The following is a 576,716-nucleotide window of genomic DNA, read 5'->3' as shown; positions in this document are numbered from 1 at the left end:
TAGTCCATGAAGCAGGGTGTAACTCATGCTTCTATTTTCCTGTGCCATGCATTGCCAGAGACTTCTGGATTGGGGGAAGAACTCCAAGAGCATTTTAGTGACTCAAAGCAATGACTTCAAGGATGTGCCTGTCACCCAGGATATATTGTCCCCATTCATAGATCCCCAGGAGACAATATGGACCACAGAGAATGACTCGTTGATGACAACCAACATTTCTAGACTGGGTAAATCAATGAACTTGTATTGTGAAGGATGCTTGGGTCTGGCAATGCCCCTGGTTTTGGGTGGAGGAGGAAGCTGAGTACTTAAGCCTAATTGCTAAGAGGTATTAGCAAACGAGATAATAACTGTTTGTTCAGTGTATATTTTGAGTTGAGATGTTAAGTGTGGGCTCTAAGGCCAGACTGCAAAGTCTCAAAAAATCACACCATCCTTGGCAAGTTATTTGCTTGCTTCAGGCCCTTGTTATCACCAGTAAAATGAGGTTATAATAGTACCCACCTTGAAGAATTGGGAGTGGTAGGGAGTCAGCATGAGGTCAAGCATTTAGACTATTGGCAGTGTGTATTAAACCGAAGCTATTAATTAGCATTTCTGCTTCCCCTGGCCTCTGGTCCACACAGCCACCCAAGACAGGTACTTGGGTCCCATGTTACCAGAGTGGTTCAGCCACTAGTCCAAGGCCACATAGTGCAGATGGCAACGCATGACTCAAATCCCCAGGTTAGCATGAACTGGATGACTTTTCCTTTTCCACTTCCTCAGAAGGTCTAAGACAGAAGAGCATGGAAGACCGGGGCTTTTCGGTGGCCTAGCGGGCAGGGGAGCAGAGGGAGGGGAAAGTGCGTGATTCAGAAAGAGTGTAACATAAAGTGAGCCCTCCCACTCTGCCGCAGGATGGCTTTGAGAGGGCCAAGAGCATCCCACCTCCAGTGCCAGCAGGCAGCTGAGATCTGTGGGAGTCAGGAGATGAAAAGGAAGGCGTGGTGCAGGAGGCTAAGAGACTGGACCGTCCTCCAGAGCCAACCTTTCGCAGCTGGCACTCGGCAGCAGTATCTTGCAGGAAGGGCTGCCCTCTCTCCCAGCTCCTTCACAGGGCTGTTATATTTTAAGAATTAAAGCTGTGCTCGGTAAAAGCACCAACGACACGCATTAGCTGAAGAATGTGCCTTCGCTGGCCACGCTCCCCACCTGCCGCTCATGCTGGGTGTTCAAAGGCTTCCTGTCTCTCGGTGCCTACCCATTTTTCCTTGGACTTGTCTCCACCTTTAAGAGTCAGCTCAGTTTCAGAGGCTAGCTGAGGACAAAGGAGCCTCTGGCCTGTTTGTCCTGTCGAGTGTTTTCAAAAGAATGTTCTCAGAATAACCATTTCATTCTCCAGCGTGCTGGGCTGGAAGCTTTGCCCAAGCTGGTTCTTCATATCAATATGCTCGTCAGCGGGGTTGGAACCAGAACTGCTTCTTGCTAGAGAGCTCACCCAGCACAGCCCCTAATGTGATTCCCTTTGAAAGCACACTGGTCCAGAATAAGCCCAAGGGGACTTCACCCACAGTTCGTTGGTTCACTTTTTAACAGCAATGTGCTGGGTTTTCCTCCCACGGGCAATGCCCAGGAGACAGCTGCAGCCAGAGGCCGGCATCGTCTGGTGGGGGAGCCACAGGGCTCTTATATTACAGAGCTCAGCCTCTGCCTAGGAAGGAGGGAAAGGTGAGCCCTAAGACCAGTGACTTCTAGCACCTGCTCAGCCCCAACCCACCCCTACCCTCTCTAAAGCAAGGGGAAGAAATGAATAGAAGTCCTACACTCTGCCCCCACGTGACTTTGATAGTGCTTTAAACCTGATTCCACCTAAATGAATAGGTAGGTGAGAAGTGGAGGAGGGATCAGGGTAGGCAGAGTGGCCTCAGCACCCTCTGAGAAGTGGGGTGCAACATCGTAATTATTAGAACTTGGCTGTGCTTCAGAGAGAGCTGTGTTCAAATCCTACCTCCAGGTTTACTGTTTATCCAAATGTGGGTTGTTTACAAAGTGCAGGTAAAGACATCCACCTCCTAGGGCAGACATCGTGATGAACTTACATGAGGTCATACAGTGACCCTGGCCCACCCAAAAGGTACCCACTGGATGCTGCTTCCCTTCCTGCTATACCGCAGGCAGGTTGCCTCTGGGGCTTCTAGCTTATTGCGGTGGAGCTGACAGAGAAAGCTGTGTATCCAGCTCAAATGGGATCTCAGAGATAAGCAAATGAAATGGAATGAACGTGAATCCACAAAGCCAAGCGGCATTTTCTGATCTCTGCTCTCCCCTCCGAGGAGGAACCTTCTGAAATAAGGAAGAAAAGAAAAGTCATTTTTGCGACTTTGCATAATCTGATGGGGAGGGCATTCTTCTGGATTCTAAGCAGCCTTCGAGCAGATAAGCCTCCTCCAACCCCAGTCAAGCCCCGGAACATTCTGAGACTAACCCCCAACCTTTGCCTATGAAAATTCAAGATCATTCTTTTTGCCTAGGTGCCTGAGATGCTGCCCAGGCTCCCTCAAATCCCCTCAGCTAAAGCCTCCTCAAATCACTACAGCCATCTGCTTGAGCATAGAAATGATATGCCACAAAATGTTGCCACATAGAGGTCGTTCTTTTGAGAGGACAAAGAGGAATAGAGCCCTTAATAAAGGCCTTCTGATCCACCCTCCACAGTGGCTGCATCCCTGGTGGGAGGGGGCATCCCCTCCTCCAGCTGCAGAGGTAGCCTGCTCTGCCAGGCCAGCCACTTTGACATGCCTATTATGCAGTAGGAGCAGCCTAGAACTGTGTTCCTTTCCCTCCCCAGTAACTGCCTGGTGTGGCTGCCCAACCCTGGATCTGAGACAGAAAATTTCACTCACGGTGGCTTCACCTTCCCAGTTTGTGTAAAGGCAATCGTCAGGAAAGAGCCAATGAGGAAGGAGCCACTGGGAACTGAGGGGAAAACTGTTCCAGAAACGCCCTTTCGCTGATGGTCTCCTGCCTCGCCTTTTTGACCACACAGGGAAGCAATAAAATATGTAGTTAGTTGTACAATTTGTCTGGGGCAGTTCCCTGGAAGAAGTGTCATATCTCTTTGGAATAAGACTGGTCCAGAATCTTCTCCCAAGCAAGCAGTGGATGCATCCTTCTCTCGGGACTGGAATCAACCAAGGAGACACTGAAAACTCTAGGGTCCCCAGGCAACAAAACTCTGCCATTTAGAACTCGCCAATCTAGCTGCGCAGAAATTTCCAGATTTCAATTGTGTTCACCCAGGCATGATGAATGGCCTCAGACAGCCTTGAGTTTGCTCCAGCTTCTTTGCCGGCGGTCAAGTCCTTATCTGACTCCACGGTCTACACCCACATAAAGCTCAAGTCCAAGTGTGGATGCAGGTTGGGTGTCCCTCGACAGACAGGCTAACCATCAAACTCCCATCAGGGGCCTCCCAACATAACAAGAAATAACAACACAGCCAAGTAGTACTTGACAATGGCCATCAAGCTAGGAGATGACCCTCAAGAATTCTGGCCTTGAAGACCCAGGACCTGAGCAAGGCTCTGACCTTCTAGGCCTTATCTAGGGTGAGAGCTTAAGCAAGCTCCTCCATTTCTCTTTGTCTTAACTGTCCAGGTGTTCTAGGAGGTGTGTGTGTGTGTGGGGGGGGTGATAGTGAGAATTCACAGTGTCCTGTATGTTTCCATAGCATGTTCTAATCCCTGCCTCCAAGAAAGGTAGAAGTGGCATTTGCCACTCATCCCACAAATGACTGCCCAGTGCATGGGTGTCCAAGGCTGTAGTGAGATGTCCACCCCCCCCACACCTGTTGCACTGACCAGGCCCATTGGGGCGTGGGGACAGGTGTAGATGTGACCTGTGGGGTCTAGGTCTGGGGTCCCGGACCCCAGCTTGTTCTCTCACTTCCTGGTCAGATTGCAGAGAACATCTGGAACATCCTTGGAGTAGGAACCTGTAGCAGTCATCTGTTTCTAATGTAAGTGATTTCTCCCTGAATAAACATCAATCAGCCTATATCGTGTCCCGGAATCTTATTTCCCACACAATAAAGGCTATATATATTTCTGAGACCCTCAAATCAACTATGAAAGGCAGACTGGAAAAGCAGCTTTCTCCCGGGTGGGCGTGGCTTAACCAGATCAGTCTGCTCAGTACTCAAGATGGTACTGATCTGAGGCCCAGGTCCCTTCTCAAATCTCTTCCCCACTCCCCATGTTCCTCTGTGGGTGTAGTGCAAAAGATGGTCCCACTTGCATCCTGGGACCAAAGACTGTTGTCCCATCTCCTGTGGGACTTCAGGGTTGCTTGCCTGGAGGATGGGTCATCATCTCATAGCTACCTAAGAAGAGATATGGGAAAGTCTACTTCTCCCCACCTGACCCCACCAGCATCAATTAGGCCACTGCATTGGTTTCTTCCAAGGTTCCAGAGGAAGGCTCTGAGCAGAGCAGGCTACAGTATGCCTCCCGGTGTAACCCTGCAGCTAGCTAGCTCCTTGTCTCATGGAACTCTAGCAGGGCAGAGGTTCTCGGAGCTGCAGGGTATGGTGTGGAGGTATGGAGACACTCAGTACATCATCTGCTCAGAGAGCAGGTAGTTCTTTAGGTTTGCAAGGAGCAAAGAAGTCACAGGGCTCCCGCCACAGGTTCATTTGTGTTGGGCTTCTGTTGAGGATTTGCTCTGAAACAAAGATTTGCTTTCAAATAGGAGATTGAAAATCGCCTCTCTCAGAGCACAGAACCTCGAGTTCATCGTGGAGGCTACTGGAGACATCCTTGTTCTGAGCCAGGAGATGCTATCACGTACCTTCTGGTCCATTCAGCCATATATCAGGTACCTGCTGTGTATGGAATGCCAGACTAAGTGATGGTAAAATTTTTAAAGGGAAGAAAAAGCAGTGGCCCTTGTCCTTTGAAACTTTGGGAGGCAGAACAGACACTCTCAAGGGCAGAAAAAAGGGCCAGCAATGCTGATGAGGGTAGCCAGCCTGGTCCTCTCGCTTTCTTATTACATAATTTTTTCTTTTTCTTTTTTTTTTTTTTTTTATATTTGTATTCCCATCCCCCAGGAAAAGATGACTTTCCAGGGGAAAACATTTGCACATTGCTACTATTTACCATACATGTTAGACAAGCAGGGCCGCTCATACCAATTCCAGCCTGGGGTCATTAATATCCTCTGAGGAGTGCTGGGAAGATACCATGGGAAGTAAAATTGCAAGGGGTTTCAATTTCCAGGGGTTCAGGAGACCAGTCCACAGGATACCACCTCCCCAAGGATGCAACAGGGATATGGGTGTGAAGCAAGGAAACACCTGGCCTTCCAGGGTGGGTTTCAGGTCTCCTGTGGGGGAGAGGGAGGCTGGGTGTTGACAAGGAGCCTGGAGTGGCTCCTAGGAAAAAGGAGTGTGTTCAGCTTGTGACCCTTCCAGGACCGGGCCTGAGGCAGAGTCTGGCATTGTTAAGGGGAGCTGAGGAAATGCCCTTTAAGCTGAAGCAGAGCCAACCACAGAAAAAAGTAAAGGTTCGGAGAAGGAGCTAAGAGGAGAAAGAAACTGCTGGAGGCTGCAATATTAGGCTGCTCCACTCTGATACGGTTGCGGTGTCCCTGCCTCTACCAGCAATGGAAGGGTGACAGTGTGAGTCACGTCCTCAGTCCCCCTCGGAAGTCCAGAGTTTCCCAGCGCCCCTCTGAGCCCCTTGGCTGCCTGGGTTGGGGTGGTGGTGTTATGCGTCCGTCCGGCTTGGCCGGTAAAGAATGCCTCCGGTCTGTGACCCACATCTGGGGCTTTTAGAATCCTGGTGTCTCACTCTAAAGCCGTGCCTAGACCTTCACAGCCAGGACCAGGCACTTGGCTGTGGGGAAGGAGGAAAAGGAACACACTCCCCATTCCACAGATTGCAGAATCCCGGGGGTTGGGAAGAGGGGCAACTAGAGACGCGGCTTCCCCGGGGTCCTTCCAGGGAACCAACCTTTCCCTCGGCTTCCTTCGCTCTAATAATGTGAATGAAGCCTGGGAGAGAAAGAGAGCGCGCGTGAGCGCGGGGAGGGGAGTGGGGGGGAGGGGAAACCCCGGCCGGGGGAGTGCGAGCGCGGGGCCCGAGGCGGAGGGGCGGCGCCGAGAGAGCGCGGCGGGCGGGCGGTGGGTGGAGGCGCGGAGGGCGCGGGCCGAGCGCGGAGGGGAAGGCGGGCCGAGAGGGAGGAGCCCCCGGCCGCCGCCGCTGCCGCCGCCGCCGCCGCCAGCCCGCCCGGCGGCCCGCGTAGCCCGCGCAGCCCTCACTCGCTGCCGCGCCTCGGAGTTTGAGCCCGGCGCAGCCCGAGCGCAGGCACGCCCGGGGCGCGGGGTCGGAGCGCGCAGCGCGGCGCCGCCCCCCGGCCCTCGGCCCCCCAGCCCCTGGCGCCCCCGGAGCTGCGCGCCGAGGGAGGAGGGCGGGCGGGCGCGGCGGGCCGGGCCGGCGGGCGGCGGACTATGAGGCGCCCACCATGGTGCGATGCGACCGCGGGCTGCAGATGCTGCTGACCACGGCCGGAGCCTTCGCTGCCTTCTCGCTCATGGCCATCGCCATCGGCACCGACTACTGGCTGTACTCCAGCGCGCACATCTGCAACGGCACCAACCTGACCATGGACGACGGGCCCCCGCCCCGCCGCGCCCGCGGCGACCTCACCCACTCGGGACTGTGGAGGGTGTGTTGCATCGAAGGTATGACCCCCCTGCCCCCCAGCGCACGCACATACACGCACATATGCACACGCACACACTGCCCCGGGCAGCGGGCCGGGGGAGGGGTGGGCGCGGCGCTGGCTCCACGAGAGACACAAAGAACCTAAAGCCGGGAGGGTGGGTCCCCGAGTGGACATGGGTGCCAGAGCCTCCGGTCCCTCCAGGCTGGGGACCTCCCCAACACACTGATCCCACAAACTCTCGGGTCGCACGCGCACACCCCCTCGCGCACAGACACAATGAAACACACGGAAACTCACGCACACGCGCGCAGCCCGAGAGCGGAGCGATCCCCAGGGGCCTCGCCGGCGCCCCTGGGGGAGGTGGAGGCTGGCGTGGGGGCGGGAGGAGTCTAGGGTTGTGGGGGAGCGGACGCGGGAGGAGGGGGAGGGGTTGCTTGGCAACCGGTGTCTGTGCGATTGCTATGGGAACTGGCCATCCTGGGGCGGGGCCGGCCGGGGGCGGGGAGCCCCGTGGCATCTAGGTGCTCTCTCCAAGCCCCTTACTGAGGGAGTGAAGGCGGGGTACAGGTTGGGTCCCAAGTGGGTCCGGGGTACCTTATGCCGGACACCCTTCTCATATTCCACGAGGCCACAGACTCACACCTCCTTGCGCGATGTGGACCAGAAGGGAGCCACACCGCGACTCCCGTAACTGAAGCAGCGAGCCCGGGGTCACAGCCCCTCAGTACGAAGGCTGCAAGAGACCGCTACAGGAACCACACAGGGGAGGGGAGGGCTGTCCGCGGACCCATAGTGGGCTAGGAGGGGCGTGGTCGGCCTGTCAGGGCAGGGCGGGGCTCTGAGACCCCCTAGCGTAGGAGAGAACGAGGCTGGAGAGGTGTGCTGAGATGGAAATGAATCTAGAGGTCGCGATCCGGTTCCATGAACTGTGGGGACAGCTTCCAGGAGCGCACACCAGATGCCTCTGACGTCTGAAATGCTTTCGGCTTCTTAGCCCTCCCGGCGCCCTCATGCCCAACTGTGAAACTCGAACTAACAGGTGTCTACAGAGGGGCGGTCTGGTTCTGTCTGCCAGGTTGTTGTCTGATCCACTGCTTGGTCTTGGCTCCGAGATTAGGGACAGAACGGGAGTTGGCGATCATAGCTTTAATTTTCCAAAAATCCCTAGATAGTGTTTCCTCTTTCTTTCCCATCACCTTTTGTCTTGTGTTCACTCCGCCCCTGGGTGGTTGAGGAAATTCTTCTATCCTTTTACTGCAGCTACAACCCCTTCCGCTACAGCCCCTTCCGCTAAGTGTGGTAGCAAGTGACAGGAGGTTGGGGACCGGCTGTTAGAAAGAGGGCCCTTCCTGGCCACGTTTGGAGCCATCTGAAAGGAGGCTTTGTGAGGTTGTCTGCTCCGCGATGCTCCCCCCCCCCCCGCTGTCCCCGCTAGACCCCGGACTCCCATCCACCTTTGTCCCCAACACCGACTCCAAATCAGGGCTGCTTTTGCACTCTGGAGCTCCATGCCAGGGCTCTGAGCAGTCCGTGGATGACAGAAGTGTGAGATTAATAGTTAAGGGGGAAGCACGCCTCACAAAGGAGCCAGTGGGCCCGCGATGACACCCCCTCGTTTCTTCTGAAAAACATCATTTTGGGTATGCAGTTGCTCAGATCGTGAACACCTACTCCTCATCTGGAGAATGTACTCACGTCACTACCTGCCACAGCACCGGAGTTAGACAGACAGGGAACAAGGGCTGCGGGGCTATGTTCTACCTCACAGGCTCCACTGGATGCCATGTGTGGCATAGGGAATCATGCCACCATCACCCCCCCCACCCCCAAGAACCCCACGGAGCTGGGACCTTCCTGTTTCCCAGGGGAAACTTGAATGCCGCCGTCAAGCCTGGCCTGCATGGTGACTCCAATGCCTTCTGTATTAATTCCTCATCCTAATTAGGATTGATGCTGCACTTAGCATCTTGCCAGCTGCCTGGAGCCGTTTGAACTCACTGTTCATCAAGAGAGCCCGGAGCTGATCAGGGCAGCTGGCTTGCCTGGCAGAGAGAGCCATCTGGGGGACTTCATGGGAAGAACTGGGCTGCCTCTGTTATTCCCCAAAGCTCAGGGGGTGCTGAGGGACAGGGAGGGGCTGTATCTGCCTCCCACGGCCAGAACAGCCTCCTGAGACCAATCGCCTGAGAGTTAGTTCAGGATTCCAATGCTTAAATCCATAACTGGGCGGGAGCTGCCACTTATCTCATAAGAACACAGCATGGAAGCTGACAGCTCCCAGAGCCACGGATGCCTCCTGTGATGCCAGCCCGCATGTGGTGGCCAGGGGCCGAGACCAAGGCAGTGCAGTTAACCTCAGGCCACTCCCTAAGGATACCAAGAGGTGTTTCAGAGGTTGCTACTTCTGTGTTAGTTTTGGTGGGTAAAATGCACTATTTTTTCCTGTTTCTAGCAGCAGCCCCCCCTCCACACACACAGGCATGACATCTGCATCATACACCACACCCTCCACATGCACACAAGCTTGACATCTGCAACAGACACACACACACACACACACACACACACACAAGCAAGATATCTGCACCATACAGACACACACAGAGACACCTGACATTTATACCACACATACACACAAGAATGACTTCTGCACCACACACAAGCATGACATGTGCACCACACACACACACACACACACACACACACACACACACACACACGCCATGTGAATTATGAGGTGGAAGATATTAAAGAGTGAACCCTTTGGGCTAAAATGCACGACTTCACAGCCGACAGTGAATAAAGAGCTCGAGGACTCTGGTGGGTCTGCTGGCAACCAACAGCCCGCCCCACTCCTTGCATGTGTCCTGTGCACGTTAGACTCCATTTCCTGTGTGTGTCCTATGCATGTTAGACCTAGAAAGTTCAACCCTCTGTGCTGAGGTGTCCACAGAGACATCTGAGAGGGGCAACTGCTGTGTCCAGCTCCAGCAGGCCTGGCCTTGCCCCAGCCTCCCTCCACCCACCAAACAGCATCCCCTCCACCCACCCGACCGTCCACTGGACAAATGTCAGAAGACTCGGGTGCTCAGTGCTCCCCAGCAGGCCCCCGCAGCCTTGTGAGGCGCTGCCTTCACCCACATGTGCAGGCAAGAGAGAACAGTTCTGGAACTTGCCCAGGAGCACCCAGGCAGGAGGCAGCCAGGCTAGATTTGAGCCTCTATCTCTACAAAGCCCTTCCCGCCATGTTACCCTGCCCTTTCCCCAGCAGCTTCTGGGTTGCCCATTAAAAATAGAACCAAGTATTTGGCTACTCAGTGGAGCCCAGCACTAAGGCTGGGTGGCTGGCAGGAAGGCATTTGGAAGCGAGAATGTACAACCGATGCATAAATTGCGTAACACACTCTTGTCTCTCCCTCTCCCTCTCCCCTCCCTCCTTCCACGGACTAGCAGACACACTTCTGCCCTCCTCACCCCACTGTGCATCTCTTTGTCTATCTCTGGCTGAGGCCAGGGACAGAGGGAAGGGGAAACAATGTCATTTCTGTCCCAGGCATCATCAATGAATGGTTATTTAGTTCCTTGTCACGTTGGAATGTAGAAGGTGCAGATCACGTCCTGCTCAGAGACAGAAGCACTCTTTGGGTGCGGAGGGAGAAGATGGCTCTGGGTCCAGACGCGCCAGCGTAGAACCATGGGCCAAGGCTCCACACCCATAATGCACCCCAAAGCGCACACAGACCCCCGAGAGACTGGGCGTTAGCATCAGAGTGAAGTTGAGCCTGAACAGCACACTTTCCCTCCCCACGCTTCCCCCACAACATCACCCACAGATGAAGCTGCCTCCAATACACTCACGATTCTGTCAGAACCTTAACAAGACAGTCTTGACATCGGTGGTGGGGCTCTCGTGCCTGATCTGTGCAAGCTCAGTGCTGGGCACTGGGAGAAAAGGCGATCCTTTGCTTTTCATACTAGCGTCCCCAGCCTTCATCCCCACAGTGACACACAAGTGTGTGTGTGTGTGTGTGTGTGTGTGCACTGTACCCTGTGTGTGTGTGGGGGGGGAGGATAGCTAGGATGCCTGCTCCAGAAGCTCCAGCTATCCTAAGCCCTGCCCACCTGCCCACAGGTAGGAGGGGTGTATAATCTTCATATACCTCGAGTTCTTTCGCGGTAGGTGCGCTGGGAAGTGGGCCTTCACACCACACTCTGGGATGAACCAGACCACTCAGAGAGCCTGCATCCAAATGATTGCTTTGCCACAGCAGCTGCAAGGCCCTGCATAGAGCCGGGACAGTCGCCTTTGATGTTTGTTTTTCTTTAACTTGCACTAACCCATAGACAGCCCATCCAGTGTGGCTGAGGTGGGTGGTAGTGGCCACAGCAGGCTCTCCATAGCTACTGTTTTGAATTGCCACCTTCTGGTCCCCTGGGGCCGTTGGTGTTAATCACAGTCATCACTTACGGAAGACTCTCATAGGCGGGTGTAATTGCCAACAGCACTTTCGGGTAAATATTCATTCCCTGACTTTTAGGGGTGGAGAAGCTGAGGTTGAAGATGGATGGAGCCCCTGCATCAGGCTTGCCTTTCCCAGCCCACGTCAGCTTCAGTGTAGGTACTCCATCTTCCAGCCGCTTTATGTAAAACCACTCAGGCTTGGGAAAGGGCAGCTGACCTAAAAGAATGATTGAAAGTATGAGAGGCGGGGCCGTTTAAACCATAGGCATTTCCTTCCCATTGGTCCTGGGGGTCAGGAAGACCAACGGAGCGAGGCTGGCTCCTGGTTTGGGTGGGATGCTCTTCTGGGCCTGTTGATGGATGCTTGCCCTGGAGCATTCACATAATGGAAGGAGGAAGCTGTCTGTGCAATCCCTTCTAAGAGAACCCTCCCCTGTGGTCTCATCTAAATGTCCCATCTGCGTGTACCGCTGTTCACATCGAAGATTTGGGGACCACCTTATGAATTTGGGGGCACTCAGCAGCTAGGCCACAACAAGAGTGCTTGTCTTTCCTGTCCCCCCAAGCAGCTGGCATTCACTCCCCAGTCATTTGGAGGTTCCCTCTCTCATATCTACTTGCTGATAATGCCGGATGGGCTCAGTTTTTCTGTCACCTCTCTCTCTGTCTCACACCAGGGTATTATGTAGCTCAGGCTGGCCTTGAACTCAGCACACTGAGATGACTTTTAACTCCTTTGTCTTGCCTCTACTTCCTCAGTGCTGGGATTACAGACAAGTTTACATCACAGACGAGTTTATGCCGGTCGGTGCTGGGGATTGAACCCAGGACTTTGTGCATGCTGAACAAATACCCAACTGAGCTGGAGCCCAAGCTCCTTCTTTGACTCTTCTTGAGGGAAGCACCAGCTTCTTTTCATTAGTAAGGAAAAGCTGTTCATCTGGGTGCACCTGGCTATGGAGAAACGGTGTCACGGGCATTCACAGTGCAATCCGCAGACTACAATCCATCTCTTGTGTCAGTTTTCCCAGGTAGCTCAGTTTCTGAGGACTTCGGGAAGCAAGCGGTCACCGAAAGGCAGAGCGGGAACCAGGCCTCTGGTGCTAGGACCCAGGGTCTCAGAAATGTAGAAGGCAATGACCAACACAGCCAAGCTGGAGTCGCTCAGTGTGAGGAGGACAGACTGCATGGCCTCTGCTACTGATCTGACACATGGGATCCAGCTGATCTGGAACCTTCTAGAGCACCAGGCTTAGCTTGCAGGTTGGGTGAAGCTCTGAGCGCTTCTGTCAGAGACAGGAGCTTTAAACTCCTTCAGAATACCTCAGCTGTGCTGTACTAAGACACACCTGCCTATAGTGTAAGCTGCCCGCCTTTTGGCACACTTCATTCACTCACTCATTCATTCATCCTTTCCGTACAAGGTCACTAAACACCCAGTCTCCTCAGGCCTGGGAGACCCTGGGTCCTTGCTGCAAGCAGGGCACACATTCTAATGGAGTGGTTGACAGGTCTGTGTCATGTGCCCCCCCCCAAGCTGGAATCAGGGAATGGATGTCCTGGGAGAGACTGCAATCCAGTCACAGCTGAACCTAACCCGATGTGGATGAAGGCAGATCAGCAAGGTGGACGGAGGGTGGCCCAGGGAGGGTGGCCCAGGTAGGCTCAAGGTCAGGGTTAGGGGCCCCTCCTTCTTTTGCTGGGGTTGTTGCTATTAGTTGGGCTGGGTGAAGAGGTATCCAATGGCTTTTTTTAAAAAAGTGTTTTTCTTCCTGATTTTTCCTGAGACAAGGTCCAGGAACTCTATATGTAGTCAGGGTTGACCTTGAACCCTGAGCCTCAAGTGCTGGGATTACAGGTGTCCACCACCACAAACATACTTGGCTGTGACAATTTGGATCCTCTAGCTTTATGTGGAGGAGGGGGATCGCAGAAGGCTCAGAGGCCCATAGGAGACCCAGCTGGACCCTGGCTACACTAGGTGGCCACACTAGAGTCCTGGGGCCAGATGGCAGCTACAGAGATAGGAGGTATGGAGGACAGTAGAGAGAAGATGAAGAGTCAACGTTACTGCCCAGATCTGATGCTTCACAGCTGACTGGGTGATGATGGTACCACGTCCCACAGGGGAAGACTGAAGAAAGGAGAAATTATAGGAAATCAGATCCGGGGCTCGCTCAGGTTTTTGACATCAGGAACCTCCATGTTCACAATAAGCATTGCCGGAAGCTTTCCATGGAACCTCACAGGAGGGAGCCTATGATATCTAACCAGGCCCAAGGTCAATGCCACCAGTGGCTCACAGCTAAGCAGGGGTTTTAAACCTGGGCACCCTGTCACTGTTATGTGACTGTCCTGTGTTGTAGGATCTTTAACTGTGTCCCAGCCTTGAAACACTAGAAGCCAGTAGCATATCTCCTCCAGTTGTGACCATTCAAAGTGCCTTCAGATGTCACCATGTCCCACTGGTCCAGGGGAAGCGTTATTTAGTCTGATGGCCTTGGGGTGGAGGCAGGCGGGCCTGATCCCAGATAGAAGCCATGCCCCATTCTCTAACCTTCAGAGACACAGGGAACTCAAGCAAGGAGTCTACTAATGTGTGACCTGGCATCTGTTTAAGTGCCCAGCTCCTTCCTTTATTAATAGCAAGGCTCACCTGCCTATGCCACCCCAGCACGAGGCCTCAGGCGGCCTGGGAACTGCTGATGGAGCTCAGCCCTCAAACACCACCGGCAAAGGAAACCCAGGACCAGCAAAAGCAGAGTGACTTGCACAAGGTCACATGACAGTGATGAGGGGTTAACAGCAGAGTGTTGTCTTAGACCAGCTGTGCTGTGCTGGGGTCTGACCCCAGCACAGTTTCCCCCTGGGCAATAAGCAGCCACATGAGCATATTCATAAGGGTATAACCATAAAGGCAGAGCCACTGGGAAATTCACTGCTGTGAGGCCCCAGGCCTCAGTGCATCCCTTCTACTGTGGAACCCCCTGTTCTCCACCACACCTCATAAGGACCTTCTCCTGGTATGCATGCAGGAGTCACTCTTGGGACACCTCCAAAAAGGAACACATCCGCTCCATTCTCCCAGGAGGACACCTTCCCCCGCTCCACCCACAAGTCCCCATCCCTAATTGTGTGTGTGTGTGTGTGTGTGTGTGTGTGTGTGTGTGTGTGTGCTTGTTTTTTGTTTTTGTTTTATGTTTGTTTGTTTATGGTACCGGAGCCCCACACTTACTAGCAACTGCTTTACCAAATAGTTACATCCTTAGCCATGTGTTTATTTATTTATGTTTTGAAACCAGGTCTCACTGCAATAGGATAGTAGAGCAGTGAATGGGAGAGCAATCGGCAAACAGACAGAGTAGGGATTCCCGGTACATAGTTTGTAAGAGGCTGCTGTCTCAGGCCCCTGCAGGCAGCCCCAAGGAGTAAGCCCTGTGATTCTAACCAGGCAGGGCAGGGACTTAGGTGACAGCCTCCAACATACACAGCAGACCCTCCCAGTGTAGCTCAAGGGCCTGTGTAATTCACAGACAGTGCTGTCCCTCCCAGACCCCAGGGTCGGTCTCTCTCTCTCTCTCTCTCTCTCTCTCTCTCTCTCTCTCTCTCTCTCTCTCTCTCTCTCTCTCTCTCCTGGCTTCCAGGTAGCAGAGGGGAATCTCAGCCACGCCCAGTGTTACTTGGGTACCTGGAGCTTTTTTTTTTTTTTTTCTTTTGACAATACTGAGGTTTGAACTCAGGGTGGCGCACATGATAGGCAAACACCCTACCTCGGAGCTACAATCCCCAGCCTGTTTTGGTTCCTTAAGATGGTCTCACTGCACAGCCCAGGCACCCTTGCAGCCCTTCCTCCTCAGCCTCCCAGGTGCTGGAATTACAGATAAACACCACCACGCCTGCTGCAAATGATGTTCATCCTTGCTACCCTCTCCATTGCTGCCTCATCTCTGCAAAAAAAAAAAAAAAAAAAAAAAAAAAAAAGCCAAAGGGCCAGTAAGTTCCTTAACCCAGCAGAGTTCCACACAGAGCCTAGGAAAGAAGTAAAACTTGTCAGCCTGCCTGCCTCACCTGCCAGGAGCCTTTTCCTTCCTAGCTGTCAGGGACAGAGGCAAGATCCAAATGCTCATCACAGCTAGCCCTTTCTCCCCACATCAGTCCACACAGAAGTGGCGATAACACTGAAGTCACTGAGATCTGGCTTCAAGTCCAAACTCTCACTCGTCAGCTGTGTCTCCAAATGTGAGATCGGCTCCTGGGTTGTTTTAATATTAGTCTACAAAACATGCAAAAGGCCCTTCCTTGTGCCTGGCACCTTGTCGTCATTTGAAACATGTCCTTTTATTTTTTTGCCATTTCCATCATTCCAGAACTTTGGAAGTCTTCAGAGCACAAATAGATCTTCCAGATGTTGCAGCTAACCTGGGCAGATTACCTAGTCAGCTTCCAGGCTCCAGGGTGTGGGGATGGAGGAGGCTGAGCCTCCCCTAGTGGAGCTCATCCATGCTGGCTCGTTGCTCTGAGAGACTGGGAGACAGAGCTCCACAGGGCTACTGAGAGCCCCCAAATTGATGGCTGAGGAGGAAGCTGGGTGGCCATTGATATCCAGCTATAAAAAGACAACATCTGGGCTAAAGCTAAGGATGCTTTGGTGCATCCGTCCTCCTGCCTAGAGCCAAACTCAGCTGTGATTCCCAGTGTCAGGGATGGGGACAGATAAAGAATGGCTGGGTCCCAGGATGTGAGACCATTGCAGAGGGTCAGCGGAGTTGTGGACATCTGAACACTCTTCAGCTGATCCGCTAACCTCTTGAGCCTCTTTCTTTGAATTGCTCAGTCATCAGATTGGGGAATGATACTCACCCTCGCCTCCATGCTCCCTCCCTCCTCTGTCTCCCTCCCCCTGCAGCTTCCCTTCTTTCTAGCTTCCCTTCCTCTTCCTCTCTCTAACCTTGCCCCCTCCAGCAGCATGCAGACACGCAGTATGAAGAGACTTGGGAAGGCCTGTGATGGTGGCCATGCCCCCATAGAGGCAGGAAGCAAGACTTTAGAACCCTTTTCTTGGAAACACTCTGAGCTTGCCTCTCCCCATCTCCAACACACCTTGACAGGGAAAGGCTTGCACATGAGATCCTCACACATAAGGTGTGGGACAAGCTGTGTGCCAACTGGAGGAGTCTCCCTTCCCTCTCCCATGGGTTGTCATCAGCCTCCATCAAAAATTTCAGGGGCTCTGCCTTGTGCCAGCTTGGCATTAGCCACTGCAGAGACAGGGTAGAGCCTTTTTCCTGATATTTGCTAGTCGTCTGGGCTACCTCTAGAACACAGCTTCTACCTCCTTCCCCAGCCACTTCTCCTCTGTGTGGGGCTGCTCAGCCTGCCTGCATCTTCACCTAGATACCTGTATCAGCCCTATTTTTACTCTCTGCATGCAGCCACAAAGATCCTGCCTAGCTATCAGTCAGATCACATCACTCCCCAGCTCCCTCCAGTGAGAACACTCCCACTTGTGAAAAAGCCAGGCTCAGCCCTATGTTTCTATCTCTAACCCTGTCCAGCTCTGACATTTCCCAGAGTCCCAAGTGAACCAGCTGATGCTTAATTGGAGGAGAGGTTAGAGGCAGTCAGAGAGGCCTGTGTTGGAATCTTGCTCCAGTCTACTTGGACACATTCCTTTGTTTCTCTGAGTCTCTGTTTTCTCATCTGAGAAATGGGGGTATGAATGTTAAACAGTCCCCATGTCATAGACTAGCCACAAAGATCAAATGGGATTTTCCCTGGGGAGCCCTGCTCTGCCCACACTTGGTGCCCAGAAGGCTGGGAGAACCATAAGGTGATGTCTGGGAAAGGAGCTGGACCAGTTCATTAAGAGTCACTAAGCTATGGGCCAGTGAGATGACTCAGTGGGTAGAGGCACCTGTTGTCTACCTGAGTTTAATACCTGATTCACAGACGAATCAACTCCTTCTAGTTGTCTCCTGGACCTCCATGATTGTGCTATGGGATGCACAGCACCCCTAACCCCTACACACACCATACACACACACACACACACACACACACACACACACACACGCACGCACACGCACACACACGCACACACACACACACACACACACACACACACACACACACACACGGTGTTAGTCACTGCCAAGCTTGAGGCTTACATATAGTAGGCAACCATCAAGTGGGTTTTTTGGGTTCACTTCTCCTGTGGAGCAGAGATGGACTGAAGCTACGAGGCCACCAAGACTGTCCCTGAGTTGAAATGATGAGAACCGAAGCCAGGATGCTGGTCTGAGGGAGGCCAGTAGCTGTTGGATGTCCAAGAAGAGGAGTGTGTTCCAAAGACTGAAGAGACCCACCTGACCCACTGACCGTGATGGATGGCAGTTCGGGGACATGTGGTTCAGAAATAGAAGACCTGAGGAAGCTTGTAGTGGCTCAGCCCAGGAAATCCACAGAAGAGCTGTTCTCCAGGGCTGACTGGGGAGAAGAGAACTCAGCTTCACTATGTGCCTGGCTCAAGACCTCTCCTTTCCTTGGTTTGAGACAGCCATGGCCCAGGGCTATAGCTGTGGAAGTCCTGATGATCTCAGGGTGGCAGTCACACTTCAGAACTAAAAGTCTGGCTGAGATACCTGGCGGTAAACTTTCGCTGTAGATAGTAAACTACCATACAAAAAGTGCTGTTGGGATTCTTAAAGGTTGGCATTCCTGGTTTGGACAAAAAAGGGGGAGAGACATCTAGGAAATTTGGCATCAAAATGGGTAGAGAAAAACATATTTCGGGACCAAAGATATAGCTCATTTGGTAAAGTGCACAAAGCCCTAGGTTTCATTGTCAGCAGAGACCACAGACCAGATGTAGTGGTGCACATCTGTAATTCCAGTACTTGGGAGAGATGGAGTCAGGATCAGGACCAGTTCAAGGTCACCCTCAGCTGCTTAGAAAGTTCACGGACTGCCTGGACTACAACGACTCTTGTGCTGGGAAGAGGGGCGAGAAGAGAGAGAAACACCCATTTTCTCGTGGCGAGGGAGTGGGACTCCAGGCACACACTATGCGAAGGCCCTGAGTTTGCTATTGGGAATCATCCTCACCACTCCTCCACCTTTTTCACTGCGGCAGGCTCCCTCCATCAGACTCCGGGCCTGCTTACATGCTTAGTCTTATTAGCCAGATTGCCCTGAGGATCCTCGGCCCCTTCCTTTCTAGGCTGGGATTTCAGCCTTACCCAACCCACACTTAGGTGGGATCTGTGGATCCAAACTCAGTCCTTACACTTGTATGACAAGCTCTACTCAGCCAGCTCCCCAGCCTCCAACCACTTCCGGATGAGAAGACTGAGCAAATGCCAACAGTGAACCTGAGCAACCTGCTCTGCTTCAGGGAGACTCTGCGATACAGAAAAACTGGTGCTGGGGGAAGAGGGTCGTAGAGATGGCTGCTGCTTAGAGGCTGAGGTGGGAGTGAAAGCTAGAACTCACTTCTCTAGCATTTTTTCTAAGAGCTGCCACCAGGACGTTCCTCCCATCAGGATCAGGGCCTGCCTCGGAGGGAAACCACCACTAACAAGCACTTGCAGGGGCCCTGCTGAGTGCCTGACTTTAGGCTAGGCACTGTGATTCCAAAAAGCCTACAAACACATCCCATCTGATTCTGGAGTGCATGTCATACAATGAGCCTGGACTAAACAGTACTCTTGTAATTGGCTTCATAGAGAGCAGCAAGGCAGTGAGGCAAAGCCAGACCTGGTCTAAGTAAGGTTTTGAATCCAGACTGCCTCCTCCTGCCTAGGAAACCCTAAGCCAATCATTCCACCTTCTCTGAGACTCAGTTGCTTTCTCGGTAAAATGGGTTGGTAGCAATCCCTACCTTGCTCATTTTCTGGCAGGAGTGGACAGTCCAGGGCTTGGCGTGGAGCTGGAATTGTGGCCATGAAACATCTGCATCTCCTTTGCTATCATGAAGGATGCCCAGCACCTGGAGATTGTATGATAGCCAAGAGTAAGCATGGGTCTTAGAAACAGAATTCTTTAGTGTTTATACCCCAGGGCCTCTGCATGCCTTGCTTCTCATCTATACCATGGGCAAGGAAAAAAACTGAGACCACCCCCCTCAAGACACCCTCAGGACATCTCAGGACACCCAGGCTCCCATCCAGAGGCGGCACAGCCCAGCCAAGGCCATGCCACCAGCTCATCATTAAGATGCTGTGGGTGTGGGGTGAGGCTACCCTGTGCTGCTTCCGGCCTCGCTCTGAAAAGCCCCTATAACAAGTGCACATTGACAGCAAGGGTCCCCCAGGCGAGCACGATGTCCCGGGCTCGCATCTGAGCCCTTGCCCGAGACATTTTCTCGCTTCAGCAGTTTGGCTTGTCATACAAAAGGGGCTCTGATTCCTCCTGATGGCTGACTCCTCTTGCATGAAAAATGGCTTTTGTTGTCTTTGAATCCAAGGAGCCCCAGGATTCCTGAACATGAGTCCAGGCCAGATGCCCGGTGGCTGAGAGGTCCCGCTGGCCTAACGGTTTAGAGGGGCTCTCTTCTACCTTGATGATCACTTACAACCTGTAGTCTGAGGCAGGCCCTAAGGCTGTTGCCCTCTGGCCTCTGAGTTTGTCTCCTCTTCTCATACTAGTGAGCTCCTTTTTCCATGAGTGACAGCTTTGATGTGTCCCAAAGGTTCCTTTGTAGGGGGCCACTGTACCAACATAGCCATCATCCCCATCATTTACATACCTGACTGCCCCTGGTTCTCTGTTCTTTTTTGTGTGCAGCCCACCCCCGCCCATGTGTGTGCTCTTTCGTGCATGCATGAATTTGTGTGTGGAGACTATCACGCAATGTCAGGTGTCCACCTTGTTTTTCTGAGACAGAGTTTCTCATTGAACTTAGAGCTTCCAATTTAGCAAAACTAGCTGGCCAGAGAACCCAAGTATCTGCCTGTCTTTTCCTCCCCAGCACTGAGATGCCAGGCACCTGCCACCTCTCCAGGCTTTTGTGTGGGTGCTAGCGATCAAGCTTGGGTCTTGGGGTTTGCATGGCAAGTACTCTACCCACTGAGCCACCTTCCCAGGCTTGGTCCTCCTCCCATAAATATCAGGCTCTCCCCCTTTTTTCCTGTCTATCATCCCTCTTTGTTTTCCTTTTTATTTCTAATAATTTCTCCTCTTCCCTTTCTGGTCAGCCATATTTAAATCATGCAAGCTTCCTGTACGAGACACTCTTTTTAAAGTTCTTGTAGCATTTCCTAGATTTAAAAAAAGAAAAGAAAAGTATTATTTTAACTCTGCCTTGATTAGGAGGTTCTTAAACACAAAGAGAATGATATTAAATAGCAAGTTGAGTGTGTGAAACCTCACAGTTGTGGACCTTTAGAGCTCATCTGGTGCAGAGTAGATAGGATTGTGGCGATGGCTGTTTTATTATGCTGGGAAAAATATTGGAAGGAGGTTCACCAAAATGTTAATGCGGTAGTCACGGCAACCAGGAGTGATTTATCTTATCTCCTGTGGTTTCCAAATTTTCTGTTGTGTTGTGTGTCAGGGAGGTGGCATATACCGCAGGCATAAATGAAAGAAAACCATTGGGCCAGGTTCTAGACATATGAATGGGTACACAGGTCTCTTCCACACTGATGGTGTCTCATCTCTTTATTCTTAAATGCATCTGGCACCATGCCCATGGCTTCTCCAGGGTTTCTTGACTAGCCACCCCTGAATTATAACCAAATTGACTCCTGGGTCAAAGTTTCCAAGAGCCATCCACAGCCAAATCTTTTATTTCCTGGATGTTGCAGTTTATATACTGGGTTTGCATCCTAGAGACCCAGTTCTGTCAATCAAAGGTGCCCGAAGTAATTAAGGAGAAATTGAAATGCAGGTGTGGGCTCTCTGGGACGTATATCACCTATCGGAAGCCGAGTGCCTCATAGAGGGCCCCCCAAGACATCCTGAGGGGATGGCCAGACTGACCAAGTTCCTTAGGAACAGGGCTCTAGTGGCATTGTGAGAGAAGCAGCCTTAATCTGTTGCTTCACCCAGCCCCTGGAATTCTTCTCCTGTGACAATTTTAGGCAATGCTTCATTGCAGCAAAAACCCTCACAGTCTTTCAGTAAAGGACTCTCCAAAAGAAAAAAAAAAAAAAAAGGAAGGGAGGGAGGAGAGAGAGGAAGAAAGGAAAAAAGAGAGAGAGGAAGGGAGAGAAAGAAAGGAAGGAAGAGAAGAAAGAAAGAAAGAAAGAAAGAAAGAAAGAAAGAAAAAATTTCCATTGCCAATTCCATTTGTGTAAAGTTTGGACAAATCTGTGCATAGAGTGCACAGGAGGAAAAGCAGCTTCCACGGGCCTCCTTCATGCTGGTGACGTGACTTCCTTCTCTCCACATCACAGGCACTTGACCCTTTAAGCGCCACTTGATGCAGAAGGATCAGCTCCCTGTAGGTCCTCATGGCCAGGTCACAGGCTGCTCCCTGCTAGCAAGGGTCTCAGTTAGGACAAGGGTGTGAATGACCACACAGGGGATGCCAGCACAGGTTCTCAGCTCTCATTTCCAGTGCTTGAAAGGTTCTTCTTGGTTCGGATCAGAATTGGGATCAGCAGTGACGTCACACCTTTCTTCAGCCTTTCCGGGAACCTGAAAACGAAGCACTCCACTCTGGCCCTTCAAGGCCCTTCAGATTCTTGGAAATAGTTATTTCTCCTGAGACTGCCTTTCTCTGGGGGATAAGAAAGGAAATTTACCTTTCTATAATGGTGGTTACAGTATAGATTATATGCCTTTGTGATACAGATTATATATGGTTACAGTGCATATATTATATATACGGTTGCATTGTGGGTGTTTGTGCGTATGATTATTTGCCCATTTCTGGCTTAAAAATCAGCATTGTAAAATGTGGGCTAGTGCCAAACACTGACGAGATGCTGGGTGCAGACTCCTTCAGGAGACCCTCTCCCCTTTCAGAAGCGAGCCCAAGCAGGAAGAAGCTCAGGTTAGCCCATTCCAGTCCGGATGGTGTGTGCCTTCTGCTCCACTTTGGCGGCTTACCCACCCCACCCTCTGCTGATCACCTTTCTCTTTAGCATAATTACAAATCCTTTAACAACTATCAAGTGTTCTCTGTGGACGGAGCACACAATGCCTATTATCTCCCATTCCGTGCATTTCCCTTATGCCATTCCGTTTTCTCCTCCTAACAACTAGGATTTAACCGTGTTTAATTAATTATTGAATTAACTACCAAGTAATCAGGTAGCTTGTGGGCAGAAGGAGAGCTAGTGGTTGCAATGGTCCTTAGTGTATGCCAGCAGCTACCCTGAGTAGTTTACACCCATTCGTATACATTCACCTGGTTGATCCTCAGCTTCCCTCAGAGGCAGGGCACTGCCTGCTTCTTGGAGATGGGGAAACTGAGGAACAGAGAAGTTGAGTCATTTGCCTGAGGCCCCAGAGCCAACAGGTAGTGAACTCAGGGTTTGTGCCTCTAGCTTTCCTGTTGGCCTGAGCTGTACCACCTCCCATTCAATGACAGTGTTGTCGACGATCTACCGAAACCACGACACAGGCATTCCTCAGTAAGCCTCATCCTGCAAGGCAGCATGAATGCCATATCCCTGTGACTGCCAGGGACACAGCAGGTGTTAACACCCAGTCTCTGGCTCCACAGCCTGGTCTGAACTCTTTCTCTGCTAAAAAGCTGCCATATGACTGATGCACAATAAAGAAAAGGAGGGATTGTGTTGTTTCTGAAATGTCCCAAAGGACCTACAGTGACCCTAGGCGATTGGGGGGGTCCCAGCACAAGCAGTCAAGGGCTGAGAGGCTGAGTGTAATTAGAGAGTGGGACCCACCCAGCAGGGGCATCTCAGTGGTGGCTCTATGATGGCTGTGGAGCAGGCTGGCATGTCAGGTGTCACGGAGGAGGTAGGTAGAGCTCTGCGACCATACCTTTGTATGATGCTGCATCCATACCTGACTCACACAGCCCTGGCTCCATACACAGGATGGAGGCTGCTGTGAGACTGGGGGCGGCTCTGAGGATGGGGTGCTCTCAATGATACAGGGGAGCGCTCAGGTGAGACACTTCTTTGAGAAAACATTCACCGCATACATCAAACTCCCAGAAAAGGTTCCCCAGGGGCTGCCACCCGAAGTCACACTTCCACACCAACAATGCCATTCACCTACTGACTGGCACAAAACAGGTGGAAAGCAGGGTACCCATGCTGCAGGCTCCATTCAGATAAAATTCAAAGGCAGGCAAAGCTGTCGGATGTGAGGGTAGCAAAGTGGCTTCTCTGGGGGCCACTGGTGGGGAGAGGTAGGGGGAGCCTGCCAAGCTGTGAACGCGTTCTGTCTCCACCAGTGTGGGAGACACATGTCCATCTAACTCATCTCTTGGAATTGTGCTCTCTGTGTTAGCTCCGATACAAGTTACCTACAAAACAAAAATATAGTCTGGGACGACAAAGCCCCCCCAGGTGGCCTGCCCCAGGTCCAGATGCTTGTCCCCAATGGGTCCTAGTTTGGGGATTCTGGTTGTTGTTGCTTGAACCTGATAAACCCAGTGCATACCCATTGGAGATGTATGTAGCCTGCCTTGTGCTAAGTTCTAGGGATGTGAGAACTCATTTGTTCATTCATTCATTCATTCATTCATTCAGCTGCCTTGTGTGGGTACTGGAACCTGGGAGAAAAGGGTCTTTATCAGCACGTTCTGGGATGTAACACTCTTTAGAATGGCATGGCCACCCACCGGGTCATGCCTCAGGATCTGTAGCTTCCATGGAAGGTGGGGGTCTACCAGCTTCAGAAGGTAACAGGGCAGGAAGAGAATTGGGCTTGAACTCACCGGGTTCCAACAGGAACCTTCCAGACACTGTAGCATGCTTCACATGAGGTCTACCCTTGGGTGGTTCCTCCATGGGAGAGGAGAAATTCCTTACGACGTCTCAAGTCTAGAATGACTTGGCTTCTGTCCACCTGGGAGAAATCAGGAAAGGCTTCATGGAGGAGGCGGTAGGGCCTCTATGTCACCATACGTACCATGGGGGCACCGCTGTAGACTGTATGGTGCCCGTCCCAAAGACATATTAGAGTCCTAACTTCCGGTACCTGAGTGGGACTTTCGAATCGAATGGAATGAAGTAAAGTGGAGGTCATGCTCTGTTAAGGTGACCTAAATCAATAGCCCGGGCACTTCTGAGAGCACAGGAGGCATGGGAAGAGGACAGAAGAAAGAGCCAGTGAGCCTGGCCCTGTCCACTCCTCAAGCTTCCCACTCAGTGTGTGGTAGCCAGTGATAGCAACCCCGCGAAGTGAATCCATGGTAGATTCAGCCCCACATACGGCTGCCAAAATCAGTGGGCTCTGAAAATTTTTGTGCATCACACAGCAAGACTAAAATTCACGCAATTTTGCTGGCCGCTGTGTGTTGATAGCTCTCTGTGGAAGGGCTGGTGGGATAGTTCAGTCAGTGAAAGTACTTGCCTTGTATGCTCAAGGACCTGAGTTCAATACCCAGAACCCACCTTCAACAAGAGAAAAGGGGAAAGAACAACCAGGCTTAGTGACTCACGATCATAATCTCAGGAGTGGCAATGTGGAGGCAGGTGGGTCCCTGGGGCTCACGAGCTACTCCACTCGGGAAGTTGTAAGCCAGTAAGAGACCCTGTCTCACAATCAAAATAAGTGGGCAGGAACTGGACAACCACACCCAAGGTCGTTCTCTGACCTGTACATATGAGTATACCCGTATACACATGAGCATGGACACATGCATGCACACACACACACTTCACTGTGGAGTCTAAGGATGCACACACATGACCTATTCATTGCTTCCTCCGACCAACCTGGTGATATAAGTCTTGACTGTAGGCTCATTTCAGATGTAGAAACTTGAATCTTGGATGAGACAATTTCTCAAAGGTGATGTGAATTTCTTCCTGGGGCCACAACTCTTTTGAAGGCTGGATTGGGTTCCCAAAGGCAAAATGAAACTGTATGGAACACACATTCATTTAAAAGGAAGAGGAGGAGGAGGAAGAAGGGAAGAAGACTTCCTAACACATAACCGAAGAAGAATGACAACAAGAAGGAGGAGGAGGAGGGAAGGAAGGAAGAAAGGAAGGAAGGAAGGAGACTTCCTAACACATAACCGAAGAAGAATGACAAGAAGAAGGAGAAGGAGAAGGAGAAGGAAGGAAGGAAGGAAGGAAGGAAGGAAGGAAGGAAGGAAGGAAGGAGACTTCCTAACACATAACCGAAGAAGAAGAAGGGGAAGGAAGGAAGGAAGGAAGGAAGGAAGGAAGGAAGGAAGGAAGGAAGAAGACTTCCTAACACATAACCAAAATCTCGGTGGCTTCAAAGAGTGTAGATATTATCTCACAGTTTCCATGGCTTGGGAATGAGGACATGCCCATAAGCCCTCTGCCCAAGTGTCCCAAAGATACAGATGGGACACACTCCTTCCTGGAGTGTGGAGTCCTCTGCCTACAAGCTTGCTGGTTTCTGACAGAAAACAGTCAGTTGTGGTTGACCGTTGGAGGCCTGCTGACCTGTTAGCCATTAGCCAGGGGCCTTGAAGCCACCCATGGTGACATGTCCTGTGACCCCATTGGCAGTTCACAAGCAAGGCCCTTTGCTGGCTTCCTAGCTGGAACCCGAGGGGACACACCTCCTTCCTCTCCAGCCTGCACAGGAAATCTATATTATATAATCCCATTACCATATTCCTAGGTTCCACCCACCCTCCAGGAGATATCTTGGAGCCACCTTAGGATTTGCCTGCCACAGATGGAAGGGCTTCGTTACAAAGGGTGACTCCCAGGCAGGTGAACTTGACTATGAAGTCTGCCTTTGTTCCTGATTAGGAGCATGATCTCTGGGAATTTGCTTCTGCTCTCTTTAAATCTGGGTAGCCTTATTTATAAAAGGAAGATGATAATACCAGACTTAAAGGGCTGTTGCAAGGATTAGATCAGCTCAGCCACAAACCCAGGCAGTTGCTGGATGCTCAGCTCCCCCCTCCCCCCACTGTGCAAACATCTCACAAAACATTGGCTTGAAGGCCTGAATCCTGGAGCCTAGAAGGCTTGTGGGACTCCAGCCTGGTCTTGGGGTGGCATTCCCTTAAAAAAAAAAATCATGTAATTTTCAACACCCTTCTGTTCCTTCCAGTGGTGGGAACCACAGTGTCCCTGCTTGGAGAAAGCAGAAGAGTTGAACTCTTCAGTCTAGAAGTACTTGCCCTGCCATTCCCCTCCTCAGCATCCAGAGCCCAGAGGAGGTGACCCCTCTCTCCTGGTCACCTCCTGGGGATGAATCAAGAGGGCATGGGATGCCTGCTGATGACAGGCATTTTTGCTCCTCTGTGATCAGTGTGTTGGTTTATTGTATTGGTTCAGACCCTTAGAAGAAGCTTCTGTTAGTGTCCCCTGATCACATGGGTAAGGACACCAGCCCACGAGGGTACCCCATCCTGATGCAACTCATCCAGAAAGGAAATAATTTCCCCCACTCATCCCCCAAATATGAGCCTGGGGATACTACCTGATGACTGCCAGCTACACGCTTAGGAGGATCCGTGCTTGTAAATCAGAGTCGTCTCTAGTGGACGGTAGGAAACTACATCTCAGGGCAAGATGTCCACGTAGTGCACAGGACGCAGGAAGCAAAGGATCTAAACCCTGAGCGTGCTTTCCCATTTCAAAGTAGAATCCCGGTTTGAACTTCCTCTGTCTGCTCTGCTACTTCAGCCTCCCTATCTTGCCTGCTGGAGTGGACTCATTCACGGGAGCCACTGCCCACCCACTCCATCCAGCCACCAAGGCCTCAGCCTCCCTAGCTACAGTGACACTTCCTCACTGTGCTCTCAGAACTCCAAGTCTGGGCCTTGGGCACAGTGTATCTGCCATGGTCCTGGAGGATATCTGCGTAATGTTCCTGGAGGGCAGGGCCAGTGGCCTCATGATTTCAGGACATCCAAGTCAGTGGTCTAAGTGAATGCTTGCTGGGTGACTGAATGTACTGAATGGCTCTAGAAAGGAGGACCCAATTGTTCTCCATTGTTCAATAGACCCCTCTTATCCATAGAGCTGGTTCCAGACCCCTTCGGACTCTCGAGGATATTCAAACCCTTTGTATAAAATGGTGATATTTACATATAACCTTTGATTATCCTTCTGAGGACCTCAAATTGTCCTTAGATGGCTTATAGTACCCCAACAATATAAATAGCAATGTAAGTCACTGTCATGCTGTAATGTTTAGGGAGTAATAAGGAAACCATCTGTGTATATATACACACACACACACTACATATACATATATATTTTTTTCCCCAGTGGTTAATGCACAGAAGAATCTTCAGATAAAATGGGCCATCTGTACCTATCTCCTAGAACCCACATTGGGTCAGTTAAAGAGAATTTGAGACATAGACTCTATAGCTGACAAGCTCTCATCTACCATTCATACGTCTGTCACTTTTTCTGTCTGACCCTGGGTACTCCCAGGTACTCAGCGTGCAGCAATAAGAAACTTTTCCAGGATGCTGAAGAGGTGGCTCAGGGCTTCAGACCAATGAACCGCTCTTCCAGAGGTTCTGAGTTCAATACCCAGCACCCTTATTAGGTGGCTCATAACCACCTATAACTCCAGCTCCAGGGGAATATGATGCCTCAGACAGCAGAGGACATCACATTCACACACATACACACACAATTTAAGATTTAAAAATAAATCTTGAAAGAATATTTTCTCAATAGCATTAACTCACCACCCACCACGACTCCATTTCTTAGACAGAGAAAGTTATGTTGCTTGCAGCAGTCTTGTTTGGGTTGGATCCAGTGGTGAGAGAGACGGTCATAGTGTCAGGCAGGAACCTGCAAGTCCTAACGTTCAGAGCCCACCCACCTGGTGAGGAGCTTCCTGAGCCCTAGACAGAGGGCTGTGTTCACGGTGCTTCTGCATGCAGTATCAGTCTTGTGGCTGAGGCAGCCCCATTCCACCAAGGCCTAGTCCAGCCCAGCACTGCTTGGGTGTTCTTTCCTTTGCTTTGCTTTGTTTTGCTTTGCTTTGCTTTCCTTTCCTTTCCTTTCCTTTCCTTTTCTTTTCTCTTTTATAAGAGAACCTGCCCAGTTTACATCGGGGCCTGTAAAATCTAATCTGCCCTTGGCTAGACTGTAGATAAACAAGAAGGGCTTCCCATGAGAGGTTGCTCTGTGGGATCCTTTAGGAAAGGAGGTGTGGAGGTCCCCTGTGGACCTCTAGGTGTGGCTGCCTTCCCCCCTTTGAGTTTCCCTGTGAGGATGGAGACAGTAGGCATCTAGGACTTAAGCATAGTAGGTTGGTGACTCCTGGACGGACCTGACTTTAGTTCCAAACGCTAAAGCTGCTCCTCCAGTAAGGGACATTATGCATGTGTTTCCTCAGCCTTGTCTGGTCTCCCTCTCCCCAGACTATCAGAAAACATGTCCCTCCATCTGCCCTTTCCAATGCCAGCTGTCACAAGTCCTGCCAGCAAACAGAAATCTTCAAACCTTGCTGTTCCGAGGTCCTGGAGGGAAATCCTGAGAGTGTGCCTCATCCCTGTCCCCAACAGTCTAATGTCAGTAGGCAGCCCTGCTCACTTGCCCAGGGAGACACTGGCTGCAATGGCCCTCAGAGTTCACACTGGGTAGGGTACTCACCAACCCCACAGTGCCTGGGACTCAGGCTGCCTGGTTCTCAGGTCCCCAGCAGGGACCTTGGGGCCCCGATGCAGAGCTCGGCATTTGCTGAGAGCTTTTTCATCATTTATGAATGAGTGCTGGCAGCAGCCATGCGAATTAGGGCTCAGCTGGAGGCCTGGCCTCTGAGAGGCTGGGCGGGCAAGACCCAGCTTCCAGGTTCTTCCTCTTCAGCCATGCCAGCATCGTCCCTGCTGCTGCAGCTGCTACTGTGGGCCATACCTCCTAAGCACCATCCCTCCCAAGGCCAGCATCGCACATTTGTAGATAAAAGGATGTAGCCATTCATCTGCCTAAGCCCCGGTTGCTGTACCAGACAGAGCCCACTGGGCACGGACTCACCCTATGCATGAGAAGTCAGCCCACCCCCGCTCCTCAAGGATAATAGCGATGGAGTGATGGGGCTACAGGTGACCAAGTGTTTGCTCCTCGTTAGTCTGGGAACCTAGCAGACATACCAGGGCTGTGGTTCAGGGCCTCCCATGTTTTCCTTGACTCTCTAGCTTCAACCCTCAAGGAGATCCTGTTGTTATCCTGGCTGCTTGAAACAGGAAGGTGAAGCATGGGGTGGGACAGGAGGTTTTCTTGAAGAGCCTCAGGCAGACTGTGGATTGGTCTCCAGGTGGCCCTATTCTGAACACCAATGACCACAAGCCGGGTGACATGGGAAAAGCAGCATGAACTTGGAACCAAGTGTAAGCCACTTGAAAACCAGCTTCCCGTACCTGCTCATTCTGGAGCCTCAGTTACCTCCTCTATGAAATGGGACAGTAGTGCCCATCTCCTGAACTTCTGGGAGCTGTTGGTACAAAGTTGGGGGAGGGGCGCTTGGGGAGATGGCTCAGAGGCTGAAGTGTTTGCTGCTCAAGCAAATGCCAGGTGGGCATGGCAGCCCATCTCTAATTTCAGCATCTAACAGCTGAGACACAAGTCCCTGGAGCTAGTTAGCTCGTCTCATTGGTGAGCTCTGGGTTTGATTGAGAGACCCTGCCTCAGTGAGTAAGATGAAGGAACAGTTGAGAAAGAGTCTTGATATCAACCCCTGACCTCCACACGCATGTGCACACATGGACGACCTATACCCATTCGCGCATGCATGCGCACCACACACGAAGACGCATCAAAAGAAGGGGGCAGAGAGTTGCCAGTGTCTCCATGGAGACACTGTGGAGGCTGGTGGTGGGAAGAGAGAAGAGGGGAATGGGGGGAGAGAGGGACAGGATCTCCAGGGCAAGAGTAAGGTGGGGAAGGCAGGAGCTGGCACCTGGATCTTTCCAGAAGTCCACAGCCTTAGACTGTCAGCAGACAGAGCCATCCTGCAGAGGACATTAGGTGCCATCTAGCATCTTTATTTTTCTTTAACAAATGTCCTCCAGGGCCAGTTTCAAATCAAGTTTAATCTGGTGTCTGAAGCCTATAACCCGGAGTCACTAGGTGTAAAATATTCAGACCTCAGTGGACACAGTGCTGGCTCCCGGCCACAGCACTCAGGCCGCTGACCTGCTTTAAGCACCTTGGCAAACTGCATTTCTGCAGCTGCTGTCTGAATCACTGCCTTCTGTCTCTGACCTGGAGAGAGCTGCTACAGAACCGAAGATGCGTGGCCCATGTGGCTGGACCCAGATTTCAAGCCAGAGGAAAAATGACTTAATGAATAATGAAAGCCTTGAGGTCACAAGGTGGCTTTGCGCCATGCCTGAGGAGTCTGGCTTTTGAGCTCCAGCCAAGCAGAGGGAGGCCTGAAAAGGGCAGGGTAGAACCTGGCAGGGGTTGAGTCTTAGGATCTACCTGCAGCTTGCCACCATCTGGGGGTGACCTGCATTACCTCAGAAACAACCAGACCAGGCTTGAGAGCAAGATGTGTTGAGAACAGGATTCAGACAGATCTCTGGGTTTCCTGTGTTTTGTTCTTGGCGCTTCCCATCCGTCCTGCTTACTGGTGGTTAACTTCATTTTGACATTAAAATTGGTTAAAAATGAAGGCTGGTGGCACAGCTCAATCGACAGAGTACTCAGTGTACAAGAGTAAGGACCTGCGTTCAATGCCCAAAAGCACCTAAAAAGCCAGGCATGGTGGCCTGCACTTGTAATCCCAGAGCTGGGAGATAGAGGCAGGCATCTGTGTCTCCAGAGCCCAGTGGCCCATTAGCTTAGCCATATCAGTGAGCCCAAAGACCCAGTGAGAGTCACTGTCTCACAAAATCAAGGGGCACAGTTTTTAAGGAATGAAACCCGAGGTTGACCTGACCTCCACATGCATGTGAACGTACATCCATACACAAGTTAGTTAAAATTGTACTCATCTGACATTTGATCACTTTGAATCCTGTGCTGTGGTTCTTAGGGGTACAGCTCATACATTCATCTCCAGAGCATTTGTATTTATCATGTTCCATCAACCTGGGCTTTCCAGCACTGATGACTGGACTCGGGAAGACCAATGACAGGTGACTCAGTCCACTGCATCTTTTGGTCAGAGACACTGATACTCTATCTATGGCTCTCCCTGTCCAGGCTGGACATTCTAGGTCCTGGGGTATTTCGCTTACTGCCGGGAAAAAGTGAGAAGAGTGTGGAGTGAGCATTTCTTTCTGCCTTTTGCGCATGAGCACAGAACCAGTAGCTCAGAAAAGACATCCCTACATCCCCAGCCTCACGGGTCCTTTGTTTTTACCAACATGAATCAAGCAAATACTCAAAGACAAATTATGTCAGACCAAGGTCTCTGGCTTAGGCATTGAAACACAGTTTAAATGTAGGTAATGCAAGAGACTACAATGTGTGTAAAGGATGTGCACAGAGGATGGGTTCTCCCCCAACCCACCCCAACCATGGATAACTAAGTCCACTAGGCTCAAGTCCCTCCTGGCAAGTGGCTACATAATTGCATAGCGCTTGCACAAACTCTAGGTGCTGAGTCATCTCCAGCTTCCAAGTCCTAGTACAGTATACATACATTGTATTATTTAGGCAATGATGATGTATCAAATATATAATCTCGGTATGTTAATTTAGGGCGGGGCGGGACAAGACCTGTAGGGGCGAAAAACCCTACTCCTTACATGTATATGTTCGGTTCAGATGCCCTTTTCCCTATATTTTTGACCTACAGTTGATTGACTCTGTTGATGCAGAACTTGTAGGTACAGAGGGCTGGGTTATAGGGAAAACGGAGTAGAAGCCTGGTGGCTTCTTGGAAGGTGTGACACCTGCCCTGATGACCTTTGAAAATTTGCAAGGAGATGTAGTGGGGGGTGGAGACAACAAGAGCATGCTTGGGACAGTTTAGTGCGATAAGGGTTGCACCTGGTGCAGTGTGGTTGGGAGGGAAATGCCCACAACAGGGCTGGAGAACAGGGGAAGCCTAGCATGCCCAGATCTGCTGCTGCAGGAGGTGGGAAGTCAAGCGTAGCATTGAAGTCCTGTGTCATCAAATCACCCTGGCGGGTGATTTTGAATGAGGACACCAGTTAAAAGTCATGCAGATCCAAATGGGGCAGAGGAGAAAGGAGATAACATCGGGTTGTAAAGCAAAAGACTTTCTTCTGGTATATCGACAAGGCCTAGTGAAGAAGAGGGAAGTATGTGGAGTATGCAGTTAGGAGAGAGGTGTGCGTCCATCTTCCCAGCACTTGAGACGTGGAAACAGGATGAGCAGAGGCTCATGGGTGGTTTGATGATACAGCAACTCTGGGGCCAACTCAAGGCTGGTGAGGTGGCTAGGCAGGTTTACCTCTGATGACCTGAATCCCACCCGTGTCAAAGTAGGAGGGAGCCTGGGGCCGTGGTGCACACCTTCAGTAGGAGGCAGAGGCAGGCAGATCTCTGTGAGTTCGAGGCCAGCCTGGTCTACAAAGTGAGTTCCAGGACAGACAGGGCTGCACAAAGGAACCCTGTCACAAATAACCAAAAAAGGAGAAAAGAAAAAAAAAAGTAGGAGAGAGCTGACTCTACAGAGCTGTTTTCTTCCCTCCACGTGCATTTTAGAGTATATATACCCTTTCCGTGTCATTCACACACACGATGACGATGATGATGATATATATATATATATATATATATATATAATATATATATATATATATATATATATATTTTTTTTTTAATAGACACATTTCCAAAGAGACCCAGGGTTCCTCCTTGGCTCTTGGGCACCTTATGTAGTTGAGAATCTGGCAGAAGGGGAGATGTTGTGGAACATTCCATCTTCCTTGCTGGGCATTGTCAGCCCTCTAACGTGTGTGCATTTGGTCCCAGAGAGTGTAGGGCAGTGGGGTCTAGGCACAAGGGTCCCGAAGATGGCTGTTTGGGTACTAAACACAACTACAGTTACAGAATCTCTGGGGACCTCAGTTTCTCCTTTTGTGACATGAGAATCACATCAAGGGTCCCTGTGAGGTATCAGCTGCTGGTATTGTCATTACTAATGCCATCAGAGCAACACTTGATGCCCACATCACTGCAGGCGTTGGTTTCGTGCCTCTTTCTCAGCTCTGAAGGCTGTGAGGAAACGCTTGTGCTAGTGCAAACTGTTAGGACAGCCAAGGTGTCAAGCTCGCACTGCCCACCTCCATGGCTTCTTGAGACCCAGCAGCACTTTATCTAGGCGGGTTAGCTAAGAGCCCTCGCCTCCATCCCTGACTAGCTTCCATGGTCCCTAGTAAGAGATTAAGAAGCCACCCGAGAATTTAGATGAAATTGGCGATGTCCAAACCTCGACCACCTTCCTGCTCAGGTGATGGCCATGACCCCGCCCCTCCCCTCCAGCAAGCTGCCATTGCTGGGCTCTCTGCTGAGCAGGCTGCTGCTTCGAATCCACTTCTTGGTGTGGTTTATTTGCCGGCATTGCTCTTGCTTAATGGTGGGGCTGAAGTACAGCTCTCATTAACTTTTATCCTCCCCGTAAATGGCCTGCTTAACTCACAATGGCAATCGTTCCGCTCTGTTCCCAGGGGTTTCTCTGCAGCCTGGCTCGGGGCCAACCCATCTTCTCTGCCTCCGGCCCCACCAAACCCTGTAGCTCATAGGCCCGCTGTGCCTGTGTGGAGGGAAGAGATGTAGCTGGCTTTTACATTATCGCTACTTTTTTCACTCCCGGCAATCAAAATCTCCAAGCTTTAGCTCCAAACCTAGAAAAAGTGAAGCAGGGGAGCTGAGACCTGGGGGTGGGGGAGGGGCACTGGGTGGCTGGAGAATATGGAGAAAGGGCCACAGTGACAACTGATTTGGAACTGCCAACAGGGAACCTGAGCTGTTTTGGCCTTGCTAGCAAACTATGGACGGGCTGTTGGAGGTCTTGAGTGTGGGTGCGATCTGGAAGAAGTAGTCCAGGAAAGCTACTGTAGCCTTAAGCCAAGTGTGCTTGGCAGTGACAGACAGATCTGGGAAGACACATGGCTCTGAGGGAACCCTCTCTCTGCCCCAAATCAGCAGGTGAGCATCCTTGAGAAACTGTCCCAGAGTCTAGATTCTGATTGGCCCCTCTGCTTTTCTGTCCCTGTCCCTGGAGGCCGAGAAGCAAATCTCGTTTGCATTGCTAGTCTAATACCTTTCCAGGCTTCCAGATTCACGAAGTCCCCTAGGCCAGGCTGCGTTCTCTTCCCCGTACCTTTCTTTGTCCCCAGCTACCTCTCACCATCTCAGGCATCCCGGCCTCTGGCCCTGACTCTGCCATGCGCTCCCTGTGTCTGGAGCATCTACGTAGCCTTTGGCTTGCTGATTCTTCATGAGGCTCCAATCAGATGTCATTTATCAGATGTCATTTTCTCCCAGTGGCTCCCTGACCAAGTCACGGCTAAGCTAAAGGCAGGGATGGGACTGCTGTGGCACATGCACACACAGGGCCAGACACCTGGTACATGCCAGGCTGCAGGTAGGTGTTCACTTGAAGAGAAGGGGACATTTGTCTCTGCTGCCATAGAGAATGGACAGTGTAAGGGCCAGAAATAGTGACTCTCTTCCTGGAAAGCAGCCAATGGACTGACACAGGCAGGACTTCAGGTTCCCAGGAGGCTAGGACCGAGGACATGGGCATCAGGTGTGGCCGATGAGCCCAGAGCTCTGAGACCTCATCCAAGCCTGTGAGCTAGTGGCTCTTCACCGAAGGAAGTGTTAGCACGAAGTGTTAGCACCAGGGCTGCAGCTGGTGACTGTTTATTCGGCACTCTGTACCACAGGTGTGGGAGGAAGGGGGAGGGCATTGAGCATCTAAATTGGGTGGCTTGCTGGCTGGCATCGCTGCTCCAGCCCCAGGTGTATTCCGTGAGCAGCTCCCAGCTCTCACACCCCTGCCTGCCCAGCTCCCAGAAGGTGCCAGTAACTTAGCAGGTTTGTACCCTCCCAGACGCTGCCCGCCCTCCTTTCTCTCCTGGAGAATTCTGTGGCTCCTTGGGACTCTGCTAACAAATTGCTTGCCCTCTCTGAGCCTTGTTGTGTGTGACAGGTGTACTGGTGGGCCTGCTTTTTTTCTTTCTTTTTTTTTTTTCCTCATTAAGAATCGAACCCAGGGCTTTTTGAATGCCAGGCAAGCACTTTACTGCTAAGCTACATCCCCAGCTGTGGGAGCCCTTGCTTCTTAAGGCATTTTGAAGGCTTACGGGAGAAATTGGAAGGCGCTTAGCTAGGGGCTTTGCGGGGTTTAGTGCTCAACTGCAAGCTGCTCTCCTTAGTCCATTAACAGTGGGGCTGAAGGAAAAGCAGTCATTGTGCAGGCAAACTGCTCGTTTCCACAGTCACAGTGCCGTGGCCATACGAGAGCAGAGAGGGCTCCATGGCAGACCTGGGGAGGGGGCCCGCAAACTGGGCTCTGTCTGCTAAACTTCCTGTATGCCAGGCTCAGTGCCCTTTCCGAACCCTAATGGGTCACCTTCAGAAATCCCTGTGAGGTTACCCCTGTTTAGGAGCCCCCTTTCCACAGGTGGGGAAAATGAGGCACAGGGAGGTTGATTAGGACCCACACCACACAGCTGGTGGATGACAACAGCAACAACCACCCCCAGAGAGCGGTGTGAGAGCGGTGTCGCCACCACCTCTGTGTTCCGCCATCATAGAGCAGCTAACATCTCCATCAGTTGTCCCCGATGGACTCAGACTAAGCACTGCGATTGGTTAGCGATGTCTACCGTGGGGGTGGTCAAAGTCACTGCAGGCCACTGACTCATCGTCGCCAAAGACACTTTCCACGTTTAGGATTAAGTTGGAGGTTGTTGGACTGGGGAGGAAGTGTCTTAGAAAATGTCCATTGGTGTCACTGTCCTTGCCCACTAGATGCCAGGGACACCTGGGGAGGTGGGATCATGTGTCGAGAGCCCCGATACGGAGCAGGCAGCAGTGGATGAGCAAAAGGATGCTGAACTGGGGAGAACAGAGATTAGCTGTCTGGGCTTGGCTGTCCCACCAGCTAGCCTGCTGCCATGGAAATGGCCTTTCATCTCTCCAGGCCTCAGGTTCCTAATGTGTGAAGCGATGAAGATGAAGTAACCAGTCCCCAGGGTCCCTTTGAGAAGCTCCTGCCTCCATTATGATTCTCCCTCCCCCACACAGACCTCCCAATTAAAACTCTCAAGTTATTGGGGCATTAACTTCCCAGAGATCTGCAGAAGCGATGCTATGGAAAGGTCTGGAATCTGCAGAGCTGTTTTGCCCCCTTTGAACACCATATTTGTTCTTCATTAAAAAAGAAAAAAAAAGAAGGAGGCAAAGAGGAAAGGGGGAAAAAAAAGCCAAGCCCTCAATACCAAGGTAGCTTTTATCCAGGCAGTAGTTACGGAGCAGATACAAGTAGAGAAATCACAGAGAACACCATTCCCCGGTGCTAGGGGAGAAGACAGCTATTGGTTGGGGAATCACTCTGGCTCTGTGCAATTATGAATCTCGGCAGGAAGCCTGGAAAATCCCGGCAGTTCTGCACGGCATTGGAGGAGGTGAGCCTGGAGCTGTGCTGCCCTCCAAGGACTCTCAGGAACCCAGAAGGGATGGAGAAAGCCTACGGCCCAGGGTCATGAGATGGGCAGTGAGCTGCAGGCCAACTCCCCTCTGAGGCCCCTGTGATGGCTAGTTCTAATTGTCACCTTGGCACGATCTAGACTCAATGAGGACTTATCTAAGTTAGACTGGCCTGGGAAGGATGTCGTCATTAATCGGGTTAATTGAAGTGGGAAAACCCACCCTGAATGGGGGAGGCACCATTTTGTGGGCTGGACCCTGGACGGAATGAGAAGGAGAGCCAGCTGAACACTAGCCAGCAGGCATGTCTTCATTGTAGCCTGCTCCTGGCTGTGGGTGTCATGTGACCAGTTCTCCTAAGCTCCTGCTGCTGTGACTTCCTAGCGATGACTGGCTGTAACCAAAACTGTGAACTATACTTTCTCGGCTAAGTTGCTTTTGCCAGTCCCCATGCAGGTCTATGTTTCCTGAAAAGGCAGCCCAGAGGAAGGAGACTGCCGGGGTTTTCACTCTAGGTTGTGGGCAAGCAGAAAGGCTTTTCTTTTTAATCAATGATAGAAGAGAACCTGCCATTTGAGAACCTCTCTCTCTTGGTCTTATATCGTCTTATTTCTTCTATGGCAACTCCACTGGGTTCATGGCTAACCCTATTTCAGAGATGGTACCCCAGGTGCTTGTGGGAAGATGACTGCCTGGGCTGGTTAACTTCCAGGTGGCTGAGACCTGGAGAGACTGGGAGGCACATGTCACATGCTTCTCTGTGATGGCATGCAAAGTTGAGGTGTTCTGATGAAGCGTCCTTTCTGTCCCCCGAGGTCTGTGATCTCTTGGGAATCTGTGCCTATTTTCATATCTCAGAACAGTGTTCCTGAACTTCCCTATGGAGCAGAGCCCAGGCTTCCGAGCCAACCAGAACCAGATATCCTTCTCCCAAGCAAAGGTTTAGCTGTCTGGGAGCTGGCATCCTCTTGATTGCAAGCATAGATGATGCCTTTAGTGGAAGTGTCCTTAAGGCTGTGGGGAAGAGTTCAGCCAAGACCAAGGAAGAGAAAAGCCAGGGACTTCCGTCATGAACCACTCAAGTATACCCTGCTTATGAATACCCTGGCATCTCCTGAGTCTCCTGACTGAATTCAAATCTATATTCATGGTGGAGTATCTGATTGGTTAGTCAGGTGGTTCTATGTGAGGACATTATTCCCAGAGGAACAAGTCGCACCACAGAGGGACAGCGTGGCTTAGGCTTGCCTCCTACTTGACCTTGTGTCCAACTGTCCATAGCATAAGACCCTAAAGAGATGCCTCTGTTTGGAGGTTAAAAAAAAATGACTCAAAGAATCCCACTTCTAAAGGAAGGGGCTGATGAGTATCTACATTTGTGACTTTTCTTGTTACTGTGACAAAATGCCTGAAAAGCACAAGTTGGGGGGGGCTGAATGTTCAGTTTGGCTGAGACTTTGAGGGTATAGTCCATCACAACCAAGAGACAGCAGTAGGACCAGGAGGCAGTTGGTCATGTTGCATCAAGTCGTGATGGTGCTCATCTCTTTTTATTCAGTCCAGAACCCCAACCCACGGGCTGGTGCCATCCAAGCTCAAAATGGGTCTTCCCACCACCTCACTTAAAGCCTTTCTCATGACCTCACAAACATGGATGGAGGTTTATCTCAAGGTGACAATCAAGATCAACTGTTACACAGTCATCCCTTGCCAACCTGACACTGAAACACATCCTTTTATGTTCATCATATTCTATCCCTGGTTCCAATAGGTTTACGGTCATAATGCAGAATGCGTTCATTCCAACTTCAAAACACTCCATAACTGCAACAGTTTCAACACTGTTCAGAAATATGAAATCTCCTTTTGAAACTCAAAGCAATCCCTTTACTCCGAGTCCCTGAAAAATTAATAAACCAGTTACATTCTTTCAACATTTGATGACATGGAGTATTATTCCCATGTTAAAGGGAACGGATGTGGAGAATCGCAGGGAAAGATTGAGCAAAAGCAAGACGATACCCCACCCCACCCCAGGGAAAACAGGAAATACTGCAGCTCTATGTTCAACATCTGGAGCTTGTGGTGTCATCGTCTAGGTACAAAGGGCATTGAGTAGCCCCACCTCTCAGTTCTGTTTCGGACAGCACACAGCCTATCTCTCAGGCTGGCTCTGTCCCACACCTCCGTCTTTCCTCCACAGATATCCTTTGGTCCTGATATCTCCAACACTCTCTGCAACTGATGCTTCACGCACACTTCAGGAAGTCGCCCTTTGGGGGCTTCCTTGCAGGAAACTTGACCTCAGTAGCTTTCTGGAACATTGACGCAAGCCTCCGGGACATGCTAACTCTTGGCTTTTGTGTGTCTGCAAGACCAGCCCCATGTGGATGACACAACCAGGTTCTGGAGCCAGCTGAAGCTGTAGCATGGCCCGCCTCTAGCCCCCGAGCTGTAGTGATCTCTGTGTGCCTTGACTGATGAACATAAGAAACCACCTCTCCATGCTGTTTTGAGGTGGGGAACCTCTTTGGGCAGTCTCCATTCAGGGTCTCTTCTTTGGAATGAATTTATCCCCCCCCCCCAGTTTGCTGTGACCTTCCTTCCTCACTGTCCTGAGTGCTGAGATTATATGTGCATTCCACCATGCCTGGCTCACCCAGCACCTCTTAACATCACCATACACAAAGCTCCCAACACATGACCAAGGAAGCCAAACCCTAGAAGATGTCTTCTTCCCAGGCCCAGGTCTCTGGAGCCTCTCTTCTGTTGTGTTCGCAAACAATGTGGTTTGTGGTCCCATGTGTATTGGTCCATGTGTGTGGTCCAACACAACTCCTCTATAACCGACAGTCTGTGAGGAGAGAGCTGGGCTGATGCTGAAGCACCCATGCCTACCTATCCACGCGCCTCCCTATTCTCTCCCTGCCCCTCGATCTGACAGCAGCCAGCAAGAGGTTGACCAAGGGCCTCAGGCAGCTGCAGGAGGCTGCTGACTTAGAGCCAGGTTTAAATGTGTCCTTACAAGGAGTTCCAATGTGGAAAGACATGATGAAGAGAGAGCTTGTTAGGCCTAGACAAGCACAGCTTGCCATCCCAGGCAGCTGAGCTCCTCTGGGACTAGAGGCAGATACCCAAAAGCCCTAGAGTAGGGCAAACCTAATAGGCCAAATGATGCCCAGGCAGGCTGGGAATGGCATCAGAGACATCCAGCGCCTCCGGAGAGTAGCATTCCCCATGTGAGTCATGAGGGGTTTTTCTAGCTGCCAGTCACTCTCTGGTCTCACAATATGACCTCGCCCTCATGGTGGCACCTTGGAGCAAGTAGCATTAAATGCAGTCTTTACAGGGAACCCCAGGCTGCCTTTGTAATGGGATCTTGCCTACGTTTTTTAAGCCTCGGTCCCTCACCTTTTCTCTCCTGAGCCTCCTTTCTGGGTTGCCATTTGCCAAGCATAGGGGATCTGCCCCTGCAGCTCCACCGTATACGCCAGCAAGCAATGAACTTCTTTGAACCCTCATCTACCTGCTCCTCGCTCATCTCACTGTTTTGGGTAGGATGTCCGCGTACCTCCCCATCCGAGGTGTCTGTCCTCCCACACAGGTTCTGTGTCTTTTCACTCCCACGGGGCCTGGCATCAATACAGAAGTGCTGGATTAAAGGATCAAAGGGTGAACCACACTGTGGCAGTCTCAATGTAATTGGCCCCCATAAGCTCATAGGGAGTGATGCTATTTGGAGGTGTGGCTTTGTTGGAGGAAGTGCGTCACTATGGGGGTGGGCTTTGAGGTTTCCTATGCTCAAGATACCGCCCAGTGTCTGAGTCCACTTCCTGTTGCCTTCTGATCAAGATGTAGCCAGCACCATGTCCGCCTGCATGCTGCCATGCTCCCTGCCATGATGACAGTAGACTGAACCTCTCAACTGTAAGCTGCCACTTCAATGAAATGTTTTCCTTTATAAGAATTGCTGTGGTCATGGTGTGCCTTCGCGGCAATAGAAACCCTAAGACACACATCTAAAAGGAAATCCCTGAAGATCATAGAAGGACAAGGACCTTCCAGGTGCTAAATTAAAGCTATCAGAAGAAAGGGTAGTTTGTTTGGTAGATCGCTTGCCTAGCATGCACAAAGCCCTGCATAAACTGAGTGTGGTGGAACACACCTGTAATCTCAGCACTCAGAAGGTGGATATGGGAGAATCAGAAGCTCAAGGTCATCCTCAGATGACCTTGGGAGTTGGAGGCCAACCTGTGCTATGGAGAGCCTGCCTTAAATGTTTTCATTTAAAAATTAAACAATAGGGCTGGGCAGTGATGGCACACTCCTTAAATCTCACTCAGCACTAGGGAGGCAGAGGCAGGCAGATCTCTGAGTTCGAGGCCAGCCTGGTCTACAGAGCAAGTTCCAGGACAGGCTCCAAAGCCATACAGAGAAACCCTGTTTCAAAACAAAATTCAACAGTGGTAGGGAGAGCAGTGTGAGGCTTTCTGCGGGCATTAGTGTTAGCCTTGCTGTTTGGATGAAGAACTTTCCCTCTGAACCCAAATGGCTGTCCACGGAGAGGACATGAACAGCTCTTCACCAAACTCCAGTCAAAAAACAGCCCAGGCCAAAGGCAGCCCTGAGGTATCAGGAGTTGAAAATTGTCCTCCTGGGAACTCATGGCATTGGGGTAAACTGTTTCTCTGACTTCAGCGCCACAGCCTTGGCCAGGTTCCTTAGCCACTCACTCTCTAGGGCCCTGGGCTCCTGGAGAGTCCTCTCCTTCGTCACCATTGAGGAACTGTTGATAGAAAAAGTGCCAAAGGCAGAGGCCATGTGTGTCCCAATCCAGCAGAAATCCCTTGAGGTGTGGAGAGCAGCCAACACAATAGCTGGTCACCTGCTGGAGTCAACCATCTGAAGTGACTGGTCCTGTCAGAGGACAGCCACCCTCCACAGTGTGACTCTTGTCCCTCTCGTCACTCCTCCACTGTGTGGAGATGGAGGTGAATAGGCACACTCCCTGCTCCAGAACCTGCCTCAGGCATGACACAGTCCAAAGGACAAGACAGTCACCTACCCCTGTCCATATCCATGGAAAAAGTTGGAAACCCTTAGTAGCCCAGTGAAAGGGAGACAAATATAACGAGAAAAACATTCTGCTACATCTCCAAGACTCCATCATCTAGAAAATAGCAGGTGCTCAGGAAATATAGATTGCACGGAGAAAGTGAGATCTCTGATTATTTAACAGGGTCTTGAAGTGTTGCTGTAGGCCAAGGATCTAGCTCAGCCTTGGAGTGCAGCCCAGCCACCCCCACCGCCTGCTTCCCAGATCCTGGCATTGCTCTGTAGGAACCCGGGGAAAAGTTTCCCAGCAGCCTGCCTCACTGCCACTGGAAAGCAGCCAGCCTGCAGGAGACCAGAACATGCCAATTGAGAAATCATAGTCATTAGGAAGTCTCTTTGGAGATGGGTGTGGAAGAGGATTATGAACGGGACCTCTAAGTGGGGAGCAAGACAGGACAAAGAGCCTCAATAGAGATCAGTCCCTCCAGTTCGTTGGCCTGCCTGCCTGGCCAGTGCACCCGAGTTAAATGACTCCTCTACCCCCAAATCTCGCATTGACATCGTCATTCCGGCACCTTGGAATGTGACTTTGTTTAGAGATAGGGTCCTTAGAAAGGTCCCTCCGAGGTCTGAGGGGCTGGCGAGATGGCTCAGCAGGTAAAGGTGCTTGCTGCCAACCCTAATGACCTGATTCGATCCCCGTAATTAAAAAAAAAAAAACATGGTGGAAGAAAGACATGACTCCCAAAAGTTGTTCTTGGACCGCTACCGTTTATGTTGGAGCTTGTGCTCATGCATAAACAATTAATAGAGCTATAGTGCTGAGTATACACTGCCTCTGTAGAAGAGGTATCAAAGCCTGGTCTCAAGGGCCTAATGGTCTGGGATCAAATCCCAGGTAGGTCCTTAGCTGTAAAGGATGGTGGCCATCATGTCTACCCTCTGGGATTAGAATGAAGGCTGTGTTGATAAAGCTTGAGTGCTTCAAATAGTGCCTAGCATACAACAGACGCTAAGTAATACCACGGTTTCACGCCTGTGAAACCTTGCCACTACCTGCTGTCCCTCAGCTGTGCTGAACCCTCAGATCTCTACCTGGCCCATGAAGTCCCAGATTGTTCCTGGCCCAGGTGAGTTAAGGCATGGAAACATCTGCCCAGGGCTGCCACACTGTTTCTTCCCATCCCTCTGGGAATGGGATGGAAGCTAGCCCAAGGGTAAACAGTTCTGGGAAGCTGTGGCCATGGAGCTGCATGGGGGCAAGAGACCCAGAATGTTCCAGTCTGAGATAAAGACTTGGGCCAATTTGGGCCCTGTACCAGAGCTGTGAGCCACACATTGTCACCCAATCTCAGTGCTCTATCAGTGAACTCTCTCTAATTTGGACTAATCTGGAGGTTGCCTAAATAGGAAATGTTTGTAAAATTCATAAGACATAAAGTTAGCAGTTGATAAAATGACTCCGATGCAGGTGACAGGTGTGGTCTTTGCCCTTGCCTTGGCTGATCTGGGCATTCTCTGCCTGTATCCTTTCTTAGCACTGGGCCATGCGTAGGTCTTGTTTTCTTTGTTTCTTTTCTGATCTTCTCTCTCTCTCTCTCTCTCTCTCTCTCTCTCTCTCTCTCTCTCTCTCTCTGTGTGTGTGTGTGTGTGTGTGTGTGTACAACCTTGTGTCATTCATTAGGTGCCATCCATTTTCCCCCTCCCCATTTTTACACGTTTGTGTGGTATGGGGTGTGTTCACACGTGTATCAATGCATATGTATGCAGGTAAATATGTACATGTTGATGCCTAAGGCTGATGTTGGGACTCATCCTTGATCACTCTTCTAGCCTATTTGCTAAGGCAGGGGCTCTCAGTCAGACCCAGAGCTCGAAAATAGGGTTAGTCTCAATAGCCAGCTTACTCTGAGATCCTCTGCTTCTGCCTTACAGACCCACCAGCACCTGTGTGGGTTCTGAGATTCCAAAATCAGGTCCTCATGCTTACACGGAAAGTGCTTTAACGGCTGAGCCTCGCTCACCTACATCCACTTTTTAAAGACAGGATTCAGTGATTCAGGTAGACTGGCTACCCAGCAAGCTTCAGAGATCTGCCCTCTCTCCCTTTCCCTCCTCTCTCCTCTTTCTCTCTCCCTCTCCCCCCTCTCTCTCCCTCTCTCTCTCTCTGTCACTCTCTCTCCTCCCCCCCCACAACACACACATACACACACACACCAGTGCTGGGGTTACAAGCATTGCCACTGTGCCTGTCTTTTTATGTAGGCGCTGGGAACCAAACTCAGATCCTCTGGCTTGCAAAGCATTTCCCTCATAGCTGCTAGTTTTGAGATGGTGTCTCAGGCTGACCTTGAACTCGCAACTCTCATGTCCCGGGCTCTAGAATGCTGGGCTTACAGGCTATGTCAGTGCACCTGGCTAAATTGTCTCCTGTATGTAACGGTGCATCTGTACAGATCTATGGGGCACAGCGTGATGATCTGGTGCATACACACAATGATTGCATTTGCGTGGTCGCAATATCCATCACCTCACTTACCTGTCTTTGGGATGACATCTGGGGCTCTTTTCCTGCTTCCTGGGTTGACCCTGGAAGCTGAGGAACGTCTGTAGGAGTCTTTCCCTGCATTTGGCCTCTGTACCTTCACCACCCAGCCCTGAAGTCAACCTCAGTTTCTAGACAACGATGCACAGCTAAAATTTTCATCCCCTCCTTGTCTGCTGCTGCCTACCAATCTCCTTGTTCGTGTCCCATGGACAATGATACAGATAAGCGTTTACACTGTCTTCTTGGGTCTCCATTCACCCTCACAGTAGGAGTTCTGGGAGCACCTCCCCTCCAGCACCTAGAGTGCGCTTGGTGATCCTTACACACTCAGCCGAAATACAACAGAGGAGCCTGGGAATGTGGCTCAGTGGGTAGAACAATTGCCACACAAGCGCGAGGACTTGAGTTTGACACCAGAACCCTCCTAAAAATCCAGAGGCAGCCATACAAACATCTGTAACCCCAGGTATACTGGGGGACAGATACAGGAGGGTCCCGGGTGCTCGCCGCCTCTGGGCCTAGCGCCAGGTTAGTAAGAGACCCTGCTTCAAGGGGACAAGGCCAGGAGTGCTCCAGCAGGACACCAGTAGTCATCCTCTGGCCTGAGTGCGTGCATAAGGGTAGGCACACCCACACATAACCTTCAGACAAACCACATATATACAGCTGAGGAGTGAGTGAGTGGGTAAGGACCAAGCAATGAGAATACCAATGAGGAGTGAAGGCGTGCAGGCGTGAAGGCATGAACAAATGGTTTCTGAATGAACAGACACTTCCACGGAGTACCCACCTCTACTTGCCTCTTCTGCGTCTCCGCTGAGCCCTTTAAGTGTCCCTTGACCCTGTCCCACTCTCCCTCGCAGATGTGAAGCTGGCTGTCATCCCAAGGCTTAGACACCTCCATTCCCTCCAGCTTCACAGTCAGGAAACGTTTCTCCTAAGCCAGCTTTGTCCTCACGCTGCCTGCCCTCCCTGTAGATAGCGTCAACTGCAAGGTTAGGGAAGAACAGGGGTCCAGGAGCCAAGAGTCAGCCAAGAGATGCAGCCACTCTGCCAAGCACACAGCAGACCTGGCTTTCCTCTTCTTCTTTCCAGCACCAGGCAAATGCCCAGTGTTTCCACCCACGGGACCCTGTAGTGGGCTTGTACATGCAGGACTTTGGTCCTCTCCAAGATGCCTCCCTCTGTCTCCAAAGGAGACGTTATAGAGATGTAATGGGCTGATGTACAGGGCACATGCAGCATACCAGCTTTGACCTATGACTTGAGCACGAGTCCAAGGCTTTCTATAGGTAGTATTTGCCCTAAAAGTGGCCACCCTAGGGAACCAAACCTGGAGAGGAAGGAAGCAATGGCCCCAACTTCAAAGAAGTAATTCAGAATGGACCAAGGAAACCTGTGCCCAGGGGGACAGAGACTGGAAACGTTTCTCCACCTGCTTCCAGCCCAGGCTCCCCTGCACAGAGTCTACTGGGTGGGTAACCAGGGGATGGCTGCAAAGCTGTTCCCCCAGGCAACCTACCCATTGCCGTGAGCAAAAAACAAGAGGTAATTAGTGCAGCTGAATTGAGGAATGGACGGGTACAAGGCCGACGGCTGCAACAAACGGGAGGTGGGCAGTGGGTGTCCTATGCTTCTGGCAGGGGATCCTAGCTGCTGTTAGTGCTTTGTGGGGCTCGAGTGGTGTGCTACTCTGGGAAGACCATGTAGGAGATAGAGCATGCGAATGATCGCTTACGACATCAGCAACTGACATTCTTACCCCTAGGATTCCCTTATTAGAATGGGCTGCTAAGGTGCCTCTTACCAAGGTGTCAGATGCCAGCATCCTTGAAATGACTCAGACAGTGACTGGCTACCCCAGCTTTCATACCAAAAACCTTGTTTCCAGAATCCACTGGGTCCACAGGGTTGGTCGCCTAGGCTCTCTGGAGGCATAACCCTGAGGTGCAACCTTCAAAGAATCATGGAAGAGGAAACTACCCCATTATCACACACACACACACACACACACACACACACACACACACACACACACTCCTGCCACCACAGTCCCTACCTGGCTCACCAGCTTCCACACCTGAGGTGTCTGATATGGCTCCATCGCCATGTTTTCTCTGAAAGGATCTAGCCTCTTTCTTTTAATAAGGTTTAGTAGTTCATTTAAGACGTGGCAGAAAATTCAGAAAGCACAAGGGAATCTGCACACTTATTCAATATTCTACCACCCAGAAATGCAATAGCGGACATATCTTGGGAAATGTCTTCCCAGATGTGTCCTATGCCAGCCGATAGACTTTTGAGGAAAGCGGCCCTCGGTGGAAGGAGATGAGTGGATGTACTGGCTGACACACCTGCACATCTTTTCCACAGGAGGCCATAGAATCACAAACAGGCGCAGCCCCTCTGGCTTCTTCCTTCACCCATGAGAACAACTCTTGTGGGGCCATGGGACTAGCTTCCTGATATTCCTGAGGGCCACTGTGCCCCTGTGAACACAAGCCAGTGACCCTGCCCCTAGAACCCCCATATTCTTGTAGTGGGGTCAGTCCAGGGTCTCAAAATGGACCACCCTAAATATCACCTTGCAGAGAAAGAACTCACGCGAGTTGGAAATGGCTTCTTCCCCTCCTACTTCTCTCATCAGCCATTAATTTTCTCCCTGTTAAACGCCTCAAGCCAATGCTAACAAAATTAAACTTGACAGAGATGAATGTGAAGTCCTCAAGACTAAAACTGTTGCGCTCCACATAAACAGGTTGAGGGAGGTGAGGTAACTCTTGTGGGAAAACTCCCAGGAAACTGAGGCAACGGGAATGCTAGGTCCCATTAACAGATACAAGGGCTCCAGAGAAGGAGGAGGGTACAGCCTGAATGCTGGATTTGCTATTAGGCACTCTGCCTCAGGACACAGTTTCCCAGCTGCCCCTGAGGAGCAAATGGGGATAGAGAAGGCCCTGGGAGCCTCGGGGGGTGGGGGGGGGGGCACTAGAGATGTCTGACCAAGCAGGATGTTTAAGGGAAATAGCTCAAATTCTTAGCTTCAGGGACAAGTGGGTGACCATCTGCCCCATCGCCCGCCTCCTTTCACGGCACTTTAAACCCAGGCCACAGTCCAGGCCTACTGGCATTAATCTCAGCACTTGGGAGAGAGACAGACAGATCCATGCATTCAAGACCAGCCTGATCTACACAGCAAGTTCAGGCCAGCCAGGGCTACACAGTGAGACCCTGTGTCAAAACAAATAAACAAAAAAAGGCTATGAAAGCTAATAAATGGGCTGTACAATCTTGTTTACAGTTCTATAAAATAATAAGTAAGTAAAGAAAAAAACGAAGGGTCTGGGACACAGTTCAGTGGCTTAGCCACTTAGCCTTCTCAAAGCCCTAGGCTCAATCCCCAGTGCCACAAAAATCAACTCATTAATTCTCTCTGCTGCGGTTTTCTTTTAGGACCTTTCCTGTATCATTTGGGTTGATAACGACTTAACTATTTTTCTAATTAGAAAATAAAAAATTTCTCAAGACTGAAATTCTTAATTGGGGAGATGTTTGTGTCAGTGGCAAAGGCAGGCTGTAGATAATATACATGATATTCTATTACTACAGTCACACCAGAGCCCAGCTTGACAGTCTCTCTTAAAACTAAGCATGTTGCTGTCATATGACCCAAGAGCTGCACCCCTGAGCATATTTTCCCCCAAGACCTGAACATGAACACCCACAGCTAGAAGCAGCAGACATCCCTCAGTGGGCCATGATTCAGCAGAGGATGAGGTTTCCATGCTGTGGAACACTGCCCAGCCATGGGAGGCACAAGCCACCAACACACAAACTAGAGATAAATCTCAGGACTGTGCTGAGTGCAAAAGCCACTCCCCAAAGGTTACCGGGCCATGCCTTAGACTCTGCATGTAGAACAGTTTTCAGAGTGCCAAATGGCCACAATTGGGACCCCCGGGGAGGCTGCTGTGGGTTCCAGACAGACTGGGGTAGACAGGAAGGTATGTGCTAAAAAAGGGGGGTGGAGCCTGGAGGGATCCTTGTGATGGAAGGTTCTGTATCACAATGAGATCAGTGTCACCATCCTAGATGTGACATCATGCTAGTTCTGGCAGGAAATTGAGTAAAGGGCATTCCATGTCTTTTTATTTCTTTATGTGTGAGTGGGTGTGGCCATGTGTGGGTGTGGCCATGTGTGGGTGTGGTCACTGTGGATGTGGTTGTACATGTGTGTGCTCATCAGTATGTGTATGTATAGAGGCCAGAAGTTGACTTTGAGATGTCTCTCAACTGTTTTACCTGTGTGTGTGTGTGTGTGTGTGTGTGTGTGTGTGTGTGTGTGTCCGCGCGCACATGGATGTGTGTATATATGTAGGCCTGAGTTACTGTTGCGGCTCCCTTTATTGTCCTTCACCTTATGTTTTGAGGCAGTCTCTAGATGAAACCAGATCTTACCATTTGTGTTAGTCTGACCCAAACTCCTGATGTCTACCCACCACACACACACACACACACACACACACACACACACCTCCCAAGCACACCCCACCTGGGGTTATAGGCAGGCCTCCTTGCCTATCAAACTTTTCATCCTTTCTGGGGATTTGAACTCTAGTTCTCATGCTTGCATGCTGAGTCATCGCCCCAGACTTCTCCACCTTAGTTTTTGAGACAGGGCTTCTCATTGAACCTGGAGCGTGCTGGTTTGGGCTAGACTTTGCTGGTTGGCAGGTGTGCGCAGGATCCTCCTATCCCTGCCCACCCCCTGACCCCATACCTTGAGGAGGAGACAGGGCACCTCCACACCTGGCTTTTTACATGGGTCTGGGGACTCAGATTCAGGTCTTCCTGCTTGAGTGGCAAGCACTGATTCATCTCCCCAGCCCCTCTCCTTATTAAATTCAAAATAAGGTTGATTTTAAATAGAGACTGGAATCCAGGAGTGGGATATATGCTTTGTATGAGCAAGGACTTGGGGTCAACCCCGAGTCCCCTTAAAACTGGAGGAGAACCCTACGTGTATTCATGTATTCGTGTGTGGGGGAGGATGCGGGAAGACAGACCACAAACCTGAGAAGTCGGCCACAGGATTGTCGCTCTGAAGAGCTTATTTTCTTCTCTTCCAGCCTCTTATTATTTGACTTGTTCCAACAAGCAGGTGTGACTTGGTGACTTTTTAGACCCATGAAGTGGCAAAAGAAAAAAAAAGCAGAAGAGAAGTGTTGGGGGTGGGCATTGGAAGTGCTGCTCCCTCCGCTCATCTTTCTCAGAAAGGGTTGGTTCTGGATCTGTGGGAACGTTTTTTAAAATCTGGGGTAGCAGGTCCTAGGAATGAGGTGGAGGCTGTAGCTGGCCCACTCAAGCCTCTCTGCTAATCTACTGACCCCCAGACAATCTGGACCAACCCATTCTACTAGTCTATCCCTTCCCTCGCCAGCCCCAGAATTTGTTCACTGACTCAACCACCCAGGGACACATGAAGTAGAAGACTCCCTGAGTCATCGCCGTAGGCCCAGAACCACCACAGTACCTTGCCAGTATCATCTCCCATAGTTCTAAGGAAACTAGGAGGTAAGGGCTGAGGTTATTGCCATGGTACCGGTGGGGAAACTCGAGGTTAACTGTGTATCCACCGAAAGTACCCCCCACCTAAGACAGCACCTCCGAGATCCTCAGTCTGTCTCCTGTACCTCTGACCTGGGCCTGGGAAAGCATGGCTGCTACAGTGCATACAGGTCTTTGGAGCAGCTGGCTGAAGGGAGATAGGGGGAGAGCTTGGAGCTGGCCAGCTGGCCAGCAGCTTATTTGTAGCCAGGTAGGGAACCGGCCTGTTCCCGGCTCAGCAGGAAGCCCTTAGTTGGACACAGGGGAAGACAGATGTGCCTCTGGCATATACCCAGCCTCCATAACCTCTCCCACCCACTGTGAGGTCAAGCTGGGCAGCTAGAGGCCAGCAGGATGCTTGGCAGCAGCTGCAAAAAAAACACTGGCTACAGCTGGAAATAGACCAGTTTAGACCAGTTACGGGGCTGGGGGGTGGGAAGAGCTCAGCCAGAGTCAGGAAGCTGACTAGGCATGAGGAATTTTGGCAGACAGGGGCACAAAGTGACATGACTCCTTCCCTCCCCATGTGACTCCCTCTTTGCTGGTGTGTTTAGTAATGGGCATTCCCAGGCTACGGGCCAGTAGAGGATTAGGAGAAAATGGATGGAAGATTCTGGAAGGGAAAACTGTCCTGTCCTCCTGCAGTACTGGACAAACCAGGAATCCTGCTCTTCCAGCCTTTTGGAAGTTTCTTGGCTCTCTACCATCAATCAGATTGATGGGGGTAGAATCTTCTGTCGGTCCTACAATTGGTGTAAGGCTGTATTGTTTATATAAGTACCTCTCGACCTTTGCCTTTTATGAGTCTAGCTCTGCCTGGAAGGCCCTCTGCCCATTGTCCAGGAACAAATTCCTGGTCATTTTTTTAAGCTGCAACTCTAGAATCCCCTTGAGTCTGGGGATCTCACCTGCTACTTGAAGCTTTTTTGCCTGGACGGTGACTGATGTGTTGTTTAGTTCTTGAGGATGTCAAGACTTGCCCATAAGTGATACGGTTGTGATTAAGCTTTATCTCAGTGTGCAGCTATCTCTCTGTGTATATCTGTGTCCCTACAAGGTACTAAGCAGTGGGGACTTCAGATCTAGCCTCCCTCCCCTCTGTCCCTGTGACCTGCCCAAAGTTTCCACATCTGGAAAGAATAGTTGTGTGAACCCACAGGACACTCACAGCCTGTGTTTTCCCTTGTTTCTTCCAGGCATCTATAAAGGACACTGCTTCAGGATCAACCACTTCCCAGAGGACAATGATTATGACCATGACAGCTCAGAGTACCTCCTCCGTGAGTGACAAGTACCCCAGCTGCTTTGTATGAGGAGGGGAAAGGAAGGGAGGGGCTAGAGAGGTGAGCCCTGTGGGCTTGGACCCAGTTCTTTGTCCTGTGAGCGTGAGCGAGAGCGTTTTTCATTCAGAAGTCCTGTGCTCAGAGGGTGGGATTTAGCCCAGCAGTGAGTGCCCTGACATGTGGGTGACCTGAGTGTGGGTGGGTACAGTAGGTCAAGGCCCCAGACCCACAAACAGTGAAGCCCAAGGGACTGCTGGTGGGCAAGTGAAGGTAAAGGTAGGGACTCTGGCTGGGGGTAGAGTGCTTGCTTAGCTTGTACAAAGCTCTGGGTTCAATCCCCAGCACCGTTAGAACCCAGCTTGCTGGCCCACAATGTGATCTCAGTATTCAGGAGGTATGGAAGAGGACGAGGAATATGAGTTCATCCTCTGCTGAACAATAAATGTGAGGTCAGGCTAGTTTACATGAGCCCCAGTCTCCAGTTTAGAGGGGGGAGGGAGGGAGCTAGAGAGATGCTAAGAATGCTGGCTGCCCCTCCAGAAGAGGGGTTCAATTCCCAGCTTCCCAGCACACACAAGGCCACTCACTCACAACTGTCTGTAACTCTGGTTCCATAGGAATCTGACACCCTCACACATAAGATTAATTTTAAAAAAGAAAGATAGGAGCTCTCTGAGCCCAGTATGAGTGTTCACACCAACAATTCCAGCCCTCAAGAGGCAGAGGCAGGAGGATCAGGAGGCCAAGGTCCCCCTCTGCTGTGGGATGAATCTGAGGCCAACCTGAGCTCTATGGAGCCCAGTCTGGAAAAAGCTAAAAAGCTCTGCCCAGGCCTCACCGTCCTGAGGGATGGAGAGCCTGCTTCAGGAGCACATTATGTAGGGATTTAACTCACCAGCCCAGACAGCAGCTTCCTGGAGTGCTAGGAATCCCAGAGTTGGGGTTGGAGGTGGCAGAGTACCCCAGGTGGCCCTAAATCCCTTCAACCCTGACTAATGCAGCCTCAACTGTGCCTTTGGGCTACCCTTAGGCCCTGGCTCCCATCTAATCTTGTGACTAAGTGGTGCCTCCCAGTTGGTACCCACAGCATACACTGAACTGCAGTCTATCCAGAGTTCATCTGTGGGCCTCTGAGCGCATTTTCTCCAGAACGCAGGAAGATGCAGGCAGAGAGGGGCTAGAAATGGATGCTAGAATTTCTGTGTCACTCCTCCTTCCCCGGCAGCCAAAAGACACAAAGAGCTGCTTCTCTCGGTGCCCCTGGGGCTCCGGCCCAGCCTTGCACAGGGAGGATCGATACCAGTGTGTCCTTAGAGAGAGCACAATTCACTGTGCACCTGATTGCCCCCCGCCCCCCCCCCCGACAAGAAAGGCTTCAGATTATGAGTCATCTGATAAAATAGAACAGCGTGCAGTTCCCATGGAGCTGAGGCCATGTCAGGCTGCTCCAGCCAGGCCCAGAACCTGAAATAATGTGACCAGAGCCCTGCTTCCAATCCACCTACCTCCCTTATCTTCTCCTCTTTCATCCCTTATCTTCTCCTCTTTCACCCTCCAGTCCTCAGATTCTACATATCAGGGGCCCACACTCTACCAGGCAAATGAGATCCCCTTCGAGTGGCTGGAGATCACTGTGGGGGTCGCACAGTGTACAACTGGAGGATTGAGGCTTGCATAAATTATGGTGTGAACGGCATCCTTCTGGTTCTGCAAGGCAGAACACATGAGAGGGAGCTGGAGGGACAGGGCTGAGTGGCAAGAGCTGTGGCCCCTAGGAAAGACTGTGGCAGCTTCTTCATTTTGCAGCTTGACAGAGAGAAGCCTTGGGAATAACACCATCAGTGGCACTGTCCTCCAGAAGCCAGAGTTGGGAGCCCTGGTGGTTTGGTCCACACAGTCAGCCTCCTGGGGTCCAGAATGGGATGGAGAAGGGTCGAGTAAAGGTCCGGAGTCACGCGAAGCATGTGGCCAGAAGCTTCAGCCCTGATGCCACAGGTCTTCCTGCCAGCAGTGTCCCCAGGGGACTGGGGATGCCTCAGAGTGATAGTATCAGTGTGACAGTTGTCTCTCTCACAAAGGACATGTTCTCAAATGTACCAGATCCCCAGGGAGACCTGCTGGTACACAACAAGCCCAGAGGTACCCAGGCCGGCAGGCTCTGGCTAATGGTGACTTTGGAGGTAGGAGGCAGAGGTGACTTCCTAATAAGCTAGTGTGTGTCCATTCGGTGGCTTGGCCCTGAAAACTGATTCCAACATTCCCCCAGAACAGAAGGAGCCAGCTGCTTACACAACTCTGAGACCTGTGAAGGTCATAGTCCCTGGAGCCACAGGGCCTGTATCTGCCAGGCTGCCCTGACTCTCGGTATTCAGGGTCCTGGCGTCTGTTCAGACTCCAAATGGTGGAGAAGCCCAGGAGAGTGGTCTCTGGGGGCTTATATGATGATCTCATTTGTTTCTTCATTCATTTACCGGAAACCTGTGACTCTGTCATGTGCCTGCCACCATCCTGAGCAAGTGGGATACAGTAGCATGGAAAAAGCTCTGCCCTCCGGGTGCTGATCTGGTGGCAGAGTGCAGGAATTCGTAGAGCACAAAAGGTTCTGTGGCAAGGGAAGGCCCCCAGAGACAGCAACCCAGCAGGCCCGAGACTAAGAGACTCTCACCCTGCCTTAGAAAATTCAAGCAACAAGTCAACCATGACTCTCCAGCCCTAAGCCTCCCAGGGAAGCTGGGCTTGTATTTTCAGTTACATTATTGTCACTGGATTCCTGGGGACTCTAAGCATTGCACACCACAGCTTGGGATTGGAGGAAGTCACCACCTCACGCCCTTCAGGCTTGTCCTTGGGTGTGTCTTGTCCCTACAGGCCCTGCCTGTCTTGCCCCAGGCCCGGCACCTCCCTCCTAGGTTCAGAATTTCCAGTTAGATGAAGGGTGTCTGTGCCAAGCCACGACGCTGCCGTGAGTCCACGGTGAAGCCTAGAGTAAGTTATAAGATAGCACCCATCCTCCAGACAGACACATATCATTGTGGCTTGATGTGGTCACGTGGCTCGGCTGATTCTAGCCTCTCATCCCTCAGACACGTGTTCAGCAAGGCTCTTGAGCATCTGAGCCCAAGTGGCAAGGGACAGGTGCTTGTAGGACTCACCCAGATGGAGGGCTCTGAGCCACAGGCCTCCAGAGTCTTTGAAGGAACTGAAGCACCCTTCTGATGGGAGATGCCCTTCTGTATAAATGTTTCTCTTATTGGTTGATGAATAAAACACTGTTTGACCTATAGCCAGTAGAGGCAGGAAGATAGGCGGGGCTAGGTGATGAGGAGGATTCTGGGAAAGGTTTCCAGAGAGGTGCCAGAAGAGGGTTGCCAAGTGGAGACGGGGAGGATAGGATGCGCCAGGCGTTCTCTGGTAAGATGAGGCCATGTAGAAATGCATAGATTAGTAGTTATGGGTTAATAATTAAGACAGAGTAGCCAATAAGAAGCCCTATCCATCAGCAAAGTTTTATAATTAATATAGCAGAACATGGCAGAACAGAAAACTCCAGATACACGCTTCTCTCTGGGCCACCTGACTAGTCTTCAGAAGGCAGGGCAGGGCCTTGACCTGAGTCTGGCCATCTCAGCTCACAGGCCTGTTTCTGAAGCACACCGGAAGCTACAGAAAGCTAAGAGAGTAGGGGAGGGAGTGCTGGGGAGAGGAGTTTTCTTTAATGCCCCCACACAATCCCTTCTCTGTGGAGCAGGGGCTCACACTGGGTGTACAGAAAGGAGACAAACATCGCCTTCAGAGGCTGCAAGGCCCCAAGCCAGTCAGTCAGCTGGCTCAGGAGGGGCACCTACCCGCACTTCCTGACTCACAGTCCTCTAAGGCCCACGCAACTGGATTTCTCTCGAGCTGTGAGGACCCGGAGAAGGCCGAGCTGCGAGCATCTTCCGTGACCTCCTTGCCACCCACCCAGATGCCCAGGGTGGACACTGGAAGCCTGCCGTGTGCTCTGGGGGGGGGGGCGTTCACTTCCTAAGGGGCTGTAGCAAACCATCATGAACCACGAGACTGAAAGCAGCAGAAATTGACTCTACTGGGTGGCAGCTGGAAGTCAAAAGGGGACACATTGGCAGGACTCTGCCCTTTCCTGCTTGCAGTTTGGGAGCACCAGAATTTCTTGACTGTATCACTGCCTTCCATCTCCGTCCTCATGACCCTCCCCACTGTCGTGGAAAGATACTTATCCCTGGACTCAGGGACCACTTGATCCCTGATTCAGGATGGTCTCATCTTGAGGCCACTAAGGTCCCTAACGACATATGTAACACCTTTTCCCACCGGAGGCCACATCCGCAGAGAGAGGGCATAGTCAACCCTTCTAGCGTGGCATCATCACTGGGGCCATGTTATGGAAAGTGACCTCAGGTGGTCACTGAAGGTTCCTGGCCCTACCCCACCCTCACCCCTGCTGGTCAAGGATTGAGACGCAGTTCTGTTGGCCAGCGTGGCAGACAACGTCTCGCTATGCCCTGCTGCCTGCCTCATCCGTGACTCTTGATGCCGTGAGCTTGTACGTCACCATGGGTGTGCACAGTAGTGATTTACTGAACATCGCTGGTCACTTAGGAGTGCCCAATGCAGCTGACCTTGTGCTACAGCCCCCACGAATTCATGGCCTTAATTTGAGAGATTTTAGTCCTCATTCATGGTTTTACTTTGTGGGATTTTAGCCAACAGCAGTTCAAACTTATGATATGGAAAATGCCAAAAATAAAGAACCCACGGGTTTTTAAAGTAACTTTTATTACAGTTTAGAGTTACAGTGGTTCTATTTTATTATTAGCTGCTATCAGTCACTATCTATATTTGATTTGTCAAAAAAAATTCAATTTTATCATGGTGGAGTGGCAAGATGGCTCCAGGTGCTTGCTGTGGGGACCTGAGTTCAGTCATGGGACCTACATAAAGGCAGAAGGAGAGAACTAAGTACACAGAGATGTCCTCTGACCTCCACACATGGGCTGTGGCACATGCATGCACATGACGATAATAAATGAAAATTTTAAAATGTTAACTTTGTCACGGGTATGTATGCATAGGGAAACACAGGGTCCTTGTAGGAATTGGTATTTGGAATATAGCCCCTTACAGATGAGGAGACACTGAGTTATTAAACCATGTTTCTCAAGTGCGGAAAGTGAGTATTTTGGAGAGAGGAGCAATTTGCCTAAGAATACACAGCATGTCACAGAGCTGGACTGACACCCAGTCCCATTTAATGTGCTAAATCCTGTACCTCCAACCATCGATCCAAGCTGGCTCTTGGGTACACCACTTCCCAATCTTCTGATACACGTATGGGATCGTTCAGGGGAGAGTTTAGTGGGCTGTGAGCTGTTGCATGAATGTCATGCCATCCAGAACATTGGTGATTGTTACTATATCCTCCTCAGTGCCACTGAGGGACTCCAGTCCCTCCCATTCGAAAGAAATGTGGTCCACACCCAGGAGGAGGCCCAGTGACTTGCAGGCAGATGTGACTAGAGTCATTTGGCTTCTGGAAGAGTAAACAGCCACCTTAGAGCCATCATTTGCCTCTGTCCAGCAGCAGGACTCCTGGGAGATACACTCACGGCCATGGCAGGGAGGATGGCTGGACTCACTGCCCTCCCTCTCTGTTTTGTTCCTACCCTGGCCTAGGCATTGTGCGAGCCTCCAGTGTCTTTCCCATCCTCAGCACCATTCTGCTTCTGCTTGGAGGGCTCTGCATCGGCGCTGGGAGGATCTACAGCCGCAAGAACAATATTGTCCTCAGTGCAGGCATCCTCTTTGTGGCTGCAGGTAAGTGGGGCTATCCCTCTGGGGACAGGAGCTGAGGCCATGGTCGCATACCTGAGCACATGGCCTTCACTGTCAGGAGTGTGCATCCTGGTGGGAGGGCAGTCTGAAATTAGTACATGGTCAACTTTAAGAGGACGGATGCATGGGACTGAGGCCAGGGATGGGGAGTGTCTCCTTTTGAGGAGACGACCCTGTTACAAACAGGATTTGACACATTGTGAAGGGTTTGCACATCGTTAAGTGCACTAGATGCCACTGAATCCTCCAGGAGGGTTAATTTGATAGTGTGTGAGGCAAAAGAATCGGGAGCTCTTACTGGGAAAGATGGCTGCCATTCTCTATAGAGAGATACTTTGCTCAGTCTAGGTATGGGGGAGGTCCTGCCTCAAGGAGATATGAGACAGATATACTTGACTTCCTGAGGGAGGCCTTACCCTCTCTGAAGTGGGGTACGGGGGGGGGGCAGGAGAAGAGAAGGGAAGGGGAACTGGGATTGGAATGTAAGGAATTAAAAAGAACACTGGCTGCTCTTGCAGAGGGCTGGGGTTTGACTCCCAGCACACACACTATGACTCACAACCATCTGTAATTCTTCTGGAGGATCTGATGCCCTCTTCTGGCCTTTGCACGTGGTACATAGACATACGTGCATGCAAAACACCAATACACGGGTACACAAAACATTTTTTTAAAATGAAGATCAGGAATCCAAAGCCAGCCTCAGCTACCTAGGGAGGTCTGAGCCAGCCTGGGTTACATGAGATCCAATCAAAAGGAAAGAGGAAGTAAAAAAGGAAAGAGGGGTGAAAAGGGGTAGAAAGATGGAAAATTAATTACCAAACCAGCTGTGGTAGCACATGCCTGTAACCCCAGCACTTGGGAGGTGGAGAATTAATTGGAAGTTCAAGGTCATCCTCAGTCACTTAAATTCAGGACATGCCTGGGCTACGTTAGACTCTCAAAAAATAAAAATGAATTATCATAATAAATATATTTCTCGGGGAAGACTGGCCACCATCCCGCCTTCAGCGGCCTGTTCTCCGTCCTGACATTACTGTGAATGTGACCTCTGGTCTCCCCCTGTCCCACTTCCCTTTCAGGCCTCAGTAACGTCATTGGCATCATCGTCTACATTTCCAGCAACACAGGCGACCCCAGCGACAAGCGTGACGAAGACAAAAAGAACCATTACAACTACGGCTGGTCTTTTTACTTTGGAGCCCTGTCGTTTATTGTGGCGGAGACGGTGGGCGTCCTGGCTGTAAACATTTACATAGAGAAAAATAAAGAGTTGAGGTTTAAGACCAAGCGGGAATTCCTTAAGCCCTCTTCCTCCTCTCCTTACGCCAGGATGCCGAGCTACAGATACCGGCGACGGCGGTCCAGGTCCAGTTCCAGGTCCACTGAGGCCTCGCCCTCCAGGGATGCGTCCCCCGTGGGCCTGAAGATCACTGGGGCCATTCCCATGGGTGAGCTGTCCATGTACACACTGTCCAGGGAGCCCCTCAAAGTAACCACAGCTGCCAGCTACAGCCCGGACCAGGATGCTGGCTTCCTACAGATGCACGACTTCTTCCAACAGGATCTAAAGGAGGGTTTCCATGTCAGCATGCTGAACCGACGGACGACTCCTGTGTGACCTGCCCACCCACCTCTGCACCGGCCTCCCCAAGAGTGGCTGTTTGTGTGACACGAAACAGGGTGACCCTTAAGATTATAGACAGTGAACTGGAGCTAAGGGCAACCCTGCCTGGCATCCAGAAGATGCCATGGACTGGCTTAGATGGAAGGAAGCCTGGAGACCGGAAGCAGGGCTAGGGTAGAAACGGAAATCTAAACTTTCTCCCAAGACAGGGTGTATTGCTGCCCTCTGGGTCTCTGAAATTTCCCAGGAGGCCCAAGAATTTTCCAGAAGCTGCATCAGCCTGCCTCTTGGGAACCAGGAAACCAGTCACGCCTGAAGAAGATGTCAAACCCTTTCCCCTTACCTGGGCACTGGGCCACAAGAAGGCTTCTTCCAGAACTGGGACCTCTGGGCTCCCGTCAGCTGTTTCCTATCCAGAAGTTCCTGTGTCCTGGAGCCCTCCCTCCATTCCCTTCTGTGTGTCCCTCAGCCTCTGTCTGGCACCCTGGTGGAGCCTGTGGTTGTAAACAGCATCTGTCTTAAGAGAAAGTTCTATGGCTACCTGGTGCTTCGGCCTTCAGCTGTCCTGTGGCCAGTTTCTCTCCACCTCAGGAGACCAGGAATCCAGGGCAAAGGCCTGCTTCTGGGAGTTTCTACTGAGCTCAGAATGGGCAGGACACACTAACTAAACTTGGAGAGATCGGGAGGATTCCATGGGTCTGAGGCCAGGCAGGCACGCGGCCTCTTGCTGGGTCCCTCTCCACTTGCCTGAGGAACCATTCTGTCCCCTGAGCAACAGAGGACCCTGCTGGGGGGCGGAGCCATACTCCCACCTCCAAACTGGTGTTCCAACGCAGATGTGCGAACTTCAGTAGAAGAAAGAGCAGCCTGAGAGTAAGCAGAGACAAAAAAAGAAAGAGAAAGAAGAAGGAAGGAAGGAAGGAAGGAAGGAAGGAAGGAAGGAAGGAAGGAAGGAAGCACCAGTTTCCAAGTGGTTCTGAATCACAGAGGACTGAACGACAGCAGGACAAACTGCACTCAACTCTTCATCCTAAAAGGTAGCAATGACCTCTCCCCCAACTCCTGTCATCATAATTTATTCTGCTGACACCCGAAGGACTCCATGGACATATGACGTCAAGGGACCATCCTGGGCTTTCTAATGTTGCCTGACCTCCCCCTTCCCCTCTTGAGATGATCAAAAACCGTGAGAGTGTGCCCAGATTGGAAAGAACTCTCCAGAAAGTGGCACTCCCCCACCCTTTTCTATAACACGTGTGCTTTCTAAGGATCAATTGTTTCTTACTTTTTGAGACTTCTTAATCCAATCTTGAACAGTCATCTGTGACCCCGGTAACTGTCTCACTTGGAAGTGACAAGCCAACTCTTACCTCAGTCACCTGCTCATGGAGCCCCCTGGGCTGACTCAGAGTTCAGACCCAGCTCGTTTGCCTTTCCCTGCCTGCCCTCATTGGCCCCGCCACCCCAAAGGAAGACATCCCAAGTCATAGCTCCAGCCAACCGCCCATGAACTAGATGTGAGCTGAGATGCGAGCATGCTAGGGTTCCTTTGCACTTGCTCAAAGCCGTCCCCTCCTGGCCAGGTTGGCTCCTCGGCGTGTGTCAAAGCATCCACAGCAGCGAGCACCAGTGTGGTCTGTCCCCCCTCCCTGCCCACCTCCCCAGCCACCCCTACCTCTCCCACCAGCACTGTAGCAGTCTTCTGCGGCTGAAGGAAGCCTCCGCCCCCCAGGGAGACCCAAGACCCGGCTCATGTCTCTTCTGGAAATAAAACAGCCTATGGTAAACTTCCACACAAGCCACCTTCCCAGCTGTGGTCCCAGAACTTCCCATGATTCCACGTGAGAAAGCTGTGTTCCCATGAATCCTACCTCTTGTCCAGTCCCAGGCAGAGTACACAGGCCCAGTCCAAGGACCGAGAAAGAGCTAGAAGCAAAAGGAAGAAGAGACAGGGGTTGAACGTCAGCTGCTCCAGCCCTCACGGCCTTTCTCCCGCTGACTTTTGGCCTCACTCTGGGGACCCTCGTTGCCAGCTTGCCCTCCCCGTGGGACAAGGGGAATGGAGCTGGGCCCTACTGCTAACAGTCTCAGATCTGGCTCCCTCTCTGAAGGGACATGAGGCCTGAGCCCATCTTGCCACCCTCCTCTGTGCCACCCTCTCCCCTGTGTGTTTCACCAGTTAAGCCCCTGTGATCCTGTACCCACTAGTGGTTTGGGGTTGTTAGTTCTGTCTCTCTCTCTCTCTCTTTTTTTTTTTAATTAAATAAAAACATTTTTAAAATGTTCTATTTTTGATATAATGGGGGGGCTCCCCTGGGATCCTCATGGGTGTCTAGTACCCCAGGTGTCGGAATTGTGTGGAACATCCAAGAGAAGGAGGTTGGTAGGGTGAGGGCAGACACCACACGAACAAGACTGGCTTCTCTGGCTTGACTCTGAAGACCAGGTCAGGCTTGCGCTCTGGAGAAGGTACCACTAAGATGCTTTTCCATGGATACGCTGGGAGCAGCTGAGTGAGTCACCGGTGGGCCTGAACTCCCTGAGCCACGGGAACCAGTAGCTCAGCACACCCAGGGACACATTTTCCTAGGCCCCCTTCTAAGGCAGGAAGAAAGAAGGCTGAGTAACCAGGACAATGAGTTTAGACAAGCTGGGCCAGAGGGAACAACAGGCCTCAGCCTCCTAGCTTGGTGCCGTTCCCTGGGACCCCGGATGCAGGAGGACATCCCTTTCCCTGGGACCCCGGATGCAGGAGGACATCCCTTTCCCTGGGACCCCGGATGCAGGAGGTCATCCCTTTCCCTGGGACCCCGGATGCAGGAGGACATCCCTTTCCCTGGGACCCCGGATGCAGGAGGACATCCCTTTCCCTGGGACCCCGGATGCAGGAGGACATCCCTTTCCCTGGGACCCCGGATGCAGGAGGACATCCCTTTCCCTGGGACCCCGGATGCAGGAGGACATCCTTTTCCCTGGGACCCCGGATGCAGGAGGACATCCCTTTCCCTGGGACCCCGGATGCAGGAGGTCATCCCTTTCCCTGGGACCCCGGATGCAGGAGGACATCCCTTTCCCTGGGACCCCGGATGCAGGACATCTTGAAGGAGACAGTAGCTGAGACAAGAGGCCACTATGCTTCCCTGTGCTGTTTCAGGACTGGACCCCCGCCCCGGGCCCAGTCAGGGCTGCCAACTGCCACGGCCTCGGGTGCAGGGAAGGTAAGGAAAGGGAGAGAAAGGGCCAGAGCAGACTGCCCACCGAGCTCTGCTTGGCAGATGGCACAGGTCCCGAACAGCAGCTGCTGTTAGTCACTGTCCCCTCCTGTGTGACCCTTTGCTGGGTATCAGGTGTGAAGAAAGATCATCATTGACTTCCCCCATTCTACTCACTCTGGGATCTGGGACCTTCCCATCTCAACACACACACACACACACACACACACACACACACACACACACACACACACACACACACACCGTCTCATAGGACTGAGATCTGGGATTTTCTTCCTGACAGTGGTGGGCTTGCCTGGTCTCTCTGAAGCCAAACTCTTCGCCTCCTTAGAAGCTTTTTACATCCTAGTCCCAGGGAAGGCCATGAAACTGGGAGACTGAGATGTGTTGCCCCCATACTGCTACCCTCTCCCTCCCAGCCTGTCTGAACTCGGTGTCCTGGTTCCTTAGTCTTCTTTCAGAAACATGGCCCCAGGTATGCTGAGCCACCAGGACAGCCTGGGGACTTCAGGCTTTTGCCTGGTCCCATTAGTGACCATGCTGTACACCGACTGTGCTGTTAGCTTGGGACCAGTTCTGCCTGGAGTTAGCACCTTGTGCCAAAACGCCCATGTCTACTGTTTATTCTTAGCCTGGAGGAAACCCTGGCTCAGCAGAAGCTGCCCAGCCATCCTGGGCTGACTCTCGTGCCAGACTGCATTTAGGGACTTGCCACCAACTCCCACAGTCACATGGTCACGTGTTTAGTTCAGCTAAAACTGCTGCCTCCGTAACTTGCAGAGCTAGGTCTGTCAGAACCAACACAGAAATCAGTTCCTTAATGAAAATAAGCTCCAGGGCTGGAGATGGGGGATGGATGGCTCAGTCAGTGAAGCACTTGCTTTGCAAGCATGAAGGCTTGAGTTCAATCCCCAGAACCTACTTACAAACATCAAGCCTAAGGTGGTGGCCACTGGCAGCCCCAGTATTAGGAAGGCAGCTCTCTCTGCCAATCAAATGACCTCCAAGGTCAATGAGAGACCTAAAGGAGGAAGACAGGGTTCCTGTGAATGGTTTCTATACATATGTGCACCACCATACATATGAACCACACACACATACAATCATTTATAAAAGAAAAAAGAGTAAACACTCATAACCCAGCCATAGATGCTAGTCCTCACTGTGTTACTTAAGAATAGGCCAGCTACACACTCAACAGCCCAAGTGTAAATGCTGAAGATAAGAACTTAATTTCTTATATCAAGTGTGGAGCCAGGCCCATGGGGGAATTTCTGGCTTCATAAACTCACACAGAGGAATCAAAGAGCCCGGCAGTGCCAGAAGCTTGGCTATGCCAGTAGAGTACCTGTCCTGTGTCACTAAAGTGAAGCCACTAGAGGCTTCAAGGGAGGCAGGAGAGCCCAGCAGGAAAACCTTGACTTCAGGTCCCTGTTGTGGGTCCCAGATACAGCACCTGGCTGCTGTATCTGGGACCCAAGATGAGAGGTATGAGGGAAGTGGGCGGGGCTTAGAATGCAGTGAGGAGATGGAGTAGATACTCTCAGTAAAGATACTTTTAAACTTGTAGCTTTCAACAAAACTGCCAAAGCGACCTCAGAAGCAGAAGTCTACAGTCCAGGAGAGTTAACACCACATGCTTCTGCCTGCAGGGGAGGGGCTTGTCCTTCTCAGCCTTTGTCCCCTGATGAGAATTCTAGAGGACATACAAGCTCCTGCAGGATACCCAGAACCTACCAATAAAATTGCAATAGCCAAGTGCATCTAAAAAAAAAAACAATAAACTTCTGTTTTCAAAATTCTATGGTTAATACCTTTGCCTTTAAGAAATAAAGAATTATAAGGGATTGCCCAGTCAGCAGACATGAGTTTTTGGATCCCCAAAACCCAACTGAAAAGCACAGTCATGGCAGTGGATATCTGTAACCCCAGCGCTAAGATGGGCTGAGACAGGTGGGTCCTTGTGGCTTGACAGCCAGCCAGCAAGTCTGGCTAAATCAATGAGCTCCAAGTTCAGCAAGAGACCATGTCTCAAACAAAGATGAACAGCAATAAAGAAAGACATTCAGGACCGACCTCTGGTTTCTGTACACACACACACACACACACACATGCACACATAAATTACACTAGAGAGAGAGAGAGAGAGAGAGAGAGAGAGAGAGAGAGAGAATGTTAAAGAAGAAAAAGTATCAATCAAAAGTCTACCAGGGGCTGGAGAGATGGCTCAGTGGTTAAGGACACTGACTGCTCTTCCAGAGGACCTGGGTTCAATTCCCAGCACCCACATGGCAGCTCACAACTGTCTGTAACTCCAGTTCCAGGGGACCCGACATCCATGGCAACACACCAATGTACATAAAATAAAATAAAAATTAAAAAGTCTTCTACCCAAGAAAAGGGCAGTTAACTTCTCTGCGCCTATAGAAGGGCCTGGGGACCTGCAGCTTCTGGTGCTGCCTGTTTCTATTTGCTGGTTTTGATCATGACACTCTTCCCATAGCATTTTTTTATTTTAAAACAAGGTCTCATGTGTCCCTAGCAGGCCTGGAAATGTACAGTGTAGCTGTAGCTGAGGATAACTTCAAACTTCTGACTCTCCTGCCTCCACCTCTCAAGTGTGGGCTTTATAGGTATATACCACCACATCCAGTTTATATAATGCAGGGGAGATTGAATTCAAAGCTTCATGCATGCTATATAAGTACTCTGCTCAGAGCCGCATCCCCAGGCCCCTACCCACACCTTTAAAACTGTACTTTTGTTTTGCTTTGCTGGGAATAAAACCCAGAGCCTCGGGTGTGCTAAACACAAGCTTTGCCGCTGAGCTATGGGCTCTGCTCTAAACTAATATGCAGTGGCTACCAACAATACAGAGAGATAGTATGTAAGGAGTAGTTTTTCCGCCAGCCTGGTCCCACCACGGCACCAAGACTCTGTATCTGATATAATGCTATTGGCCAGTTACTTGTTTCTTATCGGCTAGCTCTGTCTTAAGTATTAATCCATTTCTGTTAATCTAAGTACTTCCACGTGGTCTTATCTTACCGGAGAGAGAGGCCGCCGGCATTCTGTTCTCTCCATCTTCCATCTTGACTCCTCTTCCCTACTTCCTCTCTCCTCCTTGTCTCCTAGTCCCTCCTATCTTGCTTTCCTATTGGCCAACAGTGCTTTATTCATTAACCAGTATGAGAAACATATTTACAGAATGACATCTCCCATCAATAGTATTTTAGTGGTGTCCCGTGGCTGAACATTGTTATTCGCTTGCCAGCAGATGACTCCTGAATGAAGCAAGAGAATCAGGACTCTCATAATTTATTTGGTGGAGGTCTGGCGAGCTCTCACTCAGGGCTTCGTCCCAGTTTTAACCTAGGGCCTGATGAAAACTGCACATAGATTAGTAGAAATGGGTTGATTTAAGTTATAAGAGCTAGCTAAAAAGGAGCCTAAGTGATCGGTCTAGCATTTATAATTAATATTGCCTCTGTGTGGTTATTTGGGAGTGACTTTTCACAGGAGACAGAAAAGTTCTGCCCACAGAAAATCTCAAGCTTCCGTGCCTAGTGTGTTAGTTACTTTTCCCCACTGTGTGACAAGACACTTGACAGAAGCAGGCTGAGGAAGAAAAGGGTTTGATGCTCATTGAGGATGCAGCCCATTTTAGCATGGTGGTGAGAGCTTGTGGCAACTGGTCACATGACATCCATAGTCAGGAAGAACAGAAATGAACGCTGGTGCTTGGCTCGCTTTCTCCTTTTTATTAAGTTCAGGATCCCAGCTCATTGGATAGTGCTGCCCACATTCAGGGTGGGTCTTCTCTTCCCAAATAAAATAACCTTTTTATTATTGTTATTTATGTGCATTGGTGTTTTGCCTGCAAATATGTCTGTGTGAGGTCATTGCATCCTCTGGTACTGGACTTACAGACAGTTGTGAGCTGCCTTGTGGGTGCTGGGAATTGAACCCAGGTCCTCTGGAAGAACAGCCAGTGCTCTTAACTGCTGAACCATCCCTGTAGCCCCAATTAAAATAATCTTGGATGATCCCTCACAAACATACTCGGAGGCCAACTAATCTAGATAATATCTCAGTATACACCCAGTATCTAATCTATTCTAGATGATCCTTCACAGACATGTCTAGAGGCTAACCTATTCTAGATGATCCTTCACAGACATGTCTAGAGGCTTGACTCCAAGGGAGTTCTAGATCCTAAGAAGCTTCTTTCCACCAGGCCACACTCTTGCCCATCCTCAGCTACACCAAAATGCATTTCCCTCCACTCCTATAGTCCATCGGCTAATAGAATTGTGAAGGAAATCACTCCAAACCTAGGAGCATTAAACAGTCATTAAATATGGACTGGAGGTCTGGCAAGATCACTCAGTGGGTAAAGGCATTTGCCACTAAGTGTGAGTGATAATCTGACTTCACTCCCTGGGACTTTGCATCAAGTAGGGAACCAACTCTTGACCTCCACACATAGCCCAGAGCCTCTACTGGAAGGCTCATGACTGATCGCTTGCTCAAAGATCTGATGGAGGAAACAGCACACTGAATGCCTGTCTGCAAGGCTAGAAAACCCCAAGAATAGCATCTGGACCCAAGGACAGATATCCTGAGGCAAGAAGGAAAAGTGGAAGTCTCAGAAGATGGGCACCCTTTTCTGGGTGAAAGGAAGAATATTCCTGCTGTGACTGGGGGCGGCAGTCCCAGAAGATGTGGTAGCAGAGATACTGCTGTGATTGCTTTGACAATCTGTCCTGTCTCCAGGCCCCTGCCCTAGCTCTAGCTACCCCCACCCATCCTCCATGCCCACTGTGCTCTCTCCAGAACTCTCTCCACCGAGTCTCTTTCCACCTGCCTGGAGGAATGATTCCATGCCCTCCTGTAAAGACCATGCTTTCCCCGCCCCGCCCCCCCCCCCAGGCCTCTCTGAAGAAAGCTACACACCCTAGAAAGGTCCCAGCCTGGTTTCCCAGTTGAACACGCTTGGCTGCCCAGCCCCAGGAGGTACGTGGCGAGGAAAAAGGGAGAACTGGGGATGTGTAAGTGTCGTGGAATATTACTTTAAGATGTGCTACTTTTGTTCAAGCTGTGGAACATTTGTTTAATGATGCACAGGTGTGTTGCATTCTTTTATGTTGCATTTGTTTAACTCTGTAAAGCTGTGTCATTTTGCCTGCCTAAAACGCCTGATAGGTCTAATAAAGAGCTGAAGAGTCAATAGCTAGGTGGGAGAGAGAAATAGGCAGGGCTGCCAGACAGAGAGAATAAATAGGAAATGTCTAGGCTCTGAAGAAGGGACAGAGAAGGAGAGAGGACACCAGGGGTCAGCCACCAGCCACCCAGCCAGGCAGCCACGGAGTAAGAAGGGAAGAAAAATACAGAGAATAAGGAAAGTAGGGGCTGGAGAGATGGCTCAGTGGTTAAGAGCACTGACTGCTCTTCCAGAGGACCTGACTTCAATTCCCAGCAACCACCTAGTGACTCACAACCATCTATAATTAGATCTGGTGCCCTCTTCTGGCCTGCAGGCATACAGGCAGACAGAACACTGTATACATACTAAGTAAAGGTAAAAAGCCCAGAGGCAAAATGTAGTTACAGAGAAACGGGATAATTTCAGTTAGAAAAGCTGGCTAGAAACAAGCCAAGCCAAGGTCATAAGTAAAAATAAGTCTCCATGTATTTACTTGGGAGCTGGGTGGTAGGACCCTAAAGAATAAAAACAAAACAAAACAAAACAAAACTACATGTAGGGTTCAAAAGATGTTGGGACAGATATGCCTGAGACATGGAGACATGCAGCTTCCAACAAAACTGCAAGGTGATCTTAGGAACACAGGCAATCATGAACTCTCGGACTCTGACAACCATGAATGAACTATATTGAATCATTTCCTGTCACTGTCCTCCTCTAACCACCTCATCACTATTCCTGCAGTATGCCAGAGATGCTGCCTCTGATAACAGGCTTCCTTTATGCCCCAAGCCCCACCCCCATCACATGAGAAAGGATCAGGGTCCATGAGGTAAGTCACTCTCACTGACTCCCTGGCCTCCCAGCTCTCTGGTCCTCTCATCTGTGTTGGTACATATATGTACATATAAATTAATAATCTAGCAAATAATTTTTCAAATGTGAAAGACTTTGAGACAAGGTTGTAGTGAGATGTCTACCCCACCCACACCTGTTGCACTGACCACGCCCACTAGGGCGTGGAGACAGGTGCAGGTGGTGGGGTGGATATCTCACTACACAGGGTGATTGCCCTGGATTACCCACGTGACCCCAGTGTTATCTCAGAGGCCGTTGTAGGGAGAGAAGCAGAAGGTCCAGGAATGTCCCGGAAGTGGAGGACAGACAGAGCCACAGGATTGCTGGCTTTGAAGATGGAAGGGACTGTGAGACAGAGAGTGAAGATGCATGGATTATTTGCTTTCTTCCCCCACCCCCAGAGCCTCAGGAGTTAACACAGCATGGTGGACATCTTCCTTTTAGCCCGGCAAAACAGCCTGAACTGTGAAATAATAGATGCAGAGTACTGAACCACTGAGTATGTAACATCTCGTTCCCAGAGCAATAGAAAATTAACATAGGCTCCTGGCCATGTCTCAGCACATTACTGCCTCCCAGCAATTGTTCCTGATTCCCCATCTAAGCTGTCACCCCCATCCTCACAACAGCTGTGCTGACTTTCCTAGTTCCTTGGACCCTTCCCCATACTCTTGACCTGATCTCTTGGGTCACCAAGGAAACAGGGTGCTTCAGAAGGTAACAGCTCCCATCTCTCTACCGCCTACACCCTGCTTGGTTCCATGGCCCTCCTCTTCCCTGCCTAGGCAGAGGAGGTAGCTAGCCTTCCTCCTCCCATCTGATGACAACCCTCAGATCTGACCCAACTATTCCTGCCCCCTCCTCTTGAATCTTTTTGTCTAGATTTCTTTTTTAAAAAACGTTTTATTAATCATTAGTATCACTATGCATACATACATACATACATACATACATACATACATACATACATACATACATTGGGCGTGTGAACCATGGCACTTCTGTGCAGGTCAGCGGGCAGCTTTGTGGGGTCAGTCCCTCATCATTATGTGGGTTCCATGGCTTGAACTTGGGTGGACAAGCTGTACAGTTAGGCTGCAAGCACTTTTTGCCCCTGCTGAGCCGTGTCGCTGGCCCTCCTCTCGAATCTTGCTCAAGTGTGTAAGCATTTATCTCTTAAAATAGCAAGCTGACGTTCATTTTCCTTTCTCCTCCTTCTGGCCTTTGCTCCTTTGCTTCCTTTGTATTTCTTTATTTATTCACTTGTGTGAGTAAGGGGCAAATGCCATGGCACATGTATGCAGTTCAGAGGACAACTTGTGGAAGTTGGTTTGCTCCACCATGTGGGTTCCTGGGATTGAACTCAGGTTGTCAGGCTTGGAGGCAAGTGCTTTTACCCACTCTGCCATCTCACCAACCCGTGACCTTCCTTTCTAAGCTAAGCATGTCATAGGAATGGTCTATGCTAGCTGTCTGTCCTTCCTTCCCTGGCATCCATTCCCCGGCTATAATCATAAATTATTGTTTGTGGCATTGCTTTCTTGCCTGCCAGTTGTTAAAAATACTTTTTACTTTTTGACCTGGGCCTTGGTGGCACCTCAACTTATTGGTTGATGTCTTCTAGCAACCCTAGGCTTCTACACCTTAAGCTCAAAACTGCCTACACTCAGGGAATTGTCATCTGCCTAGTCACGATTTCCTCCCAATGGAGGGACAGGCCAGACCGTCCATTGATGGCAATGAGTTTAAGTTCTTGTCAATTCAAGCCTTTTGCAGCTTGAGTCTTCCCTGCACATTTGGAACATGTGGTTTGAGTTTGCACTCTTTGCTCCTTTTTGGGCCTTCTATAGAACAGTGAGCCAGCTCTAGCCTCATAGGCGAGAGCAATAGGCATGGCAGAGGGCAAGAGGGGAGAGTCCTGGGCACATGGCTCCCTGGATGGAAATGGTTACCCTGTCAGCCAGGTTGCCTGGACTGTAACTGGAAAAGGGGATGTGCAACCATATGAAGCCAGTGCCTTTGAGGTTCTTGATTATAGCAACACAGATTAGATATAGACTCTGTACCTAAAACCAAGTTTCTCCCTAGGGATCATGTTCTAGCCAACAACAACACTGCCCACCAAGGCCTCCATGACCCCAATTCGCCCCTTTCCATAGTAAGTCTCTCACCAAATCCTTTTGTGTCTACACCTTCGGGTTTTCCAAACAGACCCTCTTCTTATTGGCCCGGGACCTTGGTGACTGCCACCCTCACATTTTCAGCCTCACTCTCTTCCATTATTTGGGGACTGACAGCCTTGGCAGATGTAAGTGTGGTGCTTGGAATGCATAAGTAGTTCATATGCTGGAATGCTTTGGTCCCCAGTTGGTGGAACAGTTTGGGAAGGATTAGGAGGTGTGGCCTTGTTGGAGGAAATGTGTCATTGGGAGTGAGCCTTGAGGTTTAAAAATCCTTATGCCATTATGAGTTAGCTTCTGTCTCTGTCTCTCTCTGTCTCTGTCTCTCTCTGTCTCTGTCTCTCTCTGCCTTGTGACCTGTCTGCCCCCATGCACCCTGCCATGATGGCCACGGATGGACTCTAACCCTCTGAAACTGTAAACCCCAATAAAATCTTCCCTTTATAAGTTGCCTTGGTCATGACATCTCTTCACAGCAATAGAGAAATAGCTAAGGCAGTATGATATATAGAAAGCTTGTGAGTCTTGTGCTTCAGGCTTGTGACTGCAGTGCCTCAGGAAGCTATGCCCGGAAGATTGTAGGTTCAAGCCCTGCCTGGTTTACAGAGTGAGTTCAGGGACCCTGAATGGAACCCTACCTTGAATTAAAAAGAGACGATCTGCAGAGATGGATCAGCAGGAAAAGGTGTTTCCCAAGAGAGCTTTGCCCCCCTGAGCTCCCCCAGAAGCCATGTAGAGGGGAGGAGAGAACAAACTCCACAAGGTTACCTTCTGACTTCTACTTGCATGCCATGGCATGAGATTTCCCTGCCCCCATCACACACACAGTACAGTCCAAAAATAAATAAATAAATAAATAAATAAATAAATAAATAAGTCAGGTGGTGGTGGCACATGCCTTTAATTCAAGACAGGGTTTCTCTATTTAGCCCTTGCTCTCCTGGCACTCGCTCAGTAGACCAGGCTAGCCTCAAACTCACAGAGATCCGCCTGCCTCTGCCTCCAGAGTGCTGGGATTAAAGGCATGCGCCACTATGCCCAGCTCAATTAAAATTTTTAATTAAAAAAATAAAGGATAAGAGGGGAAACACTTCAACAGGTCTCAGCATTCTCATGACGTATGACTCTGGCATATTCTATCTTTTTACATGATTTCTGGGGACCCTGCAAGATCGGACCCCTGATGACCTCTCTCCCTTCATTTTCCTTTTACAAACCATGTACAGTTTTTAAAGGCTCAGTCCTTTTCTTCCCAGTGGTTTCTGTATTTACTCCCTCTATCGGCCACATGCCCTCCGCCCTAATCTCCATCATCCCAAAAGGAGAAGTCAGCAAGAAGTTCCTAAGAGAAGTGGGGTATACAATGGTTCAATGCAGGTGAGGACTGTGGGTTGCAAGATGCATTATTAGAGGATGACTCTGTGCATAGCCCAAGGCAAGTAGCACCCCAAGTTGCAATACTATTCCCGTGCTTGCCTATCTCTGTTGTGTCCCCTCTACAACATCTCAGAAAGTAAAGGTAAATTATCTAAGTGATACAAGATCTACCCCTATTGCCCTTTCTTAGGTTCTTGTGACCTTAAACAATGGAAATTTCCTTTGGATCATCTAGTGGATTAGAGTATATGATCTACTGTCTCTTCCAGTCCATCCATCCATCCAACAGTCACTCAATAACTACTTATGAAGATTCTACCTTGGGCTCAGGTCTGGGCTGAGCCATTGCAGGGAATCTAGAATGAGTACCTGCCATTGCTTCAGTAGTTGTCTTTTGGAAGTTTCTCGCCCATCCAGGAAAAATAGATCTGTGGGTAGTCTACAAATAATACCACATGGAATCAACTGTTTGCTATATTAGTCTGCCCAGACTGCTATTAATATAGCAAAATGCCACAGGCTGGTTGTCTCAAACATATTCAAATATATTCCTTCACAATTCTGGTGCTAGCATGGCCAGATCTTTCAGACAGCTGCTTTTTTTTACTATGTACTCATATATGACCAACAGAGACTGAGGCAGCCCTGACCGAATTTTATAATCCCATCAGGAGGGCTCTACCCAATTCTCTCCTCAGACCGCCACCATCCAAATATCATCGCTGTCACGCTTAGGACTTCCAGATGTGAATTACAGCAGCCATAATTCAGCTCATAGCATCTGTCACCGGCTAAGCTGATAAAACCATCATCTTAATCCTTAGGTCAGCTCCCTCCAGGCCCATTGCCCTGTGCTCACAGAGGAGGAAAGGGCAGCTTAGAGAGGCTCAGGACCTGCTGGAAGCCACACAGCTGGAGACCGGCCCAGTGGGGTGTGATCTTGAGGCCACTGTGTCCCCAGTAAACTGCTGCCCACTCTACCTGCTGCCTGTGTGAAAAGCTCCCCTGCCTGCCGCTCCAGGAAGCATCCACAGTGGCCAGTGTAGGCGCCCTGCAACGTCCTGGCTTCTGAGCCCCTTTCTGGCTGGCAAGTCCCTACACGAGTTGACCAAGGAAGCCTGTGAATGGCCTTCAAGAAAAGGAAGGTGTATCTGCCGAGATTTAGCAGAGAGGAGAATCAACTCATCTGCAGTTGCTGAAGCTCTGCCAGCCAAGTTGTGTGCTACACGCTAAAATGGCTTCAAAACGAACAGGCCATCTTTAGTTGCAGTATTTATAAACAAAGCAATTCCCCCTTGTTTGTACAATATGACTGTATGAATCGTGTGCATTGCGATCATCAAAGGTGTTTTAATTAATCTACATGGTTTTCTAACCAATGAGATAATCCTAAAGAAGTTAAAAATTGGTGTACTCATTAGATTTTTTTTTCTTGCCAAGAAATAAGAATTTTTTAAAATAGTAAATAAAATAGTCTTGCTCTGAAAAGAGAGAGAGAGAGAGAGAGAGAGAGAGAGAGAGAGAGAGAAGGCCATCAGTGTTTAATGCTTCCACTAGCCAGGATAGAGGACTCAACACACGCCTGCCCCCCACCCCCACAACAGAGGAAAATGCAGAAAGAAGTTGCTAAGCAGCTGCTCTGGGCCCTCTTGGCTCTACAGTGGCACCCTGGCTGCTGCTGGATATACCCCTGGGCTATACTGCAGTCTAAGACATCCCCCCCCCAGGCAGTACTGGAGAGCAAAGGGTGCCCCCAGTGCTAGGAAATTAAAAATGTATTTATACATCTTCATACAAGCCCACGATTACTAAAGGTAAGTGGTTTTTGTTTGTTTTCTAGATCCTCTGTCTTCAAACACCAGACCTGTCCACCTCCAAGTGCTACTTTGCTGGGCATCTGGCTCTTGCTGGCTGTACCTGAGGCCACCAAGGGTCCCCTAAGCACCGGCCCCCTTAAGGGGCTCAAAGGCCATGCAAAGTCTTAGGTCTCCATGGGAAGTCCAGACTCCATAGAGACACTCTCTGAGCTGAGTGGGGACAACTGCAGGTGTCAGCAAAACATTCAGCCACGAGTCGTGGCCACTCGATCAGCTCCGTTGAGAATGCAGAGATGGGGACAGGGAGAAGAAACAGAGATAGTTTGTACAGGAGCTCCTATACCCTGGGGTGGAGGTGCTTTTGTAAAGTAACAGTTCAGATGGAATTACACTAACACAAGCCTCGGATGCAGGCAGCTGTGGCCTATTCATCAGATCATCCCAGCTCCGTGCACCGCTCTGGGCTGCAGATTCCTCCCAGCTCTGGCCACTGGCTGGGAGTTCAGGGTAAGAGTTTATGACAGCTGGCTTTCCATCTCCCTGCTGTGTGGACAAATGGCTCTGTGTCTGAGTCTGTAGGTCCCTATCTCTAAAGTCGGAGTGATGGTTTTACTCCCCCGGTGGAATAATGAGATTAACTTGACAGGCTGCTTTTGTTGTCTGTGATGGAATACCAGACCGGAGTGACGGAGTGACGACTGAAGGGTAGAAGGATTTCTTTGGCTCACAGTTGAAAGAGTACAGTTCAAGATGGTGAGGGCACCGGCTAGACAGCCAGGGCTCAGCACAGGCAATGAGAGCTTTTTAGCATGACTTGTTACATCTCAGAAAGAGGAGCGCCCACTGGAAGCAGAGCTGAGCTTTAACTCTCACCGTAGCTCTCAAGAGCCCTCCTCCAGTGACAAGCATCCATCAGCCACACCTCCCAAACTGGGATTCATACCGTGGCAACCTGAAGGCGGGTCTCCAGAAGAGGGCTGTGTACATAGTGAGCACTCCCTGAAGAGGAGCTCTGATCACTTTTATCAGCAGGGTCAGCCCTCTGTGGTTTCCACATCTGAATGTTTCTCCCCCCCTGGTGAGAGCCTTCCTAAAAGCATCATAAACTTGAGGCTGGGATTTTGAGGTGCAACACCCTGCCCAGCTCAGGGGTCCTAGTTCCAGTTATGTGTCAGCCTCTTGGATTCACCCACAAAGGGCCACCTGCTGAACTGGGACAGAGGGAGATGGTGGAAACTCAGGAGCTGGGCTAGGAAACACGTGACCCTCTGACAGGGGTCCCAAACTTTCCCAAATCCCCCCAACTCTATCTGCATCCTGTTTGTTTCCTGTCATTCACCTATGAATAAGTCTCCTTCTGTTTGTGTTTGAAAGTAACATGGCCTGGAGATATAGCCTAGGTGGTAGAGTGATTGCCCTTGCCCAGCACGCACAAGGCCCTGGCTTGAGCATCAAAACATAAACTGGGCATGGTGGCATGTGCCAGTGACCCCAGCACTTGGGAGGTAGAGGCAAGGAAGGTGGGGATTTTGAGGACTCGTTGGTTACATACCAAGTTTGAAGCCAGCTTGGGCTACACGCGACAGAGTCGAGAAAGAAAAGGGGCGAGAGAACAGCGTTGAAAAATCTTTTGTTCCCTGTCTCCGGCAAGAAACAAGGCTGAAAGCGGTGCAAAGAAATGGCTCCAGTCTAGTTCGTGGCCTCCTCACCCTGCAGGCTGCTCTGTGTGCTGCGGAGAACTGTACAAAAACAGCTAAAAAGCGCAAGGACTGTCAGCCCCATGCAGAGCTTCTCTTCCGCTCCCGGTTGCAGGGGCAGATAACAATAGAGAAAGAAGTAACTTCTCAAGCTGGGCTCAGGTCTGGGAACCAGTGGGAAGTGGCTCCTGCGGGAGGGGGGTGATGTAGGACTTGCCCACTAAAATGCTTGCTTGGGTGGTAGGCTCTGTGGGAGTTCCTTCTCGAGCCCTCCAGACAGCTCCCTGAGTGCCGCACAGCCACTGGTGTTGGTGGCTGCCTTGGCAGTGTGAGACAGGAAAGCTGACCCGTGGGGTCCCCTGTCCTTACCTGGTGACTCATAGGGCCCCCTGCCCTTACCTGGTAGCACACCCACACATCTAGTGAGCCTGTCACACACACACACACACACACACACACACACACACACACACACACCAAGTCTGCTCTGTAGACCTCTCAAGCCACGATCTGGAGCTTTTGTTCTCCCTCACCCTGGTGGGTATTTCTAGCCCCCAGATGGCCCAAATGGGAGAAAAGCCCTGAAATCTGAGCCGAAGGCATCCTCAGTGACACGCCTAAAGACAGGCATTAATAGAAGCCTCCCTCAGGGCGATGACACGTCTGGGCAGCTGCTCCTGCTGCCCAGTGTCTCTCAGTCCCAAGGCCAGCCCACCCTGGCTCAGCCAGGCACACTAAACTTAGCTTCCACTACCAAATCCATAGCCACTGCCACCATCTAGCCGGCTGTCGCCTCTCCCTGGGAGACACTGCTGCCCCTGCCCAGAGCACCCACACCTCAGTGGCCACCATGTCACAGACCAAAACACTGAAGGTTCGTGTGACCCTCTTCTTCATCCTGGTTGGGGCAGTGCTGGCCATGGTGGCTGTCGTGACTGACCACTGGGCCTTGCTGAGTCCACACCTGGAGAACCATAATGAAACGTGTGAGGCAGCCCACTTTGGCCTCTGGAGGATCTGCACCACGCGCATTGCTGTGCTTGACAAGGAAGACAAGAATTGTGAACACATCACACTGTCAGGGGGTAAGATCCCATTCTCTCTACCTCTTTCTATTTCTTGTCCTTCCAAGACTCCAAGATAAGTTGTAGGTGGGAACAGAGTTGTTTCCAGCCTTTCCTGCAAGGGAAGAAATGGGAACAGCTTGGGGTAGTGTTTACAGTCGGCGCCAAAGGTGGGAAATGAGGGCGTTTGTCCCCGGCTCCATCCAGTGCAGGTTGCTAGAGTTAAGAGATCCCCAAGACTACTGGTCTACCAGACTGGGGACTTCTGGCCCTAGCAGCAGATGCTCAAAGGTGGTACAAAGTGGCATCTCAGCTCCATCCTCTTCCTGCACAGACTAGCTGGTGACCCTGAGATCTCAAGCTAGAGGAACCTATGGGGCAGGCTGGCTCCTTCCTCAGCCTCTAGGCAAACGTATAGACAAGACTACCACCTAGTTTGTCAGGCCCTGCAAAAGAGAAACATTAGGTTCCTTGTTCTCAAGTACTAAGAACTTCAAGTTGGTAACGGCAGAGCATGAAATCAAGCATGGGAGACTTGGGGGGGGGGTCAGTGAGATGGGGGAGGCTGCCGAGTGCCTATGAAGCAGATGTGGTGTGGCTGCCTTGTTCTCCCTTAGTTCATGCCACTCAGATCCTCAGCGTTTCCCTCCATAGTGATTGAACGGTATTCTTCCATTCCCTCCTCACACCTTGCAAACAAGTTTCTTGCCTGGGAGCTCTGGCATTGGTGTGATGTGTCTCTACCCTACCAGTGTAGAGCCCCTGGGTCTCAGAGCAAGCAGAGGATGCATGGTGGGAAGGAACGTGCTGGGCAGAAGAGAGGCCCAGGCTAAAGCCACTATCACCCATTGCCCTCTTAAAGGAGTTTTTCTTGCTGAGACATCGTCTTGAGCTAGCTATCTAGTCAGTTGATACGATGCTGGGGATGGAACCCAGGGATTTGTGAATGCTAGGCAAGGCCTCTGCAATCTGAGCTATACACTTAGCCCCTTGAAGGGGTAGTCAGGCCCATCTCAGCTTCTGCTTCGCCTGTGCAAAACAATAGGGTCACGTCTAGAGCTCACAATGTCTCCAAGGCCTCTGTGGACCACAGCGTGTGTGACTTCCATCCTGATGTTCATAATAACTACTTCCATGTCCTGCCTGGCACTGGCCATTCCAGCGGTCAGTCCTGGGTCTCAAAGACCCAGCAGTCTGTGTGGAGCAAAGAGCCCTCCCTCTCATTTCTCCTCCCTCTTCTTCCTTAGCTCTTGCTTCAGGAAACCTGGGCGTCACTCATCACTGCTAGGGAACCAGAGATTTGCAACCACTCAGCTGTCTTGGAAACACAAGAGTCTCAGGGAAGAAGGCTTTGATGGGCATGAGCATATGCTCAAAGGCTATCGCATAGCCTGATGTCCACACCCTTGGCTGCTGTACACACTCGTAAACAGATGCATCATCCGGCCAACACCCTGGGCAGGGCAGGGCAAGGCAAGGCAGCTTCTCCAGGATCATGCGTGGGGAGAGACATTATGGTTCGGTACCCCTGTCCTTAGAGCCCATGCCTTTTAAAGTCAGAATAGATGTCTGCACAGAAAGGGACAGGCTGACGAGAACACCAGCCTCCAGGGACCGACAGGCAAGGCTTGGCCTGGGGCCTAAGCAGAGTCTGTTTGTCTGCCCTCATCAGCTGTAAATTATACTGCCCACACTTGTGACATGGAACCTAACCTCCCCCAGTTGACTTCCAAACCCTGTTCCTGCATCCAAATGGACATAGTTTTCCTTCCCTGTCTACCTTTTCTGTGCTCCCTAAAAGCTGTCTTTTCTGAAAGAGAGTTCACACAGAGCTCTCTCATTCATCAACAAGTATAATGGCACATCCATGTAGGGCTCTGTGCTATATTTTCGTATATTAACTTTGGGCTATACAGGAAAAAAATGACTGAGGAAGAAATAATCCCTCCCTCACTGACAGCAATGAGAATGCTGGGAAGTAGAGACAAGAGTCTTTATTGCTCAGCATTCTGGAAATTAACTTAAATCTTACAGCAGGCTGGCAAGCACTTATTATAACAAGCAAAGCAGGAGACTTTGGAGAAAGTGATTTGGTTGGTTGGTTGGTTGGTTGGTTGGTTGGTTAATTGGCTTTTTCAAGATAGGGTTTCTTCGTGTACCCTGGCTGTCCTGGAACTTTCTCTGTAGACCAGGCAACCTTGAACTCACAGAGATCCACCTACCTCTGCTTCCTGAGTGCTGGATTTAAGGCGTGCATCACCCCCACCCATCAAAACAGTGAGTTTTAGGATGCTTTAATTCTAATTTCCTCCTTTCTGTTGTGTGCATGAAAACTACTATCTCAGTAAAACAAAGCAAAACCAAGAACTGGCTGGCTGACACTAGAGGAGACAGAACAGGGTTGGGCCTCTTGCAGAGTCCCTGTCCTGTCCTGTCATTATCTGATTTTTTTTTTTTTTTTTTTTTTTTTGGTCATTTTGCAAAATTGCAAAGCTGTGACTGGGGAATGAACTGGTTCCATGCATGTTAGGACATCTCTGTTAAATGATGCTCAACAAACTAATAGAACAGAGGTTTCATGTTCTTATAGGTGTCACAATATTATCTCAAACACAGAACAAAAACAAGCCTCAAGGAGAACCAGGTTTCCCAAGTTGCCATGTGGTGTGTATGTTTAAAGCCATTAAGAAGGGCGTGTTGGCATGCACCTTTGATCCCACACTGGGGAGGTAGAGTCAGGTGGATGTCTGTGTCTTTGAGGCCAGCCTGATCTTCATAGGGAGTTTCAGACCAGTCAAGACGACATTAGGGAGACCCTGTCTCAAAGCAAACAAACAAAAACAAAACAGAAAACAAGCTATGTGGAGAACTAAGGTGACATGGGTGATATATGAAGAGGAAAGCCACAAACGAGAGTAGCTAGAACGAGCCTTTGGGATGTTTTGACGTGAACAAAGACTTCATCACGTTTATTTGTTTGTCTGTTTCTGGGGGCATGTCAGAGGATGACTCGAGGGAGTCGGTTCTCTGCTTCCACCATGTGGGATCTGGAGACCACACTCAGGTTGCTGGCCAGAACCTGCTAAGCTGCCTCACCAGCCCCAGCTAGACAAAGTCTTTAAATCAGCAGTTTCGAATGTATTCTGAGAACTGAAAGAAGTCTTATCTAAGAATGGAAGAGGAGGAGGAGCCTCCAGAAATAGATACCAATCAAGAGGCAGAAATTAGTTTTAAAACATCAAATAGAATTCCTTTTGAAAAGGGCAGTAATTAAAGTAGAAAGGCCAGTCTGATCAGGCAAGTGAAAAATCCTATGAACTTTTAAAAATGCTAATTGAGATTCTCCAAGCACTGTAACAAGCATGAGAAAAAAAGGCCAACGGTTCAGACACGTGTGGGACACCATCATATATATCATGGGCATGTCCAGAACAACAGAGAGAGAGAACGGAGGGAAAACTATTTGGGAAGGATAATGGCTAAAAGATGAAAAACATGAATCTACAAATCCATGAAGTCCAATGATTTCTAGGTAGTATAAACTTGAAGAAATCCATACCTACATACACCATATCCAAACTGGTGAAAGATACCAAGAATGCTAAAAACAGAAAGCAAGACACGATTATGATGGCTCATTTGTCAACTTGACACAATTTAGAATCACCTGAGAGAGAGTCTCAGTGAGGAATTATCTACACTGGTTTGGTGTGTGGCATGCCTATGAAAGATGCACTACTTTATTGCTCTCTGCTCTTGACGGTGGATGTGATGTGCTTTTCCAAATTCCTGCTTTTTCAACTTGCCTACTATGAACCTGGAACTGTGAGCCCACACAATTACCAAGGCACCAGAAAATGAAGCTGAGATTAGGAACTGCCTCGGGTTGCTTCTCTGCTACTACAAAAAACACTGACCAAAAACAACTCGGGGAAGAAAGGGTTTATTTCAGCTTCTGGTTATGGTGTCTCCTGCCAGGGCAGCAACACAGAAGCAGGAACTCAGGAACTGAACAGACGCCACGGGAAAGTAGAACGCTGTTTGCTGACTCGTTTTCCATGGCTTTCTCGGCTTGTCTTCCCATGCAGCCCAGGACCACGTGCCCAGGGTGGACTCCCCACAGTAGACTGTGCCACGCCACACCCAACATTAATCAAGAAAGTTCTCCTGGAGCCTTTGGTTAAGAGAACTTACTGCTCTTGCCGAAGACCCAACTTTGGTTGCCGACATTCACACGGCAGCTCACAACTGCCTTTAACTCCCGTTCCAGAGACTCTGTTGCTCTCTCCGGGCCTCTTCTGGCATTGTGTGGACATGGTGTGCACATATACACTCGTGCACACATTCATACACATGAAATAATTTTAAGGATGATGCCCCACACACATGTGCACATGCCACTCTGAAGGAGGCAGTTTCTCAGTCAAGATCCCCCTTCCTAGGTGACTCTAGCTTGTGTCAAGTTGAAAAAAGCTGACCAGCACAGCCATTTATCATACACATGATATTATTATGATTTTATGTGCATTGGTGTTTCATCTGCATGTGTGTCTTGTGAGGGTGTCAGATCTTGGGGTTAACATATGGGTTCTGGGAATTGAACCTGGGTTCTTTGGAAGAGCAGCAAGTGCTCTTAACCACAGAGCCATCTTTGCAACCCTTCGTGAAATTCTTAGTAAGATAAACAGGATATTTTTTTTCTCAGACACCATGGAAGCCTGGAGATAATGGGAGGCCACACATATGCAGCTGTTTAACACATATCAATATTTTGGCCAACGATGGACCATATGTAAAAGAATGTCTTCATGGAATTATATCACCTGGTGATATAGTTATCCTAGTTTGTGTATGTACACTCCATAATGTCTACACAATGACAAAGTTGCCCAATGATGCCTCGTTCAGAACTATCCACACTGCTAAGCAACACACAATTAGACCAATTCATCTAATGTCACAGAAACCTCCAGGAGACCCATCCATCCATCCATCATCATTCCGTGTCACAGATAAGGAAAATAAAGCTCAGAGGACAGGAATCATTTCGAGTGTGGCTATGTAATTAATGAGCAGATATTTGCCCCTAGACATTTGCCCCTTATGTCCACAGTCTCAGTTTCTGCGTCATCGAGGAGGCTTTTGTTCTATGGATAGTTTTCATTTGACAAGGAAGAACCCTGAAGGTGAGCATGGCCTTCTCCGGGCTAACTAACGAGGAGAGGCTCAACACCCAGGTCTTAAATCCCTAGCCCCCTTGCTCTCCAGAACCATCCCATAACTTCCAGGGTACATACTCAGCTCCTAAAACCATCTGTCTTAAGAGGCCACAAGGAGCCCCATATTTGTATGCCATGACATGATCACAGGCAGCCAGACTGAGAACTGATATGGGCGGCTCCACTAAAACCATTCTGCCATGGTGTGTTGGAGGATTCCTTGCAGGATAGACAGGACAGGGTGCTTCGTGTGAGTGCCCCACTGTCCACGAGGGGCCATAGGCATTCTGCTGTGTACAAGATCAACCCCTGAGCTTGGTGCCGATGCCTCCTGAGTGGGAGGAGGGGCTTCTCCTGCTTATAAGGGAGACCGTGTGTCATCCCAGAAGCCCAGAAGAACTGTCCTCGCCCTTGTTTCTTTCAGGTTCGGCCTCACTAGGGCAGCCCTGGCAGCCCATTTCTCTGCACACACGCACCTCTCCTCAGTGCACATGTTGTGGGCAAAAGAAGGGCATGATGTCACTGAGCTCAGGGATCTCCAGGGCTCCCTTCCCTACCCACATGAACTTGTATTGGGGTGGGGGGGGGCTGAAACTTTATCTAGACTCCCCCATGAAAGAACAGGACTCATCTCAGGGATTCCTCAGTGGTGATTAGAAGCACCAGTTTCTGGGGTTTTCCACACATCAAGTTATTTTTACTATATTAAATCTGCACTGCCAGGTGCTTGCTACCCCGGTGATAGTCTCAGTGACAACCCAGAGCTTGTCCCCTGTTAAAGGTCACCTTGCGGTTTCATGTGCCTGCTCCTCTGATTCTTTGAAATTGTCACCCTGGATTCTGCACAGCCGGTGACTGAACCGTACTATGGGTCAGCCAGCCACCCATGCCCCAGTTCCCAGGCAAGCCTGAGCTGGGCTCGCTGGTTTTTGTTTTGTTTTGGATTGGAAACGTGGTTTCACTATGTAGTAGCATTGTCACAATGTAGACAAGGCTGGTCAGGGACTCAGAGATCTGCCTGTCTCTGTGCCCCTCAAATGCCAAGTTTAAAGGCATGTGCCACCACACATGGCTGTGCATATTTTTAAGGAATAGCCCAGTTCACATTTTATAGCACTGCATTTTGTAGAAGAAATAATCTTAGATGGCAATAACCTCAGAGACCCTAATGATGGTTCTGGGTCCTCTCGGTACTGGGATCTCTGCTTACATTGTTCTAAATCACTGTCTGTGTCTCCGCAGTGAAGGGACGGAGGCCATCAAGGTAGAGTCTGAGCCCCCAAATCTATGCAATGGTGTCAGAGAGGCAGAATCAGGAAGGGTCAGACCACCCCATCCCTCACCTCTCCAACCTTACCTGTGACTAAGTGGTCACTTAGGGCTTGCTTCATATGGTGTGTGTATGTGTGTGCACATGCATGTATGTGTGTCTGCACAATACACACATGTATGTGCAAGCTCATATGAATGACAAAGGTCTACAGGAGGTGTCTCTGTTGTCCTCCACGTTATTGTTGAAGACAGGATCTCTCATTGAGCCTGGAGCTCACTGATTTAGCTGGGCTGGCTAGCTGACAGCCCCAGGGGTCCACTTAGCTCTGCCTTCCAGCTTGTCATCACAAGTGTAGGTCGCCATACGCACCACTACCCCAACCCCCGAAGGTCCTGAGGATCAAACTCAGGTCCTCACGCTTGCACAGCAAACGCTTACTAAGTCATCTGTTTTAGGCTTTGTTATTGCTCAGTTTCCCAAATACTACCATCCATCCGAGGGGCAAAGGTGGAGAAAACTAAGTCGCATGACGTGTGACCATCTGTAGGGCCCTGTGTTGTTCTCTAAAGCTGCTGGCTTGGTTGGTTCTGAGTGTCTGGTGTGGCTACTCCATCTTTGGAGCCATCAGGGACTGTAAAGGGGCTTGTGTTCTCCCTCAGGCAGCCCTCTGGGTCTAAAGCAGATATATTTCTCTCAGGTTGAAAGCCAAGGACAGGGGTCTTCTTCATACGCCAAGTTCAAGAGAGAATATGGGTCAACCTGTCTGTCCTCTTATCCAAAGTTGAGGATACTGGGGAGAAACTAAGGCTTCCAGTATTCCTAATGCCCCCTATCCCCATCACCTACTTTTGAGGATGTTTAATGAAGGAGAAGGAGACATTATATACACTACCCAAGGGAACAAGTTACCCCAGTGACACCTGCCTGGTGCCCACAGGTATGCAGCTTATCCCAGTGAGTGCAGCTGGGCTCAGCCTTCTCTGCCCTGATATCCAGCATGTCTGTCTACACACTGCTGTCCGCCCTGGCATTTATTTGGTAACAGCTGACTCCCCAGTATGCTATGCAAGAGTCACCTCTGCAACCCAGAAGGGCCAACCATTGGTAGTCACCAGACTCTCCAGGCTGCATGTACCTCACTCGGAGGGCTCTTAACTTACAAGCGGCGAGTAGCCTGGAAAGCAACTGACCATGAAATGCACTTGAATTCAGTCAATTCTTCTTGGAGGGTTTTCAATGGCAACTGAAATTGGCCCTTAAAGAACGAAACAGAAATGTTCCTTTGTCCTGAGGGAGACCCAGGGAGACATGTTACATAGCGTGAGCCGTTTTGAGGCAGTGATTCAAGAGAAATCTACAGCTACTGATCTCATAAATATAAGAGGGTTGCATTATGCTTTAAAATAGCCACAGACACTGTGAGAGAAAAGAGCTGTGTTGAGTCTGACATCACCACTGGTCTTCAGACACCCCAGGTAGCTTGGCTCAAAAGAAAAGCGATTTAAATATAGACGCTTGGGGAAAAGGCAGCTTGCTTGCAGGAACAGCACTGCTGCTAGGCCAGACCCCATCTCCAGGCATTCTGGTCCTCAGCCTCGGGAGAGGCATGGGGAAGGACAGAATTAAGTAGTGGTGAAATGATGTAGCCAGGTAGAAGGAAGCCTTCATCCTGTTCAAAGCCGTGACAGCGGCAGCCCCGGGGTACATATCTAAAAGAGCCTGGGTACCAGGCTTTGGGGAATGAGCATTCAACACAGCCTGGAAGTGAAGCTGTGAATTCACACTCAATGCCACGGAAACGTGAACGCAGAGATTTTTAGTTTTTACAATAAGGGAGACAGAAACACAAGAAAAAAGACACCAAGACAGGGCCTCGTGTAAATAAAGAAGCAACCTAACTTAATTTTCTCAAGGAATAGAAAATAGAGGGGCGGTATTGTGCACGCCTTTAATCCCAGCACTCAAGAGACAGAAGCAGGTGGATCCCTGTGAGTTCAAGGCCAGCCTGGTCTACAGAGCGAGTTCCAGGACAGCTAGAGATGCTACACAGAGAAACCCTGTCCCCCCCAAACAAACAAGCAAACAAACAAAACCAGAAAATAGGGAGGAGGGAGCAGAGCAGTAGGGAGAGCGGGCACAAAGCCCGGCTGCACACCCAGCACCACATAAACCGGAATGGCGGCAAGGACTTGTAGCCCCAGCACTGGGAAGGGACAGGTAGACAAATCAGCCCTTCGAGATATCGTTGGCTACATTTGGATATACGGTAAATGCAAGGCTAGCCTGGGCTGTGTGAGACCTCATCTCAAAAACAAACACAAAATAATATAAATAGTCCACTCTTATCCTTCCTAACTCAGTAAAGCATGGATAACAAATATTGACGTACTCAATAAGGACTGCAATTATACGTTGGCATTCTATCAAGCTGTGAAAGAGACAATGGAGAAAGCTAAAGGGGAAAGCTGGAAGAGCCCATGTTTACACTTCCTGCTGCCTATAACATCCAGGTCTCAAGTCTAAGTGTCCACATGGCTTCCATGACAATGCTAAGAAGCCTCTAAGAACATGCCAGGGGATGTTTTGTCTGCGGTCCACATGACTCAGGTCCTGAGGGTCTGGAGAAGTGACATTCAGGGGAGCCCTTTGCAGGGCAGAGCTGGGGTTTCCGACCTCGATGAGCATCAGGATCTTCCAGAAAGCCCCCCCTCCCTCTCTCTCCCTCCTTCCCCCACCTCTCTCTTCCTCCCTCTCTGCCTCCCCCCCCCACCCTGTATGTGTACATGTGTGAGGTTCACACACACCTGTATGTCTGTGCATGTGGAGGCCAGAAGTTGACATCTGGTATCTTCCTCAATTGCTCCCCGTCTTGCTTTTTGAGATGGGGAGCTCTCGGATTGGCTAGACTGTTTGTCAGTGAGTTACAGCAATCTCCCACCCCCTCCCCATCACTGGGACTGCAGATGCACAGCCCTGTACCCAGCTTTTTACCTGGTTGCTGGAAATCCTCATGCTTTGTGTGGCAAGCACCCTAACAGCACCCATCTCCGTAGCCCCTGGAAGTCTTTTGAAAAATGCTGCTCCCCAGGTCCCACTGTGAATGCAAGCTAGGGGTCTGCTTGTAGTTTAATCCAAGGTCCCTTAGCTATTAACTATTAACATTTCACCCTGGATAACCCCATGCTGTGGCAGGCTGCCTTGAGGGGTTTTAGTACAATCGCTGGCTCTAGGCATTGCCCAGGGCCCCCAGGTGAGGGATCCACATGCTAAGATCATCGATTGGTTATTTGCTAAGCATGTATGGCCCCTACTTCAGGAGCAATATAAGCCTGGGTCTCAGTTGCCCCAACTGCTTAATGGGCTCAGAGGTTGCATGCTGTCTGCCCCAAGAATCCATTCTTTACTCCCTGATGCCCTTTGCCATCCTTTGTCTGCTGAAATAGCATGCTAAAGGTCAAGGAAATGTTTGGGCCAGATTCAGAGTGTGGGGGAAGATAGGCAGCCATCGGGTCCTGCATGCTCAGTGGGGAGACACCTGTCCTTTCTTCCTGCTCACACACTATCTCCTCCTTTACAGAAAAGAACTGCTCATACTTCCGGCATTTCAACCCAGGAGAGAGCTCAGAGATCTTTGAATTCACCACTCAGAAAGGTGAGGCCCTGGAAGGCAGGGGTGGCGGTGGAAAGCGACGTCTGTCACCAGCTGCTGAGCTAGCAGCCACTCTGCAGAAACGTGCTGACTCCTGCCCAGGATGAAAAGCAGCTGTAGGCTGGTGCCCTGTCACATCCCTGCACATGCAAGCAGTTCTGGGGCCAGGTTCTCAGAGGACACTTGTCAGTGAACTCCATAGACTTGCTCGCAAGGCTGTAAGTTGCTGCAGGAACACATACTATCCAGCAGAGCCAGAGGGCTAAGAAAGTGGTACAGGTTCTCACAGTGCTGGAGCAGGGTTATCGGGTGGGTGGGTGGGTGGGAGGCTCTGTGTGTATGCTCTGTGGGGACAGTGGTAGTCCTGCCCTCACTAACAGCCCCCAGAGCTGAGGAAACGTAGTATTCCTGCCCTTCATCAACAGAACTCAGAGACCTCATCAGCAGGAAGAACCTGGGCCATGTGGGATGGGAGCAGGGGGTTAGAGAGTATACAAGAGCCAACAAAGACACACTCGTGCACACGCTAGAAGACCCTCCCATGTAATCGCATGCACACACCAACAGATTCTCAAGCACAAGGCATGCAAACACACTGAGAATCTTAATGCACGCACGCACACACACACACACACACACACACACACAGAAAAACCAAAACAAAAAACAAAAAAAAAACAGGGCCTCATGCATGGGGCATCATACACACTGAGACCCTTGGTGCAGGTAACAATCACACATGCATGAATATGCCAACAGATCCTCATGCATGAAGAATGCATACACACAAAGTCAAATGAAAGGAACATGCATACTTGTATGCACACACAGGCAGATCCTCGTGTGTGAGGTTTATGCAAATGCTGACAGCCTCATGAGCAAGGCATACACATGTGTATCCACATATGCTGATAGATACTCTTCTGTCTGTCTGTTTCTCTCTCACACAGACACACACACACACACACACACACTTCTCACATGCAGACCCGGGCACATACTCTGATGAATTCTTAGGCAACCCACACGTCCTCACACTCACATGCTAGGTAACACCCACACAGCTGTCAATCTCCCAGAGTCCCCTTGTCAATCTAAGACGACCACCTACAGCTCAGTGCCTCCTTCAGCCTGTCACTCAGGAAGGCTTTGGCTCTAGGAAAGACTCTAGCCACAGGGTGTCCTGCCTCCCTCTGAGGCCTTTGCCTCAGGGAACCTTGCAGTTTAGCGGCCTGGAAAGACACAGGTGAATCCATCCTATTAGCATCTGGCCTCACTCTTCCACAACAGCGCCCGACTTGGAAGGAGTTAGAAAGTGAGCGAGCCTTAGTCAGGTGTGAAATGGGAATCTAGGCTGTGGAAGCTCAGTAAGCAGCCTGATGGTGTGAAATGCCTGGAAGGCTCTGGTTCTGAGGCTGCCCCTGTTTTGCAGAGTACAGCATCTCAGCAGCGGCCATCGCCATCTTCAGCCTCGGCTTCATCATTGTGGGCTCCATCTGCTCATTTCTTTCCTTTGGGAATAAGCGTGATTATCTTCTGAGGCCAGCATCTATGTTCTATGCCTTTGCAGGTAGAGTGGGACCCTGCAGTGCCTGGGTGGGAGGGGGCTCCCTGGGGGCTGCCCAATCCCCACTCCCTAAGGCTCCCCACTCCACACAGGAACAAACTCAGAACCCTGGTGACCCCAGGAAGGCTATGAGAGAGACAGCTTGCTTTGTTCCCTCCCCGCCCCCACCACCATGTACCCTTAGGAGGAATGCTGAGGACCCTCCCCAGAGAGCAATTAACAAGAGAAAGAAGGAATGTAGCCAGTCTCTGGGTAACCTACTGCAGGATGTGGGTACTGCAGGGAGGGAAGTGGTAGGCAAGGATCATTTTTGCAGATTCCCAGTTAGAACCATCTAGAAGCATTTTTCTCCCAGGACCAGGTCAAAGGCAGGGAACAGAGGTTAGGGGAGGGTGGGGCGGCAGCAGGAGCACCATCTGTCGCTGAGACTCTTGGATTTGTCCCCAGGGCTCTGTCTTCTTGTCTCCGTGGAGGTCATGAGGCAATCGGTTAAGCGCATGATTGACAGCGAGGACACCGTCTGGATCGAGTACTACTATTCCTGGTCCTTTGCCTGTGCCTGTACCTCCTTCACCCTGCTCTTCCTCGGTGGGCTGTTCCTCCTGCTCTTCTCCCTGCCTCGGATGCCCCAGAACCCCTGGGAGTCCTGCATGGACGCTGAACAGGAACACTAACTTTGGGAAGATCGTGCCCAGACCAGAGTCTCTTGGAGGCTAGGAAGGGATTTTCACATCTACCCTGATTCCGTGTCTGCCATGCTCTGTGCCTCTCGCTCTGAGTTCCTTTTTGCAAACAGTTATGTGTGGACATGAACTCAAACCTGCCTAGGGTCACAGGAAGCAGGCGGGCAAGTGTCTGAAGGGTCCTTTCTTAGGCCTGCCCCAGCTCAGGCTCATGCACCATGCCCATTGTCTTTGAAGAACTGGTCTGGTCATCTTTAGAAAACTTCCAAAGGCAGCCTGTACCCATTGACCAGTTCTGAGCTTCGCCAGCATTCGGAGCCAGCCCCTCCCCCACTCTTCTCCCCACCTCAGTGTGAAACCCTTTTCTGTGATCTGAACATCCCTCCTTGGCTTCCAGGATCCCCAACAGACATTTTTAACTGCGTAGAATCAAACTGTGCTTTGAAATAAAAGATCCCCAAAACGCCTCTTTTCCCTTTGTGCCTTGCATAGCAATTGCTAAGCTTCCTGGCCATAGGCCTGGCACCCTAAATCCTGGAGATGAAAAGGAAGCAATGTCCCTCTGAGGTAGCGGTTCTCACCCTGTGTGGTCCCAACCCCTTTGGGGTTCACATAACAGATATCCTACATACCAGATATTTACACGATGATTCATAACAGTAGCACAATTACAGTTATGAAGTAGCAACAAAAAATAGTTTTACAGTTGGGGTCGCCACAACATGAGGGGCTGTATTAAAGGGTCACAGCCTTAGGAAACTGGAGGACACTGCCTGGGCCACTGAGGGCTTTCACAGGCGAGGGAGGGATAACTCGGAGGTTCTGAACTCCAACTGGATTATCTGAGCTCTGGAATTGTTTGGCATGAAACTAGAAACCTTGTGACTCGGGCAAGGGTGTTAAAAATAGGAGGGGTTATTTCTAGAATCATCCAGACCCTCTCAGAACTGAAGACCCACAGTCTCAGTCTAGCTTCTGAGGCCAGATCCTTGCTGGAAACAACAAACAAACAAACAAGCAAACAAACCCACCCCAAGAAGCAAGGCTTCACAGACACTTAGCATACATGCACACATAGCAGCATCATTTAAACCCTGCTGCCTCCTCAGACCCCTGCTGCACTGAACCTGCCTCCAGAAACAGAATCAAGCTTGATTGGCAGACAGGGAGGACTTTTTGCGGTCCTTGCAGTGAACACTGGAGTACCACACAGAGCTGGCGCAGTTGGCAAGGGAACACCTCCACCTGTGGGAAAGACCTGGCCTGCTGCTTCTTGTGGAGCCTGCAACATTGGGGTAGTTTTTACAGCTTGAAAGACACCACAATAACTTGTCATGAATATGAAGAATATCTCATGACATGAAAATGCTATGCAATTTAAATCTCAGTGTCTACGAATAAAGTTTTATTGGCACACAGCCACACCTGTTCCCATGGGTGCTCAGTATGGCTGCTTTTCTTACAACAGCATTGACTAGCCTCATGAGAAAGGTTTTGCCCCCATGGCATAAAGTAATATTTACTTTCATACTGGACACGGTGGCACTCGGGAGGCTGAGGCAGGAGGATCACTCTCCAAGTGATTATTCTCTTGACACAGGGTGTATTAGTTACTTTTTGCTGCTGTGACAAAACACCATGACCACCAGTGATTTATAGAAGAGTTTATTTTGGTTTGTGGTTCCAGAAAAAGAGTCTATAACGGCAGGGGAGGAATGGCCACAGTCAGACAAACATCATAGCCAGAGCAAGCTGATAATCACCTTTTCAACCACAAACACAAAGCAGAGACAGCAAAACAGAAGTGTTGTGGGATGATCTTTTTGTACCCTGTGAAGATATGTCTCTGATAAGGCACCTTCTCATTGGTTTAATAGATAGCTGAATGACCAATAGCTAGGCAGGAAAAGATAGGCGGGACTTCCAGAAAAAGAGAGGAACTAGGTGGAACAATCTGAGAAGAGGGGAATTCAGCAGCCAGACACAGAGGAAGCAGGGTGGCATAGTACTGAGCAGAGGTTATGTGGGAGAACACAGATTAATGTAAATGGGTTAATTTAAGATTTAAGAGCTAGTTGGGAACAAGCCTAAGCTGAGGGCAAGCTTTGATAAGTCACTGTGTCATTATTTGGGAGCTGGCAGTCCAAAGAAAGTCCAGCTACATGGAAGTAGGGCCAGGCTATAAACTCTCAAAGCCCATCCCCAGGGACAAACTTTCTCCAGAAAGTCAACAGCTCCCAAAGGTTCCACAACTTCTCCAAATAGTGCCATCAAATGGAGACCAAGTGTTCAAATACACGAACCCGTGAGAGACAGTTCTCATTCAAACCACTACACAGGGGCTTTTGAGCTAAGCTGATAGCCAGTAAGCCTCAGAGAGCCTCCTGTCTCCACACTCAACAGTTCTGGGCTATAGATGCATGTGGCCATGCCCTGCGGGACACAGATGCGAGGACCTGGACTAGGTCCTCACACTTGCTCGGCTAGTCCTCTTATTCACTGAGCCATCTCTCCAACCATTTGTTTGTCACTGTCTGGTCCTTCTTGGGAAACATTAGCTGAGCCCTACATTAGCTTTCTGTCACTGTGACAAAAATACCTGAGATAAACTAAAACGGGGAAGGGTTGGTTTTTTAGCTCAGTTTCAAAGGCCTCTGTCCACAGTCACTTGGCTTCATTGTTTCTTGGCTTGTGTAAAGATAGTTTACCCTGGCAGAGAACACACCTTGGGGCAAAGCTGTTCACCTCATCTCATAGCAGCCAGGAAACAGAGAGGAAGGGAGTAGGGACGAGATACATTCTTAGAGGATACTTCTCCCAGGTCCTGCTTCCTTTGACTGGGACCCAAGTGACTACCATTCCCAACAGCTCTGAATCCATAGATGGACTCATCCATTGAGAGGTCAGAGTTCTCATGACCCAGCCACCTCCCAAGCCTTGCTGCTGAACATTGTTATACTGTGGGCCAAGCTATAACCTTATGAGCTCTTGGAAACACATAACATCCTGGTCCCCAAAGACTCAGATCCTTATCACACAAGTACATTGGTGCATCTCTGGGGGTTTACTATTCCAGGGTGACTATCATTCCCGTCATGAACCCCTCACTCTTTCCATCCGTAAATGATACAGAAGTACTAAAGGATGTGTGTCTGTTCTTAAGACACAGATGATGGGAGAATATATGTTTCTCTTATTGGTTGATGAGTAAAGCTGTTTTGGACAATGGACAGGCAGGATGTAGCCAGGCAGGAAGTATAGGCAGGGCTACCAGACTAGGAGAACTTTGGGAAGAGGAACACAGGGAATGAGTTGCCAGCAAGACCCCATGTAGTTGCCAAGGAAGAAAGAGATCCAGGTATCATCGGTAAGCCAAGACCACGTGGATATACACAGATTAATAGAAATGGGTTAATAATTAAGAAAGCTAGCCAATAAGAAGCCTGCGCCATCAGCCAAATAATTTATAATTAATATAAGCCTCTGTGTGTTATTTGGGACTAACTAGCTGTGAGTCCAGGCAGGACAGAAACTTCCATCCCCACACAGACATACACCATAGGTTCCAGGTAGACACTTTGTCTACCACCATGATGGTCAATGTTGCATATGTTTTGGGTACCATGTGAGCCACCATGATGGTTGATGTTGCATGCTGTGTTGGGTACTGTGTGAGGGCACAGTGAAGGAAAGGTTATTTCCTTGTCTTTCAATGCTGAGTGGCTTTAAATAAGATCTATGTTTTCTGAGGTTTGAGAACATTCTGTGGACACTCAGAGTGTCATGAGGATGGCAGCCATGGAGCCTACAGAAGTCCTACTTACTCTGCAGGAGCTAGATCAGACTTCATGAGGTGACATATTCTCCAGTTCCTCAGGTGACATTCATGCCTCTCTCCTTATATTCCTCATATTTAACCCATCTTGGCACAGCTTAGCTTTCCTGATGGTATAGCTCATTGAAGGTAAGTCCCACATTTTCTTCAGAGTCATTGTAGTAGCTAGAACTGTCCTTACACTGATCATTTCCCCAAATCCTGCAGTGTCCAGTTTGCAAAGCCTCAGGACACGCTGTGAGTCCAGTGCATGAACTAGATAGAATACACTGTTCATAAGGGAGACTGGACCAGGCACAACTCATGCAATAATGCCAGGAGGGAGAGCAGCAGAGCACAGAAAGACCTCTGAAGCAAGAAAAGAGTGTGCAAGGGCTCCTGTAGAAGGAGAAACCACTGAACCAGTTTCTCTCCACCCAGTGGGTCTTTGCATTCACTTATGAAAATCCACTCTGAGGAGTAATATCTGTACAATCATTTGGCCAATAGCTTAGGCTTCTTAATGGCTAGCTCTCTCTTAATTATTAACCCATGTCTATTAATCTGAATATCACCACGTGGCTTTGGCTTACTGGTGATGCCCTTGTACCTTGACTCTCCAGCAGCTACATGGTGCCTCCTTGACCCTGCCTACTATCTCTCTCTATCCCTGTTCGGACTTCCCGCCTGGCTTTACTCTGATATGCCATTGGCCACAACAGCTTTATTCAACAACCAATAAGAAAAATACATAGTTACAGCATACAGAAGGACATCCCCTCCCCCAGGAGGCTCCATCCTGCTCCAGGTCTCCCCCCTCACCCCGCTGTTTCTTTCATCATAGTGGATTCTGCACACACACACGTGCACACACACACACACACACACACACACACACACACACACACACACGAGTCAGATTGGTAAGACCGCGCTGGCTGCACTCTTGACAGTGGAATTCAAGCTCAACAGATACAAGATGGAATTATTTTCCACGCGAGAGCATACCAGCTGAAGCCTTCAGTACAGACATATTTCCCAAGAGCTTTGACAAAGGTACAAAGCCACCTTTAGTTGTACTAGTTCACAATTCTCTTCTTTATTTTCCAAGCATTTGAGCCTCCACCCTGTTAGTGAGCCAGCCCAACAGGAATCGTTGTGGCACTAGATTGCATGTAGCATCACCTTGCATTGGTCAGCTTTCCATTACTGTAACAAGTATCTTGGACAAACCAACTTATAAAGAGGAAAGTATTTTGGCCCATATGTTTGGAAGCTTCACATGACTGATTATCCCCTTCACTTTAGACGTGTGGTGGAATAACACATGAGGTCAGATTCATTCACCTTCTTAGCATATCCATAAACCCCTTCTGTGCTGCGCTTCCAGAAATCTAAAGACCTCAAATTAGGTTCTGTCTCTTAAAGGGCCCACCACTTCCAATTGCACCACAGGCTTGGTTGGGGCAAGATAAGACCTGTGACTTCATTTCTCTTAGAGTTCCCCTGACTCCATGTATAGAAAACAAAACTTGCTGGGCATTGTGGCACATGCTTAAAATCCCAGCATCTGGGAGGCTGAGTCAGGAGGAGTACATGAGTTTGAGGGTTAGCCTGGGCTGCATAGCAAGACAATTGTTGAGAGAGAGACTTTCAGTGCAAATTGGAACATTCCTAGCATCTCCACTGCAAGGTCTATGGCCTGCGTACTTAGGCACCCACCCACATCAAGACAGCTTGACATTTGCACTTCTTTTTAATTAGGAAGCAAACACCACACACATTGTCTTCTCCTCTGGCTCACTGTGAGCACTCAGCCAGCCACATCCGCCCTCAGAGTCCATCACTAGCTCCTCCGGCTCAACTACCCACAGTTAGCCAGCGCTGCTTTGTACTGGGGGATTAGCAACAGTCTCCTGAAAATGTTTAAATCGATTGGCAGAGCATCAGGTTTAATGAGCCGAGGGTCAGCTGAGACCGTAGACTTTACAAGCTGCAGCTTCTGGCCAAGTTAATTACCTCCCTCTGCGGATGCCACATCAGCTAGCGCTTTAGACAAAAGGGGGGTTTCATCACATTTCTGTGATCGTGACGTTTGTAACATGTGCCCACAGACCAGACCAGACTATGTTAAAGGAGGGAGCACCTACCAAAATTGGCATAATCACGGTGAAACTGAAAGGAAATGTTTTGTGACACCCTGTATGACAGAAAATAACTTGGGGGAACTTCTCTGTCACCACTCAAAGCTGCATGGAGTAGGGACATCACAGCTTTCTATTCCTTCTTCAGCCCTGGCCATCCCTCTTACTAAGGGGCTGTCAACTGGTCACACTGTGGCGGGGGAAGTGTGTGTGTGTGTGTGTGTGTGTGTGTGTGTATGTGTGTGAATGTGTGTGTGTCTGTGTGTGAGTGTGTGTGTGTTTGTGTGTTGGGGGGAGGTGTCTTTAAATTATTCTTCCCACCAGACCTTGGCATCCCACTAAGCAAACAACTCCTGAAGGACAAGGTCATCCAGAACTCACATGCACTTAATTTTAATACAAAGACTAACAATGTTTCATTGAAAACACCGAGAAAGGGGCCTTGTTCAAGCTGGGGACCCTGGGAAGGGGGAATTTGTGCAGTCTTGGTCAGTAAGTAGAGCATCTTGGGGGCCAGGGTTACAAGGGCTGAAAGGGCATGGTCCAAGACCAAGTACAGAACTAAGCAAGTCAATAGTTTCCTGGGGTGTGAATGGTGAGTAAAAGGAAAAAACTCAGCTCAGGGCCCCAAGTTCTCAGCGCAAAGATGTATTTACCCCAGAGGGCCAGAAGCTAGGGATAAAGGATAAAGACAGAAGATTGAGGAAGAGGGAGAAGGGGAAGGGAGCCAGAAAAGGGGGACAGGTGCATTTGTCCCAGAAGGACAAAAGACTGGCTCTGGATAGAGAGGAGACAACCATACACATAGGAAAATGTCAGTTTATAAAGGTACAAGGGGAAACTCTGTGTTAGGATGAGGTGTTTGATTTTAATTGGACATGTTAATTAGGTGAGCCAAAGGGGGCTTCTGATTGCTGGATTTTAATATTTTGATAGCTCCTGGTCAGCCTCAGGAGGAAGTGGCCAAAAAAAGGGAATAGCTTTAGGAATGTAATCTAATGGTTCTTCAGCAAGGCAGAGGGAATTGGGGAAAAGGGCCAGGCCTGCCAGAGCCACAAGCTCCAGTGGGCTAATGTCCCTTCAGTGAGTGGTCGGTGTAGCCTGGGGGTGTGTACTTCAGACCAAGCTGGTCATGGGGAGTGAGCTGGTAGAGTGCACTCAAGGCATTCATAAGTCCCTGGGTGAGGCCCCTCCTACCAAAACAAAACAAAAACAAAACAAGAAAAAAAAAAAAAAAAAACAAAGCTCGAGTCTCGAGGTCTGGAGAAATAGATTGGTAACATACTTGTCATGAAGAGCAAGGACATGGGTTCAGAATGCAGAATCCATTTAAAGCTGGGTGCTGCAGCGTGCATCTGTAACCCCAGTGTTTCTCTAGTGGGCTGTGACAGACAGAAGGACCGCTGGAAGTTAGTATATGAAGTGTATGTTAGTATATGAAGACACCGACTCCAAGGAAGATGGTGAGGGGGACACCGAGATTGTCCTGATCTCCACACGTTCGAGGTGGCACCCACACGCCTGTACTCTCACACATACATGCTCTCTGCGTTTCATACATGGGAAGTGACTTAAAACAAGAGAATTTGGATTCTTCAAAAGCCAGTTTAAAAATGTAGGGCATGTGTGATGTCAGACGCAGGGGTGCACGCCTTTCATGCCAGCACTCAGGAGGCAGAGGAAGGCAGATCTCTAGGAGTTGGGAGTCAGCCTGGTCATTGCAGTGAGTTCCCAAGCCAGGCAGTACTACAAGTGAAAACTTGTCTCCACAACTGAAATTAAATTTAAATAATAAATAATGTTGTATTGGCTGGTCAGCGGTGTTACACGCCTTTAATCCCAGCATTCGGGAGGCAGAGACAGATGGCTCTCTGTGAAGGCCAGCCTGGTCTACTGAGTTCCAGGACAGCCTCCAAAGCTACAGAGAAGCCCTGCCTTGGCAGGGGGGGGGGATGCATATATATATATATATATATATATATATATATATATATATATATATATATATATATGCTGTATTGAAGAACCATTGTGGATGTTCAGAGAATGGTTTAGACCAGAAAGGTGGACATCTACTCTTGGTGGGATAAACAGCACACAAGGCCATACTATGGCCAGTTCAAATCCTAAGGGTTTCCATCTGAAGGGACTTGCCACGTAATTCAATCAACAGGGTGGGTAACAGGCTAAGGACTGCTTGAGTGTTCTGGATTTATCAAGAAGCAACAGCACACACACAGACACCCCAGCCCAGCCTTCTATTTGCATTCTGAGGGATTTCCCACCTTTTGGTTCTGATTAAAGACCATGATTAGTTAGTTACAATGTCTGCTAAAAGTAACACCCTAAGAGTCATTCTTGCATTTTCTTTAAAAAAAAAAAAAATCTAAAAAGATTTAACAAAATAGTGCAATGAATTATAAGCTGGAAAGGGCCAGCAATGTCCTGCACAATAGCAGCCTGGAAGCATGGTGTATTCAAGCTAGACTAGTGACGACATTAATGGGGCATTAAATAGAAAATATGATACAGGAAGCAGCCCGTGACCTTCTAGAGCTTCTCAAAGCTGCATTATCACAGACGCAAACATTTCTCGACAGAGACAAGATGGATTCGGGGCACTCCTCTGTGTAATTGTGAGGTGTAGAATGAGTCCTATTTTAATATATATCAGTGTATACTAGAGTAATAAGTTCTTGAATTCCCAGCCACACAAGCCTGGTATCAATGACTGACTTGTTAAGAGAAACCAGAACATTTGCTAAAAAGAAATAAGTAAATTCTGATCTAGAGAACAACACCTTGGAGGAGGCTCATTTTCTTGCTACATGTAACCTTGCAGGTGACCTTAAAGGCATGTGCTACTGCTGAAGTCTGCAGCTCTCTCTGTAAAGTCCCAACCTTACTTCTTGAACTGGGCTTTCCCTTGCCCATGAGCTTTACTGTCTCTGTGATGAACCAAATCAAAGTGCAGCAACACTTCTAAACTTGGAGGGAAATGAAGGAAAAGTCCACACAGAATAAACACTCTCCGAATTATTAAAAAGGCATTTTATTATAAATACATTTTAGTTGTAGCAGTAAAATACATTTTGTGTTACCATGAATCTTTTAAAACAAAAGAACTTCACTGACAATGATCACACTGTAGACTCCCGGACTCAAAATATGTCCCAAGGAAGTAGCATGAGCTAAGGGGACCCCAAAAAACAAGTTAGGAAGGATGAAGAAAGAAGAAAATAAAAGCCTTGGAGGGTAGCTCTGGGGTTACCTTATGATACAAAATCATCTTTACTTTTAAGAATAAACTCTTTAGGTATTAGGGCCTCCCAGATGAGGTATGATATACCGCAAAGGAACAGTCATTGTTATTACTTTTGCCATAGAGGATGCTTAGATACTGCATAAGTGGAGCTTGTATTGTAAGATGAATGGACCAGGGGGAGTTTATATATGGCCTCCCTTATGAAGGCTTTTCCAATAGAAGACCCAGAATGAGTCTACTACATGGCTGATCCTATCCATCACTGACCAGTTAGAGAATTTTATTTTTTAAAACATTAAAAAGAAAGAGTCTGTGCCACTAACGATTAGGACTCTTTACTATAATGCAAACCCCATTAGCTTTATAATTTAGAGAAAGTATTTGAACCACTCTATTCCCCTGCGATGCAACTATTACATATAACCAGTACCTTTATGAGTTTCAAAGAGTCAGGTCAGATGGCTGGCACAGAAACCAGATACAGTACTTGACGTACATAATGTCATACACATGGATTTATAGGAGCAGGTGTGATCCTGGTACATGAAAATCCAGGACGCTTCATCTGAACATTGGGAAGGGGTGTTGCTGAGAAACAGTCTCAGGCATAACTGACACTTTGGAACTTTAACCTGGACAAAAAGAGTTCTCTGACCTCCCAAAAAATTCAGGGTGGTATCATGCAAGGCAAATCACAAATAAACCAAAGTCCCTTATAAGTTAGGAGTGCATAGAGGAAGCTGTGCTGACCACACTGGCAATCCACAGCTAAAGCTTCTGGGGCCTTTCATGTAGTAAGTACTGGGGGCTGAAAATAAAATTGCATTCTAAGATGGCCACTGTGGATTATACTTCTACGCCTATGCCATTCTACATTCTATTACCTTAAACATAGATTGGTTTTCTTGCTAGTATCAGTAAATTCAAAGCCAAACTAAAAATGAGATGCAGAGCCCAATACCCGCAGAGCTGCAGCCCAGGCTGAACATTTTAAACATGACACACAAATGTAAAACTATCCAAAGACCTGTCAGGTTTATTATGCTGTAGGCAGTTTCTTTCTCAAAAATAACTTGCTCATCCGTGTCTGCTACGACTTAGGAGTCACTCATGCGGTGGAGTTGGAGTGTTCCCCTCAACTCTTCTGCAAACATACAGAGTTCTTCAAGGTAGTAAGGGAATCAGAAACAATTGCTTCTTCTCTGCCACATACAACACTCATGTTCTCCCTAATACCTGCTGCCATGGCAGAGAACCCAAAATAACTTTGTTAACCTGAGAAACACAGTATGAAAGGAAATTCTTTGCCTTCACCCCCAACACACATACCAAAGAGGAAGAAAAAGATGAAAAGCTATAGACCCCATTATTTGGGGACTATCCAATGTTTCTGATGGTCTGTGTCACCGCCTGTCTAGGACAGTGACTCCTGCGCTAAGGGCCTCCGTAAGTGCACACGCACTCTTCGGGGCATCCAATGGCTTCTTTCCACATTTCTGTCTCCAAGTATAGGGACCAAAGTTGACTCTAAGCACATCCCACAAATGCGCAGCTTCCAGACGACAGCCAGGCAGCTGTGTCCCTAACCACAAACTCACCCTAGAAATGAAAGCACCCCTGCAACCTAATGAGAAGCGGCAGAGACTCCAAAGGTAGAGAGCCTTTTCCATTAAAAGGGCCACTTCTCATGTCAGAATGATTAGAATGACCCAAGAGTAAAGAGATGAAAAACCCTCCGGCTTTCTCTAGACCAGTGGTCTTCAAAGTGCATTCCCTGGACAGCTACGGTGGCCACTCTGGGGGGGGGGAGGGGGTGGGTGCAGCTATCCGTCCTTTAACAACCTGTCCGGGAAGAAAGCCGAGGCTGGCTTCAGCCTCACAACCACTTTTTTTTTTTTTTTTTTTTTTTTTTGATTTTTGCTCGATCTTGCTCACAATTTTAAAATCTTAAAATACTATAGATTTGTAAATAGCTATCACTGTATGCAATTTGCCACCCTTTCCACCTTCACTTTCAAACACTAAAATATTAAAACAACTATTCCATAAAAATCAAAATTTTCTTAAAAGGTAATATTGATTTCCCCTCCCATCCATCATCCGAAGGCAGGCAACCACATGCTAGTATGCTAAATAAACTACAGAAGAGACCTCAGGTGAGGTAGAAATAGCCAAAAGACCCCCCAAAAACATACTTATAGAATTATATAAAACTTACTATGCTTTATGTTTAACATTTGTATCAAAATAAAATCTCTCTGTTGAACAAACTGCAAGTAAAGTCTGGTCTACCACTCTGATGATTGAAACTACAAGACACACGGGTTTTCTCTTGAAACTAATTTCAGAAAACCTCAGGCTACCACTGTATAAATGGGCTGGGATTTAACGGTGGCTTACAAGTCTAAGTCTAGATTCTATTAGGAACCTCCCTTACAAAACATTTTTTTAAACAATGAGGGTTTCTTTAAAGATCACTCTAAAGTAGGTATTTTCAGTAGGTTGAAATGCCTGAATGTTACACTAAAACTTAAAAAAAAAAAAAAAAAAAACACATATACCTGTTTAACCTGATATTCTAGCTTAGAGGTGATGATATGCTGCCACTTCCTGGTCTCTTATTAGAATGTTAAGGTCTAGTAAAAATCCCCTCCTACCAGGGGTCTTGGGATTGCTAATTAAACAGGGATGAAACTGGCAAGTGTGAACTAGGCAGCCTCACTGTTGGGTCTCAGAGGGAGACGTGAAGACGCCTACTGTAGTGAATGCTCTGAACTGGGTACATGATGTGGGGGACACACTAAGGATATTCTGCATCACTCACATTTCTTCTCATCGCTGGGCAGTTTGAATATCGATCCCATGGCATGTCAGATCTACCAGGACATTTGGCCCCCAGGAGCAAGAAGACACACAGTGATGGTAAAAGCTTTCATATGTTGAAGGGAGGCATGGAAAATATCTACTTAAGAAGAAAAGACAAGCTTAGCTTTGAGGAAGTGGAGAGGTTGGTGGGGAGGGGTGAACAGCCTAAATAATGTACATGTTTTACTATATGGTAAGTTTTAATCATAAATTTTTATAGACTTTTTCTATTAACAAAACTCTCCACTATGCAATGACTCTTTCACACATGGGCATCTCCTAAAAACCAACTATTTTAAGAAATCTAACTTTTCTAATGACAATAGTTGAGATACTCAGATTTAACTGAAAGTTGTTTTCACACCCTGACTAGAGATACATTCTTTTATGTTTTCAGTTCTGCTCTCAAAATGAAACATATCAAAAACATCAACTACACTAGGGCAACACAATACAACATGAGCCCAAGGTTAAAGACAGCTAGCTTCCCCAGGACTGCAATGCCTTCAGAAACAAGAGAACCTCGTCCATAAATAGGCTTTAGAGGCTGCTTTGTTTAACTGGGTAATGCTTATTCCACAAGATTTCTGCTGATTTTACTTACCCTGTAGTTCTCTGAACAGAAAAGATCAGTTGATGCTCACACCAAACCTGAACTCATCCTACAATCTTGATTAGAACAAAAACAAAAGAAAAAATAACATACCCACACCAGACAGCTGGGTGTTTTCTTTACACAAGATGGCCCACACAGAAAGCACATCTGTGACGACAGGAAGACTGAGGTCATTAGTTTGAATGGTCAATAATTAGCTACTGATTGATCAAGGACAAGACGTTATGATTAGCATTGGCAGAGCTAGAATGGACTTTGTTGAGAAACACACCAGAAAATAGCCATGATACAGTGAATGAGGTTCAAATTTCAACAAGAATTCATCTTAGATCAAGAGAGTAAGGGGAACCAAACTTAGCATGAACATTCTATAAATTATCACCTAAAAGAGCAAAAGAAATAAAGACAAAAAAAGGGAGAGAGGGAAAAGAAATACCTCTCAAGTTGTAGTGAAATGACTAAAACAGGACTGACAAGGACAAGGAAACTCCACCAAAAAAAGGAACAAAGAAATGAAAAAAAATCATAAAACGGCCTCAGAAGAAATCTGCATCATAGTTCACAGAGCTATCAAGTTTTCTTGAAAAAAAAAAATGTGCTTATGTATGTAAACAAACACATAAATACACACACATCTGAGCTCTAAAAAACTGAAACTAATGAAGGAAATAAGGTATTTTCATGACACTGACTAACCCTGCTAATACTACCCCAAGTAACAGCAAAGATTAGCAATGAGGACTCACAGTGATCCTTCTGGTAAGATCTGCTGAAGACTGGTACAAGATGCTGGGAGTAAGTAATGGGCTCCTTTGAGCCTGGACAGGAAGATGGGAGTAATGCTGGGAAGGAGGAACCAGGTTCAAAGAAGCACTGTATGCAGAACATGAAAACATGGACACAAGAAACAGATGGGAACACTCAGACACTCACAACAGAGCAGTCACCTAGTAAGCAGCTAGTGTCATTCCTTAGAAATAACCGCTTTGAGAATGTCACTGCAACCTTGATGGTTCCTCATCCAAGGTGCCCCGCCATCGGTGTTTTTACATAAAAGTATAGGACACAACACATGCGACTTTAACTAAATATAAGTAATTTTAAAACTGGGATCTTTTAAAGGTTCAAGTATGAGAAACAGAAAACTGGGCGACGGCCTGCTGATGAGAGGTGAACTGAAAGTTGACAGTATAGTTCTGTCCTGTGTGTCTGCAAGTGTGGGGGTGGGAGCTATCACTGATGGACACACACACAGCCTCATCATGGGGGAGTCCTACATCTTGTTCGGGCACAGAGTTAGAAACACACAGAGCCCTGGGGCAAGAGTTGTCTTGTTCAGCCTAAAACATGGCCAACCGTATGTGGTGATGTCATATCACGCAGAGTATGGGGCCCTGGCTCACTAGCTCACACCTCTGCTGTGGTGATCTGCACTATCCAGTAACACATCTCCAGTTTGGGGGGGTCCACATCTCCAACCTCAAAAGAGGTGTTCACCTTGAGACAGGAAGCCAGGTATCAATCCCTCAGCCCTGAACACGAATTAGAGAGGCCACAACATTGGTCCTGGAGTTGGCTAGCCCTTAGCCAGCCCAGCCTTCTATCCCACATTGTCTGGGGGTTGCAGGAAGCCATAGATGGCCACCATAAACTAACCCCTAGTCAGAGAGATATAAGTAATTCTACCTTTCCCCTTGTCCCTTCAACCCAGTTTAAAATGATCTATCAAAAAAGTCTTCCAGAAAACTATGCTTGAATGATCATCAGGAAGGTTAGGCTCTTCTGAAATACCCCCATCTTCATCTTAATCTAAAAGTGGAGGGAGATGTATTGCCGTCTTAAGATACCTCTGAAATATAAAACCAGAGCTACTGATCAGGAAACACCAAGGACATTCATTACTTCAAATGTATTAAAGAACACACGAGAAGGATAGCCTCTTCCCCGCTTTGTGTTCATTTGAAACAACTGTTGGGCTGTGGACTACTGTAGACAGTTGTTGAAATTTCATATTTTTAATGAGTTCAAGGGGGAATTTCAGAAGAATCAAAGGATGCTAAACATGCCCCAGATTTGATCGACTTTTGGACTTTTTTTTTTCTTTAATGGTCTTTCTCAAACAGAACAACTAGAAAAATCCTAAAATTGCCATGTGTAATGTCATATCTTAATGTAAACATCAAATAAGGTACCAAAATTTTCACTGGAGGAAAAGAAACCCAAACTTCTAGTCGGTACAGTTCTTACTGCCCTGGAGGAGGGGCCAGGCTACAAACACTTACACATGCAGAATGAGAAAGAAGTTTTTTTTTTTTCCACTAAATTCACGCAGTTTTAAAGTAGTTGTCAAGTCTACTAAGCACCAACAATCCTAAAAATTTTTCAGCTTCATGATTTGTTTAAAAAAAAAAAAAAAACCACACACATACACACTGTCAAAATTAACATTAAAAACAAGCTGGAAGTGGTGTTTCTCCAAAAAAAAAAAAAAAAAAAAAAAGCCAACTAATTATGCCACTGGGTTTTGGGTTGCTTTTTTTTTTTTCTTTTTCTTTTTCACATTTCAAAACCCAGTGGCATACAGAATACACGGGCAAGGAAGGCCGTGATCTCTCTCCCTGCTGATGGAGAGAAAAGCATGTCACAGATAGCTAAAACTCTCAAAGTTTTAAAACACAGCATCCTGTCCAAAAAAAAAAACTGATAAAGTATTTAGAAGATGCTGCCCCTTTATTTAAAAAAAATTTTTTTAAATGAATTTAAGCAAAAATAACATACATTTGTACATCAACTGGCCATTTCTGGTACAGAAACCCAGCATGTGGTAATATTACTGAATAAATGTAAATGCTACTTAACTTTTTTTTTCATTTTTAAATACATTTTAGACAAACTTTTTTTCTTTTTTTTTTTTATAGTTGCACAATTAACCTCTTAGCTGCTAGCTTGATGCAAACATATGTAACAATACACAAATTTAAAAATATTTTTATTCTACATAAAAGCTGTCAAAGTTCTGACTCACATCAAAAATGCAAAATAATGGAATATACTTTTAAACTTAGGCGCAGGTCTAGCAGCAAGGGTACTGAGTTGAGAGTGCGATCAACGTTTCACAGAGGGCTGCACACAGACGAGCCTGCCACCTCAACCCTACTGATAAACAGGAACTGAACACTATAAGAGCGCGGTCACTTGAAGTAGGAGTAGAAGCCGTTGCTGCCCGGGCTGCTGCCCAGGCTGAGCTCCTGGAACAAGGACAGCGGGTCGCTGCCTTTCTTGGCCTGCTCTGGTGGCGGCCTGGGCTTGGGCGGGGCCCGCAGCGCACTGGCATAGGACATGGCGGGCTTGCTCCCTGCCTGGCTCTGCTGGTTGCTGCTGTTGGCTGACTCTGCGATCTGCTTGTTGGGCATGAGGGGTGGGAACTGGCCGAGGTGCTGGAGCACCGTGTAGTTGAAGGAACTGGACCCCTCCGAGCTGTCGGGCTTCAGCTGATCCTCAGAGGGCTTGACAGTCTTGGGTGGTGCTGGGAACAGAGAATAGCGACAGGGTTTAACCAGAGGAGCTGGGGTGCGCTCATGGGCTCCTCCATCTCCAAGCACGCAGGGCCAGTTTAGCCCAAGCACACATAACTTGGACCATAGGATGCAAAACCAGACTTTAATCCCCTGTCCTGAAGAATCATCCAGAAAGAGCACCCATGCCCACTGGAGCAGCGGATACACCGAAACTCATGGCAGTGGGGGCTGGAAGGTTTGCTGAATGATCTGCCTGGGTGGTTGGGCTACTATGAACCACATGTCCATATCAGCAGAGGTGTGCTGTGTACACTCCCGTTTCTTGTGACACACATTTACACTGAAATGTTTTAGTTCTTTCAAACAAGACCTCAGTATGTAGCTCAGGCTTGTTTTTGAACTCTTCATCTTTCTCCTTGGCCTGCTCAGTGCTGGGGGTATACATTCTAAGTGAACATGGAATAATGGGATGTAACAGATGTAAACATCTCATTCCCACCACCTGACTTTCAAAGTCTTTAAAACTTGGTCCCCATCTTCCTAAGTGGTGTTACTGTCCATCAACACATAGCTTTTGTTTCCAATCTTTTAAAATTTAAATAACACTGTATTTTGGGGGGAAAGGGAGAGAGAGAGAGAGAGAGAGAGAGAGAGAGAGAGAGAGAGAGAGAGAGAGAGAGGGGAGGGCCCACACACCCTTGCAAGTACACAATGACTTTTGATCGATGCATTGTGGGCAGGACTGACAGGAAGCAGCCCATAAATATCCAGGCACTGAGGAGTCGAAATCACAGCTTTCTGGAAACTCACCCATTCATCTTACCTATCAACTCTCTGGGCTGAGCTGTCCTGCTGGGTCCATTGCACGGAATGTTCTGGTAGGGGGCAGATGAGGTGGTGTTGGCCCAGGACTCAGGGGCTGGGAAGCTGAAAGCAGGCGGGTGGCTGTGGTCCTGCAGTTCTTTGCCCTGAGCCAGGCTGCCTTGGGGAGTGCTTGCCTCTTCCACACAAGGCTGGGCTGAGCTAGATGAAATTCTTCTTTGGTACAAGGGCCGACCAGGTCCTCTGGGCTCATACTACATAAAGAAAAGGGAGTGTGGTGAATCCAGCCGCCTCCATACCTACAGTGACCTAAGCTCATAATAAAGCAGGGACCGATTGGCAAGGATTCTCTGTTGTGGTGTAGGGCTTTCTCTTCACCTTCTCCCATTTAAAACGGTGTCAGGAGACCTGGGTCTGAAACTCATCTCTGGACTGTCCCTCCCTATGTGGTCCTGTGATAACACCTGCTGGCCTGTGACTCCTGTACCCAGATGCCTTCAGTTATACAGTCATACTGTTATTTCAGAGAACAGCAGAGCTTATGGATGAGTTGGAGTCCCAAGTCAGCTGACCCATAGAGCTGGGCCAAAGCATCTGAGACTGTCTCCGGGACCATCCCAGCTTCAGCTGCTCTGCTCAGTCCTACCGGCAAGATCCGCCTCCTCTAGCATAAGCATCCTTACTGGGCTTCACTGTGTATCTCCCACTTCAGTGAGCTGATACAGAATACTCATTACAATATTCTTTCCACAGTTTAAACCTTGATTAATTTATGTTCTTCTCCTCTCTAGATTTCCTAAATTGTGTAAGCCAAACTCTCCTGCCTAACAAGGGCAATCCCACATTCCACACCCCCCCCCCCATCAAGGTGCAGTGTTAGCTAGGGGCTCTCAGGTTCTTTCCAGCCTGACTGTGGTAGATGGTTCTGGGTATCAGCTGCAATGACAGGAAGTGCAGAACAGCCTGCCTAGAGCCTGGCCAGCAGGACTAGACTTCAGGCTTTGCCTCAGAACTACAAATGTCACCTTGGGCAACTGGCCTAACCTCCTGGGAACTTCATCTCCATAATGGATTACCCCCAACTTCCTCTTGGGACTGTAGAGAGCACTGAATAAGCTAGGAATGAATGTAGGATTTCACGTTGGTTCTTGGTGCATGTGAAGAGCCAACTGTTTATCATTGTTTTACGGTAAAATAAGACCTACATCTGATCACAAATGACACAATGGCTTTTAGTCATCCACCTTTTCTCCCCAATTAATGACAAAATCCATGGTTCAGCTTGAGGCCGATTGTGATTCAGACAAATCTTTCAGCACCATTGCGAGTGAGAACCCTGGTGAGCATCATCAGGCCAGGACACGAGGTGCTGGTTGTAGGCATCAGTTTAAGGCCCCAAGCAGAACCCACTAGGACAGAAATCAGAGCCGGGAACTACATGGGCAGGAGAGGGTGGAGCAGAGCGGTAAGGCCAAGATCACACCTGTACCTGGGGAAGGGAGGGGCCACTGCCACCTGGACCACTCCCTTTCCCATGTGTATTTGATTCACATCCTGTTTCTCACTAGAACATTTACATTGGCCTTTATTTATATTCTTTAGAGAAAAAATTTTCCAATGGTCAAAACCATTGTGAATCTGACTGTGGCTCAAGACCATGGCTTTGGGTCACCTGTAAATTTAAACAGCATATTTGAAGCTTGTATCAGCTCTGAAAGGTGATTGGCAGAAAGCCAACTCTCCGGAAGTGCTTGCTCTCCAGGCCAGACAACCCATGAATGACTGATCAGTTTACACAGTTGTTTTTGTGACGGAGACGATTAGCTCTTGAAATGAAGATGGAGTGGTGTTTAATTGTCATACTGGGAGATCTGCCCTGGTGCTGTCTGTAGGGGATCTCACTCTTGAGCCTTTATGTGTGACCGTTAATGCACTAATATTGGCCAGAGCCTCAAAAGGAGCAGGTTGTAAAGAGCCCCTGTGACACAGAACACTGCCAACAGCCATCTGGACTTCAGCCAGTTACCTCACAAGCCCTGTCTTTAATAAGCACCTACAATAGTAGTACAGACAATGGGTAGGCACCGGAACTTTGGAGCATCAATGAGGGAAAAGGAAACTCAGAGTTACATAAATGTAATGAAAGAAAAAAATGCAAGGTCTGCAGGTACAGCTACTGCATCCATGAAGGTGAACTTGTGGAAAACCATCTTCACTGCACTTGTCCCTCAAAGGTAAGATGGCTATGAGCAAAGAACAGACAGCAAATGAAAACGGTTTACACACCAAATGAAGCTAGGGCCATTTTAGTTTTTCTGTCTCAACTCTGAACCTTTATTTGCTTTAATGTACTGACTGCAACCCCCAACAAGCATTCCACCCTGCTGCCTTTTTCCTTCTCTTTTTCCTTCCTTTCCTTCTCTCTTCCCTTCCTCCCTTTTTTGAGCTTTTCATGGCTCATCGACCCCCCCCAATCCCTTGCTTCCTGTCTTTCTTTCAGAGACAAGTCTCACCACCTAGCCCATGCTTCCCTTGACCACGTGGGCCCAAGCATGCCAGCAGCTGGGACTGAGGGTGCACCACTGACTTAACCCTGCTAACTCCTCTCTAATGCTGTCTTCACATCAACCATGCTGGTGGCCGCAGGGGTTACCGCCACCTTCCAGCAGCTGCAAGTTTCTTTGCACTCTGTGTGAATGTGTGTGGGTTGGGGTTAAGAAGGATGGTGGAGGGGAGATAGTTATTGATATGATCATGTGATCTTTCCCCAGACTGTTAACATGGTGGGTTATACACTGATTTACTTTCAAATACTGCACCAGCCAGATAAGCTGCATGGTGTCATGGTGTATTGTTCTCTTCATGCCTGGCTGAATTCAATTTGCTGTTCTGTTGAGGAGAGCTACTTATTGCCATAGAAATCAGCCTATATTTTCTTTTTTGTACTGTCTCTGTCTTGCTTTGGAAATAGTAATGGTGGCCTTATGCAATAAATTGACAAGTTTTCCCTTCCATTCACTGGCAATGATTGTGATTGGTAAATTTTCTTCTTTACAAATTCGGAGAAATTCATCTCTGGCCCATCTTTAACAGCTATATGATCATTCCTATGACATTTACTTCATTGCTGATGAGTTTTTGAATGTTTGTGGACTTCAGGGATGTGGCCCATCCCACCTAAGCTCTTGAAAACTGTTTGCAACCTTCCTAGTCTGTAGTCATAGTTTCTTTTTTTCCTTGTATCAGTAGTCAGTGTCTTCTCTTTTTTTCCTCTTGTCAATCTTTTCTGGAAATGCAGAGGGAGGCTAGTAATATTTCAACACAGACTGAAGTATGAGGATTTGGGGGGCGCTCAGAAGAATATACACAGCCGAGGGCATGTGTCTCAGCTTGTTTTCTAATGAGAGGGAACATTTCAGGCTTTGTGCCTGCTCCTCTTAGAGCAGGGCACCTACAGCCTTTAGCCTAGGGAGTCCACGAGCAGCAGTCAGCATGAAAGACTCCTTTCCCTTCGTGTCCTCATAATTTCCCATCCTTCTATACTACCTCAATTCTCCCTGAGACTCTGATCCTCCATCATAAGGGTTGCGAGAGGCTAAAAATCCATTTTCTACAATCTGATGTCTGAGACCCTACCTATTCAAGAACCTATTCAAGGAGCCTACCTATTCAAGGACTCTACCTACCAAAGACCTATCTATTCAAGGATCCTACCTACTCAAAGATCTACCTACTCAATGACCCGACCTATTCAAGGAATCTATCTACTCAAACAGCCTACCCACTCAGGGAGTAGGTACTCAAGGACCCTACCTCTTAACCTGTCTGCACTAGGGCAGACATGAAACAATGGGAGTGTGAGCTCTAGAATGCCATCATTTGAAGTGGATCAACAATGTATCCGGGGGATTCTAGACAAGACCTCAGGGAACCATCATTTGGGAGATGAGGCATGCAGGGTGAGAAGGGGGTGGCATGCAGAAGAAAGTTAGCCCCTTGCTAGTCTCACTAAATGCATCTACTGTCCTTTAACAAAGAAATAACTGTGCACTTCATGGCCTCCTCTATTGTTTTCTGGAGTTAGCCATACTGAAATCTGTCTATCATTCTCATTTCCTGGAGTTTATCTTGTTTTTCCTTTAGAATGTCTCAAGGTAGAGGCTTGGGATTTATTAGAGATCTTGTTCCTTTTCTACTTTAAGCATTATACATCCCCTCTGATGTTGCTGTGGCAGCACACATTCAGGCACTGCATTCTTACTTTCTAACACACAATAAGCCACTGATCTGAATTATACACAGACATCTGGAAAACAGGAACCAGAGTGGGATTTAAAAAAAAAAAAAAAAAAAAGATTAGCATCCAGATACAGAATGAGATAGCAAAAAGTATAACTACAATGTGCTGAAAATTCAAATACACAACAATGCTTGATTCAGAATGACATTCAAAATGTAAATAAGAAAAAGGCCTCCATCCTTGAATCCTGCTAATGCACTGATTTATTACCCTGAAGATGAATAAAGGACATAAATCAAGCATTTATCTACCTTTTCCAAATAGACTATACTTTAGTATCTAATATTTAATGATGAAATTCCTCCTTCATATAAGACTACAGAAGAAATTTTAAATATTATTTGTCAACCTAATGAAACAAAAGACTAAAAGGAAAAGCCATCAGCAGCTGCCAAGGCCAGGGAAGTTGTTGGGAACTACAATGGACAGGACAGACTGATACCTGACGCTCACTTCAGCAGTCAAGTTACCATCACCAAAGTGGAGAAACCAAGCATGCCTGCATCTGCTTCCCCGTGCATATGACTATACACATCCACTGAGAACAAAGTCCTACCGCAGTCTGCTTGCTAATTTCTCATTAGCATGTCACAGAGAGAGAGGTTGACAAGTGACTCAGGGGCTAAGAGCATTTACTACTCTTGCAAAGGACTAATACCCACATGGTGGCTGACAATTTTGCACAGCACAGCTGCAAGGAATCTGGCAGCCTCCTCAGGCCTATGTGGGCACCAGACACGCAACTTACATGTAAGTAGAACATTAATATACATATAATAAAAAAAAATACGTCTTTCGGGGCTGGAGAGATGGCTCAGAGGTTAAGAGCACTGGTTACTCTTCCAAAGGTCCTGAGTTCAATTCCCAGCAACCACATGGTGGCTCACAGCCATCTGTAATCTGGTCTGGTGCCCTCTTCTGGTGTTGAAGCAGACATGTAAGCAGAGCATTGTAAACACAATAAATAAATCTTTAAAAAAAAAAAAAGAAAGAAAGAAAGAAAATGTGACTTTAAAAAAAAAAATACGTCTTTCTAAAACTCTTTCTGTGTCATGAAAAGTCTTATAACATCATATTGAATAACTGATTACTCATTTAAGCGAATCTTAATTTTCTCACTACTAGAAGAATAAAGGCCCAACTATGAAACACCCTCATGTTCTACTAACAATTTAAATCCCCATAAAGTTATGGGGATGTTTAAAATCACATGCCTACAGTTTTAAATCCCCATAAAATTATCACTTTATGTTTAAAATACCATACTTACACTTAAAAAGGGAATAATTGCCACACATAGGAAGCCTTGGAAGAATGTTGCAATATGGTAAGAGACAGAACCGAAGAACCCTGGCCACGCAGCATCTTCCCAACAAAAGTCTCAGAAGGGAAGACAGGGAAAGAGCTGGATGAAGATTTACTAAAGGTTGACACATGGCTGAGGCCAAAAGACTGTCCAGGGCTTCTCTGTGACCTGAGAGGCTACACTTCCATGACCTGCAAGAAGGCAGTGTCTGCCCAAAAGTGGGTGTGAGACAGCAGAAATGTGCCAAACAGGACTCCAGGCACCCATTCTAAATCTTGGTTCAGTCTGAGCCACAGCTAGTCCATCAAACACTCCGCAGTTTCCACCTACAAGGACATCCTGCATTCAACTGTCCTTCATCCTTCCCAATGCATGCCACAGCACACGCCACCACACCAGTCACATGGGGCTGTGACTGATATTATATTATAGTATCACTTATATTATAGTATCACTTAAAAAGATTTACATTTCACACAAAGTTATGCTAACAGAAATTTAAAAGCAACTCCAATGTAATTAATTTCATAAAATTCAATAATAATAATAATAATAATAATGGCAAAATTTCACCTCATTTTTAAAAGCCATACTACATTTATATTATTTCTTCCTATGAGAAATGTACAGTCACAGGGTGTTGGTGGCGGACGCCTTTAATCCCAACGCTCAGGAGGCAGAGGCAGATGTACCTCTGTGATTTCAAGACCAACCTAGTCTACAAAGTAGTTCCAGAACAGCCAAGGGCTATGTAGTGAAACCCCATTTCAGGGTTAAAAAAAAAAAAAAAAAAAAAAAAAAGAAGAAGAAGAAGAAAGAAGAAGAAGAAAAAGGAGGAGGAGCCCAGACAAGCACAGTGAAATGACCATGACTCTCCATACAGAGCAGTCATCCGCTTGGGTCCACAAGAGGAAAGCACATCTCAGGAAAGGACACTTGTGAATTTGCCAACAAGGTTTTCCTGCACCCAAACAGCAGGTCACAGTGGAGACATAAAACAAAGACAATACGACAACTAAGAGAAGTCTGCGTGCATCACTGTGACATTCTGGGCTGCCTCGACTTTCCCTGACTTTGTTTACTCTTCTTCAGTGTGGACAGGCAGGCTATCAGGATGCCTCTTACAGGGAGACAAAGCCAGTTTGACTGGACACATTCATAAAGAGCTTCACCCTTCAACTCAGAACAATGTGCTTTCTCTCTGAAGGATCAAAATGACCACAATTAAGATTCCAGCTTAAAAAAAAAAAAAAAAAAAAAAAAAGTACCAGAGAAATTTCACTCAGTCCTTAGACAGTAGTGAGAAATTAATTCTTATTGTTCATTTCTGATATATGAGGTCTCAGAATTAATCATCTGAATATTCAAAGATTTAGCAGCTAGAATGAAATGGATTTCCAAAACTGAAGAATTACTCCTCCCACCCCACAAAAAGGGAACAATTTAGATGCCTACAAATGTAGTTCTTTGTCCCAAGAATGTTTGCTTTCCCCCAGCATCAGTTCTGAGAACTGGAGTCATTCCTTGTTTCCTCCACGCTCCTGTCAGGATGATTTTCAACTTCATTAACAGGGGCCTGTCAGCATCTTTGTGCCTCAGTTGCTGAAATGGCTCAGTGTATAAAAGTGCTTTGCAAGTTTGATACCAGAACCCACAGAGGATGACTCCAGCAGACTCTGGCCTAAACACTCTCTCTTTCTCTCTCTTTTTCTCTTCCCCACCCCTCTAAACTACACACACACACACACACACACACAAATAAATAAAATACATGTGATTAAAACAAATGTTAAACAAAATAGGCCTGTTGGGACAAGCCTGTAATCCCAGTTATTCAAGAGACTAAGTCAGGAGCAGGAATTCCAAGCCCTACCTGGCTGTAGGCAGCAAATCCAAGGTCAGTCTGTATATCTTAGTGAGATCCTCTCTTAAAATGAAAACAAACAGGGCTGGGAATATAGTTCAGAGGAGTAGTATTTGGTCTAGTATGCATAAGCATCTAGGTTCAATTCCCAGTAATTAAATAATGATGATAATAAACAAGGAGTTAAAAATAAATGATCTTTGGGGACAGAGAGACAGCTCAGTAGTTAAGAGTTGAACCTGGTCTTCTTCCAGAAACCAGGGTTCAGTTTCCAGCATTCACAAGGTGGTCCACTACCATCTACAACTCCATTTCCAGGGAACCAACACCCTCTTCTGGCTTTCTTAGGAGCCAGGTATAAACACAGTATACATACATACACAGAGGCTACCACTCACAAACATAAAACAAAAATAAACAAATCTTTTTAAAAGCATTCCATAGTGAACCAGGACATCATTGGATCAATAAACATATCATTATTTTTTTATTTTACTGCTAGTATTTCTTTCTAAATATCAAAATGTAATGCTAACATTTCAAAAACAATTTAATATATGAACTCTAAGTAAAACAAGGATTACTAAACTTGTGTATAAATTGCTATTAAGATAATTGTCAATTTAAGTAAAATTCCTAATTTGCTTGTTACTCTAAGACATATCTTTAATGTTAAGGTTAGCAAATTCTTTCATATGGGTGTGTATAAATAAATAAGTGGGGGAAAGGTTAGCATATTAATTAAAGTTCTATATTTATAATTATGCTACCAAAGCTAATCACCAAGGAAAAACTAAGTGCTCTAGTGGGAATTCCAAGTCACATTAAGTACATCGCCAGGGGCTTTAATTAAAGCTCAGCATCCCGTCTTAATGACTAGCTTTGATGATTAGGCATGAATGGAGGTCTAGCTTATTGATCTACTGATCACTATTGCCTGTACAAGGAGGCTTAATGGACACCATCCTTTACTGAGCCAAGAAGACAGCCACATTTCCAGCTGATTACACTACACAAATTGCAAGCTGTCAATATCTACATTTACAGTGAGGAGAGGCAAATCCTACCAACCCTTTGTCAATATGATAACCCTCCATTATAATACTTGGCTCTAAGGAACGAGGATGGCTGGATAGTGAAATACAAAATAAGTAATGATAAAAATACAGGTGCTAGAGAGGAAAATGAAAATAAGTAAACTGTTCAAAAGCTAGGACCTCCAAGAAATACTTCAAGGCAGAGTCCTTGCAGAGGTACAGGTCGTCTCTAACGCTGACTGACAGCGGACCAGAGTGAGCAGCCTAGGAGCACTGCCATGGTTGGTAATGCCCAGAGAACTGAGCCTTTGGTCTTATGCATGCTAAGCAAGTGCTCAACCACCAGCCACACCCCCAGCTGGGACCCAACTCTCTAATGAGGCTTTTATGATAGCATCATCACTGCAGACAAAAATGTGCAATTTGAGAAACCAATCGGATTGGTACAGTGACAATTTGAAAAGAATTTTTCATTTTCCCCATTTACTTCTTTAATCAGACTATTTCAGAGTGGAGCACATCTGAGGTGGAAACTGCTTTGTGCCAGTCTCAGCACCACACACTCTACAGTAAATGGAATATTTTAACTTGACAAATCTACAGCCACTTAAGGACAAGGAGGATTTATCTTTCAAAATGAAATGCCTGAAAGAGATAATGCAAGAAGCTTGCATTCATAATAGTGAACAGGGCATAAAACAAAACAACATTATCCTACAGGGACCAGAAATGAAGACACTACAGAATTTTTAAAGAGAAACACACAAAATCACAGGGTAGTGAGAAGAGGAGAGAGTACCATTTCCTAAGGGAGAAACTGAAAGAATTTCCAAGGATAAAATTTCTTCTGATTTAAGCCCTAAGTTTAATATAATTCAAACAGAAATCTAATAGGGGTTTTAGAGGTACATAAGAGAAAGAGCTATTCTAAACTTCTAAACTTTCCTACTAGAAAACCACAAAATGGACTCCTTCTCTTGTATGTATGCGCTATAGAAACATGAAGAGTTGCGTGTTAAGGGCGTCACTCTGGGACAGAACGGAGAAGCTGAAGGAGACGAGCACAAAGAGCAGAGAGTGATGTCAGTACAGGGCATGCTCAAGAACAGAGCTGAGGCCACATAGTGCCATGCAAAACGAGCATTTTCATACAAATAAAAATCAGTCTTCAAAAAAATGTTTTCAGTTATGTGTGTGTACGTATGAGTATACATATACCATATGCATGCAGGAGCCTGCAGAGGTCAGGGGACGGTGTCTGATCCCCTCGAGCTGAAGTTATAGGCAGCTGTGAACCACAGTGGGGGTGCTGGGAACTGAACCCTGGTCTTAATATCTGAGCCATCTCTCCAGCCCTGAAATATTCCTAATTGAGCCAAAATCACTAGAAATAGAGCCCTCAGCGGCCCCAAAACTAAGAATGGATTTCAGTTGATGGTATTTTGCCACCAGCTGACACTGTGGCAGAATACAATGTTAGATAAAGAATCTGTCATTTAACAGGGAAGCTACTTCTAGTTAGTGATAATACCACAAGCTAGTGAAGGTATGAAGACACCTAGCTAAATATCTGGAGGGAAATTAAACCATGATCCCAAACTTGCACTAGTATTTGAAGTCAAACTGGAGAAATTCATGATCTTTCCTCAGCTAAAAATGGTCAGGGCCTGACCCAGGAAAAGCCAGCCTCATCCAGACAGCTAAGGCGGCCACCCACAGTTTCCACTAAATTTAGGGTAAAGAGAGAGAACCAGTGAAGTTCAGCCTCAGTTATACAAATGAAATTACTCCGGAACCACAAAAGCTGTAAGACCAGGGTCCTATTCAGAGTGCCCTGACCTCAGGGAAAGACAGATTAGATGGGGCTGTGCAGGGCTCAGTGATGGGGACATGGTTGTGTCCAGTTTCCGTGACAGTTAATCAATCCCCTAGGTTAACCCACATTCTTCTCTATGGCCACTTAAAGGCTAATGGTATAAAATGCTATGGTAGCTATTTTTATACAATGAAATTAGGTGATCCCCCCCCCAGCTTCTATGTTTTATATTGGCCATGCATTTCATCTTTCCAAAGAAAATAAAAATTACAGCTGAGTATTTGTGGTACACACCTATCATCCCAGCACGAGGGAGGCTGAGGCAGGATGACCAGTTTTATGACAGCTTAAACTACATAGCAAAATCTTGTCTCAAAAGCTAAGTATAAAACCAAAAACGTAGTCAAATAAATATGAAGAAAAAAAAATCTCCATTCAAGGTAACAGTTAGACTAACATGCAAGTGTTTTCATCTCATCAGATAAATCTGCCAAGTTTCTAGCAATAAAAGAATCCACAGTAGGGAAGAAAGTAACTTTCTTTGTATTGTTAAAGTTAAAGAAATTATTTTTAAAAGGTTGGAAATAAACAGTGAGAACATATGCCATTCACTGTGTGAGATGATTCATGCAAAATCATTCTGAACACACAGAACTTATCATAATACATTGAAAATGTCAAAATCTACAATGTGGTCAAAAATAATATTTTCCTTGTCAAAGAATTTCTTCAATTGCTGCAAGTTAGTCATCACTCACGAACCTAGTGTCAGAAGCAAGATGACCAAGTGTTTCTGCAAAGCAAAAAAACTCCCTGACAACGGATGGCATGTATTTATAACACTCACAGTGACACAAAAACACCAAACACGGAAAGCAACAGGGTACAAAGAGCTTAAATTCCAAAACCATGGACCACTTAAAAAGATCAGTGATTAAAGTAGGTCGTTCAGTATGAAGTGTTACTTAGGAAAATATAGACAGTGACACCTGTGAGAACAGGGACACAGTTCCCACCAAACAGTTTTATGAGCGCATTCAGCAGGAGAGGCAAGATGTCACACCTGGTATCAGGAAAGTGGCACTGGACCCGGTGCCAGCGTCTACTTCTCCAAAAGAACAACAAACACTGTCAGGTGCATCAAACCACTCTTTGGGCTAGGAAACTAAAAACTGGCAGCTCCTCAGAGAACAGTCAGTCCAGAAAACACAGAGAACGTCATGAAAACAACCAATTCTGTGGTACAAGGTCAGATTCTCTGTTCTCCACCTCTACAGCAGCCCTGGAAATGAGCCCTGCCCTGGTGCCAGGGAGAGCAGAATAGGCCTCGTGCTCACACAACTATAATTTGCCTCGATTTCTCATGACTCGTTGGAAGACTACATCCAAAGATCTGTGTTAGCCAGGGGTGGGGGCTCATGCCTATAATCCCAGACCTCAGGGAGGCAGAAGTACGATGATTATCTACTCAAGGACAGCTTGAGCTCACAGTGAGGCCATCTCCAAGAAAGACATTTTAATCATGTTTCACAATTGCAAGCCAGGCATGGCGATATATGCCTGTAATCTAAGTATGCAAGAGGACAGGCCAGTCTGGGCTACATACTAAGTCCTTATCTCAAGCAGAACTGTAACTGTTTATCCTGTTTTTGCAGAGACTATAGCCAATGGCCACACCCTTTATACAATCTAAGTAAGTCACTATGAGTTCACCGGGAACAGCTAGACAGTGACAGTCCACACATTATACAGTTTGGGATATTTGTTATATTTTTGCTTTATGCATATGCATGTTTGGCCTACAGAATCCAGAAGTATCGGATCCCCTGAAGTGGAGTTACAGTGAGTCACCATGTGGGTGCTGGGAACTGATCCTGGGTCCTCTACGAGAGCACCTAGAATTCTTAACCGGTGAGCCATCTCCCCAGCCACATTTTGAAAGTCTTCCACCCTGGGATCACTAAACACTGCAAGTCAGTGACTGCTGCTGACGGTTGAGAGTATGGAAGAGTCAGTCCTATGGTGAAAGCTCAGTTTATCCCGAGATACTCACTCAGCGGCCCAGCTCATGCCAACTGGCAGGGTATTGTAACGTTAGGAAACTGGTCTGACTGGGTGTCTCCTGCTTCATAAATGACACCCACTAAAACCTCAGGATGACCAGTGGGAGAACTGGTGCCTGGATCTGGCCACTCACTAAAAGAACAAGCATCTTTACAAAGTACTAGTTATCAAAATTAACCTAACAAAAAGATAAGCTACTAAGGTCCATTTCTCCAGAGTAGAAAGGCCAACACTATTCAGAAGAGCGCCCTCAGATGTCGAACACGCCAAAACAGCAACAAAATGCTTTCAAGAGGCTTCATGTTTCAACAATACCACACATAAAATCTGAAACAGCACACAAAGGTAGACGTTAAAATATTTCCCAAGAAAAGATTATTGTTTAAAGGTATCATGTCCAGTAAGATCTCCTTTTAGCAAATCGGTAAGTAGCAGCAGAGTTTGTTCACAGCCAACTGATCCCAAGAGAAAACACTGAAAAACATTTACCTCTTCTAGGCTGGGGAGCGAAGAAGAAGATACTGTGCGAGATGACAGTGGGTGAAATGGCTCTTGACCAATAGCGTGTTGATGGTTCTGTATGTGTATAAAAGGGTTTTGCGGTGGCCTGGGAGGCAATGGAGGTAGGCCGTAGGGAAAGCCCGGCCCTATTAAGTGATTCTGTTGCAAGTTAGCAAAATTCCATGCTCCTTCAGGAGCCAGGTATTTCAGGGGAGGTGGGGCAAGGTGTTCAGATGGCAAGGGAAACGGGGAGCCAAATAGCTGAGGTGGGAGGCGCTGCGGGAATGCTGGGCTGTTGGCTACTTCAATGTCTCTGCTGCTGTCATTAAAGTTAGAAAAGTGGCTACTGTGGTCTGTGCCGGAGGGGGGAGACGGGGCTGCTGGTGGGCTTCTAGTCTGAACTTGTCTGTATTGCAAAAGTCTTGATTGAGGTGGTGGCATCTCAGCTAGCTCTCGAGTGTCACCCTGGTCACGATGAGACAGCTCTCTGAGTGAGTCTTGAAACCTACACAAAAACAAGAAAAGATGACGGAGGAACAAAGCAGCCCCCGCTGCATTAACAAGAGCACCATTTCTGCAAACCAAATCAAAGTACCTGATTAGGGTTGGCATTGATTAAACCAAAACTAAGTATTGACATCCAAAAGGTACTGAACTGGAGATGCTCAGTAAAGCTACCAATTACCTAACCATTTTTTACCTTTGCACGAAAAATGTTCATCCTTGCCTCAACATGAAAACTGGAAGTGAGAGAAGGCCACCACGGGCCAGGGAGACAGCTCAGCAGGCCTAGATGCTAGCCCCCAAACCTGACAATTCAAGTTAATCCCTGGAAGATATATGACAGAAGAACCAACTCCCCACAGGCTGTCCTCTGATCCCCACATCCACATACATACACACACACACACACACACACACACACACACACCCATGCACACATACACATACATACCCACACATACCCATGCACACACACACACATCCCCCCCCACACATACCCATGCACACATACACATACATACCCCCCCCCCACACACATACCCATGCACACACATACACACATATATACCCACACACACACACACACACCCATACCCGTACACTCAGAAATAAAAATAAATACCTAAGAGGTTGGAGAGAAGGCTCACCAGTAAAGAACACTTGTGCTCTTATAGAGAACCCAGGTTCAGGCCTCAGCACCTATGTGGTGGCTCACAACCCCCTGTACCTCCAGTTCTAGAGGAGCCAATGCCCTCTTCTGCCTTCCTCAGACACCAGACATGCACATGATACACATACATGTAGGCAAAATACACATGAAATAAACAAATCAATTTTTCAAAGGTTTGTATACTTTAAAAATAGAAATGCTAGAAGTAGTAGAAGGAAGGGAGGGAGGACGGAGGGACGGAGGGACTGACAGATGGAGAGAAAGTAACGTTAAGAGCCACAGTGACCGGGTGTTTTCCAGAGAGGATGAGGAAATTGTTCACAGCATCACATGATGCCAACCACAAATACACCCAGAGTCAAGAGTGACTCCTCAGAGCGCCTATAGCTCTAGGAAGTTAGACATCTACCCTACTAGACAAAAAATAAGTTTAGCCACAAATTTACTTCTGTCCTCATTATTCTTTTACATACTAAGTAAACAAACAAACAAACAAGACACACAATTCCCGGAATGGTTCGTTTCTTTTGATAACAGACCATAAAAAGAGCTAAAGTTGTAGATTACTAGGCCCGTATTTGTACAAGAGTGATATCTAAATTCTCCATATTTTAAAGTCAATTGAGAGAAAGAACTTTGTAGTATCTACCAACAAAACCAACACCGTATTTACTTGAGACAGTGTTCCAATTTAAAGCTAAAGGGCAAGTGTGAGGCGGAAAACTCGGGTCCTGTTCAGGGCTGGCCCTGGGCTGCTGGAATACCTGGAGAACGTTGTCTCTGCTTCCTCGTCAACTCTGCTGGCGAGTTTCCACTCGGCCCTCACTGGGGGCTGGTGGAGGCCGATGGATGGCTGGGGAAGATGTGGGAGGTGAGGGTGGTGATGGTGTGGATACGGGATGCTGCCCTGGCTGAGGTAGGCATGGTGCTCACTCCAATGCTGTAGCCGCGCTTGCTGCTGCCTCAGCGTCTCCAGAGCTACGCTTCCATGCACACGGTCTGCAGAAGTAGGGGTGAAAAATTGTTTCTGTTCATTTGGGGCACCAAGCTGATCTTGTGCAAAGACCTTTTCATCCATTTTTCTTCACAAAGACAAAGAAATAGCTACAATTCAGTTGGGCAATAGTAATATCCTAAATTTTCCAGAGCCCAGAGCTATGGTATTGACTCTCTCCTTCATGATTGTGTAAATGTTACCACCTGGATAGCTATTATACACAGATGTACATATAACACTAGAAGCCAAATCTTATTGTACTAATTGGTTGGGTTTTCTGGCATTATTTGGAGACATGAATCAATCTTGGCCTAGAATAATACACAGTACAGGATGTGCTGTGTTCAGCAAATAACCTGGGGACTCTTTACATGTGACATCATGACAGGCAAGCTTACCCAAAGTTTCTCCTATAGGCAATCCTGGGGAGTTCTCATCAAAGCTGTTCAGAGGTGATGCCAGGATGGGACCAGACTGTGTAATGGCTCTGAGTGGACTGTGACCGTCAGGAAGCACGGGAGATGGCTGCTGCTCGGGAACCACAGCCTCTGCTGCAGGAGGAGACTGTGATCGGTGAGCAGCTGCATTATTGAAAAATGCATTGGTGGGCCCCGCCTGAAATGCAGGAGAGAGTTGAGGTGGTGGCTGCGGCGGGGCCTGTGCAGGTACCTGGCTTTGCTGCTGGACCACCTGATTTGGCTGGGGTGCCACCTGATTTGGCTGGGGTGCCACCTGATTTGGCTGCGGTGCCACCTGATTTGGTTGTTCCGGCAAATTATTCTGCTGCTGGTTTAACAAGGTGTGCTGCTGAGGAATGGGAAATGGTGGCCTGGGTAGCGGAGGAAGAGAATGAAAATGGCGGCTAGGGATTGCATACTGCGCGTGGGGTGCAGGGAGGGGAAGATTTATGTGTCTTGGGTTGAGATTATCTTTTCGAGGAAATTTGGAATTGGAATAAACAATGCTGGCCCGGGATTCAGGACTTCTGTTCTGTGGATTGGATTCCAAATCAACCTAGAAGAGAAGAAAAAAATAAATTAAAAAAAAAAAAAAAGAAAAAAGAAAAGAAACATTTTTAATTGCAAAAATCCCTGAATCAGGTTTTTCATCCTTTCCCAACCGTACCCCAATTAAAGGCTACAATATGCTCTTCTCAGTAGGAGTGGGAATGCTGAAGTGCAGAGTCAATCACCATGACAATCAAATAAGGGCATATTCTATAAACTAAAAGATGACAGAGGAAACACGGCATATTAAAAGAGTCTGAAGAAAAGCTGCTGCTCTTTTATTAGAATGGCCACTCTAATTCCTGCTATACTATTTTCAATTTCACACTTTCTTCCTTAGAAAGAGAACCATTAATTTCCTCCAGATATAAATCAGCAAAATGCGCTCTTTCCCTCTGATTTTATTGTTTTTACATATCCAATCTACTTCTCCAAACAAATCAACATTAATAAAAACTGTATCTCTGGCAACAAACAGACAGACATCATGTCACCTCTGTAGAACCAGTATGGCTGCTGACTTTGGTCATTACATAGCCTGGCATTCTTTCTCTGAACAACTGTGGAGGGCTACTAAGTGCACTGTGTCTGATTCTGAAGATTAAAAGGCAACAGTAAGATCCAGGACACCATCCAGAGCTTAGAGGAGGAGCTACACTCGGCCCAGCCACTCTAGCCCCAGTGCCCTGGACTTGATTCAGAGTGCAAACATCAAGTTTGGTGCCATTAAGCTTTGGAGAACAACCCGAGAAAGGGTTTGAAGTTGAAAAGCCTGGTTGTTTTGAATTCAACTTTGACTGCAAATGTAGATAACGTGAAAAACAAGAAGAGTGTGTAAAGTGACACTTTTTCTTTCCTGGCTATTAAACCACTCCACAAACTGTTATGTGTCACCTTGTAAATGGTCAGTGAGAACTGTGGGCTACTTGCTTAGCCAAAGCCTGTAAAGCTAGACCGGGTGCTGGTCACTCCCCAACACACACGTGGAGCTTGGTTCCTGATTTGAACTGGGACTACTGACCAAGCCGTTATAATGCCAATCATACACCAAGAGCAAGAGCAGCCACCCTCTCATCACTTGGCCCTTCAGGCCCTTCAGATTGCTGGGTATATACAAGTGATCAGAAAACAAAGTGTTCTGGTCTTCCTAAGCAGCTGCTGTACCTGTTGTTCACATCTCAGAATCTAACTTAGGTTCCTCATGAACAAACATTTCTTCAATACAACTACTGATCTTGTGGATGACAAAGCTACATTAGCCAGGGACACTGCTGATGTACACACTCTAACCACATACACAAGGCTATGGTTACATGCCACGGTTGTTGGTGGCTAAGCTGCTGTTCCATCACTTGTGACTCTGACACAGACAGGAGGCTCAAGACCATAATACCCTGATCTTGAAACGAGACGGGGCCGCAGAGAAAGTGAATGTGACGTGTGTTTGAGAAGGGAGTGGAGGAGAATAAATGGCACGTTAGGACCCTTCTGATGAAGCAACAGTGTCTGCTGTAGTTGGAGGCAGCTTAGTTCTAGGTGCCATCAAAATTAGAATCAAGAATCAAGTGTCCGTCATATCATTACCTTTAAATTTGTTAGAAAACAAGGCTACCTGGGAGCCTTGCTTCCGTGTCTTTACATCCTGGTGCTTTGCTCTGGGGCCCAGGAACCATGAAAAAGGAACTTCAAGCTCTGTTTAATTCCGTGCCTGGGTATTAAGAGGCATACGACAGGAAGAGAGCTAGCTGAGTGACAGTGGGAGAAGCAGGCTGCTCAAGTCCCTGTCGGTAGGTATACTTCCCCTGTCGCACCGCTCTGACTCAATCAGGAAGTTTCCTGGCTGCCTCACACCACAGTTCCTCCTATGATACGCCCTCCATCCCGGGCCTCCGTCAGTCTGAGATGCTCCTGGGATACTTGTAAGTGAAGGTGAAAACAGCTACTTAGGCAGAGGTTGGAGATCCAAATTGGAAGTCTTTTCTCATGAAGTGGGCACTTAGACACAACTTAGTGTTTAGCCACCTAACCATGGACTTCAAAGAGAAGTAGGACCACACAGAACTCTGGGAAATCACAACATGAGGAGAGAGAAGGGAAGCATTAAAAAAAAAAAAAAAAAAAAAAAAAAAAGCCAGACGGTTCTATAACAGAGAAATGTATAAAAAAGCAATGTTGTGTTAAAGAAAATAACAGAAGTAAGACAACCAAAGAAACATGAGACAGCGCATGGAGCTCACAGCTGCAGTGAGATGTGGCAACTAGCCCTAGACTGTGTGAGTCAAGACGAGGTACCAGAAGATGAAGGTCAAAGATGAATCTCTCTTTACTCTTTTGCTGTGGTTGTGTGGCACTAGGCACCGATCCCAAGGTCTTGTGTGCATGCTGGGCAGACACTACTGCTGAGCTCCAACCCGGCCAGTGTTCACAGCTGAGGCTAGAACACGAGTAACTAACTGCACAGCCAGCAGAGTGAGAAGAATTGGTATGTGTGTGTGTGGGGGGGGGGGGGGGGGGAGTCTACACAACAGAGAAGGCCGATAACCCAGAGTCAGTGAGATGACTGGACAAGGACAGGAGACAGTAAACTCAAGAGAACTAAAGCTGGCAATAAGAACATAAAGAGGCTCAGGGGTACATAAAAAGTGAGTTATTTGTTGCCATCAATTAGCAGGGCACAGTCTAGATGGTGGTGCTCCTAGAGTGGCCATCTCCACATCGTGAGGTAACAGGCTCGAGAAGAGGCTCCGAGAAACCAGGACAAAGGAGCTAAGCACTGCATAAGAAAGGAGGGGCCGAGTCTCACTGAAATGAAATGACGCAGATTCCAGCCATACTAACTCTACCAACAACGTGGTCTTCTCTAACATGTCCCAGCACAGAAGCAGGAAGAGCGGACAAGTGGGTAGACAAAAAGTTAAAGGTCTGCACAGTGGGTACGGAGACAAGGCCAGGCACTGAGGGAGTCACTGCCAGTCTTCCCAGGCTAAAGCCACTGTCAATGAGACAACGGTAGCTCTGTCTTTATACACTTTATCACACGGAGTCTATAAATCTGAGTCTATTGCTGAATTAAGAAAATCTGAGGTAGGGTGCTGGAGAGACAGTTCCCATCACCCACAGTAGTTAGCAACCATCTCTAACTCCAGTTCCAGGGGCTCAGATGGCTTCATCCAACCTCCATGAACACACATGTAGTATACAAACATACATGTAGGCAAAGCACTTATATCCATAAAGTGAAATTATTTATTGATTTTTGGTTTTTTCAAAGCAGGGTTTCTTTGTGTAGCTTTGCAGACAAAGCTGGCCTTGAAATCATAGAGATCCACCTGCCTCTGTCTCCTAAGCTGGGATTAAAGGCATGCGCCACCACCACCCTACTGAAATTAATTAATTAATATATTTATTTATAAAATAAAATCTAGGGAAATACAAACATGCAAAGGAAACAACTCATGAAACACATGGGCCAGGAGAAAGGTGGCATGCCCTACTAAATTACTCTGAAATAATAAGCATAACAATAAGCAGGAGATGCTTTTGGCCAACCAGAAGTTCCCTACCAGAACTACACACCCAACTGATGTGAGCAGCTTACCTGTTTGGGCTCTGTAGGCCTTTTCTCTGGTGTTCGGATCTTATTAATTTCAGGACCGGGGTTATTTGTATCAGTTTTACCTAAGGAAATATTTTTAAATCCTTATAAATTATCTCCAGTGAACGTGACATTTCCAGTGACTATTTCGACACTAGACAAAGCAGAAGAGTTTAAACATTATTCACTCATTCTTATCACTTTATACAACCATGTGAGTTCTAGTCCTCTATTTTCAGAGCTGCAGTTTCTCTGCAAAAAAAAGAAAGTTATAAATAAAAAATGGCAGGGCAAAAGCTTCACAAAGGAGAAACAACCTGCAAACAGCAGGTGAAAATGGTCCACTCTCCAGGAATTTATAGTCTCTCTCTTTTTAAATTAGACAAACCAAAGGTCTTGGTATCCCTGCCTGCTTACAAAGGTTCAACACTTTTGTTTGCTTGCAGATGCAATTAAGTGAAAATCTAAATGATGTATCCAGCTTACTGAAGGGATCTAGACTGTCAGGGTTTGCATCTAAAAGCTCCCTGAAAGCCCACATGTGAAGGGGCTTGTCCTCCAGCCTGCATGCTACAGGAAGAGCAACCTGAGGATGTGGAGACTACAGGACAGAGGGGCACTGGGACTCCGGCCCCTTCCTCTCTGGCTTTTTGCCTCCCCACTCCCATGACTGGACACAGCTCCTCTACCACGTGTGCCTCCATGATGTACCGTGAGGCCACAGGGACAAAGCAAGGATGGACCAAATCCATCAAAAATGGAGCCAAAATACATCTTTCTTTCTTATAAATTGTTAGCCTCAGCTTTTCTGTCAGAATGATAGAAGTTATAGTGTGCAAGTATTCTGGACATAAATAGGTGATGGATTACAGAGGAAGCAAAGTTAAGGTTTCTCAATAAACAATTAGAGTAGACTAGCCTAACTTGATAAGTGTGAAGAGTTCTGGTCTGAAAGAATTAAGCCTAAGCGGGTGTTTTCTGAGAAACGCCCTGGCAACAGCACTAGAACTCAATAAATGAACTGTCACGTCAGCGCTGACTTATGCTGCACGTGAACACATGAGAACTGTAATGTCCAAGGCTAAAAACCAACAGATGGTCAGAAGATGAGATGGTGCAAGCTAAAGAGTAAAGCAACAGAAAGAACCAGAGCTAAAACACAGAGGAAAACCCTGAAAAGAACCAACAAAAGGCTAGTCATGCGCTGTGGGGAATGTTCATCAGCTGAACACATGGGTAAATGGGACCATAGAGAAGAGTACAGGAAGTCAGAAAGAATCCCTACTCATACAGAGTTTGAAAACCTCCCAACATCGTAAGAACTATAAAAAGACCCAATATACACACACCAAAAAAGCAAACAGAAATCTTCCCGAAGGCTAACACCATTATAAAATAAAAATCTTTAAAGCAGACAGAGAAGGCACAGTATATTACATATATATGAAAGACAAAGCTAAAGGCCACACACTCCCTTCCCGAGACTGCCCAGCAAGCACTGAGCTGCACCCTAACTCACCACAACTCATTTACTTTTTAAAACTCTTTAAAAAGATACCTGCCTGTTTGAACAAAAACCACCAGAAATATTTTTAAATAAGCCTACATCAAGGTAAAATGTTCCAGGTGGTGGTGGTGCACACCTTTAATCCCAGCACTCTGGGGGCAGATACAGGTAGATGTCTGTGAGTTCGAGGCCACCTGGTCTACAGAGCAAGTTCTAAGACAGCCAGAGCTGCACAAGAAACCCTGTCTAAAAAAAAATAAATAATAATAAAATAAATGCATGACCATCAAAGCCCAGAGAGGAGACTCTGAACTCCTGTAAATCCTTTCACTGTGCATGGGGTATGCAATGTAAGTTGGAAGTATGCTGCAGAAGTTAAAGATACATGGGCCCAATGAAGCCACAAAACTAGCCCCAAGGTAACTAAAATACTATGTTATACTATGTTATAACTAAGAAACCAAAAGCAATCAAATGGAATTACATGCACACTCTATAAACATCAAGCTCACAGAACCCAAGATTTAAAAAAGGAAAAAAAAAAAAAAAAAAAAAATCCATCTCCGTGTGGAGATGTATGCCTTTAAACCCCACAATCAGGAGGAAGAGGCAGGCGTTTTTCTATGAGTCTGAGGCTAGCCTTCTATGAGTTCCAGGCCAGACAGCACAGGGAGAAAGACTACTAATTATAAACTATCTAAAAGCAACATGCATTGCTGCTTCCTTTGGGTGGTGCTGCAGATAAAATGTAAATGAAATATGCATTTACCACTGCACTGTAGCCTCACCCTTAGAAGATACAAACAGATTAAAAGCAAACAGTCAAAAACAAATATGCACTGCTGTCATCAGTCAGAAGAAAGCCCAAGAGCTACACAGATTTTGACCAAAGTGGACCTCAGAGCCATGAACATCACCAGGAACAGTCATTCTGTAACACTAAATGAGTCAACAGAGAACACGGTCTTCACTGTTTATCTCCTAACATCAGACCCCTAAAATTCACTGAGAACTGACAGAACATAAAGAAATCCTAGACAAGCCTGGCATAGGAGCACACACCTGTCGTCCCAGCTCTGGGGAGGGTGGGGGGTGGGGGGGGACGGACAACGACACATCAGGAGATCAAGGTCACGCCAGGCTATGTAAGCAGTCCAAAGCCAGTCTAGCTGAGACTTTGTCTCAAAAAAATAGACAGATAGTTTTCAGAGACTAACTCCTCTCTTCAGAAAGTGACAGGAAAGACAGGAGAGAGCCAGGAAGGATACACAAGAAAGACTTGAGCAGCACCTGACCAGCTTGCCCTGAGCTCCCAATGCTTCAGGGTACATAAGAGTATTGAACACTGATAGAGAGGCCCCAAAGCCCAAGGAATTCAACAGGATCCATGCCATACAAAACATGCTCTCTCACCATGATGGAATTAAAAGTAGGAATCAGTAACAGGAAGCATTTCAGAAAATCACTAGTAATCAGAAACTGAAACTCACCATTCTAAATAATCCATGGATATAATCTTTTTTGTTTTGTTTCTGAAACGGGTCTCACTACATTGTAGCTCAGGTTAGATTGTAGCCCAGGTTAGCTTAGATTTCATAATCCTCTTTCCTCAGTTTTCCCAATGCTGAGATCACAGGCACCAACCCACCTAGTCCATGAGTCTATCTTAGTGTCAAGAGAAAATTTAAAAGTATATTATTGAACTAAATAAAAATGCAAAAACAACATATCAGAATCTGTGGAATGTACTAATGAGGAAGATATCACACTAAATAGCCATTTTAATCAAGCTTTATATGTATACTTAAAACTGCATTTAAATGTTGAAATTGTCAGGCGTTGGTGGCACACACCTTTAGTCCCAGCACTCAGAGACAGAGGCAGTAGGATCTCTGTGAGTTTAAGTCCAACCTGGTCTACAGAGGGAATTCTAGGACAGTCTCCTAAGCAATACAGAGAAACCCTGTCTCAAAACAAACAAACAAAAAAAATGTTGAAAGAAATTAAGGCCTAAAAAGGTAGGGACACATATACTCTGTCCATAGACCGGCGGCTTAACATTGTTAGGTTTCCAATTATTCCAAAACTGACCTAAGACTTAAAGTGCAGCTAGCTTTCGGGTTTTTGTTTGTTTAAGCCAAGCTGACTCTGAACTGTTTATGGGACTGGAAAACAATGTAGCAGGAGCAACACCACCACCATGTGTCAGCCCTTACCTCACAGTACGCACAGAGTTAGCGCAAAGGTCAGTGTGAGAGTTGAGGTGACAAGATCTCTAAGGGTTTCCACTTACCGTTTCGATTTTGCTCCTGCTGATCCTTCTCTGCATGCTGATTCTGTGGCTGCCCAATGTTGACAGGTGGGTGATGCCCAAGGCCATAAGGGATCGGTGACCCACGTCCATGTGTGTGTAACAGGTTCATATTGTAGGCCATCGCTGCTGGGTGTGTAATAATTCGGGGATCGACTGCAAACCTGCCCTGGTATCCTGTCCATGGTACCTAAATTATTATAAGAAATAAAGTAACTGAACTGCATCTATTTCTGAACACACACTGGTATGTTGTTGATTAGCAAAAAACAAACACACACATAAAAGACCAAAATTTTACCCAACCACCATGTTGATATCATTCAGCAGTAACAATGGGTAGAGTCACATCGGCCAAAACCTGGTTCTCAAAAGCTTTAACATGTTAGGAAAAATGGATCACTGGGGGTGGGGGGGAGGGAGATTTAGAAGGAAACAAGGACTTGAAACTGATAATTATTCCCTAGTAAATCAAAGCAGTTTATACTCCTGAGTCATTTCTTCTCCACATGGATGTACACACAGATTACCATGAAAATGATCTTTCCAAGAGAAAACTGCATGGTTACACAATTTTATAGACTGGATCAAAGAGCCTAGAGTAGGTATTCTAACCTTTCATGAATAACAGTCACTTAATGTTCATACACAGCAGGCAAAATTTAAACAGGTCATTATTCTAATTAGTGCTTTCCACTGAGTCAACTCTACCTCAATCATGCTTGCCTAAATACATGGGAGGGACCTCTCTAGGTTACACAGTTGGGATGGCAATGACAAGTGCTGTTGTCATTGTAACTGCTGCATGCAGACTCTCAGAAATCTATATACTAAAAGCTTCTCTGACCTGGTCAAATGAAACAGAAATCCTAACAGACTATTTCAAGCAGACCATGAGCCATGTTGCTAGGCATTTGGGAAAAAATAACTCAGCTAAAATCTAGAGCCTCTGAGGTACAGGCGTGACAATTACTCTGCTTGGCTGCCATGTTTGTGACCTATCATGGCCAACAAGAGCAAGAAAGCTCACAGCTCAGCAGTTCACTTCTCCATGGGAACCGGCAGGAGTGCCAAAACTTTCTGATAAGATCACCTCCACCTGAAATTACCTCACTTAAATCAAGTAGACTGTTTCCTAGGCTAAAGCGTTGAACAAAAAGCACCAAGCATTTCAAAAAGGAAATTAAAAATGGGTTGATGTATAAGATGGAAGTCTCTTAAAATCCTTTCTCAGAATTCATGAGCCACTCATGTTTCATAAAGCACTGGATTTCCTAGACAAATTCAGACCCACGAGAACTAGACTAAAGGCCCATCTCCTCCAATAACTCCACTGCTTAGGAGCAGTTCATGACTGAGAATAAAAGGCAAAAGACAAGTAAAAGCATCACTTATACAATTTTCCTCAGGAGACCAAAAAAAAAAAAAAAAAAAAAAAAAAAAAAAAAAAAAAGAAGCCAAAGGCTTCTGAATGAAAACATGTGACTCATGACTTCTTCATAGTCTGTGATAAACCAACAAGGTACAAACAATATACACATTTCTTTGGACATTTCAGAACTTAGTAGTTAAACACGAGTTACTTTAAAAAGAAGCTTATGAACACTGTAAATTTAAGAATGAAAGCATGCAAGGTTACAGGTGTGCTCAGCAGTGACTGCTAAGCACACGAGAGACCCTTGGTTTGATGCACAGTACTGAAAAGCAAAGGCTGGCAAAACACTCATTGGTATTGCCACTACGTGACTGAGGAGAAAGGATGAAAATGTCCACTTACGGGCAAAGGCACCGACATGACTACATTCCCTCCATAGACAGCAGGTACATAAAGAATACTTGTCCCAGTGTGAGGATCTATCCTTTGAACGGGGCTTGGAGATTTTCCCAAACTTGGGTGAGGTCCAAGAGGGGGTGGAGGCGTATATGCTCTAATAGGATTGCCAATAAGTACAGAAGGATTGGGCTGAACTGCAAAACAAACCAAAAAAAGGAGACTCGATAGCTGTACACAATGACCTTGACAGAAATGCTCTAATCATCCAATAGCAATGATCACATTTCCCAGGTGAACCATGAAATGCCTCCACCAAAGAACAAGTGCCCAGAATAAAGCACATTATGAAACAACTGCTCCACAGTGCTCTCGAACATGGGTCGCAGCTGTGTGAAGGGCACAGTGTTAACTTCTGAGAAGCTGGAGGGGAGTCTTCAAGACAGAACCACGAGTGCACAACTCACAGCAGCAGCAACAGCAGCAGCAGCAGCAGCAGCCTCAAGACTAGGAACAGACAGTCCCTCAGAACCAAGTTCTGATTTGCTATTGTAACACCGTCACATGCAGAGAGTGAAGGTTACAAGTATCACAATGCTATTCAAGGCCACTGTAATGAACTTTATCTTGAAATGTGTATGGTACAACATTTATAGGATAAAAATACCTTTCGAAGACTTATGTTGTGTAAAAGGCTATGTGTGCTGGTAGCACTTTTCAGAAATTAACATGGTGACATAAGAATAGAAGAGTTCACTAAGACTACAAAGTTCGTATTTGTATATGCCCGAGAGATGGAGAAGTGGGTAAATGTAAGGGAAGGGAAGGGGAGAGAGGAGAGACTGATAGAAAGCTCTTTCCCGTAGCAAATTTTGTTTGTATTAAAAAAAAAGTTGTCCTCACCAATGCCATCATTCTGGAAATGGTCACTCTGGGGATGATGAAGGCCTTTCCCCTGTAAAGACAAAAACAACTACATGATAACCTAATCATGTTTTAACATTAGAGAACAGAGCTTCTCCTCAGCATAGTCAAATTAAATAAATATACCCACAGTTAATAGCTTAAAACTATCAGGCTATAATCAGGTACTATTTTGACTATGTCAAAATTACTTTCTTTAGGTCCATGCCCTCTCACACAACATGCTGTATCTTCACTTTTCTACTTCAAAACTCATGACACCTAAAATCCTTTTTGTTTTGTATCTTAAAGATTTATTTTATCAGGGCTGGAGAGATGGTTCAGCAGTTAAGAGTACTGGCTGTTCTTCAAAGGACCCAGGTTCAATTCCCAGCACCCACATGGCAGCTTATAACTATAACTCCAGTTCCAGGGGATATGACACCTTCACAGCAATGCGCATAAAATAAAGTTAAATAAATTATTTTAAAAAGATTTATTTTTCTTACTGTGTATGTATGGACATACTTGAGCGTACATGAGCACAGTTGTGGGTGGGTGCTTAAGCACAAAGATCAAAAGAAGGTATTCAGTCTCTCGGAGCTTAATTTACAGAGTTTGGAAGATGCCAGGCTTCCTACACATGTGCAAGGGCGCAAACTCCACGACTATGCAGAAAGTTTCTTAACCTCCGAGCCACTGTTCTAGCCCCTGTTTTGTTAAGACAGGGTCTCAAAAATGGCTATGTAGCTAAGGATGACCTAGAACTTCCGATTTTTCTGTCTCCACCGCCTAGGTGCTGGGATTACAGGTGTGGCCACCATGCCAGTTTTATGGGGTGCTGGGGTGGCTTTGTGCATGCTAGACAAGTACTATCCCATCTGAGCTACATTTCCAGCCCCTCAAATTCTCTTTTTAATAATTTTATTTTGGTTTGGTTTTTGTTATATAGACTTGGGACAGAATGGACTGGCCACAAACTCACAGAGATCCTGCCTCTCTGAAGTGCTGGAACTACAATGAAATGTGCAATCAATTCAACTATTTCTATCCCATGGTAACATCCTAAAATTGCTCTAAAAATGAAATGACAAAATATAAAAGCTGTTTAAAAAAAAAAAAAAATCTGTGTTCTACTCCTAGGGTAAAACCCATACTAACATGGTTTGATTTTATTTTTTCCCAGTATGATTCATGGTATCTCCAAGTATTCAATTTTCTCTGAAGAAAAGCAAAGAGACACTGATGATTTTTGAAGGAACTTTAGTTAATTGCTAGGCAGCAATTTGGCAATACATATCGTAAGCATCAAAACGTACAGAGACTTAACACTGTAATTGCACTCCAGGGATTTATCCAATTGAAATAATCAGTGATCTGGGCACAGATGTGCATCACAGTGTGATCTATATGTGTGATAAATGCTTAAGATTCAAAATCCCATCACTGGGGGCTTTACTAAATAAGCAATGACAGAGTCATATGTGATACATTGATCAGTCCTTAAACGATCACAAGTCACCAAGGTGATAAGGACATCAGTCCTAAGATCACAAGGAACTGGATTCTGCCAACCACCTGCATCAGTATGGAAAAAGATTCTTTTCAGAGCATCTGAGAGCCCCGGCGGCCGACATCCTGATCCCAGCCTTGAAAACCCAGAACAGAAACAAAAGCAAGCCAATCCCAACCAAGCTGACAAACCTGAGAGGGACCTGGCCCTTCCTCTTTTTTTCCCTACAATTTTGCTTCCCAACCATGAAGTGGTTGGTTTTTCCACCATGACAAGCAGCATTAGACAAAAAGCAAAGAGACCAACTGACTAAAACCTCTAAAATTGTGAGACAAAATAAACATTAGTACTTTATAAGCCAATTATATTAGATATTTGCTACAATAATATAACAGAACTTCCTTATTCTTTTAAAAATACTTTTTGTTCACATGGGGTATCATGTAGCCCAGGGTAGCCTAAACTTATAGCCAAGAATGGCCTTGAACTCCTGATCCTCTTGCTTCTACCTCCCAAATACTAGGCTATCAGGCCTGCACACCACCATGCCCAGGTAAAGAATACTTAGGGCACCAATACAACCCAGATATTCTTCTGGGCACAGAAGTCAGGGCAGTAACTAGCACAAGCAAAAACCACCCCAGCTGAGCTAGCTTAGGTTTCACTGTTGCTATTTGTTTTGTTTACATTTTCCCCAAGCTCCCTGTCTCCATGTCCTCAATAATGTCCTCAACAGGAACCGCATGCTGTGTGTCTGGCTCCGTCTCCTGCTCCTGCATCCTGCTGTCATCTATCCAACATCTGCCACCACAGGACTTGGGACAACTTGTTTATCTATGCTTCTAGCATCTAACACATGGCACAGGGAAGTAACTCATTTGTGTAGACTGCTCTGCCCTCTAATAGCACCAACTCGCAGAAGCAAAACATAGTAAGCTTTATTAAGCTAAGAACAAATGACTGTGCATTAGCAGAGTTGCTCTCCGCTTAGTACCTATTTAGCTAAAAGACCTTCAAAACATTAAGCCATTCATTCCTGTTCACATTAGGTATAACAAAGACCAACGCCAACATACTCTTTAAATTCGGATTGGTACGTCTAATGCGATGCCTACTGTAAGGAGCCAGCAGATTGCAGTGACTCCATACATGCCATCCTCAGAATCTGCTTTTTCAGGATGCTAACTGCAAAATAGGGCTTTTTTCTTTTTTTTCATACACTGCAGCAAATGAGCCAGCTCTCTTTGCTCAAAGTAACTGTGGCTCAGAACTGAAAATGGCCCTGACCTCCTAACACACCTCAGCTCTGCCGGCCCCAAACAGACTGTTTCCAGACTACAGAACCATTTCATCTTCAACAGTCCACAAGTTGTCTCAACTCTGTTAAATACCACTTGAAATGAAAGGGTCATTAAAGAATTAGAACAATTTTCTTTATTCCAATATTGATTTAAAACAAAATTCCTGTATAAAATAGCCTTTATGGATATGCTTTTAAAAGTCTCATTGGGGCTGCCAAGGTGGCTCAGCAGGTGAAGGAATTTGCTAAAAGACAGAACTGATTCCCCCAAGTTGTCCTCTACCTCCTCATCTATGCGTGCGCACACACATACACACAAATTAATGAATGTTTTTAAATGCTTTAAATAAAAATAAAACGTGTTGTAACCCTTAGCTTTTATTCACTGTCTGTCAGCCTCAACCCTAACACCAGTGTCAGCCTCAACCCTAACACCAGAAGTTTTCCGCTTTCTCTCATTTTTGGAGGATGACTACAACATTAAGCATGGTACCCCACCATACTGTGTTCTCGTGGATTTACCCAAATCTTGGGAAAGTTCCTTGCAAATACAAGACCTTAACTCCAGCCCAACAAGCCAGTGTAAAGCAGGGCCTTTACCTTGGGTGGTGACTGCTGCTGTCTGCTGCTGTTTCCCGAATGCTGCAGTCGTAATGCCCGGGGGATAAACTCAGGAGCCAGTGGATTCAACACATACGTCTTCTTGAGTTCTAAAGCCTCTAACTGTGCCTTGATCTGTTCAAATGTGATCCCGTGTAGGCTATGATTTTCATGACACAGGGCAATAAATCGCTCCCAAAACTTCCTGAAGAAAAGATTCAGAAATTGGGTCAGTGGGTGAATAGAACTAAAGATGATATCAAATTCTGCCCCTCTCAAGTCCTTAAGGCCATTCATGAGTATGATATAGATAGAATCTTTCCAGCAAATGACAATCAGCCCAGGAGCATGCTACATACAAAACAGGATCACAAAAACCTTTGACTCATCCATGCTATACAGAAATGTGTGTTCGTGAGCATATAATATGGTTTTCAAAACTGATAACTCCATTTATAGAAAAGCTGAACTTCTAGTCTTATACACACACGTATACAAATACCATGTATTCTAGTGATACATGCAAACATACACATCTGCAGTTATGCTCTGAATAACAATCAGTCAATACCATATTGCATATATAAAGCAGTGAACAATGTCATGGCTGTCCTAATCGGTGTAGATGTCTGCTGTGACAGTAATCTGATAGTGACATCACCCAAAATTGCCTTTCTCAGAACTCATTAGTAAGTAACGATTATATTTATATACTACATATGTAGAGAATACAAATTTATATGCATATTAGCATGAATTATAGATCTCACTCCCTGACTTGGCACAGTCATGTGCCTTCATGGGAAAGGTGGGTCTCTGAGAAGGACCTGAGTTTTGAAGTCACTCTGACTTCCATGACTCTCCATGAACCACATAATAGCTCTGTGGCCTTGAGCAGTTTTATTTAAACTCACTACAGCAGGCTTCCCATTTTAAATGAAAATAAAAGAGTCTGTTGTACAGTTGTCAGTTTGACTAAATGGAGCAATGTGTGCAGAGTACACAAGGCAGCACCTGGCAGAAATGGAGATCAGGAGCAGCTGCTGGATGCATATTTGCTGGAGGGAGGGTGGGGGAGGAGTGGGGGGGTCACTGTATCTATTTCATACTAATAGACACATTCTGTCAAAACAACAACAAAAAGAAAAGATTAAGCTGGTATAATACACAGGAATCATTTCTTGAAAACCCAGTAACACCTGAGAATAGTGTGTTACTTCCTTATGTTTTTGGCTGTGAGCCTAGCCTTTAACGACTGAGCCATCTCTCCAGCCCTAGCGTGTTACTTTCTAATACACAGCACACAAAGTAGGAGGGTGCTGAAGAAGTCAAACTACAAAGAAGTCACTCCTCCTCCATCCTCACAGTACCAGGAATTAACTAACTGTATTAGTTGGTTGGCAAAGTTATAACTGTTAATTTTATTACTACCAACTCTTGAGCTGGAACCATGATTTAAACTATCCAAATGAATGAGGCAATCAACATTCTCACCATGTAATCTCTCCCTCTCCCGGACAGTGTATTACTTCTCTGCAAACAAGTGCCTTAGCACATGAATTATTTGCAGTTCCTGGTAACAGAGATTCAGTTTGAAATAAACCATCAGTAGACCCAGCCTAGAGTTAAAAATTAGCCCTGCACAGTTTTGCAGCAGTTTGGTCCCAGGAAGAATTCTTCACCAATTTGCTTGGAGAAAGTGACAATAAATGTCAGAGAAAGACTAAAAATGCTAATTCTGTGCTGTTCAGTGTAGTCTGTCCACAGAAAATGTAATAGCTTCTTCAACAACATTCAGGCTGCTAAATACTTAGAATCAATTACTAGGAGAGCAACCCACAGTAATGTGGCTCCACACCATCCTGCCCATTCACCGCCCCCACCAAACCCTGGGAGTGCAGAACTGTCTGCATACACATCCTCCCATTTTATATTATCTAATCATAAACATAAACACAAATGGCAAAACACTATAACATTCTGACATTCTAACCAACACACTGGTTAGACAGTTAAGGAACTAAAACAAAACTTTGGATGGCAGTAAAATTAGGAGACTCACTAATGTACTTGCCCCTGACTGGTGAGAGGGCTCAGCCAGCAAAAGTGTGGGCTGTGCCAACATGATGATCCAAATGTAATCAATCCCTGGAGCTCCAGTAAAAGTGGAAGGGCAGACCCAACTACACAGTTATCTGTGGACATCTACAGACATGCCATCATATTAATGCCCACACATACATCACGCACGCACACACATGCACACATTTCTGTAACTTAGAATACATGCCTTTCCCCAGATTTTATTAGTGATTATAAACAAATGGCAGTAAACTGACGTCATCTAAGCACAGAACTGCTCCTAGGAGAGCTATAAAACCTATGAGCTTTACTTTCTAAAGAAAAGGTTGTTTTCTAACGTAAGAAGCAGATTCCTGTTTACAGCTTTCCCTTGTAGAAGAGACTAACTTGGGGCTGCATAAATGGCTCAGGGGAAAGATGGCTCAGTGTGGAAGCTAAGCCTGTAACCCAGTGCTGAGGAGTGGGACAAGAGGACAGAGGGGGAGATAGAAGGTAGGGTCCTAGCCACCCAGACTAGCAATTTGGTGAGCTCCAGGTTCAATGAGAGCCAATCTCAAAGCCATAAGGTGGAACGGCCACAGTCACAGCTCAGGGGTTAAGAACACTTGCTGGCTGGCAGTAGTGACGCACACCTTTAACCCCAGCACATGGGAGGCAGAGGCGGGGGGATCTCTGTGAGTTTGAGGCCAGCCTCATCTACAGAGTGAGTTGCAGGACAGTCAAGGATGCACAGAGAAATTCTGTCTCAGAAAATAAAACAAACAAACAACACTTGCTGCTTTCCCAGAGATCTGAGCTTGGTTCCCAGCACCCATGCCATGTAACTCCAGACACCTGTCCTCATGCGTGCACACCCATACACAAATATACACATAATTTAAAATACAAGTTAACCATAAAATAACACAGAGTAAGTCTAACATCAAAAAGAAATGACTTGCAGGGCAGCTTAGGGACTGTCACTTATAAAATGCAATCACTCCCTAGCATAGTTCTTTTCATAACAAGTATTATCAATTTCTTCTAAAAATATTTTTAGCAGTTTTTCCAATACTGCAAAAGATGAATCTTATGTCCTAGCTTCATACAGTTTATATTCTTAATAACTGGTCAAGATCACAGCTGTGCAGAGAAATTTCTAGGTGATGTTTCAGCTATATTTTAGTAGAACTAACTATTAGTAAAATGAATAAGAAGTATTACCCAAAACACAAGCTATGATCATTTCTTCTTACTCCCTCAATTTTAAGATACTTTTATTTAACCAGATATAAAAATTATTTACATTAAGAAACCCTGCAAAGGACATGATGGCACACGCCTTTAATCACAGCACTCAAGAAGCAGAAGCAAGAATATCTCTGGAAGTTCAAGGCCAGCCTGATCTACAGAGCAAGTTCCAGGACATCTAGGGCTACACAGAGAAACTCTGTCTCAAAACAAACAGAGCCTTAAAAGAAAATGACTACAAAATTCATCAAAATTTGGAACTGAGTCTTATCAGACTATATTATATACATGTATGAAATTGTCAAAAATAAATTTAATACTAAAATTAAGTTTTTAAGAAATTAAAACAATAATGAAGCAAAGAGGGGTGAAAGGCAGTAGACAATATAAAACTTAAACTTGACCGAAGACACACACACTCACGTGTGCACACCTGACCTTAGGGCTCTGGTACCAGCTGGCCCCACACCCCAGGGTATGCACAGCTCACCCTGGCACTTCCCAGCTGACTTGAGTCAGCTTGTCGGGGAGGCTCCTCTGACCACACCCTTTCTGGTCCCAAACCACTTTGTCTCATCTGTCACCCCTAAAAGCTCCTCATGCTCCCCCCTTTTTTGTATTAATTTATTTAGAAAACACTATGCAATGTTCCTATTTAGTTTGTTGTCAGTCTTCCTTTGCTACCCGATAGAGTAAGCACCACAGAAACTGGCGTCTGTGTTTTGCTCACTGACTATCTTCTGGCTAGAGGAGCGCTGGGGTATATATCTGTTGATATCCAGTTAGGCATGCACCACAAACAGCCACTAAATAACAGATCTCACTAAGACTGGATGTTAGATAACATCAAACCTGATTTTAGCTCACCATGCAGTCATACAGATCAATATATGCATAAAGATGTAAATTACTCTACATTTCCCAATTAAAGTCTCTCTCAGTTCAGTGACACAGACTTACCTACACCTTCCGATAGAACACAGAGCAATGGGGTCTCCCACCACAGCAACCAGGGACTGTGCTCTTGTGATGGCAGTATTGAGAAGTTTGTAGTTAGACAAAAAACCATAATCTAAGTCCTCAGTGGAGTCTTCCAAAAGTTGTTCTTTCTTTTTAATTGGTGTCTGCTTAAGCTTGCAAGTGTGGCGTGTACGCACTGTGCTAAGAAATAGAACTCTGAATTGCTTTCCTACAAAAAAAAAAAAAATTTGAAAAAAATTGAAAAAGGTCAAGATCATCACTCTGAATCACTGATAGAATAAATCTTACATCTTTAAAATCTTAATTGCTAAACCACAAGTGCTGGTAAGACGTGAGAAATCCCAATGTTAGACACAGCTGTAAGAAGCATGCGGCTGCCCTGGAATACTGTGGCAGATCCTCAAAAATGAAATGGATTCAGCAAGTCCACTTCAAAGAAAAGCCACCAAACTGAAAGCAAGGTCTCCATGAGGTCTTTGCGCCCACGCTCACGGAAGCCTTGCTCATGATGCCAAAAGGTGTGACCCAGTGTCCACAGGCACACCAGTGTAATTATACACAATGAGTTACTCAGTTGACTTATACTACAATATGAATGAACCTCAGAGGCATTGTGTTAAGTGAACAAAACCTAGTACAAAAGGACAGGTATAAGGGGGGGGGGGATAAATTGGACAGCTGTGAGATGTGAAACATGTCTGACTCCAAGCACTTTGTGTAAGAGCAACTCAAGCTGAATCTAATTAGAAGCCCTAAAGTAGTGAGATTCACACAGAGAAGGGAGAATGGAAGTGTTTGTTCGGCAAGGGCTGGAGCGGAAGAATGGGAGGTATTATTTAATGGGCCCAGAAGTCTCAGTGAGGGCAGATGGACAGTTCTAGTGATGGAGGGCGGTGTGGTGGCTATGGTGATGTACCACAGGAATGAGTGCACCGCTTGCTACCCGACTGCTCATAAAAATGCTCAAAATCGCACATTTTCTTATGGACATTGTACCACACCAAAAAAAGTTATTATGATATTGTCTTGATTTTGAAAAAGGACACTGCTAAAATGCCAAGGTTGGCCCTAAATCTACTATGTGCTCCAGGCTGTCCTGAAGCTCCTGGTGATCATCCTGCTTCAGCTTTCTTAATGCTCAGATCACAGGTATAGATCATCATGCCTAGCTTAATTTTTTTTTCCTAATTGTTATTGCTGGACTCAGTCTTTGAGATTAGCTAGCCCAACATCCACCCTACACAAGAACCCTCTTCCTGGAAGTAGGGTAATTTAATTTCCTACAAGACGGAGCAGACACATCTGATTTCACAAAGAAGCCTGAAGGAGTCTGGTTTGTAGGATTTGTTTCTTATAGTAATCTAACACCCCTCATCCTAAGGAAAGGAAGGATCCAAACATTTGACAACAGTGTTAATACTGGTCTTCAGTTTTCTCCTCTTTAACCCCACATCTTCATCTGCTCCTCACCCATGTGGATACAGAACAGAGCATCAGCTGATCTACATTCATTCTTCGAGCATTTGTATTCATTACCAAAATACCCAATTGAGTGTGACCCCAATGGGGGCAGAAGGGAGCCCCTTGCTCCCTATGATCCAGACACTGGATTACTCTTCCTGTTGTACCAAGCACCTAAAACCCCTGGGCTTTTTCTAGTGTTCACATCATCACACTGATTCATATATTTAAAGGCACAAAGTTTATCATAATTCATTTCATGAACAATGAAAATGAAAACAAATTTATTAGTAAATAGTCACTTAAAGAAGTTTACAAATGGATGTGAGGGCAATCTGGCTGTGACATCTGTCACCCCATTGATCGCCAGGGTTGGTTCAGCTAATCTGGCTGGCTAGGCAGGTGTCCCCTTCCTCCCTCACAGCTCCATATGCGTCCTTCCCAAAGGATGACCTTCCCCGAACAGAAGAGGACTGGTCTTCAGTCAAGGGTATATGAGTAGCTGCGCTCCCCTGCTAGAACCTCCAAATAAGCTCTCAAGAAGTCTACAAATAAAATATTTCAAAGTAACCCCCAAGTACAGTACAAAAATGTATTATTAATTATTAATTACATAACTGTGGTGATAGAAAAATTCAACTTGTTATTACTATCTTTACTTGGTATTGAAATTTTAATAAACATGTAAATTTAGTATTAAAGAGCTTGACAGGAAATGAAGATACCATTCCAACTCAAAAAAGTATGAAGGTTCTTTCTTCCTTCCTTCCTTTCTGTTAGATTGCTTAAAGATCTCAGGTTATTTAAGACAATTAAAAATGCTATCTAGACACACTCTGAGACATCTGAATACTTTGGGTAATTCATTCCAATTAGTCCTTACCTTGAACGTTTAGCACCCTTTCTACATTCACATCAGAGAGCCTCTTTTTCCGAAGCTCAGCACGTATCCGAAACACCTGGTCAGCGTACGGCGTCACCACACCAATGCTGCCGTCATCTAACTTCCCCCATGCGACCGGCCACTTTCTCCTTAGCTCCTCCACGCGTTCCACCACTTCAAATACCTTTAAACAAACATACTTGTTAGAATTACCGCTGGTGTTTGGGCAAAGGATACGGTAACTGAAGCTGATTGATATAGGGGTTGCATTTTAGCAAGTGGCATTTTAAAGCCAATCTACAAATGGGAGTGGTGTGTTCCTGACATGAACATAACATTGCATTCACATTTCAAACAGTAAAATCCTATAATAATGTGACTAATGTAAACACTGAAACCAAGACAGTGTGCTGGGTAAGTGGCCACGTCTCCAACCTCCCCCACTGTTAAAGTAACACAGGACTGGAGTGTCACAGAAAAACGGGGCAGAATCATGAACACAGGGAAAGCAAGGAAGCAAGTCCACACCACCCTAGTGCTCCTCAGGCCACTCCAGAGCAAGCCAAGAGACGTCCCAACCAACCACAACACTGCCCTAAGTCCCCGGAGGACAACACCTGGTATTGTCCCGCCTGTCCCCTACTGATATAACTAAGTAGACCATCTAACAGCTGTCAGATGACACAAACCTCAGCTGAGTCTAGGACAATTGACAAACATGTTCAGAATCTGTTCCTTACTTGTGGTACAAGTTCAGCCTAGCCATTGCATGGACTTTTCTATAGATTTGTTTAGACCCTACTAGTTGGGTTATACAAGGTTTTTAGTATAGTGTATCTACTTTACCTCAATGAACTGAGAAAAAGAAAAACAAAAAACAAAAACAAAAACCTCAAATGTTTGGCACAGGTTAATAAAACATGTTCCTTAACTCCTAAGAGACTATACTTATAAAACAATCCTTTCTACCTACACGCCTATTTACTTAACTACTGTCTGCCTATTAATCATCCATCCATCCATCCATCCATCCATCCTTCTGGAAAGGTCAATCCAGAATCTGAAAAGACTCTAGTGTCATATGGCTGAAGTGGACATTTTAAATGATATTTTTTAACTATAGTGTATTTACTAACAATTTCTATTTGAAATTACAATGCCTACTGCAAAAAAGAAATATGAAAAGTATGTCTTTGCCTGTGTGGACAGATGTGGGGCAAATGAAACACAAGAGACACTGCTGCAAAACCACAAGAGTTCCCACCGTGACCCTGACCACTGTCCTACCCGATCCTTTATATCATATTCTTACATTTTAAGTAGCATAAAATAGTATCAAATGTAAGTAGCCACCCAACAGATCTGTAGATGAGTCAAACTCAGCAAAGACGCTGGAGAATGATCAAGGAGCATACAAGCAAGAGAGAACCACTGTTTAATGAACCCTGAAGCCACTAAGTAAGAATAGTAAGGACTGCTTCCGGAATTGCTTCTGAAGCCAATTTCCATCTCCCTCAAATCCCTGTGTTGAAGAAGCTATTGCAGGTAATTTTAGCAACCAGTAAACACTGGCAGACTCAATTTTCCACAGGTTTCTACTGCAACGGGCCCATATTGAGCTGGCAGCAGCTGGGTAGAGCTGTCCCTACCTCCTACAGCATGGGGGAGAGCCGAGGGAGATCACAGGAAAAGAGTACAGTCCTTCTCAGGACAAAAACCCTATCCTAGGTACATTCAGTGACCAGTGAGCACCAGCAGACCCTAACTCCCCTTGCTCATGCAGAAGATCCTTATGGGGGCTGGAGAGCTGGCTCAGCAGTTAATGGTACTTTCTGGTCTGTTCCAAGTACTCACACTGGGCAGCTGACAAACATTTGTATGTAACTCTAGCTGCAGGGGATTGAAAAGCCTTCTGGTCCATTCTGCAGGCATTTGTAGTCACATATACACACCCACACTGACAACTTGATTTTTAATATATAAATTTTTAAAAAAGCCTCACAAACTGACAACACTGCCAAGAAACCCAACTTCAGCTGGATCACAATTCATGCCCCAAACAATCAAAAGCTAGCTAACTGACATGAAAAGGGTTCACCAGATTGGTGCTGACAGGACTCAGCAAACAAAAAGATTAAGTCAGAGAAGACAATCCAAAGTGGAAAAAAAATTACCAAAGGGACATTATTAAGCTCCAACATGTGTCTAACATTAGAGAAAATCAGACGGAGAGAAGAAAAAATACATTAAACATTAAAAAGAAAAAAAAAAACAAAACAGCTAGGTGTGGTAGCACATGCCTTTAATCCCAACACTCTGGAGGCAGAGAGGGTGCTCACTGTGAGTTCGAGGCCAGCCTGGTCTATTAAGCAAGTTCCAGGACAGCCAGGGTTACACAGAGAAATAAAAACAAACAAACAATAGGTATACATACACACACAACAAAAAATGGAGTTTTATTCAGCCATCAAAAGAAAAAATACATCCCCCCTCAGGAAAATGAAATAACTAGATCATCATATTAAATCTGAAATAAGCCAACATCACAAAGATAAATAACATATGCTGTCTCAGACATGTGAAATCCAGGAGGAAAAAAGAAACAGTGTACATATAAAAGGAGGATTAGCATGACAAACAAGGAAGGGGAAAAGAGGAGTAAATACTTGATATACGTGGACGGAAATGCCACGATGAAACCTGTTAATCCTTACAACTAATGAATGCTAATAAAAATGTTCAAGTCAATGATGGCTAAAACAAGTCCATACCTGATGAAAACACGTATAAATACAACGAACTTCAAGTAAGATAAATACACCCAGATGTACACCCAGACACATCACAGTCAAAATGCTCAAATCAAAGACAAAAATGGAACATGGACAGAAAATTTCATTTCTTGAAAACAGGAAATGAAAAACAACCTTATTTACAAAGGGACCCTAAAGAAAAACAATCAGAAAGAGGAAGGGACTTTAGTGGGGTGGTGGGAACCGACCAATTATCTTACATCTAGCAAAGCTTTCAAAACTGAGGGAAATCAAAGACATTTACAGATAAACAAACCTGAGAGAATTCCCCACTAACGGAATAACTGACCAGAAATACTAAAGAACAATCAGTCTAAAACCAAATGTCACCAACAGCAATGCAAATCCACAGGGTACTGACATTACACATAGACCCTGACAAAAGGCAGAACAAAGCTGTTTCTTTTCCTTCCTCCTCTCAACCGATTTAAAGAGCAATTGTATAAAATAATGGCAAGCTACAACACACAGAATACACTATGTGTTGACAGTAAGCACACAAGAGGCTGTGAAAATTCATGACAGGTAGTCACACAAACAATGCGGAGAGGTGAAGAAATCACCAACACTCAAGGGGAAGAGTAACACAGGGCTAGGGAGGAACGTAGCTCAGCTGTGGAACACTTACCCAACATACTCAACGCTGTGGATCTCCCCACAAAAGGGGAATTAATCTCTGTCTATCCCTTTTCTTCTTGGAATTGTACACACTCACTCTCACACAAACACACAATTTAACAAGCTATCTTTCAAATTATTAAACATTGACAGTATGTATGTGAACAAAAGCTGAAAGGGAAGAGTTGATGTAAAGTTATGTGGGAATTCCTATATATCCCTGAAAGACAGATTTGAAAATAGATACTAATTACATATATGCTACTGGCCATAGAGACACCATTAAACAACAGACTATAATACATGTAAGTTTACATATACATACACTTACATAATTTAAGTGAAATTTTCACATCTGAGCTGACAACAAACCCCACAAGAGCCATCTAGACTATATAATAAAACACCAGCACTATGTATGAGAAGCACTGTCTAAGAGACTCCTCATACAATACACAGACTACAGCTGTAACCGTCCCCGCCCCCAGAGGCAGAAGACAAATTCCTATTGATGAAGACACCATGCACTTAGGACACAGGACCCAGAGAACAAAGTGGATCAGACATGAAATCTTCCTCCCCGAGGACTAACTTTCATGGCACAAGAAGGCACCACGGAGGCTCGCAAAGGAAGAAAGCAACCAATGGTCCTATCCAGTTATGAACCATAACAACCAGCATGGCACGGTAGCCTTAAGGATACCTAAATACTGGCACACGTGCCTTGGCAGTAACCAACAACTCTAGGACTGGAGTTAAGGCTGACTCAACAAGAGGGAAATCGATCCTGGTACTGAAAACCTAGCCTCCTACCCAGGGCTAGTAAAGCCATGGATCTTGAAGGAGAACCTACATATACCACTTTACCAACCCAGCATAAGCCCTAGGTACATCTGAATATTTATTTATCTTTACATCTACAGGTTAAGTGGAATCCTCACCCCTAGAGCATGGAAATTTCTCACCATCACAGGAAACCACAGCTGATCCTAATGCAGAGCTGTAAAGCCCAGCTCCCACTGACACCTATCTGTAATGTAGTAGAACTCCTGCCCGAGGCTCCAGAGTCTTTCCAAAAAGGTGTGGAAAGACTCTAAGAACCAGAGCTACAGGAAGTTGATGTGATATTTTGTCTCCTAGAAACATAAGAGAAGCTAACCCATAAGGTCTGACTACCATGATTGCCTACAGCTGACTTGAGTGAGGGTAACACCATAGACAGCTAACATGGATGGGGAAGTGCATTAGGTCTTAGTCCCAGACAAAGAGCCACAGGCAACCGAAGAATGCTGAGAGCAGGAGAAACAGTCTTCCCAGAGGAAGGCACATCAGTCAGCCCTGAAAACATACATGCAACATTATACAGACTACGCAGCTTGTACTCGTATATTTAGGGAGGTGTGTGTGTGTGTGTGTGTGTGTGTGTGTGTGTGTGTGTGTGTGTGTGTGTGTGAATCAATTAAGGAAAAGAAGCCATGACTTTCAAGAAGAGTGAGGGGATATATAGAGAAGTTGGAAGGAGGAAAGAGAAGAGGGGGAAATAATATAATTAACAATCTCAAAAATAAAAGTTGTTAATTAAAAATGATAGTAAAATAGACAAATACATTAAAAAGCCAAATACATACATGTATATACAAATAAAATAATTAAGGAAAGGCAAATATGGTGGTGCATGATTTTAATCCCAGTACTTGGGAGGCAAAAGTAAGGTCAGCCTGATCTACACAGTAAGTTTGAGGCCAGCCAGGGCTACATAGTGAGACCCTGTCTTGAAACAAATGAACTCTACCATGTAATGCAGGGTTTGTGAATAGGGTCAAAATATATTAATGTATATGAAATTAATATCATTAATTATCTAATTAATAAATGCCGTGATTTTTTTCCCCTTGGGACTCAGCTGCAGTAACTTAGAACCTGGTTTTCAGTCCATGGAAGAGACCCTGGGCAATGAACCTCAAAATTATTGACAGGAGTAACTAATGCAACTGAACAGCGATGCTCTGGATAAGTTCAAAGTCACTTGAAATTTCTCTAATGTTACATGTTTGATATTTAAAGGTAGCACAAATGTCTTTGCATTTTCAAAATATAAAAAGAATTTTTCCCAAAATACTTGGAGTAAAACTGACAGTCCAGTAAAGTTGTGCTATACACATCCTACAGCTGGGAGAGCACCCGAGAAGCATACCATATAGGAACAAGAGCCCAGTGCTTGGCTGGGAGCCCTGGTGCCTCATGAGGGTCCCAGAACCTTATGGACTTTAGGCCCTACTTGTTACTCTGCCAGCCTCCCACTTTCTACCAGGACCAACTTCAGGCCAATAACTTTCAGCCTAGGTGCAAAAAACGACAAAAGAGAGCTGTATATACAGCTACCTTCAGTCTTGCTATACTTAAAGAAAAGTTTACCTGTTCCTAAAATTAAATGGCACAAACTAATGAAAAATGTCAGGTTTCTTGGGTTGGGGTTAGGGTTTGAGAAAGTGGCACTGATGCTTTTCTTGCGCTAAATTCTAACTATAACCCTCTAGTCAGTTTTTAAAAGGACACACGAGTACTTGTTATGCAATACAAACCATTTCTTTGTCAATATAATGAGCATAGACTAGAAATGAAACACATGCACACTTCCTTTACCTTCCTGTGACAACAGGACCTTATTAACTACAGTCTTCCTAGCCTGAAACTCCTTAAAGGCTTCCTTGTGAGTTTGCCTACTGCCTGACCTGACCCTCAGGATACCCATATTCTCTCTGGAAAGCAGAAACTGGAAGAGAGAATTACGAAGCCCCTAAAGAAACAATAATGCCAATATTGGAGACTGTGTGGTCTCTCAGAAGCACCGGATTCTGCAATCCAACTCTTCCTCGTTCCAAATGATGTCTCCTTTGAGTGTGAGCTAGAAATTCAATCAGTCTGTTCTAGACGTGAGACAATAATGCTCTATGTCAGAATATGCTGGCTTTTCCTCAAGAAGTTGTGTTTTCTGTTCTAACATTACAAAAAGAAAATCAAATTTTTTCCTACTGTAGATTCATCGTAATAAATAAATGTAAAGTTTGCTCAATTTTCTTGTAAAAGAAATCAACACACTATAAACTATCAACCCTGAATTTGAAATGAATGCTCAAGAGAATCAGACCAAGAAAACATTGAAATCAGTATGAAGAACTAAGATACCTCTGCATTGTTATAAAAGGCGGTGCTATTTTTTTCTTGTACGTCTTCCCCTCGTGCTGTAAAAAACGTGAGTGGGTAGAAGTCCTTGTGTGCTGGCTGCTTTCCACTGGCCATCAGTTTACCCTCATAGAAAAGCTCAGAGGTATAGCTGCAGAGGAAAAACAGAACAAAGGAAGCTATCAGATAGCTCAATTTCACCTGCACAAAAACCTGCTGAATTCTAACTTATGCCCGCAATTAATTTTTGTCCAAACATTGAATACCATGATGCCAATAATTCCCAAGAAATAATGGCACTGGTAACAGAGCAGTTTCCTATGACACCATTGTTAAATGCATTGATTTTGTAAGAAATGAAGGCAGAGCACAAAAGAAAGGATGCACATTCACTACTGTTGAGACCTCTGTTGTAGAAGAAAATTCCCTGAGCTGTGTTTCCTTAGCTAACACATTATAATCCCACTCCTGTGGATCACACACTGCCATGCATCACCAAATAACCCTTTGCTCAGCAATGGACTCCGTGGCCTACACCATAATTGAAAACCTCCTAGCACATCCACAACACAGCACCAAGAGGTCCCCAGCTCTGCAGTGGGGTGGTGAAGACCCACAAAGGACACTGATGCAGTGTATGTCCTATTCAAAATAACTATGCCATAGCTTTATGGATTTACCGCATTTTGTTATTTCAGAGTGCATCCTTCCACCTATAAAAACATGTCTGAGTGCTGGCGAGATGGCTCAGGGCTGAAGAGCATTCATTGGCTGCTAGTCTAGAGGTCCTGAGTTTAATTCCCAGCAACCACATGGTGGCTCACAACCCTCTGCAATGGGATTTGATGCCCTCTTCTGGCATGCAGGCATACATACAAAGCATTCATACATTTAAAAAAAAAAAAATACATAAATAAAAACATGTCTGTAAAGCTATCTGTCCTGTCATACCAGCAACCTCACACATCTCATGTTTACCAGGACACAGGTGACTGATTACACTGTTTAGGTCTGTGAAAAACCTCCTACGATGTTCACACAGTGACAAAGTTCTAAAACAGTTCTCAGACTGTAGCCTATGATTAAGTAATGTGTGACTGTACACGCAAGCACAGAAATACAGACTTGGATACAATGAACCGACTACAGTCTGAACTGGAAAGTGAACACACTTTGCTGAAAAACACTGTCTAGTGTGAAACTCATTACTGGCAACCATGAAAAAAGGAATGAGAGAACATAATCTAATAATCCATGCAACTGCTTCCAGACAGACCCAAAATGCTTCCTACAGGCATGACATAACAGATATTATTAAATTATAGGAAGCTTTTCCAGAGTTGACTTCTGGTGTGTGTGCTGACTGGAAAAGAGCAAATGGGGACTCTGAGTTGGCCACGCTCTGCTCCTTCAATTGGACGCTGACCATAACTCAGTCACCCAGATATCACATAAGGGATGACTCTTTAACCATCTGTACAGTATTTCAAAGGAGTCTTTTTAAAACTCCGTTGTCAGGGTTTTTCTTCTTTTACTTCCTTTCTCTTAAAATAGATAATGTAGGCACTTTCATATAGAGTATTATTAATTTGTAGAAAAAGATATCATGGCCAGTAAAACCAGAAGTTTTAGTACTCAAACTGCATTATTTCTTATGAAGAATCACAGCTCTGGATTTTGAGGTATTCTTTTAAAAACACAAAGTTAGGCATAGTCTATAACACTCAGAGACCACACATAATCCACCTAAAGTCTCCTGTGCTTGGCCATGTGCTGGCCGCCTTCCCTCCCACAGCCCACAGGAAGTGTGAGTCAGAGGGGACAGCTCACACCTACTTGATGATAGCTTCATGGGAGCGGTAGTTCTCACAGAGGAGGATCCTACATGGAAACTCAGCAGGGTAATGCTCGTAGAGTCGATCAAGTAATGAAACATGAAGGTTTCTCTCCCTGGCAAACTCGCTGTAAACAAAAGGACTGAGCTGTAACAGACAAACATACAAAGAAAATTTAACCAGATATGTAATTAGTGTTTTTGAATCTGTATATACAGTTTTCTACAATAAAACTTGTTAGGTATTTAACATGCTGAATGCTGGACCAAATCCCCAATCACCAACCCCACCCCACCCCCGCCCAAAAAAAAAAAAAAGAAAAAAAAAAAAAATCACTCATGTTGCCTACAAACCATTTTACCAATAAAATGGACTAGACAGCCGGGCAGTAGTGACACACCTTTAATCCCAGTACTTGGGAGGCAGAGGTAGGCAGATCTTTGTAAATTCAAGGCCAACCTGGCCTACAGAGTGAGTCCCAGGACAGCCAGGGCTACATAGAGAAACGCTGTCGCAGAAAATAAAGAACGAAAGGACTGCTGAGTGTAGTGCAGCAACAGAGTCTGGGTGCCTACAGTTCCACAGAGCCCCGCCCGCACAACTTAATAATTTAAAGAGTGTAACTCAGTTACTTCACCGAAACCAATCAATTGCTTAAAATAATAACTTGGGGTAAAGGTGTTTGCATTCAAACTTGATGACTGGAGTTTGGTCCTGTGAGCCCAGATGGAGGGAGGAGAAAACTGACTGCTGCAAGTTGTTCTCTGACTCCACCTGCACAACAAGTATGTATGGGCTCACACGTGAACACGCGCGCACGCACACACTAAGTAAATGAATAATGTTGTTAGAGGGTTTACTTTTAAAGTAAAATAATAAATTCAGACTGAATGTTGTAGCACACACCTGAATCACAGAACTTAAGAAACTGAGGCCAAAGTGTTGTGTTTTGAGGCTAGCCTGGGATACACAGTAAAGCTTTATCTCAACAAATAAGTAAATGAATGGATAAATAAATAAAATTAACTCACAAGATATTTGACTATGATGAAAAAATATTATTAACATTAATGATTAACAAGTTCTTTCCCATAAAGAAATCTACTACTCTATATGCTAACCTTAAAATTACTTTAAAGGGGCTGGAGAAATGGCTCAAAGGCTAAGAGCACTCACGGCCCTTGCAGAGTACCCGGGTTCAGTTCCCGAGTCCTCTTCACTGGCACAGCATGCACATGGTACATATAGATATACTCCAATATACACATACATATAATTTTTTGTTTTGTTTTGAGACAGGGTTTCTCTGTGGCTTTGGAGGCTGTCCTTGAACTAACTGTTGTAGATCAGGCTGGTCTCAAACTCACAGAGATCCACCTGCCTCTGCCTCCCATGTGCTGGGATTAAAGGTGTGTGCCACCTATGCCTGGCTAAAATAAATGTTTTTTTTTTTTAAATTAACTTTTACAAACTACAGAAAATATTATGTAACTAGCCTTAAGTCCATAAATAAATGGTAAAATATAGTAAGAAATTTTTTTAATTAATAAAAATATAAGCTGCCTTCCTGATCATTAAGTATAAAGAGCCTCTCTAGGCTACGCCGTTTACTGCTAAAAATCACACTGAAGCTACTTCAGGCAAAAGAAGAACACAAAATTCCTTCTATACCCTGGCTTCTTTCCTGGAAGACTCAAGCCTATTCTGTAGACCCTCAACCCACTGATGTAGCAGGAAAAGCTCCAAATAGCATGACAGACAATGCTACCAACAGATGGCTTCTCTTTTTATATGTAAGTATGCAAATAACATAAAATATGACATGTTCTTTGAAATTGTGACTGTAATTTTAATTGCATGCTTTATTTCATATGATATTAAAAATGTAACTCTTCACAGAAACAGATATTAGAAGGAATTACAGAAGCCTCTGGCAGACTCGGCTATCACACCCTCTGTGTTTCCCTGTCATATCCTCAAGGATGCCGCCACCCTGGCCAACCCTCACGGTACCCCACTGCTGCCACAAGAAGGCTCCTCCCCTGCCCCAACAAAAGTTTTACCCCGTTTACCTTCAGAGCAGAGGCCAAGTCTAGTTAGTTAGGAGACCTAAAAAGGGGCCCCATTCTGGCAACAACTGGTATTTTAGAAAACAGAATATTAAACATCAAAATATAACTTGCAAGACAGTGACTAAGATGACGCCTACCTGCATATGATCACCAGCCAAAACAATCCGTGTGTTTTTCGTTGCTAAAGCTAGAGGCATTATGGTCTCACACTCCATGGCCTGGGCAGCTTCATCTAACAGAATATGCGTGAAAAACCCTGGAAGACAGTGTAAACAGAAAACATCACAGCAGCACTACAGCAGAATGATTCCTACCATTCTAAGGAAAGAGTTCAGTCCATTAGTTCAAGATCCACGAGTACTTTCAGGCCATCCTCCATCTAGACAATCTGTTTAAGACATAACTTTTTTCAAAAGGTCAGAGGCTGGAGAGATGACTCAGCAGTTACACAAACACACTGCTCTTGTAGAGGACCTGAGTTTGGTTCCCAGCACCCATGTTGGACAGCTCACAACTACTTGAAACTTCAGGGATCTGATACCTTCTGCACACAGAAACACACATGGACTTACACACACTCTCTCTTTCATATATGGAGTATTAGAAATAAATGTTTTAAATATTTTTGAAAGAAAAGATCAAAAAGAATATTTTCTTTTGTTACCATTTTTTTCAGGAGCTGCATAGATCCGGAAAATGTTGTCTACGACTTAAGTTAGAAAAGGCAGAAGCACGGAGATCTGAGCTTGAAGCCAACCTAATCTACAGAGAGAGTTCCAGGACAGCCAGGGCTACAGAAAACCATGTCTCTAAAGACAAAAAAACAAGGGTCAAGTGTGGTGGTAGCACACACCTTTAAAGCCAGCACTTGGGAGGCAGAGGCAGGTGGATCTTTGTGAGTTTGAGGCCAGCCTGGCATACAGAAGGAGTTCCACAACAGCCAGAGCTACACAAAGAAACCCAATTTAGTTTAAGGGGGAAAAAGAAAAGGGAAGGAAATAAAAGAAAAAGAGGAAGAAAGAAAGAAAAGAAAATGCAACTGGAATTAATCAAACTGAGTTTGAGTCTTAGCTTGGTTAATTTTAAGGTAATGGTCTTAGGATCGATATGAGAATGGAATGAAATAAAATGTAACAGCACTCAGAACAAGAGACTTAATAAACACAGCTCTATGCCCAGCCCTTCCAAGCTACTCCCCCTCTCACCAAGCAATGCTACAGCATCTAACTTTCTATCTGCAGGACCAGCATGCAAGATCTCAGCATCAAGTGAGGAGGAGGTTGGTTGAGTAAACATTCCCCAAGTAATCTCAAAGAGCCTTGTCCACAGTGATGCTGCCATTGTGCTGTGAGCTCTGAAACTCGCCCTGGGATTGCCCTAGTAGCCACTTAAGAGCTACAGGCATGAAGAGGAAGTCTCATCCCATGGGGGATCTTCCCATTTTAGCCACTAATCCCAGGTTAGCAAACTCTTGTAACAATTCTGAAGCCTTTCTAAAATTAAAAGTAGACTCAATAAGGAAAAGAAATAGGTTGGCTTCCATTCCTTCATTTAAGATAAACAGAGCTTTTAATCTTAAAGACGTTAAACAAGTATCTATACCCTGGACCAGGTAACAGAAATACAGATGATGTGAACAGCCTCTGTCGCCCAGGGACTCAGATATTCAACAGAATTTGTCGTGACTTTGAAGACAATTCCAATAGGGGACGGGAACGTAATGGGCAATGTCAACAATTCTAGCAGAGCAAATGAGAACACTGCTAAATTATCTACTGAAGTGATATGATGATCTCATGGTCTCATTCTACCATACTCAACATAACTTGTCGTCTTAGATTTCTGTGCTCATATAAAATTAGATTGAGCTGGAAGCCTAGTACTTGGAAGGCTGAGGCAGAAGAATGTGAATTTCAAGCTAGTCTGGGCTACATATCAAGTTCAACACAAACACAAATAAAAGGAAGACTCTGTCCTAAAAACACAAAAATAAAAAGTAACTAAATTAAGAGTGATTTTCATAGTCCCAGCATGTAAACACCAAGATCTCAGGGCTGGAGAGCCCCAGCAGTGCAGAGGGCTTCCTGCACAAGGACAAAGCCTGGGCACCACTGCAGCACCCACGTAACAAATGGGACCCCTCGCCTATGCCTGTACCCCAGCTTCAAAGAGGACCCAGGCAGGAGGAGCACTCAGGCTTGTTGGCTTTCGGCATAGCCAAGACAACATGAGCCTCGGACACAGGAGAAGATTCTGCCTCCAAAGAATAAAGAGAGAATGACGGAAGAGGTCATCTGAAGCCCTTTCCTGACTTCTACACTCACCCAAAGGTGTGTGTGTGTGTGCATGCGCGCGCGCGCACACACCACACACTCACTCACTTTTAAAAAGAAACCTTAATCATGTGCCACGATTGTTATTTCTACATGACAAGATACAACTTAGTAAATACCTCAGCAAATCACACACGCGCGCGCGCACAGACACACACACACACACACACACACACACAAACGCACGCACGCACGCACGCACGCACGCGCGCGCGCAAGTCCAAATCTGAATTCTTCACATGATCATTCGTTAACAAAAACCGCCTGGATAACTAAAGCACAAATGGAATGGCAGTCATGAAGCTGACTGACTACACACTGAGGGTTGGCAAATGTTTTTCAGTCAAGGGCCAAAGAGTTCTTTCCCTGTTGAAGAACCCGCCTCAGCTTTGCATCACGGAAACAGCCACAGTCAAGAAACAAGTTAATAAATGGGTACGGGCAGCTGCACTCTGTGCAGTAGAAGAAGACACCTGACCAGACGAGGCCCACATTTGCCAAAGCAGCGCATACTCTAAGCTGGGTGACAGCCACCTGTGGTGAGTGGGCATACCCGGGTCAAGGTCCAGCTGGCAGAGGTACTGGGAAGTATTCAATGTGACCACCACCACTCGATGCTTCAGAATGTCTTCCTTCTGGGGCATCTGAAAGGTGGAATGTGCGCTTGAGATCAAACAGTACTGATGTACAACTGGGTGCACAGTCTTCACCCAGCGATTTCGGAAATACACCCTACAAGAGAAGACCACACTTCCTGTTAGGATGCTCACAATAGCTGATTATTAAAACATTGCACTGTTATTTAAGATCACAGTGCCAAAATTTAACTCATCAGTCTCATAATCATTCACACCATATTAGCTTAGAATTTTAATATAAAACTGCCACTATACCCACGATGACCTTCGTAACAAATACTTTAGAAGATATAAACATAAAGTGGAAGAGCCACCACAAAATAAATATCTAATTTTTTTAAGTAGATTTAACACACAAATGTTTTATAAGCAATAGTTTTAAAAATTAAGTTTGAAATCTTCCATTCTCAAATTACCTTTTTTCAAGTATAGACTTACAAAAATGTACTTAACTCATTTTTTAATTATATATAATACAAACCATAAAATTGTATGCTTAGAACATTTTCAGTTTAGAACAATTTGCAATAATTTTACTTTAGAAAAGTTCTTAAAATTATTTTTCTAAAAGACCCCTGCCTGGGCTTCTGGAATCTGAAAATAAACTAAATTTTTGAATAATCAAAAACTCTTTAGTACAAATCTTAAGAAATTTCATCTTTCAAATAACTACAGTAGAAAATCTGAACAGACCTCAGCTACAGATTACTCTGATCTGATGTACAGATACAATCACCCCACTGACTAAATCTACCAGTTGCTGACTACACTGACAGCACACAGGCAGAGAGCACAGGGCTTTGGAGCAACCACAAAGGTGTTGGCTTTACTCTGAGTTTAATTAAAAGCCATCCGACTGGACAGGGCAGTTGTGATGACTCTCATCTCTAGGCAGTATCCACTTAGGGAGAGAGTTAAAGGGAGGCATACTGCTTAATGTTTAACTAGCAGATGGGGGTAGGGGCTACAGCATTAGCTGGCTTCTGTTATACAAAAAGCTACTCCAGGGAAAGATAGCTCATGATGGGCCCTCATAAGCTCAGTTGATTCTAACCCAATCTTGAGTGAGGTGTCGGTGAAAGCAGGGTACAGAAGCAGCAGGTAAGCAGTTAGGAGGTTAAATGCCGGGGTCTGGCCATGAGATAATGGTGGCTTGGGCAACAGCAGAGGTACACAAACTGGATTCACTAGATATTTCAATGTAATGCCAACAGAATTCATTAATAAACTAGTGATAAAATTAAAGGCAACAGAGGATTCTATGTCTCGTTTTTGTTTTTGAAACAGAGTCTGAGATCATCCAGGTTGGCTTCAACCTCACTACACAGTGGATGGAGTATGACCTACACTCCTGCTGAGTGCTGAACACAGCCACCTGCCTCAAAAACAAAACAAAACAAAACAAAAAAAGTTTCTTTAAAGACTACCCAAAATGACAGCCACCTTCAACTTGCTGGACAGCAGCAAGCACACTTCCTCTGGGTGACTGTCCCAAGCACTATGACCTTGCCAGGCTCAGAAACTTATCCTCAGGTCCACATACAAAAACAAACTGCTTTCCTCCTACTTCTTTCCCGTGCTTTTGTTTTTATTTGTTTGTGTTGTAACTTTGAGACAGTCTCCTTGTGTAGCTCTCAAGACCCCTTGATATTGACAAGGCTCAACTCAAATCTGCAATAATCCACCATCTTCTACTTCATAAGCACCAGGATTACAGCCATGCGCCACTCCCCATCCAGCTTTCTATATTACTTTTTCTTTAATCTCTAAATTCTATTCGTTTGTTTGTTTATCTATCTATGGGAGTGTGCATATATTTGTGATATATGCACATGTATATAAATCTCTCAATTCTAAATAAAGTAAAAACCAAAATTCAATGCAAGCTAAATGTTGTCTAAGAACTCCAAATACTTTAAACTCAGCAACTAAAAGAAATTTCATGGAGTCTACTCCTAAGCATGTGTGTTTACCCATAATTAGGACTATATTTACTGACTATTATATTTCCCAGGGCCAAGTCCACACTATAGGTCTGAGAAGCAGCCAACTTATACCACTCTGCCTTCCTAGCAACAGCTTTCTTCTCAGTCATCTGTAGACATCTGGTGCCCTCTTGTGTTCCATCTCTCAAATCCCAGAACAACTGCAGTAATGTATTTCCTCTGGCTAGGGGTGTGGCAACTTGCTTAGCTTGGCCAAGCCTGGGAGGTTCATCCCAGCACCACTCAACAAAAGCAAAACCCTCTTGAGCAGTTAGTCATTCTAATCCTACCTCCCAAATCTATCATGGTTATTATTCAGTAGGAAAAGCATCAACTAATCGGAGCTAATGATATATATAACACAGCCTAAGAATTAAAGACACAAATCATCCTGGGCCACGGCTGTGAGCTAGCACCTTCCCTAGAGAGAAAAACTACAGTAAGTGTGTAGGGAGTGCATAATGCTAACACTAGAGGAAGCTAGGTGGTTTTCCATTTTATTCTATTTACTATATGAAATAACCTGAACCTTCCATTTGAAAATAATTATTTTTCCATCTCAGACTCCACAACTCTAAGAGCTAAGAAAAAGTGAGATTTATGTTATTGGACAAGTTTCTACATTTGGACAAATCTGACTACAATCTACTGGAAAAATCACTTTTTATTACACATGCAGAGACACGTGTCATGGTGGACCCTCACAGCCCAAAATAACTGCACATGGAAAGGCTATATAACCTAGAAAAATGATGGAGCCTACTATCTCAGAAAGTAGATACCTATGCTAAATCCACCAAGTCTAGGGAGGGCCTTAACTTAACTGTTTTGTTTTTGTTTGGTTTGCTTTTTGGAGACAGGGTTTCTCTGTGTAGCCTTGGCTGTTCTGGAACTTGCTCTGTAGACCAGGCTGGCTTCAAACTCAAGAGTCCACCTGCCTCTGCCTCCTGAGTGCTGGAATTAAAGGTGTGTGCTGCCACCACCAGCTTCACTCAACCATTACTAAGCCAAGAACATCATGACATTTAAATTGCCATATTTTCTATGCAAACACACACACACACACACACACACACACACACACACACACTCCACAAGTAAATAAAACAATCAACTCTTCTCAATTAGAGTGAGAACACTCAGGGTAGAATGCTGGCTTCTCCGCTTCTACTGAGGTCAAAGGTTAAAATCTGCCACCTAGCTGTGAAAGCACCCTTCAGTGAACACCTCATCTTCACTTAGGGAATGAGCTGTCATAATTCATTATTACACATAACTGGATTCCACTGTCTTTTAGAGCAAGAGAACAACACAGCATGGGCGTGTTAACAGGAACCACAACTGTTCTTTTCAAAGGGTTTTAGCGATGGGAATTAAATAGCATAACTTCATGTTTCCATGCCTGAATGCAACTAGAAATAAGAGGTTAATATATTATGGATGAAAGTGTGGTTATAAATTAATTTTAAGCAATAATTAATAATCATTTGAACAACCTAGGCCATGATATATTAGTTTGCAAAATGGCAAAACTAAGTATTAATTCATACAACCAAAAGCAAATGGTATAATAAACAACTATTTATGATTCTTTATTGTTTTCTGAAGAAAAGGATTTTTATTTAAGTATATTTTATGTCCACATATAATCACTGAACCTTCTACAGCAACCGGAAATTTCCTTTGACACTGTGTCTCTTACATGATAGCGAGAAGTCATGAACAGATCATCACAGTGCTGTGGAAAAGTGACAAGCACATCATCTCAGTGACCAGTGCCTCTCTAACATGCAAGAAATGACCACTTAAAACGATCGTACTTCTGTCAAGAACTCTCATTAAATGACCACTCTGCTGTGCAAAATGTGCTAAGAATTTTGATCAAACTCAATTTGATTTAAGCTAGTCACTTATCTTACTATTTTTTTTTTTAGATGTACACACCAAAATCCACTCCGACCATAACAACAGTTTTACATGAGAAACTTAAAAAAGGATGTCTTTCTTTATATATAATGTTTCAGAAATGGTCAAAAATTTTTACATTTTGCCTTCATTTAAGGCTTTCTTCCAATGACATAACCTCCAAACGCCAATGCACAGTTAATGCTTTAGGTGTTTCCAAAGCCTCTAAAATCTTTACAGACACCTTTTCTTAAGAATAACAAAGAACAATACAGATACATAATAAGCCTTAAAAATACCTGAGAGGTCTTGCCTGGGGATTGCCTGCTTCTACATATGGATGTAAATAATCCTTTATGTAGAGGTCAGCAGCACTATTAGAATGGGTGCAAATGAGAATCCTGCTGAAATAAATGGTGCAAATAAAAAGAATGACACAACACAAAGCTCATCAAGCAGTATATAACACCAAGAGAGCAGTGGTCCAACGGTCTTCTAGTCCATTCCCCTCACCCTGCTCAAGCTCTTCACTGGGAACCCCGATGCCTTTAGGAGAGTGTGCTACTCTAAGACCAAGAGGAGTTCCCCAAAGTAATTTTTAAATCTGTCTGCAATCAACACTTTAAACCCAGCTCTTTGAATTCTAACATATCCCATCCCTTAACAGAGGTGGGTTTTGATGACTATGTTACAAACTATCATTGTCTACACTGGCAACTTCTAAAACAGCATATTCTAAGAGAATACAAACTTCATTATCTTACTGTTCCTTTAAGGATTAAGAGCTGGATAAACTGTCTCACTGACCCTCATCCTATCTCTAAAACAAGAGGAGAGGCTGAGCCTGGCTAAGGAGACAGTCACGCCTCCTCCAGCTCACCTAGTCTCCTGCTGCTGCAGGATGTGCTTGACGGCCTGGGCCAGAGTGAAGGTTTTGCCTGTCCCGTAGGGTCCGATGATGAGAACGGGTGGCAGCTGAATGGAGAGTGGAGTGGTGATGGCCAGAACAGCTTCTTTCTGTTTTGCATTTAGTCGAGGATCCAACTGCTCATCCCATTGTCTGTAGAAAATGCAAGCATGCTATTTTAAACATGCACATGAGTGTTGTCAGTTTTTGCTTATACTCCATCTACCCAAGCAGCACAGCATCTACAATAACCAACACATACTCTAAACCCTCTCCAGATTACTCAAGACAGTCAATGTAAGGTGTTCTGTCATAATTCAAAACTAACCTGAGTTAAGATACTAATCTAAAAAAAAAAAAAAAAAAAAAAAAATCAAACACTTGGAGTCTATCTGCTGGTAATGTTTCAAAATGCAGAAAACTGTTTCCTACACATAATGAGGAAGCTGACATTTCTTCCGCAGCAAATAGCATGCAAAAAAAAACAACTATCTAAATTTGCACTGCTGACCTACTGACAGGCTTAGAACACAAAGAAAAGGGGAGAAATGTGCATTCCCCTGATTAAAGAGATATCAAAGCTGATTGATCAAGTAGCAGATTGATATAAAAAAAAATCTTGATTAAATAGCAGGGTTTTTTAAAGGGTTTTATTTCCAGTATTTCCACCCACACAGCTCCTTGGATCCTGAGTGAAGAGCACACGTTGCGATGGTACATATGCCTGTGTAATGCAATTGCTCCCACAGTGACCCTTCTATGACGTGCTTAAGGTTTGAAGATCACAATGGACACCAGATGCTAAGACAGATAACACCAAAGAATCAACAGTGTCCTCCTCACAACTCCAACCAAATTATGAAAGACTGCACCTACTAAGGTAAAAGTGATGAAAATGTGAACCACAACAGGAGGGGTGTGTGGAGACAGTCCTTTAGACTGGCCAAGCATCTTCAGAGTGACCCAGAGAGGAGGACAGACTTGAGAGCAAAAGTCCCTCTCGGCGAGGGAGGCTGAACTGCACTTAGACCAGAAACTATTCACATACGCAAACTGTCCTAACAGTCTGAAAGGCTTAAGAATTGTAACTGGTCCACTGTGCTAAACTCAAATCAAGGAGATTCTTTACATCTACAAAATCTTAGACCAACTTGGAAGATAAAAGCATGCCCCTACTTATTTCCTACACAGAGCATCTTATTTCATGGTCCCTCTTCAATAGCCAGCTTCTGCACTCATAGCTCTTACAGTGCCTAGCAACACTCCATCTTCTATTGCAAAAGAAGAAACGAGCACTAGGTGAGCCCCCCATGCCCAGACCGGACTGAGGCAGACACCAGCATGGTTACCCCCAAATCATCCCCAGCCCCCCTTTCCTCTGCCTTCCTGATCGCCAGAGCCTAGCTTGCTGGAGACCCAACTCTAGCCAATCTCATGTAGGAAGAAGTCTCTCAAACCAATCTCTACATATATTATCCAGAGATCAGCACATGATGAAATGCCATGGTCAGTTTAAAAAACTAACTTTGGAAGAAGTAATTGGGTTGGACCAGACAACAGAGATATAGACAGCAGGATGGAAGATCAATAGAATGCCACAGAAATAGTTCAGGCCTGATTTAAGCACCAGCTGTAAAAATGCAAAGAAAGAGACATATGCAAAGAAGCTCAACCAAGTGAGAACTGGGATGTCCCTGGGTTCCTATAAGCAGACCATAATTACTTCCAGGATAGTGAGCAGCGGAGACTCAGTAAAGTAAGAACGCTGAAGAATGCAGACTAGTGCCTGTTGAGAAACTTGGCAATAAAAACAAGTGAGGTAAGGCAGTAATGGCAAGCTTGTACTAAAAGGCATATCATGTTTTATTCTGTTTTTAGGAGCAGAAGCAATGGAATGTTGAGTGGACTTGTATGTGCAACTTCTAGGCCTGACCAGTAAAGATGTACCACCTGGTCCTCTGAGTTCACTCTGTTCTTGTCAACATGCAGGTGCCCTTGGAAATCAATCACTAAAGATGCCAGAACATCCATCAGTAGGAACCAGGGCCACCACCACCAGGTGGCCACCCAACCATGTCTTTATTGCATAAAGCCACTTAGATTTTTTTTTAAGGTCTAGCAAATTGAGACCACCAAGAGAAGCCACAGAACTAACTTGCAGTCTGAATCATCGTCTGAAGAACACAGGCAAACTTCCTAATGAACGTGTGCTTGAGCTTAGTATACTGGCCTGCACCTGCAACCCCAGCACTGGAGAGTACGAGACAGGAGGACTGCCACAAGTTCAAGGTCAGCTTGCAATACATAATAAGATCCAGTCCAGCCTGGCTACGGTGTGAGATGCTGTCTTTAAAAAAAAAAAGGGGGGGGTATTCAATTTAACATTAACAACCTTCTTTTTTCTAAAACAAAACAAAACAAATCTCTTTTCATACCTGTTGGGACTCCAAGGTATGGTAGGAGTCATACTGGTGTCTGGAAACAAAACACCGTTGTCCTTAATCCTGTCTAGTGCATAATGCATTTCACAGAGGGGTAATCGATTCAACTGAAACTGAAGCTCAACCTGAAACACAAAATGAACATTTGTAAAACAGTTTTTACAGCAACATCAATATTGGCAGAGCACAAAAATACTTCCCGGAGACAACAGCTTACAGGACAAGTTAGTTTCTTTCAAACTACAATCATATCCTAACAATAACTGGTATAGGAAACCCTGGCTGCGTTGGTTAGGCACTGTCACAAACAGCTGCCATAGATGTCAGTGTGATCACTAACAGTATACATGCTATTACTGACCTCATTTTACATAGTAAGAACTGAAATCTTTTAAAGAGTATCTGAGCCCATCATGCCCATGAAGAACACATTTGATAACATCAGAACAAGTGTGTAGCATCACATGTTGAGTGATAATCAGCTTTACAACCCTGTACAGACTGACTAGGAATCATGGCCTACTAAGTTTAATATTTTCAGAAGACAGGCTAGCTTTCCAGTTAAATATGGCAAACTGAGCACAGGCTTCACCTAAACACCATTAATGCAAACAGAAAGGAAGCAGACACAGCGCTCATCCCATGGCCCTGAATGCAAGCAGCTCCTGAAACAAATCTGCTCTTCCGTTGTTGATGGCAACATACGACACGCTCCTTACAGGCCAAAGCAGAATTTTAACCACCCAGGACAAGACTGCCAAGTCAAGTACACTTCTGGTCAGGTGGAGAACCAACAGTCGGCAGGCGGCGGGCGGTGGCTGACACTGCAAACATACCTGTGTGTCACAGTCAGGCCGAAGATTAAGCTCTTCACAGCATTCCCTGGATATCCTTAAAAATATATAATCTTTTGTTTTTTCTTCAATAGTAGCTTCATAAACCTTCTCTTTGGTTCCCTGGGTCTGTACTAGCTTCTCTTTAGGGACTGGCAATAAATAAACAGCATTGACTTTGGTCATCACCAGTCGTCCAGCCAAAGTATCTTCAGAAAGGGTTTCAGTAAGCTTAAAACGCCCGAAAAGTTGTCCATTCTGAGCATACTTTGCACCCCCAGAAACTCCAGTGAGCATGAAGCTTGCTAAAATCTGCAATTGCACTTTAAGGTTGAACCTAAATCGAAAGCAGAAAACTAGTTTGAGTATTTATCATCAAAACCATAAGAACTAGAAAAATACAACATATATTTGAATTTCTTATTCAAACAGAAATATATGGAAATATAAAACTTTGTATAACTTCTACTGTACTTAATTATCAACTCTATATGCTATAATCTTTGTCCCCCAAATCCAAACTGAATTCAAGTTACATAAGCATACTTAGTTGTGTTGAAGAATGTGGATTTTTAAATGACTAAGTGTGGCCCCTGAGTGGGCTCAGTGGGTAAAGGCACCTACTGTCAACTATGGTAACCTGAGTTCGATTCCAGAACCTATGGAAGTAGTAAATTGACTCCCAAAAGTTGTCCTCTGACCCCAAAATGTGAGTCCTATCTCTCAGACATGAACATGCACAAGCACAAATAAATAATTCTTGAAAGTCTAAGTAATGGCAGGTGATCTTTAATAAAGTGAAATACATTGACTAATAGGAAAACCTGTCTGAACTTGGTTGAGATCATTAAGACTTTAAAACCACCTAAGCTAGGAGGAAAGGCACTGTATTAAAACTACGGTGGTTTTTCAGCTGAGGGCTTACCAGGTAAATTTTAACAAAAGAATCTAACCATACCATTTCTCTCAGTAATGACAACAAGTAACACCCAGATGAAAGTTTATTGTTATTACAAGGGAGTGAGTCTCATGCAAGGGATTTGCTATGGAGAAAAGAGGTCTGCCTATCCTAGCAGACAACAATCGGGACACGGTGTCAGTATGAGAGAATGTGTGCTTGAAGGTGTACAGAGAATCAAGACTCATTTAAGCAGTTGAAGAAACAGCAGGTGCACACCTTTAATCCCAGCACTTGGGAGGCAGAGGCAGACAGATCTCTGAATTCAAGGTTAGCCTGGTCTACAGAGCAAGTCCAGGGCAGCCAGGGCTACACAGAAAAGCCCTGTCTTGAAAAACCCCAAAACAACCTCCAGACACCTGAACCCCAGCCCACCCCATCCATACTCAGGCATCACTGGAGTAATCGCCCACTCCCAGCACAGCTGGATCCATGACAAGGCAGTGGGACACAGGGCTGGCATATTTGGCCTCTAGCCAGCTGAACCTGACTAAAGACACTAAACAGAAGAGGGAGGGACGGAGGGAGAGAAGGAGGGAGCGAGGGAGGGAGGGGCAACCAAAAAAGAAAAAGAAAAAAGAAACATCCAAATAGAATACACAAGAGATATAAAATCAAAAGATCAACACTTACTAAAATCAATATTTAATAGCACAGCTCTAATGAGGATCAAATAAAATCCAGTAGGATCTGCCTTGTATGAGACTTTCTAAAAATACTCTTAACATTTACCTCACTCTGAATGTAATTTTACTGGGTAATTTTAAAGAAATGCACATTTCATCTTATCCAAGTATGTCTGATAAGACCAGATTTATAATAAGAACTCAAATTAAAAACTCTAAACATGAAAGGGAAGTGAAACTGGCCAGCTGACAGCCCCTGTCCATGTCACCATAGAAAAGAACCCGAACCCTTGTCTCCTTGTGTCTTTACAAAGAGCTTCCAAGTCGCCTTCCACACCATGAGGAGGACTGCATCATTAAAACTCACTTAAGTTGGAAGGGACGGCCTCTAACACATGGCTGTCTGCAAGACCTCTCTGTTGCTAAAGGTCACATTCAGGCTTCAAATTGTGTCCTTTCTACTCTGCAGTCACTCATCTCTTTAAACTCCATCTTCTACTGACTTCTGTAGAGCCACACCCTCCAGGGACTGCCTGCTGCCTGCCTAACTACCCCCATTTCCATCTGAAATCAGCCACCTTCTCAAAGCCCCCATGTGCCCCTCACCTTACTCTCTGACACCCTTGTTCCTATATCCTCCATGCCCAGATGTGTAACACCAATTGACCTCTGACCCCTCCACCATGACTCCAAATCAGTGCTCCCAGGCATTATGCAAAAAGACTCCCCAGTTCAGTTAGGTCTCCAAGCCAGAAGCTGAGTTACGTCAACTGTCTCACCAGCTGCCATTGCCCTCACCATACTATCACAAAGCCCTGGTTCCTACTACTGGTGGAGTCATTTGCAACTCAACATTTTCAACATGGATTACTGTAATAAACTTTGAACATGGCTTTCTGTTTCTAATCTATTCTGACCAGAAGCTCGAGGCAGCAAAACAAGAGAAACCCAATATCATAAACGAGGTGGAAAGAGAGGCCCAAACCCTGAAGATGGCCCTCTAACATCACATGCATACCATGACACTTGACACTTAATAATACAATGGCCCAGCACATATCTAAAATATAAGCACTCAAGAGGAAAAGGGGAAGAGTGACGAGTTCAAGGCCAGCCTATGCTATACAGCAAAACTCTGCTCCCACAAACAGAGAAAAGAATAAAACCAAAAAGAACCATGATGTAGTCCCAGAATAATGAAAACAAAGTATACTGACCTGGCACATTTAGTATGAGACTTTGAAAGGTTCTATCACATTTAACCAACAAATAAGAGTGGCACAATGTACTTTTACGTTTTCATTTGCTCTTTGTTTTTTAGACATGCGCCTAATGAGTATTCTGCATCTATTATTAATGATAAGACAGTGTGCAGAAAAGAAACATATTGGTTAGACTATATATGGTTTTTCAAGACAGGGTTTCTCTGTGTAACTTTGGAGCCAGTCCTAGAACTCGCTCCGTAAACCAGGCTGGCCTCGAACTCACAGAGATCCGCCTGCCTCTGCCTCCGGAGTACTGAGATTAAAGGTGTGTGCTACAAATGCCCGGTTTTGGTTAGACTATATTTAAAAGGAGAAACAATTATAAAAATATAATCATGTCTCATTTGGGTTCAATTTTGAAAATTCATCTTATTTTACCTAAACAGTAAAAAACTAGTTTCAAAATAACAACCTTTTTAATAGTTTCACTCACACTGTCATTTAAGACTATTTCTCTTACATTAACCAAATCATCTTTTGTTTTCGGCTCCTGGCTGATGTGAACATTTATAAAAAGCTGTAAAACCAATTCATCAAACTATTTTTCCTCTATCTAAATTTCATTCTTCAAAGAACTTTCAAAATATGTAACTTACTTCCAATTTTGTACATTTATTCAACGAATATTCTTTAAGTGCTTGCTACAGCCTGAACTCACTGTAAAACGCCTCAAGAGCAAGGCTGGTTTTATACTCCAAAAGTGAGCACAACTGGTCCCAGAGTAGACATTCAGTAAGGTATTGTAAGAAATACCCATGTACTAAACACAATTCTTTGTCAAGACAGGGTTTCTCTGTGGATCCCTGGATGTCCTGGAACTAGCTCTGTAGACCACCAGGCTGGCCTTGACTTCACAAAGATCAGCCTTTCCAGAGCTGGGATTAAAGCCATGCACCACCACTGCTGGATTCCTAAACATAATTCTTACTAGCACTTCCATTAAAGATAGTGCCAAGGGTGCTGGCTAATACCTATAATCCTGACAGTCAAGAGGCATAAGTTCAAATCCATCCTGGCCTATATATTGAGTTCTTGGCCAGCCAGGACTTCATAATAAGACCCCATTTCTAAAATAGTTAATTCGATAAATAAAAAATATAGCTAGTGAAGAACAATTATTTTAATACCCATCTTCACTTAAGCACATCTCCATTGTAAAATTGAAAATGTCTCTAAAGGGAGACAAAGGAGAGGAGGAGAGGAGGGGAGAGGGGAAAGGGAAGAGTGGAGGGGGAGAGGGAGGTTCTCAAAGAACTTACTTGCTAACTTCTTTATACTGGGCTATCTCCTCAATATAAAGCAGGTCGTGCAACCGTGACTGATAGTTAGCCTTGGTCAATGATTTGTCTAAAACAGACTGTGTAAACAGCTGGTCAGCAGAAAGAGGAATTTGGTATCTGATCAGAAGGCTCTTCTCCAAATCAGTAGTTTCATTGGGTTCAAAATCTACAATAGTCTTAGAAGAAGAGTCCCAGCGCTTGGCTGTGGTCACCAGCTGCTGCTTTGCGTGCATCAGGTACTCAAGATCTAAAGGAAAACAAGAGACATGTTTACAAAGGAACTCGACGTCAAATTCTCAGGTGAATAAGTACTTATTTTTGTAACAGTTTTTCATGTACTAGATCTAAAATTCTTAAAATACAAAACTCATTGAGAGAGTATTTTCCCCACGTCTGACCTATCTTTGGCCATTTTTAACAAAATAACATTGTTAGGAATTCATGTAAGAACACCTTTGTATACAATAGGCTAGGTCATGTCACAAACAGTTATCTTTGGGTTAATATTCAGAACTTAATTCTTCAGTCAAGAAACACCTGACTTTCAGGAGAAACCTGATCAATTCCTTGTATGACAAAATGTACCAAGTGATGGTTGACTGTCACTTTCTCCTCCTCGTTCTACGAGAACCTGCCCATAAGAATGAGAGTAACCAAAGTCCTTAAAGTCTCAACCTTTGCTTGTGTGGCAAAGAGAAGCTGTCTGAACATCACCTTGCTACCAGCACCAATCTGTTAGAAGACATGGATGTACGACACTGCCAACTCCTTGGAACGGGTGATAGGAAGTCACTTGAATGCCACTTCCCAAAAGGCCATGTAAAAATTCAGCAGGGCACAATGTCAAAGCCAGGAACTGTCAGGTTCTGCATCTTTGAAAGAGACGTAACATAGACCAGCAAAGATGTGAGCCGCAAGCTCACAGTGCACTGCCTGAGACTTAATGGGTGGAGAAAAGCAAACTCAGCCAAAAGGTAGAAGTTGTTTGACTCATTAGGCAAAGGGTCAGTTCAGATACAGGAGACAGATTTTGCTACTTCAGACAGAGCTAAGGGGAAGCCACATCAAGTTTTCTCTGAATCAGAACAGGTGTGACTGTAACCTCACACTAAGTAGTTTGGCAAGTTTATTTATTGATTGTTTTGTAGTACTAGAGATCAAACACAAACCCAACATATTCTACCACTAAATTATACCCCAAGCTCTTGTTTTGCAACCTCTAATGTCATGTATGCATTATAAGCACACATGCAATCATTCACAAAGAAATTTCACAACAGTAGCAAGTATATTAATACCTTATTTTTGGGTTTTTTTTTAATCCTATTGTCTTAATAAAAATGTATAAAGGCCTTAATTTCTACCCTTTGATCCTTGTGAGAGCATTTTTCTAAGGGTGTTGCTACTTCTCAGACAGCAACATAAATACAATTATCACAGCAGTAAAGATGAACTGCCATTAAAATTACACTTCAAACTAGTCTAAGGGCTGGAGAGATGGCTCAGCAATTAAGAACACTTAATGCTCTTTTCAGGACAAGAGTTTGATTTTTAGCACACTTGACAGATGGCTCACAATCAGCTCCATGGGAGCTGACACCCTTTTCTGGCACCCATAGGTACAAACACACAATATACACTAACACACACACACACACACACACACACACACACACACACACTCACTAAATTTTTAAATAAGTTGAATCAGGCATGGTCTCAGCACTGGGGAGATAGAAAGGCAAGCAAATATCTGTGTTTGAGGCTAACCTGATCTACAGAGTGATTTCTAGTACAGTCAAGAACACAGAGAAACCCTGTGTCAAACCCAAAACGGAAAAGAAAAGAAAAAAATTAGTATGTAGAAGGATGTCTAACTTCTATTCTAAGGTGGGAAATTGACATTTCATAATTACATTATAGATCTTATTTAAGAGATTTTAGTATACTTCAAGCAACACATTCTCGTGTCATTTAAAAGTCACTGACTACTCCTATGTCACTTAAGGTGCTTGGAGAAAAAGAAGAAAACCAAAAATGGTATCCTGAGAATGCTATGGATAACTTGTTAAAAATCTGCACAAACTGGCCGAGCTGTGGTAGCACACACCTTTAATCCCAGTGTTTGGGGGAGGGGGGAGTGTCAATTGAGTGGATCTCTGTGAGTTCCAGGACAGGCTCCAAAGCTACAGAGAAACCCTATCTCAAAAAACAAATCTGCACAAATTACACAGAAATTCAATTTCTCTACTTTTGACTGGAAGTATAATATTTTGGGGATGTGGCGAAAGCAAGAGTATTTTTTTTCTTTGAAATTTTATGTAGATAGTGTTATCATTTACACTTTGATTTGAAGAAATTCTTGAGTAAGTAGCACCACAAAAATTTCAAACAATGCTAATTTTTACTCTTTCATTTTAGGGACTGTAGGGTGGGATCTCACTACACAGCCCAGGCTAACCTAGAATGTGTGGTTGCTTCCCAAACACTGGGATTACATAATGAGCCACCACACCCAGCATCTTGTTACTGACTATATAGGAGAGGCAGAAGCTGTAGTGGTAGAGAGAAGACACTTGGAAACATTCAGGTGTGCCGGCCTCAAAAGGTCATTTGTGAATGGCTGGTGGCTCCTAAGAGGCTTTATAGAGCTAATTCTCCTGGGAGCCTGCAGATTTCCACCTCTGTTCTTTGTGCCTCTTCCCTTGTGTTTTGTTTACTTGTTTCCCTCTTGGTTTTGAAGGTTTTTTTGTTCGGTTGGTTGGGTTTTTTTGTTTTGTTTTGTTTTGTTTTGTTTTGTTTGGGGTGTGGAGAGGGGGGTTAGAGAGTCTTCCTCTATAATAGCTCTATGGCTCTATGGCTGGAACTTGCCGTCATCCCTCTGCTTCAGCCTCTCAAACACTAGGATTAGAGGTGTGAGCCACCACACCTTGTTCATTCCTTACAGGAAAAAGAAACGGTTACACTGTGTAATGACCCACTGATTTACAGTGTCTCTTATGGAGTCACTGGACACACCTGCTCCTACAGGTGTGTTCATCCTCAGCTGTGGCCTGCACCTGCGATCACCAAACCCAGACAGTACTGCTCAGGACTGCTGAGCAGCTCTTCATCCATGGCAGGCATGTTCCCTCAACCTACATCAGCCTAAAATGAATCACACTCTGGAAAGGCAAAAAAGGAACAAACTTGGGCAATAGTCACAAAATCACTTAGCAGAGTTTAACAGTGCTTATTAACATTGCTCATTAAGCAACCCTTGTAATAAATAATCTCCAAGCAAACCTGAAAGAAATTACATATAGAATATGCTACCCTGAAGTGTGGTAAGTAGGCAGAAGCTGTAAATACATTTCAGAGAAATCCTTGGAAAATTAAACTGGACTATTACCTAGCATGGGTGACAGCCTGCACTGATTCCTCAACATCACCAAAAACCTAACCAACTGGATATACTTAACAACATGAGAAGGGTGCCACTCTCAAAAATAGCCAACTCTGGGACAGAGCTGGCTCAGAAGTTAAGAGTACTTGCCACTCCTCCAGAGGACCAGAGTTCAGTTCCCAGCAACCACATTAAGCTCACAACTTTCTATAACCCCAGCTCCAGGGAACCAATGCCTCTGTCCTCTGAGGGTACCTCCACTCATATGTGTACACCCACATGCAGACATCACACCTACATATAATTGTAAAAGAATAAAGTCTTTTTACAAAAATAGCCAACTCAACTAGAATAGCTAATCTGACACAAGAAATACTTCCCAACATCCTTAAGCTCTCCGATGTTAAGTCTAGAAGTCTGCTTGCATCCCAGCCCCAAAGCTACTACTCATTATAATATAGCATCCAAGGAAAACCTTGCTTCAAAATATGAAATGCAACCAATTTAAACAGAATCTTTAACGGGGCCTGAAGACTGCACAAGAAGATGGGGAGAGGAAAAGAAAGCAGAGACAACCAACGGGCATCCAATAAATGCAATTTCTTAAAAACAGCTCTATTTATCTAAAAGCGAGATAAAATGCTTCCTAATTTCAAAGTCATACACCCCACTTTCTCTTAAAAGGCCAAAGTTTTGGCCACTCACGCTACAAAGAAAACACAAGCACACAGTATCCCCCCTACTGCTTCTGTTCCCATTTCACTACATGTCCCTCCCACACTGCTACCCACAGGCAACATGAAGCCTTCTTGGCTGTGCCAACCATTGGCCCCTATTTTCCTCCTCTGTAAGAAACTAATAAGAAGCTGTAACACACACACACACACACACACACACACACACACACACACACACACACGTGGCTAATGTGATGGTGCACACTTTACTCCCAGCATCTGAGAGGCAGAGACAGGTAGATCTCTGTGAACCTCAGGCCATGCAGGGCTACAAAGAAACCCAGCCTCAAAAAGAAAAGTATGAAACTTAATTTGTCAAAGAACAAATTTAATGAACAGTAAAAAACAAAACCAAACTTGTTTCTTAAAAATGTATAACCAATGCCCAGCAGTGGTGGCACAGGCCAAGTTAGCTTGGTCTAAAGAGTGAGTTCCAGGACAGCCAGGGCTACACAAAGAAACCCTGTCTCGTGGGGCGGGGTGGGGCAGGGGCAGGGGCAGGGGTATACCCCACATAACCAGACTGAAACAGTAAAGACAGCAGGCAGCTTCTCCTGTCTTTCCTTACATTGACCTTTGATGATAAACTTTAAAACCCTCTTTTTCTAATGTTTTGCTGATCATACAATGTTCACAGATAGCAGATAGGTGTAGTTTACCATCACCTTCGGCAATGGAAATCATTTTTAAGGGGGACTAAATTTTGTAGTGATGTCATCCTGTCTTACTAGATTCACAGCACAGACATGAATTTACTGCTTCTAGATTGAAACCTAAGAATAAATTTTAAATATGCTATTTCCAGATTCCAAAATACAATTCCAAATCAGCATCTCCAAACTCTATCAATGGAAGCTGTATAGACATACAATAAGCAAGCAAAACTCACTAACTTCCCTTGCTGGTGCCTTTTACCATACATTTTGAGTCCTATCTTCAAGCTTACCCAAAGACAATTTTAATAGCATATTTCTCTAAAACTCAATAACCAGGAAAACAAGTGGAGGTTTAAAGAAAGAAAGAAAGAAAGAAAGAAAGAAAGAAAGAAAGAAAGAAAGAAAGAGCGAGCACAGCTGAAGCCCCACACTTCTTCAACAGTCTGGGTTACTTTGTAACTACAAGAAGGAATGGACACTGCAGACAGTAACAACAGTGTGGGGAAAAATTGAAGAAAATCAAGCCAGAGCAATGGCTCTCGGGTTAGGAGCACTAACTGCTCTTCCAGAGGCCCCGAGTTCAATCCCCAGCAAACCCATGGAGGTTCACAACCATTGTAATAGGATCGGATGCCCTCTTCTGGTGTGCAGGTGTATATGCAGAACATTTGTACGTAAAATATAAATAAATAAAACTTTTTAAACAGGAAGAAGAAATCTATGGAGTTGTGTTTCAATTCAGCTCAAAAGCTAAATTAACTAATGAAGAGGTTTTTAGTTCAGTGATTAACAATGAACTAGGAAAATGCCATCCATCAGTCATACGACTCGACTGTGAGTCTCCCTGAGTCACACTCCCTGAGGCAATGAAATAACAGCATCAGTCTGAAGGGCACAGACAGCCTTGGTAGCTGAGGCACACTAGGGCTGAGGGAGACTGGACAGCAATCCTTACCATAAGAGTTGCTAGTAACGTCAGTGGAGATGGCCCAATAGAGCCAAATGTGTAACTTTATGGAAAAAAACATCTTCTAGTGTTACTTAAGGACAAAACTTGCTTACCAGTGTGCTGGCTAGTTTTACATCAGTATGATGCAAGCTAGAGTCATTTGGGACGGATTCTGTGAGAAACCACCCCATGGTTTGGCCTGTAGGTGTGACTGTAGTGCGTTTTCTTAATTAGCGATCAGTGTGAGAGGGTCCGGCGCACTGAGGGAGGGGCCACCTCTGCATTTGTAGTGCTACCTCTTTCTACAAGAAAGCAGACTGAGCAAGCAATCCTCCACGGCCTTAGCATTAGCTCCTGCCTCCAAGTTCCTGTTGTGACTGCCTTCACTCATGAACTGTGGACTGCAAGTGTAGGAAAAACCCCTCCCATAAATTGCTTGTGGCCATGGTGTTTAACACAGCAAGAGCCAGCTGAGACAGAAACTGTACCGGGAGTGGGAAACTATTGCTGTGATACACTTGACCATGTTTTGGGGAGGACTGTAGAAAGGCTTTGGAACTCCAGGCGGGACAAGAATGCTCAGAGCTCAGCGGGCTGTTGTGTGGGGACCTAAACGGTGCTGAGAACAAGCCAGGGAGCACTGCCCCTTCATGGCCACCACATCAGTACCTGCTATCGTTTCTGCCCTGATTTCCCTGGGTGATAAACTAAAAGCTGTAGTATGAGATAAACCCTTACCTCCCCAGGTTACCTTTTGTTGTTATCACAGCAATATAAACCCAATGAAGACAGAAATAGCCAACCAAGTAGAAGAAGCAAATAGTGGGGATGAAGGTATTTCCCATTCATTCAGATTCCAGTTTCGCTTCATCACTAAATTTCTTTGCATGCAAAATCAAATTATACTGTAACTTATAACAATGAAAACAAGATAGAACCCAGATCTGATTCAGTTCCAAGCTATATTCTCAGACCAATACCTGGAACAACACTTTTCTCTTTGTTGCAAACAAAGGACATCCCAATAATGAACTGGCTGATCATGAAGTCAAGAAGACCATGCTGTTACCCTGCCATTAACTGCACAAAGTAATTGTCTTCCTCTTGTGTTTCTGGATGTTGTCCACACAGGGATTATAGGAAATGACAGAAAATACAGGACTGCCCATTCATTGCTAGCAGCTCAGAGTAGAATATTGAATGGTAGCTGTACTTCATCGTGTTTTTGCCTTCAATTCTTTACTGACAAGAACTCTGTACTAATAGTTAAAAAAAAAAATTAACTATAAAAATAATTTAAGGGGGCTGGAGAGATGGGTCAGAGGTTAACAACACTGGCTGCTCTTCCAGAGGTCCTGAATTCATTTCCCAGCACCCACATGTTGGCTCACAACCATTTGTAATGGGATCTGATACTTTCTTATAGCATGCAGACATACAGATAGAGTACTCATACACAAAATAAATGAATTTATAGGGACTAGAAAGACAACAAAGCAGTTAAGAGCACTGGCTGCTCTTCCAGAGGACTTGGATTCAATTCCCAGTACCCACATGGCAGCTCACAACCAGTTATAACTCCAGTCCTGGAGAATCCAATGTCTTCTTCTAGCCTCTGTGGGCAACAGTCATGCATGTAATGCACTAACAGACATGCAGGCAAAATAATCATACACAAAAAATAAAATAAGACAAAATAATTGGGGGGAGGGCTCAAGATAGGGGGTTTCTATATAACTGCCCTGGCTACCCTGAAACTTGTTTTATAGACCAAGCTGGCTCGAACTCACAAAGATCCCTCTGCCTCTGCTTCCCAAGTACTGGGATTAAAAGTACATCACCACCACCCAGCCTATATAATTTGTAAAAATTTTAATTCGACGGGTGTAGTGGAACACACCCTTTATCCCAGCACTTGAGAGACAGAAGCAAGTGGACCTCTGTGAGTTCCAGGAAAACTAGGGCTGTTACACTGAGAAATCCTGTCTCAAAAGACAAAAACAAAACAAAAATGTTTTTATTTAAATTTAAAAGCCACTGAAAAGGAAACAAATATTATAGTATAACTACCCTGTCTTTGAATACGTTAAAAACACTGAAGCGGGTCATTTCTCTGAGGAGGCGGTCGCTGCTGCCCTGTGTCTCTGTCTCTCTGTGTCTCTGTCTCTCTCTTTGCTCTTCACTTCCCTTACTGCCACCTTCACCCAATAAACTTTCCACATAACCCCACACACACTGGAATTTAAAAAAAAAAAGAGTATAATAGTCAATGACACCAATTTTAAAAATAAGAAAACTAAGCCTGGGGGCTGGAGAGGTAGTTCAATGGTTAGGAGCACCCATATGGCTGCTCACAACTGTGTATAATCCAGTTCCATGTGACTTGATACCCCCTCATAGATATAACAGGCAAAACACCAATGTACTAAATATATATATATATATATATATATGTATGTGTGTATAACATATATATGTTATAGAGAGAGAGAGAGAGAGAGAGTGTGTGTGTGTGTGTGTGTGTGTGTGTGTGTGTGTGTGTGTGTGTGTGTGTGGAAAGGGAGGGGAGGGGAGAGGGAGGGAGAAATCCAAGTGCTGGGATTAAAGACATGACCACCACCACCCAGCTTACTTTTTATTGCAAATATTTAACATGCACTAGTGTGGATTCTTTTAACATTTAAAGGAAAACAAGCAGTGATTATTAAAGCACTACTCTAAAAACAAATTTCTAAAGTAAAATCCATCTGGATGCCAAGGAGTTGTAACTACCCCTGACTTCCAACAGTGCAGTCCTGAGTTCTGTGAGTACAGTCAGGCCCATCCTAAAGACGTGCCCAGGACCAAGTCCTCACAAGACCTACAACATTTACCATCTAGTCCTTCATAGAAGATGTGCTATGACCCCATGCTTTAATTTGTATTTTATCTCCTGGCATATCTATTTTTGGCTATGGAAATCAACATATTTTTGTTCCTACTGAGAAAATGACAAAATTACATACAACCAAATAAAATGTAAATGAGATCAAACAAAGCAGAGAATGAAATACAATGAAGCCTGAGTTACATGAGCACATACAAAGACAGCATTGCCTAAGTACAACAGCTTGGCACAAATGTTACAGTGAAGGCCAGTCATGGTCATACACACTCACAATTCTAGTGCCGGGGAGGCTGAGGTAGGAGACTGGGAATTCATTCAAGGCCAGTCTGGGCTACTTAGTGAGACGCAGTCCAGAAAATAGATAGATAGGTAGACAGACAGATAGACAGACAGACAGACGTGTGACCTCAACTTGCAGGGGAAAAAATGTGAAAGAACAGTTCCACTGCCTGGTTACCAGGTCCAAAGCACGGTATCCTGGTGTCCGCTCATGAAAAGAAAACTATCCCAGGTTCTAATCAGTAGGACTCCGGTCCATGGGGAAAGCATCCTCTACATTATTGTTAGTTCCAGTCATCACAGCTTCATATAGCTTACTACACAGTGTCATTAAAGAAATCCTTAATCATTTATTTAATAAATTAAAGCACATATAATCCAACCAAGAGGCCACAGAAGTGTGAGCTACCGCACCCTTCCCTGTCCTGCCGGATTTAGGCATCAATTTCAGGTAAGGCACCACCAACCATATAAAAAGCAAATCAGCTGCAGCAGCAAGCATGCAGGGGCTTCTTCTCTCCCCAAAGCACTGAGCAGACCCTGCTGAGACACCCTGCCCTCGTTAACAGTAGTGAAGGCACACGAAGACTTGAGACTGATATTGAGGGCTTTCCCTTCAGAAATAATACAGTGGCATTAGCAAAGGTAACTGGACAGTGGGTAGGAAATGGAGACAGACACTGGAAGTATATATGCCATTACCCTTAGAAAGACATTCTTGTAAAAACAAATAATAAAAGGTCTGGCTGTGCTAAAACCATCTTACTTTAACATGAAATTGCTAGTCCAAAACAGACCTAGTTATCTATTCATGTTAGGTAAGTTTAGGGAACTTCAAAGCAAGATTTGCCTGATGATTGCATGAAGAGATCAAGGCACAACCTGACCCATTTTATGGCCATTACACAGTGAATAAGTCAATTAGCATGGGAATTTTTCCTTTTTATTCCCTCCCTATCTGAGGAATATGTAGGGGTCAATACACATCTTTTAATCTTGCCTTTTAATACATTGTATCGGAGGGAAAAAAGTCTAAATATTACCTTCTGTAGAAGCTGCATCAATCATTACTCTTTGCATGAGTACTGGTTCCAATCCAAAGTCGAAAACTATGGTTTGGCGAAAAGTTCCAAATATTTCTGTGTTAAATGCTATCCCGACTTTATACACGTAATGATCTAATCCATTTTGGGCCATCTTTCCTCCTATCCATTCTTGACAGTTTTCGGGGACTTCTTGTGAAACCTGGGTAGTACTATCTCCGGCAGATATGGCAATGATACTAAAATGAGGACGATGAGCATCATAAAGCAATGCTACCCGATACAGCATTCTTGCAGGCTACAAGGAAGTTAAAATAATTTATTGAGTACAAGGGGGTGGAAATTCAGTTGTAACGGGGCTCTTCAATGAAAATTTTCCCAGAAGGGTCTGCTATTCCCCATGTTTCTAAGGTTCTATGTTGTCCAACAAACTGTGCTCACAAGCTATTGAAGAAGAAAAAGGAAAACAAAGACAAAACAGAATGGTTAAAGCAAAGTTTCTAAAATGCTATATGTATGCTACGTCATCAGCCTCCCTGAACCTTCTGCATTTGTTCATCTTTCCCAGGGGCAAAATCTGCCACCTTGGGTCAGCCTCTAACTATGCTTACAAAGCCTCGCTCAGGAAGCTTTGAAGGAGGACAGTTACTTCTGAGAGCACTGGATTGGGTTCAGGGCTGAAGCTAAACATTCCATCTCAATATGCAGATGGTGCCAAGAAGAAAAACCACTAAAAAGAGCACAAACTTCTCCACTAAACACATTCACTGAAATGGTTAACTCTATTTCAATCTTAGAGATGAGAAGCAGAAAACGTCTCCTATTGAAAACCCCTCTCTAGGGCTGGGGATGTAGCTCAGTGGTAGAATACATGCCTAGCATGAGCAAGATCCATGAAACACAAAAAATAAAAATAAAATAAAATAGAAATAAACATTATTACAAAATCTGTGATTTTATCAAAAGAAATACAAAAATAGGTTTTCATTGCAAAAAATCCTAACTGACAGATTAAATAATCCAATTATCAGTTACTTGTAAGCCGTGAACCCCATCCTATGTTTCAAGTTTAGAAGGTAATGTATGTCAGACTTCTTTACCCAGAAAATAAGAAGGTGTCCTACATTAGCTAAGTGGATCTTACTTCAAAGTGGAAAAAAAAAAGATATTTAATGACTAAAATACAGAAACCCACTTTGGTGCAGTACAGAGCCTATATGAAATGTATTCAGAGCAAAACGTTTGTAATACTCTCTTAACAGAGACTGGACAAATCTGGTCATCTTTAATCAGCATGAGCTTCATACCTTACAGGTCAGAGCAAAGGTCCATATCTGGTGGGATGTTTTGGTGTTGACAGTGACCGACAAGTCAGGGCTGTGCTCCACCTGAACGCCCTCTAGGCACTCACTAAGCTGAAAACAAAGAGGGATTCCTGTTACAGTCTGAAGGTGAAAAGGCAAGTGTGAGCCATGAACAAAAAATGGAGCACTTTCACACACTCCTTCCCAGCCATGCTTACAAGACGGACATGTGATGCAGACAGAAGAAAATTAACAACCAAAAACTGAGAATCAAAACCTCCCTAAATGAAGGTCATTACTGTAGGAACTGCATATCTCCAGAAAAATGTTCATTTCTGCCCTTCATTTTAATAAATAAGCCAGTTTCTGTTACTAGAAACACCACTTTATCAGAAACACATATTCAGCCAGGCATTGGTAGAACATATAACTTTAATCCCGCTACTGGGGAGGCAGAGGCAGGTGGATCTCTCTCTGAGTCTGAGGCCAGCAAGGTCTATAAAGCAAGTTCTAGGACAGCCAGGGCTACACAAAGAAACCATCTCAAAAAACAAAACAAACAAACAAACAAAAAAATAAAAAAAACCTTTAGTATACTAAAGAAATAAGCTACAATTGAGTACATAAGAAAGCAAAGATGAAGCCAGTGCACTGTTTCGAGCAAGCGCAACAGAAGGTAGTTAGTTCTTACCACTTTCTCAGGAGACAGTGAGCTCATCCACTTTTCTATCAAGGTTTCCATGTAGCTGCCTGAGAGCTGTTTATTCTCATTTTGCTGCTTCAGTTTTATTAACCGTGAGGCGTATCTTTTCTGCCACTCTGCTAATTCTTCCTGGGAATGTGCTGAAGTACACTGGGCACCATACCTACAGATTCCTTGCTCTAAAAACCTAAGAGGAATGGGAAAGACTGTTTTATATTCATTCAAACCTTTTTTTTTTTGGGGGGGGGGAAGGGGGCAGATCTTTCAAGTCAGGGTTTCTCTGTGTAGCCTTACTATCCTAGAACTCACTCTGTAGACCAGGCTGGCCTCAAACTCACACTCACAGATCCACTTGCCTCTGCCTCCCGAGTGCTGGGATTAAACGTGTTCAACCCTTTAAGGATAACCCTCCATTTGCCCTCTGCCTCCTCAGTACCAAGGCAAAGATCTTCTGAGAGGCCAGATTCATCACTGTCAAGTCCAATGAAGGGAGAAAAGGGTGGCAGACAAACAGTCATGATAGAGCATCAACCCCCACTCCAAATATCCCCTGACTTTATGCTTAGAAACACGGTGCTCTTAAATCACAGTAATATATTGAAACCCCTCTGCCACAAAGAAGCCATTGTAGACATGCTCCCTTAGACAGTTCCTGAAGCAATACTGACATCCAGTGGACTAGCTGCTCACACAGCCATGATCTGACTCCCCAAATGGCATGAACTCCAGACATCTCTGCACACTGGGAACCTCACTGCATTTCCTCTCCCTTTACCTTCAAATGAGATGCTCTCTTTTTTCTGTATTACTTCACTAAAACTACTAGCTAATGTTAAGTTTCAAATAAATTTAGGATCTTATAGCTCAGAGTCATAACAGTAACAGTTACTCAGTCCTTCAAAAGTTAAATGCAGAAATGTCAAAGGACACAGAGATAATGACCCCTCAGGTCTGTGATTCTGAACACGCAGTTTACCAGCTAGGGAATAGCTCAATGGTCTATCACTTTAGCATGACTAAAGGCCTAGATTCTACCCCCAAATTCAAACAGTAGGGTGACTACAGACAACAATAATATAGAGTATTAGCTGGATTTGGAGTGTTCTTAACACAAAGAAATGGTAAATGTTGAAGGTGAACCTGCTTTGGTCCCTATTATTTATTTATATATATATACACACACACACATACATACCAAATATTACATATATACACACATATACACAAAAATGAGGTGTCAAGCAAAAATCATTTTTTTATAAAAGATAACTTAATTGATAATTTTATGATCAAAATAAGGACACCAAATTGCTGTGATCATTAATTTTGAAAAAAAGTGCTTTAAAATATCCTGCAAAACTATGTAAAGTCGATTTCAGGTCAGTAAAAACATTCTAAAATTGATAAAAGATCACCTGAGGGAAAATATAAGTACATTTAACAAAATAAACACAGAACAGATATTATACATGGACAATTGGAAAACCCACTCTAAAGAGAACAGATAGTGAACTTAGCACAGATACATCCAAGCGGCTCATCTCACTGGTGTCTCTAAAGCATCCCAAGTGACTGTGAAGCACATGGGAAGCTAGCATGTTGCTGCTCATTAAATCCTCATTTGCTTAGAAAACGTGTGTTCGCCTTTTTTATATACAGTATGTTTTCATGCTCCAAAAACCTATGTTTTCCTAAGTATTTCACTACTTATTAGTTAAAAGCACTGGCTGCCTTTCCAGGAGACCCAGTCTCAATTTCCAGCCCCTACCTACATGGCAGCTCACAACTGTAACTCCTGTCCAAGGGGAGAGAATCCAACACCCTCTTCAGGCCTCTGTAGGCACATACATGGTGCACAGACATATATGCAGATAAAACACCCACACACCTAAAAATAAATTTTAAATTATTTCCCTGAAAAAAAGAAAAAAGGGGGAGGGGTTCTAGTCTCCTCTAGACTCTAACTCTCAGGTTCCTTTTTCAAAGGATCATGTTCTCTGCCCATTAACTTGGCACCACAAGGACTCGCAGTGTTGACTAGTTCCGCCCCTTATTTCCACTACAAATTCCCCATCATCTTGACTGTGGCTCATCACAGCACACATCAGACTCCTTTCCCTGTGCCAACCAGTCTAGGGCAGCAAGGTCTAGGGCAAGCCCCACCAGCTACTCATTCCAGTGAGAGGAACTGAAGAGATAGCCTTTTAAAATGGGACTTTAGTTTACTTTCTACATTTTTAGAAATAATTACTAATAATGAATTACACCAATAATTCTGAAAGTTCTTCAAATACAAAGTATTCAAATTCCATATGTAAGAATTCCATGACAGTATTTTTTCGGAAAAAAAAAAAATCACTAAAATAATTGAATATGACTGATATTGTGCTCTCGGTTTATAGGAACTAATTTCAACTCCAATTACCACACCTCAGTAAATTCCACACTAAAAGCAGCCCACAATTAAGTTCGGCCAGTATGAAAGCCTTCTGAACAAAGTCTTAACAGGCTGCATTCACAGGCCTGTTGTCTCAGATTAAAGTCTCCTGATTTGGCGCTGACCTGTGCAGTTTCTGTTTCAAAAGGGGAAACAACCCATTCCCCTTGATCATTACACTTTCTCTTTCCTCACGTATTATCTTCATTGAATTGAAATCACTGCCTTCAAAGAGTGAAGGAAAATTAGCTCTCCTTTCAAAGAAGAGACATGTAATTTATTTTAAGAAATATTTTTTACATTACCTTTTACACAAAGTGTATTCCTCGCTGCTTGTGATTCCCCTGGGTGGCGGGCGGAAATGCCAACCGTTACAAGACCCTAGGAAGTAATGAGGACACAATCGTGTCATGTGAGATTACCTCGTCATTCCAACACTTTAACATCTAAGAATCACATCCCTTCACAGGCATCTTCCCGTGTCATCTGAAAAGATGTCCCACCAATCAACTGAGCCAGTCAACGGACTCTGTGAGGAGCATGCTGCAGGGGACACCAGCCAGCAGCTAGATTAGGTCGGTGGCACTGACTCTCATCTGACAAGGGGTGGCCTTCCTCCCAGGGCAGTCTCTTCTCTGAGAATGCAGGGGAGCGGCTGAGATGCTTGTCATTCCTAAGCATGGGATGCATTTCTATGGGAGACTCCTCCAGGAATGCAAGCTGACTGTCCAGGAAGGTCCTGCAGTCAAACCCTACCTCTGCACACTGAGTAGGAAACACATGACTACAGAACACCATATAACAATGAGTCAGTTGCAAACAGTTAAGCATATACAGGAGCTAAGTGCATACATTTCTGAATCACAAATGACTCTGATTTGGACAAAGATCCACATAAGCCAAGGAAAATAAGACCAAGGAGATAAAGGCTAAGCAGCTGTTTGCTAGTCCCACAAGTTCTGTCTCCCACCTTCCTCAGAGAACAAGAAAGATATTCTTCCAGGCTACGCCTAAACGTTGCCTTTTATCAATACAGCGGGGTGACTTAGAGAAACTACTAAGCCATAAGAATAAATATTCATTTTAACACTGACTATAAAGATGGAAGACAACCCCTGAGAAGTCAGTGTGTTTTATGAAAGCCACTTTAGCAAGGAGGCTAGCCATCAGGGCAAACTAGGAGAGGAGACATACTGGTGCACACCTACAATCCAAACACCATCCAAGTGCTCAGAAGCGGAGGCAGGAACATCAGGAGATCAAGGCCAGCCTCAGCTACACAGAGTTATCATTACTCAGTTAACCTATGCAAAGGTTCCAGAAGGAGATTTGGTTTTTTGTTTTTTGGATTTTTTTGTTATTGTTGTTTTAGTTTGTTTTTCAAGACAGGGTTCCCCTGTGTGACAGTCCTAGAACTCGTTCTATAGACCACGCTGGCTATGAACTCACAGAGATTTGCCTGCCTCTGCCTCCTGAGTGCTGGGATCAAAGGTGTGCACCACTACCACCTGGCATTTTATCTATACCTACTTCTAAATGTTTTTAATCTTCAACTATAGAGACTATACTAAGAAATTCCCAGAAATTATTCTTCAATTAAAAGGCAAGGGACATAATAAGAGTTACCAGAAGTTATGAAAAATTTAGTACTTACCTTCATCTAAGTCTTCCACAAGACATCCAGGGAGGACATTACTTGCTGTCTGCAATTTTCAAATGCAAGAGGTGTAAGACAAATTAAAAAAGATTGACTGATGCTGGCTTAAATTGAAGCACTTATAATGTTAAAAATAAAAGAAGAGGGGACTGGAATGATGACTCGGCTGTAAAAAGTACTTGCTGCTCTTACAGAGGACCAGGGTGTGGCCCCCAGGAGCCACATGGCAGCTCACAAGTTCCAGGAGATCTGATGCCCTCTTCTGGCCTCTGTGGTCATGCCGACATATGGTACACACACATAGCATACAGGCAAAACATGCATACATAAAGCAAATATTTCAATATTAAAAATAAATAAAAATAAAGTAATAGGTGGCAAGTCATATTTTTTGCTCTTTTTATTTCATTATAAAAGCACAAAAATGAAGTGCATGCCAGATACCCTCCCTGCAGTATAAAAGCACCTTGCTACCTGAAGAAAACTTTACAGTCTGAACCCTGAGCAGGCAGCTGCCATCACATGCTGGCTTCACTGTCAGCCGAGCACCGGAAGAACCAGCTGGCCAGGAAGAGGGCCACTTTTACTTGTGCAGGTGATGATGTGCTAGCAACTCTAGCTTTCCTGACACTTCCTGTCAAGACCTACTCCAGCTGGGGCAAGCCTTTCTTCTACAAGGCTACAAGCTGAGGGTCTCCTAAGACTGGTAAGTCACACATTCTAGTGCAGCATTTAAGTAGATGGACACACAAGGCACAGCAAGAGTGAGGAGCTCTCCTTCCACTACGTGGGTCCCAGGAAATGAACTCGGGTGGCAGCAGGCCATCTGGCAAGCCTCGGGCTAGGATCTTCCGTAATCCTGAACAACAGCAGGTCTAGAACATCTGTCTGTCCTATACTTTCCTCCCAACTGCCACTGTCCTGTTACTCATCTTATTTCCCCCTGGACCAGCTATTTGCCAATATCACCCGTACCAAATCCCCTCTGGAACTTCACCCACCTGTCCTGCCTCCAAGGTTTTCCTGCACGGTTAGCTCTTCCCTCTTCCTGCTAGTGTTCATCACTGCACTAACTAACCATACAGCCTGGCCGGGGTGCTTATCTTAGTAGTCCACCAGGTTTCCTGCTGGGCACCCCTTCAATACTCAGAAGGAGGCAACTATGTCAGGATGAAATTTGGAATGTCTTATACCACAGAAAGGATGGTGGCAATGCTGACTAGCTATATCTGAAATAACACTAGCCATAGCTGCCAAGTGACCAACAAATTGAAATTTAGAGATTAAAATCACCACAGCTTCGACAGGAGTACCGGTCATTATTAAGCTACTAATCTTTATAAAAGATGACACAGTTTTTGGTAAAAATGGATTGAATAAGAATATATAAAAACAAACCAGGAGGAATTACACTATAAGCATTCCACATTTCACAAAAGATCACTTTAGCTCATGAGCAAGGTCTACACAACATGAACGCATAAATAAGATCTGAACAAGAATGACACCAACAGTCGAGCGATGGTGGCGCACGCCTTTAATCCCAGAACTCCGGAGGCAGAGGCAGGAGGATCTCTGTGAGTTTGGGGCCAGCCTGGTCTACAGAGCAAGTTCCAGGGCAGCCAAAGCTACACAAAGAAACCATGTCTCAAAAAACCAACCAAACAAACAAACAAAAAAGACCAACACCAAGAGATATGTTAACATGGAGCCTCAACCCTAGACAAAGAACTACAGCCAACTAAAAAGGGCCAGGAGTGAGAGAAACAGCCTTTGTTGGGGAAGAGCCCGCGACCTGGTTATATCAGATACACACAAGTATCAGAAAGAGAAATACAGGCTATAAATTTGAGAGAGCAAGAGCAGGTCATTGAAAAGAGTTAGAAGAGGGGAGAGAGAATATGATGTAATTATTTTTAACTTCAAAAATAAATGAGCTAAAATGAATAAATACATAAAATAGGACATCTAAATAAAGATATTTCTCTATGCCTGCATGAGCTATGCATCTTTACACGCCACTGCTGCCCGTCTTGCACAAGTCCTGCAATAGTGTCCCAAGAGCACATCTGTAGCTGCTCACCTGGATGCTTAGCATTTTCAAACCAATTTTCTCATTAAAAAATATCTTCTGAGTCATAGACTTCTGTAAAAAGATACATATGACTTGAGGATTATCTTGTTTGAGTTTTTCAGTGTTGTGGGTCTTTCATAAATTATTATATATTTTGTATTAGTGTTTTGCCTGCATATATGTGAGCCATCATGGGGGTGCTAGGAATTGAACCCAGGTCCTCTGGAAGAGCTAAGTCATCTCTGTAGCACCTAATGGTGTATTTTGTGACTGAAAGAAATAATTAAAAATTAAAATTTTGCAGGAAGTGACTCAGAGTTGAGAGACACCAAAGCACATGAAGTTAAAAGAAACTTACCCAAGTACCTTCCATTTGGGGGCCAGAGATAATTAATAAGAACAGCAGGATGGGAGCCAGAGAGATGACTCAAGACCGGAGTTCAGATCCCCAGAACCATGTGAAAGCCAGGAGACATGGAGATCCCTACAATCCCAGCACTCAGGAGGCAGATGACAAGGGATCCCAAGGAGAGCTGGCTAGTTCAACTAACCAGAACTGGTATGCTCCAGGGTCAGTGAGAGATCCTGCCTCGATAATAGACAATAATCGAGGAAGACATCTTATAGCAACCTCGGGCCTTCACGCATATATGCATACGTGTGTACTCACATCCACACAGCCATGTGTGCCCACATGTGGGTGGATATAGTCATAAGAGAAGCCTTGTTCTGAGGGTGGGACCCTGATGGGAGATGTCATTCTGTAAATATGTTTCTCTTATTGGTTAATGAATAAAGCACTGTTGGCCAATAGGAAAGCAAGATAGGCAGGACTAGGAGATGAGGAGGAGAGAGGAAGCAGTAGGGAGGAGATCCAAGATGGAGGACGGAGAGAGAACGCCAGCCCCTCTCTCTGATGAGACCACGAGGAAGTACTTAGATTAATAGAAATGGGTTAATAATTAAGACAGAATTATATCTAATATAGAGTCTCTTTGTATTATTTAGGGCTGGTGCAGTAGTGGGCCCAGGCCAGCAGGGGAAAAAAACTATTCCTAACAGGACCCAGCCTGGTTGCACAGAAGGGCCCCTTGCATTTTGACTGACTAACAGCATTCTGATGACCTCTTTAGGTTTGATACACCTAAAGGGATCCCCACAATGTCCTTACCTCTGTCTCTGTGAGAAGTGTCTTGAGTCTTGTCAAATCTTTCGTTACCATCCCATTCTGCAAGGGTGAAATGACAACAGAAAACCATTAGTGTGTAGTTTTTTTAGTCAAACAACTCAGCTCTCCCTCTCCCCCGCCCTCCCCTCCTCCACACTGTAAGAAGCTATACGGAAAGAGGACTAAAGGGAAGAAAGACCCAGTTGCTGCTCAGGAACACACTGTACGCACACGCACTCACCTGGTGTGTGTGTGTGTGTGTGTGTGTGTGTGTGTGTGTGTGTATGATCCCAGCACTCAGGAGGCAGAGGCAGGCAAAGCTCTGTGAGTTTAAGGCCTGGTGTGTGTGTGTGTGTGTGTGTGTGTGTGTGTGTGTGTGTGTGTGTGTGTGTGTGTGTGTGTGTGTGTGTGTGTGTGTGTGTGTGTGTGTGTGTGTGTGTGTGTGAGTGATCCCAGCACTCATGAGGCAGAGGCAGGCAAAGCTCTGTGAGTTTAAGGCCTGGTCTACAGACTGAGTTCAGGCAGCCAAGTTACATAAGACCCTATCTCAAAAACTACTTTTTTTTCTCCAATTCTATAAAATGTTTGCCAGGCTATCGGTGTAAAACAAAACCTGAGAAAAGAAAACCTAAAACTATTTTCCCCCCTCTCTTTTAGTGCTAATGGGCTTTTCTGTATATATGAAATGCTAAGCTCAGTGGTTATCCAGCACCACAGAAACCAGGGAGTTAGTGCACTGCCTAAAGATGGCTTATTCATTTGTTCGTTTTTGAAATTCAAATTTCAGAAAATTTAAAAATTAAAAACAAATTGCTTAAAATTAAAAACCCCAACAGATGCAACAGTAAAATAATTATAGAAAAAAGAAAAAAACTTTTAAGGCTAGGCACACCTGTGACTGCTGCACTTGAAAGATCAGGGAGCAGGGAGGACCCCAAGCCTGAGGCCAGCCTGGGCTACACACACAAGAGCACCCTTGTATCAAAAGCATTCTTCTCTTGCTAGAAACGGTGACAAGCAACCGTAATCCTGGCACTCAGAAGTCTGTCTCAAGGTCCAGGCCCCGCCTCCAAAGAAGAGAGACTTAGGTAAGTATATTTTGACAGCTACTTAGATCTGTATCTACTTCAATGGACTCATGTCTGTAACCCTTGTGAAATCAGAGATATAGCCAAACTAAGGAAGTAATTTGCTGCACAGTAATTCCTTATGAGTTGACTAAACTGCCCTGTGGAGGAGCAATAACATCACGCCTCATAACAGACTAAACACTTTCCGAATTCCCTATATTTTCACATCTGCACTCTGGATTTTCAAAATCCTACCAACAACAGAATTTACACTGTCTGGCAACTCTATGCTTTCTTCCTTCTCTGCTTTTATTCTGATGCCTAAAAATTACCAAGAAACTTGAAAAAGGTCTTTCTTTCCTATAAATTAGCAACTCTATGAAGTTACAGAAAGTAGCCCTTTGATTGTAACAAAAAAAAACTTTTTATATATTTAAAAACTTATCTTTGGGGCTGGTGAGACGGCTCAGCAGTTAAGAGCACCAGCTTCTCTTCCAGAGGTCCTAAGTTCAGTTCCCAGCACCCACATGGCGGCTCACGGCCATCTCTAGTGGAATCTGGTGCCCTCTTCTGGCAAAAGTCATACATGTAGACAGAACACTCACATGCATAAAATAAATAAATCTTCAAAGTTATCTTTGAAATCCACAAAGAATCAATAAAAATTATAACTAAAAAAAACCTTAAATTCAAGTCAAAATATAACTAGATAGTTTCTATAAAGTAAATAAGGATATTAACTTACACATACCCATTTGGTATGCCCATTAATATATACATTAACCTTTAAAAACATTTTTTTTTTATTTCTTGTTTTGTTTTGTTTTTGTTTTTTTTTTTTTTTTTTGAGAAAGTCCTGGCTGACCTGGAACTCTGACATCTGCCTGCCTTTGCCTGGGGAGCACAGGGATTATAGGCATACACCACACCAAGCTTTGGTTTTTCTTTTCTTTTTTTTTGGGGGGGGGGCCCTCTAGGGGATAGTTCAAGACAGGGTATCTTTGTGTAGCTCTGGCTGTCCTGGAACTTGCTCTACAGACCAAGCTGGTCTTGAACTTGAGAGATCTGCCTGTCTCTGCCTCTGGAGTGCTGGAATTAAAGTCATGTGCCACCACTGCCCAGCTGATTTTTTTAATTTTTAAAAAGAATGTCTTTGGTTATCCTATACTTCAGAATTCAGTAAAAATATCTGTGATTTTTGTTGTTCTTTTGTTTTGTTTGTTTGTTTGTTTTTTGAGACAAGGTTTCTCTGTATTGCTCTGGAGCCTGACCTGGAACTAGCTCTGTAGACTCACAAAGATCTGCCTGCCTCTGCCTCCCAGGTGCTGGGATAAAAGGCGTGTGCCACCAACACCCAGTATCTGTGATTTTTTTTTATAAACACAATCAATCACAAATGGCAAGGGTCCAACAACTGAATTTCAGTTCATTTTTTAAAACTGAGCATCTTGGTTCTGTCATGAACTTTGACATCTGACAAAACTACACTATACACCAAACATACACTATTTTCCTCATACTATCCGAGGAGACAAACACAGCCAACATTGGCAAGCACTCAAACCTGCGCTCATCAACTTACCAGAGACTCTCCTGACAGTGACTTGGCAAGGATGGAAGACACCAGCTGGAGCTTCCCTTGACGCTCCATGCAGCACAGCACTGCCCGGAAGGCACCCTCGCCCTTGGCCAGTCCTTCCCCGAGTACTGCCAAGGAAGAAACACAGCATTAGCCACAGTGCGCTCAGATTCAGTTTTCTTGCTAACAAAGGTAAGACATCCTAAGAGTAACTCCAAAGAGAAGAAACAAGCAGCAGGCTCTAAGACACACATGCAAGGACAAGAAAGAACATGGCAAAGAGCAGATGAACCCTACTACAATCTCCAGCATCCAAACCTAAAGCTCTCCTGTGCACAGCAGGGTAAGAACCGTCAGGTTCTGCAGGTCCTGTAGCCAACAGGAGAACTACATTGGCCCTGAGTCGTGCACTTTAAGACAGTGAGTAGAGAGGATCTTGAAAACAGCCACACCAAGAAAAGACAAATGTTTCAGGTGACATGCCAGTTACCTGATCACTACATACTATATACAGGCCATAAAATACAACTCACTCATAGGTGAAATAATTAACTGTCAATTAAACAGAAAGAAAACAAGCAGTTGATGTTTTTAAAAAGGCTCCAGTAGGGAATGCACACCTACAGTCCCAGTTAACTAGAAGATGAAGCAGGGTAACTGAAGCCAATTGGTCCCAACTAAGGAAATACAGACTGTGACAGGTAAAAGTGCTTGCTATGTAATTCCCAAAACCTGAGCTCAGTCAGCCTTTGGACCCCTTAGTAGGAAAGAATCCACAAAGTTTCCCTATGACCTCATGTGTGCTGTACTACATGATCACACATATAGTCTCTACACACAATAATATTTTTTAAATTAAGTTCTTTTTCAAAAAAATATTTAATATATTACATTAAATGAGGGCTTTTAAAAGTACAGGTTTATTAGTGGACCAGACCCTATGTCAGACAAACTGCAAATCGGGGGGGGGGGGGGGGGCTCGACTGATAGGAGTGCTTGCTCAGCATACATGAAGTCAGTGTTCAGCACTGCCCATAGCGGGGAGCAGCTCCCTTTAACCCTGACATTACTGAGATGGGAAGCAGCAGGATGAGGAGTTCAAGGTTATCTTCACCTACATTCTGAGTCTGCGGTTAAAGGCAGAGAGGTTGAGAGAGGCGGAAGGGAAAAAAAAGGAATAAAGGAAGGAGGAAGAAACCTCAAAATTGGATATGTCTATGAAATTAAAAATTAGCTTTTAAAGCCAGGCACTGATGGTGCACACCTTTAATCCCAGAACTTGAGAGGTGGAAGCAGTGGATCTCTATGAGTTCGAGGCCAGCCTGGTCTACAGAGCAAGTACCAGGACAGGCTCCAAAGCTACAGGGAAACCCTGTCTCAAAAAAAATCAAAAAAAAAAAAAAAAAAAACCTGGAGAGAGAGCATGCGCCTTCAGGGGTTGCAGAGATGGCTCAGCAATTAAGAGCAACAGCTGCTCTTGCAGAAGACCTGGGTTCACTTCCCAGTACCCACAAGATGGCTAATAACCATCTGTAGCTCCAGGCCCAGGGGAATCTAACACGGTCTTCTGACCTCAAGCACTAGGTATGTACATGATACACAGGGATACATAAATACAAAATACTCTCTATCAGGCAGGTGTAATGCCTGATGACAGTGTAACTGAGTGTGGTAGAGGTGTGGGGGTGTATGTATCCTTTTAATTCCAACACTAGGGAGGCAAAGACAGGTAGAACTCTGTGAGTGCAAGGACAGCCTGGTCTACATAGCAAGCTCCAGCCAGCCAGAGCTACTGCAGTAAGGAAAACAAAAACAAACCAAAGAACTAAGGGGCCTGGAGGTGTGCTGACTACCAAGCCTGACCACATGAGTCTGATCCAAAGACTCACAGGATGGAAGGAAAGAACCAACTGCTACAAAGTGTCCTCTGATCGCCATATATATGCCATACTGAACATGTGACACGCCAAAGGTGCATGTGCACACAAGTGCAAGAGAAAACACACACACACACTATTTTTAAATGTAATGTAATTAAAAAAAAAACTAATTAAAAGCTCAACAAGTGATCTGAGGATGTAATACAGGGCTCTGGGTTCAAACCCTACTCCACACACACCTGCTGTTCTAGCAGTTGGGGGGGGGGGGGAGCAAGAGGACCAGAAGTCCTAGGTCATCCTCTGCTACACAACAAGCCTGAGGCTGTCAGTCAAAATCAAACCATTAATAGAAAGTTTCAAAGTTGAAAAATGCCTGAGGGAAAGGAGGTGCCAGTTCTAAGGAATGAAAAAGTTTAAGACCATCTCAGCTTCAGATGACTCCTAATGACTTACTAGTCTTTCTAAAGGTTAGTAAGCACAGGCCATCAAGGTGGCTGAGGGAGAGGAGTTTGCTTCCAAGAGACAACCTGCGTTTCAATCCCCAGAACCCACATGGAGAAGGAAGGACAGAACCAAATCCTACAGGTTGTCCTTCCACATGTGCTCATCCACACACAAAAAGCACGCAAATGTAAAAATCAAGTAATATTTTTGTTCGTTTGTTTGTTTTTCAAGACAGGTTTTCTCTGTGTAACAGCTCTGGCTGTCCTGGAACTCACACTGTACAACACGCTGGCCTCGAACTCAGAGATCCCCCTGCCTCTGTCTCCCAAGTGCTACTACCCAGCCAAATAAATAAATTTCTAAAAACGGTAAATCACAAAGTATTTTATGAGGCTGAAGAGCTGCCTACTAGGTCCCTGTCATGGGTCTCTCAGCTTGTACAAATTGGCAGAATTTCACTTCCTGAGACTCTTCCATTGCACTGGGGTTTGAATGTATCAAAAATGTTTCCTTTCTTCCAGCTTTTCAGACAAGTAGCTCTAACAGTTTTTCTTTTCCAACTGTTTATCTTAAACTCAATTTAACTTACATCTCACAGGGTCTATATGAAGAATCAGAACAAACAGAAAAAGTAAGTAATAAAGAGCATTCTTGACTTTGTGTCATATAACAAAATTAAACAGCAATGCTGCCGATCAGGTCTCTTACTATCTTTGCTCTCTTGAAAAAAGTTGAAAGAAATCAGAGTGTGGCAGCATGTTATTAAACTTGTCTCAGCTGTAATAAATGAACTTGAAAACAAAACTGGCAGTAAAAATATCATCTTTATCAATTGTAAAGAAAATCTTTCTCAAGTTAAATTCTATGCAGATAAATTCTCTCCCCACCGACTTAGCAGGTCTGTGCGCTCAGGCACTTCTCTGCAGCAAGCTCCTGCTACCACAGGCGTGCTGGAGGGGGCGGCACCCCCCCTCAGCCTCCCACACCACACCTCAGCCTCCCAAACTCCTACTCCCTCCTCTTAACTCTGGATTGTTTTCGAACACTTCGGCATAAACTTGATGCTCTGGACTGGAAACTGAGTAATACTAAAGGAATAATAGCCATCACCCTGTCAACAAGAACAGTAGGTTAAGGTTGAGAGCTCTCAGCTCTCACAGACATGTGATTCCCTTTCAAGAATTACCTACAATGAGAAAAGTCATCTTAAGCTTAAGTACATTAAATTTTAGCTTTTTTTTTTTTTTTTTTTTTTTTTTTTTTTGCAACAGGACAATATTCCATTATTTCCTTTGATCAAAATCATAACTTCCATAGTCTTTTACTGAGGAGCTTGGCCTAATGAAAGCACTGTCCTAAAAATTCTTTAAAAAATAAAAATAGAACCTGAACAGACAGACAGCTCAGTGGTTAAGGCACTAGCTACTCTTCCAGAGGACCAGGTTCCATTCCCGGAGCCCATATGGTAGCTCACAACTGTGTAACTAGTTTCAGGGGATCTGACACCCTTACACAGCCATACATGCAGGCAAAACATCAAACAATACACAAACATTTTTTTTAAATGCCAAAAAGGCTAAATTAATAAAATAATCTGCTACCTAGATACACTCACTTTTAGGATCAACACTTCGAGGACTGAATCAAAAGCTAAACTAACTTCTCAGGAAGGCAAGATGGCTAGGTTGGGAAAGGCTCTCACTGCACAGGCCTAACCGCTGGTGTTAACTCTTGGAACCACAGAAAGATCGAAGGAGAAACAACCCCACATAGCTGCCCGATGACTTCCACACACACCATAGTACATGCCTACCCACATACACCCCGCAAACATACAATAGTAATCTTTTAATTAATTATAAGCCCAGCACAGTAGCCCACATCTGTAAATCAATCACTTGAGAAACTGAGGCAGGAGAACTGCTGTAATCTTGAGACTAGTCTTGGCTCAGTAAGTACCGGTGAAGACCGTCTCAAAAACACTAAAATAATGTAAAATAATTACTTTAGCCCTCTTCCCATGACTGGAAGGTTGGCTCAGCAGGTAAATGTAATTGTCACCAAGCCTGGCAAACTGTTTTATGCTCTGGACCCACATTGTAAAAAGGGAAAACCAATTCCTGCATGGTGCCCTCTGACCTCTACCTCCACATATGCCAGAGCAAGTAGATATCTGTAAGTTTAAGGTCGGCCTGTCTACACGGTGAGTTCTAGGCCAGCCAGGGATACATATTGAGACCCTGTCTCAAAATAAATAAAATAATCAACGTGAAATTAAACATCCGCACTAATTCTCCCAGAACACTTCAACTGCCTCTCTATACAAATAGGAAATAATTCTACACAGTAAAAAATGCTGACAACAATTAAACATGAATACAAACTCAAATCCAACTCTCCAAAACACTAAAGGTTCTGACACCATGTGAGTGCTTAAATAAACATTTTACTTCAAGTACTGCTAAAATGATATGCACAAAAACAACCCGTGTGTGCATGAGACAGGAAAAGAGCTGATTGCTCAGAGTATCAACTTCCTCTTCATTAAAGATTCCCAAACTCCGAAAGAGGCATCACCACATGGCCACGGCAAACCCATGACTGTTAATGTCCAGTAACCAAATTAAGACACGTTCTCTGGAGAAACAATGAGTTTAAGCTGTGTTTTCCTACCCTGACTCCCTCCTCTCTTTCTCAGTTTCAAGTCAGCATCTTGAGAGCCATGTTCCAAGCACCCACGGGAAATTCGGAATCTACAGAAAGCAAGCCTTTTCAAGTGCACCAGCACACGTCTGTTTCTGTGGTTAATTCAGTTACTTTTTATTGTTCTTAGTAACAGGCTCATTGAGAAAGCCTGCAGACTCTGTGCCTCTCTTCTGTGTCTGCCCTATGGAAGAAAGCTCTCTTTCAAGTGCTAACAGGCTCTTTCCCTAGTCACTGCATAAGATTGAGTGAAATTTCTCAAGCAAGCAATTCTGTCTTAAATCTCCTATGCACAAATACAATTTCAGGTCTGAGTATTTAGCTCAGTGGTACAGAACTAACCCAACATGCACCAGGCCTTGGAATTAACCCACACACACACACACACACACACACACACACACACACACGGGGGGGGGGGGCAGAGAGAGAGAGCATACATGAACTTAGCACTAACAAATATCCAGTCAACACTAATATGAGATTGTTTTTTAAAAAAAAAAAAAATACTGCTCATAAAAGCCTGGCGTTGGTGGTGCATGCCTTTAATCCCAGCACTCAGGAGGCAGAGGCAGGCAGATCTCCGAGTTCAAGACCTGCCTGGTCTATAAGAGCTAGTTCCAGGACAGGCTCCAAAGCCACAGAGAGACCCTGTATCAAAAAACAAACAAAAAAAAGCAAAATATATATACATATACATATGTATATACACATACACACACAAACACACACACATATATATATATATATATACATACATACATACTTAACTGAGCATGGTGGCTCAGACCTATAATCACATCTACATTGAAGACTAAAGCACAAGAATCCTAACTTCAAGGCATTCTTTGGCAAAAAGCAAGTTCAACCTGGGCAACTGACAAGACCCTGTCTCCAAATATAAAAGTGAAAACTCACATGTAACTACAGTTGCTTAATTAGTAAATGCCCTGAGTCAATACAAACGTGACTCTAACAACTGAGCTCATATGAGTTCACAGTTTATTTCTTACATACCTACTCACAGTAAATGAGAACATAACAGCCTTCAATTTTAAATATTCAACTTCCGCTTACCTTAGTGTTCTATAACTCAAGTATAAGGTCTACACATAGGGCTGTCGAGATGGTCCAGTGGGTAGAGGAACTGCTGCCATGCCTGACGACCTGAGTTTGATCACAGCCTACAAGTTGTCTTCTAACCTCCACATGCACACTCTGGCACTTGTACGTGCACACACAACACAACTAAGTGTGCCAGAAATTTCAAATTTCTTCTTTTTAAAAGAGGACATTTACATACAAATGTTAACAGATATTTGGGAGAACTCAGACTGAAAGACAATATGTAATTCCTATTAGGGAACAAAACTGGACTACTGACAGTCCCAGCCTGGATAGATCTAATGAGTGAAAACAACCGATTCAGGTCAAACATCCCACAACTGTGTTCATACAACATTTGCAAGATGACACATGACTGGGATGAGGAGGGACTTGTGGTTAGGAGGAGTCAGGACTGGAAGGAGGGGTGAGTATGGGACAGGACAAGTGAGGTCTGCCTAGTAACAATGCTGTGTTGAGGTTGGGTTGGTGGCTACATGAATTATCATGTGATAAATGGCACATCCTGTACATGCTTGAACTAACACTAATTTACTAGGTTTGATATTGTACTAAGGAGTCAAAACCATCAAGGAAAAGTATGTGCGGCATACAGGCAACTTCTCCTAGCAACTTCTTCTCAACCTATACTTATTTCAAATAGAAAGATTTACATTCTAAATTCCTATTGGAGAAAAAAAAAAGGTTTGTGTTCAAGAAATGTCTTCTTTAAAAGACAGCTGGAAAAGTAGCTCAGAAGGTAACCTGCTGTGAAAGCAAGAGTATTTGAGTTCAAATCCCCAGCACCCACATAAAAGCCAGGAATAGCCACACATGCCAGTAACCCTGCTGTTGAGGATGAGAAAGGTACATCCCAATAAGTAGCTCGGCAGCAGGCCAGACTAGCCAGACACTAAAATACAGTTCAGGGAAATGGTTCAGGGTTAGGGATACTTGCTCTTGGTCAGGGGCTTTAATCCTGGGAGGCAGAAACAGGCAAAGGTCTCTGAGTTTGATGTTAGCCTGGCCTACAAAGACACCCAGGGAGGTTACTTGCTCTTAACTTGCTGCTCTTACAGAAGACCCAAGTTCGGCTCCCAACACCATGTCTGGCAGCAGACTACTTGAACCCTAAGGGATCCAGTACCTCTAACCTCCATGAACACCTGTATTCAAGTAACATACACATACACACACACATTGTGATGGTTTGGTAAGAACAGCCCCCATAGGCTCATAGACTTGAATGCAAGGGTATCATGGGAGCAGCACTATTTGAAAGGATTAGAAGTGTGGCCTGTAGGAGAAGTGTATCACTGGGGGGGGGGGGGGGGGGAGATGAGATTTCAGAGCTCCATGTCAAGCCTCGAATCTCTCAGAGTGTAGCTCTCAGCTCCTTCTCCAGCACCATCTCTGCCGTCTGCCTCCATGCTTCTCACTATGATTACCAACTAAATCCCTGGAACCATAAGCCAGCCAGCAATAAAATGCTTTCTTTTATGACAGGTACTTTGGTTACAGTGTCTCTTCCCAGCAATAGAACAGTGTCCAAGACATACATACACATTGAAGATAACAAAATAAATACAAAAAATTTAGAGCTTCCAGCTTTTCATTTCTTTCTCGATGTTTTGTTTGGTTGGTTGGTTGGTTTTGGGGTTTTGTGGTTGTTAAGTCTGTGAAAGCCTGATGTACAGACACACAATAGATGTGGACCCAGACAGCAGCATGACTTCCCATCACAAAGTCTCACATCAAAGCCACAGGCCTGCTCACAACTGGCTCTGGGCCTTAAACGAACTGATTCATCACATACAGCCTGTTTCCACAGCTATACAACTGAGAAGACAACAGGATTAAATAAAACAATGTATTTCAGAGGGCCTGACCTGAGATACTATAATTAAATACTATTATCCTACTAACTAAATATTTTCCCTTTTAATTACAAAGCCTTTTAATTACTATAAAAACTACAGATTCTCCTTGCCTTACAATGTAGCTGCAACCTGATAAACTCAATGCAAATTGAAAATAATGTAAACCAAAAGTGCATTTAACTGTTTCCAATCTGATAAATTGCCTACGCTTCTGTAAATAATTCCTCACCCATGGGGGGAAATGGCATGAACATGGAAGGGGACTAGTCAGTAAGATGAAAAGAATCAGCAGAAATGAGAGACTGAAATGGGAGTGAATATGATACACATGTGAAGCTGTCATAATGAAATCCATTACTATGTGTAATTAACATATGCTAATAAGAATTTTTTTGAAGTATATTTAAAGGCTGGAGAGACAGCTCAGTGGTTAAGAGCACATATACTACTCATGCAAAGCACCTGAGTTGGGTAACCGGCCCCCATGTCAGCAGCTCACAACTGCCTGCAGCTATAGCTCCAGGGATCTGACACCTTCTGCCAGGCTCAGCAGGCACTCCCTCCCTCCCTCCCTCCCTTCCCTCCCTCCCTCCCTCCCTCCCTCTCTTTCTCTCTCCCTGTCTTTCTCCCTCCCTCCCTCCCTCTCTCTCTCACACACACACCATGAAAAACAAATGTTTTAAGTGGCTTTAGGGCTCAGCTACAGAATGCTTGTCGAACACTGCGCCCTGGGTTTGGTGGTCTGTACCACCACCACCACCACCACAGAAAAGCACCAATCTTCCCAAATAGCCCAGCTAGCAACAATAGCAACACAATACACTTGCCTCATGACCCTGGGCAAACTGAGCTGTAACTCATTGTTGCTGCCCAGCATGATAAGGGTATCAGACCACACAACAGTAGCCCTGAAAAAGGCCAAACTTCAAAGCACAGCTTCTACCAGATCCTTACTGCTTTTCTGTCACCATAAAGCCAACACACTATAATGGGATGGTTGAGTCCAAGACTATGTATCTATAGTTAACCAAAAAGTCATTAAAGATGTCAAGAGCTCCCCCAGAAAAACCATGTAAGGCTCATCCAGTCACCTGTCAATTTCTAGCCACTTGACAGGGGATGCTGGTCACAACATCACTTGCTTCTCAGACCAAGCATCATTTAACATAAACTTGCAATGGTAGATTTTTTTTAGCTTGACGAAAATCTTGGCTGAGGTTTCCGAACTGTACATCCTGCAGATTTCTAATAATAATACTAATAATCTTCTAATAATCAGGCTTCATCTAAAATATCACATATCATTAGTTCAATTTGTTAGTACAGAAAATCCTAAGTGGCCAACAAGATGTCTCAGCGTGTAGAAGTACTTGACGCCAAGCCTGTCTGTAGCACCCATATAACCTCGCACACCGCACACCACACACACACACACACACACACACACACACACAAATGAATTTAATAAAATTCTAAGTTTCCCATATAATAAAAATTTCAAAGCATTATAATCATTTTGTGAAGTGTTCCTATCCTGTTTTAACCACATCACTTAACCAGTGGTCACTGGCTTCATGGCCTGAGCCCAACAGCACCCCGAGTTTGGATCTAAAAGCCATGAACTCTTGTCTATGTACTTTATTTTCTAAACTTCATATTTTTTTTTAACTGAGACATAGTACTTATCCATTTGTATGAAGTATCAGAAGCTATTCTCTAAAGCAGAATTTCACCTTTGAAGACTTTATAACTCTGTTGAATTCCAGTTAAATAAATCAACTACAAAAAATATTTTAGGGGGGCTGGAGAAATGGCTCAGTAGTCCAAAGTACCCAGGTTCAATTCCCAGCACCCACATGGCACTTCACAACTGTCTGTAACTCCAGTTCTAGGGAGTCTGATGACCTCATACAGACATGCATGCAGGCAAAACACCAATGCACATGAAATAAAAATACTTTAGGAGCAACCAAGTATATCAGATTATGGCCTGGATCTCAAACAGTATTAAAAAAATAGTGTCAATTTTGTTATACTAATGAAATGTTGTGGCTATGCAGTGTTTTCAGAGACTCATATTGAAACATTTAGAGGTAGTTATCTCACTATCTATAGTTACTTTAAAATATTTCAAAATATAGGCCAGCCAGGCAGTGGTGGCGCACGCCTTTAATCCCAGCTCTCAGAAGGAGAGGCAGGTGGATCTCTGTGTGTTCAAGGCCAGCCTGGTCTATATAGGGAGTTATAGGCCAGCCAGAGACTGTCACAAAAATAAAAAATACTCTGTGATGTTTCTCAATAAAGTAGGAATTAAATTTGAAGGGCACTGTCACATGTTTGTTGCAGTAACTGTTGGCAATAATATTCAATACAACATAATATATCAAACAAACTCAATGTACTTTTGGCTAGCTGTTATTTCTTTAAAAATTACACACATACACATACAAAATAATGAAAACTAACCCAACAACAGAAGAATGAATGTCACATTATGTAAAATGCAAACAGGAAGGCATTAGAATGAGACACTTCCAACGGAGCTCTCCAGACCTAGCCTCAGAGCATCTCAGAATAACTATGCAAAGTAACAGATTAACAGGAACCCAGAGATTCCTCCTGCTTGTTAGCTACCTGACTGTCTAGCCATACATACATATTTTACACAAAAGTAACATTACTGAGAATCGATAAAATATATATAAAATCAGAATTCTACAGTACATGAGTAATCTTAGCCAAGAGGTGCTTCTGAACAAATTTTATAAATAGGGGCTGGGAAGATGGTTAAGTGGGTGGATGTCTGCTACACAAGTATAAGGACCTGAGTTCAGCACATATGTATAAAAGCTGTCTGCACCCCCAATGCTGGTGAGACGGGGAAGCACAGACAGGAGAATTTGAGGAGCCTATTGGCCACCAGATTTGCCAATCAATGAGCTGCAGGTTCAGTAAAATACCACATTCCCAAAGTAAAAATTAAAGGAAACCAGAGAAGACATCTGACGTCAACCTCTTGCCTCCATGCAAATGCTCACACTCACTTGCACATATAAAAAGACCACTTCCAACAGGCAGTGGTGGCCCATGCCTTTGACTCTAGCACTTGGTGGTGACAGGCAGGCAGATCTCTGAGTTCAAGGCCAGCATGGTCTGAAGAGGGAGTTCTAAGACTTCCAGTGCTAAACAGAGAAACCCTGTCTCTGGGTGAAAAAAAACAAACAAACAAAAAACACCAAAGGACTGCTTCCGAGTTGTTTCATGTCATCTAAAAGGAGTAAGAAACACAGAGACTATAATGAATGAAGCCCTTCCTCCCTGAAAGCCAAGCATTTCTCGCTTTTTTTTTGGGGGGGGGGAGTGGGGAGGTTCGACACAGGGTTTCTCTATACTGCTTTGGAGCCTGTCCTGGAACTAGCTCTGTAGACCTCTGCCTCCTGAGTGCTGGGATTAAAGGTGTGTGCCACCAACGCCCAGCCCACTTCTCACTTTTACATACATTTCAGTGAACACCAGTGTGGATACAATTTCCTCCTTCATTTGTAATTTTACTTGGGAACAGAATCCCAGAACTAAGAGTAGAGGGTCAAAGATCAGAATGCATCTCCAACCTGCCTTCTACCTGCCTACAGACACCACAGTGGATTCACATATCCAGTCATGCCAACTGCATCTTTGAAATGGCTAAACTTCTATCCCGGCAATTAATCTGGGTTTTGTTTCCTTTGTTTGTTTTAAGGCATGGCCTCACTATATAGTTTTGGCTAGCTTGGAAATCACTATGTAGACCAGGCTGCCAATAAACTCAGATACTAAGTATCTGGGACAACCTGCCTGGTCTACGTAGGGAATTCCAGGATAGTCAGGGCTATGTAAAGAAACATTGTAAGTAAAAATAAATTTTTCCCTCATCAACATTTACTTTTCCATGACTTTTCATATGCCATGTAATCTTCTGGGGCCTTTGTTTGCACATTTCTCAAATAAATAGACTATCAATTTCTCAAGAACTCAGGAAAGTCAAATTAAATATATGGGGACCATTTCTTACACAGAGATGGGCAAGTTTTGAACTTGCTTGGTTTGGCATGGTGAGAGTGCAAGGAGCATTTGTACGTATTGCAAAGGGCGAGCACATTTCAAACTGTAAGCGAAAGTGTCCATAAAAATCACAAATACAGGGCTGGGGAGACGACTCAGCAGTTAAGAACTGGCTGCTCTTCCAGAGGGCCCAGGTTCAATTCTCAACACCCACATGGCAACTCATTACTGTCTATAACTCCAGTTCCAGGAAACCGGACACCCTTACACAGACATACAAACAGACAAAACATCAATGCACATAAAGTAAAAATATATAAAAAATTTTTTAAAGGAATCATAAGTTCCCCTTCTCCTTAATCCAGGAAGCCAACTCTCAAGAAAAGGCATGAAAGCAAAGGCAACAATAAGCAAGAATGTTTATTATCGGGTGGGTTATAAGGACAAAGAACAAACCAGAACCTGCTAGAGCTTCATCAGTTCAGGAAATAAGTTGAGTATGTCACAGAACACCCACACAAGGGACATCTACCATGAATTGGAGGCACTGCATTAGCATTAACTTGGAAAGACAGCCACACTATGGTGGTAGGTAAACAACCATGTGATGAGCATGTTCAAATTCTCTTTTGTTTTTTTGGGGGGGGTTTTTTTTGTTTGTTTGTTTGTTTTTTGTTTTTTAGGGCTTTTAAATTTTATTTAATTTTATGTGTGCTGAGTGTTTTGCATACATGTATATATGTGTACCATGTAACTATGTATGTGACCTGGTGGCCACAGAGGTAGAAGAGGGTGTTGGGTCCCTAGGATTAGAGTTACATGAGTTTTTGAGCCACTGTGTGGCTGGGAATCAAACCTGGGTCCTATGTAAAAGCAACATGTGCCCTCTTACTACTAAGCCCTATCTCCAGTCCCCATTGAAAATTATTTGTTAAAGGAGAGAAAAAAAAAAAAAAAAAAAAAAAAAACGATTTATGCGTTATAAGCACCTGTGTTTCTCAGTATAGTAAAGGTAAGCATACTAGCCCACCATTACTCCAGGGGAGGCAGAAGAGGCCCATCACAATTCTCTATACTATCTGACATTGTTGTCTGCTTTCTGGTTTTTAGAAAGTGCCAAAGATGACAAGGATATCTCTAATTCTAATTTAAGACCCAAACAACTACAATTCTGTTGCAAGGTCCACAGAAAGGCCACTGACCATTAACGAAAAATGTCTAAATTATGGTCCATGTACCTACCACAGGAGTATGTAACATGGCTTGGTAAGGTATAAAATAAAAATACTTGATTCTTTTTTAATATTTTGACACAAAGGAGTAAGGATGAAAAAGAAAAATTTAATATGTCAAACACCTCAGCCTCAAGGACCAGTTCTGCATAAATGAAACATGTTTTATATTATCCAGGCCACTGAGCTGTGCAAAACCGCCCAGCAGGAGGGCGTAGGAAGGCACCCTGACCCTCCCCTGACCCTCCACCCACAGGCTCCTGGAATCATCCTACTGAGATGCAGCAACAGCCAGGAAGAGGACTTGATCCCCACACAACGAGCACTCGGAGAGTGTGCATACTACTGGTCTCAACTCCCAGCCACAAGCAAACAGGAAAGAGCATTTCAGAGCTTGCTAACCACACCTCTAAGGAAAATACTCTGATTTGTTTAAAAAAAAAAAAAAAAAAAAAAAAAAAGATAGATATTTTGAACATACAACACTTACCATTTTAATGAACGTGTGTTGCATTTCTTAAACACGACAGTTACAGACACATTTTAAAACGACTCACTATCAATTCCCCTTGAGGGAGTGAGGGTGAAGAGACACATGGGGACAAAACTGTCAACATTCATGCTCACATGCTCACCTGGTATATGCCTGTCACGGCAGGAAAGACATCAACCCAATCTATCAGTAAGTACCACGGTAACATAGGCTTTTTAACATAACAGTTGCTTTTGGAATTGGCAAATGAAAATTTAATAAAGAAACTTAAACTTCAATCATATAATTTTTAAAAATCCTCAAATCAGAAAAGGGTGCCATCTTTTAAACATACCATGCCTACAATCCTCGTCAGCTTGCCCGTAGTTTTTCTACAAAAAGAAAAGAGACGACACAAGGTGAAATGACATACTTCAAAGGCTACTGTTAAACTGTTAGCACACAGGAGCTCAGCGTTCTCTGAGGAGACCCACAAACGCTGTCAGGCTAGCCCTTACGGGGAGAGCACATCCATGGTCTCTGATGGTTACCTCCTCACACAAGAACCAAACACCCCACTCTCCCACTCTCACAGAGTTCTCGGCCACCATCTCCTGCAACACTTCTTCCCACGCCAATGGCTTGACAGAGGTCCCATTGTCACAGCTGAGTCTACCTCCTTCGGCACCCTCTCCTCACACCTGTCCCCAGAGACACTACCCCTTTCTAAAACCAACCCTCTGTCTCCACGAGGGCTCCACCCACCAGGCACCTACTCTCCCGCACCTTTTGATGGTCTCCTTCCCACTGATTCTTTCCCAAACGAGCATGCTGTTATTTTTCCCAACTTAAAAAAAAAAACCATTCTGACTGAGCCAGGCAGGGTGGTGCACACTGTTAGGCCCAGCACTCACAAGTGGAGCTCTGTGAGTCTGAGACCAGCCTGGTCTACAGAGCAAGTCCAAGACATGCAGAGCTACACACAGAAATCTTGTCTTAGGGCTGGGGGAAGAGGAGGGGGACAGGACTTGTGATTTCTTTCCTCCACTGGCTCCTTTTCTTTGGTGTCTCCTGTGGCAGAACTTTCCAGAATTGGCTCTGCACACTTGTGAACCCTCATCCAAGAGGCAGAAGCAGAAGCAGGAGGATGACAACTTGGAGGCCAGCCTGCTGCACATAGAGAGGCTCGGGTCAGCAGGGCTACACAGTGTCCGAAGGAAGAAAAACATAGAGCGTTCCTTCCCCAACTCTCCCAGGTTCTCTCTAAGTCAGACAGCCCCCACTGATCCAAGGGGGCTACTGTCATCACAGCCACCAGTGACCTCCACTGCATCCAGTATGAGCAACTGTTCCCTGACCTGTACCACTTATTACAGACTCACTGTCACATCTCTAGAGGTAGCCACTGACACCAGTGAATATCTCATTTTCCCCACCTAGCTGCATGGACTACGGCTCTCTCTCCTTATCCCAGCTATCTGTGTATTCCTTCTCCCCAACCTTTCAGCACCATCATCCCAAGCCCTTAGCCCTCTCCCTGATGACCTGCACCAAGCCCTGGGTGCTAACTAGCATTGTACCCCCATAAACTCTTAATCCCTCTCTCCAACACTTTACCCATGCACTTACTCTTCATCTGCAGCTGGACGGCTCGATGACACCTCGAACTCTGAAGGTTCAAAACTAAGCTAACAAGCCTGCTCCCTACATACAACCTCCTCACCGCAGCTGAAGGAAATGCCAGTTTTCTAAGGGCTCAGTCAAAAACACAATGTCAGGGTTCACATGACAGAGCTCCCCATTCCCTACATTCGCAGTGCCGGGAAACCTGCTCCTGTCTTGGACTCCTGCATTGCTCTTAAAAACTAACAGAACTCTGCCACCTCTGTCCCCTCAGCCCTTGATCATTCCAAAGTCCCCAGGAGTTCCCTTGCACACGCTATTATTCCTTGTCGTCGTCGGTCTGCTTTCTTCTCGTTTTTGAGACAGGGTCTCTACACAGCCTAGCTGTCCTGGAACTCTCTGTAGACCAGGCTGACTTCAGACTCATGTCACTCCTCCTGCCACCACCTCCCAAGTGCCGAGACTGAAGGCACACACTGGCGCACCTATCTCTTTTTTAATGGTCTGTGTAAACACCAGTCCAGTTCCTGGTGAACCAAATCCCAGTGCCCTGCTCAGCCACTGCGGCAGCCCCCACCTCACAAAGAGAAAGAGCTCCTTTGAATGACTCAGAAGGCCCCACAAGACCCCACTGACTCTACCCTTTTCCCTCTCCCCCTCACAGACCCTCCCCCAGTCACACTGGCCAGCTGAGCTGCCTCTGCATCAGGGTCCCTTTCCTCCAGATTCCCACAGGGCACACCCTTTTCTCCGTCCTTCTTATCACCTTCTTCTCGTTAGGCTGACCTCACCAACCTGCGGGAACCCATCTCAACAACACAGCTCCCTGGCCCCTGAGCGGTTCCCTTTTCAGCACGCTGTCCCTAGTGTGCAGTCATCTACAGCAGCCATCGGGTCAATCACTCCTCTACTGGACACTAACAGGAAGAAGGGACCTCTCTCTGTCTGTCACACAGCTTGTACTCAATAAATACATACTAAATGGGTGAGTGCCATAGTACAATTTTAAAGTTTAAGATCAGTTATTGCCACTGAGAATATTCAGCAATCACCAGGTACATTTTTATCTGTTCAGGCCCAAATTAGCTGATTTGTACAGGAAGTGGTCAGCATTTGGTTCTACACTGGTAGATAACACTCTCCACTGGTATACTGATGGGGGAATGTCCTTCTGTATGCTGTGAACATATGTTTTTCTTATTAGTTGATGAATAGAGCTGTTTTGGCAAGATGTAGCCAGGCAGGAAATATAGGCTTGGCTACCAGACTAGAAGGCCGAGAAGAGTAAGGCAGAGAGTCGACAGGGAGATGTTACCGTAGCAGTAACATGTGTCACAGATAAGCCACAACCTCATGACAACACATAGTTTAATAGAAATGGGCTAATAATTAAGAGACAGGTAGCCAATAAGAAGCCTGAGCCATCAGCCAAACAGTTTATAATTAATATAAGCCTCTGTGTGTTTATTTGGGATTAAAGGCTGAAGGACAGAAATTGTCTTCAAATGGCACCCAATGTGGGCTGCTGGACCAGGCAGAATCGAAACTCCGCTTTCAACACACCAACAGCATTTACTCACCAGTTGCAAGAATGAGGCAATTCTGTAGAGAAGACTCTCGATCTTGATGCGCTCTATCTCTAATGGACACGGCCCTGCAAGGTCTGCCATGGCGTACTGGCCAAGAGAAAGCAGGGCCTCCGTGCAGTGCTGGAGGGCCATGTCATAGTCCTGCCTCTTCAATGACTCACATGCTTGTTCACATGACTTTTCAGCTCTTCTGTCTTCCATGACTCAGGGACAAAAATCCTAAACATGAGAGAAGGGCGGGTGTGATTTAAAGACTTAGTAAAGAGCTGGAGAGATGGCTCGGCAATTAAAAACACTTGCTGCTCTGGCAGAGGACCCAAATTCAAGACCTCGGTTCAGCTCCTGGGCAACTCACAACTATCTGTAATACCAGTTGCAGAGGATCTGATGGTTCCTTTGGGTACCTACATGCATGTAGTGAACATACAAGTGTATACACATAGGCAAAAAAGTTTATAAATAATAATAAATCTTAAGGGCATTTGTTTAAAACAAGGAATGAAATAGACTTAGTTATACTATAGCCCCATCCCCATCCCCACCAGCTGAATGCCCAGCAGAGCGCCTCCTTCAGCGAGCCTCTGGTCATGGCAGCTGAACAGCAGCTGTGGACAGTGTAAAATCTAACACGTATATTTTATGAACTCTTTCCTAAGCTCCAGGCTGAAACACCCACCATAAGCAGCCAGAATCAAATTCTTTATAAGTGAAACAAATGAATGCCACAAAGGACAAATAAAAAGATTCCATTTTTGTTACCAAGGGAGCAGAAACGTTTCCTAGGTAAACCTTCAAGTGTCAGCCTCTCTTGAGTCTTCTGCAGTTGCAGAAAAATCAAAGCCCATATAAGTAGGATCTTTTCACACCCTTCAAAAAAACGACTAGCCAAAGTTCAAGCTGGGCATTACTTCAACTCAGCCCACATTCCCAAAGAGCCAGGCCCTAGGCTAACAGCCTCACACATAGAGATGGAGCGTGAGGTCACTGCTTTCCAGGATTGCAGGTTAGCAGCAAAGGAGCCAAAGCACAAATTGCCAAAGATCAGACTCATTCCATCTGAGGCCCGAGCTGGCTCAAGAAGTGAGCAAGAGTTCACTCTACACAGGACAGCTTTGCAGGGACAAGAGTTTAGATGAACTAAAGGACTCGGTGGCTAAAGCACTTGCCACCCAACCTGGGGTGACCTGCCAATCTCTGACAACCACGTGGTAGGACCAACCTCCACAAGCTCTCCTATCACCTCTATATATGTACCCACAAAAACAGACCTAATTTTTTAAAGTGTAAAGAGGAAGCATTCAGCTGAACTCTAGAGAGGAAATAACCCACACACTAAACACAAGATGCCCGAAGGGGGAGAAGGAGCTTTGGATCAAATACGGTGAGAAATGAGGGTTCTACTCACCAGTGACAGCACATGAAGGACAAGCTGTAAACAAAGTTGGACCCTATCAGGGACTGGTATGTACATGGCTAGCATGCATGCACATGGCTAGCATGTACAAGGTTCTGAATCTGATTCCCAACACTATGAAGAAGGAAGGAAGTAACCTATCAAGTATCAATCCTAAGAAGAACTGGTTAGCAGAACAGATGACAAACACTGACCACCAGGAGGAGTGCACAGGAGCCGAGAGCCCGTGAGATGGCTCAGTGGAAAACCCTGACAACTGGAGTTGCATCTCAAGAAGCCACATAACAGAGAGAACCAACTCCCAGGAAGTTGTCCTCTGACCTCATATGTGCTCTGTAAGACTATTTATTTAAAAAGTAATCTTTTTAAAAATAGGTTTTTGAAATTAACTAAAACCCAAGCAGCTGGGCATACCTGTGAGGAATTTTTCTTGGCTGGATTATTTGAGATGGGAGACCCACCCTAAATCTGGATCAACTGACATCAGAGGACACACCCTAACCCTGGGCCACACTTTCTGGTGACAGCCTACCTTAAAAAAACACATGGAAGAAGGAGGCGTTGCTTTCTGCCCTCACTCTCACCAGCAAATTCATCTCTCCCGCTGCTGAGGTAATCCTTTGCTGGTGCTAGAACCTACTTCTTCAAGATTCCAACTGAAGACTGGCACCTCACCAGGACTTCCCTGACTCCAGCACCAGACCAGGACTCCTGAGACAGAGTCTCGTGCACTACTGGATGCTTGCCCTTTCCATTGCTGGACTATTTGAACAACATCCTGTAAGTCACTCTAACAAGTCCATATATATTTGTTCATTCTATCAGTTCTGCTCCTTTAGAGAACTCTGACCAATAATACACAAGTTATTAAAAACATGGGGAAAGACAGAGAGGAAAACTGCTAAATATAGTTCAAGAAAGGGACTCAGCCTGTGAAGGTGCTTGCTGGGACAGCCCAACAACTTGTTTGACCCATGTATCCCACAGTTTAAGGAGAGAACCAACTTCCAAAAGCTATCATCGAACCCCCACAAGAGCACCATAGCATATGCTCACACTAATAATACAGATGATACATACATGTAATAAGTAAAATAGACAGCAAAATTCAAACATACTTTTCCAAATTCTATCACTCAGTAAACCAAAACCTGACACAATCTGTAAGAAGTAACTGTAAGAAGTAAGGATCATGGGGCCGGAGAGATGGCTCAGCAGTTAAGAGTATTATTGGCTGTTAGTCCAGCAGACCCAGGTTTAATTCCCAGCACCCACGACAGCTCACAACTGTCTGTAATCAGAGTTCCACGGAATCTGACACCCTCCCACAGACATACATGCAGACAAAACACCAACACACATAAAACAGAAGTAAATTTTTTTAAAAAGACGTGACAGTTACAATACTGCTTTAAGGCCAGCTCCTGCCAACCTCACTTGTTAACTCTCTTAGCCTTTCTTCTGCTCTGTAAAGCTTCCACACTCCCTGTTGGCCTCATGGAGTTTATCTGTCCTACCACCGCCTCAGCTCACAGAAATGCTCTTGGCTTGCATCCCCAGCTCCAATCTTGACAACCTGTCCTCAATAAGCTGTTCTGTAGCTGTCAACTGCAGGGCAGGATGAGAGGCACCAGATGTAGCCGCAGCCTTTTTCCTTCCACACTGTCAGTAATGCAGAAGACACAGCACTGAAGGGCCACGATAAGAAGAATCTAAAGGGCATCATCAGTAACTGTCAGGTGCAAGATCATCCCTAACTTCAATCTGTAATTTGCCTGTGTGCTTTGTGCCTATGTGTATGTATGTAAAGGCATATGAAGGTTAGAGATCAACATCAGGTGTCTTCCTCAACGTCTCTCAAACTTTGAGACATTCACTATGTAATCCTAATGGACCGCTCTGTAGACCAGGTTGGCCTTGAACTCACAGAGATCCATCTGCCTCTGCTATTATTATTATTATTATTATTATTATTATTATTATTATTATTAACAACTTATGGAAGTTTCTCCTGGTGCCCATGGAAGTCAAAAGAGGGTGTCTGATTCCCCAGGTCTGGAGTTACAGTCAGTTTTGAGTCACTATGTATGTTAGGGATGAACCAGGCTCCTCTGGTAGAACAGGAACCACCCTTAACCACTGAGCCATCACTGCAGCCTCTGCCTCTGCCACTTTAGCGGTGGGACTAGAAACATGCACCATAGCCAACCTGGTGCCACACGACTTTAACCCTAGCACCCCAGAGGCAAAATCTAGTGGATCTCTATGAGTCCAAGGCCAGTCTAATCTGTGACAATGTCCAGGACAGCCAAAGTTATATCATGAGACCCCGTCTCAAACAACAAAGATGTAGCCAGGCAGTGGTGGTCCACGCCTTTAATCCCAGGAGGCAGAGGCAGGCAGATCTCTGAGTTCGAGGCCGGCCTGGTCTACTGAGTGAGTTCCAGGACAGCCAGTGCTGCACAGAGAAAGCCTGTCTAGAAAAACTGAAAGGGAAAAAGCAAAAGCAAAGACATGCGTCACTACATCCAGTTTCCACTTTAAGATAGGGTCTCTCACTGAATCTGGAGTTTATCATTTGGATAGGCTGGCTGGCCAACACCTCCATGGCTTTGTTTCTGCTTACAACAATGGATAACGAGTACACACTGCCACACTTGGCTTTCACTCAGATCCTCCTGCTGGTGAGACAGGCACTTTATCGGCTGAGCTTCTCCCCAGTTCAATGGAATTTTTAACTAAAAACAAAACATGGTTTTAAATGTTTACACTTAACATGTTGAATGTTAACACTTTTTTTCCTTTTTTTTTTTTTTTTTTTCAAGACAAGGTTTCTCTGTGTAGCTCTGGCTGTCCTGAAATTTGGTTTATAGACCAGGCTGGCCTTAAACTCACAAAGATCCCCCTGCCTCTGCCTCCCACCACCACCACTTCTTTTTTTATAAATTAAATTAAATCTTCTAACATAAAAAAATAAGGACTGTGGTGTGGTTAAGAGCACTGATTGGTCTTCCAGAGGACCTGGGTTCAAATCCCAGCATCCACATGCAGTTCACAATTGTCTATTCAAATCCAAGATCTGACACTCTCACACAGACGGACCTGCAGGCAAACCACCAATGCACATAAAATGAAAGTAAATAAATAAAAAAGGGAGGCACAGGCATGTGGATTGTCCCAAGACAATCACTAACTTATAGTGTGCATCAGAAATATGTGGGACTGGCTAGAGAGCTGCCCTGTGTACAGCAGTCTATTAAACAGCATCCCAGCCTCCTCCTACTAGACACCAGCCGCACATCTCTAGACTTATAATAATAAAAAATGTCTCTAGACACTCACAAATATCTTCCTTAGGAACAAAATCCATCTCAGTCAAAAGCTGATAGATACATAGACAGATAACAGGAAAGGAAAGGTATGGCAGATCCAGATACTAGGGAGACTGAGGCAAAAAAGATGCCAAGTTCAGAGCCTGCCTGGGCTAAGAAGCAAGTTCAAGGACAACCTAGGCAACTTAGTAAGACCCTGTCCCAAAATAAAGTAACTAAAAGTGGCCATCAAGACAGCTAAGATGTGCAGGTGCTTGAAGTCCAGGCTGAATTGGATCCTTGGGACCCACATGGGGGAAGGAGGAGTCATCTGCAAGTTGTCTTCTAACCTAATAAATGTAATTTAAAAGTGTTTTTACCCAGAGCCACACAGAGAAACACTGTCTAGAGAAAAAGTATTTTCACCTTTTCTTTTGAATTATGTGTACCCATGAGTGCAGGTACCTGGGGAGGCCAGAGCTGTTGGATGCCAGAGACCAGAGTTACAGGAGATAGGGAGACACCCAATGAGGGTTATGGGACTTGAACTTGGGTCTTCTGGTAGAACAGGAAAATGCTCTTATCCACTTAAACATTTCCCCAGCCCTGGTTTCTGGGTTTCTGAGACACAGTCTGGCTTACAACTTAAGGCCATCTCTCCAGCCCTTACCTTTTTTTAAGATTTATTTTATTTTTTGTTTCTGTGCATGATTTTAAAAACAGTTTTCAGTAACAAGAGGGCTGGGCTCATCCTCAGGGTAAGGTGTTTGCCATACCAGTAACAAAGACCTGTAATAAACTCCCAGAATCACAGGAAAGAAAACAGACAAATCACAGATCCCAATTATCGAATACTCCCAGAAAGCTCAGAGCCCACACCTAGACAAATACTATAGACAGAAGTAGCAATAAAGGAAAAACTAATGTTGTTCAAACCGAAAGCAGTCCTCCTCAGGAATGACACAACTCAATGGTGCAGAACACAAACCAAGTCACAGGGAGCACATCAGCCTGCCACTCTCTATAGGAGCAAGTGACTTAACCCAAGTCCCTTGATTTATCTATCACCTGGAAATGGATAATAAAACCACTAATACCTCCCTCTAATGGTTACTCTGTGAAGTGCTTAAAATGATACCCAGCAGTGGCAATTTCCCTAAACTTGCAAATTTTCCACTTATATAAAATTGAAATCAATTAATACTCAGAACTGTCTGGCTGGAAAGATGGTTCAGAGGTTAAGAGCACCCAGGTTCAGTACCCAGCACCCATATGGCAGTTTATAACCTTCCATAACTCTACTTCCAATTACATACTTACAGGCAAAACACTCATTGTGGTAGTTTAAAAGTAACTGGCCCCCATAATCTCACAGAGAGTGCCACTATTAGGTGTGACTTGGTTGGAGTGGGTATAGCCTTTTTGGAGGAAGTGTGTCACTATAGGGGCGAGATTGAGATTTCCTATGCTCAAGATACTGCCCAGTATCTGAGTCTACTTCCTGTTGCATTCTGATCAAGAAGACAGTATCATGTCTGTGTGCATGGCACCATGCTCTCTACGATGATAGTGGACTGAACCTCCAAAACTGTGAGCCACCATCTCAATTAAACATTTTCCTTTATAAGAGTTGCTGTGGTCATGATGTCTCCTCACAGGAATAGAAACCCTAACTAAGACACTCATACACTAAAATAAATAAATCTTTAAAAAGAAATGCAGATTTCCAGCACTTGGGAGGCAGAGGTGAGTGGATTTCTATGAGTTCAAGGCCAGCCTGATCCACACAGAGTTCCAGGCCAGCCAGAGTAAAAGCAAGACCCTGTCTTGAAAAGACAAAGAAAAACCCAAAATTATAAAACAAATTCGGTACTATTATTAAAGAAACTGAGTATCATTCTGTGTGACTTCACCTACTTGACAAAGGAATTATTTTCATCCCAAAAAAGCAGGTAACGTATACAGAAGTAAGGCCGCCACTGCCTCCTCATTGTATTCACATGCACAAACCCACTTATGGGCACATACATACACAAACTATTAAAAATACAGTAAGAACAGAGAAATCCTGTCTTGCAAAAAAGAAAAATACAATACAGTACAATAACAAGAACTAAGCATGGTACTGCAGGCCTTCCATCCAAGTAGTCAGGAAGCAGATATAGGTGGATTTCTGTGAGATCGAGGCCAGTTCCAGGACAACCAAGGTTACAAAACAAAGAGACCTTGTCACAAAAAGACCAAAATAACAATAATACAATAAGAAAATACTCAGTATCTATCACAGAAATGAAAATTAAAGCTATGATTAGATTATCAAACACATAAGAGTAAGATGAGAATAAAGGGTTGGGAGGGGAGTTAGAGACACAACCTGGCAGTTAAGAGCTCTTCCAAAGGACCCAAGTTTGGTTCCTAGACTGCACATATCAACCCTTGTGTCTGGCACATGCCTATGACCTCAGAGGAGGGTCTCTGGAGCTTGCAGCTTCCAGTCCAGTCAGGAAAACACAAGCACCAGGCTCAGGACAGATTTGCCTGTAAAGAACAGACAGTGACAGCACATCTCCCCTTCTTCTGGCCTCCACACAGAGATAAACCTGCAAACAGACACTGACATACAGCTATCAACAGCATCCGTTCTTCTATCTGGATACCCCCAGACAATGAGAACCCTATTTACACAAAAACCTATAAAAAAGCACTTACAGCCATTCTATTCAGAATTGCTAGAAATGAAATGCATCTTTCCGTAAACAAACTGTAGCACTCCCACCGTGGAAAACTACTCAGCAGTGAAAAAGAACAGCTTACAACAACTTAGTGAGACCAGCAGCTCAGTGGGTAAAGATACTTGCCATCAAACTTGAAGACACCAGTTAGATCCCCAGAGTCTACATGGTGCATACAAGAGTCAAACAAACGTATGCAAGCATGCACACATGCACATAAGAGCATACACGCATACACACACACACACACACACTCTCTCTCTCTCTCTAAATAAACGTATTAATAATAAAAATCAGAAAGCAGCCATAAAGCTTTCATCTTGTATGGTTGCAATGACAAGCCATGGGAAACAACTATAAAATGACAGCATGAATGAGCCTAAGCCTGAAGGATGGCACTGTCCCTTTTTGTTATTTTAATACAGTTTTTGTTGTTGTTGTTGTTGCTGCTGCTGCTGTTGTTTTATACTGTGTGTTCAAGGGAGGATGTGAATGCAGGTGCCTATGAGATCAGAGGTATCAGATCTTATGGGAGCTGAAGTTATAGGTGGTTGTGAGTTACCTGATGTGGGTGCTAGGAATTGAACCCATGTCCTCTGTAAGAGCACCAAGTGCTCTTAACCACTGAGCCATCTCTCAAGGCCTGACACTGTTCTTAAAACTGACTGCATACTTGATGGGAGATGTCATTCTGCAAATATGTTTCTCATACTGGTTAATGAATAAAGCACTGTTGGCCAATAGGAAAGGAAGATAGGAGGGACTAGGAGACAAGGAGGATTCGAGGAAGTAGTGAGGAGGAGTCAGCATGTAGAGACTGGAGAGAACAGAGGTCCGGGCCCACTCTCCGGTAAGATGAGACCACATGGAAATACTTAGATTAATAGAAATGGGTCAATAATTAAGACAAAGCTAGCCGATAAGAAACTAGTACCTGGCCAACAGCATTATATCAAATACAGAGCCTCGGTGTGTTAATTGGGGCTGGCGCCACGGTGGGTCCAGGCTGGCGGGGGAAAACCTACTCGTAACACATACTGATATCTGGATAAACCATATGTGCATTAAATTAATGAAACTATTCACCAAAAGAAAGTCAATTTTGCCAGGTAATAGTGGCACACACATCCCAGCACTCAAGAGACAGAGGCAGATGTTATCTCTGTGACTTTGAGACAAGACTGGTCTACAGAGCAAACTTCAAAACAGCCAGGGCTACACAGAGAAACCCTGTTGGGGTAGGGAGAGTGTATCAACTTTACTGGGTTAATTTTAAAAATTAAAGAAAAAAATTAAGGGTTAGGCATGGTGGTCCACACCTTTATTCCCAGCACTGAAGAGGCAGAGGCAGGAGAATCTTTTGAGTTCAAGGCCAACCTGATCTACAGAGGGAGTTCCAGGACAGTCAGGGCCACACAGAGAAACCCTGTCTCAGAAGACAAAATAAAAAAATTAAATGTAAACAGAATATTTAATGCCAACAAAATAGAAATAATAAATATTAGTGTTGTGATTAACATGTTTCTACAAAATGAGAAAAAAAAACAGGAAAAATAAGTGGGCTATTAATAAATGGAAAATGCTCACATTTCCCTTCCTCTTCGTGGGCTGAAAAGCAAGGATGCAGCCTCAGAAGGAGTGTTTCCAAATAACCAACCATTGGAGGTCATCTGGCACAACACATAGAATGCTTTTGAAGAATGCCATCATAGCTAGATGGCTGGTCCGCGTCCAAAGTAAACATTGGAAGAAAAATGAAATCAGCAGTGTAGCACAGTGTAGCAAAGCATTGCCAGTACCAGGCAATAGGAAGACATGGCTCTCCTACATGCACTCACTTCTGTCTCTGGCAGTAACTAATCAGCAACCCACCTTAAAATCAATTCAAGACCATGCTGGCCTAAAACTCACATATCTGCCTGCCTCTGCCTTCCAAGTGCTAGAATTAAAATCATGCACCACTGATAGGAGATGTCATTCTGTACCTATGTTTCTCTTATTGGTTAATGAATAAAGCACTGTTGGCCAATAGGAAAGCAAGATAGGTGGGACGAGACAAGGAGAATTCAGGGAGAGGTAGGAAGGGGATTCAACATGTAGGACCAAGAGAACATAGGTCCCGATGCTCTCTCCAGTAAGATAAGACCACGTGGAAATACTTAGATTAATAGAAATGGGTTAATATTTAGACAGAGCTAGCCAATAAGAAATGCTAATAACCAGCCAACAGCATTATATCCAATATAATGTCTCTGTGTGTTATTTGGGGATGACATGGATATGGGACCAGGCTGGAGGGAAAAACCTGCTCATAACACACCACCACCACCACCCAGCCAATAATTGATTCTTGAGGAGACCCCAAGATCCATCTGTGTGTGTGTGTGTGTGTGTGTGTGTGTGTGTGTGTGTGTATACAATAAATTCACAGAAGAACTTGAAGACAAAATAATATACAAGTTTCTGGACAGTATAGTTGGTAGGCTGCCTGACTAGCATTCATGAGTTTGATTTCCAACATCAAATAAAACTGAGCGTGATGACACACACCTGTAATCCCAGCACTCAGGAGATGGAGGTAGGGGATAAGAAGTTCAAAGACATTCTCAGGGGCATAGCAGAATTTGAGGCCAGCCTGTGATACATGAAATTCTGTCTCAAACAGGGCTGATAAGGCAGTTCAAAAGGTAAAAGTATTTGCTGACAAACTTGATGACCTGAGTTCAAGCTCCAGGACCCACATGATGGAAACAGGGAACTGATTCCTGCCAAGTTGATGCTGTGACATGCACTTGCCCACATACATGTATACATGCACACATACATACATACACAGAAACAATAAATGTAAAAAAAATTATTAATAATGGGACTCTAGTCATATTAAACAAAAAATTAATTGTAGATTTAATCATATTAAATATTTTTAAGTTTCTTGTGGTGATATACTGTTTACGATTTATTAAATCAATGAGGATCAAAATAGTAAAGCAGGCATACTAATTAGCCATAGAAGGCAGGCACACACCTTTGATTCCAGGACTCAGGATCAAGAGGTAGACAGGTCTCTGAGTCCAAGACTACCCTGGGCTATAGGAGAGTGAATCAGAGCTCACCCCTTTAATCCCAGGATTTGAGAGGTATGAAAGGTAGAGGCGTTCAGTCTGAGGGTTAGTCTCTAGCCACGTTGAGAAGAGCACAGCAGTCTGAGTGAATCTGGGGAGCAGTCTCATGATCACCTTTGGACTGAGCTGAGGTAGAGGTAAGAGCTAGTAGCTAGCTGCTTTGCTTTTCTGACCTTCAGCTTACAGCTTGAACCCCAATACCTATCTCTGGGACATTTATCATGTTACAGTTTCTTTACAAAACAAAGAATACAGATATTTTTAAAAAAATGAAATCCACATTTAAGCTAGCAATGTGCCTATAATTTGTTTAATGCATTATTCTGTCTGTGGGATTTCCATTCTTATCCTCTATGCTATTTCACAGAAAGAAACTCAGACTGACCCACATGACCTCCTGAGCGGTAGGGCGTGGCACACACAGCAGAAAGCATGAGGTCTGCCAAGACACAGCTGGACAGGGGCTAGCCCAGCCTGTAATTCACTACATGTCATGCTTCCTCTGGGGGAAAAAAAAGTTAAGAGTCATTACCCCCAGAGGGCACCTGATTCCAAGACGTTCACCTAATCGAATTACCTAGCACCTGGGACTCTCACACTCTGGTCACAAGCTAACTTTCTCAGCACCGCACATACAAACCCCTAAGTGCAATGGACCCTGACAACACTGCTACTCTGCCCACAGCACTCTTCCCAATCTCTCTCTGGACCAACCGACATCCTGCCCTGCTCTCAATGACCTCCTCAAACCAGCCTTCCTCCCTACAGAATTATGAGCCTCTGATATCTTCACCTTGGAGGTAAAATACTTATCTGTAAATACTTACCATGTAAAATATTTATCTACCTGATACTACCATCTTACATAAACAGGTGTCGTGTTTTCTGCCATTTTTATTCCCCAGGACAGCCACCGCATGCACTAAAACTATTCAGTAAGTGTTTTAGATGAACTGTCCAAAGAAATGACCTAGGATAACTCAAATACCAGGCCTTCCAAGAACTGTCCTGTACGAATTCAGTTGTCATTAGACCGCCAGTCATAAGGAGGAACAGAGTATTAGCTTCTACATATCTGTTTTGCCCAGGCTGGAATCTGTAATGGTTCTGTGGAACACACAGGTAAAATACCATGCCAAGCAAAATTTTATTTATTGTAATGTACTTACAATACAGGTAAGACTTAACATTGTTCTATTTTTCTCTAAAACACAAAATAATTGAGTATACATATATTGATGGATGGATGCAGGGAGGGAGGGAGGGAGGAAGGTGCCAGCTGCCAAGTCTGAGGACCTGTGTGCGTGCATTCTACCCCTGGATCCACAGGAGAAGGGGCACTGGCTCCCATAGGCTCTCAGCAAATTGTCACTGATGTGTCCACACACACTCACATACACACACAAAAAAGATGTAAAAACAATAGTTTTAACTGCTAAGCATACAAGAAGCATTAGGAGACTAAGCCTCTGAGAGAAAACTAGAAGAAATCTAATTTATCAACCATATTCCACTGTGAATTCCCTCTTTCAGAGTGGTAATGCTTCTAAACTCCAAATAGATTTCAGTATAGCAAAGAAAGATGTTTTATTTTTCATGTTTACATGTTTATTTGAGATAAGACTCTCATATGCCATAGCTCTGACTAGCCAAGAATTCATAATGTAACCCAAAGTTAGTAGAAACTCACAGCAATCCTCCTGCCTTGGCATAACCACATCAGGACCACAGGGGGAAATTTTCCTCTATGTAGCCTCAACTGTCATAAAATCCACTCTATAGACCTGGTTAGCCTTGAACTCACATAGATTCACCTACCTCTGCCTCCCAATAGCTGGGATTAAAGGTGTGTGCCACCACCAGACAATAACAGAAATGTTTTAAATACATGGAAAAAATTTGACAGACCTTCTATGATCTCTTCTAGTAGTAATTTATTTATTTATTTATTTATTTAGGAGCTCAAATTGAACTGGGAAATAGTGGTGCACACCTTTAAACTCCGCACTATGGAGGCAGAGGCCATAGGATCTCTGTGAGTTCAGGGACAGCCTGGTCTAAAGGGTGAGCTCCAGGAGAGCCAAGGCTACAATGGGAAACCATATCTTGAAAAACTAACAACGAAACAATTTTTAAAAAGCTGAAATTGAGAGTTTTTTTCCCACCCATCACTTATTAGATGTTGATGAACATTCACATTATAAATTTCATAATTTAAGCCTATCATGATGGTGCATGTTTTTAATCCTCACACTTGGGGGCAAAGGATGACAGATTTTTTTTTTTTTTTTTGAGTTCAAGTTTAGCCTGGTCTAAACTTGAAGTTTCAAGATAGCCAGGGCTAGACAGAACCACACACACAAAAAAAAAAAAAAAAAAAAAAAAAAACAAAAAAAAAAAAATGGGGGGGGTACTTTTTACAATTTTATTTTATACATGGAAAGCTTGCAAAAACAATTTAATTCTGACCTCAGCTACTCTACATAGCCTCACATCTCACATGACCTTGAATTCATCTCGTGTGTCTTCTCCTAATTACAGGTGTAGCTACCACACCAGTTAATGTGGTACAGGAATTGAACCCAGTGCACTGCCAAATGTATATATGTCTTTTTGCATTAGTAATTTAGGTTTCTGGATCGTTTTCAGTTAGCCAGCTTCAAAAAGATTTATCACTGACTTTTCCTAGCTCATTCTTCAAAATCGATAAACCTCTAGTGGTCACCTTCTTAGTTTCAATAATCCAAATTATTTCCTAAAGAGTTTCAGCCTCTTCCTAAACCATGTAACACACGTTTTAACCAATAAAATGCATCCACCTTGAGAAGGAAGCAAAGCATACTAAGAAGGAAATCTAGGGTTGGCGTGATGGCTCCATGGGTAAAGCACCTGCCTGAAAGCCTGACAAGGCAGATACTACATAATGGTGGAACAGAGAGCCAACTTCAAAGTTGGACTCCAACCTCTGCTAGAGCACAGTAGCATGGGCACCATATAATACTATGCACAGCATTGTTTTGTATTTTAAAGAATGAATTCTAGCAGAGATGGCTACTTATTCTGATGAGGTCTGTGGCGCACAATAACCTGGAACTTATTATGTCTCCCAAGCTGGGTCCTCACAACAGAAATCAGCCATCCCTCTGCTGGGTAACTGTGTGTACTCCTGGCCAGGGTGACCATACCATGGCTCCCTCCACCTCCTGCCTCACCCTTTCTAGTATTGGGTTAGTTTATTAGGGGTTTGGTTTTTTTTTTTTTTTTTTTTAGTATTTTGAAACAGGGTTTCTCTTTTTAGCTTTGGAGTCTGTCCTGGAATTCAATCTGCAGACCAAGCTGGCCTTGAACTCAAAGATCTATGTTAACAAAAACCAAGAGAATGGACCAAGAAGATTGGCTAACTCTGGTTGGTAGGCATTTCAGCAAAATGCAAATAATCTGAAGGGCTGATGTCATAAGTAAAGACAGTATAACTCTTAGGGAAAAAAAAATCTCGCCTTTTCTATCTACTGGAATATTCCTAGTTTCTAAGTCCTTCAAACTGATGGTGTGCATAATATATGTTATGTATTTTATATAAGCATGCATATATGCATAGTCAACCATACCCCAAAATAAAGAGTAGATATGGAGAAAGCAGCTTAGTGTTTAGTCTTCAGAACACAAGACGATTAGCACTTAAGAATGCTGACACAGAAGCTGATCAATGAACCACCACCCCCTCCCAAATTCCATCCCAAGATAAACTGAGTCTCAGAACCAAAGTACTGCCCTTCACCTCCATACTAATCAAACAGAGCAGCAGGCAATGCCTTGAGTTGGCTTTGTCCAATCGGTGCTGGAGCAGCCAACTCGGTGAGGTCCTAAGCCCCAACAGCTCTGCATCACTCCACACTGTCCCACCGCATCTTTTCTACCCAGACATTCTTGTCAAGATGAAGTTTCCAAACATGGCCAAGGTATAATTAAACATATGTATAAAATATCACAATGAAAAAAATATGTATCACAATGAAACCCAGAAAATTAATAAAAGTAAAAGGATGATGTCTCTCTTGTCATTTCTTCATGCACTGCTGATTTCATATCGCTTTTCTAAGTCATCTATACTCACCTGCAGTTCACTGCAATGGGTATCACCCAAATAGCCCATCAGAGCTCTTTATAATTTCTGAAAGAGAGAAAAAAAGCCTTTAAATACCACAGATTGCCAGATGTGGTGGCATATACCTGTAATCCCTGTACTAAAAAGACCAAGGCAGAAGAATTCTTGGATTTGAGGTCATCCTGGGCTATACATCAAAACACTGTCTCCAAAAAATACACACCAAATACAGTCACAAAGAAGAATTAACAACTGATGTATCATTTCAGAAACATCTGTATCCATTATGCACAGCATCTGACCTTTCTGTCCACAGTACGGCAATCAGATATAGCAGAACTAGCCATGGACCAAAGCCCTGACACAAGCCTATAGACATAAAAGCTTTCTCCCCACTACTGCCACTACTGACCTTTACAACCTGGGGCAAGGCAGTTTCTCTCGGCCTACATTTCCTTAACTGGAAAATGAGAAAGTTAGCGAGTGGAGTGCTTGCCTAGAATTCCTAAGTCCTGAGTTCAATACCCAGAACTGGCATTATGGCACATATCTATATCTATAACCCCATTACCCAAGAAACAGAGCCACAACAAACAAAAGTTCAAAGCTGAACCTGGTGGTGGAGGCGCACACCTTTAATCCCAGCACTCCAGAGGTAGAAACAAGTGGATCTCTGTGAGTTCGAGGCCAGCCTGGTCTACCGAGAGTTCCAGGGCAGGCTCCAAAGCTACACAAAAAATCTGTCTCAAAAAAAAAAAAAAGAAAAAAGTTCAAAATTGGGGATAGAGAGACGGTTTGGCACTTGTTCTTTCAGAGGATCAGGGTCGGATTCCCAGTACCTACATGTAACTCAGTAATTCCAGGGGACCCAGAGCCTTCATCTGTTGCCAAGAGTACCAGATACACATGTAGTACACATATATGTAGACATTCATATACATGAAAAAAGTAACCCTAAAAATTTTTTATTTGAAAAAGTTTAAGGTTATCCTCAGCTACATAGTTCAAAGCCAGCCTGGGCTACACAAAACTCTGTCTCAAAAATAAGATAAATAAATAAATAAAACTTGCCAGAGATAAAGAGCAAAGCTTCCCAGAAAGAACACCAGTCTACCATTCAACTGTTCTTTTACTATGTTAGTTCACATTTAAGCCTAAATTTCCATCTTCCCAAAATGGAAGTAACTGTCTTGTAAAATGCTAGAGAATTGGGGGTGGCAGATTATAAAAAGCCCAGAGTAAACATATGGGGAAGCTTATCACAGAACACAACAGTGAGGGCTAGGGACATAGTTCAATGTTAAGAGCACTGGCTGTTCTTCCAGAGGGCTCAGGTCCAGTTCCCAGCACCCACATGGCAGCTCACAGCTGTTTGTAACTCCAGCTCTTTGGGATCTGACACCCTCATACTGACATACATGCAGGCAAAACACTAAAGCATATGAAAGAAAATGTATTAAAATTTAAAATTTCAACAATGGTAGTACACGCGCTCTACTCCCAGCACTCAGGAGACAGAGGTAGGATCTCTATGAGAGGCCACTTGGTCTACAGAGTGAGCTCCAGGCAGCCAAGGCAATATAAAGACCTTGTATCAAATCACAAAATAAAAATAAATAAAACTAAAAACAAAAGTCAAAAAAAAAAATCAAAACTTACAGAGCCTGACCTCAAGACTATTTGTGTAGATATTTAACAGTATGACAGTAGCTTGTCACTAACATTTAACTTCCCAGGACATCAGAATGGGCATCGAGTGTCTACTTCAGCCACCTCTGGATTTCCCACTCTACTTCTACTGTCACCAATGCACTTTAGATCAAAATGACACCCAGCTGTTTACCAAGGCCATGCAGAAGGGAGACAGAGGAAACAGGCTTGGAGGAGAGGGTATTTGTTTTTAATGTATTACGGGGGTGAGGGGGTATGTGAGTGTATTTGTGTATATACACATGCACTTACATGTTTTTAAGTGTGTATGTGTGTGTAAATGCCATACATGTGCAAGTAGCACAGAAGCCAGAAGACCTGAAGTTACAGGCAGTTGTGCGCTACCCAGTGTGGGTGCTGGGTACTAAAATGTTCCTATCTTACCTACCGAGCCATCTCTCCAGCCCAGTTAAGACAGGGTTTCTCTGTAGCTTTGGAGCCTGTCCTGGATGAAACTTGCTCTGTGGACCAGGCTGATCTCAAACTCACACAGATCCGCTTGCCTCTGCAAACTGAGTGCTGAGATTAAAGGCGTTCGCCTCCATAGCCCAGCCCCATTCTTATTCGTCTTTTTCTTCCTCTGTTTATACTCAAGTATTGCTCAATTTAACTTACCATATGTATGCATGATTCTTGTGTAACTTTTCAAACTATATTATTTATAAATATACCTGACAGGCTGTGTTTACAAGAATACTTCCACCATAAGGAATAGTTCCCACAAAGGAGTGAAAAAGCAAATTGCGATGTGATAAGAAAACTGAAAATACAGCACAGAAATAAAACTCACAATCATTCACACTTCAGAGTGGATAAGTCCAATTGTGATGAGGAGAGAGGGGGCTCAGTGGGTAAAGGCACTCAATGTACAGGCCTGACACATGAGTGCCATCCAGATCCATGGCAAGGTGGAAAGAGAGGGCCAACTCCATAAAGTTGCCCTTTGACCTCCACACGTGCGTGCATGCACATGCATACACAAGCATTAAAACTTTTAATTAGATATGTATATGTGCAAACATACATTCATATATATACATATATATGATAAGCCATGCTTTTTGTTCAATAGCTAGACAAATTCCTGGCCTTAGAAAATTGACTCAGAATGGTTATAAGAATACAAATTTGATAAGACTTTTGACTTAAACTGGAAACTTTCAATTTCTCTCAGGTAATTCAAAGTGTAACGACTACTTGACATGTATAAAGTGGATAAGTACTTTCATGTATGACATATGCAAGTAGTCTTCATTCACTATCAGTGACAGTCTTAAAAAGGGGAATGCTAACTATCAGATTCAGGGTTTAAGTGTTATGTCAGCCACAACACTTAAGTGACAGGAGCAGTACTTTGTGAGGTACAAGTGCTGCTAGTGCACCCTACTACACAAGTCACCCTGACACACCAGTGTCCCAAAGACACAGGTAAGCCGATGTGCACTCTCTCCATGTTATATTCCTCTTCTAGAACATTTCAAAATACTCCATAGCAATCCAATTACACTTGCAAGTATGTTTGCCTAGGTTCACAAAAATGAGCAACCTTACGAGCCACATGGCTTGCACTGGGCCTGCACTTGATCTTCTACAGTGAGCGACAGACGATTATAGGCTGATTTGCATTCACGGTTACTGTCAAGTCTACTTCTCAAACAGAGGACACAGGTGTAGTGATCAGATCCAGTCACCTTCCTTGAGGGTCCCCCTGTACTAGTGTCAGCTTTTCATGAAAACGCTACACCTTTTAAACTTCTTTCGAGACATTTGTATTTCATGTGTATGAGTGTTTTGCCTGTATGTATGTCTGTGCGCCACATACATGCCTGGTGCCCAGAGGTCAGAGAGGGTGCTGTATCCCCTGGAACAGACAGTTCTAAGTGGTCAGGTAGATGCTGGGAACTCAACCAAGGGCCTCTGCAAGAACAAGTGTATTTAATGACTTAGCCATCTCTCCAGAGCAAATGCTGCAGGCCCTTCATAAGCAGGAATGGCTTCTGGTTTTTAGCTTTTTTTTTTTTTTTTTTTTTGCTTTTCCTTAGCCACTGAAAACTGTACAGTCCATATATCTACAGAAACTTTAAAAACAGTGATGACTGGATTCATTGAAGCTATATGAAGATGAAATTTCTTACTAACCATGACAAAAAGCAAATTTCCCAGAGAAAAGAGTTGCCAGACTATATTAACTGACTCCTCCAAAAATACAACCTTATCTAAAAACAGTACCCTACCTTACCAGCCAAAAGACAGACTAAGAAGCCATGTATCTACTCAGTTCAAAGGCAGACTTCTACGCTACTGTAACCTTGAACACTATGGTATTTCCCATTTTAGAATACTTCCAGTAGCTAACAGTGGTGGTGGTGCAGGCCTTTAATTCCAGCACTTGAGGGGCAGAGGCAAGTGGATCTCTGAGTTTGAGGCTAGCCTGGTCTACAGAGCAAGCCAGCCAGGGCTATGCAGAGAAACCCTGGTTCGAAAAACAAAAAACAAACAACTTCATGTAACAAGTTTTGCTTGCTGGCCAGCCACTACCTTCCCTTTGAAGAGAAAAACAACACTTGTCTGCTTGAATGGAAACTATGAAGAATGGTAGGCTAAGGAACAAGTAGTTCCACAAGATTACCTACTCCTAGGTACTCAATTTTTAGACTACAAGTGAGGACATTTCTGGAGGCAAAAGCAGATACTTGGCTACTGGCCAAAGAATTACCTATAGGTTTCAAACAAAACAAGAGGAAGAGTTATAACTGGGAGGTCAAAGACAAGAATATGCCTCCATCCACACAATGAAAATAAATGTGAAAGTCTGTATTTGCTCTGCAAAAAATTAAAATAAGCACAGCTGAGTTTCAACACAAGTAGCAGTGTTATGTGCTAAAAGAATCTTGGTCTATGTCCACCTCCCTTTCCTAAGTTCCCCATTCCCTTTGTTGCATTTGAAAGGCAAACTGTCAACTATATACTTCAATCTTCAGGGATTGGGGAATAGTTTATTCTTTAAAAAAAATGTAACAAATATGAAGTTTGTAAGGATTTCAAAATCTAGATGCCCAAATATAGTGGGGGGGGGGATAATAAACAAATTTGTAATAAATCAATTAACCATAGTTATGTTTTTCTAAAGCAGTGGTTCTCAACCTTCCTAATGCTGCAACCCTTTAATACAGTTCATCATGTTGTGGTAACCTCGGCCATAAAATTATTTCATTGCCCCTCCCCAAAAAGCTGAGCACCAGTGGCACACACCTTTAATCCTAGCACTCGGGAGGCAGAGGCAGGAGGATCTCTGTGTGAGTTCAAGGTCAGCCTGGTCTACAGAGTGAGTTCAGGACAGACAGAGCTACCCTGTCTAGAAAAACCAAAAAGGAAAAAATATTATTTCAATGATACTTCATAGCACTAATTTTGCTACTATAGGAATTGTAATGTAAGTATCTGACATGCAGGATATCTGATATGCAGCCCCCACAGGGATCAGGACCCATAGGTTGAGAACTGCTGTTCTAAAGCAACCAGAGGTATCTTAAGTTGACAAATTGTTTGAAAACTATAAACAACAAGCTCTCTGGTACACAGTACAAAGTAACATATATAAGTCCTTTAAATCAGTAAGCCAGGCATGGTAACGTCCCAGAACTTGGGAGTTCAAGGCCAGTCTTGTCTACTTAGCAAGTTCCAGGACAGCCAAACCTACACTAATGAAGACCAGTCAAATAAAATATCCAAAGTATTACATGGGATAAATAAACAACAGTTTGAATTTACACACCATATAGGACCAGAAATGATGACAGAGTAGTCAAATTCCCAATAAGCACCACAGAACATGACACTGACATTTGCTATCCAGTTTTTCAAACAACAAAGGGGGCTGGGGATGTAGCTCCCCAGGTCTCCTACAGACCAGCATCACAAAACAAAAAACTACATTTCAAAAAATAATAACAGAAGTAATTTACTTGCTGAAAATTATTATTTCCAATGGAAATGGTCTTCCCAAAAGTCCCACAAACTGTGGGTGTGTGAACTTTTATCTACTCAGTTGCTTATACTCAGTGTGGAATAAGTAATGGACATCAAAACAGATAAAACAAAAACAGACCATCCAATTGAAGTTACACAAGGAAATTTGAAGAGGCAAACTATAATTACTCCTGGAGAAGACACTGATCAAGAATAGCCACAAATAACATTTGGCTCTAGACAAGCTCTACTATGTGTGAATAAGTCGGAGCCACTAAAAAGGACGGCACAACTTTGCTAACTCTAGCCCTGCCTGTATCCCAATTGGCTGGCAGATCTTCTTGGGAAGTGGCGGCTGCCTTACCCTTGAGTTGGTTACAATAAAGAGGGAAAACAGGGCACAGGTCTCACCTTGCACATCTCACCAGCACGGTAGTTCATTAGTGATCAATTACTTCATCCAATTCCTGGGGCAAACAGAAAAGTAGAATATCTATACAATGCCAGTTGGAGTCATTATCAATAGCAAACATTTTATCACCCTGAAGTAAAAGAACATGGGGATTTCAAGAGGAAAAGTTACAAAAATGGTACAGTATGAAGCTTTGGGAGAGGAGGACTGTTTCTTTCACCTAAAACTGAAAATATTTTCTTTCAGTAACAGATTACAAATGTTCTTAAATCTTAAACATAATAAAGTCCTCTTTTCAGCACTGATTAGTCTTGCTTCCAAAAATAAAAGGGGGAGGAAAATGTAAAAGATGGGGCAAAAGCTATGCATATGAGCGGAGAGGGCAAAATCAAGAACAAACTAGGCCAGATAACATCGCCCTCCTTCCCCTGGCTACGGGAATCCACTATCTCTGGAGTTACACTTTTGATTATATTAATGGCTTGCCTGAAAAGTGTTAAGTTTGCAAGGGAAAAAGAGTGCCAATTTCGGAGTTCAAAGAAAACTTACAAGGTTCCCAACCCAAAAGGAATCTTTAAGACTCTAGCTTCCAGCCCTGTCTGAAAGGACCCTCTGCAAAGGCCAGGGGCCACAAGACTCAAATTGTTTGGGGAAGAGAAATCAAAGTTCCCAGTTAAGACTGGGCGTCCCAGCCCTTGGAAAGAGGGAGAGAGACAGAGAGGAGAGAGACGAGACAGGCCCGCCTTTGGAGGCCACTTTCTCCAGGAAGAGATAGTGGTTTTGTTTTTGCAGATGTGCTCACGGGCCACGCATGTCCCAGGAGGGGGGCGGGGAGAGGGGGACCACAGTGAATCGTGGGCTCTGGGGCGCCCCCCTGACCCACTTTCCGTGGTGTCCCCTTCCCCGGGGTCGCCGCCCCACCCGAGGTGGAAGTGCTAACCCGAGGGCTGCACTGCGTGCGCGGCGTGGGAGGCCGCCCGCTCCCCACCCTAAGCTGCGACCCCGGGGGCGCTGGGCGTGCGGGGACTCCGGGGCGGCCCGTGCCCGAGCAGCCTCGCGCGGGCTCCCGGGTCGCCCCGAACCTCGGGCGTGTGCAAGGACCCCCGGGTCACCGCCTGGGCGGCTGGCGCCTCAGCCCCCAGCGGAAGGGAAAGGAGATTGAGGAGGGGAAGAAGCAGTAAACAGCTCCGGCGTCCGGGCCTCGCCTCAGAGAGCGCCCCGCTCCCCAGGCCCTGCCGCCGGCCGTCGGGACCCCCCGCTGTCCCAGGGGCCGCGCTGTCCGGGTCCCGGAGCACCCGAGGGGAGCCCAGGCCTCTCCCCGGATGGCTCTGGAGGCTCCCGAAGCGGCCCGGGCAGCGGAGAACGGGGAAGTCAGGACTTACCTGTCATTACTTTCTACGCCATCTTGGATCCACTTGTCAACGTCCCCACAAAGCATTATGGGTAAGAAAGAGCCTTTAAAGTGACTCCCCCCCTCGGCCCCCGACTCCCGCCTCCTGCCGCCGGCGCCGCCCCCTCCGGCCGCACCTCCCTCCGGAAAGTTGGCCCCAGAGGCCCGCCCGGCCCCCTTCAGCGCCTGCAGACTACGCGGGGAACATTCCACCCCCCCCCAGGGTTTCCAACTGTGCCTTTGGGGTGCTCTCTTTTCTCCCTGCCTGGGTCTCCACTATCCTCTACGCGAGCTGCTGTCTGCCCCGCCGCGATCCTGCTTTGGCATGCAGACGCCCCACTTCTGCATTCAATCAACGCGGGGTGTCCTGGGCGCGGGTGGCGTGCGAGCCGCTGGCGGATGCTTGGATGCACGCAGGGATGCAAAGACGCAAGCAAGAGCACGCCTGCGAGCGGTGCCCCAGCTCCGGGTCCTTGCTAACGCTCGCGCTTCCCGCCCCGGGGCATCCGCCACGCACGTCGCACCCGCGCGCGGGGACTGTTCCTGAATTCTGGGAAGCCATTCTGGGGCCCCCGGATTCCAGGAACTCAGCGAGCGCCTGGCCAACCCGCCAGCGAAGCGCAATTGGGGTTTGGGAAGGTTAAGCTAAATGCAACTTTTACCCCCAGTTTACTCAGCCTCGCGACGGCTCCTTTCGTCGGGTAATGTGATCCGCGACCCTCTAGATCTGAGGACCCCTCCCCTAGGAATGTGGCTTTGGGCTCCGTAGAATCTACCGGTTAGAGTCCAAACTGCGGACTGTGGCTTCCCCGGCAGGTAACTCCGGGGAGGCAGGCTGCAGACTCCGGGTGGGGCGTGGATGCGCGCCTGGGCCGGGAGGAGGGCTCCCGGGAAGGTGGGGGCAGTGCCTACAGCGTTCCAACTGTCCTGTTCCCAGGGCGGCGACCCCAGGCGGCGGGACTAGGTAGAAGGCAGGCGCCACGCTGGCTCGGGGCAGAGAGGAGGGGGATGTCCAGAGTGGCTCGGAGGCGACTAGGGCGCAGGAAGTGGGAGGCCACCATGCGCCCGCTACAGACCTCAGCGAGCATCCCGTGGGCATCTGCTTTCTCGCTGCAAGACTAGCTGCGCTCTCTGCCCCTCCCTTTTGCTTTGGGTGTGCAGACACCTGGCTCAGGTGACCACACACACACACACACACACACACACACACACACACCTTGCTCCCTGTAGTACCTGCTTCAAGTAGCCCTTGTCCTGTCAGAAATGGAGGTCTGTTGTTTAACTCCCCACCCCCACCCTGTACGTTCTCTTCCCAAAGCCTCTAGTGTCAGCATTTCTGAGTTTGGGAACTTCTGCCTACCCCGAACAAGATTTGGTGTCCAAAAGAAAATCCTCCAAGACTCTCCGGGTAGATTTTGTGCTTAGCTTTTGCGAGAATTTACTCGCCAGCGGTTGGAGGGGGTGGGGGGGTTATTCCCCTTCACACTAATGCTTGCTAACAAAATGCTGCTAAAAGCCTCTGTAAATTCGAAGAAATTGTGGGTACAGGGATTGGCACGTACACATCCTCTTTCCGGTGCAAGGGGTGGGTCTTGGGTCTGCCTTTTTTAGGCATCTCCGGATCCCACCCGAGGTGTCTGAAAGCTACCTGGGTGGTTGCTGACAACCTCTGCCCCTAGGGAGCCAAAAGCTCCACCAGTTTATTGTCCCAGCCTGAAGAGAAGGGTGAGGTGTAGACTCATTAAGGGATTGGCCCCGGGGTCACTCTTGAGGGAGGGAGCAGGTGAGTCATTACCAGCGGACTAGGAAGAGGCAGTGAGGGGAGGAACCTCCCCTGAGTCACCACTTAGAGCTTCTGCGAATCTCCAATGGTGTTGGAAACCGGAGCCTAGAGTTCCGGACACCTCTAGGGGGTGATCAAAGGTGTCCCCCACCGGCCCCTCTGCTCTCCCTGTAAATGAAGGCTCCTAAGTCCCTTTCCAGAACGACTCCACTTCCTGCACTTCTCTTAGCCACTAGGATGCACCAATGTGATGATTGGCAACTTTAAGTGGACAATCTGAGCTTCCTTGTAGTAAGTAATCAACCAAAGAGCCAGAGCTGTGCCTGCCAAACTGCCTCTTTGGTAGATAGTCTTTTTTTTGCTTTAGAAAGGCTTTGGCCCAAAGACACACTCCATTTATGTCACTGCCCCTAGCGAGTGTTCTGGCAGGTTCTTGTCCCGGATGCCACCTGTTACCTGGGCTAAGAGAACCTCCTAACTGCCCCTTATATTCTGCCATCCATCTGACCAACATTTGTGAAATGCAAATCATGTGACTCCACCCCTAAGTCTTCTGAATCATGCCTAAGTTCCCAGCCATGGCCTATGAGCTGAATGAGATTGCCCCCCACTCCTCCTTCATCATGAGGCCAGAGTGACTCCCCTTTTCCCCCTACATCAACCCAAGCTTTCTTCCCCTAAGAAAACTATTTCCCTCGTCATCATCTCATCATTCAGGTCTGTGTGTGTGTCACTCCTCCAAGAGGACCTTTGTGATCTCCTTAAATGAAACCGGTCACTCCATTCTACTACGGTCGTTAGAAATGGTCCTATGGGTTTGTTTTAGTATCATCTGACCCACTCACATTTGTTTACCTTCGGAGTGGGGGCATGGACACAGATACTTAGCAAACATCGGTGGAATTAACTAATCAGCACAAGGTGGTAAGGAGATGGGGTGCTGATTGATGGCTGACCTGCTCTTCAGACTGCTCTGATCGCATTCAGCTCCTTACCCAATTGGAACCATGCCGTGGACCTCTGCTGCTGTCCTATGATAGCCTGGTTCTATTCTGTTTCTGAGCTGATTGACACGATTAGCACTGATTCCTCCTCACATCCCTCTTCCTTCCCTACCTTTGCTCTCCTCCATCACCCATGGCTACGCCTAATTAGTTTGAAGAATGCCAAATTGCAATCTCAGGGCCTCTCTCGTTCAGCTGCATTGTCTAGTCATCTCTTTCCACGATTTGATCCAAAAAGGGATTCCTGTATCTTTTGCACCACTCTCAGGCTCCGCCCACCCCCACCCCTCACCCAGTGTGAGATTATATACAACTTCTTCGTATCTCTCACAGAAACTTCAAACCTTTTCTTCCTCCTCCTTCCTTTCTTCTTCCTCTCCTTTTTCTTCAACTTCCAGAACCTGCATGTCTCTGCGCCTCAATGCCAAGGTCACTGGCACACCCCCTGTCCACTCCCTGTCCCCAGCTTTTTCTCTGTGCATGCTGGCAGTGTGAACTGAGGACCCCATGTTTGTACAGCAAACGCTCTTAACCCACTGAACCATCTTATGGAAGTCAGTTCTGGCCTACCAGGTGGATTTTCAGGATCCATCTCAGGTCAACAGGCTTGGCAACAAGAACCTTTACCAGCTGAGCCACCCTGCCAGACCTCTTTTTGGTTTTGTTTGTTGGAGGGTATCACTATGGAACTCAGGCTAACCTGGGACTCTTGGTCACCCTGCCTTACTCCCCTGTACAGCCTGTACCATCACACCCAGCTCTTCGACCTCTGTTTCTGAGAATCTACATTGCTCACACCTTTGTTTCCAATACTTTGGATTCTCCACTCACTTCTGAATGTCATCCGCATGTTCCTGTAACTGCAGTGCATTGCTGCTGTCTCTCATCTTATTTTAAATTGCACTGTTCCTACACACAAGCCATAATTCTTTCCCTGCTTTTGTTTGGTTTTTTTTTTGTTGTTTTGTTTTTCGAGAAATCATTTCTATGTGTAGCCCTGGCCATCCTAGAACTAACTAGCTGTATAGACCAGCCTGGCCCTGAACTCACAGAGATCCACCTGCCTCTGCCTCCTGAGAGCCGGGACAGGCTCCAAAGCTACACAGAGAGACCCTGTATCAGGAAAAGAAATAATAATAATAATTTGAAGCATAAATAAAACATCTGTAATTGAAATATTTGAAAACAGCGAGTACAAGTCAGGAAAGGTTGGCCGCTTGTGGAGTGAGTGTTTGTGAGCTCTTCTGCTATCTGGAAATGAGGTTCAATCATCAGTGACAACTAGTTTGGAGTCAGCAAACTGAACACTGGCCTATGGAAGGAAATCAGAAGAATGGTAGAGGTGAGTGCAGCTAGGTTAATCATGCGGAGACACTGAACAAAAATATCCAGTCCAGCTGGATGATGGTGGTGCATGCCTTTAATCCAAGCATTCGGGAGGCTGAGGCAGAAGGATCTCTGAGTTTGAGGCCAGCCTGGTGTACAGAGTGAGTTCCAGGACAGCCAGAGCTACACAGAGAAACCCTGTCTCGAAAAAGTAGAGACTGCTGGGTCTGTAAGATGGCTTAGTGGTTAAAGGCGCTTGCTGCCTGACCATACAAACCTGACAATTTGAGTTTTTCCCCAAGACGAATGTAAACATGGAAGGAAAGAACCAACCTCAAAAACATGTTATCTAGTCTCCACTAGGGCCATATTTTACTCTATCCTGCCACACACACATACATCATAAACATATGAAATACAATTAAAAAAAATTAAAGACCTGTTGTGGCTATTGATATATAACATTCTACTTATATGTGTGTGTGTGTGTGTGTGTGTAAGTGAGTGTACCCTGTATACACACACACTCAGACCTGCGTATAATTTGAATTTTTGGAAAACTTTCCTATCAGCTTTGGAAAAGGGTTTACCATGTTGATTGTGCAGAAACGAACAGCCATTTTTGTCTAGAAAAGCTAATTTTTCCCATCTGTACAAGGATAACACTGTATTAAATATGTAAAGCCTTATCTATGTGGCTTGATTACAAAAATTATTTATTCTCCAAATAATAGGGAGGAAATAAACTTTAAAATAACAGACTAGAGCCAGACAATAGTGGTGCACATCTAATCCCAGCACTTGGAAGGCAGAGGCAGGCAGATCTGTGAGTTTGAGGCCAGCCTGGTCTACAAATTGTGTGGACTTCCTTTAACCCTCCTTCTTTTAACATTCCTTCTCTTGGCGCCCAACATGGGGCCCATTTGGTGTACAGCCATGACCCCTTATAAGGAAGTGGAGGGGCTCATCCAAACACCGAAGCCACACCCTAAGGCCATTACCTCAAGTCTATTGGTGAAACAAGATGCCACTACAAAGTGAGTTATAGGACAGCCTTGGCTATTAAACAAACCTGTCTATAAAAAAAACCAACAACAACAACAACGACAAAAAAGCAGACTATAAAACGGGTGGGATTAAAACTAAATTGCATCAACTATAACTCTAAATAAGCAAAAGTGAGCTCCAGATGCAGTGAGTGGATTTATTTCAAGAAGTAAGGTGGAGGGTGACTGAGAAATACACCAGATATTGACCTTTGGTTTCTACATACATAAATGTACACACCTGGGAGTGTGTACACACACATACAAAGAAAAGCAATCCAGCATGGTGGCACACACCTTTAATCCCAGCACTCTAGAGATAGAGGCAGGTGGATTTCTGAGTTCCAAGCCAGCCTGGTCTATATTAGTTTCTGAACAGTCAGAGCTATGTAAAGAGACCCTATCTTTAAAAGAGACAGAGAGACAGAGAGAGAGAGAGAGAGAGAGAGAGAGAGAGAGAGAGAGAGAGAGAGAGAGAGAGAGAGATCAGCAGAAAGAATACAACAGGATAGAGAATGTGGCTCAGTTGTAACTCGCTTGCTGAGGATTCGAGAACTTCCATAACCAATAGCAAATAATCTTTGATCCTAGCACCTAGGAGGTGAAGGCAGGAGAATCAGGAGTTCAAAGGTAGCCTGAGATACATGAGACCCTGCCAGAAATGACGTGGGGAGGGGGCACATGGCTGGAGAGATGGCTCAGTGATTAAGAGCACTGGCTGCTCTTCCAGAGGACCCAGATTCAATTCCCAGCACCACATGGCAGCTCACAACTGAAAGTTCAGTTCCAGGAGACCCATGGCAAAACACCAATGCACATAAAATCTAATTCAGTGTGAACTTACACAGATAGCCTCAAAGCATAGCAACAGAAAGAAGAAGGAACTGCAAGAAGATACAGAAAACTCCGCAGTTAGAGTAGATGTTATCTCTATCGCTAATTACAAGGACAAGATTAATAAAGTGTGAACAGATGAATAAGGACACTTTAACCAACTGGCCATATGTAAGACAAGGCACCCCTAGCTGAAGCTCACGCATTCTCAACTGCACATGGAATGTTTTTCATGCCAGAGATAGAACAAGTCCCAACAAATATCAAATAGAGTACATTCTCAGAAAATGATGCAACTCAGCCAGAAAATAAGAATTGTCTTAGCTGGGCCGTGGTGGCGCATGCTTTTCATCCCAGGACTCCAGAAGCAGAGGCAGGTAGAGCTCTTTAAGTTTGAGGCCAACCTGGTCTACAGAGTGAGTTCCTGGGCAGCCAAGATTGTTACACTGAGAAACCCTGTGTTAGGGAAAGAGAGAGAGAGAGAGACTAATATGAGTTAACTTAAGTTATAAAAGCGAGTGGGACAAGCCTAAGCTAGAGGCTGAGCTTTCATAATTAATAAGTCTCCATGTTGTTGTTTTTTTGTGAGCTGACAACACAAAGAAAAAAAATCTGTCTATACATTATATATTCAAAAATTGTGTATAATTGTAAATAACACAAAATTTTAAAAATCGCAATGAACGTTAGAAAATATTTTTAAAAGAAAGCTATCATGGGAGGTAGCTGCAGAGGGCGAGTAGTGGTTGCAACACTGCTTTTCCGGGGGACCCAAGTTCAGTTCCAAGCATCCACATGGCAACTCACAATTGTTTTTAACTGCATTACCAGAGCATCTGAAGCCCTCTTCTGTCTCCCCTCCAAGAGCACCAGGCATGTATATGACAAACATACATGCAGGCAAGATGTTATTCATACACATAAAATAAAAATAATTCCATAAAAATGTAAATATTATATCAGGGTAGATCAGTGCTGTAGGTCAGTGGTAGAGTAAATGTCTAGCATGTACAAGGCCTTGGATTCCATCCTCAGGACTACAGTCAATCATAAATGAAATATAAAATGCTAAATTGAGATGTAGCTTCAATAGAATTTGTTTTGTTTTGTTTTATCAGTGCTGGGAACAAAACCCGGTGCCACACACATACAAGGCAAATCCTCTATCACCTAGCTACAAAACAAATGATTTCAATTTTTTTGAATTCGTAAAGAGTTAAAATTTTGCCAGGTAGTGGGCACTGAGTGTGTGTGTGTGTGTGTGTGTGTGTGTGTGTGTGTGAGTGTGTGTGAGTGTGTGTGTGTGAGTGAGTGTTGTGTGTGTGAGTGTGTGTGTGTGTGTGAGTGTGTGTGTGAGTGTGTGTGTGTGTGAGTGAGTGTGTGTGAGAGTGAGTGTGTGGTGTGTGTGTGTGTGTGTGTGTGTGTGTGTGTGTGTGTGTGTGTGGTCTATATGAATATTCAAGAGAGAGAAGGGGAGGGGATCTCACTCTGTATCCCTGACTGACCTGCAACTTTCTATGTAGACCAGGCCAGCCCCAAACTCACAGAGATCCACCTAGCTTTCGTTTGTTTTCAAGACAGGGTTTCTCTGTGTAGCAGTCCCGGCTGTTCTGGAACTTGCTTTGTAGTTTGTAGGCCAGGCTGGGATCTGAGATCACTGAGATCTCCCTGCCTCTGCCTCCCAAGTGCTGGGATTAAAGGTGTGTGCCACCACCTCCCGGCCTCTGCCTTGCGTCCTGTGTGCTGGGGTTAAAGGTATGTATGCCACCATGCCTGGTGTAGTACTCCTTCTTAGCTGCTGAGCCATCTTTTGCAGCCCCTCAGGAAAATGTTGGAGGCCCAGTGATTAGGGCATACTAGGAAAAGAAAGGTAAATCACTGTACTACATCTTGTACCTAAGCTGTTGAAAATGTCAGTGGTAGAAAAGAATGCCAGGTAGAATTCTTAGTGGTTCTGATTCCCAAAGGGTATATATTGTTGCCAGAAGGACATAGAAAGAACCCCATTGAGCAGGGCAGTCATGGTGTACACCTAATTTAAGGCCAACATTCAGGAAGCAGAGGCTGGTGGATCTCTGTGAGTTCGAGGCCAGCATGTTCTACAGAGTGAGTTTCAAGACAGCCAGGACTACACAGAGAAACCCTGTCGCAAAGAGTCCCATTGAATTGAAACTGTGACTGCTTAGGTAATTCATGTTCTGCGTGGGATAGTGCCCTATGAATTGCTGGTCAGGCCTCAGAATCACCCCTATACACAAACAAGACAAGCTATTACTATTAATCTTTGTTGGTATCTTAGTTAGGGTTTCTGTTGCTATGAAGAGACATCATGACCACAGTAAGTCTTTTTAAAAAAACATTTCATCGGGGCTTGTTATAGTTCAGAGGTTTAGTCAGTTATCCTCATATCAAGGATCATGGCATTGTGTATACAGACAGACATGGTGATGGAGAAGGAACTAACATCCTCCATCTAACTCTGCAGACGACAGGAAATGAATGCCACACTGGCCTGGCTTGAGCATCTGAGAGCCCAAAGCCTACCTCTAGTGATGATGCACTTACTCTGACAGCACCACACCTCCCGAAAATGCCACTCCCTGTGAGCCTGTGGGGGCTATTTCCTTTCAAACCACCAGAGCTGTTCACTAGAGCTAGATGGCAAGACACTGACTGAAAACAGAACACTTTGTTGCAGGACAACATAAAGAATTCAAGCTGGAAATGAACTGGATGCTTCTTCTCTGCCGATTAGATGTCATGGTGCCAGAAAGTCCAATGGAGGCCAGTTAAGGAGAGCAGTCACTAATGGTCTTACCCAGCAATGGACTCTGAGAACTATAATACAAACCGGACAGTCAAGATGTGCCCATTGGTGAGACAGTGGCTTGACTGTTGTGGGGGTAGCCAGCCACTGACTGATTGTGCAGCATGAGCCCATTAGTGGGAATTTATGTCTGGTGCCTTAACCCTGATTGAAAGCCCAGGGCTGGGCAGAGCAGTGGTGGCTTACATCTTTAATAAGGAACATTCAAGCAGTACAGGCAGGAGGATCTGAGTTTGAGGCCATCCTGGTCTACAGAGCGAGTAAAACTTTTTTAAAAACTGAGGGGTGGGGGGGCTCAGATTTAGAACATAATGAAATCCTACAGATCAATGAGGGAAGAAAAGTAGGTAAAAGACTTTGACGGGCAATTTATCAGAAAGAATAGCCAAGTAACAGGAAGGTGATGGCACACACCTACACACTTCTAATCCCAGCACTACCCCACACTTGGGAGGCAGAAGTTAGAGACCAGCCTCATCTACAAAGCTAGTTCTAGGATAGTCTCCAAAGCTGCCAGGGAAAACCTGTCTCAGAAACCGACAAGTAGATAAAAAAAGAATAGCCAAATGACCAATAACTGTTTGAAAGTACTCAACCTCACTTGTGGTTGCACTAAAGCTGCAATGAGCCATCACTGCACCGCCCCATACAAGGTCTAGCCTGTTAAAAGACTGACTAACCTGGATGTTACTGGAGATGTTTGGGTCAGAGCCCTGACAGACAGCCTTGACGATCCATCCATCCTCCACAGTGATGAATAGCAGAGAAAGGTAGGAAGACCACATAAAGAAACCCACTGACCCCACCCCCACCCCCAATCCTTCTTCAGGGTCTTAGGTTTCAATAGAGCACAAGAGGTATTTAAGGCCAAACATTCCTAGTTAAGTGTAGACCCGCCCACCATCATTGTCTCTCCTACAGGGGGTCAGATGATGTGAGAACTGCTTGAAATCTTTGTGGGAGACAAGCTTCCCCCTGGGAAGTCTTTTTCATGCAGCATGAGATCCCAAGTCCTTGAGGACCATTGTCTAAAGAATCTGATAGCCAAAGGGAGGGGACATGTCCCACCAGAATATCTTGTTCTTCCCAAAACAGTCAGTCCCACACAGATTGGTACTGAGGATGTAAAAAAAAAAAAAAAAAAAAAAAAAAAAAGAATCTCTCAGATATAACTGGGATATAACTGGGGAGCGGAAATAGATGAAGGAGCATTAGCAGACTGTTGGCCAGCATCTTCTAAAGGAGAACACAAATCTAGAGGTACTCAGCCGAAACCTGTGCATCACAAGACATGTTCAAGATCTTCCTCCATGGTGGAACCAAGCATCACAATACATAATCAAGCCTGGGGCTGTTTCTCCATTGTAGTCCCCTCGCCCAACATGGGTGAGGCTCCACCAGGACCACCAGAAAAAAAAAGAGGAAAACAGCCATCAAGATTGCTCACTGAGCCAGGAGGTCTGGAGACAGATTAATCCTAGCATAGGGAGGCAGAGGCAGGGGGATCTCTGTGAGTTCAAGGCCAGCCTGGTCTAGAGAGCAGGTTCCAGGATAACCAGGGCTGTTACACAGAGAAAACCTGTCTTGGAAAAAAAAAAAAAAAAAAAAAAAAGGAAAAGAAGAGAAGAGAAGAAGAAAGGACAAGAGATGCGGGACTAGGTTACATCCTGTAAGCATGAAGTGTCCCAAACTGGTGAGGCAAATACTCCATCCAGTTGCACCCGAGTCCAGTTCTCTTGTATTAAGTTCAGAATGCAAACAGAACCAAAATACAACATCAGCTGCCACGTGTTTAGCAAGAAGACAATGGTTCCTCAAAAACTGAGGTCCATGACAGCCTTCAGAGGGAAGTCAAGGGAATGGATACAGATTCTTCACTGCTTGCAGATGTTTGTGTCTAACAGTCAGCTCTTGCTTTTGGGGGTTTGGTTTTGTTTGTTTGTTCTGGTTTTGGGCTTGGGGGACTGTTTTGAGACAAGGTCTTTCTAGGTAATGCAGGCTGGTCTCAAGTTTGAGACCATCCTCTCTCAGCTTCCCAAGGTCTGAGATCATTGGCATGTGCCACATCCAGATCGGGTGATGATGGTATAATTCTTGAATGGAAGTTTTGTAGCAGGGCTCTCTGCTCTGTAAAACAGTGAGCTGTATTTCACACACGTGTCATTAAAGGGACCAGATTTCACAATTAAAAAAGGTTAAAAAAAAAAAAAAAGTGGAGCTAAACATCACACCTTTAATACCAGCATGGGGGTTAGGGAGAGTAAAGACATGTAGATCTCGAGTTCGAGGACAGCCCGGTCTACAAAGCAAGCTCTAGATAACCAGGGCTACATGTAGAGAAACGCTGTTTTGAGAGAGGAAAGATAAAAGGAGACAAAAGAGATGATGTTAAAATGCTGGACTCAATGTGGGCAGAGTGACATGGCTTCCACATCTGTGCACACACAGACTTATTATCAAGGCCCTGCTTCATGCTGGAAGGTACAGCAGGGAGGCTCCTAACTTATTCACTGCTCGCCTAATAGATTATTGCTGGGGAAATGATCTGAGAGATGAGGTGCCAGCTGCAGTAAAAGACCCTGTGAGCAAGACTGGGCATCTCAGTCTAGCTGGAGAGAAAGCAGCAGTAACTTTACAGTGTGAGCACCATCTATCTGCCACCCCGGGAGCAGGCAGGAGGGCCAGTCTTCTTACAAAGTTGATGTGGAGGAAGCAGGCCTGCTGAATGGGTACAGGGTCTCCTTAGAGTTAGATAAGGATGCTGGGGGCACAGTAAAATCCCTCATTATTATACAAGAACCAATATGACTACTACCATTATCATGGTCACTGGCCATATTATGATACATCTCTACACTTGCAGAAACTAACTTGCAGAAACTTGCAGAGCCCCATTTGGTTCAACAGAAGGAGAATCAGAACTAGTTTCAGGCTTCAACGTGAGAGTATGCTGCAGGTCCATTCGCACTATTTTTCATAGCCAAAAGTGTACTAACATCATCCTAATGATCGCTGGCATGCCCAAAGTACTGCTTAGCTGTGGGCTTAACAAAAGCAAGCTAAGTGTTCTTTTTTTTCGAGACAGGGTTTCTCTGCATTGCTTTGGAGCCTGTCCTGTAACTAGCTCTGTTACCAGGCTGGCCTCGAACTCACAGAGATCCGACTGCCTCTGTCTCACAAGTACTAGGATTAAAGGTGTGCACCACCAACAACTGGTTAGAAGCTAAGTGTTCTTGTTTGGGTAGAGTATTACTTGTGACTCCGGCTGGTCTGGAACTCAGTATGTAGACCAGGCTGGCCTTGAACTCAGTAACTACAGTAACTACCCTCCCTCTGCTTCCCTAGTGCCACAACACCCAGCCTAAAAATAGCCAAGTTTTTGGTAGAGCATTTGCCAAATATGCACAAGCTCTGAGTTCAATCCCCAGCATTGCAAGAAATTATTTTATTAGTCAAATGAAATTCCCAATCTCCTTACCTTTGTGGTCTTTAGGACCAGCCTAGGCTCAAACCCATGAAGACAGAAACCTTGCTAGAGAGAAGCAAGAATTTACAGAATTTCTGATGTGCCTAAACCTATCCACACACGGTTCCTGTTTCTTGCTTTCAAGGTCTTGTTTGTGTCTATCAACAATGACCTTCTCTCTCTAACTCAGGTGTGCTTGGTGTATGTGTGTGTGTGTGTTCCTTGAATGACTTGTTCAGCGAGTATTTACATGCCCACGTTCAGGATGCTCACTGTATATGTGTGTGCATAGCGTGTGGATGTTTTCCAGGACGTGTGCACTGTGCGGGTACAGTATTTGCCCACAGCTGCCACTGACCCTCAGCAGGCTTCTGCACATACAGCCCCCCTCTGCTGAGACTGCTTCTCTGCAGTCGGCCCTCTAGCTGTCCCTGACAGGAAGCCAGGCTTCCTGGGGTCTTGAATCAGCAGGACAGGAAGGAAGTAGCAGCCACAGACAGATAGGACACAGCCGACTCCAGAACAAGTCTGGAGCAGGTTTCAAGAACTGAACCCAAAACCCAGCCCAGCATCAGAGACTGAAGCCCAGACCCTGTTTCCTGTTGTCCCTGCAGACCACAGTGACACTAGACAAGGTCAGTCCCCAGCGCTTTGCCTGTAGTTCCCTTCCTGTGAGGCAGAAATAATGAAATACCCTCTCCCGCAGTTGTGTGATTCAGTCTTTTCTTTTTATTTATTTTTTTTTATCCTTAAAAAATTGTTTTTGCCAAGGATGGTGGCATATACCTTTAAGCCCAGCACTCAGGATGTAGAGGCAGGCAGATCTTTGTGAGTCCCAGGCCAGTCTGGTGTTCAAAGCAAATTCAAGCTCTGTCTGTCTGTCTGTCTCTCTGTGTGTGTGTGTGTGTGTGTGTGTGTGTGTCCTTACCCGTTAGCCATCTCACTGTCCTTCTTCATTACTGTGTTTGGGTGTCTTGCTGCATCTATGTCTGTGTACCACGTACATGCCTCAATTCCCGAGGAGGCCAGGAAGAGACATCAGATCCTTTAGGATCTGGAATTACAGACGGTTATAAGCTACCATGTGGGTGCTGGGAACTGAATCCAGGTCAGTGTGTCCATCTCTCCAGTCCCTACTCCTCGCTTCATTTTTAGAGAAAAGGTTTCACTCTAGAGCAGGATGGCCTGAAATTCACTACGTAGCTCTAGGCTGGTATCAAACTTGTAGCAGTTCTCCTGCCTCAGACTTCTGCGTGTTGTGATTACAGGCATGTGCCAGTCAATATACATGGCTTGCTGTAGGTGGTGCTGGAGCATTAATCCAAGCTAAAGAAATAAAGTGATGGAATACAGGGTGTGTGTGTGTGTGTGTGTGTGTGTGTGTGTGTGTGAGAGAGAGAGAGAGAGAGAGAGAGAGAGAGAGTCTATACCTACAACCAACTGCTTGCAAACTGCCTTCTCATCTATTTCAAAACAAAAATGAGTTGCCTTCAGTATGTTCTAATGAGCTGGGCAGTCTGATCCCAATGCCTGGGTCTAGACGCAGGGACACCATAATGTTGTCATTGCCTTGTCTCTGTTTTGATTAATTCCTGGGTTTTGTTTTGTTTTTTGTGTCCTCTCTGTAAAGGACAATTTAGAGTACTCAGGAGTCACTACAGGCACATGACTACAAAACCGTTCTTTTAAACTTAACTATTCAAGTGCATTCAGATTTTGATTTGCAAAATATTCTCTTTTGAAATTGGCATGGGCAATCTACTATAGTGAGTCCTCATGAGTGAGGTGAGCAGATTTCTATAAACAAAGCAACATGCATTCTCAACAGTTTTCTATAGAAATGCTTATGTCTAAAGAGAGGGCCTCCAGAGGTTGGAGAGATAACTCAGTAGTCAAAATCAATGGCTGCTCTTCCAGAGGACTTAGGTTCAATTCCAGGCACCCACATGGCAGCTCACAAGTGTCTGTAACTCTAAGATCTGACACCTCACACAGACATACATGCAAGCAAAACGATAATGCACATAAAGTAAAAATAAGTTTTTTGGAAAAAAGGGGGGGGCTCCAGCTCTGCCAGGCTATCACAGGAATGTTCAAAGCTGCAAATAAAGTCTTTCGTGAGCCAGTGTCAGAACCCTCAAGTGCATATTTCACCCAAACGCATCTTTTCTACCCCATATGACTGCAAGGTCAGAAGAAGGGGTCAGAGAGTTGGTGTTAAGGACAGTTGTGAATCTTGTAGATGCTGGGAACTGAACCCAGGACCTCTGCAAGAACAACAAGTGCTCTTAACCAATGAGCCATCCCTCCAGCCCTCAAGACAGGTTTTGTTGTCAAATTTTGTTTTCCAAGACAGGATTTTTCTGGCTATCCTGGAACTTATTCTGTAGACCAGGCTGGTCTCAAGCTAGAGCTTGTCTAGTTTGCCTCTGTATCCCCAATGAATTACCACCTGGCTCTTTGCTTGTTTTTGTGTTTGTTTTGATTTATTTTTTAAAATAAATAATCAATTCATTCTTATTTTATGCACAATGGTGCCTTGCCTGCATGTATGTCTTAGAGTTACTGACAGTTGTGAGCTGCCATGTGGGTGCTGGGAATTGAACTCAGGTCCTCTGAAAGAGCAGTCAGTGCTCTTAACTGCTGATCCATCTCTCCAATCCCTTGACTTATTTTTTGAGGTTTTTTTTGTTTGTTTGTTTTGTTTTGCTTTGTTTTGTTTGGCATCAGGGTCTCTCCCTGAACCAGCAGTTTGCTAATCCAGCTAAAACACCAGCAAGCTCCAGGAATCTTCCTCAGCACTGTCATTACAGATGACAGCCATGCTCTACTTTACACATGGGTGCCAGAGAACTGAACCCAGGTCCTCACATTTGCACAGCAGGTGCTTTACCTGTGGAGTCATCTCCCCAGCCAAAAGAAGAAAGAAAATAAATGCAAACAAATTTACTGGCACAAAAGCCTTGTGAGAGACTCGCACAGCAGTCATCAGACCTCCTCTGAGCCAGAACAATAGACAGTCACATAATAGTGAGTCCTGATGTCCCAGAAGACAGACCATGAACCATTGGCTGATTTATCAGTAGTTATTAAAATTCCTCCTCGCCCACAATTGCGTTTCTTTTCAGTGCAGCCTTTCTCTTCTTCCTTATGGCCCTTGAAGCATGTTCACTCGCCTGATTGAGTTATATGAAGACTTTATTTAAACTAAAGAGTTTCTAACACTACAAATAACAAAGAGAAGTAAATGGTGTTGGGGTTTTCTTTCTCTCTCTCTCTCTCTTTTACATCAAATAAAGCATTCCTTGCTGGAACTCTTCTTAGAGATGAGGAAGAGGCTCCTGCCCAGGGACCAGGGCCAGCACAAAGCAAACCTGAGCAGCCCTAAACCTTCCAGGTTCTCTTGCTGTTTTCTGGTCTGCAGGATGCCTCTGTGGTGAGGAATCCTCAATATCAGCCTGGCCTGTGGGCATGGGGGGGGGGGGCTAATTGATGGAGAAGACCCAGCCTGAAAGTGGGGAGCACCGTTCTTCGGTTCTCTGGTTTGGGCCCCTGGGCTGTAGGTGAGTGGGGAAAGCTGGCTGAGCCCTAACCATGCATTCACTCTCTTTGATCCTCACTGTGGATATGATGTGGCCAGTAACTCACGCTCCTCCTGCCTCGACCTCACTTCAGTGATGGACTGAATGCAGCCTGGAATTTCTTTCCTTTTCTTTTCTCTGATTTTTGTTTTTTGATTTTTAAAGACAGGGTTTCTACTCTGTGTAGCCCTGGCTGTTCTGGAACTTGCTTGGTAGACCTCCTGGCTCTGCCTCCCAAGTGCTGGTTATAAAGGTGTGTACCACCACCTGGTATTTCAAGGTAATAAAATACATAAACAAACTTGCTCCTTTAACTTGCTTTTTGTTAGAGCTATGTTATCACAACGACAGAAATGGAAGCAGGACAGCCTCCCCTCTCTCCTCCATCAGCTCCTTCTTCCCTTCCCTTGACCCAGTTCAGCAGGGGTCTCAAGGAGTTGCAAAAACCTCTGTTCTTACCCATCTCATCTCCTGAATCATCATCATCATCATTTTGACACAGGTTCTCACGAGGTTCCTCAGGCTGCCTCCCACCCGTGATCCTGAGTACTGAGGTTAGATGTATGTGTCACCACACCTGGTTTACCCAGGATTCTCATCTTTCATTTCTATTTTGCAGAGCATCTTTACATTTTCTCCTCCTCTCTGAACACATCTCCTCGGCTCCCCAACCCCAGATCTTACATCCTTTAGGCCTTCAGGTGGCCCTAAAACTGCCTCTTAAGTCATAACTGAGATTTTCCCAAAGGCTCTGGAAATGGCTTAGTGGGTAGAGGGCTTGCTGTGCTGAGTTCAGATCCCTAGCACCCAGGAGAGAAGCTGGGAGTGGAAGATGGTGCCTATAACCCCTGGGGTTTGGAGGCAGAGTCAAACAGATTCCAGGAGCTCAGAGTCCATCAGGCCGGTCCAATCAAGACAGCAAGTTCCAGGTAGAGTGAGAGACTTGGCCTCAAAAAATGGACGCAGGTTTGATTTCCAGCATCTACATGGCAGTTCACAACCGCCTACAACTTCAGTCCCAGGAGATCCCACACCCTTTTCTGATTTCCAGAGGAAGCAGGCACATACGATACGCAGACATACATGCAAGCAAAACACCTAGACATGTAAAATAAAAGTAACAATAAGGTGGGACCTTCAAGATGACTCAGTGGGTAAGGGCACTTGGAGCCAAAGTTGACAATTTAAATTCCATCCCTGGGTGAAGAAGAGAATCATTCCCTCTGGTGGTTCTCTGACCTCCACATTGCACAGAATTGCATGCCCCTACCCCATAACAAAGGAAAATGAATGTTTAAAAACAAAAGAAGCATCTGACCTCTGACCTACTTGCCGACAGACAGACCACACACTGATTATCCTAATTTACCTTGCGGTCAAACACAAATTTGTTGCACACCTCAAAAATAATTTTCTTCTCCCCTGTTTTTCAACTAGAATTCAGTTGACAGGCTTGCAGCAATAACGAAAGTGCCCTGGAACAAAGAGCCTTCACAAAAACTAGTGTGGGCGCTGGTGCTGCTGGTGAATGGATACAGTGCTCATCTGGCTTTGCTCAAAGCCCTGGGTTCAATTCCCGAGCATAAAACCAGGTGCAACCAGGGGAGGTGGCCAACACGTGGAATGTCCGCACTGAGGGCAGCAGGCAGTTACATAGCCAAGTTTGAGGCCAGCCTGGGCTACATTAGAGCTTATCTCAACCAAAGAAAGAAAGAACTGTTAGCATTTCTGAAATGCATGCAGCTAAATTTAAAAAAAAAAAAAAAAGAAGCCAAGTTCATGAAGCCAGATATAATGGTCTAAGATGTGGGATTGACAAAGTCATTTTGAATATAAATAAAATGTACCTAACCCATGCAAAAGTCGTAAGGCCCAGAGTGGTTTGGCAAAAAGAACAGAGATGAAGTAGAAATTCTTTTTCACCCATTTGTTTGTTTTTCAAGATAGGTTGTCACTGCGCCTCCTTCACTGGCCTGGAACTCACCAGCTGGACCAGATGTCTCTTACACTTGATCCAGTCCCCTGGAGTGACTGGGGTAGCATGTGAGACACCCCACCTGGCTAAGGGAGGAAATTCTATAAGGACTCCAAATCCTGGTTTCCGTTTGTTTTTAGTGTCTCAACTATGTAGCCCCGACCAGCCCAGAATCCACTGTGTAGTCCAGGTTAGCCTAGAGCACACAGAAATGCACCTGCCTCCACCACCAGGTGCCCCCATCCCTCTCAATACAGTATCTTAAAATCGGGAAATGGATCCTGATGCGAAACAGTTCACTTACTAATCGACGGTGTTCAGATTTTGCCATTTGTTGCCTTGGCACCAATATCCTCTTCGATCAGAGGCCCTGCTGTCCTTGCCCTGTCTGTGTTTCTGAGGACCAAACCCCAGGCTTGTGTGTGCTCTGGTGAGGGCTTTCACTCGGTTATATCCCAGGCCCTTCTCCTTGCTCACCCCCCCCACCACCCATCCCCACTATCTGCACGGATTTCTTTCTCTTCCTCCCGTTCCCAGCCTTGAGATTTTGGAGGAGTGTCTTGTGTTCCCCGTTAGGAACATCTGATATGTCTGTCCTGATTATGCATTGAGGAACAAGTGTACTCCCTCTGGAACACAAAGCCAGTCTCCAGGCATGCTTGTAGGAGGCAACCCATGTCAGTTCGTCTTGTGGGAACTTAGATCACTGGTCAAGATGGTGTCTGCAGCTTTTTTTTTTTCCACCCACTGCAAAGTTGCTATTTTTCCCTGTTAAATTAAGGGGTTGAAGTTGCAACTTAGTATTAGGGTGCTTGCCTAGCATGTCTGAGGCCCTGGGTTCCATTCCCAGCATAATGGGAAGAAAATTAAAATATGCAGGCACCTTTGAAACTGGAAGCAACCAATTAATGCTTCATCTTTTAGACACTATTTGGCAAGCATCGATGACCTCTGTGTGAATTTATCCCTGTGATGATTGGCTGGTAGTGATGTTTTCCCCTTCCATTTATTTATTGGCAGTGGGGGTAGAGCATGTACTGTGGGATATCTCTTTGTACACTGTGAACAAAGGTTTCCACAAGCATGCTTGTGACCCAGCGTATGTGTGGAGGTCAACTTGAAGGTGTCAGTTCTCCCCCTCTACCACGTGGGGTGCAGAGACTGAACGAAAAGTCACCAGGCTTGACCAGGAGTCACCCTCTCGGTCCTTCCATTTTCGGTTTTATTTTGTTTCTTTCTCTTGAACTCAGAGTTCCACCTGCTCCTGCCTGTGCAGTGCTGGGATTAAAGGAGTGTGCCACACTATGCCCAGCTCTTCCTAGGGATAATACATTAGTGGTATTACAACAACTTTTCTTTTCCAGGGAAATCAACTTAAGATATCATGAAAGCAAGAACCCAGCCATCGCTTTTGGCTTGGTTCTGTGTGGTTTGGACTTGTCGTTGAGATAGTCCCAATGGTTCCTTACTCTAGGAGCTTACTACGTAGCCCAAGCTGGACCAGATGGAAAAATGACTCAGCAATTAAGAAAATATGTTGCTCTTGCAGGACTCAAATTGAATTCCCAGTTCCCGTGTGGCAGCTCACAGCCATCGATAACTCATTTTCCAGGGCATCTGATGCCCTCTTCCAACCTCTGCAGACACCAGGCACCCTAGTGGCGTGTACACATACGCAGGTAGAATATTCACATGCATAAAATAGACAAATCTAAAGGGGAAAAAAACCCAAAGTCATGCAAACAGGCACAGGCATAGTGGTTTAGCCTTTTAATCCAAGGATTTTCAACCTGGGTCATGACTCCTTTGGGAGTCAAATAGCAGATATTTACATTAGAACTCATAACAGTAGCAAAGTTACAGTTATGAAGCAGAAATGAATTACGTTTATGATTAAGGGTCACCCCAACCTGGGGAAGATTGAGAACTAGACGGGCAGTGGTGGGACCGCCTTTAACCCCCAACACTCGGAAGGCAGAGGCAGGCAGATCTCTATGAGTTCAAGGCCAGCCTGGTCTACAGAGCTAGTTCCAGGACAGGCTCCAAAACAATACCCTGCATTGAAAAAAGAAAAAGAAAAAAAGAAAGGTTGAGAACCACTGCTTTTATCCCACCACTCACTTATAACTCAGAAGCAGGCGGATCTCTGAGAGTTCCAAGCCAGCCAGGGACTCAGAGTAAGACCCTTGTCTCCAAACAAACAAATGTTCAACAGCAGCTAAGGAGATGGCCCAACAGGTCAAGTCCTTGCCGCACAAGCCTAACAACCTGGTTTGGATTGCCAGGGCCTATGTAAAGCTGGGCATTAGTAAGCCCGACATGCCCAGCTGAGGGATGGGAGACAAACTGTAACACGACAAATAAAAGACGCAGAGACAGATATTGGGGTTCAAACTTCAAGCTGAAGATCAGAAAGGTTCAAAGGCATGAGCTCTGTCACTTTTCACTCTTGTGTAGGGGTGGCCTTGAACAAACCCAGAGATCCATCTGTCTCTTAATTCTGAGTCCAGGGATTGAAGGTGTGTATCACCACTGCCTGATCTCTATAGCTTGAGGCTGGCTTTCCTTTCTGAATCCTCAGGCAAACTTTACTAAATCATAAATAATACACTACCACAGCAGACGAAGACTGTCACTGAATGCTGAGGGACAGCTAGCCTTCATGCAGCAGGAAACAGCCAAAGACACTGTTTCAAACGAGGTGGAGGAAGAGAACCAACCCCTGACCTCCATGAATGTACAACTCATATACACGTATGTGTATGTGTGTATACTATATATACATTTGTATGTATCATCCATCAAAATACTTACTGCATGTATTCCTGTTTACTATTGAAATAGTTTCAGGTCAACTCCAAGTTCACTTTTTAGTCCCCAAGCTGGCCTTGAACTCACAGAGATCTGAGTGCTTCTGCCTCCATAGGATTAAAGGCATGTGCCACCACCGACCAGCTTGTCCAGTAAACACCCTGCTTTTACTTTGGGTTTTTGTTTTATTTTTGCATTTCCAGACAGGACTTCTCTCTAGCTTTGGAAGCTATCTTGGAACTCACTCTGCAGACCAGGCTGGCCTCATTTTTGTTGTTTTGTTTTGTTTTTGAGAAAGGGTCTCTCTCTGTGTAGCTCTGGCTGGCCTGGAACTCATTATATAGATAGGGGCTGGCTGTATTAGCTTACTCTCCACAGCAACTCTGATAGGAAAGAGTTCGTTTGGCTTCCATGTCCAATCACGGCGCATCAGTGATTGAAGTCAGGAACTGAAGCAGAGGCCGTGGAGGAGTGCTGCTCACTGCCTTGCTCCTCCTGGCCTGCTCAGTCTGCTTTCTTATACACACACGCAGGACCAGCTTGCCCATGGATGGCACTGCCACCAGAGGACTGGGCCCTTCAGTGTCAAATGTCAAACAATAAAATACCCTACAGGCTTGCCCACAGGCTAGTCTGATGGAGGCAGTTTGTCAGCCGAGACGCCAGTTCCCAGATGACTCCAGTTTGTGTCCAGTCAACAAAAACACTAACCAGCACACTGGCCTTGAACTGGCAGACAATCTGCCTACCTCTGATTCTCAAGCGCTGGGATTATGAGCATGAATCATTATGCTCATGCTCACCTATTTTTTATTTAATGTTTTGAATGTTTGAGCCTGAGTTTATGACCACCCCAAGTTTATTGATCCAAGTCTTAAACATACTCCAATCAAAAGAGGGGAAGGCAAAAGGCTTCCTTACCATGATGCATGGAACAAACAAATGTAATTACCTCCTTCATACCCAAAACATCAAGTATCCACACCCTAAACCAAATATCTGATGGGAGATGTCATTCTGTAAATATGTTTCTCATACTGGCTAATGAATAAAGTACTGTTGGCCAATAGGAAAGGAAGATAGGAGGGACTAGGAGACAAGGAGGAAAGAGCAAAGAATAAGGAATCAAGATGGAGAGACTGGGGAGATGAGACGCCTGCCACATTCCCCGGTAAGATGAGACCACATGGAAATACATAGATCAACAGAAATGGGCTAATACTTAAGACAGAGCTAGCTGATAAGAAACTAGTACCTGGCCAACAGCATTATATCAAATACAGAGTCTCTGTGTGTTAATTGGGGCTGGTGCGGCGGTGGGACAAGTATGGCGGCAGAGGAAAAACCTTACATTCCTTACATACATACATACAACAGCCACACCTTAAGCCAAACTCTCTAGGGGTGGGGGGGGTGGGGGGTGTTCTTGGAAGTCAGATCCCCTGGAATTTGACTTAAAGGTGTTTGTGAGCCACTTAATATAAAACTAATAGGAACTAAATTCTAGTCCTCTATACTCTTAACCGGTGAATCATCCCTCCAGCCTTGCTATTATTTTTACTTCCTCCCCCTCCCAGCCATTCTTCTGTGTGTGACACAGTATCTTATCAGGTCTTCCTTCTTTCTCTATTTCTTTCTTTCCTTACTCTGTTTTTTTTTTTTTTTTTTTTTTATTCTTTCCTTACTCTTTACTTTTTGTATATCATTATTTAGTTCTTTAGAAAAAAAAATTGCTGGGCAGTGATAGTACATGCCTTTAATCCAGTACTTGGGAGGCAGAGGCAGGCAGATCTCTGTGAGTTCGAGACCAGCCAGGTCTACAAAGAGAGTTCCAGGACAGGCTCCAAAGCTATACAGAGAAAACCTGTCTTGAGAAACCAAACTAAAAAAACAAAGAAAAAGCAAATGAAATTATTTATTTATTCATTTATTTTTGCAGCACACACCTTTAATCTCAGCACTCTGTCGGCAGAGGCAGGCAGATCTCTGTGAGTTCAAGGCCAGCCTTGTCTAAAGAGCTAGTTCCAGGACAGCCAGGACTAAACAAAAAACAAAAACCTTTTTTATTTTTACATACCAACCCCAGTTCCTCCTCTGGATCCTCCCACCTCCCATCCACTCCTCCAGAGGGTGAGGCCTCCCATGGGGAGTCAACAAAGTATAGATACAGCCCCCCCACACACACACACCCTGCTGTGTCTAGGCTGAGCAAGGTATCCCTTCATAGGGTTACTTCATGAACTAGGGATAAATCCTGGTCCCACTGCCTGTGGCCCCCTAAGCAGTCACCCACATTCTGAGGGTCTAGTTCAGTCCTAGGTAGGTTCACCAGCTGTCAGTCCGGAGTCAGTGAACTCCCATTGGCTTGGGTGAGCTGTTTCTGTGGATTCCCCCATCATGGTCTTGACCCCTTTGTTCATGTTATCACTCCTCCCTATTTCAACTGGACCCCTGGAGCCCGGCCCAGTGCTTAGCTGTGGATCTCTGCATGTGCATCCATCCTTTACTGGGTGAAGGTTCTACGATGACAATTAAGGTAGTCCTCAATCTGATTACAGGGAAAGGCAGAGATAGGCAGATCTCTGTGAATTCAAGCCAGCCTAAATACAGAGCAAAATCCAGGACAGCCAGAGCTTCTACATAGAGAAATCCCATCTTGGGGGAAGGGACCAGGGAAGGGCTGGATAGAGATGGCTCAGAGGTAAAGAGCACTGGCTGTTCTTGCAGAGGTCCTGATGGCTCACAACCATCTAGAATGTGATCTGGTGCCCTTTTCTGGCACACAGGCATACATGCAGTCAGAACACTGTATACATAATAAGTAAATAAATAAACAAATAAAACCTTTAAAAAGGAAAAAAAAAAAACCAAAACACTATGCTCTACAGAGTGGGAACTCTATTGAGTAAAGGTGCTACTTGCTAAACAAGCCTGACAGCCCAGCCTGGCCTACAGAGCAAGTGCCAGAACTCCAAAGCTACACAGAGAAACCCTGTCTGGAAAAAAAAAAAAAAAAAAGTGGAAGGAAAGAACCACCCCCCCCCCCATAGTTGTCCTCAGGCACTCAGGCATCCAGACTTGTGCTGTAGCACATTTACCCCATACACATGTATCATGCACACACATACAGTTATTATGGGAAAATGTAAGGTCTGATGGTTCAGTAATTAAGGGCAATGGCTACTCTTCCAGAGGACTCAAGTTCAGTTCCCAGCACCCACATTAGACACAAGACTACCTGTAACTCCAGCTCCAAATGATTTAATGCTCTCTTCTGACCTTGGTGGGCACCTACATGCATGTGCAAAAACACAGACATAAAGCTGGAGGTGGCTACACATACCACAGAGGCAGGCAGATCTCAGTTTGATACCAGCCTGGTCTTCAGATTGAGTGCCAGGACAGCCAGGGACATACAGAGAAACCCTGTCTTAAAAAAAATAAAAATAAAATAAAAAAATAAACAATCTACTTTTTTTTAAAATTTGCCTGGTGCTGGTGCATGGTTTCTGTGGAAGCCCACAAAAGTGGACCCCATTCCATCCTGACATAAGGTCAGAGACTTTGAGCTCAAAGACAATTTTGCTTAAGGTGTGGCTGTTGTATGTCTTACCTATACAACAGGATATTTGGTTTAGGGTGTGGATACTTGATGTTTTAGGTATGAAGGAGGTAATTACATTTGTTTGTTCCATGCATTGTGGTAAGGAAGTCTTTTGCCTTCCCCTCTTTTGATTGGAGTATGTAAGACTTGGATCAATAAACTTGGGGTAACCACAGTGTTCACGGGCTGCCCTCCTGACTCTGTCTTCTATTCTTGTCTATTTCTTTCCTCAGTCCTCACTTCTGCCTTCAAGCATGAACCAGATAAGTCAGCTGGACTGGACAGCTTTTAATCCCAGCACTTGGGAGGCAGAGGCAGACAGTTTTCTGTGAGTTCAAAGCCAGCCTGGTCTAGCTGGAGTTCTAGGATAGCTAGGACTTGCTTCTGAAGAAATAAATTTTTAAAGAGCTTAATAATCCAGTTCTCACAATTAGGACTATGAACTATTCTGATTTGGTTTTTCTGATTTTCTAAACCACTGAAGGACAAACCCTCCTGGTTTCTATAATAATATCTCTTATTGATTCTGTTAGTCTGGAGAACTCTAATAAATTAATCTAGAACCTAACTCCACTGGACATGTAAGCAACAGTGTTTTGTCATATTGTCATCAAACATAAAGGAAGATCCAAGAGTCTAACAATCATATAATCTCAGGAATAAAAGTAATTGATTTTTAAAGACATATGTTTATTAATCCTCCTGCCTCTCTCTGTGTCTCTGTCTGTCTCTCTCTCTCTCTCTCTGTATGTGTGTGTGTGTGCATGTGTGTGTGTGTATTTAAGTTAAAACCAACTGAGAATTGGCTCCTTCTACTATGTGGACTCCAGGGATCCAATTAACTCCCTCAGGATTGGAGGCAAGTTCCTCTGCCTGTAATACCATCTTGCAAGTCCACAATGAGAATTTCTTTTTTGTTTGTTTGTTTGTTCAAAACGGGGGTTCCCTGTGTGACCCTGCCTGTCCTGGAACTCACTCTGAAGATCAGGCTGGCCTCAAACTCACAGATCTGCCTGCCTCTGCCTCCCGGGTGCTGGGATTAAAGAGCATGTGTCACCACTACTAGGCTACAGGTGAGGATTTCTAAGCAAGTCGTCCCATCAAAGTTCTTGTCTTTATCAAGTATCTTTGGTAAAGATCTTTCTTTCTGTACCTTTCTGAGCACCATCTCCCAACCAGGACTTGATGTTCCAAAGCCTCCCTGGCTTTGTCTCTGGTCCTTCAAAGTGCTCATCTCGGGCACTTAGGAGTGTTTTCCATACATGCTAGATCAGAGGTTAAGGCCTTGACATTTCTTACTCTGAACTCCAGAAAGGAAATACTGCCCGGTTAGGTCTGTGTGGAATCTCAGTCCCATTGTGAACACAAGGTCTAAGAGGTGGTATGAGTTGCTCACAGCATGGGCTAATAACCTGAGTTCATCCCCTGAACCCATGTTAAGGTGAAGGGCAAGGAAGGACTCCCAAAGATGCCCACAAATGAATAAATGGAATTCAGAATATAATTCCATTTCCCCCCTATTGGTCATTCAATGTGTCTATAGGATTCTATGACGTCCTGGGAAGAGAACCTCACATAGACTGTCCTTACCCTTTACCCCCTTCCCTTGCTTGTCCCTCCCCACTTTCCTTCTCAAGTCACCACCCCTCCCCCACAGAAACCGGCGAGCCTCCGTTCCCATCCCCCTCCTCACTGTCTTGCAGATTTCCCCAAGCCTCTGATGTCAAAGGGTGTTGATGGCTTTGCTCTGTGGACCTCCCAGGCTCCCAGGGAGATGTGAAGAGGGAGCTATTGTTTCAAAGATGGGGAGATAGTTTCGGGTAGGAGGCTTTCCTGGGGTTTGGATTTGTCTGCCCTAGCATATTTAGGGTCAAACATTCTTTGCTTTGGTTGGTTTTCTCCCCAAACCCTCTTTCTCCTGTCTGGACAACAAAGAGGTGTGTATTCTTGTTATCTACCGGGCTTTGACTCTGCGTGCTATAAACTAATACAGGCACATCTTCCTCGCCCACAACCTTACCTTGTCTTGCTATGATCTCTGAATGATCCAGATTGCTTGGAAGGCCTCTCTGCCCTTGCTAGGACAGCGCTCCAGCACTGGGCTACACCCCCAATTGGGGACTGGCAGGCACCTTTTGAGTCGGGGTAGAATGAGTTTGACTCACCCAGGCTAGAGTGACAACTTTGATGTTTTTACTCCAGTCTGCAGGCCCTACCCCCAGGCTGGGACAGCCCCAGGAAGTAAAGTTTGCTAACTTCCAGAAACTGAGGCTAATGGTTCTCAACCTTCCTGATGTTGTGGTGACCCCAGGCATAAAATTACTTCTGTTGCTGCTTCATAACCGTAATTTTGCTACTGTTGTGAATGAACCATGGTGTAAAATATCTGTATTTTCTGGTGGTTTCAAAAGGGTCGAGACCCACAGGTTGAGAACAGCTGATTGGTTTTTGTTTTTGTTTTCCGAAACAGGGTGTCTCTGTAGCATTGGAGGCTGTCCCAGAACTCGCTCAGTAGATCAGACTGGCCTGAAACAGAGATCCGCCTGCCTCTGCCTCGCCATCACAGCCCGGCTGATTTACACAGTTAATGTTTCTTGGCTTGAACGGCTGGTGAAGAACAAGGCAGAGGCAAAGAGCTGCAGGAGGATTTCTGCCAAGAGCCTCACAGCCCTCCATGCTGTGGTCAGAGACAGCTCCCGAAGGGTGTTCAAGCTTATCTAATTGATATTTAAGGGACCGGAAGAGCCTTCAGAGCAAAGTGGGTGGGGAGGGAGGTAGAGAACAGTCAAGGGTCCCGGGAAACTGTAACTGGTTTGTGTATCAGAAATAGAAACATTCTAAAGAAAGAAATGGTGTGTTCCTCTGTGGCTATCAGACTATTGGAAAACTTAGAAACCCCCCACCCCCATCCCATCCCGGGAGTCTCCTGCTGAGAGAAGAAAAGGCTTGGAGCCCTGGGAGCTATTAGGGGAGGAAGTAGCTTGTGTCCTTGGGAAAAGTTGACATCTCATCAGATGGTCTTACCAGAGAGACCAGGGAGCTGAGACAATGGTGGGCAGGAGGAACCTCACCTCGCTTTAGGCATAGTTCTTGCTTTTGGCTTAATCTCTCCCTCACATCCGGACCCCAAAGATGGACTTGGGGGGTCACTAGATCTCTTTGTCCTTGTTCACAATGTTGTCTCCTCCTCTTCCTTTTTTGTTGTTGTTTTTGTTTGTTTGAAACAAGGTCTTACTATATAGCCCTGACCGTCCTGAAACTCACTCTGTAGACCAGGTTGGCTTTGAACTCACAGAGAGCCATCTGCCTTTACCCTCCAAGTACTGGTATTAAAAGCATGTACCACCATGCCTGGCTCCTTTTTCTGTTAGGAACTGCCGATGTGGATGCTGGGAACTGAACTAGGCCCTCTGCAAGAACTATAATGCTCATAATCACTGAGCCATCCTGCATGTATAATGCCCCCTTATAGCCTCCTCCCCCTTCCACTGAGCCCCTTCTCCTTCAAGACCAGGCCCTCTCCTACTTTCATTTTATTTTTCAAAAATACTAATTTTTTTCCTTTCTTTCTTTCAAGACAGGGTTTCATTGTGTAACCCTGGCTGTCCTGGAACTCATTCTGTAGATCAGGCTGGCCTCAAATTCACAAAGATCTGTCTACTTCTGCTTCCCAAGTACTGGGATTAAAGGTGTGCACCACCACCACCACCACTCCACCAAAAATTCTATTTTTAGTTGAGATGGGTCTCGTGTAGCCCAGATTAGCTAATACTGGCTCTTGAACACTAAATCCTCCAGCCTCTACCTCCTAAGTGATAAGTATTTTGAAAATCCCTGGTAATAGGTTTCTCTGAAGATGCAATAAGCCAAATCCAGCCAAATTAATAAAACCAAGTTTAATAAACAGAGCACAGCAACTCCCGGGTGATTCTCGGGAAAGGTAGGAGAGAAATAACATGGCAGGTCTAGGAACAGGGTCTTTTTTTTTTTAAAGATGTATTTATTTATTATGTATACAATGTTCTGGAATGTATGCTTACACCCCAGAAGAGGGCACCAAACCTCATTATAGATGGTTATGAGCCAGCATGCAGTTGCTGGGAATCGAACTCAGGACCTCTGGGAGAACAGATAGTGCTCTTAACCTCTGAGCGACCTCTCTAGACCAGGAACAGGGTATTAAATAGCCTGTAGGCATGGTCTTGAGCATTTGAGGGTGGGGGGAGGCTCAGGGAGCCACCAATAGTGGGCTTTCTGAAGGCCAGGTCTTAAGAGAGAGGTTGGGGCAAAAGCAGAGATCCCAGTTAAACATCTAGGTGGGTTTGGAATAGGGGAGTGAGGCTGTAGCTGGAGTTTCTTTCCAGCCTGATCCCACAGCTGATTTGCCCCAAATAAACACACGGACGCTATATTACTTATAAAACGGTTGGCTGATGGCTAGGGCTTCTTACCGACTAGCTCTCTTTTAATTATTAACCCATTTCTATTAATCTATGTATGTCTACATGGCCTTATCTTACCAGAAGACACTTGTGAGTTTTATCTTCCCTGTCCCTACATGGTCTCTAACCACTTCTCCTCATCTCCTAGTCCCGCCTATCATCCTGCCTCTACTGGCCAATCAGTGTTTTATTCAACAACCAATAAGAGAAACATATATACAGAAGGACATCCCCCATCGTGAGACCAGAGCAGAGATTCCCAACACTAAATACTGAGATTACAAGCATATGCCATCATATCATACCCAGTTTGTATGCTTTTGTCATTGTTTTGGGTCTTTTATTTTTGGTCTGTTTTTGCTTTTTGTGGTCTGCTTCCCCCCCCCTCCCCGCTACTTAGAGTTGCCTACACAAACATGAGTAGCAGTAGTTATTTCCTTGAGCAAATTTACCAGTGGCTACCATACTGGGGAATAAGACTTCTCCCCAACAACCTTTAAATACCAATATCAATGGGGAGGTGTGGCCTCCCAAGCCCATCCCTATCCATTAGGGATGTTGACAGCCCCTTGTTTTGTTTGGGTGTGGTTTGGTTTCTTTTTTTTCCCCAAGACAGGGTTTCTCTGTGGTTTTGGAGGCTGTCCTGGAACTAGCTCTTGTAGACCAGGCTGGTCTCAAACTCACAAAGATCCGCCTGCCTCTGCCTCCTTCCTGATGCTGGGATTAAAGGCATGCATCTCGCCGACAGCTTTTTTTTTTTTTTTTGCACAGAGAGTCTTTTATCCCAGAAAGTAGAGCTTCTAGCCTCTGTCTTAATTTCTTTCTTCCTTCCTTCCTTCTTTCCTTCCTTCCTTTCTTTTTATTTTTTTTAAATTTTCTTTTTTGGGGGGGGTTATTTATCTATTTATTATGTATACAACATTCTGCCTCCATGTATTTCTTCAGGCCAGAAGAGGGCACCAAATCTCATTATAGATAGTTGGGAGCCACCATGTGGTTGCTGGGAATTGAACTCAAGACCTTTGGAAGAGCAGTCAGTGCTCTTAACCTCTGAGCCATCTCTCCAGCCTGACAGCCCATTGTTTTAAGATTTATTTTCATTTATTTTTATCTCTGGGCCAGGCTAAGCTGGTTAGGCATTGCTTTCTTGCTTTGCAAGTGTAAAGTGTAAACTGCTAACTCCCAAAGTTGTCCCCTCACCTGCATGCTTGCCATGGCACAGATGCACACAGAAATAAAAAATAAACAAGTAAATGCAAAAATATAGTAAGAAAGAAAGAAAAAGAGAAGAGACCAATGCAGAGAAATCCCTCAGAGGGCAAGCGTGTGAGCCATTAGGTTAGGCTTGCTCTAACTCTTTCTGGGCTTGTGACCAGGTATGGTGACCGCATTTCTACCTCAGCCTAGGAAAATAACAATATGAGTCCAGGATCCAGGGAAGAGTGGGCTAGGCAGGCTTTCCCCAGCAAAATGGTGAGACCTAGATGAATAAAGCAAGGGCAGGGGGCTTTCTAGGTCAGAAAAGAATTCTGTTGGCTGTCAGATGGTAGGGGCTTATCCAGCCTTCCAAACCTACGGAATGAGTACCACGAAGACTGAACATGCCTGTATACTGGGTTCTGGGTGACCCTAAGGTGTCCCTGTTATGCAGCATGCTCTTCTGGGTGGTTGTCCACGGGATAGGAGGCAGATGGGAAATCCTCATACCCTCCCCTATCAAGTTTGCTATGAGGCTCAAACTGCCCTAGAGAGATTATGTTGTTGGATGGTGATAAACTAGGTAAGGTACTCATGCCTCAGTTATGAAATGCTTGGGGAGTCAGCCATTGGCATATAAGCCTTTGATCCCAGTACTTGGGAGGCATAAACAAGCTCGTCTCTGTGAGTTTGAGACCAGCCTGGTCTACATAGTGAGTTCCAGTACAGCCATAGCTACATAGAGAGCCTGTCTTGAAAATACAGAATCAAAGCTTAGGGGCTTGGGCTGCTGATCTGTTGATAGAATTCTTAGTGTGCACAGGGCCCTGGGTGCAATCCCAACACTACTTGAAACGTGGCAAGGCCAGCCTTGCCCTTTCTCAAGAAACAATTTGTGTCTGAAAGTATAATAATGACTGATGGGGGCTGGGAAGTCAAAGGAATAAAGACATTTTTCTTTAAAAATGTTATTATGATTGTATATGAGTGTTTTCCTGTATGTTTGTCTGTGCACCCAATGTGTGCCTAGTACCCAAGGGCGCTAGAAGAGGGCATCTCCTGGGACTGGAGTTCCAGATGTTTATGAGCTTCCGTATGAGATCTTGGAACTGGTCCTGGGTCCTCAAGAAGAGCAGCCAGTGCTCTTAACCATTGAGCCATCTTTCCAGCCCAAGACAGGTCTTGATACTCTGCCCTGGAACTCAGTGTGTAGACCAGGCTAGCACTGAAGATTCCCAGTCTGCCTCTTCCCCATGCTGAGATCCCAGGCTTGCACCTCCACACCCCAGGAAAGCAAACGTACTTGGCCACAGTTCCGGAGGTTCTAAACCCAAGACCACGAATCCAGGGAGGGAAGCTGAGGGCACCAATCAGAGGCCCAAGTTGGTAATAGCTTGGTTAAAAGCAAGTGGTCACTTCTGGAAGTTGGGAGGCCGAGGCATTTGAAGCTCTGTGATATCAAGAATAGCCTGTTCTACATAGTGAGTTCAGGCACAGTAGGGAGACCCTGTCATGAAATAACAACAACAACATGAAAGCAAGTGATTGTATCTCCTACAGGAAGCCAGAGGGAAAAACCAAGTCCCACAATGTTGTTCTTTCATTACAGTTATATAAGAATAAAAGCTGGAGAAAGGGGGTGGAGGGTGGTGGGTGGTTCCGAGTGAGGGTCCCGAGTGAGGGGGGTCCCAGGTGAGGGACCACGTGGGAGAGCATAGCAGGTTCCATAGCAGGTGAGGGTGACCGAGGCGGGAGAGAATACCACACCAGGCAGATAGAGCTTAAATGAGGAGTTTATTGAGAAAGGGGAGTGAGGGGGAAGGGAAGAGACATAGAGGCACTGGGAACAGAAGAGGAGGGGGCGGAGAGAAGAAGAGGGGACGTACCTAGTGGCCAACAGAAAGCAGGAGAGATGGAGAAAGGTAAAGAAGGACAGAGAGAGAGGCAGAGAAAGTGGGCAGGGGTCTGACTTTTAAAGGGGTCCTTTTCACCTGCCTGCAGACTGGTACTCATGGAACCCTGGGCCTGAGTGCATTCTGCCAGGTGACGGGCAGGCCAGCGTAATGCCTGAATCCTTACACACAATCCCGTGTTTGTTTCTTCTTCCTCTTCTTCTCCTCCTCCTCTTCCTCCTTCCCCTCCTTCCCCCAGTCCCTCCCTCCCTCCTATCTTTTTCTTCCTCCAGAAAGTCAAACCTAGCCAGGAACTGCCTGTAAGCACCAGGCTGACCTTGATCCTGTTGGCGCTTGCCTTCTCAGTGTGAGCCACCACAAATCCTCTCAGACTTTACACTCCCAAGAGTAGTGCCACCCAGTGGACGGAGCCTTCAACCACAATGGACTCTGTGCAAGAACTGGCCCCTCAGGGGGTCGGCTGTGGAGACAACCAGTGTTCACACCAGCAAGCCACCTGATGATCGGATCCAGACACAGTCACTCACATCTACATCCTTACCTCTCAAGTCAGCTAGGAGGGGCTAGATTGTCAGATTTCATGACAGCTGGGGGAAAACTGTGGAACTCTGCAGTAAGATGTTTCTTATGTGCACATCACACACACACACACACACACACACACACACACACACACACCACAGAAAGAGAAAAGAGAGAGAGAGAGACAGGAAACAGCCTGTCCATCTTGGCTGCCAAGGCAGGGATTTGGGTTTCTTTGCTTCTGAGCTGTTCTTGGAGCAGGGCCATCTAGGGAAACTGAGCAAGTACACGGGTCCATGGAACTTGGGCTGGATCCATCAAGGACACAAAAACCAGATTATCCAATCCTCTCCCCCAAGTGGAGCAGACAAAAGTGCCGTTGATGCCGAAGCCGTGGACAGCTTCACAAGGGCCCATGGGAGGAAGCTTGGCATGGGCAGCTCTGTCTGAACCTGGAAGGGAGCAGCGGGCTGGGGTGAGATCCAGTGTTCAGCCTGGGCAGTGAATGCCCCACACTTCTGAGCCTCGAAGGAGGGGCACAGCCTGCCTGCTGACTTTGCCTGGGTCCAGAGTTCTCATAGGGGAATATCATATCACTCATGGAAGAATGCTCACGACATAAAGTTTGTTCCATTGGATTTTATTATACTGACTGATGGAGGCTGGGGTCAGACAACTTGTAAGAGTCAGCTCTTTCTCTCTATCATGTAGGTCCTGGGAATCAAACTCAGACAGTCAGGCTTGGCAGCAATCTCCTTACCCACTGAGCCATACACCTCACAGCCTTTTTTTTTTTTTTTTTTTTTTTTTTTTTTTTTTTTTTCAAGACAGGTTTTCTCTGTGTAATAGCCCTGGCTATTCTGGAACTCCATATGAAGGCCAGGTTGGCCTTGAACTCACAGAGATCCTCTTGCCCCGGCTTCCCTGGAGCTGGGATTAAAGTCCTGCCCCACTTGTTTTTAATGTGTGTATCAGTACCTAGAGAGGTCAGAAGAGGATGCTATATCCCTTGGAAGTGAAGTTACAGATGCCTGAGCCACCATGTGGGTGCTGGGAATTGAACCTGGGTCTTCTGAAAGAGCAGCCAGTGCTCTTAACCACTGAGCCATCTCTCCCTCCCCCTACTTTTTTTTTTTTTTTTAAAGAGTGGGCCAAACAAAAATAGAAGGAAATGTGTTATAATATTATCATATTTGAGTAACAGAACCCTTTTCTTCTTCTTTTTTTTTTTTTTTTTTTTTTTTTAATCTCATCTCTTATGTCCCTCTTTGTTTTTAAATTTCCCCAGCACTGGGGAGAGTTATTTGATCACTATAAACACATTCTGTAATAACAGACATGGCCTGACACTGCATCAATCTGGCAATCCCTCAGCTTGGGACAAGGTGGGGGCCGCGGGGAAAACATAGGAATGGGTGGTTCCAGCACGCTGGCGCTGGCCGTGGGAGCGGAGCTTCTGGAAGGTCCACCCGCTGTCTTTCTGCCTGAGGGTTTCCTCATGGCTGCTCTGCTTTCCTCTGTTGTCTGCCTGCCTGTTTAGCAAGAAACACAGTAGCAGATAGTCTTTTTTTCCCAAGAACAGGAAGTTCAAAGCGCAGGAGCCAGCCTCGGGCCTCCACTCCTTCCCTCCATCCCCACCAGATAGAAAGCCTTTGATGTGGGCTTGTCACTAGACCTCTGAGAGTGGGGCCCCTGAGGGCCTGGGCTGTTGGCGTCCTGATTGGGGCTCTTTTCCCAGTCACTTGAGCTTCCCTCCCCAGCCATGTTGGGACCGCTTGGCTGACAGCAGCCATGCAGTGGATAATGCCCTAGACAGAGGCTGTCCTTCAGAACATTTGGCTTCCCCTGTGGAGGAAAAACTGAGCTCACCCTGAGGAAGGGACGAGAGAGGGGCGCTCCAGACATCTCTGGATTCCACAAGAATCCATTTACTGGCCTTAGAGAAAACTTCTGTAGGCTTTAGTTTTTCAAAGTTTTGCACTTTCTCACATAAAAGCCACAGGAAGCCAGTGTCCCAGGCACCTCAGAAGAGTGAGTAGCATTCCAGGACACAGGGAGGAGAGCAGGGGAGTCTGAAGCTGAGGGAGGGAGGGTTGGAACTGGTCCCAACCGAAGAGAAAGCAGGAGAAGAGAACCAGGTTTGTCCTGGCTCCAGCTGTCACCCACCCCTCCAGGAGGGAACATAGGGTATGGCTGATTGAAGGGATGGTTCCTCTGTCCAACCAGGAGGACATTGTCCTGCTGCTGTGACCTCTTGAGGCGGAAAGACAGCAAAAGGAGGACATAGGAGGTTAGGGAGGATCCTTGATTGAAGCAGTGTCACATAGCCCAGGCTAGCTCCAATTCCCCATGTAGCCAAGGATTACCTTGAACTTATTTATTTTTTTAAAAAAGATTTATTTTATATTAGTTTTTCAAGATAGCCTGGCTGTCCCGTAACTCCCTCTGTAGAGCAGGCTGGCCTTGAACTCACAAAGATTCTACCTACCTCTGCCTCCTGAGTGCTGCGATTATAGGTGTGCCCCACCACTGTCTGGCTAAGATTTACTTCATTTTGACTTTGTGTATGTTTGTGCCTGTGTGCTGGCATGGCAAGTGCTGGTAACCCACTGGAGGCCAAAGGCACTGGATTCCTGCAGCTGAGGTTACAGATAGCTGTGGGTGGCCCAGTGTCGGGAACTGAACTTGGGTCCTCTGCAACGGCAGTCTATTTCTTCACCACAGAGCCATCTGTCCGCTCCAACCTTAAACTTGATCCGCCTGCTTCCACCTTCCAAGTGTTGGGATTACCTTACTATACCACCATGGAAAAGGCTTTTGCATGATTGGGGATGGAAGCCAGGGTTTCATGAAAGCGGTGTATTCTAAGAACTTGCATACACACCTAGCTCTGAGACGGCATCTTTTAATATAATCCTGTGAAGTGGGGAAATATCCTTGCTCGTGGGAACCCCTTGACCCACACTTAGACCCTGGGTAAGTTTGGCCTTCTCTTCAGCCTCCAGACCCAGATGGCTCCACCCTGATCAAGCAGGGCACAGGACTCCACTTTTGGGAGCAGATGGCCACTGCTGGTAAAACACTCAAGAACTCCTCCATCGTACCCGCAGGGGATCACCAGCACAGGCAGATTGGTGGAACTCACACCACTCCTCACCCCTCACATCACAGGTGCTCCTTCCCAACCTCACTCCCTGACTTTACTGGGGTACACCACTCTGATCCTCCGCCCCCTTGCCCGTCATCTGATGGCTTATTTGAAAATGCTGTGGTTTCAGTTGCTCTTGGCTGTGAAGAGAACAGAGTCCATGATGTGTAACAGCTTCCTTTGAGAATGAAACAGTCATTCCATCCTGCTTGGAAGCTCTTTAAGCAGATAGGTAGACAACTCAAAAGAGCTTCAGGAAGTCCCTGAAGCTGACCGGATTCACTAGGCCCCTCCCTGACAGAGTAAGCAATGAAAGCCGAGAGTCCTGCTCAGACTGGGCAAAGACTCCTAGGCCAGACCAGCTGCCAGGAAGAGGGTTAGACAAACTTGAGTCTCACGGAGAGGACACTCTCCATTCTGTTGAGCTGCCTGCAGGCTGTGCGCAGTGCGCTCCAAGTTCTCAGTTTTTGTGAGCTGTCACTCATGTTGGGGTGGGTTTCGGTCTTGTAGTTAGCTGTCCATGAGTCCATTTTTGTTCCTGTAAATAACCCCTCATCCATACTTCTGTAAGTAACTCCAGTAAAACTCATTGATACTTAGCCAGGCAGTGGTGGTGCATGTCCTTAATCGCAGAATTTGGAAGGCAGAGGCAGGTGGATCTCTGAGTACAAGGCCAGCCTGTTCTACAGAGTAAGTTCCAGTATAGCCAGAGCAGTTACACAGAGAAACCCTGACTCAGAAAAACAGAACAAAACAAGAAACCAACCAACCAACAACAACAACAACAACAAAAACAAAAACCTCATTGATACTCAGCAAGCTGACCTTTGCTGGTATCCATACTTTGGTCTGTCATGGGCTCCCTATCTGGAGTAAGAAGACATGTGTGTTATATCTCCCTAGAAAAAATGTTGTCACACAACAGTCCAGTAAGTCAGTCTGTGCCTGGCTGAGTTCATATGTTACAGCTGTAACCTCAGGGCCCTAGCATATGACTGTATTTGGAGAGAAGGCTTTTAACGAGGTGATTGAGGCCTGTGGGTGGTGGCAATGCTCCTCTGCATTCCTGGCACCAAGAAAGCTGAGGCTGGAGGATTGCTGTAAGTTCAAGCCTGGCATGGTGTATATAGGAAGACCCACCACAGAAAACAAACCAAACAAAAACCCAAACGGTAATACAGGCTAAGAATGCAATCTTGTTGGCATGATGCTTGACGAGCATGCTTTAAACCCTGGGTTAGAGCTCCAGTATGGTGTAAGAGCCATGGTGGCAGACACCTGGGATCCCAGCTCAGGAGGTAGAAAGAGGAGGTTGTGATGGAAATTTCCCTGGGGAGATGAAACACACAGGTCTACTCACCCCAAATAAGGGATCCACAACAGATGGATCCACCCAAATCCAATTTGGTGGACCAATGAGTTCTATTGAGGATATCACAGGGACATGGGTGAGGGGTCACTTACAGGAGCTACATGACCAAAGCCCACCCTAGCATGGGTGACAGCTCACAATCCTGGGAACATAGAACACAGTGCACAGCTTGTAGACAGCTCAACAGGTTGGACAGTGTCCTTTTCAGGTGCCTCAGTTTGTCCAAACCTCTTCCAGGAAGCCGGTCTGGTGTGAGAGTCATCTTTGCAGCTTGCCTCTACTTTCTGGGAGGGACTCTCAACTTTTCATGGTCACTCTGGCAGCCTGAGAGGGGCCTAGTGAATCTGATCGGTTTCAGGAACTTCCTGAAGCTATTTTGAGTTGTTTACCTGTCTGCTTAAAGAGCTCAGGGGCAAGATGGACTGTTTCAATCTCAAAATAAACTGTTATATAGCAGGAGTATCAGAAGTTCAAGGTCATCCTCAGCTACATAATGAGTTCTGGGCCAGACTCAGCTACAGGAGACCCTGTCCTTGTCCTCCTTCTCATCATCATCATCAAATAGAAAAATAAATTAGGGACTTGAGAGATGGCTCAGAGGTTAAGAGTACTGGTTACCTTTTCAGTGGTCCTGAGTTCAATTCCCAGAAACCCGTCTGTAATAGGATCTGATGCCCTCTTCTGACCTACAGGTATACAACATGCAGTGTGTGTGTGTGTGTGTGTGCATATACATATGTATATGCAGCAGCCAATGTCCATCTTCCCACCTCTTTCCCCCCTGTTTCCTCACTGGGCTCCTCTTCTGCTGGCCCCAAATTCCTGGTATGTGTCCCAAGCTCTGGGCAGGTGGTCACATACCGGTCACTGGGCTACCAGCCCTACTTCAGCAAGGAGACAGCGACCGACTCATGCTGCCCTTTCCGGGCCTGGAAAGCATGGCCAGCTAGTCCAGGCCTTTTCTGCTTTAGCAGGTGCTATGGCTCAAGGCGTGGCTGGCAGTGAGGCCCAGTGACAGTCTCCCTCTGGTGGCCTCCAGGCCAGAAGTTAGAATGAATTTTATAAAAAAAAAAAGCAAGACCAGGGAATGGTGTTGCATGTCTATAATCCTAGGTTTGGGGTGGGGTTCGGGGCAGCAAGGAGGAGCAGGGGTTCAAGGCCAGCCTCTGGCCTGCAACAAGGTGGAAAGCAGCCTATACTATAGAAGACTTTATCTCAAAAAAAAAAAAAAAAAAACCAGATTTGGGAGTGAGGAAAGGGTAGAGTGGGTACAGGAGGGAGATGACTTAAGAGTAAAGGCTTGGCACCAAGCCCAAACTGAGTTTGATCCCAGGAAATCCACACAGTGGAAGGAGAGAATGAACTCATTCTTGAAAGTTGTCGTCTGCCCTTCACATGCACTCTGTGGTACAGGATCAAACATGCCTGCACATAAGTGTGTGCACATGCTCATCATGCTCATGCAAGTGTGCACATGCACACACGCATGCACACGCGCGCATCCACACACAATACATGTAAAAACACTAAACGTTAGAGGGAGTGCCCATTACCCTCTCACCCTCCTCTCTCCTGATATACCTCTAGGCAGGGGGAAAGGGATCTGGAAAAGAGAGGCAGAAGTGGGCAGGGGCCTGCGTTCAACCTGCCTAATACAAGCAAGGCAGAGGAGTCTGTGTCTCCCTGGTGCTGGGATTGTAGGTTTGCATTGCTAAGCCCAGTTAGATTGATTGAACTGTCACACACCTCTAGGCAAGGACATGAGTAGCATCATCTCCATTTTAGACATGAGGACACAGAGAAGGAAAGGGAACTCACCCAGGGACACAGAGCTATAAGTAATGAAGTCAGGACCCTGGTGCAGAAGCGTGGTTCCCTCTGTGGTGCATCAGTCTGCCTGGAGACCCAGCACCCTCAAACACGCTAGTCTAAAGGACTTAACCCACCACGCTGTCCTTGTTTAGGTCCCCGCTGCAACACCAACGTGCCCACCTCCCCCTGGTTTGCTTCTGTCTATCCACGGGACCCTGGACCATAGTGCTCTTGTCCTTGATAAAATGAAGAGCCTTGCTGTACTGGCTGGTTCTGTGTCAGCTCGACAGAGCTAGAGCCATCAGAGAGGAAGGAGCCTCAGTTGAGAAAATGCCTCCATGAGATTCAGCTGTAGCAGGACGGTGGCAATGCACACCTTAATCCCAGCACTCAGGAGGCAGAGGCAAGCAGACCTCTGTGATTTTGAAGCCAGCCTGGTCCAGGACAGCCAGGACTACACAGAGAAACCCTGTTTTGAAAACCCAAAAAGAAGTAAATAAATAGAAATGCACGCACATGTGTGTGACTGTGTGGGTACGCGTGGCTGTCTCAAATGCCTGCACGCCTGCATGCCACGACCATGTGTGGAAGTCAGCAGATAACATGGAGTCAGTTCTGTCCTACCGTCGTCATGCGGGTCCTGTAGATTGAATTCACGCTCTCTGGAAGAGCAGCAGATACTCCTAACCGCGGAGCCATCGCTACAGCCATGCTCTGACCTACTCCTTCTTTTCTTTCTTTCCTTTTTCTTTTTTGTTTTAATAGTGTCTCGCTTTGTAGACTAGGTTGGCTTTGAAATCACTGCAATCCTCTTTGTGTTAGTGTCTGACATCTGATCATCCTGCCTCAGCCTCCCCAGTGTACCACCATGCCAGGCCCATGACCTCAATTTTGGAGGAAGAACTGATCTAACCCTCTCTGTTATCCATTCCTACAGGCTTACAACAAAAAGAAAACTATTCTTCCTTTCAAGATTGGCATATCTATCATTCTTACGCATTTATTTTAGGGTAGGCAGTTTAGGGTAGGCATCTAGGTCTTGGGGATCAAAGTCAGGTTTTCAGGCTCTGCCCACTAAGCAGTCTTGCTGGCCCTGAACTTTAAAAGGTGAAGAAAAAAGCGTGTATGGGGGAGGGGGCGCAAGGGGGAAGGGTGGAGGGTGGAGAGATGTTCAGTCCCCAGGGAATCTGATGGCCCCTTCTGGCCTCCTTCAGCACCAGACACAAATGTGATGCACAGACCTTCTTGCAGTTAAAACACCCCACAAACAAACAACTAAATAAAAATGTAAATCTAAAGAAAAGCGGTGGGCATAGCCACCTTTCCGTTTAGTGGGAATACCCTGAATAGCAGTCTAGAGACAATGGGAAGGAATCAGGAGGGCAGCTGTTTAGTATTCATCAGCCATGAGGAACAGAGAGCCTTTGTCAGCAGCAGACATGATGTGTGTTTTAAGAAGTGTCTTACTCCATCTAGCATAAATGTGTTCCGAAGGGCAGTGTGATAGCTCAGCCTGGAGGGTGCCTCCGACAAGCCCACTACCTGAGTTTATCCCTTCCTAGACTCACATGAAGGAATGAGGGAATGGACTCCTGAAAGCTGTTTTCCGGCACACACACACAGATATGAATAAACAAATAAAACAAACCTGCTTTATTGTTTGCCTCACCATGCTTTCTTGGAGATGAATTTTGTTCCTTGGTGTTCTCTGGAGTCATCTAATCCTTCAGGTCCTTACAGAATTTGAGGGAGTGCAGTGATAAAAACCATAACCAATTACCCATATCATTTTCCCCTTCTCAGGTTCTGTGCTTTTGAGTAACCCTGATGCCTTAAAAAGACGGAAGCAGGAAGTTTTCTTCCAGGCCTCAACAATGATGTCCAAAGTTCAAATGAAGGTAGGATTGGAATGGGATGCTAAATTTAGAACCCAAAGCTACTCAAAGGCTCACAGTGGGCTCTGCAGAGCCACATAGAAGTTCAGAGCTACCTATCTTTTGTTTATTTTTTAAAACTGGGGTCTCTCTACGTAGCCCTGGCTGTCTTGGAACTCACTCTGTAGAACACGCTGGCCTCAAACTCAAGAGATTCATATGCCTCTGCCTCCTGAGTACTGGGATTAAAAGCATGATCCTATCATGCTTGGCTAAGATGTATTTACTATTTATTTATTTATTTATTTTTAGTATATGTGCATCTGTGTGCACCTTCATGAGCTTTTGTACATCATGTAGGTGCAGGTATGGAAGGCAGAGGGTGTCTGATCCCCTGGAGCTGGAGTTATAGGCAGTTGTAAGCCATCTGAGGTAGGTACTGGGAACTGAACCCAGGTCCTCTGCAAGAGGAATAAATGAGCTATCTCTCTAGCCCCCTATTTTGCTACAATTTAATATATAGGATTGAGAGTGTAGCCTAGTAGTAGAGTATATAAAAACATACAAGGCTACAGTTTTCAAACTCACCAACAGCAAAAAGGAAAACTAAGATAGAAAAGAAAACAATAGCATGTACATGCTGTTTAGAGAATTGGCAAAAAGACAGATGGCAGCAAACATTGTTCATTCATCCACCCGATGGAGGACACTGGGCCGTGTCACTCATGTATGGTGGCAGTGCCACTCAAAACACCATTTGAGGTCCCGTTTTCAACTACCTTGTGTTGACTTGTGTCTTGAAAGAAGTGGCTGCTCCTCCTCTTCATTCTTCCTTGGAAATAAGTATAGAATTCAAAGAAATGAGCTGGAAAGACAGCTCAGCGGTTCAGAGCACTTGTTCTTACAGAGGACCCAGGTTCGGTTCCCAGCACCCACATGGAGGACCTGCAAGCATGTAAAACTTGAGATCTGATGCCCTCTTCCAATCTCTGCAGGCACCAGGCACACATGCAGTACACAGACATGCATGAAGGCAAACATTAGTATACATACCATACAAATTAAACCTTTTGTTTGTTTTTGGTTTTTTGAGACAGGGTTTCTCTATGGCTTTGGAAGCTATCCTGGAACTAGCCCTTGTAGATCAGGCTTACCTCGAACTCACAGAGATTCTCCTGCCTCTGCCTCCCGAGTGCTGGGACTAAAGGCGTGTGCCACCAACACCTGGCTTATTTTTTTTTTTTTTTAGAGATTTATTAACTTGTTATGTATACAGTGTCTTGCCTGCATGTATGCCTGCAAGCCCAAAGAGGGCACCAGATCTCATAACAGATGGCTGTCAGCTATCATATGGTTGCTGGGAACTGAACTCAGGACCTCTAGAAGAGCAACCTCTGAGCTATATCTGCAGCCCCCAAAAGACCTTTGAAAAGGAAAAGGGTGTTATGGGGACTGATGGTAAGACCAGAGAGTGACCAGTTCATGGTGTCACAGTTGTGCTCTTCCTGTGATAAATCCTATCGCAGTAATGAGAAAGATCTGTGTTTGTAAACGTAGCCCAGGATAATCCAGAACTCATGATGATCCTCCTGCCTCAGCCTTCTGGGTGCTTTGATGATAAGCATGTGTCACCATGCCCAACCCAAGAAGATGAAGCAGAATTCTTTCCTTTGGAGATTGGTGGCTGCTGTGGAATATTTGTTTAACCAGCCCCCCCACAAAAAAAGTGTTACATTTGTTCACTCTGCATTTATTAACTATATAAAGATGTGTTGCATCTGTTTCGCCTTGCCTTGGTCTAATAAAGAGCTGGATGGCCAAATAGCTAGGCAGAGAGAGACTAGGCAGGGCTGGTGGGCAGAGAGAAGAAGCAGGAGGAGAAATCTAGACTTGAAGAAGAACAAGAGGAAGAAGAATGGAAGGAGAGAACAAGGGACACGCCCAGGGCAAGCAGCCGGCAGCCACAGGAGCAGGGAAAGTAAGATATAAAGGTGAAAGCCCCAGGCAAAAAGTAGATAAACAGAAACCGGTGTTTAATCCCAGCACTCGGGAGGCAGAGGCAGCCGGACCTCTGTGAGTTCGAGGCCAGCCTGATCTACAGCGTGAGCGCCAGAACAGGCTCCAAAGCTACACAGAGAAACCCTGCCTCCAAAACCAAAAGAGCTGAAAAGAGCTAGTCAGAAATGTGCCTAAGATAGGCCGAACATTCAAAACTAGTAAGTCTCTGCATCATGATTTGGGAGCTGGTTGGTAGCTCAAAAGGAGAAGCCGGGTACAGTTGGCCTTATGTCTGCACCCCAATGAAGAGATTTTTGTTTTTAAATTTTATTTTTATGCTATGTGCACTGATGTTTTGCCTGCGTGTATGTTTGTGTGAAGGTGTCAAAAGCCCTGAAACTATAGTTACATACAGTTGTGAACTCCCATGTGGGTGCTGGGAATTGAACCTGGGTCCTCTTAACTGCTAAGCCATCTCTCCGGCTCTCTGCTTTTTCAACTTTTATTTATTTGTTTGTTTGTTTGTTTATGTTTTTCAAGACAGGGTCTTTGTAGCTTTTGGAGCCTGTCCTGGAACTCACTCTGTAGACCTGAACTCACAGAAGTCTGCCTGCTTCTGCCTCCCGGGTGCTGGGATCAAAGGCATGCACCACACCACCTTCAGGCTTGTTTTTTAATTTTTTGAGACAGGGCCTCATTGTGTAGCCAGCCTTTTCTGTTTGTCTTTGCACCTGGCTAGAGTTTACCCAGTTTCTCACCTCCTCCTTTGTTGACATCAGTACTGAGTTGCCCTGGGCAACCTACATGGCCTAAAGAACAGTGGCTGTCCCAGAACCCTGTCTTCAGTTCCGGGTTAGGATGCTGAGCTGCTCAGACTCATGGCTGGCTACTGGGCTGTTAGCTTCTCCAGTGTGCAGACTGCTGTACCCATGCAGTCCCAAGGTCTGATTCTCACACAGCTTCCTCCTCTGTGGACAGGTCTCTCCAAGTGTCTTCTGGCTTTTACACTTCATTCCTCAGTCGATGATGCCTGTCTTTCTCCCACATATTGACTGCCCCAAGAAACAGTCATTCAGTTCCACACCCCCGTGGACCATGTCCACCACATTTCTTAAGGGCCCAGGTTCCCTTCTACCTATCAGTCAGCCTCAGACAATTGGGCTAGTTCTAACAAAGCATCCCCACTGCATACCAGGCTATGGGAGCTCTCTCTCTTAGCCATGCTGGGGTTCTTACTGCCAATGAGTCGGTGGTTGAGTTGGTTACAAAACCCCATTGTAGAGTCTGTTTTCTTGGCTAGCAGGCAGCACTAACTGAAACCAGTCCAGTTCCCCTAGAAGCAGATGCCCAGATAGAGATGGGCACCAGGGGAGCTTGTGTGGGGTCTTGCTTGGGTGATGGATACCTATGGGCAAGCGAATACAGGATTCAGAGGGTGAAACTGAAGACAGGCAGAAGCAAAGACCTCCACCAATGCACAGGAGGGAGCTCTCAGGGCCGGATGCCCCCCCCCCCATGCCAGGGTCTTTGCAGCAGGAGGCCCAGGTCTTTATATTCTTATGCCCACGAAAGGCAGCTGCCGTTTCCAATGGAGTAACCAGGGGAGTTGGGAGGCAGGCGAGGACAAATTCACTTGGTCCTAACACACAAGACACTGAGTCAGAGGAACAGTCTGGGTGGCACACCACAACATGCTCAAGAGAACTAAGGAGACAGCAATGTGTCCCAGAAGTCAGAGTGCCCAAGGGGTAAAGAGGGGGGAGGGCAGTGGGTGGGGTGGGGGTGGGGCCTTTCATGATGCTGTGGAGACTGCAGCTGGAGCTATTGTGATATGGGAAGGTTCGTGTCAAGGTTACTATAGAAATGTGCAATGTTTCCAGGTGGTGGTGGTGCCACACACCTTTATTTCCAGTACTCGAGAGGCAGATCTCTGTGAGTTCAAGGCCAGCCTGGTCTACAAAGCAAGTTCCAGGACAGCCAGAGCTACATGGACAAACCCTGTCTCAAAAACAAAAACAAAACAACAAAACCCATTGCAGAGATTCATGGGAATGAAGGGTAAAAAAGGATGAGCAGGTCAAGAGACTCATTGAGCACTGAGGTTTCCACTAGCAACAAAGAATACAAATGATACAGTTCCTGAGTCCAGCAGGATGGTTCAGCTGGTGAAACAGATTGCCTCCAAGAGGACATGAGTAGGATCTCCTAGACCCATTTGGTAGAAGGAAGGCACATACTCCTTCCTACAAATGGCTGACCGTCACATGTAAACAATGTGAAATTTAAAATGAATTAATATAGGAAGCAACTTTTTTCCCCCTTGAGATTGACTCATGTAGTCCAGACTGGCCTCAAATTCACTATAACCAGAGACCTTGAATGCACTGTCCTTCTGTGTCTGTCTCCCAAGTGCTGTGAACTGCACTGAGCCACATCCCCAGCTTGAGACAGGGGCTTTTGACATTGTGGTCCTGTTGTTTCAGCTGGAGTTAGTGTGTGTCACCACACCGTGTGTCCCTAACTTCATTAGGAAGAAAACTAACAAGTTGAAACTTGCAATATTGGAAGAAGTCATTACATTCCTCCACTATTTACCATTAAGCTCCAAATTAAGGGCAGTTCTCTAGCTGCCTGAAGAATGTAGACGTGGCTCAGGAGGTACCATGAATCCTGGCTTTCAAATGACTTGACTAAAAGGATGTCGATAGGAGAGTCCACTGGAGCCCTAGTGCCTCCACTCAGGTGAACCCTCAACTTCCTTTTGCATGAAGACTTTTTTTGTTTTCTGTGTAGCTTTTGGAGGCTATCCTGGAACTTGCTTTGTAGAAGACCAGGCTGGCTTCGAACTCACAGAGATTGGCCTGCCTCTGCCTCTGCTGGGATCAAAGGCATGCACCACCACTGCCTGGCTGCATGAAAACTTTTCGGGAGGATGGAGTGTGCTGGGTTTGATGGATGAGGTTTCAAGTGTGCTGAGCCCCATCTCCAGCCAATCAGCAGGCTCTACAGACAATTGTGCAGGGTCCGTTCCCACTACTTCAAAAACAGGTGACTTATCCAGAGGATTTGAACATGTATGTTGGCAAAGACTGGTAATAACTTCTTGGTTTTGTTTTGGTTTTTGGAGACAGGGTTTCTCTGTGTGGCCTTGACTGTCCTGGAACTTGCTCTGTAGTCCAGGCTGGCCTGGAACTCAGAGATCCACCTGCCTCTGCCTCTGCCAGGATCAAAGATGTGTGCCGTCAGCCCGGCTGCTAATAGCTTTTTGTTTATTTCATGTGTGTGTGTGCACAGCATTCATTACCATGGTGCATATCTAGAGGTCAGAGGATAACACATGAGAGTTAGCTCTCTTTCACAAGTTGTCTCTGGTTTCCACATGTACACTATAGTTCATGCATATGAGTGCATATGAGCATGTGTGTACACACACTAAAAAAAAAAAAATGTAAATAGGGGCAGGGGAGACTGAAGACATCACTTCCAGAGGACCTGGGTTCAATTCCCAGAACTCATATGGAGGTTCACAATGGTCTGTAACTCATCACAGGGTATCTGACATTCTCTTCTGGCCTCCTTGGCAGTGGACACATCTGCAGGCAAAACACCCATACACATAAAACAGTAATAAAAGAACTTCAACCTCAGGCTAGCGAGATGCCTCAGTGGGTAAACCATTTGAGTTAAAATCCCCAGAACCCACAGAAAACCAGACATGGTCGAAAGCATCTGAAATCCCAGTGCCTTACAGGGAGACAGACAAGAATCACCAGAAGTTTGTGGGCAATTAGGCTGGTGTGTAGCGGTGGCAGTTGTCCTGGTGTGTGTAGCGGTGAGAGTCTCTAGCGAGAGAGAAAGCACATACTAAACCTGAGGTTGTCCTCTGACTGCCACACAGGTGTCCAGCAAACGCCTTTACCTCTTTTGCCATCTCACCCCAAGAACTGCACCATGCTTGTTATACAGCCTGTTATTGGTAAAAACTGAAGTTGACATTACCTGCTCAACTTTTTAAACTGCTCATTCCCATGCCTGTGCCCCCACACAAAGTGAAAGAACAGAAGATGCTCTAAAAACAAATGAATAAAGAAAGACTTGGAAGAGCGAGGAATTGGTGGTGCCCACCTTTAATCCCAGCACTTGGGAGGCAGAGGCAGGTGGATCTCTGTGAGTTTGAGGCCAGCCTGGTCTACAGAGTGAGTTCCAAGACAGGCAAGGTTATTACACAGAGAAACCTTGTCTCAAAACACACACACACACAAACCCCAAAGCAAACAAACAAACATAAGCTGAGCTTCACTGTGCAAGCTTTAAAAAAGAGAAAAAGACATGAAACATAAATCACACACCAAGTGAAAGAAGCAACCAAAGTGGCATACTTTGATTTCAACTGTGCCCTCCTGGAAGAGGTCCCATTGGAATTTGTTTTTTGTGGGGATCAAGCAAGCCCAGGGTTTTGTGCATTACGCTTGAGTCCCAGCCTCAGTCAGTCCAGAGACAAAATTACAGATGGCAAAAAGCTGAGGGCTTAGTCAGAGGCAGAACAGTGGTTTAGGAGGCCATGGAAATAGTTTCTAATGGTGGATCTGTGCAGTCATACAGGAGCTGAAACTGCAGGCTGTCACCCAGAGTCATCTGAGTGTGCTGACAGGCAGTGCACCTGCCAGGCTGGAGCTCTTCATCTTTTCAATTTTATAGGAACTTAAAATGCCTTAGTTTAATAAAAGGTGGGGGCGGGGCACTAGAAAGCTGGTTCAGCAGCTAAGGGCTGGGACTAGTTCCCAGCACCCATATCAACCACAACTACAGTTCCAGAAGATCTGACACCCTCCTCCAGCCTCCATAGATACAGGCATGCAAATGGTACACATACATGCAGATAAAACACTTTAACAAGCAAAATATAAGCTAACAAATGAAATATATCACCCACTCCCCTCTGTATATCTGCCTTACTCTGCTTCTGGAATGTGCCACCACTGCCTAGTTATGAAATTGTTTTTGTTGTTGTTTAAGAAAAAGATTTGCTACAAAATGGGGGGGCTGGAGAAAAGGTTCAGCAATTGAGATTAATTGCTATTCCAGAAGACCCGCTTGGTTCCCAGGACCTATTTTGGCAGCTTGCATACTCCAATCTGGCCTCTGGGCACCCACATCCATGTGAAGTCTTGCCTGCCTCTCACACACACACTCTTTAGAAAGCTCAGGTGAATATCATATGATTTGCTTCAAATACCTAAGAACTGAACGGAGAAGAGACCTTTAAGTATGAGTTTATCCCCTGGGGTATCTTTAAAAACTACTAATTAGCGTTTTTAGTTACTGTATCCAGAATCAACAATTTACATACTTTTACACATTACTCAAGATGGAACTATGAATTTTAAAGATCATTATTTTTCAATGACTAATAATCACACGAATTGAAGATTACAGAAACAGCTATTGTCCTCTAAAATAAAAACCTAAACTTCCATGAAAACAAACTCATTAAAGTCACCTACTGGTTAGTAAACTCTACTATAGTACACTTATATTTAAACCAAAACACTTTATCATTTGTTTGTTTTTTCAAGACAGGACAGCCCTTGATGTCCTGGAACTCACTTTGTAGACCAGGGTGGCCTCAAACTCACAGAGATCAGCCTGCCTCTGGACCAATACAGAAGGGATTTATATTCTGAACAACTCTTTTAACATTTATTGTGTGCATACACCAGTGGGTGTGGTCAGATAATTTGCAGAAGTTGCTTCTCTTCTTCCACCATGTGGGTCCTGAGGCTTGAACTCAAGTCCTCAGGTTGGCAGCAGGGCCTTTGCCAGCTGAGCTACCTTCCCAGACCAAAATCTCAAATTCCGATGATCTTCTGTTAATGAGCATTTTCTAAACTGGTAACTATTTGCTTAATATTGACAGGACAATGCAAGCCATGCAAGAGCAGCATACCAGACTTACCAAGATCTGGTCACCAGGACAGTTACACACAGCTGGCCAGTTGAGGGTTGCCAAGGCTTTCACCGTTGAGTCCCTCTAGACAAATGAAGCCAGATGTCCTTCAGTTCCAACTTGCTGATGAGAATCAACAATGGGAAAACTAAAGCCAGAACCTTAGTGCTGAGTGCAGGCGCCTAGAGTTTCTCAAACTGCCAATTTTTCTTTTTAAAAGATAAATGACAGAAGACATTGACATTACCAAAGCTTTAATTTCCCAAGAACCAATTAGATTACTTTGGAATGTGACACAATGACTCAGGGCATAAATACCATAAGAGAACCCACAATTGTCCCAAATCGTGGGATCATGAAATAGGACAATTTAGTGACCATTAAGTGGGAAATGATGAAAAATGCCATTTCTACAATGTGTTTTTCTCATTTGGACTTTTTACAAAACCATGTGCCATACTTCCTTCATTTAAAAAAAAAAAAATTAACCATAATGCTTACTATAAAGGGTAGCCTTGAGCCTTTCACTCAGCCGGGTAGTGGTGGTGCACACCTTTGATCCCAGCACTTAGAAGGCAGAGACAGGTGGATCTCCGTGAGTTGGAGGCCAGCCTGGTCTACAGATTGAGTTCCCCAGTCAAGACTACACAGAGAAACCCTGTCTTGAAAAGATGAAGAAAAAAGGGGTGGGGAGTGAAAACTCCTTTCAGTCATTCGAAAGTATTAAAAAGCAACCAGATTATTTGGAACCAAGGTCATGGAACTGATGATCCTACAGAGACAATGAATTTGGCAGAAAAAACATGAAGCCTGGTAGCAGCCATACAAGAGTGACATTTGATAAGCCATGTCTGGTGGCACACGCCTATAATCCTACCTACTTATCCAGTTTATACAGGCCTGCTAGGCTAGAGTGAGTTCAGGGCTAGCCTGAGCAACTTAGTGAGAGCCTGTTCATAAACAGAAAGTAAAAAACATACCAAGGATAACTCCTATAACAGGATTTAGCAGAAAATAGCCTGTGTAGATGTGGTATCTGACTTTGTTAAAAACTGGTCAAGCTGGATTTAAGGGTGCATAGCTGAAGTCCAGATCCTGGGAGGAGGAGGCAGGAGTCTAAGGTCATCTTGCATGACAGCAAATTCCACGTCAGTCTGAACTACATACAACCACCTCAAAACAAACCTGAACCCAGAGAAGTAGGAGAGGCACAGCATAATCAAACTATGGTGATTGATGCTTCATGGGGTTGGAGATGAAGCTGAGCTGGTGTAGTGCTTGCTTAGCATGTTAGCCCAGGGTTCAACACCAGCACCACCTTTATTCCTAGCATGTGGGAAGGAGAGGAAGGAGGATCTGGAGTTCAAGGTCTTCATCCTCCAGCAGAGTGAAGTTTGAGGGAAAGAACTCTTATATTCTGTGAGAGCATTCAAGTGCATTCTGGGTCAGAGACTTCCTGCCACAGTATCAAAACACAAAGCATAACTTCATGCAGAAAATCCTTCTGTATTCTATGTTGCTTTTTTATTCTAGTAAGTCATCAATAGTTATGACACAATTATTTACAAACACCTGTTAAATCACTACCCTCCAAGCAGAGGCAACTTCAGGAGCTAACACACACACATCCCGTTTTTATTACTGTCATGTAGCTGTCAGGTAAATAAAAACAAATGGCAGGTAAGATGAGGCACAAACCTTTACGTCTTCAGACACCGGAAATGTGAAACGTTTTTGCACCAATGCAAAGCAAAGCCAACATGAAACCAGGGAGAGGGGAAGGCAGAAGGGGGCTCAAACACATTCACTATCTTAAAATTTTAGAAAAAAGCGAGGAGTAAGAAAAAAACAACATATACACCATGAAAACAGTCTTTTTTAATGACCTCCAATTTTGTGTCTTTTCTAAAAGCATCCAGGCCTCACTGTAGATTGTGTATCATCTCCTCTTTGGCTATGAGGTGTGTTGTTTTGTTAACCAGAGACATCAGTGAGTTCAGTTTCTGAGACCAGTCATTTAATAAATTATTTGGATCCTTGGGTCTCTGGAAGTTGATGACTCCAGCCAACCTGTCTACTTTAGCAAAGATGGTCTTGTTAACGACTAGATTCGAGAGGAAAGCCTCTGACTCCTGTGAGAGACAAACAAATTGGATTAAGATGGATAATTACAGAGAGAAACTTTGTAAAGTCTTCACCCATGAACACAGGCTAAGATCACTGTCAGTTCATTACCAACTGCTGACCATAATGACCAACTTAGAACCCTTGATGAGCATCTACTGAGTGAAGAGAATATGAGTCTCCTGTCAGGTGTGGTGACAGCTCCCAGCACTGGGGAGGTTGAAGCAAGATCAGGAGTTGGAGGACAGCCTGGGCTATATATTGAGACAATAGAAATGTATATTTCTGCATCAATTGCAAATGCAGAGTTAACAATGAAAACAGGGAGTGAAAAAGGCTAGACTCCTTCACCAACCAACGTACACCATGTCTGCATGTCTCCAGAGCTAGAGCTGAGTCTAAATGGGACTCTGAAGATTTAGCCCTGGTGGTAATAGGGAAGAGTGTTGGCACCAACAATGAACTGACTCCCCCCTTTCTTCTGGTCCTTGGCTCTACAGTGCTGGGGAATCAAACGCAAGGGTTCTTACAGGCCAGGCACACACTCCACTGCTGAGTTGGATCCCTAACATATAACACGAAGGGTCACAAAACAGACAATACATCATTGCTTACATCCACAGAGAGATCCAGAAGTTGTGCCATCCTTTTCATTGTTATCCGAGTGTAGTACTTGGCCATAATTCTGATGTTCTGTCAGAGGACACACAAAGCAGTTGTCAGTTGGAAATTCAGCTGTTTACATATCCAGGTAAATTACTAGCAACATGGAACTCAGAACTGTTGCTTTTTCCATAGTTCCCTCATCAGTTCTAAATTTCAAAAGGAAAACTGAACCCTGAGGTAAAGATCAGCTTCCGCAATTATTTGTGAACTAAGTATTTTATTAATTGATCATTCCTTCATTCATTTATTGAGACAGTGTCTTGTTATGTAGCCCTTGCAGGTCTGGAACTCTATGGCGATCAGGATGACCTGTATAGCAGAACTCTACCTCAAAAGAAAAACTTTAATACTTGTATTAATGATTCTAATGGTTTAAATGCTGTCTATAACGTAACATCTGAGAGATGGGATCCAGAAGATTGACTACATAGCGACTTGGAAGGCCAGTCTAGGCTGCGTGAGACCCTATCTCAAACAAACAAAACAACAACAAAACCACAAAGAAATTACATTTCTTAGTTTCTATGGGAAGTGGTGAAGTTAGACAAAGATTCTCATATTATTTATCAACACCAGTGTTCTTATCAAAACACCAGGACTCACAGGGAGACATGAACTTTGAAGAAGGCATCTCTGCTGTCCATCAAGGCTGAAAGCAACATGAGCCTCCAGCAAGCCTAGGTGCTCTATATTCTCAACTCTACCTGTCTTTTTCCCTTTGAACATAATCAATGGCCCGATTCACTCATTTTTTAAAAAGGGGTCTCTTCCAGGCTGGGCTCAAAGTTACTATGTAGCTGAGAATAATGGGCTTGAACAATTGATCCTAGTGCCTCTTCTTCCTGAATACTGGGATTAAAGATCTGAGTCATAATGCCTGCCTTTAGAATTTTGGATTCCAGCCAGGTGGTGGTGGCACACACCTTTATTCCCAACACTTGGGAGGCAGAGGCAGGGGTGTCGTGTCTGAGTTTGAGGCCATTCTTGTCTACAGAGCAAGTTCTGGACAGCCAGGTCGATTACACAGAGAAACCTTGTCTCAAAAGAAAACAAAACAAAAAAGATTTTGGATTCCTATGGGATTCTTCCAGAATGAAAACTGCTCATGTATAACAAACTACCTGATGTTTTTTCCTCTTTGAGAAAAGGTTTCACTGAGTATCCCTGGCTAGTTTGATCTAGTTATAGATCACAGACTAACTCCAATTCTCAGCAGTCCTGCTTCAGCTTCTTGAGTGCTGGGATTACATGAGTGTGCTACTACACCTGACTAGTTATCTGCTCTGTAAAGCAAGAAACAAAACAAAACAAACAAACCACCAGAAACTGAGGGAAAACAGACAAGTAGGGTAAGATAAACTCTGGTACACTCTGGAAAGAGTGAAGATCTAAAACAGGTTGCTATTACTATCCTGAGCACAGGGGGAAAAAAGACCCGAAGTAAAGAATTAAAAAGACAGGGCCTGAGCCAAATGAAACACCTTTAATCCTAGCACCCAGGAAGCAGAGGTAGGTGGTTCTCAGTTCAAAGCCAGCTTGGTCTATAAAAGTGAGTTCCAGTACAGCCAGGACTATTACACCGAGAAACCCTGTCTCACAAATAAAACAAAACAAAACAAAAACCCAAAAAAACAAAAACAAACAAACAAACAAACAAAAAACCCCACACAGGGTCTGGCTAGGTGGTGGCAGCACTGTTATAGAGAAATACTGTCTTAAAAACAAAAAAGAAGAAAAAATGCTCCCCCCAAAAAAACAAGAACACAGGATCCAATATCATCTTCTGGCCTCCAGGGTGCTGCATGCACGTAGTACACACGTAAAATAAACATCAAAAACAAGTTTATAGCTGGGCCTGGTGGCTTGAACTTGTAATCCTAGTACTTGGGAGGCAGAGACACAAGGATCAGTGCAAATTCAAATCCAGCCTGGCCCACACAGTGAATGCTGGGCTCACCAGGGCTGCAGGAGACCTCATCTCCACAACCCCTTCAATAGAAAGGAATGGTTTATACTCAAATTCATCCACCTTTACTTCTAAGACAACCCAAAGGGAAAATGAGAGCCAGCTGACTCCTGATTCTTACATGTTCCACGACTCTGTTCTTTAAGTCCTTCCACCTTTTTTCACCTTCTTCTGTAGCACTGAAAACGTCAGTTGCCGGCGTCTCCAGGGAACCCTTCCGTAGCTCCACCCCATAGTCCTCAACAAGTGTGGACCAGCGCATCAGCTCCATTGTGGTAAAAAGCTTCAGCAGATCCCTGTAAAGTACATGCAACTCAGTTTCAGATCTGTCTAACAGGGTTAGTGGAGTTAATCCCAAGCCCCGAGTCTAAGCAAGTGCTCTCCAACCAGAAGCTTCCTTATCACATGTGTTACTGTGTGTATGTGTGTGGGGGGTGCATGCCTCCCGTGGTGTGAGACTTGGTTCTACTTCTACTCCCACCAAGTGCTTCTGGGAGTGAACTAAGGCTGTCAGGCTTAGAAGCACCTTTACTCACTAGGCCATTCTGCAGACCTCAAACCTGAAACTTTCTGAGTGCTGACAAGTCAAAAGTGGAAAATTCCTCATGCGACCTCGTGGATTTAAATGTAGTCCTAGGAGTCTAAGACATTAGACTTGTAACCAAGTATAAGAGAACAAGTCAGCCAGATGGTGATGCACACCTTTAACCCCAGAACTCAGGAGGCAGAGGCAGGTGGATCTCTGTGAGTCTGAGGCCAATCTCGTCCACAAAACCAGTTCCAGGATAGACAGAGCTGTTACAGAGAAACTGTCTTGAACTCTGCCCCCTTACCCAAAAAGAGCAGACCAAAAAATGAGTTCTCACTGGAAACATCATGATTCAGAACTAGGAACAGTGATTAGATAGTCACAACTCTACCTTCTGATGTTTCAACAAAAAAGTTAAAATATCATGTAAATTATCTTCTGGCTAACTGTAAGGTATAGATGAAACATTCATGAACTTCCGGCTTAGGTCCTAACTCCAAATACCTGTGTACATGCAAAGATTTTGAAATCTGAAACACATCACATATCAAGCATTTCAGGTAAAAAAGAGTCTCAGCTTGACCAACAACAAATAAAACCAAGTGAACAACAAATCCAACTCTTGCCACTTTTACTTAATAAACATTTGGTCAATTATGATGCCATATGCCACAACCTGAAAAGCACCCCTTCTATCAAGTGTTCCCTTTACTGTACACCTGTCAGTCTTGGAATCAGTTGTAAGCACACTAGTGAAACAGATAAGGAAATGGCTCTTTTAACAGAAGCCCATCTGCCGGGCCTAGGAGCCCAGCACTCTGGAGACAGAGGCCAGCCTGATCTACAAAGGGAGTTCCAGAACAGCCAGTGCTACACAAAGAAACCTTGTCTTGAAAAACAAACAAAAAACCCCACCCCCCAAAAACAAACCCATCCCTTTGAAGAAACATAAATATGTCCCAGATGGACACTCTTGAAAATCATGAGGTCCAGGCTATTAGTGATAGAACCTTTAAAAATGGACTATTAAGCAAATGCCACTAAGCCAGGTTGGATAGAGAATTCCCACTAGCAGAAGACTGAGAGGTAAACATGCTATACTACATAGTGTTTATGGCAGCACTAACTCCACATTCTCACAATGACTTCTTTCTCTACTCCAATCTAGCAGTAGCCATGGGGGATGGGGATGAGAGGGTGGGTTTAACCATCTTTAGAGGGTTTTCACAGTGACCTGCACTTACTTGTATTTGGGAATCTCTTCCAGCTTCTTGTCACTACTTATCCGGTGAACCAAGTCTGACTGCTCATTGTCAAAAGGAGCCAGGATAACATAGAGAACAACGCTTTTCAGAGCCTAAGAAAGTGGTAAACAATAGTTCAAATGTATAAATGTAAATGCATGGGACTGAGCAACAAGGGCAGAGTGAAATGGTTCTATGTTCTAATTTAAACTCAAATAGTCTTAGGGGTCAGGCATGATGGGGCAGGCTTTTTTTTTTTTTTTTTTTTAATTTTTCAAGACAGGGTTTCTCTATGTAACTCTGTAGACCAGGCTGGCCTCAAACTCAGAGATCTGCTTGCCTCTGCCTCCCCAGCTAGGATTAAGGGTATTTGCCACCACCACCTGGATGTTTCTCTCATCTATTTTTTTTTTTTGGGGTTTTTCGAGACAGGGTTTCTCTGTAGCTTTGGAGCCTGTCCTGGACTAGCTCTGTAGACTAGACTGGCTTAGAACTCACAGAGATCTGCCTGCCTCTGCCTCCCGAGCTGGGATTAAAGGTGTACACCACCAACGCCCAGCTGCTCCTCTCATCTTTTAAAGCAGTTTTTATAGCAGCTGGCTCTGGTGGTGCCCACCTTTAGTTCCAGTAGTGGGTGGTGGATGCACAACCACAGGGAGCTAAAGGCGAGCCTTGACTACACATAGTTTGAGCCTAGTCTGGGATACATGAGACTGATTCAGAAATAGGGAGGAAGGAGCCTTAAAAACAACAACAAAACCCCAACATTATTGTTATCTGTAACCTACTGGACATGTTAAACATAATTTTTTTCAACTTAGTCTGACACAAGGAACAGAAAGCAGCGCCACAGGACACATCATTACGGCACTTACAGTGATGAAGAGACAGGCAAAGGTGCAAGTTACCCTTTCCTCTTTTCTCCCTTATGCCAGCCAGGCAAGGGTACCAGACTGAGCTGCATCCCCGCCCTGAAGCCGTTCTACCGTCAGCATCACTTCGTGCCCCCTTACCTGCTGCCACTTCTCACTTTCAGCCTGAATGCAGGGGGTATCGTAGATGGCTCTATAGTGTTTACAAATGGACAGATAGGACCCCTCGTGCTGATCCAGCTGAATCATTAAGTTGTAGTACTTCAACTTTAATTTCTGAAAGAAGTTGGTAAAGTAAGCTGGGTATATGGCTTCTAGCTAAATACTTTGAATGCAAACACACTATGCAGAGACAATGCTTACCTCTGTATTTTCTTCCTGGAAGAATTTGGTGTTAATTTTCTTGCTAATGATCTGTGTGCGAATGTAATCCTTCACAGCGAGGCACAGTCTCATCTGCTCCAGAATAAACTCCACTCGCTCCTTCTTCTCCATGGAGCCATAGGTTTCCACCTAGCAGAGCAATTCCTTGTTACTTAGTGGATATTAAAATGTTTAGCCAGGTAAAATATTAACTCTTCATATTTGTACAGTATTAGCAAGTATACAAAAAGCAAGTTCTGGAGCTGGAGACATAGCTCAGCAATAAAAAGTGCTTCATGTTCTTCCACAGGATCCAAGTTCCGTACTCCAGACCCATGTCAGGTCCCTCACAACTGCTTCTAACTCCAGGTCCAGGGGATTTGATGCCCTCTTCTAGTTTCCATGGGCACCTGTGTGCACATACACATCTTTCTCTTACACTTACACACACACACAGACACACAGACACACACACACACACACACACACACACTAGTGTCTTCAAGACAGGGTCTCACTATGTAGCTCAGGCTGACCTGGAAGTCACTATGTAAAGCAGGCTGGCCTCAAACTCAGAGATCCACCTGTCTGTCTTACAAGCACTGGGATTAAAGGTGTCCACCACTACAGCCAGAAAAATAAAATAAGGAGAAGTTATCTTATAACCCAAAGCATTACAACACAAAGGAATCAAGTTACCCTGCCAGTGTAAAATCCCATAAATGTTAATCCACATAAGGGTTTGCACAACTACTATCTCAATGCAGATTCAAACCCACTTATGCTATCCCTTTACAGTTTCTTTACTCATAAGTCCTGGCAAACAAATGGTCTTTTTTCAGCATAGCTCTGCCATGTAAAGAATGCCAAATATAGCTGGACAGTGGTGGTGCACACTTCTTTTTTAAGATTATTTATATATATGTATATGTAATGCTGTTTTATCTGCATGCCAGTCTGTCTGTCTGAGGGTGTCCAATCTCCTGTAGTTGGAGTTACATAAAGTTGTGAGCTGCCATGTGGGTGCTAGGAATTGAACCTGGGTCCTTTGAAGAACAGCCAGTGCTCTTAACTACTGAGCCATCTCTCCAGCCCTGGTGGTGCATGCCTTTCATCCCAGCACTCGGGGTATTTGATCACACTGTGAGACTCTGAGACTGAGTTAATAAAATTAATCTTGGGTCATGGGGCGGAGCCAGCAACTAGTTGACAAGAATTATAGACTACAAAGGAGTCAGGTAAATGGATAGAGAAGCACAGGAAGTAGTAGGGAGGGGCTTAAGCAACTGCAATCTTTTTGGTCTGGGAAGGGTGGACATTACTGGGTCTCTGGGAAAAAGGGAAGGTCAGGCTGGTTGCTCTTCCATTGCCTCTATCAGGTTTTCATCCCATTATCCGACTCCCAAGACTTTACTGGTTATAGACCAACTGAGATAAAATAAACAGGCAGAGGCAGGCAGATCTCTGATTTCTAGGCTAGTTCGGTCTACAGAGCTAGTTCTAGGACAGGCAAGACCACCCAAAGAAACTGTCTCAGAAAACAAAGCAAACAAAAAAGAATACCAAATATGAGTGAGCCAGGTAATTACAGCACTGGGGAGGTAGATAGGTGATCTGGTAAACCTAGACAAGCCTTGTCTACAGAGACAGCTCCAGGGTTACACAGAAAAACTCTGTTTCAAAAAGCCAGTAATAACAATACTTTGAAGGAATAAGAAGCAGAACGAGGGCCAGGCAGTGGTGGCACACGTCTCTGCAGCAGGATGCAGAGGGAGGCAGATCTCTGTGAGTTCAAGACCAGCCTGGTCTACTAAACAAGTTTCAGGGCAGTCTCCAAAGCCAGAGAAACCCTGTCTCGAAAAACCAAAACCCAAACCAAAACAAATAAACAAACAAAAAGCAGAATGGATCTATAGATTCCAATTTGGTAATGGTCTCGGGCCAGTCATTTAATATCCCAGAAGTTCAGCTTCTGTGGGAAATGGGGAAAACAGCAGTCAGTGCTGTGTTGGAAGGTTCCTGGATGAAGTATAAAGTAGGTTCTCAACCTTCCTAATGATGTGGCCCCTCCCTTTTTACAAAATAGATTTATTTATTATGTACACAGTGTTCTTCCTCAAGGCCAAAAGAGGGCAGGTAAGCCACCATGGGTTGCTGGGAATTGAACTCAGGACCTCTGGAAGAGCAGCCAATGTTTTTAACCTCTGAGTCATCTCTCTAGCCCATGATGCGACCCTTTAATACAATACCTCATGTTGTGGTGATCCCCAAACTAAAATTATTTTTGCTGACATTTCCTAACTGTAATTTTTCTGCTGTTATGAATCATAATATAAATAACCTATATGCAAGATATCTGGCAGGTGACCCCATGAAAGGACTGTTTGATCCCCCCAAAAGGGTTGCAACCCAGAGGTTAAGAACCACTAACATAAAGGATGTAGGATTTGTAAGGCAAAAGAGAAAAAAATAAATACATAAAATAAAAATTCAGAGAATTTCCACTAAAACCATTTTCTTCCCTTCCTTTAGCCCAGCTGGATAAGAAACTCAATTGGAATGTCAGAATAACCTATTTAACCCAATGGGCAGCCTCTGATGGGTCCTAGAGTGTGAATTCACTAAAGTGACTTAATCCAGTCTATCATTTGTGCCTTTCCAGAGTCTGGCAAAGGCTGCATCAAACTCAGGGTTCAGTGTGCCAGGCAACACTTATCACTGAGCTCTTAAGACTCCCAGATCTGGCAAGTTTCCTTTGCCAAACCATTTTGTTCTAGAGATTTCTCTCATTTACTAAAAATAAAGCCAATAATTTTAATAGTAGATTCCTCCAAGGCAAAGGAAGTAGTGCACGTACTTATTGAAATTATAAACAGAATCAAATGTATTCTACAAAAACTAAGGTCAATCTGTTGATGCTAACTTTTCTTCAAATTGTGTTTAGCCGATTAGCTTGCAAAATTGTGCTGTGTACTTGCTGACTTTTGATGACTTAGCACAAAGAAGCAAGGAGACATTAAAACAAGCCACTTCCACAAGAAATTACTGCCAACTCAGCTAAGTTTACAAGCTTCCGAAAAAGCACATTACCTGTAACTCTTGAAGGATGGAGGCAGCCTCTTTCACATCACCATTTTGTTCTTTTATAGTTGCCAAGGTTTTAGTCAGCCGAGCACGCTCAATTTCAACATAAATCTACAAATGGAAATTGAAAATTATCAAACTCTTACATGTTAACATTTAAAAGGCAGACCTGCACTAATATTAGGACTAACAGCTTCATCCCGCTACACACTTCATCATACACACCTCAAGAAATCTCTCATATCACACACACAGCCACGATGCAGCAAATACCCTTCATAAAACACTCTCCAAGGTTGGAGAGACGGCTTATTGGCTCACAATCTACTGCCGTACCCAAGGACTGCAGTATGGAGTCTAGCACTAACGTCAGGTGGCACACAAAAGCCTTTAACCTCAGCTCCAAGGGATCTGACTCATTTCTGGCCCAGGGGCACCATCCCCCAACGTACATAAGTAAATCATAATAACTTAAAAAATTTCATCTCTATGTTTTCAATTTTGCTGTGGGAAGGAAATAAAATTACTGTGTTAAGTAACATGATCACAAGCTGTATTAATGGCACAGAAAATGGCTTTAAAAGACTTGCAAGAACCAGGCAGTAGTGGTGCATATCTTTAATCCCAACACTTAGGAGACAGAGGCATGTGATCTCTGAGTTTGAAGCCAGCCTGGTCTATTATAGAATGAGTTCCAGGGCAGCCAGGGCTGTACGGGGAAACTTTGTATTGAAAGCTCAATTTTTAATTCTACCAAGTCTCTATGATGGGATTGTCCTTCTGTGTATATGTTTCTCTTATTGGTCGATGAATAAAACATTGTGTGGCTAGTGGCCAGACAGGAAGAATAGGCAGGGCTACCAGAGGAGAATTCTGGGAAGTGTAGGCAGACAGCAGTCATCATGTGAGCCTGGGAAGAGAGAATGCATCAGGTGTTCTCTGGTAAGCCAAGACCATGTAGAAATACACAGATTAATAGTGATGGGATAATAATTAAAAGATAGAGCTAGTCAATAAAAAGCCCTAGCCACTGACCAACAGTTTATAGCTAAAATAGCATCCATGTGCTTATTTGGGGCTAAAAGGGTGGCAGGACTTCCGCCAGGTCAGTAAATTTTCATTCAATACCTCTAAACCAGATTCATTCTTTGTTTTGGATGTTGTGGACTGAACTCAAGTTCTCACCTAAACTAAGTATGTCTAAGACACACATCTTCTAAGCCCAATTCATCATTAAATACAAAACTATTTAAGAACTACCTAAGGCCAGGTAAGGAGCATTACTTGTAATTCCCAATACTCAGTAAACTGAGGCAGGACCTATAACCAGAAGCTAGCCTGGGGCCACAAAGTATGCCATTTCTATTCCCATCCATTCTAACCTTGATCTTGCTAATAATTAACACCACTAATTTATAATATAATAATTAGCATCACTCATTCACTTATTTATCTATTTATTTATTGGGGCATAGCCTCACTGTGTAAACCAGGCAGTCCAAGAATGTCTAGAGATTTGCCTCCCTCTGCCTACCAAGTGCTGGGAATAAAGGTGTGTGTACTGTCATCCCTGACTTGCTAGTAGTTTTTGTAGCTATACAATTAGATTTTTAATTTCTATCAAATTAAAAACCAAAATATAAGTATAACCTAAAATACCCAAGAAATGGGCATTTGTGCTTTGTGGCAACCCCTTCCACACCCATTCCCAAACCAGAATCTCCAGTAATATCGATTATTCAGATATTTAGGTATCCCCACCATCTGCCCCCACCCAGTTGCTCTGTATAATAGCCCTGAACTCACTTGAGATCCACCTACCTCTGCCTCCCAATTGCTAGATCTCTCTTTTTTTTAAATCAGTTATTTAACTATTAGTAGAGCATGCTAATGCAGTTAAGCACACATGGAAGTCAAATCACAGAATCTTTGAGTCCCATGGATCCAAGTCAGGCTATGTGACTGGGCAGCAAGCACCTTATCCCTTCAGACGTTGTCTGCTTGCCTGCCTGCCTATCTATCTATCTATTTAATCTTCCTCATAGCTACAATGTCTTGGGCCATATCAATTTTGATTCATTTTAAAAAGTCACACAATCTAGGTACTAGAGGCCAAGGCAAAAGGACAGTAAATCCCAGTCTAGGCTACACAGTGAAACATTTTCTCAATCCCTTTCTGTCTGTTTTACATACACATCTCAAAAAACTACAGAAATTCTGGGATAAGACACTTAATTTTCAGATGGGTGGTGGTGGTGCATACCTTTAGTTCCAGCACTTGGGAGGCAGAGACAGGTAGATCTGAGTTCAAGGACAGCCTGGTCTACACAAAGAAACTCTGCCTTGAAAAACCAAAAACCAAACTGACCAAACAAACAAAAAAACCCCCAAACAAACCAACCTACTAATTGTGGCTGGTCATGGTGGGTTACCTTTTTAGTCCCAGCACACTGGGAAGCAGAGGCAGGCAGATCTCTTCTGACCAGCCTACATAGGAAGATTCTGTCTCAAACAAAACAAGCAAAACCTACCAATCCCTAAACATTATGTAAAAAATATCATGACAGAAATGTTACTAAATGTTACTAAACAGAAGTTACTAAAAATGGGTATGTAAGAATAACAATGGTTGAACTGAAGTGACAACATTTTGTTTATTCCTTAAAAGATATAAAATATAGCCTGGCATGGTGGCACATACCTTTGGTCCTATAACTTGGGAAGCAGAATGAGTTTGAAGCCAGTTTGGTCTACACATTGAATCTGAGGTCAGCCGGCTCATAAAACAAAGTGAAACTGAATCACCACACAAATATCCTTACATGCAATAACCCTCACTGACCGCAGGGAGAAGTCAGTCCAGCACAAAGCTTACCTTTCCTTCGGTAACCATCCGCAGAGTATCAATCAACCGCAGCTTGACTGGGAGGTCTGTGATCTCCTCCACGTAAGCACAGCATTGCTGAACCATTTTTGCAACAGCCTAATAAAATACAAGAGACCACTCGTAATCCAAGTGCATTCTTCAAACAGAAAAAAATTAATTGTTCTGAGAAAGGGTCTCTCTATGGAGTTCTGGCTGGTCTGGCACTCCCAGAGAGCCACCTGCCTCTGCATCCTTCCTAGTGCTGGCATTGAAGGAGTGTAACACCATGCCCAGCTTGGGGGAAAGGGGAATCCATAGATAAGATTCTAGGAAAATTTCAAACTACCTTTAGAATATAACTAGAAAATTTGTAGGCTAAACAAATTTTCAGTGAATTCAGAGATTAATTTCCTAAAAGTCCTTATTTAAATGCAAATATGCTATTTAGGATATTTTATTTGCATTTGTTATTTATGCATAAGTAATGAGCTGCTGAGCCCTGGCTCACACGAGGAGGTGGGATGACAGCTACAGGAATCAGCTTCTCCCTCCACCACAGGGTCTTGGGATCTGGCTTGGCAGCAGAAGCCTTTTTACCCACCGAGCAATTTCTCTAGCCCCAGTCTTCTGTGTTTTAAAGCAATTAGGAACTCACTTGTTTTAACTGACTCCGTCGTTTTGACAAAAGCATAATATTTTCATTAAGTAAGTCCCACTCTTTAGCCTCATAACACATTTTCACTACTGCAACCAAGATGCGGGATGTAGACACCATATCAGAGGCCTGCAGGTAAGAAAAGACATCACAGGTAAGTAGGGCAGCATCAAATCAGTCACTGGTAACTGTGGTCTGCATTACTATCTACTCACAGTTCGGGTCTGCTTTTCCAGAGAGAGAAGGGTTTCAATGACTTCTTGAAGCCGTCCTTCCTGAAACAAGAAAAAACATTGAATAACAGAAGCATCACCAATACAGACCCAGCACCTGACCCAAGCTTTTGGGAAAGTCCATTCTAAAGGAAAAATGTCATCCCTCATGCTTGTTTTATTTCTCTCCATTTGTGAAAGGTTTGCTTCCTTGGGGAGCCTTTAAGTTAGGGATTTCCAACTTAGAACCTACAAGGTGCTTTCCTTCTTGCTTCTGTGTGTGTAGGCACACATTTATCTAGGCTAGTGTTCTACTACTGAGCTACATTCTCAGCACAGTACATGAGTTTTCTTTCTGTTTTCCCTTCTCTCCATCCATCCATGCATCATCCATCCACCCATCCACTCATTGTTTTCCAAGACAGGTTTCTTTGTGTAACCTTGGCTGACCTGGAACTCACAGAGACCCACCTGCCTCTGCCTCCGTACTGCTGGATTAAATAGGTGTGTACCACCATAGACCTGCTATTTAATTCTATTATCTATTTATCTATTATCTATCTACCATCCATCCATCTACCTATCTACTATCTATCTATTTTTTGGGGCAGGGTCTCATGTAGTCCAGGCTGGGCTTCAAACTCATTATGTAGCCAAGGATGACCTTGAATTTCTACTCCCTTGCTTCCAGTTACAGGTACACATAATCACATCTGGTTTATATGGTACTAGGGGCAGAACCAAGTGACCGGGAATATGAGGTAAACACTCTACCAATTTAGCTATAACACCAGAACCACATGCTTTTTTCAGATGGAAATAAGCCCAAGAAAGTACTGGGCGATAGCTGTACACACCTATAATCCCAGGACTCGGAAATCAGAGGCAGGTGGACCTCTGTGAGTTCAAGGCCAGCCTGGTCTACAGAGCTAGTTCCAGGGCAGCTAGGGCTGTTACAAAGAGAAACCCTGTCTTGAAAAAACAAACAAAATGGAAGGGAGGGAGGGAGGGAAGGAGGAGGAAAAAGATTGAACTTGTAACTACAATGTCTCATCTGAGAAAAGCACTGAGTTTTTGTTTTGCATTGTAATTTATCATCTCAGAGTGGTGATGCCTGTTTATCTTGTTCCGTACAGAACTCTTAGCTGGTAGGATGGTGAACAGTCCTAATAGAAGAATAAGTGTTTTGAAAAGCACACCCACAATCTAGCCTGATAGTCACATTCATAAGGAGAGGCTGATCCAGACTAAATATCCCCTGCTGGGAGACGAGAGGCAGAATTGAGAGGGAGGCACAGTGGAGAAGGATTGCAAGTATGAGGCTAGCCTGGGCAATTTAGCAAGGCTTTGTCTCAATGTGAAGAAGGGTCAGCTAGAGATGTGGCTTAGTGGCAGAATACTTCTCTGACATGCACAAGGCCCTGGGTTTGTGTCCTTAGCACTCATAGGACAATTCATAAATAGTACCCCCCCTTTTAATAGCTTTCTATGACCTATGAATTTAGATTATAAATGTTTGGATTTTGCCATGTTTTCCAAGATAACCTGCAAAACATAAACATATACGTGTGTGTATCACAATACATATGTATGTATTTTGTTTGGAATCTGTGGGATGGGCTAGGGCTTTGTATATATTAAACAGACATTTTACTATTGAATTACAATCCCAGTCAAACCACACAGCACAGACTATGGACTGTTCAGACTTAATAAAATCTGGAACATGAATATAACATGTTTTAACAGTGTTTTCTAAGCAAAAGGGAGCTCTAGTTCAGAAAGCCTGAGGACCCATGTTCACCATGGGGAAAACAATGGATAAACCTAGAAGGCTATAAGTCACAAAAGACAAGAATCAGTGTTAGGAAGTCAGCTGCAAATTTGACTGTCACCAAAACTGACGTTTAAGGGACCTGATTGGCCACAGAGATGCCCGCAGAAGCAGTATCAGGCTCTGCCCCTCCTGGTCCCCATCCCCCCACCACAGCACACAGCTTCCCTTGTGCTCTGAAGACTGTGCTTTGCTCAAAGTGCTGTCTACAGGAAAATAGTTGTACATGCTATTAAAGTAGAAAAAAAGTAGAAAAACGTAAAAATGCCAAACATCCTTTGTTCACTATGATAGCTGTCACTGTGGTCAGGTAGAGTATAGAGGAGTACATGACACTCTAACTTAGAAGCAGGGCACTCAAGGAACTGCACCCTCCATGGGAGGGAGCCAGACTGTCCTGAACCATGCACTACAGGACCAACCACACAAAAAGGCCATCTTCTCAGATAGGAGGTCTTGGCCAGTGCTCCCTGAAATTACCTGTAACTCAGCACCTCATTTAATACTGACCCCACCAGCTCTGCTTTGCAATGGCTCTGAACTATACCCTTATGTTTACTGTCTCTGTAACCTCACTGAAATTTAAACTCTAGAATTGATGTTTATCATGGTAGCTTCATTAGCCGAACGTGTACTACTGTTCCTATAGATATCTCTGTTGCTTTTTGAGACAGAGTCTTGCTCTGTAGACCAGGCTGCCCTCAAACCTGCAATGATCTTCCTGCTCTGGCTTCCTTACACCAAGCTTACAGGTGAGAGCCATCATACTTAGAGCCTTGGTTGTTGTTCTATTGCTGTGAAGAGACATGACCCAGGCACCTCTTACAAGAGAAAGCATTTAGTTGTGGCTTGCTTAGTTTTAGAGGTTTAGTTCACTATCATCACGGTGGGAGTATGGAGGCATACAAGCAGGTGCTGGAGCAGTAGCTAAGAGATACATCCTGATCCACAGGCAGAAGGACAGACTCTGGTCTTGGAATTGGCTTTTTGAGACCTCAAAGCTCACCCCTGGTAACATACTTTCTCTAACAAAGTCACATCTCCTAACTCTAATTATTTCAAATTGTTCCACTCCCTGGTAACTAAACATTCCAATATATGATCCTACTGGAACTTCATTTAGCTTGAAGGTAATTTTCAGACCTTCTTTAATAGTGATTAGTATGCATTTCCCACCTACCAAGTGGTCTGACTTCCCCTAGGCCTGGACCCTTGTTTAATTGTGGCTTCCCTTATACCAACTTGTATGTGACATGTTAAAACTACTCAGAAGCTCTTAATGGCTTACAATTTTTGACTGTGACAATAAGGAGGATGTGACAAGTCAATATGGCTGTCAAGTTCGTATTAACTGAGGGGCCTATGTCATTTTTCTTATTAACTACCACTTCATTAAATAAAACTAACTTCTTCTTCCTGCTTTTCCATGTTCAACCCACGACTTCAAGTCTTCCTCCCTGTCTAGTCAGTCACACAGCTCCTGAAATGCCACCTCTTCCAGGCAGCATCTCAACTCAAAGGGAGTAAGATGGTAACAGCCATCCAACACCAGGGTGTCAGAAGATATAAACTTGTGTTAACTTACTTTCCTTACATAGAAAATCCTCAGATAATGTTCAATGTCAGTAAGTGCTGGGCAGTTCTGTAAATCTGCCTCCATTAACCTGAGAGATTCAATCTGTTAAGGTTTCTAAACAACCTAAACAAGGAACCAATACAAAGTTACCACAAATAGTTGAATTTTAAAGCCTTATAAGATCTATTTCTCAAAGAGCTCTTTTGTTTAGACTGTTAACAATCATTATGCTGTTCTATACCTCATACTGTTTATTGCTAACATTCACTTAGGAAGAAGCTGCAGGTAACTGGGGGAAAAAACGTCTAGAGGGGTAGGAGAAACAAAGATCATCGAATACAATGTAAGACTGTAAACAGCTTCTGAATAACCCTAAGTCCGGTGTCCACATCAACCAGAAAGTCCTCTGCACTATCAACTGCTGAGCCACTAGTATCTGCAGCTCAGAGGCCCCTTCAGACTGAGTTAACACATCCAGGCTCTGGGCCCTCATGTGCCATTACACAGGCATCAGACAGAATGGATAAATACAGGCTGGGGAGCCAGACTGCTGGCTCTACATCTTAGTCTTAGCACTGTAAAAAACAAAGTACCCCACACCTCTGACCCTCACTTTCTTTCTTAGGGTTCATGTAAGATTAAAGCAACAGCTATAAAGACAAGCCCACAGCTGGTACCTTTATAGCACTGAATACCTGTATCACAATATTAGCTGCTGTTTTCCAGGTGTGTTAGGATGCAAATGCAGAACTGTTATAGGTCATGCCTGCAAGAGATCTGAAATGGCACCAAGACTGGCAGTTTTACTGTTCTAGACCTCAATCTGCCTTTTTTTTTTTTGACACAAGGTTTCTCTGTGTAGCCTTGGCTGTCCTGTCCTGGATCTCACTCTGTAGACCAGTCTGGCCTCGAACTCATAGAGATACTCCTGCCTCTGCCTCAAGAGTACTGGGATTAAAGGCATGTGCAACCACCACTACCTGGTCAGTCTGCCTTTTTAAGGCCTCTGCTAAATGTGGTTTTCTTATCAAATATATATATATATATATATATATATATATATATTTTATTTATGTGAATGTGTGTATGCATCATAGGTGTATGGGTGCCCTTGAAAGAGAGTGTTGAATCCCCTGGAGCTGGTGGAGTGAGCCACCTGACAGGCTGCTGGAAACTGATTTCAGATCTGAAAGGGCAGCTAATACTCCTAACTATGGAACCATCTCTCCAGTCCACACCTGACACAGTCTCATCAAGTACCTGCATCCACAGTGTCTATCTTCACATTTCTTTTACATTTGAAATAAACATTTGAAGGAAATTAAATACTGAACTGATGACCCTTTAAACAGGAAATGAGACAGCAAAAACTGATCACTATTCTTGTTGCCAGGTGACCAGAGCTTGATCAGCCATGATAAACCACTGAACTTTAAGTCTTTTTACAAATGAAAAGAACAAAGCTTTTTTTATAGTTACTGAGCTCAAAATAAAAATTAAACATATGCATGGAGTGGTGCTGCATGCCTTTAAACCCAGCACTCAGGAGGCAGAGGCAGGTGGATCTCTGTGAGTTTGAGGCCAGCCTGGTTTACAGAGTGAGTTCCAGGATAGGCTCCAAAAAGCTACAGAGAAACCCTGTCTCAAAAAACAAAAACAAACAAACAAAAACAAGTAAAATGTCCCATACATTCCAAAGTAGAACTGTAACATTAAAGGCTTAGGGCAAGAGTACTTGCCTAACATACAGGTCCCAGGGTTTAATCCACAGCCCTGGAAAGGAACAGGAGGAAAAAAAACCATGTTAAACCTTAAAAGAGCTGGGCAGTGGGGGGTGGGGCACATGCCTTTAGTCCCAGCACTTGAGTTTGAGGCCAGCCTGGTCTACAGAGCTAGTTCCAGGACAGCTAAGGCTGCACAAAAAAAAAAAAAAAAAAAAAAAAAAAAAAAACCTGTCTTGAAAAATAAAACAAAAACAAAAACATTAAAAGGGCTGAAGGATATAGCTCAATGGACTGATAGAGTGCTTGCCTAGCATGCCTTGGGTTCAATCTCTAGAAACACATACACAGAGAGAGGGAGGAGAGAGGAGAGAACGGAGAAAGAGGAACCCTGTCTCGAAAAACCAAGGGGGGGGGGTTGGAAGACTGAACTACACTCCCTTAATACAGGTGACAATGGTGGAGCAGGGACAATATATGAGGCCACTGGCAGTGGGTCCAAGATCTGACACTAATGCGCAAATGGACTTAGTGGCGCCCATTCTCTATGGAGAGATAGCTTGCTCAGCCTAGACACGGAGGTGGGGGTAGGGGTGGGTGGGTGTTAACTTAGCCCTGCCTCAGTGAGATGATGGGAGAGATGTAGTAGACTTCCTTGGGGAAGCCTTACCCTCTCTGAGGAGCAGATGGGAGGAGGGGTGGTGGGGGGAAATGAGGGGATTGGGAGGAGAGAAGGGGAACCGGGTTATAAAAAGTAAATAAATTTAAAAATGCAAAAGTGTCTGAAACATTAATAAGGATTGTGAGAAAATCTAAAAGTTAAACTATGGACCTGTGTTTCATAAAAACATACATCCTCCTGCCTCACAGCCTTCTTTCCTGACCCACATATAAACAAAACCCAACACAACTCACTCACATACTTTGCTTCATTGACAAACACCCAGTCTTTAAAGCCAAATGCAAACACAATCTCCCAGAACGCAAATGTTATACATTTTAACTAATTAAAAAGTGTTTGTTTTGACCTCATCCATTACTCATCAACCACCCAGGAAGGCACCTGGCATTTGAGTTTGCAACTGTGCCCTTCAGAATAGAACTGGCCTTTTCTTGGGCAACACTCCGTCTACAGTCCTCTTCCTGCTTGAACCTTTCAAGCACTGGAATTACATGCGTGAGCTTACTACTGTTGTAGTTGTACTTTCTAAAGCCAGGGATGTCTCTCCCTTCTATGACCACCACTGTTCTTTAAAGGGGACATTCAGGAAATGACTTTGGCCTGCAGGTGTGTTTCCTAAATCCTTTCCCTTATCCGCTCAAACAGCACAGATTAGCATCCAGTTCCTAAGCATTAAAATGTTTCACATAAGAATTCATATTCCCGGGGCTGGAAAGATGGCTCAAGCAGTTAAGAGCACTGACTGCTCTTCCAGACCTGGATTTGAGTACGAGCACACATATGAGGTCTCACAAAGGGTGTACAAGCATGCACATAGTCAAAACACTCACATACATTAAAAAAATTTTTTTCTAAAATTCTTATTCCTGGTTTCCCATCGAAAATAGTATTGTCAAACAGTTTTGTGAATATACTGGATTCTGTAATTATGCATTAAGCTCTTTAGGACCAAACAAACAGAGTTCATCCCTGGTGACTTTCAACACTGAACTGTAGAAGGAATTTAAGATGTAATCCTTAGCAATAACCAACACCTAATGATCAAATCTAGTTTTGAATACCTGATACCCAGCTATAACCTTGGGCAAAATACTTTCTGCCCTGGCTTCTTTAATGTACAAAATAATCTAAAAAGTTGCCTGACCCACAGGAAATGTTTGGGTCAAGGTAAGTTCTTATTTCACGATAGGGAGGTTTGATGGTGTATAGCTTAACAAAGCATTTACCTGGCGGGTGCATGACCCCGAGTTCAATGCCTAGCACCACAAAACACGTTCATTGTCTGCCCTCTCAGGCTCTTACTTCTAATAACCGCTTGTCTTTCCTATTGTCCTCTCTAGCTTCATCTTTTAAAAAATCTTATTCAAACCCAATACTGTCAGCTTCCCTCCGTTAAGAACTAACAGCTTCTTCCTGCGTTCCAGTAACACTCCCTTTGATGGCTCAACACCATCTTTGGGGTCCTGGGTCGCTTACATTTGTACTACCACTTTCCTACTTCTTCTGGCCAAAGACCAGGCACAATGCCATGATTTACAAACGATTTATGGGCGGCAACTGATTGGGCCACAGTAGTATTACAAACCAACTCTCTGATGCAGCCCGAACCTAAGAACCGACTAAACCAAACGTTACTTGACGTCCCAAGAAACGGCAGGCACTAAAACTAACACGGAGCGTCAAGTTCGATGGAAAAGGTGATGGTCTATCTCGGGCTTGGGGAACTTCGGTTTCGCGGACAGACCTGGGGTCTGCACTCAAGCAGGCCCAACCCGGACTAGGAAGGCACCAGGGGAGCGCGCTCCAGCCCGCAGGCCCCCTGAGGCCTAGGCAGGCTCCACGCCGTGACTCAGCCGCTGGCGCCCGCCACCAGCCGGCCGGCCTCCCCTCACCTTGGCCAGCTTCTCGCACTCAGGCAGGCGCTGGTCCACCGTGGCGCTGTAGTCCACCTCCATCTTCACAATGCGCCCATCGGCCCGCTCCGAGCCGCCGTCCGCCATGGTCCCTGCCTAAGCGTCCCTGATGCACCCTAGCTTCGGCCACCACTCGGCACTCACACCGGAAGCCGCCCGCACTTCCACTCAGGCAGTGCGTCGGAAGCCCGCGGGAAGGACCCCGTGAGGCCCTCTGCGCTGGTCGCTAGTCAGGCAGTGCTGCGGACAGCCCTAGAGGCGGGGCTAAGGCGCGAGGGCAGGCCCAGGAATGGGCGGGGCTGCTCTGGGGCGGGGCTAGTGACGCCAGTCTCCCGGCGGAGCTGAGTTACTGGTATCTTGTGCTTACTGGCTGAGTGAAGTGACTTGATAGACACAGCAGGACATGTTATATATTCTCACGTCCTCTGCTTCGAAATACGATTTACCAGAACCGTCGGTGAGCCACTTACTTTTCTTGGCGTTCGGTTTTCTCATCTGTAAGTGAGGAGGCGAAAACTAACCCTGAAGACAAAAATGCTAAAAAGTTTTCTCTTATTGAGAATCTCGCATTGATCTGTGGGATTTCTAATTGCTCGCTCTTAAGAGAAAAGGTGGCAGGCAGCTCGGTAATATAACAAGCAGTGTTTTTACGTTTTCATTCAATCCACCGTGCCGATAAAAAGAGTCCCTAAGACAGCCCAGATCACATTTCTAAGAAAATTGTAGTTTATTATTAGCAGTAGTATTTTTTTTCCCCTTAATAACATGGTTTCTCTATATACCCCTAGCTGTCCAGAAACTCTCTCAGTAGACCAGCCTGGACTTGAACATCCACTTGCCTCTGCCTCCCAGATCCTGCTATTATGATTAAAGGCATGTGTGGCACAGGCTTTTACTCCCAGCCAACACTTGGGAGTCAGAGGCAGGCAAGTCTCTGAGTTCTAGGCCACTAGTCTACAGAGGGAGTTTAGGACAACCAAGGATACACATAGAAACCCTGTCTTGAAAAAAAAAAAAGTTGTACTGTAACAGGAGTGCTCTGTTCTGTTGGCACCTTAGGCATCACACGGGTTAGCAACAGAAGAAAAAATGAGCTGGAGGTTGAAAAGTTTTTTGTTTTGTTTTCTTTGTTTGATTTTTGGTTTTTTGAGACAGGGTTTTCTTGTGTGGCTTTGGAGCCTGTCCTGGAACTAGCTCTTGTAGACCTGGCAGGTCTCAAATTCACCGAGATCGGCCTGCCTCTGCCTTCCATATGCTGGGACTAAAGGGGCATACATGCATTCACACAGGAACACTTGAGAACAAACACTCAAAATGAATTAGCCAGGAGCTGGGATGTGGCTCAGTGTTAGAATGATTTTTTTTTTTTTTTTTTTAGTATTCATGGATTCCCCTAGCACTGTGATCGTACACACACACACACACACACACACACACACACACACACACCCCTAAAACAAACAACACAGGAAAACAAAACAGAAACTCAGTCTGGATGCTATGTGCTCATTAAATTTGGTCAGAATTTGGGAGTCTAGTTGGGGAGTTTTTGCAATAACCTGAAAAGAAAACAACTGTGGTAGGGATTAAGGCAGCAGTGGGGTACCCAGAAGTGGCTGAGGGCCGGAGATAGTGTGAGGATGGAGCCAACTTTGCTGATGAATGACAGGAGAGGGGTTCAACACGTCAGCAAGCGTTTTGGTCACAGTGTCTGGTTGGGTGGCAGCAGTGAATGAGGGAGGATTGGAGTAGTGGGAAAAGGGGAACATCACCATTTTTGGATGCACATGAGGTGTCTATTGGCTGGTCCAGTGGCAGTGTTAAAATCAGTGAGGGCTAACCTTGGTTGGGCACGCCTTTGAGCCCAGCACTCAAGAGGCAGAGGCAGGCAGATTCCTGAGTTCAAGACCAGCCTGGCCTACAGAGAGAGTTCCAGGACAGCCAGGACTACTACAGCAGAGAAACCCTGTTTTGAACCCTCCACCCCAGGAAAAGGGTTAGTATATACACAGTTCAGGTCAAGGGAAGCCATTGTGGGTAGAGATTTGAAGTTGGAATCAAACTAGATTAGTGGTACCTAAAGCTTTAAAGAAATGTTCCTCTCTGGATAATACTTTTTTTTTTTTTTTTTTTTTTTTGGTAAATTGCCTACTTTTAAGACAATGAGAGGAAATTCTGGGTTTTTAAAATAATGTGTATGTGGTATAGATGTATATGAGTGTGTATCTGATACCATGAAAAGGAGATTGGGCCTCTAGCTCTTGAGTTCTCAACCTGTGGGTCACAACCCCTTTGTGGGTCAAACAACCCTTTCACAGGGGTTGCATATCAGACATCCTTCGTATCAGATATTTAGATTACAATTCATAACAGTGGCGAAATTACAATTATGAAGTAGCAACAAAAATAATTGTATGATTGGGGTCAGCACACATGAGGAGCTGTGTTAAAGGTTACAGTGTTAGGAAGGTTGAGAAACATTGCTGTAGCTTCTTTTTTTTGCATGGACTTTGAGACTTTTTAGGCTTCATCTAGGATAACTCTTATCTCAAAATCGTCAATGTGACTGCACCTCCAAAGACCCTGTGTAGGATAACATTTTCAGGGTTCTCAGGGCTGGGACTTGATCTTTGGAGACAGTTGTTCAGTTTACCACAGTCCGTTGATTTTTTTTTTAAATTTAAACATTTTAAAAGAAAATTTTATGTTGCCAGGCAGTGGTGGTGCATGCCTTTAATCACAGCACTTGGAAGCAGATCTCTGTGAGTTCGAGGCCAGCCTGGTCCACAAAATGGGTACCAGGATAGTCAAGGCTACAAGAGAAACCCTGTCCCGAAAAACAAAAAGAAATGATATGTATAAGTTTTACCTTCGTGTATGTCTATGTATCACATGTGTGCCTGGTGCCAAGGAGGTTAGAAGAGGACATCAGTTCTCTTGAGCCTGGAGTAATAGGTGATTGTGAGCTGCCATGTGGGTGCTGGGAATTGAACTCAGGTCCTCTGGAAGTGCTCTCAACTGCTGAGCCATTTTTACAACTCCTAAGTTGGGGTTTTGATATAAATTATTACATTTTCTTTCTGTCTTTCACAATGCTGGGGTTCAAATTCCTGGTACATGTTATGTAAGCATTATACCATTGAGCTACATTCCCAGTCCCCCGCACTATACTGTGTGTTTCTTTTCATCTCCCAAGACAGGGTTTTCCTGTGCAGCTCTGGCTTCCCTGAATGTGCTCTGTAGACCATGCTGGCCTCATACTCAGATTCCCCTGCCTCTGCCTCCCAAGTGCTGGGACTAAAGCTGCTTATTTGTTTTCTTAAAATCGGGATCTCATGTAGCTCAAGTTGGAATTCACTCTACCACTGAGACCCTGGATTGGGGTTGTCTTCCCCAAATAATGTCACAGTAATGGATTTTATGTGTCTGAAATGAGGAGCCAACGATAAACTGTACAATGGTACCTCTGCTCCCCTCACTCCCCCTGGAGACAGAATTTCTATGTGTAACAGTCCTGGATGCCCTGAATCTCAATTTGTAGACCAGGCTGGTCTTAAACTCATGGAGATCCATCTTCCTCTTCCTCCATTTGTCTTCTATTATTGTTACTTATGTGTTATGGGTATTTGCCTGGATGTGTCTATGCACCATGTCTGCCTGGTGCGCACTGAGGCCAAACGAGGGTATTGAATCCCCTGGAACTGGAGTCACAGACAGTTGTGAGCCTCTATGCAGGTCTTGGGAATTGAACCCAGATCCTCTGGAAGACTAGCCAGTGATATTAATAGCAGAACCATCTCTCCAGCCCTGTGTCCTGTGTTTTTATTAAGAAAGGACTTAGCTTTTATTTAGTGACAAGCAGAAAGTAGCACAGGTCCTCAAAATATATATATATATATATATATATATATATATATATACATATATATGTATATATATATATATGTGCTTCATAGTTTTTCTCAGTTGCTGGAGCCTAGCAATTAATATTTTAATAGGGCAGAGATGAAGTGGGGCAATGGTGACACACACCTTTAATCCAGCTGTGAGCTGGAGACCAGCCTGATCTACAGAGTGAGTTCCAGGACTGCCAGGGATACATAGAAAGACCTGAGTCCTTTGTCTAAAAAAATTATTTAAATGATTTTGGGGTAGGGTCATAGCTCAGTGATAAAGCACTTGCCTTGTAAGGCCTGGGATTTGGTCCTCAGCACTGAAGGGGGGAAAATTGAATAAATAGATCAGATAGGGGCTGGGAGATAGGAAAATCAGTCAAGTGTTTTCAGAGAAAGCATGAGGGCCTGAGCTGAATCTCAGAACCATGTGCTGGTGTGGCAGCCTGTGCTTGCAATCCCAATGCAAGAGGAGACACAGATCCCTGGAGCTCTGTAGCTGGCTAACTTACTCTAAGCCAGCCTAGCCAATGAGCACTAGGTTACAGTGAAGGGACTCTACCTCAAAAACAAAGCTGGACAAGTCCTAAAGAACTACACCCAAGGTCAACCACTGGCCACTTCATTCGTGAGCATGTGCACACATGTACCTCCTCCCAGCACAAAAGGCAGCCACACACAGGGGTTAGGGGAATTCTACATCAGAGATGTAAATACTCACTGAGCACAGGGGTCTTAGATCCATCCCCCTGAGCAGGAGCTGGACTTGAGGACAGAATAATGCTTGAAAAGAGGAAAAAAGAAAAAAAGAAAAAAACAAAAACAAAACCCCAGTGTCTTTACAGTGGAAAAAATGTGACAGCTATCACGTAAGCCAACTGACCGAGAGTGAGGTTAAAATAAGCAAAAGGGCCTTTATCAAGGGTTACTTTGGTAATATAAAATTAAATGTCAATGACAACAGAGCTAACATATATTTATTTATGTTTGGGGCAGGTTCTCACATTGTAGCTCTGGCTGAACTGGACCTTGCTATTATATAGACTATGCCTCCAACTAACAGTGATCTTCCTGCCTCTGCCTCCCAAGTGCTGGGATTAGAGGTGTTCACTATTAGTCCTGGGAAGATTTTTAAAAAATTATTATTATGGGTGCTCATATATGCATCTTTTCCATGAGTATTTGTGTGTCTTCAGAGGCCAGAAGAGGATGTTAGATGCCCAACTGGAGATACGGGCAGTTGGGAACTGGCTGATATGGGGGCTAAGAACTGAACTCGCCAGGGTGCAGTCTCAGCTTGGGTTCAGGTCCTGAGACAGGGAAAGGGGGTTGGCACAAGGAAGAACTCTGTCCACCAGGTGGATTGCACTCAAGTGGCCCCAAATAGCTCCAGCCATCTTTATTTATACTTAAACAGTTTTTTTTTTCCTACCGAGCTTACATGACTAACTTTATTATTGGCTCCTATTTTTGACTTTTAAAAAATACATAATAATCATTATAAAAGCCCCCATTGTTCCCCTTTATACTTCCCCAAATACACTTTCCCACCCCATACATGACCTTATTTTAGACATCGATTTCATTTTTTGCAGGCTTAACCAAATGTCGAGCCAGGCCCATCTTGCTCTTGTAGCATTTATGTCAGCTGGCAGCAGCTTGTGCTTATAAAGTTTAAAAAGTAATTAGCATGGGTATAATGCCTCAAGGCCTACAGTGTTCAAATCCAGATAACTCTTTCATGTCTGCAAGATATGCTTTACTACGGTTCCCTTTTCTACAAGAGGGTCCCGTGTCTCAATCTCTATAAAGGCTGACTTTGATGAGGCAATCTTTTCCCATCCCACCACACCATAATTACCCCACCATTATAAGCTCCTGTAAAGATGGAGCTATCCATCCCACATTTTGCATTGCATTTCCCCCTCTTGGAGCATACCAGATCCTACCATTGATTCTATATTTTTGGTGTCCAGGGAACTTGCTCTCAACAGTTGGCACTATGTGAACTCTTGAGGATTTCTCCCTATTCTGTGTATGCATGCCTTACTCTCCTTCCCAGAACTGTGAGACATGGTTAATGTTCCAAGGGTTGTTTTCTCATATGTACCTAACTGTCTCTACTGAGCCAGAAAAGTTTGCAGGATTAGGAGTTGTAGTTAGTAATTCCTGACAACAAATTTGATAAACATTAGTCCCCCTGTTGATTCTAAGGGAAAAAATATTGCGAAGGCACAGTATTTCTGGGGGGAAATTACAGTTGTTGCATTCATGATTGACAAAATGAAATTAAAAATTGCCAAAGGAATCAACAATAAAACGAGAGAGAAAAGAGCCTGCAAGCTGCATGAATTCAGCAAAATCCTGCCCTGTGGTCCACTGGTTCTTGCCAAGTGAGAGACCATCCCCAGCAGCCTTACCTCGAGGAGAGGCATTGGGCAGGCATCAGCTGATCTGAGACTAGGTTACACAGCTCCTGACATGAACTGCTATCCTCTAGAAGAGCAGCAAGCACTTTTAACCACTGAGCCATCTCTCCAGTCCATAAGCCCCCCCTTTTAAAATCATCTTCTTCAATTCTTTCACTGCAGAGCTACAAGAACCCAGAGCTTTGAACATGAGTGTTCTCCTACTGAACCACACCCCAGCCCTAGTTCCTCCCCCTCCAGTTCTGTTTGGATAAGTGAAAGTCATTTTCAATCAAGTTTGGAGCACCTAGACTTTGGCATATCACTGATGAATCTTACCCTGTTTCCCTAACCCCCACTCCAACACAGCCAAATGCTGGATGGGTGAGGGTTGGAACATTCAATAAGTGAAACCCAGAATGCTGTTAAATACCTTGCATCGACCCCTCACAATGCAGTATCTTTACTTCCTCTTTGCCTTACACTCATTTTTATATGTGATGGCCGCTAACTACAAATCTCCCATTATGAATGGAACCTTCTTACCAACCATTACAATAGCATCACCCTTCATTGGCTTAAAAGAAACCAACAAGCACCGTCGTACACACCTTCAATCCCAGCACCGAGGAGGCAGAGGCAGGTGGATCTCTGCATTCCAGGTCATTCTGGTCAACAAAATGAATTCCAAGACAGCCAGGGCTACAGTTCTTGTCATTCACGTGCTGGTGAAAGCAGGACTTGAAACATTTGCAAGCATTCACCCTTGACCAGTAGATGGCACCCTCCTCCCTTAGACTACATGAGTTATGAATGAACTCTTCCTAACCCCAGAACAAGAACCATAGTAATGAATCCTAGTCAACCCTAATTCCTGCCCAGATTGTTTATATTCCTCCTCTCTTCTTCATTCCCTGTCTAGTCCATATGTTCCCATATGTTTCCTGTAGTCACCTCTGGTATTGTGTTCTAAACAATTCAGCCTAATCAGCACCGTTTGCTGTAACACTCACAGTCAATGCTTGCCTTTAAAATGATGCCACAAGGCCTGGGATGGAACATCTGAGAAGGCAATGGGATGAGCAGAAGAATCAAAGTAGAAAAGTGAGCCGGGCGTTGGTGGCGCATGCCTTTAGTCCCTGCACTCCGGAGGCAGAGGCAGGCAGATCTCTGTGAGTTCAAAGCCATCTTGGTCTACAGAGCAAACCCTAGGAGAGGCTCCAAAGCAATACAGAGAAACTCTGTCTCAAAAAACCAACAAAACAAAAAAGGCAGAAGAGTGGAGGTCTTCTGCAGCCCTCAGGGTTAGGAAGTACTAGTGGGCTGACATGGGAGAGCAGCCTCAGAGCCTGGACCCTCCCGCCATCACCAAAAAAGGCTTTCAAGGTGCTAGCATTAGAGCTGTGCTTGCTCACTATTAGGACGACCAGGCAATAGAGAAGGTGATGAAGAGGGAAAAGAGAATCCAGTGGGGAAAGTCATCTTGCATCAGGAGGTGGGAGAGAATAGTCAGCCAGCAGCGACTGGGTCCCTTGCCTGTTGATTCGACCCCCCACACCCAGATCAAAAACACACAGAAAGCACTACTGTACTGAACACATGCAGATGTTTCCCTGTCGTTATTCTCTGAACAATGCAGTATAACAACTTTTTACATAGCATGTGCATGGCATGAGATAGTATAAGTAGTCTAGAGATAATTTAAAATACATGGGGGGGTCTGTGTAGGATATGCCACTGCAAAGGTGATTAAGTGCCACTAAGGAAAAAGAAAAACATTTTTTTTTTTTTTTTTGGTCTCACTGGCTTCCATTGTGTCATTATTCAACACTACCTCAAAGGGTGGTGATGGCCCAAATGTTAATTTCAGCCCTTGGAAGGCAAAGGCAGGTAGAGCTCTATCTTCTGAAGCCAGCCTGGTTTATAGAGTGAGTCCCAGGACAGCCAGGACTACACAGAGAAACCATCTTCTAAAAACCAAAAACAAATTCTCCACCTTAAGGAATTTGGTTTAGCTTTAATTAATTAGCTGCTGTAAATGTTCCTGGGCCAACTTTGGGAAAGCATTTATCTAGAAAATAAGTTTGTTGTTGGGCATTGGTGGCACACACCTTTAATCCTAGCACTCCAGAGGCAGGTGGATCTCTGAGTTCGAGGCCAGCCTGGTCTACAGAGTGAGTTCCAGGACAGCCTCCAAAGCTATAGAGAAACCCTGTCTCAGAAAAAAACAAAACAAAAAACAAACAAAAAATAGGTTTGTTTATTTACTTTTTATTTTATTTAAGGTTTTTTGAGGCAGGTTTCTCTGCCTCACACACACACACACACACACACACACACACACACACACACATATATAGCTATGTATATGTATTCAAGAACCAGTGATGCTTACAGATTATTCTCCTACATGCAGTGGGTGCATATTTTTCATTTTTAGAAAAAAAAAAGCTTAAAAAAATGAATACCAGACAAATGAAAACCAGACCTCAGCAGCTTTACGCTGCTTCCTGAGTAACTGAAGAATGTGCTTCTTGGGGTTAAAATGTGAGATCTGTTAAATATGGATGAAATACCAACACCCCAGGCATTTTTATTGGCATTTCACTCTGACTTTTTGAACTTAGGAGTGCTGACATGAAAACCTGTTCTTTCTGCTCTGGGAAGCCTGCAGAGCCAGGGCACAAGAGGTAACAGGCGATGACAGGGTGCTCTCTCTCTCTCTCTCTCTCTCTCTCTCTCTCTCTCTCTCTCTCTCTCTCTCTCTCTTCGGAAAACACATTTCTCAAAACCATCACTTCTCTTGCTTACCCTATCAGAGAAAAACGTTCCCAGTGGGCATTTATGAAGACCCCCGCCCCCAAAGTCAGGAGACACTTGTGCACTTTGGAAACAGAGCGTTTCCAGAGTGACTAAGCAGAGAGCCCCATGGCACCCAGGGTACATTTGAAAACAGAACTCAGTGTTTTAACAGTCCAGGATAGCCCCTCTTTGCGATCCTCCCCGGCACTCGCTGCTCTGGGTTCCGGGACAGCCCTGGCGTCTGGCAGGGAGAGACATGCTGTTTTGTTTAAATCCTCCACATTCTTTGCCATTTCCCCATTGGCCGGATGGGGCTACCCTCCCCGCCGCGGCCGCTGCTGATGTCAGCCTGGTCGCGCTCGCTCCTCCCGCACCCACCTCCCGGCCCCAGGCACACTGCAGCTCGGCGCGGTCTCCAGACGCGGCGAGGTAGCTGCAAACTCACGGGCACGCACAGCGCTCGCAGAGCCGAGGGACTCGGGGGAGGGGACGCGCGCAAGGCGCTGGCAGCCACCCTCCGAGGTTGGAGACACCCGGGGCCCAGAGCAGGGAGAGCCCTGGCGGCCGCGGCTTCCCTTTTCTCTCCCAGCTAAGCTCTGGGGAGACTCGGGGACTGGCCCTAAAAAAGAGCAGGAAATCTTGTTTACCGCCCGGAGAGACGAGACCAGCAAGCCTTTGTTTGGAAAGTCAGCATCGCCGGCTCGGGCGGCAATGTGTTCCTGGTGACATTAGCCCAGGGTAGACGGGTCGGAGGAAAAGGGGCTCACAAGGTTCAGCTCTGCTTTCGGACGAGGATCGAGAGGGTGACTTTTGTGCATTTGTTTGAATTTGTAGAAATCTTTTTTTTTTCCCCCTCCCTCTTGCCTCTTTTGCCCGCCGCCGGGTATGTCCTGATCTGGTGGCCGCGCCTACCAGCCCCGGGCTGCCGATCCGAGCTATCTCCCTCCGGTCTCCCTTTCCTCAGTCCCTGACTTTGCAATACCGGGAGAGCTGATCTCCGTGAGGAAGGAGGCGGGGGAGTCACAGACACCGGGACTCGAAGCTTGACATGCTCCGGGGCGGACCGGAGGCAGCCAGGAGCTGAGCGCACCGCCGGGGCTGCTTCGCTCACCGGCTCCCAGTGTCCTCGCCTTCCGCTGGGCGCCAACCTTGCTCATCTGTTGGGACGCCCCCTTCTTTCCCGCGGTCCGCGGCCGGCAGGACCATGCTGTTGAAGGAGTACCGAATCTGCATGCCGCTCACCGTGGACGAGGTAGGCACCGCGCCGGGCCTCGCCCGCCCCTGTCTCCAGCCGCCACCACACGGCCGGCGTGTCCACGGCGTGCGGCTGGGAAACCCGGGTGCTACCCTGGCGCCCAAACCTGGAGGCTGGAGGGGAGGAGGCAGGGAATTCGCCGTTCCCACTCTTCACCCGGGCGGGAGAAAGGTGGCGTGGGGGTGGGGCGGGGCAGTCCAGGTGGGCTCTTCAGGGACATCTAGATTCAGATTACTGGGGACCACAATGCGTCACAGGGAGCTGCTGCGCCCCCTCCCTCCAATTAAGCAAATGCACAGAAAGAGTCCAGCAAGAGCCCAAAGCATGCTTTGAGGCCGGGGTGTCGAGGGCACCCCGCCGTGGCGGTATCCACAATCCTCATGTCCCTTTTACAAGGTGGGTTTGCAAGGATAAACCCCGCGCGAGTGGGATCTGCCCACTAGGGTCCCGCCCGGGGGCACGTCGAAGGCCTGGAGGGGTCCGTCTAGAACCCCAACTTCTCCTTGTCGCCTCCGGTCTGGGCGCTGGTTCCTGCCCAGCCGGAGCATCCAGGCTTCCTCCGGGACCTGGCTTGTCCTTTGCTGACCGCCTGGCTCGGAAACTTTCTGCTTGTCTCCTTCCTTCTACGTCGGGGAGCGTGGTCTGGGGAAGAGCCCCAGTGGTGGGGCCTGCGGCGTGGCCACCGGAGGGCGCTCCAGCACGCCGGGCCCCGCTCTGAGTGTCGGGGCTGCAGGGTGGGGGGCTCCCCGCTCAAGGGCTCGGCCTGCACGCGCAGGTCAGCTTGCATTCTTCCGACTCTCTCCCCCCTCCCCCCAACAGTGAGCTCCGCCATTCAGGAAACGGTGACTCAGTAAGGGTCACTCTGGCCCGGGCTTTCCTTTCGTTCCCCTTTCTCCTCTCCACCTTTTTGGGTATTTCTCAAGTGCTTTGCGTCTGTCCAGGGACTCACAGCGAGAACATGAAGCCACCAAGGCAATTTGAAACAGACTCGTGTGGTTTGGTGTGGCAACAAATGAAATCAGCGATCCGCATGTGTTTGTATTTAAAACCAGTGCATTTAATCTAACAGACATGTGATCCACTCACTACTTTGTGAAAGGGGCCCTGTGCTTTTGTGTAACTCTGTCTATGGCTGGCTCCCCGAGGGGGCGAGCAATCTTCCTTTGGCATCTGGCGCCAGTGTTAAGGTGAGACCCTAGGACAATCCAAGGCAAGATCAAAGTAGCCTGAAGTTTAAAAAACGACACTGGCTGCCAAAGAGTAAGGGAGAGTTCGGCCATTCTCCCCTCCTCCCCACAGCCTTATCAACAAGCTTTGGAGTTTGCATGCATTTCACGGGTGGCAGCAGTTAGAGCTGGGTCTTAAACAGTGGAAGCCAGGTGGTTGGGTGCCTCAACCTTTTTAATGGAGAAGCAGCACACAGCTTTGTGGAGAATGAAGAAAGGCAAATGAATGGGACTGAACACACACACACACACACACACACACACACACACACACCCTCACACCCTTGATGGTGCTGCATGAACAGGCTGTCTTCTGCCTCCTTGGGCAGTGGTGAGACTTCGAGAAAGAAATGTATAAAGACTGTCAGATAATCAAGAAAAGAGCCAACTCTTTATATATTAAGACAGTGTTCCTCTATGTAGTCCTGGCTGTCCTGGAACTCACTATCTATCTAGACCAAACTGGCCTAAAACTCCCAAAGATCTGCAATTAAAGGTGCATGTCACCCTACCCAGCCTTTCTTTCTTGCTAACATACATCTCTTTATCTTGGTTGGTGTTCATCTGGTGTTTTCTTAAGTTAAGCATTTCCCTCCACATTTGTTTGTTCAATGTTAGTATTCAGTGAATTAACTATGCTTGATTGGTATAGGTGGATGTCCCTTCCTTCCTTCCTTCCTTCCTTCCTTCCTTCCTTCCTTCCTTCCTCTGTAAATTAGGCTGACTTCAAGACTCAGAGATCCGCCTGACTTGGCCTCTCAAGTGCTGGATTAAAGGCGTGCACTGCCACACCTGGCTAGAATGCCCTTTCTTAATTGGCCAAGGAAGCTAGACTCTACCTGTAGGGTAATTATAAATTATTTAATGTGTAACTCATTTAGACTAAAGTAAATATGATTCAGTTTCTATAAGGTCATATTTTGATTTGTAATTTTTATTTTATTCCCTTTGTGGTACTGGGGATTGAACATGACCTTGAGGCATCCTGCTTCTGAGCTTCATCCCCAGTCTGAGGTCATGTTTTGGAATTTTTCTCTATTTTGTCGGCGATGCAAATGGGGGCAGCTTTAGATAGGAAGTCTCAAAAAGGAAGAATTCGGATTAGCCAAGTCAGGTGATTGGTAAGGGAAGTAGATTTAGCTGGCCAGATGTCAGACACTTGAGTCCTAACTGGTGGAGTACCCCACACTCTCTACCATCCCATGATGGGGCCCCACTGACCTTAACACTCAGCCCTGTGGAGGAACTTGAGTGTCAGGCTGCAGAAGATGGTTACTGCAAACCAAATACTCTCTCGTGGCTAAACTTTTGCTTCAACTTCTGCCTCCTTTGGACCTGATGCAACCTGTGTGGACCTTCTGTTTCTTGTTCCTGATTAACTTCTGTTAATTAGTAGCACTTGCTAGGGGTTTGCCAAGGAAGCAAATGCCTGGGTTTTGGAGAATCAGTGTCTTGTCTCTGTCCCCTTTCCTTAGTCCCTGTCCCTGCTTGACCTCGGGCCTCTGGTGGAGAGTTAGGACTTACTAGGTGTAGGTGCGGTAGCTGGTGCCAGCATGTGGGAGATGGAGGCAAGAGGCTGAAGTGTTTTTGGAGAATTCAAAGTAATTGTCAGCTTTATAAGAAGTTTGAAGTCAGTGATGAAACTCTGTCCCTGCCCCAACCCCCAAATGCTGGTGTTCCAGGCCCAACCACTAGGTAATATCGGATTGAGTGGGAACGTGCTGGTATTGTCATTGTTTTTCCTTACCCTGCTCTTTGCAGTGTTTAATCCAGGAAAAGGAAAATCATTTCTTGAAAACATAAAGTCAACATTATCATCGAAATAAAAAGTCAGGGGCCTTTGAAATGTTACAGATAGTATTGACTTCTACTCGATGATGTCCAGTCTTACTTTAACACATAAAATGTTCCCCAGTTTCAGGAAAGAGAACAGCTCTGAAAGACAGAAAAGAGAGCCAAGCTCTGGCCTAGAGCAGTGTTAATGGTGTTTGTGTGTATTTCAGTGGAAGAAGGCTGGTCTAGCAAGATTGAAACTCTGGGCTTGTCCCCAGTATTACACACACACACACACACACACACACACACACAGAGAGAGAGAGAGAGAGAGAGAGAGAGAGAGAGAGAGAGAGAGAGAGAGAGAGGCAGACAGAGGAATTTAAGAAGTAAAATTCCATGGATTAATTGTGATTGTGTGTGTGCTGGTATACATGTTGAACCCAGAGGACAAACTTGGGTGTCCTTCCTCAGACCTCAGATCATCTCTTTTTTTCTTCTTCTTCTAGATAATAAGGCCTTTCACTGGCCTGGAACTGCTTGCCAAGTCAGCTTGGCTGGCTGGCTAGTGAGCCCTGGGGATCTGCCTGTTTCTGCCTCGGGATTACAAGCAAGTCACCATGCTTGCCCGCCCCCATTACTGACAGAATTCTCTTCCTAACCCTCCATGATCAAACAAAAATACATTTATTTGTATTTGTGAGCATGCCATGTGGAGATCAGCATAACTTGTGGGTTCTCTCCAGGTCACCAGGCTTAGTGGCAAAAGTACTTTGACTGGATGAGACATTCCATAGCCCTTTATGGGTTAACTTTAATTAAAGACAACAACAAAAGACAACTCTGCAAAACCAAACACACAAAAAACTCCGGCTGGTGTTAAATACAGCCATCTTTGAACTAAACGTAAGCCGGGTGGGAAGATATTGACTAGGGGTTGGGGGTGGGGCTGACAGTTGCTATAACTAGGAAGATGTTGTGTTCATCTGAATGAAGATTCTGAAATTTTAGACTTGGAAGTGCCATGTATTTGTGGTGTCTATAGCCACGTTCTTTTGTTTCCCAGAGGACTTGAGGGCTGTGGAGGGCTCATCGATTGCCTGTCTCATAGCTAAGGTGGATGGCTGGGTTGGGACAGGGCCTCTGATCTCTGGTATGAACCTGTTTCACAGGAGGCTGCAAGGGCTTTGGTTTCTTTCTCTGTGATCCCAGTTGGTAGCAGATGTTATTCCCAAGCCCCATGCAGCTGTATAGTATGTCCACAGACAGGAGGCAGCTTGGTGACTCATACCTTGTATCTACCCAGGGGACACAGAACTATAGTCCCTGTTAGAACCTACTGGAAGTGTGTCTAGTGTGGAAGTGTTTGCATAGCATTCATGAAGTTCTATGGTAAGTCCCTAGCACCTAAAAACAAACAAACAAACAAACATTACCTAGGTGTGATGGTGCATGCCTATAATCCTAGCAACAGGCAGACAGAGACTATAGAATTAACAGTTCCAAGCCAAGAACCTGAGAAAGGGTTTAGCAGTTAAAAGCACTTGCTGCTCTGGGCAGTGGTAGCCAATGCCTTTAATCCCAGCACTTGGAAGTGGTGGGCAGATTTTTGTGTCAGCCTGGTCTATAGAATGTATTAGTTCCAGGACAGCCAGGACTATTTCACAGAGAAACCCAGTCTCAAAAAGTCAAAATAAATAAATAAAAAAGAGCACTTGTTGATCCTGTAGGGGACTTGGATTTCATTCCCAACACCCATATGGTGTCTCATAATGATCTATTACTCCATTACCATGGGATCCAATTCCTTCCTCTAACCTCTTAGGGCACCAGACACACACGCCCACATTCATTCATGCAGCAAAACAAAACTGAATACACAAAATTATTATAAAAAAAGCAGTTCAAGGTCAGCTTGGGCTATTTGGTGAGACTAAATAAATAAGTGAATAAGTAAATAAACAGATAAGAAAAAGATGATCCCCCCCCCCAAAAAAAAAGCTAAGCCCATCCTAAGAGAATATAAGGTATGTATCTTAGTTTTTGTTTTTAAAATAAAGCACAAAACCATTTAAAACTGTATTTCTTAAAAACAAAAGTCCTGGCTACCCTCCCATTAATGTGTGTACAGGTAGGGATTCATTTGTGCTCTTTAGGGATTTTTAGGGATTTGCTGTTTCACAATGAAAAAAAAAAAAAAAAACCAGAAACATCTCATCTCTTCAAGGAAAGAGACAAAAAGAAAAAGGAAGAATGGTATCTTTGCACACAGGATGTCATTTTGTGCTCTGTTCTGGTGGACAGCTAGCACTCTACCCAGGACCCTCTGGCCCCAGGATGCAAATGAAGATGCTAGGGATGGATGGAGATTCTAGGAAGTAGATGGGTCAGCTCCTCTCTTCCCTTTCTCCCTCTCCATTGGAAATTGTGACAGAGTGCTTCTGCAAGCACCCTGCAGACCTTCTAGAAGGAAAGAGGGTTTTAAGGCTGATGCCATCAACTACTTTGTGTGTTGGACAAAGTGGTACCCTTGAATATGAGGCTATAGGCTCCTTGGAGTATGGAAAACATCTTTTAATTTTTTTTAATCTTTTGTTTTAAATTTTCTGACTGTCCCCAGTTGAGAGGAACCAAGGCTAGGACCATGAGTGTGATTTCTGAGTGATCCAAGCAGCTTCCTTTGCCAGTGTCAGTCAGTGAGAGTAAACAGTGTTCCCAAAGCCACCCTGCTATCATGCAGCACTCTAGTCTTGCTCCTGAGTGGCACGGAGGGTTAATGGATAAGTGCAAGCTTTCACCACTAATGGAATAGAAAAGGAACAGATGTAGGTCTGCTGGTGGGCCGGCAAGTTGACTTTGTACGGGAAGGGACACTGCACTTCCCCGGTCATTTAAGGGGACACCTGTCATTGGGAACAGATTCTGGGCCTTGAGGGAATAAAAATGCATACTGCCCTTAACAAAATGGAGGGAGTTGAATGTCACATTTGATAGAGAGTAGTAAGCTAGTAGGTGGAGATTGTTGATGGGGTCTCAAACCCATGGTCTTGGGCATGCTAGGCATGTACTCTGCCTTCAACCCTAAGGTTCTTTTCTTTCTTTTTCTTTAAAAAAAAAATTTTAGTATGAATGTTTTCCTGCCTGTGTTTATGTATGTGTAACACGTGAATGCAGTGACCATGGAGGCCAGAAGAGGGTGTTAGATCCCTGGAACTAGTGTTGTAGGTGATTGTGAGCTGCCATGTGGGTGCTGGGATCCAAAACTGGGGTCCCTTCACCTCTGAGTATCTCTCCAGCCCCAACCCTAAGGTTCTAAAAAGTAGGGGATTGTACTGATTGGTATTCAAAGGAGATCTAGTAGAGCTTACCCAGCTTATCCCCAGGTTTGTTTGTGTGTGTGTGTGTGTGTGTGTGTGTGTGTGTGTACATAGTGTCAAAGCCATCAACATTTGTTTGTTCAGTTTTGAGACAAGGTCTTACTATGTAGCCTTAGCTGGCTTAGAACTCACTGTGTAGATCAGGCTAGCCTTGAACGCATAGAGATCCATTCCCTTCCTTCCACTGTGCTTCGATTAGTGTAAGTGCCACCACACCTGGCAATGTGCCTTTCAGTAGTAGTAATCATTGGAAAAGTACATCCAGGCTGTTGGGTGGGAGTGAAGGCTAGGTTCCCTGATTGGCAGGCCTGGATGGTGTCCAGCTTGCTATTGGATGGCTAGAGGTCTGGATAGTTTAGGTAACTCCGAAAACCTTTTTGAAAAGTAGGAAATATTTCTACCCCCCCCCCCTTGGGGTAAAAAGGCTGAGGTCTGGACCTTATCTAATAGATATGGAGAAGTCAGGGAGTCTGTGGGTGTGACAGATTATGCCCCATGAGAGATGAAAAGGCAAATTCTAGATTACATCCCTAGGTCTCCCAGACTCCTCCTAGAAACTGGAAATTTTGTGGGATTCCCAGTGGAGATTTTTTTTTTTTTTTTTTTTTTTTTTTTTTGGCTAGGCTATTGGGCAGACCAAGCTCAAGTGTATCAAACATATTATAAACTTCAAAATTGGTCATCTGAAGAATAGAAAGTCATTCAATTTTTTTTTTAACTTTATAGAAAATATAGCTCTCACATACAGGGAGTTACTCAGCATGGCCCACTTTCCACGCACACTAAGTAGAGCTCAATAGAAATGAGCCTTGGGATGGGCCTGCAACCAACCAACCCCTGTTGGCCCCTTTGTTTTCTGACCACCCCCTCTGAGATAACCTTCTCGGGCTGGGGATGCCTTGTGGTTGGTAAAGTATTTGTCTAACTCACAAAAAAAAAAAAAAAAAAAAAAAAAAAAAAGGTTGAGGCTAGAAAGATGACTCAGGGGTTGGACATTAGCTGTTCTTGCAAACGACTGAGGTTCTGTTCCCAGCACCCACATAGGGGTGAAAGGCGCTTTTGTGTGTCACCCCACCCAAAGGAGGCCGGAGCCTGCTTCTGTCCTCTGACACACCCATGTCAAAGGAAAAACCAAGCAAACAACATTTGAGATAGGATGGCTCTCTGTAGCCTTGGCTGGCCTACAATCGCTTTGTAGAAGATGGTGGCTTCCATGTCACAGAGATCCACCACCCTTAGCTACTCGATCTCTCTGTTGGGATTAAAGATGTGTGCCACCACTTGGGCAGAATAAATCTTCAACAGTAAGAAGATCCAGGTGCCATGGCACATGGCACATGTTGGTATTTGGGCCATGATGGAAGTATTCATTTCCCTGATACATCCCTGGCCTCCTGCTGGGCATCTCGTGTTTGGGGACTGTGCTGCAAATGAGATAGACACAATTACTGCCTTTCGGGAGCTCAGGGAACAGAGGACACTGGAGAGGTCATTACTGTTTCGGAACTAATGATTTTGGGCTGGGTGGGGGTGCAGCTTAATAGCCGAGTACTTGCTAAAGTGTGCAGGGTCTTGCACCAGGGACAGGAGAGGAGCAATTGGATTGCTATGTAAAGTAAAACTCAGTAAAGCTTTTAAACATGGTTCAAGAGATGATCTCGGGAGGTGGCTCAAGGTAAAAGCACTTGTTGCACAAGCATGAGGACCCCAGTTTGAATCTCAATCATCCCCGTAAAAGCTGGAAACATAACAAAAGTGTCTGGAGGCAGCTGAGAGGTTTTCTGGAAGCTCTTGGGGCCAGCTCATCTGGCCTATGCCAGCAGCAGGAAAACAACAGATGTTCTCTGTCTCCAACAAGGTGGAAGGTGAGGTTTACCTTGGGATTATCCTCAGAACTGAATATTTACACTGTGGCAGGTGTGCACCAGCATTCACACACTAATATACACAATCAAAAATAAAAGTTAAAGAGGTTCACAGAGTTACTGAGCACCAACTTCCGAAGGTTTGAGTTGGAAATGGGTGAATTTAAAAGATGTGGTCCCTGTTCTGGAGGAAAAGCCTGTAGCTGTTTCGGATCTAGATAGCTCTCCAGAAAATCATGTCATCTTCTGAGACAGTGTGGGAAAAAGGCGTGTGTGCCAGATTTGAACCAGATGGCTGTGATGTAGGTCAGAACTAGGGAGAGAAACACATCTATTGCTGGCTGTAGGGTACTGTAGATCTTTGAGGTCTTGGCTTGTAAGGACCATCCTGGTAAACCCCTCACAGTGCGTGGAGGTTGGAGGACACCATGATGAGAGGAACAGCACCTTCGAGCCTCAGGACATCTCTTGAAATGGCTCCTTTGCTGAGTCTCCCAGACAAAGTAGACCCAGCATCCCTGTTCAGGAGTTGTGTTTACTCAGATAGCACTTCTTGGTGGTGGTAATGTCTACCAGAGGTCCGCTGACATCTAGGCTCCTTGGCCATTTAAACTGTGTCTCAGTCACTTCTGTCTAGGTGACCCCCCTGGACTAGGCAAGGCACATCACTCTGTATGTGGTTAGTGGTGGAAGTCAAAGCCCAGGACATCTGTCTTGGCCACTGGCTTTATAAATGATGACAAAGGAAGGAGTCTGGGGTCACCCACCACTTCCTGGCTAACTGCATGAACAGCATCATGCAATGATGTTTGTTGACTTAGAAATACTGAAGTCAGAGCTCACCAAGACTTTAACAGCGAGGATTAAGTGACTCACTTTTTCATTTCCCAGCACGTCGACAGAAAGAGCACTTAAAACAAATGCCTCTTTAGACATGGTGGAAGTCAAGTCCTGGATCTAAATGTGACTCACTCTACTTCTCTTAACTTTTTATCATTTACTTATTTATTTGGAGTTAGGATTTCCCTAGACTGGCCTTGAACTCAATGATCCTCTTGCCTTCGCTTCCCAAATGTTGACATCACAGGCCTGTGTCATCATGTCCTGGTGTGTGTGTGTGTGTGTGTGTGTACATGGAGGCCAGAGAAGGATATTAGTGTTCTTTATCACTCTCTATCTTACTCCCTTGAGACAGAGTCTCTCACTCAATCTGGAACTAGTCTGCCAGCCAGCAAACCTCAATGATCTCCATTTCCACACATAGTTCTGAGGTCCCAGGCCCATGTACCATGCTGGCTCTTTAGATGGGTGCTACAGATACGAACTCTCGTCCTCAGGCTTGTTCAGCAAGTGCTCTCACCCACTGAGCCATCGACTCAACCCCGTTTTTTTCTTTCTTCCTTTTAAGTTCAGCTGAAGCATGACTGTCTAGAACTCCAATTGTCCCCAAGCACAAAAAAAAAATCATCAGCTCCTTTAAGTCCCTCAGCATTCTGTTCTAGGGTGGTGTTTCTTCCTCAGACTGAATCATCCCAAGAAAGCGTGGCCAAACAAATGTGATTTGATGACACCCTGTAATAATGTTATTTAAGCCCTTAATCTAAGTGGCTAATCTCCAAAGATTGCTCCCTGGCCTCAAATTCATTCTCTCTTTCTCAGACACACACACAGAACCAGAAAAACTCATAGACACAAAAACACATGAATATTCACACATAGAGACATACATTCACACACACATATCTACTCAGATATATAACACCAATACATAAACACAGGTATACTCAGACAAGCACATAGATGCATATGCAAACACACATACATACAGGGTTTCTCTGTGTAGTCCTGGCTGTCCTGGAACTCGTTCTGTAGACCAGGCTGTGCTCAAGCTCTGAGATCCACCTGCCTCTGCCTCCCAAGGCAAATGCCACTGCTGCTCAGCTATCTTAAGTTTGATTTAAAAGAAGTGTATCAAAGAGTAGAAAATCACTAATTTAAGTTTTACTTTAACTAAATTGTTTAAACCTTCACTGGGTTATCAGGAACTCTGTAGCCCTGGCTGTCCTGGTGAAGCTCACTAAGTAGACCAGGCTGGCTTTGAACTAATTGAGATCTTCCTGCCTCTGCCTCCTGAGTTCTGGACTTAAAGGCCTGCACCACCACACCAGGCCTCCAACGGGTCTTACTTGCTTGATTCTTTATAGTTCCTGGCATCTGTTTTATGTACAGTAGGCGTTCCTTTCTCTACCGTTGCTGCTGGGGCAAGCACTCCACCCTGGGGCTCTACCCTCAGCCCCACATATTCATTATTCTTTTTCCTTTTTTTTTAAATTCTCAAGACTAAATAATTTTGAGCTGTCTATTCTGGGCTGGCTTAGAAATTGGGATACTCCTGCCTCAGCCACCCTGGTTCTGGAACCTCAGTCTTTGCAGAGGTACCTGGCCGTTAATTTATTCTGATGATGGCAAAGTCTCACTATGTCTTGCCTTTGGGTTTGTGATTCTGTATGACTTACATGGGCAGCTAATAGATCGCAATACAACCCGTTATTGAGTCTTACACGCAAGCTTCCTGGAAAGCCTTGTGTAGGACTGCACAGTCCCTAGAAAGCCTGGGGCTGCACATCCGCCCTCTTTATTTTAGCCATCTCCGCTCTGTCTGACATATAAATTGTGTAAGCTCCTGACTCTGTCACTTGCAGCCAAGAACCAGCCAGTTACCCTGTGGCACGAGGGAGGGCTTGGTGGGGTGGGGTGTGGCTTGGCTGTAGTTTACTTATTTAGCTTTTTTATTTCTCCTCAATTATAAACGCACGTGTAATGTATTTTGGTCTTGCTCCACCCATTATATTATCTTCCTCCCCTTCTCACCAAGTCTCTTCTCACCAAAGAAGTCCCCGCCCCCACCCTCCAGACTTTGTCTTTTTTCCTGTGATCTACTATTCAATTAGGGAATGCCTGTAGGGGCGGCGTGTGTGTGTGTGTGTGTGTGTGTGTGTGTGTGTGTGTGTGTGTGTGTGTCTTATTTACTTGAACACGGGAAACTACCAGTGCTACACCATCGACTGTGCCTCCTCCCCACAGCAACCCCTAACTCCCCCTGCCTCCCCATTTACAGCAGTCACCTGCTCTCAGCTCTTTGATCAGTCCTGAGTCTCTGTTGCCCACCGGGCAGTACTTTTGTCTGTGTGTTTGTAAGCTAGGCAGTGTAGACGCTTCATGGAGGCAGCACAGGAGACTCATTTGAAACTATGAATGTTAAAGCTTGATTGGGGACTGGAGAGATGGCTCTTCAGTTAAGAACATTAGCTGGTCTTCCAGAGGTCCTGAGTTCAATTCCCAGCAACCCCATGATGGCTCACAAACAGATGGAATGAGATCTGGTGCCCTCTTTTGGCATGCAGGGATACATGCAGACAGAACCCTGTATACATACTAAATAAATAAATCTTATATGTAAAAAAAAGTTTGATCTGTGAATGGACTCTGGGTCTGATTCCCAGCACCAACCATTACCACCATAAACAAACAACAAAAAGGGTTTGATTGACATTTTTCAATGCCAGACAGGACAATGTAGCAAGATTTGGTCCCATAAAAGGGGTGATAGAGCCTCTTAACATAAGCATTAAGCTGAGCAACTTGTTCTGTACAACTTTAATAATGAATCATATTCCCATTTGAAAAGAACTTTTGTCATTTGTGATCTAAAAAGAGCACCACCCCTACACTCCTGGAAATTGTTCCTTTTAATGGCAGCAGAAACCTTTGGTTTTCAGAAGCATCATCTGTAGGGACACCTGTGACTCGATCAAAATTAGTGTCTGAAAATAACTCTGGGAACAGACAGGCCACGCTGGTCCTCAGAAAACCTCAAACTGTTCACTTGGGAGTAAGCACATTGGAAGGTCTGCGACCTTAGAAATGATCAAAATGTACGGCTCAGAGCTTCATGTTTGCCACCCCAGAGATGCTGCTCGTCAATGTCCCAGGCTTGTTCTCCCCCACTGCAGCACTGGGGGTTGAGCCTAGGACCTCATGGGTGCTAGGCAACCGCTCTACCACTGAGCCCCAGCCTTGGCTCAGCTCTTCCTTCCTTCCTTCCTTCCTTCCTTCCTTTCTTCTTTCCTTCCTTCCTTCCTTCTTCCCTTCCTTCCTTCCTCCCTTCCTTCCTTCCTTCTTCCCTTCCTTCCTTCCTTCTTCCCTTCCTTCCTTCCTTCCTTCCTTCCTCCCTTTCTTCCTTCCTCCCTCCCTCCCTCTATCCTTTCCCTTCCTCCCTTTCTCCCTTTCTTTCTTCCTTCCTTCCTTCCTTCCTTCCTTCCTTCCTTCCTTCCTTTCTTTCTTTCTTTCTTTCTTTCTTTCTTTCTTTGAGACAGTGTTTCTCTGTGTATCCCTGGCTGTCCTAGAACACACTCTGTATACCAGACTGGTCTTGAACTCACAGAGATCTGCCTGCCTCTGCCTCCTGAGTGTTGTGATTAAAGGCATGCGTCACCATCGCCCAGCTGACTCAGCTTTCTTAGCATTGCTTCCTAAGACAGTTTACAAACCAAACAGGCAAATTAATATTACTCTTTCAGAGTCCTAACTTTACGTGGACCAACAAATCCTTTCTCAGAGAGAAGGTTCTAGAAATCAGAGCTAGACCCTTGCACATTCCAGGGAGGTGCCCTACCACTGAGCCATACCTCCAGCCCCTAGAATAAAATATTTATTTGAAAAATAAGGGTTTGTTATTTATTTTTGTATATGTGTGTCAGTGTGTGGGATATATACACATGAGTATAGGTGCCTGCAGAAGCCAAAAGAGGACACTGGAGCCGCTGGAGCTGGAGCTGGGAGCCAGCCACCTGATGTGGGTGTTGGGAACTGAACTGCAGTCCTCTGTAAGGCTAGCAAGTGCTGAGCCATCTCTTGAGCCTTGAAAAAAAAAAATTAGCTTGAAGATTATTACTTTGAGAGGCTTTTGTTCAGTGGTAGAGTGAATATCTAGCATGTTCATCTAGATCAAAAAATAACAGTAAAACAAAATCTTAACCTGAAGATGGGTATCGTGGTGCATGCCTTTAATCCTAGCGCTTGGGAGAGGCAGGCGATTTTTGAGTTGGGCCAGCCTGGTCTACATATCTAATTCCAGAACATCACAGGACTACGTGTAGAAAGACCCTGACTCAAAAAAAAAAACAAAACAAAACAAAAAACAAAACAAACAAAAACCAAAAAAACAAACAAAACCGGGCTTGCAGCTGTGTGTGTTGGGTGTCAGGGATGGTGGTGGGACAGGAGACCCAGGTTCCCCAACCACTACACCATCTCCAACCCCCAGCTTGCTGGCTGCCTGCCCAGTGCCAGGTTCAGTAAGAGACCGTGTCTTAAGGGGTGAATGAGGTGGGGAATTAGAGCAGAGCACCTGACACCCTCCTTCAGCCTCCTCACACGTATGTCCTCACACATCCTGACATGTACATCGTCACATGTACATACTCACATGTACATACTTATACATCCTCACATGCATGTCCTCACATGTACATCCTCACACGTATGTCCTCACACATCCTGACATGTACATCCTCACATGTACATACTTATACATCCTCACACGTATGTCCTCGCACATCCTCACATGTATGTCCTCACACATCCTCACACGTATGTCCTCACACATCCTGACATGTACATCCTCACATGTACATACTTATACATCCTCACATGTATGTCCTCTCACATCCTCACATGCATGTCCTCACATGTACATCCTCACATGCATGTCCTCACACATCCTCACATGTATGTTCTCACATGTATGTTCTCACATGTATGTCCTTACATGTATGTCCTCACACATCCTCACATGTATGTTCTCACATGTACGTCCTTACATGTCCTCACATGTACATCCTTATATACAAGCTCACATATACATGCATCTCTCTCACACACACAGGATTTACACTTTCAGTTAAGGATTGATAATTCATTTTAGGTTATAACATTTATTTCAGTAATGCTGATGGGGAACCATGTAAGGAAATGGAATCTGAGGACATTTTTTTTATTTTCAACTTTGTTTTTTTTTTTTTTTTTTTTTTTCTTGGTTTGCTTTTTTTTTTGCTTTTTTTTTTGTTTGTTGTTGTTTTGGTTTTCCAAGATAGGGTTTCTCTGTGCAACAGTCCTAGCTGTCCTGGAACTTGCTCTGCAGACCAAGCTGGCCTCAAAATCACAGAGATGCGCCTGACTCTGCTTTCCAAGCTCAGCTTTGATTTTGTTTTTGCTTGTTTGAGACAGCTTGTATAGCCCTGGCTAGTCTGGAATGCATTACAGAGTGGCCTCAAACTTACAGAGATCTACCTGCCTCTCAAGTGTTAGGGATCAAGTTGTCTACCACCATGCTTAGCTGTTTTTATTAAAGGTGTGCTCCACCATGTCTGGCTATTTTCATTGTTTTTTAGTGGCACTAAGACCATTCACATTGGTGGACAATGGTCATGTACTACTACTATAACAAAATACTTGAGGTAACCATCTTAAAAAGTAGAAAAGTTTATTTTGGCTCTTCTGGAAGAGAAGTAAATGTTCTTAACAGTGGAGTTATCCATCTCTCCAGCCCCCAGTTCTAACCTTTGCTTTTATAACACTAGCCGGAGTGCTACTGTTTGAATTCCAAGGAACTGCTATATTGTCCTTTAACTGAAAAGAAGTTCAGTGGCTTCAAAATACTTAACTAAAATAAGAAAAATACCACGAATCTTTGAAGCATTTCAGACAAGTGGAGTTGGTACTGATGAGTGTTCTACTAAAGTGCAAGGCAGAATATTTGATTGGAGGTAATGCTTCTATTCCTGTACGAGGTAGAAACGGTCATTAATCGGGCTCCTTTCTCAGTGAGGAAGTACGGTTAAAACGATACCTTATTTTCTTGGAATTTTATGAATGTTTAACTCAGTATGATGGCTCATTAACACAGGAACACTGAAACATTTCCCATCTTGCCATTCTTAATGATGTCTACAAATAGGGCTTTTGGTTCCATAGCTAACCATCTGGGTCTCACTAAATTTTTATTTTAATTCTTATATATTTTATTAATATTTTCATACAATATCACATCCCTTTCCCCTACCCCAGTTCCTCCCAGATCCTCCTCACCCTCCCTACCAACCCAACTTCAAGTTTTCTCTCCCTTTATCTTTAAAAAAAAAAAAAAAAAGCAAGACAAAAAACCCCCAGTAAGACAAAATACACCAATAAAAACAAAATACGGAGTCTGTTTTGTGTGGTCAATGACTCCTGTGCTTGGGGCTTGCCCTGGAGTGTGGCTGAGATACTTAGTGATGTTACATCAGAGAAAACTTGATTATCCCTTTCCCATCATCATCATCATCAATAATAATAAGTATTTTGTTAATGCTGGGGATTGAATCCAGATCTGTATGTACCACTGAGCTACATCTTGAGCCTCTCATTAGATATTATAATTTTTATTACATTTATTTATTGTGTGTATGAATATGGGAGTCAGAGGTCAACTTGCAGGAGTTGGTTCTTTCTACCATGATGTGAGTCCCTGGGATCGGACTGAGGTTATCATGCATTGTGATAGGGGCCTTTACTCACCAAGTTGCCCAGCCATCTTGCCAAGCCTCCTCCCCTTCCTCCTCTTATTTTTGTGAATCAGGGTCTCACTTTGTGATTCAGGGTGGTTTTGTTTTGTCTTAAAGATAGCGTCAATGCATACTCTGCCAGGCCTGTAATTTGCTGTGTAGACATGACCAACATCACTCTCACTGAGATCTGCCTGTCTCTGCCTTCTGGGACCAAAGGTGTGCACCACCAGGTTCAGAGCAGGCTGGTCTTGACCTCTTTAGCCCCTCGGGTAGTTAGGACAGCAGGTGTGTGTCACCAAACTCTATGTGTCACCCACAGCTCCTTCCTCCTCCAGCCCTCTCTCTGCCTCTCTGGTTACCATCATTCTATCGCTTGGATAGGAGGTTTTCCTAAAGATAGGAGTTGCTAGAAGAGAAACTTGTGCTTGAGCCCCCATGGGTCATGTCTTCTGGATTTGTAGTTTGCTGGGGTTGGTATCCTGGTGACATAAGGCTCTCTTGGGAACATCTTGCTGAGTTTGACTTCTTCTGAAATGGCAGCACACATGCATCACCTTCTTTTACAAACTGTGGTTGCTGAGCTTGGCTTTCTCAGTGCTCAAAAAAATGCTAAGAAAATAGCTCTTTTGCTTAATGGCCAGGGGTGAGAGATAAGGAATTGTGGTTATCTAACCCTCCCACATGCAGAAAGCTTGGTAACTTGAGTTGTATTTGGTTACTGGGGCATGATTTATACCTCACAAGCTGGAGACTTAACCCCAGTCTATTGAAGATGGGACATTCTTTTCCATTTTTTCTTTGCTTTTTTTTTCTTAAAAAAAAAAAAAAAAAAAAGTTATTGTAAGTGCTTGGGTGGTGGTTGCAGCACACTCCTTTAATCCCAGCACTCAGAAGGCAGAGGCAGGAGGATCTCTTGTGAGTTCAAGGCCAGCCTGGTCTACCGAGCAAGTTCCAGGACATCCAGAGCTACATGTTACTTTAAAATTTGCTTTTATGTTATATGTATGAGTATTTTGCCTGCATATACGTTTGTGCACCACTTTTGTGGTTGGTACCCAGGGAGGTTTAGAAGGGGACATTGGATCTGCAGGCGCTAAGGTACAGACAGTTGTGAGCCTCCATCTGAATGCTGGGAATCTAGGAACTCTGAACTACATCTCTACAACCCACCCATGCTTTTGTACCACAACAGTCTTGTTATGTAGCCTACATTGGTCTAGAAGTCTGTTGCCCAAACTGGCCTTGAGCATTCTGCCTCCTCCTGTCTCAGCCTCTGGGATTACTGAGTGCTGGGATTACAGGCCTGAGCTACCACGCCAGGCTTGAATATTGCTATTATTCTTTCTTAGGGCGTTTCCCCCTTTTATAAAGACAGCATGTCCAGATGGAAACTCTACAGGGTCACAGTTCAATTGTTCACCTCCTGCCAGGCGGTGGTGGCACACCCCGCACTCAGGAGGCAGAGACAGGTGGTTCTCTACAAATTCAAGGCCAGCCTGGTCTATAGAGTGAATGCCAGGACAGCCAGGGCTACACCAAGAAACTCTACCTTGAAAAACCAAACCAGAACCAAACAAAATTGTCTACCTCTTTTGGACTATGTGTGGTGAAAATTTGGATTTAGCCAAGTGTAATTACAGTTTTGGACAGGATGACTTACAACCTATAGATATGGTTGTATTTAGATGTGTTTTCTTGCCAAGATCTGGCTGAAAAAAAGAGCTTGGTAGTTGCTTTTTCTGTTAAAAGGTAATAATTACACTATTAGTTATCTAAATGGAGTAATCCCCTTTTGGCTTCTCAAGATAAACATTTCTGAGAAGGGCAAGTGTATTTAAAATTAGCTGATACTTACAGAATTGTTCACACGCCTGTTCACTCTCTCCTGGAGTTTCTATCTGTCTCCCCTTCCTTCTCCTTCTCTCCTCCTGTCCCCCATCCCTCTCTCTCAGTGTTGATTTTGTAAAAATCTTTAATTTTAATTTTTTTTTTTTGGTGGGCATGAGAGATAGGATCTCTATATGTAGCCCAGGTTAACTTTGAATTCTCTCTGTAGCCCCATCTGGCTTTAAATTCTGCCTCAGCCTCCTGAGCACTGGGATTACAGACATCACAGCCACTTTGATTATGTATACTGATGTTTTGATCACATGCATGTCTGTGTGACTCTCAAGAGCACGCTTGAGCACAGTATGAATGTTTGTGTGCATGTTCACGAGTGCAGGTGTGTGTGTGTGTTTGGTGCTCATGAAGACCAGAAGAAGATGTTGAATCCTCAGGAACTGGAGTTACAGACATTTAGCTGTAAGCAGTACTGGGAACTGAACCTAATGCGCTCTTGACCTCTGAATCATCTCTCTGACCCAGCCATTTTACTTTTTAAAGAGAAGAGTTCCCTACTGGTTCTGAGATCAAAAGCAGCCAAATTGCCAGCCCCCCCCCCCCCAGAAAATGTATCACATCTTTATCTATTTTTTATCTACAGAGTGGCTTTCTCCTTGGGGCTGTTCTGGCCTGTCATCTCTGCTGGAGGAAGAACTTAACCCAAGGGCCTTCTAGGCCTTTCCTTTTTAACTAAGCTAAGAACAAAGTCAGAAGATACAGCTGGGAAGTGCCTGCCCGGACTTATGGACCTGCCACTTTGGGCAGGGGACTTTGGGCAGGGGCTGTGCTGCTCCCGGCTAGGCTCCGATCTGCCTTTGGTGTTTCTTGGAATCTGGGTAGGGGTAAGACCTGTCCATTCCAACCGCAGGCTGCCAGCTTTGCCAGGGCCACACCTGTGGGTGCGGCTCATCCCCAGCAGGATAATCCCTTGCTTTCTGCTTTGCTTAGAGCTTTTTTGGATGGCTAATCAGCCACACCCTGCAATGTTGATGTCGTGAGTCCTGCTGATTGCTCCCTCTCACTGAAAGGATCACCCCAGAAGACACAGCATCATCACTTTTTTTCCTGTTCTTGTGGGTTTGCTCTTTTATGTCACTAAACGCCTCTAAATTTGTCTCCCTGGGCCAACTCAGTTCCCTTCGGCTGGGGCTTCCAGTTTAGGTAGCAGCAGGGAGGATGCAGAGTAGACAGGTTGTTAGTGGACCCGAGTCCTCCCCTTGTGCTATCTCTGATTTGATTCGCCAAGACTCAATGCGCCTAGTCTGAGATTCTCAAATTTAACATACAAGACCTTGCCTAGTGTGTATGAGACCCTGCATTCCCAGCGTCCCCTCTTCACTCCCCCAAAGCAATACAAATGAAGCAACAATGAAGCACCCTTCTCTTTTGTCTGCCCCAAGGCACTGGCTACTTGAGTCACAGAGCCTGCCGAGCAAACATAAGGCAGGAAAGTCATTGTTCCGTTGTAGGGACTGCTAGTGACACCAATGCTTGTGCTGAGCTGTGTGTGAAATGCCAGTCCCACTTTTAGATGCTGTACTAGGATCTGTTTTCTCGTCGGAGTGTATGAGTCACCTTTGAAAATACCTTGCATTTTAAAGGCAGAGTGCACAGCTCAGTAGGTAAAGTGTCTGCTGCTGCAAAAACACGAGGACTTGAGTTTGCATCCCCAGCACTCACGTAAAACCCTGGAGGTGGTAGTCTGCCCTTTTTTTTTTTTTTTTTTTTGTTTTGGTTTTTAGCTTATTTTATTTTAAGTGTATGCGTGTGTTGCCTCATGTTTGTATACCATGTGCCTGGTACTCTCAGAAGTCAGAAGAGGTCATCAGATCCCCTGTGACTGGAGTTACAAATTGAGTAACTGGGAACTGAACCCAGGTCCTCTGTAAGAGCAACAAGTCATCTTAGCCCCAAGCCATCTCTTTGGCTGTGGTAGCCAGCTGACCACTTTGGATCCCATTACTATAGAACTTGGAGATTACAACCTGTGCCCCAAGCCAGGTCCTATCACTCATCCTCAATTAGCCGACGAGAAGAGCCAGCCTCTTTCCAATGGGACCACGTTGTCTAACTCTCATTTTTCTGCTTTGCACTGTTGGTTTGGCTCTTTGGAAGGTGGCTGGGCCTAACTTGGGGTACAGGTTGTGACCCCTAAGTTTGATAACATTGCACTGAGGAGGTGGAGATAGCAGGATCCCTGGCTTAACCTAGGAGCTCCAGGTTCAGTGAGAAACAGTCTCAACAATGAGGGTTGCACAATATAGAGAAACACTTGTCAACTTCTGGCTTACAAACACGCATGCACACACACACATGTGTATATGTACACACAAACATACACCATACGTATTATGCACATGTATACATAAAGATAAGATGGTTAAAAATGTCTCCATTTTAGGGGGATTGTGTCATATGGTTGACACCTTGGCATGTCCACTCTCCAAGTGGCTGGTGGGAAAACCTGAGTCCAAGTTTGCTGGGTGGTAATGTGTGTCACAGTAATAAATGCTAAGGGTTTGTTTATTTCCAGCCCTGCGGGGGGCTCTAAGTCACTCCTTTAAAATTCATTCTCTAGCACCCTGCTGCTTATGTTGCTATGGTGGTGTGTCTCTGGCTTGTGTGGCCAAAATAACAGTGTAACAGGTGGCTGTGCCTTGTGAAGTCGCTCGTTAAACTACTTTGCCAAGGGGTCCAGTGTAAGCACATCACATAACGCAGAACCTCATCCCCGCCAGGCAGGCACGCTATAGCTGTGTGGACATGTGTATGTGAGTGTGCGAGTGTGCAAGCATGTGTGTGCACTTGTATGTGCATGCTGAGTTTAGCATGTTTGTCTGTTTTTCTTGTTTTGGGAGGGTGTAGTCTTTATTTATAGACTTTTTTTCCTCCTTTAAAAGCCATGCCATGCCTATTTCCGGTAGTTATGTGAGGAAGATTTCAGCTTGCTTTATTTAGCAGGAGCTGTCCTTTCCTTATTTTGTGTAACTGGAGCCCTCCTCCTAAAAATAACCTTCCTTTTCCTAATAGGATACTTGCTATAGTTGATATATCCTTTATTTACACAGAAGAGCTCTTTAGCATGCCCCCTTAATTTAATATATATTAACATGTACAGAATATATATCACAAACATACATCAAAATACAAGTATAACATAAACATGTATATGTAAAACATACAATGAAATGTATTCCCCTGCAAGGTCAGTCCTTACTGAATAGTAAAAATTGTTCATTATAAATTCACTTGCCAGCTGGGCAGTGGTGGTGCACTCCTTTGATCCCAGCACTTGGGAGGCAGAGGCAGGCTGATCTCTATGAATTTGAGGCCAGCCTGCTCTACAAAATGAGCTCAAAGGCAGCCAAAGCTGTCCCCCCTACAAAAAAACCCACAAAACAAAAATAAATGAATAAACTCACTTGCCAATTATGATCATTTCTTTTCCCTGCTTGTCCCTTCCACCACACCCTCATTCCTTGGTGTGGAATCCAGGGTCTTGAGCATGCTAAGCAAGCACTTTACCATACTTATTATATTAGTTTTGAGTATGAGTATTTTGTTTGCATGTATATGTGTGTACTATGTGTGCGCCTGGTGATCACAGAGGTCAGAAGAGGGTACTGGATTCCCTGGGGCTGGAGATGCAGATGGTTGTGAGCCACCATGTGGGTTCTGGGACTCCAGCCAGGTTCTCCGCAAGAACAAGTGCTCTTATCATTGAGCCAATTCTGCAGCCTCCTCTTTTTTTTTTTCTTCTGAGATAGGGCCTCAAGTAGCCCAGGCTGGCCTGGAACTCACTATTTGGGTGAGGATGACTGTCTTAGTTACTTTATTTTATTGCTGTGCAGAGACACCATGAGCAAGGGAACTAATAAAAGGAAGAATCTGTAGGGAATTACGGCTCTGAAGGATGATTTCATGGTTGCCGTGGAGCGGAGAATGGCAACAGACTGGCAGGCACCTGTGCAGTCGCTGAGCGTTTACACTTCATCTACAAGCAGGAGGCAGAGAGGGGAGGGAGGGACGGAGGAGCGAGGAGGGATGGAGGGGAAGAACTAACTGGGAACATCAGAGCCCGTCATCAGTCACTTGCCTCCTCCAACAAGGACACACCTCCTAATCCTTCCCAAACAGTTCTACCAACTGGCGACCAAATCTTCAAATATATGAGCCTGTGGAGGGCCAGGCTCATTTGAACTACAATGACCTTGAACTTCTGCTCATCCGGCCTTCACCTCATGAGTGCTGGGCCTCTGGGCACACACCACTCCGTGGGGTGTATGTCTGACTTGTGCGTGCAGTTCACGCATTCTACCGCCTGAGCCGAACTCCACCTGCTCTCTCTTCTTTTGAGATAAAAATCTCAGGAAGAACTTGAACATTACTCCAATTCAGCTTCTTACCCACCGTAAGAACCCTTCAGTAGCAGCCTTGGAATGTGGCTGGCTGGCCTTTGACCAAAGCAGAAGGCCCAGCAGACGCTGCTGAGACAGGACCTCTTCTGTGAGACTGTCCCCTTGAATGTACCAGAGGAAACATTCGCACATTCAGTTGACATCCAACCCCTTCGGATTTCCCAGTTTACTATTCATATTCCTATAGTTGTTCAATTTCCTAAGCAGCCTTACCCAATTTTTCTTTCTTTTTCTTCCTTTTTTTTTTGAGACAGGATTTCCCTGTGTAATAGCCCTGGCTGTCCTGGAGCTCTCTTTATAGACCAGGCTGGCCTCCAACTCAGAGATCCACCTGCCTCTGCCTCCCAAGTGCTGGGATTAAAGGCGTGCACCACCACCCTGCTCTCCCTCCCAATTTCTATGGCCTTTCTGCGTAATCAGCCTTCAAAAAATATTGAAGGGGTCAGGGAAAGGGCTCAGTAGGTAAGAGAGCTTGCTGTGAAAGATTGAGGATGTGAGTTCAAGTACTCTCATTCATGGAAAAAGCCAGGCAGGCATGGACACACATACCTATTACCCCAGCACTGGGTTGGGGGAGTCAAGACAAGTTGAGCTTGAGAGCTTGCTGGCCAGTCAGTCTAGCCTAAATAGTGAGGTGTGGGTTTAGCGAGCAACTCTCTCAAGATAACAAAGTGGAAACCAATAGAGCAAAACACCGTACATCTCTCAGCATCTTCACACTTCCGTGATGGTGCATGCCTTTCCTCTCAGTGCCGAGGAGGCCTGGGCACTTTAAGCTTGATGCCTCCTTTGATTTTTTTTTTTTCCAAGCTTAAAAACAATTGAAGTTCACCAGGCATTGGTGGTGCACGCCTTTAATCCCAACACTCGGGAGGCAGAGGCAGGTGGATCTCTGTGAGTTCGAGGCCAGCCTGGTCTACAAAGTGAGTTCCAGGACAGGCTCCAAAGCAATACAGAGAAACCCTGTCTCAACCTCCCCCCAAAAAATCGAAAGCGAAGTTCATTTGTGGTTCAAAGACTATACAAAAGCAGGTGGAAGATTAGGTTTTGCCTGAGGGTCATCATCATTTCTGACCCTCACTCAAGAGGCGGTCCAGAAGGACGGGTGCACAGTCCTTGAACTGTGACATCAACAGCTTGTTCTGTGCTTTGCCTCAGCTCAAGCGTTCCTGTCAGTGATGCATCACCATGCTAATGTTCCTGAAGAGGCTGGCATCTAGACAGACATGGACTTCACTGTAGTTTCAAAATGGAGTGTTCTCCATAGTCTCTTTTGGAAGGTTCTGGAAACTTTATTAGGTGGGACCTTGCTGGAAGAGATAAGTAAGTCTCTGGAGTGAACCTTTGAAGGTCATACCTGGACCTTGGTCTTTCTCTCTCTTCTGTCTAGTAGGGGGTGGCTAGCCTCTTCCAACTTGTGTTTCCACTGTCATGGGGCCAAGAAACCATGGCAAGAACCCCTGAAACCATAAGCCCAAACCAATGCTTCCTCTTTGAAGTTGCTATGTCAGGTATTTTGTTACAGTGGTGTGAAAGTTAACAGCCTTCTCCATGGGATATCCCAGTCAAAGCCAAGGCCCTGTCATGCGTATGTGGGAATCATTTACTGTAAAGCCTTAGCCGCTGGACTGGGACATTTTCATCAGATAAATGAAGGGCATTGTTGATTTCCAATCCACCCACTTAGCTCTGAGTTTTGCTTCCCTTGCGCGTTATATTTGCTATTCCCCTTAGCTTGCTCGTGGAAGTGATAAGCATATCTGCCTTTCTCCAGTCCACTGACTTTCTAGAAAGCTCTATCCTAAAATATGTTATCACTGCTTGCTGTCGTTACAGAAGCCAGTAGGCACTGGACATAGAAACAGAACCATCAGTTACATTAATAAGCTTAAGCCTGCATCATTCCCTACCTCCTCATTAGTTTTAATTTTTGAAATGAGTCTCTTATTAGATATTTTTGAGAAACAGTTTAGAGAAGATTATGATTTAGCATGCAGAGGAGAAAACTGAGAAAGAGATGAAGCCACATTATTTCTAAGTGTATAAACATTTCATTAAAAATGATACATTTGTGTATGTGGACATTTACTTAAAGCATGACTTTGCTCTCTGGGGTAAAGGGAAAACACAGAAGGCCAACCTCTGAGGTCCACTCTAGCAGGACAGATTCAGTGTGTTAATCTTTGACGTGGTTACAGTGAGATAGATATCCCCCATAGTCTCGGGCATTTGAATACTCAGTTCCCAATTGGTGGTACTGTTTGGGCAGTTTAGGATGTGTGACCTTGCTGAAGGAAGTATGTCATGGAGGTGGGTTTTGAGATTTCAAAGCCATCCTCCATTCCAAGTCCGCTCCCTGCTTCCGGCTTGGGGTTTGAGACATGAGCTGCGGTCCCTGCCTCCTGCCATGCTTCCCGTCCATGGCAATGGGCTCTTACTCCTTCGGAACCATAAGCCCAAGTAACCTCTCCCTTCTATAAATTGTCGTGATCATGGTGTTCTTATGACAGCAGTAGAAGAGTATCTGATAGAATTGTGTTGTGCTAGCTAGTCTTGTCAACTTGGCACAGTGGAAATCCCCTGGGAAGAGCCTCAGTAAGGGGGAGTCTGGGTCAGGTTAGATTATGGGCGTGTCTGTGTCTGTGGTGGATTGTCTTAATTTGTTAATTAATGTGGGACACACAGTCTAAAAGTGGGATAGGGAATATGTCTTAACCCCTAAGACATGTTGGGTAGCCTATAACCACCTGTAACCCAAGCTCTAGGGAGAGCCAACCCCCTCTTCTGGCCTCTGTGGGCATTTGTACTCATATGCACATCCTTACGTACAAACACACACAAATATGCATAACTAAAAAATTAAAAATAGAGCTGGGTATGGTGGTAGAAGCACCATACCCAAGCACGTAGAGGCTAGCCTGGTCTACATAGTGAGTCCCAAGGCAGCTAGGGCTGCATAGAGAGACCATGTCTAAAAAAAAAAAAAAAAAAAAAGTGAGCTGAGTAGTATTCATTCCTTCATTCATTCTCTCTGCTCTTAACTGTAGATGTGGCTAGCTGCATTGAGTTCTAGCCTCAATTTCTTTGCAATGATGGATTGGAATCTCAAATTCCAAACCAAGTGTCTGTCTCATTTCTTCCTTACAGTTCTCCTTCAAGGGGGCTTCTTATCATCTTCATTTGCAGGTGTGGCTACTGATGTTCTGCATACCTGTCAATCTCAGTCACATTTCTCTGGTGGGGCAGGGCACTCAGAGCTGGGGTCCCTGACTTTTCATCACACTTGCGTTCTCTAGCACTATCTGTGGTTTCCACAGCCAAAGGGAAGTAGACATGGGCTCAGTATTGAGATACTAGAATGTAACTGTGTAGAAATAAACATAAGATCTTAAAGTACTTACTGGAATGACACATTTCTGGAGTAGATAGCCCAGAAATTATGTAAGTAGAAAATATTGACCTCAGTTGCAAGTCAATATCATCTTCCTTTGCCATTCTTTGGTAAAAGAGGAAGCACAGATACAATTTTAGACTACATTACAGCTATTTTCAATCTTGAGGGAAACTTTGTTTTTGGAAAGTGTCTCTAGGTTGTATCTTACAAAGAAGGTACTTCGGTATATAATTACATGAATATTCAGACACAAAGATGCAGTGGAGCCTAGATGAGAAGCTATGATCACCTAAAGATATCATTTAAGTCAAGGCTTTAAAAATACATGACTTTGAGCCAGGGGGATGGCTCAGCAGCTAAACATCACACAGCACTTGCCGCCATGTTCGATTCCCAGGTTCAATTCCCAGGACTCACACAGTGGAAAGAATCGATTCCCACTCAACACATACACCACATCCACAATAATAATAGTAATAGTGATAATGATAGTAGTAATAGTAATAGTAAAAATACATGACTTAAAGTGAGGAAAAAGCCCTTTGCAATTCACACAACAGCTGTATGTGGTGACACACACTTTTAATCCCAGCACTCAGGAGGCAGAGACAGGTGGATCTCCATGAGTTCGAGTCCGGCCTGGTCTACAGAGTAAAACCTTGTCTATAAAGCAAACCCAAACCCAAACAACTCACCAAATATGGTATAGTCTCACATAGCCATAACCGTTTAAAGCATCTTGTAAAAGGGATTTGAGGGCTAGGAATGTAGCACGCCTGGCGTGCACAAAGTCCTGGGTTCAGTACCCAGCACCACATAAAACTAGGTATGATGTTAAATACCTAGAACTCAGAGGGAGGCAGAAGGATCAGGAATTCAGCATCCTCCTCAGCTACATGGTAAGTTCAAGGTTAGCCTGGGCTACCTAAGATCCTATGGCAAAAGTGGTAATTAAACAAATAAAAGATAAACCCTAACTGGGGCTGTGATCCCCTGCACCTTTGCTGAGCAGCTGGTGTGGGCTTTTGAGTCTGGAGACCACTCACAGTTTAGGTTTGTGTTCTGGAAGACAGTGATGGCTGCTCATTGCCTTGCCCCTCCCTGAAATGCTGGGGATGAGACCCAACCCATTCTCATTCCAGACAACCTTCTAATATTGAGCCACATCCTCAGCCCATCATGACATCACTTTTTTTTTTTTTTTAATAACTCCCTCAATTCTTGTTCCTCTCCACCCCTACCCAGCTTTTACAAGGTATGACCATGATGGTTGCTTAGATAAAGTTGACTTCTGGCTTACAGTTCCAAAGATTCGTATTTAATTGTGTGTACTCTGTCTGAAAGCAGGGGCAAATGTATTGTTCTTTTTAAAGTTTTGGTTTATTAGTGTTGGGTAGGGAATAGATATGGAACAATACCCAGCTTCAGAAATGGAGCAGCAAGGGTTCACCCCACCCCGCCCCAAGCCCTCCTTGCACACTGCTAGCTTCACATAGGACAGTCTCCAGTGGCTGGCTGCCCCTTGCTGTTGTTTCCCTGAGCCATAATTTCCAAACCACGGATTTCACGTTCTTTTCTTCCCTCTTTCTTCATCCTTCCTTCCTCTCCCTGCTTCCTCCTGCCCTCTGTTTTCTCCCTCCCTCCCTCTCTCCCTTCTTCACTTCCTGCCTGGCTGTCCTGGAACCCCAACTTTGCTATGATTCTGTTGTTGCTGCTTCTCCAGTGATGGAATTCTAGGTGTGTGCTATATGAAACTTATGTTTCATATAGGTTGCCCTGACTCTGTAGACCAGGCTGTCCTGGAACTCACAGTGATCCACCTGCCTCTCAAGTGCTGGGATTAAAGGTGTGCGCCACCATGTTCAGCCTCTTCTTTTTTTGTGTTTGAAATCTCACTCTCTAAACAATTACACGGCCTAGAAGTTTTTGTGTATTCCTAAGGCCGTGCCACCAGCATCCACCATCAGTTGACTATGGAACACTTACAATTTCCAAAATAAACCCTGAGACCACCGGTAGTCACTCCCCAGCCTCAAGCAACCTCAAGTCTACTTTCTAGCTTTTTGGATTTGCCAAATCAGGAAATTACATAATAGTAGAATCATACGATAAATATGTGGCCTTTTGTGTTTGGCTTCTGACATAGCTGTTAATTGTCAACCTGATGTGCCTGGGGTGAGGGCACCTCAGACTGGCCTGTGAGGCATTTTGTAAATGAATGACGGCTGTGGGAAGACCCAGCCCACTGTGGGTGGTACCATCCCTAGGCAGATTTTTTAAGTGTGTAAAACGGTAGCTGGGCAAGGGGGGGGGGGATGATTAGACGGCAGCGTTCCTCTGTGTTTTCTGCTTTAAGCTCCTGCCTTGAGGCCTTGCCTTGGCTTCCATCAATGATGAAGAATAACTTGTCGACCAAATTAACCACTTCCTCCCTGAGTTGTTTTTGGCCAGTGGGTTTTATCACAGAAGCAGAGACTCACAGGATAGCAGCTGGTTTTGCTTAGCACACTGTTGGGGTCAATGTTGCAGCATGAAACACTTCTCTATTCCTCTTTGTGGCTGAGTGGCATTTTATTGTATTGATGATGTGTTTACCAAATGATGGGCTCTGGTGTTGAACACTGGTGCTCCATCCATCCATACATCCTTCTTTCTGTTTCTGTTTGAATTTTCTTTGTTGTTTGTTTGTTTGTTTGTTTTGAGACAGGGTCTCTGTGTAGTCCTGGCTGTACTGACATTTGTTTTTAATTCTTTGAGAGATATTCCCAGGGGCGGAACTGCAGGGTCATGTGAAATTCCTATGCTCAATTTGTTGAAGAACTGCCAGTTTTGCGCTGTACCATTCACTCTGGCAGCATGTGAGGACTCCAGTTTTCTTTTTTATGTTAACCACCCCGGAGGGTGCAAAGTGGTTTGGGTTCACATTTCCCTAATGGTTTAAAATGGTGAACATCTTTTTATGTGCCCATTGGCAAATTTTATATGTCTTTGAAGAAATTTCTATTCTAATCCTTTGTCCAGCTTTTAATTAGGCTACAGTTTAAAAAAAAAAATCGAGCTGAAAGTATTTGTGTGTGTGTGTGTGTGTGTGTGTGTGTGTGTGTGTGTGTGTGTGTTTGATAGTAGACTATCTTTTGAAGATTCATTTTTACTTGCATGGCTGTGTCTTTGTGGTCTGTTTGCATTCACGAGTGCTTATGCCGATGCCTGGTCTGAAGAAGCATCAGATCCCCTGGAACTAGAGTTATAGATGGTTGCTGCCCAATGCAGGTCCTGGGAACCGAACTCGGGTCCTCTGGAAGAGTAGTACAGGTTCTTAACCACTGAGCCATCTCTCCAGGCTGTGGGTTAGATTTTGACCATACATTTGGCTTTCTATTCCTTTCTGCTGTTTTTTTTTTTTTTTTTTTTTTTTCTGCTATCTCATATCTTTTTATGTATTGGCCTTTGCAGCACAAAGGTAGTAAACTGGTGAAGCCCATCCTGTTTTTCCTTTGGTCCCTTGTATTTTCCCTTAACATTTAAGTAAACCGTTCTGTAATCCCAGGCACAAAGATTTATACCTTTGTTCTCCTCCAGCGTGCCTGGTCTTCAGGGGTTTACACACAGGTCTTTGTGGTCACTTTTAACTTTTGAAATGGAACGGATTAAATTTTACGTTGTACTTATTGTATGTGTGTAGGACTTTTGCCTGCTACGTCATATAATGCTATGTCTGTGCCATACCTGGCGCCTGTGAGGTCAGAAGAGGGCATTGGGTCTCCTGGAACTGGAGCCACCATGAGGGTGCTGGGCATCAAACCCGTCCCTCCGGGAGAGCAGTCAGAGCTCTTAGCCACCGAGCCAGCTCTCCAACTCTGGGTTCCTTTGAGCGATTTATTTTTATTTGTATGGTAGGAGTAGTGGTCCAAGGTCCATACTTTGCAGGTGGGCATCCATTTGAACCAGACCATCTGGTAATCTCAAGATAATCTTCTCTCCCATGGTGCTGTCTGAAGCTGTTCTTTTTTTTCCATTCAATGTTAATTTATTTATTTATTTTTGGTGTACATGTATGTGAATGTTTGTGTGTATATGTACAAGTGTGTGTGTGTGTGTGTGCGCGCCAAAAGTTTACAAGAGGTATCTTGGTCAATCTCTCTCTCTCTCTCCCTTGGTGCTTGAGACGGACTCTTGTTGAATTTGGAGCTTGCTGATTTGGTTAGAGTGTCCGTGACCTCATAGGGGTCGAATATCAGAAACCCTGCATATCAGGTATTCACATTGCCATTCCTAACAGTAGCAAAATTACAGTTAGGGGGCGGGGGCAAAATAATGTTATGGTTGGGGGTCACCACAGCATGAGGAACTGTATTAAAGGGTCTCGGCGTTCGGAAGGTTGATGAACCACGGGAGTAGACCCACGAGCCAACGGCTTCTTTGGATGGCGCCATTTTTGCCTCACCCGTGCTGGGATTAACAGAGGCTGGCTGCTGTGGCCTGCCTTGTTTGTTCACATGGGTACCAACAGTTTGAATTCAGGTTTTCATGGTTATCTAGCTAGCACTTCACCGACTGAGCCTGATCCCTAGCCTGTCGCTCAACATTTTTTTATCTACTGACTGAAGCAAATGATCACAAACCAGCCGTTCTGTTGTGGCTCTGTAATATCCTTGGTAGGAATCTGCCATAACACACTTCTTTGTTCTGCACACATTTGGGGTTGTTTACAGGGATTGCTGTCATGAGTCCTGTTGTCATGAACACACTCCAATTTGTCTCTTATGTCTCATGCGTGAGTCGCTCTCTATGGCATATGCCTAGAAGTGGAATGTACGAACATGTTTTCCATAGTGATTACAATATTTATGCTGCTGTGAGCAATGTATGAGAATTACACTTGGGGAAACTTAGTCTTAAGGATTCTGTTTGTTTTTTGCATCTGTGGAGGGGGGAAATAGGCATTACTAAAAGGATGTAGTATTTGCATGTGAAATTTGCATTTTAGGCTTCTGTCCTGTCGATGTTAATAAGAATTATGATAAACAAAAGCTGGGTCCTGGTGGCCCACGCCTTTAATCCCAGCACTCAGGAGGATCTCTGTGAGTTTGAAGCCAGCTTGGTCTACAGAGTGAGTTCCAGGACAGCCAGGGCTGTTACACAGAGAAATCCTGTCTCAAAACAAAACAAATAAACAAACAAACAGAGAGAGATAATTATGTTAAATTTGGAATCAAAAGGCATGTCATTGAAGAACCTACTATGTAATTAATGTCTCCTTAAATGTATAGACACTAGCATGTAACTGGTTGACATACTGGAGGTTTTTTGCCAGCAGCACAGTAGCCCCCCTTATCCACCATTTTGCTTTCTCTGGCTTCACATACCTGTAGAACATGGTCCGAAAATATATGGAAAAGTCTAGAAATAAACAGTTCATAAGTTTTAAATTGCTATTCTTAGGGCAACGGAATCTCACACCCTCTCACTCTCTTCTTCTTGGGGTTGGAGTTAACCCTATGTACAGGGTGTCTGTGCTGTGTATGTTACATGCCTGTTAATCACTTAGTGGCTTTCTGGGTGATCAGGTTGACACCATGTTATTGCACCCCAGTGTTCAGGTAACCCTTAATTTTTCCTAGTAATGGTCTCAAATAGAAGAAATAAAGATTCTGGCAATTTGGGTTGGGCCAAAGAGATTCACCATAAAATATTTCCTTTAAGTGAAAGATGGAAGTTAGATCAGTGTGTTGGGAAGGAGGATGCAGAAGCAAGAAGTCACAAGACAGAGGGCCGCCTGGACTGCACGAGGTCCTGCTAAGTATGCTTAGTATGCTTCATGGGAGTGCACCTATAGAAAGGAAAAAATACATAGTATTGGGCATTCATTGCCTTTTCAGGCATCCACTGGGGCTTTAGATAAGGGAGGCTAGAAGAGATAAACAAACCTATGTGCCAATAATTCAGCATCATGTCGGTCCACCTGCGGTCTTCTGTAGGGTTCTCAGCAAGTACACTAGAGCACAACAGGGCAACATCCCTGTGTGGAGGGCTGAGGATATCCCTTCCTTTGTGCCCACATTTTGCATTTGGTGGTGATACCAAGACACATCCCAGTGATGAGTAGCCCGGCTGTTTCTCATCATCTCATTCTGTCATAGCACTGGGAAGCTGTGGCAGGTGATGGGTTTAATGTGGAGTTTTCAGGACCATGGAGGAAATGGAGATGCCCCCTGGGGTGGGTGGAGTAAGTGATGGATTGGATATGGAGTACTTAGGACCAGGAGCAGGTGGAGATACTCCCTGGGGTGGGGTAAGTGATGGGTTGGACATGGAGTACTTAGGACCAAGGAGGAGATGGAGATGCCCCTGGGGTGGGGTAAGTGATGGGTTGGATATGGATTGCTCAAGACCAGGAAGGAGATGGAGATGCGCTCTGGGATGGGGTGAATCTATTGTTGCTGATGAGAGGGGGTATTGCTGGGAAAGCCCAACAAGCCAGAGCCAGGCCAAGGTCAACAAAGATGGCAGAGAAAGGCTTCTGGAAGACAGGTGGGTGGGGCCCCTTCCTTCCAGCTCTGTTCCTTGCCTTCATTCACTCCCATCTTACTGTAAATTTCCTAATGATAACACCGGTGGGGTCAGACTTTCCAACCCCACTCCTCCCGCTTGGGTCAGCACAGCATCTTTTACAATACAAGTCAAAAGTTCCTTTGTATGACATTTAAAGTCTTCTTGGGCAGGCTCTGGCTGGCCTCAGACTCTGCCTTTCCCGGTATTTGTTGCTTCTGCCAAGTCAAACTAATTACAGTTTCCCCAAATGTACTACGCAGTTAACTTTTAATATCTCTTTATTTTATTGTTTGCTTCTCTCAAAAAACAATCAGAGCTAATGAAATGTCGGCTATTACAGTCACACGGCTGCTTATGTAATGGCTCCACAGTGTCCTTAATAAATGAGATCTGAAATGTTCTGTCTTCTTGAACCCAGAAACTCCTTCTGACTCAGTCCGTCTGAAGCTCTAGTGTGTTTTCTGAAGATCATGCTGTTCTCTCTTTTCTTATGGAAGGATTTGGTCAAGAGTGATAAAGTTGGACACGGTAAATATGCTGTAGTCATGTCTTTCAGAACGGAAGTGTTGACTTTTAAAACAAAAACAAAAATAAACAACAACAACAAACTGCCTGGAAAATGAACTTGAAGGGAGAGGTATTTTTTACATGCTGAGAAATGCACTGCTGGTATTCATTCTTTTTTTGTTTTTTTGAGACAGGTTTTTTTCCAGACAGCTCTGGCTGTCCTAGAACTTGCTCTGTAGACCAGGCTGGCCTCAAACTCAGAGATCTACCTGCCTCTGCCTCCCAAGGCATGCACCACCATATCCAGCTGCTGATATTTATTCTTCATTGCTCATATGGTGTGTGTGTGTGTGTGTGTGTGTGTGTGTGTGTGTGTGTGTGTGTGTGTATGAGAGGGAGGGAGGGAGAGAGAGAGAGAGAGAGAGAGAGAGAGAGAGGGAGCACCTTCTAGCTTGCAGGTAAACCTGCATGTGTGTGTCTTTCTCAAGCTCTCTTCACCTGTTTTATTTAGTGTGTGTGTGTGTGTGTGTGTGTGTGTGTTCTGCCTGCATGTATGTCTGTATACCTGGTACCCAGTAAAAAGAGGGAGTTGGATCCCCTTGAATTGGCGCTACAGATGGTTGTAAGCTGCCAGCCATGTAGGTGCTGGGAACTGAACCTGGGCTTTCTGCAAGACCATCATCGAGTGCTCTTAACCAGAGATTCATCTTTCCAGCCCTCTGCCTTATTTTTTCCTGAGACAAGAGTAGGTGAGGTTAGTGGGTTATAAGGAGAGAATGCTCCTGCCTCACTGAGTAGCAGCCTCCCCATGCTACCATGCAGTAGGAGGGCCCTTGTCAGGTTCCCAGCAGGGTAGCAGATTTCAGACACCATGCTCTGGCACTTTCCAGAACCAGAAATGAAACCAACCTCCAGCCTTTATAAATTCCTCAGGTTCTGGTATTTTATTATAGAAAAAGATGACTCAGTGTGTGATTCCATTTTATGAAGTTTTGCATAATTTTGCCTTCTGTAAGATTAGATATCCTGTACCTAAGTACACATAACCTACACACACACACACACACACACACACACACACACACACACACACACACACCCCACACGTATATATGTGTGTACACATATGCCTAAGTATAATACATAAACGTAGGGAAAACAAAGCAGTTATGGATAGCCGGGCCTAGAGGCCTCTCGCATCTCGCTCTCATGGTCCCCAGGTATAAGGATCTGAAGTATCATGCCTGAGAAATTCAGTTTGTACTGAACAGTCCTGTGTTCAACTTGGCACATGTGTCATCACCATTATAACAACTTATAGCATCAGTCTATACTCTAGGGAGGAAACTGTCACAGCACTCAAGGCCCTCCCGGTTCTTGAGCACAGGGTAGGGAAAACAGCAAAACCTCTCACCTTGTGTGGCTCCTTGCTTGCCAACCTTCCTGGGTCTCTTAAAGCCCACAGTGTGACAAACATATTTAAAGCCCAGGCTGCCTCGGTGCTGAAGGCAGGATTCCAGGGCTTTGCATGTAACTTTCCCAGCTCTGTGAATTTCGGGATTCCCTCTGCTGTGGATCCGTATTGTATTTGAACACTCCGTTGGAACTTTGTTGGTACATATCCTTTCCTGCTGCCCTGTATTTGCAGGCTTTTTAAAGTTGCTTTTTAATCAACAGTTCTTTCTGTGTTTCTTGCACATATGCTTTATGTGTGCAAGTGTGTGTGTGTGTGCACGCACATACTTGAGTTTGTGCTCATGTAGAGGTCCTTGGAAGCCTTGGCTTTAAAAGATTTGCTTGTTTTTGTTTCATGTGTATGACTGTTTGCCTGCATGTGTGTGTGTGTGTATGTGCCTCGTCTGTGCACAGTGCCCACAGGGGGCAAAAGGAGTCAGATCCCCCTGGAGCTGGAGTTAAGGGGTTGAGGGATGTTACAAGCCTCTCTCTTGGTGCTGGGAACCAAATCTAGTTCTTTTGAAAGAGCAGCAAGTGCTCTTAATTGCGGAGCCATCTCTCCAACCCCAGGCTCTCTCACTGGGACCTGGAGCTCACTACTTAGGCTAGGCTGACTGGCTAGCATGCCTACTGGATCCACTTGTGTCCAGTTCTCCAGGTCTGGGGTTCTAAGCTCATGCCATCATGTTCAGCTTTTTGTGGGGGCCAAACTCAGGTCCTCATGCCTGCCTCACTTAAGCCATCTCCCCAACCCTGAGTGACAACACGTTTGCAGTCAAAACCACTGACTCGGTCTTCCTCAGAATGGAGAGCTCTGGCTGCTCCGTCAATACCGGGGCAGTCTGTGTATGGGAAGTGTGTGACTTCAATCTTCTCCCCAGTGGGATGATTTGGGTCTCATGGCTCCCAGATACAATTATTATTATCGTTATTGTCATCAGATAATGACTAGGCTGTAGATTAAGATCTCATTGCCTTGCCAATAAATCCCTCAATGTCTGTTTTCACTAAAGACTCTCTCTCACTTGTCTGTTGGCTGTTCATAGCATCGCTCTGCCTGTCATGGGAGAAGACATTTTTGTGTCTAAGCAGAATATTCTAAGTCTGCTGAGTAAGTCATGACCTAAAAATTATGATGCAAGAAAATAGAATTTCACTATTTTATGCAATAAGTCCCTATCACAGGAAAATTGCAGCTTTTATTTAGGTAGGTAAGCAGAATTTTTTTTTTTTTTTTCAGTCTAAGAAGCCATGTTGCCCAAGGGAAAAAGGCAGAAAAAGAAACAAACCACAACAACAAAAAGCAGCAACCAAGGGAGACACAACCTTAGGAATTCTTGCTTGATAAAGTCCTGATGAGGGTGTGTGCTCTGGACAGAGAATGGATGCTGCAGGGCCCCGACCTGTGCTCAGAGGTCCTGCCTGTGGGAGCTTTGAGCTCTTCGGTTTGCTTGGGCTTCACAAAGCAACAGTTCCTGTTAAGTAAGGAAGCCAAGGAGAGGATTGGGGCTGGGGATGCACCTAAGTTGGTAGCATGCCTGCCTTTGAGAATAGAGTCAGGGTTGATCCCAGTGCCTCTCTCTCCCTTCCCTCCCTCCCTCCTTCTTTCCCTCCCTCTCTCCCTCTCTCCCTCTCTCTCTCTCCCTCTGTGTGTGTTTCTAGACAGAGTTTGTCTGTGTAGCACCCTGGCTGTTGTGTAGACTAGGCTGGCTTTGAAATCTCGGCGGTCCCCCGCATTTTGCCTCTGCACCGTCACTGCCCAGCCTAGTTAGCTTTCTATTGCAGTGATAAAGGCCATGACCAAAAAGCAAGAGGAAGGGGCTTATTCTGCTTTACAGTTCGTCTTGAAGGGAAGTCAAGGCAGGAACTTAAGGTAGGAGGAACTGGAGCAGAGGCCATGGAGGAGTGCTGCTAAGTGGCTTGTCTGTCATGGCTTGTTCAGTCTCTCTTTCTCTCTCTCTTCCCCTCCTTCCCTCCCTCCCTTCCCTCCTTTCCTTTCCTTCCTTCCTCCTCCCACCCCCTCTTTTTGAGACAGGGTTTCTCTGTGTAACAGTTCTGGCTGTCTTGGAATTCTCTTTGCAGACCAGGCTGACCTCAAGCTCAGAGATCCGCCAACCTCTGCCTCCTGAGTGATGGGATTAAAGGCGTGTGCCACCATCGCCTGGCTTAGCCTGCTTTCTTATACAACTCAGGCCAACTTGCCCAGGGGTGGCAAGTTGTAGATGAACCCTTCCACACCAAACATTAGTTAGGAAAATACCCCACAGACAAACCTACACAGGCCAATTTGATAAAGACATTTTCTCAAACGAGATTTCCTTTTCTGGGACGAGCTTGCCTTGTGTGGAGTTGAAAACCCCAAACCCCAAACTAAGCAACATGTTGATATATGCCCATCACCTCAATACTGGGGAGAGGTGTAAAGACAGAGAAGGATCAGGAGTTCAAGGCCATCCTTGGCTGTTAATGAGTTTGAGGCCAGCCTAGGATACACAAGACTCTGTCTTAAAGACCAAATGCAGAGAGTAACAGCCTCATGGTCTGGGTTAGCCTAGGCTGGAATTGGCAGTAAGAAATTGGTAGTGGAAGGGGGTGGGGGCGGGGCCTCCAAAAAGATGACAGCAAGAACGTTGGGAGAAAATGACATTGAAGGGGAAACAGATTTCCTGGAGTGCAAGCGTATCGTCGGTCCCATCTCACCGGCACAGGATCTAGAATTTGCTGCTTCTGGAGTGGGTGGAGCTCAGGCGTGGTGCATCTCCCACGGGTAAAGCTCTTACTGAGCAGCGTCATCTCTAGCTGCTGTGGCAGATGCACAGCTCCTCCTGTCTTCACCCTGAGTGATGTTGCGCCTGTGCCGTAAACGTGAGTGCCAGCTGGTCGTTCATACCTGCTCGGCGTGCTTTGCACTTTAGGTTTTAAATGTCGTATCTAGAAAATCCTAGAAAAGAAAGGATGCTGTCCTCTCCACCTACTGAATTAAACCCTCTATCAGCTCATTAAAACAAATAAAAACTTTTGTTCTAGAACCTTCCACGCCCGGCAATTCAACTGGCAGAGATGGAAAACCCTTTGGGTCCAGCTCCATGCAACTGTCTCTAGGCTCTTGGAGAGGTGACTGAAACAGGAATGCATTCTCGGTTCAGAGCTAAAAGAAGGGGATCCCTTTGTGCAGGGGAATGTGTTTTCTCACTCATGATTACTGAGGCTTTTAATGACATGCTTCGTGTTATGTATGATTTGAAGACCATCAGTGGAAGGTTCTCAGGAATAGCTGACTCTCCCTGTCATCGGGATGGAATATATCCATAAACAAAAGCATTCACTACACATGGCCACATTCTCAAGGGTACGTAGAATCCAGTCATCTAATGTGTACTATGTGTATGCCTCAAGCCTGAGGAGGCCAGAAGAGATTTTTGGAGCTATTGGAACTGGAATTACGGGTGATTGTCAGCTGCCACATAGGTCCTGGGAATTGAACTCTGGTCCTCTGTGAGAGCAGCCAGTTCTTTTAACTACTTAGATATCCTTCCACTTACATACATCTTTATTTACCAGCTTTGGGTGTGCCTCATCTTAGAAGCACTTAGTGTCTTGGCACTCAGACTTGTTTTCCAGCATTTTCTCTGATCAGATCAATAATTCTTTCCTTATACTTCCATACACAGCAGAAGGAAAAGCAGATGCTTGATCTGGTGCCTAATTCATTTTGAAGCTACTAAGGCCTTCACCAGCCATGAATAATGTACCATGCATAGTGTTAATGGCCATATACTGGATGCCAGTCTCTTCTGGGGACTCAGGAGGTTCCGACGAGCCCAAGAGGGAAGTTGGTACTCTGTATAAGGATTCAGGCATTATGCTGGCCTGCCCCTGTCACCTGGAAGAATGCACTCAGGCAGTACCTTGGTCAGCCCAGAGTTCCATGACTACTAGTCTGGATGCAGGTGCAAAGCTCCCTTTTAAAAGAAAGACCCCACCCACTTATGCTTTCTTTCAACGTCCCCCCCACCTCCCGTGGGCAGACAGGACTTTTCCTGTCCTCTCTCTCTGTACCTCCTTTCTCCCCCCTCCCCCCCCCCTTCTTGTTGTAATAACACTTCTCACTAAGCTCTGTCTGCCTGGCATGCTTGTCCTCTGCTTTGGCCACCCTCACCTGCCATGGAATCCACCGAAGTTGCCCTTGCTTTACCCTAACGCTCTGTACATGGTTGCTTGCCTTCTTCCTATCTGGGCACTCTGAGAGAAGGCAGCTTTCTCCTTGGCGGTCCAGGAGAGCAGGACAGGTAGCTTCCTCGCCTCCATGCTGCTGCTTTCTCCCCCCTTATGGCCCAGGTGTAGGACAGTGACTTTCTTCCAGTGCCAAGGACTCTGGAAGAGAGGATGGTAGCTTTGTAAGACAGGGCCTCACTATGTGGATCAATGTAGATCAGTACCTTAACTCTCAGAAAGCCACCTGCCTCTGCCTCCCGAGTGCTCAGACTAGAAGCGTGCCACTACACCCAGATGATGCCAATGCCCCCTTTACCATGGTGTTGGGGAAAAGCCAGGTAATACTGCCAGATGGGCACCCCTGCTTTATGTGAAATACATAAAGCCCCAACGTCAGGGAAATTACCTTAATTTCGCCATGCCTAGAAATGGCGTGTCCATTCACCTCATGAATATTGATCAAGTTCTGGTGAGTGAGCCAGCAGGCCCTTCCTTAATGGGTATATACTCCGACTGGGCCAAGACAAATTAGGAGGCTTCCAGAAATAATAGTGAGAGTCCAATTCTACAAGCAGGTGATACATGAGGCCAACAGGAAATGACCTCAGGTTAAGACTCACAGTGTGAGAGACGAGCCAAGGAACTGTGAACCCTCAGAACTCAGGCAGGGTGAGCTGGTGTAACTTGCAGGAAGTATGACTCAATCCTGACTGTCACCGGCAAGGCTTCAACCAAGTCATCTGAAGAAAGGATGTGCCAACCTTCACCACCGAAGTGTAAAGGGAGTGGCAGTGAGAAAGCCAAATACCGCGTCCCAAGCTTGTCCCGGCGAGGACAGGCCGAGCACTGTGTTTAATTGCCAGTGTGTAGTGCTGGGGGATCAGGGAGACAGACTGAGTCTGGTTTTTTTCTTTTTAAGAATTTAAAACATTTTTAAAGTTAAGTTTATGAAAAATTTCTCTGTGTGTATGTAGGCCAAAGGTCTATGCTGTTGTCTTTTCTTTTTCATTCATTCATTCATTCATTCATTCTTTCTTTTTTTTTTAAATGATGGTTCCTCTGTGTGTAGCCCTAGCTGTCCTGCAACTCTCTCTGTAGAGCAGGCTGGCCTGGAACTCACAGAGATCCGCCTGCCTCTGCCTCCTGAGTGCTGGGATTAAAGGGGTGTGCTGCCACCACCCGCTTCATCATCATCATCATCAGGTCCCCATGCTTGCAACCACTTTGCCTACAGTGCCATATCTCTTCACCTCCAACCTTTAAAATTTGAATCTGAGAAAGAGTTAAGTAAGGAAGAACTATGCTTTAATTGTATCCCTGCAAAACTGCTAACTCTTTTGATGTGTGGGACAAAGCACTTCATGGAGAAGTGCCAGCTGGCCAGTGAGTCAGCCGTCTGTGTCATTAGCTCCAAAGTTTTCTGTGGCAGATTGATTTTAAAAGCCCCCAACACAACAGGGTTGTATTTAATAGAAATACTATCAGGATGGCATTGAGATTTGAGTTCAGCGTTCAGATCGTTTAATATAAATTGGATAAGGTCTTTGCTTTGATTGAACTTACAAGTATTATTATAATGTACTAGTGACAATAAATTTATCCTTCTGGTATCTGAGGACCTCTGAGGAAGCTCAAACTCCTTGTGTATTTTCTTTTTTGTATCTTTCACATCATACATCACCATCCCATCCACTTCCCCATCCCTTCGTATTATCCCTCTGCCTTTGCAATCTCCTCCCCAAAATAGAATAAAATTTAAGAGAGAGAGAGAGAAAAAAAAAAAAAAAAGAAAGAAAGAAGGATCTCATTGTGGAAGCTGTACTGTGATACAGTGGGTCACAAAGCAAACACTTTCATCCACGTATCTTGACTTGCAAGAGTTCCTTGCAAAGAGTCATGGTTCTGGTTCCAGGCCTCTGGTTTCTGCTACACTATTGATGCTGGGCCCTCACTTGGTTTATCCTGCTGTTGCCCTGTGTCGTGGAGATCCCACAGCTTTGAATCTGTAGGAGCAGTCCCTTCATGTGCTCCAGCAGATCACAATTGGGTGGATGTTGGGGTGGGCCCACTCATAACTCTGGTTTGGGTCTGGGTGGTTGCAGGGTTGCTCAGCCCGCCAGCTCTCCCCTGTCCTCACCGCCAGGGCGAGCTCTCCTGCATTGCCCTGGCTAGTTCACCCCTTGCAGTGATGGTCAAGGGGCGGGTCCAGTTCTTCCAATTTCACATCCTCAGGTTCAGTTCTCCAACCCTTAGGCCTTCAGGGCCAGCTCTACTGTGTTGTCCAGGCCTGGTGTGAGGGCCACTCTCCCGAGTGCTGCAGCTGATGAGGAGCAGGGCCAGCTCTCCCGCTCTTGTGACCTCAAGGCCAGCCCTCTCCCTGCCTCAGGCAGTGACGGGTGAGGGGGTGAGGGGTCAGGGGGAGGGCACGGCTCCCCTGCATATGCTTCCACATGACAGATGAATAACAGGGACAGCTTGCCCATGCTCACAACTTTGGGGATGGCTCACCCACACCTGTGTTAACACGATTAGCTCTTCTGTGCTGCCCAGGCAAGGCACAGGGCCTCAATGTATGTATGTGTGTGTGTGTATGTATGTATGTATGTATGTATGTATGTATTCTTTTCTGCATCCATCTCTAAATGGTTATAGTAACCCCTTTTAAGTGTGCATGCATGCGTGTGTTTGCATGTTTAATGTATGTGCACCTATATGTATGCAGCTGGTCTTTAGGCGGCTTCGGTACATCCTAGCTCTGGTCTTGCTTACATGAAGAGCACTTTTCCCTGCTCCAGGATTTCTTGACACCATTTGTTTCTCTTTTAATTATTGTGCGTGTGCTACCGCATGTGTGAGGAGGTCTGAGGCTACTTTCAGGAGTGAGTTTTCCCCTCCTGCCTTGTTGAGGCAAGACATCTCTCTTGTTGGTTTCTGCAGCTTTGCGTATTCCAGGCCAGCATGAACTTCCAGGTGAGCCTCCTATTTCCCTCTCTCATCTTGCAGCAGGAGTGCTGGGATCATAGATGCACCACCTCATCTGGCGGTTTACATGGGTTCTGGTTCATCAGCTGGTCCATCTTCCTAGTTCCTAGTCCCCTGACACCCTTCCCTTCTCCCTCAAGACAGGGTTCCTCTGTGTAGCCCTGGCTGGCCTCGAACTCACAGAGTCTGCCTACCTCTGTCTTCTGAGTGCTGGGATTAAAAGCATGCCCCACCTCTGTCTGGCACCCTGACACATTTTTTAAAAAAAGAATTCTTTCCCACCTTTGATTGGCTGGACCTGTAGATTTGAACCTGCAGATAAGGATCCCCGCACCCATATCCTGGATCTTCAAGTATGACCTTGACCCTGGGGAGGTGACATTTGCTGGGAACACCCTTGGGACTTCACCCAGCAGGCGCAGGATTTAGGTTTCCAATAGAACGGTGAACTGGATTACTGCTGTGTCTAACCCACAAGGCTCACCTGTTTTTGATGAGGGTGTGCGAATCCCCAGGCTTTACTGTGGGTTTACTGTTCAGTGGTTTGGTGGACAAGGACGTAGAAAAGAAAGTTGCTAAAGAAGGAAAAGGGTTTCTGTGGTTCTTTCATAAACTGGGCTCATTCTCTGTCACCCAGCCAGGACCGTGTGGCACAGGGCACATGTGGGCAGGTTCTGTGCTACTCTGGGACAAACCCTTTGGCTTTGAACATCAGAGTCTTTTTTTTTTTTTTTTTTTTTTTGAGACAGGGTTTCTCTGTTCAGCCTTGGCTGTCCTGTCCTGGAACTCACTCTCTAGACAAGGCTGGCCTGGAACTCACAGAGATCTGCCTGCCTCTGGGATCAGAAACACCTGTCCAGGGTCTCTTTCATAGAAGAGCTTTGAGTGAATTCTTTGTAGCCCAGAGTGACACAGTACCTGAGGCTGGTCTAACACCAACCCAGCCTCCCTAGAGAGAGAGGAGAATCATCCCCTACCCCCAGATAAGGGCTCTTGTCCAGTTTCATTTCTGTTGCTGTGATAAAATATCCAGACAAAACAGCAATTTGGAAGAGAAGAGTCATATTTCAGGTTATAAATCCAGGTTCCAGCCCATTATTGTGAAGTCAGGGCAGGAGCGTCAAAGCCAAGAGCAGAGACAAAGGAATGCAGCTTGTTTGCTTGTGCTCAGCTCTTTCCCTGTTCTCAGGCCATTCAGGACCTTCCCCCCCAACCCCTACCCCATCCCACACCCTGGGAATGATGCTGCCTACAATGGAGCTTTCTCCCGTAGATGTGTCCACAGCCAACCCAGAGCAGACAGTGCCTCATCTTCTTCCCAGGTGATTCTAGGTTGTGTCAAATTGGCAAACCATCACAGTCCAGGTAAGCCTGGAACCCTTGGGTGGTAATTTCCCTGCCGCTGCCTCCCTGTTGATGATCACATCTGTCTAGCCCTTTCTTTCTTATTTAGGGCCTTGGGTACACAACAGACTTTCCCTTAAGGGGTCTCTGTTAGAATGTCTCAGCTCTACCTAATTAAAGTTTGAGAGCAACTCTAGAGGACAGGGTGATTCTGTCTCAGTAAAGGTGAAATTAACAGTGCCCGGGCTCAGTGGCTCACACCGCTAAGCACTCAAGAGGCAGGGGAAGGGGGATCTCTGCCAGGCCAGCCTGGTCTACATAGGGAGTTCCAGGCTGCCAAGTTGCACTCCCTAGTTAACTGATGCCTATGTAGACTGCCAGGAACTTCTGCTTTCTTGAGTATGAAAGTTGCACAGTGGAGTGAGAAATGCATTTGAATATATATTCTGTTTGTGTAAGGAAAAGAAGCCCCCGTTTTTACTCATTACAGTGCTTTTCTAAAACTGAATTTGGTCAAGGTGTGGTGATGCACGTCTGTAGCCTCAGCGTTTGGGAAGTGGAGCCAGGAGGGTCAGGAACTTAAGGCTGACTAACCCTGGACTGTATTGCCCTTAGTGTGAGGCTAGCCTGGGCTACTTGGGACCCTGTCACAAAAACACATTTACTTAATTTGCATACGAGCAGCTTATACTTTTTCCCCTAAATTCTGGGTAAGGGTAGTGGTGTTTTGGTTGAGATAAATTCATCCATAATGATTGAGTTCCCCTCTCCTCCACTCCGGAGCCTCAGCTTGCGTGTGGAGGTCAGAGGACGACTTGCATGAGTCCGTTCTCTCCTACCATTGGGTTCTAGTCACCAGACTTGGCAGCAAGTCTCTACCTACTGAGCTATATCCTTGTCTCTTTCTCTGGTCAAGAAAACATTTCTGAGAAGGGTCTCATGTAACAAGTCTTTCTCTGTCCCGCCAGCTCCCAAATAATGAGACTTCTTATTAATCATGAAAGCTCAGCCTGTAGCCTAGGCTTGTTTCTAACCAGCTCTTATACCTTAAAGTAACCCATTTATATTGATCCACATTCTGTCATGTGACTCATGGCTGTTATCTCTCCTGTGCATCCTGTTTGTTCTGCATCTCCCAGCATCCCTGCCATTCTTCTTCCCTGAGTCCTCTCTGTCCCTGGAACGCCTGGCTAACCTCTACCTGCCTAGCTATTGGCCATTCGGCTCTTTAGTAAACCAATCAGAAGGCACCTTGGCAAAGGCACATCTCATAGTGTAAACAAATATTTCACACCAATCTTGTGCGTCTCAGGGCGGCCCTAAGACTCACTGTGTAGCTGAGGATAACTTTGAGCTTCCGTTTTTCCTGCTTCCACTTCCCTCATGCTGGTGTCGTGGTTTGTGAGGTGCTGGCCCTGGAATCCAGAGCATCATGCATGATAGGCAAGCACTCTACCAGCTGACCTGTTCTTGGTATGTGCCACCTACACCACAGCTCAAATTCTTATGCATTTCATGTTCTGAGTTCCAAGCACGGCGGTCAGTCCTATCTCCTTTGTAGCAAACCGGTGATTGAGGATGTGAGGATACCATCCCATCCCCAAACCTAAAGAGACACCACGGCTTGCCTTCGACTCAGGCTAGCGGATGTTAATCCTCCAGGTTCAGCTTTTTGGGACTGGTTGCTTTCTTCCTTTGCTACGCCACACACTTTCTTCGTATCACTCCTCACACGGGGTATGAGCTGTTTGCCATCTCCTCCAGGCATCCTTCCTTCCACGTGAACACAGGCTGCACCTCAAGCTTGGCTGTGAACTGATTATTCTCACCGGGGCCCTGTTAACACAAATCCCATCACCCCCACAGCTAAAAATAAATCATATTTAACACTTGGCAGCAAAATTCCAGGCAAACATATAATCTGATTTGATTGAGGCTTTGTGGAAAATGTTAATGGTGGAATCAAAGGCTTGTCTTGAAGATGGAGGATTGATTCCTTCCTTCGCATGAGCAAGGTGGATGGATGGAAATCAATTCATGCCTCTTCATAATCACAGAGTCTGGTGGATGCCTGGCGGCTCATCTAGGCTTTGGATATTTTCCCTCACTTGTGACACAGTGTCTCGGAGAGCCAGCCTTCTGTTTAGAGTATGTCTGTCTGTGGCAGAGGATACAGAGATGCGAAGTGCGTGCTGCTAGTGAGAACATTGCCCTGTCCTAGAAGAGCAAGTATTCATCACCTCAGAATACTGGGATGGACCATAGCTGATTTTTAAGTATATTCTTTGACACTTGTGCTTGACAAGTGTTCGATACTAGGTATCGTTATTCACAAAAAAAGTACAAAGGTTGATTTTCAGTTGTTCAGTCTTTTGCGACAATATCTCATGTAGCCAGGGGTTTCTTACATAGTCAAGGATGACTTTGAACTCCAATGGTTATCATGATTTTTGATTCATTTGGTGGCGGGGAGGTCAATGCAGGGTATTGTGCATGCACTCTACCAATTGAGCTGTAGCTTCAGCCCTCAACAAGTTTTCTTTTAAATTTACATTTATTTACTGTGTGTGTGTGTGTGTGTGTGTGAGCTCTCTTGCTCTCACATGCATGCACACATGCACCAGTTCTAACATGTGATGATCAAAGGATAATTTTCCCGGAATCAGTTATTTTCCAGTCTGGGGCTCCCAGGTATGGAACTCAGGTCATCGGGCTTGGCAGCAGTGCCTTTACCCACTGAGCCATCTCCCTGGCCCATCTGAAGAAGAGCTGCATTTTAGAGGCACAGCAATAATGCTTAGAAAAGGCTTAAGAATGCAACAAAGTTTACCAGGGGTGGCTTTTTCTTTCTGGATCATTAACTCCGCCTGGTGCTCTGTGAGGCAAGATTTACTGTTGGAAGTTCATTATGTATTTCTACTTTATGCTAAACTATCCCTTCAATGATGTTTTTGTTTGGTTGATGCTGTGTGTTTTTCTTGTTGTTTTGTTTTGTGTTTTTGAGACAGGGTCTCCTGTGGCCCGGGATGGCCTTGCACCGCCTATGCACTGAAGGCTGGCCTTCAACTTCTGAGTCTCCTGTCTGCACGTCTAGTTGCTTGACACGCATGCACCACCACTCATGATTCCATAGAGATTTCTCTCAGTGCCCTGTGTAGTCTTACCTAAGCTTTCCTTGCTATGTTGTTCCCTCCACCAGACACCCACCGCCTTTAATATCCCAGCAGCCTCTGCTGTCCCTTATTCACAGTAGGATCTCAGCTTGCCAGGGGGTGACTTCGTTTTAGAAAATATTCCTTAATGGTCCGGTAAGTTTGCAGCAGTGAGTCTGCATTTGCAAACTGTGGTTTTTGGCTACAGATACTAATGAAGACTTGGGTATGTATGGAGCAGCGGGGTGAGCGAGGATAAGGGAAGGATACTCCTAAAATAGACCTCGAGTTCTTCCCTTTAGTTGCAGGGTTGTTTGTAAAACATGAGTGTTCAAACAGCGTGTAGAGCATGCTAAGCAAGCAGGCTGCTGCTGAACTGCATCCCAGCCCTCCACACAGGGGCATCTCTGTCCCCTGGCTAATTAATACACACTGGTCCCTCAGCATCGCCTCCCATGGAATCACAGGTATTGGGATGCATTCCCAGCATCTGGATGCACCAAGAAGGTATCACTGCCCTGACAAACCCTTCTTCCTTTGTCTTCACACTCAGACTTTCTTGCCAATGGCTGTGTGTTTATTTCAGGTGTCTTTCTTTAGGGCTCTTGCCCTCAGCTCCTAGGCCTGGATGGGTTCTAGCATGCTTCACCACACCCACCCAGAGGGACTTGGTTATCTGTTGCACTCAGGAAGCCACCAGGGTGTTCCTGAAAAGGAAGGTCTCTAGGGTGTTTTTCTAGAGTACAAGCCGCTGTTTTTGTGAGCTTGCTATGTTCTAGAAACTTCATTACAGGTTTTGAGAACATTATTTCCTGTGATCCTAAATAACAAAACAACCTCCCCCTATCTTGATTTCTTTCTTTAAAAAATAATTCTACTAGCATTTGTTGCTGTGTCCATGTGTGCAAGTGTGTTTGAGCAAGATCTCATGTAGCCCAGGCTGGCCTTCAACTCAATATGAAGCTGAAGCTAGTCTAGTCCCTTGGTCCTCCTGTTTCCACTATTTAGTGCTGGAATTATAGGTATGCACCACCACTTTGCCTCTACCAGTATTATTAGTTGTCTAAAATAATACATTAGCCAGGCAGTGGTGGTGCACACCTTTAGTCCCAGCACTCGGGAGGCAGAGGCAGGCAGATCTCTGAATTCCAGGCCAGCCTGGTCTACAGAGCAAGATCCAGGACAGGTAGGCTACACACAGAGAAAAACCAAAAAAAAAAAAAAAAAAAAAGTATTTAGGGCTAAAAAGATACACAGTAAATAAATAAGATGTAATTTAAAACTGTTTCATCATACCTTATTTTTATTCTTGATTTCTTTCTCTATGCCTTCTTTCTTTATTCTCTTCCTACTGTTCCCTCCCCTTCTCTTTGAATAGGATTTTATGTAGTCCAGGGTTTTCTATGTAGCCCAGGCTGACTTTGAACTTTCTGTGTAGCCAAAGCTGGCCTGGAACCCCTGATCCTCCTGTTTTAACCTCTCAGTTGCTGGGTTGCAGGCACGCACACCATGCCCAGCTGCATTTTGATTTCTCCATAGGCCCTTGTAAATGTCCATGGGTTCTACAATATTACTTTCAAATGTGTGTGGGTTTTGTTAGATTCATTCAGTTGCTACTTTTCAATGTGGTTAGTTTGTGTCACAGTTGTGTCTAGATACACACACACACACACACACACAGTAATGCTTCAGACTCATTCCTTGCCTGGTGTGTGTGTGTGCGTGTGTGTGTGTGTGTGTGTGTGTGTGTGTTAATGCACACATGTGTACATGGTGAGGCCAGAGGACATCAGCTATCTTCTCTCTTTCCACCTTCTTATTTTGTTTCAGCAGGGCAGGTGTCCAGCAATCGTCTAGGATCTGTCTATCTCCCATCCCATCCTCCCAGCACTGGGGTTACAGTGACAGGTTACCACGCTCCGATTTTATATAGGTGCTGGGGATTTGAACTCAGGTCCTCTTGAAAATGCTCTCGCCCACTGAGTCATCTCCCCATCCTCCTGTCCCTGCTATTTTAAAAGTCTTGCTGGGTGGCCCTGGGTGGCCTTGAACATGAGCACAGCACTCTTGCTGCTTCCACCGGGGTCACAAGTGTGGGACACCTGCTCCTGACAGACATCGTATTTATATGCCTACGGCCTTCAACCTGTGATCCTCCCTCCTGTCTCAGCAGGGATATAGGCGGGGTCTCACAGCATCCCGCTTTCAATACTCCTTTTAAGATGTTCATTAGGTTCTTTTAGAATACCAGGTGACCACAGAGCTTCATCCCCGGCCTGCAGAGTAGTCCTGCTGAGGGCTTAGCTGCTGCTGTTCTTTCTGGGCACTCAAACTGGGTGTGGGGAGGCTCTGGCCACAGGAATGTAATTGTATTGCAGTCCTGGCAGAGGCCCACCCTCTGTGGATAGATATCTCCCCCGCCTTGCTCTGTGAAAGCATGCAGGATTGTGGTCAAGCACTCTGTTCTAATTAAACTGATGAACTGTGCTGCAAAATGCAGGTGCGGTGGCAGCGCCCCGTTGGGCATCCATCTCTCAGGAAGCCTGGCCTTTTGTCTTGTTCACATGAGGTCCTGGTTGGGCCTAGACATGCAATGGGCACTGATTGTGGTTTTTGTTTTTTGTTTTTTTAAATTGGAACCAAGGCCAAAGGACAGTGTACACTGTGTACTGACTGTCAAGCTCCGACTTGGGGCTTTTCTACTCTACAGTGGTTCAGTCTTTGGGATTGGTGTTTTCTTGGCTAAAGCTGTGTGGTCAGCTACACCATTGCATGGCCAGTTCCCAGTTAGTCTTGGGGCCAGGAGCCTGTTTATCATCAGGACACTTCCGCTCTATTAAGTTGAGGGGGCCCTGAGTTTGTTTATACTGTGGGATCAAAACACATTTAATATGCCTAGGGAATTTATTAGGTCTGTTTCCTGACTGGTATCAATTTGTTCAATATTTTGTCATGAGTTATCAAACTATGTCTAAACATTCTTTGCCATCCCTTTTTTGGTTTTTGTTTTTGTTTTTTTTTTTGTTTTTTTTTTTCTTAAAGACAGTGTCCCTCTAGCCCAGCTGGCCTTGAATTTCCCTATGTAGCCCAGATGACCTTGAACTTCTGATCTTTCTGTCTCTACTTCCTGAATGCTGGGATGACTGATGGGTTCATACAGGCCTGAAATAGGTGATGCTGGAGCTTGGCGAATGCTAGGCAAGCAAGAGTCAACCGAATCACACCCCTAGTCCTGTCATTATTTATTTATTTATGTTTACATTTTTTTTTTAAAAAAAAGATTGTATTTATTATGTGTACAGTGTTCTGCCTGCATGTACTAGGTCTCATTACAGATGGTTGTGAGCCATCATGTGGTTGCTGGGAATTGAACTCAGGACCTCTGGAAGAGCAGCCAGTACTCTTAACCTCTAATTCATCCCTCCAGCCCCCAGCCCTGTTATTTTATTTTGAGACAGGGTCTTACTCTGTAACCTAGGCTGGACTTGAACTTTGGTAATCCTCCTGCCTCAGCCTGTAATGAATCTTTTTCTCTCCTGCCAGCCAGCTCCCAAGTAATGACACAAAGACTTATTACTAATTAGGTAAGCTCAGCCTATAGCTTAGGCTTGACGCACCAGCTCTTACAACTTAAATGAACCTGCTTATATTAATCTACACTTACCCATGTGGCTTTCTACCTTTCTTTCATTCTGTATGTCCAGCTCCCTCCGTATCCCCTTGGCATCCCCTGAGAGCTTTGATTAGCCTCTTCTCTGTGCCTGGAAGGCCTACCTTTGCCTCCTGCCTAGCTATTGGCCAGTCAGCTTTTTTATTACACCAGTCAGAGCAATACACCTTTGCACAGTGTATAACATCAGCCTCCCAAATGCTTGGTCTGGCCTTGAATCTAGGATGCTCCAGCTTCAAATCCTGAAGTTAGAGGGCACTGGACCCCGAGGAACTGGGGTTACAGGTGATAGTGTCCCACTGTGTGGGTGCTGGGAACTGAACCAGTTCTTAACTGCAAGCCAGGTCTCCAGCTCCTACGTTCAAATTTTAAATAAACACATAAAAGGTATCAGTTTCTGTCATAGCTCTTTTTCCTGTGTAATTGATGAGTCTTCTATTGTTGATTTTTTTTTTTTAAATCAAGCACTCTATTTAGTTAATAAGAGCAGTCCAGGATAGGATTGAAAGCAGCTGTGTTTGCTTTGGGCATGCCCGTTCCGTGGTTACATGTGAAGAAACAAAAGTTTGGAAACCAAAGGATGACTTGTCATTCCCTAGCTACTAGTGCCGGCCACAGCCTTGACTCCTAGGAAATGCTTGATTTTACATCTGTCGTAGATCTCAGAGACCATTCTCTGAGATGTTTGAAAGATGCTTTATGGAGACTAATTTCTCATAGAAATGAATATGTTCTCCCATTTGGATGAGGACATTCCACATTACCCCTTCATCATTCATTCATTCATTCATAAGCAAATGAAAAACCATATCTGTATGTATTGTATAGTACATGGTACTTTTAATATGTACCCACATGCTGTGATTAGTTTTTACTTTATATGTTAATTTTTCAGACAGGCTCTTACTAGTTCAGGCTAGTGTGCAACTTTCCTGCATCATCCTCCACATTGCTGGGATCCTGGATGCGTGTCTTGTCCCTAGGTGACTGATGTCAGCTGGCTGACTGGTTGATGTGTGTGCCCATGTGTGTGCGGGCCACTGTGTGTGCGGGCCACTGTGTGTGCAGCATGTGTATAAAGGTCAAGGACAGCCTCAGGTGTTGACCCTAGGATCTCTTGCTTGTGTGACGAGTAAAGAAAGAGATAATGGCGAAAATGAAATGCAGAACCTGTAAAGGAACAAAGAAAGCCTGGCACGGTATCTACACTTGTTATCCCAGCATCCAGGGACCTGAGGCAGGAGGAGCATGAGTTCAGCTCCAGCCTGGGTTTCATAGCCAGACCTTGTCTCAAAAAATAAAGTAGGGAGATGACTCAGCTGGTAAAATGCTTGCTGTGCTAGCATGAAGACTGAGTTAGGATTTCCAGCACCTACGCAAAAGCTGAATTGTGTAGTGGTGTGTGTGTGTGTGTGTGTATGTGTGTGTGTGCCTGCTTGCGTCCGTGTGTGATCATGTGTGTGCCTGTGACTACAGATGCCCATGGAAGCCAGAAGACATCAAATTCCCTGGATCTGGAGTTAAGTGTGGTTGTCAGTCCCCCAAGGAGGATGCTGGGAACCAAATTTGGCCCCTGCAGGAGCAGTATGTGCTTAACTGCTGAGCCATCTCTCTAGCCCAAGTGGGTATTAAGTTTGGACATAGCACTTCTGAGGCGCGTGGAAAGAAAACAGAAAATCTCTCTGAAATCAGCTGTCCGTTTGCTTCCTACAGGTGCCCACAGACTGCCTGCACCTTTAAGGGGGAACCCAAAGGCGGTTTTTACCCCTGGGTGTAAAACTTAACTGTGTGCCAAAAACCTCAACAACAGTCAAGGTAAACAATATTGAGGTTTCCTAGGTCATACCAGAGCCTCGCTCTTCTGCCTGCTCTGTGAACACCCTACTTCCTTTAGGCTGCGAGGTAACCGATTTCCTGTTTAGTCATAGCTCCTTTCCTGGGCTTGGCTAGGGCCACAGTTAACCATTGCTGCACTCCCCACTCAGGGCGGCATGGCGTTCTGAAGACGTCCTGGCGTCAGGGCCTGCAGGTGTTTCACTGTGAAGGCTTCCAGTCTCTGGGATGCATTCCCCACACCTGATGATTCATTCTTGCGCGGTCTCACTTCCCTGTCATTCACACCATGCCTCATGGAGATGGGGTTGGGTTCATATCCTGGCAGACGTTAGTTAGCGCAGAGTGGAACTCATGGGCAAGGGAAATGGGGAGCCAGTGACTATTAGGCCCAGCAACCTGGAAGGCAGCGCCTTTGTCCAGTCGTGCCAGGCAGATGGAAGCAGCCGTTTTGCCAGCCAGACTCTGTCCTAATCCGATCATAGCTGCTGAGACCAGAAAGCGGAGCGTTCACTTCAATTATTCTTCCTCCTCCTCCTAAGAATGCAAAATGAGATGAGGGGAAAATGACAGAAGTGTGTCACTAAAATAACTTATTAGACTTTGGGAGTCTTAGTCATCGCTAATGGTTGGGACTTTTGAATATTCATCAGTGCACCCCACTGTTTGGAGAGTGCTGCTGTGTGTAGAGGGACCTGCACCAGGACTCTGTGTGTGTGTGTGTGTGTGTGTGTGTGTGTGTGTGTGTGAGTGTGTGATCACGCGCGCGCTCCACCTTTCCGCCCACTTAATCAGTAAACAAGAGCTTATTGACTAGGGAACAGAATGATATTAAAGAACAGGAGAAGCGCTTTTGTCCCCCAGCCTTTGGTGACTCCTTTGGGTAGGAAAGGTTCTGCTTATGCTGAAGCAGGCTGGAGTTTTCCTCTGGACCAGTTCTTTCTCCTTTCAGCCCTAGATGTGTTTCTGGCTTCTCCTGGGTCAAGATCCTCTGACCTCTCGCTGTTACTTTTGACTCTCCCTTCTCATCTATTGATTTATCTGTTGCTCTGACACGGCAGGTGACACTGAGGCCTGAGGCAAAGAAAAACTGTGAACTCTTCTATAGGTAGGTAGGTAGTCATCAGCGTTCCCTCCTCTACCATGAAACAGATGGGAAAGCTAATAGAACTCTACACTAAAAGAGGGAGGCTAGGCCAGTGCCATAGGCCAGACCTCCATGGCGTTGGCAGCCTCCATAAACCCACTGACAGGGCTATGGAAGAGCTAAGGGGCATTCATAGACGTAAATGGCACAGTTTGTTTAAACAAGTAGCAACAGTGTAAGTTAGAGTCTCTTTATGGTGGATTTGCCATTTATTTTGTTATTTACAGTTTTGACTGTGTATATGCATGCTTGAGTGACTGGGTGTGTGGGCACACATATGTATGGGTGTGGACACAGGCCACCTCAGGGTTCATTCTCTGGACCATCATCCACCTCCTTTAAGACATTATCCGTCATTGGCCTGGAGCTCACCGGTTAGACTAGGCTGGCTGCAAGCCTGAGATACCCACTCAGCACTGGAATTACAAGCCAGTGCTGCTACATCCGGCATTTTCATTTGTGTTCCAGGGACTGGACTCAAGCCCCAGTGCCTGAGCATCTTCCCAGGTCATGTGTTTTTCTCCCATTTGCATTGCCAGGTGGTGATGGTGCACACCTTTAATCCCAGCACTCAGGAGGCAGAGGCAGGCGGATCTCTGAGTTCCAAGTCAGCCTGGTCTTCAGAGCGAGTTCCAGGACAGCTAAGGCTAAGCAGAGAAACCCTGTCTTCAAAAACAAACAAAACAAAACAAAAACAAAAAAGAAAGAAAAGAAAGTAAAAGGGAAAAATACATTAAAGTAATATTTGATCCCCTTGGGTTTTGCATCCGAGGCAGGTACCTCCCTCTCTCCCTAACCCTGTCTCTTGTTACAAAACTCCACTTCCAGGCTCTCTACCTCCTCATAGATCCACAGTGATCATGGCTCTTATTGGCTCCTGATTGCAGAACTAAAATCTAGTTCATTTGGTTCGCTGTCCATACTCCCTTCCTTACTCAGGGGCACCTACCCTGCCTGGCCCTGTTTCTTTCCTCCTGTCTTCGCTAACCACCTTCTGGCCTCTACACTTGGGAGGGCCCATGTTCTTGCTTGTGCCTGAATTGTCCCTCTGTCCCCAAAATAGCCCTGCCTAGCTCTTGAATTCCACCTACCTGCTCCTAGCTGGGCTTTTCCAGGCAGGTTTAATTGCTCTGTTTTCCTGGAGGGTGCCATGTGTTTCCACTCTATTTATACCGTGGCTATTGCATTCACTATTGGACAGTGATTTATCTGTTTACCTGTATCCTCAGATCCATTGCCAGTTCCTTGAGGAGACTGGCCAGGGCTTTTCATGTCAAATAAATAAATGAATACAGTTGGATCAGTGGGCTAAAAAGCAGTTAGCAATTACAAATGTCCAGAGATAGACAATAGCTTGGCAGAGGGAAACCCTGTCTTGAGTTCAAATCTTGATTGTTAGCATCTTTGTGACACTGGTCATTTTCAGATTTATTTATTTGGTGTGTGTGTGTGTGTGTGTGTGTGTGTGCGCGCGCGCACACGCGCGCGCGCATGTGCACACGTATAAGGGTACGTGTGTGCATGTGTGTATGGGTGTGTGCATGTGTGTATGTGTACTTGTGTGTATACCTGTGTGTATGGGTACATGTGGAAGCCAGAGGTTGAGGTCATGTGTCTTCCTTAATCACCCACTACATTTAAAAAAAGGATTTTATTGTTCTTATTTTATGTGTGTGGGTGTTTCACCTGCATGAGTGTAAATAAAGTGTGCCACAAGCATACAGCTCCTACAGTGTTCAAAAGGTGCTCAGATCCCGTGGAACTAGAATTATGGACAGTTGTGAGCCACCTATGTGGGTGCTGGGAACTGAACTCAGGTCCCCCTGTAAGAGCAGCCAATTCTCTTAACAGAGGAGCCCTAACTTCAGCCCCTCGACCTTACTTTTTAGGACAGGTTTTCTCACTAAACCTGAAGCTAAAAGGTTTTGCTGGACTGACTGAGCAGTGAGTGACCTCTAGGGGACCTGCCTGTTTGGCTTCCTCAGCGGGAGGATTATGGGGCACACCTGCACCAGGAATAGAACTTGGGTGGTACACACTTTACCAACTAAACCTTCTCTCCAGCTTCTACCTGTTGATCATAATGTGTGTTACCATGCATATATAAACATTAAACAATGTGGTGACCTACATAATAGCCTATATTATAACCATCATCCTATTTTAAACCGATTAACTCAGCCAGTTTGGTTTCTTGCCCCTTACATCTGTTACTGTCCTGTGTGTGTTTTTATCCCTCCCCCCTCCCCCGCAAAAGATGAGCTTCTCAGTTGATTTCAAATTCACCATGAGCTCTAAGTCTGATCACAAGGAACTTGGATCATGTATGGGCAAGCCCTCTGAAGCAAGCCATTCAGGGGGAATAGGGGTTTTGGCAGAGGAGGTGTGGAACTGGGAAGCTGTCGCAGGGCACATGGTCAGCAGGTTGTTTTCTTTCTTGGGAAGGGGGCAGGGTGGCGAGAGGGCATGGAAGGAGAACCAAGTCCTGGGACCCAAGCTGCTTCTTAGACAGGGAAAAGAGGCTGGGAAACCCTTTGGCCACTTAAAAGGACTGCCTTTGAAACTGGAGTGTGGGGCTTGAACCTTAGTACTACTTAAGCAGTGTCCCCCAGCAGCTCCAAGCACCTTGCTTGTTACTTGTGCCGAGGGTGGGTGTGTTTGCTTTGTTTTTTAAAGGAACCGGTTCCCATTGGTCCTTGTACCACACTGAGCCCTTCTCAGCCTTGCCGAGGTGACCTGGCAACGAACTGTTCCCTTTATCCCACTGGATTTAATCCTCCTTCTGAATAACAGAGAGGAGCTTTGTTGCCCGTGAGAGTGGATTTCTGCTACTGGGAGAATTAGCTGCCGTTTTTTTATTCGAAGGTGCCTTCTGATGCAAGGAGCCTTTGGAACTGCACATAAATAGGAGCCTTTGTCTAGGCTTTCGGTGCAGAAGGCTTAAGTTGCTCGCCGAGTCCCAGGCGGACTCCAGGTAGCGCTGGTTTGGTTTTCTTTTCTCGCCTCCCCGAGGCCACAGGTGGTCCCTTCCTTTAGATTGCTTCGGTTCCTGCATTTTTAGCCCTTTCCCCGTCCAGCCCAGTTCACCCTTTTTGGGAGACTTTTCTGCCTAGAGAGGAGGAAAAAAAAATTCCTCTGTCCAAATGAATTAGACTGACTGCCAATGAATATGTGTGTGAGCTTAGCCTGGGCGGACTACAGAAATGGAGCTGGGAGGGTTACAAGGATATAATCATGTTTCCGTTTTGTTTTGTTTTGTTTGGAGAGGGCAGTTATTAGGGATTAAACCCAACACTTTGCCCATGCTAGACCATTGCCTTACCTTTGGATCATATCCTCAGACATCAGATACAAGATTTTGATTTATTTATTTATTTATTTATTTATTTATTTATTTATTTATTTATTTATTTGGGCAGGACTGGGGATCAGACCCAGGGCCATGCATGTGTTAAGCAAGCATCCTACCACTGAGCTGTATTCCCCAGGTCTTTATTTGCTTATTTATCACATTGAGCCAGGGTCTCACAACCTAGTTCAGGCTAGCCTTGAATCTGTGTTCTCCTGCCTCAGTCTCCCAAGTTGCTAGAGTTACAAGCATTCATCATCATGTTGGCTAATGATTTTATTACATTAAAATTTTATATTATGAGACCCTGTCTCAGGAAAAAAAATCTTTTGTAAGCCTCTCTCTCTCTCTCTCTCTCTCTGTGTGTGTGTGTGTGTATGTGGGTGCTCACAAGGGGTGAGTTCTCTCCTATCTTGTGGGTCCCAGGAATCAAACTCAGGCTGTGAGGCTTGGCAGCTAGTGCGTGTGTGTGTGTGTGTGTGTGTGTGAGAAAGATGCTTCCTGGGACTCCTGTGGTGCTCTGGGGTCCATCTCCCCCCTCCTCCCCCCCCACACCTTCCCTGGACCTCTGTTAACCCACTCATTCACTTCTCCTTCGTGGACCTGTGCTTCATGAGCCCATGCAAATGGTCCACGCTGAGCTGTTACCTTCTGGTAAGAAGTCTTTTGCTGCCACCCAAAGTCAAAGGTGCCACCAGATTGTACTTGTGCCACCAGCTTGAAATTCCAGGTTACAGGGACTCTGATGTCTTGTCCTGTCAGCTCTGGTTGTACTTATAGGTCACTTGCTTACCTACAGAAGCTAAAGACACAGCTGCTAGCCACTGGCTTCCAACTGGAGACTACCTAGCCAGCTATCAGCACCCACGTGAAGGAGGTGACCGCCTGACCGTTTGTGTCTGCCTGGTTCAAATGCCAGGTTGGCCCTCCAGATGACCTTAAGTTCATTATAATCTTATTATACTGATAAAGAGCACGCCCAGCCAGTAGTACTGGAACATATCTTACCATGCCCTAATTAGTGAGGACAAGAGGCGATTTGATCCCTGGAACTCACATAATGGTAGGAAACAATCGGCAAAGTTGTCCTCTGACCTCTACACATGCTCCAAGACACAGGCACACATGTACTCACACATGCACACACACACACACACACACACACCCTCATGCACTCACACACACTCCTGATAATAATAATAAGTAGAGTCATTTGAAGCCAGCTTATTGCAGGTCTGTCAGTCTGTCTATCTGCTCATTTTGAGGCCCTGTGGTTATTAAGCTACCATTTCAAGGGGCACAATTCTTTTTGTAAGAGAAAAGAAAAAGAAAACCTATAAGCAGGCCTTTCTATTTTCTTGACAGATGATGTGAAAAGAAAACTCTCCCCTGGCTCTTTACCTTGACAAGATAGTTTTCCTTGCAGGGGCTTTGGTGTGATTTCCATGCCTTCTTCTATAAGCCCCTTCAGGAAGCCCAGAGAATTAAAACCCAGCAACTTTCCCTCCTGGGGGCGGGGAAAGGAACACTGGTTATGTACTTGTTGAAATAGCCTTGCAGAAAAACTTATATACATCCCTGTTAGGGTGTGTGTGTGTGTGTGTGTGTGTGTCAGGGGCAGGGGTTGAGACAGGGATTCTATACCCCCTTGCTGACTTGGAACTCGCGGTCATCCCCCTGCCTCAGTCCTCCAAGTGCTAGGATTACAGGTGTCAGTCCACATGCCCAGCTACCACATTTCACTCTCATCTCCTCTCTGCACAGTGACATTTGTTATATTAACTTATTTAATTAAAAAACCTCAAGGTACCCTTTACTTACTCTTTGCCAGTTTTATATATGTGCACACTTTCATATGTGTACACACATATGGTAACAACTCCCGGCCCTTCCCACTTCCTCCAGATGCCACCCCCAACCCACCCCCTTCCCACTTTCATGTCCTCTTTTCTTCTCTTTGGGAACCCACGGAGCCTGATAAATGCTGCCTACTGAAAGGTTGGCTTGGCCTTGTACAAGTCACCATGGCCACAGTGAGTTCACCAGTGGAATGGCCATGTCATGTCCAGAACATTCATCTCACAGAACTCTTCCCCATCTCCCAGGCCTAAGCGTCTTCGTTCCTCTTCCATGACGTTCCCAGAGCCTTGGGATGCTGAGTATTAATAGGGGTATAGCAGAAGGGAGCAGGCAGTCACTCACTCACTGCACTTTGGCCAGTTATAATGTATCTCATCTTGAAAGGGTGGTCCTTGTGCATCACGATGCTAAAGACAGCCTGTTACACCCAAAGTCTTTGCTTTCTTTTGGCCCTGGCCTTGGAACCCAAGTCTTAGAATGTACTAGACACGCGGGTTCTACCCTTCAGGTGTTCCTCAGCCACAGAGGAAACACTTTCAGACTGTGGTCTTTTTGTTTGTTGGTTTGTTTTGGTGTTTAGTATGATCAGGGCCTAAGGTCCAGCCTCCCGCACCTCAAAACAATAGGCAGAGCTCCTTTTCATCCTCTAAGCTCAGATTTTGACTATTTTACTCATAGGGTCTTTACTAGGGTCTTTCTAGTGGTGAGGTTAATAGGTAGCCAGTGACCACCAATAACTAAATGGTAGTAACAAATAGCACATAGCTGTGCCTCCATCCCTAACAGATGGAATTAAGACCATACTTCACCTTTGCTTTCACGACTTGAAGGAAATTAATCAGTTTCCTGATTCTTGAGTATTTTAAAAAAACAATTTTTTTTTTTTTTTTAATGGAGCAGGCAAGATGGCTCAGTGAGTAACAGTGCCTGCCACCAAGTCTGAGGCAACTTGAGTTTGTTCCCCAAAGCCCGTATGGTAGAAGGAAAGACCTGACCTCTGACCCCTGACAGCTGTCTTCTGACCTCTGTATGTGGAAGCACTTGCATGGGAACGCTCAAACTCACACACACAAATACGCACACTCACTCTGACACACACACACACTATCTTACACACACATCCTCACACACTCACACACACCCTCTCTCACACAAACACACATGCACACTTCTCGTTGTTGTTAAAGCTTTAGTCACCTCCAGTCACACTCTCTGTGTGAACGCAGAGGTCATCTTCCTTGACTGCTAACTGGATTCTGAAAACTGCTCAGGAAGAATGGCCACCAGACAGGGCCCAAGGGCAGTACCGTGCACGCTCCCTAGGTCAGAGGGACATAGGAGGCTGTCCCCTGTTTTGTTTCTCTTCTGCTGTCTGGGAACAGACCTTAGGACCCTGTACATGACAGGCTAGTGCTTTCTACTGAGCTGTGGCCCCCGTTTGGAAAGTTTGGGGGGTTATTTGTTTTTGTACTGAGGATGGAACCCTCTCTTCTTTATCTTTTAATTTTGAGACAAAGCCTTGCCTAATTTGCTCAGGCTGACCTTTAACTTCCTCTGTAGCCCTGGTAGGCCCTAAACTTCCTCCTTTACTCTCTCCCCCCCCTTCCGTCTCTCGCTCTCCCCTCCCCTCCTTTTCCCTCTTCCCTCTCTTTATTTCCTCTCTTCCTTTCTTTCCGGTGCACACAAGTGTGTGTGGGCGTGCGTGTATGCTCACTTGGGTGCATCCCTTCACCTGGCTGTCCTGTCTGTCTTTACTGTAGGGGTGCTGGTGTTATAGTTGTGGGAGATCTCATCTGGCTTTTTTTTGTTTTTGTTTTTTTCCCATGCTTTTAATCCCAGCATTTGGGAGGCAGAGGCAGGTAGATCTCTGAGTTCAAGGCCATCCTGATTTATAAAGTAGGTTCCAGGACAGGCAGGGCCACACAGAGAAACCTTGTCTCCAAAAACCAAAACAACCAACCAAACAAAAAGAAATTCAACATCACTGTGATTATACCTAGCAAGTTCAAGGCTAGCCCGGCCTACATGCAACCCTTTCTCAAACAAAACAAATAGAGATGATGTAGCTGGTTGTTTTATATTGGTGAGTAGGATTTCTTTGTCTGGATGCATCATTTGCTGGTGGATACTAACAGTGTTTCCACCTAGGAGCTATTGTGAGCCATGCTTTATGCCTGCTCGTACATCTGTCTTCTTGTGGCAACACTTTCTGAAGAAATTTCTGAGTCATATGTTAAATGCATATCTTTCCACTGGAACTGCCAGGGGTTGGCAAGGCATCTCAGTACAAGGTAAAGGCACTTGCCTCCAAGACTGGCAACTTGAGCTTACATTCTTCCACATGGTAGAAGCAGAGAACCAATTCATACAGTCTGTGCTCTGACCTCCCCGCGCCAGTACAAGGTAAAGGCACTTGCCTCCAAGACTGGCAACTTGAGCTTACATTCTTCCACATGGTAGAAGCAGAGAACCAATTCATACAGTCTGTGCTCTGACCTCCCCGCGCCTCTCCCCCACAAACAAACAAGCAAATGTAACAGTTAAAAAAGAAAGGAATGACCAGACTGTTTCCCCACAGTGGCCAGTGTTGTATTTCATATTGTGATGAGTGGCATGTGAGGGTTTGGGCTTTTTTTTTTTGCATCCTTGCTGGTCTGTACGTGTTGTTTCCTGTCGTTTTGAAGACAGCTATTTTAATGGGTGTGTGGTGGCATCAGATCGGGGTTTTAGTGTGCATTTCCTGCGTTCTGTTAAGACCACTTACAATTATAGACTGCGTTCTGTTGTGTTATTTTTGAAACTCTGCTGATACTGTGGGTTGATGTGAGAGGGTTGACTGCTGACCCAACACTACAGTTGGGCAGGGTGTGGGGTAAATGAGTTTACCATTCACCATCAGGGCTTGAATCAGGCTCAGACCTACACTTCCTATGATTCTCAATCCTAGCAGTCAACCAGATTGGAATAAGAATTGCGCGCGCGCGCCGTGTGTGTGTGTGTGTGTGTGTGTGTGTGTGTGTGTGTGTGTGTGTGTGTGTCTCCGGGCAGGTCAGTGCATACTTTGTATGTCTATGACTATGGGCATGTTTCCAGGCAGGACTAACTGAGGGAAGACTCACCGTTGCATGCGGTCCTGGGCTGACTGAATTCTAAAGGAAAGTGCTGGCTGAGTGTGCACATTCCCATTCTGTTCCCTTGTGTGATAAGATTGTGAGCAAGCGGCCACACACGCCTGCTGCCACAGCTAGGAATGCCTTGGCTACCTTGCCTGTCCCCATCTCGGTAATTTCGTATCCCCTCCTTTCTTTACACTGCTGCTTCTCTGGTATTTGGTCAGTGACTAAAAGAATAGCTAAGATGCAGAGGGCCGGGCCTGTCTTCAGTTATTTTCTACCAGGAATCACTGATAAATTGACTCCTGAAGATAAGAAAGTCCAGTCATTTCCTTCTGAACCAACACTCTACCAGTTTCTAAGAAGTAGTACACTTGGCCAGCTGGATTTGTTTTTGTCTTTTTCTGTGTTTACCACTTGGTGAGAGGCAAATGGATGAAATATAGATGGAATGGGAGGAAGGGAGCCCAACCTCTCCGTGACTAAGAGCTTACTGAAGAGCTTGGGCGAGAGCCATTTGGATCATTACATACGCCATGGCCCCAGGTGTGGGATTTTTCTATCCTGCCCACCTCTTCCCTCAGCTCTTTGTATCAGCCAAAGCAGGAGCTCTGCAAATACTTTTCTAGAAAGATGGGATGAGGAGTGAATATTTTAGGTGCCATGGCCAAGAGACAGATAGGGATATCATCGTGTAGGTGTATGCAATGAGAAAAAGCAAATGGTCATTTTTTTCCTCTCTTTTTATAATGTATATGTGTGTATCTGTGTACCATGTGCATGCTTTGTGCCCACAGAGGCCAGCAGAGGATGTCAGATCTACTGGAACTGGAATTACAGATGGTTGGGAGCTGCCATATGGGTGCTGGGAGCCAAATCTAGATCCTCTAGAAAAGCAGCCAGTGCTCTTACTGTTTTTTATAGATGAAATTTAAGACATGGCCATATTGGATACTATTTTCAGGAATATGGGTCTATCAAGGAAAACAATGGAATTCTTTAGGGGAGAAAGGTGTTTTACAAAACTGTAAGCCGAGAGTCAGCGTGCCCTGTTGTCACGGTAGAAATATGGCCTCCTTTTCCCAGCAAAGCTTCTTTGGAGTCTGTTGTGTTACCACCCAGAGGGATCACACAGTGCATTTTTTTGCCTCTGCCTCTATAACATTGGGGAACTGAGAGCCCAAATCCTGGGGTGGTACCTTGGATTTGAATTCAAACTCAACGTCTATTAAATGTGCCATTGGGGATCATTTTAATCACCTTTCTACAAGTGTCTCTTCCCTCATCTAGAAGATGAGTGATAGTCAGCTGAGTCAGCTGCCACACCCCTGTAAATCCAAATATTTGGGAGGCTGAGGCAGGAGGGTGTGGGTTTGAACCGGGAGGTGTACAGATCACAGTCTGAGCTGCAAAGTAAGGGACGGGAGTTCCGTTTCCGGCTCCCAGGTCAGGCAGCTCCCAACCACCTGTCACTCCAGCTCCAGGAGACCTGATGCCTTTCCCTGGTGTGCACACCCACACCCGCCCACTCACACACACACACAGACCACACACATATATAGATCTAGAAGTAAAATGATAAAACAATCATTTCCTTTTGCAACAAGGAATAAGATGGCTCAGCATGACAAAGGGGATTGCAGCCAAGCCCAATGCATTGAGTTTTATCCTTGTAATCCACATGGAGGAGGGAGAGAGCTGAGTGTTCCCCATAGCTCCGCGCACTCACGCACGCACGCACACACACACACACACACACACCAGAAAGTCAATAAATTTTATAGAAGAGACTCTTAAAAAGCTGAGTGATAGATAGTGCTTCCTTCACAGGGTTCTCATAAAATTAAACAGTTTCAAGCGAAGTAAGTTTCATTCTTTTTGATATATATGTATATTTTCTCCTTAACCATTTAAAGATGTAAGGGGACTCTTAAGTCACAGGCTGAATGTGGTCTACAGACACAGTCTGTGGGCACCACATGGGAGTGTACACTGGAATCATTACCATTTACTTAGAAACAATAACTGCTTCCTCTGTTAATTGGAAGGCACCATATGCTCACCTCAGGCAACTTGGAAAACACAGAAAAGCACAATAAAACAAAAATGAATCACATTGTCCCCAGAACATGCTACTGCCCCGTGTGTCAGCCTGTTGTCTGGACACGTCACACACATGTTTTTTGGAGACAGGGTTTCTCTGTGTAGCACTGGCTTGGAACTCGTAGACCAAGCCAGCCTCAAAACTCTGAGATCTGCCTACCTCTGCCTTCCGAGTGCTGGGATTAAAAGTATGCACCACCACCACCCGGCTTATTTTAATTTTATGTGTGGATATGTGTGTTTATCTGTGTGTCTATGTATGCCAACTGTGGGCAGGTGCCCAAGGAGGCCAGAAGAGGGTGTCCATCCCCCGTAGCTGGAGTTACAGGTGATTGTGAGCCACCCAATGTGGATGCTGGAAACCAAACTTGGGTCCTCTAGAAGAGTAGCAAGGTTGCTTAACCACTGAGCCATCTCTCCACTGCCCCCACAAGCATTTTTATATAAATTCTCAGCCCATGTCATCCCTACTGCTTGGTATTTTTTTCACTTGTTATGATATAATATCACTCTTAATATTGTTATGCTCTGAACTTTAACAACTGTGTTCTATTCTATTATACAAATGCGGTAAATGGTACCTATGCAACTTTCAAACGCATTAAGCTTGATTTGCATTTATTTTCCCCATTAGACTTAAGTCAATGCTAAGCCGGCACACACGTGTTTGTATGCAGCTCTGATGAATTCCTTAGAGGTAAATGACAAAGTCGAATTCCTGAGTTAAAGATGTCTACATATTAGGACCAGAGCTATATAATTTAGTGACAGAGTACTTGCATGGCACACACAAGTAACTGGGTTTGAACCCCCACACTGAAGAATAAAGGGTATCTGCATTTTGTGTGTTTGTGTCTATGTGTGCATGTGTGTGTGGACACCACAGCACAGCCTTGGGTGTCCTTCACAGTTAAGCACTATCTACTTTTTGATTTGTTTTGAGACAGAGTCTCACTGTGTAGCCCTGACTGGCCTGGAACTCACCTCTGCCCAGATAAGAGCTGAGATTAAATACATGTGTCACCACAATTGGCTTTTTGGACAGAGTCTCTATGGGGCTGGAGGGTTGGCTTGGTGATTGAAAACGCTCAGTACTCTTGCAGGGGACCTGGGTTCAGTTCCCAGCTCCCACATGGTAGCTCACAACTATCTGTAACTCCTGTTCCTTGGGATCCAACATCCTTTTTTGCCCACTCTTATTTGGTGCACATATACATACAGACCAAACAACAACAACAAAAACCCTCGTATGCAATAAATACAAATAAAATCCTTTTAAAAAATGATAGTCTCTCAATGGCCTGGAGCTTGCTTAGTAGGCTAGGCTTGTTGGTTAGTAGGCTCCAGGGTACACCTGTCTGCCTCCCCAGCACTGGGCTAGAGGGCATGTCATCCAGCCAAGATACTGCTGTCTTCTCCCCTCCCCTCCCCTCCCCTCCCCTTCTCTCCCCTCCCCTCCTCTCCCCTCCTTTCCTATTTCTCCTCCTCTTGTGACAGGGTTTCTCTGGTAGCCCTGACTGTCCTAGAACTCACTCTGTAGACCAGGCTGGCCTTGAACTCACAGAGATCCTACTGCCTCTGCCTCCTGAATGCTAGAATTAAAGGCGTGTGCCACCACTGCCTGGCTACTAACAGTTTATTTTTAATCAATTACTTTTTGTGTTTGTATTTTTCCCCAATTAAAACAATTACTTTTGTTACTTTCATGCTTCCCATTTTCTTTACTTTTCATTTGTTTTCTTTCCCTGGCCTGTTGAATTAAATCAGTTCCTCCCTTTTGCCCCCCCCCCCAAATTGGCTTTGCTATTTTGCTAGTGTTTAATGTGTATTAAATAGCCATCTGAAGTTAACTTCAGTCACACTGCACTCCCTCCCTGTGTGTTCTTTCCTCATTATTGCAGAATTGTGTGTGTGTGTGTGTGTCAATTGTGAGCCTCCTTGCGTGGCTCCTAGGAACCACTCAGGGCAGTCTGCAGACCAGGCCAGCCTTGAACTCACAGAGACCCGCCTGCCTCTGCCTCTGCCTCCTGAGTGCTGGGATTAGAGGCGTGCGCCGCCTTCGTCTTCAGTGACTGCTTTAGCTGGGGAGAGGAGGACCTTCTCTTTGCTCTCTAAGTTGGATTTTATTTGTCCTCTGGGCCCTCTGTCGTCTGCCTGTTTCCTCGTGGGTTATCTGTTTTGTTTTGTTTCTGGGGCTGGATCTCTGTCCTTAAACTCACTGTGTAGCTGAAGGTGATCTTGAGAACAGAGATTACAGATGTGGCCGCCGCGCCCCACTTTCCCCGCTGTTCTTTAGGGGGTTCTCTTTGTCTTTGATATTCTGCAGTCTCGATACTGTGTGTAGATTTTTATTTTTTTTTTTTTTAACTTCTGTTCAGAACTTGGCATTCTGTATAGGGAAAGTTCATGCTTTCACCATTTAGAAAGCTTCTTAAATATTTTCTTTTAAAATATTGCCACTGCTGCTTTGTGACTGCATGCTGCTCAGATCTGCACAAAAGAGGTGACTGACAGCTCCAGCGGCTACGCCTCGGTCCTCTCAGAAGACTATTCCCCCGGCTGAGGCAGGACCTGAGAGCTGCTGGTTGTTCCCACAGGGCCAGGACTCCTTTAATAAGTGACTTCCTTTGGCCCCAAAGTCCCCATCGGCATAGTTCTGAATTCCCTCTTTCCTTCCTTTCTTCCTTCTGTAACCCAGAGTTTTGCACAAGCTAGGCAAGAGCTCTACCGCTGCTCTCGCCCTCCAGCCTTCATGATTTCTCCTGTCTCCATTATCGGAGCCTCTTCCAGCCCTGTGCATCTTCCTCCCCTCTGTGGTACATCCAGCCGCATTCTGGAGGCCTCTCCCTGCCAGCTCCTGCTTCCTTCTCTTTCTCCTAGGAGGGCACAAGCTAACATAGTGTCTCTGTTTTCATTAACTTGTTCTTATTCCACAGGTGTATGTATTTTCCACAGTGTATTCTCCGTTATTTGTCCTTTCATTCTTGCCCATCTTTTACAAAAAAAAATTAATGTGTATTTAAATTGTGTGTGTGCATATGTGTGTGTATGTGTTCCACATGCATCCAGAAGCCCTTGGAGTCCAGAAGAGGGTGTCAAATCCCTAGGAACTAGTTACAGGGGGTTGTGAGCCTTCATGTGGATGCCGGGGACTGAATTTGGGTTCTCTGCAAAAACAGTAAGCACTTCTTTTTTTCTTTTTGAGATAGGGTCTCACTGTGTAGCTCTGAGTGTCCTAGAACTTTCACTATGTAGACCAGGCTGGCCTGGAACTCACGGAGATCCACCTGCCTCTGCCTCCTGAGTGCTGGGATTAAAGGTATGTGCCACCACTCCTGGCTTTTTTCCCCTCAGTAAATCCTCTTAGCCCCTAATCAATCTTTACAGTCCCCTTGCCTCTTTTTAATTTATTTTATCTTGTCTCCATTTCATGTCTTTTATCTAGTCTCTCTCCTTGGATTTCCTTAGCTCTATCTTCCGTTTTGTTCTTCATTTGTTGCCTAATCGATCTAACCTATCAGCTGACTTTGTAATGTGATTAGATAATTTATTTTCAGCAGTACTATTAATTTTATTTTCACATCTAGCTGTTATTTTTTATATATATAGGAAATATGTTTTTTTAGGATTTTAGCCCCTCCTTTTGCCTTTAATAATTTTAAGCATACTTATTTTTATTCTCTTTTTCAAGTGATAATTTTATTTTAAAAAAGTTTAAATATTCTGTATCTGGAGGGGTAATGCTTGCTTGCAGAATTCAGAAGAAAGCATCAGATCTGGAACTGGAGTTACAGGCAGTGTGATCTGCTCTATGTGGGTGCTAGGAACCCAGTTCAGGTCCTCTGCAAGGGCAGTCTGCTCTTAACCACTGAGCCATCTCCAGCCCCTCCAGAGGTAATGTTATTACCCCCAATTCCCTAGAGCCCTAAGAATATTTGCTGTGCTTGCTGTTGGTGGAAAATTCTCAGTCTTCATTTTCTTTGAGCTGAAATGTAACCTAACATTTCCTCACATTTTCTTGACTTCATCTGGAGGGTCTAACAGGGCCTCTGCCTTGGAGTCTGCTAACTCCACAGTCAGGACCTCCCAGGATCACCCTACTTAAAGCTCAGAGTTGGGGTCCTCCAGTATCCACTTGTCAGAGGAATGGTTTTGTTTGTTTAAACTTGGTGTTCAGGCTCATACATTGTCCTGTTGTTGTGGGAGAGTGGTAGGTTTCTCTCCACCTACCCTTTCTTTTTACTTAGGAAGCAGTCTGTGAGCACCCTGAATCCCTTTGGGTTCCCACTGTCCTCTTTGGGGTGGTTCAGGGGTTCACCTTCTCTGTCTACTTGGATTTTGAAATGCATGTCTGAAAGCTACTCCCACAGTTCAGGAAGCAGCACAGGCTCAATGCTTCCCTGTGTCCACACCTCCCCTTGGGCTGGACACAGCAGGAGCTCCCACTCTCCTTCTCTCTCCTTTCAGCTGAGTTACTCTACATCCTTGTGTTTGTAGTGGGAGGATTTCATTTAGCAGCCACACCCCTTATGCATTTTATGTTACTGAACAAGACATCACCTCTACTACACTGAGCCCTGGCCTTCAGCGTTTTCAAGTTTTTGAGTCCTGTCACATGACCCACTATTAGAAAAGCAAAGACTGAGCTAAGCGGTGATGGCACACAATCCATGCAGAGGCAGGCAGATCTCTGAGTTCGAGGCCAGCCCGATCTACAGCTTTGGGTATGAAGCTTCTGAACAGGCTGTGGGACCACTCCAGGAGACCTCTCATGTGCACAGGATGCAGCGTTATCACATTCTCCAAGCTCATCCATCCATTGTGTTGGAGAATGATGAAGCTGAAATGTTCCCAGGAATCAAGGTAGGGCTTCAGGAGTCAAGGGCCAGTGTCTGTGGGCCTCAGCCGCGCCCATATGTTGAACAAATTGTTCCAAACTATCTTAGAATTTTGAACTTCATATGGGCCTTCAATCTTTTCATTTCGAATCCTGACTTCATAGATGGTGACCCAGAGACCTGACAGTATCACCTCCCTCGAACAGGGTCCCCGAACTGCATAACTACTTGGTCAGTTTTGCATCTTGAGTCTACCCACTTCCTGTGTACCATCATGTCCACAAGGCTTCTATTCTCTTTCTGTCTTGGCTAACTAATGTTTTGTTTGCTCTCACAACATGCCTCTTGAATTTTAAAAACAAAACATAACCACTGTTCTCTTAGGCTCTTGGGCTATCTTAGTGGTATTTAGTATGCTTGGTGCTATGGCCAGAAGAGGAGTTTTGTTCGTTGCGGGAGTAGACATAGCCACGGTTTTCCTTTTCCTTTTCCTTTTGAGATTGTGTGCTTCAAGAACAGGGATTACATTTAGCATTCCGTGTGTGTGCTGCCTATGCACGTGTAAGTGCATGCATGCATGTGCACACACATGTGTGTATTGAGGCTAGAGGTCAACCTTGGGTGTCATCCCTCATCTTGCTTTGAGGCAGGATATTTCTTTGCCTGAAGCTTACAGGGTGGTTTAGGCTGAGTGAGCCCCAGGATCTTCTTGTCTCTACCTCCCAGCACTGGGATTACAAGCACATGCCACTATGCCTAGCTTTTTGTTGTTGTTGTTTTGTCTTTCCAGACAAGGTTTCTTTGTAGGTTTTGGAGATTGTCCTGAAACTCCCTTTGAAGACCAGGCTGTCCTCGATCTCACAGAGATCTGCCTGCCTCTGCCTCCTGAGTGCTGGAATTAAAGCCCTGTACCACCAACGCCTGGCCATGCCTAGCTTTTACATATGGGCTTTGGGGACCTAACTCAGTCCTCATGCACTAGACAAGCCTTTATTCATGGAGTCTTCTCCTCACCCCTAGTATTTATACTTTCGTTGTTGCTGTTGTTTTGAGACAAGCCTCACTATATATAAAACACTGGCTATATAATACTGAACTTAATATGTAGACTCGCTGGCCTTGAACTCACAGAGAAACCATCCTCTGCCTCCTGAGTGCTGTGATTAAAGTGCACTAACCCTGGCCCAGAATTTTTGGGGGAGGGCTTTTCTTTTGGTGCTTTTGTACCTTTAAAACCATAAGCATCCTATGGTAATTGAGATGTATACATTCTTTTGCAGAGCAAGTAACAATTCTTTATTGTTGTTGCTGTTGTTTAGTGCTCAGGCTTGAACCTGGGTCCTCAGGAATACTAGACAAATAAATGCTCTACCATAAAGCTCTTCCCTTACTCCATAAGTATCAATTCATGATAGGAGAAGAAGGTTGAGCACTGGTAGCTTCCTCTCTGTCTGGTTGAGTGGAATCGAAGCTTAATTTTAGTCAGTTTTTAAAAATTCTTCTAACCTATTTGCATTGATCCGTCTCCGTATTCATGGGATTCATTTCCTCAGAATGCATTCATGGCACCCCTGACTCAGCTTACATGAACCCAAACTCATAGGATGTTGATTTTTATGATATCATCATTTCCTCCCTCACTTGGTATATTGAACCCTAAAAAAGTAGGATGAACTTGGAGAACAATAGTTCTCAACATGTGGGGCACAACCCCATGGGATTGTCTAAAATCTCTGTCACAGGGGGTCCCCTAAGACCATCGGGAAACACAGATATTTACATTATGATTCATAACTGTAGTAAAAATTACAGTTATAAAGTAAAAACGAAAATAATTTTATGGTGGTGGTTACCACAACAAGAGGAACTAACTGTATGAAAGGGTCACAGCATTAGGAAGGTTGAGAAGCACTGTTCTAGAAAGATCTTAACTTCAAGTCAAGAACTGTCAGTCTCGGGGGAGGCTTCCGAGTAGGAAGAAGCTATGCAGAGGAACATGGGGAATGGGGCTGGGTCCCCATTCATTTGAGAAGCTCCTGCGTGGCTGGACTGTTCATCTAGCCGGGATGTAAGATCTCTCTGAGTATCTAACATAACAGTTATTCAAGTGGCATTTAGGCTGATAGCTTTCTTGGAATGGGCTGCTGTTCAGGCTGGACCTCATCTGTATTTCAAGGAATTTCTTAAAGGGAAAAACAACACTTTTCCTTTGATTAATTCATTGGGGTCTCCCCCACCTTCCAAGTCCTCAAGGACTCATAAGTTGGTGAACTCCAGGAAGAGGTCAGAAAGGAAGGCTAGAACATGGTAAGACTGTAGAACTGACCCATTAAAAGCTTTGAAGGCTGTACTGAATTCAGTGTCGGCAGCTTGTTTGAGTCTGCAAAGACTGTTGGAAGCCCATTTGAAAAGCGAATTTAAGATCCCATGAATGGGGCCCAGTGCTGAGAGCTTTATAATGTTCTCATGTTGGTTTTGATATGCTTTTGTGACCTCTGGCTTTTAGGGTCTTTAAAGCACATTGCAAAGTGTGTTATTGCCAGGTGTAGGGCACAGAAGTGAGCCTTGCATCCTGGTTACTGGGGATCATCCCTGAGCCTCAGACCTGCCAGACCTGCTCTGTTCCACTGAGCCACACTCACCTGTGAAGAACAGGCAGAGCTCCCATGTCAGGATGGCCATCGTATAAACCCCTTTGAGTACCTGCTTCAGCTGAGCAGTGCCGGCCCTCGGGAGACAGAGGCAGGAGGATCTCTGTGAGTTCGAGACCAGCCTGGTTTACAAAATGTATTTCAGGTGAGCCAGGGCTATACAGAGGAACCCTGTCTCAAAAAACAAACAAAAACAACAACACGAAGGGAAGAAGGAAGGAAGGAAGGAAGGAAGGAAGGAAGGAAGGAAGGAAGGAAGAAAATCTGCCTCCAGAGATTTTTCCATTCTACCTGAGAAGGCCTTGAGCCACCAAGGAGACTCTTTAAGATCCAAGATTTTGGGAGGGCAGTGGGGACTGGTGAGAGGGATCCCTCCCCACCTTTCCCTCTCCTCCCTCCTGCTCACCTTCCCTTCCATTCTTTGTCCCTTCCCTTCTTCCACAATTATTTGCTGACTTTGTGTGTGCAGGGTGTGAGTCTAGTGGAGAGCTAATGCCATGGTGCCGATGGAGGTCCCAGGACAACTCCTGAGTCCTGGGAATCGTTTCTGGAGATTGTATTTAGTCTGTCAGCATTGGTGTAAACATCTTTCCCTGCTGAGCCATCTCCTTGGCCCCGCCTCTCATTTTTGTTTGGAGCTGGTGTGATTGGAGTGTTCCTAAAGGGATGCTGCCACGGACGCTCGTAATGGCTATCAAAAAGTGTGGATCTTAGAACCAGGTATTGTTCTCTTGTTACCCCAACACATCCCTCTGAAACCCGATACTCTGTTTGCTTTACCCTTGACCTAAGCAGATTGATGCTATGTGCTGTCCAGGGCAAACACCAAGTTCTGTAGCTACAACATGAAGTCTACTTCAAGATACAGTCAGGGGTATGCTGTGCGTCTCGATCACGTCTAGGAGTAAAATAATGGGTACCAGAGGAGGTCAACCTGATCTGGAAGATGTTCCTTGGACAGTGTTAGAAAGAAGTAAACAAGCTGGGCATTGGTGGCACACACCTTTAGTCCCAGCACTTGGGAGGCAGAGGCAGGAGGATCTCTGTGAGTTCTAGGCCAGGGCTGGTCTACAGAGCTAGTTCCAGAACAAGTTCCAAAGCAAGACAGAGAAACCTTGTCTCGAAAAAAAAAAAAAAAAAAAAAAAACAACAAATAAACAAACAAAAAAAGAAAGCAGTAAACAAAGGTTCATTGGACACCAGAGATGGCCCCTAATGTATATGTTTGGAGGGATTAGACATGAGCTGGACAAGGCTGGACATAGTGGCATGTTCCTGTAAACCCAACACTCAGGGGGTTCCGGCAAGAGGAGGATCCTGGGTTCAAGTCTAGCCTGGGTTACATACTGAGAGACCTTATTTCTAAAAAATGAGTTGAGAGCTGAGCAGGTGGCTCAGAAGGTATGAGTGTTAGCCATGTAAGCATGAAGACCCAAGTCCAAATGTAAAACGCTGGGTGTGGCTGCACCTGTGCCTGTAAACCCAGCACTGTGGAGGTATGCAGGGGAGGAGCGGGCACAGGGGCCCACCTCCAGGGTCTTTGAGAGACCCTACTTAAAGGAATAAGGCAGAATGTTAGAACAGGACACCCAGTGTTCTCACCTGGTCTCTGTGCATGTGTATGGGTATATGTGCATTCCATACCCATGAACACACAAACAACAATAATAAAATTAAAAGACTGGATTCACTCCATTTAAAAAAAAAATGAAATAAAGCCAGGCATGTGCTCCCATGGGCCGGTCAATTTCAGGGTCAGTATTGAACAATTAGAAATGCTGCTCCCAGGGCCAGCTTGATGCTCAGCGGGTGAAAGCACTTGCTGCCATGCCTGACGGCCATTGGAATCCACACAGCAGAAGACTCGAGTTCCATCATTGGAATCCACACAGCAGGAGAAGTTGTGCTCCGAACTTTACTTATGGAGCAAGGCTCATTCAAGCCTCCTCCCTGTCATACACATAGAAAAATAAAATAAAGATGATCATTTATTTACATCAGAATGATCTCACAGATATGTATTTTACTCTCTAAGTAAGTGATGCTTTAAAAACAGGCAAACAGCCTCCCTGAATCCCGTGGTGGGAGATGTTGAGGAAGGCAGTGAACGGGTCCTGGGAAAAGCATCAGTGGTGTGGGGAGTGAAATTCCTGAGGCCTGTAAGCATTGAATCCAGAAGGGAAGGCCTTGACAAATAGAGGAACTCTGTCCCTGAAAAGCCAGCAGGAAGAAAGTTTGGATGGTCCACACTAGGAGGGAGAACTTGGAAGGACCTCTAGTTAATTTACCTTTGTCTCCTTAGTCGCCATGTTTACTGGGATAGCCGTGGGAAACTGGCTTTTGTGATTATAAAATTTGGCTGAAATTCCTGGTCCCGGGAGTGGTGTCTCTGAGCCTTAATACTATGGACCCTGGGCCGGATTATTAAATTGTGTTGTCTTGCACAGTGGGAGGCAGTCAACTGCATCCCTGACCTCTGTCTCCTGGATGCTGAGAGCATCTTCTCTCACATCTGGAAAGGTGGCCATCAGAATGTCTCCTGGTGGTTGTCCGATGTTCCCTGAGAAGCAGGGTCACCCATACTGTGAACCACTGACGTAAACTGGTACACACCATCCTGCAGATCCACAAGGCCCCTGGTCATCCTCTTGAGTAGCTAAGGCCATGGCGTTCACCCGCGGCTGTCCTGTGCAAAGAAGACTGTGGCACCTTCCAGGGTACACAGTGGGGCAATGGAGAGGAAAGGCCTTGCTCCCTTTTCATTTTGCCTTGTGTATGCACACCTACCAGCAGTCAGCCTTAGGCACCATTCTTCAGGTAACATACATTTATTCATTTAGTGCATATGCATATGTATATGCCTGCTTTGCACATACACACATGCCCAGAGGACAACTGGGATCAAACTCAGGTCATTAGGCTTGGTGGCAAGTGTCTTTACCCACTGAGCCATCTCACTAGCTCCTAAGTTGTTTTGTTTGTTTGTTTGTTTGTTTGAGACAGTGGGACCTGGAGCACACCAGTTAGTCTAAATTGCCTAGCTAGCAAGCCTGTCTCCACTTTCCTAGCCACTGTGCCCAGCTCTCTTGCATGGATTCCGAGGAACCAAACGCAGGTCCTCATAATACATAGCCGAGCTTTAACTGACTGAGCTGTCCCCTCCCCTATAAAAGACCTTCTTCCATTGGGGACAGTAGGTGGTCTTCATATCTCACAGCCAACCAAATGAGGACATGTTCTAACTCACAGAGGGTCTGAAATGACCCTAAACAGCATTGCTCTGTGTGTAGCCTCCCTACTCCATGCTGGAGGTTGTTTTGCTTTTTCTGTGGTTTCTGTGTGGGCCTTGAGAATCGACTCTGGTTGTTATGACAGTTGGGGACACAGCAGCGCTTCTCACCCGTTAGTCGCTGAAAGCCCGTTTGGTGTAAATCCAGCGCACCGCCTACCAAGCTGGGTGCACATGGGTTGCTGGTAAAGTCATTCCTTAAGACTTGGGGATGTGGGGACATTTACTCTCTACTCTTTACAACTCTCATTTGTCATCTGAAGACACTTGCGTTTTAGCCTAGCTTTTTTTTTCATCCCCTCTTCCCATTGCTCAGTATTTATGACATCGCCATTTCCAACCTAGCAAAGGTGACAGAGGTTACGGGAGAAGCCAAGGCCGAGGCCTGAATGACCTTGCACAGCCACTGATGCCATCTGTTGGTAGCTGGCAGAACTAACGCCCTTGGTCATGGTGGAGCTCTGTTGATTGCCCAGAATTGAAAGCTGGCAGCCAAGAACCTTAGACCAGCAGGATTAGGAGTGGCGGGGGAGGGGAGGTGGGCTGTCCTCATAGGTCAGCTTGCAAAGTCAGGTGATGCTGGGAAACTTTCAGAGGATTTTTTTCCCCCCAAGGTCCTGGCAGAGATACTTCAAGGACCTGAAATCTATTTAGGAGTCAATTGTCAGCTAAGAAATCTGACCGTGGGGAATTAGCCAAGCCACAGAGAGCTCTCCAAACAGCCACAGAAGTACAGTGTCTTCCCCAGAGTTAGCATACAGTCACTGTTTGTGGAATTTGATTATTGAGGAACGCAACTCCACGCTACTGAAAGCAATGAAGACAGTGGCAGGCAGAATGGTGATCTGTGCATCCCTTCTTCCAAAGGTCTCCGGACTATTGCACATTTGTTTCTGTGCCAATCCAGTTAAGCCAAAGTATTCATATTTCTGGTGGTAACACCGAGATTCTGGGGCTGAGAATTTAACACAGTTGCTGAAGTATTTGCCTGGCACACATGAAGTAATGAGTTTGAGCCTCAGGGTTGTATAAGCAGTTGTGGTAATGCACACCTGTAACCCTGGTGTGTACTGGGGAGGTAGAGGCAAGAAGTTTGAAGTTATCTCGGCGACATAGTGAGTTCAAAGCCAGCCTGATATGCATAAGACCCTGTCTCAAAAATCAAGTAGACAAATAGATCCAGTGATGGAGTGTTTGCCTAGTGTGCGGAAGCTAGGTTTAATTTCCCTGCACCATAAAGTAAAACCCTAGGCAGATCTCCAGGCGGGCCCTGGAGGTGCATACTTAGAGTGCAGGCCAACCAGGGCTACTGAGAGAACTGGAGTCCAGCCTGCATTGCAACCTCAAGACCCCATCTCAAGAAACACAAACACAAAAACAAAACAACACGTAAAGGCCCCTTCAAAGTACCCAGAGACTACATTCCATGGTGTCAACAGCTAGCTGGTTAATGAGGTCAGCCAAGATGGCTTAGCAGGTGCTTGCCAGCAAAGCTGGTGACCTAGGCTCAGTCCCCAGAGCCCACATGGCAAAAGAAAAGAACTGACTCCTGCAAGTTGTCCCCTGACCACAAAACACGTGCCCTGGCACAACTAACAGCCACAAACTAAAAACAAGGGAATCAGTCTGGCCACACGTAGGAATCCTTAGACACTGTGAAGTCCCAGAGGTGACCCAGGAGAGAGGGCTCACTGGTGAAGGGCTTGCTGTGCAAACACAAGGGCTAGAGTTCGATCCCCAGCACCCAGGCAGAGCTGGCTGGGGTGGCTCACAGCACTAGGGAGATGGAGACAGTTGGATCCCTGGGGCTCCCTGGCCAGCCAGCCTAGATTATTTGGTGAACTCCAGGCCAGTGAGAGACCTGAAGAATGGGTAGCACCTGAGGAACTACTAAAGTTGACCTCTAGCCTTCACAAAAGAGTGCATGTATGTACATGTGCGCGCGCGAAAACACACACACACACACACACACACACACACACACACACACAGCAGTTCTCCTCTCTGCCAGCTCGGCTGATTTTCTTGTGCCTGGGCCAGGTCATGAATGTCCTTTTTAAGTCCTTGTGACTCTGCCTCCTGGGTTAAGTGCTGTTACCCAAAGTGTTGCTGGAGAACCCAGAACCCAGAACCCAGAAGCATCTAATCTCTGGAAGAGCCTTGCAATCTCCGACCCCCTTCTGGGCTGTCTGGGTCAAAGTCTGCACTATGACAAGACCCGTGGCTGATCCTCCTGCTCTGTGAAGCCTGCCCCCACAGGGCATCTCCTGGGAGGCCTGACTCAGATGCATGACCTATGACCTCCACTGAGGGCCTAGGCTTCCCATTGACCTGCAGGTTCCAACTGATGCAAGCAATATGAGGGGTGGACCCCCCCCCCCAAGCCTGGCTCACCATTAGCAGCCTAGTATTTCACAGCCTCTGATTCCTGGGTGTGCCATAGGTAGTCACCAAATCAGGGCTATGGGCCACTTCCAGGTTCCTCCTTGGGGAAGAGAGAGAGGCCACTCCATGGTGATGGGTTAACAACACTGGAGGTAGGCTTTACCTTAGGCTCAGAGTCTGCCTGTACCAGAAGCAGGGAGACAGAGCCCCTTTCATTTCTAAATAGGAGCTCTCCTGTAAGTGCTTGCTTCTGAGTGCAAGAGGGGAATTATAGTGTGGGTCCCTGAGGCGGTGTTGGCTTCAGTCATGGAGCCTCTAGGCTAGAAGGCCCACTGCCTCGGCCAAACCCATCTGCTGCCCTTCTAAAAGAGGTCCTTTTACTCTCTCCCTCCTTCCCGCTCCCCACTCCATCTTGCCCCCACTCCTCCCTTGTTTAAAGATTTGCTTTTATTATTTTTAAGTGTGTGTGTGTGTGCGCGCGAGTGTGTGTGTGTGTGTGCGTGCGTGTGTGTGTGTGTGTGTGTGTGTGCGTGTAGATCTTAGTATAGGTGAGCATGGACGTCAGAGGTGTTGGATACCCAGAAGCTAGAGATACAGGAGGTTGTGACTTGCTCACTGTGGATGCTAGAACATGATCTGGGCCGTGCTGCGGGAGTGGATGCACTCTTCACCTCGCAGCCATCTCTCCAGTCGGCTTTGAACCCTTGACCCTCCTGCTTCGGCCACCTCTGTGACAGGATTGTAGGTTTGCACCACTGCACCTGGCAGGTTTTCTGTTTTAGTTTTTTTCTCAGACAGGCTGCCTCAAACTCTCTATCTATCTGAGGATGACCTTGAACCCCTGATTCTCCCAGGCATAGACCACACATGTTGGACTCTTTTTAGCTTGTTTCCTAGCCTCCAGTGCCAGGACGGGTTTTCCAAATTTGCAATTTCAATTCAATAGCACTTAGATGAGACGTAGAGGCCCCCACGCCTGGTCTTTTGGGGAGACCCAAGGCCTTGGCCTTTTTTCTTTGCCTTTCTCTGTGGGGGTGGGGAAATGTCGGGGTGGGGTGTTGTCTCCTATTCTAGGCTCTTAAACAGCTTCCAAACTTCCTTCTAAGACAAACAACCCCAACCCAAACTTTGAGAAACAAGGGAGGTCTGTCCCTTGAAAGGACACCCCTGAGCAAAGCTGTCCCTGGTTTTTTTTTTTTTTTTTTTTTTTTTCCTCCTCTTTCTGAGAATGCTGGGAGGTCTGTGTGGATGTGCCCTGGAGAGACCCAGTACTAATTATTCTCACAGAAGCCATTCATTAGTTACCACCGGTCTAAAGACCTCACCCTGCTGAATTCCTTTGAATTCAGAGGTTTTGAAAAGATCCAAACTGAGAAAGAAATGTCTTTCTTTCTCTCTCCAGCCCCATTTCCCCTGCCTTTCTCATCCCCAGCACTACTCCTCTGTTGCCCACAGCAACCCCAGTGGCTGGTTGGTACTTCAGTATGGAGGAAGCCAGCCAGGGTACCTGCTGTTGAAGGATGCTGAGCCGTTCAGCAGAACCGCCCAAAGAATCAGGTTTCTCCCATTAATTCTGGGTCCCAACCACATCAGCATTTAGCCCACCTTGCCGTCTCTGAGCGACCCATTTCCTCTCAGGCAGAGACTGTCCGGGCCCCACCTTTGGAGGAGTCTGTTTACCAACAATGCTTTGAAAACTCTATCACACATTTTCTTCTGTCCACACTTTCCATCTTGCTCACACACTGGAGAGCCTTCTCTGGGAAGGGTGTCAGCTTCCTGCCATGTACTCCCGTGAAGCCAGCAGTCAGCCCAAGGCAAGGGCGCAGTGATTCTTGACAGCAGCCATCCAGACCAACTGGGTAGCCCGGGCTGCTCGATTTTCCTTTGGCTCTTTGTCACAAGAATATGCTTTGTCAAAAGGAAATGGCAAAGTTGTCATGGAAATAAGCCATCAGCTTTCCGAACTGAACTTAACCCTCAGTGGGGAGAGGGTGGCTCCTTGGTTATTGTGTCTTATTCAGTATGTAATGATTTCACGCCTTACATGCATTCCCCTGTGTGAGTGTGTGCACGTGTGCATCTTTATTCATGCATGGGTATGCATGAGAGGCCAAAGGTCAGCCTCAGATGTCCTTTCTAAAGAGCCAAACTCCCTAGTTTTTTCTTTTAATTATTGTTTTTGTATATTACGATTGTGTGCATGTATGATTGTGTGTGTGTGTGTGTGTGTGTGTGTGTATACAGGCGCATGCCACATTGTGTTGTACATCAGACAACAACTTTGTGTGAGTTCATTCTTTTTCCACCATTGGTCCTGAAGACCAAACTCAGTTTGCCAGGGTTAAATGCACACGGGCTTTTACATGTTGAGCCATTGCCGCAGCCTATTTTGTCTTTTTTTTTGAGGCACTCTTCACTGATGCTTGTTAGACAAACTTAGTTTAGACTGGCTGTCCAGAGAACCTCAGCCCTCTGCCTCCCCAGCTCTGGGATTGATTGTGTCTGCCTGCGATTGCATGCCACCTGCTTTTATGCTGGATTCTGGGGATCAAACTCATGCATGCATGACAAGCAACTGACTGAGCTATTACCCCAAGCCCTCTAGTGGGCTTTTTTGTATGTTTTTTGTTTGTTTGTTTCCCCTCTATTAGGATACATCAACATTTTATTGAGTCAAATGTCAGCAAGTAAAGTATGCTAAGAGACCAAATAAAAGATGGCAATTTTTGTTTGTTTGGTTGGTTGGTTGTTTTTTTCCGAGATAGGGTTTCTCTGTGTAACCCGGCCTGTCCTGGAATTCAGTTTGTACACCAGGCTGGCCTCGAACTCACTGAGATCCACCTGCTACTGTCTCTGGAGTGCTGGGATTAACGGTGTGCATTACCACTGCCAGGCAGCATTTTTTTCCTCCCCTGAAGAGGATAAAGAAAAAAGTAAATTTAGGAATATCATCACAGAGCATTTTTGTCATTCTTTCCTGCCTGTTCTAAAAGTATAGTTCTTTTAGCTTCCAAAGCCTGGCCTGTTCTTGTGCTATTTGTCAATGAAGCGAGGCAGACTTTGTGAAGGCATCCTCTCCTGCACTGTTCATTTCTGTTTCAATGGCTTGCCTCAATACTTTCCTTTAATTAATACTGTTTATACTCACTGATGAATAATTCAGAGCTGTACAAGCAACAGATGTCAGAGGATTCAAAATGATTTTCCCTGCATTATTTATTATTTCCAAAAAAGTAACAGGTTTGTTGAGCAAGTAATTGGCAACACAGATGTAGATCGAGGTCTGTCAGCAGGCAGTAAGGTCTCCCGCATCCTCGACTTTCGAGCACTGGAGATGTTTGGTGCCATAGCTCAGGGAGTCAGTTATTCATCCCATGGCCGACAGGCTGAGGCCTGGTTTGGGTTCCAGGTTAGTCTGTGACTGTTGAAACAGAAAGGGGAATTCATCTAGAAATAGCTAATGAATGCATCCGTGTAGGTGGCTCTCAGACGCAATGGCCACCTCATGTCCTCACAGCAACAAGTGACATCTTTGATTGCAGGGATATATTAAAACTATAGATTCTTGCCAGGTGTGATGCTCCATGCTTATAATTCTTGCCTTTAAGAAGTGGGCCGGGCAGTGGTAGCTTATGCCTTTTGTCTCAGCGCTCAGGAGGCAGAGGTAGGCGGATCTCTGTGAGTTCCAGGACAGCCTGGTCTACAAGAGCTAGTTCCAGGACAGGCTCCAAAACAATACAGAGAAACCCTGTCTCGAAACAACAACAACAAGAACAAAAAAGAAGTGGAAGCAAAGCTGGGTGGTGGTGGGGCACACGTTTACTCCCATCAGGGAAGCAGAGGCCCAGGCAGGAGGGTCAGGAGTTCAAAGCTAGCCTGGTCTCCATGTTGAGTTCCTCATTAGCCAGGGCTAAGTAGAGAGACAAAAAGTTGAAGCAGGGAGTCCAGGATGGCCTCAGCTACATATTGAGTTTAATTAAGGACAGCCTGAGCTGTATGAGACCCTGATTCAATAAAACAAAACACAAAATAATAATTAGCAACATCAAAGAGTCCCTCCAAGAGGAGAATAGAATGTAGAAGAAAGTCACAATATGCGACATATCTAAAAGTTCACACTGGATTATAACATTTAGTGTGTTTGCATGTGCAAGCACGTGAACGTATCAGAGGAAAGCTTGTGGGAGTCAGCTCTCCTTTTATCATGTGAGACCCATGAGTTGAACTCATTTAATCATGCTCAGTGGCAGGCCCACTAAGCTGTCTTGTTGACCCTGTGATTGAATTTTTAAAAGGCAACAAAAGAAAGAAAGAATGAAAGGAAACCAGACTCAAAACATCAATAACAACAGCAAAAAAATCAACCTCAATGATCTAACAATGAAAGATGAGTTATACCAATTCTGGGATACCCAAACAGTGAAATACTATATAGTCATGAAAATGATATGGTGTTATTTTTATTTGGAAAAAAAATCAGTGTATTAAGTAGAAGATGATATTAAATGAGAAAAAGTACTAAGACAATATGGTCTCATTTCTGTAGAAAATCTGTTTGGATTTTTGTTTTGTTTTGTTTGCAAAGCAGCAAGTGTAGAAAGAATTGCTCTAAAATATCAATAAGGCCTAGGTAGGAAGAAGAGGGCCCAGGTGATTTTTTTCTTCTGCTTTACATATATTCTCATTATGTCCATGATAAATGCACACATCCATCACCATGAAAAGGTCAGGGTGCTGAAACAAGGCATCCAACTATGTCCTTTAAAAAGGGAACTCCTCCACTGGCACAGAGAATATTCTAGAAGGGTAGATGGCTCTGCTGCCTTTATAGACAGATCCAGAGTCTTTCCTGCCTGTGACCTGACCATTCATTCCTCAGGGCCTTGTCACCTAAATGACCAGTGGGCGTGGGAGAGCCACGGTTCCCATGGCCCTGTTTCTAAAGTAGCCCGTATATCTCCGGATCTAGTCCCTTGATGTGCAGAGTTGTCAGTGATTGTGTGACCAGCTCCAGTGCTGTTGTGGAAGAAAGAGGAAATGAATTCTTCTGAGGGGCCCGCAGTCCCTGCTAAATATATTACCTGTGTAATAAGAAGCAAGATGAAGAAATTAAAGGAAGTGAGGTTATAGATTAGGTGCCTTCAGAGGGCACATCCTTTGGGAATTAAATGGACAGGAGGGGACACAGTTTGGTTTCTTGGGAGCGACAGTCTGGTTGAGAAATGAGACTGGCAGAAAGATTCAAAATTGCCCATGTGACGTACAAGAAGAATATCTCAAGAAGCCCAGAGTGGAACATCAGCCTAGGTCATGAGGTGGGGTTAGAGGAATTGAAGAGCTTGCATTTTTGCTTCAGTAAACTGCCAGGATTGCTTGCATTTACATAAGAAATAAATCTATTTGTTTTGTGACATTTCAAGGCTATCGTGACCTTGTACATCACAAGGGAACCGAATTATATTTGTCTACTGACTTAAAAAAAAAAAAAAAAACACTTTAAGGCTCTAAGTAAGCTTTACTTTGCATAATTCTTTGTTAAATATGTACTAGCCTTTGCACATAAAATGTCTTGGAAGAAGAATAATGTGAAAACTATCCTTTAAAAAAATTATTCGTGTAGCCAGGTGGTGATGGCAGTACATGCCTTTAATCCCAGCATTCCAGAGGAGGCAGAGGCAGACATATCTCTGAGTTCAAGGCCAGCCTTCAAGCTCTACAGAGCAAGTTCCAGGACAGCCAGTACTGCACAGAGAAACCCTGTCTTGAAAAACAAACAAAATCCGTGTGTGTGTGTGTGTGTGTGTGTGTGTGTGTGTGTTTGTGTGTGTGTGTCTGAGTGACTATATGCCACATGTATGCAGTTCCTGCATAAGCCAGGAGGGGGAGTCTGATTTCAATGGAGCTGGAGTTATAGGTAGGTGGTGTGAACCATCCAACATGGTGCTAACAACATTAAGTGCTCTTGTCGTCTGACCCGTCTCTTTAGCCCTGAAAACCATCTTTTATATGAAAGATTTATAAGCATTTATTTATGGCTTTGAAGTGTTGACTTGCTTATCTTACATAGGTTATTTCTGAAATACATCCGGATGGCAGAATAAACTATTAAATAGAAGGGGCTCTTTCACTTTCTTGGATAGAAAATTTTCTTTCTGTTTCTGATAGACTTTTTTTTGGGGGGGGGTTGGGTAGAGTTAATAAACTTTTAAAAATATATAGGCTTAAGCATTAGGGTTAATAAAAGAGATTATCAGGAGACACCCCCAAAAGCACATGTTCCTCAAGGAAGTGATGTCATGCTCTCTGCAAGAGCTTTGTTTAAGGCTGCAGTTGAACCATGTCTCCAGTCCCACAATAGACTTTTAGCCATACAAAGCAATTTCATCAAAACAGGATGGAATTTTGTGTCTTTTGCAATACACCAGATGTCTCTATGGAATTTCAGCAAATAAAACAATAAACAAACAAACAAATAAGGTGCTAGAGAGAGGCTCAGTGGTTAAGAGCTCTGGCTGCTCTTGTAGAGGACCTGGGTTTTATTCATAGCACTCACATGGCAGCTCTGGACTGCCTGTAACTCCAGTTCCAGGGGATCTGATGCCCTCTTCTGGCCTGGCCTCTGCAGGCACCGTACACATGCAAACATACACATAAAATGTGTGTATGTGTATATATATATATATATATATATATATATATATATATATATATATGTATGTATATGGCTTTTTCACAGATCTGTCCAAAGTCAAACGTGTTGTTTGTTTTATTCTATCCCAGCTATGATCTCTTATAAACAGTGGAGTTACCTGCTTCTGACTTGGGGTCTCCCAATATTCCATGCAGTGAAATGAAACACTTGAAGAGAAACAGGAAAAAACGACCCAGTGCCTCAATGATCATTTTATGAAAAGAAAAACAAACAAACAAAAACAACATGAGCCTGTAAGAATAACTGGGGCTTCTTACATACCAGGAGGCTCACAACCACCTGTAATTCCGGTTCCAGGGTGATCAGATACTTCTCACCACCATAAGCATGTACATATCACACAGACACATACGTATAATTAAATAAATCTTAAGAATCACTGCAAATGAGGCCTAGACTTGAAAAGTAGTTTATGGCATTGTTGGGGGGGGGTTATTAATCTCTAAATAAAGATTTCGACAATTGGCAAGACCTTTAAAAATTAAAAATTGAATGATGGGGCTGAGAGATGATGGCTCAGTGGTTGAGAGGACCCCGGTTCAATTCCAAGCACCCACATAGCAGCTCACAAATGTCTGTAACTCCAGTTCCAGGGGATCTGACACCCTCACAGCAATATACATGGAATAAAGTTAAATACATTATCTTTTAAAACATTGAATGATCACCCAGGCGTTGGTGGCACACACCTTTAATCCCAGCACTCGGGAGGCAGAGGCAGGTGGATCTCTGTGAGTTCGAGACTAGCCTGGTGTACAGAGGTAGTTCCAGGACAGGCTCCAAAGCCACAGAGAAACCCTGTCTCAACCGGGGGGGGGGGGGGGGGAAGAATGATCTATTTGTCTGGTTTTGTAGATGAAAATCAAAGGTATGAAAGAGGTAAAGACTCACTGTAGGTCTTTCTGTCTGACTGTCTGTTCTCGGTTCTTCAGGCCCCAGGGTACCTGGGTCTCTTAATACCAACGTTCTAGTGGTTACCTCGCTTGTTTCGAACCGCCGATGGGGATCTCAGGTAGAATTCTGTTGTTTCCTGCTTTAGACTGTCCAGTCTCTGGTTTGGAATGGGGATGACACTGAGCTGGGCTGGGGTGGGAGCGAGGCAGCCTGCTGCGTTCTGCATGTTCCGCTGATTGTGGGATGTCTCAGGGAAGATGAGGGATGTGTTTTGATTTGTGTGAATAAGAAACCCATTTGGGACAGAACTCAGACTTGCAGCCAGTTTTGTCAGGATGTTTCACAGCCAGAGCCTCTCCAGAGAAAGAACTCTTTCCCTGTCTACCTGCTTCAGAGTGGGGAGAGCTGGCGTCGCACAGTGAGGACATCAACAGACATTTCTTTCTCATTATGACAGGGCCAAAGAGTTGAAAAAGCTGTGTTGCCTTTTAGAATAAGTTGCTCTCGTGTTTGAAATGAGGATGAGTTGCTACATGGATTCCAGTGCTAACTTAATCATTATACTGTTCTTAGGGAAATGTTTATGACATAGGCTTATTGATTTCCAGGACTATAAAAATCCCTCTGTCTATCTATCCATCATCTACTCACCCACCAGGGAGCAGCTTGGGAGTTCTCACTGTAAGGCCGACAGCTTACATGAATGAGATAGCCTTCGTGTCTAGGCTGCTGGCAGATTCATACTGCCGCTCTTTTCTGGTGTTTGCTTGTTTTTAAGGTTTATTTATTTTATTTCATATGTGTTCACCTTTGCATGTGTGTGTACATGCACCACATGCATGCCGGGTGCCCTTGGAGGTCAGAAGACACTGGATCCCCTGGAACCAGAGTTCCAGATGGTTGTGAGCCGCCGTGTCGGTGCTGGCAATTGAACCCAGGTCCTCTGCAAGAGCAGCAAGCACTCTTAACCACTGAACCATCTCTCCAGCCCCCTTGTAACTTCCCTTTGTAAGAGGAGGTTCCATGTATCCCAAATTAGCCTTGAACGTGGGATGATGCCGAACTTCCAATCCTCCTTCTCCCAGCTCCCTGACACTGGGATCACATGTGTGTGTTGCCATGCTGGCTCAGAGGAGTAGAACTTAGAGTTTCGTGCATGCTAAGAAAGTCCTCTGGCGGCCGAGCTGCCTCCCCAGCGCACTCCGAGGTTCTCCTATTGAAAAGCAGATCTTAACTTTCAAAGAATAGCTCCATTTTGTCACGGGTGAGAGTGGAATTTTCTGATGTAACTGGTATGGGAACGTGATAGCTATTTTTCTCATCTTTTTTATAATTTTAAATTTGCTTTTAGAATTTCATACATGAGAAAACTATATTTATATCATCTCCACCCTTTTCTTCCCCCCCCCCCCAACTCCTCTGGCATCCTCCCCCTCTCTGAGATATGAAATTCATATCCCTTCTTCTATAATTATTATTGTTCCATATATGTATGTATATGTGTATATATATATATGTGTGCATATATATATATATATATATAACCTACTGAACCCAATTAGTATTGCCTTTATTAACTATTTAATATTTGTGTGCTTGTGTGTGTGTGTAGTTTGTGTAGAATACATGTGTGCCCATGGATGTGGAGGTCAGAAGTGTCACTCTTTCACATGTCGTCCCTTGAGACAAGGTCTCTCACTGAACCCACAGCTCACCAATCCCGCTAGACCGGCTGGCTACCGAGCTCTGGGCATCTGCCTGCCTCTGCCTCCCCAGCGCTGGGATTACAAGTGCCTACCTCTATACCCAGCCCTTTTCTGTGAGTGTTGGGGACCAAGCTCAGGTTCTTTGCTGGATGAGCCATATCCCTAGCCCCTTAACTAATTCTTTTCCATTCCATTTTCCTTTCCATGAGATGAGCATAGCGTTCATCTTGGAGAGTTGTTGTTGGCTGCTGCTCAACTTTGCCTAATTAGATTTCTGTGAAGCTCGGGGTCATTTATAGGCATTTTTTTTTTCCACATTAAAAACATGAACCTCCGTTGAAATGTTTTGTTGTTCTAAATTGGGACCATCCTGTCCTGACATCAAATCATTCATCCTTACTTCAGTCACCACATAAGTGGGTCTGATTCTCTCGGGGCTGCTGTCATTGTTAATTTACATCTGACCTTGTTCTGAAGAATATTTAAGTCTGTGGAGCTAATTTGGGGGCATGCTGGCTCTTACTTAACCAATTAGTCGAACCTGTAAAAATATGAGGCCAAATAACATAAGAAAGGTATGTTGTGTGTGTAGTGGTGGTGGTAGTGGGGACGGATGACACGAAAAACCAGGGGATCTAGGGAAGTAAGAGAAGACAGGGTCTCATGTAGATGTAGTCCAGGATGGCCTCAACCTTTTTGTAGCTGAGGATGACCCTGAACTTCCATCTTCTGCTTGCCATGCGGTAGTGGTAGTATGTGTGTGGTGCTAGGGATAAATCCTAGGGCTTCATGCGTTCTAGGCGAGCATTCTACCCTCTGAGCTTCAGCTTCAGCCTCCAGACTATAGGTGTTATTTTATTTTGACTCTTGGATGGTTATATCTAGTATTCTTGTCCTAGGAAAAGGGAGACAGAGAACTCAGGCCGGATGACAGATGAGTTGTGTTGGGGAGGGTCAGAGGCAGGATTTGAACCTAGGTTGTGTTAGCCACATGGTCCTTGACCTACCTACTTGCCTACAGTGCCTCATTGTGTGTAGGACACATACAGGTCCGCATCCTAGTGCGCCACCACTCCCTCAAAATAAAACAAAACCTACACTTTTCTTGCAAGCAGGGTGGGAATCGCATGGAGCAGGGCGGAGCACAATGAAGCTTCCATTCCCTCTGGGTTTTACCTCTTTGTATCCCCCCAGGCAGTGTGCTAGACTCCAGTACCTGGGAGTCCGGCCCCTCAGACGCTGCAGCTAGTGAGTGCTTCAGAGGGAGAAGAAATGACTTACTGAGGCAATGTCAGGAGGTGAGGGACATCGGAGAGACAGGGAACTGTTATTAAAGATGACTCTTAAGATGTCAAGAGGCTAACAAAGAAAAAAGAAGCAAAATCTCCAGTGTCAGCATTCCAGCCTAAGGATGGTGCCTCTAGGCCAGCTTCAATGTGTTAGCTTAGTGTGCAATGTAGATTAAAGGGCTGTGGGGTTTAGTAACTTGTGTGGTTCTGTCATAAAAATGCAACTGCTTTAAATGAACTCAGAAACAACACTAAAACTATTCTTTTGGTGATGTTTCAAGGTATGAAGGCAAACATCCAAAGTTGCCATTGATTAAACTCAACTTTCCCGTGTCAGTGTGTGCCACTGAATACCTACTCCTAGCACGTTTGAGCGTAGTTTTCATGATGTACACTCAGGAAATTCTCCCTTTACGTAATTTGTGTCCATACTGTTGTCTAAATGTGCCAAAAAAAAAAAAAAAATGTTCTCAGAGTCTTGGCAGTGTGGTAGAATGTAGTATATTATCTTAGTTCTGGGCTGTATATAAAATGTTCTCAGAGTCTTGGCAGTGTGATGGAATGTAGTATATTATCTTAGTTCTGGGCTGTATATAAACTGAACACTCAATCCCTATCGATGGTGCTGTTTTACTTCAGGAGCTGAATTCACTCATTGATGGAGAAATTGTAGTGCTTGCTGTGTGCTTGTAATAACAGGCGAAGAGGAAGACTGTTCTTCCTCCTCTTGGGTGTGGTCTGCATGTAGTTTCTCTTGAGCTTGTGTCTCCCACACAGTCCTAGCAAGGACAGGGCTGGTCTGAGACGGTACCAAGTCCGGCATACATTCTGTTTTATGTCATGCTTCCAGATCTCCCAGAACTTTGTAATCAAGAGCAAAAGGGATGCTTTCTTCTCCACTGAGACGGGATCTCACACTTCTCAGGCTGGCCTCACATTCACTGCATAGCCAAGGCCAGCCTTGAACTTAGAATCCCTTGCCGTCACCCCCTAGTACTGGGGTTTGTGGGTATTGGCCACTTCACCTGGGCCTTTCCTTTCTTCCACTTTTCTCCTTCCCCTCCCTTCCCCTCTTCCTCTTACTTTCCTTTTAATTTCTGCGGTGCTAGAGATAAAATCCAGGGCCGTGTACACATTGCTTTGTGCTCTGTCCCCGAGTGGGATCGCCAGCTTACATCTCCTCCACCCCAAGGACAAGCAGATGAGTCTGGGAGAAGAATATGCCTTCAATCCAACCACACACTGAGGAAGAGACTTGATGGGTCAGCATCTAAGCTCGAGTAGAGGATATGAGCAGCAAGGAACATGGGAGACCTCTATCACCCCCTTTCAGTGTTCCAGAAACGGCGTACTCTGAGGTAGACCGTCATAAATGTATTCATTGGTTTGGGGTGCTAGAGCCAAGTAAAGTGCCTTGGGGATGCTAGGCCACCGCTCTGCCGCTGAGCTACACCACTAGCCTGTACAACTCATTCTTAAACGGGTATAAGGGGGATGTGTGTGTGTGGGGAATAGTAAGAGTGCTACTTACAACTTTATTGTATACAAACTTTAAAAATCACACCATCAAGTTAAACTCCTCCTGACTACCATGGACAAAGAACCCATCTTCCCGTCATCCTTTATGCTTTGATCTGGAGACATCTCTGTCTGGATCTAAGACATTTCTGTCTCTAGATGCAAAACCATACCAATGAGACATGTGAGGTTTCTCTGGGCACATTTGAGTTCCCAGGATGCCCCGGACAAGAGGTGCTTCTCTGGGCTCCTGTGGAGTGGTGGACTTTTTGGTAGAACTATTGATTTGTAAAGTCTAGAAAGGGGAAACCTTAAATTTTCGCAGCTGACAAACTTTGGGACTTCATAGTGAGCCAACAGGCATGACTTTCTAGGCCAAGCGCTCCAAGCTGGGCTCCAGGGCTGCTGGCCTGAGGATGGAGGAGTATGACCATTTTACTCAGATGCTTGGCCAGAGTTCAGATGCATGGACTCAGGGTCCAGCATCCAAGAGCACAAGTGATTTCCCCCAGGAAAAGCCTTCCTGTCCCATCCCTGTACAGGGTTACCACACAGTGCTTGCTAATGGAGAAAGAGGGTCCAAATCACAGATCACAGAGAAACTCCATTCCATCCATCTGTTACTGGGAGGAGAAAGTTTGCCCTCTCAAAAGGTCTGCACTGCTAAAGAGCCCAAAAGAGCAGTTGCAAGCTGGATTATTTTCTTGCTGGAGTTTTTCTTTGCACCTAGAATACTCAGAAAAACTGAAGGAAAAAGATGAAAGATAAACTCCTCTTTCAAAATAATGTTTGAATCAACTTATCTAAGAGAAAAGCAGAGTCGCTCAGCTAGTAAATAGTGGCTCTGGGGACTAGAAGTCACCCTCAGTATCAGTTGACTGCCATGGGCCTGGAGTCCATCGTAGTTCACCTCGTGTTGTAAGACTTTGGAAGCGGGCAGCATGATGGTTATGTAATGTGGACTCTGAAGCCTGCCAGCCGGCCCTCAACAGGTCCTGGGGAAATGCCAGCTTCTCTTGAGTCCTCTTAAAGCTAGCCCACTAGAGTCCTCTGGCCTGGAGTACATACTGGGCACAGATTTCAGCCCTCACGATTTTACAGATTGAGACAGTCTCCTCAGTGACCTTCACCAACACCTGAGCATAGCTAAGCAAGTCTTTTGGCTGCATGTTTTGTTTAATTTTTGAAATTACAGTGAGATATAAGCAATAAGTGTGTGTGTGTGTGTGTGTGTGTGTGTGTGTGTGTGTGTGTGTTTGTGTATGGGCATGTACACGTGACTGCAGCTACTCTCAGAGGCCAGAAGAGGGCATCAGATCCCCTGAACCCCGAGTTACAGGTGTTTGTAAACTGCCTGACCTGTGTGTTGGGAGCTAGAGTTAAGTCCTCTCCAAAATCAGCAAGAGCCCCTGATTGTGTGGGGAGGGTAGGTGACCGTATGGGTGCACACACTTGGAGGTTAGAGGACAACGGTCAGGAGTTGGCTCTTTCCTTCTGTTGTGGTTTCTGGGGATCAAACTCAGGTCATCAGGCTTACAGGACAAGCACTTTTATCCACCGAGCCGTCTCTCCAGCCCTCCTGCGTGTACAGAGTAATTCTCCCTTCTCTACCGCATTTCCTCCATCCACTCACTTGACTTGGCTTGCTTCCTTGGGGCGGCGGTAAATGGTGCCTCGGTGAAGATGGATGTGCGAACACCTGCTTCAAGCCATGTGCTCTGGGATTGCTGGATCACATGGCGACCCCCCCCCAGGCGATTTTTATATTTACTATTTTTAAGAAAGGAAAGTGCCCTGAGAATGTAGGACCACCCCCCCCAACACACACACACACACACACACACACACACACACACACACACACACAGAGTGCACAAGACCTGAGTGCTGGCTCTGCTTCCTTCTCCTCCCTGCCCATGCGGCATCAACTTGTGGTGTCACATGTGTGTTGGGGAAGGGTGGCCTTGTTTCAACTTGACCCTCTCTTGTAATTGACGCTTCCCTTCCTCTTCCTTCTCTTTCCTTTTGGAGTTGTGGTCTAGACATGCAGCTCCTGTAGCCTCTATGGGAACCAGTACTTCCTGTGGGCTGCTCAGGGGAATCCCAGCCCCACCCCCACAGCCTCCTGATGCGGACTGCTGACTCCCAGAGATGCTGATGTAGCAAATTTGACATCTGGAGAGTAATGCCAGCCTCTAGGAGGCTTAATGTACAACTCTCTGGGCCCTCTAGTATCCCATCCACGACTGGGTCAGCATGTTTTTCTTTCCATCTCTGTCTCTCTTCTTCTTTTTTTAGGATACATCTATAGATTAAAACAAACAAACAAACAAACCTAGCTGGTATTTCAAAGGCTTAGAAATAACCTTACCTAGTTGCCTCATATTTTTATTAGTTTTTATTTTTTAATGAACTTATTTTCTTCCTTCCTTCCTTCCTTCCTTCCTTCCTTCCTTCCTTCCTTCCTTTCTTTCTTTCTTTTGGGGTTAGAACCCAGAACTCCCTAATACTGGGTTAGCACTTGACTGTTGAAGTACACTTTAAACCTTGTTTTTGGCCTAGGCTGACCTTAAACTTCCCTATTTGGCTGAAACTGAGCTTGAATCTTTGATCTTCCTGCCTCTGCCTCTCCAGAGCTGGCTATCAAACCCAGGGCTTCATGAGTGCCAGGCAAGAGCTACCAACTGAACTACACCCCCAGCCTAATCTTTTCCTAATTAATAAATCTACACGACATATTTCAGAACAAAGAATACAACTTGGGCCACACTTTTGTGTGTTTCATTATCCAACCAGAAATGACAAAGTATTCTGTCAGCTTTTTTTTTTTTTTTTTTTGGTCTTGGCTTTAAAATCAGGACACAGATCAGCAAGCCAGCTGGAAGAATGAAATTAATGATATTTTAAAAAACATCCCCTCTGACTCTGGGAATGAGCAGGTGGAGTTGAAGGGTGGTGGAGAGGCCCGGAGACAGTAACGGGATGAGCGTGATGAGCGTCATTATGTCCCAGCTGAACTGAACAGAATGCCAAAGAGGCTTCCCACAGCGTGCGCCTAGCAATGGGTAGAGCCCCAGAAGCGCTTTCAGGGAAGTTCCGGTCAGCAAATAAAAGGGTAGGAAAGAAAGATCTAGAAGAATCTGTAGTTAATAAGAAAACAGGACCATCTTGCCATGGAGAGGAGACTTGTTAACAGAGTTGAGGACTCTTTAAGTGACATGGCCAGCCACTGACAGTCTGGTTCCAATGGAGTGTGCCATGAAAATTGTTACCTTCAGATCACAATCAACCACAGGCCAAAGCAAGTTTTCCCCAGGGCCTTATTCGGATTTTTTTTTTTTTTCTCTTCTATTTGTAGAACATTGAAAGTCTTCAGGTTTAGTTTTTAGTCAGCCTCTGCACCCCACCATCAACATCATGGAGCTGTTGCTGGCTTCCGGAGAATTCCATATTGCTGTGGGCAAGAAATTTGCCTTTCCTGGTGATGTGTTAGGCCCATGAGAAAGGGACAGGAAGGAAGGTGGCCTTCTCTCAGCCAGCTCAGGCTTCTAGGACTGGGAACTGGGGCCAGCCCCCATAGTGTGTGGCGTTAGTATGACGCATGACAAGGAGGCGTGTGAATGTAGCCGTCCACTACAGCTGGTGCTCTTGACTCTGGGCAGAGCGTTCCCAGGAACACACAGGACACTAAGGACTGATGTAACCCATATCTGCCAGATGTGGGAGCTGCCATGAGTCATGCCGGGTGATTCATTGAGAAATGCCTTCTGGGTCACATGGGTATGGACGGAGTCAAGGCACCTCCCCTGCCATCTGGGGTTATAGGTACCAAGTCCACACCCCAGGGATCCCCAAGTTCACTAACATCTGTCAGAAATTATAGTCTCAGCTTACACAGCAGGGAGCCTCTGTAGTCCATGGTCTTTAGATTGTCATGTGTTAAAGGATTTTGTCACTTTGGATGATGGAGGGAAACCAGCAAATTAAAATGTACAGGAGTAGGGATCTGGCTCCATAGTGGAGTGCTTGTATAGCCTCGGATTGGACACTCAACACTGTAACCCCATCACCCCCAAAACACGTGGTAATTTATAGGGACACTTCCACACATCCCTGTAAGATCAGGACTAGGATGGCGGGGGGGGGGGGGGGAAAACACTGTGGGCACCATGCTCGTGAGAGGCCTGGGGCTGTGATCTTTCATTTTTATTTATTTATTTTATTGGATGTGTATAGGATACCTCATGGTGATTAATGAGTGTTTTTCTGAGAAGTTGTAAACTGACCTTTAAAGGCTTTCTTACCGGCGTGTGATCCCCAGTGAGGAAAGTGTCTGTGCATGGCTGGGTGAATTTCATATCCATCTGAGGGTGGCGGTGTCATCGCCGTTAGGGTCAAGGCCTTAACAAGTGAGGCCCAGGCCACCTGTCCTCCATAGGCCAATTAAAGAGTGGAAAGCAGAGAAAGAAGAGTCATTTAGCTTGGCCACACTGGGAAGAGTAGCAAGGAGAGGCTGCCCAATCCTACACGGAGGTAGGCTTGTGTAAGCCGCGTGGCCCCATCCATCACTAACCTAACATCTTCCCATCTTCAGTGTCTCCTGCAAGGGTGATCTGACAAGTTGTCAGAATGATGCGATCACTCTTCCTGGGAGACTACCACAGTTTCCAGCATCTACTGGGGAGCTTGAAACCTGTCCCCCACACCTGGCAGCACTGCTGAACCCCATGTTTTGTAAGAGCCCATTACTGGGCTCCCAGGACTGAGCAGACAGCAGAGCACACCAATTTTCTGAGAATCAGAGAGCTGGGCTGCTGCCTGTGAATTTTAAACATTCTTAACCCATCACCGGGAAGATGACTGGAACAGCTGTCGTTCCCTCCATCTCAGAAATAAATTTGCATGTTTTAGGAGTTCCAGCCCCAGTCCTCCTCTCCAGCTTTCTGCAAACGACGACACATCCATGCCATGCACACACAGTATTCCTGAATACCCTGCTTTGATGAGCCCTGGAACATTGCGCCAGGAACCTCACAGAGGACGAGATTAGAATCCAGGGCCCCAGCTGTTGAGAGATGAGCTGCCTCGTTTACCTGATGTGCCCCCATGTCCTTATGGAGGTGGGGGAGGCTGAGTTTGAACTTAGAATATCAGAATGAAGGTGGGGGCAGGTGTGGCAACCACACCCCAGAGGCTGCTTTTCCTAGAGAGAAAAGCCTTTGATGGAGTGTGTGGCAGTAGAAAGCCCAGGCATCATGGCAAAAGAGGTTGGTTTTTTTATTTTTGTTTTTTCCTTTTTCAAACAAGAACATCTATTTTATGACTGAAATCCTCAAGATGAACAGCTGCTTTCTTGGGTTGAGGTGTCGTCCCAGCACAGAATCCATGTCTGAATCTTCGATAGACATTTCTTTGGTGCTGCATCTGCCCAGTCCCAGAAGTGTTTCTTCTCAGCCTTGGCATTCCAGTTATACTTTCTCTTGAGCTTGGCAGGGCAGCCACATTTTCCACAGGTCAACTTCTGAAGGTGGTAGGCCTTAGATCCACAGAAATGGCACAGTGTGTGCATCTTATTGCCATGTTTTCCAAAGGGTGACGTTCCTTTCGTCACCTTGCTTCTGCCACCGAGGCCAAAGTATAAAAGTCGTGTATATTTCTTTCAGAATGGGAAAAGTCCAGGCCCTGCTGGTAATATCTACAACTCCGAGCTGCCATCTTACTCTAAAAGCATTTATTTCTGTGTTAGTGAATATGCAAAGTGCTAGTCCCTGGTGATAGAGCGTGAGTAAATCAGTCCTTGTCCTGATGTAGCTGATACTCCAAGGGGGCATGGCTATAAAACAAGCAAGGGCCACGAGTGGTGCTGCATGCCTGTAATCCTAGCTCTTGGGAGGCAGAGGTCAGAAGATTGGAAGTTCAAGGCCAGCCTCTGCTACGTAGCAAGTCTGAGGTCAGCCTGGGCTGCATAGTGAGACCCTGGCTCAAACAAACAAAAATAAAAACCCCAACCAAATTTGAAAAAAAAAACTACATACACACACAGACACAACAAAACAAAAACATATAGTACTAAATAAGATGTTATACTACATGTTTTTAACCAATTTCCCACCAAGCAACACATTCCAGTATAACTCATGAGTTTATCAGTGACTACAATCCTAACTAGACAGAAACTGGTGGTGAGCAAAGTCTGAGATAGTGACTGCTCTGTAGCCTGGGTCCCTGAATGCCTATAAGGATCAGAGCAATCCTGTTGATTTGCTGGCTTGCATAAGCCAGAAGAAAGCTATGGCTTCATTGAGCCATGGAGATTCTGTCAGTCAGTTGTTTGTCACTGTAACAAAATACCCTAGGTGGAAAATGTAAAGAAGAGAGTTTTATTTAGCTAGCTCACAGCAGCTTTGGATGGGTGAGCTTGATCAAGTCATGTCAATGGAAGTGTGTAGGTGGAGTTTTTATGCCACTCTCAAATAACCAGTCAGAAGCTTACTATTAATTATAAATGCTCAGCCAACAGCTCAGGCTTATTACCAACTAGCTCTTACAACTTAAACTAACCCATCTCTATTAATCTATGTGCTGTCACGTGGCTCGTGGCTTTACCGGTCCTCCAGCATGTCTTGCTCCCTCTGTGTCTCCTGGTGACTCCTGACTCAGCCCTTCTTCCTCCCAGCATTCTCAATTCTGCTGTCTTCTCCCCGCCCCACTATACTCCCTGCCTGGATACCGGCCAATCAGCTCTTTATTAACCAACGAGAGTAATATATACTCACAGTGTACAGAAGGATTTTCCACAGCAGAAGTGGTTGTGGAAACTACACGAACACACATGTGTCACAGTGTACATGTGGAGGTCAGAAGACAGCTTTGGGGAATTGGTTCTCTCCTTCCAACACATGGGTTCTGGGAATCCCTCTCCGCCTGTCAGTCTTGACAGCAGGTACCTTTAGCCTCTCTGATCCATCTCCCTGGCCCTCGATTATATCTTGTATCTTGGTACAGGAAGCAAAAGAGACTAGGGGTCAGCTCCAGGATTTTACTATAACTCACTCCCTGGGGGGAAGAGGTCATGAGACACCCCAAACAATGGAAGCTCTTACTTCTTAAAGATTCTCACTTTCTAATATCACCGCACAGAGAATCAAGCCTTCAACACAAGGACACTTCAGGGACAAACTATATTCTAAACCAGGGTAGAGATCTGGGGGGGGGGGGAGGGACCTGGTGTTGAGTATAACTGGCCAGCTCCAAGTGATTACAGCCACAGGTGTCACATATATAGCCTCCCAAGAGAAGAAGAGATTAGCAAGCTTTGTAGCAGTAGCATTAATGAATAGATTTGTTTGTTTAAGCTGGGGTATAGTTAGCATATACGATACACTACAGAAGATGGCTATGAAGGTAAAGTGCGCTCTGTAAGTGTACAAACGGGAAGGTCTGCGTGTTTGGTCCCAGTGAAAAAGTCAGACAGAGTGGAGTTCAAGCCATGGACTAGAGAGGATTAGAAATGCCTGCATTTGGGGGCTGGAGAGATGGCTTAGTGGTTAAGAGCACAGGCTGCTCTTGCGAAGACCCAGGTTCAATTCCCAGCACCCACATGGAAGACCCAGGTTCAATTCCCAGCACCCACATGGAAGACCCAGGTTCAATTCCCAGCACCCACATGGAAGCTCACAATTGTTTGTTTGTAAACTCTAGTTCCAGGGGATCTGACACCCTCACACACACATACAGGCAATACACTGATGCACACAAGACAAAAATGAAGTATAAACATTTTTAAAAACAATGTTTGAATTTGAGATGGTTTATCCATACATTTGCCTCTTTTAAAAAGTCGAATTGTATTATGCTTATTTTTATGCTTATTATTATGCTTATTTTAAAACTGTTTTACTTCAGACACTGTCGTGTTATTTTTTTAAATATTAATTTATGTGTATGAATGTTTTTACCTGCATTTATGCTTATGTACCATGTGTAGGGCAGGTACCCATGAGATCAGAAGAGCTAGAGTTACAGATAGTTGTGAGCTCCCCCCACCATAGTCCTCTGGAAAGCAATATGTGTTTGTTAAGCACGGAGCCATCACTTTAGCTCTCACTTACTGTTTTTGAGACAAGGCCTCCTTGTGTCACCCTGACTGGCTTTGAACTCACAGAGATCTTTCAGACACCCCCTTCCAAGTGCTGGGACTGCCGCCAAGCCTAGCTGAAGATCCATTTTATGTGCATGTATGTATATGGATGTGTGCACATGTGACGGTAGGTGCCTGAGAAGGCCAGAGGAGGCCATCAGATCCCCTGAAGCCGCAGCTACAGGTGGTTGTGAGCTGACAGATGTGGATTGGTGCTGGGAACGGAACTCGGGTCACCTGGAAGAGCATCCTTGTTTCCCACTCCTGACACAATTTTGGAAATTTAAAATATAGATGAGTTTTGTTTGTGAGTGCTGCTGGGAATTGAATTCAAAAGGCAGGTATTACTGGAACTGTAGGGCGAGCTTTGGAAGGGAACCCTGCATAGTCCTTGCCATTGGAAGGAAGAAAACGGCCCAAACTCTAAAATACCACCCTCTGAGAAACATGATGTTGAAGGAGTTGTCCCTCCTCCCCTCGTCTCCCTCCTCATCTCTTCCTACCATCTGTTTAGCTAAAGGTCTTTTTGGCCATGCTCTCCATAAAATTTATTATATGGAAAATATTTTCAGCCCTTTAGCTCCTTTACCAAATATGAAGCATTTTAAGCGGCTCCAAGAGGCCTTGAAGTCCCATGTGTGACTGTCTTTGTGTTGAGTCATATAAACTTTATTGCCAGCGTCGGTGAAAGCTGCATTGCGTTGGGGTCATTTGTGACGTGTGTCACCCCAGTCCTGGGTCCCACAGGTCTCCCTATGGAATTACTGAGTCAACAAACCTTTCCTCCCTCTGAAAAGTGGGAGCCTTCACTGTTGTGTCCTGGTGGCGCCCTCCTGGGCGACAAGGGCACAGTTTGTCGTAGGAAAAACAGATTCACCATCACAGCGTCGCAGTTTTAATAGCAAAAGAAGTCGTGTGATGGAAAAGTTTTACAGAGATGACATGAGGTCACATGGTTAGAATAGAGATGAGAAGTTTAATGGTGAACTGTGGGTGCATTTCAGCGGTGGACACTTGACTAGGGTGTGTGAGGCCCTGGTTCCGTCCCCTGGGAGAATAGTGAAGAGAGCTAGAGATGGTAGAAATAGAGGTAGGTATAGAGGGACAGAGGGAGGGGAGAGGGCTATAGATAGTAACAGGGGACTGGTGATAGAGGTAGACAGACAGGATGGGAGCAGAGGGGTGTGTGTGTGTGTGTGTGTGATAAATCCAAAGATGGAAAACTCAAAAGTGAAATAAGTAAATACTCCTAATATATTTAGACTAAGAAATTCCCTCACCTCCCCAATTCTGAAGTGTGTCAGCAATAGGGATCAGGGTTGCAGATGTAGTTTAGCATGCATGGGGCCCTGGGTTCCATCTCCACACTGCATAAACCAGGTATGGTGGTACCTGCTTGTAAGCCTAGCACTGGGGAAGTGGATGCAGGGGAACCATTGGGATCCAGGGTTCAAGGTCATCCTCAGCTACATATCGAGTTTGACCCCCCACCTCAAAAAATAATAAAATAGAAAAAAAATACAGAAAAATATCTAAGATAAGGGAGAAATGTGGAAATTTTATCTTACACAATCAGAGTCTAAAGTGACCATATAAGGAAACGCAGGTCAGCCGTTTTTATCGTCCTGGGGTGGCTCTAGCTCTGAAGGGTCTGGAAACTTTAGGAGGTAAGGACTTCATTCGGGCAGGCCCTCGAGTACCTCATCCCAGGACTCTCTGTGATTCTGCTGCTTCCTGTCGACAATGGGGTGAAGAAAGTCCCCTGCCATGGGCTCCCGTTGCAATGAAGCTCTGCTCAGGAGACCACGAGCTGGGCCTTCTTAAACAGTGATCTTTACGAAGCAAATAAATGCCAATCCCTTTGTTATGTTGTTCAGTCACAGAGATGAGAAAACTATCGCAGTGAGTGTGAGACACAAGGCAATGGATGTATCACTGTGTCGTCGTGATTTACATTTACCCGAAGAGAAGGAAGGTTGCATATCTTTTCATACATTTGTTGGTTATTTGGGCATTTTTTGAGAAATGTTTGTTCAAGTTCATTTTTAAGTTGAACTGTATGTTTGTTATTGTTATTGAATTATAGCGGTTCTTTTTATGTTAGGAATAGTAGTCCCTTGTGTAGTGAGATATCCAGTGCACCTGTTGCGCTGACCGTGCGCATTGGGGCATGGGGACACGTGTGGGCGTGACCTGTGGAATCAAGGTCTAGGGTCCCAGACCCCAGCTCTTACTTCCTAGTCAGGGAGAGAGAGCATCCAGGGGCATCCTTGGAGTGGGAAGCTGCAGTGGTCATCTGTTTCTGGTATAAGTGATTTCTCCCCCAAATAAACATCAGTCAGCCAATATGTGTCCCAGAATCTTATTTCCCACGCAATACCCTTGGCTTGATATATGGTTGTACATACTTCTTTAGGTTGCCTTATTCTGAGGGTTATATCTTTTTCTCCATGAGAGTTTAAATTTCATGTGGTCCTATTTGTCCTTTTTCCTAGTGACAAACTGTTGCCTGTTATATGTTTTGTTCTGCTTTTATTTTTCAAGACGGGGTTTCTCTTCATGGCTTTAGAACCTGTCCTGGCACTCACTCTGTACAGCAGGCTGGCCTCGAACTCACAGAGATCCTCCTGCCTCCCGAGTTCTGGGATTAAAAGCATGCACCACCGATGCCTGGCTTTCATTATCTGTTGTAATGTGAAACACCTTTACCCTTCAATCCAGTGTTTTCTTTTAGATGCTACAGTGTCAAGCCTTACCTTTGGGTTTTTAATTCACTTTGAGGTTTTTGTATTGTTTTGGGTTTTTTAGATTTTATTTATGTGTACAGGTGTTTTGCCTGTGTGTATGTCTGTGCATAAATTCATGCAGTACCCTTAGACCAGGGATGGCACCACCCACCATCGGCTGGGCCCTCCTGCATTGATCACTAATTGAGAAAATGCCTTACAGCTGGATCTCATGGAGGCATTTCCTCGGCTGAGGCTCCTTCCTCTCTGATGACTCTAGCTTATGTCAAGTTGACACAAAAAAGCAGCCAGTACACTTACCTATAAAATGGGCAATTTATAGTCTATGAGTTATATTTCAAAAATATGATTCAAAAAGTTCCTTTCCTACAGCAGGCTCTCACTCTGCAGCCCAGAATGACCTCAGAGTTGCAGCAGCCCCTCTGCCTCAGCCTTTCGGGTGCTCAAATTACAGACAAGTGCCACCAACCGTCTCAAAAAAGCAAAAAGAGAAGAAATGTAACAAGGGCATTTCACTCGGCAGTCTGTAGCCCAGGCTGACCTAAAACTCAAAGCAGCCCCTCCCCCAGCCTCCCCAGGGGCTTGGCAGGAGCCTCCACACCTGACTGACTCTTGTGTCTCAGAATGCATACACCTCACGAATGTGATTGTCCCTGTGCAAACACTGTCACTGTAGGGCTGGGTGCCCAGGTTAAGCTACATTCCGTGTAGGATCAGGATGGTGGTCATGGCTCACTCCTGGGCTCCTGAGAATTTATTTTCTGATCAATAATAGCTTTTTGTTTCCCTGGGATTCCGACTTTTTCATGAAAGCAAGCAAGCAAACCACCCAGAGCTGTGGCCATCTTGACCTAATCCACCTGTTAGTCTCCTTTCCTTCCAGTGCCTTGATTTAGGTATTGTTAAATTTCTTCTCTTTGGTTCCTTTACTTTGCAGCCTGGTGAGTGAGTGTCATGGCTTAGAAGTCCAGAAAGGATGTCTGGTTGCTTGAAAGCCTCTTTCCTTTGGCCTTGGGTCCATCATCCTCCCATTAGTAACAGAGATCATAATTGCACCCACCTATTAGACCTAGGAGGAAAATTAAAGGAACTATTGCAGGGAAGGCTCTCCCCAGTTTCTGGGACATTCTAGAGTTGTTGGGGAAGTGTTCATGGTTGAGGTGAAAGTGAATTCACCATACCTGGCCTCCTGTACGCTGTAAAGCCCACCTGGGCTGATAGTAAAGTCCTTGAATGCTGGCTCGTGTAAACAATTCTGGCCCAGCCCTGGGCATATGAATTATTCCTTAGCAGGCTTCCCCCCTTCTTTCTTAAAATCGTAATCAATGATTGAGGAAGGATTTATTTCTTTTTAAACTTCTTTTTTTAGGTTACTAGGCTGGCCTGGGTTCTCTGGGTGTTTAGGGAAAGCATAATCCTTTCCAGGAAATGGATTTAAACCGAAGTTCAAGTTCAGTTTAGAGGGAGGAAAGTGGCTTTGGGGGAGTAAGTGTGCACGCAGCACAGTGTAGGACATGCGAGGTTTAGGGAGTGGCTTGGCCCAAGGACGGAAGTAGAAAAGTAGCAAACGGCAGAGCCACGGGTGGACACTGGTTGCCTGGAACCCTGGGAAGAGGATCCTGGCACACACTGGGGCCGTTGTCAGGAAGTGACGTGTGCAGGGGTGAGGGGTCATAGTCTTCCATCTTGCAGGCTCCTTGACCTTTTCTCAGGAAGGCACAAATGAGAGGTGGTGGGAGGGAGACCTGGTTGTAGGCCTAAGAGCTTATGGATTGTTTGGCAAGGTTGAGAGCGGTAAGGAGGGAGGAGGCAAGCAAGCCAGATTGAGCGGTCAGGAAGGGAAAGCCCGGAAGGGAAAATCGGGAGGAAGCCAGAGTGGCCGTGGAACCAAAATGTAAGAATCTGTGGTATCTGGTTAGAGCCTTTGCCCTGGGATCAAATATAAATATGACTAGAGGAAAACAGAAGGCATCTCACATCCCTGAGCTGAAGGTAAGGCCAATCAGACAGCGGCCTCCACCCTGAAGACCAGGGTTTCACTGAGCAGCGAGAGGGATGGGTGGCAGGAAGCAGCGCCAAAATCATTCAGCGAGGAAACGGAGACAGAGAGGGACAAGAGTGGATTTGGCCACTTGCTTTGGAAATCATTGTAGGATCTAGAGGGGAAGGTGGGGATGATCAACCCAGGCAGGTAACCCTGTAGGGATGAGAGTTGTTGGGAAATAGACCACAGATGTACTGGTAGGATGGGGAGGCTCCAAGGAGCGCCCCCTAGATCAGCTGAGGTGGGTGGTGGTAAAATAACAGGGAAATTGCATCCCTTATATAACCTGTTCTAATGCCCAAAGCCAGCAAGGGAAAGCTGTCCTTGAACCTCCCAGAGTTGCAGTGGAATCTGGGTGGTCTCGTTCTGTCTTGAAGGGACATTGTTGGGATGCCACTTCACATGCTAGGTAATATCTTTGCGGTCCTGATATTTTCTCCAATCCTTCCAGGAGTTTGGGGGGGGGGCGTCATTTCCTGGTAGACTTGTACACCTGGCCACACTACTGAGTATTGAGTTGTTTTCATATATATATATATATATATATATATATATATATATATATATTTTATTTTTTTTTTTTTAGCATCTGTCTTTGAGTCTAGAGCTAATGAAAATAGGGCAACCTATGTAAACAGAACCGCAGAAAAGGTACTCCGGTTTCCTGTTTTCTGGTCTTAATGGCTTAGCTTGTAGTGGCTACCTGTAAATCCAGAGGCTGGAGGGATATGAGGCCACCCTGATCTACATAACCACTTCCAAACCCACTAGGGCTGCAGAACAAGACCCGGGCTCCCCACTCCCTTCCAACAGTAAAGAGCAGATCTGTTTACACTTTGAGGTCACTGATTACCTAGGCTGTCTAGCCACTGAGGTCCAGGGACCCTCCTGTCTCCTTCCCCCAGTCTTAGGAACAAAGTGTCCAGCCTTTGATGGGGGTGTTGCAGATCTGAACGCAAGTCCTCATGCTCGCAGGAAGAGCAGGAGAGCACGTTAGCTGAGCCACCTCCCCAGCCCCTGGGAAAGATGTTAACAAAAACAGTTTATATGCTAACTGTAATTTAAATCTTTTTCTTTGTTGCTTCAACAGTCTTGCTAAGGTTTTAGTTTTTTTTTTCTCAATTTCTATCAATCTTTTCAAAGAACCAACCTTCAGTCTTATCGATTTTTCTATTTCCTAGATTGTTAATTTGCACTCTAGTCATTTCCTTCGGCTCTAATTAAAATTCTTTGCTGTATTTTTTTTTTTTTAACAGTATCTTTAGGTAGATAGGTTGCTTTGAGGTCTTGTGTGTGTTTGCCTGTTCATGTGTGTACAGGTGTGCATGCATGCATGTGTGTGCACATGGATGTGGGAACTGGAATTCAATGTTAGGTAGCTTTCTCGGTCACTCTGCACTGTACTTCTTGGGGCAGGGCTCTCGCTGAGTCTGGAGCTCACCATTAGCAAGAGCATGCCGTGGATCTGCCTGTCTCCCTCCCACAGCAATACAGTGCCCGGGCCTCAGATGCACTGTGGTGGGATGCTGGGGGCCTGAGCTCCGGTCCCCATGCTTGCACAGAATCCCCTTCACCCACTGAGCCATTTCCACAGCCTTAGAACTAATTTTATTAAAGTTAATTTTATGGTTCTACAGTTGGATACTTTTACAGTTAGCTATTTTGCTTTTTACATGCATGGCTCCTGTCTTCTTCCTCTTCCTCTTCTTCCTTCTTCCCTCCTTCCTCTTCCTCCTCCTCCCCCTTCTTCTTCCCAGTGATGGGGTTTGACTCAACCAGATGACAGACAAGGACTCTACCTGTAAGCAGGGTTTCTCTGTATATAGTCCTGACTACCCTGGAATTTGTTCAGTAGACCAGGCTGGCCACCCCCCCCCCCTTCCTTCTCTTATCTGTGTCTGAAATCTGGTGTTGAAATGCTACTTTGGATCACTCATCTATCTGTTTTGAATAAAAATTGAAAAGACCCGCTGAGTTTAATGGTGCCCACCTTAATCCCAGCACTGGGGAGGCAGAGGCAGAGGCAGGTGGATCCCTGTGAGTTCAAGGCCAGCCTGGTGTACAGATGAGTTCCAGGACAGCCAGGACTGTTACCCAGAGAAACTCTGTTTCCTCGAAAAACAACAACAAAAACAAACAAAAGAATGAACAATGTACAACAAGAAAGGAAATTATCTTCAGACCTTGCGTCTCCCCCCTCGGTTCTGTAATATGATCCAATGACTATGGAGCTAGTATTAAGCTTAGAACACAGCAGCAGCTCTGTTTGAACAGCTCTCTTTCAAACCTCCAGTTTGAAAGCTTGATAACCCCCCCCACACACACACACACACACACATACACACACACAGGGAAACAAAAACAAAACAAAAAAAGGATGTGTTGTCAGCCCTCTAGGACATGCCTGACTTGCAGACAGGAGCCAGGGCAGAGGGCTGAGGAGGCAGAATGACTACAGGCAGGCTGGTAACAGCTCCTTACCCAGCTGAGGCCTGGCCTGCAAGTCAAAGCAAAAGAAAGAATGTTAATCGCCTCTCATCTTGGCAGAGATGGTGTTTTGCTTTGTTTTGTTTTTCCTAACCTCCGATGACTGTAAATTGTTATGTTGTGCTTTGTTTAATCTTATCCTGATTATAAAAGTGCTACATGTGCTTTGAGACTATTTAGAAATTATAAAAGAAAGCGGAAATTCCAGGACCCAGAGATAACGATTCTTTAGTAATTTTAATATCCTATTATTTCCTTAAGTTTTTTGCTGTTTGTTTGGTTGGTTGGTTGGCTGGTTAGTTGGTTTTTCAAGACAGGGTTTCTCTGTGTAGCCTTGGCTGTAGACCAGTGTGGCCTTGAACTCACAGATATTCCCCTGCCTCTGCCTCCTGAGTACTGGGATTAAAGGCAAGCACACCACCACCTGCTTATTTCTTTAAAAATTTAAAGATATTTATTTCATTTTATTGCATGGATGTTTTGCTTGCACTATGTGCATGCCTGGTGTTTTCAGAGGTTAGAAGGTGATAGGTCTCTTGGAGGTGGAGTGGCAGAGGTTGTGAGCTGTCACGTGGGTGCTGGGAACCTTGGCCCTCTGCAAGAACAAGCGCTGTTGGCCACTATCTGTCTTTCCACCCTGTATCTAATTACTGAGATAAGGGCTCACCATGTTGCCCAGGTTGGTCTTGAACTTGAGATCCTCCTGCCTCAGCCCCTTTGTGTTGTTCCATCATACCCGGTTCAGTCTTGTTTTATTATTTTTTACTATTTTCGATTTGAAACACTGTGGTTTTCTGTAGGTGTTCCTTCCCTAGTGACTTGACAATGCACTTTATATTTTCATTTGGTCTGGTAGTGGCTTTTAGGTAAGGCAGGAACATGCTTGACCTTTGTCATTTCTGATTATCAATGTCAAAACATTTAGCCTTTGGAACTCTGCACTCTGTTCCCCATTCTTTAAAAATATCTTATCCATCCATCCATCCATCCATCCATCCATCCATCCATCCATCCATCCATGGGTATGCCTGATATCTTCCACTGGCCTCTGCATAGCAGGCATCCTGCCCTGTCACTTTCCACCTGGCTTGCTTTATGGGCTCTTTCACTAATCCTGGAGCTTTCCATTTTGGCTACACTAGCTTTCCAGAAAGCCCCCAGTATCCTCCTGTTTCCCTTGCCCCCAGCACACTGGAGTTACAGGTGTTGTAATTTAAGCTCTTGAGAGAAAGAGTCATGCAACAGGGTTCAAGCAGAGGGTTTTTTTTTTTTTTTTTTTTTTTTTTAAATTAGGGAAAGGATCATTAAAAAAAAAAAAAAGAGGGAAGGGGATGGGGGAGACCAGCCTTTGGGGTCAGGAGCAGCAGGAGAGAGGAAAGAAGGGCAGAGAGACAGGGAAAGGGAGAGAAAGAGAGAGAGATGGGCGGTGAGCAGGGCCCCTTTGAAAGGGAACAGTGAATGTGCACAGGTGGTGCTCTTCGAGGCTGCAGCTGAGGACGTATCCTGTCAGAACCCCAAGGACAGGCCAGTAGATGCTTGAATACTGACAATAGGGCCACATGTGACAACATCCAGCTTTGTACATAGGAGCTAGAGATCCAAATTCAGTTCCTCTTATCCACCCCACCCTCCCCAGCCAGCCTGGAATTCTTCGGCTCTCCCAGGGCGTTGGAGATTATAGGAGTACCACCATGCTCATACCCACATCATCATTACCCAGGCGAGAGTTTCCGTCAAACTAAATTTCTTAAGGCTAAATAAACTTTTATCTAACAAAGGTTTAGAAATCCTCCAAATATATATATTTCATAAACTGGAATTTCTACTAACCCTTTTAAATAGTTTCTTTAAATGATAAAGTAAATGTAAATCCAGAATAGGACTTTGTGCTCTGTGTGGGGGAGGGAGGGGAGGGATTGCCATGCCTGGGATGGAGTTTGTGTGATGCTGTGATGAACCCTTAAACCTTTGTATGTTAGGCACCCCTCTATCTTGAGTTGCATCTCCAGTCCTGTTATTGTCTTGCAGTGATTGAAAATTCAGTTGAACACACATCTATCTGCATACTTGCTGTATACAGTGTGGAGGGCTAAGCAAAAATTAACCAAAAATGTTTTTAAATTGAAAGTCTTTATAGTAAAGTTTTTCAGTCGGTAACTGGGAATTAAGTTATGCCCATAGAAAGAGATGCATATCTTTGATAATTGCTATTTTTATGCATTCTTTCACAATTTCATACGTATGTTAATGCACTTTGATCATATGAAAATCAGTTACTCTTTTGGGTTTTGAGACAGGGTCTCCTGACTTCAATTCAGAATTCTCCCACCTCCACCTCTGCATCGTAGGATTGCTGCTGAGTGTCACCTCGCCCTCGCTCACCATTGATAACTTTTGAAGACTGCTTCAGGATATAGAAAGTGCTGGTAATATATTCAGTTAGAAAAGGCACATTACAAAGTGGTATATATATTCAGCGTAATTTCCATTCCATCTTTTTAAATAAAAACCTTGAAAACTAGAAAGAATATGTTCCTAAATGTCAATATTGTTTATTTCTGGATCAGCAAAACCTTTTTCTCATATTTTAATTTCCCTGTGATGGAAACAAATGGATGTTTCAGATGGTGCTGCAGAATGCTGGTAGTGTTTCAAGGATGGAGCCCTGCTTTTTAGGATTCTCTGCAATGGGCAATGGGCCCTTTCATCCCCATTTCAGGGATCTATTTTCATCTCTTGGGGAAGATCAAAGCTGGGCCTTACAGGGAGAGGTAGAATGGGAAGCCACATTGGGAGCCTGTTAGTTTGCTTTCTGTTGCTGTGATAGCTTTAACTGGCTATCCGGTGGTAGTCCATTGTCAAGGGAAGCCAGACATCCCTGAAGGCAGAAGCTAACAGAGACCTCTAAGGAATACTGCTCGTTGGCTTATTCAGTGACCTGTCCCGTCCAGCCCAGGGTCCTATGCCTATGTCACCCACAGCAGGCTCAGCCCTTCTACAGCCAACCAGCAAACCAGAAAACACCCCACTGACATGCCCACAGTCCGGTCGAATAAGGGCAGTTCCTCACCTGCCTCTTTTCAGATGGAGCTAGGTTTGTAAAGTCGACAAAAACCATGAAGCACAGAGAGCCCACGCAGAAGCAAGGTGGAAGGAGCAGCAGCCAGGAAGACCAGGGAGAGTTGTGAATTCTAGAGGGAGGGTTCTCTGTGCACACTGTCCAGGTCATTGCAGGCCAGAGGTGTGGGTGTCCTCACTACAGACACAGAGGGGCAGATGCCGTGTGGCTCCGTGAACAGGAAGTACCTCGGGCAGGCAACTGCAATTCATGGTAACAGAGAAGGCTAGCTGCCAGGGCCAGGTGGGGAAGCAAGTTCTCCTAATTCAGGTTGTGGGAACGAAAGCATTCTCATGGTGAATGCACTCAGTGCCACCGACTACAGTGGAGCCGGGAAGCTGGCTGCAGGGATGAAGCGCCTGGCACAAGAGTATGAGGACCTGAGCCAGACAGTGTTCCCAGGGGAAGGAGGGAAACTGAGGCAGGAGAGCCCCCCAAGCTAATGAGTGAGTCTCAAGTTCACAGTAGGGAACAGCAAAGAGATTTGTCTTTTCCACATACACATTGCGGCACACTCACACTTAACATGCCTCTCACACACATCCACGCACATACATGTACACGTACGCACTTTGTGCGTGCACAAGCACATTTAAAACTTGTTAAAGTGGTAAATATTGTGTTACATGTATTTTACTTCAGTTAAAAATAAAGAAGAGCTGTCGGAGCTGGGAGATGATTAAGTGACCGAGTGCTTGCCTTTGCACCTTAAGAAATGGAGTTAGAGCCCTGTAAGTGCTGGGTGGGCGTGGTGGCCCCCTTGTAATTCCAGCCTCCACGGAAGGTGGCTAGTGAGGCTAGTCATGTCAGTGAGCTCCGGGCTTGATTGACAGGCCCTGTCTCAATGAGTAAGGTGGAGGAGCAACCGAGATGATTCCTGATAGCAAACTCCGGCCTGCACAGGCATACACACGTGCATGTGAGTGCACACATACATACCACACGTGAACACCCCACATGTGTTACACGCATGCACACACACACACACACACACACACACACACCTTTGCTGTTGCCAAAGTGTAGACAAGGATCTGTTCCCTTCACCTCATCAACCCAACCCAGCTCTCCCTCCCCTCCCCTCCCCTTCCCTCCCCTCCCCTCTCCCCTCCCCTCCCCTCCCCTTCCTTGTTGCCCTTCCTTCTTCTGCATTTCATTTTGATGGGGTCTCATGTAGCTCAGGCTGACTTTGGATTCCTTATGTATCTTGCCTTCATATTCCAAATTCTGGGATTACAGGCATAGACTACCACAGGCGGTTTGTGTGGTGCATGGTAGGTGAACACTCTAACAACCAAGACTCATGTCATGCCTTGTCTGTTTTCTTGATCCTATTTTTTCTTTTTCTTTCTTTCTTTTTTAATTAGAGTTCCTTGTGGCCCAGGCTAGCCAAAGATATCTTTGAACTCCTCAACCTCTGCTTCTGCTTCCCAAGTGCTGGCATCACAGGACTGCCCCGCCCTACCCGCCTTAGACTAGTGTCAGCCTGAGAAGTTTCTGGAGTGTAGCCATATTATGACATCACAGCTTTTCACTCTTGGAGATGGGGGTTGAGACAGGGCCTCAGTGTATTGTCCAAATTAGCCTCAAAGTCGTGGCAACGCCCCTACCTCCACCTCCCACCTGCTGGCATCATAGGCTTGAGCCACCGTGCCTGGCTGCTCCGCCCTTCTATCTGTCTTCTCTAACACACGCTTGGCCACCGTGTGGACACAGCTCGGCTGTGGCTAACCCTGGGCAGCACTCTCATTGCATACCTCCCTCCACGTGTCAGCTGGCTACAGACTGCAAGACCAGGCACAGCTCCCAGATGTCACATGTCCCACAGAACGTTGTATTTTGTGGGTTGTCCTGTTTGTTTGTTTGTTTGTTTATTTGGGGGGTTGTCTTTTTTTTTTAAGAGTTTTGTTTAGTTATTGCCTAATGTTTAGGGAGGGGTGGTAAGGTAGGTGCAGGTGCCCACGGAATGCGGGGAAAGGATGTTGGGCCTTCTGGAGCTGGAATTACATGTGGTTTTGAGCTGACTGACAAGGCTGCCTAGAACTGAATGCAGGTCCTCGGCAAGAGCAACGTGAGCTCTTAGCGCTGAGCTGTCTCTCCAGCCCATGCTGTTGTGTTTTCTAATTGAATTGGTCCCAAAATTCAGCTTTCCAACTGGAACTCGATCTGTAGACCAGTCAGGCCTCGGCCTCGAACTCACAGAGATCCATCCACCTGCCGCTGCCTCCCAAGTGCTGAGGTTAAAGGCATGAACACCGCCACCCAAAAAGGATTGAAGAGTATGCTATATGCCTCAGGGGTTCCTAGAAGCACATCCACTCCACAGGGGAAAGAGAAGGGAAGAAACCCCAGGGACAGGACATCCATGTGGGCTGAGACAGAGTTGTTGGGTCTGCTCAGTGTGATGAGAGACTATTTGAAGAGAGGGGACCATGGCAGAATTTTTGAAGCCAAATTATTTGTGCCGTAAACTGCTTGGTGTGGACCAAACAGATCCTGCATGACTGGGAGAGTCGAGGGAGACCATAGTCCAGGATGTCTGTAATGAGGGTCATGGTAGGGTAACAGACGCAGGAAAGCCCATGGTCATGCGTCTGAACCCAAGGTCTGTTCCCATTGTAACGGCCCCCAACTTGCTCTAAGTCACCAGTTGTCAGTCTCCTGTCTGGAAATTCATTCTAAGAATCGCATCTGCATCTAGCTGGGCATCCTACCTTGAACAGTTAAAAAGCGGATCTGCCCGACTTCTAATTTTAGAAGGAACTGGGCTGACCTTCATTCTGCTGTTGCTAACTGGAGCCCTGTTACCTGGGTGACTGGATTCACAATATGTCAGTATGCAAATCCCATCTGCCCAGGAGGAGAAGGCAAGAAAGGCCTTGCTCCTCCCTGGGCTGTCAGTGGGATCTGGAAACAGCTCCCTCAGGAGTGGGAGGAGAGTTGTGGAGCAGAAGGAAATCAGGGAGGGGATCACCTCAGATCACGGCCAGAGCCTTGTACTCCTCTCCACTGCCCTCTACGTGACTTTGCCATGGGGTGGAGTGGGGATGATGGCCTTAAGTGTGTCACAGGTATGCACCCATGGGCTTAGATTCTTTCTTCCTGCATTTCCTCAAAGGTGGAGTAGTCACCACTACTTGAGTCATTGGAATGGCAAAGTCTTTGGTGTGTGTGTGAGTGTGTATGAGTGTGTGTGTGAGAGAGAGAGTGTGTGTGTGGAGAGAGTGTGTGTGAGTGTGTATGAGTGTGTGTGAGTGTATGTGTGTGTGAGAGAAAGGGAGTGTGTGTGTGTGTGTGTGTGTGTGTGTGTGTGTGTGTGTGTGTGTGTACCATAGCACACAGTCCCAGTCAAAGAATAACCTGCAGGAATCTATTCTCTTTTCCATCAGACGAGTTCTGGGGATCAAACCCAGGTTGTCTGGCTTGGGGTGTGAGCCTCTGCCCACTGAGCCATCTCAAGAGCTCCACTTCTTGAAGGCTCCTTTTGTGTTCTTCGCAGCTCTCACTGGTGTGAGGGCGTGCCTTCACCCAGGAGATAGGTCAATCTATGTGATGTCTCCGCCCTCCTGATGCAGGCTTGCTGGGAAGGGCTTTTCCCCCAGGAGTGTCCACATCTGGCTTTTGTTCTGTTCAGTGTTTCAGGCTGGTGGTTCGAATCAGAGAGTCACTTTCAGATACATCCAACCCTGCAGTCAGGGTGTGCCCTTGCTCCTTTTCATGAAATTACTGTCACATCAGCTGTCAGCTGCAGGAATCCCTACCACCCACACATTTGCTGAGTCCAAAAAGAGTGGACTCATTAATTTTAATCTATACTTCAAACCTCAAGGACATCCATGGGTAGGCGGGCATTACTTAATAGCTGCATTGGGTCTGGGAGGCAGGACTACGTCAGAGCCAGGTAGGGGACCTGAGGCTCTTGGCTTTTAACTTTGGACACCGGCGGTGGCTTTCTCTACCCTCCCCATGACCTCTTTCTTTCTCATTCTCCTTAGCTGTGTCCTCTCTCACCTTATAAAAAAGATTCTTCCCAGCAATCTGAAAGCCATCAGCAGCAGGCAGGTGTGGGAAAAGTCTCTCATTTCCCATGATCCTTATGCCTGGACTTAGAAACGATTGGCCTTCTCTCTAGATCCCAAGCACAGGACAAGGTAAGGAAGGACAAAGTAGATCCTGGAGTTAGACAGCCTGGCTGGCTTGGTGACCTCAGATGAGCTAGGTAACCTCTCTGAGCATCTGTTCTTCGGCCTACAGAGGTCAGAAGCTACTACAGGGGAGTTGCTGTGAGTTCTCAGGAAGCTCTGTCTAAATCCTGCAGCTCCATGCTGGGCAGAGAGAAAGCCCACACACCATATAGCAGGTTTTTTAAAAGAATTTTCTTCCTGCCTTGGCAGGAAGTTCCACTGTTAAGCAAGTGCATTTCCAGGATTGGCTTGGCTTATAGGCTGTCTCCTCCCCCTTCCTTTTTTTTTTTTTTTTTTTTTTTTTTTTTTTTTTTTTTGTGGTGGTGGTGATGGGGATTCCTGTAGCCCAAGTTGGCCTTGTAGTGGAGGAGAACTCTAATTTTCCTGCCAGGCTGACAGGAATGCACCACCCTGGGGATGGAATCCAGGACCCTCATATATCCCTAGCCTCTCTTACTTGAGGATCAGTGCTGGATGCCCCTCCCCCAAGGCTGTGCTAGGGGAGGAGGTGACGGGGTGGGATAGAGCCAAACCCTATTTGCCCAAGTGTAAGGTGGGTGATGTGAGGGCCTGAGGCCATTGGTTTACTCCTGGTTCTGGAAGCCACTTCTTTGGCATTCCTGTTAGTATGTGTATATATATGTACATGTGTGACAGCCACAGGTCAACATTCTACTGCCCACCCTATTGTTTTTTGAGATTGAGCTTTTCACCAAATCCAGAACTCATCAACCGGCTGGAAGCCCTGGGGTCCTATCAGCCTCCTGGCTTTGAGATAACAGGCATACGCGGCCACAGCTTGCTTTATAGGTAGGTTCTGGGGAACCTAATCCAGGTCCACACGCTTGCACAGCAAGCATTTGACTGGCCATCCCCGCAGCTGACATTTAAAATGATCCAAATTGAGTGAGAGGCATTGAAGGGGGAAGGGACACTGGTGTAGCTCCGATCATAAGCCTGTCGGTTCCTTAACAGGTTGAGCATGTTGTCACATGACACAGCAATTCTGTCCCAAAGAGAGAGCTGTAAACAAACACACGTCCCTACAGATAGGCATGCACACAGTGGTTCCCAGCCTTCCTAATGCTGTGACCCTTTAATGCAGCTCTTGTTGTGGTGACCCCAACCATAAAATTATTTTTGTTGCTCCATCATAACTGTGATTTTGCTACTTTTATGAATTAGAAGGTAAATATCTGCATTTTCTGCCGGTCTTAGGTGACCGCTGTGACCTCCACCTCCCACCTTCCTCCCCATCTCCTCCCCCACCTTCCACCCCCAATGGGCTTGAGACGTACAAGTTGAGAAACACTGCTCTTAGCAGGATAATTCATAACAGAAGCTACAAGCACACCAAATGGCCATCAGCAAGTGATGGACAAACCAAATGTGGTATGTCCGTACAATAGAATAGTAGCCAGTAATGCAAAAGGTATGCTGACTTTAGTCACAACATGGGTGAAGCTTTAAAAGATGCTAAGTAAAGGAAATCAGACATGAAAGTGTACTTACTGCCTGGTTCATTGATAAGAAATACCCAGAACAAGCATCTTTATAGAAACAGAAAGTAGATTGGTTGCTACCGGGGCCTGGGATGGAGGGGAATGGGGGGTGACATTCATGAGTCTGGGCGACCATTTGTGGTGATGTAAACATTATGTGATCAGACACGGGTGCTGGCTGCACACTTCAGGAGTTAAAAAAAAAAAAAAAAAAAAAAAGCCCTGGATTGTGCTCTCCAAAACCTATGAGCAACATCTATCTCAAACAGCTAGTGCAGGGTTCAAAGTCAGTTCCAAAGTGACTTTCTGAAGTGCATCAGCTGCCTGAACTAGAACAGGGACAATCCCTAAGAAAGCGCCAAGGATCTGGAACGTTCTTGGGGCTCAGTGGTAGAGCCCCTTTGCCTACCATCCATGAGGCCCTGGTCCATTCCCAACACTACCAAAAAGACAGAGGAGGAGGAGGTGCTGGAAGGAGGGGAGGGGGAGGGAGAGGGGAGGGGAGGGGGGAAAAGCTGATGGGTACCGGTGCTGGCTGTACGTCTCGTGAGTAAAATAAAAGGCACTGGTTTGTGTTCTTGAAAAACATATGAGCTGTCTTATGGATTTTCAAGTAGAGTTTTGACAAGATGTAGTAGTCCCTCCATTTCATTGTCTGTCTCTCAGGATGAAGCATTTTTTTCCTTGTAGAATAGCGTTAATAAAAAATTCTTTTATCAGTCACAAAAAAAGAAAAAGAAAAGCATATGAGCAACATCTGTAACAGCTTGAGCATGATGCTGATGAGGACGAGGAGGAACGTATATGAGGAAGAAGGAAAAGTAAGGCGGGAAAGGAAATTTCCATGAAAAGGAGTACCCCTCATTGAGTATGTTAGATGCATACAATTCACAACTCTGTTGCCTCCTGTGCTCTGATTCTATAATTTACTACAGCCCCGGCTGGGCCGTTAAGAATACCGACAGAGCTTCTAAGCAGAAATAGCAGTACCTTTTCAGGTCATGCCCACCTCCATCACCCCGGGCTCCCACGGTGATAATTCCTGGCTGCTGCCTTGAGTTGCCCTTACAGAGACTGACTTAGCTGCAGTTGTGTTCTGGCCTTTTCAGCCTCAAAGAACCTACTTCCTGGAGTTTACCTATGTGCATCTCCAGAGCATTGCAGAGGATACCTGGTGGGGGAGGGGCGCGGATGTCAGAGCTCATGAATGTGAGTCTACTGGCTAACAGCAATAGTTGGGTAGGAACCTCACCCAGAGCCACCTGTGCTTCCTGGGAGTAGCGTTTGGCCCCCACGCACTGCCTGAGATGGGATTTGCAGCAATAAGAGGTTATGTAACAATAAGAAGAACCCAGAGCTGTCCCAAAGCATCCCATGGTTTCTTCGTGATGGTGTACTCCACAAAAAGGAAAATGAGTGCTGCACTGTCAAAGGGAGAATAAAAGGAAGGCCCAATGGGAGCAGTTAATGGGGTCCTCAAAAACTTAAGCCTAGGGTGACATTGTTCAAAAGAAAACATATACAAGGTCCGTAAATACAAATATATGGGAAAATGTCAACTTCCTCAGCCATCAGGAGAATTTGGATCAAAACTACATTGAGGGAGCTGGAGGGATGGTGAACCAGATCCATTACTGCCTTCTGGCCTCATATACATATACATATACATACACATACACATACACATACACATACACATACACATATTACATATACATATACATATACATATACAATGCATATACATATACATATACATATACAATACATATACATATACATATACATATACATATACAATGCATATACATATACATATACATATACATATACATATACATATACATATACAATGCATATACATATACATATTCATATACATATACATATACATACACATACACATACACATATACATATTCATATACATATACATATACATATTCATATACATATACATATACATATACAATGCATATACATATACATATACATATACAATGCATATACATATACATATACAATGCATATACATATACATACATATATTTATGTATATGTGTGTGTATAATATATTTTTGGTTTTGTTTCAGAGACAGGGTTTTTCTATATATTTCTGGCTGTCCTGTAACTCACCATTTAAAACGGACTGGCCTTAAACTCACAGAGATCCACCTGCCTCTGCCTCCCAAGTGCTGGGATTAAAGGCGTGCGACACCACCACAGGGCAAAATATTTTGTTAAAGGAAGAAAAACTACATCTGTGTTTTTGAGATGCATTACACAGAATGATTTTTCTTAAGAAAATCATTGATAGCCTTGTGGCGGCGGCGGCGCACACCTTTAATCCCAGCACTCAGGAGGCAGAGGCAGAAGCAGGTGGATCTCTGTGAGTTTGAGGACAGCCTGGTCTACAGAGCTAGTTCCAGGACAACTATGGCTGTTACACAGAGAAACCCTGTCTCATTGATAACAAATGCTGGGAGGCTGTGGGGAAAGGAGCCCTGTTCATTGCTGCCTGAGAATGAAAGTAAGTTGAGCTATTGTGGAAATCAATGTGGAAGTTTCTAGAAAACTGAAGATAGGACTTTGTGATCCAGCTGTACCACTCCTGAGAATACACCAGAAGGGTTTCAAGTCAGCATGACATAGAAATACTTGTGTGCCACGCCTGTTGCTGTGCTATTCGGAACTAGTCCAGGTCCAGGATCAGCCCAAAAGTCCACCAACAGATAAATGGTGAAGGCATAATGGGATTTTATTCAACTCTGAACAATAATGAGCTTAGGACATTTGCAGGAAAATGATGGAATTGTGGATCATCGTGTTACACGAAACAAGCCAGGCTCAGAAAGACAAATAGCTCATGTTTTCCCTCGTAAGCAGTATCTAGATTTAAGAGAACATGATGATAGAAGAGATACTTAATGTGAGAGAGAGCAGGAGAGAGACAGATGAGGGATTTGGGAGAGCTGAATGTTACCCAAATGCATGTCTTACAAGTGTGAGGGTGTCATAATGAAGCCTTTGTAAAATTAATACATTGAAGTAACTTTTTCATGGAATGTAAGTGGCCTGTGAGATGACTCAGCTAGCTAAAGGCACCTTCCACCAAACCTTCCCCAGGCAGAAGGAGAGAAGCAAGTTCCATAAGTTGTCCTCTAACCATACACGTGTGCCATGGCTCATGCACACACACCCTCCCGTTAACCCTACACAAAATCAATACAATGTAATGGAGAATTTAAAGTTGAGCCAAGGCTTACTGTAGCCTCCAGCTTTCCACTTTGGAGTCTGTATTATTAGGAATACAGGAATGCATAGACTCTACAGTACGGCTCACGGCAGTGTTGTTCATGATAGGCCAAGGTAGGCCGTCTTGTCTCCCTGCAGATGAATGAATGGCCAACCAGTGAGGCCCCTCTATGTGGGGGATATTCCTCACCCCGAGGAAGGAGGGGAATTCTGATACACACTGCTGTGGGGGGATGGTCATGATGAGGTGACAGGACATTTGAAGACACCATGCCACACACTGAAAGCAAAATAATAATAAAGAGGGAGAGATGTAGCATAATTCCACTTTCTGTGGGGTATCTGGAATGAACAAATCCATAGGGACGGGAAATAAAAAAGGGGGTGATCAGGGGTGGGGGTAGTAGAGGGTTGTGTGCCACTTTCAAGGGTTCTATTCGTGACAATTGAACAGTTCTAGAGATGGGTGGTGAGGATGACTCTGTGACATTCTAACTGCAATTAATGACAAGAATTGTTTATTGGAAAGGTTAGGCCAGTGGTAGCATAGGCCTGTGATCCCAGGAGGCAGGAGGGTTGCAAGCTGGAGGCTAGTCTATTTTCTACAGCTAGACCATATTTTCCAATAATAGTAATAATGATGATGGTGGTGGTGATGATGATGAGTAGGGTTTGTATTAGTTGCCCTTCATTGCCAAGAGAAAATACCTATCAAAGCCGCTTACAGGAGGAGTTTGGGTTCACAGTTGTAGGTGACGCAGTTCGTCATGGTGGGAAGGCGTGGCAGCAGAAACGGAAGGCGGCCCATCACCCTGAATTCGCCGGCAGGAAGTAGAAAGAGGAATGCCACTACTTGGTTCATTTCTCCTTTTTATGGCATCTGTGTGTGACGCCAGCCCACACAATGGTGCCACCCACATTAGGATGCTTTTCTCACCTCAAGGAACGCAGTCTAGACATTCCCTCACAGCCAGGTCCAGAGGTCTGTTTCCTAGGCCGCCCTAGATCCTGTCAGGCTGATAAGTCAGTATTAACAATCAAAGGGTTCCCTACAGCTGGCCATGGACAGCCTGAGTGAGGAAAGAAAGCCACAGGAACCTTCCAAGCTTAGCTCTTACAATAATAGAACTTGCCATCCTCTCTTCCACAGTCACCGTGAAGTGACTTGAAGGACACCACATGTTCCCTCAAAGTGATTCCATGGCCTGTAGATACTCTTGAAATCTTGAGTTTTATAGGCACGGAGAAGCTTGAATCCATTGTCTCACATTGAGAGCTGCTATTGTTGTTTAGCCACACTCAGCCAAGTGTTTCTCTTTGCATTCAGTTTCCTCTCCCGTGCTCCCGAGGTCTCCTAGACACAGAAGTAACTCCTGACACTCCTGGAAATATATGTCTGCTTCCAGCTCTACTGCAGCTCATGTTGATACTATTGGTCACTGAGAGAGAGGACTTGGAAAATCCTTAGCTGGGGTCAATCGCTTCACAAGCAGGCTTCTTTTGTTCTAGAAAGATCCTGTGGCTCCTATATTGGATGAACCTCTCTCTTGGCAAGCAGGCCAAGGTACTAAGGTGCACATTGACAAAGCAGACATAAGTAGACAGCACAGGTCCTGTCTTCATTTAGTCTCTTTCTAGTCTTGGGATTGGCTGTGCCATCTTCTTTCCTAGTCAACACAAGCACCTCATTTGCTTGCTAAAGGTCAGGCCTGCCAGCGGATCTCTTCATTTATGGGAGTTATGATCCGCTTCCCATTGGCTGCAGATCGCTAGAGAGTTCTGATGACGTGTCAGGAGCCTTCAGCTGGTGCCTCGTGTTGTCTTGCAGGCAGAATCCCTCAGGAAACTCTCATCTCTGTCCAACATGGAGGCTGCTCTTCATAGCTCTGCCCCCATTGTCTGTGGGCTCTAACATGTATGGGACACTTGGTTTTGTTTTTGTATTTTAAATGATCCAGGGACTGAGGAGATGACTGTGTAAAGTATGCGCTATGTAGTGATGAGGACCTGAGTTCAGGTCCCCAGGCCCATGTAAAGTTAGGCATGGCGGTGTGTGCCCAGCACTGGGGATCGGAGGAGGGAGACTCGAAAGGCTCTCAAACCAGTCCTGCTCGTCAGTGAGTCCCAGGGTCAGCGAGACACTGTCTCAAACAGCAACTTAGAAAGTGACTGAGGATGACATTCAATGCCAGTGTCCAGCGGGCACCTGCGACACACATGTACACATGTAAAAGAATGACATAGAACGCACACAAACTCCATGCCAAGACTGTCCCACAACCCGTGTACGGAGAAACCCCACATTCTTCTAGAGCAACTTCCCTGATGGTTGTCTTGCCTTCTGGAAGATTCTGCCTTTTCTCCCTCAATAGTTCTTTCTGGCTCCCACTAGTGAATGACTTTCCAGCTTCTCATTGTAAAAATGCAAGGGGTGGGCACAGCCAGGGCTTCAGCTGATGCTGTGAAGTGATGGGCGTGCATGACATCATTTCCGTTTCTGACCCGGGAGTCAAAGGAATCTTTGGGGTTAGAGAGCGCCCCCCCCCAAGTGCATCAGCTTTGAGCTGTGCCGAATATGCACTTTTTATAGTCTTTAAAAAGCTTAAATTTTATGTGTATAGATGTTTTACCTGCGTGTGTGTCAGTATACCATAAATGTGCCTGGTGCCCCTGAAAGACAGAAGAGGGCATCGGATCCCCTGGAAATAGCTACCATGTGGGTGTTAGGGATTGAACCTTGTTCCTCTGGAAGAGCAGCCACTGAGCCATCTCTCCAGCCTCTTTATACTTTAAGTACATGCTTTTTTCTTTTTTTGGTCCTTCCCTATAAAGTACATTAAAACTCTTGTGCTGGGTGAGATAGGTTAAGTCTCCCAATAGTGGCCTCAAAGTGATTGCAGGGACAACACCAAGGCTTCAATCACCAGTGCACAGCCAACCCCGAACTCTTCCCTTCTCTGCCTTCCAGGTCATGGAGTGGCATGGAGCGGGTTAAACATCCCTGTTCGGGGTGGTTTCTCACAAAGGTTTTTTTTTTTTTTTTTTTTTTTTTTTTTTTTTAGTTAGATGTCAATAACCTAGAATAACCTAGCTCCTTTTAAAATCTTCCCACCCCTGTAGGCTCCGCAAACAAGGCAGCTCCAGGGCTGCTTATAAAAGTCCAGGAGAAAAGATAAGTTCGATGGTGTATTGATGTCCTGAAATCTGAGCTCAGGCTCGGATTTTCTTTGTGGGATCGGATATTGGTTTCTGTGGTTTATTGACCTGACAGAGTGACATCTGAAGGAACACCTAAGAACTTCACTCCCCTCCCCCTCCTTTTTAAACTTGCCCGTCTGCATGGAAAAAAAATCTACACTTAGAGTCGCAGAGACTGGAAGGCAAAAGGGTGGGTGAATCATTCCCTCGTGCTGGGCAGAACGTGCCAGGGTTAAAGCACTTTCCCTAAAGAGTGAGAACTGAAGCTGGTCTTGGGGAGACGCCCAGTCTGGGAAGAGCCGAAGCACCTACACTGGGCAGCCCACAACTACTTCATAAGCCACTGGCCTCAGTTTCCCTAACCCCAGCTCCAGGGGCCCGACGCCTTCTTATGGTTTCTATGGGTACTCACATACATGCTTACATGCGAGTGCGCGCGCAACACACACACACACACACACACACACATGATGTGAGTTTTAAAAAGTTAAAAACCTGAATTGCAACCTTTTAACCGTTTTCATTGTCAACCCAGTGGCATGCCCACACTATTGTGTGTTGGCCAAACTCGGATGCCACCATCACCTTCTGAAGGGTCAGGGGTTAGGATAATGGCATGTGCATCATGCCTGGGCTGGTCCAAGGCGGGTGCCCTGTTTTCTCTTGCTTCTCATATGGACAGGGATGTCATAGTAAGCAGGATAGGACCTCGGCGGACTGGCCGGCCCTGGACCGAGGGGACCAAGGGGAACGCTACAGCTGTAGCAGTTTGCATCCGGGCCTGTGATTTATAAAGCATTTGAATTTGTGATTTTTTTTTTTTTCCATTTGATTCTTACTGTACTCTGTGAGGGGTTTATTACTCCCATTTTGACGAGTGCAAAATAGGGCTGAGACACAAACATCCTGTCCGGGTTACCAAGCTAAGTCAAAGGCAGAATAAGGACAATTGCTCCATGTTTTCATCTTGACAAGCAGACAAACAATTATCACCTCTCCAGTGGCCCAGGCAATAGCTGCTCCTGAGAAAGGGAGGGTTTCTCCAACAGCTTCCTTGATGACCTGTGCTTTGTCAGGCTTGCAAACATGCAACCTTTTAGCCATGCCCCGATGCCTGACCAGCCCCTCCACCCCAGCCCCAAGGTTTGGTATGGTAAAAATGGGCTCATTTTAAATCTCGGTTGGTATAAATCCCAACAGTCAGACTATTTTTTTTCACTTTGGATGTTGTGGATTTTTACAATCCCATGTGTGTTTGACAGTGACAGCAATTTCAAGTCACATGCTAAATTCTCAAAGGAGGGATCCCATCTGTAGTTCATAAACTTTCTTATGTTAAAAAACAAAATAGATTCACATTGGCCGTGGTAGTCCACGCCTATAACCTCAGCACACGGAAGTTGGAGACAGGGTGGGGGTGGGTGGGGTGGGATAGCAAGTTATCTTTGACTATATGACTAGCTATATAGTTCATTCTAGTCCTTCCTGGGCTACAAGAGATCCTAAATCAAAACAAAACAGAGACCAGACATGGTGTTGTACACCGCTAATGCCAGCATACAGGAGGCAGAAGAAGGCAGGTCTCTGTAAGTTTGTGGTCTGCCTAGTCTACATAATGAGTTCAAGGCCAGCCAGAGCTACATAGCAATACCCTGTTTCAAACAAGAATAACAACTCTACATATGCACACAGAAAACAAAATAAAGAAAATAGAAGGAAAAAAAATAAACATACACACCCAAGGTGTTTCAAATGTTCGGGATTCACATATATATAGCAAGTAGATCGTATACTAGGTGGAGAGCTAAGGTTAGACCAGGCTGAACTTGGGAAATAGAACAGGGATCACCCAACTTTTTGTGTAAGAGGACAATGAGCAAATTCTCCCCACTTTGGGAACCATGTATACAAGTCTCTTAAAACCACTCCATGTGCCATCATAGCATAAGAGGCCACAGGGTAAGGGAACATGTTTGTGTTCCAATAAAACTTTATTTGAAAGGAGATGCCAGCATGTAATTTCCCAGTGATACAGCAGGGCACTCCACCTGGTGTCTTGGCTGTGCTGTGGGGTTACAGATGACAGCCATAGCCCCTGGCTTTTGAGACTTGGTTCTGAACAAGGACACTCATTACACCTCTCCCCTGCATGTAATGTCAATGTTGGCATCACTTGGAGCAAGACCAGCAATGGGACTGAATCTTGGAGGTTATCAGGACTGGATCTTTCTAGTGGGTTCCATGAAGGCATTGCTCCACCGTGCCTTGTGGTTCATAGGCTGAGATGGAAGAGAGGGCTCATGAAAGGCATTCCGAGTTATATAAACACCGCGAAGAATGTAGTTGCGTTAACATGTGCTTTTCCATTTATTCACATAGCCACACATATGAAGAGGGTGGGGATGGGATAGGGGAAGGGGTGGGGAGAGCAGCCACAGCAGGGCTCAGGCAGACTTCATGATCTCATGTTCAGTTGGATGGGCCGCAACTTCTGCTCACGTTACGTGTCGTCCAACATCTTGACGGTAGGTTTAGATTCTAATTGCTAACATGAGACTCACAGGATCCCGTGTCTTGTCACCAGTGAGTAAGGCCACCTGGAGGTGGTCTCGATTACTGAAAAACGCTGTTTCCCACTTGACACGTTGCCATGTTTGGAAATGGGATTAGGCTAGTGGAGAAAGAGAAAGGAGCCAGGAGATACTGGTTAATGACATCCTCTCGGTTTCTTGGAGTGAAGGGCTTGGAATGTCGTCTTTGTGGGCTTCTGAAACTGAACAGGTAGCTTGGAATTATCTTGACCTAGAACTTGGGGTCTAATGTGTCTTTAGGCAAAGGAACAGTTAAGAGGTTTTTTTGTGTTTGTGTTCGTTTGTTTGTTTTTTGTCTGTATTCTCTGTATAGTCCTGGCTGTCCTGGAACTAGCTCTATAGATGAAGCTAGCCTCAAACTCACCAAGATTCACCTGGTGCATGCCACCATGGGCGGGCTCATCATTGGTATTCCATCAACAATTCCTGACCAGACTTAGAATTTTTTGACTTGGAGACTCCTTTTAAATTTTATTTATTTGTTTAAGTGTGTGTGTGTGTGTGTGTGTGTGTGTGTGTGCGCGCGCGTGCGTGCGCGCGTGCCATCCTGCACATAGGGAGGTCTGAATAGAACTTCCAGTGTTGGTTCTCTTCTCCTTATTTGAGACAGGCTTTCTTATAGTTTGTGCCTTTACACACTCACCTTAAGACTCTGGGAAATCTATTATCTCTGCTTGTCATCTTCCCTGTAGAAGCTCTGGAGCTGTAGGGGCCTATTACCCTTTGACTTAATGGGGATCTGACATCAGGTCCTCAGGTTTGGCTGGCAAGTACTTTATACCCATTGAGCTGTTTCCAACCCCTCCCCCCTTTTAAAGGGACAGTCTCACTTTGTAGCCCTGGCTGCCTTGAACTGGTTAATCTTCCTGTCTCCGTGTCTTAGTTTGGGTTTCTATTGCTAGTGAAACACCATGACCAAAAGCAAACTGGGGAGGGAAGGGTTTATTTGGCTTACACTTCTGTATCATTGTTCATCATCAAAGGAAGTCAGGACAGGAATGCAAGCAGGGCAGGATCGTGATGCAGAGGCCATGGAGGGATGCTGCTTACTGACTTGCTCAGCCTGCTTTCTTATAGAACCTGGAACCACCAGCCCAGTGTAGATACAATGGGCTGGGCCCTCCCCCGTCAATCACTAATTAAGAAAATACCTATAGCTTGATCTTATGGAAGCATTTTCTTAGTCGAGGTACCCTCCTCTAATATGATTTGAGCTTGTGTCAGGTTGTTATTAAACTGTCTAGCTCCTATATACTTCAGTTACCACCAAGCCTGGTTGGACACCTCTGTCTGCCTGTCTGTGTTTTTCTATCTCTTTCTTTAATTAAGACTTGAGGTTGAACCACATTACGTAACACACGGGCACTACAGTTGGGACAGGGTGAACCAGTGGCTCCTTGGTTTCTCTAGGCACCTTCTGCATCTCCGCCTTGACTCACCTCCCTAACACTATCACACAGACAGCACTGTGCCCAGAAAGGAAAACTTTGGATCCCTGTGATGTTCCCGACTATGGAGATAATTATTGGGGGTCACTCTTGAGATGATAGCTCACTCAGAGTCCCAGCCTGTAGCAGGGAGCTGCCTCTAGTCCTGATTACTTGTGATGATGATTACCCAAGCTCCGGAATAATAACAATAGATTCTCCAGAGATGGAGTCTAATTGCACCACCGTGCCATATGCATATGGGGAAGGAAACTTTGATCTTTCAGTTAGACTTCTATTACCCTCTTCTTAAATGGCAAAGGACATAGGCATGATTTCCTGTAACTCCCCATTTTTTTTTTATACTTTAAATCATATTGAGGCCTAGATTTTTTTTTTTTTTTTTAAAGCCATCAACGTATTAGAGACAGAAGCTGGGGAAATGGCTCAGACAGGGAAACACTCGTGGTGAGCCTAAGTTTGATGCCCATTACCAGTGCACAAAAGCCAGACTCACTGACACATCGTTATAATCTCAGTGCTGGGCAGGAAGACAGAGATGACAGATTCCTCAGGCTCAAAGGCCAGCAAGCCCAGTCTATAAGGCAAGCACTAGGTCAGAGAGAGACCCTGTCTCAAAAATCACAATGAACCAGGCAGTGGTGGCCCATGTTTGGGAGGCAGAGACAGGTGGATCTCCATGAGTTCGAGGCCAGCCTGGTCTACAGAGCTAGTTCAAGGACAGGCTGCAAAGCTACAGAGACACCCTGTCTGGAAAAACAAACAAATTGAGATGAAGATACCCCGGGAGAGACGCCTGAGGCTGACCTGGCCTCCACAGGCATGTATGCACACACAAATCAAGAACGCGATGACATTCTTTGGCCTTTCTGAATCCCAGTTCCTCATCTGCTGATACCCACCTGGTTGGTGGTCAGTAAAGCTACGCAATGCCAGTTCTGTGATCCGTTCCCAGGCCTTGATGCCATCAGAGCCCTTCTGCGCATCGTCGGTTTAGTTCCTTCATCCAATGTTTGTCGGGAAGTAGTGATGGGGCACCGTGTCTTCACTGACTTTGCATGAGTGTGGAAAGAAGGGCAGGTTTCCCAAGGATGAAATCCCATAGCCTGGTGCTATTCAGTCCCCTGAAGTCCCGCCGAGGGCTCTCACCACACTGGCCCTTAATGTACTCCCATGTGTAGACTCCCCACCTTTTGTCCTGTAATCAAAATGTCAAAGGTCTGGGGTGACCCCAGACGAGGCTTTTCTTTTTATTTGTGCGACTGTGAGTACATCTACACATATATGCAGGTACCTGTGCAGGTCTGAAGAGGTCGTCAGATCCCCTGGAGCTAGAGTTATACTCGGTTGTGAACCGCCAGATGTGGGTGCTGGGAACTGAGCCTGGGTCTTCTGGAAGAACAGCCAGTGCTCTCCTTAACTGCTGAGCCATCTGTGCTGCCCCTGCGTGTGGCCTTCTTACATGGTTCAAGACCATCATCTCTCCTCACAGCTGCGGGAGGCACTGTTTGCTGCTCATGTCTGAAAGTCAAAGGTGGGGTTTTATAAAAACATGCTAACAGATTCTTAGGCCAGCACATCGGGTCTGTTATTCCTGGGAGGGAAGGAAGGGACAGACATGGAGCCCTTGTCCATCCCTGAATGTGGACTTGAGTGTTCCATCACCCCCAGCACCGGCCGGTTACCCACCAACCCCCAGACTGGCTCAGTCATCGTGAGCTAAGGCTGGTGTCTGCCCTGGGCTGGCCCATGAGGAGCCGCTGGAATGATCAATGAGACCAGGCAGCTGGGCCCCACTGGCCCCACTGTGAGTCAGCTGCTCTGCCTTGCCGGGATCCGCCTCCTCCGAGCAGGAGGCACTTGAGCTGTGCCCAGCCAGGCTGACTCGCATCTGGCTAATGGCTTTTCTGTGTCACACATTGACCTTGGCACCCTACATGTTTCTTTTTTTTTTTTTTTTTTCCCTACGTGAGTGGGTCAGAGCTCCTGGAGACAGCCTGTTGGTTGATGCAAATCTTCTCAAAGCTTTCTAGTGAGAGACCTTGACAGGGCTCTTGTGCGGGTGACTGCAGTCCCGACGCTTTCTTTAAAACTTGAGGTAAAATCCACAGGACATGAAACTAACCTTTTCACATATTTTTATAAGTGTGTGCTGATTTTATGTTACAGGGGGTTTCACGCATGTGTGTAATGCATTTTGATCATATTATTTCTCATGATCCCCCACCCCCAGTTTACCTTCCCTTGTCAGGAGCCCCCACCTCAGGCTCCTGTAAGCAGCCCAAGTGAAACGCATTACTAAGAGCTGGGGAGTGTAGAGGTGGCACGCAGAGATGGGCTACTGACAAGTGGCTACGACACTACAGAGCACATCTTTCTTCCCCTAGCAACCACCTTTAGATCCTTGGGGATGGGGTGGCTTGTGAGACCACCCCCAGTGCTACGGCTCTGGTCAGGGTGTGTGCACATGCTCAAGTTCCATTCACACCTCCTAAATAATCCTTTTAGAGCGAACAGGCCAGTAGCATCTAATATTTTCCTAAGGTGCATCTATCACCTCTACCCAGAATGTTTCCAACAGGGATGTGTGTGTGGGTATGTGTAGCTGTGTGGGCGTGTGTGGTGTGTGTGTAGCTGAGTGGGTGTGTGGGGTATGTGTGGGCGTGTGTGGGGGTATGTGTGGGCGTGTGTGGTATGTGGTGTGTGTGTGTATGTATGTGTGTGTGTGGTATGTGTGTGTGTATGTATGTGTGTGTGTGGTATGTGTGTGTGTATGTGTGTGTGTGTGTATGTGTGTGGTGTGTGTGTTGAAGTCAGAGTGAGAGGTCAACATCAGGTATCTCTTCCGTCTCTCTAGATTATGTCTTTATTTTAAGTTTAGTATTGGGTGTGTGCGTACTTGTACCGCGTCATGTGTATGGATACGAAGGGTAACTTTGTGGAGTCAGTTTTCCCTCCCCGCATACACTGGTGCCAGGGTTGGAACCCAGGAAGCCAGGCTTGTATAGCAGGCACCTTCACGTGCTGGCCAGCTGGTTGCAGGGCTGCCTCCGCCTCTTCTCTGCGGGGGGTGTAGGTGCATGACACCACACTCAGCGTTTTCAGGGTGCTGGGGGGGGTCTGAGCTCCAGACCTTATGCTGTCTTATGCTGTGTGGCAAGTGCTGTACTGACAGTTGCTCCCAGACCCCAGGCTGTTCACCAGGCCTGCCTGACAAAGTGGCCTGTCCTGGTAGTTAAACCACAGCCATTTATTTCCTCCTAAGCCTGGAGATCAGATCCAAAACGGGAACATGAGCAGAGCATTCTTTTTCTGAAGGTTTGACCCCATCTGTGGCTTATCTAAGTAACCCACTCCTCACACAGTCTTTCTGTATCCCTGTCTGTCTCTGCCCTGATGTCTCTTTACTGTAAGGGCACCAGTCACACTGGATGAAAATCTATCTAATGGCATCTTTTAAAATATGAGATTTCAAGCCTTCAAACACTTCAACCCATAGCATACTTTAAGCGGCTTCAGTATCAACATTTCATTCCTTTTTGTGGCTGAGTAATATTCCACTGTCCATGCTCATCGAGCTAGTACAAACAGTTGCTGTTGCCTTCTGCACCTGCTAAGCACCTGCCTCTGAGACAGAGCACCTGCCTCGCTTCATGGAAGAATGGACCATTAACCTCACAGGCTTAGCTTCCCTGTCCTTGCAGGACACCCTTGTTAGTTTTGGGGAACAAAATGTAAAAGCCGTACTGGACAGAGGGGAAGCCAGGTCAAGCGCCTGATCCTCTGATTCTTTTTTTAAAATGGACCTAGCTCCCAACCTGCTCTCTCCTTTCCCTGCTCTTACCTTATGCCTCCCCTCCCCACATTGAAAGCATTTTAAACACGGACGTGTTCTGGATAAGACCGTGGCCAGATAGGAAGCATAGCCCTTGGAGAAGACCCAGCCAACAGCCTGACTCGTTGTCATGGTTACTGGACCTGGTCCCTTGAGCTGGTTGCAGAATGGAGCCTGTTCAGAGCATCTTCACACTCCCCGCCTCAGCCCGAAGGAGGGACCTTGTGACAAGAGACCTCTCAGCTTTGGAACCAACCACAATGCTGGCTTGAAATTTCAGCAGCCTCTAGAGGTAGCATAGATCCTTCTCTCTTTTGCCCAGATATGGGCTCTGCATCCCTGCTGGCCAGGGCCCTTTTAGGAACAAGCCGGCATTCGCATTAGCTTGTCCAAGATTCAGGTCTTGGTGGCGGTGACTTTGGTTCACACTGAGTGTGTAGAGAGGACCACAGCAGAGTCCTGACCCCAAGCGTAAATGTCCCTCAGGCAAAAATTGTACCTCCCTCCGCTCCTCCTCTTTATCTCCCCTCAGACACACAGAGTAGGGCATGAAATTCATTTCGCCACACTGGAAGTCCACCGGGGAAATAAACGCCTGCTGACTTTGGGTTGGCTTTCTGTTTGTTTGAATTGTTATTGCTTCTTCTTTTTTTTCAATCTACCAGTTTTGTTTTGTGTGGCTTGCAAGTGCCATAGCACAAGTGCAGGGCCAGAGGACAGCCTTCTTCCATGTGGGTTTCAGGGACCAAACTCAGGTCATTGAGCTTGGTGGCGGCAAGTGCTTTTATATACTGGACTGAGCCATCTCACAGGCTCAGATAGGGAGTCTTGTGAGAGGCAGGAAAGAGAGCTGGACAGCTTGGGAGTGAAGATAGTAAAGAAAATGTTTCAGTCCTAGCTTGCTCCGTGACGCCGTTAGAGGGTTGACATGTGACCTTTGGACTCCAGAAGGCCCCACACTGTTAGTCATGTGTGTGTGAGAATGAGAAGCAGAGATGTTCTTCAGTATGCCACAGGCTCCTTGAACTCAGGTTCTTAGTTGTGGGACGTGGAGATTTGGAGGTTTTGAAGCATCTAGGGGCCTTAGCATTGGTGGCTCGTGTGAGTGGCTGAGGCAGGATTGTCAAGAGTTCTGGGCCAGTGTGGGCTTGACAGAGAGAGAGAGAGAGAGAGAGAGAGAGAGAGAGAGGAGAGAGAGACTCTCAAAAACAGCAATTCTTGTGTAGCATGAATGAAGTCCTAGGTTCAGTCCCCAGTTCTTAGAGGCGGAAGGAGCAGAAATGAGTTCGAGGCCAGCTTGAGCTTCTGTTTCAAAAGCAAAACAAGATCCAAGTTGGAGTGGGTGTGACAGAAATCAACCTTTCTCATGATCCTGTCTAGCCACCTGTGAGAACTGCTATTCTAGGTGGCAGAAGATGCAGCTGACAGTTAATCCCTATGCCCAGCAATGCTGCCAATTAGCTAGAAAGACAGGACAGAAATAACACACTCTAGGCTGCCTTTGGCCAAGCCAAATAGAACACCAACTCCCTAAAACCCTGTACAACCAGAATGGAAACCAGGGAAGACTGTCTGATTCCCAGCATCTGCACACAAAAGCATGGACCTTAAAGACTCCCAGAGCCCCAGGGAGCACTTGGTATGGCCGCTTACATTGTTCGCAGGAACATGTTTCTTCTCATGACCAGTAGTCCTCTGCCAAACCCCAAGGACAGTCACCTTTGACCCAAGTGACAACTTGCTTTTCCCAGCAGAAGGTGGATGTGATTAGTTGCTGGGCGTCCTGTCATTGGAGGGACAGTGTGCAGATTCATCAGAGGCAATCTGGGGCTGACCTCTCTGTCTCCATTTCTCTGTTTGCTTTGCAGTACAAAATCGGACAGCTGTATATGATCAGCAAGCACAGTCACGAGCAGAGTGACCGGGGAGAAGGGGTGGAGGTCGTGCAGAACGAGCCCTTCGAGGACCCTCACCACGGCAATGGGCAGTTCACTGAGAAGCGAGTGTATCTCAACAGGTAAGTAAGTCCCTGCCGCCTGATGCCGTGAGGATAGCCATTGTGCCATCCTAATAGATACCAATATTATTGCTTCAAAACCAGAATGGTCAGGAGAGCACGACACTTCTCTTGAAGCTGCCTTTGATGACACAAGAGGACACCTGACCTATCCCCAGGACGGGTTAACCAGGGAGAGGAAAGGGCTGTGCCTTGACATAGTATGGGACCGGGCGGCCCCTGTGGCTCTGTGTGTTGATTAATAGGTTTCTCAGTACTGTCTGATGACTACCCAGGAGTCCCCAGAGAAAAGTAACCAAGTGACAGAGCGATCCATGGTGGCTAAGGTGGGCTTCCATTCCCCCAAGGAACTCCACCCTTCCTGTGTGCAGGGTTCTCCTTTTGGGCAAGTTATAAGCCAGCACTGACCCAGGCTATGTTTTCTGCTTTGTAAATGTATTTTTTTAATATCTTCTGTTTCTTTACTGCCGATGGCATAATTGGTTAATGGGTCTTGTCCAATCTCCCCCTTCTACATCCCCATCCAGCCATGGCTTTTCTGCTCAGTGCTTTTCTGGGTAGGAATATTTTTAGTGGAGGGTTGTGGGTGTGTGCAACGCAAGTAGGAAGGCTCTGAGTTCAGATCTCCAGCACTAACGTGTGTCTGTAATCCCAGTGCTTTGGAGGCAGAGACAGGATTATTCCAGAATCTCACTGGCCAGCCAGTTTAGCCAGATCAGTGTGTTCCAGGTTTAGTGAGAGACTCCCTGTGTTCAAAAAATGGATGGCGAGTGGTTGAGGAAGACACCCAACGTTGACTTCTTGACCCCATGTACACACACAAACACAAAGAATATTTGTAGTCATGTATGAAATATATTTGATTGAAATTAACCACTCAGCAAACAAGCCTTGTATTAGCCTTTCCACAGTATATTTACACACACACACACACACACACACACACACACACACACACACACACACGACATTCACGGGCCTGCTGCTGCTTCATCTTCTGACTGTTGAGAAGCCAGGTGGACAGTTTCCCTACTTACTCACTGGCCTCTGTGAATTCCCACCTATCCCTATTGCCTGAGCCTTGGGTGTGTGTGTGGGGGGGGGCATATTTAGACACATCACTGGCTGAACTAGACCATTCTGTCACAAGAAGAGACTTTTCTTCTTATCAACAGAGCGAATGGAAGTCTTCCAATCCAGTACCTTTACAGTGAAAGCCTTGGGCTGACCAACCAAAGATGCTTTCAACTGCCTGGGGATCCAGTCCCAGGGAATTCTTGAGTCACACTGACATGCAAATGAGGCGGGGCCCATCCATCCTTCTGTTGGAAGCTGTGGGTGATCTAAGATGCAGTTCAGGCCCCAGCCAACTGCTTATCTGCCAAAGTCACTGGGCCCCCGGTGTGGTTAGAGACAGATTTCTAGAGGGTCTGCTCACCAAGGAACAAGAGAAGCAAAGGACATTCAGGAAAACACCATGGAAAATTCCGTTTCTCAGCTACACTTGCATTCGCTTGAGTTAGTGCCTGGGGACTGTCCCCTATGTACCCAAATCAAGAAAAATGTAAGAAACTTTATGACTTTTGCTGAAACCGAAGACGTCTCCAGCTGTCTGTCATGTCTGTTTTCTCTATCAAAATATATGGTATTTATTTTAAAGTAGTCATAAACATGAGTGAGAGGGAAATGTGTTATAAATAGAATATGTTCACTTCCAGTAATAGTAACTGGAAAGATTAGTGTTGACCCTCCCCCTTCCTATGACAAACACAGGATGAACTATAACAATATAAAGCCGAGCTTAAAACAAAGAGAGGGAAATCCTTAGGTCCTAGAGTTAGAACCCTGGAAGAGAATGGGAAAAGAACCAGCGAATTCAGTGGAAGCTGGGAGGCGTCAGGACACTGTAGGCCCTGATGTCTGGGGCTTGGGGTGTTGTACCTGCTATGGGTAGCAGGACAGGAAATGTGGCTTCAGGCCTACACAAACGGGAGCTGGGTCTGAGAGTTGGCATATGTACCGGTTCATGACAACTGAAGGCTGAGACACTCAAACTGAAGAGGTGGCTCGGAGTTCAGAGCAGGTCACAGTTCTGTCCCCAGGACCGTGTCCACTGGCTCACACTACTTGTAACTCCAGCTCCAGGGGGTCAACGCCCTCCTCCTGATTCCGTGGACAACGGCACCTATGTGCACATATAAACACACACACTCAAAAATAACAATTGACGTGTTTTAAAAAGAAAGAGCTATTCCACAAGTTAAAACTGAAGAAAAAGAAGAAGGACATATAGAAGAAACCGGCAAACACCTGGGCAGAGCTGGCTGCACGTGGCGGTACCTGCAATGCTGCAAAGGTGTGGGCATGGCTAGTTGGGGCATATTTGTGGCCTCAAAACAATAGACCACAAAAACAGAAGGTTAAAGAGTCCTTATTATAATGAAGAAAATACTCCAAGGTGATAATGCAATTTAGGGATTGAAAAGAGCTATTGAATGTTTTCGTTCACTTTTTCCATTTCTTTGGTTTGGGTTTTTTTTTTTTTTTTTTTTTGGTTGGGGGGTGTGGGGGGTGTTGTTCGAGACGTGTTTTGTTTTGGTGTGTGTTGTTGTTGTTCGAGACGTGGTTTCTCTGTGTAGCCTTGGCTGTCTTGGAACTTGCTCTGTAGACCAGGCTGGCCTCAAACTCAAACCTACCTGCCTAAGCCTCCTGAGTGCTGGGATTAAAGACATAAACACCCAGCCCTTTCTTTTTTAAGGGAAGCAGAGAAACAGTAAAGTAACGAGTAACTTCTAAGGGAACACTTGCTCAGTTCATAGGGGTAGGTATAATGGAAGTCTTAGTTTTGATGGCAAAATAAGCTGAAATGTCCAGTCACTTACCTAGGCACCCTTGCAGCTAGAGATGGTGTTGTGTGACCTTGTTGTACTCAACAGGCACCCAACTTTCATCTCTAATAAAGAGACAGATGTCCAAGGGCTCTCTTTTCTGCTTAAGAAGCCAGGCTTTACTTTTGAGAACGGGGAGAGTTCCTGTATCATGTTTTTTCCAGGTGATTGATGCCAAGGCCAGTTGCATAAATTATTTTCCTGTCGTGTTTTATTGATGGCTGAGTGATCCCCAAGAACAAAAAAAAAAAAAAAAAAAAAAAAAAAAAACAAACAAAAAGGAGAGAGGAGGAACAGAGAGAGATGTCTGGAAGAACGTTATTGCTGCCTGCCTTGTGAACATTGGTAACAGAATCGAGCAGTAACAGCGCTGAACAATACTAGTACACGAGGAACAACTTAGTGATGTGCATTTGCCTAGCCCTGGGTTCTCTCCCCAGAATTACAAATCAAAATATTTTGCACATTAATCTCAGGGGCATAAACATGAAAATTCTATATAAAATGTAAGCAAGTCAAATCTCTCAGAAAATAATAATAAACCACCAACCACATTAATTCCCAAAGTCCATTATATTAACATTAAATAAATCTTCCTGTGTACTTCTCTGCGGTAAAGCTGAGAACAGCGTGAGGATTCTTGCTGTCACCACTTTTATCTGACACCGTGGGAAGGTACTGGTTAGTGAGTGCAGTAAAACAAGAAAGGCAGGCTGGGGATGAATCTCAATGGTTGTGTGCTTGCCTAGTGCGATGGTTCATTTGTCAACGTGACACAGTCTAGAATCCCCTAGGAAGAGTCTCAGTGAGGGACTGTCTAGGTCAGGATGGCCTGTTGGCATGTCTTTCGGGGGGGGGGGGGGCTGTCTTGATTGTATCAATTGTGTAGGAAGACCCAGCCCACTCTGGGAAGCACCATTCCCTGTAAAAGGGTGGAGTTATAGAGCTGAGTGCAAGCGTGCATGCATTCACTCTCTCTCTCTGCTCTTGACTGTGGGTATGACTAGCTACTTTGGGTTCCTGCCTCCTTGGTGTCTCCCATCACTATGGACTGTTACCTGGAGTTGTGAGCTGCAATAGCCCCTTTTCCCTTAAGCTGTGTTTGTCAGGTGTTTTATTACAGCAAAAGAAAGGAAACCAGGGTACCTGGCAGGCAAAACACACACACACACACACACACACACACACACACACGCACGCACGCACGCACACGCACACAACAGAGTAAAAAAAAAAAAAACCCTAAATTATCAGTTGTAAACAGAATAAACTAGTGGGAATTAAAGACATTGTACATAGTTATTAAAATCAACGTAAGAAATCAGTAAGGAGATTGCATGTAAATTCCTATGCAAGAATCAACAGTATCATCATACTTATGTCACACTTTCTACATGTAGGTCATAAATTGGCAGAACAGCTACAGCTACAAGAATTTAATTTTGAAAAAAAAATCTATTCACAATAGAAAAAGAAACTTAGAGGTACTCAGTTACAAATCACTTAGTTATACATCTCTAGGCTTTGCAAAATTAAAACCATGGGTGGTATACACTTTTAGGTGAGGGCTTGATCTGAAATTTGAGGTCATTGTCAGCTACATAATTCATATTTGTGGGGCAAGCCATCTCCCCAGCCCCAAATGATTGGTTTTAAACAGAGCCATCATGAGACATTAGTGAGGGTCTGCTATTCAATATATCATGCTTCACTGATTGGATTTTCAGTCATCAATACAACCAAACCTCTAGTTCACTGCATACATGCAAAAATAAATTACAGATCAATGAAATGCCCAAATGTGCAAAAGTGGAGGAAAATATAGTTCAACATCCCTATGTTATTAGCAGAGTAGGATAGGCCTAATAAAACATAAAGATATGGACAGATGATAATGTTTTATATAACAAATGTGGTACTTAAATAAATAGAAGCTCTTTCAATTGTTTTGTTTGTTTGGTTGGTTTGTGTTTGTTTGTTTTTTGAGACAGGGTTTCTCTGTGTTGCTTTGGAGCCTGTCCTGGAACTAGCCCCTTAGACCAGGCTGGCCTTGAACTCACAGAGATCTGCCTGCCTCTGCCTCTGCCTCCTAAGTGCTGGGATTAAAGGCAGGTGCCACCAATGCCCGACTTCAAATGAAATTTTTAAAAAAGATTTATTTTATCTGTGTGTGTGTGTGTGTTCCTGTGTGTATGTGCACGTGAATGCAGTTCTTACGGAGTCCAGAGGAGGAAAGCAAGTTCAGATTCCCTGTGCTGGAGTTAAAGGTAGCTGTGAGTTGTTTTATGTGGGTGCTGGGAACTGGACTTGGGTCCTCTGCAAGAGCACTATGTGTTCCTGACCTCTGAGCCATCTCTCCAGTTCCCAAAAAAGTTTTGTTTTGATTGCCAAATAAAAACACCAAGCGGACCATTAGAAAGTTGAGAAAGGGGTTGGGTATGGGACTCAGAGAAGAGCAAGTGAGAGCAGTGAATCCATGGGAAGCACTCCCCTCATAGGGAGGCAATAAAACAGATTAAAACAAGAACATCTCCTTTCACACACATCAGAGTGACAAAAATTAGAGTCTGCTGAGCCTAGGGATTAACAAGGATGTGAGAAAACCACTCTCTTCCAATGCTGGAGGGAGCTGTAAAGTGGTATCACCTCTTTGCAGAACCATTGGCAGTAACAGGGAAAGCTGAAAATACGTACGCCTTCCATTACCAGTTCTATCTCAGGGTGGAACCCTCACAGAATTACTGCGTCGTGCCCAAGGGACAGGCACCATGAGATCCATTCTATCACTGACTGCAATGAAAAAAAAATCCAGATATCGTCAATGGGAATATGTGTGCTATAGTTGCATCATGGAATATTTCCACTGAGGTTTAGCTTAATGAAACAGATTTACTTTGACAAAATTTCATAAAGTGCAATAGGCAAGCTATAGGAAAAAGAATAGCAAAAAAGGAAATGTCAGGCTAAATATCTCGGCGGTGTCTTCCTTATCATTACTTTGAGAGATCCACACTAGGAAGGATTGTGAGTCTAAAATTCTCAGTAAGAAACTTCAATCAGCAAATCTTGTCGTTTGGAATGAAGGATCATCTTCCAAGATTAAATTAAACAGGGAGCATGCAACGGTTTTATCGGTGGATGCCCAAATACCGTTTATGTGAGAGTAGATGAAGGGCTAGGGAGGTGGCTCAGTAAGTAAAGGCATTAGCAAGGCAAGCCTGATGACTCAAGTTCAATCCCTATAACCAGCTTAGAAAGAAAGGGAGGAAGAGAGAGAGAAAGAAAAAAGAAAGGAAGGGAGGGAGGGAAGGAAGGAAGGAAGGAAGGAAGGAAGGAAGGAAGGAAGGAAGAAAGTTAGCATGTGGTACTTAACGCAGAAAGGAAAAGGCTGGATGCTGCAGTGGTGTGCATACCTACGTGCATACCAGCATACCTACGGTGAGATGGATGGAGGCAGTGAATGGAGAGTCACCCAGCTCACAGGCCAGCTAGCCTGGAGTTGGTAATGCAGGAGCAGAAACGAGAGAAGTCCTGCCTTCACTCGGTGGAACATGAGCACTGACTCCAAATGTTAACCTTCCCATTCATGACAGCATGCACCCACACACTTGTACACACTCAATAATAAGCAAAAAGAAGGGGAGGAAGAATTGTAGCTTTTGAACGGTATATTTGATGATAAAGACAATGATATGGGCTGATAATATGAAACAATTATGCATATGTGTATACACATAAAATAGTGATTGTGTGTAATTTATGCGTGTATATAGTAGACCTTGTAGAGTAGGGTTCTAGACATTGCCCTACGGCGGTGTCCTTGAGAGTAAAGTATGACTGTCTGCAACACGTATCTGCCTCCCTTGCTTAATATTCCACCAGCCAGAACGTGCCTCAGTTACTTAGGTCCATTCCTCAATGGTGCATTGAGACATGGAGAGAGACACACCGTGTGTTACAAAGGCTGTTAGGAGAACTGGAAACCCCAAAGATGTGAAGATTAAATGAAATAGTGCACAGGCTGGACTAGGGTGTGTCCCAGTGCTTGTTAGATGGACGAGAATTCGCTCATCACATGCTGAACCCCAACATGGCCAACAGCAGTGGGGATGGCAGGAAAAAGACTTATGCTCAATTAATGGGAGAAATTTCCAGGCCCACTAGCCATGTGGTCATGCAGTATCGAGCCTGTGAATTAGTTGTAAAATCAGCTGGACAAACCCACCACATGGTGGGTTCAGTTGGACAGTCTAGGATAGATATAATAGGCATTGGTGTTTTGCCTGCATGTATGTCTGTGTGGGGGTGTCGAGGCCCCCAGAACTGGAGTTTCAGTTGTAAGACGCCATGTGGGTGCTAGGACTTGAACTCCCATCTTCTGAAAGAGCAGTCAATGCTCTTACATGCTGAGCCATCTCTCCAGTCCCCAGTATGCCCCATGTTTTACTATGTCTTCGACATGATATCGACTTTCCCTCTGCACACATGGGTAACCAGAGGCTAATCGGTTTGCTTTCCAGAGGTGAGCTCTTTTAGCTTCCTTTGTATGAGTTGAAACTAGGTCTGTCCTTTTATAACCTAAAAGACTTTTCACTCACGTGAAAGTAATAAGCCCGTACCTATTTGTTCTTATTTCTTTATTTTAACTAATTAATTTTAGGCCTATATCTTCCCAACAGAGAGATCATGTCATAAAAGAAAAATGAAAAATTTGTATGTGAACAGCTTTGCGTAGTGGTACATAAACTCTTGTAAACTCAGCACTTGAGAGCCTGGCACAGGAGAATTAAAGTTCTTGTCCAGCCTGGGCTATTTAGTAAGACCCTGTCTCAAAAGACATTCGTGTATGATGAAGCATGAGTTAATAAGATAGAGTCCCATAATTACAAAGGAAAATCCAACCCATTGCTTTGTGGTAATATACAGCCTAGAGCTAGTTCACTTTGACCCATGGCATGCATGGAGAGGTCACATGATTGTCATGCCACATGGAATGTCATACTCCTTTGTAAGTCATTAACCTGTGTGTTAGACTCTTATATACAAACAAGTGTGCAACTTTGGAAGGAATCCCTTATGGGGTAAAGGCCGGTCCTTGTCTTCCACTCAAGGGAGGGTCCAAGCCTAGTTGGGTTGAACATTTATAAGTCTGTCTGATTTCTTGTGGGTGTCTTGAGAGAGTTGGTCTTGAAGGACAGGTTGACACTAGTTATGGTGTCCTCAGTGCCCATATAGTGGTTTCTATCATTACATGGAGTGTCCTGTAGACCTAAATCAGCAAATGAGCAGAGTGAGCAGAGACTCCCTTGCAATTCCTTATGGGTCTGGAAACTGACTTCTTGGCCAGTGCAACCATGAATAGTTCTGGATCTATTCAAAACCTGTGTAACCAGGGCCTACTAATGCAGAAAAGAAGAAAATTGCTCAAAGGGGAGATAGATTGGGCCATAATTATTATTACTGAGCAAATCTCAGACATTCATCTCTCAGAGAGTGCACTTTGGCTCAGATGTAAGGTATCTACGGGGATAAGTGGAAGAGTAGTCAAAAAGGCAATCCAAGGCTCTCAGTGAAGGTTCATTGCTACCAGCAAAAGAAACCGTCTGTTGCAAGCAGAAAGACCACTTGATGGAAGGATGTCAGGGAACCACAGAATTTTCTGGAGCCCCAGAAAGGGTCAAGAGTCCAGCATGACAGTGGCCCTTTAAACAGAACCCGAGGGTTTCTTCTGCTGCCTGCCCGAACCCTGCTGCCTCCAGCCGTCTCTACCACAGTTGCTATGGGTGATCTCCAACTGTTCCATCTTTCTGTCCCTTGTTCCAAACCCCAAACATTGTCATGTGCAGACTGCAGATTAGCTACTGGCCAGGCATGGAATCATTTTATAATGACATGAAGTAGTAGAAGGAGCCAATGAGGGGTAGGAAGACATCTAAAAGGAGGGTGGGGGGGAGACAGGGCAGCAGGGGAACTAAAAACAGTATGTTTTTATTCCTATGAACCTGTGCGTGTGTGTGTGCGCGCGCGCGTGTGTGTGCGTGTGTGTGTGTGTGTGTGTGTGTGAAAGAGAGGAAGAGAGGAGAGGAGGAGAGGTTAAGTGTGTGTGTGTGTATGTGTGTGTGTGAGAGAGAGGGGGAGGGGAGAGAGAGGGAGAGGGAGAGACTATTTCGGAGGCTAGAGGAAACCAAAAGAACATGGGCAAGGACCAGATATATATATATGAATATGAAAATGCCGACATGAAACTTGTGATTTTATACACCAACATAAGCATGCCATGTATACCTAGATCTAACCCTGACAACCAGCATGTAGAAAGAGAAGTTTCCAAAGTGACTGTTTTCCAACATAGCCAAGCCATGTTATAGTCTAAGCAATGATCCACGATGACGCCACCTTCTCCACACAACATTTGTCCCCGTGCTGTGTATGTATCTCTTGGGCACAGCTGTTCCGGTGGCTATGAAGGGCTACCTTCTTGTGGGTTTTTAAAAATATTTAAAAGTAAATTTTGAAATAATTGTAATTTTATAAGTGTGTGTGTGTGTGTGTGTGTGTGTGTGTGTGTGTGTGTGTGTAGGAAGACATGACCACCGGGGTATGAAGGAGTTACAGTGTACCCTTAGTCAAGAAGTGTGACTGGGGGTCAGTTTCTCCTTCCGCAGGGCAGGATGCTCTTGGTTAACATGATTTGGAAATGCCCTCAGATTGGGCAGTGGTGGCACACTCCCAGCACTTGGGAGGCAGAGGCAGACAGATCTCTGTGAGTTCGAGGCCAGTGTGGTCCACAGAGTGAGTTCCAGGACAGGCTCTAAAGCTAAACAGAGAAACCCTGTGTCAAACCCCCTTTCTCCTCCTCCCCCAAAAAGAAATGCCCTGTTTTGTTTCCATGTTCGGTCCAAATCCCATCAGGTTGACAGTCCAACCTGACCAGCCTTGGCCTTTCTATTTCATTCTATCTGATGACATCTGATAGCTCTGCAGAACAGAATGGCTTTCTATAGTGGTCATGGGTATTAATCACTGCAAAACATCTGCATTTGCGCCCCTAAGTAGCTTCCAAGTTGGGAAGAGCTTTAGATTGACCCTGGCCTGGATGGAACTCACAGAGATCCACCTGCCTCTGCCTCCCAAGTGCTGGGTTTAAAGGCCTGCGCCACCAACACCTGGCCCCTTACCTGCCTTTTAGCACCTGCTACTTCATTCTGTCCCTGTCTCAATATTTTAGAACATGCCAGAAGTACTGGGGTTGTCTACCTTCATCACCTCCATCCCTGCCAACTTCTGCTTTGATGTTCTAGCAGGCATGGAGCCAGGTGACTTTCCACCTTGAATTTGTCTAACCCTTGAAGATACTGCTGATGTGAGCAATTGGCTTGTTATAGCCACCAGCTGCTGATGACATGATCTAATGCCGTTCTGTCAGAAGCTTCCAAAAGCCTGCACAAGTCTAGCCCCTTGGCCTACATCCAGTGCAAAAGTCTCATGAAGGTGAGGGTGGTGTCTGTATTCAAATGCTGCCCGGCTTCTGCTTACAAGGTCAAGGCAGCTCTGCCTCCCACAAATGTTCAGAGCTCTGGTCTGCAAACTGACCTGGAGCTTGCTGGTCAACCATAATGTTCAACTCACATGGTTGAAAGGGAGACGATGTTTCAAAAGAAAGGTGGACAGTACCAAAGAAGGACACCCCAAACATTCTCTGGCTTCACACACACACACACACACACACACACACACACACACACACACACACACACACACGTGCTTGCACGCACACTGGGGGGGAGTGTTGAAGTCTGAGAGGAGCATAGGTACCTGAGGACTGTCAATCAGATGTAGTGTTACCACACCAGCATGCTTACCCATTCAAGGGCTCAGTGTTCAGAGGGGCCATTAGGAGGGTCTGTGCTGGCCCATGTGTGGACCAAGGACTTGATTCAGACACTCTACCTTTCTAGAAATGAGCCCCTTATTTCACATCTGGTAGTGACTTTGAGTGACAGGCTTTCTCTTAGAATTGTGGGCTGTGTGACAGTGAACATCATTTAAGTGACAGCAGTGCCAGGGACCAACTTAATTCCATTTCCCCTTTTCAGATCTTCCTAAATCATTGCTGCAGGGAAAAATAAACTTCACTTTCCCAGTCCAAAATGATTCAAATTGTGACGTGTTCTGGAGAAGCTGGGGGCTGAAAGAGGCTTTGTTAGTTAGTGGGCTTAACAGTATTTAAATGACACCATGACAGTCAGTTCTCTGTCACCATAATCAAATACCTGAGGTAATGAACTTAGAGAGAAGAGGGTTATGGTGGCTCACAGTCTTAGAGGTTCCAGAACATGGTGGGGTGGGCCCAAGCATCCGTGAGCGTGCCAAGGATCAGGGGATGGCATGTGTCACAAGAAACTCACTTTTTGTCCAGGGACTAAAAGAGGAAGGGGGGCCTAGGATTTCACACTCCCCCACCCAAAAAGTTTGTCCCAGTGACCTAACTTCCTCTCAACAAACGCCCTTTCTAAAAGACCCTGCCTTTTTCTAAAGCACCACCCACAGAGCCATGACTTCAGGCCTTTGGGAGGACATTTACTCTCTGTCTTAGTTTCCATCGCTGTGGTAAAAATACAGAAGCAATTTGAGAAAGAGTTTATTCTGGCTCACAGTCTATCCTGGTGGGTTTGTCCATCCTGAGAAGCTGGAGCTTGAAGCATCTGTCACATCCCATTGATGGGATGGGATGCAGGCTGATGCCTGCTAGGGAACTGTGCCACCGCCCTCAGTGGGCAAAGTGTTTCCACCTCGACTAATGTGACCAAGGTAATCCACTATAGGCATGCCCAGAGGCTGGTTTCCAGGTTAATTCTAGATTCCATCAAGTTGACAATTAACAGACTGTGGCAAACCTATCTCAGAACTTGTTGCAAATGCCCTTTAACCTGGCGAATGAATTTCATACCAGGATCTTCTTGCTGAGTTGAAGGCGAACAGCGACATGAAATTGTAACCGCTATCTTGGCTAAATGATTTTTTTCTTTAGTGCTCTAACTTAAATAAATGAATGAATGGAATTATTGATTATGCTGTTCCCTGGCTAGTATGAGTTTTTGGGTGAACATCAAAAATTAAAATTCTAAGCTGGGCAAAGGTGGCACATGCCTTTAATGCATGCACTAGGGAGGCAGAGGCAAAGTCTTCCAGTTTGAGGCCGGTCTTGTCTACAGAACGAGTTCCAGGACAACCGGGACTATTACACAGAGAAATGCTGTTTCCAAAAAAGTAAATATATAAATTCTAGACTCTGGAGTCCTGGAATGAGGCAGTCTCAATGAGGATGGAAACTTGCCAATGGTTTTCTCTTCCACCAGCAGATGGTGGCTACTTAGGATAGAAGTTCTGCTAAGAGGGGTCCACCATGCCGCAAGAATGATGTCTGTGGATTGCACCAGGGTGCTACCTGGAAGGAGCACCCAGGTGATTAGTGGAGACATGAAGTGCACATGGAACCATTCTCTACAAGAGGACAGTGGAGAGTGGGCTCTGGGACTGTAGGGAGATGCACGAGCTTTGTCTAAGCTCATGAATTCTTTGCTCCATCCTTGTTCATTAAAGGCACCAGGGGGGCATTGAGGACGGTAGCTCAGTTGATCAAATGCCTGCATAACATGCACAAAGCCCTGGGTTTGATCCCCAGCCACACATAAACCAGGCATGGAGATGCACACCTGCAACCCTAGCACGCCAGAAGCAGAAGATCAAGATCATCTTAGACTAGACAGTGATTTCAAGGCCAGCCTGAAATATATGAGAATATATCTTAGAAAGCAAGCAAGCAAGCAAACAACAACAACAAAATCCAAGGCACCAAAATATGCTTGCCTGTAACTAGAATCTGCATGTGCCTCTACTGCCCATTGGCGCTGGGCCCTGGGCCCTGGGCCCTGGGCGCTGGGCAGGAGCCCAGAGGAAGTCTGACTCATGTGATTGACAGCAAGCAAGCCGGTGGGATTTCCCTACTCCACATCAACCTCAGTTGCACTCCAGCGTCAGGGTGTGATGGACTCAATCATCAGCAAAAACTATAAAAAGCCCCTGTCAGGATGCAGCCGTCCTTTGGGAAGTGTGAATGCAAGGTAAATGAGCAGCTTCTGCAGGGACAATTTTGTAGGAGTGAGAAATTCCACGTTAGAGCAGACTTCAGGAATGACAAGTGAAGCCCAGGACAGCACACGGCTCGTCTGACTGTCACTCACCCCGCTTTGGGGCAGCTTGGGTTTCTGTTTTTTTTTTTTTTTTTTTTTTTTTTTCCCTCACTTGTTTAGACCCTGATAAATAGCCCAGAATTTTGAGTAAGGTATAGCAAGCTACTGCTTTTGTCTTTTTCTAAAGTTAGGCCTGGATGTTCTCAAAAACGAGAGAAATACCTTGAAAAGACATTCTAGGTGTGTAGTATACTGTCTCTGGTTACCATTTGTATTCTGCATCAGAGAAAGGGGTTCACAATGAGGGCTCCTATCAGTCACTTTTCTTGTTACCGTGGGGAAATATACTGACAAGTAGCTAAGGGAGAAAGGATTTGATCTGGGTCACAGTTTTGCAGGTACAATCTGTCATGGCGGAGAAGGCAGGGCAGCAGGGATAGGCAGCGTGGTGCCACGTGCTGTCCACCACCAGGACCCCGAGAGATGAATGCTGGTGTTGACTTTGGTATTCTCCTTCCAACCCAGGACCCGGCCTTTGGGATGGTTCCACACACATTAAGGTGGACCTCCCCTCCTCAGTTAAGCTTCTCTAGAAACCTCCCTCCTTCCCTACCTATCTACACACACACACACACACACACACACACACACACAGAGAGAGAGAGAGAGAGAGAGAGAGAGAGAGAGAGAGAGAGAGAGAGAAAAAGAAAGAGAGAGAGAGAGAGAGAGAGAGAGAGAGAGAGAAGTATCTCCTAGGTGACTCTGAAGCCAGTCAGGTTGATAATGAAGATAAACCTTCAAAGGGCATTGTTAGCTTGATATTTTCATTTCTCATTCATATCAGCTTGCGTGTGGTAGCTAACCTCAAATATCATTCCTCGGGAGATTTCCACCCTGGTTTCTGAGACAGAGACTCTCAGCTTGGAACTTGCCAATTAGGTTAGACTGGCAGGTCAGCCAGCCCCAAGTATCTGCCTGTTTCACATCGGTTCTGGGCATCAAACTCAGGTCTTCATGCTTTTATATCCAGCACTTCACTGGCTGACCTATCTCCTCAGGCCCTCAAACAGCTTCTTGAAAGCCTTTGTTAACATGTAGGCCGAAAAAGCTGAGTGGCCCTTCATCTCCTTGGGTCTGAACCCCACCCCTGCCAAATAAGGCTAGACCTTAGTTAGCATGCTGGATTGGACTGTCCTCTATCCTGGTTAGTGCTGGAGAAAGCTAAAATGGTGATGAAGAGAGAGAAGAGGTCTTCAGTTTAAGAGCGCTTGCTGCTCTCCCAGAGAACCAGAGTTTGGTTCCCAGCATCCGTATCAAGTCAATAACCACCTGGAACTCTAGCTCCATGGAAACCAATGCCCTCTTCTGGCCCTGTAGGCAGCCAGTCACATAACAGACACACACACACACACACACACACACACACACACACACACACACGATCTGAAAAAGAGTCATATGAAAAGATATTTTAAGAATATCTACAAGGGTAGATAAGGAGAGCTATGTCCCTGCACGATGCTGTAGGTTTGCCTCTGAAGGAAAAACCAAGCCTAGTTAGTGTCTAGTTGTAAAGGACCGTCAGACCTTTGCCTTTTGAGAATTTCCTTTCTGCAAATGTTTGACCATGGCCTTGTTCCAGAAGAATGGCTCAGTCATTGGACTTACTTTCTTAGGGCTCACACAATAAATTGCCACAAACTGGGTGGCTTAAAGCAAAACCATCTTATCACTTCACAGACAGGTGGCCCGAAGTCCTAAGTCAAGGTGCCGGGCATGGTGGTCCCTTTGGGCAGTGTACTGGGCAATGTGCCGTGTGCCTCTCAGTCCTCCACACTTTGGTGGCCTTCAGCTTCTATAAAGGCTCTGTCTTCAGGGACTGGAGAGATGGCTCAGTGGTTCAGAGTAATGGCTGCTCTTCCAGAGGACCAGAGTTCAATTCCCAGCACCACATGACATCTCAGAACTGTCTGTAACTCCAGTTCCAGGACATCTGATGTCCTTGTCTGGCTTTCCAAACACACAGGGTGTACAGATATATATGCATGCAAAACACTCTTTAACATAAAATAAGTTGAGAGAGACTCTTAGAAACCTTCCTCTGAGCCCAGTTGACTGTTGCCTTCTGCCTTTACGTATTTTGAGAGAACACAAATGTGGCCAAGAATTTGTGAGTCCGGCAAATACTGCCGAGATGGGGAAGGAACGAGGGGAGTGGAGAGGGGGGAGAGGGGAGTGGAGAACCTCACTAATAGCATGTCGTTGTGTCCAGAATGTTGGAGGAAGGCCCTGACTAACACACACACTCTCTTTCTCTCTTTCTTTCCTGCCCATCTTTTTCAGCAAACTGCCTAGCTGGGCTAGAGCTGTTGTTCCCAAAATATTTTATGTGACTGAGAAGGCTTGGAATTATTACCCCTATACAATCACAGGTAAGTCCTTAGACACATCAGCCACACGCAGCAGGTACAGAGCTGGGCCGGTAATGGGATATCACTGAGAGAGGGCAGGCTTTCCCCACAGGGCTATCGAGAGGCTTACTCATCCACGTTTTCCCGTTTGTCCACAAACAAATTGTTCGCTTTGGCTTGTTTGTATTTTGCTTTGAGTTTCTCTCTCCTCTCACAGAGGATGTGAAAACCTTTAATATACCAAATCAGACACAATACCCCCTGCCCAGATTCTGATGCTTTGTCCCGTGTCTCATACACACGGGATCTCATGGTCCTAGTTCAGCATCTTTGTAAACGTTGTAATTGTTTTAAAATGCAGAAGAAGAAAAGAAAGAAAGAAAAAGCTGCTTTTCAATTGAAAAGATTTCCTTTGTGGTTAGGGAAATGTTCTACTGGGATTATTAGTCTTTTATTCGGCTTTCGCAATGCCAACACTTGGTTTTTTTAATTAGCCACAAACCTATAGGCTAATTGGATCTTGTATAACTGACCTGATCTGCCAACCACAGGACTGCCATAAAACATAGAGACAACCAATATTTACAGAAACCTAATTTTGGGGACATTTCTTTAGCTCGTTTTTAATAATTACAACTTGTCAGGAACCATTGGTGGTGTGGTTTGTGTTCCGGGAATCTGGTCTCATTTGTTTTCTCTCTTTTTCTTTTCCCTCTTTGCCAACTGAACGTCTGGAATCAGAATACACAGTAAGTTCACTTACTTTAATTTTCAAAAATATTCTGCTTGTGATCTATGAATTAATTAGAATCTTCTTCATATTTATCTAGTTAATATAGTCGTTTTTTAAAAAGAATAATTCAGAATTAGAAATATTTAAATGTAGGCTATTATAATTTTATTCATATATATATGTATATATATATAAAACCAATAAGTTAAGTGTTCTCATTTTTTTCAAGAATATTAATGTAATTAAAGTGCCTTAATAGTCGCTTTACATAATTAGCTTCAGCTGTCCATTCTTACATAGCCTGATCACTTTATTGATGGTAGCTCACTATAATAAGAGTGTCTCCAAATGTGGTGTGAAAGACTGTGGTTTTGGTGGGGGGAGGGGCTTTTATATGGGGGAGGTGCGTATGCAAATGACCACACTAATACCAGAGTGCTCTGTCTCTGTGGCTTGATGAACTAATTGAATTCCTTCCTGTTCTAAGAGACAGGCAGACTGCCTTGCTTGGCTTCCTGTTGCTGTGATAAAACATTGACCACGCGCAGCTTAGGGGCAGAGAGGGTTTTTATGGCTTACATGTCCAGATCACAGAATACTGCTTGCTCCTCTGGGCGCGCTCGGTCTGTTTTCTGTTGCAACACAGGACCACTTGCCCAGGGGCAGCGCTGCTCACAGTGGAATGGGCTTTCCCACATCAATCAGTAATCAAAGGAATGCCAGATCCCACACACCCATGCTAGGAACCAAATCTGGGTCTGTCAAGAGCGATCGACGGCTGAGCCATCCCCCCAGCCCTTTTCTCTGTATTGGATGATCATCAGGAAGTGGACTTAGGGAGCCTAGGGACATGGCTTATTTAGTAAAGTGCTGGTCTCAAAGCACTGGATCTAACCTGAGTTAGATCCCAGCCCCCACTTAAAAACTGGGTTCGGGCCAGGCGGTGGTGCCATACACCAGCACTCAGGAGGCAGAGGCAGGCAGATTGCTGCGATTTTTGAGGCCAGCCTGGTCTACAGAGCTAGTTCTAGGATAGCCAAGGCTACACAGAGTAACCATGTCTCAAAACAAAACAAAACAAAAAACTGGGTATGGCAGTGTATATCTATAACCCCAGGATTTGGGTCATGGGAAGACAGGCAGATCTCTGATACTCATTGGCTGACTAGTGGGACTGAATTGATGAGCTTAGGTTCGGTGAGAGACCTTGTCTCAAATAATAAGGCAGAGAGCAATCAAGGAAGACACCTAACATCAACCTTTGGCCTCTACATGCACACATATGAACATCTGGATGCACATATGTATCCAAACACATACATACAACCACACGTGAACTCACATAAAGGGGGTGGGCTTTGGAGTTGGTTGAATCCTGTGTGCAGTGCCTCCCAATGGCCTTCCTATATAACCTAGGAACAAGCCTGCATGTAACAAGCCACAGTAACTCCAAGACCAGTCAGGTGCCCACAGAGACTTCTGGAAGGCAGCTCCTGGTTTAATTAGGACTGGCACAGAAGGACAGCTGGGGGATGTTAAATGTATTAGGTGAAAATATAACTGTCATTATTCCCTTTTTTAAATGTTTTATTTGAGCCAGGCAGTGGTGGCACACACCTTTAATCCCAGCACTCAGCAGGCAGAGGCAGATAATCTCTGAGTTTGCAAAGTGAGTTCTAGAACAACCAGGGCTACACAGAAACTGTCTCCAAAAAAAAAAAAAAAAAAAAAAAAAAAAAGAAAGAAAGAAAGAAAGAAAAAGAAATATTTTATCTGTTAGTGTAGCCTCTGTGCGGTGCGGGGGTGGGGTGGGGGTTGTGAATGCTTAGCACACATGGAGAAGTCAAAGGATAATTTTCAGGAATTGGCTCTCATTCCCCTGTGGGTTTCAGGGTGGAGTGGGGATCGTCAGGCCTTGCTGGCAAGTGCTTTATACCCACTGCACCATATCACCAGACCATCATTTCTTTCCTTACTTCCTTTTTTGAAACTGCTCATCCTCCTGCCTCACCTCTTGAGTGACGGGGTTACAGATGCTTACCACCATGCCCAGTGAATTCAGGACTGGGGCTTAAACTGAGGACTTAGCCGAAGCTTGACAAGTCCTTTACCAGCCAAGCTATCACAGCCCTTATGGTATTTTTGTTAATGATGTTGAGTTTGGGGGTTTTATTGTTGTTGTTATCCATTTGTTTGTTTTCCTGAGACAAATTCTCATGTATCTCAGCCCTGGCTTCAAACTCAGCATGTAGCCAAGAATAGCCTGTCAGTACTTCAATGGGGGCCTGTGTTGTACACAGATGTCATGATTGGAACATGTCTGGGAGATGGTGGCATTGACATTAACCTGGGGGATGTCGTCTTAGCTTGGGTGCTAGAACAAAATGCTATAGAATGGGCAACTTAAAACAACAGGATTTTGTTTTGTTTTGCCCTCCCTGGAGGATGCAAGTCCAGGATAGGATCAAGTTAGCAGCCAACTGTTCCTGGGGTGGTCTTTCCTCCTGATTTACAAATTGTGAGCCTCTCTCCACACCCTGACATGGGCGGGAGAGAAAGCACACTTTCTGTTCTCTCCTTATATGGAACTAATCCCATATGGGGCCTCCATCTTACTGATGATATCTAAACCCACTTCCTTCTTAAGGTCCCAGCTCCAAATGCTGTCACATTGGGTGTTAGGACTTTAACACTGGAGCAGGGAGTGTATAGAATGCTGATTTAGACATCGTGGGGATGGAGAGGTACTGCTGCTAGACCCTGGTGAGCAGGACAGGTTGAGGTCAGGTCAGAGAGCTGCAAAATGCCAGGTCAGGATTTGCATTTACTCCATAGGGAAACTGTATCCTTCCTGATGAATATGCCTTTATTTTCCATTCCAAAATAGGCCTGCTTTTCTTTCCATTTCCCTAGTCACTGGGGATCTGAAATGTTCCCTCTGGCTCCAGGTGCACTCCTGTAGGCCTGAGTAGCACATCCTGCATCCGCCCCCACCCCAGCACCCCGGCTTGGGCTTGGTTATGTTCTCACGCTCTCTGCCCACCCCTTATTCTGAACATGGCTCTGCACCCGGGACGGCTGGCAGATGCTCTCGATTGCCTACATTTCTTCCTGTCTACAATGCTGTCTAATTGAGTTCTTTATCCTCCAACCCTTTAATCTTAAATACCTCTCTCTCTCTCTCTCCCTCTCTCTCTCTCTCTCTCTCTCTCTGTCTCTCTTTAATGTCTTTCTCAAGTTCAAGATTTCCTGACCTATATCCCAGAGCAGAATTTCTCCCAACTAAGAATGCTATGAGATCCCTTTCTTTGAAAGGCTACCCCTGGGGCCTTAAAGACTCCAAACCAATCCCCTTGTCCATCCACCATTGCCCAGGGCTATGATAAGGTCTTTTTTAGATCAGGCTGGCCTCAAACTCACAGAGATCCACCTACCTCTGCCTCCCAAGTGCTGGGATTAAAGACAAGTGCCACCACTGCCTGGCTCTATAATAAGGTCTTTATCAACAGATCAGCCTGTCACTTGGATTTCATCCTGCCCTCACTGGTGGTAAAACCCAAACAGGAGGGCTTTCTAGATTGGGTGATTCAGATGTCAACCTGATCCCAGTTATCAAGACATAAAAGTTTTTTTGTTTTTTTTTTTTTTAATCACAACAAGTGAATTATGTGGAGACGTCACTTGCTCAGGAAGTGGAAAATATCTTTAACCTGATTATGGGGGGGAAATCTTAATCACAAAGTACACAAAGAACAACATGCCAACATTCTTCCAGAGAGTAGACCATTTAAGCAGCCCTTTGGAGCTTCTAGATCCTTCTGAAGTTTATCGGGTCCCAAAAGGAAGGTATTGAGGAGACTGGCTGACGTCCGGAGACTGGCTGCTCTCCGAAGTAGTAGTTATTCTAGAACTAAAAAGGGAAGAAAAAGAAAAACCACAACACAAATTCACAGCATCAGTTCACCACCAAAACAGTCTTTAGTGAGAATCCACACGGAGGAGGACATGGCGAAGAGCTGCACCTTTATTTTTGTTTTCATTTAGCCCGATTTGACCTTGAACTAGCTATGCAGCTGAGAGTGATCTTGAACTTCTGGCCCTCCTACCTCTGCCTCCCAAGTGCTGGCATTAGAGGTGTGCATCAGCCCGTTCAGTTGATGCAGCTTTGGGGATTAGACCCAGTGCTTTGTGTATGCCAAGCACACACTCACCAAGCTAGCTGCAGCCCCAGCCCTGGACACACCTTTCCAGTACTTAAAAGTGCAGCTGTTCCACAAAGAGGCAATGCTATAAGGGACAGTCTACTCTTACACATTTGAACGACTTAGGTGAAAGAGGGGGACAAAACTGTAATAGGCTGGTCACCCAAGGAGAACATAGGACATCTTCCCAGGAGTGGCAATAAGGAGACAGATCCCTCCCACACCTTCCATGGAGTCCCAGCCAAAGGGTCATGTAAACTACTAAATTACATAATGAGAGAACCAGGGACAAGGCTGGGGAAGGATGTGTTTATTATACCAGACCTCGAGGAAATTAGAGAACCATCTGGCTAGCTATGGAAGTAAAAAGAATGAAGGTCTCCCAGTGTCCCTTCGCCGGGGTCACGGAGACATGGTTAGCTGGTGAGAAAATGACTTTCATCTCTGTCTCACAGCTAACCCTGCCTATCTGGCACGGTATGTAATTTTGGATGACTGGACCTATCACACTTAAGGGGGTGAGGCAGCCTGGGGTTACTGTTGTGGTTTGAGTATAAACTGTTTGGGGACAACTTTTAGAAGGTGGGCCAATCTGGCAGAAGTGGGTCACTGGAAGTAGAACTTTGAAGGTTATACCTAGAACCTGTTGAAACCTCTCCCCGCATCCTAATCTACCATGATGTGAACAGTCTCTGCTAATGCTCCTACCACCAACATCTGAACTGCTCTGCCATGCATTCTTCTCTATGGCAGATGGAGCCCTCTAAAACCATGAGCCAAGATAAGTCTCTCCTATGAATTGTTTCTGTGGACACTTTATCACAGCAATCTAAAAGTAACTAAGACAACTTGTTACATGGGAAGACCTTGTCTCAAAAACAGGAAAGGAAAAGGACCTGGGGGAGAAGGGGAGGGGGAGAAATAGACTGTAGATGCAAATGTTAGAGGCCAAACCAAATAAGGAATTCTCCAGTCAAGGGCATTGGTATGCAAGGCAACCGTGAGCACAAAACTGAAGATAACACAGGCAAGACAGTAGTGAACACACAAAATATGGCATGAAGCAGATATCGAAAATCTTGAGGGGAGGAGTCCAGAGAATTTACAGTTAGAACCATTTATAATTTAAGTTCATGGAGACATGAACTAGGTATGGTGGCTCACTCATGTAATCCCATCACTGAGCTAAATTCCCAGGAGCTTAGCTTGGTGTACATAGTTAAATTCCATTGCAGGGTTTGGGTACAGAATAAGACGAGAAGGGATGAATAGATTCATTGTAGCAAGATTTCTCACAGCCTCTGTTCCAAAGGAACCTGCAATTTGTAACACTCCCACATTTATCTGTCCATGGAACTTTGCATTTTGCAAGGAGTTAGAGGAGTTCTAGAAGCTTCTCTTAGAGCTGTTATGCATCTGTTGCATAGGCCATTGGATCAGTTCTAACCATGTAAATATTGCCTTCTCCGTTTCAGTAAGCTAATATGTTGCCTAGAGATTAGTATTGCTTAGATACTGAGGCTTTTTTTTTTTTTTCCTAAAGAGTGCCCAATAATAATGAAATGTTTTGGTTTTGTTTGGACCAGGTGGTATGGATCCTGGATAAATGTCTTTCCAAGTAAATCAGTGCATTGTCACATAGTAAAGGAAGCAAGCAGTAGGTTGTTATGCAGACTCTGTTCAATTAGATATGTCTCTGCGTTACCTTTGCAACACTGTAACAAAATTCCCGCTGTGATTGGCTTATGGGGGGATGGTGGAAGGTTTGTTTTGGCTCTCATATTTAGAGATTTCAGCCTTGTCACTAGGGCCCTGTTCTATGGTGTGGCATCACAGTGGGTATATGTGGGTCATGGGAGAATGGTTCACTTCGTGGCCAGGACACAAAAGAGGGGAAGAGACCAGGGTCCCACTCTCCCAATTTCCACCAACCCTCCCACTAGGATATACCTCCAGTTGCACTGCTCGTGGGGGAGCCTTTAATGCTAGGCCTTTTAGGGACATTCAACACCCAAACAGCGACAGTGTCCATGTTGAAGATGAATTGGTTGTGAGGAGCAGCCAGCTATATAAAACAGAATGTTCCCAGAAGCTATGGTACTGGGGAAGCATGTCTCCCCACCCAGCAACCAGCCAATTAGTGCCTAGCAAGCAGGGACTTCGGGCAGCTACTTCTGTTTGTGTTCTGGCCACTTCCAAGCCCAGGGAAAATTAGTTCAGCCAGTCATTGTGAGAGGAAAGAGCAGATGATACACCACGTCACCTACTGTAACAGCAGAGGATTGTCTCTAGTTGGTAGCATTGCTCATTCAATCATTCAAGATAACACAGGGCAGTCATGGGGGAGGAATGCTGTTTTGTTTAAGTATTTTTTGTTGTTGTTGTTTTGTTTTGCTTTGTTTGAGACAGCATTTCACTATGTGTAGTCCTGGCTATCCTGGAACTCCCTCTGTAGATTGGGCTGACCTTGAACTCACAGAGATCTGCCTGCCTCTGCCTCCTTCCCACTGTGTGTCCTGGTCTTCAGGTATGACAGGAAACATCTGTACCCACTGGGCATCTCTCCAACCCTGGGGGCGGGGCGGGGGGGATGCTTTTAAAGAACTATTCAGTAGACTTTATTTGGAAATACATCTTTTCTTCTCTGCCTATTTTCTACTTGCAGACATGAAAATTTTGGGTTTTCTTTTTTTGTCAATTTGTGTGGGGGGGGGAGAGGGAGAGAGAGGGAGAGGGAGAGAGAGGTGGAGGGAGACAAGGAGTTTCCCTATCTGTCACTCTACTCCACACATTATTCCCTTGAGACAAAGTCTCTCAGGACCTGAAGCTGGGCTTGTAACCAGCAAGCCCAGTGACTGTACTGTCTGTCCCCCACAGCACCAGGGTTACAGGTGTGCAAGGAACCACATCTGTTTTTCTTTGTGAACACTGGGGATCTGAACTCAGGTCCTCATCCTTGCACAGAAAGCACTCTTAGCTGCCGAGCCACTGCCTCAGCTCCTGTGCTCCGTCTTAACACCTTCCACCTGCGAGCCTGTATTTCAGGGCTCACGCTAGCTCTCTCTTGTCTGATACACAGTCTAGGGCTTGTGGGAGGTGGTCAGCCTGTCTCTTTAAACTCTTGTCTTGCCTTTACCGTGTACAACTATCAGTGTCCGCGCATAGCCTCTGCTTGTTTCTGCCTTGATGAGCCTAGCTGGAGATTGTGTGAGCCTGAATTTCATTTCCTTGCCCTAGAAGTGCCAATAGCAGATCCTGCTCCATTCAGAAAGCAGGCTTTCATTCATGCATTCAGCTCCATCTCCCTCCTGGCCTTGCTTCTCCAGTGAGTTGCTGATGCTGTGCTTTGGAGAGGACGGCAAAAGGCTTCATCAATGACTGAAGTAATGAATGAGAGCCGTGTGCAGGGCGCAGGCTGGGCGCAGGCTGGTGGCAATGTGGAGAGCCCAAAGTGTATTTCCTTGCTGTGGGCTATGAGACAGGCAGCTGTTTCCAGCTCTTTCCGCCTCTGCTGCCGTACTCGCTTCCTCTCACCCTCCTCCACTTCTCTTTCAGACCCCGCCGTCCTTCTTGGCCACGTGTGTCTCCCTGTACAGCACACACTTGGGGAGTCTCTCTGATTCACCCTTGGTGCTCTTATTTATAGGCCATTCTTTGTCACATCCTCTTCGCTTTACAATTCTTTCACTCTTCCTTTTCCCCACTTGAGTTCCGAAGATGCTTTCCCAGAACTATCTTCTCTGTTCCCAGCTGCCCTTTCAGCATAACCACAGACCCTACCTAGGGACCATCATACAGGGCCTTGGAACCCAGCCAGCATGATCATAGAGTCTGAGCAGATGAGGCACAGAGGACACATACCTCCTTGAAACTGGGGTGTGTTTTAAAGACTAGCGTGCACAGTGAGAAATTTTTATTTTGCCTTCTAAGGCAAAATTTCTGTCAACCTGGAAGGCTAAAAAGGTGGCCCTTTTCCCAGCATTCAGGAGGCAGAAGCAGATGTATCTCTGTGAGATGGAGGCCGGCATGGTCTACATAGCTAGCTAGTTCCTGAACAGCCAGGACTATGTAGAGATGTAGAGGAAGCCTGTCTCAAAAACAAACAACAAATAAACAAACAAAACAACAACAAAAAAGCAAAACAGAAAATCCCACCAAAACTCCAGATAAGGTAAAGAAAATTGAAGTCCCATAGTTCCTTAAGACCTACATCCAAGACAGGACACGGTGCCTTACATCTGTAATTCTAGAACTTGAGAGGCTAAGACATAAGGAATGCTGAAAGCTTGAGGCCAGCCAGGAGAGGGGAGGGAGGAGGAGAGAGGAAAAGAGAGGAGAGCAAAGGAGGAGAGAGGAAAAAGCTTTGAAGAACGAAGCTCAGGAGATGGATTATGGAGAGATGACCCAGCCTGTGGTGTATTGCATCTAAACATGAGAACCAGAGTTTGAATCCCAGCACCCACGTAAATGCTTGGCGGTTTATAAGATGTTTGGTTCTAATCCTAGCACTGGGGAAGCTGAGACTGGTAGCTTACTGAGTCCTACTGGCTAACTAGCCTAGCCTACTTTGTGAGCCCCAGACAAGTGAGAGACCCTGCCTCAAAATAAGCTGGACGATCCCAACGTTTTCCGGCCCCACGCCAGTGCAAGGGAGGGAGAGAGGTGGACACGGAGGGAGCAAACATTGCAGACATGAGTTTCCTGTTTGTGAAAAGAAACACTGACAAATTCAGTTGTATTAATGATTCCATCTCAAGTTGAAATGCCCTGTCTGTCCTAGAGGACATTCCTTGACATTGTATACATCTATACAATGCCAGACGATCACTGTCATTGTCAGGGGCTGGCTTAGGATGATGAGTCCTCGTGGAGTTTCACGTTTGTTGGTAGCAAGTCTATAAATGGGGGGGGGGGGGGGCTGGAGGCTAGCTCAGCAGTTAGCTCTCCCAGAGAGAGGTCCTGAATTCAATTCCCAGCAACCACATGGTGGCTCCCAATCATCTGTAATGAGATCTGGAGCCCTGTCTGGCCTGCAGGCATACATGCAGGCAGAACACTGTATTAATAAATAAATAAACCTTTAAAAAAATCTATAAATAGTGCAAGTGGTGGTAGTGCATGTCTTTAATCCCAGTACACAGGAGGCAGATTATACAATATTCCTATGCTATATTATTATACAATAACCATGTGCTCTACCCCTCACACAAGCTAACCATGCACTCTGCCCCTGAGCTAGCCCATGCCTCACTCCCTGAAAAAAGCAACTAAAAGCAGGAAGAGAAATCCTACAAACTCTAAAAGAAAATCATCAGAGGAAGGCCGGAGGCTTTTTTAAAGGGTTGGTAGGTGAGGTCCCATTAGAAATAAACTGTCGTAGGGAATCATATTGGTATTTTTTGCTGGAAAGTGCCCAAGTTTGCAGTGTGCCAGCTATAAGTCAAGTGCCAGAGGAGTATTGCATTCTCAACAACAATCTTTGAAGTGAATGGTCCCAGGCTCCCAGAAGTTTGGCTACTCCTTGCTTCTAAAGTCGGATCCTGGAGACCCTTGGACTTGTCCCCGTGGCCAGTCTTCTTGTTCCTTACAGATGTGCTGTCTATAGCACGGGCTTGCCCGCACCCCTCAGGTAGATGCCGCCATCCCCCTGTGCGTGTGCTTACGTTCAGTTTTGTTCTCATAGTGTTTCTTATCACCATAGCAACCCTAATCAATCACAGGACCAAAAATAGCTCTTTCGTTTTTTCCGAAGCCTGTCTGTGGTGAATTGGGAGCACAGCTCCACCTTGCTTTTGGTACAAGCTGCTCGCGTTTCCCGACAGTGAACCTGGGAGAGCTCATGTCTGGAAATTATTCTTGCCGAGGCCCAGACACCTCACAACCCCCTCCCTCCCTCCTTGCTTCTCAAAACTTCAAATAGGTTCATCTCAGTGTTCAACAAAGAACCACCCAGCTGCACCCTGGGTCTTATTGCTGGAGATTTTGCAGGCGCTGTATATAGGACCACGTTACAATGGGGGGGGGGGGAACAACTCAGTAGATTCAAATGGGACAGCACTCCAATTAGCCATGCACAGATATGGCACACAAAGGAAGCCAGTGGCCAGTGGAGGCAGGGAGCAGATGGTAAGGACCCACAGCTGTATTTCTTCATGGCTCTGGTACTGTTTTCAGTGGGGACAAGAGCTCTGGAGTCACTGTCTTTTTCTTCTTCTTCTTCTTCTTCTTCTTCTTCTTCTTCTTCTTCTTCTTCTTCTTCAAGACAGAGTTTCTTTGTGTAGCTTTGTAGACCAGGCAAACTCACAGAGATCCACCTGCTTCTGCCTCCCAAGTGCTCGGATTACAGGCATAGGCCACCAACGCCCAGCAGGAGACTCTTCCTTAAGCACATCCGCTCTGGATTTTTTGGTTTGATTTGCTTTGGGTTTGGTTTTTGGTTTTTGTTGTTGTCTTCTTGCTATTTTGTAACTTCTTAGAACCTTAGGTTTTATAAGCTGAGTGAACCAGTGGCCATATTAATTTTTAGACCTAGAAGACAGAAAGGTCCCTACTGGAATGTTCTTTACTCTGCAGGAAGTAGGCAGGGAGTAGAATGCAAGCCGAAGGAGGCAGCCCAGAAGAATGCACCTACTTTAGAGTAAATCGTCAAGGACAGAGCTAGGAAAACGAGGCTTTCTATCCACAGTAGCAGAGCCGGCCATGTGATCGGAGTGGGCAGGGAGCCCACTGTGCCACCATTCATTTAGAGAGGACTGGTCAGGTGCTTTGCCTCTGGTACCCACGTCAGCAAACCCACAGCTTCCATCATACCCTCACATGTTCATAGTGACAAATCTATCTGCACTCTAGCACAGTTAGCTCATCCACACGGCTGTGCGTGTTCTGTCACCAGGAGTACATGAAATGGGGCCACTCCACCCCAAACCTCTTCCACCAGACACTGCCTGGCCTCAGACATCCACTGTTCCATTAATCCTGGCTGGATAACTGAAGCCGGGACCATCTCCGTGTGATAGACAGGGACCCTCAAGTTCAGACACTCAAGTTTGCCGAGAATCACAAAGTTTGTGAGCAAAGAACCTGAGGCTTGAACCAAAGTGTTTCCCTCTGAGACCTGGATTTTGTTTCTAATAAAGTACCCACTTCCTCCGTATGGGTGAGGTGCATGCTCCTGGATGTGGGCTGCAGCGAGGGATAAGCTTCCTGGTGTCTGTTACTAGTAACTCTCACTGGGCCATAAGCGGTGGACATTGACAGAGCCCTTGTAGATCGGATGACTAAGTCAGGAGGAGCACAGGTTTCCCCCAGACATGTTCAAACCTCAAAGTGAGTGACACTTGCATGGATGAGGTCCTGATGGGCCATCGGGAAGGAAAGCGGTGGGCTGGGTCTTCCACTGCCATGAGGCAGCTTTCCCACAAAACTCAGCAACTGCAGACATCATCCATTTATTTCCTTGCTGTCTCCACGGGGATGGGAATCTATGCTGAGGTTAGCTGAGTCCTTGGCTGGGTTGAAAATGGAAGTGTCCACTGGGGCTCACGTTCCATCCAGCCTTCCGGCTTCTCTTGTGCTCTCCTTCCTTCACTTTCTTGTGATTGAAGGGCTCGGTTCACATTTTCCATTCAGCTCTCCCTTCAGCTTTCAGAGGCCTTTCTCCATCCTGGGTCAAGTATGGTGGTACAGGGCTCTGCTCCAAGCGTTTGGGAAGCCGAGGCAGCCAGACTAGCTTGGTCTACATAGTGAAATCCTGTTCAAATAAACAGATAAGCAAGCAAACAAGTAAAGCAAGGTCTTTGGTACACTGACTTTGATACTCAGGACTGTCAATCAGAGGCTCCAGCAGGGGTGTCCAGACTTTTCACCGCACCTTGTCTTCCGAGTTGAGCCACATTCATGCCTATCCTGAGATGAACGCGGGCTGGGGGCCACAGGTTGGACTTATCTGCTAGGTAACCACACAGTGCAGCCGGCCGCTTGTGATCTCAGGATGGAAGGACATAGTGCCCGTGGCTTTGAGGTGATCTCAGGACTCTGTCCTGCCATGACTGTCCAGCCTTCCCTTCGTATTGTGGGCCAGACTTGACACACTCCCAAATGCCTGTCTTCAAAAACACAGATGCCTCCCAGATCCCTTGGACTCCTACCCGCTTTAGACAGTGGCCCAGACTGTGGTCCCTTGCCCCTCACAGCAGGCTCAGATGTGGTCGAATCAGGTTTCCTGATTTATTTGTCCCTCATTTGACCCTGGGTGACATGGAACCCTTCTCACCCGAGAAAACATGTCCATGCTTTTAGGCAATGATGCTAATTTTGAGAGTCCAGGATTGTAAGGTAGAGGTCTTCTCTTTCCTTCCCTGGATAGGGTTAGTGACATAGTCCTTGCTGTGGAAAAGTAGCAAACAGCGGGAAGTATTGGGGGTGGGGGCTGAATATGTGGCTCAGGCAGTGAAGAGCGGCAACTGTGGTGACTGCTGTATGACCCTGCCGGTGGCAATAGGATCTCATGAGGAAGAAACACCCCGTCAGCACTTACCGTGTGGCTGGGAGGTAACACAGGCGGCTAAGAATAATGATGTCAAGGAGAGGGGGGCTGTGGTGAGGTAGGCAGACGCCTACTCACATGGGGAGACCACTCACAAGGGGTGGCTGAGGTAGTCTTTGGCCAGGGTTTCCTTGGGAGAACTGTGCACACAAAGCCTAGCAGCTGGGGGTGGTGGCAATGGGCAGTGGCAGTGGCTCTATGGGCCTGCATCCACTAGTGGCTCTGTGCGTGGGCCTGCATCCACTAGTGGCTCAGGGGCCAGCCTGGGCTGCAATCCCCTCCATGGCAAAATGAAAAGTAAAGAGAGCTGGTGGAGCCAGCAAGATGGCTCAGAGGGTAAAGGTGCCTGTGACCAAACTCAGTGACATGAATTAGATCCCCAAGACTGTCATAGCAAAAGAGCAGAACCAATACCCACATGTCCTCTGACCCCCATATAGCTCAGGGTAGAGTGAATACTTAGCATACATAAGGCCCTGGGTTGCATCTCTAGTTCTAAAAAGAGAAAAGAGGAGCATGTATTCCTCTTGCAGAGAACCCAGGTTCAATTCCCACCACTCACAATGGGCAACTCATAATCCTCTTCTAGCTTCCTTGGGCACTGCACTCGAACACACACACACACACACACACACACCCTCACACACACACACACATACATACACACCCTCACACACACACATATACACACACACATACACACACACACATACACACACACACATACACACACCCTCACACACACACACATACACACACATACACACACACACATACACACACCCTCACACACACCCTCACACACACACATACACATACATACACACACACATACACACACACATACACACACACACACACTTTTTGTTTGTTTTGTTTTTTGTTTTTTTTTTTGTTTTGTTTTGTTTTGTTTTTTGAAACAGGGTTTCTTTGTGTAATAGCCCTCGCTGTCCTAGAACTAGCTCTGTAGAACTCACAGAGATCCTAGATAGCCAGGGCTACACAGAGAACCTGTCTCAAAAATAAACAAAATGGAAAAGGGGGGAGGAGGGAGGAGGGACATGGGAGGAAGGAGGAGGAGGCCCAGAGAGATGAAGGCTATGTGATGGAGTTATACACCCAAAAACAAGGGTTTCCTGGGTCCATCAGAAGCTCTCTGTCTCTGTGGAGGGAGTGTGGTCTGGTCCATGCCTTGACTCCAGGTTTCCCGTCTCCAAGTTCATGGTAACTCATCTTAGTGTCTCTAGGAAGTACAAGCCAGGAGAACCTTCAAGTTCAGCTCAGACCTTTGGGCTTGATGTGTCTGCAGGCCTCTCACTGGGGGTGGCCCATGGCAGCTGGGTATGTGGGAAGTTGGAACGAGAGGTGTTGGTTTGGGAAGGATCTTTGCAGAGTGGGAAAGGAGAAGCAGTTGAGGTGAGAAGAGGATGGAGGACTGCTTACATGGGGGGGGGGCTGCAAAACCAGCTGCTGTGCAGAATGATGGAGGAATTGCTTGGGCACATGGGCAGTGAGGGGAATCTCTGGAGTGTGGGTCGGGAGGTGATGCCGGTTCACAAAGCTTTGGGTTTGTCACCTCCACCCCAGACTGCACCGGGTGAGAAGAGAGACCAGAGGGCAGCCGGCAGTCTCTGGCAGTTTATGAAGACAGAGACAGGGTTGGCTACAGACCGAGCAAGAAGCAGTGAAGAGTGTCCGCGTAGACTTGTTTGGAGGAATAGGACACTTTGGGCTAAAGTGATGAGGGCTCAAGGGCAAAGGAACTCGCTTTGCAAGCGTGAGAGCCCGAGTTTGGACCCTAGCACCCATGTAACGGGCCACGTGGTCATAACTGGAAAGCATGAGCTCCGTCTTCAGAGAGAGAAAGTGGAAAGTGCTAGAAGAAACGGGACACCCTCCTCTGGCCTCTGTGTACGTACACAACACACACGTGCCACATACACACACACCCCACACTCCACATCACACACACACACACACACACCCTACATCACATACAAACACATACCCACACACCACATACACAACCATGCACATGAATAAAACACTCCTTGTGTTTTGGGGTCATGAGGAGATAGGGAGAAGATAATCAATTAAACAGGATCCCAGGGAAGCCATATATAAATGGCTTTTTATTACTGCACAGCTAGTGTGTGCCAGGAACTGGGCTAGAGGTTGCTTGTACAATCATTGATCTTCCAAGTATGCCTACAGAGTAAAGGATTGTTCTCTTTCTGGAAATGCAGTAGCTGAGGCTGGGGATGGTAAAAGTCAAGATGTTTCCCTTGTGATCGCAAGTCACTGGCAAGACCACCAGTTCTTTTCACTATGGCATTTTGCAATGGGGAAACGAGTGTCATCCTCTGATTCTCAAAGAGTAAGAAGCAAAAATAAATAACTGAAAGATTGGCGGTACATGGGAGGAGGCTATGGTGTTTCTATCATGAGGCCTCTGTCCTCATCAAACCAGGAGTCAAAACTGTGAGATTTGGACCAGCGAAATGGCTCAGTGGTTAAAGGTTCCTTTCCAAGCCTGACAACCCGGGTTCAAATCCCCACACCTACATGGCAGAAGGAGAGAACAAACTTGTGGAACATTTTATTTGTTTATGTATATGTGTGTGCATGTGTGAATAGAGGCCTGAGATCGGCATTTGACTTGTCTTCCCTAGTCCCAGTCCACATTGTTTTTGAGATCTGGAGCTCGCCATTTTGGATAGACTGGCTGGCCCCAGGTGCCAATCTTAAACTTTGTGCACTTGGGAAATGACTCACTAGTTAAGAGCACTGGGTGGCTCTTCCAGAGGACCAGGGTTCAGTTCCCAGCACCCACATGATGGCCAACAACCTTTTGTAACTTTAGTCCCTGAGCATCCGATGCCCTCCTGACCCCTGCAGATACTGTGTGCATGTGGTACACAGACAAATGCAGGCAAGACACCCACACACATAAATAAAAACAAATAACGAAACATTGTTAAAGATGAACAGCTCACAGAGTTTACGGCAGTTCTAAAACAACTGGAGCTGTAGAAGCTTCTGCTGTTCTTTCCTTCCTTCCTTCCTTCCTTCCTTCCTTCCTTCCTTCCTTCCTTCCTTCCTTCCTTTCTTTTTCGAGACAGGGTTTCTCTGTGTAGCTTTGAAGCCTGTCCTGGAAGTCACTCAGTAGACCAGGCTGGCTTCGAACTCACAGAGATCCACCTGCCTATGCCTCTGGAGTGCTGGGATTAAAGGGGTGCACCACCAACACCTGACTGCTTCTGCTCTTCTTTACATTCTGTGTGTACCGTGCGCACGCTCGCACGCGCATATGTCATGGCGTACCTGTAGAGGTCAGAGGACAATTTGTAGGACTCAGCTCTTTTCTTCCACCCTTCGGTTATCTGCAGGTTGGACTCACGCTCTCGGGCTGGGCAGTATGTACCCTTCCCCACTGAGGCATTTCACTGAACCGAGACTTCTGATTTTATCGTGAGACACTCTCACATGCCAGCCCCCCACGAAGGATCCATCAGATGCCCCCAAAAGGATTATCAGCCCTACCTCGCCTGTCCCCATCCAAAAAAAAAACACTCTGCAACCCAGGGCAGGGCTCCTTTGGTCCACATCCTCCTGCTGCCTGGCTGAGGGCGGGCGCACCTGCAGCCTTGATGCAGTCAGGGTTGCCATTCTGATAGGAAAATAACCTTCATCCTCCACTCAAAATAACAGCACCTGCGAATTTGCATGCAAGCCTTTTGCATTTCATATTTGGGTTTGAAACCCAAATGCTGGGATTTATTGGCTCGGCCTAGATAAGCGGTTTTAGAAGATGAGCTTGGGGGTGGGGGTGGGGAGCCACAGGCTGGGGAGAAAACCTGGTTGGTGAAGCGCTCGCTACACAAGCATGGGCACCTGAGTTTAGATCATAGAAAGGGAACACAGTGGTGCACCAGTGTGCTATGGAAACAGTTGGGAGAAATCTCTGGGGCTCTTAAGCCCCACAACCAAGCCTACTCAGCGAATTTCAGGTTACACTTTGTAGTAATGGAGGAAGAACTCAGGAGCACGTGTACACACACACACACACACACACACACACACACACACACACACACACTGCGCCATGTAGTTTTTCTCTTGGTGCCGCAGACCGATTCACACCCTGCATTGCCTCCTTCCCTCACTCCTCATTGGATTGACCCTCAGATAAATCACAGGTTTGAAAGTACAAATATTGATTTCCCTAAAGGCTTGTTATCTCTAAGAGGGTCTCTTTGCAAGGACATCTCCCATGCTCATGAGTCAATCAAGGGTCTACCAGGGGCCCCAGGGGTGCCAGAGACTTGACTCACGATGAGCAGCCCTCCTCCCTGGAAGTCCCTGGAAATGGGTGTGAGGGCAGTGTTACCGAGTGAGAGGTTGGGCAGGAGACAGCCGGGAATGTGTTAATAAATCACCATGGCGCCTCAGTCTCCATCGAGGCAATTACTGGGATCGGTTGTCTCCGTGATTCCTTAGTCACAGCTCCGATTGCTTCTCTTAGATTAAAACTGGGTAGATATCAGGTGCACGCAGGCATGTGGTGTCAGGGAAATTAGCCATGGCACGTCGTCTGCCTTCTTATGTGGATGTCCCCAGGGTCTCAGCTAGGCTGAAAGGGGAGTGTAGTTAGAGCAGAGGGGAAGCCCATGAGGTACAGGTGGTATTCGTAGGTGATGGGGCTTTGGCTTTCATCCTCTTCCCATTCCCATTCCCACAAATGGAGCAGTAAGCCAGCTTCCCCATTGGAGCGTGTGGCAGCATGCCCATGAAGGGTTTGTGCAACTTACAGTGCTGGACCCCACCTCCAGGCTTTTGGAATCAGTTACTCCAGAGTGGGCCCTTAGGCATTACATTTCTAGCAAACTTCTAGAGTGCTGTGGCTGTCACTGGACTAGACATCCCCCTTTAGAGAACCACGGGGGGGGGGGTGGTGATAGTCCAGAGCATGGACACTGGGACATGGACACAGGCTACACAGCTTTCAGCACTGATGCGGTAATGAGCCAGCTGTGTGATTGGAGGCCATTTACTTAACCTCTCTGTGGCTCCATTCCTCATCTCGAAAGGAGGGATGATAATATTAGCATTTACCCCTTGGGGAATTTGCAAACATCCAAGAACTTGGAAACATTCAGAAAATGCCTGTGGCAGAGAACATAGCCTCTTGGGACTGTGACCAGAGCAAGCCATGTCTCTTGGCTCTAATACCTGCAGGCCCCAGTGAAAAACTCTCTGGGTCATTTTAACTATTAGCCTTCGATCCCATCTCTGGTGTTCAAGGAAGATAATGTCCAGCGCAGTGCCAGGAGGAGGCCGGATACACCCAAATCCATCAACATCCTCTTCTTAGGCTGCCTGACCTTTCAAATCTGAGACACAGTGGGGCCTGGTAAGACAGGGACACTAGGGCAGCCTTGCAAATAAGGCCTCTGGCAGCCTCGTGCTGATCACTGCTGTTCGCTGATGACTTACTTGTTACTTAGTTCCACATGCACGTTTCGGTTCTGAAGATCAAACTCAAGACCTTACCCATACTAAGCACATGCTCCACCTTGGACCACCAGACCCTTGACAGCAAAATTTCGTTGTTGTTGTTGCTGCATCAATTTATGTATCCGTTGTAGGGTCACTAGTAGATAATAAGTTGGGAGAGAGGGCTTAAGAGAACTTTTGAGGTTGGGGTCTCATGTTCCACCTTACTTTGAGGCTGGTTTCTCCTGCTGTTTTTGCTGTGCTGTGCACTCCAGGCTAGCTGGCCCACAGGCTTCCAGGCGCCCTTGCCCCTACTTTCCGTTTGCTGTAGGATGGCTGGGAATACAGATTCGCACCATCACAGCTGGCTTTTTTGCATGAGTTCTGAATCGTCAGGCTTGAGTGGCAGGTACCTTTCCTGTTGAGTCATCTTGTCAACCCCTTAAAGTTACAGATTGAAGAAACAATTATCGAGGCGAGCGAGGGAGCTTGCCCATTAGGTAAAGTGATTGCCATGGAAGCATGGTGACCTGTGCTTGGAGCCCCAGTAGCCACATAAAATGCAAGGACAGAGGTACCTATCATAATCTCAATGCCGGCAATAGAGGAAATGTGGAGGCAGGCCAATACCTGTAGCTCACCCAAACAAATTGGTGAGCTCTAGGTTAAAAAAAAAAAAAAAAAAAAAAAGGCCAAGCATGGTGGGAAACACCTTTAATCCCAGCACTTGGGAGGCAGAAGCAGGGGGATCTCTGTGAGTTTGAGGCCAGCCTGCTCTACAGAGTGAGTTCCAGGGCAGCCAGGACTATATAGAGAGACCCCGTCACATACTATGTCCCTCCCAAAATTGAGATGGAGAGTAATGGAGGAACGTACCGAACAGAGATCATCAGTATCTATGTACTCACATGGATGCCACACATACATGTGCTCACGTGCACCTAACTGACCACTGATCTTTGATCTCAAGGTCGTGCTGGGCCACCTCCTTAATTTTGTATGCACATGAACACAGGGGTTATGGTGAGGTCCCTGGTGAGCGAAGTGAGCTTCGCAGACCCGGAGTTGGCTTCCGTAACAGGCGACTACATTCCCTCTGGCATCAGGGCTCACAGCACATATTCCCTTTGGACACGTGCTGCTGGGCCATCCCCCTTCCCAACACTGCCTACTGACTTCTGGGAGAAGTGGTGCTCACGGTAGTGGCTTCTCCCGCAGAATGTGGTTACTGATGTATAAGATATCTTACCATTTCTGCTATAGATCTATGCTCCCAACCTAATGTTCAGGCGAGCAGCCCCAAGCCACACCGAAGACGCGACAAGAGGAGACTGCAGTGCTAACCAAAGTCTGCTCTTTGTCCACAGTGTTCCTTTCTGCCGAAATTCTCCATCCATATAGAAACCAAGTACGAAGACAACAAAGGAAGCAACGACAGCGTGAGTAGCCCTCTGACTCTGTGCGTGCGTCCCTCAAGTCTTGGCCTCTGAAGGTCATAGTACCTCACCTGGCCCTGGTCTGTCCCTGGGCCCTCGAGGGGTGCTGGCCTTGGACCTCTGGGACTGGACCTGGTATACCTTATAGTTTAGCTTTCCTCTCTTTAACTTGTGTGTCCTTCCAATGGGCCTCTGCAATGCAAGTGATTGCCATGAGACGTGGAGAGGACAGTGGAAACTCGGGTTTCTCTTAGTCCATTTCCAACTGCACTGACTGCTGGGATTGCAGGGTGTGTGCACTCACACTCAGCTCTGAGCAAATTCCTATACTCATTGAGAAGTGTATGCCAAAGGCAAAGGTCGGGAACAGAATCTGGGAATGGGAGATGCTTGTGGGATGCTTTTATAATAGTATTAGCAGGGATTGAGCTGGCTGGTACTTGGTCACTTCTGCTTCCTGGATTATGACAGGCAAGCTGGACTCTACAGGTGATGGCGAACTACTTCGTTTTGGTTTTGTTTGATTTTCTGTCCATAAGGATGTGTGGATGATGTGCGTTGTGTGCGTGTGTTCTGTGTGTGAATGGCTGTCCAAGGCAGAAGGGTACATATGCATGTGTGTGATTATGTGTAGATGGGAGCCTGAGGTTGATGACACTGTCTTCCTTGATTATTCTCCATCTTTCTCATTGAGGAAGTCACTCATTCGAACTCACAGCAGCTGCCTGATGCTGCTAGTCTGGCCAGCCCCTTGTTCTGAGGAGCTTGTGTCTGTCTTCTAAGATGTGCTGCCCCATCCATTCAGCATTTATGTGAGTCCTAGAGTCCCAAATCTGGCTCTCCCTCTTGTATGGCCATTGCTTTAGCTACTAAGCTATCTCCCCAGCCCAAACTACTTTCCTACTTCTTTTTCGTTGTTTGTTTCTTTGTTTCCTTCCTTCCTTCCTCCCTACCTCCCTCCATCCCTTCTTTCTTCCTTTCCTTCTCTCTATCTTTCTTTCTTTGATTTTTGAGACAAGATTTCTCTGTGTATCCATGGCTGTCTTGAAGCTCACTCTGTAGACCATGCTGGCCTCAAACTCATAGAGATCTGCCTGCCTCTGTTATGGGATTAAAGGCATGTACCACCACTGCCCTGCCAAACTACTTTCTTTATAAATAAAGGTTTATTAGTACCCAGCCACACTCTTCCAGTGTATATGATGTTTGTCAGCCACAGAGGAGAGTGGTTGTCCCAGGACACAAAAACCTTCATTTTTTTTTTTCCAGAAAAAAAATCCGAGTATTCGATTGATCTACCCACAAGTGCTCTCAGCCATGTCCCTGCTGCAGAGTTTCTGGAACTTTCCAGAGAGAATACTGTCAGTGTCTGGGGTACTCTCTTGCCACCAGGTTCAGTAGCTCCATAGTGAGCATTACCTCAGTGTAGTTACACAAAGGAAGTGGAAAGAACTGTCCTAAAATCTGTGCACTTTGCTGGCCATCGTTATCAAAACCACAGTGTCTAAAGCAGTGCTGCAAAGGGTGTATGCTAACTTTGGCAAGCGTGACCTTTTCTGATTGGAAAATTCATAAACAGCTTTTCAAACTTAAAATGTGCTCCAAGACCCAAGGAAAGCCAAGAGTAATCCCATGATTCAGAGATGAATACCCATATCCCTTTGACTCACATTACAAGATATTAGTGATTTTTTTTTTTAAACCAGTTCCTCCCAAATTGAATCATACGGTATGCTGTTTTTAACAAGGCACAGGATACTCTTCCCCACTCAAGGTCAGCACTGTGTCTATTTCTCACTCATTCTCTGCCTCACTCTTGGGGAACACTTCTCACTGAACTTGGCGTCCTCACTCTGCTAGGCCGCCTCAGAAATCTGCCTGTCTGGGCTGCACCAGCACTGGGGTTACAGGCAAGTGAAAAGTCATCATGCCCAGCTAGGGATCGAACCCGGGTCCTCATACTTGCACAGCAAACAGTTTACCTTTTCGCCACCTTCTCCCCAGCTCTCACGTGTGGTTTAATGGCAATTTCTTGCTGCTGCTGCCGCCGCCGCAGGTTGAGATTAACTTGACCGTTCTGACATAGCTACGGGCGATCAGGAAAAATCATAGTCCAAACCAGGTGCCGGCACTGTTTTTCCTGGTACCACTGAAGAAAAACAAAAACAAAAAAGCAAAAAACATGGGTTTGGGGGCTGGAGAGGTGGATGGCTCCGAGGACAAGAGCACTTGCTACTCTTGCAGAGGCCCCCAGTTCATTTGTTAGCACCCATATTCAGTGACTCACAACGAGCGGTTACTCCAGTTCCAGGGGATCCAATACCCTCCCTCGTCTGTCCTTCCTAGGCACCGGGCATGCCCGTGGTACACAGACATATGTGAGGCAAAATACAATATAGTAATGAAAGTGATTTTAGAAATAGTCTTTCCAAACAAATTATTGTTCTCTTCTCTGAGCTTCATTCCTCGAGAGTTCATTCAAGTCGGTTCCCCATGTGTGGATGGAGAGGGTGTCTTGCACCTCACAGATTGCGAGGCCCCTGTGATCTTCAGGCTTCCTCCCTCGCCCCTGCCTGACTCTGCTGTCAGATCTCCAGGTGTTACTCCTGGGGCCACGGGAGCAGAGAGTCCCAGATCCACTTGATTGCCCCCCCTTTGCCTGTGCCCCCTTCTCTAGTTTATAGCCAGTAGCACTTTAATGTTATTCCTCCTGCACCGTTTCCAGGGAGAAAAAAAAGAGAGAGAGAGAGGAAGGCTGTGGATTCGACTGATGCTCCCACACTTGCAAATCACAAGTGCTTCTGTCTCTAATCTTAATGGTGACGAGGTAACTCTACCCAGCCAGGGTCAGAGGCAAAGCTATCAGCCCATGCCTTGTTCAGCCCAGGGTAGAGGAGGCAGAGTGTAGAGGCAGTGCGGGGTGGGTATTTCACTCATTATTAGATACATTCAGTTCACCTCTGCCTTTTCTGTACAAGGGGCCTTATCATTCAGCTACCGTCCTTCATCTATCTGCGTCATTTCCACCCCTACCTGCCAAAATTTTAATGAACTGGATGCTGATAAGAAGCAATAATTAAATTGAAAGACTCTGGTGATAATCACATTGATTAGTGACTGAATGGAGTACATGTTGCTATCTCAGTCATAAATGTGATCCAAAACCCAGTAAAAACACATTTTCAGGATAACTAGACAGAAGTATCTTCTCATTAGAGAAGAAACCAGTGAGTGTATGTTTGTGTAAACCTGCAAACTGTGGCTCCATCAGCCGGGACACAATGGGGAAGTTGTCTTAAATTGAGGCCCATTTATTTAGGCCTTAATTAGCACTGGGGAGGATGGGGTCATGCCAAAGCAAGGTTCTGCTGTTTGTCCAAGGCCGTGAATCTGGCGTGGTTCGGCTTAAGGGGAGACCGCTCCTGTGACACCTGCTGGAGGGTGACATGTACCAGGAGGTTAATGGGGGCAGCCTGGCCTCTGCTTCCTCTTCTAAACAAAGCAGGCACCAGGCAAAGTTGAGTTCTCAGCCTTGGCTTCGTGCAGGGTACACCTAACCTAGCTAGCTTATCTGTCTGTCTGTCTGTCTGATCCAGGCTAGCCTTGAACTCCATATACAGACTGGCCTCTCTCTTGGATCATTCTCTTCCCTCAGCCTTTCAGCTGCTTGGGATTACAGGCATGTACCCCAAACCAGCTCACCTGAGAAATTGTTTATTTATTGTTATTTTATTACATTGTGTGTGTGTGTGTGTGTGTGTGTGTGTGTGTGTGTGTGTGTGTGTAAGAGCATGAGCATACCATGGTGCATGTGTGGTGTCAGAGGACAGCTTGCAGAAATTACCTCTCTCTTCCTACCATGTAGATTCCAGAGATCAAACATCAGACTCCACAGCGATGCAGAGCCATCTTACTGAGCAGTCTCAACTACTTAGGGCCCGTCCCTCTGGGGCTTATGTTTATTTGGTGACAGGTGACACTAACCAACACAAAGAATCATAAGACACTCTAGAAAGCTGACTTCTCCAAACGGGTTCACCCTGTGGCTGAGCCTTGTCTGTTGGTGGGACACACATGGGATGTGCCATTCTCACCGTGACGGTCCAAATCAGTGGTTCTAATCGTGGCTTTGTGCTGAAATCGCCCAGAAAGCTCAGCAGTCCTGTGCTGCTGTCCCTGCCCAAGGGGCCATAATTTCACTGATCATAGATGGAATCTAGTCATTAGGATTTTTAACACCCCCCCCCTCAGGTGGATCTAAGGGGCAGAAAAGCTGGGCACCAACACTTAGTATAAACATTTGGTAAACCAGGCTGTCCAGAATGGCTTCATTGCTTCACACCCATGAAAACAGAAGCATCTCCAAAGGGTCTTTGTGGTCTGAGGAAATGATTCAGGCTTGTAAGCATGAGGACTAGAGTTTGGAACCCCAGAAACACACCTACATGCTGGGTAGCTATGGCAGCCCACCTGTTATTCCAGCCTCCATCCTCAGGGCAAGCAAGCTGGCTAATGAGACTAGCCACATCTAGTAAGAGTAGCCATATCAGTGAGCTCTGGGTTTGACTAAGGGACCCTGCCTCAAGGACTAAGGTGGAGCAGTATTCCAAGACGACCCCAACATCAACCAACACACGTGTGCACACACAAATACAGACACACATTCACATTACAAAAATAGGGGAGTGTTTTGGGGGCCTTGTTTTGTTTTGTTCTGTTTTTGTAAACATCAGCCTGCCTATATTTGGTTAGCTATATTGTCACCAAGGTCACAATTCCTCCTGGAGCAAAGTTCTCTCTTGGTAAAAAGGAAAGGACATCTCATTCTATTCCAGTTCCAGGAAATTAAGCTCTCTCACAGAGACATCCCTTGGAAGCAGTATTTGTGATGGAGGTTCTAATCTGTCTGTGTTGTAATGAAAGAAGGCAGAGTTGTTCCTTATGAGACAGACAAATCAGTGCTCACATTCATCTCTGACCGTAGGCAGTTCCTTGGCTATTCAGGGATTCTGTTTCTTTATCAAGGAATATGGACTTGATAATGCTGGCAAGTATGGAGGATTCCTGGAGATGAGTTTATAGGAAAGCAGCACATAAACCAGAAGGTACTGTGTACATATTTGATATCACCATCACTTCCACGGTGGCCATTCTTGGGTTAAAGGTGTTTGCCTGTTGAAATTTTGATTTGATCCAAATCGTGAAACAAACATTTTTGATCAAGCATAAGCAGACTTTTCTTTCCCGCTCACCAGTTTCCAAATAATTGACAGGGAGACTAAATATTCTAAATGCTCGGCCAACAGCTCAGGCTTATTACTAACTAGCTCTTATAACTTAAATGAGCCCATTTCTGTTAATCTATGTGCTGCCATGTAGCTCATGTCTTTTCCTGTCTTCCAGCATGTCTTGTTTCCTCTACATCTCCTGATGACTCTTCTGACTTTGCCCTTCTTCCCAGAATTCTCCTAGTCTGGATCTCCCACCCAATCTCTCCTGCACAGCTATAGGCTGGTCAGCTCTTTATTAGCCAGTAAGAGTAATACATATTTACAGTGTACAAAGCTTGTTCTACAGCAACAAGTTTGAGAATTTTGTTTGCTATTTTGCTTTGCTATAGTCCAAACCACGATGGTAGCTTGGGTTGAAAAGGTAGCCATGGACAAAACCAAGAGAAATGGATATGTTTTCAAAACATTTGCTTTCTGTTGGAATTAATATGGCGTGTGAGGCAGGAGCAGAAGGATGATCTTGGGGTTTCAGTGATGGTGTTCTTCTGAGAAAACAATGGAGAGACAGATTCTGAGAGGAAACTCAAGATGATGTCTAAGGTTCCATGAGACCTTCAAGAGGAAATATCAGGTAGGCGGGTAGATATGTAAAGCCACCGTTCATAGATATTTAGACCATGATTCAGAATTATATGGGTAAAATTATCTGGGGAGACAAGGAACAAAAGATAGAAGATTCCAGAACTCTATGGTCCTGAGGAAGACCTTCCATGGCTTTTAGGCTCAGCTTGTGATTGCTCTACACTCCTTAGTCATCTCTTTTTCCTTAGTTATCTCTTTTTCTACTGTTCTGGAGTTAGAACGCATTGTTTTGTCCATGCTAAGCAAGTACTCCACCACTGAGACACAGCATCCCCCTGGCCTTTAAAAAAAAAAAAAAAAAGTATGTGTGTGTGAGAGAGAGAGAGAGATGCCAATGTCATGTGTCTTCCCAAGCTGCTCTCCACATTATGTTTGAGACAGGGAGTGGCTGGTCTGTGAGCCTTGGACAGCCTCCTGCTCCTACCTCCCCAGGACTGGGATTACAGAACATGTGGCTGTACCCAGCTTTTAACAGGGCATATAGAGACAGGGTCTCACTAAGTAGCCCAAACTAGCCCTGAATTCCCTTTGTAGCTCAGGCTGGCCTTCAGCTGTCAATCCCATTAACTGGGATTACAGGCCTATACTACTACCAGGCATGGCTTAAAACTCATTTTCTCTTTTTTGTTTTTATTTATTTATCTTTACACATAAGGATGTTTTGGCTGCAGGTACATCTGTGCACTGTATGTGTGCAGTGCCTGCAGAAGCCAGAAGAGGGATCAGATTTGTTAATTTGGACTTAGGGTTTTAAGTTACTATATGGGCTGGAAATCAAATCTGGGTCCTCTAAGAGAGCAGCCAATGCTCTAACCACTGGGCAATCTCTCCAGCCCCTTAAAACTCATTCTAAATCACTGAGTACTTCTTGGTTTTAAAAAAAACTATACCATCTCATTTAGTTAACTACAGCTCTTAGCAGAGAAACCAAATTGCAGCTCTGGGGGGGCCAGTCACCTTTAGGTGGACTGCATGGACAGTTTGATGCTTTAGCTGGACCCAACTGGCATTGCCTTGGAGATGTGGCCAGAGATACTCTCATCCTGAGCCCAAGTAGCAACCCTGGGAGTAACCAGCTAAAGAACAGGGCATCTGTTGTCTCAGGAGTGCCTGGCTCTTCCAGGGTCGGACCTCACATTGGTGACTGAAAAGTTTATTTCGTGATTGGTGTTTGCAACATCCAGAGGGCAACACGCTAAAGTAATTTATTAACATATTGAAAAGTGTTCTGAAATTAATTTGTGAAGCAAGGCTGCCAGCGAGAACCACGGCGCCCACATTACAGGTCTCTGAGGGTGGCCGGCTTCCCCTTCAATGGCTTCTGACTGAGGGTTCCAGGGAGACGAAAAGGCAGTTACTTTACTTTTAGACAGGTCTTCAGTCTTTATGGTTCTGTTTCTAACCTTCGATTTTTATAGCCAGAAACCTACAAAATCCACAATTCTCTCTAATAAGTTAGTACATGTCAAAAATAAATACATAAGGCTGCACAAAACACCTCCATTTTCAGTTTGGAAGGATTTTTATCCACTTGGGTCTGTGAGGTGGAAAATAGTGACATCCATCAATCTCTGTCCAAAGGTATGATTTTGAGGACACTAGAAACACAGGTCTTATTTGATTCCTGAAGATGTGGCCTTTCCTATTTGTGGTACAATTTGTGATCTCAAAACTGATCTTTTTTTTTCTATTTATTTTTTACAAATATGACTATGTTACCTGCATGTATGTATGTAAGTATGTGTACCACATACATGCAGTACCCATAGAGACTAGAACAGAAAACATCAGATTCCCCTGGAGCTGGAATTATTGGTGGTTGTAAACCGCCATGTGTGTGTGCTGGGAATTGAACCCAGATCCTCTACAAGAGCAGCCAGTGTTCTTATTTCCTGAGCCATATCTCCAATTCCATGAGAGCTGGATATTTAAAATAACAACAAGTGAAGATTGGTCACTCATATCTGTTAGCCCAACAGGTAAGAGTCTGAGGCAATAGGATTGCCTCGTGTTTAAAGCCAGCCTGGGCTATTTAGTGAGTTCTATACCAACCCAGGCTATAGAATGAAACCATTTCAAATCAGTAAACAGTCAAACTTGAGCCAAACAAAGGTACATCCAGGGTGAAGGTCAGCCTTCTGAGTCTGAGGTGTAGCCACAGTGCCAACTAGAATTATTATTCGTTAGTAATAGATGCAGCTTAAAATAGTGCTTGCTTTCTATTTGGCCTGTTCCACCCCTGGTGTGATAAATCAGGAAAGACCCCCCTCTGCTGGCTGCTGCCATTTTTACCACGACAAGTAACCAGACTGGTCTGAAGCCACATGATCAAAGAGCGTGGCGAATAACAGTTGGGGAAGTGGGAGTCAGAGCTGGAGAGGAAATTACCAAGTATGAGGTATCAAGGTCTGGGTGCCCATGTTACAATGGCCACAGCAGTGACAAGCCATCCGTGGGTGCTGACGCCACTGAGTGACCCGAGTGCTGGGGGACACACTCTCCTGCTGCTTAAGGATCATTCCAGAGTCTACACCCAGTTCACATCACACAATAAGGGAACAAGTGACATAAATGGTCCACTGTGACCTCTGAGAGTGGCACACCTTACTTGTGGACGACCCTTTCCTCAGTCCTTCATTCAGTCACACTGAAACAAGCAGACAAATACAACCAAAGGAACAAAACTGGCCAGAACGCTTGAGTGCTTGACACAGGGTCTTACTTTGTCACCCAGGCTGGCCTTAACTCATAGTAAACCCCCTGCCTCAGCCTCCCAAGGTCTGAGGTTACAGGCCTGCAGCACCACTCCCCACTTCCGAAGTCTGGATACCTGGCAAGTGGTAGATCATACTCATGGGACAGGAACTGATTATAAAGTCAAATGGAAAAAAAAAATAAGAGTCCAAAAATAGGGCAAATTTTGATCAAAGACCAAAAAAAGACATTTTCATCTTTCTCTTTGTGCTATAGACACAAAGAAAACACAGTCAGCTGATACATAAAAAATTCAGGATTGATCCTTGGGATTCGTCGGGGCAGGAAAGACCTGACTCCCACAAGATATCCTCTGACCTCCTGTGTCACACACACACACACACACACACACACACACACACACACACACACACAGACGACAAATAAGGATGGTAAAAAAAATTTAAATAATTTACTAATCTTTTGCTTGTGAATTATTTACACATTATACAATCGATTTTATTTTAAAAATCTACAGACAGCAAATCTACCATGGTTGTCAGCCTGGAGAGGGGCAGAAGGGAATTCAGTCTGTTCTTGTTGTATGTCGGGGTTTTCTTACACAACACAGGCTGACTCTGAACTCATGATCCTCCTCTGCCTCCAAAGTACTAGGATTGCAGTCATGAACTACCATGACTGACTACGCTTTTTCAATTTTGAAAACGATACCCACTCAAGCCTTGTTCCGTGAGCCATGGCGCCTCCCCCTTGCGTTTTCTCAGCCCCATTCACTAGGTTTGCAATTGTTTTCCAAATATTTGTCTATTTCCCCCCCCTCACAAGAGAAGTAATTGCTGTGGGAAACCACTGTACTTCGCTTTAGAAAAACAAAGCTTGGCCCTCTTGTTTATTTACCTAGATCTTTGTGTTTATGTTTATGGAGCCATTTTTGGTACTTCTGTGGATGGATTGCTCATGACAGATGGTAGCCAGCAACCTTTGGGTCTTGGAGCGTTTTGGATGAGGACACTTTAGGAGTCTGCCAAAAGCTAGCAGCTGGCCAGACCCACTCAGCAGACTGAGGCACTAAGTTCAGCAAATCACTGGCTAGCCCTTGGGCCAAACAGGGCAGAGCAGTGCTCTGCAGCCCAGAACTCAAGAGAGTTCGTCAGCCAGAACATCCCAGATGACAAATGAGGAGGCACTCCCGGGAGTGACACAGCAAGATGACGCATGCCCAGTCAATGGCCATTCTTTTTCTTCTCTTTGACTTCAGTCATGGGAAAGGCTTGAGAGTCTGACTCCTACAGCTCTGTCAATGGTGGGATTCACCTGAGGGGCAGTTCCTAAGTTGGCCTGTTTCTGAAGCCTGCGGTCCCCATGCTTTCCTCACCATGCTGGGCCATCCTCAGAGGTGGTTCTCTTGAGTTCTGTTCACCAACCTGGAGGAAGGAAGATGTGTGGTCATTTGCCCAAGTACCGGACCCTCTGTATGGTCCTGCCAGGAAGACAGACACTCTAGCTTTATACGCTGCTCTTTCCTGGGTCTCATTCACCTGGAATGGATTCCACTCGGAAGAGTCCCCTCTTCCCCGCAAGGGCCACCTGTCATGTTATCAAGCCAGTACTCAACACTGTAGAGACAGGATAGTGCCAGCATGAAGACTCCAGGGTCTGGAATTGGATGGGCCAGTAGGGCTTTATTCCCAGCTCAGCCACTTAGCTGGTTTAGACCTGTCCATTCACTTCTTGAGCCCTTGCCACTCAGCTTGATGGTTCTGACTCCTAAGGTACTCGAGGGTATAGAACATGCTAACCATGCACAGTGCTTACTGCGCCCAGTAAGTCTGGGACATGCCTGCAATCGTTCGAATGTCCATCCATGTTCCACCAATTCTAATGTCATTGTTTTCCTTGTTTTAGCAACCCTGGAATAAAATGCATCTCAGTGGCAATAGCATCCTGAAATTATGAATGAGAGCACCCACGGTCTACGTGAGATTAGGAGGTGCTGTCTTGAGTTCCGTGTGTGTGTGTGTGTGTGTGTGTGTGTGTGTGTGTGTGTGTCCGCTCCCATAGAGGGGGTTGGTTTTTTTTTTTTGTTTGTTTGTTTGTTTTTAATGGATTCAGTATTGTCAGGGTTGTATGGCAAGCAGTTTTGCTGCTGAAACATCTTGCTGGCCCATGACTTAGTTACTTTGATTTTGTTACTAATGGCCAAATACCTGACAGAAAAGACTGGAGCGGAAGAGGTGGATATATTTTGGCTCAAAATTTTGGAGCTTTCAGTCAAGGGCCACTTGATCCATGCATGCACGTGGGTGTCATGGTGTTGGCGGTGTTTGGAGGAGAAAGCTGTATTTTTCATGGTAAATGAGAAGTGGAAAATCGGAACCCTCAAAACACACTCTTTAGAGACCTGCTTTCTCTACTGAGACCCTACCTCCTGAAGTTTCTAGAACCTCCCAAAATAGAACCACAGCTGGAGACCCAGTGTCCAATACATGAGCCCTCGAGGGACATTTCACATTCAAACCATAATGATGCAGCTTAGCAGAGAAAACGTGAATGCAGGAGAAGCATCTGCAAGAGAAAGATCATTGGGGGAAAAAAAATCAGGCCTGAAACAGTGTTCATTTCCTTTTTCCTGGACAGCCACAGGCCTCCTAGGAATGCAAATGACTTGTCAGAGCTCCGGGAACGGAATGGCTGTGTCACCTCACCTTCTGCACGAAGGTCCAGCACCACCCTCTTTGTAAAGCGATTTCTCTTGAAAATCCCTAGCTGCTACTATCTCTGTGATAAACACACCTTCAAAGAATGAGTTTGGGCTGGTATTTTAGCCTCTTTAAAGGAAAAATGTGGGGTGAGGGAATGATGGAAGGAGGCTGAGCCGATGGAAGGGAGTTAATGATTTCCAGTGGCCACGGTTTCTAAGCAATGGTTCCTGTCGGATGCTCCCATCTGCTCCTGGACTTGCACACATGCTCTGTGTTTTAACCAGACAGAGTGTCAGCTGAGGCTCACTGAGCCTGGCACTGGATCCTCTGAGATTAAGAACAAAGCTATCTGACAGTACAAAGCTATTCAATCATATTTTTTTCCAGGCATTCATTTTGTGTGTGTGTGTGTGTGTGTGTGTGTGTGTGTGTGTGTGTGTGTGTGTGTGTGTGGTCTCTATGTATGTTCATAAGCAGGTGCATATTCCACAGTGTGCTTATGGAGGGTAGGTTGCAGGAGCCAGTTCTTTGTTCCACTGTGTGGGTCCCTGGGATTGAACTTGGGTATTCAGGCTTGGCGGCAAGCACCCTTACCCATTGAGCTTTCACACTGGCCAATGTTACATTATATTAAAGTCATTTTTACCCTACTAATACCTACTTAAGACTCACCTATTGATTCTAATATTGTGTTTGCATGTATGTTCATGTTTGCTTGTTCCTGTGTCCTCACTGTCCATCTTGTTCGAGACAGGGTCAGTTTTATTCACTGTCATGTACACCATGTTCCCTATTTCCTAGGTATTCTCCTGTAGTTTCTAGGGATTTGAACCTGGGTCCTCATGCTTACACAGCAAGCTCTTTGACCCACTGAGGCTCTGGCCAGCCCTAAAGACTGACTTCTATTCCCTGGGCTTTCACAGTCATTTTGTACTTTAGCTGACTAAATATGAGGTTCACAGAGTTGCCTCTAAGAATGGCTCCACCCTCTTCCCAGCCCTTTAACTAGAGGACCCAAAATGCCTTTGAAATATGCAGACCATTCTGTGGAGCTATTTTAATTATCTTAATTATGCTGGCCAAGCTATTAATATACGTGTTGAAAAGCATTGGCTAAATGCTGTGATGAGCCGGACATGTTGGCATATAATTGTCATCCCAGTGCTCTGGATGCTGAAGCAGGAGGGTCAAACGTTTGAGGACACTGTCTTAGAGAAAGAAAAGTAGATAAATGAGTAAATACCGTCACAGAATAGACACTCATGGACAAAACCAAGTAAAAAGCTCTTGGTGCTGAAAGGATTTTACCATTTAAACCAAGGTTCAAAAATCTGCCATGAATTTGTTCCTAAGTCACTTTCCCCTTGGTTGCAAGTCAGAACTTAAGGGAATTAATGAAATGTAATACAAGATATACAAAGAAGTATTGGTTTGCAAAGACTCTTTTCTTGTGGGGGGGTTGGTTTTTCGAGACAGGGTTTCTCTGTTTTGCCCTGACTGTCTTGGGGCTTACTCTGTAGACCAGACTGGCCTTGAACCCTGAGATCCATCTGCCTCTTCGTACAGAGTTCTGGGGTTAAAGCTGTTCGCCACCACCACCCAACTGCCAGCACCATTTTCCCCCAGTAACATTATTTTGATCTATAGGGGAACCCTGTTTTCAGCACCCAGCTAAATTTACTCTGAGCCATCTGGGTCTCTTGGAATAGCTGAGATGCCAGTTGCAAGCATGGTGTGCCTTTGTTGGGGCTTTCTGTAACAGAAAACAATCTCGCTGTGGCTGGGGGCGTAGCTCTGATAGGTAGACCGTGTGCTAAGCACATGCTAGTGCTCTGGGCTCAATCCCTAGCAAAACAAATCACCCTTTATAGAAAGGAATTGGGCAGGGTGATAGTTCGGCAGGCACTTGCAAAACCCACATGCCTGATGACCACCAGAAAGGAGAGAACTGACTAGAATTAGTGGTCCTATGATCTTCACAGGCAAACTGTGGCATGTGCAAAAAATGTGTGCGCACAGACACAATTTTAAATTATAACAATTTTAAAAAATAACAAATTTTTTTAATTTAAGGGAATTATTAACCAGGCATGGTATCACATAACCTCAGCTCTGAGGAGGTATAGCAGGAGAGAAGATCAGAAGTTCAAGACTAGCCTTAGCTATATTGCATGTTTGAAGCAAGCCTGGGCTTTATAAGACCCTGTCTCAAAATAATTAAAATTATAAAAAGGGATCGTGTGGTACCCAGGCAGACAACATTCAACTTTGGCTAAGAGTTCATACAACTGCATGCTGTTTCCTTTTCTCGGGTCTACTCTTACTTTTGATAAAAGAAATAATCTCTTGTGTGTTAGGAGGATGCCCTCTATGTGCATATTTTTTAGTTATTTGTGTGTGTGTGGTGTTTGTATACGTGTGTTTACATGCATGTCATGGCACACATATAGAAGTCAGTGGACGATTTGTAAGAGCTGGTTCTTTCATTCCACCGTAAAATCCTGGTATCAAACTCAAGTCATCAGAGTAGTGGCCAATGCGTTTAGAGCCATCTCACCAGATGATGGCTGCAGATTTTGTAGAGGTGTGTTTTGTGTGTGTGTGTGTGTGTGTGTGTGTTTGTGTGTGTGTGTGTGTGTGTGATCAGATTTGTCCTATAACTGTCTTGGAAGCTGTAGCTTCAGTTTCTCACTTTTGTAAGTTTGCACCATGGGATCTTGAGGGGCAGCATATACAATAAGTAAAACCATACTAAGCATTTGTGCAAATGGGAATCTCTTTCTCTAGCACAAAAGACTTTAGGCTTCAGAATGTTAGAGCCTCCTTCCTTCTGTTCTATGTTGTACCAGGCCAGTAAGTAGTACCTTGACCCAAATCAGTGACTGGGCAAAGTCAAGAAGTGTTTGTTTTTGGTTCTTCAAGACAGAGTTTCTCTGTGTAACATCTCTGTGTAAATCCAGCTGTCCTGGATTTGTAGACCAGGTTGACCCCAAACTCACAGAGATCCACCTGCCTCTGCCTCCCGAGTGATTAAAGGTGCTGGGATTAAAGGTGAACGCCGCCACGCCAGGCTCCAAGCCATAGTTTTATTAGGTGAAATATGCAGACTTTTACAGGTTGCTTCTGCTACAATGGGAGCTAACTCACTTGGAGGGTCCTACCAAGTGCACTTCACACCTGCCTTCAGAAATGCAGGCAGACTAACTCATTGGGGTGTATAACCTTTATTCTAAACTGGCAAGGGTGAAAGCCTGTCCCTTTGTGTGTACTCCATTCACTAGAGATCTAACAAACGCTCACACTTTAAAGACTCGTCCCCTTTAATTTCCATTATTCCCATGGCTCAGCTTTGAATGATACAGAATGTTTTGAATCTGGGCTGGAGAGACGGCCCGTCGGTTAAGTCATTTGTTGCTCCTTCAGAGGGATATAAGTTCAGTTTCTAGCATCAACAAAGTGGCCCATGGGAGGCTAAAATAGGCAGATCTCTGTAAATTCAAGGTCAACCTGGCCTACATAAAAGTTCCAAGCTATTTAGTGAGACCCTGTCTCAAAAAAGGAAAAAGGAAAGGAAAGCAAAGCAAAGGAAAGGGGCTGGAGAGATGGCTCAGCCATTAAGAGCACTGGCTGCTCTCCCAGAGGTTCTGAGTTCAATTCCCAGCACCCACATGGTGGCTCAGTGGAATCTGATGTGCTCTTTTCTGGAATAAAGTCATACTTGCACATAGAAAATCTTCCTCCCCTAATTTAGACTTGGTTCATTTGAGGGAAGACAGGATAGCTGATTGGCCCACAGGTGTGTGTAAACATGTCCTCATGTGGCCTTGAACTTGCTAAGCCAGTCCATCATCAGGACATCTTTGTTTCCCTCAGAAGCCCACACCTAGTCCTTAAAAACATGTGCATGGTTGGTCCCTGGTTGGATTTGTGAGATACAAATGGCAGCTAATCCTAGGGTCCATCTTTTAGGGTTAATTGGTTTTCCACAGCAGAATAGCAATGACACTCAAGAAGGAATTTGTTATTGTTGCTGCTGCTGTTGTTTGTTTTTATGGCTGTCCTAGAAGTAGCTTTGTGGGCCAAGCTGGCTTCGAACTCACAGAGATCTGTCTCCCAAGTGCTGGGTTCAAAGGTGTACACCACCATGGCCTGGCTCCAGAAGGAATTTTTTAAACGGCTTAAGAAAAGAGCTTCTGTGGTTAGGACCATGTATGTCCCTGCCCTCCCAGAATTTTGATTGAAATCCTACCCGAGCCTTCCAAAGTGTTAGAAGCAGACAAGTCTTAATAATGGAAGTGGGGATTCCTGAAGTTGTTTTTTGTTTTGTTTTGGTTTGTTTTTTTTTTTTTTTTTTTTTTTACTTTATGTGTGTTGGTGTTTTGCCTGCATGTTTGTCTCTGTGTGAGGGGGTCAGATCTTGGAGATACAGACAGTTGCAAGCTGCTGGGAATTGAACCCAGGTCCTCTGGAAAAGCAGCGTGTTCCCTTAACTACTGAGCCGGCTCTCCAGCCCCATCCTGAATTTGTTTTTAAAAAGTGTCAGAAGCCCTTATCCCTTCCACAACAAGGCCACAGCAAGAAGGAGTCATCGTGCACATATCTGTCTTAATCTTGGGCTGCCCAGCCCCTAGTACTGTGAGAAATGAACCCCTGCTATGCATAAGCAAAACACAGGAGAAGTTGTGAGTCCCGGCTGAAGTACTCACACACCGAATGAAAATAACCTGGAGGAAATGGGATCCATAAATCCACAGCTGAGCGATAGAGGTGGAGATCTGAGAAGTCTTGGAGTTAGTTTTGAAGCTGTAGGAATGAAGGAGATGAATGAGAAGGGGCTCTCTGAAAGGTAGAGGGGGAGCCGGAATGTGCCGAGGTCCCAGGCCCTGGAGAGAGAGCAGCTCAGGAAGACGCTGTCTGCAATGATAATGGCCGCAGAGTTCAGTGAGCATGGCGTTTAGAGGGTCCTGAGGGATAGAGTAGGAAGGTCACGGGTGAAACTTGCACTGAGCCTTAGAGGAATTTCCAAGCGGCTTGGCTGTGAAAGGCATGGGGGATGCAGGGATTAGGATGGGGAGGACTGAGGGAAAGGAGATTGCAGTGCGATATCCACTCTTTCTGCACCTCTCACGCTGACCACGCTGGGGTGTGGGGACAGGTGCGGACCTGGGGGACTGACCAGGTCTGGGGTCCAGGAGACAGAGAGCAACCAGAGGCATCCTTGGGATGGGAACGGAGCCTGTTCCGTCATCTGTTTCTGGTGTGATTTCTCCCTGAATAAACTATTATTTCCCAGATTCTTATTTACCACGCTTTAGGAGATGGCTCCCCCAGGTTTCCCATCTGGGTAGGAAACATATTCACATCCTGGGGCCTCTGTCCCAAACACACAGTAATGACTAATAAGAATGCACAAACAGGGTGAAGAGTGTGGCAGGCACAAAGCTCTGGCCTCCATAAACTGGGAACGGTGACCTAGACATACAATCCCCACACTTGGGAGGTGGACAACTCGAAGCCAGCCTGGACTACACGAGACCCTGTCTCAGAAGCAAAGCAAAACCAAAATGCCCAGAGACCATTAGTATTTGAAACAATAAGAGCTAATAAGCATTTTCTAGAACCAAAGAGGCACCACCATTCCTTAGATGAAAGTTTGCTCTGGACAATGATAATGGCTAGTGTTTATGGAGCACTTAAGATCCAGGTGCCAGTCTGTATTCATCCCCTGTATTAATTCCTTAAGCTCTGGTAACCTGGGAGATAGGCATTTCATATTAAACTGGAAAAGTAAGATCAGATCTGTCTTGCCCAAGGTCAACCAGCTAGGTATTGGGATTTGACCCTGAACAGCCTGGCTACCACCTAATCTCTCTCTCGAAATGCTGAAAACATACATGAAGATAAACCCATAGCTAGGTACAGAGTATCAAAAAGAATATTTTTCAAAGCTCTTAAAAACTTCTTAGGAAGAAAGCTCACATAGACAGGAACAATAACCTTAATGGTGTGTCTCGGTCCATTTTCTGTTGCTGTAACTGAAGATCACAAGGTGAGTAATTTATAAAGAATAAAGACTTAGCTGGGCTGGTAGCACACACCTTTAATCCCAGCACTCAGGAGGCAGAGGTAGATGACTCTCTGTGAGTTCGAGGCCAGTCTGGTATACAAAGCAAGTTCCAAGATAACCAAGACTACGCCAAAAAAAAAAAAAAATCTTTCTCAAAAAACAAACAAAAAGAAGAAAGTTCTGTCCAGTCCACAGTTCTGAAGGTTAGGAAGTTCCTGGGTGTTTGCATCACACTGTGACATCACTGTGTCTGCTGAGACTCTCCGGTATCTTTAGCATGGGGCATGGGCATCTCCCAGAGAGGCAGACCTGTCTGGCTTAGGTTTCTTCATTTATAAAGTTGAGTTGGATCTACTCTTGAGGCCTCTTTTATCCCTAATCCCAAAGTCTCACCTCCAAATACCATAGAGGCTCAAGCTTTCACCATCCTGATGGCACAGAGTTCAATTTCAGTGTAAGTGTGGGTGCAGACGTTGAAATGTTAGCACGACGGACTTTTCATTATAGCAGCAAGAAGTCAAGGGAGGAATGTGTGGTGTTTTGTTTTAAAGTAAAGTAGGGGTTTGCTCAGCATGTGAGAGGTGCTTGCCACCAAGCCTGATGGCCTAAATTCAATCCCCCAGACCTCAATGCTGGAAGGAGAGAACTCATTCCTGAAGTCTGGCCTCTAACCTCCACATGTATGCTGAGGTACAGAGATGAGTGCAAGAATGTACCCACACACACACACGTACGGGCTCACAATCAAATAAACAAGTAAAATGTAAAACAGAGAAAGTAACCTAAGTGGGGAGAGGTGATACAGGAATGCAGATCAGTGGGTAGAGTGCATGCCCAACACACACAGAGCTCTGGGTTAATCCCCAGCACTGCATTCACACAACTGGGCATGGTGATGCCTGTCACCTCTAATCCCAGCACTCAGGCGGTGGAGGGAGAGGATCAGGAGTTCAAGGCCATCCTCAGTTACATAGAGAGTTTGAGGGCAGCCCAGGCTACATGAAACCCTGACTAAATACAGAAATAAATAAGCCCGAACGCAAGAAACAACAGTGGCCCCAGGCTGACCTCAAACTCCTGGTGTCGCGAGGATGACTTTGTGAGCATCTGATCCTCCTTTCTCTCCAATGCCCTACCCTAGTAATGCCAGGGAAGGGATCCGAGGCTTCCTGCATGCTAGGCAAGATGTGTCCTGCCAGAGCTACATTCCCAACCCCACCCCCACCCCCCAGTGTTAGCCCTTGGCTGTGAAATATTGAAATAAAGGACCTCACTGGCCAGCGTTTGGAAAGCGCCATCTCTGGAAGCCTGATAGTGAGTGAGTGTTGTTTGTGAACCTCCAGGTAGAAGAAAGTCACAGGACAGGGCAAACAAATACGGGGGAAGTGGGGGGGGGGGTGCCGGAAACCATTTAGTTTGTGTGCCCTGCCTCTAGCTTCAGGCACATGGGGAGAAGTCATCTAGTGGGAAAGGAGAGGGGGGCAGGTTTAAAGAGGATGGTGAAGGTCAGAGGCCTCCATTGGTGAGAAATGGATGAGAAGAGGAAACAGAGCACTTGGCGATCTCTGTGCAGCTGTGGCTGGTGGTGCCACCAGCCTGAATGGCTGTCACTTTCCCAGCTGTGCTCTCAATCTCTGTGCTGCGTAGGGAGCACAGGAAATGGTCCAGTTAGTTCAGGAGTTGTTTGCAGGGTGTGGAAAAATTGAGTAAGCCAAGGTCAGGATGAGCTTGGAGTCCAGCCAGAGCCCCTTGAGGTTTGGGGTGGGGGGTGGGCAAGGAGGCGACGGGAAAGGTGTCTGGGAGTGAAAGACCCTGACGTTGGGCTGGGAGGGGATTGTGGCTGTAGGCTGGAGATCACAGAAGATAGTGCAGCACTGGGATAGGGTCGGCTGGCATGGAAGAAGCTGAAGGTCACAGGAGGAGAGGCAGAAAAGGCCGTCTATACATACCGCTGGTGCATGGTCCCGTGGCCGCCGGGATCACAGGGGTGTGGACATGAACACACGGTGGTCAGGGATCGTTTTGAGATTTCCTTCTGCAGGAAGACAACCAATATCTACCCTCTCATCAATAAGGCCCCATTGACAAACCAAAGTCATCACCCTGGGGGCCCCTCGGCCACGTGCAGTTAGGGCAGAATCGCGTCCTTGAGGCTGAGAGAAGTGACTGGAATCCCAGGTGAGGGTCATGTGACCTCCTCCTGTAACGAAATGTCAAGAGTCCCCAAACATGATGGTGATGGACGCTTGCAAGCAGACACCTCTGATGGGATAAAGATGGTCGTTCTGCTCAGAGGGTAGCGCCTCACAGTGGCTGAAGTCATAGTGATCCATAGACAGCCTCGGTGGGGCTGAGGGGCTAGAAAGCAGAGGCTAGACTGCTGACGGCTCCCAAGAGCAGAGCCAGTCATGTCTTTAGTGATGTCTAACTTTTAATGCTTCAAGGTTGTTGGGGTGGCTTTTGTTTGTTTGTTTTTCCTTCTTCCTAAAGAATCTTTGTCATCTTTTATTAAATGGGTTGGTGATTCCAAATGTGCCACCTCTTCAATATCAAGCCCTTGGGACCTGTGTCCTTGGATAGGTCAGGACACAGAGCACCCTGGAGACTCTGGACTGTCTCCTCCATCACAGCCTGTGGGTGCCTTCTGGCACTCTGAGAGGAAGTCACAGAACTCAACAGTCCTCACACATGTTTTCTCCAGGTTTCAAGGTCCAAAGTCATCACCCTTGGCTTACCTGAGCGATGGTGTCAGGGCCCCACCTAATGGCCCTTCTGTAAAATGCAAAGGGAGCCATCAGGCTCAAGCCAGAGTGGAGACAGTGAGTGCCCCAGCAATCCTAAAGACGGAGTGACTTCCTCAAGGATAGAGAGGCCACGGGATAATTAGATAGCCCTTAATGTCAGCTATGAAAATAGCATGGCTATCAGCAGGAATTCCTACAAAGAGCTGAGCATCCCCTACGTCAACCAGCCAAGCTTACCTCCCCAGCCCCGATACTCAGTTTCTAAAGGCCTGTCAAGGCTTTATATCCTCTTTGTGAGGAAAGGAAAATCTGCCCTCCCCATCTTACAGAGCCTATATGTTTTTAATAGTAGTTTTTGTTTGTGTTAGTTTCTCCTTCCAAGTTTCCCAGGGCTGCAAGTAGTCCGGAGAGCACTTGCACTAGCAATACTATGACATCTTGCTTTCCAGGAACTATTACTTGGGGTTTTTCTGGGGGTGTTGCGCCCCTCAAGGGAGTGCTAATCAACGGGATGTCCAGGACAGTGGCTTTGCAACCATGCCCTTGGTTTTCCTACTTCTTCAAGCATGAGTGAGGGACATGGGTAGGTCAGACTCCTAAGGTGAGAGAGGGGTGTGGTTAGGATGTGTATGTGGGTGGGGGGGGTATCCCTCAAGGGCTCAGATGCTGCCATTTGATCCCCCTGCGAGGCATTAAGAAAGTGGCAACATCGAGCTTTGGTATTTAGAAGTGTGCTTTTGAGGGTGCTTAGGACTAGTGTTCAGGGTGGGTCCCCATGATTAAATCATGGTGGCATAAGAGAGAAGGACTCTCTCTCTTCCTCTCTCTCTCCCTCTCTCTCTCTCTCTTTCTCACACACACACTCACACACTTGCTGCCTCTTGCCATGTGACACTTTCTGCCACCTTGGAACTCTGCCAGTAAGAGACCACAACTGCCCGGTGTAGGTACCGCTAGAGCCACAAGGGAGGACCCAACCCCCTTTCTTCATAAGCTTTCCAGTGTGCAGATATTTCACGATGGAAACACAGAACAGTCTAAACCAGAAGCAGCAGCTAGTACACACCGGTGGCAGGGGGATTCTCACTGAAATGAGCAGATTCTGAGAGAAAGGGTATCTCGGTGGGAACGCCACAGGAGGAAAGAGAGTCTGGCCCTAGAGACCCAAAGGCAAAGGAAATAAGTTAAAAATAAAATAAAGTTGAGGATAAACCTAAGAGCTCCTTGGCAGGATCAAAGCTGAGTGGAAAGCTCTATTCCTAGAGCCGCATGTCCGAACAATTTATTTTTCCTACCTCTGAGTCCCCATGTGCCTTCCTCAGCCAAGATCAAGTGACAAAGGACATCTCAAAATACCCACAACTAAAACTGCTCAGTGTATCTCCCCGGGTGGAGAAAGCGCTCCTGAGAGGCTTTGTCGAGAACCACTGATGGGTTTCCCAGCATCCAGCCAAGTCCTTGGGCACTTGTCACCTACAAGCTGGCAGTTGCCTTCCAGTCAGGACTAGATCGCATTCCTGACTGGAGAGCCTTTGCCAGGTGCATTGTGACTTTCTCTGGTTTTGCGTCTTCATCCTGGAACCCTCCTGACCTTTTGTTAATGAAGATCTTAGCGAGGGGGAAATTGCATTAGTGGCTCACGATCTTGGGTCAATGCTCTAAATGATGTTAGTTGTAAGTAAAGGCAGCCTTGTAAGTCCCTGTTTGTGGCAGGCAGCTCCTGAGGATCATAATGGACAGTACAATAATAACTAATGGACAGGAAAACAGCTCTTAAAACCAGATTGGTCACTCAGGTGGTGCCAGATAGAGCTCTTGGTAGGTCCCAGAACCGAAGAATGGTCCCTAATGCTCTAAGATCCTATATCATCTCAGTTAACACTCGTAACAGCCCATAAAAGCTGATGGTGGCACACGTCTTTAATCCCGGCACTCCAGAGGCAGAGGCAGGCAGATCTATAAGTTAGAGGCCAGCCTGATCTACATAATAAATCTCAGGACAGCCAGAACTACACAGAGAAATCCTGTCTAAAAAAAAGGGGGGGCAGAGGCTCACACTACTTTTGAGAGGAGGTGTGTGTGTGTCCCCCAAGGCCACAAAATTAATAATTGGCAAAACTGGGACCACAGTTTCTTTTGCTTTTATAGCCTTTACACTTTCAGCCTCATTCGCCTAGAAGCAGATCCTGTGGCTGGAGTAGACCGTGGCGGCTATTCTCAGAGAGAAATGTTTTCTGCCTTAAAACAGAATAACGGGGCTTAAGGAATGGCGGACAGTAGGTGATAGATGAGGGGATGGACCAGCGGTCTGGGTTGAAAAGTCTTCCACATGTAAGCCAGTCCTGTGTAAGTCAGGGAAATGAAAAAGAGAGTGAAACATTTCTGTGCGTCTGAGGGAAGAGTGCCCCCTCCTCACTGTGGCTGCCACTGGTCCTGGCTTTTGCTGAGATGGGTAAACTGGTTTTTGTGTTGTCACAGTAGTGGTGTTGGGGTTGAAGCCCAGAAGCTGGCATATGTAGACACCCGCTCTACATCTCTGAAGTCTTTTCCAAAGGCTTAGTTGATTGATTGATTGATTGATTGACTGATTGATTACTTTTATTAATTGGGGAGCATTTCATCACCAGTGTGGTGGTCAGAGGACAACTTGCAGGAGGCAGTCAGTCCTCTGCTTTCACCACGTGGATCCCTGGAATTGAACTCAGGTCGCATAGCTTTGCAACAAGCCCCTTTATCCTCTGCGCCATTTTACTGACCCTATTTATTTATTTATGTTTGAGACAGGGTCTCCAGCCCAGTTTTGACTTAGAGTCCCTCTGTAGGCAAGGGTGGCTTTGGACTTCTGATCCTCCTGCCTCTGTTTCACGGGTACGTTTTAGGCATATGCCACTACGCCGCATTTTATACGGCACTGGGGATCATGCATGTTAGGGGGTGCAGTGCTGAACCACACCCCCTGCCCCTCCAAAGACACAATAAGAACCACATCTAATTCAGCTATGTGGGGGATGTTTGGAAGTGTGGCCCACCCCTAGGAGTTGAGTAAGGTTCCTTTGCCCAGTAGACTGTCTCCGTGTCAGAGAGATTTTTAAAGCCAAGCCTCATAATGGAAAGACTGACACAACCTGCTATCAGCAAGAGCGATATTAAACTGGCCCAGAGCCAAGAGCATGGCGGGGAGCCAGCAGGGAGAGATTAGTATTGCAAGTAAGATTGTAGGCTCGGGGCCAGCTGAGGTGGTGTTCTCCCCCCGCACCACACACACACACACACACACACCCCTCCCACACACTTCTCATTAAAAAATAATAATCCAAAGGGAAAGGAGTAGGGTAAGCAAAGTTGCAAAAGAACTCTTGTTCAACACCTCTCACTTCTCACTCAGATTGTGCTCCGGAGATATCTACGCCAGCGTGCAAATAGACCAACACCTGTCTGGAAACTTGACCTTAAAATGGTCTCCATAAGAACTCTTCCAACCTGCCCCACGTGGCTATTCTTGACTGGCCCGTTTGACAGAGGGGTTCACGGGGAAATAATACGCAGCAAGGCCCATTCCCACTTAAGAGCGGTAGAAGACTGTGGGTGGGGTCAAACTGGCTTGCTGCATGCTGCTGCCTGCAGGGAGGCCCATGGAGGGGGCGTGGCCGAGGGCTGCGACATCTCTTCCCCAGTGCCGCAGCATCATCTCACCACTCAGTGAGGTGTGTGCCTTTACGAATAGCGGTGTTTTGCCCGCATGTGTATATGTGCACCATGTCTGTAGTACCTGAAGAGGCCGAAAAAGGGCACCTCAGATCTCCTGGAGCTGGAGTTACAGACATAGACATTGTGAGCTGCCTTGTGGATGCTGGGAATCAACCCAAATCCTCTGGAACAGTGTGTCTCTAACCACTGAGACATCCCCCAGCCCCATCTCCAACATATTTTTTTAAGAAAATCTGTAACTCAGTGATAATATTAACCTTCTGAATGCTGTGACCTTTTAATGTATTACCTCATGTTGTGGTGATCCCCAACCATGCAATTATTCCATTGCTACTTCATAACTAATTTTGCTACTGTTATGAATCATAAATAAATATCTAATATGCAGGATATCTGATATGCAACACCTGTGAAAGGGTCATTCAACCCCAAAGGGGTTATGACCCACAGATTGAGAACTGCTGCTCTAACTGGACCTGAAGCTTACTGACTTGGCTAGCATTAGCTGGATAGTGGCTTTAGATCGATCCCCTTGTCTCCCAGCTCACTCTACTGGCATTACTGACATGTATCACTGTGTCTGCTGGCATGTCCGTGTGCGCCATTGTACCTGCTGGCATTACCAGCATGCATCGCTGCACCTGGCTTTTTAGGTGGAGAGGATTTGAACCTGGATCCTTAGGCCTGCAAAGCAAACACTTCATAAACTATGCCATCTGGTCGACCTAAGCCTCTACTTTTCTCACAGTCCACTTGTTCCCTTTAGGGCGTAACTCTCTGAGAGTCCAGGAGAAAGGTTGGCTCTCAGAATTATACTGTGCAGTGGAGATGAGGCAGCTATCCCAAGACCTGGTAGACCCCTACTCCAAGCCAACTGCCCTACTCCAGGCCAATAACCTGAACCCTGATGTGGGCAGGGGTCTCTGATCCAAACAACTCTCAGAGACTGGATAGTGTACCCAGAAATTCTGCTTTCCCCAAGCCAGCATAAGATATACTATGAGGAGACTCCAACTTACCCTTTCTAGAAGTTTGCAGAAGCATTAAGGCCATTTCAGAGCTTCCAGTTGTTAGATCTTCTTTCTATTCACATTGTCTCTGTCTCTCTGTAAATATTTACATATTATTTTTCCCGAGAACCCTTTGAGAGTAAGTTGCAGGCACAATGACCCTTCACCCTTGAATACGTCAATGTGTGTCCTAGGAACAAGAACTTTCCTTTACGTAACCAGAGTGCAATGATTAAAGCCTGCAAGTTTGTCACTGACACAACAGTAAGCTCTGATACATGGCCATATTTACATTTTTCCAATTGTCCCAATAACATTGTTTTGACTTCTTTATTTCAGCCAGGGTTTCATGTAGTCCAGGCTGGCCTTAAATTCTATGTAGCTGAGGCTAGCCTTGAACATCTGACCCTCCCACAATCAGTCTCTAAGTGCTAGTATTACAGGTAAACACCACCATGCCCTGCTATTCCAGTAAACACCTTCACTATTGGTCTTCAATCCATGACTTCATGTTGCCTCTAGTTGTGACTTCCCTGTGACATTCCTCTGGTTTGGAGTGGTGTGTGTGTGTGTGTTTCTGGAAAACACTCATTCTGGGGATGTTACTCCCTGATTTTCCTTGTTGTGTCTCGAGAATTAGATTCCCACGATGCCCCTTCCACAGGAATTCTGTGGTAGTAGTACTTTGTGGTTTTTATGTCCTTTCCTAGGCATGGATGGCATCCCTGTGTCCTCTTCTCTGGCATTTGAGAAGACTCTGGTCTCCTGTATTTTTCCATGCGGTATTGCTGGTATTGGGACCAATGTGAGGGCTCACTGCCAGCCAGGGCTCCAGCTGTTGTTACAAAATCTCCCTGCAGTAGACCAGGAAGAATCCTGGGGCCCTGCTGACCCCCAACCTGGCCTCCAACTTTTCCTGCAAAGTGCTGACAAAGCCTTCATGGAGTCATTCATAGCGGATGTACTTAACTCTTACAAAGTGGCTCCTGAGAGTGGACACTAGGGAGATGGAGGCAGGAAGAGCATTTGAGCCCATGAGTTTGAGATCTGCTTGAGAAGTTTAGTGAAATCCTATTCAATAATAATAATAATGATAATAATAATAAAAATAAACCAACCGTGAGCAGGGATTGGAAGAATGTGGCTCCGCTGATAGAATGCTTGCCTAGCATAAATGAAACCCAGAGCCCATGCCAAGTACGGCATAAACTGGGTGTGGTGGTGCACACCAATAACCAGGCATTCACCTGGAGGGAGGAGAATTGAAGTTCAGGGCATCCTCTGTTACATAGTAAATTCAAGGCCAGCCTGAGCTACGTGAGACCTTGGGTTTGGGGGACATGGGGAAGAAGGGGAGAGGGGGAGAAAGAAGACATAAAGTCAGAACAGAGGTAGATATGATCGCATCAACAAAAACAGGCTCAATTCACTAGCTTCAAGCTTGCCTTTTGTCCCTAATTTGGGTATGTCTCTTGGGTGGTCTGACCTTAAATAATGCTCCCGTCCTGGGCAGCACGTCCTGGTAGTACACGTATCTAGGTTTGGTCCTCAGCCCCATGAGGACATCCTACTTCTCCAGACAGCTGTGGCCCTTGTTAAGGATTGAGAGCCTTTTCGGAGACTCTCTCAACCAACCCATCTTCACACAGCAAGGGATCCGACAAGACCCCAGGTCTGACTATTTCAGGTAGCTTCCATTGCTGGGTATGATTACGTCATCTGGTCATGGCTTTCCTCTGTGCTATACATTCCTGGAATATCCAGTGGTCCTAGAAACTTCAGCATCACCTGGGAGCTTGTTAGACTCTCAGGCCCTACCCCAAAAGCACTGAATCAGAACCCGTGTTTAAGCAAACAAGATTCCCCAGGGTATTCTAGTACACATTAAATCGAGGGATTCATTAATAGAACATACCAGAAGGGCATATGCTAGGTAATGAATTCAAGTCATACCTCAGACTGTGATCCTTGCTTGTAGGGCATGACTCTCAAACTACCTTCTCTATTCATGTGATTCAGCACTAAAGTACAATTTGAAGTTGTTTTTCTTTTTCCCCTGATATTCATGAATAAGGAACCTTATTGGGATATCTTGTTCCAAATCCTACTTTTTTCTCACATAAAATTTTTTCTAAACTTTGACATCTGCTACTACTTGTTGGCTCACAGGATGTCACCTGCTAGCATACAAAAAAAAAAGTTCAACTGCCATTAAACATGCTAATTTAAAACTCAGGCTATTTGACTACAGTGTTTGCAGCCAGCAAGATGGCTCAGCAGGGAAGGGCACTTGCTGCCGAACCTGATCTGAGTTCAATCCCCAGGACCCACCCAGTGGAAGGAGAAAGCCAGAAGTTTCCGAAGGTTATTCTCTGACCTCTACACAAATGCCTTAACGGGTGTTCACTCATACACATGCACATTCGAATACAAAGCTAGACAATTGTAAATATGTGTGTGTGTGTGTGTGTGTGTGTGTGTGTGTATTCTGCATTCAATATATATAACAGCTCAGTTCAGCAAGGAAAAAAAACAAAACACACAAAAGTGTTCTTTTTTTTTTTAAACCAGGTTCTTTCCATATAGCCCAGGCCAGCCTATTATTAAGCTTGCATTTACAAGCCAGATACTAAAAGAATGAGGGTCTGAGGGATGCATGGGTGAGTGAGAATCATCAGCTGTCTAGCAAGGCCCCCATGTGCTAGTAGTACTGGGGCCCTTACTGGAATTCTAGCAACGACTGCTTATTAGTAAGACCCTTGTTCAGACTTGCCAAAGTCAGAGAAAGGGAAGATGGATTGTCACCTGTTAAGTGCATCTCACCTCCCATGTTCAGGCAGCTGTCTAAACCTACATCACCAAGATAAGCATTTAAACTGTATCCCCCAGTGGTTCCGCAAAGGGAAATCTCAGTGAATAAACTATGGCTGTCCCGGTGGTAGTGCAGTTGACTAGCATGCATGAGGCCCAATCTGCAACGCCATCTTTAAAAAAAAAATAATAATCACAGAAAGGGGCTGGAGAAGTTGCTCAACAGTTAAAATGTGTGCCACTCTTGCACAGGACTCTGGTTTGGTTCCCAGCACCCACATCAGGTAGCTCATAACTGCCTCTAACTCCAGTTCCAGGGTATCTGCTGCCCTCTCCTGGCCTCCATGAGCACTGTACTTATGTGCCTTTACACAAAGATACACATATCTAAAAATAAAATCTTTTAATTCCAGCACTCTGGAGTCAGAGGCAGGTAGATCCCTGAGTTCAAGGCCAGCCTGGTCTGCAGAACAGAGTGAGTTCCAGGACTGCCATGGCTACAAGAGAAACTCTGTCTTAAAAAAAAAATACAATAATAACAATAAAACCTTCGATTTTTAAATTTAAAAATTAAAAATCACAGTGAAGCTGATTCTTCTTGCTACATCTGCCCTTATTCCAAAACTTTAGACACAATAGGTATTTGCTCAATCTTTCTTGGAGTGTTAGTGATACATGACCTCCTGATTTAGCAAGACTAACATCGGCCAAGACAAACCACCAAGTAGAGATGATGTTCCCTTATCAGTTCTATCAGTTGGAGGTTAGTGCCTCTGGGAGCCCATGAATTCAGTTATGACCAAGTGTCGCCCCTCCCTCCAAATGAACTCATGATCACACACTGCTGCTTTATAAGAGTCGCTGTGATCTTGAGAGATGAACCGGTGTGTGCCAGGTAGACCTGAGGTGGAACGATCCTCAGGGCAAGCAAGGAGCAGGAGCCAGAGCATAGAGGCTGAAACAGTGTGCAGAACATGGAGAGGAAGCTGGGGGCCCCGAGGAGAAAGAAGGACCTGGGCAGAGCCAGGGGGAGGGAAAGGAAGACTTTGTAGGTAAGAGAGTCTATGAGCGAGGTAGGTACACTGAGTCTGTAATCTGTGTCCTGTTGGGGACCCTGCAGAGCTCTTACACGTCACTTCACAAGTCTTGACAGTTTAGCAAACACTTTGAGATGATGGAATGGCCAGAAGGGCTTCCTGAGGTCCCTTGTCTCCTGGGATATGGTTTCCGAATTAGAACCAGATATTTTTCATTCCTGGGCTCTGATCTTTCTCCCATAAACTGGTATGTTCTAATAGCACTGAAGAAACTGACTTAGTTTACGTGAAGAAAATTCATGGGCAGGTGTATAGTTGGGTGAGTGGATGGATGGATGGATGGATGGATGGATGGATGAAGCAGTCATGGATAGAAGATGATGGGTGGACACATGGTTGGGTGTGGATATCAGAAAAGGGAGTGCTATGGTTGTCCGTATGAGAGAGATTAGAGGTTCTGTCATAGAGATGGATAGTGCATGACCATGGAATACATAACAGCCTTAGTAGCTGACATGATAGGAGAGTGGGAAAGATATAACACCAAGGTTCTTTTCTTGAATGATTCAAGGACCACAAAGATAACCAAGCTAAAACCTTAGAGCCAGAGGGGCTGGAGTATGGGACATGATGGATGTATGGATGTAGGTTCAACCAGAGGGCATAGTCATATGACATAGATCTGCACATCAGGAAGAATGTCTGCGGTATCCAAAAGGCTTACTGTGTCATTAGCAATCAAACATTTTATTACAGATGTTCACTATAATAGTGTAGATAGCATGCAGAATTATCATGGGCTTACCATTTATGAGACATCACGTTCTGTCCTAGCACCAGAGAGAGAGAGGAGAGAGAGAGAGAGAAGAGAAACAGGCTTATGATTAAAGACAACTGTTCTATTCTACTGGGAAGAGAAAGTAAGTGTGGGGAAGTCTGTTACTTAGAGATGCCATCACACTCAACCCAAAGCTGATCCATATAGAGGACTGGACAGCATAGACAAGGCAGTGGGCAGGTACCTCCTCACTGAGGAAAACCAAAATGAACAGACCCAGTCAAGGGCCCGTGGCCTCACCATGTCACGGCCTTGGCGAGAGCTGTAGATACTGGCCTCCTCATCACCTGCTGGGCCAAGCCAGTCTTCCCTCTTGCCAGGGATAGGAAGTTCCTTCTAAAGGATTCCACAACTGTCTTGGGTGGGGACAAGTGAGGTTCAGCCAGGGTGCTTTGCATGGTTCCTGATTTTGTCTCTGGAGGGATTTTACAGCCCATCTACACAGAAGGGGAAAAAAAAAATCAAACAAAACACAGCCTACCAGGAAAATGTAACAGTTTGTTCCTTGATTTTGCTTTTTCTGATAGTAGATGCAATCTCATATGATTCTTAAGTGGTTTTGGGCTGGTGCCCAATGCATTGTTCTGCCCTGAGAGGCTCAGCAGGCTCGAACTGGATGGAGACACAGGCCCCAAAGATACCTCACTGGTTGAACAACAAAAGGGAAACTCTCTGGCCTCCAGAGAGCCAGGCTGTAAGCCTCTTTGCTTTGCCTACTCTCACACGGTGACCCCAGCCGGACCCCAGCAAGCCATCTGTCCCCTGTACTTCATTCTCTTCCCTCAAGGCTGAGTTAGTGGAAAAACACATATCCGTAATTACTGCGTGTCAGAAACTGCCTCTGTGCAAAGCACTCATTGTGTGGGCTTAAAAAAAGAAACAGAAAAGCAAAGAACTTGAGGGAACCAGGGGACCAAAGTCACCTCCGGGAGACAGACACCGAACTGGGAGGCTGGTGAAGGCCGGGCCAACATGGGCTTGCCAGTAGTCTCAAATCCCATATCAATTTGTCACCTTGAGAGAAGACAGCCGTTCCCGCTCCCAGAGACCACCTTGTGAACAAAATAAGAAAAGAACTGGGAGAAATTGGAGCTATTTTAAGCACAGTTTCTGAGATTTATTTTTGGACCTATTATTGATCCTACTGCAGGGAAACCATCCACTGTCCCTGTGCCAGTATCCACACCTGCCCACGGGAGGTGCTGGCCCAGTCTCCTGGGCCCATCTGTGTCCAAAGGAGGCCGTGGCCCAAGCAGGAGGTGGTATGGCTCCAAGGCTGCCCTCCGCACCAAAATCAGAACAACTTCTGAAAGGACCTTGTCACAGCTACCCTGGGGACCGAAACTTACCAGCTTTTTTTTTTTTTTTTTTTTTTTTTTTTTTTTTCACCTTTAAAAGCTTTTTAGTTAATGAATCCAGCAGTGACTTTGTGACCCTGTGGTATGGCTGTACTGCTCTGCCTCCCCCAAAATCAGTTGTCACCACCTGGAGCACCTGATTAGGACATTGGTAATGGTGTTTTATTATGCTTCCCATACCCCCATCCTGCCACACCCACTTTCCCACCCCCAGCAAATCTCTTTCTGAGTTAATCACTGTTACTTTGACTACACTCTCTTGAGTCTTCCTCTCAATTAGCCTCACTCACATGAACCTGGGGATCACCAGGTCCCCTGCGGGGGACTTTGAGGCACAACTTGTTCTTTCTAGACTAGAACCCTGGATTCATAGTGTTCCTGCCTTCAAAGGCATCGCTGCTGTGAATTCCTGTCTACCATGCAATCCTTTTACCTGTCTCCGCCTTACCACTTTACTCAGCATCCTTTGCTCTTTTGTCTCATTGTCCCCAATCTACCCCGGCATTCACTGGTGGCCTTTATGTTGAACCTCACCAAGGAGCCATGGCCCTGAGTTATTCCTGCCCCTTCATCTCTCAGACCAGTTGTGCTCATTAGGGTTCTGTTGTTATAAAACTTTGTAACCTTTGAGGTAGGTGGCAAATGGAAAGATCATATGTGTACCTTGGTGGCTCTCAGAAGGTCGTGTTTGGTCACTCAGAGCAAAGTCTAGTTGCCTTTTTATTGGCAAATGTTCAGGGTGGTGTGCACCATCATGGCATGGATAATGGAGAAAGGATCTTGTGAGTCGAGGACTGTTGAGTTTACTAGACTGCCGTACAAATCTCTCCAGCCAGCAGGCAGAACACACTATGCTGGAGGCCTGTTATGAGCAGTTTCCCCGCCAGCCTGGACCCACAGCAGCATCAGGCCCCAAATAACACACAGAGACACTGTATTAGATATAGAGCTGTTGGCCTTTTACTAGTGTTTCTTATTGGATAGCTCTATCTTAAATATTAACTAATTTCTATTAATCTAAGTGTTTCCACATGGTGTTGGCTTACCACAGAGAGGGTCTGGACCTCTTCCTCTCTCAAGTCTCTACATCTTGAATCCTCACAACATCTCCCAGAATCCTCCTTGTCTCCTAGTCCCGCCTATCTTGCCTCCCTATTTGCCAACAGTGCTTTACTCATTAACCAATAAGAGAAGCATATTTACAGAATGACATTTCCATCAGAGGCCAGAAGTTGAACTCAGTGTGCCATGGCACCATGCTCCTCCAAAGGCCCTGGAACAGCCTTCTTTGCCTCTTGCTGCATCTTTGGCTTGTGGCTGCATCGTTGCAGTGTCTTCTTCTTTGCATATATACGTTGCCTTTCTCCTCTACCAACTGCTCTTCATCTTCATCATGTCTGTATCCTCTCCCCTTCTTATAAGGATGTTCACCATCAGAGTTAGGGACCAGCTGGGATTTCATCATAAGATCTTTAGCTAATTACATCTTCAAAGGCCCTGTTTTCCAATAAGGTCTTTCTTGAACCTTCTGATAGACATGAGTTGAGGAGGAAACACTATTTATTCTACTATAGGCGCATTGGTAGCTGTGTTGAAGGAAGAATCAGCAGATACCACACAACCCAGGAATCCCACTCCTGTGTTTCAACCACATAAAAACCTATGCACAGATGCTTTTAGCAACTCTTTCTGCTCAGAGAAATGGATAAATGTCACCCACACAATAGAAAACAATTCACCGTTAAAAATGCATGAACTTTGAGATGCTGGGCAATGGGAAGGGTTTGGAGGAGGCTGGGCTAACTCCACCTCCAGCAGTAAGTTCTCTGAGTTTCCACTTGTCTGGAGTTTTTCTGTCTTCTGTGAAGGGCTAAGAGTCAAGAGCAGGGTTCTTACAAATGCTAGGCAAACTTGGTACTAAGTCCTTGTAAATCTCAAACCATAGGATGGAAACCTGTCTATGGTTTCCAGAGCTGGAGTAGATGAAGGATATGCTATTAGTCTTTGTCTTGGGGTGATGGAAAATTTTAATAGTTGTGGAGATGACCAGAACCACACACACACACACACACACACACACAGGCTAGTGCTCTTCCATCCCACACTCCTGGCTCTTTCCTGGATCCTGTGGCAGCCACAACCTAGAAGTGAAGTCTAATCCCAAAGACAGGTTTCATAGAGCTATGTCCTTTGAAGTCCCTCCTTGCTGAGTCTGTAGCTCTTCCCCAAGGCAACCCCAGACTGGTAGGGGTTGTGTCTAGCCAACTCTGACACTCTGGGTTTGACCCCTCAGAACCCCCCAAAAAGCAAACCTTAAGTGGCAAAGGGAATAAGTTTTTCCTCGTGTTTTATAGCACACTAGCAACAATTCGTTGGATTTTGAATGTTCCCAACGCAGTGAAATGATAAATATTTAAGAAAATTATTGTGTCACTATCAGAAATCTAATTACACACTGTATACATGTATTAAAATGTCATACTGCTCCTTATAAATGTGCGTATGGTTGTTATTTTCAATGTATTTATTTATTTATTATTTGAGAATCATGCTGGGTGTGAGCCCAGGAGTAAATCATTTTTATAGTATGCAGGAGGCCCTGTGTGTGTGTGTGTGTGTGTGTGTGTGTGTGTGTGTGTGTGTATACACACACACCATTATATATATATGTATACAGTTTATTAAACATTTAAAAATAGTAAAATGTCAAAGATTTATATGATCCAAAGAGAAACCAGAGCACTAAACATCTGGAATTTAGACAAAGGGCTGGGCATGTGGCCCAGTTGGTAAAGTGCTCACCCAGCATACACTGTGGCCTGAGTTTTATCCCCAGCCCCAAGTGTCATGGTGCAGACAAGCAGTCTCAGCACTGGAGAGGATCAGAAGTCCCAGGTCACCCTCAACATAGCAAGTTCAAGGCCAACCGAGGCCCCAAAGAGACCGTTTAGAAAAAACAACAAAAAACAGAAACGGAAAGTCCCTCAAGCCTGCTACCCTGGAAGATACAAGAACAGCATAAGGACAACAGAGGCACACAGGCGAGGCCCCTTGGCAGCCACTCGTAGGTTCACCACCGGGACAGCATTTCTCAGACTCTCTCTGGACTAAGCCCTTGCCTTCTAGTCCCTTTGCTGCTCCCTGCTGGTATTGGAAAACTGTTTCCCCTTCTACCTAACCAAAGGCCTAATGATGCTGTCCACCGCAGCCCTCTCTAGAGAAACGCTGCCGTTTACCCAGCATTCCAGTCAATCCGCCCAGCCTTAATATTCCTAAAGCCTGGGGCCAGTGGAACATTTGATGAGGATTAAATAAAAGCGCTCGCCTCCCACTGCACGGCCAGATGGGGCTCTGATTCTGTGCCAAGACCAAGGTCAGTGTAAGACTGAGTCAGGCCGTTTCTTCTCCTGGGACTCCCAGCCCTGGCAGTGGGTTCTCCAGACACCCACCTTAGCAACCATGGTTAGACCCTAGAGTCCCTGGCCCATCCCATGCAGCTTGCTATGGGACAGGATTCTTCTTTTCCTCCCGTCACAAAGCAGTCAAACTCCCGGCCTAGTTTGACTGCCCACATTGTAGGCTCACAACCACATGTAACACCAGCTCCTGGCATCTGAAGGCCTCTTCTGACTGCAGCTGCACTCACGTGCACACACACACACACACACACACACACACACACACACACACACACAGACTTAGTCTTTCCTAAATTCCATGTTTCAATATGGTAACAACTTGATAAAGATTTTATAGTTTACAGACAAAAAAAAATGTCATAATTAGAGTACTATTCACCTATTGTGAATTGAAAGGGGGTTGGTAGAAGTCAAGTACTAACTCCCCAAATTGTCCTCTGACCTCCACACATGTATCTGGACACATGTACCTGATCACATACTAATACCCAAAATAATGCTTTAAAGGCAATAAAAATACGTATTGAAACATGGAATTTAGGAAAAACTAAGTCTATGTTCATGGTCTAGGGTCCCTCATATTTGACTTCAGAATAAACTAGCTCTTAATGGAAAAAAGAAGGAAGGAAGGGAGGGAGAGAGGGAGGGAGGGAGGGAGGGAGGAAGGAAGGAAAGAAGGAAGAAAGGAAGGAAGGAAGGAATTAGAGATGCCTCAGTTTGCAGTTGGACGTAGGTTTTTGCAGATGCCGTGCCGTTTATGTGAGGGACTGAGGCATCTTTCAGGTTTGGTAATAAGTGGATCACGTGCTCCGTCAGGTCATTTGACTCTTGTTTCAATTCTAGTCTTCTCAAGACCTTATCTTGATGTGGAACACACATGGTAGGGGCTTAATAAATATTTCACCAGTCCTCTGAAGGACTGTCTCCATCAGACTGACCTGTGCGTAGGTCTGGGGGCGTTATCTTGATGGCCTTAGTTGATATGGAAAGACTCAGCCTGAAAGTGGACAGCACCCATGTACTGTTTGGGGCCCTGGACCATAGAGAGTAAGGAAGGCGAGCTGAGCACTGGGTATGCGTACATTCCCTCCGCCCCTGATGGTGGATGTGGCGTCACAGCATCCTCAGCTCCTAACACTGTGGTGGTGGACTGACTGTAAGTTGGAGAGATGGACTATAAACTGGAATTATGAGCTGAAATAAACCCCTCTCTCCCCAGTGTTGCTTACTGCCGGGACACTTTATTTCAGCGACAGGAATGAGACGCGGACAAGAGCAAGTCACCAGTAAAACAGCCTGTCTGCTGCCAGCGTGCATCCTCCCTGGCCTTTCGTGGATGTCTTAATTAATCACCTCCCAGATGCCGAAAATCTAGGAGAGGAGAACAGCAGCTTGGCTCGGCCTCTCTGCCCTTTCTATTGTATCTGAAGTATAAAATGAGATGACTGGTAGATTTTTCTCAGAATCCCTACCCATCAGCCATCTCTGCCCTGCCTTCTCAATTAGCTTCAATGTTCTACAGGAAAATCGAAATCTAAACAGTTACAACCTGGGGAACTCCTCCTTTTTTTTTTTTTTTTTTTTTTCCTACTTACACCTTAATTAAAAATAATAATACAATTTATTTTTTAGGAGACTTTATGTTTACAGAGAGATTTGTGACACTACAGAGAGTTCTCATCTAAGCTCAGAAAGAGTTCTTCCCTTTGGGGAGTGGATGTTAAGAAAGCATGTTAGCAGCCAGGAAGTGGTGGCCCATGCCTTTAATCCCAGTATCTGGGAGGCAGAGGCAAGCCTGGTCTACAGAGCTAGTTCCAGGACAGCCAAGGGTTTATGAACCACCTCCAATCGTCTGCAACCATCATTAACCTTCCCCTCCAAAAAAAGAAAAAAGAAAAAGAAAAAAGAAAAGAAAAGAAAGTCTAGAAATAAAACAAGAGGGTGTAAAAATCTAGGGAGCTAGCCCTGTTCAAGGAGAAATGCAGACTGTTGGGGACAGGACACATTCTACCTATATGGACAAACATCGATAGGGAGGAATCCAGAGCATCCTCCTCAGTCAGGACCATGTGACACAAAGTAGTGCATCACACAGATCCATCCTCATCTGCTTGGCCATTTTCCCACAGTGACATATGCAAGCTTGAGCCTGCCGCCCCCAGCTTCGCCCTCCCCCGCCACGATTACATTGTTGAAAAATCTTTGTGTCTAAATCTTTTCAGCTCTGTTTACGGGTCTTCCCCTATGACAAATTATCAAACTGTACAGTTCCTAAAGTGTCTCATGTGTGTACATGTGTGCTTTGTGCGTTGTAGTGAGATGTCTACCCTGCCCACAGCTGTTGCACTGACCACGCCCATTGGGGGTGGGTACAGGGGCAGAGGTGATGTGGAAGAACTAGGTTTGGGGTCGGGAATCTGGAGCTCTTTCTTGCATCCTAGATGGAGACAGAGAGCATCCCGAGGCATCCTTGGGACTGGAACTTGCTGGCGTTCATCTGTCTCTGTTGTAAGTTATTTCTCCCTGAATAAACAGCTATTCAGCCTGTTTCCCCGATTCTTATTTTTCCACGATAGTGTGTGCATGTGTTTGTGCACATGCGTGGGGAGGCCAGAGCTCAGCACTGGATATCTTCCTCAGCTGCCTTCTGACTTGTTCTTTAGACTTACTGAGTCCATAGGCGCTTCTCCTAAAACCTCAAGCACTAGACAATATACATTCCTTGGAAACTTTGGCTCTTTGTCATCTCATACCTGAAGATGTTCACCTGGCATGATTTCCTATGTTCAGGCTCTAGAAACCTACCTGGAAGTATGGACTGCAAAGCTGAAGGTATTCAGACTTCCCCACATCTGGTATTTCAGGGACTTTGGCACATATGAAGCATCTTATTAACTCAAGAGCCCAGAGATTGCTGTTAATAGAACCCCTGAGACCCTGAATCAGGGATGAATGAACACCGAGCCTTCAGAGCATGTTCGGTAGTGGCTATCACAACATATGTCTTATGAGTAGCCAGAGGAGAGTCAGACTCCAGGGTCCTCTTTCTAGAAAGAAGCAGGAAGCACTTTGGGCTGATGGTTGTCTTCTCAGATGGCTCTGAAGAGTCAGACTTTCATCATGCAGGAGCCTAGCTATAGAGCCAGAAGCCATGCCCTCCAATCTGAACTTCGTTGAGAACTGACTATATGACCTTACACTTTCAAATGTAGATTTTTCTTATCTGAAAACTGGAATAATGATACATTTGATTCATGCGTCCTCTCCCTAGGTTTACAGTCTGTTCATTTACTTCTTCTATAGCACATTCTTTATTATGCCTTGTGTTTGGGGGAGTAGCCTTAGTAACTTCTCAAGGGCAGATTCCAGCCCTCACTGTCCCTCTAGTCTTTGAAGCCAGCCTCAGCACCTGCATGCAAGAAGTTTATCCGCTGGGGTCCAAGCAGAAGGCAGAAAGCACACTTACTTGAACGGGAGGAATGTGATATCAGGAGTTATTAATATCTGGTGGAAGCAACTACCAAGATTGGACGAGAACACAAAGGTTACTCTTGAGCTGAGAAAGAAATGACCAAGGAAGGACAAACGTTGAAAGGGCTCTCTCTCCATGGCCAAGCTGTCATATGCTGACACCCCTGGAAAAGATGTGGCTGTTACCCCCAAGACAGCACAGGATTTCCTCAGCTGGGTGCCAGGCGCTGGACAACAGAAAGTTTCCTGGGACACAGGCAAGGTGAGGGTAGAAGCCAGGTGTGCCAAGAGAGTTGGCACACCCTCCCCATGCAAGGCTGAAATGCACACAGCCTGCATCAGGAGGGCCAGAGCAAAGTGGTTCCTGGGCCCGCTGCCAGGTCTGCAAGGTCAGTGAGTAACTGCCCTCCAGGCACACAGCAAGGCAGAACAGCATCTCTTCCCACAGACTGTACACACACCCTCCAGGATCCAAGCCGGACAGAAACTAACCTTTTTCCAGTAGTGTCCCTATATCGCCCCCTATTGGCAATGGTTTGGTAGTACATGCTCTAGAGGGGAAATACTCACAGGGCCCTTCCTATGCTTAGAACCAATAAACAATAATGTGATTTGTGGGTGATTTTTTTTTCCCTTAAGTTCTAATTGCAGTAAGGGAAATGGTTCAGTCAACAAAGTGCTTGCCACACAAGCAAGAAGACCCGGGTTTACATCCCCAGCACCCCCATAAAAGCCATGTGGGGTGGCACCCATTTGTAATCCCAGTATTAAGGTAGGATGGCAGCGATAGGAGGATCCCTGGAGCCCTGGCCAGCCAGGTTCAGTGACAGACCCTATGTCAGAAGATAATGTTGAAAGGCTGGGGAGATAGCTCTGCAGGTAAATAAATGCACCTGCTACACAAGCATGAGGACCTGAGTTCAAATCCCCAGCACTCAAGTAGTTAGGCATGGCCATGTGCTCCTGTAACTCCAACTGTGTGGGATCCTGGAGACAGGAGCATCACCAGGGCTTGTAGGCCACCAATAAGACCAAGAGTGATAGAGTTGGACATCCTCTGCAACACATGCATACCTTCACAACACACACATGCTAACTTAATCTTTAAAAACATAGTAAAGCCTGTCTCAAACAAAAAAAGTAAATTCTGATTGTTTGCTGGGCGTTGGTGGCACACACCTTTAGTCACAGCACTCGGGAGGCAGAGACAGGTAGATCTCTGTGAGTTCGAGTCCAGCCTGGTTTACAGGACTAGTTCCAGGACAGCCTCCAAAGCAATACAGAGAAACCCTTTCTCAACAACCCCCCCCCCAAAAAAAACATAGTAAAGTTAATAATGGAAGAAGACAGCTGTATCAACCTCTGTGTCTGTCTGTCTCTCTTTCTCTCTGAGTGTGTGTGTGTGTGTGTGTCTGAGAGAGAGAGAGAGAAAGAGAGAGAGAGATTGTATAATTAATAAGTTAAAGCCACACAGCTTACCAATGGCTCTCTTAACACCTGCCAACATCCCTTTCATTGGATACCATGTATTACACCAATAAATGTCGGACCTCTCCGCTTCTTTAGTAATTTACTGTCCAGAAAGCCCCATCCCCTCAGGAGTTCTATTCTGTCTTCCTTCCTCTTGGCTTACACTTGAGAAAGAGTGAGAGACTGGCTGTGACTCCCACAATCCTTCATTTCACAACGGATTTCTCTACTCAGACCTGAGTGCTCTGCCCACTGTCCGTTTCCGTTTCGTTTTAAGGCAAACCCACCTGTCCATCCCAGACAGTAGGAGCGCCCAGAAGCACGGGACTTCAGGAGGCAGTGGGAGAAACCTGGGTTAATCTAAAAAGCCAAGCTTTCTATGCCTTTGAGGAATGTGCTACAGGCATCTCAGGACAGGCTGGAGGTTCATGTCCCCTGACCAGTCAGACTCCTAACATACTAGAAGAGTAGGCAGCTGGGGGCGGGGTGGACTGGGGAGATGGCTCACTGGGTAAAATGCTTACCGGTCCCCAGCACCGATGTCAAAGGCTTGTGTATGGTGTCATGAAGTGCTGGGAGACAAAGGCAGGAGGATCCCAGCGGCTCATGGCCAGCCTGTCTAGCTCCAGATTCAGTTTCAAAAATAGGGGGAGAGTGAGAGAGGAACTCTAGCTTGTACACTTCATGAAAGGCCACTTGCACACACACACACACACACACACACACACACACACACACAAAAGAGGAAGAAGGAAAGAAAAGGGATGGACGATAGAGCAAACAAATGGCCGGCTTGTCAGGTAGTCTCCAGGATGACCTCTGGACTAACATGTTCAGGTGAAGATTCCTCACACACTGTGCCTCTAAGGGGTGCGTTAATAGCAGCAATTGTGCATCAGGACAATGTTGGTAGCCATCTGCCATTCTTGTTCTTACAAAGTGCCCCACCCCATCCGCTGGGAGATGGAATCCGTGGTAACGGATGAGCCCCTGCAAGGAGGTGGGTGGGGTGCAAAGTCGTCCTCCAAGGACAAAGTGGCTTTCCAAACCTAATCCTCCCACTGCCCTTCCGAAGCCGCCTCATCACTTCAGACCAAACTATGGGTAGGACTGTGTGGGCAGGCGTGCGCGCATGCGTGCGTGTGTGGTGTTCTAGGCCAAAAGGACCTAACCACACTGTACCCTGTTCACATACCAATGAAATCACACTCTTAAGTGATCGTAAAAATATACACTTGAGTTGGGAGTGTGGCTCGGTTAGTAGAGAGCTTGCTTAGTGTTCATGAGGCCCTGGGCTCCGTCTAAGAACCTCATAAGGCCAGGCACGGTGATGCAAGCCGGTATTCTCAATACTGGGAAGGTGGAAGCAGGAGGGTCAGGAACTCAAGGGTGTATTTGGAAGCCCAAGCAACAGTGAAACCCTGTCTTGAGAAAGAAAACAAAATGCTGTGTGCGGTGGCGCACCCCTTTAGTCCTAGCACTTGGGAGCTCAAGGCCAGCCTGGTCTACAGAGTGAATTCTGGGACAGCCAGGGCTGTACAAAGAAGTCCTGACTTTAAAAGGAAGGAGGGAGGGACTCAGGGAGGAAGGAAGATGTCTAACCCTGGGCAAAGAAAAAGATTTGTGGGTCTCTCTCTCTTCTCTCTCTCTCTCTGATTATCTGTTTTCTGCAATGAGAGTGTATTTGTGAATTAAATACATAAAAATGAAAAGTTGATGAGAGCTGGTGAGATGGCTCCCAAGGTAAAGGCACTTGCTGCCAGGCCTGACAGCCCGCATCAGATCCCCAGAACCCATGTAGTGGGAAGAGAGCCCACTCCAGCAGCTTGTCCTCCGACCTCTACATGGGTACCATGGCATGCACACGCACACAGATAACGAAGGAACGAAAGGAACGAAAAGGCACACATTTTTCTCCTCCTAATCGGGCTGTGTCGCCGCTTTTTGTCTCCAGGCTCACCACACCCTCCCAGCCTCTGCTCAGATGAGCTGCCAAAACTCAGCAGTCTCCAGGTTTTTTGGAAGAGATTTTTGGGAAAGATTTACTTCCTCATTCTTGAACTTCTAAAAACAGCCCACTTTTTCATCTGCCCCTCAGCATGCGATGACAGATGCTACACCTGCCTCTGACGTGACGAAACCTAAGTGAGGAATAAAAGCCTGCCATGACTCTCGCACATTCTGTGGCAGGCAAAGCTAGGGGTGTGGGGCCATGGGAAGATGCATGGATATCCTAGCCACGGGCACTCAGCAGGATTTCATCCCCTGACCTTTGATGTGTTGCTCTGCCCCTTCAGATTTTTGACAATGAAGCCAAAGACTTGGAGAGAGAAGTGTGCTTTATCGACATAGCCTGTGATGAAATTCCAGAACGCTACTACAAAGAATCTGAGGTGAGTGATCAAAATGCAAGAATTATATGTCCGTCCATCCATCCATCCATTCATTCATTCATTCATTCATTCATTCACTTATTCATTCCACAGTGATTTATGAGGCACTTCCTATACTAGGACCCTTCCATCAGTCTTTATGTTCATTTGGTTTACTCCTAACATCTCACTGGATTCTTTAAGATTGATTTTTTTTTTTTTTTAAATTTAATGTATGTAGGTATTTTCTGTCCACCAAATGCATGCACTGCCTCCAGAGGCCAAAAGTGGGCATTAGATCGCCTGGAGCTGTTGTTACTGATGGTTGTGAGCTGCCGTGGGAGTGCTGGAAATTGTACCCAGGTCCTCTGGAAGATCATCCAGCAGCACTCTTAACCACTGAACCGTCTCTCCAGCCATCTCTGGGTTCTTTAATGCAAGCCTCAGAATGAAGCCCCCGAGCCTATCACTAAATCCCCGCTGCCTCTCCCACTCTGTCACCATCCCACTTCACATGGGGCTCCCTGGGGCCAAGCATTCAGCACATTGGCTTTTCTGAACTCAGCAGCCTGTCTGTGTGAGGACACAGACAGCATTTCATTTCTGTCTTTGGAAGTTAACATAAAGAAAATCCTCAATCAAGCCTCAGAACTTTGATGGCTCATGTTGGCCCAGAAACCATCCTCTCAAAATAGCAGGCACCTTCCTGAGGGTGTCTCTTCTTAGCTGAAAATACATGAACCAGAACATCTCCCCCTCTGGCTTGTCCCCTGCCAGAATCTGCCCTCTGCTTTGCCTCTCCCCCTTTATGTCACTGTTGATGCCAGTCATCGTTTATATCCTGTTAGGATCTTATTAATGGCTCCTGATGGAACTTGAGTGACCTGCTTATAAACAGTGTCCCAGCCTGGGATGACCACAGACGAAGAGCTATTTTTATTGTTTAGCTACACGCAGCCAATCATGGGGCATTTAGAATTAAGGGGCTCAGACTTGTCCTTGAGCTACAACACATGGGCCTTGAAGCTCTTCCCTCAGATTCATGAAGGCTGATTGAAAATGCCATGCATAAATCCATTGAAAGTAAATTCTGGGCTACTGAGATGGTTGTGCAGTTAAAGGTAGCTTGCAGCCAAGCCTTGATTCCCTGAGTTCAGTCCCTGGGACCCACCTGGTGGAAAGAGTACAAACATACTCCCACAAGTTGTCCTCTGATCTTCATTCACACACTGTGTACACACATGCATGCACGCACGCACACACACAGTAAATAATAAAATAAGTACATAAAGAAATGTTTGAAACGTTTTAAACATGAGTTCCAGTAGGTTACAAACCATACTGCCTTGTGAATTAGATCTTTCCCTCCCTATTGGGGAGCTTGTTTGGCTAGAAAAGTCTTACTTGGTTTGAGCAAAGACCCACTTGATGCGATACAGGCTGGAGTTAATGGACTTTGGTCCCTCAAGGCTGGGGAAAGGCTGGTTTGAATCACTCTGTGTCATGCACATTCATCCAAAGGCTAAGTATATTGTTGTCATCAACTTTTTTTTTTTAGACTCCTCAGCCAGTCATGCCTCTGTGCTTTAAGAAAAACAATGTTGGAACTGGAAAGATGGCTCAGCAATTCCAGAGGACAGGGGTTCTACTCCATTACCCACATGTGGGGGCTAACCATCATCTGTAACTTTAGTTACAGATCTGACACCCTTTTCCGGCCTCTGCACTCACTGCCTGCACATAATGTACATGCAGAATACATGCAAACAAAACACCCAAACATGTAAAATAAATCAGTCTCAATATTTTTTTTTTTTTTTTTGTTTTGTTTTTCAAGACAAAATACAGGGCTTCTCTATGGCTTTGGAGGCTGTCCTGGAACTCACTCTGTATACCAGGCTGGCCTCGAACTCACAGAGATCCTCCTGCCTCTGCCTCCCAAGTGCTGGGATTAAAGTTGTGTACAACCAATGCCCAGCCCAAAAAACAGTTTTAAAGAATATAAAACTTAAGTGTCCAGATGTGTTTGTGTATGCTTGAGAGGTTGAGGCAGGAGGAGTTGGAGACAGCCTGGGAATTATAAAATGACCTTGTCCCAATAACACCTAGAAGGGGCAGGTGTGGGCGGGAGGGGGTGGCAGAAGGGAATCAGATTTGTGGGGGGGGGCAGTGAATAAATGAAATGAAAGGGAAATTTTTAGGGTTTTGGTCTTTTGGTTGTGAGCCTAGCCTTTAACAGCTGAGCCATCTCTCCAGCCTGTTTTGTTAGGTTTGTTTGTTTGTTTGTTTGTTTGTTTGTTTGTTTTGTGTGTGTCATATTGCACATGCCACAGAACACATGTAGAAGGCAAGGAAAACCTTTTTGTCTCTTTCCTTTTGTTTTCTTGAGACAAGGTCTTAGCCCGGGCTTTTATTATAGATTAGTATGTATGTGTACGTGTTTGTGTGTGTTGGAGACCGAGGTTGAGATCTAGTATCTTCCTCAATCCCTCTTGCCCTGGTCTTATTTTTAAGATTCATTTCTGTCACATTTTTAAAGTGTGTGTGTGTGTGTGTGTGTGTGTGTGTGTGTGTGTGTGTGTGTGTGTATGTGTGTGTAAGTGACTGTGGAGTCCAGAAGAAAGCGTCAGAGCTGGAGTTGGAGTTGCAGATGTATATAAGCCTACTGAACCCCGGTCTTCTGGAAGTGTATGTAACCACTGAGCCACCTCCCCAGCCCTCTGCCTTGATCTCTCACTGAACCTGGCGCTCACTGATTGGCTGGACTAGCTGGCGCTCACTGATTGGCTGGACTAGCTGTCCACCAAGTCCTTTTGTCTTCACCCTCTCAGACTGTGGTTCCAGGCATGAACTCTCTTCTACATGGGTGCTGAGGGTTCAAACTCGGGTCCTCCCATTTGCATGGCAAGGACTTTACCAGCTGAGCCATCTCACCAGCCCCTGAGCCTCCTTCAAAGCTCAGGTCAAACATGACTTCCCTTCGGTAGAGCTTTTCCTGAGGACAGCCTCCCCTTCCCAAAAGAGAACTCCTCTCTAGCCTGTGACTTCCAGGCCATGCTACGTGCTGCTGATGGTTTTAGGTCGTGCTAGCCCATGCTAGCTCATTGTCACACATTTTTCATAAGGGTGAGAGCTCACTTCTTCGTCCTCGTACTTCACGAGCTACTTTAACACCAGCCAGCTCTGGCTTCGATGCGATGCTAACCCGACAGCTGTTGGAGGAGTGAGTGACGGCCCAGGGCTTTGTTTTCCCTTCCAGCAGCAGTAATTTCCGAGCAAGTGCCCTCAAAGAGAATGGAGCTGTCACCGTTAAGCTAGCAGTTGTGAATCAGGGTTCTTTTTCCTTCACCTGACTGAGACTTGCTGCCTTGTGGGCTTTTTCTTCTGTTCATCCTTGCAGCCTCATAGGAAAGGATGCATGCAGACCGCAGAGTGCCAGCTGGCGGGAGGTCTCTTTGGTTTGGGAGTTCGGGGTGCTTTAGGAGGGGCCTTAGTTCTGATGCTGATAAATCCAGACCAGGTTTTCCTGGAGTGTGCCTCTCCACCAGGACACTGTCCCACACACTGTCACCCAGGCCAAAGGGTAGGATCAAAGTTTCCTTTCTCTTTTCCCACTTCCCTGGGAGCCCCTGAACCACACAACCAGGAGTGTGTCTCTCATCAAGGTGACCAGACGAGCTGGGACTTTTCCATTGGCTCCTCCTTCCTGGCAGCCCTCTCATCACCACTAACCAGGGATTCAAAGGGGCACATTAGGGACTCAGGAGCAGCTGATGGCCCAGCCTAAGGCTCAATTCTCATCTTGCAGAGCCCCTGTCTCCTCCCAAACCCACAGCCTGAGCAGCAGCTCCCAAACTTCCTGAACTGGAGCTTCATTCTTTTTCAACTTTGTGTATTGATGTATTTGTACATGCGTGCATGTCACGTGTGTGCAGGGCATCAGATCCCTTAGAGCGAGAGTGGCAAGCAGCTACGAGCCACCTGAAGTGGATGCCAAGCTGCCAGTGCTCATAACCACTGAGCCATCCTTCCAGCCCCTCAATCAGAAGGTCCTGAAGAACAGTGCCATTGTATTTTCTTTTTAATCAGAGCAGAGAGATGGCTCCATGGGTAAAGTGTTCCTCTGCAAGCATGAGGATCCCCAGAACCCAATAAAAGCAACGTTCCTGTGACATACGTCTGTAACCACAGTGCCGGGAGCAGAGGCAGGCAGATCCCCAGAACTCACTGGCTAGCCAGGAGAGACAATCAGTGAGCACCAAGTTCAGTAAGGTATAGTCCACCTGCACACACGTGTCTACACACACACACACACACACACACACACACACACACACAGTGTGGATTTGGAGGGTCAGAGAGAACACCTCTATTAAGCCTCACAGACACAGAGACACAGCTATCTATGGCATTCAGAAAGTTCTCTGTGCCAAGTCACATGCCCAGGCCTGCCCGAGCCAGCAAACCAGCAGAGATGGCGAAGATGCGCTCGCTCTATGTAGTATGCACTCGCCAGGAGGTTGATGCATGGCTTCTTGCTTCTGCCAAGATTTCCACCCTGACTCTCCGAGGCTCTGCCAAGATTCCAAGGTGAAGATCCCAGTGGAGGGGAAGGGTCTGCGCAGAGGACAAAGCTGAGGTGACCATTCCAGGGGGACAAGAACCAAACCTCGTCTGCAGCCTGCAGAACTGGTGCCCCCCCTCCCCCGCCCGGGGCAGTCTTAACATTCAAGTCCACAGAGATCTCATGTGAGGCAGATAGTGTTGTCTCGTGGTGCGCCGGGTTCTCTTGCCTAATCATTGAGTGCGTTGGTTCATAGGCTTGACTTCCATGATGACTCTGCCCAGGGAACACAGTACATGCATTGGCCTCCTCATTGCTGGCCCTGCAGCGCCAGCCCTTCCTACAGTGGAAGGCATGTCTTTTAAATTTTTAGATATGCTTCCAATACAAAGGGGCGGGGGGGGGGGGAATAAATGGAATTTCCTAGTCAAGAATGTGGAGGATGACCTGGGCATGGTGGTGCACCTGCTAATCCCAGAACTCAGGAGGCAGAGGCAGCCGATCTCTGTGAGTTCAAGGCCAGCCTGGTCTACATATACAGAGTGAGTTCCAGGGCAGCTAGGGCTACATAGAGGAAACCCTGTGTCAGAGAAGGAGAAGGAAGAGGGGAGGGAGAGGGAGGGAGAGAGAAAAGGAAAGAGAAAGTGGAGAGGGAAGAGATGCTGAGGTTTTGGTGGTGGTGGTGATGGTTTTGTTGTTTTGTTTGCCTGTTTGGGTTTTTTTGTGGTTTTGTTTTATTTCTAGATTTATTTTATTTTATGTGTATGAGTGTTTTGCCTACATGAATGTATGTGACCACATATGTGCAGTGGGGCTGGGGGGATTGCTGGAGTTTTCTCTCCCTGTCATCTTAGAAAATGTAAAGGTGTTTATCTTACTGGCCATAGAGCTTAGCCCTTCTGGTAGGCTAATTTAGATTTTGAATTTGAATAATGATGAAGAGTTGCACAGGACTAGGCCATTAAGAGCATTTGCTGTTCTCATAGAAGACCCAAATCCAGTTCCCAACACACACATCTCACAACTGCCTTTAACTCCAGCCCCGGGGAATCTGATTTCCCCTTCTGTCTTCCACAGGCACCTGCATGCATATGTGCACACATACATACATACATACATTCATAGACACACACACTCATAGACACACACACACAGACTCATACACACACACTCACACACACACACTTATAGACACACACACTCTCACAGACACACACACACTCATAGACACACGCACTCACTCAGACACACACACTCATAGACACACGCACACTCATAGACACACACTCTCTCACAGACACACACTCTCTCACAGACACACACACACAAAGTAAATCAGTAAAAAGAAGGAAAAGTCACACAGGCTGTCCTAGTAGCGTGGGCCTCTCCTGTGGAGCAGTGGAACCATGTGACAGGGCTGAGAGCAACTTTAGACAGAATTTGATTTAGGATTTTCCCCTTGAACTAAGGTGACTCTTAAAACTCAGCCTCCAGATCCCTGGATCATAGTCTCCCTGGCCCAAAGCATCCTTGGCAGCCGGTTCATCATTCACCGCAGTCCAAAACGTCTGTTGATTCCACTCTGGAGGGAGGAGATGAGAACAAAGAGAGGCACATCTAACTTTTCCAGTAACTGTCAAGGGGGAGAGATGAAACACTGTTTCCCCCAGGAAGGGGCAGAAACACCAGATGAGTAAATATTGCTGTCCTTAGCTGTCCCCTTCCAAAGCTCTCAGCTCTCACAAATTAAAAATATTTTCATTTGGGTCTGCATCTTGGTAGTTGAGAGTGCTAAAGATTTTCAATTATTTCCAAAGAGCCATGCTGGATGTAACTGGCTCATGCTCGGACACACGTTTAAGTTCAATTTATTGGGTTTTTTATTTAAAGATGTATTTATTTATTATGTATACAGTGTTCTTCCGGCATGCAGGCCCTAGATCTCATTATAGATGGTTGTGAGCCACCATGTGGTTGCTGGGAATTGAACTCAGGACCTCTGGAAGAGCAGCCAGTGCTCTTAACCTCTGAGCCATCTCTCCAGCCCCTCAATTTATTGTCGTGTTGTTGTTATTGCGCCTCCCACCATGTTTCTTTCTGAGAGGAACACAGATGTTTGGGGGACGGGCTCTCAGTGTCTCCTGGGTGATAAGAGGAGTCACAATTTGCACCATGTGTGGAGAAGAGAGAAGAGCCCATGGCCATAGTGGTTCCTGTGAGACCCTTGAAGCCAGCAAAGTTGAGGCTCTGAAGGGAAGTGCCCCCAGCAGCTGCTGCATGGCTGGGCATGGAGCTCTGCCACTGCCAGGGTCTGCTTGACGACTGATCGTGGTGTTAGAATCCAAGACAGGGTTGGGGTGTGGCTCAGGGGCATGGTGTTTGTCATGTCTAGCATGTGCACAAGCCCCTGCTTCTAGAAGGAAAGAGGGAGGGAAGAAATAAGGAAGGTAGCTCTTGATGATTACCTCTAGACATAGGGAGGGAGGGAGGGAGGGAGGGAGGGAGGGAGGGAGCGAGCGAGCGAGCGAGCGAGCGAGTATAGATTTGCTCTCCTGTTTCTTCAGCAGCTGGAACAACTAACTATGCAGATGTTGTTTCCCGGGAGGTCACGTAGACAGCCCTCTGCTACAATACAAGTTTGAGACCCACCTGGGTTACATGAGATCCCAGAATTAATAGCCTGCGCCCCAGACCTGGCTGTTGTTGGCGTGGGTGTTTGTGGTGTGTATACCAGAGCACAGTGTAGAGCCGGCATTATTTTAAACTCGGTGTGTACTGCACACGTCCTTCATAGTACGCTTTACCTCACTGACAATACAGGTGTGCCGTCTTCCTCTGTCTCTCACACATCCAGCTGCTGTAATGTGCCAGCTTTTCCTTTTTAAAAATGTTATTAGCATGTGACTGGATGAGATAGGACATGTGTGGGGTATGCCATGTGTGTGCAGGTGCATGGAAACCAGAAGAGGGTGTCGGATATCCTGGAGTTACAGGTGGGGCATGCACCCCCTGGCAGAGTGCTGAGGAGCAGCAGGTCTCTTAACTGATGAGCCCTCTCTCCCGCCCCCCTTTCTCTTTCTGAGGCAGGGTCACACCCTGTATCCCAGGCTGGCCTTAAATTTCTAATGCTCCTCCTGCCTCAACCTCCCGAGTGCCAGGGCTGCAGTATGAGTGACCACACTTAGCTCACCATGCTCTGTTGACTCGTTATACTGTCCACCGTCTGGGGACATTGGCGGCGTTTCCATTCTTTCCCCGGTTGCAGTCATAAATCTCTTTTGTGTGCTTCGGGGTTCTGAAGAGCAGGTTCTTCCTCTAAGTGTGCATCTATAGGTTTCATGGGAGGGGGGGCATGTGTGGATATAGTACATGTTTGTGGAGGCTACACACCTGTCTTCCCCAGTCACTCCCCTCCCTTTGTGTTGCATGCATGTATTTATTTAATGCTTGTGTTCATATGATATGCATAGAGGCAGAGGACAACTTGTGGGAGTCAGTTCTTTCCTTCCACCATATGGGTCTCCAGGATTGAACTCGGGTCTTCAGTCTTGGCAGCAAGTGCCTTTATCCCCTGAGCCACCCCATCTGCCCTCATCCACCTTGCTTGTTAAGGTAAAGCAGAGCACGATGGCATGTGTCTATAATACCAGAAATCAACAGGCAGACACAGAGGGTCCCTGGGGCTCACTGCCCAGCCAGTACAGCCTGTCTGTCAGCTCCTGGCTCTAGAAGAGTCCCTGCCTGAAAATATAAATTGGAGGACAATTGGGGAAGACCCCTGACATTAATTTCTGTCCTGTGCTTGCAAGTGTGTGCGCGCGCACACACACACACAGTCCACAGAACCAAGAAATGAGTATCTGGTTGTTGAGGGGTCTGTGCCAAAGACAACATCTAGAGTCCATCATTTGTGCTCAAGCTAATGTTTTCTGTTCAGATGACTCTCCCTCTCCTGAAGAGGGCCCTGGCTCTGGGAGGACACGCAGATGACCACAGCCACCACACTGTATCATCATGTGCTCCTCTTCCCTTTGGAAGCAAGAATGGACAGGTGAAATGAGTTGTCACCAAGGCCAGGCAAAGCATGTGAAATGACTAGCTCAGTCCTTGACATACAGTAAATGTTTATCCTGGTTTCATTTCTGTTTCTGTGAAGGATAATTGAGTGTGTGTGTGTGTGTGTGTGTGTGTGTGTGTGTGTGTGTGTGTGTGACTAAAAGCACCTTACAGGAGAAAGGGGGTTGTAGCAGGGAAGTCACAGCGGCAGAAGCTTGAACAGCTCGCTTTATTATGTCCACAGTCGACAGCAAAGAGCAACAAATGCTTTAAGATGTGCTTGCTTTTTCCTTTCTCATAAAATTCTGGACCCACTGTCTAGGGAATGACACCACCCACAGTGGCCTGAATGTTCAAACAGTCCTTCACAGACGGGTCCACAGACCAATCCACCCTGAACAACTCCTCAATTTAGACTATTCCCAAGTGAGTCTAGGATGTGTCAAGTTAACAGTTAAAAACTAATGAGGCTAAAGAAATGGCTCCGCAATTAAAATCCTACTGCTCTTCCAGAAGACCCACATTCCATTCCTAGCATACACATGGTGAAAAATAACAAAAGATAAACCTTAAAAACATAATAATAAAACAACTAACCAAGGCAGCGTCTGAGAAGGATTTCCCTCAGCTCTGACTCCTCTCTTGATCTGCAGGAGTCACAGAGCCTGTGGCTTAAGGCAAGAGTGTGCCTTTGGCAGGTGGCTGCCATGAGTGGCATTCTGAGTTTGTTTGTTTGCGTGGTGCCTTTCAGTCAGCAGCCTGAGTCAGGGAGAGAGGCATAGACGTGTGATTCTGATGACAGCCCCACTTCCTAAGCTCTCAAATCCCTCTGCAGGCTCATCAAGATGCTTCAGAAACTGAAGCCATTTGTGCTGCCCAAAAATGTGTTCTTACTTCTCGTGTGGTTTAACCTCATTCCAAATGCCGTGATTCTGATTCAGCATTTCTAAGAAACCTTAGAACTTAAATTTGCTGTTGTGCCAAGTCTGGGCAATCTGTTCCTTCAAGTCCCAGGATGGTGCCTACCTTACTTAGTTCATTTATAGCAGAATACCACAGACCAGTTAATTTATAGACAAGAAAGTTGATTTTACTCACAGTTCCAGAGGCCAGGAAGTCTGCATAACTCTGGCATCTGGTGAAGGGTATTATGCTGCCTTACACACAGTGGATGGCAAGGAAACTCTGCAAGGCCTAGGACCCCTCTGTTTACTATGTTCATGGCTTTTTTGTTGTTGTTTTGGGTTTTTGAGGCAGGGTTTCTCCGTGTAGCCCTAACTGTCCTGGAACTCGCTCTGTAGACCAGGCTGGCCTCAAACTCACAGAGATCCACTTGCCTCTGCCTCCTGAGTGCTGGGATTGAAGGCGTGCACCACCACCACCCAGCGTATGTTCACATTTTTAAAACTTGTTCTTGATATTCCATCTGAGAGAGGGTCAGCAACATAAGCCCCAACCTTGCCTATTCTCCTTCCAAAGGGGAGTCAGTACCTGTGCTAATTTGTCTTGTTGTTGTAACAAAACACCCAGCAAAAGCAGCTTAAGCAAGGAAGGGTTTATTAGGGAGTTTGAGGATGCAGGAAGTACATCATGGCAAGAAAGACATGACCACTGGGGTTTGAAGGAGCTGGTCACGTTGTACCCACAGTCAGGAAATGTGCCTAGGGGGTGCTTAAGTCAGTTTCTCCTTCCGCAGGGCAGGATGCCCTCCCCCCAGGGAGGGGACTACCACATCCACAGTGAGTCCTCCCACCCTGGTTAACATGATTTGGAAATGCCCTCAGATTGGGCAGTGGTGGCACACTCCCAGCACTTGGGAAGCAGAGGCAGACAGATCTCTGTGAGTTCGAGGCCAGCGTGGGCCACAGAGTGAGTTCCAGGACAGGCTCTAAAGATAAACAGAGAAGCCCTGTGTCAAACCCCCTTTCCCCTCCTCCCCAAAAAGAAATGCCCTCTGTTTTGTTTCCATGTTCGGTCCAAATCCCATCAGGTTGACAGTCCAACCTGACCAGCCTTGGCCTTTCTATTTCATTCTATCTGATGACAATCTGATAGCTCTGCAGAACAGAATGGCCTTTTATAGTGGTCATGGGTATTAATCACTGCAAAACATCTGCACTTCAACCCCTAAGTGGCTTCCAAGTTGGGAAGAGCTTTAGATTGACCCTCGCCTGTGTTTGCTTCTCCCAGTCCACAGCTCTGTGGGGTTGGCAGTGGTACACACACACACACACACACACACACACACACACACACACACACAATAATGAGAAGACCTGGCCCACCAATTGCCTCCCCTACTTCAGACTTCAAGTCCAGCTGTTAAGCTCCTGCATAAAAAATATCCAGGGAAGAATAGATGCATCTCTTCATCCTTACAGTTAAAGGGCTCCGAGAAAGACACATGATCACGAGCTCACAAACACAGGCCTTCGAGTGTTCAACAGATCTCTCACTAGCTTGCCAAACCTAGCCTTTGAGGCTCAGAAGCTAACTTTTGAGGAAAATAGATGCCAGGGTGAAGGTGTTTGATTCAGCTGTGTTATTTAACCTGAACAACCTGAAAAATAGATGTTGCCCCCATTTTATGAGCACACTGAATCCCAGAGAACTCTAAATAACTTGCTAGAAGTTTCTGGAAGCCTTGATTCAAACCTTAATGGGCAGTTGAAGAGATGGCTCAATGCTTAAGAGTATTTGCTGCTCTTGCAGAGAACCGAGGTTCAGTTCCCAGCACCCATGCCCACTGGCTCACAGCCACTCTGGTTCTAAGGGGACCTGACTTCTGGCCTCAGAAGATACTGAATGGCATGGTACACATACATACACAAAGGCACATACACATTAGAATTTGTTTTTGAAACAGAGTTTTACTGGTTATGTAGACCAGGCTAGCCTTGAATTCACAGTGATCTATCTACCTGACTCTCCCTCCAGAACGCCCAGGTTAAAGGCATGCACTGTATACGTGCCCATACACACAAAGAATGTCTGTGAGTCTCTGATTAGACTTTTGATTTAATAAACTTGAGCTGTCTGTGGGCCAGATAGTATATGCTCAGTATAGTCAGGGCTACTAATAATCCTTTATAGCCTGTGTCCAAAGAACACTGCTAGAGTCAGAGTGGATAAGGGCCATTTCAAAGGTGGCCCAGATTCAGAGGTTGTGCCAAAACCCATTTGAGTCCTCCCTAGCTTCCTAAACGGAGGAGCTTGACCCAAGGCTATTGGGATGCTGTTTCCTGGCGTCCTATCATCGCACAGTGGAAGAGGGGGTTCTTTCTAGCATGTCCTCGAATAATCTTTGTTGACTGTAATTAGCAGTCATCTTGATATCTGTGTCAAAAGGAACTGGGTTGCATTATGTAATGGGGTGTTCAGGAGACACCATTTATTGTACTAGGACTGGGAACCAGGCCCAATGCTGGGAACAAGAAGAATTGTGGCCCTTCAGTCTTCAGGCAGCTGCTAATCCTTAAGGTCAGTTATTTCCCAGGCCTATGAGGAGATCACCTCCCACCACTGCTCAGACCATCTGCTCTAACCCCTTCTTACATGGAGATGAGGAAATCCTGAGTCGTTACCCATACACACATCTCTTCTAGCCTTAAAACCATACAACAGGGGTCTTCTCGGACAACTGACTACAGAAATTGGGAGCACACCCAAGACTATTGGCTGAGCCAGGAATATGAAGATGTGAAGCCTCCTGTTCTCCCATACTGCTGTCATAGAAGGCTAGAGGAGAAGCTGATGAAGTGACTGCATGGATAAAGGAGCTTGCCGCGAAGCCTGAATACCTGAGTTCAATCCCAGGGACTCACATGGTGAAAGGAGAGCACCAACTGTTAGCACTGCACCCCAGGGCCAAAGCGACGGGACCAAGTGTCCATGAACTGAAGCCATGGGTCTGGGGCGGTGGGGGGGAGCAGGGAACCCCCCCCACACACACACACAGTTCTTGTAAGTTGTTTAACTCAGGCATTTTGTCACGATAATGAAAAGGTGACTCATGCACCTGCCTGGCCTGCCCAGAAAGTCAATGTGCTCACTGACTTGGACTCTCTCTTCACCCAGGCCTTGTTAGAAGATTTTACGATCTGCTTTCCGACACTCCGCTCTGTTTCCCTGACATCAGTGCATGGCTTTTCTTTTGTTGTTCTGATAACCAGACCCATCTTGTATAGGGACTCCAACTCAGTTCACCTCATTCACGCTTAAAGGAAGGTGTCCCTGATGGACAGTGAAGACAGTCCAGGCCCAGCAAATTCCAACCACCAAGGAGCACCATCCTAGGAACCACAGACAAAGGCCAACTCCTTTCTCGCTATGTCCCAAGGACTCGGCGGAATTTTGAATTAAGTGCTTGGTTGGCCCCGGCTCTGGTACAAACCCTGAGTGCACCGTTCACATGGTGATTTCCCTTCCTTCCATCCTTAGCTCTCCGCTCACCACCCCTCACCAGTGGCCTTTTATTTTTATTTTTATTTTAGTGTTTTCCCTGGCTGCTAGAATGCATCAATAGTGGCCTTTGTAGACTGCTAAATTCTTTTGTGGTATTTATTCAAAGTTCCCATTCTCAAACTCTCTCTTCTCAGCATGATGAGTTTTGAATGTTTCTAGCCCTAAATTTTAACTGGGACAGGTGTGGAGCACATGCTGAGACACCCCCACCATGAGAACTTGTGTCCTCTGGCTTTCTATGTGCCAGACAGAACTTAAGAGCGAACAGCATAAATCGCTGTTCGGGGTACACTCTGGTGCCGAGCGCACAGGCTAAAAATAGCACTTGGTGCGTTAACTGGTAACAAGGCAAGAATTGACCCTGCTAGCCATGCTTTCCATTTAGGCTGTTTCTTTTCCTTTTTGTAAACTGTCACATCACAGCTGACCTTTTTAGTCAAGTCATCACTTAGTACTCAAGTGCATGTGCTCTAAAGCTCCTGGCTTTGATTTTGTCTAAAAGTTTAATTGATCACAAACCCCAGGATTCACCCATTTTAGTTATAGATCTGAGCCAGCAAGATGGCTCAGTAGGTAAAGGTGCTTGCTGCCAAGCCTGATGATCTGAGTTTGATCCCTGGGATCCAGACTGATGGAAGGAGAGAACCAATTCCTGCAAATGGTCCTTTGACTTCCACACCTGCACTATAGTGCACACACATGTGCGTACGCACACAAACACACATGATAGATAGATAGATAGATAGATAGATAGATAGATAGATAGATAGATGTAAAAATATAATTTGTAAGTTTATTAACAGATGAGTGTAACTGTCGCTACCACATTTTAAACATCCTCATCACCCTAAAAGGAATTATCACCCCTATCTTCGGACCCCCACCTCTTCCCCAACCCTGGGCAACACACTGGTCTACATTCTGTGTCCATAGAGTTCTCTGACCTGGACATTTCACATGAATATTTAACATAGCCTCCTCTTTAAAAGTATTTATGTACCTCTAGTAGGATTGACATTCAAGAAACTCTATACTAAATTTTGGCTTAAATTGAAATGGTTATTCATTGGAAGAAAGTAATCCCAGTATTCTGGAGACTGAGGCAGGAGGATCACAGGTTCCAGACCCAGTGTGGGCTATACAGAAAGAACCCCACCTCAAAAAGCCAACTCCAGACAACATTGGAAGGTGTGTTAGTTACTTTTCTCATCACTGTGACAGACGCACGTGACAAGAGCACTGGCTCAACATCAGAGGGGTCAGTCTATCAAGGAAGGGAAGTCATGGCAGCAGGGACACAAGGCACCTGGTCCCATTGCATTCACAGCTGGAAAGAAGAGAGAGATGGATGCTAGTACCCAGCTTGGGGAAGAAAGAGGGATGCTGGTACCCAGCTTGGGGAAGAAAGAGGGATGCTGGTACCCAGCTTGGGGAAGAAAGAGGGATGCTGGTACCCAGCTTGGGGAAGAAAGAGGGATGTTTACCATCTCCTTTTGATGCAGTCTAGCAGTTAGACTCCTTCCCACCTCAATTAACCTACTCTAGAAAATTCCTTCCACATATGCCCGGATATTTCCTCCAAGGTGATTCTAGAACCTGTCAAGCTGTCAATCACTATTAATCATCACCTTGGAATGACCTTGGGGGAAAGTTCCAGCATGTAGGGAAAAAAAAATCTAATACAGGATTTGTGTAGTGTCCTTTTCTCTCTGCTTTGGGACTGAGTATTGTCATTACATAACATAGCGATTCTTGGCTGGGGTTCCCGTTTAGCCTTTTTATATTGAACATTTATCAAAAACTTATTTCAATTAACAGGGCAAGCCCCTGTTGGTTTTTGTCCTCTGTGGTTCTGACCGAAGGTGTAATCAATCATGGAGGCCTCATATCTCAGTTTATGTGGCTAATAGTGTCCCTGCCAAGATGCAAACTCTCCTGCACTGGGCCAAGACCTCCTGTGGGCTTCTCTTTGCACACTCCAGATGTGAGTTTGATTGTAAGCCACGCAGGAACAGTTTCCCATGAGCTACCTGAATGCCGAATCTCTCAGCATCACCTCTGTCTTGGTTTGTCCCAGTGTGAGATGGCAATGCTTCCGAATACTGCTGACCTAATGGAGGGAAAGCCCTCTACAGATGCGCCAAAGAAAAGGGTGGCCAGCCAAGTCCTGGGGAAATAGCCCTGGCCCCAGCTTAGCCCTCTCTATATAGATGCGTTTTAACTGCAAGGGTTCACTGCACCATCTGCCTGACCTTAAGAATGCCTGCAGAGTCCAGAGCTAGAGGCTTCACTATGGATGAATGGAGAAGCCCCTGGCCAGAAGAACACAGTCTCACACATCTTACCCAGCTGCCAGTTGAGAGGGGCTGAGTGCATCCCTCCAGGCAAGAGTCTTGCTTGCTGAGAGTTTCCATGCCTCCCAGCAGATCTGGTGGTAGATAGAGTGGCGTTTGTGAAACTCTGTGAGCGGATAGAAAAGACCTCAGAAATCTGGTTGACTAGCCTTGTTTTTTAAAAAAAAAAAAAAAAAAAGAAAGAAACTCTCTAATCCTAATCCGGTTAGAATGTGAAATGTTGTCCACAGGCTCATGGTATTGAATGCCTGGCCCTCAGCTGGTGGCAATCTTTTGGGGACGGTGTGGGACCTTGCGGATGTGGAGGCCTCTCCTGTCTTAGTAGATTGCTAGTGGGTAGACCTTAGAGTTATATCCACTCTGACTCCAGCCTACTTTCTCTGTCTCTTGGTTGGTCAATATAGAAGGAGCCTCCCTCCCACAGCCACGCCTCTCCCATCATGATGGTCTAAGACACTCTCACTGTGAGCAATATAAGCCTCCCTCCCTTCAGCTGCTTCCTATAGATGTTATGTCGCAAGGCAAGACAAACAACTTACACTCTTCTCCAACCCTTGGCAAGGGTTTAATGGAGTCCATCTGAAAAGATCTGAAGCCACTTGGGTGGCTGAGAAAAGTAGACCTTTGTGAGTTCCAGGACAGCTTGGTCTACATAGTGAGTTCCACGACAGCTGGAATTCCGTTAAAAAAAAAAAAAAAAAAGACCCTGTCTCAATGAGTAAAAAATAATCTTATCAGAGTTTTGCCCTCACTGTGTGAACTGAGACTAGAAAAGTGTAACAGGTTAGGGTTGTTAGGGTAGGCCCCATGACATATGACTGATCCCCTTCATGTGAGGACACAGAGACAGAGCAGAAGGAAGCCGATGTGGGCACACACAAGAACATTGCCTGTGATCCCTCCAGAGGTGTGCCAAGGAATAGCGAAGATGACCAACAAAACCCTAGACACTGAGGAAGAAGCTACGAGGATGATCTGGGATGTCTGTTTCCACACAGAGACAACAAATCTCTGTCATCTGAGCCCTCAATCTGTGGTCCTTCATTGTAGCAAGTGCCCCATTCAGGAGATGAGTTCCCCCGGCCCCGTCATGGGGGGGGGATTCCAAAAGGACAAACGGCAGGTGTCAGGATGACAGTCCACCGTGCCTCTGCTTCTCCTAAGAGAAAGCGGAAAACACACTGTGTCTGGGCACTGAACCTATCCCAGCACTCGAGAAGCAGAGACGAGCAGATCTCTGTAAGTTCCAGCCAGCCTGATCTACATAGAGACAGCCAAGGCTGCACGGTGAGAACCTGTCTAAAACAAAATACAACCTTGAAGTATGGACCCAGAGAGGTAGCGGCTTCCAGGAAACAGGAATGCGTAGGCAGCCTTTCACTCCCCAGAGGGAACTTTCACCCTGTTGAGTGGTCATGTTCGTGTTTGAGCTCATTTTCCTGCACAGTTTTGACTACAGGATTAAGGATAGCCAGATGGGCCAGCAGATGCCTACCTTTCTTCTACCAGCCTTGGAGAGAGCTGAGTGAACTTCATGATAGCCTTTCTCGGGCTGTTTGGGTTTCCTGTCTGTGTCACTCTGTGACATACCCAAGCATCAGTCACTTTCTGTGTTCCATGCTGAAAACGGCAATTTACAGCCTAAGCCTCGCAACGACACCGCAGGGGAGTTACTCACAAACACCATTCCACCGCGCAGCTCTCTTCTGACTGTGTGGAATTTCAGATGAAATAGTCTGTCTTCCTGAGGTAAGGGTTGTATCTCTCTCCATCCAGACTGCTATAACTGTGCATGGCGTGGCTTTGAAACTGTTACCGTTTCTTTCTCGATTATGGAGGCTGGAAAAGTTAAGGCTCTAGCAGACTTATCCTGGGGAGACAAAAACAAACATCTCCTCACCCGGGATGGAGTGCTGGTGACAGATCAAAGAAAGGTCCACCCAAATCTCTCAGTTGGCTGGGGCTACTTGGGGAATGTGTGTGAGGAGTTACTTAGAGGGTGATTCAAAGATTTGGCAAAGCTTGCATTGCCAAAAAGCCCATCCCCGCATGGGTGTTCGTACTGAAGCTGCATTTGTAGCTTCCTGCACAACTGCTATCGGCTGCATTGGTGGGGAAGGTGCCCCTGTGCAACAACTCTTTCTGCTTCAGAACCTTGTAACTTTCTAAATTCCCTGAGCCCTGCCAGTTCCTTGCGTTTCCTGAGTTCTGCATGTTGTCTGGACTTCCTCCTCCTGGAGGGAGTGTTTCAATCCAGAGGAAATGGCTACACAGAGGTCCAGCCCCTGGTACCAGATGGTGCCTTCTTGTCATCATAGCAGAAGGAACCCAGGAGCTCTCCAGGATCCCTAGCCTGCTTTTTCCTGTGGTTAAGTGTCATCAAAGCATGGGGTGGGGAGGGACAGTGGGCAAGAAGGGCTGAGCACCTGGGCGAAGGAATGGGGGGCAATATTAGACAGGTGGCTGATCATTTCTAGGTTCCAGGTTCCTCGTCTGCTTCTATCTAGTAGCAGTGGCTACACCATGGGAGATCTGAAAAGTGAGGTGCCCAGACCCTCCCTCCCAAGTCCAGTTAGAGTCAAGCTCCGGGACTTGAACTTGCTGGGCCTGCACCCCTTCCCTGGAGGTTTCTGTCACGTTCTTGAGATCCTGAGAAGGTTCTGAATGCTCTGGCTTCTGGTTCCTACGGGAGGTCGTGGGTTGTAACTGGACAACTCCAATCTCTGCCTCTGTCCCCAAATGACTGTCTCTTTCAAGGACACTTGTCATTAGATCTAGGGCCCATCCATTTAAGCCAGGATGATCTCATCTGAAGTTTAATTACATCTGCAAAGACCTTGGTGTCCAATCACATTGGGCCCAGTTTCCAGGGACGAAGGCAGGCACTCAACAAATCCTTTGGGGAATCGCCAGGCTACTGCACAAAACTTTCAGTGTATTGGACTCCAGCAGTCAGAAGGCTGAGGCAGGAGGATTGCCACAAGTTCTAGGACAGCTGGGGCTACAGAATGAAACCCTGTCTCAAAAATAATAATCATAAACAAAAGCAACAGCTTCTTGGTCACACCTCAGCAAAGCATCAGATCCTTTTGTCAAAGGCTAACAACCTAGCTCACTTTTAATGCCAGCACATGGGAGGCAGAGGCAGGCGGATCTCTGAGTTTGGAGCCAGCCTGGTCTACATGTGACTGCAAGCACGTGCGTGCGCACACGCACACACACAAACACACACACACACACACAAGCACCCTTTTCTTGCTCATTGCTACCCAGACACATTCATCTGATGATTGCATCTGATCCGGAGTTTGGATTAAAGGTGTCTTTCTGCAAACCTCGCTCCTGTACCTCCCTCCAACATTTGAATGTGAATCTCTAATTATAGGCAGAGTTTGAGATTTACTTGATGAAATTATCAGCTGTGGATATGACACCAGTCTCGGGGCAGGGGAACATACTGTTCCCATACAAAGCCCAATTGTTAATTGCTTCTTCAGCATTGAGCTGTGTAAAAGCCAAACACCCTTTGGGTGTTTAATTTTAAAAGTGAATGTGGCAGAGAGAACAGTGGACTGTCCTGAAGGACCTGTGATCCGCAGGTGAAATATCTGATATTTCTCAAGTCTTGTGGCTTTATCTAGCAAGTTGGGGGCATGAAACCCAATTTTCACTGTCCGCTTAAAAGATTCAAATTTTGGCTTGATGAGGTGGCTCAGCCTGCAGAGTCACCTGCTGCCCAGCCTACTGACCTGAGTGTGATGTCCAGAACCATGTGGGGGGCGGGGAAGACCTGACCCCTGTGTTGTCCTCTGACTTCCACGTGTGTACCGTGGTGCACACGTGTACGCACACATTAAAGAAAATTTAAATGTAAATTCGTACAGCTTTTGCAGAACTTCCCTTCTAGCTCTGGTAAACATAACTTCTCATTCACCCAGCCTCTCCCACAACTTTACTTCACAGTAGCCTGCTATAACTTTAATTTAGTTTTATCTTTACTTATTTTATTGGGGGGGCAGTTTTTATGACAGGATTTCTTTGCATAGCCTTGGCTGTCCTGGAACTCACTCTCTAGGCCAGGCTGGCCAAACTTAGGGATCCTCCTGTGTCTGCTTCCCAGAGTGCTGGGATTAAAGGTGTTCGCCACCAGCGCCCGGCAACATAGTTTTAAATATGTGTTGTGCCATCAAGAACTGGTTTCTCTTCCGGAGGACCTGGGTTCAATTCCCACCACCCACCCACATGGCAGCTCACAACTGTCTGCAACTCCAGTTCCAGGGCACCTGACACCCTCACACAGACACGTATGCAAAACACCAATGCATATAAAATAAAAACATTTAAAACTTCTTTCTTAATGTCTTCCACCATGGATGCCATTACATGAACAGTTTATAATCCCAGAAAGTTAAGGCATCTTTGAAATGCATTGGTAGAAACATCAGGTAGGTGGGTTACATCGAAACAGGGAATTTCTACTACAGGCCTCAGATGCTATCCAAAAACACCCTTAAATTTGGGTTGAAGGGAACAAGTGGTCAGCTAGAAATACATCCCAAAGGCTTCAGATGATAGTAAGGGGATGTCAGGTTAGATACAGAAGCATGCAGTGAATATCTACCAAGGATGCTGGAGATAGTGCCAAGGTGATCGTGGATGCCATTCTGATACTCAGTGGTCGTAAAGTTCCCGTCAGTGAACCAGCCTTGCAGAATCTTGAGGTCACAGCTTCCACTCTAAAGGCTGAGTGTGGGAATTGACCCCAGAGGCTGTCTGTGTTTTCTGGGGAAGTATGGATGTATGATGGAGTTCAAGGGCAGCCTGAGAACCCTTGTCAGAGGCATCCCTAGGTGGCCTTGCAGAACCTCAACCACATCTGAGTTGTCATCATCTGAGGTACAAAGGCTGGGCTGCCACCGCTCCGGCTTCTGGGTTCATGTCTCCCCCTGGCTGCCTCTGTGTGTGTGTGTTTTTTTTTTTTTCATATGTGGGGATGCGCAGGTCAAAAGAAAATCTTGTATGTTGCTTTGAGACAGCTGATCTATAAGTTTTCCGATATCTCCGTCTCTGTTTCCCATCACAGCTGGACTTGCAGGTTTCTGTGAGAGTCCTGGGATGGTTTACTAGCTACACCATCTATTACCCACCCCACCTCCCCGCCTTAGCTCCCAGGTCTCTGTGGGGGAGGAGAAGTCATCATTTCTTGCTCCATCTTGCAGCTTGTACCGTGTGTGAGGTTCTTTGCCATTCTAGGGTGCTACACCCCACTCATGGGATCAGGATCCCAGGACAAGTGGCCAGACCCAAGACTGCACATCGAGTTCCTGAGAACCTGCAATGCTTCCTTATGTTCCTGAAAATTATGTATTTTTAAACATAGCTGGGTAGTGGTAGCACACCCCTTTTTAGTCCCAGCACGCGGGAGGCAGAGGCAGGCAGATCTGTGTGAGTTTGAGGCCAGCCTAGTCTACAGAGTGAGTGCCAGTGCAGCCAGGCCTGTTACACTGTAAAACTCTGTCTTGAAAAACCAAAAGTAAATAAATAGATAAATAAATAAATAAAACATCGTCGTGGTAGCTCATGTCTCTTTCCCTAGCACTTAGCAGAGAGAAGCAGGATGATCAGGAGGGACTCAAAACCAGCCCTAATGGTGTAGAGTCTGAAGCCAGCCTGGACTATAGGAGACCCTGTCTCAAACAATAAGCAAAGAAAAAACCAAAATTAATTTTCCTTCTCCCAGACAGGCCTCTCACTCTGTAGCCTTGGCTGGCCTGCAATGTGATGTAGACCAGGCTGGCCTCAAACTCACAGAGCTCTGCCTCCAGAGTGCTGGGATTAAAGACGTGAGTCACCATGCCCAACTTAAATATAATTTCTCTTTTAAAGAATAAGAAAAAAAATGCAGTTTCATAAGTCTAGTTTTTAATGACAATGTTTGACACTTAAATGTTTATACTTAATGTTAGTAAAGAACCAAGCCAACTGTGTTATAGTCTCCCATTTCTAAAATTGGAGTACATATAATGCACGTGTGTGAAGCAAGGACTCTATTATCCCTGAGGGACACCCTCAGCCCTCGATCTCTTACGTAGTGTGTAATCTCATGGTTTTTGTATAGCCACAAGGCTATGTAGCTGCCATCACTATTCCCAGCGTGTTTTCCTTTTCTTTGTTTTTTTAAATCTGCGTGTGTGTGTGTGTGTGTGTGTACCACACACATGTGTGTGACTACATCTACATATGTGCATGTGTGTGTGCGCACACACATGTGTGCGACTATGTCTGTGTGTGTGTGAGTGTGTGTGTATGCATGCGTGTGTGACTATGTCTGTGTGTGTGAGTGTGTGTGTATGCATGCGTGTGTGTGACTATGTCTGCGTGTGTGTATGCATGCGTGTGTGTGACTATGTCTGTGTGTGTGTGAGTGTCTATGTATGCATGCGTGTGTGACTATGTCTGTGTGTGTGCATGTGTGTGCGTGTGCGCATGCATGTGTGTGACTATGTCTGCGTGTGTGCCATGTATGTGTGTGTAAGTGTGCGTGAACATGGAGGTCAGTGGACAGCTTCCCAGAGGCCGTTGTCTCTCCCCCCCCATGAGGCAGGGTCTCTTGATTCTCCTCTGCACGACGTAGCCCAGGCTACTCCTCCTATCTCTACCTCCCTCCCATCTTCCCATAGGCATGCTGGGTTTGCAGATGTTCACCACCACATCTGGCTTTTTATGTGGGTTCCAGGAATGGAACTTGGGCGCTCAGGCTGCATGGCAAGTGTTTGCCTGCTGAGACATCTGCCCAGCCTCTCCTGCGTGTTTCCCCTCTCTTCTCGTCACCAGTGCCCCTTATTAGTGATCCCACAATCTTCCCTCACTCCAGTCCCTAGTCGCCATTCACCTCCTTTTTGTCTGTGTAGATTTTGCCCATTCTGGACTTTTGTTGTTGTTGTATGGGTTTTGGTTTTTTGGGGTTTTTTTTTTTTTGTTTTGTTTTGTTTGTTTTTTTTGAGGCAGGGTTTCTCTGTGTAGCTCTGTAGAACAGGCTGGCCTCGAACTCACAGAGATCCTCCTGCTTCTGCCACCCTGGAGCTGGTATTAAAGGCGGTGCACCACCATGAGGCCATTTCATAAAGATATCTTTTTTTTTTTTTTTTTTTTTTTGAGACAAAGAGCAGGTAGCCCAAGCTGCCTCAGACTCGGTATGTATCTGAGATGATCTTGAAGTTGTGATCCTCCTGCCGAGAGGGGGGACTACAGACCTGTGCTCTCACAGCTCTAAAGTCTTAACATACCAGTTCATTCTGTGTATCTTTTCTAGGATCCTAAACACTTCAAGTCTGAGAAGACAGGCCGGGGACAGCTAAGAGAGGGCTGGCGAGATAGCCATCAGCCCATCATGTGCTCCTACAAGCTAGTGACCGTCAAGTTCGAGGTGTGGGGCCTTCAGACCCGCGTGGAGCAATTTGTGCACAAGGTGAGTGATCAGCCCCGTCCCTGGGATTCAGACAAGGTCACTGCATCATTGCTAAGCTGAACCCGTAGCAGGTACCTATATCTACAAAATGCTTTTTAGGTGAAAATGCATTTTCCCATAGGTGTAATTTCTTCCCACTGCTCAGGGTAGCAGTTGTAATATGTCACCTCTCATTCTGTGACCTCCGAATCTAGTGGATGAGTATATTTGGGAAGTGGGCCTCGCAGAATGTTGGGCTCGCTCTGGCAATCAGGCTAATCTACCTCTAGGTGGGGGCACTTGGCAAGAACCCAGAAGGCTTATCTCTGGGCACAGCTGCCAGGGATAATTGTCCCTTGGAAGAACTTGCATACGTAGGCACCAAAAGTAGAAGAGCCCCCAAGAGACAGAACACGAGCTCCGAGGGGGCCCATTAGGAGGCAACACCTCAGCGCTCTGCTCACTTCCTTGTTCCGGTACTAAAGAATGGTGAACAAGCTCAGAGCACAGATTTTTAACCTGGTACTCACTTTGGAAAACAGATTAACTTTGGTGCCGGGACCGACTTGATGATGACACAAGTTTTCTCGGGGTCTCAAATACGACTGTTCTCCACGTGACTCTAAAATAATGGGACATGAGATGCTGAGCTGTGCTCTGTGTAACTGCTTTCATTTACATACGGGTAAATAATCAGGCCAGCGAAATGGCTCCGTGGTAAAGGCACTCGCTGCCAAGCCTGACAACCTGAGCTCAGTCTTCACACAATAGAAGAGAGACCAGATGCCTGCAAGTTATCCTCTGACTGCCACACATGTGTAGAGGCTTGTGTGAGCATGTGTACACATAACAATGAATACATGTTATAAATGTTAAACAGCTGGGCAATGGTGGCACACGCCTTTAATGCCAGCACTCAGGAGGCAAAGGCAGGTGGATCTCTGACTTGGAGGCCTGCCTGATCTACAGAGAAAGTTCCAGGACAGTCAGGGCTAGACAGAAAAACTTCCTTGAAAAAGACCAAACAGGGCTAGAGAGATGGCTCGGCCGTTAAAGGCTAGGCTTGCAACCAAAAATATAGGAGAAAGACAAAATGAATAAATAAAATATATTACATATACATAAGGGATTCCCAAAGCCACAGAGGCTGGGTTGTGGCCCTATTGACAGCTACTTGCCTAGTGTGCGCATGTAGCCCTGTATTACATCTTCACTACTGCATAAACCAGGCCTAGTGATGCCCAGCTGTAATCCCGGCACTCTGGAGTTGGAAGCAGGGAGATCTGAAGTTCAAATTCATCCTCAGTTGCATAGTGAGTTCAAGGCCATCCTGGGCTACAGGATGTCTATAAAACCCTGACACACACATATACACACACGAACAAAATATTTCGAGCTTTTTTTTCCTATGTATTTTAGAAAAATTGGCTCTCTGTTTCTCTGCTAATACCTAACAAAGAATAGCTTTCCAGAATTCCTTTCTCAACACCGCTGATTTTCCTTCAGGCACTGAGTTTTTCTTACCTAACTGAACCTGTCTGCAGACTGGGGTCACTTGACAATAGCAACATGGATACATGTTCTTGTGTTTTGAGATGGAGATCTCACTATACTGCTGAGGCTGGCCTAAAGCTCCTCCTGCTCCAGTCTCCCCCAGGAGCTGGGATTTACAGGTGTGCATCTTGCCGCTTCTAGCTAGAAAGTTTCATTCTTGAAGTTAGAACTGAGAATACTCCCATTCCCTCACCACCCAGGCAGTCTCTGGGATGGATGGTCTTATGGTTTTCTTACCTGAAAAGCATGTAGTTCTTTGTTGGGCTTCCATACACATCCCACCAACCAGAAGAGGGAACAGAGTGAGGTATAGAGTGGCCAAGTTCACAGACTGCCCTAGTTAACATTTCTCTTGATGTGATAAAATAGTGTGACAAAAGGAAACCTGGACCAGAAAGGGTTGATTTTTTAGCTTACAATTCCAACTGCCTTCCATCATTGTGGGGAAGTCACAGCAGCATGAATGTGAAGCAGCTACTTAGATCACAGCCACAGTCAAGAGCTGAGAGAAATTAATGCATGCATGACTACTGTTCAGCTCACTTTCTCTGCTCTTACACAGTTCAGAACATAAACCTAAGGAATGGTGCCACCCATGATGGACAGAACTACCCAGCAGTTAAAGCAGTTAATAAAAATCCTTCATGCCAGACATGGTGGTGTAACCCCTTTAACTGCAGTACTTGGAAGGCAGAGACAGGCATATATCTCTGTGAGTTTAAGCCCAGCCTTGTCTATGTAGCACATTGCAGGCCAGGTAGGGCTACATAGCGAGACCCTGTCTCAATAAAAAGAAAAAGAAAAACCCTTCCCAGACAAGCCCATAGGTCACCCTGATCTGGGCAGTTCCTCATTGGGGCTCCCTTCCCAGGTGACTCTAGACTGTGTTGAGTGGACAATTATAATTGACCGTCACAGAGCCCTCTTGTTTCTGTGTCCTGACCTTGGTTATTGATCAGGAAGACAAATGCAGAGTAAATATGTTTCAGCCTAAATTCCGTTCCATGTCTGCACGGTCCCCTCATTCTTACTTACAATCTCTTCCTGCCTCTCTTCCCCTCTCCCTGCCTCTCTCATTCTCCTCTTGCTTTTGTCTTTCTTTCTTTCTTTCTTTTTTTTTAGATTTATGTTTTTGCCTCTATTTATGCATCACGGGCATGCCTGTTGTCCACGAAGGTCAGGAGAGGGTATTGTATGCCATATGAGTGCTGGGGATCCAACCCAGCTCCTAAGCAAGATCAGCAAGTGCTCTTAACCACTGAGCCAACTCTCCAGCTCCCGTTTTTTAATTCTTTTGAAGGAGGTTCTCACTGTGTAGCCAAGGCTGGCCTCAAACTCAACCATGTAGCCAAGGCTGGCCTCAAGTGACCAAGAGCTGGAATTACAGGCGTATGCCACCACACCTGCCTCCTATGGTAGAGCTGGTTTTGTTTTTTTCGGTCTTCCCAAAATCATCTCCTTTAACTAGGAAATCATTGTTGTGGTCATGCATCTTATTTTCGCTCACAAAGCACATTTAAATTGCCCGGAGCGCGTTCCATTTATTTCCTTATGATGAGTCTGGCTGGTTCTGAGAACCCATCTCTTTAAAATACCTGTGAGAATGATGCTTTGGTCATGTATCCCTCCCCCTTGCCCAATTCCAAACTAAATGAAGTGTTATAACCCCCTACCCCCAACACACCTGCTCTGCTAATGAGGGAGTGTTTACCCGGACTGAAGGGGGGTGGGGTCTCTAAACACCTTTGTTTTTTAAGAATCTATTCACAGTATTGGGGGGGGTATTCAAAAGCCAGCCATTAACACATTATTGAAGCCTTGTTGCCAGCCACAGCTGTGTTGTGCTTAATATGATAGGGTGGATTTACAAGTGCCTTTATGCTGTTCTTTTGATTTCCATGAATTTGACACAGTCAGCACTCAAGTGTGTATGGCCGCATGGTATTTCTTAGATTCATTACATGTCTCCACTTCCAAATCATAAAAGGACCTCACCAGATACCCAGAGGCCTAGAGGAATAAACACTTCATTAGAAACGCTTCTCTTGTTTCTGCAAATCCACCCAATTAAAACCCTTTGCTTATCGAAACACACTTCAAGCTTCTGTGAGAGGTTTTTGACAGTCACTGGATTTGTTTGGCAAAAAGAAAAGGAGGCATGCTAGAGGCAGTCTGTGAGTTTCCAAGAAATGTAATAAGGAATATTTATGGGCCGAGGAGAAGGCTCGAGAAGTAAAGTGTTTGCTGCTTGAGATTCGACAGCACCAACATAATGCTAGGTCTAGGTGTGGCAATGTATATGTAAATGTGACACACTAACACAGGCGCAGGCTGGGGCCGGGTTAAGGGGACAGTCAGAGGCTCATTATTCAGTCAGCCCAGCCAGTTGGTGGTTTCCAGGCTCAATGAGAAACCCTGTCTCGAAAAATAAGATGAAGCCTGGCACAGCTCAGTGGGTAAGGCACTTAGCACCCAGCCTGCTGACATGAATTCAGTCCTCAGAGTCCATATGGGAGAAAGAGAGAAGCAGCTTCTGCAAGATGTCCTCCAACACTCACACATGTGCCATCACACACATATGCACTCACACGCACACTCAAACACACACACACATAGTTAATATTTTAAAAAAAAAAAAAAAAAGTTTAAATAAAGGGCTGGAGAGATGGCTCAACGCTTAAGAGCACTGACTGCTCTTCTGGAGGTCCTGAGTTCAATTCCCAGCACCCACATGTGGCTCACAACCATCAGCAATGAGATCTGGTGCCCTCTTCTGGCCTGTGGGGATACATGGAGGCAGTATTCATAATAAATAAATCTAAAAAAAAAAAAAAAAAAAAAAAAAAACGTTTGGATAAATCATAGCAATAAAAGGCTCTTCCAACATCAGCCCTCAGCCCTTTACATGTGTACACTCTGGCGAGAGCTCTCATACACAAGCATATTTATACAGAATAAAATATATATTTTTTTCCTTTAGCCTTCCATCCCAATTTCCCCATAAGAAACAATTGCAGGCTATGCGGATACAAGAACCTGAGTTCAGACCTTGAAAGAACAATACTCAAGTTCGTAAGGAAAAACCGTCAGTTTCTTAATCCTCTGTCCATATGTGCTAGCAACCAAAGGCTGGCATGCACAGGCGAGGTATCTGCTCTTGCCTTTTGGTAAGCCTGTGAGAGTGCCATGGCATGCTATGGAGGTCAGAGGACATGCGTTGGTCCCAGGGAGGGAGCTTAGATAGTCAGGGTACACAGTGAGCGCCTGACCTGCTGAGCTATCTCAAGAGCCCTAGTGCTTGCTCTTGGCCAGCCCTCTTCCATCCCTGGTGTACATGCATGGCTCCGTCTTGTGAGTCAGGCTGAAGGTGTGTATAAACTTCTGATGGCTTCCGGATGCTCACTCAGCAATAGCTGGGATGACTAGGCCAGTCACCCTGAGATTTAACTAGTACAGAGCCTACATTTCCTACCAAGGAGGGCAGAGGTCTTGATGGAGATGAATGCTTTTCTGAATAGCAAAGATCATTGTCTTAGTGACTTTTCTATTGCTGCGAAGGCACACCATAACCAAGGCATCTTATAAAAGACTGTGTTTGGGGCTCAGAGGATAAGAACACTGCCTGCTCTTCCAGAGGTCCTGAGTTCAATGCCCAGCACCCACACGGTGGCTCACAACCATCTATAATGAGATCTGGTGCTCCCTTGTGGCATGCAGGCAGAACACAGTATGCATAATATATAAATAAATAAATTGGTAGGTGTGTTTAGTTGGAGGCTTGCTAACAGTCTCAGAGGGTGAGTCCGTGATCACCATGGCAAGGAGCATGGCAGCAGATAAGCAGGCATGGTACTGGAGCAGTAGAAGAGAGTTTACATCTCATCCATAAGTTGGAGCCAGAAAGAACTAACTGGAAGGGTGTAGGTCCTTGAAACCTGAAAGCCCACCCGCAGTGATGCACCTCCGCTACCAAGGCCACACCTCCTAATCCTTCCCAAACAGTTCTACCAACTGGGGACCAAGGATTCCAGCCTGTGAGCCTATGGGGTCATTCTCATTCAAACCACACAGTGACCCCATTCTCTCTTCTCTGATGGAGTGTCCCCTGCATCCACATCCCACCTTTGTTCCTCTGGGTTGCTCTCGGCCAGAGCTGGGGTGTTGGGTGTCAGCAAACTTTACTTTGTTCTGTTTGGCATTGAGCAATGAGTGCGTATGACCAAAACATCACTCTCACAATATGTGAGACACAAGACAGGTAAATATCCTTGTAGGCTTGCTTGGTTTTCATATAATAAAAAGGAAAAAAAAAAAAAAAAAACTAGTGATACAGGCCTGAGGAAATGGCTCAGTGGTTCAGAGCACTGGCTGCTCCTCCAAAGGAGCAAGATTTGGTTCCCAGCACTCACGTGATGGCCTACAACTATCTGTGACTCCAGCCCCAAGAGCCTGACACCCTCTTTAGACTTCCTCAGACACTGTATGCATGTGGTACACACACATTCATGCTTGCAAGACACCCATATACATAAAAACAAGTAGATAGATCTTTAAGAAAGAGATGACCTAGGTCGTGGTAGAGCACACCTTTAATCGCAGCACTCAGGAGGCAGAGGCAAGTAGATCTCTGTGAGTTCAAGGCCAGCCTGATCTGTAGAGTGAGTTCCAGGACAGCTAGGGCTGTTGCACAGAGAAACCCTGTTTCAAAATGATAGATAAATAAATAAATAAATAAATAAATAAATAAATAAATAAATAAATAAATGGGAGACAGAAATGAAATAAGAAAGCTGGGCTAAACTATTTCATATTGTTTTACTTTATTGCTATTATTTGGAGTCTATCTGTCTAAGTATGGAAGAGAGGTCTTCGTGCACGCACTGTGTCTTCATCTCTCTCCTCTCTGCCTTTACCTCTAAAGCTTTTTTAAATTTCTCTTAATTACTTTACTATATTTTGTTTGTTTATTTAGCGGGGGGGGGGGGCATTGACTGCCATGTCGCTTAAGGAGGTCAGAGGACAACTTTCAGGAATCTGTACTCTCCCACCACCATTTCTACCAGTCGAGACCCAGGGACTGAACTCAGATGGACAGGCTTGGCAGGAGGTGCCTCTACCCTCAGACATGTCTCGATGACCCCAGCTTATGTCTTGAGACAGGCTCTCTCACTAAACTTGGGGTTCTCTGACAGACCAGACTGGCTGGCCAGCTGGTTATCCCCCAATTCCACTCTGCGCATCACTCCCCAGTTTACAGGCATACATAACACATCTAATTTTTCCATGGGTGCTCAAGATACAAACTCAGGTCCTCATGCTCAAGAAGCCAGCCCTTTACCCGGTGAGCTGTGCCTCCAACCCCTCAGATAACCCTCAGACAACCTTGATCACATCTGGTGTTACTTCAACCTCCCTCTCTTCCTCTTCAGGTGGTCCGAGACATCCTGCTGATTGGACACAGACAGGCCTTTGCGTGGGTTGATGAGTGGTACGGTAAGTCAGATGGCCCAGAATAACTTGGAGAACGGTTTCATAACACGTTGACTCGGTTTTCGGTACACCCAGCTTCAAGTGTAACCTAGAAGGACAGCAAGAAAGGGCAGGCCGGTGCTTCCTGTATTGGAAATAGCTTTGTCTGGTGAGCCCAATAGAGATGCAATTGTAGAAGCTCGGTCTGAAATAACCACAGAACTATTGACCAAGTAGGACGTGGGCATGCTTGATGCTCATATCGTGTATACACGGGGCTCCATTGTTCTCTGTGGGATAAATTTCAAACCCATCCTAATTTATCCCAAACTTCAACATCATCTGCAGCACCTTAGTAACAGTCCCTGGATGCAGCAAACACTCAAACAGTCCCTCATCAGATACGTACAAGTTCTCTAAGATGTCAAGGACAGATGGAGGCTTAGGTACCTGGATGATCCTGTTGAAAGTATTGTTCTGGCTTTTTGGTTTTGGTTTTGTTCTTCTTTAATATCATACAAAGATTTTAAACAAGTTCTGCTCATTGTCATTAAATGAAAACAAGGTTTGCTTGGCACTGTGATGAATGGAACACCCTCCCTGGATGCTCAACACTGGTTGGATGGACCTGAGTCCTCTGCTTTCTCCGAATCAGTCATCAGGTGGCTTGTGTCCTTGGCTATAAATAGAAGCGAGCACGCCCAACCGGTGACTTAGGATAGAGCTGACTTTATGTGTCTATAGTCCTAAGTCACATTGTTTGTCCTGGGTGTATCCTAGGTTGTACTGTAGTCGTTTCTCGCCCTTATTCCTCCCGTGCCTAGAGTTTCTACAGCAGCAGCTGACCCCTCCCCAATCCATCTTTACGAGAAAGGCTGCATTGTACGAATGGGTAAGGGCCATGTTAGTCATTCATGCTGCCAGCTGGTGCTATGGACTCGGTTTGTTTAGTTTTTTTTTTTGCTTCCGTTTTCCCAGATCTGCACCTGCTGAAGAGTAAGTGCATCTCCCTGGTTTGTCCAAATACCCATCGCAGCTCAGATTACTGTGGCACACACACAGGATGTTTTTCATGTACTAGGCTGTTTGGAAGATATTCCCAGTCCTGTCTTTTATGAAACAAGGGGATGGAGAGGATTCTGGGATTATTTCCTACGGTCCTTAAATTCTTCTGGATATTTTTATTTTGTTGTTATTTGCTTGTTTGTTTACTGGGAAGCAAGTCTCAGAGGGACCACAGATCTTTTCCCAACACCTACCCAACATATACATATATAACACACACACAAAGAAAGGAAGAGGGAGGAAGGAAGGCAGGAAGGAAGGCAGGAAGGAAGGCAGGCAGGAAGGAAGGAAGGAAGGCAGGCAGGCAGGCAGATAGGAAGGAAGGAAGGCAGGAAGGAAGGCAGGCAGGAAGGAAGGAAGGCAGGAAGGCAGGCAGGCAGGAAGGAAGGAAGGCAGACAGGGAGGAAGGCAGGAAGGCAGGCAGGCAGGAAGGCAGACAGGAAGACAGGCAGGAAGGAAGGCAGGCAGGAAGGAAGGAAGGAAGGCAGGAAGGAAGGCAGACAGGGAGGAAGGCAGGAAGGAAAGCAGGCAGGCAGATAGGAAGGAAGGAAGGAAGGAAGGAAGGCAGGAAGGAAGGAAGGCAGACAGGGAGGAAGGCAGGCAGGCAGGAAGGAAGGCAGGAAGGCAGGCAGGCAGGAAGGCAGGCAGGCAGGAAGGCAGACAGGAAGACAGGCAGGAAGGAAGGCAGGCAGGAAGGAAGGAAGGAAGGCAGACAGGAAGGAAGGCAGGCAGCAGGTGAAGTAATGCCTTCTCTCTTGATGTGCTCTTGTCAGAGCTCATGGTTCCTTTGTTGCCAACTCATAGGAAATGTCACAAGGATAGTCATAGAGGACATAGTACAAGGCTAGGCCTGCACTAATTAGAAGTTTAACCAAAGGACAGGTACCTGGAGGACCTAGAATCTGCCGCCTTGATAACCAGGAGGGAAAAGTGTCAGCTGGTATCTCTAACACCTGGATGCTACTGAGGACTTTTCAGGAAAGACATTTTAAAAGGAGTGCTGGACTCTGCTCAAGGGGGCAAGACATTGCAAGCTTGGGGCCAGCAAGATGGCTCAGTGGATAAAGGCATCTGTCACCAAACTGGTGACCTGAGATCAATCCTCGGAGCCCACAGTAAAGGTGAAGGAAGAGAACTGATGTCACAAAGTTGTCCGCTAACTCCTACACAAACACTGTGATGCACATATCACACATATACAAACATCATAAAAACGTTTGGTTTTTTTTTTTTTTTTTTTATGAGAAAAGAGATTGACAACCAGCCAAAATGAGAGTGAGTATAAGGTAAAGGAATATGAAGGATGAACCCAGGTTCTTTTCCAGCTCAGCTAAGCCTGCAACAAGGAAGTGATGACTTGAGGGCATTTAATTAAGAGTGAGAGAGAGACTTGCCTAGCGTAAGCAAGGTTCCTTTAGAATTCTCAGGTTATTACAAGAGCCTGAAGCTAGAATAATGTATTAGATGAAACAGGGGCTCTCCAGTCCAGTCTGTAAGAATTCCTGCCTATTTACTTAGGATGAGCTGGAAGAAGGCATTTAACAACTCAAGGAGTCTATTGATCACAAAATCCTCTTCGCGGCTGAGTTGTGGTTGGAAGGCATAGGCTTTGGTGGGTGTAGACCATCAGGGCGCCTATCCACCCCAGAGCGGTCTCCACCCGCTGTGTCCACAGTCACAGTCCCAACCAAAACAAGCAGCAGCCTTGTCAGGCAGCAAGGGGTCTGAGAATCACGCCATCAATTTGGTGTAAACTCTTGCAGACCTCAGCAGCCCAGCTGAGCCGCTGGCCTGGAACACGGTGGCTCCTTCATTACCTGACACACAGACTCTCAGGAAATTAAATGAATAGAAATGAGCCCAGCCACAGAATGGCTCCTCAGCCACTTTACTGGCTCAAGGTCGTGCAGGGAACTGTGGCTCTTTCAGATAGATGGGTATGTTATTATCAAGGCGAAGCCCAAACCAGGATAACTGAGATAGCCCTTCAGTTAGGGTACCTAGGCTATTGTACATGCTGTGAGGCCTTCATTAGTAAACATGGACAAGATTCCCCTGGAGCCACTTCCAGTTCTGGTTCTTAAAGCGAGGTCCCTGGATCTGCAACCTCTGCATCTCCTGGGCCTTTGTTAAAGATGCATATTCTCAAGCCCCTAGCCCTCTATGGTTCCGGTAGGTGCCTCACCCCCTCCCCCAGGTGATTCTGAGCCGCTGGCTCACAGCCTGGGATGTAAGCCAGATTGGCTTGCAAGGACAGCTTAAAAAATTCATTCCAAATACAACAGACTCGGAGAGTCATAGCCGTCTTCAGGGCCAGCCGCTGAGCTCTGGTACCTCAGAAGAATTAGAAGAAGAAATAAGTACCCCTCCCCTTTTAAATGGATGTGTTAGGAAAGGGTCCTCCTTCTGGGCAGACTCAGCAAGTGCAATATGGATATCATTGGGGCTGGGTTTGGACGCCATTCACCTCCTGAGCAGTATGCGCGCTACACGCTGTCCACCCGTAAGCGCCATCCAGGACAGCCCCAGCTGCCTCACTGTCTCTTTCAAATCAGACTCCCCCATCTCCAGTGTTTAATTATGAGTAGAGAAAAAGACACCATCAAGGATGCTGATCTTTTCTCACCCAAGGAGTTGTTTCCACATCTCTTCTGAATTCCAGCATTCTTGGAAGTCACGAAACCGTTCCCCTAAGCAGATTTGATTCTGCTCGTGTTCATTGTGAAGGGCCAGCATGTCCATGTTGGAGGAGTTGAGTTTGCTTTCCAAAGCCCTGATTGGCCTTTATCCGTGAGCCTCGAGCCTCTCTGCGTGGCTAGCACACTAATCAGCTGAGCCACAGCGCATTTCAGGAGACGGGGTAAGAGGGGAGGTGGATAAAAATAGCCAGCCCGGCTTCACAAAAAGCACGGATCTGCGTCTCAGATCTGACAGAGAGACACACTGAAGATTGCCACAGGGACCCTGTGACGGAGGGGCCTCATGAGTGTCCTTGAAAACCTGACTCTTTCCCCCAAACAAGTATGTGGGAGGCTGAGTACTGACTGGTAGAGGAAACGGTCACTGGAAGTCATTTAGAAGTCAGCCAGAGTCCCTAGAGATGGCCTGACAAGGAGAGACACAAGCTCAGGTGAGGACACGCGAACACGAACTGAGTTCACCACAGCAGAGTCTGCCAGTTCGGCCTCAGCTTTCCTGCAGTCTGACCCTGAGCACATGCGTGTTTATGTTCATTTTTCTAGGAAGAGAGCTCGTAGCTTCTCACCACTTCCATTTCCGAAGGTGTCTGTAAAATCTTTTCCTGCCTACATCCCAACACACAACCCCCTTTTTAAAAAAAATGGGTATAGTGGCACAGTATCCGTGACTCCAGCACTTGGGGAGCAGAGGCAGGAGACTCACCACAAGTCTGAGTTTGGAGTCTCAGGGAGTTGCCAGCCAGCAAAAGCTCCATAGCAAGACCCTGTGTCAAAACAGAAGGAAAGAGAAGCTGGAGACATGGCTCGAGGACTAAAAGCGCTTACGGCTCCGAGGACCGGGGTTCAGTTCAGAACCTCCACGGTGCTTCATAGCCAACCTCAACTCCAGTTCCAGGGAATCTGATGCCCTCTTGACCTCTGTGGGCACCAAGCATGTGGTGCACAGACATATTTGCAGGCGAAGCATCCGCCCACATAAAACAGTTACATTTTATGAACAAAATCACAACTATCAATTGCCATTCTAGATCTTAGTGACCTGAATTACATGGGAAAGATGTGTACCAGGATTGGCTAATTTCAATACAGAGAAAGTAAAAGCATTAAGTTTTTGTAAAAAGCGTGTGTTGGGGGTGGGAGGTGGAGGCACGTGTTAGGTTATAGTTGTTCTAATTAGATTTTTTTTAGAAGTCCCCACTATGCCTATTGGTACATGCCCACAATCCCTGCACTTAAGAGGCTGAGACAGGATAATGAGTTCCAGGCTAGCCTGGGCTGCATAGTGAGTTCTAGGTTAGCCTAGGATATGTAACGAGACCCTGTCTCAAAAACAACAATAACAAAGAGAATTTCAAACTGAGTCTTGCAGATGGCCACCATTTTTCTGGAGCCAGAGCAGTGTCCAGTTCAAGTCATAAGTAGATCTCCCGAGACCCAAATACTTGTTTCAACTTTGATTTTGTCTCAGAACGATAAAATAATCATTTCTGTTTTGGCCTGGGAGCCTAGAAGTGGAGAGATAATATAGGCCAAGTAAGCCAGGGCCACGTGCAAAGGCAGCTAAGACTCTGCGTGAGTGTGTGTGTGTGTGTGTGTGTGTGTGTGTGTGTGTGTGTGTGGTGTGTGTGTGTGTGTGTGTGTGTGTGTGTGTGTGTATGTGTATGGTGTGATAACTTACCTACGATGTCCTAGAATCAACATCCATTGATTTCTTACCATGGCTATCTCCAGAGGCCAAAGGACTGCTCAGAGGAGTGATAAGGAATTAAACACTGTTCTCTTGTATTCAGTACTCTTTGGATTCGTGCATGGTGTGCAGTGCGTGTGAAGGTCAGGGGACAACTTTTAGAAGTTTGTTCCCTCCTTTCACCATGTGGGTCCTGGGATTTGGACTCTGGTCATCAGGCCTGCTGGCAAACAACTTTACCTGCTGAGCTAGCTCATCCTGGATTCATATTTTCATGTAACATAACCCTGGCAACATTTGAATCAATAAATAATAGTTCTTAAACATTCTATCCAGTGACTGGAGAAACAGTTCCGTGGTTAAGAGCATTTGCTGCTCTTGTAGAGAACTGGGTATCCAGTTCCCAGCATCCATGTCACGAGCACCAGGAACTCCTGGGATCCAAAGACCTCTTCTGGTCTCCACATGTGGTACCACATACCAAATAATGCCAAGTAGCAGATGCAGATGCAGACGGATCTCTGTAAGTTCAAAGCCAGCCTGGTCTACAGAGTGAGTTCCAGGACCGTGAAGGCTGTTACAATGGGAAGCCTGCTCTCAAATTCCCCCTGCACAAAAAGAAAGAAAGAAAGAAAAAAAAAACATAAAATGATTGAAGGGCTAGAAGACTCATATATAATTGGAGTCCATTTTACTCCATCAGGTGAGTCTTTAGATGATGACTGAGGAAGACAAAGAAACAAATCCCCTGGGACCAGAGCATCTTTGCTGATATCAAGATGGTGGCAGAGGGAACAACACCTCAGCAGAGTCACTTTGCACCAGAGCGGGTTTCATGTGCCCATAATCCCCGCCCTGGGGAGACAGAAACAGAAGGATCCCAGGGGCTCACTGCCCAGTCAGTCTAGCCAAATCAGCGAGCTCCGGGTTCAGTGAGGGTGGTTTTGAAAAATAAGATAGAGGAGCTGGAGCAATGGTTCTCACAGTTAAGAGTCCTGACTGCTCTTCCAGAGGACCAGGCTTTATCCTCAGCATCCATAAGACAACTCACATCCATCTGTAGCCTTAGTACCAGGGGAGCTAACACCAGTTTTTGACCGCCAAGAGCAGCACTAAGTACAAGTAGTGTGCAAACATACATGCAGCCAAAACATGCATGTATACAAAAACAACAATAGTAGTAGAATAGAGAGAAATAAAAGAATACAATTAACTTCAACCTCTGGCCTCTGCATATATTTGCACATATACATGAGTATATATATACATCTACACTGCGCGCGCGCAGTCACACACACACACACACACACACACACACACACACACACACACACACACACCGAAAAGAAATACATTATGGCCTTTCAAAATCTATAAGAACTCATCACCAAAAGGGTAGTGATGGTACATGTCTTTAATCCCAGTACTCAGAAGGCAGAGGCAGGTAATGTGAGTTCAAGGCCAGCCTAGTCTAAAGAGGGAGTTCCAGGCCAGCCAAAGCTGTAATACCGAGAAACCCTGTCTTGAAAATGAAAACAAAATGAGCAACAACAAAAAGAAGTCATCACCTAACAATTCATTTAAAAAATGATTGGCATAGGCTTTTTTGCACTTAGAATTCGCCTTGACAGCCAGCAAGATGGCTCAATGGTAAAGGCGTTTGCCTTAAAGCCTAATGACCTTTGTTCAATACCCAGGACTCCCATGGTAGAAGGAAAGAACAGACTCCTACAGGTTGTCCTCTGACTACACATGTGCAATATGGCACACTCTCTTGTACACACATAGATACATATGTACATACATACATACATACATACATACATACATACATAGGTGTTTGAGAAAATTTTTTGAAAGTTTGTCTAATAACCTCAGAAAGCATGTTTCTAACAAGAGCTCTAAACCTAAATTTATAGAAGTTACTCATATCATTGAAAAATCAATTGATGACAAAAATGAATTGTCTTTGGAAGTGTATTCTGCTGTTGGGCATTTGCAATTGAATTTTCTAAAAAAAATTGATTTGTGTATAGATTTTGAGGTAATATCAATTTGCAAAAACAGCACAATACATTTAACCAGATAACTCAAACTGGCACTTTGTGTACTACTTAGCATTTCCACAAATTACTGAGAAGTGACATGTTTACCTCATGTTCATATGCATTTCTGGTATGTGGAACTATTTCAAGACGTAGAGAGATTTCTCTTAGTAGCTTACCTAGCATGAAGCTCCAGAATCACCCAGCACGTGGGAGGTGGCGGTACAAGTTCAAGGTCCTAGGGTACAGAGAGTTTGATGCCCTGTCTCAGAGAGGGGGAAGGTGGGAAAGACAGAGAAGGGGAAAGAAATTAGAAATACATGATTTCAGGCCTGATGGCTGTAGTGCGCAACTTTAATCCCACCACTCAGGAGGCAGAGGCAGGAGAATGAATATCTGCGCTCAAGGCCTGCCTAGTCTACAGAGTGAGTTCAAGGACAGCCAGGACTATACAGTTCAAGAAATGAGAGAGAGAGAGAGAAGAAAGAAATAGATGCTGATTTTGGTGTTTTTAAATATATTAAGACCTTTCCTACCAGGATTAAGCAGTCTTCTACCTCCGTTTGGGTTGGGTTGGGTTGGGTTGGGTTGGGTTGGGTTTTTCTTTCTGTCCTTGGATGGCACCACTGATCCCTTGAGTTGTTCTAACAAGAACAAGACACCGATCATCTTGCACTAATCCTTTCTTACACCCACAAAACCAATCCAGCTCTGAAAGTCCAGTCTGCCCTGTGTTAAGTCCCTCCCTTCATAGTGAGCTAATTACAGATAAAAAATGAATTTTGTGGAGATTCAGTAGAGTGAAACAGTAAACTCTTGCCTTCCCTGAGTTCTGTTTTCCCAATTAAGTGGCTAACGACATGTGCACAAAGAAGCTGCTTTCAATTTTAAACTCATAATTGAATGGGACCTCCTTGTATTCATTTCCAGGTGTGTTTGTGTTTAAGGAATACTGACAATCGGTCATTGAAATCGTGGGGTTTGGTCTTGTGGAATGTGTTACTATTGATTAAGACCCCTCTCTCTTCACCCTAAAGCAGCGTTCTTTTATTGCTTGTCAATAACCTGTTTTCTAAAAGAAGAGCATGTTCTTTCTTGCTTGACCAGCCTGCCGCTTAGCCTTCTCGATACTTCCATTGCTTGTAGACACCATTCCTGGTGGATGATTCCAGGGGGTGGGAGGGACATCCATCACCAGTTCAATAGATTAGCCCAGTCCTAGATTGTGAGCCATACTCCACCTCAGCCCGAGACCACACAGAATTAAATCATGAGCTCTGGCAGATCTGCCCTTTGGAAGCATAGAGAACACACATGACACTTGGATTGATATAAAAAGACATCAGGCCACATGATCCAGAAAATAGTTCAGGAAAAACTCCAGCTGGGAATGTGTACTGCAAATCCCCCACTAAGCCAATCAGTGATAGGGTGGTAGATGATGCAATTTTTGTTCTTTTTTTTTTTTTTTTTTTTTTTTTTTTTTTTTTCCATGAAGTAAAATTCTGCCAAGACAATGTTGCTGGCCTGGGAGAACAGCTGATAAAATACTGCAGAGTAGAAGAGAGTGGGGAGGGAGGCAAAGGGAATATTTAAAGTGAGGCCAGTAAAATATCAATTTTATGCATTTCACTTGCTAAAAGATTTCTTGGTATTCTCTTTTTGCTTGTTTGTTTTGCTCTTTTGTTTTTATTTGAGGTGTTTGGAGTTTCTGTTTGTTTGTTTGTTTGTTTTGAGACAGGGTTTCATGTAGCTCAGGCTGGCCTTGAAGCCAGAAACCTCCTGCTTCAGCCTCCCAAAAGCCAATATTGAAAAACTAAGATAGGACTTCTCAACCTGCTCACTACTGACATTTGGAATCAGATCTTTGTTGAGAACTGGGGATCCTGGCATATGGAATGTTCCACAGCATCTCTGGCTTCCCCCTCCCTAGAGAGATGCCACCATTGTCACAACCAAAAGCTGTCACAATTCTGTCTCCTGCTGAAAACTATTACGGATTAAGAGCTCATTGCCCTGAAATACTGAAGAATTGTAGACTCCAGCCAAACGTGCTGTTTTGTGCAATTGTATTTATAGATCAACGTGGGAGGGATAGTGTCAGCCATCCCCAAGCTGTTAGACTAGACACGAAGACATGCACTCTCTGGCCCCTCCTACTCTATGCAAAAACACATCTGTGTGAGAATTGTACCGAGTCTCACTCACACCAGTGAGTGCACTGGGGTCTGCCCTCCACAGTTTGTCTCCTACCATAGCAATGAAAGCACCCTCGCTGTTGGCAAATGCACTAACTTAAAGATGCCTTAGATCTCTCTGGAGAGTTCTATCTGAAGGTAAGTATTAAACCAAAAGCGCCTGGCCCCTCTGTCTCTGAAAGGGATCTTCTAACAAAGCTTTAGGAGATCTCAGGCTATGCACAGCCCACTCGCTAACACCTTTCACCAGCTCACTTGCCAAGAGGCACCCTTCAGTGATTTACACTTAACTAACTTCCTTGCCCTCACTCCCTCCTTTGGCTGGTTTATCTAACTTTATGATTTACCCCATAAAGTTAGTTAATCACATGCTTTAAAAAAAAAAGAAAGAAAGAAACCTGTTTGGCTACTGCTGAGCTACTGTCTTCCCCTAAAGTGCCCGGATTAAAGTTTGTGTTTAATAACGGAAGTTGCCCACGTCTTGACTTCTTTCAGATATGACAATGGATGATGTTCGGGAATACGAGAAAAACATGCATGAACAAACCAACATAAAAGTTTGCAATCAGCACTCCTCCACTGTGGATGACATAGAGGGCCATGCGCAGACCAGTGTATGTAGACTGTTCAAAGCGAGTTGCCCACCCTGTGCGAAACAGACACCGAAACCCATCTATCAGACCCTTAAAATGCTGCTCCCTAGCCTCCTGTGAAAGCACAGCCCTGTCCCGAGACTGTGGTTGAAGATGCCCCCCACCCCTGATTCTTTGAGTTGGCTGTGTCAGTCACCTGTGTCTTCCAGATCTTTCCATTCTTGCAAGTGGCTTAACTTCATGGCTACCCCGGTCATAAAACCCAGGACACAGAGAGTGGTGAGGCCTGTGAGATGACCTGCACCTATCATAAGCTGGCATAAGAGTGACAGTGCCTGTCAAATGTAAAGTAGATCAAATGTCAGACTTTTCAAGGCATAGTTAACACTATGCTCCACGGAGGGCTTTGCTCATCGATGCTTTAAGTTTCTTAGGCTTTGAAAGGCTTTCTACAACTCTTTCAGGCTCTTTTTTCTCCATCAGTTCTTTTAATCTAAAATAATCTGAAGACTAAACTATAGTCCATGCATACACACATGCCAAGGGGTGGAGGTATGATGATCCGGGATTTAGGAAGGAATGTTACATAGTAGATCCAGTCTGGGACTTAACCAAGGCCTTGAAGAGCCCCAGGAGATTGACAACCTTGGGTTACTGAGCTGACTTCATGGTATATACGGGAATGTAAATATAAGTTATCTCTCAGTCAGTCAAGCTAATGAAGAGGAGGTATAGATAACAAAGGATTAATCACTAAAGCATAGGGGTCTCAGAAAGAGCTGTGATCTCTCTGGGAATATTTGAGTTCCTACGTCTGCCATGCCCAGGAATAATATATATGAGATACTTTAAAAAATCAACAACGTAGTTATATGTGACTGGTACTTTTGTTTTTTAAGAAATGAGAAGGCAGGGTCTAAAGCAATGTTTTTCAACCTGTGGGTCACAACCCCTTTGTGGCCCAAATGACCCTTTCATGGGTCGCCTAAGACCATCCAAAAACACAGATACTCACATTATGATTCGTGACAATCTCAACATTACAGTTATGAAGTAGCAACAAAAATAATTTTATGGTTGGGATCACAACATTAGGAAGGTTGAGAACCACTGCTCTAAGGAGACGACTCAGAGCACTGGCTGCTCTTGCAGAAGACCCTGGTTCGGTTCCCAACACCCATGTCTAGTGGTTCACAGCTGCCTTTAACTCCAGGCCCAGAGTATCCAATGCCCTCTTCCATCCTCAGCAGAGTAAATAAATAAGTGATAAATCTTTAAAAAGAAAAAACGAGAATATAATTACAGAACTTAAGAGGTGGCTGTTGTGACAAAGGCTTTAGAAATTTCAAAGACTTTCTGGTAACATTTTGGAAATGTTGAGAGCATGTCCTTGAACTGTGCCTTGCTAGGCTAGTGCACGGCATCAGATGCATGTGGCTGCCCGTGAGCCTGAGAGTGGTCCAGCTCTGCCTTGCATGCTCTGATCAGGTTTTGCAGGAAAATGTTGGGGACAGCATTGGCTGAAGGTTTGCTCCGATTTTGATCAGATAGCTCCCGCCCCTCCTCTTTTCCTGCTCTAAAGATAGGAATGTTCTTTAAGGAAACTGTTCCTGAATTTTCCGTTACTTTTGATTACCTTTTCTCTTAGGAATGTCAAACACAGTGCCCATCAACAGCTCTGAAAGTTGCTCACTATAAACAGGACCAGACAAAGAAAGCTACAGGGGGAGGAAGGAAAAGGGATGGCTGAAGGGCGCTGAGTACATCTGTTTCCAGGGTCTAAGCCAGGCATGGTGGCTGAACTGAGGCAGGAGGATTGCCTTGAGTGGGAGGCCAGCCTGAGCTGCAATTCCAGACCCTCTCTCAGGATGGGGGAGGGGGAAGGTTACAGCTTGAGGCCTTCGCATGCATTCTTTCTGTTTGAATTCGTTGTTGACATTAAGTCAGCTTACTGTGTAGAAGGTGAGAATCCAGAGTGGCCCCTGTCTTCCAGAAAGTCCCCCATAGCCTCTGGCTGCAAACCACCCACTGTTGCCATGATTTCAGCATACTGGTTGTCTTGTGACATTGCCCCCTTTCTTTGGAATTTTGTGAAATCAGGGGCCATTTATTTTTCACTGTCTTACTTTTCTATCATAATGAAAAGATGCTTCAAGTTGAGAGGCTGTGTAAAAACTGCACGGACGGGCCAGCAAGGTGACTCAGCAGGGAAAGGCCATTGCCACACAAGCCTAGTGACCTGAGCTTGGTTGCCAGAACTCATGCAGCTGTGGAAAGAGAATAAAATTGGCTCCACAAAGTTGCCTTTTGACCTTCATGCACGCACGTGCATGCACACATGCGCACACACGCATGCATACTATTTCTCTCTCTCTCTCTCTCTCTCTCACACACACACACACACACACACACACACTAAAGCTTAAAAATAAAAATTTTTAAAAATGTATAAATAGTACTAAAACCACACGTGGGCAGAGTGCCAGTCATGTACAAAGCCCTGGGCACCACATAAACCAAGGCTGGAATCACACACCTGTGATCCCAGCACTGGGGAGGGGGAGGCAGGAGGATCAGAATCCAAAGTCATCCTCAGCAACAGAGTGAGTCAGAGGACAGCCTGAGCTACCCAAGGGCCTTATCTAAAAATGAAAAATAACAACCTTCATGGCTGCTAACATGAAATATAAATAAGTTAAGTTGGGAGTAAGCAAAATTAGCATCCATGAGCATAGCAATTAAAAAAAAAAAAAGTCTCATTGACAATTGAAAGATTTCAAACCCTCCAAGGAAGATACTGACTTAAAAAAAAAAAAAATCTAAATTCTGTACTCTGTGTCGTTTCTGCCCCCTGCTGGGTACATTCAGTATCGCAATGTCTTGGGCCACTTGTTAACCAAGTAATTTTTCGAAATTGCTATCCATGTATTAGTGTAAAGACATATCCTGGCTCACTAAAATTTTTTATGAAGTTCCAATTTCATTTCCAAGTAAATGCTTCTTTTACAGAACTTAATATCATTTATTCATTTAAAAGTGGTAAGTTCATAGGTATACTTTTTCTTAAAATAATATAAATTTTGCATTATGTCAACTCAGCTGCAAGTTTTTAATCTCCTTTGTAAAAAAACAAAACAAAACAAATTTCCCCTTCAGGAAATTTTAATAATTTCATAAGGAAATCAAATCATTACAGATTTCATTTCATGGAAAATGATTTTTGAGCCAGGCATGGTGTCACACGCCTTTAATCCCAGCAACTGGTAGGCAGAGGCCGGTGGATCTCTGAGTTTGAGACAAACATGGTTTACAAGTCAAGTTCCAGTACTGCTGGGGCTACACAGAAAAACTCTGCCTCTAAAAACTAAAAAAAAGAAAGAAAAGAAAAATGTTTATTGTTTTGATATTATAAAACCCAGTAGTGGAGCTGAGGAATGTAGCTTCTGCCCTGCATACCCCAGGCCCTGAGTTTGATCCCCAGCAACACCAAGGACATCTGGGATGATGAACTTTGTGTTGTTACTATCCATTCCACATTCAGCATTTCTAAGGTGTGTTGCTGAGATGTGCACTATCATTTCAGAAGTCCGAACCATCGAGGACCAGAAAGAATGAAACATAGACCTATGTGAGCCAAAGTAGAGAAAGACAGGTCATGGGTTCCACTCTACATCAGGGTTCTTTTGATATTCCCGTTTTCTCTGTTCCCAGTAAGAGAAAAATCGCCAAAATATGCCAGGAATAGCCAGACTGACAGTAATTCCTAACAACAATAACAAGGGCCCACAAGATGTCTCAGTGCCTAAAGGTGCTTGCCACCTAGCCAGGTGACATGAGTTGATCCCTGGGACCCACAGGGTGGAAGGCAAGAACCAACTCCCAGAAGTTGTCCTCTGACCTCCACGTGCCCTCCTCCAACACTAGTTACAGGTGGTTGTGAACCATCTGGTGTCAGTGCTGGGAACTGAACTCTGGTCCTCTGGAAGATCATATGTGCAAAAAATTGCCTTAATGACCTTTGTATGGTAGGTGTAACCCAGTGTAATAAAAGCCTCATGTATCCACAACAGCCACACACACCAAGTGCTTGCAGGTGCCCATGTGCACACAGGCACACACACACACACCTTGCACACATTTACTGGATCTGATTTTACACTCCCTTGTTAAATCCTAATTCAGAATACTTAACATACTAATTGAAGTGGCTGGACAGCTGGCTCAGCAATTAAGAGCTCTTGTGCTGAGTGATACTGAGGACTGAAATTGGGATCAAAGCATCCAGGTAATAATCCAGACACCCCGCAAAACCTGCAGCTCTAGCTCAAGGGGGCTGGAGGTAGAAATAGGAGGATCAAGGGGGCAGAAAATGTGAGCCTGGCTTCTGGGAAAGACCCAGCATCAAAGGAATAGAAGGAGATAATAATGTCTTCTGCCTTCTCTGTGTGCTCAGAGGTTTTTTTGTGCATGTACACACACACACACACACACACACACACACACACACACACACACACACACACACACAGGATGGCTGACTGAGTAAAGGTGGCTACCACTGCCAAGTCCGCCAACCTGAGTTCAAACCAGTGAACTCAGGAACAATAGCGTAAAAACTGACTCCTCAAAGATGTCCTCCAACCAGCACCCATCCACCCCACCACACACATCCCTGCTCACACAGCAAATAAAGAAAACGTATTTCAGTAACTTCTAAATACTAATTGAAGAGTCCTTTGGAAAAACTTGAATTGATAGCCAAAAACAGAAATCTTCTTTTCGTGGATGTGTCTCAGTAACAGAGACGGGTGGGGGGGGATCAAATTGAGGATTTAATGTTTCAAAGACAATTTGGGTTTGTGATGGGTAGGGGCCTCCTTCGTTGTAGATAAGAGTCCCTAGACTTAACTCTGAACCCATTTGCACGTCCGTCCGAATGGTAACTGCTGCTGCTTCTCTCTCTTTTCCCTTTGAAGACATGACGATGGATGAAGTGCGAGAATTCGAACGAGCCACTCAGGAAGCCACCAACAAGAAAATCGGCGTTTTCCCACCCGCCATTTCGATCTCCAGCATGGCCCTGCTGCCTTCCTCGGTGCGCAGCGCCCCATCCAGCGCTCCGTCCACCCCTCTCTCCACAGATGCGCCCGAATTTCTGTCCATTCCCAAAGACCGGCCCCGGAAAAAATCTGCCCCAGAGACACTCACACTTCCGGATCCCGAGAAAAAAACCACCCTGAATTTACCTGGTGTCCACTCTTCTGAAAAGCCATGTCGGCCCAAATCAGAGTAACTTCATGTGAACATCCCATTGGGTTTTGTATTTTCATTTGAGGCTTTTTTTTTTTTTTTTTTTTTTTTTTTTTTAAGAATCCTCTGATAGAGGAAAAAGACTGCCTCATCTGTCACTCAGATGTGTTCTTTGATCTCAGAGTGTGCATGTGGTTAAATAATTTCACAGGTAGCAAGAGCCCCTACGTGTACAGCATCATAGTGAATATGAGACTTAAGGCTAGGGAAAAAAAAAAAACCAATCAGGAGGAGCTGAGGATGGAACTTAGCGGGTAGAGTGTGCTAATGTAGCTTGCACGAAAGCCCAAGGTTCCATCCCCAGCCTGGTTAGGTAGACAAGAGGATCAGAAGTTCAGGGTCAGCCTTAGCCATATACAAAGTTTGAGGCCAGCCTGGGTTATATGAGACCCTGTCTCAAAAGCAAATTTAAACCCACAGGATCATCTACAGCTTTGTATATGGGTCAGGAAGGAAGCCTTGTTTGGGAGGCCTTGGCGAGTCTGATGTGGGCTTCTGTGGTAAACATGTGAACAGATGAAAACTATGAAGCCTTTTATTTTCTTTTTTGGAGTAAAATAATGAAGTCAGTTTCCTCCCATCAAACCAAACCTGAAATTCTCAACGACACGACAACAAAAACAGAAAAGAAAATGGTCTCTCAGGGGTCACATGCCTAATTGTTAAATTTTGGACTGCTGACCACCAATACTTGAATTCTGTTGTTACCAATATTCCTGTTTTGATTAGTCTGACTCAGGATTTGGGGCCTAATCAACTCCTTAAATTTTTGAGAATTTTAATGACCAACTTCTAGAGGCCCCAAGTGCAATTACCGGTGACTTCTTTATACCTTTTCATAGAATTTAATAAAGATCCCATCTGTTCCCATCACTTAGAAACTTCCCCTTTTGTGCCCTGGTGGCCTCTCAAATCTTTAGACTTGCCCGGATGACTGTGACCATAGTTGGTATAATGTGGAATGTTCTGGTGAGACAAACATCTCTTCAGGTACCAACGAAGCTTGACCTGTGAGCTTCCTTCATCCATTACGATTTTCAAAAATTTCAATGAACTAAATAAAATTCATTGACAATCTCCCACTTGAGGAAGGTCAGGGTGGACTAAGTTACCTGGGCTTAACCACTGTCAGAATGTCTGATGTCTGAACCTTGCAAACGAGAACCCTCCCCACCTGGTGGACTCTTAGCAACACCCAGACGTCCCTGCCATGGGTTGCCAATTACCAGGTTTTAGAACACACTGTCATTCTCTTACTTGTTCCTTACAATCCAAATACTGGGGACTGTGGTGTAGCTCAATGGTAGAGTTCTTGCCTAGCATGCAAGAGGTCCTGGGTTCGGTCCCCAACACTGCAAAAAGGGAACAGTGTAATCGGCAATGTAAATACAGCCAAATAGTAGAATCTCAGACTATTTGTACAGAGATGTGGTCATAAATGCCCCCTTTGTCTCCTCCTCGTTGCTGAAAGATGGGGAAATGTACAGCAGAGTCCAGGCCAACAGCTGGCAAGGCCATTCATCAAGTGGCAGAAAGAGAAATCTGTCACAGTTGCACCTCACTGCCTTTAAACCCACAAGGAAGGCAAGCAGAATGTCAGTGACAACAGGTAGCCGGGGAACTCCAGAGCTCATGTCCTAGCTGTCCTTCCTGACTGTGACTTCCAACCTCAGGAAAGGAAATCACCCCCAACACAGATCCCAAAGGAAACAAAACAGACCAAGGAGTGTATTCTCCTTCCCTGACCCCCCCCCCCAGCCAGTGGACCCTGCCTGCACCCTCTGTTGAGTGCTCCACACTCCGCAGTGTCTCTCCTGTCCATGACCTCTCCCAAGGCACAGGTGCTGGCCCCTTGAGTGTGTCTAGATCATTTCTTTATCTGTAGATGGACATTGCTCCCAATTCTCAAAGGAACGCAACTGCGAATGGCTTTGTGCATCAGTGCATCAGCGTATCTTTTCCTTAAGGTGACAGTACCACAGTAGGGTACCCTCCTTTGCATGGTATGGAAGCATGAATCTCGCTTGTGGGAAATGTTAATCCTTTCTCAAACCCTTTGGACTTCTCAGTGATCCCCTCTCCGTGCTGTACTCAATGAGAATGTCTGCCTTTAACAAGCAAAATCCCCCTTTCAGAAGATGCGGAGATAGTATATGTAACTGCTTACCATTTGCAAGCTGAAATCGGGCTGGGGCGGGCTTATGGTTTTCATGTAGTCCAAATTGATTTTGTGCGGTGGTTAGCCCATCTGGCACCTAGTTTTTTCATTAATACCATGCCACTTCCCCCTTCTCTATACCAGCTTCTATTGTCAAGGTCAACAATCCGGTTCACTTTCAAAAATTACTTTCTGATTCCCTTCTTTTTGTGTGAGTTTTCTTTGCTTTATAGTCAGCTCAGTTGCAGTGCTAACCGACGAGTGATAGTGTGATTCTTAACCGACACTCGTGTGTCCAATTTTCCTGCCTACATGTGGTTCACCTGTGTGACAAATTGGGAAGGGGTTCTGGATAGTTCAGTAGCTGCTTTGAGTATTTAATCCAGTCGTCACAAAGCATAAATGACTTCAGTATTTTCTAAATCTTGATTTCCAAGTATCTTTTCGCTCTGTCCTTACCTGAATCTGCTATTGCGGGGAACAAGTCTGCAATGACTGTGTACATAGTACATGAATAATTCTTGTGAGGATGGAAACAAAACGGCTGCATGGTGGAAACTGGGGAAGACAAACAAGTATATAGCAGAAACCTGAATTTACCAAGCATGTTTGAGGGGAAAATAGAATCCTTAACTCAGTGCCTCTGTCTGCCTTGTGAGAACCTTCAACTTTGTTCACCAAAATTGTATTATACCTGTACATATTTTATATATATATATATATATAAATATACAAATGCAGTATAGTGAGTCACACACCACCAGTTCTAAGTCCCTGGTAGGAAAATTGAGGGAAGTAACCTATGGGATAATACATGTGTTTACTCTTCTTCGTCTCTGATGTTGGTGGATGCTACTAATATGGCCATACGGTGGCTTCCGAATAGGAAATATTCTTGTGCTATAAGTGTGGTATAGCATCGTCGATTTATCTGTGCTTTCCCTGGATCAAGGAGGTTTTGTGGTGTTTTATTGCACAAAGCTTGTCCGAGACCACCTCTGCCGAGTGTTTCTTCTCAGGCTGTAGTAAGAGAAAGCAAAGGGAAGAACTGAGCAGGAGAGACACTTGGTAGATTTGTTTATAACTCTGATATGGGGAGCTGTTTTAACTTATTTATAGGTATATGTCAGTTGTGTTTTGGGGTGTGAGAATAAGTCAGCTCAGTTGTGGATGAATGAACACCAACACAAATAATGAACACACACACACACACACACACACAAAGGCTGACAAAATGGCTGAGAGGGTCAAAGTACTTGCCACCAAGCCTGACAGCCGAGTTCAATCCTCAGGTCTCCCCTATTTGAAAAAAGAACTAATTCTCATAAGTTGTCCTCAACCTACAACACATACAGTGACACACACACACACACACACACACACACACACACACACACACAAATAAATAAAAATAAATAAATATAATTTTAAGAATAAAATACACAACCCTCAATGATACCCCTAAAAGTGATCATGTGGTTTGTTTTCATGGCCTGAAATAAACTATAAACTAAGAGACATCTTGATAAAAACCCATTTCAATGAAATTCAAATTTCACTTCCTTTAGTATCTCTTCACTGCTCAGAGGTGACAAAATGCCAGGTTGACAGCTGGCTTAGATTGATAGGAATTTTCTTTTTGAAAAACACTGGCATAGAGTCAACTATCCTTTCCATCTATAACCAAATAATGCAATGGAGAGTAACTGTCTAAATGGTTTCCATACATCTTCATATTTTTCCGGTCACCTGACTAGTGAGCTAGATGACAGTTGGCCATCTGAGCCATAGTTGTAAAACTCTAAAAATCCTAACCTGGCCTGTAAGTTGACATGAATAAATGCTAAGCACTTCATCCTTGGTGAGACCCAAGTGTCTCACAATCACATAGCCTACCCAGATGCAGGATGTCTTGGGTTTCCTGGGTTCCACCCTCAAAGCATACTGTTTGTATCTGCTATCTATCTAACTGCTCAAGCTTCGGAGGACATCATGAAAGAGAATGTGAACTTGTGGAGGATTGTGTGGACAATGCCCCTTAACTAACTCCATGCAGTGAAAAAATGCTTACCGCAAGCCTCCTCACCTTCTTGTCTTTCAAGCTGAAACGTCTGGAATTTCACATCTCCCTTTCGGTTTCACTGTGTCTCCCCCGAGGAAAGAGGAGGTTCTTTTGAGTTGATGTTATCCGTATGCCATTTACGTTGTGTCCTTTCCAGTGTAATTTTGGGGTTTACATTTCTGAGCTGAGATCTTGATTGGCTAACTTACTCCAAATACCACTGCCACCACTGAAGGACCAAGTGTTGGAACACACAGTGTTGTAAGCAAAGCAAGCAGACGTGACACAAATCCAGTCTGTGTCACTCTGTGGCTGCACTGTCGTCTACGCCCGCCCCCGTTATTTATTATTGTTGATAGCTTACTTTTTCTTACATTCTGTTGTAAATAAAGTACAAAGCAATCTTCTTCCCAGGTGTAGCTTCCTCTTTCTCAACCAGTCTCATGGGGGGGGGGTGCTAGCCAGTGTTAATGTTGGGGGGGTGGTCAGTGGAGAAGGAAGAAGCCAATTACTGTACCCGGCAGTACAGCCTTGTGTACAAGGATGCCTCCCTATTGATGCACATTATGAGCTCTTACACGCAAGACCCTTGTGAGGAAAAATCCCAGTTGTCTCTAATTCTCCAGTCTAAAAGCAATGAAGGAAAAGCCAGGCTACCATGGGGAGGCAGAGGCAGTCGGATCTCTGTGAGTTTGAGGCCAGCCTGCTGGTCTACAGAGTGAGTTCTGGGACAGCCAGGGGCCAGGGCTACACAGATAAATCCTGTCAAAAAAAAAACCTCAACAATAAAAAAAAAGAAAGAAAGAAAGAAAAAAAAGCTATAAGCCCAAAGGGTAAATGCATAAACTCATAAACTCCCTTATCCACTTAGTAGGAGCTTGAATGTTCACAGAGTTTGAGATTACATAGCCCACAGGAATCCTTGGGAGTGTCAACCAGATCCATCCATACCAAGTTAAGGTGTGTGTGTGTGTGTGTGTGTGTGTGTGTGTGTGTGTGTGTGTGTGTGTGTGTGTGTATTGGAAATAGAATCCAGCACCATTGGGGGTGCCAGGTAAATAGGTAAATACTCTTCTGAGTTACACAGAACAGCTAGGTCTTTTTGTTTTGTTTTGCTTTGTTTTGTTTTGTTTTTTGAGAGGTCTCTTGATTATGTAGCCCTATCTATCCTGGAACTCACTCTGTAGCCCAGGCTGACCTCAAACTCACAGAGATCCGCCTGCCTCTGCCTCCCAAGTGCTGGGATTAAAAGCATCCACTGCCCCAGCTCTTCTTTCTCTTTCTTTCTTTCTTTTTTTCTTTTTTTTTTTTTTTTTTTTTGACAACGTCTCATGACGTTCATCTCATGAACATGGAATATGACTGAAGGTGACCTTGAAGTTCCAATCTTCCCGCTTCACCCTTCTACATTCTGGGACTCAGGTGTGTACTAGCACACCGTCTATCTATACAGCTCTGGGGATCCATCCCTGGTTGGGACACTCGTTTTCTTTAAGGGTTAGTTGTGTGTATCATCAGATCCCTCAGAACTGGAGGTATCGCATGGCTGCTAGGATCCGAACTTGGGTCCTCATGTTTGAACAACAAGCGCTCTTCACCACTGAGCCATCTCTCCAGCCCCACAGCTGGGTCACTTTTTAAGGAAAGCCAAAATTGTCCTGCCATGGTTTCTCCATCTCAGACAGCCCCTTTTGTTGACAGGAGGGTCCTCTGGGGTTGGTGAGTCTGACGACATTAATGCTTCACTGCCCCTAGCTCATGAACCTCTTTGGAGTTCCTGCAGAAATACGCCCCTTACTCTATCTTCCAGTTAATCCTGTAAGAAATGCCACAGTCTTGGGCTTACTGGCTGGCGCAGTGAGTCAGGGTGCTTGCTGCCAAGTCTGATGACTGGAGTTTAATCCCCCTACCCCATCCCAGGACCCACATGGCAGAAGGAGAAGATCAACTCTCAGAAGATGTCCTCTGACCTCAACATGGGACACACACAATAAATAAATAAATTCAATTCAAAAGAAGAAAGGAAATGCCAGTCTAACCTCTGGAGCAGGCACACTGCCTATACTGAAGTTCTGAGTTGTGTAATATCAACCCAATTAACTAAAACATGTTTCCTTTTGTAGCTCCAGCTTTACCATTACACACCCCCAAGCCTGCCTTTTAATTCTGTATTCACAACACAACAAACTTCCCACACACTGCTGCTGGCTGGCTTTCAGCCTGCGTTCTTGGGCAGAGGCTGCCTCGAGGGCCCGAGCTATATGGGGTTGTTAAATCTTTGCATACCTAATGTTCAATGTATAGGTGCTTGTGGCACACCCCACCAGGAGTTCCTGAGCAGAGCTTTTCATCAAAAGTGTCTCCCCACTGACGCCTGACCGTAGACTTCTGAACACCCACATATTTCTCTAAGAGTTCCTCAACCACCACTATAATCTACACTCCACTCTCACCTCCAACCATACCTTGGTCTCAAAGTTCAGGATACATCCTGTCTGAATAGCCATACAAGAAACTGCCAGGGTCATCTGGAGGCTTTGATGGCTTTGCGAGGACAACCTGAGTGTTCATTGGCGCTGGGGTGTGTGGTGGATCCACCAATCCCTGTTTGCAGGGTTATGGATTGACTTCTTCTGTCTGACTTGTCTACACATGAATTCTCTCTTCCATTGCATGTGACGCCTCATTCAAACCCAAAGGCTAACTACTTTCCTCTTCCTTGGAAAGGCAGTATTCTAGTTTGTCTTCTGTGGTTGTGATAAATAGCATACCGACTGTCTTAGTCAAGGTTTCTATTGCCGAGATGAAACACCACACTCTAAAAAGCAAGTTGGGGAGGAAAAGGGTGTTATTCGGCTTACATTTCCACACCACTATTTATCATTGAAAGAAGGCAGGACAGGAATTCAAACAGGGCAGGATTCTGGAGGCAGGAGTGGATGCAGAGGCCATGGAGGGGTGCTGCTTATTGGATTGCTCCTCTTGGCTTGCTTAGTCTGCGTTCTTATAAAACTCAAGACCACCATACCAGAGGTGTCCCCACCCACAGTGGGCTGGGCCCTCCTCCATCATTCACTAATTAAGAAAATGTCCATCTACAATTCGATCTTACAGAGGGATTTTTGCAATTGAAGTTCCCCCCTCTCAGATGACTGCAGCCTGTGTTAAGTTGACAAAAGGCAATCCAGTACACTGACCAAAAAGCAGCTTGGGCAGGAGAGGGTTTATTTCAGCTAACAAGTCATAGTTCGCCACTGAGGGAAGCTCAGGAGCAAAACCAAGAAAAAGCAGTAGATACTAGCTTGATCTCAGCCTCCCTCCCTGCCTGCCTTCCTGCCTCCCTCCTCCCTCTCTCTCCTTCTCTTCCCCCACCTCCCTCCTCTTTCTCTCTCCCTTCTCTCTCTTTCCTCTCCTCTGTCCCCCCCTCAGCATACACACACTTTATTTTTTTATTAATTGCGTGCATATCTATGTGTGGAAATGTGCATGTGTGAGTGCAATACCCTTGGAGACCGAAAGAAGGTATTAGCTGCCACATGTGTGCTGCACACAGGTCCTCTAAAAGAGTAGCAAGTGCTCTGGACTGCTGAGCCATCTCTCCACCCCTTCAGCTACCCTCCTCATACAGCTTAGTTCTTCCTGCCCAAGGATAACACTGCCCAAAGTGGGCTAGGCCCTCCTACATCAATGAGCAAGCAAGAAAATCCCCCACAAACATGCAATTCCTCAGTTAAGATCCCCTCTTCCCAGATTCATTGAAGTTTGTGGTCAAGCTGATAAATAGTAACCACAGTTAGGAACAAGTCAGTACTTTGCCTCAATGGCCTTGTTCTGTTCCAAGCATGTGAGGAAAAGAAAAAAGATAAAGAAAGGAAGAGGAGGAGGAGGAGGCCTGGGGATGTATCTCAGGGAGTGGAATGCTTGCCTTGGCTCCAAGGCCAACTACCACATAAACCAGGTGTAATGGTACACCTTTGTATCCTAGCACTGGGGAGGTGGAGGCAGAAGGATTATGTCTTAGTGGATGTTTCTATTGCTGTGAAGAGACACCATGGCCATGGCAGTTCTTATAAAGGAAAACACATAATTGGGACCAGTTTCAGAGGTTTAGTCCATTGGCATCATGGCAGAGTCCATAGAGACATGCAGGCAGGCACAGTGTTGGAGAGGTGGCTGAGACTTTTATGCAAATCTGCAGGCATCAGGAAGACTGAGGGACACTGAGCCTGACTTGGGTGTGTGAAACCTCAAAGCCCACCCCTAGTAACACATTTCCACCAAAGCCACGCCTAATTCTTTCAAATAGTACCATTTCCTGTGAGCCTATGGGGGTCAATTCATTCAAACCACCACAGATTAGATCAAGTTTGGAGGCTGGAGAGTTGGCTCAGGCTGCCTCCTCCTCTTCTTTATTGTTTTCCTTTTTCTTTCCCCCCCCCAGAGGAACTGGGTTCAATTCCCAGTATCCCTGTGATAGCTAACAACTATCCAACACCAGTCACAGGGAGATCTAATGACCTCTCCTAGCCTCCAAGAGTAACATGTAGGCAAAACAATCACACACATAAAATATTTTTTTTAAAGATCAACCTTGCTTACATAGTTTGAAGCCTAAAAATAAAATGTTGGGAACCTTCCTAGACTAGCCATTCCATACAGCAGCACAAAAGGACTGAATCAAGCACTGGAGAATTCAGGGATAATTGTGTCTAACTATAAAACCCAGGTATGGAGCCAGAAAGATGGCTCAGCAGGCAACGAACTTCCACCAACCCTGACAACCTGAGTTCAAACCCTGGGACCCACATGAGTGAAGGAAAGAACTGAGTCTTTGAGCTGCTGTTAGTCCCACCGATCGAGAATAAGACCACCACCACAATGTAAAGCCAAATTTGAAGGAAGCTTGAATTAAACACTGGCCAGGTGCATCTCCAGGTTTCCAGAAGATAGCCCAGAATCAAGTTTTGCAAGGGCTTAAGAAGAAAAACCCATAATTCATTGCATTTCCCACCAGGTCCAATCAGGAACAAGCATACATCCTGACCTATTTCCTGACTACGTGCTTCCCAACCACAGGGGATCAAACACTTCTGGTACAGATGGGTCAAACAAACTTATTTAGGGGAGTGAAAACATGTGGCTTGTTATCTCCCATAAACAACAGCGGCCAACATTTCAGGAACTGTCTGTCCTTGGGCGAGGGGCTTGTACAGCAGAGGCATTTTTGTTTCATGGATCTGTGAGGTATAGTAATTAAAACTTAAAATCTAACTTTGTCTCTCACACTGCCTTCTGACCCCCAAACTCACACAGTGGTGCATGTGCCCCCCACACACTCATAATAAATAGATACTGCATTGTTTTTGTTTTTGTTTTTTTAAAGAGCTCTGGTGGTTTTATTAAAGAAAGGCTTTTTTGGTTTACTACTTCTCACCAGTCTGTTCTGGCATGCTTCTAATAATATCAGAATCACCTGGGTCAATGATAGCCAGTGTGCATACTCTGTAGTATTTTCCACACGCTGTGCCCAATTCAATGTTATTGCCACTGTAGTGATGGACACCGGTTTTAGCCAACATGGCATAGTGTCCTATTTCAGATTTCCTCAAAGCCGGGCAGTTGTTGGCAAGGATAACCAACTTCACTTTGCCCTGTCTGATCATCTTGAAAGTCTGTTTTGTATCCCAGCACGTACTTCCCACTTTTCATAACAAGCCCACTTTTCATAACAAGCCGGAGCCTAGAGTTGATGGACTCGAAGGACTTTTTCGTCTTCTTTGCGGCCACCATCTTCCTGCCTTAGGTGCGGGACAGCCCCCAACCAAGAGCAGCCGCCAAGATGGCCGGGGAGCCAGAAAAGCACTCATTGTTTTTTAATACCAATAATGTGCAGCTAAGGCCAACACAAACGACTAGGGATTATGACTTCTCTTTTTACCTCGATAAAGTTCTTTGTCTTCAAATGTCCAGTTGTTTGCACATCTCCCCCTGCAGCTGGGGCATCTCCACCCTTAGCGTTCCTGAAGTAACCCACTCAGTCTCTGTACTTGGAAGCCAGTTTGATAAACCTGTAATGGAACCTGCCCCTGAAGGGCTACTCTGCCAAGGAACTTTACATCCTCAGACTGTCTATGGCTTAGAATAACCTTGCATTCCCCATCCTCCTGCCTCTACCTCCCCAGTGCCGGGACTGTAGTCATTCGCCACGGTGTACCGCAGTGCTGCTAGTCAAGGCTAGTCTTACCCAGCATGCACCAGCTGAGCCATTTTCCAGTCCTCAGTCTTTCTCCTTCTCTCAGAAAGTGTGGCTAGAGTTATGACCTCATTGTTGAGAACCCCACCCCCACCCTTCCCATCTTGCCTTTGCGCTGCTGTGTTTAGCCTGATCCTCAGATTTTCTCTTTGTCTGTCTGTCTGTCTGTCTGTCTGTCTCTCTCTCTCTCTCTCTCTCTGTGTGTGTGTGTGTGTGTGTGTGTGTGTGTGTGTGTGTGTGTGTGTGTGGTGTGGCTGTCTCTTTTTTAAGAGACTTTCTAGCATCATTATTCTTCTTGTCACCTTTGGACAGCATTGCCACACTCAAGAGAGTGACATCCGCCACTGCAGGCCCACTAAGATAATGGATGGACCTCCTTAAACTTCCCAATGAGAGTTTTAGCCACTATCACTGGAGGGGATTTTAAGGCCAACAAATCTGGGTGATTTTAAAATCTTATCCCAAAATAACTTTCCCACTCCCAGGGGATAAGTCCCCATGAGCTGCTGGCAGCCAACTACACACAGACAACCCTTGAGAGTCAAGTTGTGCGGCACACAAGCAGTCATGTTCTGGGAGCTTCCAAAGAGAGTTCACTGCTCTGGGGTACAGAACGCAGAGCAAGTCACTGTTGGGGCCAGAGTGCCCTTGGAAATTTGGCAAGATTTCTATTGGCTTGAATTTTTCCACTGTCATCCTGAAGTTATTCTATTCCTTTGCATTCCGAGCTAATTATTATATAAACCCGGGGAGATGACATTTCACCACTGTTGATAGTTTGGGATTTTTTTTTTTTTTTGAGTGTATGTGCACAAGCATGCATTTAGTTGTCAGAAGCAGCAATGCCGCTCGCTGCAGGTGGTTGTAAGCTGCACAGGGGGAATTGGCAACTCATCTGCAAGAAGAATGATCAGTCTTCACTGCACGGCCGTCTCTCCAGTCCCAATTTTTTAAAGAAAAACTTTAATGTGTATGAATGTTTGTCTGCATGCATTTCTGTACACCACCTATTTGCCTGGTGCGTACAGAGGTCAGAAAATGCTGGATCCCCACCGGCACTGCATGCACAGGTACTGAGACATACATACGGCCAAAACACTCATACTTATAAAATAACAAGAAAACTGCCAAGCAGTGGTGGCGCACGCCTTTAATCCCAGCACTCAGGAGGCAGAGGCAGGGGGATCTCTGTAAGTTCCAGGCCAGCCTGGTCTACAGATCAAGTTCCAGGACAGCTAGGACTACAAAGAGAAAACCTGTCTTAAAAAACAAAAGAATAAATAAAATTTCCAATATATAAAAAATATATATGTATATAAAGAATAAGTGTGTGTGTGTGTGTGTGTGTGTGTATTAAATAGGATACTTAGATCATTTTAAAAAATAGTAACAATAAAACCTAGCTAATTTCTGGTTATCCATGGGTCAATAGCTCTGTACTTATTTCCCCTGAGCAACTTGACCTGCTATTGTCTGAATATAAAAATGTCAAGCTTCTCTTTTCTCTGATTTGCTAAATCCAATTTACATTGGAAAGATAAGAGCCCCTTCACACTTGAAGAAGAACTTTGCAGAAGGGGATGATTAACACACGGTGGTTTAACGTTGCATTAGTAACTTTCAAAGGAAGCCCGAAGCCTAGTGAAAACTCTCCAGTGATTCTTTTCTACAAAGAAATCAAGCCAAACGGCCATGCATGGTGACTCACGCCTTCAATCCTAGCAGCTGGAGAGGGAGAGGGAGAGGCAGGTGGAGCTCCTGGAGTTCCAGGCCAGTCTGGGCTACATATTGAGTTCCAGCCCAGCTGGGGGGGGGGGGGAATAATAAAACCAAATATCCTGAGAGAGGCATAATAAATATCTGAAAAAGTGAACTCTTTAAATCTGCGTCCAAATACTAATACATTTTATTGCATTTTATTTATTGTGTGTGTTTGTGTGTGCACAAACACATGCCACAGCACACATGTGGAAGTCAGAAGAATGGTTAGGAGTCAGTCTGCTTCCAACATGCTGGACTCTGCCACCAGCACAGAACAGCACAATGGAGGGACTGGCCCTTTAAGGCTTGGCTCACACAGTCAGAGAATGTTGCAGAGGTGCAGAAAGCCAGGTCCAGACACAAAAAACCTCTAAAAGAGTACAGTATGCCTAAAAAGGTGCTTAAGTGCTAGAGAAAGAAAGGAAAATGGGTATAGATTGTCATAGGGTACAAATAGCTTAAAAATAATAAAGTCTTGAAAGAAAGAGTAATGCAATATTTAAAAAACATATAGTCATAGCATACAGAAGGACATCCCCCATCAGATCTTTTTCTGAAAAGAAAGAAAATAAGAGATATAAAAATGATAGGCTGAAAAGGTAGATTATTGACTCTACTTTTAAACCCCCCCAAAAAAAAAAATACTAACCGCAAATCTCTTATATTGGTATGGATTTCTGTATATTGATACAAATTTAAGGTTATTTTTGTTATACTATTTATATGTTTCTACTCTTGTCTAAAGTATTGTACCTATGCAGCTCATTTAAAAATGTAATATATAATTAAGAAATGCAGAGTAGTAGTCTATAATAATGAAATTTACAGTCATAGTAGGTATGTTTTCAAGGTTAAACATATTTTAGATAAACAGGTGATCTTCAAACATCAGATATTATAGAAATATGGCATTTATGATGTTTTTGTTTATATATATATATATATATATTTTATGTTCTTTGGTGTTTTCCTGAATGTATGACTGTGTAAGGGTGTCAATACACCTGGAACTGGAGTTACAGACAGTTGTGAGCCACCATGTGTGTGCTGGGAATAGAACCCAGGTCCTCTGGGAGAGCAGCCAATTCTTTTAACCACTGAGCCATCTATCTCTACAGCCCCCATTTAAGATGTTTTAATAACATAAGACTTTTCATAATAATGAGACCAGTCTGCTCCTGCCAGCACTAATATACTTCAAAAAAAGGATGATGGGCCTCCATATGGAGTTTGCTTTCATTGTTGCAAAAATTAGCCACTGGGCCCTTCCCTTGACTGCTGACAGCATTCTGTCTAAATAGGACAAGCAGGATATAAAAGGTGACTGCCAAACTTTGCTGAGGCAAGATAGGACAGTCCTTCAAAATCCCTGCTTCACAGAAAAGTCTGTCAGATATTATAGAACTATAGGCCGAAGATAGATGCCCCAATGTTGCAGAGGAACTCTGGGTGAATTTCCAGGGAGCCAGATGTTTCTGTCATTTCTATAATTTTGGAAGTTGCTTGTGCTGCACTTCCTGTTTACTATTATAACCTCCTTAGGTCTTTAATGTGGTTGAAAACTAGACACTTACAGTTTTCCTTGTGACCAAGTTCAGAAAAGAAACTCACAAAAGAGGTAAACAGTTTGTGTGTGTGTGTGTGTGTGTGTGTGTGTATTTACATACATATATATATATGCATACATATATGTGGTTGAGAGACATAAAAGCTTAAGTTATTTACCTAAGAAAATGTTTCAAGGTATAAAAAGATATTTTTAGATAATAATACAAGTTATGATAGAATGTGGTTTAGGTATAAAACTTTGGACTCATCAAGATAGCATAGATATAGAGTAATTTTCTCCAAATTTGCCAAATACAAATGAACTAGACATTGTTAATGAAATTCTTACCTGACAATTGTTCTTATTTTATATAGGTTTACTATGTTAGTATTGAAACCTTTCCTTCTTATTTAGACAATACCTGATAATTGTTCTTATTGTATACAGTTTTACTATGTTAGAGATAAAATATTTCCTTTCTAATTAGACAAAAAGGGGGAAATGTTGTGGAATATTTGTTTTACATTTTAAAGAGATGTTTCTGCCTAAGGCACCTTCTGGTTGGTTTAACAAAGAGCTGAATGTCCAATAGATAGGCAGGACAGAATAGGAGAGAGTTTCAGACAGAGAGAGAAACTGGGAGGAAGAATCTAGGCACACAGATTTGCCAGCAAGACATGGAGATGAAATAGAAAGTTCAGGATGGAAGAAAGGTAACACCACATGGCAGAATGTAGATTAATATAAGTGGGTTATAAGATTAATATAAGTGGGTTATAAGAGCTAACTGAGAACAAGCCTAAGCTAAGGAGGAGCTTTCATAATTAGTAAGTCTCCATGTCATTATTTGTGAGCTGGTGGCTCAAAGAAAAGCCTGACTACAAGAAGCAATAAACTTCCAGCTCTCAAGGCTTGGAGCCTAGGCCTTGGGGTCTGACAGTCCAGCTCCACACTGTGGCCACTCGAGGTCCCAGGACTATCAGCTGTGGAAGAGCTTTTCCTTGCCTGCCCACCTATGCAGGTGAACAAAAGGACCTGAGCCAGCTGTTGGTAACAGTTGGATATGAAAGACCAGAGAATACGATGAGAGATGAGCTGAGGAAGAGGGCTAGAGGTTGGATCTTTGCTGAGCACTTGGGATTTACCAAATAAAACCACAGCACACTAAATCCACTTTAATTAAAGAAAACTACTCATCATCTAGAATCAAAGTGTAAGTGGACAGTTTATATCTATTTGGCAACATCTATTTGGCAACCTTTCTGGTAGTAGGTCAGGGTAAGAATTTGACTGAGCTCATCTTGACAACAAGGTGTTGAAGTCATAAGCAGGGAGTTCAGAATCTCACTAGATGAGATTGGGCGTGCTCAGGGTGGTATAGCAGTAGACAAATAATCATATTAGAATTCTGCAAAGACCCTACTGGCTACAGGTTGCTCAGCAATGCA

The 576,716-nt window shown here is 45.7% G+C and overlaps 5 protein-coding genes, 1 non-coding gene and 1 pseudogene across 6 annotated transcripts; 4 read left to right on the top strand and 3 right to left on the bottom strand.

Moving 5' to 3' along the window:
* The first annotated feature begins 6,266 nt into the window (after positions 1-6,266).
* On the top strand, positions 6,267-59,293 carry Cacng4 (calcium voltage-gated channel auxiliary subunit gamma 4). The gene is made up of 4 exons (XM_051179538.1): positions 6,267-6,727; positions 51,268-51,351; positions 57,046-57,186; positions 58,287-59,293. The coding sequence occupies exons 1-4, from the start codon at positions 6,508-6,510 to the stop codon at positions 58,823-58,825; spliced, it is 984 nt and encodes a 327-aa protein (XP_051035495.1). The 5' UTR covers positions 6,267-6,507; the 3' UTR covers positions 58,826-59,293.
* A 16,565-nt stretch (positions 59,294-75,858) lies between these two features.
* Positions 75,859-88,726, top strand: Cacng1 (calcium voltage-gated channel auxiliary subunit gamma 1). Its single transcript, XM_051179550.1, has 4 exons — positions 75,859-76,284; positions 86,333-86,407; positions 87,837-87,974; positions 88,419-88,726. The coding sequence occupies exons 1-4, from the start codon at positions 76,050-76,052 to the stop codon at positions 88,643-88,645; spliced, it is 675 nt and encodes a 224-aa protein (XP_051035507.1). The 5' UTR covers positions 75,859-76,049; the 3' UTR covers positions 88,646-88,726.
* Positions 88,727-104,069: 15,343 nt separating this feature from the next.
* Positions 104,070-228,702, bottom strand: Helz (helicase with zinc finger). Its single transcript, XM_051179515.1, has 33 exons — positions 228,650-228,702; positions 227,267-227,322; positions 221,186-221,242; positions 206,481-206,708; positions 203,633-203,669; positions 189,525-189,649; positions 186,876-186,932; positions 183,628-183,676; positions 182,279-182,354; positions 179,525-179,723; positions 178,837-178,944; positions 177,530-177,827; positions 167,573-167,840; positions 163,468-163,801; positions 162,626-162,756; positions 160,164-160,343; positions 159,583-159,687; positions 155,309-155,487; positions 152,560-152,678; positions 150,352-150,497; positions 148,519-148,666; positions 141,902-142,085; positions 139,537-139,765; positions 135,265-135,469; positions 131,852-131,903; positions 130,955-131,145; positions 129,160-129,367; positions 125,363-125,442; positions 121,156-121,771; positions 120,525-120,759; positions 118,575-119,091; positions 105,700-105,952; positions 104,070-104,884 (listed from the first exon to the last, which is right to left on the bottom strand). Exons 4-33 carry the CDS (start codon positions 206,688-206,690, stop codon positions 104,550-104,552), a joined length of 5,874 nt encoding a protein of 1,957 aa, XP_051035472.1. The 5' UTR covers positions 206,691-206,708; positions 221,186-221,242; positions 227,267-227,322; positions 228,650-228,702; the 3' UTR covers positions 104,070-104,549.
* Positions 228,703-278,641: 49,939 nt separating this feature from the next.
* Psmd12 (proteasome 26S subunit, non-ATPase 12) lies at positions 278,642-299,620 on the bottom strand. The gene is made up of 11 exons (XM_051179501.1): positions 299,426-299,620; positions 291,724-291,783; positions 291,509-291,637; positions 290,863-290,970; positions 287,994-288,098; positions 284,904-285,053; positions 284,682-284,816; positions 283,669-283,781; positions 282,017-282,191; positions 279,879-279,956; positions 278,642-279,271 (listed from the first exon to the last, which is right to left on the bottom strand). The coding sequence occupies exons 1-11, from the start codon at positions 299,531-299,533 to the stop codon at positions 279,062-279,064; spliced, it is 1,371 nt and encodes a 456-aa protein (XP_051035458.1). The 5' UTR covers positions 299,534-299,620; the 3' UTR covers positions 278,642-279,061.
* A 9,142-nt stretch (positions 299,621-308,762) lies between these two features.
* Pitpnc1 (phosphatidylinositol transfer protein cytoplasmic 1) lies at positions 308,763-561,537 on the top strand. The gene is made up of 9 exons (XM_051179490.1): positions 308,763-309,801; positions 438,333-438,481; positions 453,906-453,994; positions 454,715-454,722; positions 474,317-474,388; positions 515,906-516,001; positions 538,731-538,886; positions 545,849-545,912; positions 561,152-561,537. The coding sequence occupies exons 1-9, from the start codon at positions 309,754-309,756 to the stop codon at positions 561,466-561,468; spliced, it is 999 nt and encodes a 332-aa protein (XP_051035447.1). The 5' UTR covers positions 308,763-309,753; the 3' UTR covers positions 561,469-561,537.
* A 1,234-nt stretch (positions 561,538-562,771) lies between these two features.
* Trnaa-agc (transfer RNA alanine (anticodon AGC)) lies at positions 562,772-562,843 on the top strand. The gene has a single exon. It is a non-coding gene; the product is annotated as a tRNA-Ala (tRNA).
* Positions 562,844-571,071: 8,228 nt separating this feature from the next.
* On the bottom strand, positions 571,072-571,558 carry LOC127221507 (60S ribosomal protein L30-like; annotated as a pseudogene).
* Between the last annotated feature and the right edge of the window lie 5,158 nt (positions 571,559-576,716).

Source organism: Phodopus roborovskii, unplaced genomic scaffold, assembly GCF_943737965.1.
Source record: "Phodopus roborovskii unplaced genomic scaffold, PHOROB, whole genome shotgun sequence".
Classification (NCBI taxonomy): Eukaryota; Metazoa; Chordata; class Mammalia; order Rodentia; family Cricetidae; genus Phodopus; species Phodopus roborovskii.
The sequence above is the reverse complement of the archived record's forward strand: the minus strand, read 5'-3'. Positions and strand labels throughout refer to the sequence as shown.

Coding starts and splice junctions, on each gene's coding strand:
- Cacng1 (XM_051179550.1), top strand. CDS start 76,050: ATGTCACAGACCAAAACACTGAAGGTTCGTGTGACCCTCTTCTTCATC. Junction 86,408..87,836: donor TGAATTCACCACTCAGAAAG/GTGAGGCCCTGG, acceptor CCTGTTTTGCAG/AGTACAGCATCTCAGCAGCG. Junction 87,975..88,418: donor TATGTTCTATGCCTTTGCAG/GTAGAGTGGGAC, acceptor ATTTGTCCCCAG/GGCTCTGTCTTCTTGTCTCC.
- Psmd12 (XM_051179501.1), bottom strand. CDS start 299,533: ATGGCGGACGGCGGCTCGGAGCGGGCCGATGGGCGCATTGTGAAGATG. Junction 291,784..299,425: donor AGTGCGAGAAGCTGGCCAAG/GTGAGGGGAGGC, acceptor TTCTTGTTTCAG/GAAGGACGGCTTCAAGAAGT. Junction 284,817..284,903: donor TCCAGGAAGAAAATACAGAG/GTAAGCATTGTC, acceptor AACTTCTTTCAG/AAATTAAAGTTGAAGTACTA.
- Cacng4 (XM_051179538.1), top strand. CDS start 6,508: ATGGTGCGATGCGACCGCGGGCTGCAGATGCTGCTGACCACGGCCGGA. Junction 51,352..57,045: donor CAGCTCAGAGTACCTCCTCC/GTGAGTGACAAG, acceptor ACCCTGGCCTAG/GCATTGTGCGAGCCTCCAGT. Junction 57,187..58,286: donor CATCCTCTTTGTGGCTGCAG/GTAAGTGGGGCT, acceptor CTTCCCTTTCAG/GCCTCAGTAACGTCATTGGC.
- Pitpnc1 (XM_051179490.1), top strand. CDS start 309,754: ATGCTGTTGAAGGAGTACCGAATCTGCATGCCGCTCACCGTGGACGAG. Junction 309,802..438,332: donor TGCCGCTCACCGTGGACGAG/GTAGGCACCGCG, acceptor TTTGCTTTGCAG/TACAAAATCGGACAGCTGTA. Junction 516,002..538,730: donor GCTACTACAAAGAATCTGAG/GTGAGTGATCAA, acceptor TATCTTTTCTAG/GATCCTAAACACTTCAAGTC.
- Helz (XM_051179515.1), bottom strand. CDS start 206,690: ATGGAAGACAGAAGAGCTGAAAAGTCATGTGAACAAGCATGTGAGTCA. Junction 155,488..159,582: donor CCCCAGGCAAGACCTCTCAG/GTATTTTTAAGG, acceptor CTTCTCTTGTAG/GGTGTATTTCCGAAATCGCT. Junction 135,470..139,536: donor TGTTCTATCGGAAGGTGTAG/GTAAGTCTGTGT, acceptor TCTTTTCTTCAG/GAAGTTTTGGGAGCGATTTA.